At 35.0% G+C, this 506,975-nt stretch overlaps 1 protein-coding gene and 1 long non-coding RNA gene across 4 annotated transcripts; one reads left to right on the forward strand and one right to left on the reverse strand.

Moving 5' to 3' along the window:
• Window positions 1-13,606: 13,606 nt before the first annotated feature.
• LOC103221313 (uncharacterized) lies at window positions 13,607-363,041 on the reverse strand. 2 transcript variants are annotated; one of them, XR_012095553.1, is made up of 19 exons: window positions 362,830-363,041; window positions 351,824-351,917; window positions 349,567-349,656; window positions 334,633-334,741; window positions 273,133-273,227; window positions 270,704-270,838; window positions 191,887-192,051; window positions 136,816-137,090; window positions 133,150-133,870; window positions 132,039-132,156; window positions 111,428-111,608; window positions 109,294-109,436; window positions 70,650-70,720; window positions 62,320-62,483; window positions 60,631-60,693; window positions 42,120-42,260; window positions 37,958-38,019; window positions 14,181-14,272; window positions 13,607-14,030 (listed from the first exon to the last, which is right to left on the reverse strand). It is a non-coding gene; the product is annotated as an uncharacterized lncRNA (long non-coding RNA). The 2 variants fall into 2 exon arrangements; XR_012095554.1 differs by lacking the exons at window positions 13,607-14,030; window positions 14,181-14,272; window positions 37,958-38,019; ... (2 more) ...; window positions 62,320-62,483; window positions 70,650-70,720 and adding an exon at window positions 87,760-89,416.
• Window positions 363,042-373,481: 10,440 nt separating this feature from the next.
• Window positions 373,482-386,061, forward strand: SLITRK3 (SLIT and NTRK like family member 3). 2 transcript variants are annotated; one of them, XM_007972206.3, is made up of 2 exons: window positions 373,482-373,762; window positions 379,621-386,061. In XM_007972206.3, the coding sequence occupies exon 2, from the start codon at window positions 379,642-379,644 to the stop codon at window positions 382,579-382,581; it is 2,940 nt and encodes a 979-aa protein (XP_007970397.1). In that variant the 5' UTR covers window positions 373,482-373,762; window positions 379,621-379,641; the 3' UTR covers window positions 382,582-386,061. The 2 variants fall into 2 exon arrangements, with proteins under 2 accessions (XP_007970397.1, XP_007970396.1); XM_007972205.3 differs by lacking the exon at window positions 373,482-373,762 and adding an exon at window positions 373,970-374,770.
• Window positions 386,062-506,975: the final 120,914 nt, after the last annotated feature.

The raw sequence follows: 506,975 nt of genomic DNA on the forward strand, positions 1-506,975 counted from the left end.
ACTGGTGAGGTTGACCATGAATAGAGTTGTCATAAAATAGATGAAGCATCTATTTTAACACAACTAAATCTGTACTGAACACATATTTTTTGCAAGTCTATATTATGCATGAATGATTCCATGGTTATGAAATATTTGTTGAGCATTTACTATGTGCTAAGAATTGTGCAATTACAATGTGTTATAAGAGAAACAGCAAAATGACTCTTCAATTTCCTTATTCATTAGATATGAACAATGTAATATTTACCTAATATGATTTGTAAGAAAAAATATAAAAATATACATCTGAAAATACTTTGTAAACTGCAAATTAATATGCACATCTAAGTAGTTCTTAGGCTAGCCCACATTAGGACCTAAAATTGCATCATTATTCATAGACATGAGCATTTTCACTGTTTCAGGCAGGACAATTTCTGCAAAATAGGGCATCAATGACTCCCACTGGAACACAACTCCAGAATGCATCATTCACTGGAATAAATCATGTCGCCCTGGGCCCAATCAATAAGAACAACTCATTTATCTCAATTGTCCCCTCACTTTGCTGTCACTGAGACCTCAGTCCCTGCTAAAGCTTTCTAAATTATATATATATATTCCCAAAGGCTGCTTTATATATACTTAGGAACACATGGCTCCTGCCCTCCTTTTCATCTCTAGATTCAGCTTTCCATAGAAATGTCCACAGCTAAGATCACTGTTTTAAAACTACAGGAAGGCATTTTAATTTACACCCTGTTCCCCATGGCTGTTACCACCAGACACTGAAATCACCTTTCCCAATTTCTACTGCTGACACTGGAACTGTCACATCTTCTGTGGGTTTTCACTGTGTCCTCCTCTGCCAGGAACTTCTATCTCTGATCCAATGGATATCTCAGAGAGCCAATATGGTTTTGTAGAAAAAAATCATTAGCTCATAAACTGTTTTATGGAGAGCAAGAAGTTTAAAGGCTTTATAAGAAAAATTGAGGATGACCAAGAAAAGTAGTTTCTTCAGTGAGTTTTCACTATTCAAATTCCTAGAAAGTGTGAGGATAATGAGAATGTGTTAATCATGGGAGAAGATGCAAGAATAGCAGGACTGCATTTATGGTTAGCAGTTGTTTATCAATTGCATTTAGGAATATGTACAGGAAGGAAGACTTGGAAGCAACTTTTTGTTAGTGTCAACAGAAATTTTTTACTCCTTCAGCATTTTTAGCACTCGACGTAGTAGATTCTTCATGGGCACTTTGCTCAATGCAGATGTGAAGAATGACTCCCACTTTTGCTATTAGGGTTTATCACACAGTTACTATAGTACTTCATAGTCTACCTCCCTCAACCCCTCCAGAGGAAATGGACATAAATGTATGGGCATTTCGGATAACGACTAAAGTTTCTGTACATACAATATTGCACTTAGAATCATCCTTTCTGCTATGGGCTGAATTGTGTCCCCCCAAAATTCTTATGTTTATGTTCTAGCCCCTGGTTACCTCAGATGTGTCTGTATTTGGAGATAGGGTATTTAAAGAGATGATTAAGTTAAAATAAGGTCACTAGGGTGGGCTCTAATGCCATATGACTTGTGTCCTCATCAGAAGAGGAAATTTTGTCATAGTCTTATAAAGAAGGTAGATCTTATGAAGACACTGATCTCAAATTTCCAGCCTTCAGAATTGTGAGAAAATATATTTCTGTTGTGTTAACCAGCCAGTTTTTGGTACTTTATCATGATGACCCTAGCCGGCTAACACACCTCTCCTCTTAAATCTAAAGTATTGTTAATAAAGTAGGCCTGTTCCCATGTCCTTCTAATTCCTTAAAATAAATTTTCCCTCAAAAGGCATATCAAGTCTTCTGATATAAAAATCCTCCTGAAATATCCAATAAGTCTGAATCCCGTGTTGGATGCAGCTTAAGTTTCAGATGAGCCACACATTCTCTATTCTCAAACCAAACAATCTTTTATACATTTAATGAACTGTCATGCCACTATTGTTGGCCCCATCATTATAACAGAGGCTCCTATTAAGAAGGTTAAGTATTACTTTGCTATAAGTCAGTCTGTAATTAAGGTTCACAGGCAAAGGGAAAACTCTACTTGAAAGAGACAGTAATGAATTTGTTCAGCTGCTTCCACTTTGTAATAGCATCTTTAGGAGAACCTCTCTATTGCTCTTCTGTGTGTAAGTTTTGGTCAATACCTGAAGTAATGGTGGTGTCATTAGGCTCGCTTAAACATAAAAGCTTTGAGGTGTCAAAAAGAACATTCATTAAAAAAGAAATTGACCACATGGCACACTTGAATGTTCCTGTACTTCTAAATGAATTTGTAAACTCATCCTGATTGATGACACAATGGGCAACCCCTAGCAGGCTTGGAGAAGAAAGTTAAATACACATAGATTGCACATTGATAAAGGGTAAATGCTCTTTTTATTGTTCAACGTGATTTAAAATTTTGTTATATGTTAGAATAATTCATTTTACTCTCACTGTAAATTAACAGATAGATGATGAACACTGGAATTAAATCGAAATTAATTCACATACTGGTTCTCCTACTTAGTACTGTCAGACTCCTCCCCCTTTTTCATAAAAATATCTTAATCTGCAAGCTAGAAATAATAATGCCAATTATTCAGTAATTGTAAGGATTATTAATGTATAGTGCTTAGAAATGTATAAATGTTCAATAAGCGTTAGTTGCTTTCAATAATGTTAGTCAGAAAAGGCAAGAATATTGCTGTTACAATAAAATTAAACTGAATAAAAACGTCTTTATATTGCATACTTTCTTTAACGGGATGTATTAGTTTCCTAGGACCGCCATAACAAAACACCACTAACTGGGTAGATAACAACAACAGAAATTTATTTGTCACAGTTCTAGAGGCTAGAAGTCTGAAATCCAAGTGTCAGTAGGTTGGTTCCTGCTGGAGCCTCTGAGGGAGTAACTCACATGCATTCTCGCCTAGCTGCTGGTGGTTGCTGGCAATCCTTGGTGTTCCTGGACTTATAGATACCTATAGATCACTCTGATCTCTGCCTCCTTCTTCACATGGACTTCTTCCTTGTATATCTTCCCATGACCTTCTTATAAGAGAAATATTTAATGTTCACAACACAAAACAATGATAAATGTTTTGAGGTGATAGATATGCCAATTACTCTGATTTGATCATTATACATTGTATACACACATCAAAATATCAGTTTATATCCCACAAATATGTACAATGATTACATGTCAACTAAAAATAAATCTCTTTTCAGAAGATAAATAAATTAATAAATATAAAAATAACAGCCTGAGAATTATCCTCTGTGGCTTGATGCTCTAAGCCTTTTGTGGTGGAGGCTCCACTAGCCGCATCTTCTGTGTTACCTTTGAAGTTATTCTTCCTTCATTTCATCCCACCTTTGTCTTTTTCAGTTTGGCTGGCAGCATTTCTGCTGGTATAACATTTTTTAAAAGCATGCCAGCCTTCTGTGTATGTGTGTAGGAGATCCACATCATTAGGTAGAAGAATTTTCTACAGTTTTTCGTGGATAATCCCATGTCTATTCCTGGCCTTTGCTGAGATAATTAACTGGTTTCATGAGTGTCACATCTAAGCTCTTCACCAAAAGTTTGTCCCGCCATAATCTTTGACTTATATCGATAGCATGCTTTATAATACTTTGTAACATGGATCAGCTGAGAGTTTTCCAAAAAATCAAGTGCTGGTTCCTTTGTGTTGAAGAGTTGCTTCCTCATCTTTCCTCTTGCATTTGGCTATAAGCAGCAAGAATAAATCAGGTCACATCTTCCTTATTTTGCTTAGAAATCTTCTCTGCTAAATATTTAAGTTCCTTGCTTACAACTGCCACTTTCCACCCAGCTAGAACACAATTCGGCTAAGTTTTCTGCCACCTTGTAATAAGAATCAAGAATCATTTTCCTCTAGTGTCCAATAACATGCTTCTCATTTTCTTTGAAGACCTCACTTGAAGCACCTTGAACATTTGTATTTCTACCAACATTCTGTTTATGATGCTATGGATATTCTCTAAGATGATAGTTTTCTCTACCTTCTTCTTCATTTCCATGTGACCCTTTACCAGAATCATTTTTAACATCTGTATTTCTACCAATCTTCTCTTCAAAGCAATCTGTAGTTTTTCTATCAAGTGCCTCTACCCATTATCCAGTTCTAAAGCCACTTTCACAATTTTAGGTATTTGTCACACAGCACCCCATTCTCCATTACCAAAATCTGTATTGGATTTTTAGAGCTGCCATAAAAATGCATCACAAACTGGGTGGTTTAAAACAACAGAAATGTATTATTTCACAGTTCTGGAGGCTAGAATTCTGAACTCAAGGTGTTGGTGGACTTGGGTTTCTTCTGGAGAAGGTGAAGGAAAAAACTCTCTCATGACTCTCCCCTACTCTCTGAGGGTTGCCAGCAGTCCTTGGTGTTCCTTGATTTAGAGATACAGCACTCCTATCTCTGCCTCCATCTCCACATGTCTTTCTTCTCAATGTGTCTTTAAATTACTTTTTTTTTATAAGGACCTCAATCATTGAATTTTGGGGTCACCCTAATCCAGTGGCCCTCATCGTAATCAATTATATCTTCAAAGATAATTTTTCCAAATAAGACCCCCTTTTGAGGTTCTGGGTAGACATGATCTTTGGGAGAAAAACATTCAGTCTAGTAGCAGAAGGTCATGTGTTTCAAATCAGCACATGGATCCAACGGTTAATGTAGTGTCTATGATAAATGGAGAGCACTTAATAAAACATTGATTCAGACAAAATACATCAACAATAAGCAGCATTCTCCTTCTTCTACTCTCTGCATAAAAGCATTATTTTTAGTATAGTATGGTTTGCTAGAAAAATTTAATTTTGCTCCAAAGTATTCTCAGGGATCCAGTCTCTGGAGAAAACTGATGTTTAAAATACAGCTACATATATATATATTAAGTAATTACAAAACAACAAAAATTAAAAGCATTTTCTTTAATGCCAAGAGTGATAAATGCAGCAAATGCTTAAAAAAAAAATTGAAAATCAAAATTAGCTACTGGCCAAAACCACCACCCCAACCAATTCTTTATATTATGTTTCAATTGTAAAGTAACGTTTACATGATAGGAAATTGATTTCAAGTCGCTTATTGTTTGATTTTCCTAATTAATAATAATCCTCCTGGGGTACTTGTTTTAAGACCAATATTATGCCCAATATTATGTATGCTTGACGTGCAAAGGGAAGCTGACGTGCAAAGGGAAGCACATACAGTGCTGGTATGTGCTATTTCTCGTGGTGCCAGCTGCTTTGAAAAGATGCATCCAGCTGCTTGACCATTCCTCCAGTGAGCAGCAAGACTGAGAAGCAGGGCTCCAGTGGCACCTGGCAGCCACAGTCCCTGCAGGTGACGAAGGCAAAATGACTTTGAACAAGGACTCAGAAGAATAGTATGACCAAAGCAAGGAGTATTGTGCTGGATTACAACAGTGAAGATGAAAGTAAAATGAAGCTGAATAAGCAGGCAGGAGTAGTGGAACTGATTAAACATTTAAATGCCACCTGTTTCCTATCACTCCCATTACTAGCTATCCCTTGCTTGATGAAGGAAAATTATTCAGAACCACTTGTTTGGAACTCACTTCTGAGCATTTGGTTAGAAGCAAGAATATCCTTCAGTTTTTCTGCTGCTTCCTTTGTTTGTAGGGGTCACTTTTTATTAATTATACTAAAATCAACTAATATCTGAGGACTTGGCCCCAAGCATTAGCTCCTAGGTAATTATTATTTTATATATATATATATATAAAATATATATTATATATATATATATAGAGAGAGAGAGAGTTAAAAATTGCTAAAAATTATGATTTATTCCTACTCATTCTGCGATCCTGTCTCCTGACAAAGTAGCTTGAGTTGCACAGACATTAAACACTACATTCCACCTTGGTTTTTCCAAACCTCTAGTTTTCTGCCAAGTCTTCCCTGGATTCAGGGGCTTTCCAGGAGTAAACTTGCAAAAGAATATCACATATCCTCAGAAACAGGTGTTGACTAGCTTTGCGGTGAGTCCAGCTTCTTAGCATTTTCCTGCTGAGACTTACCTTTTTTGTGTCCACAGAAGTTCCTTGCTGCCTGCATGAAAATGCTCTGCCAATGCTTCCAGCATTCATCCATCAGCCTCCATCTAGAGACCATTGCTTTCTCTGGAGCACGGATACCCCGCTCCGCATACAAGGAAAGAGCCTCTCTTCTCTACAGATATCAGTGTGCCCGTGCCCACTACCCATCACACAGAAGTGGAGAACTCTATTCTCTTTTATTTTTGTTCTGTTACTTTGTTTGTAAAGCAGTACTGCCCAATGTTCCAATGCCTTACAGAGTTTTGACTGATAAAAGCTCCCTTTGTCAATTTCATTGGGGTGAAAGGAGGGCTAATAGTTAATAAATACACATTTCTGGATAAAGAGTTCACAGGGGTTTTTACTTTGTTGATTGTATCCTTTGCTATGCAGAATAATAGTTTAAAGAGCATAGATTGTTTGCAGCTCAATGGATAAATGCTTGAGATGATGAACATCCCATTCTTCATGATGTGCTTATTTCACATTTCATGCCTGTATCATAGCATCTCATGTACCCTACCCCATAAATATATACACCTACTATGTACACACAGAAATTTTCAAAAAATTAACACAAAAACAAGAGAAAACAAAAGGGTTCTTAGTGGAAATTACTTCTTCTTAAATCACTTAGTTAATTTCAGTGGCAACAATTTTTATGCAGATCTTTTGAATGAAAACATATCAGTGTTTTCACACTGAAATCATAGCATAAAAATCACATTAACAATCATCTTTATAATTTAACATAATTTGCATATTTGTATTTATTCAGCTATGGTGTTGTTTACTAGCTACCTTTAATATGTTTTTTATTGTATTATAATAATGAATATTTTAGATGTTTTAATTCTTTGGTATTTCCAAAAGGAGCTAAAATTAATTACCTCATACATATATATTTGTCCACTGTGGAAATAGATCTGAAAAATAAATTCCTAGAATTATTTAGTCAAATCTCACATTTTAAAAATCGTAATAAATGTTGTCATATTGTGCTCCATGGAAGCTGTACCCAAATAAACCTTACAATAATAGGCTGTTTCAGCACATCTATGTACTTTTTGTCTTTGCCAGTGTGATAGGTGAAAAATAGGATTTTCTTATTTTTTTAATATGCATTTCTAGTTATATGATTTTCATTGAGCTTATTTTAAAGTTGTTTTTGTGTCATTTGATGTGAACTTTTTTCATACATGTTACTTTTTCAAAATTTTTTTTCTCATTAATTTGTTAAGGCTTTAAGGGATTTAGAATAATAATATTTTGCCCATGATAAGTATTCAAAATACTTTTTCACACTTTATCACTCTTCTTTTGATTTTGCAGACATTTTCCACATCAAAGTTTTAAATGGTTTTGTGTGATCAACAGTCCACAATAGACTCCCAGAAAAACTTATTGATCAAGCAAAGTTGAATTTAATAAACTTACTGTATCAAGGAAAAACACAGCCTTGATAAAATCTTAGTAGTGTCTTAAAAAGAAGAAATAGTATACCAAGTATATAGGGTTAAGCTTAAACGGTTTTAGTTCTCAAGGTGGTAAACTGATTGGAATTGGAAAGTTTATGACATAATGGCGTGGAATTAGTGGACACAGAGCACTAAGGAAGGGTATTGAAGCGATTCTTCATGAGCAAATTGTCCTGAGAAGTGAGCTGTTCATCCAGGTGAGCAAATTGTTTGCCTAGATGAATTGATTTGCAAACATTTCCTAAAGTAAACAAAGAAGTTGTTTATTGATTTTCATTCTTAACTTCCTGTGCAAGACTTTTCTGGAGCAAAGAGTTAAATTACATTATCAAAGGTGGTCTCAGTTCTCAATCCTAACAATTATATGTACACATATATTTATAATTATAACCAATATAAATATATTGATGTTGGTGGTGTAAGTTCTTGTGGTTTATAAGTATTTATATAAGTTTTCCCATTTCAAAACTATTTTTAGAAATATTAAAAAGAATAAAGTCTAATAATTTTATGTTTCCTCTTTTTCTTCCTCTACTTTTTCTCCTGTTTCTTCCTCTCAATTTATTTGCTTGTGTATTAGTCAGGATTCTCTGGAGGGACAGATTAATAAGATATATGAATACACAAAAGGGAGTTTATTATGGAGAAATGACTCACAAGATCGCAAGGTAAAGTCCCAAGATAGGCCATCTTCAAGTTCAGGAGCAAGGAAACCAGTGGTCAATCAGTCCGAGTCCTAAAACTTCGAAAGCAGGGAAACCAACAGTACAGCCTTCTGTCTGCAGCCAAAGGCCCGACGACTTCTGGCAAACCACTGATGTAAGTCCAAGAGTCCAAAGACTGGAACTTGGAGTCTGACGTTCGAGGGCAGGAAACATCCAGCACAGGAGAAAGAAAGATGAAGTCCGGAAGAATCTGCAAGTCTGCTCTTCCGTCTTCTCCTGCCTGCTTTATTCCAGTGGTGCTGACAGCTGATTGATTAGATGGTGCCCAACCAGACTGAGGGTGAGTCTGCTTCTCTCAGTCCACTGACTCAAATGTTAGTCTCGGTTGGCAACAACCTTCACAGACACAGCCAGGAACAATATTTTCCATGCTTCAATCAATCAAGCTGACCCTCAATATTAGCCATCACAGCTTGAATAGGTATTGAGCATGTTATAAGAAGTGAAGTTGTAATACAAACTTGTTTTGGGGTTCCTAATGAATATCCCCAATATCATCTATGAATTAATCTACATTTTCTTCACTCATATAAAATGACATTTTTCATGTACTAGATTACCAGGCATATTTGTATACACATCTAGAATCTTTCTGTAACATTGTTTTATGAATTAGTACACGATTATATTCATTATTAAGATTTATGATATTTCGTAATATGTTTGACTATCTTCAGGCCCTTCAAGTTTACCTGATTATTCTTACTTTTCAATAATTTCCTAATTAATCTTAAACATTTATGTACATGAATTTTAGAATCAGTTTTAGCAGTACTAGTAAAAAATATCCTATTGGTAGATTGCAAGGATCACAGCTTGAACACTGATTTATTATTAATTGAGACTCTTCTTATATTAAGCTTGTCTATCCAACAATAGAGAATTTATTTCTAATGATTCAAGTTTCATTTTGGATCTTTTAGTAACATTATAAAAAACTGCTGTATTTATTGTTCAGATTATTCACAGATATGTTTTGATTTGGGACTATTGTAAAATAAATATGTTCTTCCATCATCTGACAAGTTTTTTGTGTGTACATAATGGCTACTGATTTTGGGGTGTTGATTTTGTGCCAGCTACCTTATTGAAATATCTTATTGCTTGTGAGAGATTTTTTAGTTTTACAGGGTACAGTTTGTAAGTATTCTTCACGTCATTATAAATAATTTCAACTTTGCCACTCCTTTGAAGTTTTTATAACTCATTTCTTTCTAATGTAAACTCCATTAAGTAGTACCTTCACAAAAGTATTAAACTTAAGTGATAATAGTCAATTTATTTTGTTTTCAACTTTAATACATATTTTCTTATTTTGGCTCATAAAAGACACATATATACTATGCACATATAACTATATTTACATGTTACACATATATGTAATATATATTCAAAATATATACATATAAATAATTGCCTTCACCTGTATAACACAGTGAGGAACTATGTATGTATCAGCCTTATCCAGTATGGATATGTTTTTTATAAAAAGAATTTTCAATATCAATATGTATATGACTTTTTTTTATAACTATAGCAAATCATACTTATTGATTTCTTAATATTGATGTGTAAACAGACTGCAACCTACTTTTGTGCCAATCATGGAGTTTTGACAAATCAAAGGCAGCCAATTGTTCAAATCATGCTCAAATAAAGCAAAAGCCAAGCTATAGTATGTAAAATATATACATATAACTAGCCTGGCTCTTTCTGTATGTCACTTCATTTTCCATATGTCACTTTCCTTTTTCTGTCCATAACTTTTTTTGACCAGCAACTGTGGTAAAGTCTCTCTGAACCTTTTCTTTTTCAGAGGCTGCCCTATTCGTGAATTGTTCTTTGATCAATCAACCTCTGATTAATTTTTCTAACATTTTTCTTTAACAGGACGAAAAGATGTTTTGAGAGAGAAAACAAGAGACAGAAGCACATAATGTCACTTTTAGTACAGCATATTGTTACAATTATTCCTTTATTTTTATTATTTTTATTTACTTTTCTTTTTTCTTGCCCTTACCATATGAATAAACCATTCTCTTTTATTATGAGTTATTGTTAGGATAACTTAAGTTTTGATTATATGACTTTAGGCAGTTGGCCTTGAGATATACCTAAACTGTGACCTCCATTTTTATCTGTTTTTAATAATGTGTATGTGTATATGATTTATACCAAAATATGTGCATATATACTCTCCTAAAAAGAAATACACATTGATAGAAAGGGATTATTTACTTTTACTTCTCTCAAGTGAAATCTCTTATTGTACCTAATTTGTAAAGAAAAGTTCATCACAAGTGTGTGTGTATATATATGTGTGTATATGTATATATATGGAAAAACATTGTGTATATAGGCTTTGGTACTATCAGTGATTCCAGGCATCCACTGGGGATTTTGGAATGTATCCCCCATGGATAAGGGCAGAATACTGTATTTATTTTTCCAACCTCTTCCTCAGTCTCTTATATCTCTGTTTTGGGCTCCTAATTTAAATGGATATATTTTCCGTGTGATTTTGTCAAAATTGTGTCTCTTTTCCATGGTAGTATTTTTCTCCGATGTCCCCCTTACTTGCCATTTGTATGTTTCCCATTATTCATCATGTAACTTTTAGGATCTTTGTAGAGATTATAAGTCAAACATTTAAAAGTATTATTTACCTGAGAATGAGAGAAGTTCTACTTTTGCCATCATCTCTTGGTAGAGATTTTCCATGTTTTAAAAGTGTGAACAGTTTACAGACAGCCATGATATCATCCTCATTTATAAATGAATTTCTCAAGACACAAGGTTTTAGGTTTGTGTGTATGTTGTCAAAAAATACATCAAGTCAAATTTTAAAAATGTGCAAGCTTTTTGTGATTATAAAACAATGGTTTTCAAACTGGTATTTCCCAAACTAAATGGTAAAACGCTCACCTTACAACTATGGCACAGCTTATAAAGCTTAAGAAAGAAAGTATTTTGGCTTTTTTTTTTTTAAGATTGGCTGTTATACATGAACATTTATTTTAAGGCAAGCTGAGCTGTTTAAGTTGATGGGTCTATAGCTGATCTGTTCATTTTCACTGAATCATGCTGACAAGAACATAAAGTTTATGTCTTCTTGGTTTATGAGTAGAGCTAGGGTTTCAGGAAAATCAGGATAACTTAAGCTTTGACTATATGGCTATAGGCAATTGGCCTTGAGGTAGGTCTAAACTGTGGTCTCCATTATTTTTTATCATTAACAATGTGCATGTATATAAGATTTACACAGAAACAGAAACATGTGCACCCATACACTCCTAGAAAGAAATATAAAGTGACAGAGCTTTTACTTCTTCCAGCTGAAAGAAACAATCAGTGTCAGGGCTGTTACAGATCCGAGGCTAACCTTTATCTGGCTATAATGGCAGAATGCTTTCGGTGTATTCTGCATGTCCATGTGCTTTCTGCTGCAGCCCCATCTCCTTGCTTCTCTGTGATGTTAAAAATGGTCTAGAAAAGCTCCTGCCAGCTATCCTACCATTCTGGAGATTTATTCCGAAGTTACAATTTTATCCCTTGGGATGACAAACTACCTTAAAGAATTCTCCATGCCAGCATTATTTTATGGTACAGCTGTAGATTTCTCTTCTCAGCATTTTCTTGCATCATATTATTTTTGCTAGTCTTAGCAGGCCTCATTTGTCTGTTTTTTTAGAGCTACAGGTAGTTTCTAGTTTCACCAAAGATAGAGTTGTAATTTTCGTCTCTTAATTTTCAATTCTCTCATTGTTTTGGAATGACTTCAGAGAGAAGAGACAAAGACCACAGAAATGTTATTATTATGCCATTATAAACCAGAAGTCAATTCTTAAAATTTGTTTTGTTATCAATTTCTGTGTCTGCTGATACTTTGGACTTATTCATTAACCAATTGAGAGTTAATATGGGAAGATATCTGAATAATAGTAACATTAATACGACAATCTTACAAAAACCTGTGGCATTGATATTGGGTCAATCAGATGACTTTGGGATATTTGGGTTATGCTTTGATCAAGAGACTTCTGATAATCTGATTCCAGTATGATATTGATTCTGTCAAGACAAGGGTCATAGTTTCAGTTCAAGATGAGATTATTCCTCCTACTCTAATATTCCTACTGGCATGTGAAAGTGGAAATGTCAGAACAATGAAAAACATTGAGAGGGAGAATAAGGCATGGGAGGAGGAAACTAGCTAGGGTTAGAAGAAAAGTGTTTTGCAGTGGAAAGATTTCTGAAGGAGGTAATGCCTCAGCTGGATCTTGAAGGATGGGTGAAAGGATGGGCAGACATGAGCTGAAATTGAAGAAATAACAAATGAAAGGCTAGGAGAATTGAGAAAGCATTATGCATTAGTGTTCTATGGTTGCATAACAAATGATCACAAATCTAGCAGCTTAAAAAAAACTCCTATTATCTCATAGTTGTGCAGGTCAGAATTTGGGGTATATCTCGGCTGCACTGTCTCCTCGGTATCTCACAAAAATACAGTAAAGTATCAGCCTTGCTCGCGTTCTTATTTGGAGTTTAGGATCTGCTTCCAAAATTATTTAGATTATTTGATTAATTCAGTGCCTTGTGGTTATAGATTGAAGTCTTCTGTGGCCAAGAGGGCATCTGGTGCAGCTTGGAACATTTCAGGTTTCTTTCATTTCTGACCTTCGCATCCTCTTTCCAAAGGACTCACCTGATTGAGTCAGGACAACTCATATTCAAGGGAAGGAAATTATGCAGCATGTGCACAGAAAGAGGTAGGCAGCTCGTGAGCCATTTTAGACTACCCACTACACACACTGTTTTGAGAATGACCTGAGACCTTAGGTATGACTGCAGTACAGACTGGAAACAGGTAAGCTGGATGAGCAGATAGATGCCTGATGTCTGTCATGCCATAGGGTTTGAACATTTTTTGTTGTTGTTGTTGTTGCATACAATGGGCACTATGTAAAAATTTTAGGCAAGATCTCTGCTGCTTTAACAGCAATGTGGAAGATGCACTGGTGGAATGTGAAACTGTAGAAAGAGATATTTTGATAAAGAATATCAAAGTGTTCCTAGAAAGAGCTAATAAATTAAAACTTTGATAGTAAATGAGCATAGAAAGTTTACCTTTAGATACTAAGGAGATAAATTTAATTATTTTAATGTACTCTACATTTACCTTCATAAATTCACTATCTATTATGTGATAAACACCATTCTAGGCATCAAGTCAGAATGAATATGAAATAGGTGATTTAAAAAAAAAAAAAAGTAGGGAAAGACAAAATCAGATAAATTCATGAATAAACAAGGTAATTTGAGATTTACTTCCTGCATGAAAACAACTGGATATGGTAACAAAGCAGAGAACATGCCAATTAAGTGACTTTGGTCTGAAATGAACATTAGACTCAACTTTAAATGGCTCAAGTATAACTGAGATCTATTATCACACATAAAAAGAAGACCGGAGGTAGTGTAGTGTGAATGTTACCTAATTCAACAATGTCATTTAGATTCTGGTTCTCTTTGTCTTCTCTGCCATCATTAGTATGTTGGCTTCTAACCTCAGGTTTTACCCTTCCTGGAACAAGGTGGCTATAGAAGTGCCAAGCTTCACATTCTTACACAACAGAATCCAGCTGATTGTGGAGTGGTTACGTCTTCTTTGACACCTCCCCATCCTCACCTTTTAAGACAAACAACATTTCTCAGCATCTCATCAGCAATCTTTCTTTCATGTCTCATTTGCCAAATGACAACCCATGCCTGTTTTTATGCCAAATCACTCAAAGTTTATTCAAAGCATTATAATTGAGCTGGATGTGGTGGATCATACCTTTAATCCCAGAACTTGGAAGGCCGAGGTGGGCAGATGGCTTGAGTGCAGGAGTTTGACACCAGCGTGGGCAACATAGTGAAACCCCATCTCTTTTAAAAAAAAAAAAAAAAAAAAAAAAATTATCTGGTGTGGTAGTGCCCACCTGTAGCCCCAGCTCCTTGGGAGGTTGAGATGGAAGGATCACTTGAACCCAAGGAGGTCAAAACTGCAGTGAGCCGTGATCACACCATTGCGCTCCAGCCTGAGTGACAGAATGAGATCTTAATAAAAACAAACAAGCAAACAAAAACTGGTTTAGAAAATTAGAAGTTTTTTAAAAATTTAAAACTTCAGATCGATATCAGAATTTCTGTGTGTGGAACTCTTCCACTGGTTGAAAACTTCAGGGTTAGACTGATGTATAATAAAGTGCATAAGATTTAGACTAATGAGGATGGAGCTCATATCCTCTGAAACATGTAGCTATGCAAAGAGGGTATACAAACTCGGAGTGTTGTTAAACATAAATAAAAGGAAAAGAGTTGTCTGTTGAAGAAAATGACATGGCAGGATAATATTTTAAATAGAAAGTTAAGAACTATTATTTCTAAGGAGGTTATATATGAGCAAAAACCTAATAAAGAGAAGGCAGCCAGCCAGAACTGGGCAAAGTGGAAGGAAATTAAAGGCCTTAAGTTGAAAATGACCTTGGAATAGGAGAAGACAAAATGAAAACCAATGTTTTCATTGGTGGAGTCAGTTTCCATAGTCCTTGATGGTCCCAATATGGAGCATGGATTAAGGGCTATGACATGCTATTTTACAATATGGTGCTTCGTTGCAGTTTGATAGAATTTACCTTTCTTCTAAACATTCACTTCTGAAGAATAAATCACGTAAAGGACTTAAGTGAGAAGAGGAGAGTCTGTTAGAAGTTTATGCAGTCATCCACATGCTTTGGAGAGAAAGAGAAGTAAATGGATTTAAAAATAAATCAATTTCAGGTTTTCCTGGTAAATTAAATGTCAGGTGAGGAAAATAAAAAAAAGGATAGAGTATGAGGAAAATAAATAATCCCTCTCATGTTTAGGGTCCTGAAGAAGTGGGTAAACTTGGATGGTCTGATTGACTAACAGCCTCACAAGTAGAAAGTTGGTGATATGGGGGGGCACCCAAGATGGCTGAATAGGAACAGCTCCAGCCTCCAGCTCCCAGCGTGAGCGACACAGAAGATGGGTGATTTCTGCATTTTCAACTGAGGTACCAGCTTCATCTCACTGGGGCATGTGGGACAGTCAATGCTGGTCCACGGATGCAGCCCAATCAGCGAGAGCTGAAGCAGGGCGAGGCATCGCCTTACCTGGGAAGCGCAAGGGGGAAGGGAATTCCTTTTCCTAGCCAAGGGAAATTGAGACACACAACACCTGGAAAATTGAGTAACTTGCACCCTAATACTGTGCTTTACCAAGGGTCTTAGCAAACGGCACACCAGGAAATTATATCCCACACCTGGCCCAGAGGGTCCCACGCCCAGGGAGCCTCCCTCATTGCTAGCACAACAGTCTGAGATCTAACTGCAAGGCAGCAGTGAGGCTGGGGGAAGGGCACCCACCATTGCTGAGGCGTAAGTAGGTAAACAAAGCTGCCCAGGAAGCTTGAATTGGGTGGGGCCCACTGCAGCTCAAGGAGGCCTGCCTGCCTCTGTAGACTCCACCTCTGGGGACAGGGCATAGTTAAACAAAAAACAGCAAAAACTTCTGCAGATGTAAAAGTCCCTGTATGACAGCTTTGAAGAGAGCAGTGGTTCTCCCAGCACAGAGGTTGAGATCTGAGAATGGACAGACTGCCTGCTCAAGTGGATCCCTGTCCCCTGAGTAGCCTAACTGGGAGACATCCGCACTAGGCGAAGACTGACGACACCTCACACCTCACATGGCTGGGTACACCCCTGAGATGAAGTTTCCAGAACAAGAATCAGACAACAACACTCGCTGTTCAGCAGTATTCTATCTTCTGCAGCCTCCGCTGCTGATACCTAGGCAAACAGGGTCTGGAGTGGACCTCAAGCAAACTCCAATATACCTGTAGCTGAGGGTCCTGACTGTTAGAAGGAAAATTAATAAACAGAAAGGACACCCACACCAAAACCCCATCAGTATGTCACCATCATCAAAGACCAAAGGCTGATAAAACCACAAAGATGGGGAAAAAGCAGTGCAGAAAAGCTGGAAATTCAAAAAATCAGAGCACATCTCCCCCTTCAAAGGAACACAGCTCATCGCCAGCAATGGAACAAAGTTGGACGGAGAATGACTTTGACGAGTTGAGAGAAGAAGGCTTCAGTTGGTCAAACTTCTCAGAGCTAAAGGAGGAGCTAGGTACCCAGCACAAAGAAACTAAAAACCTTGAAAAAAGAATGGATGAATTTATAACTAGAATAATCAATGCAGAGAAGACCTGAAAAGAACTGATAGAGATGAAAACCATGACACAAAAACTACATGACAAATGCACAAGCTTCAGTGACTGACTTGATCAACTGGAAGAAAGAGTATCAGTGATTGAAGATCAACTGAATGCAATGAAGTGAGAAGAGAAGTGTAGAGGAAAAAAAGAGTAAAAAGAAATGAACAAAACCTCCAAGAAATATGGGATTATGTGAAAAGACCAAATCCACATCTGATTGGTGTGCCTGAAAGTGATGGGGAAAATGGAACCAAGTTGGAAAACACTCTGCAGGATATCATCCAGGAGAACTTCCTCAACCTAGTAATGAAGGCCAACGTTCAAATACAGGAAATACAGAGAACGCCGCAAAGATACTCCTTGAGAAGAGCTACTCCAAGACACATAATTGTCAGAATCACTGAAGTGGGAATGAAGGAAAAACTATTAAGGGCAGCCAGAGAGAAAGGTCGGGTTACCCACAAAGGGAAGCCCAACAGATTAACAGCAGATCCCTCGGCAGAAACTCTACAAGCTAGAAGAGAGTGGGGGCCAATACTCAACATTCTTAAAGAAAAGAATTTTCAACCCAGAATTTCATATGCAGCCAAACTAAGTTTCATAAGTGAAGGAGAAATAAAATCCTTTACAGATAAGCAAATGCTTAGAGATTTTTTCACCTGTAGGCCTGCCCTTCAAGAGATCCTGAAGGAAGCACTAAACATATAAAGGAACAACCAGTACCAGTCATTGCAAAAACATGCCAGAATGTAAAGTCCGTCGATGCTAGGAAGAAACTGCATCAACTAACAAGCAAAATTACCAGCTAATATCGTAATGACAGGATCAAGTTCACACATAACAATATTAATCTTAAATGTAAATGAACTAAATGGTCCAATTAAAAGACACAGACTGGCAAATTGGATAAAAAGTCAAGACCCATCAGTTCGCTGTATTCAGGAGACCTATCTCACATGCAGAGACACACATGGGCTCAAAATAAAGGGATGGAGGAAGACCTACTAAGCAAATGGAAAACAATAAACAGCAGGGGTTGCAATCCTAGTCTCTGATAAAACAGACTTTAAACCATCAAAGATCAAAAGAGACAAATAAGGCCATTACATAATGATAAAGAGATTAATTCATCAGGAAGAGCTAACTATCTTAAATATATACGCACCCAAAATGGGAGCACCCAGATTCATAAAGCAAGTCTTTAGAGACTTACAAAGAGACTTAGACTACCATACAATAATAATGGGAGACTTTAACACCCCACTGTCAACATTAGACAGATTAACGAGACAGAAAGTTAAGAAAGATATCCAGGAATTGAACTCAACTCTGCACCAAGTGGACCTAACAGACATCTACAGAACTCTCCACTCCAAATCAACAGAATATACATTCTTCTCAGCACCACATCGCACTTATTCCAAAATTGACCACATGGTTGGAAGTAAAGCACTCCTCAGCAAATGTACAAGAAGATAAATTATAACAAACTGTCTCTCAGACCACAGTGCAATCAAACTAGAACTCAGGACTAAGAAACTCAATCAAAACCGGTCGACTACATGGAAACTGAACAACCTGCTCCTGAATGACTACTGGGTACATAAAAAAATGAAGGCAGAAATAAAGACGTTCCTTGAAATGTCTTTACTGAGAACAAAGATACAACATACCAGAATCTCTGGGACACATTTAAAGCTGTGTGTAGAGGGAAATGTATAGCACTAAATGCCCACAAAAGAAAGCAGGAAAGATCTAAAATTGACACCCTAACATCACAATTAAAAGAACTAGAGCAAGAGCAAACACATTCAAAAGCTAGCAGAAGGCAAGAAATAACTAACATCAGAGCAGAACTGAGAGAGATAGAGACACAAAAAACCCTCCAAAAAATCAATGAATCCAGGAGCTGGTTTTTTGAAAAGATCAACGAAATTGATAGACCACTAGTAAGACTAATAAAGAAGAAAAGAGAGAAGAATCAAATAGATACAATAAAAAAGTGATGAAGGGGATATCACCACTGACCACACAGAAATACAAACTACCATCAGAGAATACTATAAACACCTCTACGCAAATAAACTAGAAAACCTAGAGGAAATGGATAATTTCTTGGACACTTACACTCTCCCTAGCCAATTCCAGGAAGAAATTGAATCCCTGAATAGACTAATAGCAGGCTCTGAAATTGAGACAGTAATTAATAGCCTACCAACCAAAAAATGTCCAGGACCAGATGGATTCACAGCCAAATTCTACCAGAGGTACAAGGAGGAGCTGGTACCATTCCTTCTGAAACTATTCCAGTCAATAGAAAAAGAGGGAATCCTCCCTAACTCATTTTATGAGGCCAGCATCATCCTGATACCAAAGCCTGATAGAGATACAACGAAAAAGGACAATTTTAGACCAATATGCCTGATGAACATCGATGCAAAAATCCTCAATAAAATACTGGCAAACCGAATTCAGCAGCACATCAAAAAGCTTATCCACCATGATCAAGTGGGCTTCAACCCGGGATGCAAGGCTGGTTCAACATACACAAATCAATAAATGTAATCCAGCATATAAACAGAACCAAAGACAAAAACCACATGATTATCTCAATAGATACAGAAAAGGCCTTTGACAAAATTCAACAGCCCTTTGTGCTAAAAACTCTCAATAAATTAGGTATTGATGGAACGTATCTCAAAATAATAAGAGCTATTTATGACAAACACACAGCCAATATCATACTCAATGGGTAAAAACTGGAAGCATTCCCTTTGAAAACTGGCACAAGACAGGGATGCCTTCTCTCACCACTCCTATTCAACATAGTGTTGGAAGTTCTGGCTAGGACAATCAGGCAAGAGAAAGAAATCAAGGGTATTAAGTTAGGAAAAGAAGAAGTCAAATTTTCCCTGTTTGCAGATGACATGATTGTATATTTAAAAAACCCCATCATCTCAGCCCAAAATCTTCTTAAGCTGACAAGCAACTTCAGCAAAGTTTCAGGATACAAAATCAATGTGCAAAAATCACAAGCATTCTTATACACCAGTGACAGACAGACAGAGAGCCAAATCATGAATGAACTCCCATTCACAGTAGCTTCCAAGAGAATAAAATACCTAGGAATCCAACTTACAAGGGATGTAAAGGACCTCTTCTAGGAGAACTACAAACCACTGCTCAGTGAAATAAAAGAGGACACAAACCAAATGGAAGAACATACTATGCTCATGAATAGGAAGAATCAATATTATGAAAATGGCCATACTACCCAAGGTAATTTATATACTCAATGCCATCCCCATTAAGCTACCAATGACTTTCTTCACAGAATTGGAAAAAACTGCTTGGAAGTTCATATGGAACCAAAAAAGAGCCCGCATTGCCAAGACAATCCTAAGTCAAAAGACCAAAGCTGGAGGCATCACGCTACCTGACTTCAAACTGTACTACAATTCTACAGTAACCAAAACAGCATGGTACTGATACCAAAACAGAGATATAGACCAATGGAACAGAACAGAGCCCTCAGAAATAATACCACACATTTACATCCATCTGATCTTTGACAAACCTGAGAGAAACAGGAAATGGGGAAAGGATTCCCTATTTAATAAATGGTGCTGGGAAAATTGGCTAGCCATAAGTAGAAAGCTGAAACTGGATCCTTTCCTTACTCCTTATACGAAAATTAATTCAAGATGGATTAGAGACTTAAATGTTAGACCTAAAACCATAAAAACCCTAGAAGAAAACCTAGGTAATACCATTCAGGACATAGGCATGGGCAAGGACTTCATGTCTAAAACACCAAAAGCAACGGCAGTAAAAGCCAGAATTGACAAATGGGATCTAATTAAACTAAAGAGCTTCTGCACAGCAAAAGAAACTACCATCAGAGTGAACAGGCAACCTACAGAATGGGAGAAAAGTTTTGCAATCTACTCATCTGACAAAGGGTTAATATCCAGGACCTACCAAGAACTCAAAGAAATTTACAAGGAAAAAAAAAACAAACAACTCCATCAAAAAGTGGGCAAAGGATATGAACAGACACTTCTCAAAAGAAGACATTCATACAGCCCACTGACACATGAAAAAATGCTCATCATCACTCGCCATCAGAGACATGCAAATCAAAACCCCAACAAGACACCATCTCACACCAGTTAGAATGGCGATCATTAAAAAATCAGGAAACAACAGGTGCTGGAGAGGATGTGGAGACATAAGAACACTTTTACACTGTTGTTGGGACTGTAAACTAGTCCAACCATTGTGGAAAACAGTGTGGAGATTTCTCAAGGATCTAGAACTAGAAATACCATTTGACCCAGCCATCCCATTACTGGGTATATACCCAAAGGATTATAAATCATGCTGCTATAAAGACACATGCACATGTATGTTTATTGCAGCACTATTCACAATAGCAAAGACTTGGAATCAACCCAAATGTCCATCAGTGACAGACTGGATTAAGAAAATGTGGCACATATACACCATGGAATACTATGCAGCCATAAAAAAGGATGAGTTCATGTCCTTTGTAGGGAGATGGATGCAACTGGAAACCATCATTCTCAGCAAACAATCACAAGAATAGAAAACCAAACACCGCATGTTCTCACTTATAGGTGGGAATTGAACAATGAGATCACTTGGACACAGGAAGGGGATCATCACACAGCAGGGCCTATTGTGGGGTGTGGCGGGGGAGGGATAGCATTAGGAGATATACCTAATGTGAATGACGAGTTAATGGGTGCAGCACACCAACATGGTACATATATACATATGTAACAAACCTGTATGTTGTGCACATGTACCCTAGAACTTAAAGTATAATAATAATGAAACCAAAAAAAGAAGAAGAATGTGATATGTGCTATGTAGGAAAAAATTCTTCCCTTGTGCAAGTAAACTTGGTTGCCTAAGCATTAAAAAAAAAACAACAAAAAATAGAAAGTTAAAAAAATATATTTTTAGAAGCTAAAATTAATATTGGAGGAAGATCTGAAGGTACTGATTGAAAGAAATAACAAACATAACTCATGTATGTAAATCAAACTATTTGGTATGAATAAATATCACACAGACTCTGGGCTATTTCTAATTGGAATTATAATGAAAAAAAATCAGTCCAAAAATTAAACCCTTATGGATGTCAAAAAGAGCAACAACAACTTGTAATGGTGGTTTCAAACCTAAAAAGTATGTGGAAATAGTTTATGGTGGACAGATATGTCCAGGAAGTTGTCAATGCCATACTCTACAAAACTGTAGGCAAGAATTTCACCAAAGTTAGCAAATAAAGAAGGCTATTAGTTTGGAAATATTTGTGATAAACAGTGCCTGGAGAGGAAATTAGAGAAATTCCCAGTTCCCTTCAACCCATCATCTTCCTTTGGCTGCACGCTATTACATATTCATGCATTATGCCTAACTATATTAAGATTATCAAGAAATCACAAATCAATTTGTAATTTGTGTTCTTGACAAGTTAACTCAATACTGCAAAATATATCAACTACTACTTTTAGGAATTTGTTGGCTAAAAGAGGAAAATTTTTCTAAAAGCCAATTTTCCTCGCAATGGCTAATGTGGACAATTTAAATGAAATCACACAGTGAAAAACATACTTTTCAGTTTCCGATACTGTGGGAATATCTGCAAGTTGTTAAGATGTAGTAAAAGAATATCTATAAAATAATTTGTTGTAGGATCAATTTGCCAAATAAAATGGAAAAAATAAAAATACTATAAATGTCATGTTCATAGAGGTGAACCATTGATGTTTATAAAATTGAAACAACATATATATACTAGGACTTTGTTTAAAGTTATCACAATATAATGTTTTGTTTCAAGGTGTGAAAAAGTACTTCATTTATTCATTCAGTGAATATTTATTGAATAATTACATATGCCAGACTCTATTCTAGGTAGTCAACAAACATTAAAAAATTCTTGTTCTCATTGAGTTTGTATTCTAGTGAGGGAGAAAAAATGACAACAAAAAATAAGAAACCCCCCAAAATAAATAAATCCCCAAGAACCAGAGAGAATATTCCTGTTCCTCGAGACAGGCAAATTTTTTTTTCTTGGCACTTTGCTGTGCAAATAATATCTGACTTAGAGATTCATTTGAAGGTCACTTGGAGCGGATATTACACTCACTATGGAAAGGTTTACATTCCACATCTAGGTTCAAAGTTTGTGTCACAAAAGCAGAGTGAAATTAAAGCTATTCTTCAGGCCAATTACGGTCATGTGCTCTAACCCTACTTCAATCAATGCTTTCTAACCATTTTCAGCCACCACACCATTGACATTCACAAAACAGTTCTGTAAGTTCTTTCAATAGAACTTAATAATTCTCAACTAGTAGGCGATATGCATCATCTCAATATGGGCAGAATAGGTCGAGGAAGGAAAGGATCTAGAATTTCCAGAGAGGTTTAGATAGAGGAAATACTTTTTCTTCATTCTTCATCTGATGTCACTTTTCACAGTTAAAAGTCAGTAATTTAAAATAACCAGCATACCTATCTATCTCATTATTTAAGAATATCTACATAAATGTCAAAGTAATAGCAGCGAATGATAGTGCTTACTATGTTTCAGACACTGTTCTAGTAGATTTAATTCTCAAACCAACTCCTGATTAGAAAACCAAGGCATGGAGAAGTTAAGTGACTTATCTTAGGTCCCACAGCTAGTAAGTGACAGAGCTGGATTCAAAATCAGGCGTACATACCAGAAACTGTGGTACTACTTTACTAAAAGAACACACAAATACATAACCATGGTTAAAACATACCATTATTCAATTGTTCATTTATGAAAAATTTAATATACAGTTTATTTCTTCATGGCACAATCAGAAACCTATTGTTGGATCTTTCTCATTATGTCAAAAAGAGATGTAGTAAATATAAATTTAGCTAGCCCCTGAAGTTTGAAAGGCTCTAATTAATAGCAGTGAGCTAGGTCAATACTTCTGAGTTTATTGAAATCTTTCCTGAAGTCTTCCATCAAACTGGGTTCTCATCCTTGAAGTGGCAACACTTGTTCAGCACAACCTTATGAGGATCAGGATCTGAAACCCTGCTAGTTCTGGAAAATACCAACCACCACAACAAAAACAATACTGGGAGTATCACTCATTTTCTCCTTTGTTTGTTGACTTGCATCACTGTGCATCTGGGATACATCATGATGGAATTCATAGGTCCTGTTCTATGTTGTTGTGGAAGCTACTGGAGTTTAGTGTGGCAGTTTTTTGGTTTTTGTTTTTTGTTTTTGTTTTTTTTTTGTTTTGTTTTTTATTTTGGCTATAAAAGCCATGTAAGAGTAAGTGAGAAATAAATTATAAACTGTGAATGTGAAAATATTTGTCACAGTACCTGAAATATATAAATGATAAATAAATGGTATGTATCAGTTCTATTAATCTAAATGTTCATCAAAAATAGGTTTTTCTTGTTAAATAATTTTATTGAATACTCTTTAGTAGAAAATGCTTATATTGAGATTAAATAATTATTCATTATTTCAGGTTTTTTTTTTTTTTTTACTTTTTCTGTTTTATTTACAAGTGACAAAATTTTACATAACACATACCAGTCAGTGCATAGACACACATTCACACACCTGCACATGAGCATACATACATGCTTTCTCTCTCCCCCTCTCTCTCTCTCTCACACACATACACACACACACACATAGAATATGCAGGTAGATATGTTTTGATATAGCTTGTCTTTCCATATGTTTGATTATTATGGTGCTTTTTCTCAAGTCCTAGAAATAGATAATGGGTTTTTTCCCCTTCCTACTGAAATTTGACTGTATTTCAGCATCTTCTTTCAGAACAAAACTCTCCTCTCTGCTTTCAAAGTTGTTAGCTACCAAATATAATGAAAATGTCCTTGTTAATGTGTGATGGCAAAGTATTTTAGCACCTATTTCTAGATGCAGATAATACATAACAGTTCCAAATAATACGTAGTATGTTCTTGGTAGCTTCCTGAAGGCAATAATTTCATATCCACTGTACTTTCGAAAAGAGCTATTTCAATGGTGGGAATTTAAAGCAAGCAAAAAAGGAAAATTATAACAAAGGAGGATGAAAAGGATGATTTCTGTAGGTTGTTAGGATTCTCCAATTTTATTCTTATTATTTCTTTCATTTTAGCAATAATCAAACTTTACATTAATTCAACAAAGTTACTTCCCTCCCTCCAGGCATTGACAATATAAAAACGATTTTGGATTTTTAAGCAGAAAATGACAGCAATATTTTTAATCACAAAAGGCAATCATGTAATTAGCATTTATGATGTAACCCATTTAAACATTCATTCTTTGAGAAAATGTCTTGTGAACACTGCAAGATATGAGACATTATAAATTACTCAACTACAACATATGCCCTGTGGATGAGTTCACAGTCCAATTGAAAAAAATAAAGCCAAAACAATGAGAGTATTGATTTCTATAGGCAAGTATTAAATTATTAGACTCACATTACAAGGACTCTGGATAGCTATCAATACCTTAACTTTGACATTTCCAACTGAAAATGACATTGTATGCTATATAGATCTTGTTACCCGTAATCTACACTTCCGCTGTTCTCTCTGTGTTCTCTCAAGTATCTTGCCTTTTTGCCAACTATTCTTGTAGCAGTAACTTGTCAACTAAAACAATACTTAAATTCTATGTCATCTATTTGGATTTTTTTCTGATCTCTACAGTATTATCAATCAAATCTCAAAAATTCACAGGTTCTCCTTCATTACTAGGTATTTTATATATTAGTCTTGCTTCTTCAAATAGAGGAAAGCTCTTTGAAGGAAAGAATCAGGTCTCTAGTTTTCAAAATGTAATTAAGAACGTTTTAGCAAGTCTGTTCATACAAAAAAAATTTGATAAACATGTTAATTGAAGAGAAGAGATTAACAAGCAACATTTATTTCAGCATCCATCCTTTTTCTAATGACCATTAAGCTTTAATTAACTTTGAGTCAACATGCTTCAACCACCTTTTTCCCTACTAGTTGTGCCTGGTTAGAAAATAAAATATTTATCATCATATTACCCCAAATTTACTAAAAATACTAAGACTAGATACTTTGTGTTCCTATGAATTATTCTTAAAATCATATTACATTGTTATTGCTATTTGACAAAATGATACAAAATATATATAGCTTGAAGACTATGAATATAAATAAAAGTGACTCACAACTACAAGAATAAACATTACTCACTGGATAACCAAGTGGTACCCTACTACCCACAGGTAATGCTAATGGTCACGGAGCAACATTTACATATCACGCTTCAATGGGAATGATTACAATTAGAATAACATGCCACTTAGTTGGCTCTGATCTGATGATGCCCATGACTGGCTAAATTTCCACAGATTTCAGAGTACAGCCTTGGACAAAGATTGGCACCACCCACATTTTTACATGTAGCTAGAATATGTTCATGTTGTGTAATATTTTCATTTTATGGCTTTTATCCCACAAATGGTATTTTAACAGAGGATTGTTCCATTAGTAAACAGACTGGTCTTGCTGACACATCTTTCCTTTTAAAATATACTTTGGCTGAATTCTAACAAAATCATTTTGAATGCAAAAGGGATGCTTTTCAAGCCAGATGGTTTATCTAATAGGAATGTTTTCTGATTAGAGAAACAGCAGTAGACTCATGATCACAGCAGGTGCCAAACTGGTTCTGTAGTTTACATGAATTTGCAACTGAACAAGTCATGAACTAAAGGGAATCTATTTTGAAATGTGCCACAGTCTATTCTGAGAAGAACGGGGAGTGTAAAATATGGTACCATATTAGATAGGGTTCATATGGCATTTCTTGATATGAATGTTGTCATTATTGCATTTATGATAAAATGTATTTGTATACTAAATTCCCTGACTATGTTGTAGAGAAGATTAATAACACTTCAAAATCATAACGCTTACAGAGCATTTTATGATGGTATAATAATCTAAAGTGTTTTTTGGGTCAAAATAATTTGGAATCTTTTAATTGGAAAAAATGTATCATTGTTTTTCTTTCTTGTTTTCCTTATTCCTTGTACCTGTATTCCGCTTTTGTTTCAAGAAAAATTTTTTTCATGTACTGGTAATAAGGGAAACAATATTATTGGTATGACAGGCCCAGCCATGTCTAAGTGTGCATAAAAGGAAACCTCCCAGGCATTGTAGAGATGGCATCCCCATGCAGGTTCCTGAGTAGTGGACTGTTGCCTTTTACTATAGTGTAACTCGTTCCTGGGGCTGAGATGACTACGGGGTACAAAAGAGAGTGAGCCCATAGATTCACACTGAGACTTAGTAGCTTCCCATTGTTCATGGTCTGACAACACCACCAATCTTTGATGTACCTTAATGGCATACAAACGAAAAAGTATGTAGTCTAGGAGAAAAGATGTGTAGCCCCCTATGTTAGATAACACTGACTGTCAACTTGATTAGATTGAAGGATACAAGGTATTGATCCCGGGTGTGTCTGTGAGGGTGTTGCCAAAGGAGATTATCATTTGAGTCAGGGGGCTGGGAAAGGCAGACCCACCCTTAAATCGGATGGGCACAATAAATCAGCTGCCAGCATGGCTAGAATATAAGCAGGCAGAAAAAAAAGTGGAGAGACTGGACTAGCCTCGCAGCCTACATCTTTCTCCCATGCTGGATGCTTCCTGTCCTTCTTTGAATATTAGAATCCAAGTTCTTCAGTTATTGAACTTGGCCTGGATCTCCTTTCTCCTCAGCCTGCAAACAGCCTACTGTGGGACCTTGTGTGTGTGTATATATATATTTATATATTTCGTTAGTTCTGTCCCTCTAGAGAACCCTGACTAATCCAGATTTTGGTACCAGAAGTGGTTCTAGAGGAACAGGATATTAAGGATAGAGTTCTTTCATTGGTTTTGGGGTTTTTGGAGTTGGCTACTTAATATGATTAAACACAGAAATACTAAGGACTCTACATCTAATTGTATGGAGAACACTGATAGTCCTTAGCATGAATTGTTTAGAGAGTTATGGAGAAAAAATGCATTTAACACTCCTGATTCATCGCTCACGAGAGGCAAGGAGTTTAGTGACTCTGTACATAATACGTTCAACAATAGTGGAGAACTAAGGAACATAATGAAGCTGGTTGACTGCTCCTAAGTTCAGTGGACAAAGTGATGAAAGAAAATGATGAACTCAGGGATTCCATCTTCCAGCTTCAGAAGCAGATACTGAGTCTCAGATATGCTAAGATTGCCCTGAGTGAGAGTCTTATCTCCTGTAGAGCAAGAGCTGAAATTGTGGAAAAACAGACACAGGCTCTTATCATGTGAGTGGCTGACCTGCAATGAAAGGTGCATGCACAGTAGACATGAAGTGTCTACTGTTAAAGTGAGGGTATTGATTGGAAAAGAATGGGAGCCTGCAGCTTGGAATGCAGATGTGTGGGAGGACTCTGATGAAGCTGGGGACACCGAGTTTGTAAAAGCTGATTAACCATTTTTGGCTAGAGGAAGCAGCTTCCCCATCCCCAGTATTGGCAATGTCTCCTCCCTGACCCACGCTGCCATTAGCCTTTCCACCTATGTCTGAGGAGATAAACCCTGAACTGCCTGAGGCAACAGTCATGGCCTCCTGTGAGGCAGTTGCCAGGCAAGATAATGTTGATTCTCCTCAGGAGACACCTGTTTTCTTCTACACCTATAACTAGACTAAAGCCCTGGCGGGCCCCTGAAGGTGAGGTTCAGAGTGTGACCCATGAGGAGGTGCACCACCCTCAAAAATAACTGCTTGAGTTTGCTAATTTGCGGAAAAAGAAATCTGGAAAACAGGCATGGGAATGAATATTAACTGTGTGAGATAATGGTGGAAGGAACATAGAGTTGGATCAGGCTGAATTTATTGATTTTGGCCCGCTAAGTAGGGGCTCCGTATTTAACGTTGCAGCTCAGGGAATTTAAAAAAGGTTCTAATAGCTTATTTGCTTGCTTAGGTAAAATATGGATTAAAAGATGGCCCACTGCAAGTGAGCTGGAAACCTCTGATCTTCCTTGGTTTAATGTAGAGGAGGGGAACAAAGGGGATAGTGGAGATTGGGATAGTGGAGTGGATTAGTCACTTAAGACTTACTCCTCCCAGCTGGGAGGGTTCAAAAAATATAACTTTGACCAATGTTTTGTGAAATAGATTTGTGAGGGTAGCACCTACATCTTTGAAGAGCCCTGTAATTGTTCTTCCCTGAACCTCAGATCTGACAGTGGGAACCACAATCACTCAACTACAGATTTTAAATTGGATCCCGAGGTGGCAGGGTCCATGTGGCAGTACTAAACCATCAAAGACAGGGTGGCTGTAGCTACTGTAATGGACAGCAGAGGCAAAGCAGCACTCAGAATAGTCTGACTCATGTAGAGCTCTGGCATTGACTAATCACGGTGTTCCTAGAAGTGAAATTGATAGAAAACCTATGGCATTCCTATTTAATTTATATAAGCAGGAAACTTCTAGGTTGAATAGACAAAAGACTAATTTGAATTATAAAAAGAGAGAATCATGGCCCCACTCCTAGTACAAAAATCTGTATTAGGGTTCTCTGGAGGGAACCAACTAATGGAATATATATATATATATAAATATATATAAAATATATATAATATATACAATAAACTCATATATATGTATAAGTATTATACATATTTTATATATATATATATATATATATATATATATATATATATATATATATAAAAGTATTAACTCACATGATCACAAAGTCCCAAAATAGGCTGTCTGCAGGCTGAGGAGCAAGGAGAGCCAGTCCAATTTCCAACACTGAAGAACTTGGAGTCCAATGCTCAAGGTCAGGAAGTATTCAGCATGGGAGAAAGATGTAGACTGGGAGGCTAGGTCAGCCTCTTTTTTCACATTTTTCTGCCTGCTTATATTCTAGCCATGCTGGAGCTAATTAGATTATGCCCACCCAGATATAGGGTGGGCCTGTCTTTCCCATCCCACTGACTCAAATGTTAATTTCCTTTGGCAACACCTTCACAGAAACACCCAGAATCAATACGTTGTATCGTTCAATCCAATCAAGTTGAACTCAGTATTAACCATCACAAGTTATTTTTGTTCCTTTAGAGAACCCTGACCGATGAGGGAACCCCCACCTACTTTCTTTTCTTATTTACATCAGTCACCTACTTTCTTATTTATGTCAGCTACTCTGTTTATTTACTGCTTTGGAAGAAAACTAAAGTAAAAGTAACCTAGAATTGAGTCCAAGTCATCATTCTCACTTATTGTCACCCCAGGCAAATTTCATGATCTGTTCTAAAACAGTTGGTTAGACTGTTGGTACCTGGAACATGTTCAAATCAGAGATTCATCACCTAGAAGAATAATAATTTTGAAATTTTTGGTAGTTCAGAATGCAAATGAAATTAGATTTTTATAGTGATATAAATGTAGTTACCTAAATCCTCTCTAAAGATGTTCAGTAAGCATCAAATATGTCTAAATGTAAGTTAAAACTTGAAGTCTCATTTTTTAAATAAATATAATGATTTTGCCCATTTTTCCATACATGGATTTGTCATTATAGGAATCAAAACTTTCTGTGGCTCGTTATTACAAGTATCTTTACTAAGTAAATTCCTGTACTTTATATCATTTCCTCTAACTAACCAAACTTCTTCAGAATTTTTAAGTATTGATTTTATTTTAACCACTTGTTTTGGTAGTTATTAATATAAATACTCAAAACTTTATAATACCTAACCATTTGATGCAGTAAATTTTGGATATTATTTAGATTAGCTATGAGTTTTTATAGCATATTATACATTTATCTTCTATATTCTGTTTAATTCCTTTATAATTCTCATTATGCAGAATAGAACATTAATGTGCTTATTTCATTAAAATTATGAGGTTGCTTACAGGAGTGTGAAATAGGGAATCTGGATTGAACTTTCTGCTTAAGTTATAATAGTCCATAATGAAAGCTCCTCCAGCATTAAGCAATGTTATAGCATCGTTCTTCCTTGCCTAAATGACCATTAATCTGCTCTTCTTTAACTTTTAAAATATTTCTATCTTTGTTCTAGGTCAGTGTTTTGTAACCAGAATAGAGGTAAGCCAATGTATACAGGTAACCTACAAGTTCTCAATGAGAACAGTTAAATTTCCTTCTCCATCTAAATTATGTTGAATGTATGGACATACATGTATGTATGTACATATGTATGTAGATTTATATATGCATACATATGTACTCATGCCAAATAACCTGAGTGGTCATTATAAACAAGAACTTCCATGAGATCCCAGTGCTCACACTGCATATCAGTTTGAAATGAATTGTTTAAGAACTTCGGTTATATGATCTTTCATTATTCATGATGTGCTCCCTAAACAAACCAAATACAATTAATTCAACATTTTCTGTCCCAAGGGAGGTTTCATGGAAATTTGTATGGAGAAAAAATGGAGAGGGAACTCAGTCATCACATGGAGTGCAGTAGGAGCCATGTACCAAACTGAAAAGGCTGTAGTCATATCAGGTAGTTCCATTTTTATGCCTCAAGTACAGAGTTAGTTTGTGCAAAATAACATTACCATTAAATCCATTTAATGTTAATTTTATGTGTGCAATACTTCAAATATGTTTTGGGATAAGCTAAACCTATAAAGAGTGTAAAACTAAATATGTATTTATTTGGACTTAAGAAACTATACAATAAAAGTAATTTAAGTCATTACTGATGGTGAGAAGAATACTTTGCATCCTTCCAAGGGAATATTCACCTTTCTCAAGCATGAGAAATTCTGCTATAGTCTATGTGTACTCTCTGTGGTTTTGGGGTTTGTTACAGTGCTGGAGCAAGACACAAGAATCAATTTGTTCCAATCAGGAGTTAGCAAATATTTTTGTAAAGGGCAAAATAGTAAATATTTGGGACGGTGCAAATCAGAGCCTCTGATGCAACTACTCACATCTAGCAAAAATGCAGCATAGACAATAAATAAATGAAAGGGCATACTTGTGTTCTAATAAGATTTTATTTACAAAACAAGCACTTCACTAGATTGGATCTGTGAAGTAAACTTTGCTGACCCCTAAAACTAGCTGAGTGCATCAGGAGATGCACTAATAAAATATTTCAAAAGTCACCAATTACCCCAGCTTCTACAAAGGATATCCTAGTACTATTAACACAGTATTCCAAAAGAAAACAAGCACAAAACTATCAAGTTGTTTCTTACTTTAACTTAGAAATGACTGATTATTTAAAGATGCTGAATAAAATCTACCAGAAGTAAAAGAGTTAATATTCTCAATATATATAAATGATAAGTAGCAGAGGTGATGGATATCCATACATGTATACATTCTATGAATATAACAAAATATCATATGTACTCCATAAATATCCACAAATATTAAGTATCAGTGAAAAAATTTTAAAAGATACATTTTATACACATCAAAAAATTAACAGTGGCATAAATTAGTCACCTTATTAAATATTTTAAAATAAACATTCACCACTCTTAAAGTCAGCATTTCATTTTTCTCCTTTAAACATAAATTTTCAGAAACCTTTATGGTTATGATCTTTATGAATGTGGCCATTTTTTTTGGATAAAAGCAATGTGCTAAGGTAACACATTTTAGTAATGAGAGCAAGCCACCTTTCTGATGTCAGCATCAATGTGTCTAATGCAGTCTAAGTACCCTGGTTCTGAACAATAGCTTCACATCTTTTGAACAATGATTACCTTTAGAACAATTAAATGTAACACAAATCAGGCACTTTCTCCTCTTGCCAACTCAAAGGTATTAATTGAAAAGCTATAAAGATAACCAAAGAAAGTACATATTATTTTTTTAAAAAGTTTTCATATTAAATATCATTAGTTGATACACTGTGAAAACCAGATAATTCAATTCTTTCGGCAAAACAGCAAGTCTTCTATGCAAGATACATTTACGGAATTATGAGGAAATCTTGATGGTTAAAGAACTTTAATGAGTGACATATGTTATTATTACTTAAGCAATTTTACAGCAAAGATAATTTGTTGTATCTAATGGTGTACGTGATTGTGTTTTATTTTGTTTGTAAAATAGACATAAAGTAGTGAATCCTTTATATCAATGTCTAATGGTTATTACTTCACTCAGTTAAGTTTTGAGGTTTAGCTTTCCATTTTATTTTTTAAATTCTTTATAGAGGATTGTAACTTTCTAATTTGCCATACTCATTTTTCTTCTTTATTTTCCCTACTGATATAATTCGGCTGTGTCTCCACCCAAATCTCTTCTTGAATTGTAGTTCCCAAAGTCTCCACGTGTCATGGGAGGGACCTGGTGGGAGGTAATTGAATCAGAGGATGGTTTCCCCCGTGTTGTTCTCGTGATAGTGAGTGAGTTCTCACGAGTTTTGATGGCATTATTAGCTCTGGCATTTACCCTGCCGGCACTCATTGTCTCTCCCGCCACACTGTGAAGAGGTGCCTTCCATCATGATTGTAGGTATCCTGTGACCTCCCCAGTCATTTGGAACTGTGAGTCAATTAAACCTCTTTTCTTTGTAAATTACTCAGTCTTGGGTATTTCTTCACAGCAGCATGAGAATGGACTAATACACCTACTGTTACCTTATTATGTTTATACTTTCATTCTTTCTTTCGCCTGTTAAATTGTTTTTTATGTAGGTCATTGGCAAATATTTATAATTATTTTACATTAAATTAGCCATTAAAGGTATTTTGAGTTCATAATATGCTTGGCATTTTACACTTGATACATACATAGGAAGCAGTCACGTATAGAATGATGAATTTGTAAGAACATCTAGCCTTATTGGGGCAGGGCATGAAGGGCGTCAAGCTTTTATTAACATGGGCTATAATTTGAAGTAAGTAACCTTAAAATAAGTAAATGTTCATTGAAAATATTCAGTAATACAGAAGTATTAATATATAAGTGAAAAGTACATTTTTCATACCTATCTCTCAAGCTTTTACACACTTGTAATCTGCCAGCACATCAATATATAAAATTTACATTCTGCACATGCAAGTGCAAATGTTTATATATGTATCTGTGTTGTATTTACATGTATAAAAATACATAGCAATATATTTCTTCTTACAAAATGAATTCTGACCTTGTATATTGCTCTCTTTTATTTTTTCCCCATTCATCAAACACAGTAGTGTGGGCATCCTTGTACAAAAAGTACGTCTCATTTTTACATCAGCCAGTTACTCCAAATTGAAAATAACCTTTACTTTATTAAATTATCTCCCTATTGATAAAATATAAGGCATCTGTTGTTTTTTTTTTTCCTAAAAATGATGAAGTACTGAACACCTAAGTGGGGAAGTATCTATAGCTTTGAATTTTGCAAGCAGAATTTTTGAGTCAAAGTGTGTGCACATTCATATGTTGACTGACAGCAGAAAGTAGTTTGTCTTCCAATTTGCTTTCCACCAACTGTGTATATTTCACCACACTGCCACATTCACTAATCATTGCCTTTTTAAAAAAAGACAGTTTTTTGGAGAAATTTTGAATTGTATTGATTTCAGATACATTTTGTAATCACCAATGTAGTGTCACATTTTTACATGATTCTTGCTCTTATTTATTTATTCCTCTATGGATTACCTTCATTTCCTTTGTCCATTGCTCTATCATATTGTTTAGATATTGTTCTAGTTGAGTTAATGTTGTTAATATATATTGACCATTAAGCCATAGTTTACTATGTTGGTTTTCTTTTTGCAACTATTGTGGCTGTGGTCAGCCATAAATGACTTTTAAAACAATTATATGTAATTTTATTTGTCATTGTTTTGTTTCCAGGCCACATATCTTGATGAGAAAAGAGTCTCTCAAGTCAAGAAAATAAAAACATTTTATTAATTATATATTTTATTTCAATATTTTATATGTAATCACTGAAACCTATTTAATGAATTGAGTACATTTCCTTTTTTCATTTTTCTTTTTCTTCTGTATTTGTTATGACTGGCTTAAGCCACAATGATTAGACTTGTATCGTATGTATACATTTATCTGACACATATTTGGTATGCTTTTGTTTTTGTATGTTTTATTTAGTTCTTCAATAAAGATTTGTATTTTTCACAAAAAAAAAAAAACTTAAGTATTTTATGTTTGGAATAAATATACGTATTTTGTAGTTATTTTCTCATGAAGGATTTTTTTTTTTATTAATATTGTCTTACTAAGAATCACAAGAAAACTATTGGAGTGTGTTAGAATTTCAACCACTTCAAATAACAGTTTATTTGAGTATCTTATATTTTCTATGTATTAATCAAATAATCTACCATTTGCCAATGATAGAGGTTTTTTTTTATTCCTTTAATTTAAATCTAGAGTTACTGATTTTATGACATTTGCAATGTACTTGATTAATTCTGATATTTTTAAGTATTTTTAAGGAAAGTGTGAAATTCCTTTACATTTTAGAATATTTAGAATAAAATTCCTGAGAAAGCCATTTTAAACTAAACTCTGATTCTTTGGGGATGTCCCTTTTTAAGTGCTAATTGATTTTTTCTCTTTGTTTATAATCAGAATTATCTGATGTATTTCTCTTTTTTTATGAAGTAGACTTTATTTTGCTTTCAATTTCAATTTTTTTTTGTTTAGAATATTACTGTAACTAAATTCAAGACTTATTTGGATGTCACCAATTTTTCCATCAATATCCTCTCACTGATTTAGGATTTAATCTAGGCTATATCATTGCTTATAATTGCTCAATTTCCACAACGTCTTAATCTATGATTGTTTAGCTCTCCTTTCTGGTTTTCATGACCTTGAAAGTCTTGCGGCATACTGGGCAGGTATCCTGTTGAAGGTCTCCAATGGAGCTGTGTTGTTTTTTTCTCCTGATTAGACCAGAATTATCAGTCATTTGAAATAATACCACAAAGGGAAGTGCAGGAAGAAAAACTATCACCTTGATACATTACAAGTGTAGTATCTCAAGAAGGAGAAGCCAGAGGGAAAAGGAGATGTTTGTTAGGATCTTATACCTTCATGAGTGATTTTAAAGCTAGTCTTGTCAGGGGGAAAATTGGTTGAGATTCAACAGGGTCTAGGAAGTAGTTTTGGACTGATGGGCACCATGAAGCCAGGATCTTGAAATGAGTATTGATGAACATTTTTGTTAGTTTTGCTTAAAAACCTATTTCAGCTGGTTATTCGTCTTATTTTCAAAGAGCAAGTATTTTCTAGAACAAGTAATTGCTTTATTTTTGCTTGCTCTTGGTATTATTTAATAGAGGTACAAGGAAATATTCTGGTTGCAGTTTTATTTAACAAAGTGATGAGAAATTATGTTGATTTTAGTTCTTAATATTTTGTTGTTTTGCTAGCTTCTTGAGGTGAATGCAGATTTCATTTATCAGACTAAAAAAATACATCTATGGCTACAAAATTTCTTTAGAGTATGATTTTGATATTATATGATTTGATATATAGTTTCATTTTTAAATAATATCTAATTTTAGCTTTGATTTCCCCTTTAGCGCAAATAATAAAGCATTTTTATTTTCAAACATTAATTTTGGCTATTTGTAATTTTAACTTCTAATTTTATTCTATTAATTCCATTAACATAGGATATACATTTTGCTTGCATTTTATTTTTTTAAACTAATATTGTAAATATGGGTATTTGGGAAAAAATCATATTCTCTGTTTACTGGAAATTTTAAATATATTATTTCATAAAATACTTCTATTCCTAATATAGGTTTGCTTTATATGTTTTGTGGCTTTTTTTTTTTTTTTTTTTTTTTTTTTTTTGGTACACACATGCTTACAAAGGCTCTATCTTAATGATAGATTATACCTCTTTGCTTTTTTGTTCCAGCTATTCCTCTCCATTTCCATTCCACTTCTTTATCCCCTAGATCACCAAAAGAGGTACAAGTTCTTTAGGGTCTTACGACTCTTAGGAAACAGTTCCTTTGCCTTTTGTCATTCAGCCTCTCATTTTTCCATCAGAAGTACTCACAGTTCTCCACAGAACACGCTGTAGTTTTTCAGAACAGCCAAGTCTCATTCTAATAAAAACAACAAAAATCAGGTGTCTGGTTGCAGAGAAGTACCACAGTGACCAGATTTTCTATTACCAGATAGAGTACTTTTACTTCATATAATGAAGGGTCTGTAATCGCTTTTCTGATATTGGAGTCTGCTTTTTATTTGTTTAGTTATATATCTCATTCAAGAGATTTTTCTAGAATAAAAGAGCTTGTCTTAAAAATGTATTTTTTTAAATTATACTTTAAGTTCTAGGGTACATGTGCATAACGTGCAGGTTTGTTACATATGTATACCTGTGCCATGTTGGCGTGCTGCACCCATCAACTTGTCAGCACCCATCAACTCGTCATTTACATCAGGTATAACTCCCAATGCAATCCCTCCCCGCTAACCCCTCCCCGTGATAGGCCCCGATGTGTGATGTTCCCCTTCCCAAGTCCAAGTGATCTCATTGTTCAGTTCCCACCTATGAGTGAGAACATGCGGTGTTTGGTTTTCTGTTCTTGCGATTGTTTGCTGAGAATGATGGTTTCCAGCTGCATCCATGCCCCTACAAAGGGCACAAACTCATCCTTTTTTATGGCTGCATAGTATTCCATGGTGTATATGTGCCACATTTTCTTAATCCAGTCTGTCACTGATGGACATTTGGGTTGATTCCAAGTCTTTGCTATTGTGAATAGTGCCTATTTTAAAACAGAAACCTGATATTTTCTCTGAAACATCTCAAGAGTTATTGGAAGTTCTATTGTCTTTCAAGATTTCAAAAATTCTTGGGACCACAGTAGACTTCAGTTTCAAAGTAACCAGTCACATACCTCCAGCAGTCTGTATATTCATTTCCCCAAGATTCTCCCATGCTCATGAGAGCAATTTAATATAGTAAGTGGTCAGCCATTAGAGGTAGATGGCACCTGTTTTGTCTTTATTGTTCTACAACTTACTGCGCGGCCTTGCACAATTTACTTAATTTATTTACAATTATATTTCTCTAAATACAAAATGAGAATAATACCAGGTTTGGCCTTGTGCCACTGTTGCCAGGATTAAATGAGATAAAATCTGGAATGAGATTTACAAGAGCTTAGCACAGGGTGAGGACTCAAGTTAAGAGAGCTATTATTAGTAATGTAAGCTCAATCCTAAGATAATAAATACATACCCGGCATATATATCTTGTTCCAGGATCATTACCTTTTTCCTGGGAAGAGATCACAATCATACCTAGAAGCAAAAGCCAATAACCCATCGGTATCTGAGAAAGCACATGATAACAGAAGACAGGGTACAGGAAGCAGGTGCTGAGGGATCTACTTAATTCTGAAGGATGGCATGTGTCTGGCCTATGGCTATTTTTAACAAGCTCAGCAAAACTACAGCAGATCATATTCTATAGCCTCTTAAAGGAACTGCCAGCACCTTTCAGGTTTCAGGACCAATGGGAACTCCGTGCAAAGTATCTGTTATCAGTTCTGGAGAAATATGTACTTTAATTATGACTGGAATTCCTTGTCATATATTTTAATAATATCCCCACTGTCAGTCTATCCATAATAATTCAAACAGTGAAAATAGTCTCTACTACTAGATATTTGCCTTCTCTTTCACACTACTTCAAGTTCTGAGAGTTAGTTGCTTCCTCACATCAGCAAGTTGAGTCAGCAGATAAGTGACCACGTGCACATTGCAAAAGTACCTCTTTCCTGTAACAAACCACAGTTATCTCTAATTAAATGTATGGTAAGCACTTCAAACTCAACTCAACATCTCCCGGCATAATCTCTTGATTCCTATTATCCTCTGCCCTCAAACTTTCTTGTCTTCCATTGTTACCCATTATAGAAAATGGCATCACCATTCATCTAGTTGCTCAGGGTTAGAACCTTGCAATCACATTTCATCTATCTTTCTCTCCTACCTCATAACTAATCCCTCAGTGAATAGCAGTCAGAGTAAAGGTAACAAGAACTACCTTAAGCATATGTTCTTATTTCACCCTTCTGTCTACCTCCACTACTATTGAAGTCACACCATCATTTCTAACCTGGACAACTTCTGTAGCCTCCTAACTTGCCTCATTGCTTCCTCTATTGTATCTCTCAGTCTATTCTGAACATACCAGGAATTATAGAATTTCTTGACTCCTCAGTGACTTCTAAATGGCAAATCAGATAGTGTTACTCTTGCTTAAAATCTTTCAGTGCTTTCCTATCACATGTTGAATGAAATTCTTATTATGGCTTATAAGAATGTAACTCAGTCTTATCTCTAGTTTCCTCTGTGTCATCATTTCTTAAGCTATTTAACTTAAGAAGTGCTATTTCTTAAGCACTCTCAGCACACTGTTGTCTCAGGATATTTCCACTTGCTATTCCCCTGTCCCAAAATCCTATTCCTTACATGGCAGGCTCACTTAATTCACTTCATTTAGGTTTCAGTTTACATATCCTCTTATCAGAGTATCTGCTTTTCTGCTTATATACCCATAACATTTTTTCCCTAAAACTGTGTCCGTTTCTCTCTATTCTATATTATACTATTTTATTTTCCTTCACAGCATTTATTACTTTTCAATATCTTATTTGATTTGATTTGATTATTATCTGCCCCTACCCATACTAAAATGTAAGCTCATTGAGAGTGGGGCTGGCTCTTTACTATCCACTTTGGAGTTCACGACATTTATAACACACCTTGAACCGGCCCCACTGTAGATACTCATCAAATAAATTTTCTGTTTATTACTCATTTTAGTTTTGTTTTATCTTTGCAGTAATTAGTGTATGCTCTGCTAAGGGCCCTAATTAAAACTGTTATATGGAGCTGACACAGGGTTATTAGATATATTTTTGAAGCTTGTGTATTTCAGAATGCTAGGGACACCCCCTGTATTTGCGTTATTAAGAAACTCTGCAACTGTACACATTGGCCCTACAAGGAACAAGAAAGAAAAAGAAAGAAAGAGAGAGAGAGAGAGAGAGAGAGAGAGAGAGAGAAGGAAGGAAGGAAGGAAGGAAGGAAGGAAGGAAGGAAGGAAGGAAGGAAGGAAGGAAGGAAGGAAAGAGAAAGAAAGAAAGAAAGAAAGAAAGAAAGAAAGAAAGAAAGAAAGAAAGAAAGAAAGAAAGAAAGAAAGAAAGAAAGAAAGAAAGAAAGAAAGAAAGAAAGAAAGAAAGAAAGAGAGAGAGGGAGGGAGGGAGGGAGGGAGGGAGGGAGGGAGGGAAAGAAAGAAAGAAAGAAAGAGAAAATTGAACAGGAACCCAACCTTAAGGCTGATAGAACCAGAGGAAACTGATAAATTTAGAGCAAGTGGAGCCAATAGGATTCTTAAGTCTACTTTTGATGATATCATCGTGCAGATGATCATACTAGAGATCATGATTCTATTGAAAGTCATTGCCCCTTTCCCCAGACCCTGCCTGCAAATAAGCAAGTATAATAAAAACATAACTTGGAACCAGTAAAATATGTGATTAATATGTAATAAACAGATTGTGTCAGCAGAACAATATCATGTCAGGTAGATGAGGTTAAATAATATGTGGAATTGAATTTATAAAATGTATTTGAAGTCATGAAAAGAAATGGCAATAACCTACAGCAAACTACACATGTTCACAGTATTTTCTCCTCTTAGTGTCTCAGGGATTTTGTGAATTGGGGAAACTTCACGAAGAGACAAATGCTCTGTATGTTTTCTTTCCCTCGTCTCCACGCAATGAGGTGACAGAGATTTCAAATTGAAATGCACTTTGAAGTCATCAGGACAGAAGAGTCATCAATTTTAAGGTCTTTAATGCCCTGGACCATTTAATTTCCTCTTTCTTAGGTCTCTATCACTCATCTCAACTTTCTCCACCTTCACTATTCTGGCATTTCACCTTTGCTTTCTTCCTATTAAACCCACTAAAAGGCCCACAAATCATAGCCTCTGGTGAGTCATTTATCTTTCATACTTCAGTTTCATCATCTATAAAATAAAAATACTAGCAATATTTTATGTGTTTTACAAATATAGTATGGCATAAGGCAAATAATATATGTGGAAAATGATTGAAGATGCTATGAGACGATAAGAAAGTAAGGAAAGTGGAGGAAGCCCAATCACCTGAAGAGCTGTCACAAATAGAGGAAGAAGGTGAAGCAAGGGTCTAAAGAAAAAGATAAGCAGCAGATAGTGGAAATCAGGTGGTAGGGAAAGTGATTGCACCTAGTAACCTAAGGGAACAGTATAGAAATAAATGAAAAATCTTGTGAAATGTCAAGATAAATACATAATCTTTTGCTCATCAAACAGAGCTAAGCACTGTAATATGCTAAATATGTGTTATTATTTATATGCATTGGAAATTGGTTAGTAAAAGCATAAACTGGCTTACTTACACTGAGTTAGGAATTTAAGTCATGATTGCTATGGCTGTGTTTGTGCTTAAGTGAAATTGCATTATGATTAGGTTAATAGAATAAGACCTTAAGTGCAAAATCCATTAAAGTCTTGAGCTCTCAACTCTTACCAAAGGAGTAAGGGAATGAGTTAAAAATAATAGGCAATTATAGCCTACCAACAACTACTCTTGGGAGATCTTTGTGTAAGAGCCAATAGTAGAGGTTGTTCAGAACAGGCAAATGGATGACACAGAGTAGAAGCTGGTCTCATGGCCTGAGGCTTCCTTTTCATGTTTCTCAAGTCAGAAGTACTTTGCACACTTCTCTCAGTAAAATATATCCGAGGAAATCCCGAGGAAAATCAAAGCAGGCTGCAAATACTAGATTATGACATAAACAGATTTCTTGATTCGTTCAGAATTAGATGCTAGTGAGATTTCAGACTACTGCTCCTCTTCAGGGAGAAAATCACTAAAGAAATTCCTCTCACTTACTTTGGGACTACTTCTTGTTGAAAAGTGTTACTTTAATGGATCTTTGTGCACTGGCTTTGTTACCTAGGCTTCAGGGTGCAAAGGAGTAAATTCCAAGAAAGTAAAATGAAACTATTTGTCTATTTTATACGTTAATTAGATGAAAAAGCTGTATCTCTATAATGCCAGGAATCCACATTCAAAACTCATAGAAATTGGAGTCTTTTATTTTATTGACTGCTACCAGTACTTTTTTTTTCATTTTTGGAATTTTTTTTTTTTTAAAGTTTGACACTAAACTCAAAGCCTGACATAAAGAGTGAAAATTGGCCAAGCACAGTGGCTTACACCTGTAATTTCAATACTTTGGGAGGCTGAGGTGGAAGCTGAGGTGGAAGGATTAGTTGAGTACAGGAGATCCAGACCAGCCTGGACAATTTTTGTCTCTACAAAAATTACAAAACTTACCCAGGCATGGTGGTACATACTTGTAATCCCAGCTACTCAGGAGGTTGAGGTGAGGGAATCTTTTGGGCCTAGGAAGTTGAGTCTGAAGTGAGCCATGATTGTGCCACTGCACTCCAGCCTGGGTGAAATAGGACTCTGCCTCTAAAAAAAGACGGAAAGTTGCAGAATCATATTTTGGGTTTTTTTTTTTTTTTTGCATAAAATAAAAGATTTATATAAATAGAACAAGATCAAATAATAAATATATGTTTTATTTGAAAATTTTATTTTGTATGGTTTATTGACACAAACTACATACCAGAATTTGTAGAAATAATACAAGTGGTATAGAAACCAACTATATTTTTATAAAGTCACGAGATGGTAAAGATTTTTCTATGTCAATTTAATGGATTTAATTTTTACAAAGAAGATATTATTTTATAGTATGAACTGGATTAAATCTTGGATTTCTATTTTGCTCTGTAATGTAAAACTGAATTAATATTTATTTCCACGGGTTCATTAAGTCAGCAAATATTTGTGGAGTGCCTTCTAAATGACAGGCACTGTTCTAGGTAACGGGGTTAGGGAAGAAAACAAGATGAACAATACTTTTGTCTTAACAGAGCGTGTGTACTAGGAGTGAAAAACATTAAATTTAGATTAGATAGACAAATAGATAAAATTTAAATTAGATAGGTATAAAAGTTATGATGAAAATAAATAGGGAGATGGGCTAGAGTTTGTGGTGGGTTACTTTAGGTTGAGTGGCCAGACACTATTTTTGAGTCTGAATTATGAGATTTGGACAAACAATATTCTCAGCAGGGAGTGACAATGACAATGCCTGAAGATAAGAACTAGCCAGTTTTACAAAATAGGAGAAAAGTCAGTTAAACAAAGTAAGCAGAGTGAAGAATGGTATGACATGACTCTAGGGTGTTGGTAGAAACTAAACCTCACAGAGCCTAATAGGACAACATAAGAGGTTAATTTTATTCTATATTCAGTGTTTTATCAATCATATATTGCTGGGAAGCAAACCAGTCCAAAACTTAGTAGCTTAAAAAACCATATTGGGCTGAGTTCAGTGCCTCACACTTGTAATCCCAACAATTTGGGAGACTGAGGCAAGAGGATCACTTGAGGCTAGCCTGGGCAATGTAGCAAGACTCCGTTTCTACAAAAAAATTAAAAAAATAGCTAGACACAGTGGTACATGCTGTGGTCTCAGCTAGTGGGGAGGCTGCGGTGGTAGGAACTCCTGTGCTTAGGAATTTGAGGCTACAGTGTTCTGTGAGTGTGCCACTGCCCTCCCACCTGGGTGACAAAGTGAGATCTTGTCTCAAAAAATATTGTTTAATTAAAACAAAAAACTATATTAATTTATTTTGCTCACAAATTTGCAATTATCCATGCAACATCAGTTGAAGTGTTTCAACTGGGCCCTGAAAGATTCAAGATGGTTTACTCACAAGGCTATCAAGTTCTTATGGGTTATAAGATGACAGCTCAATCAAGCTGTAGTCCAGGCACCTACATTCTTCTTCATGTGAGCCTCCCCACAACAGGTCTCTTGGACTTGTACAAGCATAGTTGCTAGGTATTAAGAGCAAGCATCCTAAATGAACAAGGAAAATGTACAATGCTTCATGGCCTACTCTCAAAAGTCATATAGCATTAATAATCACAACCTTGCCCATATTCAAGGGAAAGGAATACCTCTTGATGGGAAGACCTTCAAAGTCATATTGTAAGAAAAAGAAAGTAGCTGGACATGGTGGCTCACACCTGCAATCCCAGTACTTTTAGAGGCTGAGGCATCAGGATTTCTTGAAGCCGGGAATTCAAGATCAGTCTGAGCAACAAAGTGAGACCCCGTCTCTATGAAAATAAAAACTAAAAAATCAGCCAGGAGTGGATGCATGCCTGTGGTCCAAGCTACTTGGGAGGCTGAGGTAGGAGGATTGTTTGCACTCAGAAGTTTGAGCTACAGTGAGCTATGAATGTGCCACTGCACTCCAGCCCAGGAAACAGAGTGAGACCCCGTCAGAAAGAAAGACAGGAAAGAAGGAAGGAAGGAAGGAAGGAAAGAAGGAAGGAAGGAAGGAAGGAAGGAAGGAAGGAAGGAAGGAAGGAAGGAAGGAAGGAAGGAAGGAAAGAAAAAGAGATAGAGAGGAAAGAGAGTAGAAAGAAAGAGAAAACTAAAGAATAAAAAACAAGTGTGACAGGAAATATTTGAAAACTGCAATCTGCCACAGTCTATCTTCAAGCCACAGTGATTTATATACCTCTCACATGTAAAATACAGTCATTCCCCCAAGACTAAAGGTCTCACTTCATAATTACATAAGCTCAAAGTTCAAAATCTTATCATATTAATCTAATTTAGGTAAAAAATAATTTCCCTTGAGTGCAATTCCTCAATTACAGCTCATTGAGCACTCTTTTTTACAATGTGATTCATGTCACACATCTCACCTAAAAAAATATTTTTTCTCATTCTCCAAATACCCAAAATAAAGTGGTGGGACAGGCATTGGAAAACTGCTGTAGACACTCCTGCACAAAAGGGTGGGGAATGGGAAGGAATACAGTAGTCACTGGTCCATATCAATCCTGAAATGCCAGGCACATGCTGCCAATTCTTTGATTAGAGTTCAGTCCTACTCCCTGGAAATTGTTCTCTATGGCTCTTTGCTGCACCCCAACATCTCCTCATTCTGCCCTGAGTCCACCTTCCATTTTCCTAGGCCTTTTTACACCTATTTCCTACTTGTAAATGTTGGGGCTTAGCAATATTCCATTTTGTGCTGTTTCTTTCCCTTCTTCTTGTAAGTTGATACAATTATTTTAATATTTGTGGGATTTCTGTGTATTTGTGTACAATTCATTCCATCAGACAAAAGCCAAAACCACAAATCTTGTCAAGACAGGCCATTCTCTTTCTTGACCTTGCCATGAGATTGCCTTGGGACACCATCCTTTAGATCCTTATAAGCCTTATTGTATCATGGGGGGAGACACTTAAAACACATTGTTATGCTCCTTAGAGGGGTGGTTTGAAAAATTATATAAAGAATCATCTTAGATCTCTCTGAGGTCTTAAGTGTGAGTTGTACAGTATAATTGATTTTCTCCCTTAAGCCAGTCCTTCATTTGCAATCTAGAAAGAGTAAGAAAGAGAAACTGATTTATTTTCCAGCTAAGAAAGTTCTGAATATTTTATATTTAAGACTTAATTTTTAGCTCATTCCTCTCTCTCTGACATTTTATCATAGGCAGTGAAAAGAATCCAGGTGACACTTCCAATTTTCTGCTTGAAAATTTCCTTAGTTTGATCGTCATGTTCATTGCTATATTTCCCATTTTGCCTGTTACTTGAGGTAATAGTGTTGTCAAAGTTTCCATTGCTACTAAACATCTTCCAATCACATTTTCCTACTTTCCTTGAGCTGCCAGAAACAGCTTTCTCAATATTCTTTAGGCTTCTGGTAACACTTTTCCAAAGCTTTTCTGGCTTCCATCAATGGCCTATCTCAAAGCCAATGCTACATGTTTAAGGGTCTGTATAGCAACACCCCACTTTCCAGTACCAAAATTTATATTAGTTATCTGTTACTGGATTTAAAAAAAAAAATCCCAAAACCTAGTGACTTAAAATAAAAACAAAAATTTCCTTTGCTCATAATTCTGCAACTTGACCAAGTATGGTGAGGAAAGCTCACCTTTGTTCCACCTGTCAAGATGGCTGACTTTCTTGGCTGGCAAATTAATACTGGCTATCACCTGAAAACTTAGCTGAAACTGGAGGGGCCAGATCTCTCCATATGGGCCTCTCTATAGGTTACATGAATTTATTCAGACATGGAGACTAGGTTAGACAGTGTCCTAAGGGGATCAGGTATGACTTTAACTAATTTCATTACCTGTAGTGTCACTTGCACTGGAATCATAGGGCCATCCATATTTACAGGGAGGGGACATAGACTCCCACCTTCCAGTGGTAGGGATATCAAGTTACATTCACAGAAGTAAATGTAGGATGGGAGACTTTAAGTCTTCTTTGGAAAATAAAATTTGCTCAAATGAAAAGACATCGGATGGCGTTGAGCTAGATTAGTAATGTGATCTGATTTTTGTTGTAAAAGATTCCTCTGGTTTCTATGTGGAAGATAGATTAATGTGTATCAAGATGGAAATTGAGGATATCACTAAAAAGGCTATTGCCAAAGTTTAGGAAAGAGATAACGGTAACTTGAATGGAGAGAAGAAATAGAAACGGAGACAAGATTGGAGATAATGTTGTAGAGGTTCAATCAGTGGAAATAAATTAGATGCAGCAATTGAGAGAAAGAGAGTAATCAAAAATTACTTCTAAATTTTGCACTTGAGAAACTGTGTGAATTGTAATTCTATTCACTGAAATGAAGAAGGCTAGGGAAGAAACAAGTTTTAAGTCTGTTTTACAAGGAGATGAGATCAAGAGCTCAGCATTGTATGTGTTAAGTTTGAATTCTTTATTTAATATTCAAGTGGAGATGTTAAGTAGGCCATTATGTTTACATTCCTAGAATTCAAGGATTCAAGAGGAGATGTCAGGGATAGAAGTACAGGGTGGTGGAGTAGAAGGGGATAACTTTTGTTACCCATGTAAATGCCATGGGTAATGATGAAATAAAACAATTTAGATAATTAATGTAGAACCTAATGGGTAGCCCAGGATCCTGAAACATGTTAATATTAGAAGACTGGGCACAGAAATAGGAGTCAGTGGAAAAGAACAAGAAGGGGAAACCAGTGGAAGTAGGGGCTATCCAAAATGCCTACTATTGTAGAAGCCAAGACAAGTGTTTTAACTACTATGACTCTGTAGTGCAAACACTCCAAAACTTAGATCATTTAAAAATAAATATTTTTCTGTGAATCAGCATTTGAGCCAGGCTTTTACTTTACTCTGCTTTAAGTATCCCATCTCTAAGATGGGATAACTTGAAGGCAACAGGCTGAAATTATGTGGAAACTTCCCCTCAAGTGCTTGGTGCCTGTGTTGTGAAGATTCACACTTCGAAGTCGGGCCAGCTGGAGTTTCTAAATCCTCCTCTCTATCACTAAGTAGTATTTCCATGTAATCACTCCAGAATGGTGGCTTTAGGGTAGCTTTACTTCTTACATATCTGTTTAGGCTCCCAAGTTGTATGATCCCGAGACAGAGTCAGGTGGGTACATATCAGCCTTCATTACTTAGTCTTATAGGCCCTACAACATTGAGTCCACCACATTTTATGGGATAATGCAATTTAAAAGGTCCAAAGAAGCTGAGGAGAGGAAACAAAGATCCATCAATCAATGGAGGAAACATAGATCCCCATCACTCAATATTACTTTGTTGGAATATGTTGGTGCAGTCATCTTTGGAAAGTATAATCTGCTACAACTAACAAAGTAGATCAGGTAAGGTCAACAGTATTGGATTCCATTAAGATAGCTAGTAAGGTGAGCCTATTAGAATGAGTGCTGAATTTCCCAGCTGTTAGAGATCGCTTACAACCCTAGCCTGACCAATGAAAAATAATGAAAACAGCATGGGGAAGAGTAAAAAGGAAGGGCAAGAATCTGCGATTATAAGAATAATGACTATAGATGACTTATTTTTATATTATAATTTAAGTTCTGGGGTATATGTGCACAATGGGCAGGTTTGTTACATAAGTGCCAATATGTCACATGTACCATATTGGTTTTCTGCACCCATCAATTTGTCATTTATATTCGGTATTTCTCCTAATGCTACCCCTCCCCTAGATCTCGACCCCTGACAGGCCCCAGTGTGTGATGTTCCCCTCTCTGTGTCCATGTGTTCTCATTGTTGAACTCCCACTTATGAGTGAAAACATGCAGTGTTTGGTTTTCTCTTCTTGTGTACCATTCAGCACATAGGCATGGGCAAAGCCTTCATGACAAAAACGCCAAAAGCAATGGCAACAAAAGCCAAAATAGAAAAATGGGATCTAATTAAACTAAAGAGTGTCTGCACAGCAAAAGTAGATGACATTTAAGAAAGTTTTCTGTTGAAGGGAACTAAGAAATACAGCAGCAGATCAAAGATATATAAGTTAAAGGAAATTAATTTTTTAAAGAGAGAATATTTGCATGCTGATGGAAATCATTTAAGAGAGAGATAATAAATTGCAAAGAAAAAAGGGAGTATGGTGGGCACAGAGTCTCAGAGTATTGCACAGCTTAAGATATTGGACTTTAATGAGAGAGGAAATCTATTTTTTTATTTAAAAAATTATTTGTCTTTTTTTCCTCAAGTTCAGTAATTTGCCCAGAGAGTGGATTCTATTGATAGCCTCCTGAGGAAAGTAAGTTAGAGGTAAAAACAAAATTATGGTTTTGTGAATACAGTGGAAGAAAATACAGCCCAAGATATTAGCAACATTATTTTTGAGTCATGTATTTTTAAGTTTAAAATTAAGGTAACAGCCATTACAGGCAAGATCTTCCTTCATTTTAATCATATTTCTGGTTCTAATTATCTGAAAAAAACTTTACTCTTCCCTAATTTAACTAATCTTCACTCTACTGTTTAGTTCTTGTATTTTTTTAAAAAAAAGATAGCTGAAAGAATACTAATTGTCAGGCACATTAGATTTATAACAACAAAAAATTTGACATTTTTAGATACATCTCTTTTTGATCTAAATTATTAGGTTCTAAGAGAATGTGTAAATTTTAGGTAATACTAAATTGATGTTTTTCAACACTTTATATTTTACTTCATATGCAATATACTTTTTACAATATTAATTTTTAATTAATCTTGTGGTTTATGTGTGAATGTTAAGTTTTATAAATCAACAATGTTTGCTACTTCTTTCTTTTTGTTTTTTTCCCGTAGAATCGTGAAAGCCTATAACAGATGCACGTGCTTAGTGATGGTACTAAAGACAATGTATCAATATACAGAGTTTTGTTTTTTATAATGATTATGTCACTTTGTTTGTTATGTTCAGACAAATTCCTTTTTTAGTTATTTGAAATCTGTTAAGTCATCTTATGCTGACAACAGTATGTGATAGGTGCTATTTCTGCAGTGATTTAAACTGAGATACAAAGGGCTTAACTAAGGTCAAACAGCTAATAATTTTGGATGCAAAGTCTATGCTATTAACCACTTATCTGAACTATCTCTCTGATAATGATGAAGTTATTGATGATAATTGTTAAGAAAATGATGTTGAGAATTGTGTAGCTGAGCGTTAATTAAATAAATGAGGCTTAATTCTAAGAATAAAATACTTAGAGCAAGGTAAAAGAGAGTTATACAGAGGAAATTAGCTTGAAAAGTGAGCTAATGCCTCCAGAACACAGGGTGAGTGACAGGGGATGAGACTAAGTAACTAATTTCCTGAAATGAAGATATGAAATACAATCTCTTTCATGCTATTAATGGTGTATAGCTGATCAAAATTCGATTAAACAAAACCAAACTCTGAGTCTGAGTTCAAAGGCCAGAAAAGATCAATTTCCCAGCTAAAGCAATCAGGCAGGAGGAGTTTCCTCTCACTCAACCATTTTGTTTTATTAGGTCTTCAGTTGGTTGAATGAGGCCCACCCAAATTAGGGAAGGCAATCCACTTTACTCAGTCTACTCATTCAAATATTAATCTCATCCAGGAATACCCTTGCAGACACGTACAGAATAATGTTTGGCCAACTGAATGACCACCCCTATGGTTCAGTTAAGCTGATACACAAAATTAACCATTACAATAATATGGTGACTTTATTAAAAATTTGACAGAAAAATTTTTGCTAATTATCATGCAAATATAAGAGAAATGTTTGTAAATTCACAAATTTATTTTACCTACAGTTAAATAAATAGATCCTGTGCACAATCCAATGTACATACCTGTGAAACCACTATCCCAATGAAGAAAAAGAAAATTTTTGTCATTCCAGAGGGCTAACCCTCTGCCAGTCAACCTCCACACTCCTACATAACCACTTTTCTCCCTTCTATTATTACAGATATGTTTTCCTTCTTCTTGAACTTCATGTAAAGGCACCATGCAATATGCAATTTTTGGTTAATGGCTTCTTTCATTTAACATAAGGTTTCTGAGATTCTTGCAGGTCATGCTATATATTAAATCATTCCTTTTTATTAGTGAATAGTGTTCCATTGTAAAGATAGGTGGCATTTAAAAAAATGTATTTATCGGTTGACAGACATTTAGGTTGTTGCCAGTTTGGGGCTATAATGAAGAACAGCCTCTGTGAACCTTTTGGTACTTGTCTTCTTGTACACATATGTTTACATTTATCTTGGGTACATAAATAGGACTGAAATTGCTAGGTCATAACTTACACGTATGTTTAACAGGAAATACGAAGCAGCAAAATACTTAATTCCTTTAAATTTCTACCAACAATTTATGACACTTAAAGACATTCTACATACAAAATTTGATGTCAACACTTTTAATGTTAGTCATCTGACCTAGGTGAAGCAGTATCTCATTATAGTTAAATAATTATATTCTCAATAATCAAAATTGATGTGGTGATGTATTTGACTGACAAAAAGAACTTACAGTACTTGCAGTACCTAGTGGGAATTTCTTGAATTACTGATATGTTTTGGCTGTGTCCCCACACAAATCTCATCTCGAATCATAGCTCCCATAATTCTCATGTGTTGCGGGAGGGACCCAGTGGGAGACAATAGAAACATGGGGGTGGTTTCCTCCATACTGTTCTCATGATAGTGAATAAGTCTCATGAGATAAGATGGTTAAATAAGGGGAAACCCCTTTCACTTCACCCTCATTCCCTTCTTGCCTGCTGCTATGTAAGACATGTTTTTTTTAATTTTCCGCCATGACCATGAGGCCTCTCCAGACATGTGGAACTGAGAGTCCACTAAATTTATTTTTCTTGACTTGGCAATGTAGACTCTTTTTTAGTTCCATATGAACGTTAAAGTAGTTTTTTTCCAAGTCGGTGAAGAAAGTCATTGGTAGCTTGATGGGGATGGCATTGAATCTATAAATTACCTTGGGCAGTATGGCCATTTTCACGATTCTGCTTCTTCCTATCCATGAGCATGAAAGGTTCTTCCATTTGTTTATGTCCTCTTTTATTTCATTAAGCAGTGGTTTGTAGTTCTCCTTGAAGAGGTCCTTCACATCCCTTGTAAGTTGGATTCTTAGGTATTTTATTCTCTTTGAAGCAATTGTGAGTATGAGTTCACTCATGATTTCGCTCTCTGTCTGTTATTGGTGTATAAGAATGCTTGTGATTTTTGCACATTGATTTTGTATCCCAAGACTTTGCTGAAGTTGCTTATCAGCTTAAGGAGATTTTGGGCTGAGACGATGAGGTTTTCTAAATATACAATCATGTCAATCCTAAGTCAAAAGAACAAAGCTTGAGGCATCATGCTACTTGGCTTCAAACTATACTACAAGGCTACAGTAACCAAAACAGCATGGTACTGGTACCAAAACAGAGATATAGACCAATGGAACAGAACAGAGCCCTCAGAAATAATACCACACATCTACAACCATCTGATCTTTGACAAACATGACAAAAACAAGAAATGGGGAAGGGAATCCCTATTTAATAAATGGTGCTGGGAAAACTGGTTAGCCATATGTAGAAAGCTGAAACTGGATCCCTTCCTGACATCTTATACAAAAATTAATTCAAGATGGATTAAAGACTTAAATATTAGACCTAAAACCATAAAAACCCTAGAAGAAAACCTAGGCAATACCATTCAGGACATAGGTGTGGGTAAGGATTTCATGTCTAAATTACCAAAAGCAATGGCAACAAAAGCCAAAATTGACAAGTGGGATCTAATTAAACTAAAGAGCTTCTGCACAGCAAAAGAAACTACCATCAGAGTGAAAAGGCAACCTACAGAATGAGAGAAATTTTTTCAATCTACTCATGTGACAAAAAGCTAATATCCAGAATCTACAAAGAACTCAAACAAATTTACAAGAAAAAAACAACCCCATCAAAAAGTGGGCAAAGGATATGAACAGACACTTCTCAAAAGAAGATATTTATGCAGCCAACAGACACAAGAAAAAATGCTCATCATCACTGGCCATCAGAGAAATGCAAATCAAAACCCCAACAAGACACCATCTCACACCAGTTAGAATGGCAATCATTAAAAAATCAGGAAACAACAGGTGCTGGAGAGGATGTGGAGAAATAGGAATGCTTTTATACTGTTGGTGGGACTGTAAACTAGTTCAACCATTGTGGAAGACACTGTGGTGATTCCTCAAGGATCTAGAACTAGAAATACCATTTGACCCAGCCATCCCATTACTAGGTATATACCCAAAGAATTATAAATCATGCTGCTATAAAGACACATGCACACGTGTGTTTACTGCGGCACTTTTCACAATAGCAAAGACTTGGAACCAACCCAAATGTCCATCAATGATAGACTGGATTAAGAAAACTTGGCACATATAAACCATGGAATACCATGCAGCCATCAAAAAATATGAGTTCATGTCCCTTGTAGGGACATGGATGCAGCTGGAAACCATCATTTTCAGCAAACTATTGCAAGGACAAAAAACCAAACACTGCATGTTCCCACTCATAGGTGGGAATTGAAAAATGAGAACACTTGGACACAGGAAGGGGAACATCACATCCTGTTGCCTGTCATGAGGTGGCGGGAGGGAGAAGGAATAGCATTAGGAGATATACCTAATGTAAATGACGAGTTAATGGGTGCAGCACACTAACATGGCACATGAACCTGCACGTTGTGCACATGTACCCTAGAACTTAAAGTATAATTAAAAAGATATATTTTTCTTTATAAATTACCCAGTCTTAGGTATATATTTATCAGCAGCATGAGAGCACACTAATACAATTATAAATGTAGGCCTCTTGAGTGAAGAATAGAGATCATGAAAATTTATACCATAAATATGAAATTAAGTGGATGAATTCATTGATAAATCAACATATTTGAGGACTTCAAAATAAGCAATAATTTATTTTTATCTACCTTCCCTCCTTCCTCCTTAGATTTTTTTCATCTTACTTTATTTGTAGAATTTGCCAGGATTTTTATGTTTGTCTCACCTCTGTGATTAGAAAAATTAAGTTTTTGAATTCCGTTGTCCTTACTAATTGAAAGAAACTACTTTTGCAAGATTTTTCTTAGAGTTTAATCGGTACATCTTTCATGACTCAAAATAACCTTCTGATGACTTCTGATTAAAGGTGTCTTCAAAAAAAAAAAAAAAAAGCAGAGCAAAACAAAACTAGAAAAACATGAAAAAAAAATGTGAAAGTACGTCAACTTTTAAACAGGTATGGCACAATAGGGTCAGGATTCTGTCAGATAAGAGTAGGAAAAATCTGTATAAGCTTTAGATGATCTTTAGATTGATTTTCAGCTTTTCAAATGCTAGGCAAGTGTTTAAACAAAAATTGTTCACTGGTCAGAATGAAACAATTCAGTGGAAAACATATCAAAAAGATGATAAGATTCTTACCTGTGGTTATGTAAAATTAGGAAGGATTTTGCTATTGATTTACTCTAACATGCAATGTTTGACCTGTAGAGTGATGGTTGTTTTTGTTTTTTGTCTTGCTTTTTAGATGGGATTTTGCTCTTGTTATCAAGGCTGGAGTGCAATGGTCTGATCTTGGCTCACTGCAAACTCTGCCTCCTGGGTTCAAGCGATTCTCCTGCCCTAGCCTCCCGAGTAGCTGGGATTACAAGGGCTGCTACCATGCTTGGCTAATTTTGTATTTTTAATAGACATAAGGTTTCACCGTATTCGTTAGGCTGGTCTCCTGACGTCAGGTGATCCACCCGCCTCGGCATCCCAAAGTGCTGGGATTACAGATGTGAACCACCATGCCCAGCTGATCTGCACAGTGTTTAATGTTAAAAATAATTAAAAATTTAGAAATTGGAACATTTAACATAAAAATTCTGACCTGCTTTTCTCAAAAAAAATCAGAAAGGTTTGATAAGAATGCACTACATTCACACCAAGAGTCAACTGGTGAGACTGAGTAGCCACTTTTACCTGCAGATGAGCCACAGGCCCTTATTTGTACTTACCTTAAGCATGCCCTTTCCTCAGATTCTGTTCCATAAACTATTTATATATCTAGGAGACATGGTAGGAGGTAAGTGGATCATGAGGATGGTGTCCCCCAAGCTGTTGTCATGGTAGTGAGTGAGTTCTCATGGGATCTGATAGTTTTATAAATGTTTGACTGTTCCTCTTTCACACACTCTCTCTCACCTGTCACTATGTAAAATGTGCCTGCTTCCCCTTCTGCTATGATTATAAGTTTCCTGAGGCTTCCCCAGCCATGTGGAACTGTGAGTCAATTAAATCTCCTTTTTAAATAAATTACCCAGTCTCAGGGAAGTTCTTTACAACAGTGTGGGAAAAGATTAACACAGGAAATTGTTACCAGGAGTGGGGCACTGCTGTAAAGGTAACCTGCAAATGTAGAAGTTACTTTGGAACTGGGTAACAGTCAGAGAGAGGTTGGAACAGTTTGAAAGGCACAGAAGAAGACAAATGTGGGAAAGTTTGAAAATTCCTAGAGACTTGTTGAATAGTTTTCACCAAAATGCTGTTAATGATGTGGACAATGAAGTCCAGGCTGAGGTGGTTTCAGATGGCGATAAGGAACTTCTTGGGAACTGTAGCAAATGTCACTCTTGGTATTCTTTAGCAAAGAGACAGACCCTTCCCTAGAGATCTATGAAATTTTAACTTGAAAGAGATGATCAGAAATTGGAACTTATGTTTGAAAGGGAAGCAGAGAGTAAAAGTTCAGAAAATTTTCAGCCTAATGATGTGATAGAAAAGAAAAACCCATTTTCAGAAAAGAAATTGAAGCCAGCTTCTGAAATGTACATAAGTAATGAGGAACCAAATGTTAATCACCAGGAAAATAGGGAAAATGTCTCTAGGGCATGTCAGAGATCTTGATGGCAGCCCCTCCCATCACAGGCCCAGAGGCCTAGGGGTTAAAAATGGTTTCATGGGTTGGGCCCACGGCCCTGCTGCTGTGTGCAGCCTCAGGATTTGGTACCCTGCATCCCAGCCACTCCACCTCCAGCCATGGCTAAAATGGTCCAAGGTACAGCTTGGGCCATTGTTTCAGAAGGTTCAAGCCCCAAACCTTGGAGGCTTCCATGTGGTATTGAGCCTAGAGGTGCACAGAAGTTAAGAATTGTGCTTTGGAAACCTCTGCCTAGATTTCAGAGAATTTATGGCAATGTCTGGATATCCAGGTAGAAATCTACAGAAATGGGAGAGCCCTCATGGAGAGCCTCTGCTATGGCAGTGTGGAAGAGAAATGTGGGGTTTGAGCCCCCACGCAGAGTCCCCACTGGAGCACTGCCTAGTGGAGCTGTGAAAAGAGGACTACCACCCACCGACCCCAGAATGGTAGATCCACCAACAGCTTGGATTGTGCACCTGGAAAAGCCACGGACACTAAACACTGAACATGAAAGCAGCCAGTGGGGAAAGGGGTGTGTGGCCTGCAAAGTCACAAGGATGGAGCTGCCCATGCCGTGGAAGCCCAACTCTTGTATCAGTGTGCCCTGAATGTGAGATATAGAGTCAAAGGAGATTATTTCAGAGCTTTAAAATTTAATGACTATTCTGCTAGATTTTAGACCTCCTGGGACCTGTAGTCCCTTTGTTTTGGCCAGTTTCTCCCATTTGGAATGGGAGCATTTTCCCAATGCCTGTATTCCCATTGTATCTAAGAAGTAATTTGCTTGCTTTAGATTTTATGGGCTCCTAGGTGGAATGGACCTGCCTTATATCAGATGAAATTTTGGACTTGGACTTTTGGGTTAGTGCTAGAATGAGTTATGACTTTGAGGGACTGTTGGGAAAGTATGATTGGTTTTGAAATGTAAAAAGAATGTGAGATTTGGAAGGGGCCTGGTGGAATGATATGGTTTGACTCTATGTCATCACCAAAATCTCATCTTGAATTGTAATCTCCATAATCCCCATATGTTAAGGAAAGGCCCTGGTGAGAAATGATTGGATCATGGTGGCAGTTCCCGCATACTGTTTTCATGATAGTGAGTGAGTTCTCATGAGATATGATGGCTTTATAATTGTTTGACAGTTCCTCCTTCACACACTCTCTCGCCTGCTACCGTGTAAGACATGCCTTCTTCCTCTTCTGCCATAATTGTAACTTTCCTGAGGCATCCCCAGCCATGCATAACTGTGAGTCAATTAAACCTCTTCTCTTTATAAGTTACCCAGTCTCAGGGAAGATCTTTATAGCCATGTGAAAACTAATGGAGTCATATAGGCTTTTGTAAGACTCTCATCTAAAGTATATCCCTAATTTTACAGATATGAAAACATAGTCCTATAGATATTAATCATTATAATATTATTATTATAACTAATACTTATATAATTATACTATATGTCAATAACTATTCTAAAGGATTAATATGTATTATCTAAGTTAGCCCTCAAATTGACCCTAAGGATAGTAACTTTATTACCACTATTTTAAAGGTGAAAAAACTGACTCATAAACAGCTCAGGTGACTTGTCCAAGGTCTTATATTGAGTTTCTAACAAATTGGTACTGGGACTCAGGTGTTAAAATTTTCATTCTACTAATTTTTCAGTGACATCCTAGATGCAGTTCTCTGATTATTGATTTAGCCCCCAGAAAAAGATGGGTACATTATGACCAGTCACTTAAGCAGAGGTAGAAAAATCATGAAACCTAGGGGAATATGTTATTCAATAATACAATTTAGAAAGAAAAAAATATTCTAGGGACAGATAAGCATACTGGTTTTTATTTCCTTGTAAAGTTCTCCCATATCCATCTTCTGATATCAGCAGTCTTATCTTGTTACAACAGGAATGTTTACATAAGTCAGACTTTTCAGATTCAGTAAATAGCCCATCTGTGATTGCATGACCCAGAAGCCACAGTCCTCTACTGGAATCAATTTTTAGGTGCTGTTGGAGAGCAGCTTTCTTCTGCTTCCTCCTAAGATCCTGAATAGGCAAACTTGAATGCGATGCTGACAATACTCAACTTTACCCCAAAGTAAAGAAACCCTATCTGCAAGATGTAACCAAAGAACTACAGAGAAAAATGAAAACCTGGGAAGGCAGAAGTGGGGTTCAGGGGTGTGGATGAAAGCTCCAGCTATGGAAACACTACTTCTCTTTAATTTTGCTCATGCTAGTTCATTTGGGAATTCAGCCGTTTGTCATTGCCATCATACTTGTTAATACAGTAGAAAATCAGACAAGCTGAGACCCTTGGGAAAGCAGTTGGCAGTCCTAAAGTTAAACTGGTGTAATCATAAAAATCAAATTACCAGCCAAATACAGAGGCCTAGGAACATCTAATTCAGGAGATTCAGGACTGAGATATAGATCCGGGAATTCAAAGTAGAATCACATAAATCCCAAATTCTGGGTAGGATACCTGGAAAAGGATGCAGCCCTTACGGCATTAACCAATATATTCCTGTGGTTTGAAATTACAGTTAACACTACCTTGAGACATTAATTACTAAACGGTGGAAGGGAAAGCCCACAGACATTTAAAATCGGAAAGACAAGAGGCTATTTTTATATCCACCTAGCAATGCCACAGCAAATCAATCCCAAGAGAACAAAGGAGCGTTTGGAATTGCACAAAGCTACTACAATTCAATTAACTGTGAAGAGGAGTAGCCCTACCACTAAACACCTGTATGTACTTCTGGGAAATAGCTGAAGCAGGGAACAGCATGCTATATATTAACATATTAATGATTGTACATCATTTAAAAAATATGTAAACAAAAGGAACCGTCTTTGACTTCCAACCTGATTTTAAAAAGCAATTCTCAAGAGTGTTATGAAATCCAATTTAAAATAAATATTAAACTTCCCTGAATTGGTTTCATTACATCAAACATTGTTTATAGATATGGCATAAAATTATTCCAGACTTAATTGCCTGTAAGCTCATGGAATGCTTCCAAACTTACCTCCTTTCATCTATTTTAGCTCTACCCATACATAGGTTTCCTATTATCCTGACTTTACCTCTTACTGGCTTATTCTGGCTTTGCTTTTGCTTACTTTGGCCTATTTGAATTTATGGCCACTGTTTACTTTGGTTCCTTTCCTTATGGGTAGTAAATGCCAACTCTACAATGCTGTTTCTATTGGGCCATCAATGGTTCTGACTTTTTTGCTAATTCGAGAGAGAAAACAGATTGAATAAATATGAATGTAGACCTACAGAAAAATCCAAGCACAATATAAAACTGCAAGTGAAGATTTGCTAATAAGACAACTTGTGCTGTTACAGACAATAGCTGGAGAATTTGAGAAAGAAAAATCAAAAGCACACAGATGAGACTGTGCAGTGAAGAGGCCATAGAGAGAATGATACTGTCTTTTTGTACCACAGTAAGCCAAAGAAGTAGAAATTCCAACCGAGCATCATTCATTTAAATTTATGATTTTTAAGAATTAATACAGATCATAAATTCATTCTTTCTAATGGTTCAAAATGCTTCTATTGGCATTTTAAATTGTGTTCCCTCTTGGAGGTTATTGGGGAAAAATGTGTCTACAAGCTTTTGATAGAACGAAGAGTGTATCTGTCAGCTCTACCCACGAATTTAGGCATTGGTGCCTCTGATCATCAATTTACTTTAGCTTTGCTCCTGACTCACAAGAATGTTAAGTACTCAAGGGATTAAATTCTAGTCCCTTGGGGTTCTGTACACAAATAGGCTGATTTGGTCTAGTAATCAAATGAGATTTGTTTTACAAGAAGATACAAGCACAATTGCTGAAACTAAACACAAATAGAAAGAGGAACTGGTTACCAAGACAAACAGAATGTCAATGTTTGAGAACAAGGAGTTAGAGACTATCTATAAAGTCATCTGGTGTGAATTAGACAAATTTCTACCTATTTTCAGCAGAAAATCATTGGCTAATCTTCTTTTTAAACTCTAGTCATTTCATAAAATACATTGATACAACCCTGATTGAATTCCTATGTCTTTTTCACTCCCTACAAACAAACATACTACAGATTAATTCGACAGTGTAAGATTCCCCAGCAGAGTTTATAACTGAAAGAAAAACAATATACCCCAAAAGGTGGGAGGATTATTGGAGAAATATAAACAAGTATTTTCATCCTAATTGGCTTTCCAATATCTTCTATTTTCCTTTTTTTTAAAAAAATTTCTTTTTGAGACAAGGTCTTGCTCTGTCACCCAGGCTGGAGTGCAGTGGTGCAATCTCGGCTCACTGCAACCTCACTGCTCAAGCAATCATCTCACCTCAGCCTCCCAAGTAGATGGGATTACAGATGTGTGCCACAATGCCCAGCTAATTCTTTTGTTTGTTGTTTTGTTTTGCTTTGTTTTTAGAAACGGGGTCTCAGTATGTTGCTCAAGCTGGTCTCGAACTCCTGGACTCAAATGATCTTCCACCTCAGCCTCCCAAACTGTTGGGTTTACAAGGCATGACCAACTGCACCCAGGCGAAAATTTTCTATTTTTCTAAACATATTTCTATTTTTCTAAACTGTCCACTCTAGGAACTGTTAGGGTAAAAAAGATACAAGGTTTACACATAAATCTCATAAGAAAACTAGATTATTTAGTGTAAATTTACATCATGTATTAGCTTAGTGCCATGCATACTGACGGGTTTTTAAAGTAATATACAACTTTATAATAGTGTGGTTTATAAATACAAAAAAAAAAACATAAATAGTAATAAAAGAATAGACTGAGAGCATCAAAGTGATGTTTCCAAAGTAGAAACTAAGGATACCTAGAGGTGTTAATTATTATTAGTGTCTTCCTGAAATTCTTTTAGATTTGTTGTTGTTGTTAGGCATTTAAGATAATTTAGAAATTTCTAAATAATTATTTTTATACTTTGAAAATGTACAAAATCTATCTTAGAGCTTCATGAAGAGGGAAATTTTAAAGGATCACACTACTTTTTCTAACTCCCAACCAATAACTATACAAATATCTACAGATATTTGACTAGAAAATTTAAATCCTCATTTATTTCAGTCAGTTGTTCTTGCACAGTAATGGGTTAAATATTTTTATGTAATATACTTTAAAAGCCCACTTAACATTTTCTTTTAGATTATTTTAAAACAATTTAGGAAATCCCAAAAACTAAGGTTAGTTTGTGTGCTTTTTAAATTTAACTTTATGTACCTTTAAATAAGTGATATGCTTGATTTTTTTCCAAAAAATTACAAAGTATTAGAAAAGTTTCTAGACTTATGTATTTGAAATTCTGTATAACACAACTTTTTTTCAACAAATCGTTACTTTTGCACTCACTGTCAAAACTTCACTTTTACTTTGAAGAGACTGATTGTGTTTACTTTTTGGCAAAAATATTCTAGTTATTATATAACAAAATAAAACACTTACTGTAATAGAAATATAAGCAGGTAGGAAACATTCCCATTTGTAAATCAGCATCTTGTCTGTGAACTGAAAAAAATAAAAAAAATTTTTTTTGATTCATTTTTACCAGCAAACATCTGTGTGTTCAGATGACTGTCATAGTCTTGATGTATCTCATTACTAAGTATTGGAATTTTTTATGCTATTTAAGATTATGAAATCTATAAATCTCTTTAATGGGCAAAATCTGATGAAAGGAAATCAACTCTTTTTGATTGTGGAATACTCTGGCAGGCTACCTTGCTTGTTCCCCAAGGTCATGATGCTTGATTATCCGATAAATGGCCCAAGAACAAGCACCAGTGTCAATCCTTATAGGAAATATTTTAAGTACAAATCTGTTTCTTTTTTTTTAGAAAAAATAAATTACTAAGATAATATTTTTAAACCTCAATGGGTTTTCTTTGTGCATTAGCAAACTGAAAAATCATACTAGGCTAATGTGGTAAAAAATTACTAGAGAAGAAAGATGTTTAAAGAAGTAAAGTCTGAGCAGAAAGAGGGAAAGAGAATAAAATAAATCTCAAATATAGGTGACATTCTCTTACTACAAGATTCAATACAGCATTTAACTGCAGAATGAAAAATTGGTACATAAATTTTGGAAATGAAGTTTAAAATAAAAGTAGAAGGCATGGATAATCGTAGTAGAGGGGGGAAAAATATGATGGATATTTTACTTTTTAACTTGGATTCGATTTTGTCAGAATGAATACTTCTATGTGCATTTGCAAAATACAACACGCAATTTCATTTTATCCAGCAACAAGTTCTCTTTCATTTAGCATGATGCTTTGGAGATTCATCTGCATTGTTGGATATATTAATTTCCTATTGCTGTTGTAACAAAATATCACAAAATTACTGGCATAAAACAACACAAATTTATTTATATATATTTTTTACAGTTCTAGGTCAGAAATTTAAAATACTTTTGCTGAAATCAAGGTGTCAGGAGGCTGGTTTCTTCTGGAGGCTCCAGGAGAGTATCCATTATTTGCTCCCTTCAGATTTCAGATGCTTGTAGCATTCCTTGGCTCCTGGTTGTGTCATTTTAATCATTGTTATCATTGTTTCTGTTGTCATATATTTCTCCACACCTTTTTCGTCTCTCTGATTTCCTGCCTCCCTCTTATAAGAACCCCTGTGATTACATCAGGCCCACCCAGATAATCCAGGTTGATGTACCCAGCTAAAAATCACTAATCACATCTACAACTTCTAATTTTCCAGATAAGGTAACATCGCAGGTTCTAGGGATTAAGACATGGACATCTTTGCAAAGAAGGGAGGGCATTACTCAGTCCACTGTGTTTCACCTATCAGTAGTGATTTCCTTTTCATTGTTGAGTAATATGTATTATTGCATAGATTTATTTCTATTTATCCATTCACCTGTAGGTGAATGTTTACATTGGTTTTTGTTTGGGGTTATTATGAAAAAAGCTACTGTGAACATTAGTGCCTAAGTCATTGTATGAACATAATGTTTGTAATTTTCTTAGGAAGATATCTAGGAATGAGATTCCTAGTTTGTAACGTAAGTATGTATTTAATTTTATATACAACAGTCAAACTCTTTTCCAAATTTCCTGTACCACTTTCCATTCCTTCCAGCAAAGTATAGGAGTTCCACTTGCTCAATATCCTCACCAGCAATTCAAATTCTCAGGTTCTGTTTTGCTTTGTTTTGTTTTTCTGTCATCTGTTCACAGTTCTTTTAGGTGTATGGTGGTATCTATCGGCTTTTTAACTGCATTTCTCTGATGGAGCTCTCTGCACTTTATCATGCAAGATGATATACAAAGGAAGCCTGTCTGGAGAAAGCAAAATCAATAAAATGGAAACTGGAGATACAGAGAGAATAACCTCTGAGTTTCCTCTAATCATTCCTTCCTTTCTTCCCTCCCTCTCTCCTTTCTCCCTTCCTTTCCCTTCCCTTCCCTTCCCTTCCCTTCCCTTCCCTTCCCTTCCCTTCCCTTCCCTTCCCTTCCCTTCCCTTCCCTCCCCTTCCCTCCCCTTCCCTCCCCTTCCCTCCCCTTCCCTCCCCTTCCCTTCCCTCCCCTCCCCTCCCCTCCCTTCCCCTCTCCTCTGCTTCTTTTCTGTCTTTTTCCTTTCTCTCTCTCTCTCTGTCTCTCTCTTTGTGCTTTGGTTTCCTCCGACCCGTGCCTTAGATTCTGAGGTCCATCAATTTACTGCCTTGATTTTGTGAAATTGTTAGCTTCAATTCCTATAATGGACACAATTTTGTTTGTAAAAGCTAGTTTAGGGAGGTTTATAGATTTGCTCAAAGGTACATTTATTTCTATGTGATACCAACAACTATGCTTTTTCAACTTCACTAAGCCACCTCAAATAACTTTTCGGAGAATATTTATTTTGTCCTTCTTCATCTAATGTCTCTATTTTATATATTACACTAACTCATAATTCTTTCTTTTTAAGAAAAGGGTTCTGTTGTAGGAAAGGTAACACTTGAATAAAAGAAGAGATATTTAGAGACCAAGAAATAGAGGGATACAAATACCAAACATGTCCAAAAAGAGGAGATGGTAGGTTGAGGGTTACTCATGATCTAGAGGTGAACTTATAAAATTATGGACCAGAATATTTTGAAAGCAAGCTAATTTTATCTATGATAAAATTATATCAAAGAAAGATTAGCATTTATATATTAAAACTGTATAAAATAAAGAAGTATATATTAAACTCAGGAGGTATAGAAGCACAGGAGGCAAAGGTATAGATTGAAATGGCAGGTCTACATACCACTTTCTATGTGCTTCTTTTCCTTCCTTCCTTTTTTCTTTTTTCATTTCCCTCCCTCCCTCCCTCCCTCCCTCCCTTCTTTCCTTCCTTCCTTCCTTCCTTCCTTCCTTCCTTCCTTCCTTCCTTCCTTCCTTCCTTCCTTCCTTCCTCTTTCTTTCTTTCTTTCTTTCTTTCTTTCTTTCTTTCTTTCTTTCTTTCTTTCTTTCTTTCTTTCTTTCTTTCTCTCTCTCTCTTTCTTTTCTTTCTTTCTTTCTCTTTTTCTTCTTTCTGTCTGTCTTTCGTTCTGTCTTTCTGTCTTTCTTTCTGTCTTTCTTTCTGTCTTTCTTTCTGTCTTCGTATTTCTTCCTTTTTCTTCTTTCTTTCTCTTTATTTTCTCTCTCTCTTTGTGCTTTGGTTTCCTGAGTAATAAAATGGAGATGATAGTACTAATTACTTCTTAGAGTTGTTTTGATTATTAAATTTGTTCATATCTACCAAGTACTTAGAATAACATCTACTGCATACTAATTATTTTATATATGTTGAATAAATAAAGGTTTGTATAGGTAAACCTAACAGCTAATGGTGATGCAGGAAAAAATTTGAGGTCAAAGGCTCTGTCTTATTCAGTGATAAAAACAAACTAGGCATAGAACAACTATTTGTTGATGGTAGAATTTTTTTCAATAATTCTTTTTAAGAAACAAAGTAAATCATTTTCACTAATTTATTTTTTTGAAAGTACTCACTTTAAAATTATTATTTTTGAAGTATTTGACCTTGATTATCCAAATGAATACTTTAGTCAAATGTATTAATATGCTATTTTGCTTCCTAACTTTCACCCCTAAAATATAATCATATTTTATCTTTGGATTTTAATCATGTGAACATCATCATTAATCACATAGACAGTAACAGGCTGTAAATTTTAAGAACTTTACTAATAATATAGATACAGATAAATTATTTCATAATCCAATATACTAAATATTTTCCCAAGTGGAATCTGGGAGGAAATTTGGAGCATATATCAATGCTTTCAAGCAAATGGATTAAGATAAAAAAATTTGAAATAATGCATTGTTGAATATAATTTTGAACTGAATTATGTTCATCTTTTCTTAATTTCATATTTTCTGTGCTTTCTTGTTTTCAATAAAGATATTAATTTTACAATAAAAATATGCATGTAAAAACATACACCAATGGATACACACTTGCACCTACACATTAACTGGGCTGTTATTATGCTGAAAAATCATTAACCATCATTTCCTTAACAAATCCTACTTCCAATGAGCTAGTGAGACTTGATTCTATTGCAATCAGTCCAGTTGACAATCAGCTCTGCAAATTTGAACATCTGCTATTGTAACTTTGATTTTAGAGGCTCATATTTCCAGTCATTATTTATTTTCTTTGTGCATTTTTTTTTTAATTGAGGTATAGTTTACCATAAGTGAACGCTTTAACAAATTTATATATATTTAATCATATGCCCTAATTAACCACCTGCCACATTTTAGGTACATTTCTAGCTTTCCAGCAGGCCCCCAGCCAATAATAACACAACACTCCTGAGATAATGGTCGTGGAATTTTAATACACATTGCCTTTCTCTCTCTAAGTATCAAACAAACTTCTTACAGTGGCTCATGTTTAACTACTTAATTGAATGACTGCCTTTTGAGGTAAGGCCAGACTTCATACTTCAAATGAATTCTGTATACTTCATGTAGCACATACGTAATTCACACTGTTCCAAACATATTCACTAATTTGATGAGAATTTAAGTTTATTTTTAATGCTCATGAAATATAACTGCCTCCCTTTTTTAAGGGTGTCTTCAGCTCCTAAAACACAACTGAGGGATGCTAACAGCCAGTTTTGAAACTAGCTTATCCCAAGGCTCTCCAAACTTAGTAACAATATATCTAGCTGATATCTGACTAGATGATAAAAAATAAGCAGGCTGAAATTTACAGGCATGATTTATATTAACTTGTATGTGATCTATAAAATAGTAGTCAATGTGCAAAAGAGAACCATTTCTGATAAACAGTCAAAGATGATTATGACGAGATAATAAAAGGATTTAAAATATAAATGAAAAAAGCTGAGGTATAACTTAATAATAATTTTATAAATATGAAATATTGTCAGAAGATGGAAAAATGTTTTTCACCTTTTTACTGAAGCCAGAACCAAAATAATGTTGATGATATAATAATAATCTGAATCTGAAACATGAGCACTTTAAATTTGAAATACTTAAAATATCCCTCACAATGAGAATTGTTAAATATATAGAACCTCTCTCCAGAGAGCTATAAATGCAGAAAATATATCAATCTGTCAGAGATAATTTAGTTGTAGTACTTTCTGGAAACAGAATAATGACCTCCAGAGATGTCTTTTATGCCTGAGATATTTCAGCTCCTTTTTGATAACATGTGTTAAAAATTTTTTTATATACTTTAAGTTCTAGGGCACATGTGCACAATGTGCAGGTTTGTTACATATGTATACATGTGCCATGTTGGTGTGCTGCACCCATTAACTCGTCATTTACATTAGGTATATACCCTAATGCTATCCTTCCCCCTTCCCCCCTCCCCACAATAGGCCCCGATGTGTGATGTTCCCCTTCCTGTGTCCAAGTGATCTCATTGTTCAATTCCCACGTATGAGTGAAAACACGATTTTAAAAAAGTTTATCTTCAGCGAATTAATGTTTAAGAATCAGCTTACATATCTATCTTTACCTTGTTAATAACCAATTCATAGAATATTTATATAAAACATATTTATAAGAAGTCACAATTAGAAAGATCAAAGTTTCAGATTTTGCAAAACAAAAGACATTCTTTTGTTTGGTATAAACTTAAAACCAACTTATTCTTCAAACAAAGTGTCACATGTACTCTTAAATTTAAGCAAAATCAAATTTGACAATATTTAGAAAAGTATATACAATACTATTGTTTTGCCTTACAAAGACATTTTACATAAAATAGCTAATTCCTGATCTAGTAGTAGACAAATTGCTATAATGTTAATAGAAAATTGTGATTGTTTAAATATTAATGAGCTACATATTTTGTAGCTGCAGAGTAAGGTAATCTTTATGATATGTGAAAGTATTTATTATTTCAATAATTATTTTGATTATAATAATGTTAGAAATTTGCTTTATGGAACATATTAAGAAGAAAGAAAATGAATGAATGAGAAAGTTTGTAAGGTAGATACATGCAATTTCTCTAAAAAATATATAACTTATTATACAAGTGTATTCTTATGCAAAGATACATTGTGTAGCTGTTGTCATCAGTTCTGAAAACAACCACAAGGCATCCTAAAAATGATGAAAACCAATTATGAAATGTTGCATCGAGGATTTGTATGGCAGAACTGAAAAATGTCAACAATGTAAGCAAAATTTTCAGACCTCATACACAAAAAGAAATAACATACACAGGCATCCCTACAGCCAGTGAAACCTGTAACTATAGTAATTTCCTAGCGACATTCTATCAAAAACATGACTAAAGTTATCTCTAATAGAGAGGCCTTCTTGTAAACTCATCGACCCATCAGAAGTTTGGACTGAATATGTGCATTAGTGGAAATGAAATTAAGGATGACATTTATATAATGGACCTCTAAAAACCAAAACTCTGTATCTATCCTTTTATTGTCTCTGGGATTTGAATAAATAACAGTTTTTAAATTTAAAATATATATGAATACAGGAATACTTAGATGAATAATATTATTTATGACATTTCAATTGGAAATAAAAATAGCATGGCAGAATCCTGCTGGAGGTCTTTACCACTCTGTGAGGGAAAACTGTATGTAGGTAGCAAATTCTAATAACCATAGGATTTTCATGTCCTGTCTTCGAATGACATATTTTTCCTGGATTATAGTCTTTAGTCCTTTCTTCTACTAAATATATCCAATACTGAGTGATTCAGTTCAGCACCATAAAATTCTAGAACTAAATGTTTTTCACTAAACTTGTTGTATTCAGTCGGTGGAGAGTCACAAGAAATTATTACAAGTGGATTTTTAAAGAAGACTGACTCATGTTCAAAGTTAGCATCATTCAAATGGGTTAGAATGTTTCAGATACTCAAGGAAGATAATGAAATAACCTGAAGTCTTTAAAAGCAGTGATTTTTTTTATGTTAGAAAAATCTGCAAGAATGATTTGATACTCAATGAGTCCCACAAGGTAGAAAAGTGGGTCCAAGGAACAACTAACACCTTTAGAACACAATATCCTCAAATTCTTGGTATAACATGGCCAATGACAGATGACTCCAAAGAAAATGTAAAAGCTTCATATTTCATGTAATATAATAATGCTAAACCACAGGGAAATCCTTTTCAACTAATGTTTATGCAGTAATTCCTGGAAGCACAATTCTCACTCTATCCTGACTGTAGGTACAATTTTACTTTATAGGAACTTTCATCTTTTAAAATATTTTGTCTTAGTACTATTACAGTATCTCTCAATGGCTTAAGGTGCTGCTTTAATCTTTCTAGGTAATATTCTCTTCCTAAATGATGAATTTAACTCAGATCTACAAAAAACAATCTAACCCAGAGACAAAATATGAGAAATGCCAAAAAATTAAAAACCAAATGCAATTATAAACAAAGTATGAATTGCAAAAAATAAAATATGGTACAGAAAGTTGCATTTTTAGTCCTATAACAACATGATGAATTCCCTTCATTTTATGACAGATGATGACATTGTTAACTTCTACATAGACCCTAATACTGAAAATAAAATTGTAATCATTGTCATTGAACAAAAGTCTAAATATTTTTAAGTACATGATAGAAGTATATAAAAATTAATTATTTCTTCTTATGCAATTTTTTTAGTCTTAAAATGTGTTTTAAACATTATATAATTTACAGTAATTAATTCACATTGACAAACTTGATATTTACATTTTTACTTACCTTGCTTACCCTCAGATATTTATACCAATAAAAGATAGTTTTAAATTTATAACATTAAATGTAAACTTTCTGTTCACTAATCACAAAGAGCAACTGAGTTGAAATATTACTGATAGAATGCAAATTATGATATAATCCTCAATTTAATAAATCTACATATACTTAAATGTCAGTCAATATATGACAAAATGCATAAACCACCCAACTTACATGTTTCATACAATAAAAGGTTATATAATTATTTTCAAAAATAAAAATGAATAAAAAATACAAAATCAAGATACTTGCATGGTTACCATTATATCCTAGGCCTTTATTTTTAATTTAAACTGGAAATTATATTTGACACAGAATAACTGCCTTTTAAAAAGTTGTCAAAAAACAGCCTATGAGCAAATGCTAACACCAAAATTCTGTCAGCTCTACGACTACCATCTCCACTCTACCAGCCACCCAATCTTAATTGGTGTTGACTCCAGGCATGGAAGTTTCTCAGATTGCATGATATGATGCTATTTCTGTGCTTAACAGTAATATGAGAGGAAAGTCTATATTAATAATATGAGCAGAGGTTTACTATTTGTTGATTTAGTCATTCAGTTCAATTCAGTTCATTTTCTTTTCTTGGTCGCAAAAGTAGTCTTCATACTTTCAAACTGTTCAACATAAACTTTTAAATCACAAACACACACTTCCTGAAAGAATTTTTATTCTTACATTAATCCTCATCTAGAAACTACAAATGTCAAAATTATTTCTACTTTGCTGAATCAGCTCAAGAATAAAGTTACATTTTTTCTCCTCATATACTTGAAGTGTTCTAAAGATGTGTTGAATCCTTCAGTGTGTACATTTGCTATGATTTATAAAATCTGATTTGCCTTTTAAATCTTTTTAGCATAATGAACTGACAAGTCATGTAATTTTCTGTTTCATAATTTAATGTCCCTGAAATATACACCCATCAATACTTTCAGAAAGCTAACTTTCCAAACAGGAATCGTGGCAAAGGGTAATTAAACTATTTACTTTTCTGTAGAAGCAACCAGGTTTATATAAACATTGGAAGTCCAGTTGAAATTTTTCAGTTATTCTGACTGGAAATAAACACCTGTAGTTGCTCCTGATCCCGTGATAAAATCTTTTTGTGAGTGAGAATTGTATATTTTTATCAGAACCCTAATATAGACAAATGGCTTTTATCTTAGGCTATGTAAAAGTATATTATTGTTTATTGGTTTATTTGGTAAATGTTTATTGCTTCTTTAAATCCAAAAAGGAAACCACGGGTTTTTTTGTCTTTGAATTATGGAGCCATTTCATTATGATTGATGTTCAATTCCCAGTCTCTTTGTCCCTTTATTATCATTATAGCTTAGTAAGTGGCTGGAGAAGGAGAACCTGAAAGATATATATATATATTACATCTCTACTAAATATATTACATAATCTACTAAAATTACATCTCTCTATATATAAAGATAGGTACAGTGTTTCCTTAGCAAGTTTCTATCTTACGGCCTTCTCTGAACTATTGATTGTTAATTTCCTTTACTTATTCTGACTTCTGACTAAAGAAAATATCCTACTAACCACCCTACCCAAGTCTAGAATACCAAAGATGTTTCCATTGTATGTATTTGTTATCTATCATTGTGTGATAAATTTTCTAAAATATATTGGTTTAAAACAAAATGTTTATCATCTCACAGTTCTCTCAGGTTAAGAATCTTGTTTTCCTCAGTGTGGTGGTTCTGGCTCAATATCTCTCAGGAAATTGCACTCCAGTGTTGCAATTATCTCAGATCTCAACTGGGGAAAGATTTCTTCCAAACTCACATGCCTTTTGGATGACCTCAGGTCCTTGCTGGATCCTGGCTGAAAACATCAGTTCTTTGACATATGAGCACCTTAAAACACTGTAGTTTGATTCCCTCAGAACAAGTGAATGAGAGAATGAGAGTGTAAGACAAGGCACCCAAACCAGACCACAGTCTTTTGTAACCTAATCAGAAATGACAGCCCATCACTTTTGTAATATTTTGTTTATTAGAAACAAGTCATTAAATCAGCCACCCTCAAGGGGAAATAATTACATAAGAGTATAAATACTAAGTGGTAGGGATCTTTAGGAGTCATCTTGGAGGCTGCTAACCATACCCACGTTCCAAAAAAGAGAAAGGAGAATTTTCACTTCATTCCTCAACTAAATGTTATCTTTGAATTAAAACTAAAAATTTACCTTATTTTGCTAGTTCCTGTATGTGCTCTATCTGGGTTCTAGGAAATGATGGAATATGCTTGGCTTTCATTCTAGAGTGAAGAGAACAGAAAAATACCAAAATACAACAATTTAAGTCCCATGAAGAAAAAATAAAATAAAACAGAGTGATAGAATAACACGATGGGCTGATGAAAGAGAGGCTAATTATTTTGATTAGGCAAGGTTTATATGAGAAAGTACTTTTAAGATGAGAACTGAATGATAACAAGGAATTAGCCTTATGTTTTCATAGGGGTATTGTCAGGAGTAGAATCTTGCAGCAACGGGAAAAATAAAGCAAAGATTTAGGGCATGAAAATCCTTGATAGGCAAATTATAGGAGTTTCTTGAGACTGATACCAAGTTAAGAGAACCAGATCTTCTAGAACCTTGTATATCATGGTAAGGATTTAGACTTAGTAGAAGTGCAGTGGAATACCACTGTGTATTCTGAGTGGTTGAATACCTATTTATATCTGTCTGTCTCTCTATCTATCTATCTATCTATCTATCTATCTATCTATCTATCTGAGACCGTCTCACCTTGTCATGCAAACTGGAGTGCAGTGGCACAATCGTAGCTCACTGCAGCCTCAACTCCTAGGCTTCAATGATCCTCCTGTCTCAGTCTACCAAGTGGCTAGGAATATAGTCATGCATCCCCATGCCCAGCTATTTTTAATTTTTGTTAGCAATGAGGTCTTGTTATGTTGCCCATGCTGGTCTTGCCTCAAGTGATCCACCCAGCCCAGCCTCCCCAGTAGCTGGGATCATGGGCACAAGCCACCACTCTCGCTATTATCAATATATTTTTTAAAAGACCATTCTAGGACTGTGTGGAAATGTATGGAACAGGGGCAAATGTGGCCACAAAAGATCGCATAGCTATTTCAATATTCCACATAAAAGATGAAGGTAGCTTGAACTAAGCAGTAAAGATAAACAGACAAGTCTTTGCTATTGTGAATAGTGCCGCAATAAACATACGTGTGCGTGTGTCTTTATAGCAGCATGATTTATAATCCTTTGGGTATATACCCAGTAATGGGATGGCTGGGTCATATGGTACATCTAGTTCTAGATCCTTGAGGAATCGCCATACTGTTTTCCATAATGGTGGAACTAGTTTACAATCCCACCAACAGTGTAAAAGTGTTCCTATTTCTCCACATCCTCTCCAGCACCTATATGTAACAAACCTGCACGTTATGCACATGTACCCTAGAACTCAAAGTATAATAATTAAAAAAAAAGATAAACAGACAAATTGATATAAAATATATTTTGAAGGTAAAGCAGATAATATTTACTAATAAATTATACCTGGGAAGGTATGGTGAACATTTTTCATATTTTAGCCTATAACACATTTGAACATATTTCTATAATTTTGTAGTGTGCCAACTATGAGTCTCCTCTGATTAAAAGGAATCTGAAAATTCATTTTCCTATACCTCTCTGAAGGTGAAAAACAAGATTATAAAGTAGGTTATGCCTATCAGGCATACAGAAGACAGACTGGTACAAACCAGCAAAACCTGAGACAGCAAGTATAAATATGTCATCTTAAAAGCCAGGAGAGTGTGTGTCAAGAAGTAGGGAATGTCCAATTATATTGAATACTGCTGTGGTTTGAATACAAAGAGAATGAAGATGTGAATGTTCTTTGGCAATGAAAAAGTCACGAGAGACAAGTGGACAGGTGCAATTGGAAGGCTGATTTTAGTCACATACGGCATGGAAGAGACGTTAGGAAGAGGAAATAGCAATTATAAAGATATACATTTTAGATTAAGTTTTGCTATTATAGGATCAGGAAAAATCAGTGGTAACCATGGGAAGTTAAAGGGTTATATTTTTTAAAAGATGAGTAATATTAAAATCATGTTTCTATGCTGATAGGAATGATCTAGAAAAGCAGAAGATGCTGGTCATGCAAAAGAAAGAGGTTATATTCATTATGTATTTGTCAGCAACAATGTATTGAGTGATAATTATGTCAGTCACTGTTCTAGAGATAGAAAATATGGAATTCACTTTCTATTTTTGGCTGAAAAAAACAATAAGCAAGGAGTATTAAGTAAAATATATGGTGTATAAATTGATTAAAGAGAAAATAATGTTGGCAATTTTAAATAGAGTGACCAGGTAGAATCTCACTGAGAAAATGAGTAAAGGCCTGAAAAAAATATAAATTACATCATGTGGACACCTGAGAGAATAACTTTCCAGGAAGAGGGAAGAGCAATTATAGAAGTTCTCATTCAAGAACATGCTCAATTTTTTTTTAAGTTAATTATTATTTTCAATTGTTACGGGTGTATAGTAGGTGTATATATTCATGGGGTAGATGTTATGTTCCGAGAAAGTCATACCATGTGTAATAATTACATCAGGGAGAAACATTAAGAAAGGCAATGTGGGTTCACACCTGTAATCCCAACATTTTGGGAGGCCAAGGCGGACGGATCATGAGGTGAGGAGATCGAGACCATCCTGGCTAATACGGTGAAATCCCGTCTCTACTAAAATTACAAAAAATTAGCCAGGCGAGGTGGCGGGCGCCTGTAGTCCCAGCTACTCAGGAGACTGAGGCAGGAGAATGTTGTGAACCTGGGAGGTGGAGATTGCAGTGAGCCGAGATCGCGCCATTGAACTCCCGTCACTCCAGTCTAGGCAACAAAGGGAGACTCCGTCTCAAAAAAAAAAAAAAAAAAAAAAAAAAAAAAAAAAAAAAAAAAAAAGGCAATGTGGCTGAGGACAAATAAATCAGAACAAGGGCACAATATCAAAGAAGTAACAGGCCAGGCAAGGTGGCTCATACCTGTAGCCCCAGTACTTTGGGAGGCTGAGGCAGGAGGATTGCTTGAGTCAAGAAGTTTGAGGCTGCAGTGAGCCATCATTTGGCCTCTGCTCTCTAGCCTGGGTGGCAGGTAAGACCCTGACTCAAAGAAACTTTAAAAAAAGAAAGCCAGATCTCTGGGGCTTGGTAGATTATTTAAGAACTTGGAATGTACATTTGTGATAGATTTTTGGACTAAAAGCCCACTTAAAGTAAGCCCATGAGGGAATGGTAAGATATAAACAGGAAACAGGGAGAAAAGACTATACTTTCAGGAAGTGTTACTTACAGAGATGGGGAAAATATGAGGAGAACTGGAAGAAAACATGAAATTAGTATGAGTTTTTAAATGGAAGAAATATCAAAATATGTGTGTGCTATTAGGAATAGCCCAGTAGCTCAAAGTCTTTTCCTATATCTCTGACCGTATCCTCTCAGTCTCTTTTTCTGTCTCCTTGATCAACTACTTAACTTCTTTTTCATTAATTTTTTTCTAATTTTTGAATTTTGTTGGTACATGGTAGGTGTATTTATTTGTGGGGCACTTAAGATATTTTGATAAGGCATGCAATGTGGTGTAAGTATGTCAGAGGGAATGGGGTATCCATCCTCTCAAGTATTTATCCTTTGAGTTACAAGCAATCCAATTACACTTTTTAAGTTATTTTAAAATGTACAGTTAAGTTATTACTGACTATAATCACCCTGTTGTGCTATCAAATTGTAGGTATTATTCATTCTTTCTGTTTTTGGTACCTATTAACCATTGCCACCTCCTTGCCACCCAGCTCCCTGGTACGCCTCCCAGCCTCTGGTAACGATCCTTCTACACTCTATATCCATGAGTTTAATTTTTTTATACATATTTTTAGATTCTACAAATAATTGAGAACATGTCTTTCTGTGCCTGACTTATTTCACTTAACATAGATAAGAATGTAAATTAGTGCAACCACTATAGAGAACAGTTACGAGGTTCCTCAAAAAATTAAAAAGTGAAATAGCGTAAGATTCAACTACTTAACTTCTAAAGTGGCCCAGGTCTCAGTTCATGGACCTTTATTCTTCTCTCTTTTTGCTAACATTTTAGGTGACTTGATCCAAACTCATGGTGTCTATATGATAATGGCTCCCAAATGTATATCCCCAGCCCTAACTCTTCCTTGAACCCTAGACTCATATATTTAATTTTGTTTTTAACAATACTACTTGGGTGTTTAAACAGTTTCCTTAAACATAACATTTCAAATACTGAGTATCTAATCCACTCCCGTCCCCATCATAGTCATCCCCATTATTTAAGTAAATAATCATTCAACCCTTTTGGCTTCTTAGGCTTAAATATTGGGAATTATTCTTGAAGTTATCATTTCACAATATTCATCCTGTTCACCATTGAATGAATGTGGTGCTGCCTTCAGTATACACAACAATTTCAGTAGCTTCTTACTACTTCTTTTGATCCTCTTGGTCCCAACCACCACCTCTCACTGAAATTTTAATAAATTTTATATGGAAACCCTTTATTTGCTCTTAACTCTTTATAGTCTACTCTCAACCAATATTCAGATTGATCATATTAAGACATAAGGCATATAATTTTACTCCTCTTTGCAAAACTTTTATTCAGATTAAAAGTCAAATAACTTGCAAAGTCCTGAAAGACCTTGCATGCTCTAGAACCCTACTATCATTCTATCCTATCTCCTACCACTCTATTTTCACCCATGCTCATCTCTTTGCTGATGTTGAAACAGTTCACATATCCATACAACACAGGGCCTTTACAGGGCCTTTACATTTTGCTGTTTTTTTTTTTTTTTTTTTTTTTTTTTTCCTTATCATGCTCTTTTTTTCAGATTTATGTATGGCTTATTTCTACGCTTCCTTTATCTCACTGCAAATCCCATCTTACTAGAGATGCATCTGTGACTACCCTACATAAAATATTAATTATTCTTCTCTTGGCACTACATTTTTTCCTGCTTTATTAGTCTTTATAGCACTGGTCACCATACAAGTCACTATGTATTTACCTTTTGTTATTGTTGTTAATTCTCTGTCATATGAATGTAAATTCTTTTTTTTTTTTTTTTCCTGTTCAAGGTACATTCCCAGTGGGTAGAATAAAGCCTGACTTATGATAAGAAATCAACAAAAATAGATGAATAAATGAATAAATTTCTATTTTTTATCTTTTTTTAATTATTATTATTATACTTTAAGTTCTAGGGTACATGTGCATAACGTGCAGGTTTCTTACATATGTATACTTGTGCCATGTTGGTGTGCTGCACCAATCAACTCGTCAGCGCCCATCAACTCATCATTTACAACAGGTATAACTCCCAATGCAATCCCTCCCCCCTCCCCCCTCCCCATAATAGGCTCCAGTGTGTGATGTTCCCCTTCCCAAGTCCAAGTGATCTCATTGTTCAGTTCCCACCTATGAGTGAGAACATGCGGTGTTTGGTTTTCTGTTCTTGTGATAGTTTGCTAAGAATGATGGTTTCCAGCTGCATCCATGTCCTTACAAAGGACGCAAACTCATCCTTTGTTATGGCTGCATAGTATTCCATAGTGTATATGTGCCACATTTTCTTAATCCACTCTGTCACTGATGGACATTTGGGTTGATTCCAAGTCTTTGCTATTGTGAATAGTGCCGCAATAAACATATGTGTGCATGTGTCTTTATAGCAGTATGATTTATAATCCTTTGGGTATATACCCAGTAATGGGATGGCTGGGTCATATGGTACATCTAGTTCTAGATCCTTGAGGAATCGCCATACTGTTTTCCATAATGGTTGAACTAGTTTACAATCCCACCAACAGTGTAAAAGTGTTCCTATTTCTCCACATCCTCTCCAGCACCTGTTGTTTCCTGACTTTTTAATGATTGCCATTCTAACTGGTGTGAGATGGTATCTCATTGTGGCTTTGATTTGCATTTCTCTGATGGCCAGTGATGAAGAGCATTTTTTCATGTGTCTGTTGGCTGTATGCATGTCTTCTTTTGAGAAATGTCTGTTCATATCCTTTGCCCACTTTTTGATGGGGTTGTTTTTTTCTTGTAAATTTGTTGGAGTTCTTTGTAGGTTCTGGATATTAGCCCTTTGTCAGATGAGTAGATTGCAAAACTTTTCTCCCATTCTGTAGGTTGCCTGTTCACTCTGATGGTAGTTTCTTTTGCTGTGCAGAAGCTCTTTAGTTTAATTAGATCCCATTTGTCAATTTTGGCTTTTACTGCCGTTGCTTTTGGTGTTTTAGACATGAAGTCCTTGCCCATGCCTATGTCCTGAATGTCCTAGGTTTTCTTCTAGGGTTTTTATGGTATTAGGTCTAACATTTAAGTCTCTAATCCATCTTGAATTAATTTTCATATAAGGAGTAAGGAAAGGATCCAGTTTCAGCTTTCTACTTATGGCTAGCCAATTTTCCCAGCACCATTTATTAAATAGGGAATCCTTTCCCCATTTCTTGTTTCTCTCAGGTTTGTCAAAGATCAGATGGCTGTGGATGTGTGGTATTATTTCTGAGGACTCTGTTCTGTTCCATTGGTCTATATCTCTGTTTTGGTACCAGTACCATGCTGTTTTGGTTACTCTAGCCTTGTAGTATAGTTTGAAGTCAGGTAGCATGATGCCTCCAGCTTTGTTCTTTTGACTTAGGATTGTCTTGGAGATGCGGGCTCTTTTTTGGTTCCATATGAACTTTAAAGCAGATTTTTCCAATTCTGTGAAGAAACTCGTTGGTAGCTTGATGGGGATGGCATTGAATCTATAAATTACCTTGGGCAGTATGGCCATTTTCACGATATTGATTCTTCCTATCCATGAGCATGGTATATTCTTCCATTTGTTTGTGTCCTCTTTTATTTCACTGAGCAGTGGTTTGTAGTTCTCCTTGAAGAGGTCCTTTACATCCCTTGTAAGTTGGATTCCTAGGTATTTTATTCTCTTTGAAGCAATTGTGAATGGAAGTTCATTCATGATTTGGTTCTCTGTTTGTCTGTTACTGGTGTATAAGAATGCTTGTGATTTTTGCACATTAATTTTGTATCCTGAGACTTTGCTGAAGTTGCTTATCAGCTTTAGAAGATTTTGGGCTGAGACAATGGGGTTATCTAAATATACAATCATGTCATCTGCAAACAAGGACAATTTGACTTCTTCTTTTCCTAACTGAATACCCTTGATTTCTTTCTCTTGCCTGATTGCCCTAGCCAGAACTTCCAACACTATGTTGAATAGGAGTGGTGAGAGAGGGCATCCCTGTCTTGTGCCAGTTTTCAAAGGGAATTTTTCCAGTTTTTGCCCATTCAGTATGATATTGGCTGTGGGTTTGTCATAAATAGCTCTTATTATTTTGAGGTATGTTCCATCAATACCGAATTTATTGAGCGTTTTTAGCATGAAGGGCTGTTGAATTTTGTCAAAAGCCTTTTCTGCATCTATTGAGATAATCATGTGGTTCTTGTCTTTGGTACTGTTGATATGCTGGATTGCGTTTATTGATTTGTGAATGTTGAACCAGCCTTGCATCCCAGGGATGAAGCCCACTTAATCGTGGTGGATAAGCTTTTTGATGTGCTGCTGAATCCGGTTTGCCAGTATTTTATTGAGGATTTTTGCATCGATGTTCATCAGGGATATCGGTCTGAAATTCTCTTTTTTTTGTTGTGTCTCTGCCAGGCTTTGGTATCAGGATGATGTTGGCCTCATAAAATGAGTTAGGGAGGATTCCCTCTTTTTCTATTGATTGGAATAGTTTCAGAAGGAATGGTACCAACTCCTCCTTGTACCTCTGGTAGAATTCAGCTGTGAATCCATCTGGTCCTGGACTTTTTTTGGTTGGTAGGCTATTAATTATTGCCTCAATTTCAGAGCCTGCTATTGGTCTATTCAGGGATTCAACTTCTTCCTGGTTTAGTCTTGGAAGAGTGTACGTGTCCAGGAAATTATCCATTTCTTCTAGATTTTCTAGTTTATTTGCATAGAGGTATTTATAGTATTCTCTGATGGTAGTTTGTATTTCTGTGGGGTAGGTGGTGATATCCCCTTTATCATTTTTTATTACGTCTATTTGATTCTTCTCTCTTTTCTTGTTTATTATGAATAAATTTCTTAAAACACTCCCTCCGTTACCTTGTCTTAGTTGAAAATTGGCCTTACAAATGGCTTATTGATAAACCAAATTACATTTTAGGTAGATGTCATTCTTGAATTATCTGCTGTATCTGGCACTAGTTTTCATTTTTCACTCGCAGAAGTCAAGAGTGACTTTCACGACTCCTTCCCAAGCTCTTGGTGTTCCTCAGAACTTTCTCTTCCCCCAAATTTCCAGTTGCCTTTGAGGGATCATCTTTCTCAGCTAGTCTGTTCAATGTTTATCCTCTTTATTGCTGTTCTAGTTTTAGCTATGATAATTTTCCACTTTGCATAAGTAAACTCTTTTATTCTCACAATCTCAACAATGTTATGTTTCTATATGTTGATATTTTCTCCAAAATATTTTTCAAAATAACTCCAGTTTGGCTGATGAAACTACTTTTCAATTGTTAAGGATGATCCTCAGAAATCAACATTGGAGGAAATGGGACTCTGAAAGTTCTATTTTAACAAGATCTCCTGGTGCTTTGATGTGCACTAGGATATGAGAACCACTGATCTATATCTTCATATCTGACCTCTTATTAGAGCTTCAAACACAAATATCCAACTGTTTATCTGACATTTCTACCAGTATGCACCTAAAGCAGCTCAAATTACACATGTGTAATGCTAAACTCATTATTTCATCTACCCCTGAAATCTCTCCTCCTCTTAAACCCTTATCTTCAGAAAGCCAGTTTTCAAAGAGGGGTGTTACATAATGATAAAGAGATTAACATTTCAAGAAGACGTAATAATCCTTAATGTATATGTGCATAACAACAGAGCATGAATACATGAGGCAAAACGGATACAACAACTGTAAGGAGAAATAGATGAATCTACTGTTATAGCTGGAAACATTTAACAATCCTCTATCAGAAGTGGACATATCCCCAGCAACTACACAATCATTAATTCCACAGTTGAAATAAAAATCAGTAGGTATCAAAACTCAACAGCACTGTCAATCCACTGTATATAATTGACATCGATAGACTACCTCATCGAACAATAGCAGGTTACACATTATTTTCAAGTTCACATAGAACATTCACCAAAATAGATCACGTTTTGGGCCATAAAATACACTTTAACAATTTAAAACAAATAAAAGTCATACAATGTCTGTTCTCAGACCACAATGAAATTAAGCTAAAAATTAACAGCAGAAATATAGCTGAAAGATCCTCCAGTACCTGAAGACTAAATAACAAACTTCTAAATAATGCATGGGCCAAAGAAGAAATCTCAAGATAAATTAGAATATATTTTCAATTAAATAAAAATAAAAATACAACATATTAAAATCCATGGTATGCAGTTAAGAAAGCAATGCTATGGCAGAAACTTACAAGATTTGATGCATATATTAGAAATGAAGAAAGATCTAAAATCAATAATCTAAGCTTCCACATCAGGAAACTAACAAAAGAAGAACAAACTATTTTAAAATTAAGAAGAAGAAATAAAAAATATTAGAGCAGAAATGAATTGAATCAAAAATAATAAATCTACAGAGAAAATCAACAAAACCAAAAACTTGATATTTGAAAAGATAAATAAAGTCAATACACTTCTACTTTGGCTAATAAAGGGAAAAAAATGACACAAATCTTTCCTATCAGAAATAAAAGTGGGGATATCACTACAGTTACCATGGACAGTAAAAGAATAATTAAAAAAAACGTGAACAACTCTATGCCCACAAATTTGATTAAAAGATTAGATTAAATTCAGACTCTATAAGGAACTTAAACAAATTTACGAACAAAATACAAACAACTCCATTAAAAAGCTGGCAAAGAATATGGGCAAAAGAAGACATTCATGTGACCAAAAAGCATCTGAAAACATGCTCAATATCACTAATCATTAAAGAAATACAAATAAAAACTACAATGACATACCCTCTCACATCATTCAAAATGACTATTATTAACATTAAAAAGTCAAAAAATAACAGGTGCTGATGAGCTTGCAGAGAAATGGGAGCACTTATTAACTGCCAGCGGGAATGCAAACTCTTAGTCAGTCATTGTGAAAAGCAGTTTGGTGATTTCTCAAAGAACATGAAGCAGAATTACCATTTGACCCAGCAATTCCATTATTGGGTATATATTCCCAAAGGAATATAATTATTATTATACCATGAAGACACATGCATGCGTATGTTCATTACAGCACTATTCACAATAGCAAAGACAGAATCAACATGAATGCCCATCAATGCTAGGCTGGATTAAAAAAAAAAATGTTGTGTGTATGTGTGTGTGTGTGTATATATATATATATAAAACATGAAATACCACACAACCATAAAAAGAATGAAATTGTGTCTTTTGCAGTGACGTAGATGGAACTGGAGACCATTATCCTAAGCCTACTAACACAAAACAGAAAACCAAACACAGCATGTTCTCACTTATAAGTGGAAGCTAAACATTGAGTACATACGGATAAAAAGAAGGGAACACCAGGGCCTCAGGGTGGAGGCTGGGAGGAGGCTAAGGATTGAAAAACCACCTATTAGACACTATACTTATCACCTGGGTGATGAAATAATTTTTTTCACCAAACCTCCACGACACACAGTTTACCTATATAGCAAACCTGCACATGCAAACCCGAACCTAAAAGTTTTTAATAAAGAATAATAAAAGAATATTATGAACAACTTTGTGCCTACAAATTTAATTAAATGGAACAACTCTTTTAAGACACACACTTCCAAAGAAAAATTACACAGTCTTGATAGACATATTATTTATTTTAAAAATGGAATCAATAATTAATAACTTTCTAAAACAGAAAGTACTAGGCCCAAATGAATTCGCTAGTAAATTCCTACATATATGTAAGAAGACATTATGCCAATTATCTACAATATCTTTTTAAAGACAGTGATAAAGAAGTGAAAAAGAAATTATGTAGGCAGTGAGGGTAAGGAAGTGAGGGCAGTTACTGAGGGTAGTCCTCAGTAAGGTTTAACTTTTAATGAAAAGCAGCCCCAAAATCATTTTTTTTCTAACAAAGAGCACCTGTAATATCGAGCTGCAGACATAAAAAAGCTGGAAGCTTGCACAGGTAAATGCCTGCAGTTATGCCAATAGGAAAAAATGCACCTGGGACTAGGCATGATCAATATGGTGGCTCCATCTTCTCTTTGTCAGCCACGTGTACAACAAGGAGCAGACAAGATGACCTTGGCCAAGTGGAAAGCCCATTTGCTTAATAAGATTAAGGTGGGTGGACCAGCTTTCCCCATGCTATGTAAATGTCACAACTGTTCAAACCAATCTGTACGGCCTATGTAAATCAGATATTGCCTCCTCAAGTCTGCCTATAAAATCTGCTGCAATCTGCTGCGTTTTCCTTTTTCGGACATGTCTCTGTTGCAAAAGAGAGAGCTGCTCTCCTCTCTTCTTTCTTCTGCCTGTTAAACTTTCCGCACCTTAACCCATTCCGTGTGTGTGTCAGTGTCATTAATATTCTTGGTGTGAGACGACAAACCCTGGGTATTTACCCAGACAATGATGTTGCTTCATTAGAGAAGAGAGAATACTTCATAACTCATTCTGTAAGTCTAGCATTACCCTCATACCAAAATCAAACAAAGACATTATTAGAAAACTACAGACCTGAGTCTTTCATGAACATAGATACAAAAATCTTTAACAAGCAAAATCAAATCCAACAATGGGCAAAAATAATTACACACCACCACCGAGTGGGATTTATCTCTCATGCAAGGCTAGTTCAATGTTGGAAAATCAAGTAATGTAATCCATTATATCAACAAACTGAAGAACAAGAATCATATTATCTTAATAGACAGAGGGAAAAAAAGGATCGTAAATACCACATCCATTGAAGATAAACTCTCAGTACACTAGGAAAATTGAAAACTTTGTAAATTTGATGAAGAATGTCTACAAAATACCTACAGATAACATCCTACTTAAGGGTGAGAAACTTGAAACTTCCCTGGTAAGATTAGGACAAGGGAAAGATACCCACTCTCACTGCTTTTCTATATTGTCCTGGAAGAAGGACACAACAAGACAAGAAAAGGAAAGAAATGTTATACAGATTGGAAATAAATAACCCTCTATTTGTTTGAAGATGACATGATTGTCTGTGTATAAACTCTAAAAGAAAAGAGAAAAACGTAAATTCCTAGAACTAAAAAGCAACTAGAATAAGGTTGCAAGATACAAGACTCATATGTGAAAGCCAATTGCATTTCTTTACACCAACAGGTAATAATTGGAATTTGAAACGATAAAGTAGATTTCTCCAAAATATACGAATAACTCTTAAAGCTTCATATTAAACAAGTGAATAAGCTGATAAGAAAATGAGCAAAAGACAGCTTCAGCTGATGTAGTGCAGCTTTATCCTATTTGTGATCTTCCTTATTAATTCTGATTGAATCTTAACTGATGTAAATGACAACTAATTTTCATTTGTTGTATATTTCCTGTGTCTAACTCAGTGACTGGCAAATAATATATACTCAATACATTTGAAATTAATAAAAATGAAAGAGCAAATTAATTTTGGTACAGCATAGACATTTGTCAGGAATTAAACCACCAAGAGCCCTTGGAGAAAACTACGTACTACACAGGCCAGTACCACGGCAAATATATATATGCTCTCTAACTTTGAGGAAGTGCTAAAAATTGCTTGGAAAACTTTATAACTGTCTCTTAACTGCTTCCTCTCCTACCCTGCTTAATGAAAATTTGCTTCATTTTTCTTATGCTCCTTAACAGTCTGCGGCATTTATATTTACCATGTAATTTAGCCTTCTCTTTCATACACACACACACACACACACACAGACACACACACACACACGAAGAACTCTGAGCATGAAATGTCATATCTAAAAATATATACTTATATGCGCAGCTATACTTCTTTGCCTTGATTTTCAAAGAAAGAAGTTTCTCTCTTTCAGCCGGAGACAGTGTTTCCCAACACCACTTCTGACACCAGATGTTGGCCTTTTCCATACCAAGCAATTCTTGAATTCTTCAGCACCAACTAGATATTCAACACTTCAATTTGATTCTAACATTACCTACAAATTCAGCTAATTGAAAATTTGAGGGTTCACACTATTTCCATTTATGTTCATTATCTCGAAGAGTTCACAAAATTCATAAAAACACATGATCTATGTTTACTCTTTTATTATAAATGTTTCAACTCAGGAATAGCCAAATGGATGAGATGCACAGGGCGAGGTATAGGGTTGGGGGAGAGATTGTAGGTGCTGCTTCTATCCTTCTCAGGGCACATCGCCCTTCCAGTACTTGCATGTTTTCACCAACCCAAAAGCTCCCAGGCTCCTGTCATTTACATTTTTCCTGTTTAAATAAAGATTTCATTATATAAATATAATTGATTAACCCTTGGCCATTGGTGATTGAACTCAATCAGCAGTCCCTCTCGGCTCCCTGGAGCTTAGAGTATTGTGCTAAAAGTCCAAACCCTTTAATTTTGTCTTAGTCTTTTTGATGATCAGACCTCATCCTGAAGCTATCGAGGGAATCTTCCTGAATCTCATTAAAGTTAAAAAAGACAGTAAATGACAAGGGTTTTAGAAACTCTATGCCAGAAAATTGAGACAAACACATAACATTTATTTTTTGTTAAACTACACAGTCTAACCCTATATTCCAAACCTCTTATTAGATTACATACTCACATATTCTGTAAAATATTCTTCCTCAATTATACTTGTTTCAATATTTTCTGATAATTTTTTACCAAAATTATAAATCATAACCTTTTTACTATAAAAGTCACCCCATATTGTCATCTAACCATTATCGCCCTATCCTCTTTTCTTCCATCAGCATAAACTTCTAAAAGGTATGTTCCACATTTACTCTTTTTACTTGTCTACCCCATACATTGCTCAATACTTTCCATTCCTGTAGCTCCAATAAACTGTCTCTTATTGAAATCATAAGCAACTCCTCAATATGATGGACTCATCTCAGGGAACACACAATTAATAATAGTAAAAAACTATTTTCAAAAAACAAAACAAAAACTTAAGAAACTATCTCCTATGCAGTTTATTGATACAATATTTGATCCAACTCTATGCTTGAAAAGGATGTGTGTATAGAATTATATTAGTATGTGATTGCAGGTATACAGATAGAGAGTTTCTGGAGCAAGAACAAATGTATTGTTAGTGCCAGTTTCATTTGGTTTTGCATCTTTCTTAGAAGTGATGAACTACCTTTATCACAGCAGCTCTTGCTCTAAAAAATAAAATCACGGATACTTGGAGGTTTCAGATTTGCCTCATTTAAAAGCAGAGATGACTCATTCTATCAATGATCTCAAGTACTCTGATTTCTAGATCATGCCATTTACTGCATTTCCACATTTGTATCTGCTTCTAATAATGGGCAACTTCCTAAAATGTTTTTGAAAACACCACCTCATTTCCAAAGTCAATTTTTTCTTCTCATCTTTGGAGTAAAATGACTGATTAAGAAATGATGAAAACCCAAATTAAGAATTGGGAAAACAAGTCTGAAAGTGTTGGCAATTTACCTAGTAGTCAAAGACATACAGTACTTGTGAGCAAAGGTATTAGCCAAAATTAGGTTTAGATAATTAATTCCTATGAAATCCTAAATACATCTTAACATAAAGGGACCAGAGAAACAAAGTATTTGATGGAAATTCCAGCTATAAAAGCACCTGAATGTTAAAGATATCTGCAAATTTCATTCCTATTTTTTTTTCCATTTACAGGTGCTCCACAAGTTAAGTAGAGGTTATGTCACAGTAAATCCATTGTAAGTTGAAAATATCAAAGTCAAAAGTCCAATTAATACACCTAACCTACTGAACATTGTAGCTTAGCCTAGCTCAGATCGTGTTCTGAACACGATCAGAACAATTAGCCTAGACTTGGGCAAAATCATCTGGCAACACACTACAGAAGGTTTTGATGTTTTGCAAAAGCAAAATATCTTTGGACCAAAAGGTTTTGCTTATTTTCCTTTGCTCGTAAAATTTAAAATTATTCTGCTTCTTTATGGCTTAAAACTTTAATGGTCATTGTTTCAAACAATCTCTAGAAGAAATTGTTCATCTATTTTTAATTTTGCCTACATTGTTTTTTGTTTGACTTAGATGCATCATCTGGAGTAATTCAAAGGCTGCTTGACTTCTTAGCAGTATTACTACTGCTACAAACTGCTCATCCCTTCACTCTGCCCCCAACTGGATTAATTATTGTAATAAAAACTAAGAAAAATACGCGGAGCTCTTTGGGGAAAAAAAATGCATACATGTAGTTACTAGAAGCACTTTTTAGCATTAACTGGATTCTTGAATATTTAAGGTCAATATATACTGAGGCCTTTGGAATCCTGACCTGATACTGTATTTTCTTATTATCTTACTTTCCATAATTTCTGAAGCAAAATTGTCTTATAGTCTGCAAATTAATAAACCATATTCACATTGGTTCACATTTATCAATAAACCATACAAACATTTGTATATTTCTAAATAAACTGAAAGAAATTTATTCTATTATTTCTATTTATTTAGTAAATAGAAAGAATAAATTGTACCCAAAACAAATTAAACAAGTTAGATGCATTACTTTTTAAACACAAATAAAATATAACTCTAGTTTTATTTTTATTTTATTTTAGTTTTGCATTTCTAAGATTTGTTTTAATTGTGCTAATTGTGTTAAAATCAATTTATAATTGTATTAAAAGATACATAACGTAAAATGTATCATGTGAACCATTTTGAAATATACAATTCAGTAGTAAAAACATTCACATTTTACTGTGCACCCAATGTCTAGAACATTTTCATTTGGAAAAACTGAAACTGTATTTTTATGAAACAACAACCCCCCATTTATCCCTTCCTCCAGCCACTGGCAACCACCATTCTGTGTTCTTTTTTTAATTTGAGAGCTCTGTATACCTCATGTAATTGGAGTCATATAGTATTTGTATTTTCCGTGGCTATTTCATATGGCATGATACCCTCAAGATTTATTTATGTTGTCAGTAGCATGTATGAGAATTTCCTTCCTTTTTAGGCTGAATAATATTCCATTGTATGAAAATAATGCATTTGTTTATTCATTCATGCGTCAATATACAATGGGCTAGCTTCCACCTTTTGGCTATTACGCATTATGCTGTTATAAACATGGGTGTGCAAACATTTCTTTGAGATCCTGGTTTTAGTTCTTTTAGATATATACACAGATGTAGAATTGCTGGATCACATGGTAATACTATTTTTAATTTTTTGAGGAATTGCTGTATTATTTTTCATAGTAGCTGTACCATTTTACATTCCCACCACCAGTGCTTAAAGATACCAATTTCTCTACATCCTAGCCAGCACTTAATATTTTCCATTTATTTGATAATAGTAATTCTAATGGATGTGAGGTGATATCTCATGGTAGTTTGTTTGTTTGTTTGTTTGTTTGTTTGTTTCTTGAGACAGACTTTCTCTCTTTTTGCCCAGGTTGGAGTGTAATGGCACCATCTCGGCTCACTGCGACCTCCGCCTCCCAGGTTCCAGCAATTCTCCTGCCTCAGCCTGCTGAGTAGCTGAGATTACAGGCATGCACCACCACATCCAGCTAATTTTGTATCTTTAGTAGAGATAGGATTTCACTATGTTGGTTAGGCTGGTTCAAACTCCTAACCTCAGGTGATCCACCTGCCTCCAACTCCTGAAGTGCTGGGGTTACAGGTGTAAGTCACTGCACCTGATCCATTGTAGTTTTGATTTGCATTTCCATAATTATTAGTGATGTTGAGCATTTTTGTGTGTACTTATTGTCCATTTGTATATCTCTTTAGAGAAAAGTCTATTCTAGTTATTTGCTTATTTTTTAAATGGGGTTGATTTATTTTTTTCCTGTTGAATTCTAGGATTACTTTACATATTTTGGATATTAACCTCTTACCAGATGTATAATTTGCAAATATTTGCTCCCATTCTGTAGATTGTTATCTTAATCCATTTTGTGTTACTATAACAGAAACCTGAGACTGTGTTATTTGTAAAGGAAAGAGTTTTATTTAGCTTATGGTTCTCCAATAAGGATGCTTCAAGATTGGGTAGCTGCATCTGGATAGCTTCTGGTGAAAGCCTAATGCTGCATCACAACGTGGAGAAGAAGCAGAAGGGGAAATAGGCATATGTAAAAAGAGACCAAACATGAGAGGCACCCTCACTGTGTAACAGTCTGCTGTGTGATAACAAATCAAGTCTCATGAGAGCAAGAAAGCGCACCTGAAAAACAAAGAAACAAAGAAACAAACAAACAAACAAAAGCATTAATTATTCTTAATGTCCTAATCACATCTTAAGGGCACTGCCTCCCAACAGTACTACCTTGGGTACCAACACATGACAGGACTTTCAGTGGAGACAAACCATATTCACCACAACATTCTCCCTCTGGCTTCCCTAAAACACACTCCCTTTTTATAATACAAAATACAATCATTCCATCACAATAGTCCCCAAAGTCTTAACTTGTTCCAGCATCAACTGAAAAGGCCAAAGTCCAAAGTCTCATCTGAGACTCAAGGCAAACTTCTTCCAGCTGTAAGGCTCTAAAATCAAAAACAAGTTATCTGCTCCCAAGGTACAGTAGTGGAGCAGGAAGTGCGTACACATTCTCATTCTAAAAGGGAGAAATAGGAAGAACAGGGTAACTTTCTCAAAGCAAGCTAAAAGCCCATCAGGGAAGATATTAAATCTTAAGGTTAGAGAATAATGTTCATTGACTCCATGACCTACATCCTGAGCACACTGGTGCAGGGGTTGGACCCCCAAGGTCTCAGGCAGCCCCACAGCTCTAGCTTTGCTTGGTGCAGTTTGCACAGCGGCTCTCATGGTTTGGAGTTTCACACCAATGCCTGTGTCTTTTCCAGGTAGGCATTGCACAATGTTAGTGACTTGACAGATTTTGAGCCCTATTTTAATGGCTCCACAGATATTCTTCTGGGAGGGAATCTCTGTAGTGTCTTTACCTGTGCAGCAGGTTTCTGTCCAGGCTTCCAGGCAGTCCATACATCCTTTGAAATGTAAGGGAATCTTACTATACTTCTGCTGTTCTAGCATTCTGTATACCTACAGAATTAGCACTATGTGGACCCCATCAAGATCTGCCACTTGCATATTCTGAAACAGGGGACAGAGCCATGGGTGGAACCACACCTGGGGCCACCAGAAAGCTGTGTGGCTAAAGTGCACTGTGTAAGAATGCAGAAGCAGGGTTCTAAGGCAGCCATGGGCAGCAAACAGGGGAAGGGCATCCTGGACTTAATCCCCCAAACAATTCTGCCCTCATAGGCCTCTGGGTCTGTGATGGAAGCTGCAGACTTAAAGATCTCTGAGATGACCTTTGGGCCCGTTTCTGATTGTCTTGATGATTAGCAACTGGCTCCATTTTAGACATATTAATTTCCTTAGCAAGTGGTCTCTGGGCCACATAATTGATTTTCTCTCCTGAAAAAGCTTTTTTATTCTACCACATAGTCAAATGCAAATTTTCCAAGTATTTGTTTTCTTCTTCTGTTTTCTTTAGCAGCTGTCTGTAAGCACTTAGAAGTAAACATGCACCGTCCTGAGAATTTTTCTACTTAGAAATTTCTCCTACCAGATATGCTCTTCTATCACTCTTCAGTTCAGTCTTCCACAAAGTCCTAGGGCATAGATACAATACAGCCAAGTTATTTGCTACTATGTAATAAGAATGATCTTTACTCCAGTTTCAATAAGACATCCATCATTTCCATATGCGAGCTCATCAAAATGGCCTTTCGTGTTTATATTTCTATCAGCATTCTGGCCAGACTATTTAACCAATCTCTAAGAAGTTCAAGACTTTACCTAGTCTTCTCATCTTTTGAGTCCTCACCAAAGTTGCCTTTAATGTTGTCTTCATTGCAATACAGGCTTTTTCTAGCCTGCTTCTCCAAATTCTTCCAGTCACTATCAATTATCCAGTTACAAATTTTATATTTTCAGGTATCTCTCTAACATTGTCCCTCTTCTCAGTATCAATTCTGTCTTACTCCATTTTGTGTTGCTATAATAGAATACCTGAGACAGTGTCATTTATAAAGGAAAGAGGTTTATTGAGCACGTGGTTCTCCAGGCTGGAAAGTTCAAGACTGGAGAGCTGCATCTGGAAGCTTCTGGTAAGGGCTTTGTACAGTATGAAAATATAGAGAAACAGAAGGGGGAGCAGGTGTTGTTAAGAGACCAGACATGAGAGACAGCCTCATTTTATAACAGCCAGGGTAACTAAACCAGTCTCAGGAGAGCAAGAATTTACTCTTGCAAAAAGGACATTAACCTCTCTTAATGATCTAATCACCTCTTAAAGGCACAATATCTCAACAATGTCTCACTGGGGACCAAGCATCAATGTGAGTTTTGGTGGGAACAAGCCATACTCAAATTATAGCAGTTTACTTTTCACCCGATTAATTGTGTCCTTTGATGAATGAAAGTTTTTGATTTTCATCAAGGCCAATTTATCTAGTTCTTCTTTTTTGTTATCTGTATTTTTTAAGTCCTATCTGTAAAATAATTGCCAAACTCAATGTCATGAATTTTTTATTCACATTTTCTCTTAAGAGTTTTATATTTTAGCTCTTATGTTTAGATATTTGATACATTTTGAGTTAAATATTGTACATGGTGTAATATAAATATCCAACTTTTGCATGTAGATGTAAGTTTTCCCAAGCAAAATTGTTGAAAACACTGTTCTTTTCCCATTGAATAATTTTGGCACACCTTCAAAAAATAACTGGATTATGAATTCAGGGGTTGATTTCTGGACTGTCTATTACTGCCAGTTAGCATTTATGCCTGTACCACACTGTTTTGATTACTGTAGTTTTGTAATAAATTCTGAAAGTAAGGCATATAAGACCTACAAGTGTGTTGTTTCTGAAGATTGTTTTGGCTCTTCAGGTCCCTTGAGATTCCATGCAAACTTTAGGATGTATTTTTCTATTTCTGCAAAAAACACCACTGAAATTTTGATAAGGATTTTCACTAAATCTATGGATCATATTATGTAGTATTGACATTTTAACATTATTCTAATCAATGAAGATGGATTTCCATTTATTTATATCTTCTTTAATTTCTGTCAGCTTCATTGTGTAGTTTTCAGTGTACATGTCTTTAGCCTGTTTGGTTACATTTATTTCTAAGTAAATGAGTCTTTTTTTAATATTTCCTTTCAGATTGTTCATTATTAGTGAAAAATGATATGCAGCTAAATTTCATGTGTTGATTTTGTATTCTGCAACATTGCTGAATTTAAATTAGAACTGAGCCCTACTAGTTTTTTCCACATTTTTAGGATTTCCTGTGTGTAAGATAATGTCTTTAAAATAAATAATTTTAGTTTTATTTTTCCAATTTCAATGTATTTCATTTATTTATTTGTTGCCTAATTTCCCTGGTGAGGAGTCCATTGTTACATTAAATAGAGGGATGAAAGTGGGCATCCTTACATTGTTCGATTCTAAGTTTCTTTTTAAATTATAAACACAGAAATAAAAATGCTGAACATATTTGTTTGACTGATGTAATTGAATTTTATGTTCTAAAGGTACGTATTTTATGTTTATGTCAATTTGCAAAATAATTATAATTATCTTTATTGTGGGAATTTGGGATCAGTTACTCAATCAAATGATTGCTCAATTCTCTATTTTACTTCTCTCAATAGCAAAGGTATAACAGAAGGAGCTTGTGGAATGCTCATTAGGTTACAAACAGACTGGTAATTTAACAATTGACTGCCAATAGAACAATAAAGCTACATAGGCTTTATTGTCTTGATACAGCACATAATTTTTGACTGAAGCAATAGACTTTTTTCATTTTTCTGAAAAACTTATGTTCAAGATAATATTTGTGTAGCTCTGCAGGAATAGACATCATCTGCTGAGAGGCATTCATAAAAATAAATAATAGAGGAATTCCCTCCAGCCCTCATACACACTTTCTTTGAAAAGCAGTGACTATCACTGCATTTGGCTTTTTAAATTGGCACTGATTTCCTTTTTTGGCAAATGAAACTCAATTTTTCAAACAAGCCAACCTTCATTGTCTAATTCTAAATATACGGGCAGCTTTATCACTTACATTTGGCATGGAAGGCTATACAAATCTATTTGGCTAATTTAATTCACTGAAAGAGGTAATTTTCTAAATAACTTCTATTGGCCTAAAGAAGGTAAGATGCTGCCAGGTGGGTTTGTTCTCATTGGCACAATCATATCAGGACATAAATGGCATCCTCACTCTGGGTTTCTAGACACACAAACTATCTAACATACAACTAAGCAAAGGGATTTGTACTCTTTCTGTATTGCTGAGATTCTCTTAACCTTTGTTATATATGTTTTGATCTATATATGTGACCCTTGGACAACACAGGTTTGAACTGCAAGGGTCCACTTATATACAGATTATTTTTAATCAATATGTTTATTTATTAAGGTATGTATGAATACATAAAGTACACACAGATACTAGTCTATTTGTATGTTAATCATTTATGTTTTCAGTAAGGCTTCTAGTCAATAGTGGGCTATAGTAGTTAAGTTTGAAGAGTCAAATTTATGCATAAATTGTCAATTGCGTGAGAATTGGCACCCCAACCCCAACATTGTCCAATGGTCAACTGTATATAAATATATATAAATGTATAGTATATATAAACTATTTCTGTTATATTAATGATTAGGATTTTTAAATGTTTGTTTTTCAAAATATAATACATACACATAAAATGCATAAAATGAATCTATAATGAAACAAATTATTACAGAAATCAACCATGTAATACTCATCCGCCCAGACTCAAGACATAGTCCTTTCTGTACAATCTTCACTCCAACCATCTTCCTCATCAAAGGTGACCACTACTCTGACATCTGATTCTAAAGTTCAAATTTGCCATTAGGAATCATTAAATAAATTGGATAATATATTATGTATTCTTTGATATCTGACTTGTATAATTACTTACCTCTCAATAATACTTTTACCTGTCTGAGCAGGGTTATTGCTTGTTTTTCACTAGTTTAGTTTTTTAAAAATTTGTTCAATTCTATTTATTGGAAATGATGTTATTTCATGCCTAACAAGTACTGGTGAGGTTGTGGAGAAAAGGGAACACTTATATACTCCTGGTGGAAATATCAATTAGTTCAGCCACTGTAGAAAGCTTTTGGAGATTTCTCCAAGAACTTAGAACAGGATTACCATCTGAGCCAGCAATCCCATTATTGGGTTTATACCCAAAGGAATGTAAATCATTCTACCATAAAGACACAAGCATGCATATGTCCATCACAGCACTACCTGCTATTTCACAATAGCACCGCTATTTTACAATAGCAAAGACATGGAATCAACCTGAATACCCATTGGTGGTAGGCTGGATAAAGAAAATGTGGTACATATATACCATGGAATACTACACAGTCATTTAAAACAATGAGATCATGTCCTTTGCAAAATACGGATGAAGCTAGAGGCCATTATCCTAAGCCAACTAACATAGGAACAGAAAACCAAATATTGCATGTTCTCGCTTATAAGTGAGAGCTAAACACTGAGTGGGAACAACAGACATTAGGGTCTATTTGAGAGTGGAGGTTGGCAGGAGGAGGAGGATCAAGAAACTACCTATTGAGTACAATGCTTATTACTTGGGTGATGAAATAATCTGTACACCAAGCCCCTGTAACACACAATTTACCCATGTAACAAACTTCCACATATACATGCAAATCTAAAATGAAAGTTAAAAAAAAGAAACAGAAAATGGTATTTTTAAAGTTATTTCATTTTGATTTTTGTACCTGCTATATGCATATATATTTTGTATTTGTGCGCTGAGCTTATGTTCAGTATTCTTCCTAAACCCAGTTCTTCATTTTAACAATGTATTTGGAGATTTGTCTCTACTTTCTGGTACATCATTATGCTGTCTGTAATGACACTTTTATTTCTCATTTTACAATATTCATTAATTTTTCTCATTTGTGCTTTTATTATATTGGGTTGGACCTCTAGTAAGATGTTGAATAGAAGTAATGATAAGATGTATCATTTTTTTCTTATTTTAAATAAAAGTAATTTAACATCATACCGTAAAGTATGAGGTTAGCTACATACCATTGTACATACTCGATATTACACTGAGAAAATATTCTTCAATTTCTGGTTTTCTAAATTTTTTTTTCATGACTAAGTGTTTAATTTGTTAAGGGAGTTGTATATGTTGAAATCAAATGATTTAATGTAGTACTAAAAAACATGAGTCATTTTTCAAATGTTAAGCTCAACTTATATTTATGAGATAAACACAAGTCGATTATGATATACTGCTTTTCTTATATTTCATTGTATGTTTTTGTTAATATTTTAGATTTTTGCATCTGTGTTCATGATTTAAATTGGCCTATATTTTTTGCCAGTAATAACATTCTTGACAGAATATGTTATCAACATTTGTTCCTATTTTTCCCAATCTTGGGAAGACTCGTGCAATATTGGCATTTATTCTTCCCTACATATTTGGTTGAATTAATTGGTCATATCATCTGGAACTGTAATTATCTCTATAGGAAAGTTTTAGATTTTATATTAAATTATTCAGTAAATGTAGTAATATTTGATTATTTTATTTCATCTATGTCAAATTTAACCAGTTACATTTTTTCTAGGACTGTCCATATCATCTAAACATTTTAATGTGGAGTAAAATTGTTCATAATCTCTTGGTGTCTTCTAAATTTTAACAGTTTCTAATATTAGGTAGTCTCTCTTGTTTTCCTTCCGATCCTCCCTCCCTCCCTCCCTCCTTCCCTCCCTCCCTTCCTTCCTTCCTTCTCCTTCCTTCCTTCCTTCCTTCCTTCCTTCCTTCCTTCCTTCCTTCCTTCCTTCCTTCCTTCCTTCCTTCCTTCCTTCCCTCCTTCCCTCTAACTTTTACAAGGCATTTATCAATTACAAAGACTGTCAAAGATACAATTCTAGGGTTTATTGATCAACTTTTTATTTTTGCATTCTTAAGCTGTAATCTTATATTATTTCCTTGCAAATAACTTCTTTTGTCTTAATTTACTCCTTTTAAAGCTTATTGAGAAGGACACTTAGATCATTGATTTTCAAATGTTCTTTTCTAAGATATCAATTTAAGCCTATAAATTTTCCACAAATTTTCATTCTGGTTTTTCTTTTATTTATAGGTTATATACAAGTATCTCAGTTATATACATCTAGTGACTCATATGTGTGCATACAGATATAGAGGTAGAGATACAAAATTATGTATTTATGTCTAGCAGAAATATATCATGATCAAAGAAAAGTCTGAATATAATTTCAATTTTTGTAAATGTAATTATGGAGTCTGAAGTTGTTGATTACAAACTAAAAATAAGTCAATTAGGACAAATTTTTAGTTAAATTCTTGAAATCTTTCATAGTTTTACAGTTTTTTTCTGTTTCTATAACCATTAGTAAGGAACGATAAACTTTCCACTATAATTACACATTTTTCTTTTACTCTTTTCAGTGCCGTCATGTTTCAAGGTTTTACTATTGGCTGCATTAAAAATTCAAAATTTTAAATATTCCTAGTGAATTATGTCTTTTCTTTCATGAGGTATATATTCTAATGTCTTGCTATGCATTCTGCATTAAAGTATACTTTTTTTGCTATAGTTACACTAATGTTCTTTGGGCTCATGTTTTCGTGTTCTAAATTGTACTACCCATTTATTTCAATCTCTTTCTCTATCTCTGTCTTTCTCGCTCTCCCCTTCCTCCCTCAGAAATTTCACTGTATGAACCTAAGGGTGTGTGTTTTTTCACTTTCTTTTTTTTTTTTTTTTTTTTTTTCATTCTCAAAGTCTCTGTGATTGGTTGATATTTCTGTTGTGGTCAATTTTGGAAAATTTGCAGAAATGGTATCTCTAAATATTGCTTCTTCCTCATTTTTTCTTTCTTCCCATATTGAAAATCAAATTTCACATGTTTTTATTCTTCTAATTGTGTTCTTTCTGTCTCTGAAATACTGCCCTGTGTTTAACACACTTCATCTCTTCTCACTTCATTCTGGAAATTTTCCTGTGATCTATCTCAAATAAACTAAATCTTTCTTTAGCTATTTCTACTTTATGGTTGAACCAATCTATTAAATTCTTCATTTAGGTGCTTTTTTTTTTTTTTTTAAGTTCTAGAATATTCATTTTTTAAAAAGTCTCATGCTCTGCCAAATATTTCTAATTTATCATTTATCTCCTTGAATATAACAAGCAAAGTTGTTTAAACTCTTAAACACAGTTAGAGATCACTAGAAATCTGGGATTACCTAATTTAGTTTCAGACTTGAAATAATTTAAAACTAGGCATCAGTGTATGGGAGAGCTACACCGCTTGTTGTTTACTTAAGTTTTCTCTCTAGACTTGAGGGAGTTTCAAAAGCATTGCTCAGCTTCTCAAACACTGAGCTACCCTTTTAAGAATCAGCTTAAGCTATCTGAGAGAAATTAGCACAAATAACAACCATGAGCACGAAAACATACGTGTCCATAGAACTGTGTCGTATCATTTTTACATGTATTCCTATAACATTAAATACCATTCTTGAACAAGCATGTCTCTTCCATCATCATCTTGACACATCAGATAGTGCCTTGTATATACTAACTACTCAATATATCTTATAAATTTAAAGTATTTGATAGAAGTATAAGAATTATCATTAAAATCTTTAGTGGCTTTTTTTTAAAATTTATTTTTTATTATTATTATACTTTAAGTTCTAGGGTACATGTGCATAACGTGCAGGTTTGTTATATATGTATACTTGTGCCATGTTGCTGTGCTGCACCCATCAACTCGTCAGCACCCATCAACTCGTCATTTACATCAGGTATAACTCTCAATGCAATCCCTCCCCGCTACCCCCTCCCCATGATAGGCCCTGGTGTGTGATGTTCCCCTTCCTGAGCCCAAGTGATCTCATTGTTCAGTTCCCACCTATGAGTGAGAACGTGCGGTGTTTGGTTTTCTGTTCTTGTGATAGTTTGCTAAGAATGATGGTTTCCAGCTGCATCCATGTCCCTACAAAGGACACAAACTCATCCTTTTTGATGGCTGCATAGTATTCCATGGTGTATATGTGCCACATTTTCTTAATCCACTCTGTCGCTGATGGACATCTGAGTTGATTCCAAGTCTTTGCTATTGTGAATAGTGCTGCAATAAACATACGTGTGCATGTGTCTTTATAGCAGCATGATTTATAATCCTTTGGGTATATACCCAGTAATGGGATGGCTGGGTCATATGGTACATCTAGTTCTAGATCCTTGAGGAATCACCATACTGTTTTCCATAATGGTTGAACTAGTTTACAATCACACCAACAGTGTAAAAGTGTTCCTATTTCTCCACATCCTCTCCAGCACCTGTTATTTCCTGACTTTTTAATAATCGCCATTCTAACTGGTGTGAGATGGTATCTCATTGTGGTTTTGATTTGCATTTCTCTGATGGCCAGTGATGAAGAGCATTTTTTCATGTGTCTGTTGGCTGTATGCATGTCTTCTTTTGAGAAATGTCTGTTCATATCCTTTGCCCACTTTTTGATGGGGTTGTTTGTTTTTTTCTTGTAAATTTGTTTGAGTTCTTTGTAGGTTCTGGATATTAGCCCTTTGTCAGATGAGTAGATTGCAAAACTTTTCTCCCATTCTGTAGGTTGCCTGTTCACTCTGATGGTAGTTTCTTTTGCTGTGCAGAAGCTCTTTAGTTTAATGAGATCCCATTTCTGAATTTTGGCTTTTACTGCCGTTGCTTTTGGTGTTTTAGACATGAAGTCTTTGCCCATGCCTATGTCCTGAATGGTACTACCTAGGTTTTCTTCTAGGGTTTTTATGGTATTAGGTCTAACATTTAAGTCTCTAATCCATCTTGAATTAATTTTTGTATAAGGAGTAAGGAAAGGATCCAGTTTCAGCTTTCTACTTATGGCTAGCCAATTTTCTCAGCACCATTTATTAAATAGGGAATCCTTTCCCCATTTCTTGCTTCTCTCAGGTTTGTCAAAGATCAGATGGCTGTAGATGTGTGGTATTATTTCTGAGGACTCTGTTCTGTTCCATTGGTCTATATCTCTGTTTTCGTAAGAGTACCATGCTGCTTTGGTTACTGTAGCCTTGTAGTATAGTTTGAAGTCAGGTAGCGTGATGCCTCCAGCTTTGTTCTTTTGACTTAGGATTGTCTTGGAGATGCGGGCTCTTTTTTGGTTCCATATGAACTTCAAAGCAGATTTTTCCAATTCTGTGAAGAAACTCATTGGTAGCTTGATGGGGATGTCATTGAGTCTATAAATAACCTTGGGCAGTATGGCCATTTTCACGATATTGATTCTTCCTATCCATGAGCATGGTATGTTCTTCCGTTTGTTTGTGTCCTCTTTTATTTCACTGAGCAGTGGTTTGTAGTTCTCCTTGAGGAGGTCCTTTACATCCCTTGTAAGTTGGATTCCTAGGTATTTCATTCTCTTTGAAGCAATTGTGAATGGAAGTTCATTCATGATTTGGTTCTCTGTTTGTCTGTTAGTGGTGTATACAAATGCTTGTGATTTTTGCACATTAATTTTGTATCCTGAGACTTTGCTGAAGTTAATTATCAGCTTAAGGAGATTTTGGGCTGAGACAATGGGATTTTCTAAATATACAATCATGTCATCTGCAAACAGGGACAATTTGACTTCTTCTTTTCCTAACTGAATACCCTTGATTTCTTTCTCTTGCCTGATTGCCCTAGCCAGAACTTCCAACACTATGTTGAATAGGAGTGGTGAGAGAGGGCATCCCTGTCTTGTGCCAGTTTTCAAAGGGAATTTTTCCAGTTTTTGCCCATTCAGTATGATATTGGCTGTGGGTTTGTCATAAATAGCTCTTATTATTTTTAGGTACGTTCCATCAATACCGAATTTATTGAGCGTTTTTAGCATGAAGGGCTGTTGACTTTTGTCAAAAGCCTTTTCTGCATCAATTGAGATAATCATGTGGTTCTTGTCTTTGGTTCTGTTTATATGCTGGATTACGTTTATTGATTTGCGAATGTTGAACCAGCCTTGCATCCCAGGGATGAAGCCCACTTGATCATGGTGGATAAGCTTTTTGATGTGCTGCTGGACTCGGTTTGCCTGTATTTTATTGAGGATTTTTGCATCGATGTTCATCAGGGATATTGGTCTAAAATTCTCTTTTTTTGTTGTGTCTCTGCCAGGCTTTGGTATCAGGATGATGTTGGCCTCATAAAATGAGTTAGGGAGGAATCCCTCTTTTTCTATTGATTAGAATAGTTTCAGAAGGAATGGTACCAGCTCCTCCTTGTACCTCTGGTAGAATTCAGCTATGAATCCATCTGGTCCTGGACTTTTTTTGGTTGGTAGGCTATTAATTATTGCCTCAATTTCAGAGCCTGCTATTGGTCTATTCAGGGATTCAACTTCTTCCTGGTTTAGTCTTGGAAGAGTGTAAGTGTCCAGGAAATTATCTATTTCTTCTAGATTTTCTAGTTTATTTGCATAGAGGTGTTTATAGTATTCTCTGATGGTAGTTTGTATTTCTGTGGGGTCGGTGGTGATATCCCCTTTATCATTTTTTATTGCGTCTATTTGATTCTTCTCTCTTTTGTTCATTAGTCTTGCTAGCGGTCTGTCAATTTTGTTCATCTTTTCAAAAAACCAACTCCTGGATTCATTGATTTTTTGGAGGGTTTTTGTGTCTCTATCTCCTTCAGTTCTGCTCTGATCTTAGTTATTTCTTGCCTTCTGCTAGCTTTTGAATATGTTTGCTCTTGCTTCTCTAGTTCTTTTAATTGTGATGTTAGAGTGTCAATTTTAGATCTTTCCTGCTTTCTCTTGTGGGCATTTAGTGCTATAAATTTCCTTCTACACACTGCTTTAAATGTGTCCCAGAGATTCTGGTATGTTGTATCTTTGTTCTCATTGGTTTCAAAGAACATCTTTATTTCTGCCTTCATTTCGTTATGTACCCGGTAGTCATTCAGGAGCAGGTTGTTCAGTTTCCATGTAGTTGAGTGGTTTTGATTGAGTTTCTTAGTCCTGAGTTCTAGTTTGATTGCACTGTGGTCTGAGAGACAGTTTGTTATAATTTCTGTTCTTGTACATTTGCTGAGGAGTGCTTTACTTCCAATTATGTGGTCAATTTTGGAATAAGTGCGATGTGGTGCTGAGAAGAATGTATATTCTGTTGATTTCGTGTGGAGAGTTCTATAGATGTCTGTTAGGTCTGCTTGCTGCAGAGATGAGTTCAATTCCTGGATATCCTTGTTAACTTTCTGTCTCGTTGATCTGTCTAATGTTGACAGTGGAGTTTTGAAGTCTCCCATTATTATTGTATGGGAGTCTAAGTCTCTTTGTAAGTCTCTAAGGACTTGCCTTATGAATCTGGGTGCTCCTGTATTGGGTGCATATATATTTAGGATAGTTAGCTCTTCCTGTTGAATTGATCCCTTTACCATTATGTAATGGCCTTCTTTGTCTCTTTTGATCTTTGATGGTTTAAAGTCTGTTTTTATCAGAGACTAGTATTGCAACCCCTGCTTTTTTTTGTTCTCCATTTGCTTGGCAAATCTTCCTCCAGCCCTTTATTTTGAGCCTATGTATGTCTCTGCGTGTGAAATGGGTCTCCTGAATACAGCAGACTGATGGGTCTTGACTCTTTATCCAGTTTGCCAGTCTGTGTCTTTTAATTGGAGCATTTAGTTCATTTACATTTAAGGTTAATATTGTTATGTGTGAACTTGATCCTGCCATTATGATATTAACTGGTTATTTTGCTCGTTAGTTGATGCAGTTTCTTCCTAGCCTAAATGGTCTTTACATTTTGGCATGTTTTTGCAATGGCTGGTACCGGTTGTTCCTTTCCATGTTTAGTGCTTCCTTCAGGGTCTCTTGTAAGGCAGGCCTAGTGGTGACAAAATCTCTAAGCATTTGCTTATCTGTAAAGGATTTTATTTCTCCTTCACTTATGAAACTTAGTTTGGCTGGATATGAAATTCTGGGTTGAAAATTCTTTTCTTTAAGAATGTTGAATATTGGCCCCCACTCTCTTCTGGCTTGTAGAGTTTCTGCTGAGAGATCTGCTGTTAGTCTGATGGGCTTCCCTTTGTGGGTAACCCAACCTTTCTCTCTGGCTGCCCTTAAGATTTTTTCCTTCATTTCAACTTTGATGAATCTGGCAATTATGTGTCTTGGAGTTGCTCTTCTCGAGGAGTATCTTTGTGGCGTTCTCTGTATTTCCTGGATTTGAATGTTGGCCTGCCCTACTAGGTTGGGGAAGTTCTCCTGGTTGATATCCTGAAGAGTGTTTTCCAACTTGGTTCCATTTTCCCCCTCACTTTCAGGCACCCCAATCAGATGTAGATTTGGTCTTTTTACATAATCCCATACTTCTTGCAGGCTTTGTTCATTTCTTTTTCTTCTTTTTTCTTTTGGTTTCTCTTCTCGCTTCATTTCGTTCATTTGATCCTCAATCGCTGATACTCTTTCTTCCAGTTGATCGAGTCAGTTACTGAAGCTTGTGCATTTGTCACGTATTTCTCGTGTCATGGTTTTCATCTCTTTCATTTCGTTTATGACCTTCTCTGCATTAATTACTCTAGCCATCAATTCTTCCACTTTTTTTTTCAAGATTTTTAGTTTCTTTGCACTGGGTACGTAATTCCTCCTTTAGCTCTGAGAAGTTTGATGGACTGAAGCCTTCATCTCTCATCTCGTCAAAGTCATTCTCCGTCAAGCTTTGATCCATTGCTGGCGATGAGCTGCGCTCCTTTGCCGGGGGAGATGCGCTCTTATTTTTTGAATTTCCAGCTTTTCTGCCCTGCTTTTTCCCCATCTTTGTGGTTTTATCTGCCTCTGGTCTTTGATGATGATGGTGACGTACTGATGGGGTTTTGGTGTAGGTGTCCTTCCTGTTTGATAGTTTTCCTTCTAACAGTCAGGACCCTCAGCTGTAGGTCTGTTGGAGATGCTTGAGGTCCACTCCAGACCCTGTTTGCCTGGGTGTCAGCAGCAGAGACTCAGTTGAAAATGCAGAAATCACCGGTCTTCTGTGTCGCTCGCACTGGGAGTTGGAGACTGGAGCTGTTCCTATTCGGCCATCTTGCTCTGCCCAATCAACCTATTTTTTAATGGCTATTTTTAACTGGCTATTTTAACCCTAGCCTTCTTCAAAAATGCATATAAAACATAATTAAATGTATATGTAAAATTATATTTTTAAATAGATTCCAAGGCTTAAAAAAAAAAAAAACAACTTAACAACATCGTAAAGAAACTCATATTGTAAATTCTTTATAATAAAAATATTTTATGCATGCATCCAAATGCATCAGTAAAAAATAGTTATTTATAATTATATACAGATAATAGATATTTAAATACTAAATAAATAAATGTAATAATTATTAATAATTTTCCAATCTCTCTGTGACTTCGTGAAGCTCCAGTAGTTACTCAAATTAGTGAAGTAATCAAGTTTAAGGGTTTTCGTATTCAAGTTCAGGGTCCCCTGTAGCCTTAGGCACTGTTCTTCTTAAGCTACTTAGTCTTTCTCTACTTTCCCTGGACTTAGAAGCAAATAGCAATTATCTTTGACAGTTTATACACTGCTGCTGTGATTTATAGTGGAATAATCTCTGATTGTGTTTTGTTCCATTTTAGTCACCAGTATACTGTTTAACTCCCTCAAATTATGTTCAAGATGTGATGTTCTTAATGGTTTAGGACTACTAGACAGAATTCTGTCTCTATCTGATGGGATGATACAATCCCTGTTTAGAGATGTCGGTGCTCAGCTCCTTTTGTTTGTCTCTAGCCCTTTAAAAGAAAGATATTATTTACTCTTTTCCCTTCAATGTTTAGGATCCCTTCTTTCCTTTTTTCCAAGCAGAGTTACTCATTACCAGTCCACCTTCTATTCTTCTATGTACAGTTCCACTCTTATCTTGTCTGAAGCTATTGTTTAAGCAGATAGTTGAATTTTTCTACCACTTACTTACATGTGAGTGTTTGTTGATGCTTTCCAACCCTCAAGATGAGCAATGGAAAAAAATGGCCTTGGAAAACAATGCTAAGAGGCTGAGGAAAATATGCAGAAAATGTGCAGATTAAAATTTAGAGATATAATACTGGTACATACATTATCTTATTTATATAAACCTAACAGTCTGAAAAGAGAGAAAAAAGCTTTTATTTTATTCCTACTATGTTTCAGATCACATGGAAAGTATGTTTATATTTATTAAGAATTATAATGTTTTAAGACAGATGTTTATAGATGAGGAAACTAAACTTGAGAGTAGTTAAGTTCGTTTGCCAAATGTCACATAGTAAGAAAAATGGTCAGAATTTAAATCCAGGTCCTGTTGGCTTCTTAACTAGGCCTGCAGATTTCTATTTCATGCTTATACTTATGTTGAAGATATAAAAATATACGTATCTAAATCTATGTCTTTTCTCATTTTAGATTTTATATATGACTTCATTTGCACAGATTAAAGTCATTTTCCACTGGGCTAAATATTCAGAGCTGAATAATTTTTATAGGCAATGAATTAATGTATATGAAAACGTAATGAATATTAGGTATTACAATTAGGCAGAACCTTCATTTCTTATCCCATTTCCTCTGCAAAGGGGAAAAAGGAGGGATAAAAAAATGTTTGATTCCCTCCTGATTTACTGTAACTGCCATTTAAAATAATTAGTTGCGCCAGAGTTCCCAAGTTGCTGTATAGATATTATTTAAATTGGACTATTGGACAAGCAGGAAGAGGAAGGCTAGTGTAGAGGAATGGGCTATTAAGAAATGATACTGATCATATTTATATTTTATAAACATCTGTTATTGACCAGACACTTTGCAGAGAGCTTTGCATTTATTACCTAATTACTAAGTTCATTGATCATTAAATCTTCTTTTTAACCCTATGAAATAGTATATAATACCTTTTTTATAAGTGATAAAACAAAATGGAGAATGCCTAAGAATAAGATTAGTACAGTGATAACATAGCGATTTTTAAATTTAATTTGGGTATCTTTCCAATTTTTGCTGTTCAAGCTTTACATCAGTGCTTCCCAAACATTAGGCAACAAAAAATCATTGGGGGATCTTATTAAAATGTACATTCTAATTTTGTAGTTGGAGTGATTTGGATATGGTTTACTTGTCCCCACCAAAACTCATATTGAAGTTTGGTCCCCATCGTGATGGTGTTGGGAGGTGGGGCCTAGAGGCTGGTGTTTGGGCTATGGGGATGAATTCCTTATGGGTAGCTTGGTGCTATTTTCCTGGGATTGAGTGATTCTGGCTCTCATGAGACAGGATTAGTTCTCTCAAGAGTGAATTGTTACGAAGCCAGGATACCTCTCAGGTTTTCTCCTCTTTTCATGTGCCTGCTTCTCATCTTATCTTCTCAGCCATATTTTGATGTGGCACAAAAGCCCTCTCCAGAAGCCAAGCAGTCATCAGCATCATGCTTTTTGTCCAGCCAAGAGAACTGCCAAATAAACCTCTTTTCTTCGTCAATTACCTAGCCACAGATACTCCTTTAAGCCACACAAATTAAGACAGTAGGTCTCAGGTGGCATCAGACATTCTGCACTCAAACAAGCTCCCACAAACCATCCTTTAAGATACAAGACTTGAGGTAACTGCTTTTCCATCAAACTAAGTCCAATTCTTAAAGGCCTTTATATTGATTTTACATTAGTTAAAAATGAAGTATGTATTAATATTTAAATTCATTAAATAAATTTAGTAACCAGATACATACCTGTCACCTGATAACTTAGACTCTGAAAGAATAGACAATTCTAAACTTTGTACTTTATGACTACGTATTAGGGTCCATGTCCTATCAATGTCTCCAGAAACAAGCTCACCTTTTCTGGCTTTATACAAATGTTTTATAGAAATTGTCCCTGTCCCATTACCAGTGAGGCACTGATCCATGAACTGTTGAGTTTGCTCTAGCCTTAAATGAGTTTTCTATAATCATAAATTTAGTGACTTTAAACACTACAAATTTATTGTTTTAGAATTCCATGGGTCAGAACTCCAGTGGACTCTAAGAGAGGTTCTGTTTGCATGCTTGTTCAGATTGTTGGCAGAATGTTCCACCCAGCGGGTAGGACTGAGGTCTCTATTGCTGCTGGTTGTCAGTTGAGGCCGTTACTAGCTCCTGGAGATTGCTTGCACTCTTCAGCTCATGGCACCCTTCCTCTATTTTCAAAGTCAGCAACAGCTAATGGAATCTTTCTCACGCTTAAAGTATTTCCTGCCTCTTCTGTCATATCTATCTAACTCTCTCTTGCACTCACCAGAAATAATTTGTTTCTAAGGATGTATATGAATAGATTGGGCCTATTTGAATAATTTAGGATAAGCTATCCATTTCGAAGTCTGTAATCTTCATCAGATATGCAGAATCCCTTTTCACCAAGAAAATTTACATTCGGGCTTTCAGAATTCCCAGGATTATGATGTGCACCTATTTGGGGGACTATTATTCTAACACACAAACCTGTTGTGTAGGACAGGCTTATTTTAGCTAGATTTATTAGCTAAAATGAGAAAAACTAAGTGAAACGGAAGAAGAATGTATTAAAGTTTCTAAGATAGCCCTCAGAAATTCTAGGAGGGCCAGAAAACTGGATTTAGAGAATATGCAGCCAGAAGTAATATCTAAACCAATCACTAAACTATTCACAGGCTTGATTCCAGAACAGGCATTGCACAACATGAATATGGGACTCTAAGCCCAGCCCTTCCGCAACAGTTGTTTCTCAGTCTCAGTGTCTATGCCAACCTCTGCCATATTTACTGGGTATGAATTCCTCAAAATGCCTGTTTCTTCTTTTTTTGCCCTGCTGAACACTGAAATATTGTGGTGGTACATTTCACTGGGGAAAATTAGTAAATGTCTCCTAGTCACCAAGAAGGTGACAAATTAAATTTTGGATTTTTCTTTAGTATCAGTTTTGCCAAATACAGGGAAAAAAGAATTTTTAAAAATTTCTGATCTATTAGTGTGACTCTACAACCTACATAATCCTTTGATTTAAATAAAGTTCTAAGAAAGCTAGTCCTCACTTGCCCATTCCTCCCCTTCAGCATAGAATAAAAATGCTTCTCCAAGCCTCCCAAAAGGCCTAGGGAGTCCACCTACACTATGTTAGTTAATACAGTAACATTCATAGTTGTATTTTTGTATTTTGAAAAGATTGTGACATTTAAAGACTCAGTAACTCATAGAATCATAAAAGTAAAACTCAAATATTTCTTAAGAGCTCCTAATTCGGCAGCGGGGACAATTTAGGTTTTTTTGTTTATATTCGTGGAATTTTATATCAACTCAAGGTGTTTCTCTCTAGTCATAGGGCTCTGCAGCCTGGATTAAGTGACCCTAACAATAGCCTGTGTTATATACATTATTTTTAACTTACAAATCACATTAATACAGTAATTTTTGCTCGTGTCTACTACCTAGAAATTACTATGAACAATAGTGCACTGTCTGTCAGTATAGTTGGGGGGTTGATTCCAGGATGCTACATAATCACAAAATTGGTGCATACTCAAATCTCGAGGTCCGGTCTGTGGAATATATATATACACTAAAATTTTGGCACTATGTATAGGCAGGTTTGCATACCACAAAGGTTTTATTTGTTTAGTGGAAAAAAATTTTGAGTATAAGTGGACCTAGGTAGTTTAATTCTGTGTTGATTAAGGGTGATCTATCTATTTATTACTGTCTTTATTTTACTGTAGAATAATAACTTGATTAATTGTTTAAATTGGGAAGACTTTGATCTGAAAAGGGATAAAATGTATATCACTTGGTTGCTATTAATACAGTATAAATTTAGAACTAAAAGTGGATTTAGTAATATTTAAAATAATTTAACAGTGACCCAGTTGGTCAACTGATGATTCTAATTTTGAAATGGAAAAGCCTAATGGCTGCTCACATTTAACCCAAGATTTCATTTAGAACAAGACAGACATTTTCATATAGACTTGAGGTTACAAACTATGGGGGGGGGGGGGGAAAGGAAGGTTTTCCTGGAAAATCTAATTTTTCCTCTGAGAATTAAATCAGTGGCCCTAGCCATGAACTCTCTGGAATCATATGTAATATAAACTATAACTTAAGGGCATTTCCATAAACAGCAAACCTTGAAATCATGCAACAAGAATGACAGACTGATTTGGTCAAGCTATTCATCTTGCACATAGTTTATTCAATAGTAATGTTTGAGTTCATTGAGAAACATATCCATGAATTGGATGCTTGTATCTTGCTGCATACAAATTCATATTAGTCTCTGCACATGAAGTCAGCAGTTTGACTTGAATCCCCTTTCCTCCCAGTTACTAGCTATGGGCCTGTGCATTCATTTCATTAATAAGCAATTCCTTATTGAGGGACTGTACACTGTGTAAGGTAGGTGCTGGGGCTCTGGTTCACATGGCAGACACCAATCCCTTCTTCACAGAACTTTTAATCATGGTAATAGTAGTTGCTGAATGCTCGCCATTAAACAACCAATTACAAAATTATTTCACTAAAGTTTGAATGAGAGCTATTGGAAAAATATATTTTTTTCATACCAAATCAATTCCTAACTGCAAAGTTTTGAAAACAAAATTGATTCAAAAGAAATTTATGTCCTATGCCACTCACTGGAAAAAAAAAAAAAGTACACATTATATTAAGTTTAGAGATGGTTAAATGATGGCAAGTAAAAGAGGTTACTTTCTAGCATTTTCCGAGTGAGCCCTTTTATTAAACATCATTTGTAATTTGAATGTTGCCTCTTTCAATTTCTTATAATTAGTTAGAATTTATTCCAAGCCACATCATCATATAATCTAAAATAATAACTTCACTGACAATGTGCCGTAATAATTGCTGTCTGGTTATCAACAGTGATCTATGATGATTGGGTTGATAGTGTTAATGCTGGTCTTTTAAAGTGAGTGCATCAATATTAATATATTCCAAAAGAGTACCGGCCAATTAAACCTTCAGGGAATTTTATCCTAATTTGGTTGCTGTGCATTCCACTATGTTTTAATTTCTCAATTGTTAATAAATATAACCTAATCTTGTTGATCTACCTGTCATCAAATAGCACTGTAATTTGACATGCCAGAATTTAGCATCTTAAATAAATGTCTTTAGGATAACCGTCTCAATAACTAAATACGAAGTGTTTTCTGCAGGAATGAAATACTACTTACACTCCATCTGGAGTACTTTCATCAACTCAAATCTATCTTATTGCTTACAAAAATAATCATTATACCTGAAGTTTTTTTTAAGTTATCTGAAAACTTTTTTGTCATATTTTCATCCTTTATCACCTGTTGAGAAATTTTAGTAAGTTCCTGAATCGGAGAATCTCCTTCTTTCAAATTAAGTTGTTATTACAAAATCTAATCATTCATGTCATCACTCGTAGTGATTCAACACATTAAAACTATAGCTCTCTGGCACTAACATCAAGAATCATATGCTTCCCTTTAACACTATAGTATCTTCTTTTGAAGCTGTTACAATATTCCTGGAAATGGTTTAGCTTGTCTGTGTGATACATTTTCATTAAAAATATCTCATTTAGAATAAGTCATAGTGATTCAACTGATGTCTGCAAAAGACAGTAACATACATAGTCAATAAGCATTAATATTATGTTTAAAACAGAGTGTTTCACTCAATATATTGACATCACTTTGCGGACAAAAATATTCTGTTGATATTACAGAAAGTATTCACAATTACTTAATGTCACTTAAATATTTTGCATAACACAAGATGTTAAACAAACCTTTATTTTAAAAGAAAGTAACACTTGGCTTTTGTGATTTTCTTGAGCATTCAAAATGAAATGCTCTGACTTTAGAAAAAAATGTCCCTACCACTTCTATTTGACAGCATAGCCATATTTGAAAAATGATATAAGATTCAGCAAGGTCCAAAAGAACAGAATTAGCTTTATAAGGACATGTTGGGAAAGTATTTTTTCCATGATGATATTGCACAAAACAAATACACATACTTATTAAGTCATTGAAACAGACATGAGAGAAAAGACAGTTAAAATAACTATCTGTCATAGTAATTATTAATGATGAAATCTTAGATGGGATTCTGTCCAATTAGTTTCTGTGACTCTCAAGTTCTGCATAAATTTGATAAAATTTGCTTGTTTGCATCGTGATTTTTCTGAGGCTCTCTTTCCTGGGCAAATCTCCAGATTGGCAAGCTCAAGCGGATTTTAAAATAGCCTTTCCATATATCACCCACACTTGTCCTGCTTGGGAATGGATTGACGTTTGAGCTTTGAGGGTTGTAACTAAGCTGCTTTACTCTGCAGAAAAGTTCATTTTACTTCAGCTGTTGCAGATACCGCCCTTACCTCCCACTAATTCAGTGTTTTCCAATTGTTTCAGCCTGCTTCCAACGGCTCAAGCACACCATTCGAGGTTCACAGTAAAAGAATGCCATGAAGAGCAACTTTTCCAAACTCATTCTTCACTCTTGACATGTTACATAACTTTCCTACATGGATAAAGTATAATAATACTTTTATTTTTCTTTCCAGTTCAGATAGGGAACTGATATACTGTCCAATCTGATGTCTGTTTCTAACCTTTAAACATTTAATTTATTCTTATTAATGAGGTTTAATCTTTATAATCTAATTTGTAAAATAATTTTAAAATTTTTGAATGATCTCAATCAATCCATGTATTTTCTTTTCTAAGAGTAAAACTTTCTTAAAAAGCATAGAGTAGGTAGAAGAGGATCTCAAAATATAAATTAAAAGTACGAATCTAAAATCTGGCAGCACCTATCACATACAAAATGCAACTTAATATATTTCATTTGGGCATGACTAGTACTAATAGCAGACCATTAATGAGGTCTAGATCATAGACTCATAGAATGTTAGAATAGACCTAGAAAGAATCTATAAGCTGATCTAGGTCAAAACTCCTACCTCTTCACTTTCAAGAAGAGGAAAATGATTCTCATAGAGCTAAATGCTTGGCTAAAGTCAGATAACTACTTACAGAGCAGAAATTAAACCCAGGGCCTCCTAATTTCTGTGCCATTGTACTTTTTCCCAAGAATAATAAGTGTAGCTTATGTAATCCTTTATTTACAGCAAAAGTAGCCCCACATACATGTCCTTTGACAGTGGATAAAGATCATCACCTTCATATTAAATAGCAAGTTTTATTACTTACACACTGATTAAGAGAAGGACTAAAGCACATGATTTTCCACTTGCTCACTAGGTTACACCCAATGATTTTTCATTGTTTTATTTCATAACCAAAACAAGAAAAGTGGTGAAATAGCATTTAGTTCATATAAGTTTCCAGCAAATATGTATGAAAATGGTTTAAGTGTATATTCCAATGAGTTAAACAATAGTTTCAGTGTTGATAATATGTTTGCTCTAGAGAAGAATATAGTAGTTGATAAGACCATTTTGTGAGCCAGAATAACTGAATTCAGACACCACAGTTTACTCATATGTTAATGAAAATAGATTAATGAAAGTACTGACCTCACAGGGATATCTGATGAAATGTGTTAATATGGCTATGTCGATATTTTTATCAACCACCATTACTATTTTTTCAAAGGTTTGTAGTAACAAACTGTTTTAAAAACAATGACTACATTGGGTTCATGATAATCTGTTCTCTATGAAGGATACATTCTTTTAGTAAAATATTTGCTGGCAAATTGCGTCTGAGGCATTTTTTGGTTGAAGTTAGAACCATAAGCAATAAGATTTCAACATTAAAAATGTATGGTATATAAATGACTTTATACTAAGCTCCAGCTAAAAATAATTGCTGATCAAGGTGTTAAAACTTAAAAATGTAAAGTAAAAAGTTTTCTCCCATATGTCCCCTATGGCTTACTGAGATCATATTCTCCCTCACTTTACTTGTATGAAAAAAAAGTATATTGAACAAGATAATCTCTAAGAAATTTCCAGTCCTAAAGCTTTAATTGCATTTCTTGATTTTATGTCTCATTTTCAAAGGAAACTTTTGCACTCTCAGAAATAGGTAACAAAGTAAATGTTTGCTAAAAAGTAAGCATTTCAGCTTTAAGTAATAGATAAATTTAAGTAATAGATAGATTTAAGTGTTTCGAGTTTAAGTAATAGATAGATCATCTTTTGGATTTTTCTAAATGTTAGGTTTCCAAAAAGAACACAGCCGCAATTTAGTATATAGAATAGCTTCGTTGAAAGTGAATGATAGGGTACCTGTGTAAACATTTAGTGAAATTAGAATCCTGAAAATTATTTTAGACAGATAAATTTAGACAGTAAATATGGGGTTAAATCACAGGAAACGTTTCATAAGAAACAATGTTTACTCTAAGACCAGTATTTTCCGGAGTTTTTCATTTATGTTATAGAAGCCATTTCTCACCTCGTTAGTTGGAATTCTCCAGAGAAACAGAACCAGTAGTATGTATATATAGAGAGAGGCTTATTTATTAGAAAGGAATTGGCTTACATGGTTGTGGAAGCTGAAAAGTTCCAAGATCTGTAGTCAGTAAGCTGGAGTTTCGGAAGAGTCAATGGTGTAGTCCCAGTCTGACTCCAAAGGACTAAGAACAAGTAGAGTTGATAATGTGCGTTTTAGTTCAGGGACCAGCAGGATTGAGAGCCAGGAAAAGATGATGTTTAGTTTGCGTCTGAAGGCAGAAAAAAAAGGCACATGTCCCGGTTCAAAGTAGTCAGGCAGGAGGACTTCCCCCGTTACTCAGCATTTTTGTTCTAGTAAGGCCTTCAACTGATTGGATGAGCCCCACCCACATTGTTGGGTGGGGGAAGGCAGCAAACTACTTCACTCAGTCTACAAAAATGTTCATTTCATCCAGAAACAACCTCACAGACACATCCAGATTAATATTTAATCAAATGCCTTGGTGTGCCATGACCCAGTAAAGTTGAGACATAAAATTAACTATCACACTCACCTTCCTAAAAGTGACTGGATATTATACTGGTGCACCCTTTCTCTCCCTCCACCTTGCAACCCATGGTTGGAGGTGCACAAAAAGCCCTGCTTTCTGACTTCAGGGAATGACAAACTGTCTCATCATTTGTGGTCCAAGTTCACAGGGGATCAGAATGAACTTAGTCTTCACCTGAAAGCACATCTTTGCAGCTCCTTCTCCTTCTCCACCTTGCTTCTGTTACTCCCTTACTTGTTTCTCCTGAAAACACTATCTTAATAAATCAATAGCGTAAAATTTCCTATTGCAGGTCTGCTTCTAGGGAACCAGACGTAAATAATAGCTTTGCAGCCTTTGGAATAATTGTGGAAGAAGTCCAAGAAGGTAGAGTATTTATACTTTTTTCAACCTCTCCTCAGCAAATCTTCAGTTATCTATTTTTATAATTTAAACTTTAATTTTATATAAGTATATGAGTTTTACATATATACAGACTAATGTATGTCAAAGTATATAGCAATTCTTACATAAATTAATATTCAATATTTTTGTTACAGTTTGTAGTTATACCTATCCTCTATACTTTGTCTATATGGTTTTCAAAAGTGGAAGGTCTTTATACAGCATGTAAAATGTGAGAACATGTAAACAAGCATCCAATGGAGAATCAAGGAGACTGGATCTATAAGGGAAAGAAATATAATATTCTTGATATTCTTTAAAATTGCCACTCAAAGTAGAATCTTCCAAGACTAAAGTCAACAGATCTTCTTTCCCATATCCTGTCTTCTGCTGTATCATGGTTAACTCATGTGGCCTCTCATCTATGATGAGATCTGGTATGAATCATAATAGTATGCTCATAGACATGCCCATGCTCATGGACATGCCTCTCGTATCTGTTATCTGCTTTGTTTCCTTTTTTCTTTTTGCTAAAGTAACTTTTTCCAAACCATGTCCTCAGTTGGCTAATATTTCATAATTAAGACCCTTCAGTTGGTTGACCATTATGTATGGACTTTGATTGCCTTTCTTCTGTATTTTCACAATAAGCTAATTATCACTGCATGCACATGGGCTTATTGGCTACACAATCATTAGAGTAATATATTATAGTTAAATACTCTAACAATGTCATTATAGATGCACACAGATAGAAGATAATATTTACAAAATGTGAATTATAGATCATTAAAGAAACACATTCTGTTTAATTCTGAATGTAAACAAATGTAAACCAGACTGTTTAACCGTATCTGTGTATCCCTTGCTTGATCTAAGGGTGTCTTGCACTACCTTATAATGAACCAGATAAAAAGTAGATTAGCATTCCCTTTTTGCTTTTCCTATTTTCATTTTATTTAATAAAAATTGCATGAACACTGAACTTATCTATTTACTCCCTTATAGTTGAAACAATCTAAAATAGTGGAAGAACCATGAATTACAGAAACCAGTAAGTACAACCATTAATTCAGAAGAGTTAGCTAAATATATGATAAAGTCCTCGGCCATTACAACTCTGAGTGTGATCCATGAACAGTAATTTCTCAAGATGCCCTATAGGGGAGAAACTTTTTTTCATGTTCAAATAGATTAGGGAAATACTGTTTGTTATACCTACAATTTTAGACATCACACTTTGCATTGGTATATTAAATATTCTAAGCTGTTCTCATTTAAGCTGAAGCAAAGCTAATCTAAATGAGAAACAAACAACAACAACAAAATCCTGTTTAATGTTATTTAACAAACCATTACAAACAATGGACTTTGGATATTATTTGTAACTAATACTTATTTGTAAAAGCTTGAGTTCCGTGTATCATACTTGGGGTAATAAAAGTTAATGTATTACATAAGAAAACAAAATTATTTAGGAGTTAGAGCATGGTTACTCATTTTTAAACAAAAGGATAAACAAATAATCAGTACTTGAATCTCCTTAATTTAAATAACTAACTTAATGAAGAGAGCCTATTCTCAGATAGTTTTAATGATAGAAAAAGGCTTCGTGAAGCCATAAAGATTCTATTTTCACTACATATTTATCAATAAGAATTGAGGATTTCATATAGTGTACTATTTTCATAAACTATTTTCATGAAACAAGGTAATGCTATTTATGGTTCTTAGATTATTTAAAATCATGAAAATTTTTCAATTAACAGTAAATTCTGATGCCTTAAAAATACCTGTTTTATCAAAAAGAAGTTGGTAGAAGTGTCCTTGGAATGCTACAGGTTTCAGCCCATTTGAGCTCCTGTATAGACACTCCTTTTTATTAGGCCCCAGTCTCATTCCAGACACCAGCCCAACTTGAAATGCACCCCAAAAACTTGGATGGAGCCTGAAAACTCACCAACCAAGCCAAATAATTATGCTGAACCCCCTTGGGCACTCCCTAATTGGATGTCCTGGGTCCTCCCAGTTCTTAGTCCTTTAATACCCGTTTTTCTCTTTCTCTTACTCCATTTAGTTTTTTCAATTCATACAAAACCGTATCCAGGCCATCACCAATAATTCTATAAGACAAATGTCCCTTCTAACAACCCCACAATATCACCCCTCACCACAAAATCTTCCTTCAGCTTAATCTCTCCCACTCTAGGTTCTCATGCCACCCCTAATCCCTCTCGAAGCAGCCCTGAGAAACATCGCCCATTATCTCTCCATACCATCCCCCAAAATTTTCACTGCCCCAACACTTTACCACTATTTCATTTTATTTTTCTTATGAATATAAGAAGGCAGGAATGTCAGGCCTCTGAGCCCAAGCTAAGCCATCATATCCCCTGTGACTTGCACATACATCCAGATGGCCTATACTGCCTTAACTGATGACATTCCACTACAAAATAAGTGAAAATGGCCTGTTCCTGCCTTAACTGATGACATTACCTTGTGAAATTCCTTCTCATGGCTCATTCTGGATCAAAAGCTCCCCCACTGAGCACCTTGTGACCCCCACCCCTGCCAGCCAGAGAATAACCCCTTTTGACTGTAATTTCCCACTACCCACCGAAATCCTGTAAAATGGCCTCACCCCTATCTCCCTTCGCTGATTCTCTTTTCGGACTCAGGCTGCCTGCACCCAGGTGAAATCAACAGCCTTGTTACTCACACAAAATCTATTTGGTGGTCTCTTCACACGGACGTGTGTGATGATATCACAGTTTTTTGTTGTTGTTGTTAATTATGTAATCGTGGAAAATTTACTTGACCTTGGACAATTTATCAAAATATATCAATCACACTTTCTTTATTCATCTCTAGAATTACTATTAGGATCAAATAAAATATAAGAAAACATACTGAAAAGAATCAAAAAACATGGTATAATCGAAAAGATTTAAATTGTAACTTTTACTAGGAAGTATCTTAAATTCTGTTAATACTAGTGTTCACCTAGAAAACAAAATTTTTTTTATTCAAAATGTATTTATTGACTGGAGTGCCAAGTATGTGCCAGTACCTGTTCTAGAAGCTTTCCATATGTAATTAAGCAAAAAAAAACAAATCTGTAGAATTATTATCTTGCTGGATACCACAATATAATACCTTTGCTTTTTCTGACTGGTCATAAATCTCATACTTTTTGCCAACTCCAAAATAAGAGAAAGTTTGCCAGAGGGATCTTAGTTGGTGAATACATTAGTCTTTTGTAACTAATTGCTGTAAAATTATTGTTATATCAGAGTCATGGGAACCAGAACAACTTCATCTTGAATAGAGGCTGGATAAAATGAGGCTGAGACCTGCTGGGTTGCATTCCCAGAAGGATGAGCATTCTTGGTGACAAGATGTTTACAGTTAAGGGAATAGATGAATAATGTTTGCTAAACAGACCCAGAACTTTAAAAAGCCAGGAAATATCCTGATATCCCACATCTAAAGGACAAAAGCATTCCTTTTTTTTTTTTTTTTTTGGAGTTGGAGTTGGAGTCTTGCACTGTTGCCCAGGCTGGAGTGCAGTGGTGCAATCTCGGCTTACTGCAAGCTCCACCTCCCGGGTTCACACCATTCTCCTACCTCAGCCTCCGGAGTAGCTGGGCGTGGTGACAGGCGCCCGCCACCACACCCGGCTACCTTTTTTGTATTTTTAGTAGAGACGGGGTTTCACCGCATTAGCCAGGATGGTCTCGATGTCCTGACCTCGTGATTCGCCCACCTCGGCATCCCAAAGTGCTGGGATTACAGGTGTGAGCCACCTCGCCCAGCCAACAAAAGCATTCTTAGTTTAAGGGTAAGTTTCTTGCCAAAATCAACAGTTACACAAAGATTAATAATCTTTTGTCAGGAGTCCTTGTAGTGGAGCCCATTTCCCCCATGACTTTTTGCCTTTGTGTTTTATTTTATTTTATTTTTATTTTTATTTTCGTTCAGTTGTTTTAGGGGGATAATGTGGTGTTTCATTGCATGGACAAGTTCTGCAGTGGTGATTTCTGAGATTTTGGTGCACCCATCACCTGAGCAGCATACTGTGTACCCAATGTGTAGTATTTCATTTTTCCCCCCCTGCTCATCTTCTCTCCAAGTCCCCAAAGTTCGTTATATAACTCCTATGCCTTTGCATCCTCATAGCTTAGCTCCCACTTTTAAGTGAGAACATAAAATGTTTGGTTTTCCATTCCTGAGTTACTTCACCTAGAATAATGGTCTCTAACATCTAGGTTGCTACAAATGCCATTATTTTGTTCCTTTTTAATGGCTGAGCAGTATTCCGTGGCATATATATATATATATATATATATATATATATATATATATATCACATTTTCTTTATCCACTTGCTTGTTGATGGACATTGATACTTGTTACATATTTTTGCAATTGCAAATTGTGCTGCTATAAATGTGTGTGTAAGTGTCTTTTTCATGTAATGACTTCTTTCCCTCTGGGTAGATACCCAGTACTGGGATTGCTGGATCAAATGGTAGTTCTACTTTTAGTTCTTTAAGGAATCTCCATACTGCTTTACATAATGGTTGTATTAACTTATATTCTCACCAGCAGTGCATAAGTGTTCCTTTATTATTATTATTATTATTATTAACCGCATAATGCCAACATCTATTGTTTTTTGACTTTTTAACAATGGCCATTCTTGCAGTAGAAAAGTGGTATCCTATTGCAGTTTTAATTTGGATCTCCCTGACGATTAGTGATGTTGAGTATTTTTTCATGTGTTTGTTGACGTTTGTATATATTCTTTTGAGAACTGTCTATTCATGTCCTTTGCTCACTTTTGGATGGGATTATTTGTTTTTTTTTTCTTGCTGATTTCTTTGAGTTTCTTGTAGTTTCTGGATATTAGTCCTTTGTCGGATGTATAGCTTGCAAATATTTTCTCCCACTTTGTAGGCTGTCTGCTTAGTCTGCTGATTATTTCTTCGGCTTTAATTAAGTCACACCTATTCATTTTTTTTGTATGCTTAATTTGCTTTTGTATTCTTGGTCATGAATTATTTGCCTAAATCAATATCTAGAAGGGTTTGATCCATCTTGTGTTGATTTTTGTACAAAGTAAGAGATGAGTACCCAGCTTACTTCTTCTCCATGTGGCTTGCCAATTATAACAGCATCATTTGTTGAATAGGGTGTCCTTTCCCCACTGCAAGTTTTTGTTTGCTTTGTCGAAGATCAGTTGACTGTAAATATTTGGCTTTATTTCTGGGTTCTCTATTCTGTTCAATTGGTCTATGTGCCTATTTTTATGCCAGAACCATGCTATTTTGGTGACTATGGCCTTACAGTATAGTTTGAAGTAGGGTAATGTGATGCCTCCAGATTTGTTCTTTTTATTTAGTCTTGCTTGGATATGTGTTTATTTTAAGGTTCCATATAACTTTTAGGGTTGTGTTTTCTAGTTTTGTGTAGAATTGATATGAGAGTGGGGCAGGGATGTGCTGGACAGAAAAACGTGGGGTCTCTGGAGAGGGCTCTACTCTCAGGCTTATGCCCATGGAATTAAGTGAGAACTCCTATTTTTGCACCCAAATGTTGCATTTTCCAAGACCACTCTGGCCTGCCATGCCCCATATTCCATGCCCATAGAAACCTGAGACCCTAGTGGGCAAAGACACAAGTAACTGGACATCAAAAGGAGCGGAAGAGCACACTGACAAACACCAGTAGACACCGGCAGGCCATTGAGATGGGATGACGTTGAATTTGGTTGGGGGCAGTCAGAGGAAAGTCTGGCCACTGGGCAGCTTGATTCCTGAGGAAGACCACCTTCCCATTCCATTCTCCTTCTGACTCCCAATCCACCTTTCTGAGAGCTGCCTCCACCACATAGAACCTGTACCCATCCTCCAAGTCCATGTGTGATCTGGTTTTTCTGGTACACTAGGGCAAGAACCCGGGACACAGAAAGCCCTGTGTCCTTGACATAAGGTAGAAGGTCTAATTGAGCTGATTAACACAAGCCACAAGATGACAAAACTGACACAGCACACTGTAACACACACTCACTGGGGCTTTGAGAGCTGTAAACACTCTCAAAGTGTGAGTGTTTGTGGCTGTGGGGCCAGAGCCCCAAAATGCACCCCACAACCTGCCTGTCTGCCTGCTCCACCTAGGAGGTTAAGCAGTGGGGCACCAAAGAAGCGAGCCACACCCCTGTCACACACCCTGGGAGGAGGATAAGGGAACTCCTCCCATTTCAGAATGATGGTGGTATTTTTATGGGAATTGCATTGAATTTATAGATTGTTTTTGGCAGTAGGGTAATTTTCACAATATTGATTCTACCCATCCGTGATCATGGTATGTGTTTCCATTTGATTGTGTCATTGATGATTTCTTTCAGCAGTGTTTTGTAGTTTTCCTTGTAGGGATCATCCATCTTTCATCTTTCATTGGTTAGGTATATTCCTAAGTGTTTTATTTTATTTTCTACAACTGTTGTAAAAGGAATTGAGTTCTTGGTTTGATTCTCAGCTTGCTCACCCTTGGTGTATAGCAGCACTTCTGATTTGTGTACATTGATTTTCAGTCCTGAAACTTTACTGAATTCCTTTTTCCTCTCCATGAGCTTTTGGGATGAGTCTTTAGGGTTTTCTAGTTATACAATCACGTCATTGGCATACTGCGACAATTTGACTTCCTCTTTATCAATTTGGTTGCCTTTTATATCTTTCTCTTGTCTAATTGCTCTAGCTAGGAATTTCAGTACCATAATGAATAGAGGTGGTGAAAGTGGCCATCCTTGTCTTGTTCTAGTTTTTGGTTCTTTCAGCTTTTCCCAGTTCAGTATCATGTTGGCTGTGGGTTTGTCATAGATAGCTTTTGTTATCTTGAGGTATGTTCCTTCCATGTCACTTTTGCTGAGTATTTTAATCATAAAGGATGCTGAATTTTGTCAAATGCTTTTTCTGCATCTATTGAGATGATCATATTATTTTTGTTTTTAATTCTGTGTATGTGATGTATCATATTCATTGACTCGTGTATGTTAAACCATCCCTGCATCCCTGGTATGAAGCCAACTTGATCAGGTGGATTATATTTTGATATGCTGTTGGATTCAATTAACTAGTATTTTGTTGAGGATTTTTGCATCTGTGTTCACCAGGGATATTGATATGTAGTTTCTTTTCTTTTTTTCTTCTTCTTCTTTTTTTTTTTAGATGTCCTTTCCTGGTTTTGGTATTAGAGTGATACTGGCTTCACAGAATGCTTTAGGGAAGATCCCTTTTTTTCCTTCTTTTGAAGTAGTTTCTGTAAGATTGGCACCAATTCTTCTTTGAATGCCTGATAGAATTCAGCTGTGAATCCATCTGGTCCTGAACTTTTTTGTGTTTGCCTTTTTAAATTACTGTTTCAATCACACTACTTGTTATTGTTCTGTTAAGAGTTTCTATTTATTCCTGATTTAATCCAGGAGGGTTGTGTATTTCCAGGAAATTATCCATATCCTCTAGATTTTTTTAGTTTGTGTGCAAAAATAGTAACCTTGAAATATTTTTTTTTTTTTTTTTTTTTTTTTTTTATTTCTTTGAGGTAGTTCTATTTGTCATGTCAGTTGTTGCCTGAATGCCATGGGGTTTTTTTCATTGTGTTGTTTTGTAGGCCCTGTGAGATTTATACATTAAACAGTTTCTATTTTGGTGTATTTTAAGATTTTGTTTCGAGATTAGAACTCCTTTTATCGTTTCTTAAGTGCGGGCTTGGAAGTAGCATTTGTTTGTTTGAAATATACTTTATCTTTTCTTCATTTTTGAAGCTTAGTTTTACCAGATACAAAATTGTTGGCTGACAATTATTTTGTTTCAGGAGGCTAAAGACAGAACCCAATACTTTCTGGCTTGTAGAGTTTCTGCTGAGAAATCTGCTGATAATCTAATATGTTTTCCTGTGTAGGTTACCTGATGCTTTTGTCTCACAGCTTTTAAGATGTTTTTTCCTTTTCTTGACCTTAGATGACCGGATAACTATTTGCCTGGGTGATGATCTTTTTGTGATGAATTTCTCAAATGTTCTTTGAGCTTCTTGTATTTGGATGGCTAGATCTCTTGCAAGGCCAGGGAACTTATCCTCAATTATTCCCTCAAAAATGTTTTCCAAAATTTTAGGTTTCTCTTCTTCCTCAGGAACCCAATTTTTCTTAGGTTTGGCTATTTAACATAATTCCAAATTCCTTAGAGGCTTTGTTCATTTTCTTTTTTTTTTTTTTTATCTTTCTGTAATTATGTAAATTTGAGATCCTTGTCTTCAAGCTTTGTCTTCTACTTGTTCAATGCTGTTGTTGAAGGTTTCCAGTGCATATTTTATGTCTCTTAAGTGTGTCTTTCATCTCCAAAGTTGTGATTATTTTTCTTTCTAATATTTATTTCTCTAAAGAATTTCTCATCCATATTCTGTATTTTTTAAATTTTTTTTAAGTTGTTTTTCACCTTTCTCTGGTATCTCTTTGAGTAGCTTAATATAAATCTTCTGAATTATTTATCTGGCAATTCAAAGCTTTAGTTTTGCTTTGGATTCATTGCTGAGGTCTTTTTGGGGTGTTATAGAACCTTGTTTTGTCATATTACCAGAATTGCTTTTTTGATTCCTTCTCATTCGGGTAGACTATTTCAGTGGAAAGGTCTGGAACTCAAGGGATGCTGTTCAAATCTTTTTCCCACAGGTGGTTTCTTGTTGTGGTGCACTCCCCCTTCCACTAGGGATGGGACTTCCTGTGAGCCACACTGCAGTGATTGTTATTGCTCTTCTGGGTATAGTCACCCAATGGGGCCACCAGGCTCTGATCTGGTGCTGGGGAATGTCTGTAAAGTGGATTGTGATGTGATCTGTCTTCAGGTTTCCCAGCTATGGATACCAGCACTTGCTCTGGTGGAGGTGGGAGGGGAGTAAAGTAGACTCTGTGAGAGTCCTTGGTTGTAGACACATTTAGTGTGCTGGCTTTCTTGAATGCTTGTTATGCTAGCAGTGAAACTGTCACATGGACAGACACAGGACCACTGGTTAGCCAGGATGTTGCAGGTAGCGGAATTAGCTGTTGTTTCCTCCTTCCTGGGAACAGGGTTATTCTGTATGAGTTTCTGTAAAGCCCTGAGTTGGTTGGCCTCCAGCCATGAGGCCTCCAATCTCTCCAGAGAGCACCAGAGATTTTTGACTGTCTCATGGAATTTGCAGTGACCTGCCACTTCTTTCAAAGTATCTGTGATGTGAATTCTTTGGTTTTAACCAGCATTGTACCAAAAGTGGGTGCATTCCTTCTCTGTCTAGAAGTAGCCATTATTTTATTTCTTTACTGTGCTAATAAACTTGTTTTCACTTTACTTTGTGGACTGTCTCCAAATTACTTCTTGCATGAGATCAAGAACGCTCTTTCTAAAATTTTAATTTTACGCTGTGCTCTGCCTTTAGGTTTTGGGCATGTCTGTGTTAAATAGCATATAGCTCGATATTTTTCTTTAAATCCTGTCTGACGATCCATGTTCTACCATAGTAATGACATATTTAGATTTATTTTTATCATTTATTTTTGTATTCTCTGTTTGTTCCACTTTTCCTGTACTAAGAAAATACTAACCAAAGAAATTATTTTCATTATATTCCCAAAAAGTTAGAAATCAATAATTAAAAAAAAAAAAAAAGAACGCTCTCTTGGGGTCTGGATTAGGAGACATTTCCAGTAACAGTTACATACTTAGTAGAAAGCACGCATTCAAATGATAGCCTTAAGTCCTATAAGTTGTGTGATGTTGAAAAGTTACATTTTAATGTAAGTTTATACAATGGAAATAAACACATTCATTCAACTAACACTTATTGTGTATCTACTAGGTTCTCAGCACTATTTCTCTCTCTCTATGTATATATATCAATCTTACATATATTCATATATTTATCTCATATATAGTCATATATATGACACATATATATCATTAGAAGGAAATAAAAAATATTTCATGCCAAAATATGGCTGTTGATATAATGAGTACTTTAAATTAAAATCTCTTAGAGATTAACAAGTCCTGGAATAGGCTTTTTCCCTATCTACATAAAGATAAGAATGGACCTACCAAAGAGAACAATTATTCCTGTCCCCCTCTTTGTTATCTCATTATCTGTTACAGGAAAGAAAACCAGAAACATAACTACATTTCAACAGAATCCTTTTCCAGAAACACTGTCTCTAAGATTTCCTTAATTCCATAGAGAATTATTTACAATTTTATTTCTGTTCCCTAGTAACCATTTATTGTATGTTAGTAGAATTCCTCTTTTCACTCCAACTCTTCTAACCCATTTTACCAGGATCCAAACCTTCATTCTTTGTGTAACTGCAAGATGGTAAATAAGCCTCTGCACCTCATTGGGAAGTTGGTCTTCACTTCGTTCTGAAGTCTCCCATGTATGTGCCTTTAATACATTTGTATGCTTTTTCTTGTATTAATTAATCTGCCTCATGTCAGTAATTTTCAGTGAATCTTAGAGGGCCAAGACCCTTGTCCTCCACACACTGGAGAAATGGATTGTGCCCCTTCCCTAGTGAAGTATATATTTCAATTCAGAACATACGCAAATCTTATTTTCCTGGTAGATATTTAGAGAAAGAATCAAGAAGGTGACTATAAGAAGACTACTTAGTACATTGCCTGGCATGAGGTTGATGTCCATTAAATGGTAACTAAAAAGAAATATTTATATAAATTAAATATGTTTTATTATCAAGATAAAAAATTACTTCTAATTTTCATATACTCTTAAAACAAATAATCCTACTAATCATGAATTTAAGATAGTATCTATGCATATTTTATTGAGGTTATTAGTGCAAAACAGGAAATATTTGGTGAGTTCATAAAAAAACAAATTGTAACATTTTAAAGTTATACCACAATGGAATATTTCACAAAGGGAGGACTTTGTAAATGGCAACTTTTTCTCATTATGAACTTGGCAGGTAATGTTGACTGGACAGAATGCATGGTGAGATTACTAATCAGCAATAAAGCAGGCAATGTAACATCAAATCCACTACCATTCCAATTCTGCAGAACAAATTACTAAGAGGATGTGTTCCTGGTGGAAATTGGATGTGTATTGTTTAGGAAATTGAAAAAAGACCACTATGCAATTGTAGGCTGCTTATCACCAGCTCTCTGAAGGTAGGAGTAAAGCCCTGATTTCTAATATTTGCAAATTCTTGTGATGCTATTATTTTGTACTGTTCAATTATTTCATGCCTTGTTTATTCAACATTGCCAGAGAAGAAAGCAACATTATTACTGAAACATAAATACAACTAAGAATATGTTTCACACTTATAGAAAGAAAATTTATAATAAACACCCATTTGTTTATAACACAGAAAGAACAATGTTAACTTTCTGTCATATCTTCATCAGATAAGGATATCTTAGGTTTTGAAAACTGTGCTATCATAACATAAATAAAGAACATTCAGAGTAAGATTTTTTAAATTTTTTAATTTTTTATTTCAATGGATTTTGGGGGAAAACGCAGTGTTTGGTTACATGAATAAGTTCTTTAGTTGTGATATCTGAAATTTTGCAGCACCTATCACCCAACAGCATACACTGTACCCAATTGTAGCCTTTTATCTCTTGTCACCCCCTACCTTTTCCCCCGAGTATCCATTGGTTTTGTTTGTTCTTGTTTCTCCAGTTTTGTAGATGTGACCTTAGATTGTCTATTTTTGCTCTTTCAGACTTTTTGATATAGGCATTTAATCCTGTGAACTTTCCTCTTAGCACTGCTTTTGCTGTATCCCAGTGTTGATAAGTTGTGTCACTATTGTCGTTCAGTTCAAAAAAAATTTTAAACTTCTATCTTGATTTCATTGTTGACCCAACCGTCATCCAGGAGCAGGTTATTCAATTTCCATGTATTTGCAAGGTTTTGAGGGTCCTTTCAGAGTTTATTTCCAATTTTGTTCCACTGTGGTCTGAGGGAATACTTGATATAATTTTGATTTTTTTTTTTTTAATTTGCTGGGACTTGTTTTGTGGCCTATCATATGGTCTGTCTTGGAGAGTGTTCCATGTACTGATGAGTAGAATGTGCATTCTGCAGTTGTTGGGTAGAATGTTCTGTAAATATCTGTTAAGTCCGTTTGTTGTAGAGTACAATGTAGGTCCTTTGTTTCTTTGTTGACTTTCTGTCTTGATAACCTGACCAGTGCTCTCTGTGGAGTATTAAAGTCCCCCACTTTTACTGTTTTGCTGTTTAGCTCATTTCGTCAGTCTAGTAGTAATCGTTCTGTAAATTTGGAAGCTCCAGTGTTAGTTGGATATACATTTCAATTTGTGACATTTTCCTGCTGGCCTAGTCCTTTTATCATTATATAATGTCCCCTTTTGTCATTTTTAACTGCTGTTGCTTTAAAGTTTGTTTTATCTGATGGAAAAAAAACAGTTATTCCTGATCACTTTTTGTGTCCATCTTCATGAAGTATCTTTTTTCACACACTTACATTAAGTTTATATGAGTCCTTACGTGTTAGTTGAGTCTCCTCAAGACAGCAGAAACTTGGTTGGTGAATTTGTATCCATTCTGTCATTCTGTATCTTTTAAGTGGAGCGTTTAGGCCATTTACATTTAATGTTAGTATTGAGATGTAAGGTACTATTCTATTTGTGTGTTATTTGTTGTCTGAATGCCTTTTTTTTTTTTTAATGTTGTTATTGTTATATAGGTCCTGTGAGATTTATACTTTAAGGAGGTTCTATTTTAGTGTATTTTGAGGAGAATTTGTTTCAAGATTTAGAGCTCTTTTTAGCGGTTCTTGTAGTGCTGGCTTGGTAGTGGCAACTTCTCTCAGCATTTGTTTATCTGGGAAAGACTGAATCTTTCCTTCATTTATGAAGCTTAGTTGCACTGGATACAAAAGTTTTGGCTGATAATTGTTTTGTTTAAGGAGGATAACAATAGGTCCCCATTCCATACTGGTTTGTAGGGTTTCTGCTAAGAAGTCTGCTTTTAATCTGGCAGGTTCTCCTTCATGGGTTACCTCATGCTTTTGCCTCACATCTCTTAAGGTTCTTTCCTTCATCTTGACTTTAGAGAACCTCATGACTATGTGCCCAGGTGATTTTTTTTTTTTTTTTTTTTTTTTTGTGATGAATTTGCCAGGTGTTCTTTGAACTTCTTTTATCAGAGGTCTGGATCTCTGGCAAGGTTGGAGATGTTTTCCTCAATTATTCCCTCAAATATGTTTTCCAAATTTTTAGATTTCTCTTCTTCCTCGAGAACACCAATTATTCTTAGGTTTGGACATTTAACATTGTTCCAAACTTTTTGGAGGCTTTGTTCATTTTTTAAAAAAATTCTTTTGCCTTTGACTTTGATGATTTGAATTAATTCAAATGCCTTGTCTTCAACCTCTGAATTTTTTTTTTCTGCTGTTCAACTTGATTGCTTAGACTTCGCAGTGCATTTTGCATTTCTCTAAGTGTGTCCTTGATTTCCAGAGGGTGTACTGTTTTTTATTTATGCTATCTATCACACTGAAGAATTTTCCTTTTATATCCTGTATCTTTTTAAAAAATTTCTTTAAGTTGGACTTCATCTTTCTCTGGTGCCTCCTTGATTAGCTTAATAATTAACGTTATGAATTATTTTCTGGCAATTCAGAGATTTCATCTTAGTTTGGATCCATTCTTGGTGAGCTGGTATAATTTTCAGGCAGTATTAAAGAACCTTGTTTTCAGAGGGTATTAAAGAACCAGAATTGTTTTTTTGGTTCCTTCTTATTTGGGTAGATTATGTCAGTGGGTAGCTCTGGGATTCAAGGTCTGCTGTTCAGATTATTTTGTCCCTCAGGGTGCTCCCTTAATGTGGTGTTCTGCTCCTTCCCCTAGGAATGGGGCTTCCTGAGAGTTAAACTGTAGTGATTGTTTCCGCTCTTCTGGGTCTAGCCACCCAGTGGAGCTACTGGGCTCCAGGCTGGTACTGAGGAGTGTCTTCAAGGAGTTTTGTGATGTGATATATCTTCAGGTCTTGCAGCCATAGATACCAGCACCTGCTCTGGTGGAGGTAGCAGGGGAGTGAAGTGGACTTTGTGAGCGGCTTTGGTTGTATTTTTATTTGGTGTGCTGCTTTTGTTTTTGTTGGCCTCCAGCCAGGAGGTGGCACTTTCGAGACTGCATCAGCTGCAGCCCTATAAGGAAATGCAAACTTGCCCTAGGCACACCTGGTTAAGTAGTCAGATTTCTTGGGCAGTGTGCAGGGCCATAGAGTTCCCAAGAGATTATGGTTTTTGTCTTGAGCTACCAGGGTTGATAGAGACAGATCACCAGGTGGGGGAAGAGATACAGGTATCTGAGCTCAGCCTGTCCTTGGGCGGGGCTTACTGCAGCTGCTGTAGGGGATGGGAGTGTGGTTCCCAGTCCAATGGAGTTATATTCCCAGGGTGATTATGGCTGCCTCTGCTGGATCATACAGTTCACCAGGTACGTGGGGAAAAGCCAACAATTACAGGCTTCACTCTGCTGCCATGCAGCCTGCAGTCCTAAAGGGTGTACTCAGTCCCACTGTGCTTCCCCAACAGCACCAAGTCTATTTCCAGGTAGCCAGTGATCAGGGCTGAGAACTTGCCCCAATCCACAAGCCTCCCCGCTGAGAAAGCAAACAGACTCATAAGTTTTCTTCAGCATCTTAGGGAGCCTGCAGTGGTGATTAAGTTGCTTCAAAGGGTCTGTGGATTCTCTTAGCTTTCCTGGTATCTTCCTGCGGTAGTTCTTGGAGCAAAAGTTCATAATGTGAGTCTCCACACACTGGTCTGTCTCAGTGGGAGTTGCAAGTTAGTCCTTCCTCCTATCTGCCATTATGATTCTCTCTACTTCTGAGTAACATAAATTTGCCCTGCAATTTATTTTAATCATGATAAAAATTATAAGGTTAGGAAATATCCTTCATTACTTAGTGTAAACATAATTCAAAACTTTTAAAATATGATGTAACTTGAAATGTTGTTTGTCTTTACCTATGAGTTGAAAGTATAAGAAATAAAGCACTGTCAACAGCCAGGTACAGTGGCTCACATCCCAGCACTTTGGGAGGCTGAGGCAGGCAGATCACAATGTCAGGAGTTCAAGACCAGCCTGACCAATATGGTGAAACCGCGCCTCTACTAAAAATACAAAAATTAGCCAGGCTTGGTGGCACATGCCTGTAGTCCCAGTTACTCAGGAGGCTGAGGCAGGAGAATTGCTTGAACCCAAGAGGCGGAGAGTGCAGTGAGCCTAGATAGAGCCACTGCACTCCAGCCTGGGTGATGGAGTGAGACTCCATCTCAATTAAAAAAAAAAAAAAAAAAAAAAAAGAAAGAGAGAAAGAAAGAAAAAAAGAAAGAAAGAAAGAAAGAAAGAAAGAAAGAACGAACTGTCTACATTATACATTTATATTCTTGATTTTGGAGTATGCTTAAGCCATAAATTCTGACATCACTTACCTTGAGTTGAGCCAAACTTCACAGGTTAAGGACATAGATTTCCAAAAGAATGCCCTCACTACAGAGCTGGCTACTAATTTAAGGCTTCTACTACTCTTCAGGTTCAGTAATTCACAGAACTAAAAAAAGTGCTATTCTTGTGATTAGAGTATTAGTATAGCAAAAATATACAAATCAGAACCAGTCAAAAGAAGAGATTAGTAGGGCAAGGTATGGAAGGCAAAAGAACATCTTTTGCCTTTTCCCCAAGGAGTCAGGAGGAATCACCCTTCTGTCATATCTACATGTGACCATATGTAGATTATTGCCAATCAGGGAAGCTCATCTGAGATTTGTGCTCACAGTTTTTATTGGGGTTTTGTTAGGTAGACATGATTTATTCAATAATTTGCTATGAGATTGAACTGAGTCTTCAACCCCTCTCCTCTACCCAGAGGTTGTGTTATTATCACATGGTTCAAAGCTCCTAAACCTCTAATCATATTGTTGGTCTTTCTGGTATGTACAGCCTCTATTCTGAGCCATCTCATTAACACAAGCTTTCTATGGGCGCCCATGAATTACCTCCTTAGGAGAAATGTATCATCATCAAGTCTCACCAAGAATGATAAAGACATTCCGTTCACTAAAGATTTGCATCCTTTCCAAGGATTTAGAAGGTACTTCTTGGGAATTGGAGGCAAAGGCCAGCCAAATTCTTAATTACATAGGAGTTTATTTTGAAATTTTTATCCCATTAGTAAGATCTAAAGTATATAATTGTTATTTCATATTATCTTCACTATTGAGTATTGAGAAATTCAGAAATGTCCACTTATACAAAAGTTATTTCTAGTGGAAAAGCCCTGGCTTTAAAGTCCACAGCACCATGTTTATGCTTCAGGTAGTAGAAAACAAAGAGCATAATGCTGAAGCCAGAGGCCATGGGTTTGAGCTCTAGTTCTGTTATATACTAATGGTGATTTTGGACTAATTGCAGCCTCTGGATCTTAATTGGCTATTGTGAAATAGATACAGTAATAATTCTTATTCTAGCTGAATAACAAGTTGGTTGTAGTTTACAAAGAATAGCTAATGACTATAAAAAGAAAACTATAAAACTATTTTTGTTTTTTTGAGATAGAGGCTTGCTCTGTCACCCATGCTGGGTGTGATCATAGTGCAGTGGTATGATCATAGCTCATATAAAACTCTTTATAGATGTTATTTTTAAGTCCTAGCTCTACCAGTCTTTACCTGGGTAACCTGATGTAACCAGTAAGGAACAAAGGGATACATAGATGTCTTATGACCACAATGTGCTGATGAGCTCATTTAAATTAACTTAATCCTTTAAAGAAACCTGACAGGAAGGTGTGATTATCTACATTTGGAAAGTTAAGAAAATTAAATTGGGAAAGATTAAGTACTTTGCTGAATTCACGTAAGGAGTGACTATCAGACCTATTTAGGCTATACTATTCTATGTGACCTACCTAAACGGTGGACTGCAACTATATAATTCCTATAATAACTTCCAGCTGTAAAACACCGTGACATTTTCTTTTGAGAGATTACAGGTTGTGTGGTCAAAAAAGACTAGTGGCCATCTGACCTCAGCAGAAAAGAAGGCCAAGGTACTGGTAGTGGTTGTGATGTCTTTGAAAGCAAATAGTGCAATTGTTTCTCAATGGCAGATGATAGGTACTAGGTAAGGTTATTTTAGCAGTTGATTTAAGATATGCTATGTTATAGTGACAAAGCACATTAAAATGTCAATGGCTTAACGTAATAAAAGTTGATTTCTTACTGATGCTACATACAGAACTATAAGGATTCCACTCAGACACCCAAGTGCCAAGATTGCACAGAAGCTTAAGTTTTTGTGGGCAGGGAAGATAATACATCATGAAATAGCTTGTAAGGTTTCAGTTTGACTATTTTTTTTTAGCTTTAAGGGGGCAGCAAAGGACAATTCTATTATATGTTTAAAGGAAGGAAAGCTGGACATATTTAGAAAACACCTGTAATGAATACTGTTTCACCTACTTTCCATTTGTATAATATTCTGCAAGTTACAAATCACTGTATTCCACATTATTTCACTAATGATGACTATAATTTTGGTACTCAGAAACCAGTACACCAAAATATGAAGCATCTTTATCTTCCCAAGATTTGGACCCACCAAGGAATATAATGGTTTTCTTCCCTCTCTATAAGACCAAAGATATACCCACAAGGGAACAGACCTTTTTTTTGAGGTAATGACTATCTACAAGCATCATTTAAATTCCAAAGAGAACTATTTACAAGTTAATTTATGTTCCCAGATCCATCATTTTCCCTAGTAATCATTTATTTCCCTTCAGTGGAATTCCTCTTCTCCCCCTCCCATACATAACCTGCTTTTCTGTAACCTCATTCTGTCTGTAATCTCGATAGCGTATAAGCTTCTGTACTACATTGGGAAGTTGGGTCTTCATTCTGAATTCTCCCTTGTATACACATTAAATAAATATGTATGCCTTTTATATTATTAATTAATTTGCCTCATGTCCATGATTTTCAGTGAACCTTTATTTAGGGAGCCGAAAAACTTGGCCCCTGACAATAAAAAGCTACATTAGTAAGAGTTCAGAAATAAGCATTCATGCAATATATACTTTTAGTAGGCTTTGAGTGCCTCAACTCAAATAAATTACATAAAAGTTTTGGCATTAGACTTTTGCAACCAAAGTAGTATTTTGAGGTAAAAAACTATCATAGTTATGTAAGAAATGCAAAGTTTGGGGATTTCAAACCATTTCGTTCAGGAACCGGAATAGACACCAAAAGAGTGAAGCAACACAAGCAGTTTTCTATTCTCTGCCATATACATATACACTTTATATATCCCATGTGAAAAATAAGTAGAAGAACCATATAATTTACTCCCAAACTGGGACACTTTGGGAGTAAACAGGGATATTATTAATACTTACAATAAGGCAAGTATAAAGTAGGACTACTACACAAAACCAGGCATGTATTATCATCCTAAAAGAGTTCAGAAGGAAATTATCTTTTATGGCTTAAAAATTAATTTTTATTTCTATGTTGTAAATATATAACCATAACAGTTCAAGTTGAAAAAGGATTTATTTATCTACTTGTTTATTTAACAAACGTGTGTGTACTTTATGTCAAGCACTGATCTACACTGGGGAGAGAAGTATTAATTTGCTTTAGATGAGACTTACAGAATGAAGTTACAGGTTTATAAACACAATTCTTAGTTAAGAAGCATTCAGCTGATATGTTTTGTGATGCTGAAACATAGCAGATGATGATTTTTTAATTTTTGTAGAAATCTCAAAAACATTTCCCAAATATTAACTTATTTAGTTTAAAAGTCTAAACTATTTTCAGTATAAATTTGAAACTAAGTATATATGCATTGATATGTTTAAAATTAAAATAAATATAAGCAAATTACATTTTGCTTTATGATCCATGTCTCACTAAATACTGTTTGATTGCCTTAATCTATTGAATTTAAAAACAACCACCATGCAACAGAGGCAATTTCTTTAAAAAGCTTGATAATAGTACAGACATTTCATACACAAGCTTAAAATGTAATAATATGAAGATTTTCAAGGTAGAATTTTCTAGCTCTACCATTTGTGGGGATCTTCTTTGACCCCCAAAGTTGGCATAACATTTAATTTAAAGTGAAAATATTTGAACTTGAGAAGATGCAGCAGAAATCTTACTGGAACTTCCCTTATCTGCTAAAGTATAAACTCCCCAAAACATAGCTGTTATTAACCCTCCCCAGAGGGAGTTTCCTGCAAATTATCTGCCAAGAACATAATCCATTTATGTTACCATTAAACAACACTATAGAATCTCTCATACTCTCTCATTGGAGCCCTAAAATCTTTCCTTTCATTAAGTTGATATATAGAAACATTTACTTCCACCTATTCCATGACTTTTTCCATTATTGAGCGCTCCTTCACAAGCATATAAATCAACATTGCCTTTTCTCCTGTCAATATGTATGTTGTCATTTAATTTGCAGGCCACCAACCACTGGACCCAAGTGAGAAGAGAAAAATATATTTGTTGCAACACATTCTTAGGTCTGTGATGTAGTTTTATTTTTTTCCTTTGAAAAAGTAATCTTTTCTCCTTAAATTATTTCTAAATGATTTCTAGAAAGGTTAATAAGCTGTACTATGGTCCAAATGTGTCTCTCCAATTCTTACCATAGGTTTTATATATTGACATGTGGAGACACAGTAATAAGGTTCATCTACAAACGAGGATAAAAGCCCTCATCAGACACTCCATCTGCCGACACCTTAGACTTCCCAGGCTTCAAAACTAGGAGAAATAAAATTTTATTGTTTACAAGCTAACAGTCTATGGTATTTTGTTATAGCTGTCCCCCAAAAATGAAGACAAGGTAGTATTGTTTAAGGTAGTGACTTTTTAAAATATTCACGTTACTTGATTTTAAAATTAAGAATATCAAATTTTTATTAAAAATAGTTGTGAGATTAAAAAGATTATATAATTTAAAAATGGCATGGCAATTTGGAATGTACAGAGTTTAATGTAAATGTTTTGATGAATACATTATTTTAATCACTAATTCAGTTGTAGTTGTGAAGAGATTTAAAAAGTTATTCTACAGGCCGGGCGCGGTGGCTCACGCCTGTAATCCCAGCACTTTGGGAGGCCGAGGCGGGCGGATCACAAGGTCAGGAGATCGAGACCATGGTGAAACCCCGTCTCTACTAAAAAATAGAAAAAAAATTAGCCGGGCGCAGTGGCGGGCGCCTGTAGTCCCAGCTACTCGGGAGGCTGAGGTAGGAGAATGGCGTGAACCCGGGAGGCGGAGCTTGCAGTGAGCCGAGATTGCGCCACTGCACTCCAGCCTGGGCGACAGAGCGAGACTCTGTCTCAAAAAAAAAAAAAAAAAATTAAAAAAAAAAAAAAAAAGTTATTCTACAAATATGACAAAGATAAACTTAATTAGAATTACCACAGTTAATCCAGAAAAAATAAATAATATACAGAACATAAAATATTCTGCAAAATAATCTAAAATAGCAGTAATAGCTTGACTACTCATCCAGAACATCATGCAATTGAGAAACTTGAAAGCAAGGGGCCTAGTCATTGAACACAAAACCACTTAGCTGGTGATAGTCCCACAAATAGAACTTGCAGCTAGCTCCTAGCTACATGTGAAATAGCAAATGAGAAAATTCACCTCAGTAGAGTAAGCAGACCCAAAAGTCCCTTTTTATCTGAAAATTATTTTTTAATGTTATCATAAGAGATATTCTGAAAGTATTTATTAATACTTACTCAGGTAGTCTGGATAGCCAATGATAAGCAATTAGAAGGGAGTATTTTTTTCTAGCAATAAGACATCTATAAAGTGTGACAAAAAAGAGATATATGTCATGTCAGTCCAAAGCATTTGTAGTACACAACTGCACAAAATGTCAGGTAGAGAAGAGGTTAATTAAGCACGGAAGAAAAGAATAGGAAAGAGGGGAGGGGAAAAAGAGGTATTTTTCAGTAACTTCTTGCAAAGAGGAAACAAAAGGAAGCTATAGATTTAGAGACTATGAACTTTAGAAAAAACTACCAAAAGGATCTGATAAGAAAGATAATAGTATATCTGTCAAGGACAACAAATCCTGCCTTTCAAAGTTCTAATGACACAGGAGAGAATGAATCTGAGTGATAAGGCTCAATCTCCTTTTACAAATGCAGGACAAGGTAAACCACAGAGGAAATAACCAATGAAGATGAATAGAAACAGAAGAAAGTCATGTTCCTTTACCATTCAGTTTCCTTCAGGTTGCATTTTGCTATCAATATTTTCATCCTTTAACCACCACTTTCCCTTTCACATGCCCTTGAGTAAAATGAGCATTTTATTTTCCCTGGCATCACTCCTTCTTCCTCATTCTTCTCATCTCTTTCTCCTTTTCTTTCAACTGTTATCTCATACAGAGATCCAATACCAGTCACCACTGTGTTTTAATGCAGTAAACCTTCAATTCTCTGTATGTAAATTCTGGAAAAAAATTGAAAATGTAAGTTAAAGTGTAATACATTTACAGAGAGTTTATTTTTCTTTTTCTTTTCTTTTTTTTTTTTTTTTTTTTTTTTTTTTTGAGACAGAGTCTCGCTCTGTTGCGTAGGCTGGAGTGCAGTGGCCGGATCTCAGCTCACTGCAAGCTCCACTTCCCGGGTTGACGTCGTTCTGTCGTTCTCCTGCCTCAGCCTACCGAGTAGCTAGGACTTCAGGCGCCCGCCACCTCGCCTGGCTAGTTTTTTTGTACTTTTTAGTAGAGACGGGGTTTCACCGTGTTCGCCAGGATGGTCTCGATCTCCTGACCTCGTGATCCGCCCGTCTCGACCTCCCAAAGTGCTGGGATTACAGGCTTGAGCCACCGCGCCCGGCCGAGAGTTTATTTTTCATATGTAGCATTAACACAATCACAAAAGAAGTGGAAATCTATCATTCCAATTTTATCTTCATAAGGAAAGATTATGACTACTTTTCTCAACAGTAGTAAAACACTCAGTTGATACAAATGAGTGTGAGTTTTGGTTACATTACTTATGGTGGTCTGTCTTGTATAACGTTTAAGGGGAATATGTAATATGTAATACTTTCCTGGATTTTAAATTAAGACTCATGAAAAATAATAGTGAATATAATTAGATTATCAAACACCAGCACACAACTAGAAAACTGTCTTTTTATATACAGAAAAATGTGTAATGTAAAATGCATGTATCATATCTGAAAATTTTATGATTTTTAAAAGTACAGATTTTATATCATAAAAGTAATAATAATAATAATGAAAACAATGCCAAGAAAAATAGCCAGAAATTTTGCCAAGTGCTTTATGATAGAACACGAGCAGAAATAATTAAGCTCAAATTCTCATCATGGTCAGTATTCTCTTAAGAAATAAGTTTTATTGGCCAGGTGTGGTAACTCACACCTGTAATCCCAGCACTTTTGGAGGCCAAGGCTGTCAGATGAACTGAGTCTGGGAGTTTGAGACCAGCCTGGGCAACATGGTGAAACCCCATCTCTAAAAAAAAATACAAAAGGCCAGGTGCAGTGGCTCATGCCTGTAATCCCAGCACTTTGGGAGGTGGAGGTGTGCAGATCACCTGAGGTCAGGAGTTCAAGACCAGCCTGGTCAATATGGTGAAACCCTGTCTCTACTAAAAACTACAAAAATTAGCCGGGTGTGGTGGTGCACACCTGTAATTACAGCTACTAAGGAGGCCGAGGCAGGAGAATCACTCGAACCTAGGAGGTAGAGGTTGCAGTGAGCCTAGATGGTGCTACAGCATTTCAGCCTGGGCGACAGAGCAAGACTCTGTCTCCAAAACAAAACCAAAAAAAATAACAAAAACAACCAAATAAACAAAACAACAACAACAAAAATTAGCTGGGTGTGGTGTGGTGGCACACACTTGTAGTCCCAACTACATGGAAGACTGAGGTAGGAGGATTGCTTGAGCCCTGGAGTTGAGGCTGCAGTAAACCGTGATTGCACCACTGCACTCCAGCCTGGGTGACAAACAAAGCAAGGTCTTTTCTCAAAAAAAAAAAAAAAAAAAAAATTAAATTTATTGTAAAACATGCTTTTAAATCATGTAGTTAAAAAATTAACATATAGCACCTTGGCATAGTTAGTATTTTGAGTTGAAAACATCTGGCAAAACCACAGAAGCAAATCTCTTTTACCTTATTCCACCCCACCCCTTCCCTTCTCCCCTGAAGAAGATCACAAAACCTAGAAAGAATTTTTTGAATTTCCCCTGAAGTAGTCATAAGATACTCATATGAGAGGTGATCTCCCTGTACCCAAAGAGAAGGAACATTCTTCTATCTGAAGACAAAAGGTCACAGAGAAGAATCTGAATAACAGTCCTTGTTGCTGTAGGAACAATGGAAAACTTTCCCTTCCTCTCTAAAGGCTAGAGTCTGCGGAAATAATCTGACAATAGAGTAACAGGAGAAAAAGCATACAACGTTGTTAATGTACAAATGTGCATGGGAGCCATATAAAATACGAGAATCAAAGAAGGGCCAGATGAGGCTCAAATCCCCTCTTTATAGAGGAGAGGAAAATGGAGGATGTAGGCAACTTTTAGGAGATAGTAAATTATTTTCAAGGGAATTGATTGGGTCCAAAAGGAGACAATAATGTGTAAATAATTCTCTCTAGAAGTTGAATGGACGGAAGAATAGATTATAGCATCTGACAAAATCTATATAGGTGTGGTGACTTTTCTCAGTCTTCCTTTCTGTGATATGTGTTTTATCTTTCCTGGCTAATAGAATCTCAAGGAAGTGATCGAAGGCAATTGTATTACTTAAGGAAGAGCTTCGGGTAAGGGAACTTTAGAGAGAGATTTCCCCTCTGTGTCTGGAGAGAAAAATAGAAGATCAGAAGATCCTTGATTCTGAGGCTGTTTCTAAGGCCTTTTAAATTTCCTTTAATGTGAAATACTCAGCATGCCAAAGTGCAAGACTATGGGGAATCATTTTCTGAGCTTCAGCACCGAGTTTCCCCCAGGTTATTATCATTTGATTGATAAAGTTTAGGAAACACTACTCCAAATTATGGGAACTTGGCATTTGAGGAAACAGCAGAAGCAGAAAAGTCACTCTCAACTTCCTCTTGCCCTTCTCTCCTAAAGCAATTAATAAAACCCACAAAGTTTAGTCTTTGACCTTCTACCATTTTTCTCCCCTGGCAGGCTATAAGATCTTCATAAGATAAATGTCCTCCCTAAACCTGGAGGAAAGGAACAGGAACATTCATATCCCTGAAGACACAGAAACACAAAGAAACATCTGAACAGACAGGCCTTGCTAAATTCCCCCCAGTTTGTTGCCATGAGATTGTACACTTGTGTTTTCCAATCATATTTCTCCATGACTGTTCACTCTTCATCAAACTAAGTATAAAAATACACATTTACCTGTTTCTTTAGGTCTTTATTTCTTTATTAAGGCTCCTATGTCACATAAAATTTACACTTAACAAATTTGTATGTCTTCAAGTCCAGGCACAGTGGTTGATGCCTGTAATCCCAGAACCTTGGGAGGTCAAGGCAAGTGGATTTCTTGAGCTCAGGAGTTCAAGCTACTAGGCAGGCCAAGATGAGAGGATGGCTTGACCCCAGGGAGGCAGATGTTGCAGTGAGCCAAGATGACACCATTGCACTCCATCCTGGGTGACAGAGACAGATCCTGTCTAAAAAAGAGAAAAAAAAAATGTATGTTGTTTTTCTCTTGTTAATTTGTCTTTTGTTATAGGGACCATAGCCATGAACCTGAGATGGGAGGAAAAGATATATCTGTCACTTTATGAGATAAAGCTTTTTGTCCTATCATATATCTCATGACTCTTCACTCTTTATCAAACCTACTATGAAAAATACTTCTGTTTAACTGTTTCTTTGGGGGTCTTCATTTCTTTATGAAGGTTCTCCTCTCATGTAAAACTTATATTAAATAAATATGTATACTTTTCTCATGTTAATCCATCTTTTGTTACAGGGGCTATCATCACTTGATAGGTTCTTCCTGCCTTCTGCACAGACAAAATTAATCCACTGAGATGACAGCATTGCAGTAGAGAAAGAGTCAAATCGATGCAAGGCTGGCTCATTTTGGATTACTGAACTTACCACTCAAATCAGTCTCTCTGAAGGCTCAGAGGTTAGGGATTTTATAAATAATTTGGTGGATGGGAGCTAAAGAATGGATACTCCTGATTGGTAGGGGATAAAATTTAGAGGTGTGGAAAATAGTCCTCATGCACTGGGTCTGCCTCTGCAGCCCACAGAACCAGTTGAGTTATGAGTCACAATTCTTGATGGGTGAGTCTGAAAAACATCTCAAAAAAGACCAGTCTTAGGTTTTGTAAAAGTGATGTTATCTGTAGGAGCAATTGGGGAAGTCATAAATCTTGTGACTTCTGGTCATATGACTCCTGAGCATTAAAGGACTATAGAAACTGCACCTACATCCTAGCAGAATTCTTGCCCCACCCACAGCCCTATTCTTGTGGCCTTCTGTTAGGTTTACATATGTGGTTTTGGTCCCTGAGCAAAAAGGAGGTTAGTTTTAGAGAGGGACTCTTATCATCCTTGCTTTCAAGTTAAACCAGAAACTAAACGTGCCTCAAAGTTGATTTGGCCTATGCCCAGGAAAGAACAAGGATAGCTTGGAAATCAGAAGCAAGATTAAGTGAACTGTGTCAGATTTCTCTAAGTGTCATAATTTTGTAAAGGTGGCCTCAGGGCCATTAAAATATGCCCCTTTCAGATAGAATGGACTCTCTGTGACTAACTGAGGTGCTCAAAGTTAAAATAGAGTAAGGTATCCATGGCTGGGTCAGGGAGCATTCTCTGTGTTCTCAGAAAGTTATTATAAGAGTGTCACAGAACTTTTTTGTTTGTTTGTTTGTTTTTTCCTACAATCAAGCCAGACCAGTTCCTCTTGTCAGTACTGAAATAGACTGTAGCTGGACATTCCACTACTGACTACCAACAAACTACCTGGTGCCAACTCATCAACCACTTGAAACCAACCAGTTAAGAGTGACGGGTGATTTAGGGCTACACAGTCATTCAATCAAGACTCTGTTTCTATTTCTCATTTCCCTGATTCCCATCCCCTGCTATTATTGCCTCTATAATCACTAACTCTCAAAACAACCCACCACCTGGCTGCTTTTGTTTTACATCATAGGTTGCATCTCCCCAATCTGCAGTTGTTTTATTTTCTTCCTTTTTTTGTTTAAGAAGATAAAGCTCTCCCTTTTTTCCTTTTTTCTTTTTTTTTTTTTTCTTTTTCTTTTCTTTTTCTTTCTGCAGATCTCATGGTCTTTTTTTTTTTTTTTTTTTTTTTTTTTTTTTTTTTTTTTTTTTTAACAGGCTTTGACCATGAATCTAGGATGGGAAGAGAAAAAGACTATTTCCTCCCACATAGTATTGAAGCATATCATCTCACAAATCCACTTGACTTTGGAAATGCTTGGAGCCACCAACTTAATTTCCCATTTGCTGTCCATACATTCTATAGAAAACCTGATTATCAAAAATGTATGATCCACTGATACAGAACATATAGTCAGTCATCCCATGCAAAAGTGAGGTCTATTAAAGAGAGAGGTCCTAATGTCACTACAAAAAACATTGCCAGTCCCATGTACAAGTCAATACATTTTAAACATAATGTAAATAAAGAATCAAGAAACATTAGATACTAGGGGAAAAAATCAATAAAATGAATGTGAACAATAAAAATGCAAAATGGAATAAGTGACATTAGGAGACAGAGAAAAACTTTAGGATACAGAAGATAACATTAAAAAATTTCTAGATAGGCCAGGCGTGGTGGCTCAAGCCTGTAATCTCAGCACTTTGGGAGGCCAAGTCGGACGGATCACGAGGTCAGGAGATCGAGACCATTCTGGCTAACCCGGTGAAACCCCGTCTCTACTAAAAAATACAGAAAACTAGCCGGGCGAGGTGGCGGGCGCCTGTAGTCCCAGATACTCCGGAGGCTGAGGCAGGAGAATGGCGTGAACCCGGGAGGCAGAGCTTGCAGTGAGCTGAGATCCGGCCACTGCACTGCAGCCTGGGCAACAGAGCGAGATTCCATCTCAAAAAAAAAAAAAAAAAAAAAAAAATTTCTAGATCATCATCTGAGAAAGACGGCAGATAGGAGACAGGGCTAACATACAGCTCCCACTTGGATAGAAAGAACAGTATGTGGAGACTCACACTGTGAACTTTGGCTCCAAAAACCACCACAGAAACATACCAGGAAAACCAAAAGAATTCACAGATCCTTTGAAAGAAGCAGCACACCACTCCAAATTCCATGAAACGGGCAAAATAATGTGAGTTCCCAAAGTGTGAGAGGGCAAAACCTGTCTCCAAAGAGACATCCCTGAGGAATCTGAAAACCAAGATCACAGGAGAATAATTTAACCTTATCTAGAGCTGAAACTGATGTAGGGAGCCACATTGAATATAAAAGTAGAAGAGGCAGTGGGAAGAGCCTTGTAGGCACTCAGTCTCCAGCTTGAGTCCAGGGAAGCCATCCCTGAGTCTATCTCACAGGGCCTTGGGGCAAGGCAGTAAGTGGTTTTAGCGAGGAGTCACAGAATGAAAGAAGCTTTCAACTGAAATTTATAATAATTTTTACTGGGCACTAATTATCTTGAGCAGAATCTGGGGGGTGAATGGGAACTGCTGCAGATATGAGCACAGAAGCCAATAATGACAATGTGGGAAGATGGAGAGGAGCAAGTTCTGAAAGCCATACTTGCTTTCTCAGTGGGGAAGTTTACAGCCTGAGGCAAGGTCTGAGAGGGATATTGTGGGAGCGAGACCTGCCTCACCAACTGCCTAGGGTCTGGGTGAGGCCTTTTGTTACAGCTATCCCCTACTTCTCTGGCGAACTATTTGACACAGCAGAGGGAGCTACAGTCCCCTCTGGAACATTACCCCATTGACCCGAGAACCACCACCTCAACCCCCCATGGTGGCCATGAGAAACCCCACATAAAGAGAGTCTTAGCCCAGACTCACCTAACCCTTTGCGCTACTTCCCAATAAGTTCCTCATCTTCGCCTGAGACCACCTCAGCCTGCACTTCATTGTCCACATTATTATCAGCATTTCAGCCAAAACCTTTCAACAAGTCTCTAGGAAGTTCCAAATGTTCCCAAATCTTTCTGTCTTCTTCTGAACTCTCAAACTGTTTCAACTTCTGCCCATTACCCAGTTCCAAAGTTGCTTCCACATTTTCAGGTTATCTTTATAGCAATGCCCCACTCCTGGTAACAATTTTCTATGTTAGTCTGTTTTCATACTGTTATAAGGATACTACCTAGGACTGGGTAATTTATGAAGACAAGAGGTTTAATTGACTCATAGTTCCACATGGCTGTAGAGGCCTCAGGAAGCTTAAATCATGGTACAAGATGAAGGAAAAGCAAGGCACGTCTTAAATGATGGTGGAAGAGAGTGAGCATGCAGTGGAAACTGCCACTTTTAAGCCATCAGATCTCATGAGAACCACCACACTATCACGAGAACAACATAGTGGAGACTGCCCTTATGATCAAATCACCTCCCACCAGGTCACTCCATTGACACATGGGGATTACAATTTGAGATGAAATTTAGGTGGGGACACAGCACAAAACCATATCACTAGGGGAAGGAGGAGAGCAGCACATCAAGGAGTCACTCCTTGAGACAAAATAATCTGAACAGCAGATCTTGAGTTCCAGACCTCTTCACTGAAATAGTTTTCTCAACTGAGAGGAAATCAGAAAAGTAATTCTAGTAATATGATAAAACAGGGTTCTATAACACCCAAAAAGATGACACTGTCTCTCCAACAATTGATCTAAATCTAGAATAAATCTCTGAATGACCAGTTAAAGAATTCAGAAGGTTAATTATTAAGCTACTCAAGGAGATACCAGAGAAAGGTGAAAAGCAATGAAAATAAATTCAAAAAAAAAAAAAGCAAGATATAGATAAAAAATGCTCCAGAGAAATAAATATCATAAACACAATCACAACTTATGGAAATGAAGGACACACTTAGAGAAATACAAAATGCACTGGAAACTTTCAATAATAGACTAGAACAAGTAGAAGAAAGGACTACAGAGCTTGAGGACAAAGCTTTTTAATAAACCCAATCAGAAAAAGCAAAAGGAAAAATAATCAAAACAAATAAAGCCTCAGAGAAATGTGGGATTATGTCAAATGACCAAACCTAAGAATAATTGTTGTTCCAGAGGAAGAAGAGACATCTAAAAGTTTTGAAAACATATTTCAGGGAATAATCAAGGGAAACTATGCTGTCCTTGCTAGAGATCTAGACATCTCAATACAAGAAGCTCAAAGAACACCTGGGACATTCATCAGTCATCAAAATATCTAAAGTCAAGATGAAGGAAAGAATCTTAAGAGTTGTGAGGCAAAGCCTCAGGTAACCTATAAACAGAGATGATTTAACGAACATAAGTAAATGGATATGATACATCAAATAAACAGAATTAAAAGCAAAAACCTTATGATCTTCTCAATAGATGCAGAGAAAGCATTTGACAAAATCCAGCATCATTTTATGGTTAAAATCCTCAGCAAAACTGGCATAGAAGAGAGATATTTTAAGGTAATAAAAGCTATCTATGACAAACCCACAGTCAACATTATACAGAACAGTGAAAAGTGGAAAGCATTCCTCATGAGAACTGTAACAAGACCAAGATGCCTACTTTCACCACTTCTATTTAACATAGTACCAGAAATCCTAGACAGAGCAATCATACAAGAGAAATAAACGCAAGGCACCCAAATCAGTGAAGATGGAGTTAAGCTGTTGCTGCTTGACAATGTAATGATCCCATACACAGAAAACCCTAAAGACTCTTTCAAAAAGCTCCAAGATCTAATGAATAAATGCAGTAAAGTTTCAGGATAAAATCAATGTACACTAATCAGTAGCACTGCTATACACCAACAATGACCAAGCTGAGAATCCAATTAAGAACTCAATCTCTTTTACAACAGCTGCAAAAATCAAAACAAAATGGGACAAAAACATTTAGGAATATATCTAACAAATGAGGTGAAAGATCTCTACAAGTAAAACTACGAAACACTACTGAAAGAAATCATCAATGACACCAACAAATGTAAACACATCCTATGATTATGGATGGGTAGAATCAATATTATGAAAATGACCATACTACCGAAAGCAATATACAGATTCAATGCAATTTCCATCAAAATACCATAATCATTCTTCACAGAACTGGAGAAAACAATCCTAAAATTCATATAAAACCTAAAAAGAGCCCACATAGCCAAAGCAAGATAAACAAAAAGAACAAATCTGGAGGCATCATATTATCCAACTTCATACTATACTATAAGGCTACAGTTACCAAAACAGTATGTTGCTCATTTCAAAATAGGCATGTAAATCAATGGAACAGAATAGAGAACCGAGAAACAAGACCAAATATTTACAGCTAACTCATCTTTGACGAAGCAAACAAAAACATAAAGTGGGGAAAAGAAACCCTGTTCAACAAATGGTGCTGGGATAATTGGCAAGCCACACATAGAAGAATGAAACTGGATCCTCATCTTTCACCTTATACAAAAATCAATGCAAGATGGATCAAAGACTTACATCTAAGACATGAAACCCAAAAATTCTAGAAGATAACGTTGAAAAAACTCTTCTAGATGTTTGTTTAGGCAAAGAATTCATGACCAGGAACTCAAAAGCAAACACAACAAAAACAATGAAAAACAGATTGAACTTAATTTAACTAAAAAGCGTATTCGCAGCAAAAGAAATAATCAGAAAAGTAAACATACAACCTGCAGAATGGAAAAAAAAAATTGCAAGCTATTCATCCCACAACGCTTTAATATCCAGAATCTATGAGGAACTCAAACAAATTAGTAGGAAACAAACAAACAAATAATTTCGTCCAAAAGTGGTCAAAGGACATGAATAGACAGTTCTCAAAGGAATATTTACAAATGGTCAACAAATATGAAAAAATACTCAACATCAGTAATTATCAAGGGAATGCAAATCAAAACCACAGTGAGATACCACCTTAATCCTGCAAGAATGACCATAATTTAAAAATAAAAAAAAATAGATGTTGGCATGGATATGGTGAAAAAGGAACATTTATACACTGTTGGTGGAAATGTAAACTAGTACAACTACTATGTAAAACAATATGGATATTCCTTTAAGAACTAAAAGTTGAACTACCATTTCATCCAAGAGCCCTACTACACGGTATTTACCCAGAGGAAAAGAAGTCATTATATTAAAAAGACTCTCAGGGATTTGTTAATGTTCTCACTGTCTATTAAATATTCTTGTCCTCAAGTAAAACATCCATCAAACCCTTAGGAAATAGTTATGTGCTGTCCCCCAAAATAGACTTCTTTTTCCTTTCTCTTTTCCAATAATATTGGTATGATAATAAATGAACAATATCATTATCATATGTGTTTCTCCTTCCTGATGGAACTAGCTTAAATGCCCATCAACCAACGAGTAAATAAAGAAAATGTGGTATGTATATATAAGTGTGTGTGTGTGTGTGTGTGTGTGTACATACCATGGACTACTACTCAGCTGTAAACAGCAACAAAATAATGGCATTCGCAGCAACCTGGATGGAGTTGGAGACCATTATTATAAGTGAAGTAACTCAGAAATGGAAGTCCAAATATTGAATGTTCTCACTTATAAATGCAAGCTAAGCTATGCAGATGCCAAGGCACAAAAATAATATAATAAACTTTGGGGTCTTGGAGGGAAGAGCAGGAGGCAAGTGAGGAATAAAAGACTATTCCTTGGGTACAGTGTACACCGCTTGGGTGACAGGTGCACCAAAAATCTTAGAAATCAACACTAAAGAACTTATTCATGTTAAAAAAATTATCTTCTATTTCTACGCTGTATGTTATTATTTTATATTCTTATGCCTTGGCCTCTGCATAGCTTAGCTCCCACTTATAAGTGAGAACATTCAATAGTTGGATTTTCATTCCTGAGTTACTTCACTTAAAATAATGGTCTCCAACCATCCAGGTTACTGCAAATGCCATTATTCTGTTCCTTTTTATGGCTGAACAGTATTCCATGATATGCACACACACACACACACACACGCACACACTTATATATAATAAAATTATTTAATAATAAAATAATTATATTTGATATTTTCTGTATCAAAGTAACAAATTAGTATTAGAGTTTTCAACATGGAATAGGAACAAAAAATTGTTTCTGTGTAATTTGTCTAGATAGACATGAAGTTTCAGTTCTCTCTAGAATAATTCTCCCTGCTTTGTGTTAACTTTATCACATTTTTTTATTACTTTAAATGATAACAAAAGCAACACACAAAAACACAAAGAACGCAGGTTTCTCCTTTGTGGAAGATGAGAATTCTTTCTAATAATGCTTTCTTCTATGTTAACTTTAAAACATTTTATCACTTTGATTAAATAGGTATACAAGTATAGTTTCTCAGGTGCCTGTGACCCTGTCTTTATCAAATGACCAAATCTTCTTGACAACTCTTTCTTTTAGCTTCCTAAGATCAGATTCTAAATTAAAACTAAACTAAAATAAAAACTTCATGTTATCTCTCACAGCTAAAACTATCTTTGAGCCTTCCCAAAGGACACCAAGAAAATCACAAAGATGAATTTTATCTATTAAACTGGAAATGGAGTCTAGCAATAACTAGGTTTGTTTGCCGACTCCTTATTTTTTAATTAGCGCAATATCATTGTAAGAGCTACACGAGAAGTGTCAAATCAAATAGTAACACTTCCTAGATTGAGTGTATTTTTTAAAGTATTAATATTATTATTCACAAATTGTATTATTTGGGGTAAGGGCTTAGAGATTTGTTTTTAAGTGGTATTTGATTCTCTCTCTGTCCTTAGAATTCAGAAATACATACTTTTACTGAGTCTCATTATTTTTCATGGTAATATGTTTATTTATCTAGGCTGAATAAAAATCTGTCCTTTTTTAACAGGATACATTTGAGCAAATTAGCTGTGCACCTAAGTTTATATTTGAAAATAAATCTCATTTATTCTCATTAAACCTCATTTATTTTCAAATATGAACTTAGGTAGGACAAGCTTACTACTAAACAACAAGAATAAACTTTGTGTGTGAAATCAACATCTACAAAGCTCCGTCCCCCAAGAAAACTGGCTTGAGTACTTGGCTTAAAGTGTCTTAAATCCAAAAAAAAAAAAAAAAAAAAAAAAAAAAAAGTTTCCCAGGACACTGAGAGCCCCAGATCTATACTATGTGTGAGCGTAGGGCTTAAATTTGCTAATATTTCATAACATACAGGGCTCATTATACATGTCTGGACTTGAGAGCAAGCAGGAAAAACTTTTTGTTTCTTATCCACTATCCTTGCAAACCCACACTTTGTACCCATTGTCTCCATCTTTAGACAAAACCCTAGGCAGAACCCATAGTTCTTTCAGAAAATTGCAGGCAATAAATTGTCCTCACTTCATTATCAGGTAATTTGAAAAAATGGTCTCTTTTTCTAGGTAATACAAGTCCAAATCTTAACCAAACTTTGAAACTTCTTGTTTTGTTTTGTTTTTGGACAGGATCTTGCTCTGTCACCTAGGTTGCATGGAGTGTATTGGCATAATCAAACTTCACTGCAGCCTCAGCTTCTTGGGCTCAGGCCATTCTCCAATCTCAGCTTCCTGAGTAGCGGGGACTACAGGTCCATGCCACTATATGCAGCTAATTTTTTTTTTTTAATTTCTTATGATTTTATATTACTCTATTTTCCGAGTTTAAGTCTATCTCAGAATGGAAAGCCTGCTATAGGGAGGAGGCATGATAGGCTTCTTCTCTTTTTCTAGCTCTCTATACTGTCCACTGGCTAGATGCTATTTGGGGTCATTTCCATGTTTGAGGAGTTGGTAATGAACAGTGGTAAATGGTACAACTGGGTACAATTGTATGTCTGTCCTATGAATGCCGGTTCCAGAGATTCACAACTGCTGTCTTTTTCTCCAGTAGGACACTTTGCTTGATGAGTTTTTTGAAGATCCTCTATTTCCTAGGCAGCTATCACGTATGTGTCCCTTTCATGGGAGCTGACTCCTTGAGCTGGCTGCTTAAGACTTCCTCCTTATCTTTCTGTCTTTTGAAGATATACTGTCCTTTTTATGGTTGACCTCCCCCATCCAGAAAGTTTTCTCAAGATGCTCACATTCTTCGTATACAATAGGCATACCACCTTTGCTTGGCAAATGTAGAAAGAGTAGGATACCAGTGAAGGCTCAGTTGCTTGCTCTGCTGATAAAGAAAATTCAGCCAGATCCAGCTACTTACTTTTAGACTTTTCAGTCTCTCAAACTCAGGGAACATAAAACTCTCTAAATGACTTTCTCAGAACCTTCTTTCTGAGATACATGTGAGAGGGAACATAGCCAGGAGGAGAGTTAACTCACATAGCACACTGACAGCTCTCTCCAAGAAACGATGTGCAGCTACAACCTCCTCAATTTCTTCTATATTGTACCCTGCAGGTGTGTGATTTGCCAGAGTATAACAATAGTTTAGATGTCTTTAAATGTAATCAACCATTTTTTTTTTTTTTTTTTTTTTGTAAGATAGGAGCATATTTGACTTTTGAGGTCTTTGATCAAACTCTGAGACAACAAAATCATACTTAACTTTCTGTTACATCTGTCCCCTTCTATTCCTGTAAACCCAAATTAGCCTTAAGTAAATCTCATTCTTCCATTTGCTACTTATAAATACTCTCAACAGGTTGCAACTCCCTCATAGTAGTAATTTTACTCTAGCAGCTCATGGTTCCATTTTTATGTCTGGGAGTCCTTGATGAACCTGGGACACATCTTTAATGTTGGGTTTAGGTTCTTAGAGGATCTTAGGTGAGTCTCCCTCAAGCAGACACTTTATTGACAAATGGACCAGTGAAAAGTGAAGAAAAGTTACCTCTTTCTTTTGAACTACTCTCCCTGAATATTTATTTGTGGACTTTTCCTTCTGCCTCCTGAATCTTTTCTTGTAGGTTTTTCAGTCACTTAGTGGAATGTTCATTTCAATTTTAAATTGAAAACTTTCATTCAATTAAAACTTCTTTTGTCAACTCTCTAACCTATTTCAGGTCAGATAATCTTTAATGTGGAAACATGGAGTGATTTTTTTTAATCTTTATTTTCTTGCTCTAATTTATTCCCTTTTTGATTACTGCTATTTTAAGCTCATCCAATGTTAGAAAATGAGCAGAGAAGGGTAAAGTGTATTTACCAAGCCAGCCTGAGAATTCTTTATAAAGAAATTTCCAGTGGGCTTTTCAACTTTCTTCCTTTCATAATTTCAGGGTGAGTAAAGATCAAAAGCTAGCTGAAATGACCAAACTTCTAACACGTCCTGTATAGTTGAGTTGGCACCTTACTTTGGGATAAGGGGATACTTTTACCTATCTTACTATTCTTGGCCTTGGAGTTCTCTGCCTAAATTCTTAGACAATAAAAGAACGACAGCTACCATCTAACACCCTAGTAGATATTAGTGCTTATCACATGACAAGAACTTTTCTGAACATTTTGTTAGCTCTTTTAATTCTCAACCTTACTAAAGGCCATATAATCACTCCATTTAAATATAACCAAACTGAGATGGAGACATTAATCTAAGTTAATTGCAATGTTGAATTGAAACATTTATTTCCCTATGCTGAATCTAACGATAAGGAGGTCACCATATAATAATAAAAAGGAAAAAGAAAAATGGCCAACTGTGTGACTCATGACTGTAATCCCAACACTTTGGGAGGCCAAAGTGGGAGGATCGTTTCAGGCCAGGAAGTCAAGGCTGCAGTGAGGTATAACTGTACCACTGCACTCCAGCCTGGGTAACAGAGTCAGACCCTATCAAAAACTACTACTAATAAGATATAACTATTGTGACCCCCATGGTCAAAAAAACTTAAAATTAGTAAAATGTAAAATATTTGAATTACCCTAATTAGCAAATTAGATCTAAAACTCATAATAGTTAATTCGAGACCACACCTTTATTTCTTCTTCCTTAATTACGCTCCAGAAAGGAACACCCCAATTATAAGAAAATATTTATGTGTGGGAAGAGAAGTGGGGGAAATGATATGGAGAGGGGCAGTGTTTAGACACAATGTATGAAGTAACTATTAGATCAACTTACAAGGAGGCAGCATTAGGCTAAACTTAATTTTCTAAGACATAACCCCACCCAGAGTTGAGGAGCATCTATATGTTGAACTGAATGATAAAAACACATAAGAAATATGAAGGTAAGAGTAGAGTATAAATTAATGTAATAGAAAACAGACAATAGAGAAAAATTAAAAATTAAAAATGTATTCCTTAAATAGATTAATAAATTTGGTGAATTCATCAAAAATAAAACAAGGGGGGAGAGAGAGAGAGAGAGAGAGAGAGAGAGAGAGAGAGAGAGAGAGAGAGAGAGAGAGAGACACTTACCAATACCAGAGAACAGGAGAAATAGTCTAAAGATATTGGAGGAAGAATAATGAGATAACATTTGAAATGATTCCAAAAAATTCAAGAACTTTCCCAAAATAAACATTAGGTCCATTTGACTTTACTGATGAACTCTAGCAAACATATAACAAGAAAATAATATAAATACTAAACAAATTATTTCAGGAAATAAAGGAGGAAACTTGTCCCAACTTCTCTTATAAAGCCAGAATACCTCAGATATCAAAGCCTAGTAAAAACATTTCCAGTCTGGCATACCAGAATAGACCACCCCAAAATAAGCCTCTTTGGAATAAGTATTGTTTCAAGCTAAAGGCAATTAAGAAGACACAGATGTAGGAATGTTTTCTGCCCTCCCTTTATTTGCCTACAAGTAGGACATATGTTTAGAAAGACAAAAGATATCCCTTCCTTCTTCTCTGTCAGGGAGGACAAAACCACTGAACACAACTTCAGACCCTTATTGATCTAAAGAGACGGCACCAGAGAAATACACATTTAATGAGCTTTATTAACTAGTCTTTATCTATCATGTATCTGCCTTGCCACAATTTACTGCCCTTAGAATCTCGAAGTTTTTTTTTTCTTTTATTTTGTCACTTCTGTAAAAATCCATTGTTTTCTGTTGAAGATGCTATATAAGTTGGAATTCAAAGCCATCTTTTTGAGAATGACTAATTTCCTGGGTATCTCCAGTGTATATATGTAATATACATGTTAATAAACCTTTATTTTCCTCTTGTTATGTCTTTTGTAGTTATCCAACCCGTCCCTCTAGCCTTTCTGCCTTACCTTATGTCATGCGCATCCGTGTGAAGAGACCACCAAACAGGCTTTGTTTGAGCAATAAAGCATTTTAATCACCTGGGTGCAGGCGGGCTGAGTCCGAAAAGAGAGTCAGCAAAGGGAGATAAAGGTGGGGCCGTTTTATAGGATCTGGGTAGGTAAAGGAAAATTACAGTCAAAGGGGGGTTGTTCTGCAGCGGGCAGGAGTGGGGGTCACAAGGTGCTCAGTGGGGGAGCTTTTTGAGCCAGGATGAGCCAGGAAAAGGAATTTCACAAGATAATATTATCCCTTAAGGCAAGGACTGGCCATTTTCACTTCTTTTGTGGTGGAATGTCATCAGTGAAGGCAAGGTAGGGCATTTGCACTTCTTTTGTGATTCTTCAGTTACTTCAGGTCATCTGGGCTTATACATGCAAGTCACAGGGGATGTGATGGCTTGGCTTGGGCTCAGAGGCCTGACACCTTACAAGGAGGAAAAACCTAAGAAACTCTTGTGAAGGTCACATCCCAGTAACACAGGTTCAGTAAAAAATAAGATTAAATCAAAAGAAAGTAGAATGCTTCCTGTCATCCCATCCTTTATACCATATCAACAGTGGATTACAGATGAAAGATGTGCAAGTCACAGACTCCATTTAAGAGGGAGTTCTGTAGGAAACACAAAGGCAATAGGGGAAGCAAAAGCAAAAGTAGTAGGGAAATTTAAAGTTTCTGGTACCTGAGGTAAGAACAAACATTACATGTAGTCCAAATATTAGCCAGATTAACATAAAACTTTGTACTAAAGGCCTATTTATTTTCATTCCTGTTACTCCATGCAACATGTCTGGTTTCAATAAATTACTACAAGATGTGAGAAAAGGCAAGAAAAAAACACAGACTGAAGAGGGAAAACAAATGTCAGATATAACACAAATTTTAGAATTATCATACAAGGAATTTAAAATAATTATGATTAATATGCTAAGGGCTGTAGCAAAAAAAGTAGACAAAATGCAAGAACAGTTAGGTAATGCAAACAAATGCAAACTCTAAGAAAGAATTAAAATGAACTGATAGAAATCAAATCACACAAATCATAGACCTAAGTGTAAAATGCAAGACAATAAAACTCCCAGAAGAAAATATAGGTGACTTTTAGTTTGACAATGACTTTTAACTATGACACACCAAAAGCAAAATCCATACAAGTAAAATTTGATAATTTGGACTTTAATAAAATTAAAAATGTCTGCTTTGTGAACAACACTGGTAAGAGAATGAAGAAAAAGTTACAGACTGGGAGAAAGTATCTACAAAATATATAAATATACGAAATAATTCAAAATTCAAAAATAAAAAACAATGCAATTTTTAAGATGAGGAAGTTTTAAATGGACAACTCACCAAAGATGTACCAATGGCACATAAACATAAAAACATGTTCAACATCATTTGTATTTAGAGGATTTCAAATTAAAACAAGAGTGAATAAACTACACACTTATTAGAATAGCTAGAATTTGACAATGCTAAGATTGCAGAGCAAGGCTATAGAGCAACAAAACTATAGAGACATTAAAGGCATCAGTGGCTTCCAGGGGATTGTGGGGAGGATTAGATAGGTGGAACATGAACAATTTTTTAGAGCAGTGAACATATTTTATATAATATTGTAATGGTGGATATGACATTATGTATTTCTCAAAACCCATTGAACTACAGCAAAAGGAGTCAATCTTAATGTCTGCAAATTTTTTGGAAAAGCATTTAGGAGGTCAGAGGATCTCAGGGAGGAAGGCAAACTGTGAAGTAATAATCTAATTATATTACAAATGTTTGAAACAACTGAACTAGACATTTGTATTTATAAAACTATTAATACCCTAGAGCATGATTTTCTCTGGTCAGCTGATACGTATATAAATAAAAGGATTTCCATTGTTTTAATATGACAGGAAAGGCTATACTTGACCTTTTTTTAGCTTTTAAGTTTGAGGGTACATGTCCAGGTTTGTTACATTGGTGAACTCGTGTCATGGGAGTTTGTTGCACAGATTATTTCATCATCCAAGTATAAGCCTAGTAACCAATAGTTATTTTTACTGATTCTCCCCGTCCTCCCACCCTCCAGCCTCTGGTAGGCCCCAGTGTCTGTTGTTACACTGTGTGTCCATGTGTTCTCACCATTTAGCTCTCATGTAAAAGTGAGAACATAGGGTATTTGGTTTTCTATTCCTGCGTTAGTTTGCTAAGGATAATGTCCTCCATCTCCATCCATATTCCTGTAAAAGACATGATCGTATTCTTTTTTATGGCTACATAGTATTTCATGGTGTATATGACCACATTTTCTTTATCTATCTACCATTGATGGGCATTTAGGTTGATTCAGTTTCTCTGCTATCATGAATAGTGCTGCAATGAACATATGTGTGTATATGTCTTTATGATATAATGATTTATATTGCTTTGCATATATACTCAATAATGGGATTTGTGGGTTAAATAGTAGTTCTGTTTTCAGGTCTTTAAGGAATCACCACAGTGAGTGAGAAATCACCACACTGGAAATTAATAATGGCTGAACTAACTTATACTCTTAACAACAGTTTATAAGTATTCCCTTTTCTCTGCAACCTCACCAGCACCTGTTATATTTCAACATTTAAATAGTAGCTATTCTGACTGATGTGAGAAGGTGTCTCATTGTGGTTTTGATTTGTGTTTCTCTAGTGATCAATGGTGTTGAGCATTTCTCATATGCTTCTTGGTTGCATGTATGTCTTCTTTTGAAAAGTGCCTGTTCATGTCCTTTGCCCACATTTTAATGGGGTTGCTTGTGTTTTGCTCATAAATTTCTTTAAGTTCCTTATAGATATTGGATATTAGACATTTCTCAGATGCATAGTTTGCAAAATTTTTGTCCCACTCTGCCTGTTTACTTGGTTGGTATCTTCTTTAGTCTTGCAGAAGATCTTTAGCTTAATTATTAATAGATTCCATTTATCAATTCTTGCTTTTGTTGCAATTTTCTTTGATATCTTCTTCATGAAATCTTTGCCTGTTCCTGTGACCAGACCAGCATTGCCTAGGTGTTTTCCAGGGTTTGTATAGTTTTGCACTTTATATTTATTCAACTTTAGGTAATTTTTGTATATAATGTAAAGAAGGGGTCCAGTTTCAGTCATCTACATATGGCTAGCCAGCTATCTCAGCACAATTTATTGCATAGGGAGTCCTTTCCCTATTGTTTGTTTTTGTTAACTTTGTTGAAGATGAGATAGCTGTAGGTGTGTGGCATTATTTCCGGGCTCTCCATTATGTTCCACTGGTCTATGGGTCGATTTTTGTAACTGTACTATGCTGTTTTGGTTACTATAGCCCTGTAGTATAGTTTGAAGTTGGGTAGTATGATGCCTCCAACTTCTTCTTTTTTTTTTTTTTTTTTTTTTTTGCTTAAGATTGCCTTGGCTATTTGGGCTCTTCGTTGGCACCATGGCTCCATATTAATTGTAAAATAGATTTTTCTAGTTCTGAGAAAAATGTCATTGATAGATGAATACAAATAGCATTGAATCTATAAATTGCTTTGGGCAGTATGGCCATTGTAACAATATTGATTCTTCCTATCCATGAACATGGAATGTGGGCTATATTTCTATTTGTTTGTTGCAGCTCTTACTTCTTTGAGCAATTTTTTGTAGTACTAGTTGTAGAGATTGTTTACTTTCTTGGTTAACTGTATTCCTAGATACTTTATTCTTTTTGTGCCTATTGTGAATGGGAGTGCATTTTTGATTTGGCCGTCAGCTTGATTTTGTTGATATATAGGACTGCTAGTGATTTTTACATATTGATTTTGTATCTTGACATTTTGCTGAAGTTCTTTATCATCTTAAGGAATGTTTGGACTGAGACTATGGAGTTTTCTAGATATAAGATGATGTCTGAAATCAGGGAAAGTTTGACTTTCTCTCTTCCTATTTGGATGCATCTATTTCTTTTTCTTGCCTCATTACTCTGGCCAAGATTTCCAATACTATGTTGAATAGGAGTGGTGAGAGAGGTCCTGTGCTCTCTTGTGCTGGTCTTGTGCTGAATTTCAAGGGGAATGCTTCCAGCTTTTGCCAGTTCCGTGTGATGTTGCCTGTGGGTTTGTCATGCATGGCTCTTATTATTTTGAAGTGTGTTTCTTCAATAGCTAGTTATTGAGAGTTTTTAACGTGAATTGGTATTGAATTTTATCAAAGGGATTTTTTTGCATCTTTTGGGATCATCATGTGGTTTTGTCTTTAGTTCTGTATGTGATTAATCACATTTATTGATCTGTGTACATTGAACCAACCTTGCATCACAGGGATAAAGATTACTTAATTGTGGTGGATAAGGTTTTTGATGCGCTGCTAAATTCTGTTTGCCAGTATTTTTTTGAGGATTTTTTCATTTATGTTCATCAAGAGTATGGATCTGAAGTTTTCTTTTCTTTGGTTACATCACTGATAGTTGTTGGTATCAGGATGATGTTGACCTCATAGAATGTGTTAAGGAGGAGTCTGCCTTTCTCCAATTTTGGGAATAGCTTTAGTAGAAATATATCAGCTCTCTTTGTACACCTGGTGGAATTAGGCTGTAAATCTGTCTGTCCTGGACTTTGTTCGGTTGGTAGGTTATTTCTTACAGATTCAATTTTGGAGCTTCTTATTGATCTGTTCAGGAATTCAATTTCTCTCTGGCTCAGTCTTGGGAGCATGTGTGTGTGTCCAGGAATTCATCCATTTCTTCTAGTTTTCTAGTTTATGTTAAGAGAGTGTTCATAATATTCTCTGATAGTTATTTGTATTTCTGTGGGATCAGTGGTAGTATTTCCTTTGTTGTTTCTAACTTTATTTACTTGGATTTTCTTTCTTTTCTTTATTAGTCCAGTGTATCTATTTTATTAGTATTTTTTTAAAAAAACAACTCTTGGATTTGTTGATCTTCTGTATAGCTTTTTGTGTCTCAATCTCCTTCACTTCAACTCTGATTTTGGTTATTTCTTGTCTTCTACTAACTTTGGGGTTGTTTTGCTCTTGGTTCTCCAGTACTTTTAGTGGTAATGTTTGATTGTTAAATTGAGACCTTTCTAACTTTATGATGTGGGCTGTATTAGTCTGTTCTAATGTTGCTGATAAAGACATAGCTAAGACTGGGTAATTTATAAATAAAAACAGGTTTACTGGACTCACAGTTCCACGCAGGTGGGAAGGCCTCATAATCATGGCAGAAGGTAAAAGACACACCTTACATGGTAGCAGACAAAAGACAGCACTTGTGCAGGAAAACGCCCCTTTATAAAATCATCTGATCTTGTGAGACTTATTCACTATCATAAGAACAGAACCAAAAAAACCCACCTCATGATTCAATTACCTTCCACAAGGTCCCTCCCATGACAAATGGAAATAGTGGGAGCCACAATTCAAGATGAGATTTGGGTGTGAACAGAGCTGAACCATATCATTCTGCTCCCGGCCTCTCCCAAATCTCATGCCCTCACATTTCAAAACCAATCATGCCTTTCCAATAGTCTCTCAAAGTCTTAACACGTTTCAGCATTAACTCAAATGATCACAGCCCAAAGTCTTATCTGAGACAAGGCAACTCCTTTCTGCCTATGAGCTTGCAAAATCAAAAGCAAGTTAGTTACTTCCTATTTACAATGGGGGTACAGGCATTGGGTAAATACAACCATTTCAAATGGGAGACATTCACTAAAATAAAGGGCTACAGGCCCCATGCAAGTCCAACATACAGTGGAACAGTCAAATCTTAAAGCTCCAAAATGATCTCCTTTGACTCTACATCTCACATCTAGGTCACACTGATGCAAGAGGTGGGTTCCCATGGTCTTGGACAGCTCTGCCTCTATGACTTTGTAGGGTACAGCCTCCCTTCTAGCTACTTTCATGGGCAGGCATTGATTATCTGTGGCTTTTCCAAGCACACGGTGCATGCTGTCAGTGGATCTACCATTCTGGGGGCTAGATGTCTTCTCATGGCTCCAATAGGCAGTGCCCCAGCAGGGCCTCTGTGTGTGGGTTTCAACCCCACATTTCCCTTTTGCACAGACCTAGCAGAGGCTCTCCCTGAGGGCCCCACTCCTGCAGCAAATTTCTGCCTGGACATCTGGGTGTTTCCATACATCCTCTGAAATCTAGGTGGTGGTTCCCAAACCTCAATTCTTGACTTCTGTGCATCTTCAGGCTCAAGATCACATGGGTCCTTCCATGTCTTTGGGCTTTCACCATCTGAAGCCATGACCTGAGATGTAATTCGACTCCTGTCAGCCATGGCTAGAGCAGCTGGGACAAAGGGCACCAAACCCCTAGGCTGCAAAAAGCAGGGAACCCTGGACCTGGCTCAAGAAACCATTTTATCCTCCTAGAACTCCAAGCCTGTGATGGGAGGGGCTACCACAATGGTCTCTGACATGCCCTGGAGACATTTTCCCCATTGTCTTGGCAATTAAAATTTGGCTTCTCATTACTTACGCAATTTTTTGCAGCTAGTCTAAATTTCTTCTCAGAAAATGGAATTTTTTTTTCTATTGCATTGTCAGGCTGCAAATTTTCCAAACTTTTATGCTCTGTTTTCCTTTTAAAACTGAATGCTTTTAACAGCATCTAAGTCATCTCTTGAATGCTTTGCTGCTTAGAAATTTTTTCAACCAGATACTCTAAATCATCTCCCCAAGTTCAAAGTTCCATGAATTTCTAGGGCAGGGGCAAAATGCCTCTAGTCTCTTTGCTGAAATATAGAAGGAGTCATGTTTACTCCAATTCCCCAAAAGTTCCTTATTTCCATCTGAGACCAACTCAGCCCAGATTTCTTTGTCCATATCACTGTCAGCATTTTGGTCAAAGCCATTCAACAAGTCTCTAGGAAGATCCAAACTTTCCCACATTTTCCTGTCTTCTTCGGAGCCCTCCAAACTATTCAACCTCTGCCTGTTAACCAGTTCCAAAGTTACTTCCACATTTTCAGATATCTTTACAGCAGGACCCCACTCTACCAGTATCAATTAACTGTATTAATCTGTTCTCATGCTGCTGATAAAGACATACTGAAGACTGGGTAATTTATAAATATAAACAGATTTAATGAACTCACAGTTCCATGTGGCTGGGGAGGCCTCACAATCATGGTGGAAGGTGAAAGGCACATCTTACATGGTGGCAAACAAGAGAGAGCATTTGTGCAGGGAAACTCCTCTTTATAAAACCGTCAAATCCCATGAGACTTATTCACTATCATGAGAACAGCACAAGAAAGACCTGCCCCTATGATTCAGTTTCCTCCCACTAGGTCCCTTCCACAACATATGAAAATAGCGGGCACTACAATTCAAGATGTGATTTGGGTAGAGGACACAGTCAAACCATATTATGGGCATTTAGTGCTATAAATTTCCTTTTAACAAAGCCTTAGCTGCGTCCCAGAGATTATGGTGTGTTGTGTCTTTGCCCTAATTAGTTTCAAAGAACTTCTTACGTTCTGTCTTAATTTAATTATTTACCCAAAAGTCATTCAAGAGAAGGTTATTCAATTTCCATGTAATTGTACAGTTTTGAGTTAATGTCTTAGTCTTGATTTCTAATTTCATTTCATTACACTATGGTCCAAGAGGGTAGTTGTTATTATTTCAGTTGGTTTGCATTTGCTAAGGAGTGTTTTGTGTCCAATTATGTGATCAATTTTAGAAAATGTGCCATGTGGCAGTGAGAAGACTGTATATTCTGTTGCTTTTGGGTGGGGAGTTCTATTGATGTCTGTCAGGTCCATTTGATCCAGTCCTGGGTTCAGGTCCTGCATATCTCTGTTAATTTTCTGCCTGGATGATCTGTCTAATATTGTCAGTGGGGTGTTAAAATCTCCCATTGGAGACTAAGTCTTCTTGAAGATCAATAAGAACTTGCTTTATGAATCTGGGTGCTCCTGTGTTGGTTTATAAATATTTAGGATACATTGCTCTTCTTGTTGAATTGAAACCATCACCATTGTATAATGTTCTTCTTTGTCTTTTTTCATCTTTGTTGGTTTAAAGTCTGTTTTGTCTGAAATTAGAATTGCGACCCTTGATTTTTTCTGCTTTTTATTTGCTTGGTAGATATTTCTTCATCCCTTTATATTGAACCCATTTGTGCCATTGCATGTGAAATATGTCTCTTGAAGACAGCATACCAGTGGGTCATGGTTCTTTGTCCAGTTTACCATTCTATGCCTTTCAATTGGGACATTTGGCTCATTTACATTCAATATTAGTTTTGATATGTATGGATCTGATGCTAACTGGTTATTTTGCAGACTTGTTTGTGTGGTTACATTATAGTGTAACAGTCTTCAATGTGTTTTTGTAGTGGCTGGTAACAGTTTTTCTTTATGTTATATATTTAGTGTTTCCTTCTGGAGTTCTTTTTTTTATTTATTTTTATTTTTTTGAGACAGAGTCTCACTCTGTTGCTCAGGCTGGAGTGCAGTGGCACGATCTCGGTTCACTGCAAGCTCCACCTCCCAGGTTCACGCCGTTTTTCTGCCTCAGTCTCCCAAGCAGCTGAGACTGCAGGAACCCGCCACCATGTCTGGCTAATTTTTGTGTGTGTATATTTTTAGCAGAGATGTGATTTCATTGTGTTAGCCAGGATGGTATCAATCTCCTGACCTTGTGATCCACGTGCCTCGGATTCCCAAAGTGCTGGGATTGCAGGCATGAGCCACCACACCCTGCACAGGAACTCTTATAAGACAGGTCTGCAGGTAATGATTTCCCTCAGTACTTGCATGTCTGAAAAGTTTTTTATTTATCCTTCACTTATGAAGCTTAGTTTGGCTAGATATGAAATTCTGAGTTGGAATTCGTTTTATTAAAAAATGTTGAATATTGGCCCCCCAATCTCTTCTGGCTTGTAGGGTTTCTGATGAGAGGTCCACTGTTAGTCTGGTGCACTTCCTTTTGTAGGTGATGTGGCCTTACTCTATAGCTGCTTTAACATTTTTTCTTTCATTTTGACCTTAGAGAATCTGATGATTATGTGCCTTTGGGATGATTGTTTTGTCTTGTAAAGTGTCTTACTGGGGCTCTCTGCATTTCCTGAATTTGAATGTTGGCTTCTCTAGCTACATTGGGGAAATTTTTATGGATGATATCCTGAAATTGGTTTTCCAAGTTGCTTACACTCTCCTCCTCTCTTTCAGGGACACAAATGAGTTGTAGATTTTGTCTCTTTACATAATCCCACATTTATTAGAGGTTTTATTTGTTGCTTTTCACTGAATTTTTTTTCCTAATTTTATCTCACTGTTTTATATCAGAAAGCCAGTCTTCAAGCTCTCACACTCTTTCCTCAACTTGGTCTATTCTACTATTAATCCTTGTGACTGTATTATGGAATTCTTGTAGTGTTTCAGCTCTATCAGGTTAGTTATATTCTTTTTTATGCTGGCTGTTTTGCCTATCAGTTCCTGTATTGTTTCATTGTGATTCTTAGGCTTCCTTGGTTTGGATTTCAATATACTCCTCAATGATCTTTGTTCCTATCCATATTCCAAATTTTATTTCTGTCATTTCAGCCATCTCAGCCTGATTCAGAACCCATGATGCCTAGGTGGCATGGTCATTTGGAGGAAAGAAGACACTCTAACTTTTTGAGCAGTCAGAGTTCTTGCATTTGTTTGTTCTCATTTGTGGGCTGATGTTTCCTCAATCTTTAAAGATCCTGACCTTTAGATGATTTTTTTTTTAAATCTTATTTGATGACTTTGAGGGCTTGATTGTAGTATAAGGTGAATTTAGCCAGCTGGCTTCATTTCCAGAAGATTTTAGGGAGCCAACACTCAGCTCCCAATTTTAAACTGCATGCTCTTCCTCTGGTGGACTTCTATCAGGTTGTGACTTCTTTATCTGGTTCCTCGAGGTTAGGAATCCTAGGCACTGAGGGGAAGGGGGCAAGATGCTATTGGACCACTGGTCATTACACTCTAATAGTTAGTGTTAGCCAAAGCATTTCTTAGTGCAGTGGAAGGATCTGTCCTCGTTTGAACATCCCAGCAACAGTGACAGTGGCAGTGCTACAGGGTGTATACGTGTCAGCTGCAGCAGGGCACTAGCAGGTGCCAGGGTTTCTGCCTCATGCAACAGTTCACCACAACGGTGGAGGCAGAATGGCTAGGGGTGGAAGGGAAGAAGATACGGGCCCTGCTGGCAACTGTGCATGTGTTCACACCGGTAGTAGTGTTAGCATGGGGGCAAGGTGCTGGTGGGTACAAGTCTGTGTGTGTTCTATGTGTGCCGTAAGTAGGGCTGGTCACTCAGGGAGGGGGAGGGTCTGCTGTTCTCTGAGACTAGTTTCATTCTTGTACCTCTCTTGGCACCAGAGTGGGCACTGATGGGGATGGATCTGGCTGGCTCTGTGCCTGCCAAGGATCTGACTGCAATGACAGTCCTCAGAGGGAAAGCTTCTTTTTTTAAAAAACAAAACAAAACAAAACAAAAAAAAAACAGACTTTGTGTTTTGTTTTGGTTGTTATTTTTAAATTGAAAGACAGATGAGGAATCATTGAATTTAGTGCCTGCAATTTCTCGATTCAATAGTGTTATAAATAAGATTAAAAAGACAAGATAAAGATTTTCAATTCACTGCACAGATACATAAAACTAGGTATTTAAAAAATTATGGAACATCATGTCAAATATAATCTGCAAGGAATAGTGATCACCATATTCTGCCTTGTCTACTTTTAGATGAAGTTGATAGTAAAATATGTCTAATAATGCCATCAACTTCTAAAAGATTATTATTTTTTTTTTTTTTTTCGAGACAGAGTCTCGCTCTGTTGCCCAGGCTGGAGTGCAGTGGCATGATCTTGGCTCACTGCAAGCTCTGCCTCCTGGATTCACGCCATTCTCCTGTCTCTGTCTCCTGAGTAGCTGGGACTACAGATGCCTGCTACCACACCCAAGTAAATTTGTTTTTGTATTTTTAGTAGTAACGGGATTTCACCGTGTTAAGCCAGCCTGGAGTAAGTATATTTAAACCATCATGGCTGTCTGCTTACTTGCTTTAAGATTTGAGCCTTAATCTTTTCCAAGAGTCACTGAGTGGTTCTCAGATTTAATTACAGCTGTCATTGTTAGACTTAAAACAGCCAACAAAGGGAAAACTTGGGAGATTTCAATATAACTCACTTGCTGATATATACTGTTTTTAGTACTCTAATTTGCATATCTAAAAAGAAAAAATAAATCAACTCATATTTTAAAATGTATTTATAATAAGTGTGTTTTGCTTCCTTGAATATATACACGTACTATATTTAGGCTTACTAATATTCTAAATCCTTCCTTTATCAAGCAACTTAAAAATGTGAGTTCAAACCTAGAAAAGAGTTAAAGGATAATCCCAGTTAATACACTGCATGGGAAAAATTAGCTCTATTAGATTTTAACAATTACAATTTTTGTTTGGGATTCATTATGTCATGTAGTTATCTTAAAAATAACAATAATGGTAACAACAACAACAGAACCAACAATGTAACAGCAACAAAACAACATAAGAGTTTGGTAACCAAAATATGATTGAAAGCATTTAAATATTTAAATTAATTTCTCATGAAAATGCTAGTTGTTTTTTCAAATGCAGAACAATATTTTATAAAATTTCTCTTTGTCTATTTTTCTTACTCTTAACTCCTCTCACAAACAGGATAGAGTCTCGTCAAAATTCTCTTTCTCTGAAAATAACTTTTTCCCAATCCACCTGGTACAGACTCTTGTATCTCTTGCCCCTCTCTCTTTTCTCACACAGCCATAGCCTAACCCATTTCTTAGGTTTCTCTCTTTCTATGTGTAGGGTGGGATTATTTTCTGACAGTCCAGAGGATGATGTTTGGCTTTCCTTGGCTGAATTAGGATCTCTTCTGGTTAATCAAATCAATTATTAGAAAACAAGTACTTCAAAGTTAGGATTCAATAGCTGTCAGCCATGCTTCTGGCCAGAGAAGGAAGATGGTATATTCGAAGTCCTGTTTGTAATCTATGAATTCAACAATAAGACCTCCCTTAGATCTTCAACTGAATTCACTCCATTAAGACTCATGCTGACAGAAGATTTTCAATTAAGTTTCCCTTATTCATTCTTGTGTCTGCAGAATACCAAGGACCAGTAATTATTTGTGTAACTGATCATAAAACAATCTCTAATATGAGTACTAGGCTGGTTTCCAGGCAACATTTTGTAAACTAGAGTTAAAAAAAAAAAAATCAATTAACTAAATTGCATTCAGCAAATTTTTAAATATTGAATAAAAGAAAATATAGAGTGAATCACATGCATTAAGCATTGAATTTCTTTAAATTGGGTGTGTATGTACGTGTGTGTGTTTGTGTATACTGGATCCCTCAGGTAAAATGTATTTCTCTTTTTTTTTTTTTTTCTTTTTTCTGAGACGGAGTCTTGCTGGAGTTGCCCAGGCTAGAGTGCAGTGGCCGGATCTCGCCACCTCGCCCGGCTAGTTTTTTAAATATTTTTTAGTAGAGACGGGGTTTCACCGTGTTAGCCAGGATGGTCTCGATCTCCTGACCTCGTGATCCACCCGTCTCGGCCTCCCAAAGTGCTGGGATTACAGGCTTGAGCCACCACGCCCGGCCCATTAAAATGTATTTCTTGTGGTAGGTCATAGTCTAAAAAATTTAAAAGGGTCTAGGGAGTCTCATGATTAGATGTGAATAAACAATATTTCCTATGCCAATGGGAATGTGTCTATATCTAACCTGACTTTGAAACACAGATACAAAAATTTTATCATTCCTGGCTACCTATGTCTATCTTGGGTTTAGTTTTTTTTCTGAGTTTTATGGGTTGGCCTTTCTCTCGAAAAGAAAGGTTCTTTCTCTCTCTTTGACAGATTTTACTTTTTTTTTCACAGCAAAATCGAGTGCACAGTACAGAGTTTCCCTGTATCCTTGCCCCTACATATGTACAGCCTCTCCCACTATCAACATCCCACACCAGAGTGATACATTTGCTGCAATCAATGAACCTACATTGCCACATTATTATTACCCTAAGTAAATGGTTTACTTTAGAGTAGATGCTTGATGTTGACCATAGCAACTACTCATCATTTATCTTCTCCATAGTTTTGTCTTCTCCAGAATGTCATATACTTGGAATTATACAGTACATGATTTTCCAGATTGGTGTCTTTTATTTAGTAATATGCATTTAAGTTTCCACCATGTTTTTCATGGATTGATAGCTCATTTATTTTTAGCATTATATAATATTCTGTTGTCTGGGTATACCACAGTTTATTTATCCATTCACCTACTAAAGGGTATCTTGGCTGCTCCAAAGTTTTGATATCTATGAATGAAACTTCTATAAACATACACATTCAGGTTTTTATGGAATATAAGTTTTCAACTCCTTTGGGTAAATACTATGGAAAGTGATTACTAGATTCTATGGCAATAATATATTTAGTTTTTTTTTTTTAAAACTGGCAAATGGTCTTCCAAAGTGGCTGTAACATTTGTATTACCACCAGCAATGAATGAGAGTTCTTATTGCCCTATATCCTAACAAGCATTTGGTGTTGCTCTTTTGTATTTTGGCTATTCTAGTAGGTATATAACGGTATCTTCTTTTAACATCCAGTTTCCTAATGACTTGTGACGTTGGGCATCTTTCTATATTCTTATTTTACATCTTTACATCTTTTTTTTTTTTTTTTTTTTTTTTTTTTTGAGATGGAGTCTGGCTCTGTTGCCTCACTACAACCTCTGCTTCCCAGATTCAAGCAATTTTCCTGCCTTTGCCTCCTGAATAGCTGGAATTACAGGTGCATGCTGCCATGCCCAGCTAATGTTTTTTTGTATTTTTATTAGAGACTGGGTTTCACCATGTTGGTCAGGCTGGTCTCCAACTCTTGACCTGATGATCCTCCTCCCAAAACGCTATATCTTCTTTAGTGAGGTGTCTGTTCAGGTCTTTTGCCTAATTATTTTTAAAATTGTGTTTTAAGAGTTCTTCGTATATTTTGGATAACAGTCCTTTATTAGATCTGTCTACTGCAAATATTTTCTCCCAGTCTGTGGCTTCTCTTCTCATTCTCTTCTTAGACATTTCTTTTGTTCCCAGTACAAATCATTTTATCCAGAAGCAAAGATTCAGGCTAACCCTCAAAGAGCCTAAGGATATTTTTTCTTATTTTTAATTTGTGACCATAAGTTGTCTGGCATCGATGCCATTGGTGTCCAGATGTTTGTGGTTCTTCAAGCTATGCTGTAACCGTCTGTTTCCTACCCTTGCCAGGTCCCCTACATGGATAGAACATTGTAGAAGGCAGTTCTTTTATGGTAAAAACAGATCTGTCCGCTTTCTGTTGATGCATGGTTATAAATTCAACATATATACTTCAGGTACTCTATGCCCGACTGAATGATCTTTCAAAGTGAAGGGGCTGTAAGTTTATTCAATTTCATTCTTCTAATCACTGAACTTTGAATATACCCAGTGACAGAAAATAACCAGAATGGGCAGTGTGGAATTTATATCAGAAAATTCTATTTCTTTTAAAAAGAGGTTTGGAAATGCTATGAATTCACTTACTCATAGCATTATAACTTAACCCACAGGGATAGATAGGGGTACATTATCTCATTTGTTATCAAATTACTCTAATTATATTAAGTATTTAAATAATAAAGTTAAGCTATTATATCTTTTATATTATTTCTCCACCTTTAAAAATTGACTCTTTAAGTTATCTTGTGTATGCATCTTTTAAAATTATATTACCTCAAAAGCTTTTTGACAGCAGGCATAAAACAAATCATAAATATGTAAATGTATCACAAACTAAAGAGGTATTTTTTAGTTGTTCTTACTTGATTTTGCCAGTTATTTGATAATTTTCAAAAATTTTGGCCAATAATTTTATTTTGTTAATGAAATAATTATGTTTATAATGAATTAAACAAATCTCTTTAATGTATCATAAGTAAAGTTATTACAATCATTGTAACTGACTTGGCCATGTGAAACCTGCATTTAATCAAAGCTTAACATATATTAACATAAATACTATCTATAAAATATTACTAATAATGTCTTGAGCATATTTAAATAGAGTGACAAGTTATGAGTTTAGAAAATGGTAATGATATGTTAGGATGATATTCTTTCACTTAATATATTTAGGTTTAAACTTTAGTATTTTTAAAATAAGTTATTATTATAAAATAAAATGCATTAATGAACACCAGAGACTTTGAATTTTTATTTCCATATTTTAAGCACTGTGTCTATAATCAATAATAAAGAGGGAATAATAAATTGAAGACACATTTTATTTCTTAAATGTATTTTCTACCACTGTTGTTTAACATAATAATGAAAAAGAAACTCCAAAGAAACAGGCGTGTGCTGAAATTGTTCGTATTTCGTATAAAACCATCATTGTTTAACTGTGATCAGGAAAAGTAAATCCCAGATTTGAAATATGTTGTCTTCACTAAGCTCTTAAACATTTTTAACTTGGTTCAGTTTAACTATTTAGCTATAGGGAAATAAAATTCCAATTCCTTTAAATATATTTTTAAGAAATAAAGTTTACTACTTGCTACCACAGAAAGAAATTTACTATGTAGTATACAAGGAACAAGATGACAAGTTCCATATGTATAGTATAGTTAAGTTATAGTTTCTATGAATCTCATGCTGAAATGTTACTCTAGAGAATCAAGTCCTAAACCTAGAGTGTGGAATATTTTAAAGTATTTTCTAGAACTTATTTCCCAGATTTCAATCTCTTACCCAGTAATTGATTTCATAAGTCACACAGTGATAAGTGCCATTATATCAGCCAAGCAGAAATAAAAATAAAAACATTAAAAATCTAGTTTGGAACTCTTATATGGTGGTTCTTTTGCTTTTTTCAAATTTAAAGCAGCCACTTTTAATGCCACTAGTAAGATATTTACAGTCTTCAGACAATCTTAGGGAGTTACAAAGTTAAGACTGACCTGAGTATATAAAGAATTACATGGAATTTTTAAACTTTCTTTTCATAATTTGTTAGCTGAACTGTATTACATTTTGTTAAAACATTTTAGATTTTTCAGTTTCCACTGGTGTGCTTGTGACTCCAATAATACTGACCAGGGATGGTCTGAGTCACAGAAAAGGGAGATTTTCTTATATATAATAAACCAATTTGAGAGAAGAAGGGTAATTTGCTGTAAGTGTTAAAAGTGATTGAGAAATCAGTAAAGATAAAAAAATGAAAAGCCCATTTTTAGAAATGTTAGTATAATTTTATAATTGTTAATGACATAATAAACAATATGTTATAAAACTTATTACCAAAGAAAACCCTCAAAATAAATAAATGAACTGAAATGACAAACATGATTACAAAGCAAAAAGAGGGAGAAGTAAAATTAAAAGAAAAGAAACTACTTCATGCATCTAGTGTTCTTTACACGTGTGTAAAACATTTTGTTCTTGTTTTCTGGTTGTTTTGTGGTTTTTCTTCTTTCCTGCCTTCTTTTTTATGAAAGTAATTTTCTCTGGCAGTATATTTTTATTTTCTGTTGTTTGTATCTTGTGTGTCTGTCAAGGTTTTTGGGTTGGAGGTTACCATGAGTCTTGCAAATAGCATCTTGTAACCTATTATTTTAAGCTGATTACAGCTAAACTGATTATATAAACAGACTAACAAACTAGCAAGAGAAAATTAATAAAAACTCTACACTTGAACTTTACCTCCCTGTTTTTAACCTTTTGGTGTTTATTTTTATATCTTGTTATACTGTCTTTATCATAAACAGTTTTTGTAGTAATTTTTTTTTTTTTTGAGATAGAGTCTGACTCTGTCACCCAGGCTGGAGTGCGGTGGTGCAATCTTGGCTCATGGCAACTTCCGCTCCCCGAATTCAAACGATTCTCTTGCGTCAGCCTCCAAAGTAGCTGGAAACACAGGTATCAGTCACCACACCTGGCTAATTTTTTTGTATTTTTAGTAAAGATGGGGTTTTACCATGTTTGCCAGACTGGTCTCGAACTCTTGATCTCAAATGATCTGCCCACCTTTTCCTCCCAAAGTGCTAGGATTACAGGTATGAGCCACCTCGCCCAGCCTGTAGTTATTTTTTCCTAAGTTAATCTTTTAGTGTTCTTATTCAATATATGAGTCATTTATACACCACAAATATAATGCTATAGTATTCACTAGTTCTCTATGTACCAGTGACTTTTGGGTTTTCAAATTATTTCCTATTGCTCATTAACACCCTCTTCTTTCAGACTGAAGAACTTCTGGTAGCATTTCTTGTAGAACAAGTCTGGTGTTGATGAAATCCCTCAACTTTTGTTTATCTGGGAAAGCCTTTATTTTGTTGGATGTATTATTCTAGGATAAAAGTTGTTTTGTTTTGTTTTTCCTTCAACCCTTCAAATATTTCATGCCACTCTCTCCTGGCCTATAAGGTGTGCATTGAGAAGTCTCCTGTCACATATATGAAGCTCCTTTACATGTTATTTTATTTTTTCTTTTCTCTTGTTGCTTTTATAATCTTTTCCTTATCCTTGACCTTTGGGAATTTTCTTATTAAATGTCTTCAGATAGTCTTTTTTGAGTTAAATCTGCTTGGTGTTCTATAACTTTCTTGTCCTTTAATATTAACAGCTTTCTCTAGCTTTGACATGTTCTGTGTTGTTATTTCTTTAAACTTTTTATCCCAATCTCTCTCTCTCTACCCCCTCTTGAAAGCCAATAATACTTAGATTTGCCCCTTTGAGACTGTTTTCTAGATCATGTAGTCATGCTTTATTATTTTTATTCTTTTTTTGTCTCCTCTGACTGTGTACTTTCAAATAGCTTGTCTTCAAGCTCACTATCTTTCTTCTTGATTAGTTCTGTTGTTGAGAGATTCTGATACATTTTTTAGTATGTCAGTTGAATTTTTCAACACTAAAATTTCTGCTTGATTTTTAGACATTATATCAATGTCTTGTTAAATTTATCTGATAAGATTCTGAACTTCTTCTCTATTTTATCTTTGATTTCACTGAGATTCCTCAAACAGAGATTTTGAATTCTCTCTGAAAAGTCATGTATCTCTGTCACTCTGGGATTGTTCACTGGTGCCTTATTTAGTTCATGTGGTGAGGTTATGTTTTCCTGGGTTGTCTTGCTGCTTGTGGATGTTTGTTGATGTTTGGGTATTAAAGAATTAGGTATTTAGTCCGGTTGCAGTGGCTCATGCCTGTGTTCCCAGCACTTTGGGAGGCTAAGGCAGGCAGATCACCTGAGGTCAGGAATTCGAGACCAGTCTGACCAACATGGAGAAACCCCATCTCTACTAAAAATACAAAATTAGCTGGGCATGGTGGTGCATGCCTATAATCCCAGCCTCTTGGGAGGCTGAGGCAGGAGAATTACTTGAATACCGGAGACGGAGGTTGTGGTGAGCCAAGATCGTGCCATTGCACTTCAGCCTGGGTAACAAGAGTGAAACTCTGTCTCACAAAAAATAACAATAATAATTAGGTATTTATTGTAGTCTTCACAGTGTAGCTTTACTTGTACTTATCCTTCTTGAGAAGGTTTTCCAAGTATTCCAAGGGGAATGAGTGTTGTAATCTAAGTTTTTGGTCACTGCACCTACGTCTGCATTAGTGGCTCCCCAATAATAGTAACACTATGACTCTTGAAGAATTGTAGAGGTACCGTGGTGGTCTTGGGTATGATCTGGGAAAATTCCCTGGATTACCAGACAGATTCTTTTGTTTTCTTCCTTTATTTTCCCCAGACAAATGAAGTCTCTCTTCATTCTGAGCTGCCTGGAGTTGGGAGAGCGGTGACGCAAACACTCCTATGGGCACCACCACTGGGACTGCGGTGGGTCAGACCTGAAGCCAGCACAGCACCGGGACTCACTCAAGGTCTCTGGTGACTATCACCTGGCTACTGTTAATGTTTATTCAAGGTCCAAGGGCTCTACAACCAGCTGATGGTGAATCCTGCCAGGCCTGTATCTCTACCTTCAGGACAGCGAGTTTCCTTCTGGCCCAATGTGCTTCTAGAAATATTGTCCAGGAAGTAAATCCTGGAGTTGGAGATTTAGAGGTCTGGTCTGGTGGTCTTTCGTTTTACTGTTGCTAAGCTGGTGGCCAAGTTGCAAGACAAAGTCATTTTTACTCTTCCCTCTGCTTTTCTCAAGCAGAAGAATTCTCTCTCTGTGGCCATCACAGCCGGGAAGGCACTGCATCACAGCTGAAGCCAGCATGGTACTTTGCCTGAGACCCATAGCAGCTACTGCCTGGCTATCGCTTTTGTTTATTCAAGGCCCAAAGGCTCATTAGTAAACAAATGATGAATCCTGCAAGGGCTGGGTTTTTCCTTTCAGGGTAGTAGTTTTCCTTCTCGTCCAGAGTGGGTCTAGACATGCCATTCGGAAACTAGGGCCTAAAATGAGGGCTTCAGGCCTCTATTTTTTTGCTTTATTTTGCTGTGGCTGAGCTAGTATCAAAGCTGCAAGGCAAAGTCTTCCTTACATTTCCTTCTTTTTTCCTCAAGTGGAAGGACTCTCTTCTGGAGCTCCAAACTGCGCTACCTGAGGTTGAGGGAGGGTAGATGTAAGCTCTTCCTTGACTGCCCTAGCTGATGTCTTACTCAGGCACATGTACCCCAAGTCCACTGGTGCTGGGCCAAGCATAGCACCAGGATTTGCCCAGAAATTGCAGTTCCTGTGGCCTAGACTGCTTTTGGAGTTTATTTAGGACCCCAGATTGCTTTAGGTCCCCATGGTGGGGTTAGCCAGAATTTAGGTTCTCACAGCTGGGCTGGATGATTCCTCTCTGGCTAGTGCTGGTCTGATTGTTATCTCTGTGGCACCAGCTGAATTTCTGTTCTCTATTGCTTTCCATTGTGACAGGGAAACACTAAATTCCAATGCAAATTTGCACATCACTGCTCCTTCCTTAGCTCAAGCACACAGATTCTCTCCCTATGCCACATGGCACTGCTGGGAGAGAGGGAAGGGACAGTGCAGGAAATTCAAGCCTATTTTTCCAGTGCTCTTCAGTGCCTCTTTGCTTGTTTTGATGTCAAAGTCAGGTGCTGTGATTGCAGACCTGATTTCTTATGAGGCTATTTTCTTGCACTAGTAGTTGTCCAGTTTGGTGATTTTAGTGTGGCAGGGGTGGGGGATCATCACTGGAGGGTTGTATCAGCCATTTTGTTCCACCTGAGAATATATATCCTAAAGAAGATTTTGTAGAAGGAATCATTATTGTAAACAGTGGGATAGAGGAAAAATTAATTTTCAGGTAAATAATACAATGAATCATTTTGAATTTTCACCTCTTCATAGGCATAAAAAAATAAGGTGTTGTATTAAAAAAAATTAAAAAGCAAGACCAGAAGCTATGATTTATTTATGTTTTATTTATTTTTTAAAAATCTATGCACTCTTGACTCTGGAAATTAACGTTTGATTTGTTTTTATACATAGTTTCACACATAATTTATTTAATATATTAGGCCATAGTGTGTATTTACTATATTCAAATAAATGAACCTATTAATTAAATGTCATATTAATCTGTCCACTATTCATGACAAAAGTGCTACAATTAAATAAGTGTTGAAGAAATCAACCTTCCAATGGAATAATTAACAATTATAATTTCTAGTGACATAGTCATCTTTTTTTTTTTAAACATATTAAGACTTAAAATTTAGACTTTTTGTATCAAATTTTGGCACTTTTAAATCATAGATGCTTAAAACTATATTAAGATTCCTATATTATTTATATGATAAATAATATTTAAAATGTATGGCAAAAAATATACAAATGTCTTTTCAGTGTATGGGTTGTAATGACATATATGCAGTGTGCTATTTATAGAATTTAATAACTAATGATGTTTACTATAAAGACTCATTCATTATATTCAACAAGGAAGTTATATTTATAGACAACAGAATTTATCCTGGCTTCTGATTCTTTCAGTGACAAATGTAACTCAATTTTTAGTTAACAATTTTAATTTCTTCCTGAAAATTGTGTCACACACACGTTTAGTAATTTTAATGGGAAAATATGATGCGGTCAATTCCAACCTGACATACTCAAATACTTCTTCACAGTTAAAGAAAAATATTATCAATTGAACAGTAAAAACATATTTACATAAGTAATAAACAACAACATGGAAGTAAATAATACAGTTTGAACATGAAATTTATTGAAGAAAGAAGAAAAAATTATATATCAAGTGGAGGTTGGTAGGAGTAAAAATAACTGATCTTTAGAGGGTAATAAAGAGTGATTAACTCTCTTGAAGATATCTAATATCAGAACCACATATACTTAGTAATAATAGAAATAACAATGACATTATTAGTTTCTCACAGGTTTTTAGTAGAAAAATTATTCAAAGCTAAGTTTTTAGATCTATGCTTCCTGTTAAGAGACATCACAATAAAAAGCAATTGAAAATATGATTCTAAAAAATTACACAGGCAAACATCTGTCAGGCATCTAAATGCCACATTCATAAGCATTACTGTAACTGTGAATTGACAATATGCTGCTATACATATTACTTCATTTCTACTATTGTGTTGGGAAGAGCAGAATAAGCCTGATTGTGAATTCAACGTAATTTCTCCCAAGTAAAGATTATGAGAAGGAGAAAGAAAAAAAGACAAACAAAAAACTACTGAAACAAAACAAAAAACTATTGATAGCTCCAGGGAGTTCTTGATTCAATACAGATGTCTCTTAGGGATTGTTTCACACAGTGCTTCACAGAAATAGTTTGATGCATATTCTAAGAGGATCACTACATAATTTTTGAACTTCAGATTGTTGATATAGCAATAGATATTCATAGATAGAAGTAAGAAATATAAGAAACATATAGTGTATGTTTAATAAGTACACTGACTAAGAAAGGAGTTTGCTCTTTGACATCCTTTTCCTTATCAAAGCAATGTGCATAATGAGATGGTTAGCTAGGGTATAATAAAAGAGCTGGAAGAGATAAAGAATCTGCTCCAGGTATACAAATCAGTTTTGATCAAATAATTTCATCACCTGGCTGGAGTAGAGAGAGCAAATAGGTGGTAAATAAAACAAAAGAACAATTAAGTAACCTATCCAAGGTCATGTAGCTAATGGATGATAGATCTGAAATTTAAATTCAAGTTCTCTATCAATAACCTCTCTCTTTCAGAGGCCTGGTGCAGTGGCTCACTCGTATCCAGCACTTTGGGAGGCTGAGGCAGGCAGATTACCTGAGGTCAGGAGTTCTAAACCAGCCTGGCTAACATGGTGAAACTCCATCCCTACCAAATATACAAAATTAGCCAGGAGTGGTGGTGCATGCCTGTAATCTCAGCTACTTGGGAGTCTGAGGCAGGAGAACTGCTTGAACCTGGGAGGTGGAGGTTGCAGTGAGCCGACATCATGCCACTGCACTCTAGCCTGGACAACAGAGTGAGACTCTGTCTCAAATAAATAAATAAATAAATAAATAAATAAATAAATAAAAATAACTTCTCTCCTTCAGAGAAAGTGGCTACTCTATATGCCTGTGCTTCCAAATCTATTAAATTTTGTATATAAACAAACATGCACCACACACATTTGTATGCACACACACACACCAATTTAACAGTGAAAACCTATTTACATAAGTAATAACACTTTGGAAGTAAGTTGTTGTGTGTGTGTATATATATATATATACACACATAAACACATACATGCACACATAGATACTTTCATTTTTACTAAATCTTCCTGAAATTTAGGAATATTAATAAGTTTTCTCAACGTCACTAAATTAAAAAGCAGCAGACAAATTTGAGCTGAAATATTTTTAACTCCAAAGCCAGTGGCTCATGCTTTGCTCTTTCCTTAGTCTATACAAATATAAACAATTGAGGATTTCATATCATGAAAGTACATTCCCTCATTCTAAACAACCATTCCAACACGTAAAACTGGGCCTAAATCGGGTGGGCCAGAAGAGTAGTTTTTATTTTTTAATTCTAAATCATTTTGAAATAAACTTTTCTATCGTTAAAGTGTCCTTGGAGATTACAGAGAATTTTACAAGAAAAGAAATTGAAGCTAGAAGTTATAAGGGAAAGGTAATTAAATGTACAGAGACCTGCCTTCTGCTTCTCTCCAAACATATTCATCTCAAGGAAAGCATTACCAACTATAGATAGATTTCCTTTTCTCTGTTTATGTAATAAAGTGAAAGTATGATTTTACATAAAAGCTAGAGTTGAAAGTTTATAATCTAATATTAAATCAAAGATTAATTACAATCTCAATACTCATCAAGTATTTAATAAATTCAATTCAATTAAATTATTTAATCTGTGGATAGCACCAACATTTACTATTTTCATATCTAAGATTTTTCTCCTCATTAAAGGAATTCTAAAACTAAAAATATTTGAGATTTTAACAAATCAATTTTTTAGACTGAAAAAGAAAGATATTGGGCTACCCAGTCCTATTTATACTTTAAATAAGAGCAGTAGTTAGAAAAAGGTCAATTACCTTTATCTATTTTCATATGCACCAAAACCAAACATGAATGCATACTAATGGATATTGTGCAAACTTTTAATAAGCAATTAATTTAAAAATGCATTGTAAAACTGGAATGAGAAAAGAGAGAAAAATGGAGAGAGAGAAACAATTCAACCTAATCATTTTTTTATAGGAATTTATAGTTAGGAAGTAATAAGAGAAATTAACAAAAGCATTTATAATAATATTTATTGCAATGTCATACATAATAGAAAAAAAAGAAAAAAAAAGAGATGTATCAAAAATAATCCAAAATAACAAATAGCTTAATAAAGAAGGATGTTAAACCAAATTGTGTAGTTAATATAAACTATATTTCAGAAATAATGAAATACAGGCAGAAGTTAAGGAGTTTTCAAAAAGAGGGAAGAAAAACCAGAATTAGTAAGTACATTTAAGCACAGAATTTTAAAATAAAATAAAAAATAATATACATAAAACTTTGGCAAATATAATTAGAACAACATGAGAAAATTAAATGAAGTAAAGAACTAAACATATAATAAAATCATGAGGGACATAAAGGTACTTTTATAAATTATAAAAGAATATAATACTACTGGTAATTTTAAAAACTGGTAATTTTAAAAATTCTATTTAAATTTTTCTATAGCATAGAAGAACAAAAATTGACTTAATCCGTTACGAAATATTAAAAACATAACAGAAAAAAGTCATTACGAAATATTAAAAACATAACAGAAAAAAAGATTTCAAAAATAGCAAAGGAAACATATTAACTGAAATATGTAATGTATGAAAAGATCCATGAACCTGACCATGTAAGACCTAGTACCAGAATTCACAGTTTTTAAATTAGAAAAATACAAAAGGTCTTTTAAAAAATAAACTATTATAATCTCAATGCTCATCAAGTATTTAATAAATTCAATACTCAGTCCAAGTATACAGTTTTAGAAATTGGTAAATAATTATGTGTATACAAATAATCATACAATTGGAAAATTAAAAATGACTATACTTTGATCTATTAGAAAATTTATTAAAGGGCTAGACTAATAACAAATGCAAATTATTAATAATATCTTTTATATATTACTAGTAGATTATATAATAGAGAGGCTCATTCATGCTAATAATAACACAATACAGGTAATCACAATAAATACTTTTTAAAATTTTAATTTCCAAATTTTTTTTGTCTATGGAAACAATTTACTTACATTCTGATTTTATTTTGCAGCTTTACTAAGCTCACTTATACTTCTATTAGGATTTTTTAAAGGTTTGTTTTTTTTTTTTTTTTTTTTTGAGACGGAGTCTCGCTCTGTCACCCAGGCTGGAGTGCAGTGGCCGGATCTCAGCTCACTGCAAGCTCCGCCTCCCGGGTCTACGTCATTCTCCTGCCTCAGCCTCCCGAGTAGCTGGGACTACAGGCGCCCGCCACCTCGCCCGGCTAGTTTTTTGTATTTTTTAGTAGAGACGGGGTTTCACCGGGTTAGCCAGGATTCGATCTCCTGACCTCGTGATCCGCCCGACTCGGCCTCCCAAAGTGCTGGGATTACAGGCTTGAGCCACCGCGCCCGGCCTTTTTAAAGGTTTTTAAGACTTTGTAGACAGTTATTCTTTATTTCTACTCTTCTATTTCATCTTTTTGCTATTTCTGAGGGATGAAGCCCTCCAATAAATATACAATTAAAATAAACAATAAGAGTGATAAGAGCAGCCATCCTCAATATGGCTATTATTACTTTTTAAGTTACTGTCACTTTATTTTATTTTGTAAATATATTTTCTTATTTATTTATTTTTTAAATTTATTTGTTTATTTTGAGACGGAGTCTCGCTCTGCGGCCCAGGCTGGAGTGCAGTGGCGCGATCTCTGCTCACTGCAAATTCCGCCTTCCAGATTCACGCCATTCTCCTGCCTCAGTCTCCTGAGTAGCTGGGACTACAGGCGCCCACCACCATGCCTAGCTATTTGTTTTGTACTTTTGGTAGAGACAAGGTTTCCCCTTGTTAGCCAGGATGGTCCCGATCTCCTAACATCGTGATCTGCCCAGCTCGACCTCCCAAGTGCTAGGATTACAGGCGTGAGCCACCGCGCCCTGCCGGCATAGTTTATATATATTTTGGAGGCAGAGTCTCACTGTGTTGCCCAGGCTGGATTGTAATGCAACAATCACAGCTTACTGCAGCCTCAATCACTGGAGCTCAGTTGATCCTCCACCTCAGCCTCTTGCGTAGTTGAGACTACAGGTGCATACAGCCTGGCTGGCTAACACAATAAAAATTATTAGGTCTAAATTTTAGGTTGCTTCTAACTACAAATATTTAAAAAAAAAAAAAAAACAAAAAACAAAAAAAAACTTGACCACTAAGGGAATGTATTAATGCACGTAACCAGATATACTGTAGCAGGACAAGCCTCAGACAAAACTCCTCAGACACAGAGTTAAAGAGGAAGGGGTTTATTTGGTCCGGGGCATCGGCAAGACTTCTGTCTCAAGAGCAGAGCTCCCCAAGTGGGCAATTCCTATCCCTTTTAAGGCCTCACAACTCTAAGGGGGTGAGTGTGAGAGGGTAGATTGAGCAAGCAGCGGGTATGTGACTGGGGGCTGCATGCACTGGTAATTAGATCAGAACAAAACAAGATAGGGATTTTCACAGTGCATTTCTATACAATGTCCGTAATCTATAGATAACATAACCAATTAGGTCAGGGGTCGATCTTTAGCTACCAGGCCCAGGGTGCGGCACCGGGCTGTCTGCCTGTGGATTTCATTTCTGCCTTTTAGTTTTTACTTCTTATTTCTTTGGAGGCGGAAATTGGGCATAAGATGATATGAGGGGTGGTCTCCTCCCTTAATACAAATGAGAGCAACTTCTGAATCATTTGATTCACTGCTGAGTGATTTCACCAAGGACTCAAGTTGTTTCTGACTCTCTGCTCTGCCTCCCCAGAGTTGACTTTATATTTCCTTAGTCTTTGTGGTAATTGTGTGCTTGGAAAGCTCGGTGTATTATAAAAGACTGGCAAAGTGGTTTGTGCAGGTAAAAGAAAGCTAGTATGTACGTTCAGTTGTGCAACATATAGTACACTTATTGATTGTTGCTCACTCTCTTAGCCAATGCAAGAATGTTTACCACCCAGGACTCCACTAAGGAAATGACAATAATACCCTCCACATTTCTGTGACCACTAAAATACTTTTACATATTTGAGAAATGATGGCAGTAACACCACCGTTGTGACACACTTATAATGCCACTTTGAATAGCAAAATTAACAAATTAGATTTAAAGGAAACATTTAGTACATCATATACAATATGTAGAAAATACATATCTTTTCTTTGCAAATACACATGGTACATTCCAAAAACTATCTTTTCAAAGTAGCGACTCTAAGCTGTGGTAGTAATATTCTTTAGATGTTTTAGAAAATGTGGTGCATCATTTCATTTTCTTGTATGATTATATCTAAGCATTTCTATAATTACACTTCTTGAGAATTTTACTTTATTTTTAAAAGCTTTTTTTAATTTAAAAAACATTAAAAAGCTTTTAAAAATAACTCAAAATATTTTTAAAACTTGTTTAACTTATTAACTTTTTAAAACTGTTAAAAACATGTTGTTTTTAAAAACAAGATATTTTTAAAAATCTTTTAAAAATAAAGTTCAGGGGTACGTGTGCATGTTTGTTATAGGCATAAATTGTGTGTCATGGGCATTTGGTGTATAGATTACTTAATTACCCAGGCAATAAACATATCACCCAATAGGTAGTTTTCCAACCCTCTTCCACCTCCTGTTCTGCACCCTCTGATAGGCCCCAGTGGATGTTGTTTCCTTCTTTGTATACATGTGTTCTTTATGTATAGTTCCCACTTATAGGTGAGAACATGTGGTACTTGGTTTTCTGTTCCTGTGTTAGTTTGCTTAGAATAAAGTCCTCCAGCTCTGTACATATTGCTGCAAAAGACATGAACTTGTTCTTTGTTCTTGTTCTTGTGCTGTGTAGTATTCCATGGTACATATGTACCACATTTTCTTTATCCAATCGACTGTTGATAGGCACCAAGTTGATTCCAATTCTTTACTCTTGTGAATATAGTGATGAATATGTGAGTGCATATGTCTTTTTGGTAGAACTATTTGCATCCTTTTGGGTATATATCCAGTAATACGCTTGCTAGATCAAATGGCAATTCTGTTTTAAGTTCTTTGAGAAATTGCCACACTGTTTTCCATAATGACTGAATAAACATACATTCTCACCAGTAGTGTATAAACATTTCCTTTTCTCTGCAACCTTGCCAGTATCTATTATCTTTTTTACTTTTTAGTAATAACCATTCTGAATGGTGTGAGATGGTGTCTCATTGTGGTTTAGATTGCGTTTCTCTAATAATTAGTGATGTTGAGAATTTTTTTCACATGCTTGCTGGCCATGTATATGTCTTTTTTTAAAAAGTGTCACTTCATGTCCTTTATCCACATTTTAATGGGATTGCTTTTTGCTTGTTAATTTATTTACAGATTATATTAGACCTTTGTTGGATGCATAGTTTACAAATATTTTCTCTCATTCTGTATGTTTTGTGTATACTCTGTTGATAGTTTCTTTTATTCTGTGTAAGCCTTTAATTCTATTAAGTCCCATTTGTCAATTTTTGTTTTTGTCACAATTTCTTTTGGCATCTTTGTTATAAAATCTTCTTGCCAGTGCCTATGTCCAGAACGCTACTTCTTAGCTTATGTTACAGATTTTGTTTTTATACAAACATTTAAGACTTTAATTCATCTTGAATTGATTTATTTATATTTCAGTGTTCTGCGTATGACTAGCCAGTTATTCCAGCACCATTGAATAGGGAGCCCTTTCCCCAGTGTTAGTTTTGGTCAACTTTGTGGAAGATCAGATGATTGTAGGTGTGCAGCATTAGTTCTAGGTTCTCTATTCTGTTCCATTTGTGTATTTGTCTGTTTTTGTACCAGTACCATACTGTTTTGGTTACTCTAGCCTTGTAGAACTGTTTGAAGTCAGGTAATGTGATGTCTCTAGTTTTGTTATTTCGTTTATAATTGCTTTGGCTATTTGGGCTCTTTTTTGGTTCCATATGAAATTTAAAATATATATTTTTTTCTAATTCTGTGAAGAATGTGATTAGTAGTTTGATAGGAATAGCACTGAATCTGTAAATTTTCTTGGGTACTATGATCATTTTAACAATATTGATTCTTCCTATCCATGAACAGGGATTTTTTTTTTTTTTTTAATTTGTTTGTGTAATCTGTGATTTATTTGAGTAGTGTTTGGTAATTGTTGTTGTAGAGATCTTTCATTTCCCTTGTTAGCTGTATTCCTAGGTCTTTTATTGTTTTTGTGGCCATTGTGAACGGGAGTGCATTTTTGCAGCTTGGATGTTGTTGGTGTACAGAAATGCTACTGCTTTTTATACAGTGGTTTTGTATTCTGGAACTTTGCTGCTGAAGTTGTTTATTATTGTCAATGAAAAGAGGCAAATTCTGTAAAAATCTTTGAAGAGATTTATTCTGAGGCAAATATGAATGACCATGGCCCATGACACAGCCCTCAGGAGTTCCTGAGTACATGTTCCCAATGGCACATGGTTTGGAATACACTGGTTTGGTCCAGAAAAGTTGGACATTTAAGGAATATATTGCCTCAGTCCAGAAAAACTGGACAACTCAATGCTGGGTGCAGGGGGTGGGGTTAATTTAAACATTTTCTGGTTGACAATTGAATTTGTTTAAGGACCTGGGATTAATAGAAAGGAAATATTCGGGTTAAGACAAAATATTGTGGAAACCAAGGTTTCTTTGAAGTCTTACAGTGGCCCCGCTTAGAGATAATAGATGACAAAAGTTTCCTATTTAGATCTTCAAAAGGTGATAGGCTTTTAGTTAATCTCTTTAGGATTGAGAGGGCCAGGAAGAAAAAGATCTATCTATGTTAACAGAGATTCTTTACAGATGCAAATTTCCCCCCACAAAGGACAGCTTTGCAGGGCCATTTCAAGTTAGGGAAACAAAACTTGCCTTGGGGTAAAATATTTGGGTTTTCTTTCTTGTCTGGTAATGTTATGCCAGAGTCAGGTTGGAAAGTCAGTCACAATATACAGGGTTAAATAATACTCATCAGATAAGAATTTATGGTTTATAGGGCATGATTCCCCAGATCCCTTAGATAGGAATCTAAAACAGAAGAGATTGTTTGGGGTGATAGAAATATTCTATATCGTGATTATGGTAATGGTTACGTTGATGTATATATTTGTCAAGGCATACCAAATTTTATACGTACTTTTATGTAAATTACCCAAACAATTTTGATTAAAAATTTGTATTTAAAGTTAAATCTAAGCCTTATATTCTTTTTTTTTTTTTTTGAGACGGAGTCTCGCTCTGTCCCCCAGGCTGGAGTGCAGTGGCCAGATCTCAGCTCACTGCAAGCTCCGCCTCCTGGGTTCATGCCATTCTCCTGCCTCAGCCTCCGGAGTAGCTGGGACTACAGGCGCCTGCCACCTCGCCCGGTTAGTTTTTTTTTTTTTTTTTTTTTTTTTGTATATTAACCAGTAGTTTAAAACCGTTCAAAGTTAATAAATTTACAAATTAACACAATAAAACAAACAGCAGTAGAATAAACTCAAAGACACAAACATAAGAACATAATTCAGAGAAATAAAAAAAAACCATAATATAGAGGTCAGAAATGATAGAAATTGGCTCTTTGAGAAGACCAATAGATAGATAAGCCATTGGAAAATTAATTTAAGCAAAACCAGAAAAGACAAAGGGAACACAATTATAGATGCCACGAAGATTAATCAGTTAAGAAAATTTCAAGAACAAGTTTGTACCAACACATCTGAGAAGTTAGATTAAGTTAATAAATATTTAGAAAAATACAATTTACCAATTCTTAACTTGAAAAGAAATTAAAATTCCAAAAGATCATAATATAATATCATAATCAGCTAAATATCTTCCTACAATGAAGATGCATGCCCAAATATGTTACAAGCGAGTTCTATCAACATTCAAGAAACAGTTTACTCCTCATTATACCAGACAGGTTTTTTGTTTGTTTTGTTTTGTTTTGTTTTGAGACAGAGTCTTGCTCTGTCGCCCAGGCTAGAATGCAGTGGCACAATCTCAGCTCACTGTAACCTCCACCTCCTAGGTTCAAGGGATTCTCCTGCCTCAACCTCCTAAGTAGCTGGGATTACAGGCGCGCACCACCACGCCCAGCTGATTTTTGTATTTTTAGTAGAGACAGGATTTTGCCATGTTGACCAAACTGGTCTCAAACTCCTGACCTCAGGTGATCCACTCTCCTCGGCCTCCCAAAGCCCTGAGATTACAGGCGTGAGCCACCACACCCGGCCACCAGACAAGTTTTAATCAGAGAACAAGAACAATTAGGAGCAACAGGGAATAAGGGATTTATTACAGAAATTAGACAAGGCCAGCTAAGTAATTTGGAGGACTCAGTATAAAATGAAAATACAGGGCTTATTGCATGACAAGAAAGAACAAAATTTTCTCCTTTTTTTCTCCAGTCTCTTTTTTTATTTTTCATGATGTTTTTATTTGCTATTTAAGGTCACACTGCCCTGAGCATGGAAATACTTGTGAGTGAGTGCAGACCTCAGCAGTCACAGAGCAGTCCCATGCCTTGATGCCTGAGGTGCATGTATCTAACTCTAACTCTCCCCACCTTTATGCACAAGGGTCTGCTGAGTCTAGAGGACAGCAGTAGTTGCTGGGCAGTGGCTAAGAAATCCACAGCTAGAAGTACTTCCAGGACTGGAGGACAAAATTTGAGCCAAGGCCCCAAGTACCCGTCTTAGGCTGCATTGTCCCATCAGATTTTGCTTACAAGACAGAAAATTAAAGATAAAACTCTTAAAGGTTTTAAAATATCAACCACAGGGCATGGGCATCATTCTAAGTCTGTGGCCCAGTGTGATGATGCACTGACTGCAAGCCCAAGGAGCAGACCCTGGAGTCAGACCTTATGTGATTGTGGAAAAAATATCTTTTAAAGTCTATGAAAAGCTGTAGCATCCTCAAGATACCCCTGCATCTTGAGGTGGGCCTCAAGTCACTAAATTAGCACAGGTAGTAATTAGGAAATAACATACACAAGAAGTAGAGGAGAGTAAGGATCAATTGGAATTCACTTGGACAAACTGAGAGATACAAGAATACTCTGAAATCTCTATCTCTCAACACCTCCAATCTCCTGCAGAAGAAACGAGTGTCCTTAGCAACAAGTATCTAGCTCAGGAGTCAGAGAATCTGAAGAAGGATGGCCCGAAAAACCTAGATGAGCTGAGGGCCCAATAAGATGAGCAAGTGAATCAACAAAAGTATGTGCAAATTGCAATGATGTCTTGTGCCCTACTCCAGCCTTCAGAGGAGACTGGCTGCTACTCCATGTTCTCCTTTAACGTCCACATATTTCTCTCATGGTTCATCCTTTCACATTTTCATTTTATACTCAGTCCTCCAAATTACTTAGCTGGTCTTTTCTAATTCCTGTAATAAATCCCTTATTCCCTGTTGCCCCTAGAGCTGGAACCAGAAAGGGAGGGGAGTTCTGAGAAACATAGTTCCAGCTTAACTAAGTTGATACAGTACAAAGACACTACATTAAATTACATTAACATTCTCAGGAAATAGGTGAAGAAAAAACATACCAAAATTTGTTTTCAAACTTAAACAAACATAGTATGAGAAAGGAAATTTATTAACATCTCACCCCTGACTATTGGAGCAAGGATCTTATGGAAAATATTTACTAAACCAAAGAACATATAAAAAATTCCATTTTGGATTTATTTCATAAATACAATTTTGTTTAATATTAGAAAAGTAATAAAGCATATTAGCACAGCAAAGGAGGATGATATATATATATTTCCAATACAATACCTACTCAAAAAAAAAAAAAAAAAAAAAAAAGGAAAAGACACTCAGACCAAGAAGAGAAGCAAATTTCTTTTAACCCAGAGTGCACATAACTCTTAAGTGGAACATCAAGAGCTTCTAAGTTATTTGTAACATTCCATTTCTTATTCTGGGAGATTAGTACAAAAATACTTATTTCATTATTGTTTTATACTATATAACTTTATGATTTTATATCTCTGTGTGTATATCTCATAGGAAAAAGAAAAAACACATGAAAGAAAATAAAAGATAAGAAGAATTAGAGACCTAGAGAATTCATTCAGAAGGTCTAATAACTAGCTAAATAAAGTTTTGGAAAATATAGAAAATAGAAAGTGAAGGACATTACCAAAGAAATAGCAGAAAAAACTATCCAAGAACTTCTTAAGTACTCAGCTTGGAATTTCACACCACACATCAAGGCATACCATTATTATTCAGAATACCAGAAAAAATGAGAAGAGCTAAAGAGTTTCAGAGAATAATGGGTCACAAAGATTCAGTCTGGCATCATATTTCTCACCAGCCTGATGAGTCTAAAAGCTACTGAAGCTGTGAGGGGAAAAAAATATAAAATCATAAAATATATTCAGACACACAAGAACCCAGGAAAATGTCCTCCCATATACCTTCTTAAACATATTTACTGAACGATATGTTCCAAGGAAGCAAGGGAATATTAACTAACTAATCAATCAGTTCATCAAATGAAGACATGGGATCTAGGAAATAATGGATCCCATCAGGGAATAAGATAAGGCAAGGAACCAAAATGACAGCTGGGCAGCAGACTAGAAGCCACCAGTTGGGACTAAAGTTGGAACATGGATGCAAGAAGAAGTAAGTTTATGAAAAAAAAAAAAAAAAAAAAAAGACCTGATAAATGGATAACCTGAAAAAATAAAGACCTTAATAAATGGGTAATCTGAATAAATATTTTGGAATATCCCATCTATATGATATTCTCTCTCGATATATCATATATCATAAATATAGATATGCTATATCTGTACGATATGATATATAGATATATATCTGAATATGATATATAGAGATATATAGAGATATCTAAATATATATAGATCCATAGAAATATCTGTAACTCTCTCTATATAGAGATTCCCTTGCTTCCTTGGAACGTATCATTCATATATCTCTCTCTATATAGATTTCCTTGCTTCCTTGGGGCGTATTGTTCATATATCTCTCTATATTTATATCTCTTTATATGAACGATATGCTCCAAGGAAGCAAGGGAATGTTAATTAACTAATCAATCAGTTCATCGAATGAAGATATAGGATCTAGGAAACAATGGATCCCATTAGGGAAAAAGATGAGGCAAGGAACCAAAATGACAGCTAGGCAGTAGACATTTTCCTGGGTTCTGATGTGTCTGAATATATTTTATGATTTCATTATATTTTATGTATGAATATATATAGATATACATAAGTCTGTAGATCTATATTTATATATAAAAGAATAAATATATAAAGGATACCTATGTATCAATATAGAAAGGAATGTAGAAAAAATGTTTTTATAGTAAGCAATTTAGATTTAAAGACTGCCTACATTTGCAGTTATCCTGTGAAAACTGACTTTTCTGAAATTGGGGGAAATGGTAAAAAAACTTCATCCTGCTATTGCTAAGGAAATAAATCTTCAGCCATGATAGCAGTGAGTTAATAAATAATTTTAACATACAAATCAAAAATTAATAAGAAAAAGCAGTAAAAGCACATCATTTAACAATATGTATTGTATTTGAAAGCCAAGGGGGGGATTCAAAAAATTAAAGTCATTGCCTATGGAGCGGGTTATTGGGAGAAGAAAATTTAAGGCTACAAATTTTCATTCAATTAATTAAGATATTTACCATCATCAAAATTAAGATTTTTAACATAATGAAAATAAAATGCCACTTTATTTAAAAAAACCCACAAATCTATGTTTAAAAAAGACCAGCAACTTCAAGTTTAAAATATACAACTTAACACATTGAAATGTTCTCATTCTACGTAGAGTAACAACTTAGAAAGTCCTCAAAAAGTTGCTAAATATGTAACTAATCTGAAAAGCCAAAAGAACATTTCCTTGTATAAGAAATACACATCTCTTTAAGAAGGAAGTGTCCAGAAAGCCACAGCCAAAGCATGGTCAGATACTTTGTTAAAAGGCAAATGCTGGGCGGGCACAGTGCCTCAGGCCTGTAATCCCAGCACTGTGGGAGGCCGAGGTGGGCGGATCACCTGAGGTCGAGAGTTTGAGACCATCCTGACCAACATGGAGAAACCCTATATCTACTAAAATTACAAAATTAGCTGGGCTTGGTGGTAATGCCTGTAATCCCAGCTACTCGGGAGGCTGAGGCAGGAGAATTGGTTGAACCCGGGAGGCAGAGGCAGAGGTTGCAGTGAGCCCAGATCGTGTCACTGCACTCCAGTCTGGGCAACAAGAGTGAAACTCTATCTCAGGGGAAAAAAAAAAAAAAAAAGCAAATATTGAATTGCAACATGGAAGACAGAAACAGGCTGTCTCAAGTGCCCAAGATGTGCAGTGATTTGATCTTCACATATATGCTTTCCACTGTTCCCAATGTGTTATAAGGATTGTTTTCTGGACTACCAATATGTTTATTATATTTCTGTGTAAACAGTCTTTCATTGTTTCTTACAACAAATCTAGACACCTTAGCTTAGTATACAATGCACACCATGACCTGGGACCTGCCTACCTCTCCAGACATAGTTTTTGCCATGATTCCTCTCATACCTTACGTTCTGGTCATGCGTGGTGGCTTACATTTATCTAACTGTGTCAACTGGTTTACCTGTGGCCATCCTAATTCCTCTCTCAGGAATGCTAGCTCCTCAGGTTGTTCTTCAATGTACCCACCCTCTCCCTGCTAGGCTGTCTCTTACATTAAAACACAAAGTGTCATGTCTATAAAGAATTTTCTGACCCCATAGATAAAGCTAAGAACTTTGCTTTTTATCCTTTGTTTTGCCCTACACTAATATCTAATGGAAGACCAGGTCTTTTTTTGGTAGCCAAGTCTACTTTCGATTACTGGTCTGGAAGTTCCTTGAAGGTAGATACTACATCTTGATTTTTTCTACATCATCTCTGGTACTTCAAGCAGTACTTGGCATGTAACAGACAGTGTTTTAGTAATTCAGTGCACGTTGAATGAATGAATGAAAAATAAATGTTTCTTTGAAGTGTCTTCTGCAGCTTGAGAAGTTGGCAACCTGTCAGTATGATAATATAGGCTGAGAAAATCATTGTTTCTGACTTAAGATATAAACCTTAAAAGCACAACAGAATAAATGTCATTGTTCTGCGTCTCAACAGCATAATCACTGAAAGAGTGAACTTTATGAAAGTGATTGTGGTTGCTGTTACAGAATGACCAGATTAACATAGGCAACTGCTAATGTCTAAATGTTTCCTCTCTACATTAAGCCAACCCAAGTGATAAATGGAAAATATTTTACAGGGAAAAAAGACAAAATTTCAGACCAGGAATCCATACTCAATACTTTCTATATTATATATATTCTTTTTCATTGATAAAAATGCAAAAGTACCTGTAATACTGGTGAAATAAGTATAGCTTTCTTAAATAAGATAAAAAGTCATTTTACTGATATGCCATGCATCTTGAACAGTGATAAATATAATTATCATATTTTATAATATCAATTAAATAAAACATTCCCTTTATTGTGGTAGCTGAAGAAAGTCTGTAGCTATTTTAAACAATCAAGCAGGATTTTCTTAGGACTTCTTTTTCAAACTGAACAGTATCAACAAAGGAACTACAACAGGCCCTTTTCTCCAAACTTACACTATAAGAAGCATTTCTTAGCCACAGGCCATCTGGAGAATTTGGAAACAGCAGCAAGGGAATAGAGGTTAATGAGAACACAGAGTACTTCCAGCTGACGTGTCAAAATTGGTATAACAAAAATAAACTAACAAAACTATTTTCTTGTTACCTACTTTCTTTTTATGTATTTCCTCCCTAGCTATATGTAAATTTACTTTCCTGATAAACTCTCCTGCCTCTCTTCTTCAGTTAAAACCTTATCATCCTCATAAATCTACCTTACCTTTAATACATTCTTTGTTCTCCAATACTCCCGCTTTCATTCAAAACTTCCAAAGAGTGAACAAAACTAGGCTATATGTCAATAATCTACCATTCCAAGTTTTGTAATCACAAACTAGTGCCACTTAGACAAGTACCCAAGGAGACAGAGGCTCCAGACTTAATTCAATATTTTTCATAAAGACACCTATTTAACAGGACTTATTAATTCCTACATTTACACTAAAGTGCCATTAAAAAGCCATGAGGTTATACATTTATTCTTGAGATCCAGAAGGTATGACTTTATATCACTTAGATGTATTCCAATGAATACTATCTTCCATCTTCTATTTTTTCTTTTGAGACGAGTCTCATTTTGTTGTCCAGGCTGGAGTGCAGTGGCGCGATCTCAGCTCATTGAAACCTCAGCCTCCAGGGTTCAAGCGATTCTCCTGCCTCAGCCTTGTGAATAGCTGGTATTACAGGCATGCACCACCAGGCCCGGCTAATTTTTGTATTTTTAGTAGGGACAGGGTTTCGCCATGTTGGCCATGCTGGTTTTGAACTCTTGACCACATGTGATCTGCCCGCCTGGACTTCCCAAAGTGCTGGCATTACAGGTGTGAGCTATTGCACCTGGCCTCTTCCATCATTTTCACTGACGATCTTCAGATGCAGAGTCATCAAAAAAGTATAAATTATTATTATTATACCACTTACTAATGCAAACAAATATGTAATATATCTTATAAGTGTTAATTATTAAATCTGTGGTAGAAAGAATAAGTTCTTAAACCTATAAACACAAATATTCTTGACATACCCAGTAATTTTGATGTTACTAATTTTGGAAGTTGGATCTTACATGTCTTAATAATTGGGTTTTGTTTTATAGTAGTAGGTTCCAAAATCATATTTCTTAAGTTGAGTACCCAGCTCTGTCATTTATATTTATATGAACTTCAGCCGTCAGCTGAGGTACTTAAACCTCAGTCTCCTCATCTGTAAAATATATACTTGTATTATATCATAAGATTTCTGTGAAGATAAAATGAAACCTGGTTTAGGAAACTAGCACAGTATGTGACATGCAGTGAGTGTGTAATAAATGGTGGTTACTATTATTTTCAAAGAGCCATAGAGAGATGTTATACAACTATAACATTCTTACTAAATACAGAAACTGTAAACAAGCATGGTTCCTACAAAAATGTTAACTCAGGGTTATACAGGGTTAGATATACTTCTATACTGCTTTTATTTGCCTGGCTTATGGATGAAAATTAATAGGGATGGCCTTAGACAAAACATTGAGGTCTCATACTCCCAGTTCTTTCTACACATCTTGTTTTATGGCTTACCAAAACAGTTTTAATTTCTAACCCATTATTTTTCTTCTCAGTAGCGTTAACAAATGCACCTATGTTTTCTGGTCTATTTCTAAACAAACAAACAAACAAACAAACAAACAAAAACTATAGAAGGCAATACCTGGTACTTAAGTTTATCTATATGTTCATGTTACTTTCTTGTTCAGTTTCTTCCATTCTGACTGTATGTTTTTCATCTCGATTCTTTATATTTGCTTCAGGAAATTTTAAATTATAAACTCAACCTACATACTCTTAGAAAACTGGATCATCTGACTACATAGGAAGCTGTTTTCCAATATTAAAAAAAATAATACCAGGACATGTGTCTGTTTTTCTTCCAAAGACATCCTTTCTTTTTTAATTTTTTACAGTTTATGTATTAACTATAAAGTTTCACTCTTTAGCAAATGAAGTCTGCTTAAGGATTTCCTATTGGAATCTTTAAACCCCTTCTGGTCTTTGCTTGAACTAGCACTATTTAAATGATTGTCATATAATAAAATCTATGCTCAATAAGCAATTATTCAGACAACCATTTCTTTTGAGTTTTCCTTACTGCAGCTAATATCAGAAAATTCAAAGTGTAGAAACTTATGGGGAAATAGAACTGCCATATTTATAAATGCATAGAGCCAGTTTTACAGAAAATCCCATGCAGACAGGGAGTCTTAGGGACTGAAGATGATTGGTTGCCCAAAGTGGTCAGAAAGAAGAGTCATTGGATGAATATTTGCCCTTTCAATTAGGCAACTGAATTCTAAAATGAGAAACAGAAAAGAGACTATGCCAACATTGTCTGAAGCTGGATAGAAAGAAGAAAAGAATATAAAAGTAAGGAATGAGGACAAGTGAATGATATATAAGTTGACTTGGTTAAAAGCATAGTTTCAGGAAGACGTTGCATTGCATTATATACACAAAATAATTACCATGACATTGATTTAATGTGATAACCTAATTTTGTAATCCAATTCAGCAAACATTTATTGAAAGTTTATTATTGTATTACATACAATAATAAATAATACATCAAGGATTATACTATGTGCTGAGGATACAATTATGATGTAATCCTTATCTTTACTATGACTATTATCAATGGAATGACTCAGTTCAAATTTGATTTAATTTTTGAAGATTATAGTTTCTAAATTAAAGATATGGCATATGAATTAAGCTAGACAAGTCAAAGAAGATTTCAAGACTTCAATTATCATGATCTAAGATAATTTGATAATATTATGAGAAAGGGTAAAAGAAATACGCATTCATTCAAAACTTTAAAATAATAAAAATAGAAATAACGTAAAAGTATAGTCATGTGTTAAAGAGTGATATTTTAGTCAACAACAAACTACATATGTGACACCATAAAATGTCATATATGATACTGCAATATATTGTGTTACAATTGTCTACAGTATCCATTATAGTAACATGCTGTATAGATTTGTAGACTAGGAGTAATAAGCTATACCATATAGCCTAGGTGTGTTGCAGGCTACAACACCTAAATTTGTGTATGTGGACTCTATGGTGTCTGCATAACAAAATAATTTACCCATGCCTTTCTCAGAATGTATGCCTAACTGTAAACACTGAATGCCTGTGTATCTTAATCTGAAATACAGACAGCAAATGACATTCTAAGTATATAAGCACTTAAAGATATCACAATGGGAAATGGTGACAAGTGTGACAAATATAACTAAACTTTTAAAAATCTAACATTTTTAAAACATTACTAAGAGGCAAGAAACAGAAAAATATTTGTCACAAATATTACAGACAAATGCTTAACATTAATTCATAAGCAAGTTCAAAACAAAAAAATTGCAAAATTTATCCAATTTATAATTAGGAAGAGAAGCATGAAATTTCAAAAGACAATTCACTGGGTAAAAAACGAAATGACTGCTAAACATTTAAATATTCAATCGCCTAACTCAAGAAAGGCTAATTTAAAGAAAAATGCATTATTTCTCCTGTTGATTTACCAAAGCTTAAAAAACAGTTAACCATCATCAGACATGGAAAGAAGAGTCAACAGAAAGAAAGAATTAAAGATGATAGAAGAAAGGTAAATAATAACAATTACCTTTTTAGGAAAACAAAAAGGGGTTTGAGTGCTTTCTTTTCCACAAACATTGAGAAGGATGAAAAGATCTTCATGTAGAGATAGTGGTTGATGAAAATGAGGTGAAAATGAGAAAGCCTGGGCCAAGTGTCTTGATTTTGGCTAAATGAAAGGCAAGATTAACAGCTAGAAGAAAGAAGGATAGGCCGGGCGCAGTGGCTCACTCCTGTAAAGCCACCACTTTGGGAGGCCAAGGCAGGCGGATCATGAAGTCAGGAGATCATGACCATCCTGGCTAATACGTGAAACCCCGTCTCTACTAAAAATACCAAAAATTAGCCAGGCGTGGTGGTGGGTGCCTGTAGTCCCAGCTACTCGGGAGGTTGAGGCAGGAGAATGGCTTGAACCCGGGAGGTGGAGCTTGCAGTGAGCCGAGATCGCACCACTCCCCTCCAGCCTGGGTGACAGAGCAAGACTCTGTCAAAAAAAAAAAAAAAAAAAAAAAAAAAAAAAAAAAAAGAAAGAAAGAAAGAGAGAAAAGAGAGAGAGAGAGAAGAAATCAGAATAGGAAACACCCAGAGTAGTTAATGTAAAAAGCCTGCCAAAGAGCAGCAAGAATAAGAGTTACACTAGGACTTTGTAAATGATGGTGAGCCAAGCCTGTTAGAGTGTAAGACGTTTTTCATTTTTCCCCATTCCCATCACCAACTTCCCACCAGTGGTTACTCTCTCAGCCTTCCACCAGCAGCCACTATGTTCATGTACTCATAGATGGAACGCTTAAGTGATTAGAGTTCAATAGTGTACTAGGGAAGGGCATCAATAAAATAATTTATCCTATAGCCCATGGTTGGAAGAGTCTACTGAAGTGAAGAAAATGTGAATATTTGAAGAATAGGTGTTTGAACACTTGAAGGTTCTAGAAGAAATGAGAATGAAATAATTTCTAGAAGGAATAGTATAAGTTGCAAATTACGGAGCTAGAAATTCTGAAGGCAAGGTGATTCATGTTCTCTTCAGTTTTAGAGATGAACTTACTAAAACTTGAACCGATCTCTGTTGAGTAGGTTTCCATCAGATCTGTGAGAGGCTGAAGTTCAAATATGCTGACATTTTTTATGGGCAAATATATAAAACTCCAAAGGTCTATGCTTTGACCTATAGAACTACAGTGGGATGCTCAGGAACTGGTCAAGTTCAAAACTTTGCCTAGTTACAAGGCCAACTAATATGTCATTTCTTCCGGGGGCTTTCAGTGTGTTAGTATTCCCACAGTTATCATGGACAGTTCCAAGTACAAACAATTCCCTTCCCTGCTTCCCCCTGCTTTCACTTTTCCAACCCAGATTACACACAGACTATCATTGAAATGACTCAACTTTTCTCAAATTACTCAGTCGTGTGCCCATTTTTCACCCTTGCAGTTTCACACTTTAATCTATGTTTAACACTCTAAAAGGATATCCACCCACTAATCAATGGATTATAAATTTACCTTTGATCCCGAATAGTTGTGTGTCCTTAGCAAAATAATTTCATTTTTCTGTACCTCAATTTTTGCCTGCAAAAATGAATACTGTACGTGTATTTGAATAACCTATGTGCAGGTATCTAACACACAGTAGAGGCCTAATAAATATTAGTGTCCTTTCTCCTTTTCCATCTCATCAGAACTTCACTGCTCAAAACTTCCCATATTTTCTCCCCTGGTTACCTGTCTCCAACTCTTCCCTCAGACATACACAAGTCTCTTCTCAGATCTCAAACCTCCTTCTCTGGAAGCTTCTTCCTTTCCCACAAGTTACCCTTGGATCCCTCCCCATCATAAACATTTTCCTTTATTTCTTCTTTTCAGAGGTCAGAATCTGATCTCTGTTGAAAGCAAATGCCAAACTTTTCCCAATTTCTTATTTTCTCTCCATTCTAAAAGATTGCCAGTTACTCTGGTACTCACCATGCCAGACTGTCTTTGGGAGACACCTCGTCGGGTCTAAAAGAGTTAGTACCTGTGGTTTCTTGTGGTTTACTTTGGCTCTCAGGTGCTTAGAGGTACGAATTGATGGGGGCTGAAAGAGCACATGGGGGTCATGATTTCACAGGAAGTCCTGCTGGTTTGTTGCTGTAAAATGGAGAAAAGCAGAAGTTCATAGTTTGAATGAATATGGATTACAAAAGAGCAAGGTACAGCCATACAGTTTTTAAAGATCAGCATTTAATTAACTTGGTGTGCAACTTTCAGGAATTTTAATTATTTATAAGGAAACAATTTCTCTATATAGTGAAAAAATTTAAACATACACATTCTAGACTAGTGCTGTCTAGTTGAAATATAATGTGAATTTCATATGTAATTTTAAACTTTTTAGTAGCCATATTGAAAAAGGTAAAATTAACTTCAATAATTTATTTAATACAATATACCAACAAGTCATTTAATTAATCAAAAAGTTGAGATATTTTACATTGTATGTCTTGTACCAAGTCTTCCAAGTGTGATGTATATTTTGTACTTACGGTATATCTCATTTCTGACTAGCTGCATTTTAATTGCTCAGTTGCTCCAGGTGGCTAGTGGCTACTCTAATGAATAGCACAGTTTTATACTTGACAAAAGAGTGTGTTTAGCCAGGCATAGTGGTGCATGCCTGAAATCCCAGCTACAGGAGGCTAAGGAAGGATGATGACTTGCCAGTTTGAGGCGGTAGTACACTACGATCACACCTGTGAAAAGCCACTGCACTCTAATCTGGGCAACATAGTGAGATCCCAACTCTTAAAAAAAATAGCACATTTATATTTCTCTGAATACCTACATTTCAAGGGAGTGATGATAGAGATAGGATAAAAAATTCCTATCTTGATGTAGATTAGAAAGACAAAATCATAGTACACTGATAATAACCAACCTCCCAATGCCCCCAAAAAGATACCCATGCCCTAATTTCTGGAACCTGTGAATGTTATTTTATCTGACAACAAAAGGTTATGTAGATGTGATTACATTAAAGATCTTGAGTTGGAGACATTATCATGGATTAACAGAGTGGACTCTAAATGGAATCACATGCATTCTTATAAAAAGGAAGTAGAGGGATATTTTACGGCAGAGGAAGAAAAAAAGAAGGCAATGTGATGACTAAAGCCATGACTAGAGTGACACAGCTTTGAGCCAAAGAATGTCTGCAGCCATTAGAAGTTGAGAGAGGAAAGGAACAAAATCTCCCTTCGAGCCTCCAGACAGAATGTAGCCATCTTGATTTAAACCCAGTGGTACATACTTTGGACATATTTTGAGCATGCAAAACCATGAAAGAATACATTTCTGTTGTTTTGAACCAAAAAGTTTGTGATAATTTGTTACAGCAGCAACAAGAAACTAATACACAAGTCAATTATAGTAATGACATTATATTTTCTTGTTTATCATCAATGTCTAAACAAATGCGATTCATCCTATCTCTAGAAACTGCCAATAACGTGTTCAACAAATATTAATGCTGAAAATGCCTTGCCAGATCTTTCATCTCAAGTGGTTTCATTGACTGCCCATATGCTGAAAATTTTAAAATTTATATTTCTGTATTTCAGAACTCCCATGCACTGCAAATTAGTGTTTTCAAATATCTCCTGTGCATTGACACCTATTTGTTCCACAGTCATAAAAATAAATGCTCAACATTGCTAAGCAACAGATAAAGGCAAATTAAAATTACAATGAGAAATAAATTTACACCAGTTGGAATAGTAATTATTAAAAAGACGAAAAATAACATGTCCCAGCCAGGTGTGTCTGCCTTGTCCCATAGCCTGTGAGTTTCAAATTGCTAAGCCTCCACTTAGTAAGGGCTATATGGAATGTAGGAAAGTATATGCACATGAAATATGTATAAGAAATAGAGGCTGAAGATGATATCATATATTTATGATGAATATTGACTACTAATTTGCTTCATTGATTGTTTGCACATTCATTTTGCGATAAACTCTTTTTAGCAACAATGAACCAAAAATATTTAATTCTAAAGAATAGGTGTTTAATAAAAAATTTAGTAATAACAATTGACAATGAACATAAAACTTGCACAAAATATTTCTTGATATTTCTCATCTAGCATATGTGGGGCCATATAAATATTACAAACCCCATAAAAGCTAGGTAATAAATCTTCAGAAAAAAAATATCAGCATGAGTTTAACGATTAGTACTTTTAAAAGGAAAACTATGTCAGTATTAATAGATGTTGGTTTAATTCATATAGTCATGGAAAACAGTTTCACTGAAATGTGACTTTTCATTTAGAATAAATGACTACTCAAAATTATTTTTCTTCTTTTTCAATCTCAGGTTTTCTTGTGTGCATGAAAACAGTATAGGGACAACTGTTTATGGAGTAGGGCTATTTTCAAAAAAACTTTGCAAACAGTTAAATGATGTGTGGTTCAAATTAGTCTCAACAGTTATTTCAAATAGAAAGTTTTATTAAGCACAATAGTAATTATATTTTCATGTAACTCATGGACTCAAACTTTTAGAAATTAATTTTTCCATGGTAAAACACGGGAGAATTATTGAACATTATTCTGAATAGTTAGAATTTCAACCTTGAAGACTGAAATGATATACTTCTAGGGAAATAAAAATATAAATGCTTTATATTTTATTTTTTGCACTCTATCTGTTTTATGTTTTTCTGAATTTATGTTTCTAATGGCATTTGTTTAGACATTGATGACAAACAAGAAAATATAATGTCATTCCTATAATTGACTTGTGTATTAGTTTCCTGTTGCTTTTGTAACAAATTATCACAAACTTTGTGGTTCAAAACAACAAAAATGTATTTACAGATCAAAAGTCACGATAGAGAATTAAGAAATGCATGAAATATAAATATATTTGGAATTAATTCCATTAAATCACACAAGTTGTAATATTTTACCAGCCTAATATACCAAGCTGTATACTACAGCTTCTATGCAGACACACAAACACATACACATTAAAATGAAGCTTTATACTTTCTCTCTTTGCTGCTTATCATCAGTTAAATTATAGAAATAGTTTAAACTTTACTAAACAACCTTGTAAGCCAATCTAAGTGTTCTACTATGGGATTGAAATGTGTTGTGAATGGTTTTTCTAAATTTGTTATTTATTTACTCATTTATTTAAATTTTTTTCTAGGCCTCTCATACCTAGTTCTTACTCAGTTACTTTTAAAAAACTTTTTTATGTTGGAAATCTAATAAAATTACCCAAAAATGTCAACATTGACACAGAAAATTGAAATTATTGAAATTAAAAACTGGAAATAGAATAGTATTCCATGGTGTATGGGTACCACGTTTTCTATATCCAGCCTATCATTGATGGGCATTTTCATTTATTCCATGTATTTGTTATTGTGAAAAGTGTTGCAATGAACAGACACATGCATGTGTCTTTATAAAAGAATAATTTATACTTCTTTGAGTATATACTTGGTAATGGAATTGTTGGGTCAAATGGTATTTCTGGTTTTAGGTCTTTGGGGAATTGCTGCGCTGTCTTGCACAATGGTTGAACTAATGTACACTCCCACCAACTGTGTAAAAATGTTCTTTTTTCCCCACAACCTCATCTGCATTTGCAATTTTCTGACTTTTTAATAATAGCCATTCTGACTGGTATGAGATGGTATCTCATTGTTGTTTTGATTTGCATTTCGAGGGTAGAGGGAGAAAGGAGGGAGAAGATAAGGAAAACTTACTAATGGGTACTAGCCTTAATATACGGATAATAAAATAATCTGTTTACAACAATCCTCCATGACACAAGCTTACCTATGTAAAAAACCTGTCCATCTACCTCTGAACTTAAAGGTTTAAAAAATATGACATTCATGTTTTATATTAATTGGAAATGTATGGAATACATAGACTAAATTCCGAGGAAGTTAAATGGAAAAAAAAAAAAAAGAATAACACTTTTCTCTATTGTAATGAACTGAATGCTTATGTTCCCCCGGAATTTATAGGTTGAAAACCTAACCCCTAATGCAATGTTATGAAAAGATATAGGCCTTGGGGAAGTGTTTAGGTCATGAGGGTGAAGGCCTCATGAATAGAGTTAGCGTCCTTATAAAATAAACTTCAGAGAGCTCTCTAGCATTCTTTTTGTCGTGAGGATTCAATGAGTTGAGAGTCTGTAACCTCACCAGAGCCCAACTATGCTGGCACTCTGATCTCAGACTCCCAGCCTCTAGAACTGTGAAAAATACATTTCTATTGTTTTTAAGACACTGCCTATTTTTTGTTATAGCAGACATCTACAGAATTGACTAAAACATCCACAGAAACAAACAAACAAAAATAGGAAATTTGATGATGAGAGTTCAGTGTACATAATTTATTTATGTATTTATTTACTTATTTATTTTTTAGAGCCAGGGTCTTCCTCTGTCACCCAGGCTACAGTGTAGGGGCACAATCGTATCTCACTGTAACCTCAAACTTCTAAGCTCAGGTGATTCTCCCACCCTCCCCACCCAGCCTCTGTATTAGCAAGAACTCATAGGCATGTGCGACCATGCCCAGCTAATTTGTGGTTGGTGGTTGTTGTTGGAGAGATGGGGTGTCACTATGTTGCCCCGCTAGTCAAGAACTCCTGGCTCAAGCAATCCTCCCTACTCAGCCTCCCAAAGCATTGGGATTACAAGTGTGAGATACTGTGCTGGCCCATAATTTACTTTTCAAAATCTATAAATGATCTACAGAACAACTTGTCTTCTGAGAGAAAGTTCTGAAGGTGCTTTTTTAAGAAATTGAATAAATTAATATTTTTTACACAAATAGAATGAAATTGAACCCTTTGTTTTTGCAGCATCTAAATTTGTCAAGATTTATGAAAGAACCATAGGATCACCTTATTTTATGGGTGTTGTTACATAAAAGTATTTGTTGAAGAAAGTTATTCTGAATAAAAGCAAAAAGACAGTGCCAGTTAAAATGTGTAGACTGAAATTTTTAAATGTTTCAATACAAAAATAGAATGAAGAATATAATTAATTTAGTAGAATTAACCCTGAGCTTACTGAAACCTTAGGAAAAATATATAAGAATTTTATCAATTAAAAATATATATTTTTGGCCTGTAGAACTGTAACAATAGAAACAATAGCATCAAAAAACTATTTCAAATTTATTCGCCTTAAAGTGCAACTATGAAGAAAACTATGAGGAGCATCCGAACATACATTCTTTAGTGACTTGATTTTAGAGACAGATATGGCTAATTGCCAAAAACATATGAATATGAATCAAAAATAATCTTTCCACCTAATTTTAAAAGTAATTTTTAATGTTTTGCTTCACTTTGGTATACACAGATATACCTTTTTGTTACATAAATAATTTTATTTGTACAAAATAACATTTTTAAAATAGTTTTTTAATAGAGTTTTTATATGTTCAACAGCATAAAAATCAACAAAATCATTAATAAATAAATGTCAATATTACAAAGTTTTGATTATTTTATAATCTCCTTTCACTTTCATAAGTTTTCTGATTTGGACTAAAAAATTCATCCTATCCAAATCTGAAATCATAGAGTCATCTGGGGATCTTCCTTTTCCTTCCCTGTGCTGACTTCACATACACTTACTATAGCCTACCAAGTTTTTCAGAATATTTTCTTCTTCATCTTTACCTCACTGGTTTAGTGAAGGCCTTCATCATATCTTGTGAAAATCTGTGGTAACCTCCTAGTTCAATCCCTGTCTCTTCTCTACAAACGCTCAACTCATTAGTCCTACTGCTATCACACAAATTTTCAAAAAAGAAAATCAGATTTTGTTATCCAAAGGTATCAATTTCCTCAATCAGGGGTGTTTTCTAACCATAGCCTAAATACCAAACACATTACATAAAATTGTAAAGTATTTTATTAATTAGTCTTTGCTTTTGTCTTCAACCATTTAGCTTGTTCGTCTTCATTCATCTCTGATCATATGTTCCTCCTCTTTGCCTTTGCACGCGATTTTTCTGCTCTCTAGAGTAAATACTTGCCTAAAGTACTTGGAAATTCTCTTGTTAGATTTCAAAACCTAGTTCAAGTGATATTCTTTTCTCTGTGAAGCTTTTCTTGTCCATATTGCAAAGCTGAAATTATACTTCTCTTTGTCCCACACTATATATGATGTGTGCATGTGTAATTATATGTGCGTGTGTAGTAGTAGTAGTAGCTCTCATTACACTAGATTTTAATTATTGTTTTGAGTCTGCCTTGCCTTTTGGACTTTGAGACACTGAATGCTGACTTTTAGTTTTATCCATTGAAAATGGACAAATGCCTATTCCAAAGAGATACTCAGAAAAAAAAAAAAAAAAATCTTTGCTTCTTCAGTAGCTGGAAGGAAGAATGAAGGACATATACACTGATTGTTCAAATTTATCTGTATTTCAGCATATTATGTGTTTCTTGAGGATGTATAAACACACACAAAACCAATGCAAAATTTACACAAAATAAAAATGCAAAAACTGAACTGATAAAGAATGATAAAGAACTCACATGCCTTTTTTTTTTTTTTTTGTCAGATGTGTGTGTTTTTTTCTTTTGTTTTGTCTCCTAGATTTGGAAGTTTGCCCTCAACAATGTTGATCACTGAATCTGACAGAAACACCTGCATCTGGTGTATTTAGTTAGAAAATCTCTGGATTATTTAATAATCTAGTTTTTCATTGGATTGTCATCACAAACGGCATAAACTTTACTGTATATCAAAAACATTTTGTATATTTAAATTGCAATTTATTTTGTATTAGTGTTGTTATAATAACTAGCAAATTTAATTTCTCTGTCAGTTTCTATAACTGATGCAACTATATTATCTAAAACCTAATTTGGGGGATGAAATTTTAATATAAAGCATCAATTTACTTGTAATTGTCCAAAACCTTTTGTCTTATTTCCAATTGTTCATGAAATAGACTATAAGCATCCAATAAATTACACAATAAATTATTTTTCTTGAAGTAAACACGTACACTTTCCACACCTATACTTTCTGTGTCTTCTTCTGTTTGTCCAAGAAAGCTATTTTACAATTATGCCAGGTACAAGTATAGATTTAAAAGAATCTTAATTATATTTGCTAATTGGTAGTATATTAATTCTTAATTCTACCTTCTAACCTCATAAATAGTAGGTTCAGTTGTGTCTGTATGTCTGTGAGTGTGGGAGTTTTGGACTCTCATCCATGGCTGCATTAAATTTGATGATCATAAAAATGAAAATTGGTATTGGTGAAAATGACAATTATGGTGACAGACATAATTATCTGTTTTTTGATAAACAATATGATTTCATGGATACGTGTTATTAGATTCACATTATTGATCAAAGAACTAAATTTAAGAGCAGTGACTTGACCACATGTATTCTACATGGATGAGAATGGACATAAACAGGTCAAATTTAATGTTGTTTTCATTATGTATGAATATAATTCAGGAGTCTATTTGATTACATTTGAGACTTACAAAACTAAAATTAGTAGACTGATATGGTACCTTTTTCAGGATAATTTGTTCATGATTTTCAAGTAATATCTTGAGTACAAGCTGTTTTTTTTAATGATAAAGTAGAAAAATTTTGGCAAGGTGCGGTGGCTCATGCCTGTAATCCCAGCACTTTAGGAAGCTGAGGTCAGTGTTCGACACCAGCCTGGCCAAAGTGGCGAAATCCCATCTCTACTAAAAAGATAAGAATTAGCCGGGAATGGTGGTGTGAGCCTGTAATCCCAGCTACTCGGGAGGCTGAGGCAGGAGAATCACTTAAACTTGGGAGGAGGAGGTTGCAGTGAGCTGAGATCATACAACTGCACTCCAACCTGGGCAACAGAGTGAGACTCTGTCTCAAAAATCATTCAGTCAATCAATCAATCAATTAATCAATCAATAGAAAAATATTCCAGCACTTTCAAATAGCAGATTTTCTCACTCTAAAATATAACGTAGTCAATTGAGCACTATTCATAAAGAGGACAACAATATACATCCAGAGAAGGAGATTATACATATTACCGACTCTTCTAAATTTAGAAACACATGCTGCATTTCCAGGCACTTGGGCAAATTTGAGCAATTTGAGATTCTAAGAAATATGAAAGCAAAGTTTTCTTTTTTTTATGAACAGCAACATCAACCATGAGACCAGCATTTAAACTGAGAGAGCAGAGATCCAGGAATTGTGAACATATGGAGGAAATTATTTACAACAGTAATTATCTTATTAGTTGTCTTGCAAAATGAACATTTAAAATTGAAATGTTCTTCAGTAAACACTAAAATCAGGCCAATCTGCTTCTATTAAAAAGAAAGAGATGTGTAAAATAGTCCAGAGTATGAACATTGTCCTGAATATTAAGAATTTGTAGCCAAAACTATTCCTTCAATGCGTATTCCCCATTTTCTTTCTAAATGAGTGATAAAATCACATATGAGTTTTCTTTCAAATAATTTGCTTGAGAAACACTTTGTGGTTGGTACAAGTGCCAGCCCACTATTACTGACATAAAAATAGAGAAATACTCTATCTAAACCCTGGGCTTCATTTTACTGCATAAAGAGTTAATAGTTTTTCAGTGGAGAAACCAGTATCAATCATATCATTAAATAATAGCTACCTACCTGCCAGGTAACTGTGATTTTTGGCATCGTAGGCATACAGTGATAGCTTGGCCAAATATTGTTTATATTACTGCCATTTAATTCCCAGAGGTACTCTTTGGCTTTCTAAATTGATCTGACATCTGTAGTTCTTCCAGGAATAAGGTTTAAAAATTTAACAGTGATTCTGTGGATAGGTATATAGAAATATAAGAATCCAAGTATACATTTTTTTCCATTTGGGAATTATAATACATTCTCTAGCTATTGTAAACTTTTCAAATATACGTATTTGCTCTTGATGTAAAGCAAAGTATAGTCAAAGGATAAAAGTTCAAAGCACTAGAGTGATATTGCTAAAATTTTATGTATCTGAAAATTAGATTTTTTAAAAAGCAGTGTTTAAAGTCTATTTCCTTCACACTGTGTTAAATATAAATGTCATGGATGTATTACTCTCCATTTAATCTCCTTATTGCTCTCTTAATTTAACTTGAAACTTCCGGTTTTGCATCACTTTCCTAGACTAGAACCATAATATTCATGTTGATGTTATCCCCAGTCTTTTAGAGACTTTCTAACAAATGAGTTTTATAATTATTATCATTTTTTTGGACTGCATTATTTTCTATTAATAGTTTCTCAATATTACTCTTCTCCATCAGGAGCTACTCAAAAGTATCAATTTTGTCTTTTTTTCTTTTTGCTATTGTTATTGTTTTATGGATTGTTGGACTTGGTTATTATCTGCTGTATACCAAATTTTCTCTTTAGCATACTTTTGTGTCAATGTACTTATTTCTGATTTACCCAAAACTCGTATATATATGTGTGCGCGTGTGTGTGTGTGTGTGTGTGTGTGTCTTATTTTGGGGGGCTTTATTTTAAACACCTCTAAAAGAAAATTATAATATATGTTTTCCTCCTGTTACATTAATTCTATTCTAAATTGAATACTGAGTGAATTTAAAACAGTATTTCTAAATGTTGTAATATATGTTGAAAGGCAGAAAAATTTTCAAGGACTAAATAACTTTATGACTCATTTGATTAAATGTCATTAAATAGGGATCTTTACTGAAAAACCTTAAAGAATATTTTACAGGCTAATGAACTTAATAAATCTCTAATAGATCTTCCAAACTCATTTGCCCAAATAATTTTTTTCTTGTCCAATAATCCTATAGATTACCATTTATCCAAAACCAGTTTAGGATGAATGTGGATTACATGTAAATCATTTCAGTATTATATTGTACATAACCTCTCTCTCTCTCTCTCTCTCTCTCTCTCTCTCTCTCTCTCTTTCTCTCTCATATTATCCTCCCATTCCAAAAGAAATACCTAGTATGTTCCTATTATTCTTCTAGGGGATGGGAATAGAGTGATAAAAAAGAGTAGAAAAAGTCACTGCTCTTAATACAGTATATGTCTAAAGGAAATAAAAATAATATACATGTAAAATAAATTCAAGTAGAGATGAGTACTATGCCCCAAACACCATATAATACAGCAGATAAAATAGAGAGAACTGAGGTAATTATTTAGATCTCAGGGCAATTCTCTCCGAGATGTCACTTGAGCTCAGACCTCAATGAAAAGAGAAAGCCAGACATGTGACGATCAGAGTGCAGAGAATGCCAAGAAAAGAAGAAAGCAGGCAGAAAACTCTAAGGATGGAAATAAGTTTAGTGCTTTCCAGGAATGTAGAGCATCAAGTGTGGTTAGAATAAAATCAGTGAGGAAAAAGAGATAGGCAGTGGAGAGTGAGGCAGTGACTAGATCATGGATAGACTAGTGTGGAGCTTTGATTTTATTCGAAGAGCAATGAGAAGCCATTGAAGGGTTTTGAGCAGAGGAATGACATGAATTTTAAAAGATCACATTGGCAGCTGTGTGAAGAATGGCTAATTGGGGGGGAAAAAGTTGAAACAGACAAACCATTAAATAGACTATTGCATTTTCCCAGAAAGGGAAGATTTCTTGGGCAAGAGTAGTAGTAAAGCAAATGTATTTTGAAAAGAAATAACAGGATTTGCTGATGGATAGAATGTGGGTACTGTGAGGAAGAGAATAAATGATAATTCCTAGGCGAGATTAAACAACGGAGTCAATGTGACACTGATAATTAATATGAGAAAGACTGGAGGGGGAGGATGGAGAATAATACAAGGATGAGAAGATAATTATGCTTTGAGACCCAACAGGAGAAATGAAATAAACAACTAGTTAAATAAATGTGAAGCTAAGAAGAGACATAAAGCCTGGAGAGCGTTCACTAGAGATGATAGTATGAGTTGTGGGACTGGATAGGTTACTTAGAGAGACACAGTTGACAGAAAGAAAAAGAAAACCCATGACCAAACCCTGGTAAATACATATATTTTGAAAATGTTAAGTTTATAAGTTTTAAATTTATAAATTTATAAATTATAGATTATAAATTATATAGATTATATAAATTTATATAAATTATATAGATTATATAAATTATATAAATTATATAGATTATATAAATTATATAAATTATATAGTTAAATTATATAACATACAAATTATATAAATATAACTTAGATTTGTATAATTTATAAGTCATATTATATTAACTTACATTTGATATATTTATATATAATTTAAAATATAATATGTAAATATGATATAAATATTATATTTATATATTATATATTATGTAATATAAATAATATATAGAAATATGCTATAATAGATTTCTATAAATTATTATAAATTATATAAATTTATAATTTATAAATTTATAGCAATTATAAATGTGTAGCAATTTACAAATTATACATTTTTAAAAATTATTCTGTGCATTGAGGAATGAGCATATTTCAAGATGCTTCAGTATCCTCAGAATTTACAGACCCCGGTTCTGGGGAAATCCAAGTATAAAGCTACTAGATTAGACCTAAATCATCAGATACTGGAATCACATTCTCAATCAAACAATATAACTCTGCGAAGGTAAAAATCTGGAGCCATATCACTCAGAAGCAATAAAACTGTTACATTTTCTACCTCCTTATTTTCTCAAAAGAACTGCAATTCAATTTTTGATATCATATTAAGGCATAACGAGTTGGTTTTCTGAGAGGATAATTGAAACATCATTAACACTTATTCAGACAGGGAAACTTTGAAAAGTGATTCAGGTCATTACTAAGCAAAACTTTACATTAGGAGCTCTATTAGAATAGACACTTCATTGCCATAGGATCTAGAGACTTCTTTTCAAATACTGTCACTATTGCAATGTACGTAATATTTGATAAATTCCACCTGAAGACATGTTGCAGCAATTACAACAACTGCACAGAAACCCAGTAAGTTTACGATAATAAAATTCATCTGCATAGAAATATCTATCATCTATTTTTCTATCACTTAGTATGCCCATATATCATCTATAATCAATTAGCCAGTTTATATGTTGTCCTCTAGATATAATCTATACTTTTTTTTATTTCTAGAAGCGAATGTATTTTCTTTTTTCATTTCTACAAGAAAATATCCTACTAATGTGATTACATTGTTCCCAAGACAACTGAAAAGCAAGATTAATGAAAGATTCTATTTAAATATCTGCTTAAATTCGGGTAGCTCTTGAGAAAACTGAAGATTGCATAATAAGAAAAAATAACATAAATATTTAGAGAGTTATTAAGAAATTAATTACTAGATGTATAATAGTATGTATTATGGTTATGGCTATAAATATATTCTACTAATATGTTTTTACTAGGAAATAACTAGTTGGTTTTGTGTCAGCAGTTCTCATTTTATAAAATACATGTAATTACATTCTGACGTTAGTACACTATAGATGGCGATAGACTACACCACCCATAGCTGTGAGGATTTACAAGGGAAGGCTCTATTTCTATAGCCAGGGAGTGCTTCTAAATTGTGGCAATCTCTTACTTCCAGCCTAAGTTTGCTTTAGATTAGGTAACCTCAGTTTTCACTATTCTTTTGAACATGATGTAACATAGTGGTAGTGAAGAATAGGGGAGTGGAGGAAAATAGTAATAAAACTAAAACTGAACAGAAAAGGTCTGAATCATTGCAGTTGTCAAAGGGGAAGGAAATAAGCTATTACCAACAATTGGCTGGATTTGGTATGAAAGCATGGAACATTTGAAAATTAGCTGCTGTAATAAAATGGAAATTTCCTGTAGAGTTTTAAAAAGACAGAAAGAAATGATTTTATAATTTCATCAACATTTTCAAATATACTTCTGTATCATTTGCACATTTCCACTTTTGTCCTTTTTAATGAAATGCATAATTATTTATTATTAAATATTTCTGATAGCTCAATTATATTAAAGAGTACTGAAAAACTGTGTTATGTCATTCTTAGTTATGAGCCAAACATTAATCTTGTGCTTATAATTTTAAAATATTCTACCTGTATTTACTTTACCATTTATAAATCAAGTGAGGTTAACACATTTCAAAGACTTTATTAGCCATAGCATCATCCAAAGTTACTTGTGGTTGTGAAGAATAATAAGTAATACTCCTGACCACAAACAGCTAGAAATTTGGTTTGGAAAAAAAATTAAAATTATATGGAAATGTAATCATTATATAATAAGAATTATATTACTGTTCAAATAAATATTTTTAAATGTCATTAATAAATAGCAAAACTGTAAATATGTGAAGGCCACAAATCTTGACATATTTCACTTATGTGGAAAGGTTTAGGTGGAAATGGAAATTAGGTTTAGGTGGAAATATGAAAGATATCTTTGTTTACCTCCAGAAATCTCAAAAGTTTTAATACTTTTGTTATCCATGTTTATGGCTTTCTTTAATTATGAGACATCATAGTGAAATACATGAAGAAAGAGTAAATTCTATTAAGAAAATGGTTTCAATAAATCCATTTTGAATTTAACTGATGGAAGCTTCAAATCGATTACATTCAACAACTATGCATTTTATGTCTACTATGTGCAAGGCAAAATGCTAGATTTTTTTGATAATGTTTTAAATATATTTCCTTATTTTACTAACTGATAGGATCAACCAAATATAGCCTATTCCAACCGTAAAAAATATAAGGCTGCCAGACTGACTTAATCCAGAAAGGTCACTGATTTGTTACTCCCTATGAAAATGTTCAGCCTACTTTGCATACCAAACAGCTTCAAATTGAAAAGACATATTAATTCCATAGAAACTGGGTCAAAATGTGAATATAATACAAACTGAAGTTCACCATCATTTTTTATGAAGACATATAGACAGAATGGCTGTAATTTACAAACTGGGTACCTATTCTAAAGTGTAAGACATTTTATTGAAAAAAGAATAAAAGTATGAAAATATTTAAACTTACATAAAAAGAAACATAATCTCACGCTCCTAATTAATTTTACACTCTAGCACACTAAAAAATATATGAATAATTCTTTTAAACAATTGAAATACTTATGTGTATGTTGTTAAGAATATTACTGTTTCTTATGAATGTTTGTCTGTAGTCTTGCCCTGTCCAAAATGGTAGCAGCTTGCTACATGTGGATATTGAGATTGGAAAAGTGACTCAACCAAATTGAAATGTGCTATAAGTGTAAATTATGCCAAAATTTCATAGACTTAGTACAAATCAAAGAATAAAATAATCTTTCATTGATGTCATTTATATTGATTATATGTTGAAATAATAATATTCCCAATGTATTGCTTAAATAAAATAGATTATTAAAATTAATCTTACCTCACTTATTTCCATTTTCTCATGTGACTGCTAAAAATGTATAAATTATATATGTGGCTCACATTATATTTTATTTGAACAATGTTGGACTATATACTATTCACTTGCTAATTTTAATGATCAAATAATATTCTTAGATGGTAATTAATGACAGTATTATTAACATTCTAATATTGCATATTCTGGAGGCTTCAATTAAGTTATTCCAACTCTGGAAAATACCACAATGAATAAAAATATTTATAGGTTTCTATTTCTATCAAATTATTTTATGAGAATAAAGTGGTAGAAATGTATCAAGCTAAAGGTCATAGATATCCTTACAGATCTTGTTACATATAACTACACTGCATTTTGTGGAAAGGTTATATACATTTATAATGCCTACAGCCAAAAAATTAGTATACTAGGTTCACCAAAACCATTCTGGAGTTAGTTGTATAAAAAAAGAGAAAAAAATTCTCTCTTAGTGACTACAAAATTATCTCTCAAAGTTACTTTAGTTTACATTTTTAGTTTTTACAGATGATGAATGATTTATAAGTTTCTTATAAATCTAAAGAAAATATGAGCACTTCAGTAAAAGAGCTGAGCATCTGTATTAGATCTGACAATTGTTGAATGCATACTCTTTTTCAATTCCTGTGCTAGTGATAGTGACAAAAGACAGACAAATTCCTAGGCAGACAGTGACGGGTTCCTGGTGAAACCTGGCCTTCGAGTCAAGGACAGTTTAAAGCCTGAAAACTAAGCTGCCAGTTCCGGATAGAGTCCAAGACTGGAGTGAGAACTTCTATCCCCATCTTACCCACTCTCCTTTGATTGGTTTCTTCTGAATTATGTCTCTTAACCAATCAAATGGTGCTTTTTCCAAGACCACATATATTAATCCATTCTCATGCTGCTAATAAAGGTATACCTGAGACTGGGTAATTTGTAAAGAAAAAGAGGCTTAATAGACTCACAGTTCTACATGGCTGGGGAGGCCTCACAATCATGGTGGAAGGTGAAGGAGGAGCAAAGACATGTCTTACATGATGGCAGGCAATAGAACATGTGCACAGGAATTGTCCTTCCATCAGATCTCATGAGACTTATTCACTATCACAAGAATAGCATGGGGAAACTCACCTCCATGATTCAATTACCTCCAACTGGCCCTTGCATGACATGTGGGGATTACGTGAACTATAATTCAAGATAAGATTTGAGTGGGGACACAGCCAAACCATATCACCACACATAGACAAATCAGCATGTACTCCCCCATTCAAATCCTATAATAACCCTGAACTCAGCCTCACAGATGACTGCCCACTTTTGCATTCCCTCTCATTACTGAGAACTTTCTTTCTCTCATTTGATAAAATTCTAGTCTGCCTTACTCTCTGGTGTCCTTGTACCTTATTCCTCTTGGTCATGGAACAAGAACCCAGAACTCGCTAAACTATGGGTATGAAACAGCTGTAATACTCCTGCTTGCAGAGTTGCCGGCAGTGAGAATAAAAGAGCTGTAACACTCCCTTTCACTCTCTGAGCTACAGGAGCGAAGAAGCCACTTAGCACCACTCCCTCTTGCTCACTGAACTACAGGAATGGAAAAAGCCATAACACTAGTAATTTTACATATTTATTTTGCATTTAATTTTCACCTTATCCTTCAACATAGATATTGCAAATCCCACTCAAGAAACTGAAATATCAGTTTAAATAAATTTACAAAGAATCAAAAATCTGTTAAGAGAAAAGGACTAGGCAGATTGTCTTCGAAGTCCTTATTCTTTCCATTAAATAACTTGGTCCCTATATAATAAGTAATGACTTGTTTGTATCACACATGGTACATTTTCTGTTTTTTTCTGCCATTTAAATATACATTTGCTTTGTAAAAAAAATACAAATAGGCAAACCAACAAAAACCCTCTATTGTGGCAGATTTTTTCTGAAACTTTTAATGTGGTAAAAGGGAGAAATTCTTGAAATATCAGAAAAACTGAGATTAAAAAGCTGGATTTGGGGAAATGACGATAAGAAAATAATGGGATTTACATTTGGATTTGGATAAAAGTCTATAATGTAGGCATTTGTGGAAAGATTTTACTGCATTCAGAAAATATTTGCTGAATATATAAAATAATCTAGCTGCCAAGGACATGAGGCAGAGTAACTTCCTACCCAAGTGACAGATAATTATAAGAACAAAACAGATGTTGCCTAAGTATGTCACAGAAAAATTCAGTTAAAAGTGGCATCCAATCTCTATAGATGAGAAAGAATTTATTTAGTAATCAAGGTGGTGAAGGATGTTCCAGGCAGAGGAAATGGCATGAACACATAGATATGAAAAGATTAGACATGTTTAAAAATGCTGAAAATCTAGGTTTTATTAATGTTTATATGCCTGTGTTAATTGAGAGGAGACGTATTAGAATGAATTTAATTATTATTTATTGAGGACCTTTTCCCCAACACTATGATAAGTGTTTTTCACATATTTCTTCAATTCTCATAATTTTTTTATGATCCCATTTACGAACAAGGTCCTGTGCTTCAAAGAAATAAATAACTTAAGTTCACACCCTTGCCAAATGGTTGTGTCAGGTATCAAACCCAACCCTTACTGACTACAGCATCCTATTCTTTAATTAACACGTTTTTAGTTGTGTGAGGAGGACCTTGTAGATATTTTGATGTATTTTCTGGGGAAGGGACGGGTAACATTGAATTAAAATTAACTTTAAGACAAATCTGATTAATAATGCTGCTTGTGGCCTGAAGACAGGAAGAAGCCAGTTAGAAGGCTACAGTGGGAGATCTGACAAGAATCAGTGAGTATCCCAAACAGAAGCTAGATTGCACAAAACTGGGAGATTTCTAATCTACATAAGAATTAGAGTAATAACACCTGGAGACTCCCTACTTTTAATAAGTGAAAAAGAGAGAGAAATTACGAAAGACTACTGTTGTTTAGCTTGAAAAATCAATTGCTGGCCATTATGCTGTTAGTGTGAGAAGGGAAGTAGGAAAGAAAAAGTGAGTGAAGACAGTGAATTTAAATGTTTAGTTTTGAATTACTGGATCCTAGAGAATATAAAGCTAAAGATATAGAAAAGTCAGTTGAACATATAGATCTAACACTGAAATGAAAGATTAGAGAGGAAAGTGTATGTTTCTTCATTGGCCTGAGGCTGTCATTTAAAACTACTGAAAGAGGGCTGGACGTGGTGGCTCACACCTGTAATCCCAGCACTTTGGGAGGCTGAGGCCAGGAGTTCAAGGCCAGCCTGACCAACATGGCAAAACCTCGTCTCTAATGAAAACACAAAAATTAGCCAGGCTTGGTGGCGCACACGTGTAATCCCTACTTGGGAGGCTGAGGCAGGAGAATTGCTTGAACTCAGGAGGCAGAGGTTGCAGTGAGCTGAGATCGTGCCACTGCACTCCAGCCTGGGTGACAGAAAAAGGCTCAATCTCAAAAACAAAAACAAAACAAAACAAACAAAACACTACTGAAAGAGAGGAGACCAAGCAATCAACTAGAATGTGACTGCAGTAGAGATATGACAGGAGAGAAGACCTTAGAAATACCAAGTGAGGTTATAGTGGACCGGGAATGTGAAGATGCTACCTGAGACCAAAAAGGGATGGTAGGGGTGATGGGTATATAAGAAGGGAAGAAAGAAAGAAGGGACCTCAAAAAGACATTGCAGAAGAATCTTAAGAAGTAAAGAAAGGTCAAATGCCACAGAAAAATTAAGCAGATTGATGATGAAAAAGAGGCTATGGAATTTAATAATTAAGAGGTCTTGAATGACCTTAAGCAAAGCATATTGTGTCGACTGTCTGTGTGTGAGAAATGCAGATTTAAGTTGTGTTTCCACTTAAAATAGCAGTGACAATAACAATAGTAATCACTCTGAGAAAATTTCAGCCAGCTTTAAGGGGGTTAAAGAAGGCCTAAGCCTCAAAGCCAGGTCCTCTAACGTCAGACTCCACACTCTTTCATACTTATCATATTGTGCCTCTTTTGGTCAATGGAGCTCCAGTTATTTTGAACAGTGAGGGAGATGCTGATATTCAGCAGGACAAGCCTGATATTTGACATCTGCGGTTTAATGAATCTCAGATCTGCCATGCACAAGCTATGTGACGTTGTGAGCCTTGTTCCCTCATCCGAACCACAGAGAGAATAATAATATCCTCTTGAGGGTGGCTGGGAAAATTTAATGAGGAAGCAAGTGAGAAATGTGATAAGCAACTGTCATTAAAATAAATGTGTTTTTCCCCTTTAGTTTCTGTAAAAGAAATACTTTATATCTATTTTTAAAAGATGACAGGTTATTAGTAGCAGTTGTTTTCGGTGAGCTAGGCAAGTGAAAAAATACTGCTCAAACATGAGGATTTTTTTTTTTTAAATAAAAGGAATTGGGCCATGTTCATAGCCAGAAAAACAAACAAACAAACAAACAAAAAACAAAAACAAAAACAAAAAACAGTTTCTGTAATTGCCCTACATGTCACCATGAACAGGATTGTGTATTTCACATTTTAAATCTCAGTTTTTATAATATTATGTCTGAAATTTATAGCTGGTTCTGAAAATATATTCAATAATATTCTTAAAAGCCTGAATTTAGAAAGCTCTCAATGTACTCTCTCCACAGTAAGTGGTACATAAATATTTTGCATGGAAATGCGTGAACATTTTCGTATACTTGGAAATGATGACATTTTCATTTTCAACATCTTGTATAGAAAAAATAATTTCTTTAATAGTGATTTTATGGAAGTACTTAGAATTTTTATTAATAGTGTTGCCTAGTAGAAACAGGAAGAAGTAAGGTTAGCTAGGTGTGGTGGTGCATACCTGTAATTCTAGCTACTTGAGAAGGTGAGGCAGGAGAATTGTTTGAACCCGGGAGGTGGAGGTTGCAGTGAGCCGAGATCGTGCCACTGCACTCTAGCCTGGGCAACAGAGCAAGACTTTGTCTCAAACAACAACAACAAAAAAGAATTACATTTCCTGTTTTGTTCCCAAATAGCTTTGTTACTTCTGACAAGCCACCAAGTTTTCTTTCAGAGGTTATCTCAGATGAAAAAAATAGCTAAAATGATTAAATATTATGTTCTAGGCATTATGATTCCCATATATTAAATAACTTAATCCTCTCAAGAAATGTGTGCAGGAACATTTTGTGGATAAGAAAACAGATACATAAGAGGTTTTCTTAATTCACATTGCTAATAAATGTTAAGTGAGGATTAAAACCAAGAAGTTCTAGTACCAGAGTTTATTATGCCTTTGAGCATTGCTGTCCTTCCCTCTGGGATTCCATAGAATTCTGGAGATAAAGCAACTACAGAATGCATCAGCTGCTCTTCTTATTTCAAACATGAAGACAGTGAGGTATAGAAATGTTACAAGATACATCACGCTGGATCACAGTTAGATCTGGACTTGTCACCCAGATCCCACAACTTTCTAGTGCTTGTTTTACTACATTACCTTGACCTCTCTCTTCTGGGCATAAAATCACGATTTTATAAAACCAGTTTAATAGGGGTTAATCTTGTGACTGAAGCTGCTTAGTGGCATAAATGGGCAACATTATTATTGTACTTTGGCATACATAGTAAAGTGTCATGGAATGGGTCTCAGATTTCCCAATACAAAATTGTTCTATATACTGAAAACCATCAAACGTTGTAAAAGAAATTAAAGAAAACACAAATAAAGGAAGAGATAGCCTGTTTTCATGGGTTAGAATAATTAATATTGTTAAAAGTCCCTATTACCCAAAGTAATCTGCAGATTCAATGTACTCATTATCAAAATTTCAGTATCATCTTTGACAGAACTAAAAATATCAATCTTAAAATGCTTATAAAACTACAAAAAAAAAAAAAAAAAAAAAAAAGCTGACTAGCCAAAGCAATCTTGAACAAAAAGAACAAGGCTGGAGGCATTACATACTCTGATTTAAAATCTGATTTAAACATATATCTTAATTCTATTGTAATCAAAACACTATGGCACTGGCATTGAAAGAAAAAAAAAAAAGATATATTAGCCAATGGAACAGGATGAGAAGCCCAGAAATAAACTCACACATTTACAGTCAGTTGACTTTTGACGAAGGAGCCAAGAACATACAATAGGGAAAGGCCAGTTTCTTCAATAAGTGGTGTCCAGAAAACTGGTATACACATGACAAGAATGAAATTGGATCCTTGCATCACACCATACACAAAAAGTAAACTCAAAATGGATTAAAGACTTAAAATAAGACCTGGAATTGTAAAATTATTAGAGAAAAAGTTCCATAACATTGGTCTAGGCAATGAATTTTTTGATATGACCTTCAAAAGCTCAGGTAGTGAAAGTAAAAGTACACAAATAGGATGGCGTCAAATTAAAAAGCTCCTGCACGATAAAAAAAAAAAAAAAAACAGACTGAAGAGATAGCCCACAGAATGGGCAAAAATATTTGCCTATCATAAATCTGATAAGAGATTAATATTCAAAATATATAAAGTATTCAAACAACTCCATAGCCAGAAAACAACCCACTTAAAGATGGGCAATGAACTTGAATAGACATTAATCAAAATAAGATGTACAAATAGCTAACAGGCTCATGAAAAAATGTTCAACATCACTAATCATCAAGGAAATGCAAATTAAAAACACAGTGGTCTATTACCTCACAGCTGTTAGAGTAGCCATTATCGAAAAGATGAAAGATAAGTGTTGGCAACGATATGGAGAAAACCATTGTACACTATTGATGAAAATGTCTATTAATATAGCCACTGTAGAAAATGGCATGGAGATTTCTCAAAAATTCTAAAAATAGAATTGCATATAATCTGGTAATCTCATTTCTGGTTATATATCCAAAAATAACATTGAAATGACTGTGCCAAATCACTATGCTCATGTTCATTGCAGCACTAGTCAAAATAGCCAAGTAATTAAATCAAACTTAGTTTTCATCAATGGATGAATGGAAAAAGAAAATGTTGTATACACAATGGAAGGATCTTCAGACTTATAAAATAAGGAAATTCTGTCATTTGAGGCAATGTAGATGAACCTGGTGGACATTAATGTAAACAAAATAAGCCAAGCATAGACAGACAAATACTACATGATCTCACTTATATGTAGAACCCAAAAAGTCAGACTCATAGAAGTAGAGGATGGTAGTTACCTGAGACTGAAGGATGGAGGAAGGAATGCGGAAATGTTGGTCAGAGAGTATAAAGTTTCAGTTGGGAGAAACAAGTTTTTGAAATCTATTGCACAGCAGGGTGATCATAGTTAATAATAATGTATTTTATATTTCAAAATTTATAAGAGTAAATTTCAAGTGTCTAACTACAACAAATGGTATGTAAATGAAGTACTAGATATGTGAATTTGTTTGATTTAATCATTGTACACATATATCAAAACATCACCTTGTACCCCCCAAAATATATACAATTATAATGTCAATTAAAAATAAAATTAATTTAAAAATTATTTCCATTATCTTGATAGTACTGTTCTTTTATGGGTTTCATCTGATTTTGAAAATTAGTAAGATCTTCTAATAAAAGGCTGTGGCAGAGACTATTTCCATGTGCTTTTCTAGTTACCCTTGTAATTAATGTTGATCACGCGACTGCCAATTAAAGTAGACAGAAAAAATATTTTAAAAATTTCCTTTTCTAACCATTTAAAACACCCTACTGACCCTACGGACCCTCTCGCCTGTCATGTTGACTTTGACAACCATTTTCTTCTGAGGGCATGGAAGAAGAAAGATGGAAATAGCTTAAATCCTGGAGTCAGTGCTTAGAAGAAAGACACCCAACAGAGACACCTGTTGCCTCGATGAGAAATAAACATTTCAAGTATTAAGCCACTGGTATTTGGGCTTTATTGAGCAACATGGATACTGGGCTTTGTTGAGCAACACAGATATGGGATTACGAAATGAAATGAGACCATTTTCACCGATAGTAAAAACCAGCAATTTGTTTAGCAAATCAATGACAAGTAGTTAGGAAGTTGCTAAAAGAGGCTGGGGAAATGAAGATACACATTTTACACTAGCCAAACCTTTAGTAATATCATCTGTGGTAACTTGAAAAGCAGTTCTTATTTTACTAAATTTCATTTAAAGTTAGACTCTTGAATTCTAAAATCTCTATCATTTTTATCATAGTAAGTTATGATGGAGTTTTCACTTGGATATACAACTAAATCCTGGAAAGTAGATGTTCATTTATAAAATGGTGATTATAAGATTTATTTCTCAATGTTGAGGAAGATAAGAAAAAAATTGAAGGCACTTTGCACTATTAATATTGAGGTTGTCTTGAACAACTTGGAAGTAGGGAAAAATTGAGAAGGAAACTGTGTGAGAAAAATATATTTAATTCTACAAAGTATGATAACTTTAAAATATATTTGTTTCAATAATATGAAATTGGTTAATAAAACCAGTACATCTAATTATACTTTCATTTTTTATCATTAGCAACTTATATAATTAACATGAAAATGTATAATTATTGATACGGTTTTGCTGTGTTCCCACCCAAATTTCATATTGAACTGTAGATGTCATGGGAGGGACGCAGTGGAAGGTAATTGAATCATGGTGATGGTTACTTCCATGCTGTTCTCATTATAGTGACTGAGTTCTCATGAGACCTGATTATTTTATAAGATGCTTTTCACCCCCTTCACTCTCCACTTCTCCTTGCTGCCACCATGTGAAGAAAGACGTATTTGCTTCCCCTTCTGCCATGATTGCAAGTTTCCTGAGATCTGCTAGTCATGCTGAACTGTGTTCCAAACCTCTTTCCTTTATAAATTACCCAGTCTTGGGTATGTCCTTATAGCAACGTGAGAATGGACTAATACAATTGTTTATTCATTTTGTGGGTATATAAATAAACTACTACAAATTAGTGTTGGTTAAAAGCACAGATTTTGGAGTCCAAAATATCTGAGTTCAAATTAGTTTCTGATGAAATTTCACTCTGTAACTTAACCCCCCCAAAGCTTCAATTATATCTAGATAATTTAAATAATGAAATTACTTCATTCGTTGGTCAAGTAATAGAGAATTATATGTTAATTACTTAGTATATTTTCTGAATCATAGTGTTAAAACAGTGATAGCTATTTTGTTGTTGCATCAAACACTGTCGTAATTATTATTACCACTTTTATACATGCTCATATATCTTTCACCAAAGATATTAATAACTGATGAGCAATCTACAAACGGACTTACCAGGATCCTTAAATTTAAAACAATGGAGTTATCAGAAATTTTTATATTACACTGAAACATTTTCCCCAAAATTATAGAATGATCCCATCTTTCAGTAGAATGGTTGGTTTTATTGAAAATGGTAGAGGATTTTAAGGTGGTTAAAACAAAACTATTTTAAAATCTAGTGTATTGGAAAGAAAAAAATCTGTTGCCTCATTCTTGTTATTTGCATGAATATGAAGTATAAATAGCCTTTTTATTGGAAATGGTGAATATAAACATCACAACTACATAAAATAAAATCACCTTTAATATCTGATAAAGATTCACATAGTATTAGCCATCAGCAGTCTCTACATAATTCTCTATCTTCAATTAAGAGGTTAGATTTTAAAATATGAAACCCTTGTCCTATTCAGTGAGGTTACAGTTTAGTTCTTCATTTAATCTTGACAGATTGTGTCCTATTATTCTGAATGAGTGTTCATTAATTTGAAGCAAGAAGTTGATCAACTTTTAATTTTTTTTTTTTTTAATAATGCAGGGGAAAACCATTTTGGTTCAATTTGTGATATCTTCTCCAGGATTTTTCATCTGGAGGGCTCCCCCAATTTTTAAATTGTATCATAATTTTATTTAAAAGTTTTATGGGAAATTTTCAAAGTGCCCAGAAACCTCATGAATTAACAGAGTGTAATCTCAGGAAACCTGAGCAGCAATTGACAAGGAAATAATGTTGGGTAGGAAGTACTTTGCAACAGGCTATTATGGGTAGTGAGCTTCAATAATTTCATTAAAACTGGGTGCAGTGACTCACACCTGTAATCCTAGCACTGTGGAAGCCTGAGGTGGGTGGATCACTTGAGCCCAGGAGTTTGAAACCAGTGTGGGTACCATAATGAAACTCCATCTGTATAAAACGTACAAAAATTAGCAGGACATTGGGAGGCTGATGTGGGAGGATTGCTTGAGGCCAGTAGGGTGAGGTCGCAGTGAGTCAAAATTGCACCCCTGCACTCTAGCCCAGGAAACACAGTGAGACTCTGTCTCTGAATAAATAACTAAATAAACAAAAATAATGTCTTTGGTACTCAGAAGAACTTTTGAACTACTCTGAATACAAGCCCCTGATTCTATGACTGTTTATACTGGATCGTATCAAAATTTAAGAGGGAACATGTATTTATACATGTATGTGAATAGTATTTTTTCTCTCTGTTTTTCTCAAAAACACATAAATTATCTACATTTTAAATTGAGAGATAATTGTGTGGAAAAAAGATTCCTCCCTAAATTAAATTTTAATTATAACAATGCATAATTAATCAGAGCAAAAATATGCAAACCACCTTAAAAAATCAAATGGATCCGAAGTCACAAGACCTGATTCTATCTTGATTGAATATATTAAGATAGGTGGGGAAAACACATGTTTTTAAGAAGAATTAGCTAGTCATAAAATAAATCTAAAATCATTGAGCACTTACTACATTCCAGGCAATATTTGAACTTTTCAAATATCTTTCACTGAATTATCAAACAAATCCTATTTCAAAAATATGCTTATTAATATATTAAAAGTAGGACATAGAGGAACATGAACTCGTCTATGATTATACAATTAGTAAGTCCTGGAACCAATTTAGAAAAAGTGTTAAGAAAAAGTAGTTTTGAAAAACTACTCAGGGCTCATCCTAGCACAGTTCAGAGTAATATTTTCCTATCCAATGGATTTGGAGTGTTTTACTCCATAGGCAAAGCTATTCCTACTGTGGAAATGGTAGATCAGTTATCTGAATCTGTTACCATTAGACTTTTCTTTTTTTAACTAATGAAATCCATTTATTTGAAATCGATACTCACCAAGGAGTTTATAATTTGATTTTGCCATATACAAAAATAGGAACTCGTTACGTTGAAATAAATGTGTTGATTTGATAGTTAAGTGTCTCTTTATAAATTTATAACATGCCATTTTAAATTTACATACCATTATTTCTAACAGACATATTTTAATCATAATATAACAGAATACCAGACCAACAGTGTCTATAACTCTGGTTAACTTTCCCAGACAACAAGAGGACGGAAGGTAGCGATCTGCTGGTGTTGGTTTCACAGCTTATATAACAATAACAGGATCAGAGTCTATGAAATTAATTGAGCTTTCTTCTCTTGGTCACAAGATGGTTACCTCAGCTCAAGGCATCATGTGAGCATTTAAGGGAAGAATTAAGAGGAAGGGTCTGTGTCTCTGATATCTGGATGTGTTATCAGGGGAAAGAAATCTTTTCCAGAAATTTCTCAGCAGATATTGGCCAAAATTGTATAACAGAGCTACTTCTACAAATATAAAGATTGAAACAGTGAATAACAGCAAGGCCAGCTTCTCCTAGCATCATGTGCACAACACATTTTTACCAATTTTGAAATTCTAAAAATGCAATTAAAAATTTCAGTGTCAACAGCCAATTGCCACCACGGTAGAAATGTTTGTCTTGTAATTATTCTAATATTCTATCAAATTCATTTCTTCATATCCAGGTATCTGTGGTCCCAGAATGCGTTGTTAAGAGTAAAACACACCAGAAATATGGGCAAGTCCACATTTGGTGAGCACCTTGATCAACCAAAATTTCATTTACATAAACACCAGTGAGTCCCATGGGAAAGAGTGATGTGTTACAGCACATCATCAAAAACTCAGGAAAAAAGACCCTTAACCACCATAGCATAAATAGGTTGAGGAAGAAATTTCATTTGAGGCAGAAAATTCCTGGTACATGTTCCTAGACTTTAGATTTTGGTGGATGCCAGGAAGAAGCAAAAATTTTGAGGGTAGAAGTGAGTAGTGACAAAATCTGTGATCCAATCATTCTCAGAAACAAGGGAGCTGTGATCAATCTAAAGAACCAATGACATGAAAAATCTCTGTTAATCAGGATCATTCCACTCTCCTCTTCATTCTAGTCCCAAACTGGGGTTTGCAATTTGCTGACAAATAATAGTTAATTTACTTGAATAAATCAACAGATAAATAGAGCTAATGTATTCTCAAACCGAAAGTACAAATCTTCAAAGTACAGCTCAGTGGAGTGGCTTTGGAAACGTGGGGATCTTTGTCTTTCTGTAGTCCTGAGACATGCTCAGTGGAGGACAGTGAAAAAAAAAGCCTTAAGTAATAAACGTATCTGATTCTGGTCCAGCAACCTTGTGATGAACAGAACTCAGTGCAGATCCTCCTTCAAGGAAAAACGTGATGCTCCAGCTGTTGAAAGTGCTATTGGCAGAAGCCTACAGCTGTTGGTCCTTAAGGGGTTGTTTGAGCTGAAGAATTTCTCTCAATTCACACTCTTCCTGGGGGTACATCCAATGACTGTAAATGTTTTCATTTCAGTTAAACCTGGGACAGTTCTTACAGGTCCAAGGCTGGTGCTCTCCCTCTGCCTAATTTTTTTTTTTTTTTTTTTTTTTTTTTGAGACGGACTTTTGCTCTGTCACCCAGGCTGGAGTGCAGTGGCGCGATCTCGGCTCACTGCAAGCTCCGCCTCCCGGGTTCACGCCATTCTCCTGCCTCAGCCTCCCAAGTAACTGGAACTGCAGTCGCTCACGACCTTGCACGGCTAATATTTTGTGTTTTTAGTAGAGACGGAGTTTCATCGTGTTAGCCAGAATGGTCTCGATTTCCTGACCTCATGATCTGCCTGCCTCGGCCTCCTGAAGTGCTGGGATTACAGGCGTGAGCCACCTCTGCCTAATCTTACTTCATTTCCTTTTCTTCCACAGAGGCCAGTTCCAAGGCACTTACTAATAACTGTGTTGCACTGTAAATTTTGTCTCAGAGTTCTCTTCCTGTGAACCCAAATTGTGATACACCTCACTGAGGGACCCTTAATTTTTCTCATTTGAAAAATGGAAATAACAGCACCAGTCTCAGAGTTTGGGGTCTCATATTTTGTTTACAAATATAAGCAATAACTATTGCTCTGACGTTATTTTTCACTCATGTTTTGCTATTGCACCTGCAGCCTGATTAGGTGTAAGAGCATGTGGATAAATAAGCTACATACATAAAAATTAGTCTAATATCACATGAACAAATAGCTCAAAGTTTACATTGACATAGAGTAGATATCATTGTGGCATAATATCAAATGTATTTGTTTTGCTTTAAGAATTTCAAATGAATATTAACACTTCTGTTTATATATCTTGGCATTTATAAGAAATTTTGTCAAGATTATGCTATTATGATATAAATTACTATTAAATATTTCTTCCAGAAATATTTTTGTTGCAATATAGCCTATTAAGCATTTTATTATAGGACCACTATTTACTTTATTGTAATTGATACTTCAGTTGTTTTAAAATTTTATATTACAATTGTTTATCTAAAATGACATCTGAGAACATACTTTTTTTTAAACATCTTACGAGATAATTTTAGATGTTCACGATGTATAAGATATTTCTCTTTTTAGAGGAGACAGGTAGGTCTTTGTGATCAATTAAGAGAGAGTTACTTCAGGTTCTTTGACGCTAACTACAATTACACAATTTTTACTGCAATTCTTTTTATCAAATATTACAAGCAGTAGAAAAATTCAAAGGTAAATTCATTAGTGAGTTAATATAACTATAGACAAAAACTATCTTTTGTATATGTGAAACCTTATTTCCAAAGCTATGAAGACATATAAAGAAAATGGATGACACTATGTTAATACATTGCAGAATACACAATATAATCTGAAAGATGATATAGTTGAATAAACGAAAAGAAGACAGGATCAAATGAAAAACTATAGTCACTATAATAGCAAATCTTCAAACAAATATGGGTGTTTATTTTCTATAAAACTGCATGCGAAGCACTACAGGGAATACAAAGAGGAGTAAATTTACAATTTAGTATGCAAAGAAGAAAAGTGTACATCAATCGGGATATAGTAATGATAAGAAATAAAATATATGTTAAGTATAAAAATTATTGATAAATGTTAGCCAAGATCAAGAGAGGGAGACATCATATGTATTTGGTTGAAGAATTAGGAATGGAGGAAATAGCTTTCATTAATTGTATCTACAATTTCAACATTGTTGATATCAATATTTAGAATGGAAGAGAGGCAGAATGGGGAAGGCATATCAAACAGAAAAACAGCCATTGTTGAATGAAGATCATATAAATGTCTTACATCCTAACTTTAAGAATATATCCTAATTCAACAAATATGTTCACATTGGCCTGATTTTACACATAGACATTTTATAACAAAAGAACATGAAACGTAAAAGAATTATTTTTAAACCAATATTCCCACTAGCTCCAACGTCATTTAGGAGACATATTGCTAAAGGAGATGAGGAGAGGGAGGAAAAAGGTAGATTTCTAAACTGCAAAACAATAATTTATTAACATTTACTTTGTCTATTTCATCCTATTTAAGCTTATAATACTCCTTGTAAATTTGTGTGCTTGCAGCTTTGCAAGCTCAGTTTTTCCTCTGAGGCCTCAAATTCAAGTGAGAATACGACGGTCCTTCTAGAGGTTTTATTAACCTTGTCATCTACTAAACATTGAAATTCTTCCGAAATGTGACCCCTTTGGTTGACACATTTTTTTGCACACTCCCAAGAAAGCAATAACAATATTTATATACTCTTTTGAAATCTCCAATTTATACATTATTTAATAATTTCCAGTGTGAACTTCCTCAGGTAAATTTCTACCGAACTCAGTAGATTACTTTTTTTCACATATATCTCTTGTTCTATCGTTTAGTCTCAGAGAAAAAAGTATCTCTTCTGAATTTCAATACTAACATTTATATTTTGAAAAGCTTGCCTTACTACTCTCTTCTTCCCTGCCAATGTCTGTCCCCCAAAACTGATGTTTACTCAAATGTTGAATATTCCACAGTAAATTCTATCAAATCAAAAATCGAATTTCCCTTACCCTCCTTTCTTCTCAGGTACTTAACACAGTCAACCAAACTATGGTATTTTTCACTTGGTCTCACATCAGTTGTCTACTTGCACAGTATATATATTATGCTCCTTTTCCCCACCTTTTCTCAATCCTATCTGCCACGAGGACCAAAGAGGCAGGACTCATGACGAATCTTGACTTCAATATTGCAAATACTTCTGGATTAGTTTAATTGATCCAATTGTTATTTATCTTCCATATATTGTAGCCAAACTGTTCTTCTGAAAACAATGCAGTATTACTTTCTTTGCTTCCATGAAAGCACTCTTTTGCCAAGTAGTCTCAATTCATTAGTCTGACCCTTAAGACTCTCCTTAACTAGTCGACTGTATTTTTATAATTTTACACTATTCCTCAAAATAGATTTTATACTTCATCGAAACAGAAATGATCCTCACAATATTATGGTGGACTCTTTTTTTTTTTTTTTTTTTTGCCCCATTTTAGCTCTTTATCACCTTTTGAACATATTTCATGTTTCAGAAGGAAATCCAGCTTTATGATTCCAGCTTCCATTGCTGTCAGGAAGGGCACAGGCAACGTAAACCCAGTTCCCTAGTCAGATATACTGACTTAAAACGTCAGAAAAGAAAGATAGGTAAAGAAAGACACAAAGGCCGGGCACAGTGGCTCACGCCTATAATCCCAGCACTTTGGGAGGCTGAGGCGAGTGGATCATCTGAGGTCAGGAGTTCAAGAGCAGCCTGGCCAATATGGTGAAACCCCATCTCTACTAAAAATACAAAAATTAGCAGGGCGTGGTGATGGGTGCCTGTTAATTCCAGGCACTCAGGAAACTGAGGCAGCAGAGTCGCTTGAACCCAGGAGGTGGAGGTTGCAGTCAGCTGAGATTGCGCCACTGCACTCCAGCCTGGGCGACAGAGCGAGACAACATTCAAAGGCAAAAATTTGAACTTTTTTCCACAAAATTCTCAATTTAGTGTTCTGTGCCAATTACTTTTTATTTTAGAACCTCTTCCTCTTAATCTTCTCAATCTGGCTATTCACCCACAACCATATGAACGTATACTTTAAATATGACTTGAACTTCCTATGGAGTAATCAAATGTGCACTTTTAGATTTTAGGTCCTGTAAATTTTGCTGCAGAATTAATTACCTCTGACCAACTCTTTATTCTTAAATATGATCCTTTTTTGGTCTAACATTTCATATTCTTAAACTTCCTTTCCCCTGACTAGTCATTACCTGTCTGTCTCTTTGCATTCTCTCCTCACTAACCCTCCAAATATGGATATTTCCTGAAGCTCAAAGAAAAAATGATCCTCATCTCTACTAAAAAATACCAAAAAGAAAAAAGAAAAAAAAGAAAGAAAAAAAAATTAGCCGGGTGTGGTGGTGGGTGCCTTTAGTCCCAGTTACTTGGGAGATTTGAGGCAGAAGAATGGCATGACGTGGGAGGTGGAGCTTGCAAGCCTGCAGTGAGCTGAGATCACGCCGCTGCACTCCAGCCTGGGTGACAGAGTGAGACTCCGTCCCAAAATGAAAATGGAAAAAAAAAAAAGAAAAGAAAAGAAAAAATGATGCTCTTTCTCTGTATTTCTTCTCTTGTTTTGATCCTCAATAATGGCTATATATTGATGATGCTAAAATATATTTATCTCTGCCTTCTTTTGTAAGTTTTTGTTATATATCTCTCTCCAACCTTTTCGAGAATATTGATACTGAATATCTCACCATAGTCCTAAATTTTCTACAGCTAGAACTTAAAAAAGCCTTCTATCTCGACTTTCCGTTTTCTGTCAATAATACTATTATTCTTCCTATAGCACTACTTCAGAATATCTATCCTTTGGGATACTCTGTATAAGGCAGTCGTAACCAAATTGGAACATAAACTTTGTTAAATGATTACATCATTCAATGTCCAAGTAACTGAACAGCAAGTTAATAGACTACTAAACATTATCTTCTCAGTCAGAATTACTAAAGATAGAGTGATAAGAAAATTTAGCATCAGATATGACATCTCATCAATTAATGAGTACAATAATTATATCCATGGCTAAATGAAAGAGAGAGAAAGGTCCATGTAAATTTACATTACCTCTGTTTGAAATTTCTTTTAATATTATAAAACACAATTAAAATAAAGCTTCAAACAATAAAAGCGTCCCTTTATCAAATTTTTGACATATCTAAGGTGCATAAGGCCTTGGACTCTAGCTTCCGTGATCCTCACAATGTAAAATTTATAACTTGTTTTAAAATTGCTTTCAGTAGGAGCATATAGATGAATTCAATAATAGCTTTGTTCATTTTATGATTATCATAACTTTTATAAAATATTTTGATTTGAGGTTTGTGTTGTTGTGTAGCACAAACTGTACAGTATTGTATAAAAATATCTATTTTGGGTTTCTGTTACTGACATTCAAAATTCAACATAAGAGGAGGCAGAACAGATAAAAATGAAGAAGAATAATAAAAGGTTCTCTGAATCGTTTGGGGGAGACATGAAGCCTATAGGGAGATAAATGGGGGATGTTTGACATTTAACAAAGAAGGTAGAACTTGAACAACATTTATAGAAAAGTGGAGGCTCTAACCAAAGGATTAGTTTAGAAAGAGGAAGATATAAGCATATTTAGAAATAAAGGGATGAAGATAAATTGCCATTGCTACCAATAGAGAAAATAATTATAGCACTGAACCTCAAAGGATGTGGCATAGAATACTTTTTGGAATATATATATAGTCTCTTCTTCAGAAAAGAGGAAAAGCCTCACAATCGTAAAAAGAAGTATAAGTTATATTCAGAATCACCTACTTACTAAGGCAGGATAGACACTTATTCATTTCAGAAAGAAATGGGTCAAAATTATCAGTACAAACATATTGTAGCATGTAAGTTTATTACATTTCTGACTCCAGTGACATAAATTATAGGAATTACAAATTTCTAAGAATGTATTAAAATATGTATGCGATATTGGCAATCTATGATATTTGCCTTACTGATTACATAGAACGTTTAGGACAGTAAAAGCAGAACAAGATAAAAACTAGCAATGCATAAGAAAGAAATTATAACACTGTCTCATATTTTCCTGCATTCTAATTACGTAAATATCCACTAATCAATAAAAACATAAATAATTTTTTATCAGGTAAAATGGTGACCCATGTCCATTTCTCTTATACCTATTAATGGGGTCAGGGCACAATCTTAAGAATATTGGAATCAGTCTCAACTTTTAATATTGAAAATAGAAAGAATAGGCTGGGCATGGTGGCATACACTTGTAATCCCAGCTACTTGGGAGGGACAATTGCTGGAGCCCAGGAGTTTGAGGCACAGGGACCTGTGATTGTGCCACTGCAACTCCAGCCTGGGTGACAGAGTACAACCTTGTCTCAAAAAGAAAGAAAGAAAGAAAGAAAGAAAGAAAGAAAGAAAGAAAGAAAGAAAGAAAGAAAGAAAGAAAGAAAGAAAGAAAGAAAGAAAGAAAGAAAGAAAGAAAGAAAGAAAGAAAGAAAGAGAGAAAGAAAGAAAGGAAAAAAATAAAAAAGATAAAAAGAAAAACAAATAGATCACACATAATGTAGAATACTTTAAAAATGAGAACTTTATTGTAATAAAATTAGCAATTCAAAATGCAGTGCTGTTCATACTAAGATTTTGTCTCCACGATGGAAGACTTCTGTGTAAAATGTAAAAACAAAACAAAACAAACAAAAAAAAATCAATGAGTAGTCATTGTAGTGGCCATGGCCACTACTACATGGCCATGGCCATTAACTATTGAAATAGTTCAATGCTTAGGCTGAGCGTGGTGGCTCACACCTGTAATCCCAGCACTGTTGGAGGCCGAGGTGGGTGTATCACAAGGTCAGGAGATCGAGACCATCCTGGCTAACACCGTGAAACTTCATCTTTACTAAAAATACAAAAAATTATCTGGGCATGGTTGCACACTCCAGCTACGCAGGAGGCTGAGGCAGGAGAATTGCTTGAACCCAGGAGGCAGAGGTTGCAGTGAGCCTAGATCATGCCATTCCACTCCAGGCTGGGTGACACAGTGAGACTCTATCTTGAAAAATAAATAAATATATGAAACAGTTCCATGTTTAACTGAAAATATACAGTTCATGAAAATTAACTACACCAATGTCTTTCATTTTTGTAACAAAAAATCTTCTCTCCTGCAAGCTGTATGATTGATTCACAGCTTCTACCAAACAGCAGTGAGTTCACAGCCTCAGGTCCTTTTCCTGAGTTACCTTATCTCTTATATTGGAGTGTGTATTCTTTGTTTTATCTGAGGTTATATTTTCAAGTTAAGAGTTTTCCTTTCGAAAACACATGGCAAGATGCCAGACAAGTAACTCAAGTGGTTTTTGGATGGCTGGAGTAATTTTAGTGTTTTGAAGTTTCTGAGTTTTCTATATGGGCTTCTCTGATTTTTATAATAAAATAATTTCACTAAAATGTGATAATATTTCTTAAAATTAGCAGGTAGCATCATTCATTGAGTCAAAGAATGAAATCCTGAACTCATTTAATGAAATTAGTACAAAATACACCAAATAAATAAATACAATGTATATACCTATAATGGCATTTAAATATTCATCTTTTCAAACTATTTTCTGACCCAACATAAATTAACTCCCATATAAAATTATGGGCATGAAGACAATATGGCGATCATAAGATTGCTTGGGATCTTCAATGACCAAAATCTTTCTGTCTTTTTCTTTGAATTCTGATTCAAAGATCACTCAGGAATAACTTGACAATTTTTCAGTGGTATAAGGTTTCAGGAGGATTCTATACTTTGACGCTGTAGTAAAGCATCAGCTATGCACGTGCTCTTAGCTGGGATGCTGTTGGGATGACATGTTGACCTTATCATCCAGAATCATAAGAGTTCCCAACTCTGGCATCCATTAACTGATGGGAGTCTCATTGTGGCTACAGAAGCAATTGATTAGACTGTCTCATCTCCCTTTAGCTCTGAAATCTTGAAAATATATCGGACCTGTTCAGCTAGGACTCTGTCCCCAGTGCCCTTTCTGATCTTAGCTAGAAAGAATTTAAGATGTTTGGTTCAACTTTATGAAAATTACTGTGAAATAACCCTCACTATCGGTCATTTATTTCTTGAGAAATGACTGTGTGCCAGAAACTGCTAGGTGCTAGAGGTACAGACATCACTAAGACAAGAATAAGTACAGCGTGCTCTGAAAGCATATAGCTAGGGCTCTTGTCCCAGGTTGAGAGGTCAGGGGAGAATTCATCACTAAGGCAGTGCCATATGAGATGGGATGAAAAAAATAAGAGAGACTCACTAGGCACAGGGATAGAAGGAAGACAGGAATCTAGCGCCGCCGTCCCCCGACCAGCGCCCAAAAAAAGCACTACGTGAAATAACCCTAAGGCAGGAAGAAAAAGAACCCATTCCAAAAGTAAGAAGCAGGTGAGGGGACAAATCAGCCCCCAGAGATAACACTCTATTAGAAATTAGAAAGCACTTTAGGGATATAAGCATAGTATAGACATATTTATGCCAATTATTTTTAAAAGATAACTCTGGCTAAAATGTGATAATTTCATTAGATAAAACAAAAGAAGGAGAAAGACCAAAGATGAGGCCACTGTGGTATTCCTGAAGAGATCTCTGCCATTGGGAGACAGATATAAAGAAACTACTATTAAATAGGTCTTCCAGACTGGATCAGTTAGACCTGATGGCCAAAAGACGGGGGCTAAGGATAAGAGAGTTATCAAGAATGGCTGCGTTTCTCACCTAGATTTTTCCTTAGTTTATTTGCTAGCTTTTAAGCCTAGGCATAAGCTGCATTAAGTGCTATTTTGGTAATTTTCCCCATACTCCAATCTTTTAGAAGTCAGATGACAGATATCGTCAGGCTGACTGCTTGAATGCTAACTTAGACCTTCAGTTGTTGCCTGTTTGTGGATTTTCAATTGCCTGCCTATTTTAACGCCTTATTTTCAATTTTCTGACATTGAGTGACTGCCTCAACTACTGCATTTATTCTTTTTTCTACCCTCTGTATTTTAGATTCTGTTTGTTTATTTTATACTGCTTCATTAAAAGAAATACCTTTTAAAAATACCTACAATAAAATAAAAAAATAAGGACTAAAGTAAAATCCAAAAACTGAGTGAAAGCTGGGCCAGATTTGTGCAGGTCAATAGAGTGTGAAGCTATTTTTATAAAAAGAGTTGCAAGTTTTAAATATTACATTGTGGTGGACAAAGCAAAAAATAAAATATGATTTATTGCCCAGTTCACATTATCTACAAAAGGAAATATGTCAATTATTGGAGGAAAGGTGTAGATTTCTTGGCACTTAGGAATGACCCATTTCTCACAAAAAAGAGAGCCTAAAGGATGTTCTGATATAGCTCAACATCCCTGCACTAAATATAAAGCTGACTTTCATATACTGCTTCTTTCTCTTAGTCCTTTTCCACATTGTTATAAAGAACTACCTGCTAGTGGGTAATTTATAAAGAAAAGAGGTTAACTTTACTCACAGTTCCATAGGCTGCACAGGAAGCATGGCTAGGAGGCCTCAGGAACCTCACCATCATGGTGGAAGATGAAGGGGAAACAAGGCACATCTTACAGGGTGGCAGGAAAGACAGAGAGAGAGAGAGAGAGAGAGAGAGGGAAACCGCCAAACACCTTTAAACCATCAGTTCTCATGAGAACTCACTCTTTACCATGAGGACGGCATGGAGGAAACCACCCCCATGATCCAATTACCTTCTACCAGGTCCCTCTACATGTGGGGATGACAATTCGAGATGACATTTGGATGAAGACACAAAGCCAAACAATATCATTTTTAAAGTATTTGTTAACATATTAGTATGAAGAGGTAGTGCAGAGTTATTCTAAAAATAATTCTCAGTGCTATCCAAATATATTATGTGATCCAGGAATAAGTTCTAGTTTATAGAAAACATATCTGCATTGAAATGGAGAAAGCAGAGTTAAAAGGGAGGAACATTTCACTTGGGAAGAATCTAATAAAGTGGGATAGATTTCTTACTATAAGCAATCGTCATCTTCAAGACTCTAACATGCTCACCTAAGGGAGTATTATCTCTGGTATGCACTACCCAATTCTTGGAGTATTGTGTATACTTCAGATATGCTAGAGAGAAAAAAAAAATTGAGAAACACTGATATTGGGATATGGGTATAGGCTATGTCTCAAACACCCCTTTTTCCAACACACACACTCACACGTATGCAGACACACACACAAAATCTCTCACTCAGATGGAATTTTGATAAAAATTAGATGAAAGGTCGCTCAAGGTCATATATGTGAAATAGCATTAGTGATGTGATTAAGAGCACTGTCCCTAGACAGAGGGTGTCTAGACGTAATCTTGGGCAAATTACCAAATCTCCCTATAAACCAGTTTTCTCATCATGAAAAGAAAAAATTAAATGTATAAAATACTTAGAAAATTAGCTGGCATGTAATATGTACTATTCATTGTGTGTTGATGTTGTTCTAGTTTTTTTTCTTTTTCTTTTTTTTTTCTTTTTGAGATGGAGGCTCACTCCATCACCCAGGCTGGGATGCAGTGGCACAGTCTTGGCTCACTGCAACTTCCACCTCCTGTGTTCAAGTAGTTCTTCTGCTTCTGCCTCCTGAGTAGCTGGGACTACAGGTGCATGCCACCACTCCCAGCCAATTTTTATATTTTTAGTAGATATGGGGTTTCACCATATTGCCCAGGCTAGTCTTGAACTCCTGACCTCATGATCCACCTGCCTTGGCTGCCCAAAGTGCTAGGATTACAGGCGTGAGCCACTGCGCCCAGCCTCATTGTTTTTTTTAAAACTACAAGAAACCTGGTGGGTAGTGTGGCTCATAACTATAATCCCAGTGCTTTGGGAGGCTGAGACAGGAGGATCACTTGAGGCCAGGAGTTTGACACAAGCCTGGGCAACATAGTGAAACTCTGTCTCTACAAAAATGAAAATAAAAATAAATTAGCCGGGCATTGGTGGTATGCTCCTGTAGTCCTAGCTACTTGGAAAGCTGAGGTGGGAAGATCCCCGGAACCCAGGAGTTTGAGCTATGATGATATCACTGCACCCTATGCTGGGTGACTCTAAAAATAAATAGATAACATTTTTTAAAATTACAAGAAACCCTTTGTAAGAATTTGAAGGGCCATTTTTTTTTCTATATTGTTCATTATTATTATTATTTTTTAATTCAGCATACATTTATTACATATCTACTGTGTCAGGTCCCATAGTAGGGTACATTAAGGTAACTGTGAGTATGATAGATTTTCAGCTGCCAACACCTAAGCTCCCTAAATATGTTGATGAAAAAAAAACTATTTAACCTTTAAATATTTTTTTATCTTTCTCTCTCATTTGCTTTCTTCTTTTTCTTTCTCTTCATTTTAAAAACTTCTTTCATAACTCTTCAGATAAATACAATACATAAGACATAGTTTAGAAAACTTGCCTAGCCATATTGCTTGAATATACACAACTTTGCAGATTAACTGAAGATATAAAAATGCTCACTGTAGTGAGTGAAAATTTAGGAACCACATCTAAGAGCCCACCTTTATGTAGAGGTTGGCTTTTAAGTACTGAGTTAGTGTCTCCAGATATGGACTTAATCCTAGAGCACGTAGCTAAATCTGTTCATTCATGAAGGAAGTTTCGCTCTAGTCTATAGTTTGCCCCCATATTACTCTGCCTCATCCTGAAGGAGAATAACATACAACCACTGATAACTTCCGTGGATCCAACAACTATGTATGTGTGTCACAGGGCAAATCTCCAAATCGGGATTCAGCCAGGCAGGCCATGCCGTTTCTTAGCTTCATGCAAGAAGGAATTCAAGAGCAAACAGGCAGAACAAAATGAAAGCAAGTTTGTTAAGAAGTAAAGGAATAAAAGGATGGCTACTCCATGAGCACAGCAGTCTCAAGGGCTGCTGGTTGGCTATTGTTTTGGTTATTTCTTGATCATGTGCTAAACGAGGGGTGGATTATTTATGAGTTTTTCTGGGAAAGGGGTGGAGAGTTCCCGGAACTAAGGGATCATCTCCTTTTTAGACCAATGTAAGGTAAACTTTCTGGAGTTGCCATGGCATTTGTAAACTGCTATGGCTACTGTGGAAAGTGTCTTTAATATGCTAATATATTCTAATTAGTGTATAATGCACAGTGAAGATTCCAGAAGTTGCTTCCATTGCCATTTTGGTGTTTCTTTGCGCCACACTTTGTTTAACCAGCAGGTTTTGTTTGTTTGTTTGTTTGTTTGTTTCTTTGAGACTGAGTCTCGCTCTGTCGCCCAGGCTGGAGTGCAGTGGCGCGGTCTCAGCTCACTGCCAGCTCCGCCTCCCGGGTTCATGCCATTCTCCTGCCTCAGCCTCCCTAGTAACTGGGACTACCAGGTGCCTGCCGCCAAACCCTGCTAATTTTTTGTGTTTTTAGTAGAGACTGGGTTTCACCGTGTTAGCCAGGATAGTCTCCATCTCCTGACCTCGTGATCTGCCTGCCTCGGCCTCCCAAAGTGCTGGGATTACAGGCGTGAGCCACTGCACCTTGAAAATCAGCAGGGTTTTTGTGACCTGTGACTTGTGAAATAAGTCTGCAGAGTTCCTATTTCAAGTGTATATTCCTGGTAACATTTGAACGTGACCAAAACTAATACTCCATTTCAATTAACACAAGTCATGCACTTAAGTATTCAGAGATTGAAATCAAGGTATGTTATTCAAATGGTCTTATATTGGCATGCATATTCATTAAGCTCTTAAAATTATATACCATGAATATATGCATATCTGTTATGCATATCCTGAATGCATATTAGGAAGCTAAGATTTAAATATTGTATTTGGATTTTTGGGGGCAGAAAAGAAAATTGTGAACTAACTTTTTTCCTAAAACTATTTGTGACATTGTTTTCTCCGCTAAAGAAATGAAAATCCAAAAACACTCTGAGAATACATGTCATCATTATTTTTCTTAATCGAAAATATTCATTTTTATGTGAGAATTAAATTGTAGTAGCTCTTAGGAAAACATTTTTACACACTGAGTATATGAAAAATTTTAGGATACGTAGGTAAACCCTTTAATGGGTTTGAAGAAAACATTCAGTTTATCAAAGGAAAATATTCAAGAAGTTAAAATTAAATTTTGTACATTGCCGGGCGCGGTGGCTCACGCCTGTAATCCCAGCACTTTGGGAGGCCGAGACGGGCGGATCACGAGGTCAGCAGATCGAGACCATCCTCGCTAACACGGTGAAACCCCGTCTCTACTAAAAATACGAAAAACTAGCCGGGCGTAGTGGCGGGCGCCTGTAGTCCCAGCTACTTGGGAGGCTGAGGCAGGAGAATGGCGAGAACCCGGGAGGCGGAGCTTGCAGTGAGCCGAAATCGCGCCACCGCACTCCAGCCTGGGAGACTGAGCAAGACTCCGTCTCAAAAAAAAAAAAAAAAAAAAAAAAAAAACATAAAACTTTCTAAGATACTTACTCTGAAAGACAGCTTAGTAACAAATACTTTACAAATTCATCTTTCAATTTTGCTCTAAAGTATTTATTAAAATATATTCTTAACATATTAAAGAAACATTGTTGGAATACAATCAGTACCTCATGTAGTTCAATATTTAAAAGTGCTTACAAATGTGTATGCAGATCTCCATTTACTTATATCTTTAATACTAATGTAGATGGCAACATGGTAGCTATATGTTTAAACTAATAGGTATCTGATTATAATTACAAAAAATAGAACTTTAGTATAATTTCAGAAGTCAGATATTTTTGAAGAAAGGCAAATTTCATATCAGAGACATGCATATGATTTCCCAACTCAGAAGCAGTCTGCCACAGAGGTAAGAGTTGTTTCTGGACTTGCACAGACTGTTGTGAGTTGCAAATCCTTGATCTCAGTTTTGGGACAAGTTGCATAACTTGCTCCTGCATAATATACCTAAAAGGTTCAATAATCATTTTGGGGAAACTGACTAAACAATGAACAAACCTAAGAATCAGTTTTCTCATTTTCTCAAGGTACTTGGTAAAGCAGGTAAACATAAAGGTAAATAGTATGGTTGTTTATAATTGTTATTTACATTATTATTGTTTATTAGATATTAAGATTATGGCTTCACATTATTATTTGATGTTATAAATATTTGATGGTATCATAAATATTTGATGCTATCATAAATATTAATTAGAAGTCATAATCTTCATATCTAATAAACAATAATAGTATAAATAACAGTTATAAATAACCACAACTCTTGCCAGGTCTTCCAATTGGTTGGGCAATGAAAATAGCTTAACCAAAATTTCTCCCTTTAACACTCATATAAATGCTAAAATAGTGCATTTTTAAAAGAAAATAAAATATCAGAGACAGAATTTGAACTCTTTGAAGAATAAGTTTAAAATAACTTGTTCAAATTCTCCTAGAATATTTTAACACTGGTATTCTATTAAAACCTGCTTACTAAAAAACTAATGTCAATGAGATCTACATTCATAATATTTATAAACAAATCAGTATTATTTTTAAATATTAGCATTAAAAAAAGAAATTATAAGCAAAATAAACATTCACAAAAAATGTAAAGAAGGAATATGAAAACTCTAATTTCTAATAAATACCTTTAATTATGGTATTAATTATGATACATATGCTATGTTTTTCCAGAGTGACATTTTAAAATTAAACTGACTATATTTTATTTATGTTTTACCTATAAAAGTATAGTAACACTGTAATGCCAGATAGAGAGAGATGGATAGATGATAGATAATAGATAAAATAGCACTTTGAATACTTCTTGGTTTCAAATTTGCAGAAAATATTGTAGGATGTTTTTCTTTTTTCAAAACTTTATTTTCCTAACAATAAGTACAAAATGTCCACCTTATTATATTCTCTGACATTTTGAGACTTCCAAAATAAATCAGTTATTTTAATTTAAAAATTTTTTAAATGTTACAAAATATTGTTCACATATATGCAATCACCTGTTTTCACATTTGTTCAAACAGATTTGTATTAATTTGTAAATTTTTTTTAGCAAACTAAAGATACTCCTCAATTTTTTTGATTTTCTGAATTAGCAATTGTCTCCTGGCAAACCATAAACTGTGTCAAGCATGTCACTTTCTGCTCAGTTACAGAGATATCTTTGTAAAGAGCATAATTTCCTAGAATGTGGAGATTAACACATGTGAGAGTCACTCAGGTAGTTATTATTTTATTTAAATGTAACTTCTCCATAGTTACATCATAATGTAGCCTCCATTCATCTGCTTAATAGTCTTAATATAATGTAATCTCAAGGTAACCGCTAACCTAAGAGCAACCTCTGCTGGCAAACAGAGGTTGAGCTGCAAGCAGTTTTACAGTAGTTTTACAATGCTTTTTCACCATGCCAGATTAACAAGTATATTTTGGAGAGAATTTTAACATTTTAATTTTATACAGCAGTGTGAAAAATTGTATAGTTTCAATTTAAAATTTAAAATGAAGGTAAGTGTTTTTAAGATTAAGCAAATATCAAAAATTCTATGTTAAAAGCTTGATTTTCAATTCTCAGCATTGGAGTTTGAGGGTCACATATACATGGGGATAAGATCTCAGATTTCACAGAACTCTTCAGAATATTGAATAAGAAAATGTTATATCAAAAAGTTTACTATAAAATACAAAGTACTATATAAAAAGTACATTCTAAATTTTAAAGATGATTTCAATATAATGAACAAAATAGACATGATTAATACATTTTTTTCTAGGTAAATATAATTGTAAATGAGAGATCATATAGAAGAGACAGGAAAATACTTTTTTTTAGAAGCATATAGATGAAATGTTACCTGGATACAACTTTCAAACATTACATCTATTAAATATACACTCACTCTTCCTGTGTTTATGTTACTAAAGCACACAGAGTTGAACCATAAAATGTGAGTTGCATACTAGTCCATAATTGCTCAGTAAATATACGGAATTGCCTTGTCTTTTGGGTTAGGTGCTAGGGAGGAATTTCATGTAAAGGCATACACATCTACCATGATAAAATTAGATCCACAAAAATAACACACTTGAACAATACTGAATAACTCAGATCCACAAACACTGTGTGATCATTTAACTATATAGCCTATATCCATTTGACTGCTGTATTGATTTTGTATAGAATAATCCCTCTACACTTCATCGGGACTTCTTCATATGGTCTAGAAAACAGGTAATATTTTATGTCTAGTAGTTTTTCAGTACAGAGCCACTTATATAATAGAACTCTCTATAATCTGACTCATACTTTCCAAATGTATTTCCTGCATGAATTTGTCAGTCACGTTTATCTAGTCTAACAATTTTTTGGACAAACCTTAGCACTTTCTTCTTAATAGTAATAGTAGCTAACAGGAAAGCCTAGGGCAATAGTTCTTAAAGTGTGGTCAAGATTCCTGGAAGTACTGAAACACATCCATGGGGTTTGTGAGGTCAAAACTATTTTTGTAACGCTAAAATGTAGTTTCCAATTTTCATAGTGTTGACTTTTGCACTCAATGTGCAAAAACAGTGATGGAGAAAACTGGTGGTCTCTGGGCACAAATCAAGGAAGTTGTACCATACTGTACTATTAGTCACTGTATTCTTCACCATCACACACTCGTAGTTAAAAAAAAAAAAAAAAAAGCCAGATTCAGATTCACATAAGGATGGCCATGAAGCATTAAACATTATACTAAATAACATCTGTTGAGTATGTCCTTTTTACTTTTCTATGTGATCAGATGGTGTGTATAAGTGCTTCTGCTGCACACTAAAGTATAATGATCATCATGAGAAGCTGAAGTTATTTAATTATGTGATTTTAGAGTTGAACTAGTTGCTTTTGCTTCTTACATGGAAAATCATTTTTACTTGAAAGAACAATTGACGGACTAACTACTATTATTCAGGGGATATTTGGCAGAAATACTTTTAAAAATGAACAAAGTAAGCTTATACTTCAAAGAAAACAACTGACAGTGTTGTTAATAAAATTCAAGATTTCAGGCAAAAATAAGTATAGAAAACTTGCATCTGTCATCATAAGCTTAAGATCTTTCTAATAATTCATGACTTCCCTAAGGCTGTTGTTGGTGACAATAAATGTGATTTTCTGATGTTGCACAATAAAATGTGTTTAACATTTGAAGATTGGGATAAATCAATTAATCAGCATTTTTCAAATGATCCTTATGTGATGATATAAAATTACGCATCAGTAAGGATCCATTCAAAGAATATGATACATCACTGGATTTCAAGAGTTCAAAAAGTTCATTGACATGATTTCAGATTTTACCTTGCAGTTAAACATTAAGAAACTATCATATGCCAAGTTTTGGTGTAGCATCAAAAGAGAATAGCCAGAATTACATAAAAAGCTTTTGAAAATATCCATTCCTTTTCCAACTACGTATCTGTGTGAGGCCAGATTTTCTTTATATAGGTCTGCAAAAACAGCATTTCGTACCAGATTGCATGCAGAAGCAGATAGCATAATTTAGCTCTGTTTTATTAAGTCAAAGAGTACAGAGACCTGCAAAAATGTAAAACAATGCTATTTTCACCAATTAATATTTTTGTTTGTAAAACATAATCCTTTTTTCCTAAAAAAATTACTTAGTTTAGCTTGAAATGAGTTTGTTATTGTAAATTTAAATTAATAAAAAAAATTTTTAAATTATTATATTGTAAGTATTGATAACTATAATCTACATAAATCCTTCAGGGTGTACAATAATTTTTAAGTTATAAATGTTACCTAAAACCCCCAATTTTAGAACTATTGGTCTAATATGTGCTAGATATTAGTCTAATAAGTCTGCAGATACTGTTTAATTCTCAAAGCAACCTTGTGAATGAATAATACTATTTTTATGATCTATAGATAACATGGAGGCATAGTAATTTGTCAGAGGTCTTATAGCTAAAACGGAGTAAAGACAGGATCTGAATGCTAGGTCCCATGCTTTTTAACACTTCCTGACTCCATGGTTTTCGTAATGTTTCCCATAAAAGGCCTACCTTATGGTCTAAGTACTCCATTGAATAACACTGTACCACAAATTGTAAAGTAATAAAACTGAACGCCTGAATTTGACTCCCAAGTTTACTCTGAAATTCCTTGAGGATCAGTAGCTTAAAAATGAGGAAATTAATGATGTTCTTGTGGCATGGTTCTTGCAACAAGGAAATTAAATAATACATATAAAATGTTTGCATTAACTATATAGCGTGCAAAAATTATTATTAATGCCTTTGCTTTATGTCCCATTTGCAGGCATTCCTCTCCACAGTCTTCTTAACTATCACTTTCCTCTCTGTTTCTTCTCTTTCTAAAGAATTACAGCACTTTTTTAGTGCACTCATTTACAACTCACTTTTCTTTTATGTGTGTCTCTTATTCTCTACTTAAATTACAGGCTCTGCTGGGCAGGCAACCTCTTATATCTAAGTGCATCCTCAGTTCCTTACCTCTAGCCCAATCTCCAGTAAGTTCCCAACAGACATTTTCATATGAAGTCTCAATCTATTGCTTAGGTTTAGGATTAGCACACACCAGGTCTTACTGATCTGGCCTAGCTTTTTTTCAAGGAAGAAAGTCAGTGAGGATCTTCTGAGTTAAATAAAAGCCAAAGGTGAGTGATTTTAGAAACATGTCTATCTATCTGGATAAATTAAGGAAGACAAAATAAAGCCACAGTAAAAAGAAATGTGTTTATGAGCTATGCTTATAATGATGTATCATGAAAGCCTATCAATATGTACATTTTCCTGTTTTGACTCTTAGGCCCTTATTTATAGAGGCTGTAATTATTTTATGCATTGCCTTTGAGGTATGCAAACTTTGATGATCTATCACCCAGACTGGAGTGCAGTGGCACAATCTTGGCTCACTGCAACATCCACCTCCTGGTTTCAAGTAATTCTCCTGCTTCAGCTTCTTGAGTAGCTGGGATTACAGGAGCCAGTCACCACGCCCAGCTAATTTTTGTATTTTTATTAGAAATGAGGTTTCACCATGTTGGCCAGGTTGGTCTTGACCTCCTGACCTCAGGTGATCCGCCTGCCAAAAGTGTTGAGATTACAGGCGTGAGCCACCGGGCCCGGCCACCCTTCCAATAAATTAAAAATGTTATTTCGATGTATTTGAAATAATCACCTTTTTTTCCTTACTTCACATTCTTTCACAAATCTTTATCTTTAAGTATCATCAGACCTCTTTCACTGGAACATTTAATTGTTCATCTTCAGTTCACTGATGCATCAGAGTGTCATTTCTGATAAAATAGCAGTTCACTTACTGTATCAAAATAAAATTATTGTGCAGTAGTTTAATGACATAGCTCTTCCTTTTATGAGCTCTGAAAATATCTCATTAAGAGTTTCACGAATTACCACAATAACTTATGCTGACATGCTCATTTATTCTAATTTATGAATAAATCTGGTTGACAAGCCTGAGGAAATATTGCAGGGAATTCCTGGCCTCTGATATATGTCAGGCATCATTAGAGAATCTTAAAATGGGCATTATTTGAGCACAACCACTTGACTATAAAAGCAAAATATTAGATTCCATCAAAGTTTCCACCAAAAAATATACTTGTCATCTGACACTTGTCCACGTTACAATGTGAAGATGTTCTTACTTCCCACTCATCAAGAATCACAGTGATCTCCTCCATCTGTCAAATGCTTCATAACAAAAAACAGTCCTGTATTGTGGCATTTTTCTGTCTTTAGAATAGTATTATGTGATTTGTTTTACCTTTTAATTATGATAGTCCACTCTCAATGATTATCTTTTCAGAAAAGAAAAAATTAAATGTAGAAAATTATTTGGAGATTGAGTCCAACACATTTTATAAAAAATAAGTAGAAATTAATATTGTTGTGAAAGTGAGTAATAGACAAAAAGTTGTACTTCAATTTCTGGGATTTTTAAAAAGTTACTTTAATTGCCTAAGCAAATGAAGGTGAATGTTTAAAACATAATATGGGGTATATATTTTTATTGAATTAAATATCTATGAAGGGAATATTAATTAAATACTTAACAAAAACTAATAAAAAACTAATAAAATAATTTGTCTTTTAAGAGATTATGGTCCAATACGTGTTGACTACATTGAAATTATTATTCACAAATTAATTGGGTGATTAATATTCACAAATCACCCAATTTGTTTTCACATTTTAGTAGATCTCTTCCTTTTAAAATGTCTTTTTATTTTCTCCTATATAAATTTGTTTCAGAATTACAAAAGAGCAGTGTGCATGATTAGCATGTCTACAGTAACATTCTCTATTTTTTTCCAGCTTCAAACACATTTTATATATTTATGGTGTAAAAAAGATTGTCTCTGATGTGGATCCTATGTTATAGTATGCTATGTAACATACAGAAGTGCTTTGGCCATTTTTGGATTCAAGCATTTAAAACTTAAGAATCAAAATCTATTATTCGGTTTCTTTGTCTGTCCAGTGGCCTTCATTACATAGTTAAACTATTAAATATAACATATTATAAACATTAAAATAATATTGAAAATATATTATTTTTTCAGACAGGGTCTCATTCTTTCTTACTGAAGAACTTCTGTTAACAACATAGTTAAGTACGGTTCTTAAGTATCCCTCCTATCTCATCTCTGACTATGCTCATCTATCTTTACCATATTCTTGTCACACTGTACCTCTTTCCAGTTCTCCAAATAGTAAGCTCATTCCTACTGCTTGTACCTCAGCATATGCTGTTTCCTCTATCTGAAACTCTCTTCTCCCAGATCTTCAGAGGTAAAGCTTTCTCGTCATTCAGGTCTCAGCTTAAGAGTCATATCCTCAGATATGCTTTTGCTGAACATCTTCCTAGATATAGAACAAATATGAAATCCCTTTTTATTACATTTTTCTGTTTTCTATCACAACCTGGAATAAACTTATTTTTCCACTTATTTTTTTAAATCTCCTTCTCTCCCAAAGGAAAACAAAAAAAGAAAGAAAAGTAACAACATGAAAACATGACCTTTGTTTCCTTCATCAGTGTTACATCACTCAATATAGTACCTGACCTCTGGAATGTCTTCATTATTTGATAAATGAATGAATTAATAAATAAATGATTATATAATCCGGATATCTAAAAAAATTCTAGAACAAAAGGCAGATAACAAAACAAAACATATTTTAAAACATGTTAAATGCTGTAAAAAATATTTTCTAATGGCCATAGAAACATTGAGAAGGAAACAATTTTCTGCAAGTGGAAACTTGGAGAAGCCTCACAAACGCATTAAATACATGAGTTGCACCTTATTACTAGGAAGATTATATAATTTTTGAGCCATACCAAGATGCATCTAAAAGCAATAGGAGGAAAACAAACATAAACTGGGAAATAACAATTTGGGGTGGGGGCAGTGTGGAAGAGAGCAGAGAAGTTGAAAAGGAGATAATTTTGGCACAGCAGAGCATAATACAATTTATAAAATGTGAACAAAGAAATAGAGATTTTATCCTAGAGGCAGTAGGTTCTATTAAAACATGCGAATGGCAAGGTGACATTTAGAGTTTTAAGATGGAGTGTAAACATTTAATGTTTTGTAAAACTTCCCTAAGTTCCCATAAGCAGACTTAAGAGTGGAAAGAATGTAACAGAGTAGGAAAGCAGGGAAAGACTTGAGGAATGAGATGTTAAGGATGTGCTTGTGAAGTTACCTTTCTTCACAAGAAAACTGGCTGCACAGGTCATCTGGTCTTCCCCTACATTCAAGGGTCTGCAGACTGCACGCAAATACAAATGGGTTAAAACAAAGACTTGAAAAATTCTAAGGGATGCAGGGAGTAAAGGAGAGAGAATACAAAAAGAAAGTCTTCAGGTTCAAATGAGATAATACCTAAGACAACGTTTTTAAAAGAAATGGCAAAGGAAAAATTATTCTGAAAAGACAGAGAACACATAGAAAGCCAGACTGCTCTAACTTGTTTTAGAACCTCTGGTGACAGATTGATGCATGCACTGATACATAAATACTCAATATGGTTTTATAGAACTATGAGTGTATATAATTTCTTTGCCTTTATCCAGAATGAAAGAAGACAACAAAGAAAACAAGCAAAAGCAAGTGTAAATTCTCTCTATTTTTAGTTCGATCAATGCAACATATGCAAATCTGACTTGTGGACTTGTGAATATAATGTTCTATTTTAAACATATTTTACCAAAAATTTTACTGGAATTGGTGAAGAAGAGCCATTAACAAAGAATATTTTCTTGTTAAGATTCAGGATAATTAAGCCATATAAGGGTAAAACAAAAATAAATAATGATCACGTTGGACCCTGTGCATTAGCTGGGGAAGCAGGACTCTTTATTACTGTCTTTCATACTCCTAAGGAATGGTAGCCTCTTTACAAGCAGAGTATAAAGTGATCCTCTCTCCTTCTTTTAAAATGCAGAGCTGTTCTGGTCTGCTCAAACAACTTTTGCAATAATGGCTTTACCAGTGAAAGTGAGGCATAATTCATCTAATTGAAACTTGGAATGCTATAGATAGGCAGAAAGTAATTACCTATGATACAAACTGGCCAGGTTCCTGGGAATAACATCCATATCTTTATGAGAAATGCTATGAAATTATTCGAGACCATGAACATCAGGCCATCCATTTACATCTTATCTGCACTTCTCAGAGTTCTACAGGATGCATAAACAGGAGTAGACTAAATACGAACAGCAAGGTAATCCTCCCGTTATATTCAGCACCACTGAAATCCTACTGTGTCTAGTTTCACACTCCAGAACTTAAGAAGAAGGAAGTGAGCTCAGAACAGAATAAAAGAAATAAATGAAAGGTTACAAAATAGGAAAATTCTAAGAAGGGTTAAAAGAACTTATTTAGACTTCAGAAGGACTCTTGAAAGGGACATTATTAATAGTCTTCAGTGAAGAGTTGTTCCACAGATTGTGGTGTCCAGATATTTCCCATTTTCATTGAAAACATAACAGAGAAAAATGAATTTTAATTGTTAAAACAGGGAGGGAAGAAAGAAGCTTTTGATAATGGAAAAAGCTGTTCAACACTAAGTGGGTTCCAAAGGATTTCAGAATATTGCAGTTATGGAAATCTTTTAAAAATAGACTTAACTACATGAGGTTTGCTGGTCAAGAGAAGGACAAGATGACCTCTTAAGATGATTTCCATGACTGCAATTCAAAGACTCTATTACAAAGGAGGGCAGGATATCCATTAATCACTAAATAATAACTTCTCTTCTTGAAGTCATTTATTTAATTTGATTGTATAAAGGTTTTCATTATGTGAGAATGAGGGAAACAGTGCATTCTTCATTTCTATTTCACGAAACATACCCATGTAAAAGGTCATTTTATGTTGTCCTTCTCTTGACCTCAAGGCCTCATATATTTAAAAGTCTGTTTTTAAAAGTTTTCCACAATTGTAATCTTTTAAAATCCCTTAAACCCATTGAGCGTTGAACACTCTTATCCATTATCAAAAGCTTTGATTTCATGTGAAATGAAATCTCCAACATTATTTAGCAGAAATAAGCAAGGGAAAACTTTATATAGCTACTAACTTAACCCACCTCCAGCAGTGTGGGAAAGTTTTGGACTGAAAATATAGAGTAACGCTTCTCAACTTTAGCCTGCATATAAATCACTAAAAGTTGTGTTAAAAATGCAGATCCAGGTCGGGCGAGGTGGCTCACGCCTGTAATCCCAGGACTTTGAGAGGCCGAGGCGGGCGGATCATGAAGTCAGGAGACGGAGACCATCCTGGCTAACATGGTGAAACCCCGTCTCTACTAAAAATACAAAAAATTAGCCAGGCGTGGTGGCCGGCGCCTGTAGTCCCAGGTACTCGGGAGGCTGACGCAGCAGAATGGAGTGAACCCAGGAGGCGGAACTTGCAGTGAGCAGAGATAGCGCCACTTTACTCCAGCCTGGGAGACAGAGCGAGACTCCTTCCCCCCATCCAAAATAATGATGATAATAATAATAATAATAAATAATTCACATTCATGGATCAAGCCCTAAGAGATACTGATTCAGTTGGTCTGAAGTAGATCCAATAATCTGTATTTTCAGCAACATGCCACAGTGCAGATTAAGGACAATAATATCAGAAACAATGATCTAGAAACTTTAGTTCTGGGCCACATGTATATTTACTCAATATTTTTGTTCTAATACATCATATAGATAGGTAGATAGACATAATTAAACTATTCTATGAATATGAAGTCATAAAATCATCACAGAAAAAATTGTTTATAAACAAAATTGTTGCTAAACCTCTTTTAAATCACTCCTAAAATACAGTAGAATATTGTGGCATATGAAAACTTGTATAGTGATGTAAACACAATGGATGGCTTAAGAATTATTTTGATATACCAAAGTAGTAAAAGTAATTTTTTAAAAAAGCATTAGAATTCTGAGATTGGATCAAGCTTAAAAGCTTCTGCATCCCACAAGAAACAATTAGCAGAGTGAAAAGACAACCTATGACTTGTGGAATGAGAGAAAATATTTGAAAACCATACATGTGGCTGGGTGGCGTGGCTCAGGCCTGTAATCCCAGGACTTAGGAAGCTGAGGTGGGCAGATCACTTGAGCTCACTAGTTCAAGACCAGCCTGAGCAATATGGCGAAATCCCCTTCTCTACAAAAAAAATACAAAAATTAGCTGGGCGTGGTGGCATGCACCTGAAGTCCCAGCTGCTGGAGAGACTGAGATAACAGGATGACTTGAGCCTGGGAGGCAGAAGTTGTAGTGAACCGAGGTGGCACCTCTGGACTCCAGACTAAGTGACAGAGACAGAACCTTCCCAAAATAAATAAATAAATAGAAAAGAAAAGAAAACCATACATCTGTTAAGAGGTTTTCTATAGTCTGAATGCTTGCATCGCCTTCAAATTCATATGTTGAAACTTCATCCCTAATTTGATGGTATTAAGACTTGGGGCTTTTGAAAGTTGATTAGGTCATGAGGACTCCGCCATCATGAATGAGATCAGTGCCCTTATGAAAGAGGTACTAGGGATCTTGATTGTCCCTTTGCCTTTCCACTGCATGAGCATACAACTAAAAGCCGCCATGTATGAGGAAAGAACCTACACCAGACACTGAATCTGCTGGTGTCTTGCTCTTAAACTTTCCAGCCACAAGAACTTCAGAAATACATTCCCATTTACAAATTACCTAGTCTAATGTATTTTGTTATGGCGGCCTAAAGTAAGACAGTGTTAATATCTTGCATACACTGTAAGGAATTCAAACAACTCAATAGCAAAAACAAACAAACAAACAAAACCACATAATTTTTAAATGGGAAAACAGTTTCAATAAACATTTATCAAAAGAAAACATAGAAATGACCAATAGATATATGCAAACATGTTCGACATCACTAATTATCAAGGCAATGCACATCAAAAGCACAAGAAGATGTCATCTCACACCTGTTAGGATGGCTATTCTCAAAAGATAAAAGATAAATGTTGGTAAGGATGTATAGAAAAGGAACATTTGTACACTGTTGATAGAAATGTAAATAGATACAGCTGTTACACAAAACAGTATGGAAGTTCCTCAAAAACTTAAAAAGAGAATTACCATGTATCTAGCAATTCCACTTCTGGGTATATTTTCAAAGGAAATAAAGTCAGTGTATTGAAGAGATATCTACACTCTCACTTTCATTGTGGCATTATTCATAATAGTCAAGATATGGAAACAATTTAAGTGTCCATTGACAATATATAGATGGATAAAGAAAATTTGTGTGTGTGTGTGTGTGTACAAATATGTATATATACACACATTCACACAATTTATTCATTCATATGTTGTGTATGTGCATATGTATGCAAATATATACAGAGAGAGAGAGAGAAAGAGTGAGTAATGCACTATACACATATTACCACATAATGATGTTTTGGTCACCAGTGAACCACAGGTATGACAGTGGTCCCACAAAATTTTAATACCATACTTTTACTATACCTTTTATATATTTAGATATGTTTATATACACAAATACTTACACTTGTGTTACAATTGCCCACAGTATGCAGCACAGTAACGTGCTGTACAAGTTTGTAGCATAGGAGCAATGGGCTATACCGTATACCCTAGATATGTAGTAAGCTATATCATCCAGGATGTGTAGGTACACTCTGATGTGCACAGAAGGATGAAATCACCAAATGATGCATTTCTCAGAATGTACCCCTATTTCTAACTTATATGTACATATATACTATGTATAAACAGGCCACAGATATGTACACACATCACACACATGTGCATACATTACACATATGCATGTATATCACCTATATTACTATATGTACATACAATACATATATATTAAAAATATATTACACACATATAATGGAATATTTTTCAGCTTTAAAAAAGAAGGAAATCCTACCATTTGCGACAGTATAGATGAAACTGGAGAGCATTATGCTACGTGAAAAAAGTCACACACAAGAAGACGAATGCTACATGATCTCACTTACATATGAAATACAAAAAAAGCTAAACACATAAAAGTAGAGAGTAGAATGGTGGTAGCAAGAGGCTAGGAATGGAAAGAAATGGGGAGATATTGGTCAAAGGATACAAAGTTTAAGTTATGCAAGATGAATAAGCTCTAGTGATCTAATGTACACCATGGTGACTATAATAAACAATACTTTATTGTATATTTTAAATGTGCTAATCTTCTTAAGTATCTTACCACACACACAAAATAATGGTAACTGAGAGGTGATGGATATATTAACTAGCTTAATTCTTGGAAGAAAGTTACACATATATAAAATATCATGTTGTACATTTTAAATATATATTATTTTTATTTGTCAATTATATTTCAACAAAACCAGGAGTAAAAAGGATTAGTATTCACACTATACTGCCATTAAATGAATTTGTAAATTTCTAACTATGAAAGTGGAATTGGTGGATAATTCTAAAATGACTATGCTTGCTAACAGAGTTTAATATTAATCCTATGTAACTGATCATGTTAATAGTTTCAAATCTGTTTATATTAAATGCAGTAATAATGTGGTAACACCTGAAACAGAGTCTGTTGCTTTGAAGATGCTCAATATGTTTTTTTCTAAATTTGAAAACAAAACCTAATTATAATGACTAACAGTTTCTATTTTGTTTTGTTTTGTAACTGCTGTGGATAACTTGATGACTAGGTTCAAAATTCTCCATCATTGCCTTCTCATCAAAATCTCATGTCACCGAGCATCCCTTTAATGCAGTCAAGGACTGGTCTTATAACGTATTAGGCTCTCATTACAGAGTTAGATTATAAAAGCAACTATTGATGAATTAGATACTTAGTTGATGTGATTTGCCTGTAATGACATTTGACCATTTTCCACTCTGGGTCTCAGTGTTCTCAATTAGAGGGTTTGAACTATATGGACTCAAAATTTTGTTGTCAGCTTTAAATTTCTATGATTTGACACAATTTTTATACTCAAAATTTTGTTGCCAGCTTTAAATTTCTATGATTTGACACAATTTTTATATTCTTTTATGTTTTCTCCCAAGTTACAAACACCAGGTGACTACTTCCAGTGCCCAATCAGACAATTCGTTTTTTCATTCTGAACCACACTTCAAAAGGCAGTATGGAAAAGTGGTTAAGGTCATAGTTATTAAAATAATTAATACCTGGATATTCAAACTGACAATACAATTTGTTAACTCTATGATTTTGTGAGTAGTTATTCAGTCTTCTCAAAGTTATTTTTCTCAATTTAAATGGGTAAAATATTGCCTCCTTCTCACAGGTGTTGAAAAAATCAACCATTATAAAGAATTTATGATGCCCGTATTATAGTAAACACTCACTGATTGACAGATGTTAGTTTAATTATTTTACCTTAAAATGGTCATTGCTGCCTCTCCTGAAACTGACTTCTTCATAATTTTTGTTTATATGAGAATCAAAAACACCTCAGAACAAAATCATGAATATCTCTGTAAAATTTGAATGCCAGGAATTCATTAGGATCCTGTTTATGCTTGTTAACAATAAAGACTGTTGGATTAAATGGAAGTCTTTCTACTATTAAGAGAAATTACGCTTGCATTTTCCAAATATTTGAATTGCATACACCACATTTTTCCCATAGAAAGCAGGTTTTTAAAAAGCATTCATGTTTTGTCAATAGTGATTATCTATTTTAAAGTAATTTTAAGTAAGAAATAAATTTGCTAATAGCCTGGTCATGACCTTTTGTTAGCCCTGTTCTAATAAAATAGATTTGATTATTTACATTAATAGTAACAAAATTATATTGCATAAATTATGAAAAAATTCAAACATAAAAACAGTGCAAGCCAGTGGTATTATATTTTTCATCTCAGGTTCATCAATTAATAACTTTTTAAATATAAAATTTATTACAAAAAACTTCCCCCAAGAGTGTAGCACAAAATATTCTTATAAGTTAGTTAAAAGTTTAAAGATTGCTTTTCTAGCAAAAAAAAAATTTTAAAAATCAGAATTATATGATGGAAATTTCTGTTCCAATATCCACAGATTCACTATTAGTTACAGAAATAATACATCAAATTAAAGACTTGTCAACAATAAATCTTAAAAACTTGTAAATTTTGTCTATGACTTTTAAAATTTTTACTTTTTGTTGTTAAATAGTAGCTTCATATATTTATGGGGATACATAAGATATTTTGGCACAGGCATAAAAGACATAATTACTACATCATGAAAATTTAGGCATCCATCCCCTCTAGCATTTATCTTTGTGTAACAAGCAACTCATTTATATTATTTTGGTCATATCATCTGTCAATCCCACTGCTTGGTATATATACCCAAAAGAAAGAGAACGAGTATATCAAAGAGATATCTGCACTCCCACGTTTGCTGAAGCACTGCTCACAACAGCCAAGATTTAGAAGCAACCTAAGTGTCCCATTAATCGATGAATGGATAAACAATATGTTGTACTTACACAATTGAATACTATAAAAAAGAATGAGATTCTGTCATTTGCAATGCCATGGATGGAAGTGGAGGTCATTATGTTAAGTCAAGGAACTTGTAACTTTTAAGCATAAGTCAGCAACTAGCATAACTCTCTTTCTAAAGGCATTTACATTAAAAAAAAGTTTAGATAAAGATTAACCTCAATTTTTTTCTTTGCAAAATATAGCCATTTCTAATAGGGAGACGCATAATAGGAAATTCTCAACTTACCTTTCCCTCACCACTCCAGTTCAGGTTTAGAAATGTCCTTATAAGCAGGTATCTACAATTGATGATTTAGAAGAAATAATCAACTAAGTCCCAAAATTTGGAAGCCTTGAACTACAAGAGATTTTAATGGTCTGGAGAATTTATGGTTTCCTAGGTTAGTAACTTCATGCCAAAACTATTTCAGATATAAAGGGAAACAAATTCCTTTGCTTATTACAATAAACTACCCACACAATTTACACTTATTCATCTCTTTAATTATATACAAAAATATATGTATATGGTATGTGTTTAATATATATATGTGCATTCTTCCTCTATTTTGTGCCAACTGCTTGAAAATGTGTACTACAAATATCTGTTTTATCTTCTTAAAACAGATTTTTATCATCCTTCTTACATTTTCTGTTAATGTAGATTTAAATTAGTATTACTAACTCTAATAATATGAATGCATTATGTTGATAGTGCTAATAGAATACAGACATGAAAATAGTATTCTCATTATATTCATGAATATAATGTATATCATGTTCTAATATTTGAAGAGTATCATTTAATATCTCCTTTTTTTTCTTTTTTGATATGGAGTCTTACTCTGTCACCAGGCTGGAGTGCAATGGTGCAAACTCAGCTCACTGCAACCTCCACCTCTCCAGTTCAAGTGATTCCCCTGTCTCAGCTTCCCGAGTAGCTAGGACTACAGGTGCACACCACCACACCCAGCTAATTTTTTGTATTTTGGTAGAGACGGGGTTTACCACATTGGCCAGGATGGTCTCGATCTCCTGATCTCATGATCCACCTGCCTTGGCCTCCCAAAGTGCTGGGATTACAGGTGTGAGCCACCATGCCCGGCCAACATATACATTTTAATTAAAGAGATTTATGACTGTATATGGATTATATCAGAACATTTATGTTTTCATTCTATTGTCTAAATTTTGTCTGTGACATTATTTTGGTGGGTTACAATTCTTTGTATAACATATTAATATCTCAATTATAAAACACCTTATGACCCTTTGTGCAACTCAGCCTATTTCTTCACAGAAAAAAATATAGAAATAGAGGAAAACTTTATATTTTTGTCAATCCAGAAATGTCAGATGTGAAACTGGATCCCTAACTTTTCCTTGAAGTGGAAGTTCTGCTTCTGGGAAGGCATGGTTCAGGGATAAATAAGGATATCCCTGTTCTAGAAGGCAGGCTGTTCTCTGTTAGATACAAATGATCCCACAAGAATGAAGGAGATAATTAAAGGGGGAAAAATTGATCTGTCATCAGGCTAAAGTAATGCTTCAGACCACCTGCTATTTAGATCCCACATTTATGCTCTGAGATTTAGCAGCCCTGAGTAGTATCTCTTTGTAGAGTTTATGTAACTGAGGGAGGAGACTTACTCTCAGAAAACAGAAATGTGGGAATGCCTCAGAGCAGAAAAGATTCTGCCTTCAGTACATACACAAAATGGGAAGATAGCATTTAAATTAATACAGTCTTTGCTGTAGCAAGTTTTTCTTTTTCTCCATTCATAGGCTTCTATTTACCTGTATTTCCTCCCTTTGGCAATTTAGAATTTTTGTTCTTTTGTACAGAAATAAAACAATAAAAATAAAAACAAACTAGGATTCATGAAGTATTCATCCCTTGGAAATAAATGAGCATCACCTTATTGTATGCCTCCTAATGAATTCATCAACTTACCTTACATTTCTACTGAAAATTGCAATATATCAACTTGAAAAATGCCCTTTGTTTATGAAGTAAACTGTGTACATTACACACAGATTTAAAAAGGGAAGCAATTCCACAACCTCAAATTCAATGAAATTAGAGATCCCACCATATCTTCGTAGTCTTGAAGCAAATTGCAACCTATTTTGCAGAAGCTTTATGTTGGAATACAATAATAGCAAAGTGCTGGATCTTACCTTCAGGCCAATTTCAACATAGCATTTTAAAAATCATACTAAAAACGACAATAACCTGAAAAAATAGAATGTGTTTTCTTTGTAACATCTCAAAGTGTTTCTCCTAAATTATCTCATTTATTCTCATGACATATTTCTATAGGGAGAGGAAATTAGTTTTGTATAATTGTAGTCTACAATTGACCAAACAACTTTCAGAAGATCCTGTGACATTCTGGCACTGAAAGCGATAGCCAACTGGCTGCATGCTTGGTAGGCCAACAATAGCTGGGCTCTCTAATAGACACCTTTCAGTTTGGAGAAGAGTTGGTTTGTAGGGAAAGTAGAGTAGGTGATTACCTAATACAATGTGTTTGAGGAATGCTTAGAATACGTTATATTATATATTACATATAATAATAATATTTTAACATGCACTCTGGTTTGGTATAGGGTGCTTTCATATATCAAGGTTAATATATGAACATTTATATAAGTAATACATAAACATTTATATTATATTATTGGTATTAATATATGAAAGCACTGCCTATCAAAATATAATAAGTGGGAAAGATGTCAAGCAAGATGGCCAAATAGAAGGCTCCACAGATCTCCCTCCTGGAAAGGACACAAATTTAACCACTATCTCCACGTATCCAAAGCACATTTATAAGAACCAAAAATTAGATGAGCGCACACAGTACCTGATTTTAACTTCATATTGCTGAAAGAGGCACTGAAATTGTGTAGAAAAGGCAGTCCTGAATTGTCAATGGCCTTCCATCTGCCAACCTCCTGCTAATATCCCAGCAGTGACCACATGGTGTGCAGAGAGAATCTGTGAACTTGGCAGAGGGAAGGCGCAGCAATTGTGAGACATAACATTGAACTTAGTGCTGCCTTGCCATGGCAGAAAGCAAAATGAGGCTGAACTCAGCTGATGGCACCCCATGGAGTGGGTACTTAAACCATCCCTAGTAAGAGGAGCATCGCCCATCTAAGCAATTGGAAGTTCCAGCAAGCATTGCCACTGAGGGCTGAAGTGCTCTGGCAGCTCTAAATAAATTTGAGAGACAATCTAAGCCACAAGAACTGCAACTTCCAGATGAGTCTTAGTGCTGAACTGGGCTCAGACCCAGTGCACTTGGGGTGCATGCAGTCTACTGAGACACTAGCTGGGGCAACTAAGGGAAGGTTCATGCCACCTCTTCCCCAACACCAGGTTGCATAGCTTGTGGCTCCAAAAAAGATTTATTCCTTCCACTTGAGGAGAGGAGAGGGAAGAGTTAACAAGAGTTTCTCTTGCATTTTGGATACCAGCTAAGCCACAACAGCATAGGGCACCAGAGTAATGAGGCCCCTTTCCAGACCTTGGCTCCTGGAAGACATTTCTAGACAACCTTGATGGGAAGCAGACACAAGGGAACCAACCACCTTAAAGGAAAGGGCCAATTCCCAGCAGGACACATCATCAACTGACTAAAGGACCTTTGGGCCCTGAATAGTGAGCAGTAATACCCAGGTAGCAACACCAAAGGTCTTGGGTGAGCCTCTGAGATTTGCTGATTTCAGGTGGGACTCAGCACATTCCCATATGTTGTGGTTAAAGGAAGAGACTCTGCTTGACAAAAGTTGAAGGAGAAGTAAAGGGGACTTTGTCTTCCATGTTAAGTACCAGCTCAGCCAAAAGGGAGTAGAGAACCAAGCGAGCTCCTGAGGTCCCTAATTCTATGCCTTGCCTCTTGGATGGCATTTCTAGACCTGCCCTGGGAAAGAAGGGAGTCCACTACTCTGAAGTGTGAGTCCCAGGTCAGGCAGCATTCACTGCAAGCTGACTAAAGAGTCTTTGGGCTCTAAGGAACCCAAGAAGCCTTGGAGTACCTCCCATGTCCCTATGCTCATGATGGCCATGGAGTGAAGCTCTTGTTCCTGTTGAAAGGGGAAGAAAAAGTGAGAAGAACCGCAGCTTGTGGTTTGAGTGCCAACTCAGCCATAGTAGAACACCAGGGAGACTTCTAAGATGTTTGACTTCAGTTCCTGACCCCCAGGTAGCGCCTCCGGACCCATCCAGAACCTGGGTGAACTCACCACCCGAGAGAGAGAGAAAAAAAAAAAAAAAATCCTGGCTGGCTTCACCACCTGATGATTGTAAAGTCTCAGGGCTTTGAACAAACACAGGTGGTAGTCAGGTAGTGGTTATAGCGAGCCTTGGGTGAGACCCAGTGCATCAGGCCTTAGCTGACATGATACCAGTTGTGGTGGTCACAGGGATGTTTGTGTCACGCCCCCACCCCCGCCAGCTTCAGATGGGTCAGAACAGAGGAAGAGACTCTATTTGTTTGGGGAAAAAAAGAGTGGAACTAAGAATCTCTGCCTAGTAATCTATGGAATTCTTCTGGACCTTATGCAAGACCATCAAGTTGGTACCTCTAGGAGTACACAAGAACCATAGTGTTACTGGGCTTGGGGTGCCACCATAATGCAGATGCAGCTTAGATCTCAACACTCAAGTCTTTTCAAATGAGTTATTGGCCTTAAAGAAGAGGTAGAAGAAGAGATAGGAGTAGAAAGATTACTTCAAGGGAAAATAACAGAGAACTTCCCAAACCTAAAGAAAATATCAATATCCAAGTACAAGAAGGTCATAGAACACAAAGCAGATTTAACCCAAAGAAAATTACATCAAGGCATTTAGTAATCGAACTCCCAAAGGTCAAGGATAAAGAAAGGATTCTAAAAGCAGCATGAGAAAAGAAACAACATGCAATGGAGCTTCAATATAACAGACATCAGACTTTTCAGCAGAAACCTTACAGGCTAGGAGCGAGTAGTACGACATATTTAAAGTGCTGAAGGAAAAAATCTTTTATCCTATTTATTAGTCCGTTCTTGTATTGCTGTAAAGAACGACCTGAGACCGAGTAATTTATAATATAAAGAGGTTTAATTGACTCACAGTTCTGCAGGCTGTACAAGAAGCATGGCTGGGGAGGCCTCGGGAAATTTACAATTACGGCAGAAGGTGAAGGGGAAGCAAGCACATCTTACATGGCCAGAGAATGACGAAGAGAGCGAGCGGGGAGATGCTACACACTTTTAAACAACCAAATCTTGTGAGAAGTCACTCATTATTACAAGAACAGCAAGAGAGAAGTCCACCCCATGATCCAATCACCTCCTACCAGGCCCCTCCTCTAACACTTGGGATTACAATTCAACATAAGATTTGGGTGGGGGCACACATATCACCCTAGAATACTATATTCAGTGAAAATATCCATCAAACATGATTGTTCCTACAATAAAGACATTTGCAGACAAACAAAACCTGAGGGATTTTATCAACATCAGAGTTGTCCTACAAGAAATGCTAAAGATAGTACTTTAATAAGGAAAATAAATGTTAGTGAGGAATAAATCATGTGAAGGTACAAAACTCACTGGTAATAGTAAGTACACAGAGAAACACAGTATATTGTAATATGGTAGCTGTATGTGTAAACTACTCTGAATAAAAAGATCAAAGAATGAACCATTCAAAACTAATAGCTACAACATTTGAAGACATAGTACAATAAGATATAAATAGAAACAACAAAAAGTTAAAAAGCAGGGGAACAGAGTTAAGGTGTAGAGTTTTTATTAATTTTCTTTTTGTTGGTTTATTTATGAAACAATGTTATCACCTTGAAATAATGAGTTATAAGATAGCATTTGAAAGTCTCATGGTAAACCTGAGTAAAAAAACATGCAACCGATACACACAAAAATTAATAAAAAGCAAGAAATTAAATTATACCACCAGAGAAACTCACCATTACTAAAAGGAAGACACAATGGAAAGAGGAGAGGACTACAAAACAACTAGAAAACAACAAGAAAGCAGGAGTAAGTCCTTATTTATCAATAATAACATTGAATGTAAGTGGACTAAACTTCTAATCAAAAGATATAGTGACTGAATGGATAAATAAATAAGACCCAATGATCTGTTCCTTATAAGAAATACATTTCAACTGAAAGGACTCACAGAAACTGAAAATAAAGAGTTGGAAAAAGTTATTCTATGCCAAGGGAAACCAAAAAAGAGCAGGAATAGCTATACTTACATTAGACAGAATAGATTTCAAGACAAAAACTATAAGAAGAGGCAAAGTACATCACTATATAATGATAAAGTGGTCAATTCAGCAAGAGGATATAACAGTTGTAAATATGGGATCAGGTGTGATGGCTCATGCCTTCAATTCTAGCACTTTGGGAGGTCGAGTTGGGCAAATCGCTTGAGCTCAGGAGTTTAAGACCAGCCTAGGAAACATGGTAAAACCACATCTCTATAAAATATACAACAATTAGCTGGGTGTGGTGATGCATGTCTCTGGTCTCAGATATTTGGGGCAGAGGATCGCTTGAGCCCAGGTGGTACAGGTTGTAGTGCGTGGTGATTGTGCCGCAGCACTCCAGCCTGGGTGTCAGAGTAAGACACTATCTCAATAAATAAATACATAAATAAATAAATAAATAAATAAATAAATAAACAAACAAACAATTGTAAATATGTATGCTTCCAACATTGGAGCACTCAGATATATAAATCATATATTATTACAGCTAAAGAGATACCTCAGTACAAAAATAACTGGAGACTTCAACACTCCACTTTCAGCATTGGACAAATCTCAACAAACACTGTACTTAATCTGCACTATAGACCAAATGGACCTAAAATTTATTTACAAAACATTTAACTCAATAGCTACAGAATACAAATTCTTTTCCCCAGCACATGGATCATTCTCGAGGATAGACCATATGACCACATGTTAGGTCACAAAACTAGTCTTAAAACATTCAAAAAATTGAAATAATATAGAGCATCTTCTCTGACCACAATGGAGTAAAACTAGAAATCAATTAAAAGATGAATTTTGGGAACTATACAATCACATGGAAATTAATATGCTCCTAAATGACCAGTGGGTCAATGAAGAAACTAAGAGGAAAATGGGAAAATTTCTTAAAACCAATGATAATGGGAAAACAAAACAAAACAAAACATACCAAAACCTATGGGATACAGTGAAAGCAGTACTAACAGGGAAGTTTATAGCTATAAGTGCTCATATCAAGAAAGAAGAAAAACTTCAAATAAACCATCTGATGATATATCTTAAAGAACAAGAAAAACAAAAGCAAACTCAACACAAAAGTAGTAGAAAAAAAATGGAATAATAAAGATCAGACTAGAAATAAACAAATAAATCTGAAATGAAGAAAATAATACAAAACAAAATTTTGGTTTTTCTAAAAGATAAACAAAATCTACAAACCTTAAGGCAAACTACAAACAAAAGAAAGAAGGTCCAAATAAATAAAATCAGAGATGCAAAAAGGAGACATTATAACAATACCACAGAAATTCATGTGATCATTAGTGGATACTATGAGCAACTGTATGCCAATAAATTGGAAAATCGAGAATAAATGGATAAATTCCTAGATGTATACAATCTATGAAGATTGGACCCTGAAACATTTAAAGAACAACTAATACAATCATACTCAAATTATTCTGAAAAACAGGAGGAGATAATACTTTCAAACTCATTCTGTGATGGCTGGTATTACTGTGATACTGAAACCAGACACACACACATCTAAAACAGAGAGCTATAGGCCAATATAACTGATGAGTATTGATGCAAAACTCTCTACAAAATTCAAGAAGATCAAGTTCAACAATACATTAAATGATCATTCATCATGACCATGTGGGATTTATTTGAGGCATTCAAGGATGGTTGAACATATATATGCAAATCAATTAATGTGATACACCATATCAACAGAATGAAGAACAAAAATCATATGAAAATTTCAATTGATGCTGAAAACGCATTTGATAAAATTCAACATCCTTTCATGATAAAAACCCTCAAAACATGAATATAGAAGGAACATATCTCAACATATTAAAAGCCATACATGACAGACCCATGGCTATTATCATACTGAATGGAGAAAAACTTAAAGCCTTTTCTCTAAGATGGTGAAAGCTATGAGGATACCTGCTTTCACCACTTTTATTCAGCATAGTACTGGAAGTGCTAGCTAGAGCAATCAGACGCAAAACAGATATAAAGGCCAACATTGGAAAGAAAGGAGTCATATTATCTTTGTTTGCAGATGATATGATTTTATATTTGGAAAAGCCTAAAGACTCCATCAAAAAACTATTAGAACTGATTAAAAAATTAAAATCCATAGCATGTCTTTATGCCAACAGCAAGCAATCTGAAAAAGAAATTAAGAACATAATTTCACTTACAATGGCTGCAAATAAAATAAAATGCCTAGGAATTAAACAAAGTGGTGAAAGATCTCTACCATGAAAACTATAAAAGATGATGTAAAAAATTAAAGACACAAAAAATTGAAAGATATTTTATGTTCATGGTTTCGAAGAATCAATATTGGTAAACTGTTTCTACTACCCAAAGCAATCTACTGATTTAAGGCAATCCCTATAAAAATACTGATGCCATTCTTAACAGAAATAGGAAAAAAAAAAACTATCATAAAATGTATATGGAACCATAAATACCCAGAATAGTCAAAGCTATTAAAAGCAAAAAGAACAAAACTGGAGAAATCACATCACCTGACTTCCAATTATAGTACTGAATGATAGTAACCAAAACAGCGTGGTGCTGGCATAGAAACTGATGCATGGTTAGTAGAACAGAATAGAGAACACAGAGATACATCTATACATCTACAGGCTACTCATTTTTTATCGAAGTCCCAAGAACAAACATTAGGGAAATGACTGTCTCTTCAATAAATGGTGCTGGGAAGACTTGATATCTATATGCAAAATAATGAAACTCGAACCTTATCTCGCATCATATACAAAAGCCAAATAGAAATGGAATAAATACTGCAATCTGAGATCTCAAAATATGAAACTACTAAAAGAAAACCTTGAGGAAATTTTTCAGCACATTGGACTTGGTAAAGATGTTTTGAGGAACACCCTACAAGCACAGGCAATCAAAGTAAACATGGAAAAATGGGATCACATCAAATTATAAACTTCTGCACAGCAAAAGAAACAATCAACAAAGTGAAGAGACACCCACAGAATGGGAGAAAATATTTCCAAACCACCCATTAGACAAGAGATTAATTAACAGAATACATAAGTAGCTCGAACAACACTATAGGAAAAAAAAATCAATAATCTAATTTAAAAATGGGCAAAAGACCTGACTAGACATTTCTCAAAAGAAGACATACAAATGGCCAATAGGTATATGAAAATATGCTTTATATTACTAATCATCATAGAAATGCAAATCAAAACTACAATGATATATCATCTCACCCCAGTTAAAATGGCTTTTATCCAAAGGTGGGGTAATAACAAATGCTGGAGAGGATGTGGAAAAAAGGGAACCCATGTACATTGTTGGTAGGAATGTAAATTAGTTAGCCATTATGAAGAACAGTTTGGAGGTTCCTCAAAAAACTGAAAATAGAGCTACCAAACAATGCAGCAATCCCACTCCTAGGTATATATGCAAAAAAAAAAAAAAAAAAAAAAAAGGAAATCAGTATATCAAAGAGATATCTGCACTTACTTGTTTGTTGCTGCACTATTCACAGCGGTTAAGATTTGGAAGCAACCTAAGTGTCCATCAACAGATAAATGGATAAAGAAATGTGGTACATATACACAATGGTATATTATTAAGCCATAAAAGGAATGAGATCCTGTCATTTGCAACAACATAGACGGAACTGAAGGTCATTATATTAAGTGAAATAAGCCAAGCACAGAAAGACAGACTTGGCATGTTCTCACTTATTTGTGGATGCTAAAAATTAAAATAATTGAACTCATGGAGATAGAGAGTAGAAGGATGGTTACCAGAGGCTGCAAAGTGTAGTGGGGGTTTTGGGGAAATTGAGGATAGTTAATAGTTACAAAAGGTATTTAGAAAGAATGAACAAGACTGAGTATTTGCCAGCACGAGTGACTATAGTCAAAAATAATTTTATTGTACATTTAAAAATAACTAAGAGAGTAATTGGATTGTTTGTAACACTAAGGATAAATGCTTGAGATAATGGATATCCCATTTATTCTGATGTGATTATTACACATTCCATATTCATATCAAAATAGCTCATGAAACCCATAAATGTATACACCTACTATGCACCCACAAAAATGTTTAAACTGCAATATATGGCAAAATTCTAATTATTAATAGCACTAAACTAATATTATCAATGCTAATCCATGAACACACCCACTATCAAAGCACAATATGTTCTAATATATAAAATTTCACTGTTGGGATTTATGCAACAAAGTCTTACATACACTGTGTTACATTTAGTATTTCAGATATCACAGGTACTGCCTTACAAGTTACATGTTCATTTATAAATAATTATAAAGATCTCAGCATGATAACTTTATCAATAATTTTATTAATTATTAGTTTTCAATAGAAGAGAAAGACACTAATGTTTTGGATAGGGCAGAAAAAATTAAGATTTTCCTAAGATTTTCATAATTAAGCTGCCATATATTCTAATATTGTAATAGGTCTGAACAAAGAGAACCAAAGACATTTAGGCAAAGGTGGGTCTTTGGAATTCAAGAGAAGTGGCAAGAAGGCATAGCAGAGAGTACAGTAAGGAAGGAACTTTTATCACAAGAAAAGTTAATGAAAACATAGTATAATAATTTTCAGTATTTTTGCATATCTTTAGAGCTATAAATGGGACTTCTGTAACTCTGAGTTTTGTAGGTTGTTCAGGCCTTATGCTTTGGTACTTAACTTATATCTAGAATTGCTCTCTGGTGAGCATGTGGAACCAAACACATGAGTAAATTCAAGAATATCTAAGCAATTTTGACTTACATTCCGGTCCAAAACAATGTCCATGTATTTTGGAAGTTTGCCAGAACAGAATGACATCTCCGGACAATGTAGACTGTGGTAGCTATGTGGTAGCCAACAGTCAAGAGAAAAACCAAGTTCACTATCATTAGGGATATCACAACTACTACAAGATTATTTTATGTATAGCAAAAAAGATATTCAAATAATCTTTGCTTTATTTAAACTCTATGGACTAAATAAGTGAAGGGCCAAAATACCCAAAACCGCATCCATCTTTCCACTTAGTACAGGAAAAAATGTCATATTGCCATGAAAATTTACAAATGAAGACACTTATCTAGGAGAAATAAAAAACTTATCTCCTGTCCACCAGAAGCTAGTTAATTTTTTATCTCACTAAATACAATCTGATTTTTTCTGTTTGTTTTCTATGACTATTGCAAGATAGAACATTTCTTCACATGCCGTCGTCTTCCTCACGCTAAATTCTCCTTAATATTTTTTCTTTTTCTCCACTCTTCATATATATATATATATATATATATGAATATATATATATAGCCAAAGGAAACAAGCATAAATTAAGCCAGAAATCTCTTTAGGACTGCTCTCTAGAGACAAACTTTGTTTCTGCCTAAAGTCTTTAGTAAAATGATATACTTTCATTTTCAATATAGTCTTACTCCCAATCTCATAGTTATGTCCTACATTTTAATTTATCCCTGGGCTTGCATTCTGGCCCATCTCCTTGTTAGTAATTTCACTGAGAGAAAAGTATTTAGATACCTGAATATAATTTAACACACATAATGGAATAGGGATAAAAACCCAAAACCTGCTTCTTACAATAAATTATAAAAATAAGAATAAATTATTAAAAATGAAAACACCTAAATTAGTGCCTAACAAAGGAGGTGCTAAGTGAATGGTGGCTTTCTCTGTTTTAGTTCAAGGGGAAAATAGCATGTGCTTTGAAAAATCAAGGTAATGAGACAGACAGTGTTTTCAGTTTAAAATGAGAATAATAATATTTAAATACCTGCTCTATCATTTAATAGCTATTGACCTCAAGCAAGTCATTTAAAATCCCTGGATCTCAGTATTTTTCCATGTAAAACAAGGATAATACCGTTTTTTTTTTTCATTATGATACTGTTGTAAGAAAAAATTAAATGAGAGTATTTAAAAATATACAGCTTTATTATTGTTGCCTTATCATCTATTAATTAATCTACTAGGCATTTCTGAGGCTACAAACAGATAAAATAATAGAGCATTGGTCTCTGTTTTCAAGGCTCTTAAAAAAAAGCATCAAAAAAAGATTTATTTGTGAGAAAAATGAGATAATCCAATGAGGTTAAACTGAGACTGTTAAAAAATGTATAAACTCTTGATCTCAGAGTAACAGTCAGCTAGGGTCATCTTTTCTGGCATATAAAATCTATTATAAAAGTGTATTAATAGCACAAAATCATAAACTCTCTGTAGCCTTTGAAAACGACTTTCTCAAAAAAGAAATGCTCTGCTTATATACATCTGTACTTCTTGTGGAAAGGCTGTTTTTCCCTCAGTTACGTAAAAATCTAGAAGTTATCTTTTTCACTTTGATATCTGCCTGTCAGTTTCTGGGACTCACTGTGCTGGAACACTATCTCAGACCATCAACAAATACTACATTTCCAGATCTTTAGCATTTATTGTTCCTGACATCTCTTGAGGCCACTGCCTGTACTTGCTTTCAGCCTCTGTGAATTAAACTGCCCAAACTTTCATTAGGAGTCAAACCAGAGGAAGTGGCATTCTGTAGATATCATGAGGTCCCAATCTATCTAAACATCTGTGCTGAATTTTTTTTGCCACAGGGTCTTGCATTGATCATTAGCTGGGATAAATCCCAAAATACTATGTTTTCTAATGAGAACCAGAACATGGCTTTGAACCCAGAGTAGATGAGATAACAGAAATGTTGCATAATTACAATGCATCTGCAGAATAAATTCATCTATGTTCATTTTTGGAAAGAAGACTATTCTTGTTTCTTTTATCATTTTCTTGTGCAGTGTGCAGCTTTATGAATGATAAAGCCAAAGATCATTTATTTCTATAATATAAATACATCATCTTATTTCAACAAAGATATCTTCTGGCTTACATATATGCCATTGAAATTATAATATATACATAAATCACGACTTGTTATATTATTACATACTTGCTTTAGGTTTATTGGCAAATTTTCTTTAAGTATTTTTGTAATATATTTATCTATTCAAATTCCATGGTAGGATTCTTAGAATCATACACTTAGAAATCATGCGGACCATTCCCTATTATTTTACAGAAGAAAGTGAAGCTTATAATGAAGTGAATTACCCAAGATTACTCTTCTAGTTAGTAAAAACTTATTTTCTCATATTCAGTCAATAGATTTTTACTGCAAAATGCTGCCTGTCTCAGGGGAGGGATCATTTTTTTATTATTTCCTGAGGTTATTTTTTCTATTCCCTATATTCTTCACCCTCTATCATGTCAGTAAGAAAAATAAGCATATTTTTGTTGTATATAGTCAAGATGTGGTTAAAAGAATGGTTTAAATACTGGAAGAAAATTAAAAATGTAAGATTAATAGGAAAAAATTCACATATAATTTTAATAAAAATGTGTTGAAGACAGATATGAGAAACTACATTTTGTATCAATGTTTATTCATAAATAGTAATCTGTTTGAAATAACAATGTTTACTAAGCAAGTACCCTTATAAATGCTTTGATAATTTCACCTAGTATCAAGATAATTCTATTGCGTAGGTTTTATTTTTATCATTCTTTTAAAATTTTTATTTTTAATTATTGTGGTACATAATAGTTGTATATACTTATGGGGTACATGTGATGTTTTGATACAGAGATACAATGTATTATGATCAAATCAGGGTAGTTGGGGTATCTGTCATCTCAATCATTTGTCATTTCTTTGTGTTAGGAACATTCCAATCCCACTCTTTTAGTTATTTTAAGATGTACAAAAAATTATTGTTAACTATAGTCACCCTATTGTGCTACTGAATACGAAATCTTAATCATTCTATCTAACTGTATCTTTAAGCCCGTTAACCATCCCCACTTTATCCTTCTCTCCCCACTACTCTTCCTGGTATGTGGTAACCATCACTGCATTCTATAGCTCTATGAGCTCAATTTATTTTTTTTTTAGCTCTCACATATAAGTGAGAACATCCAGTATTTGTCTTTCTGTGACTGGCTTATTATACTTAACATAATGACCTCCAGTTTCATCCATGTTGTTGCAAATGACAGGTTCTGAGTCATTTTATGGCTGAATGATATTCCATTATATTTATGTACCATATTTTCTTTGTTCATTCATCTGTTGATGGACACAGGTTGCTTCCATATATTGGCTTTATGAATAGTGCTGGAATAAACATGGGAGCTCAGATATCTCTTGGATATACCGTTTCCTTTCTTTTGAAATTATACCCAGCACTGGGATTACTGGATCATATGTAGTTTTATCTTAAGTTTTTGAAGAATCTCCTTACTGTTCCCCATAGTGGCTGTAGTAATTTACCTTCTCACCAATAGTGTATGAAGGTTTCCCGTTCTGCACATCCTCACCAGCATTCAATATTGCCATCTTTTGGTTAAAAGCCTAGCAGGGGTAAGATGGTATCTCATTATAGGTTTGATTTGTATTCATCTGATAATTAGTAGTGTTGAACATTTTTTCATATACCCTTTGGCCATTTGTATGTCTTCTTTTCAGAAATGTCTATTCAGATCTTTTTCCCATTTTTAAAATTTATTTTTTATTTTTAATTGTGGTAGGTGCGTAGTAGTTATATATATGGGGCACAGGAGATGTTTTGATACAGTCTTGCAATATGAAATAAGCACATCATGGAGAATGGGGTATCTATCTCCTCAAGCCTTTATCCTTTGAGTTATGAACAATCAAATTATACTCTAAGTTATTTAAAAATGTACAATTAAGTTATTGTACACTGTTGATGGGAATGTAAATTAGTAAAATCACTATAGAGAACAGTTTGGAGGTTCTTTGAAAAATTAAAAATTGAGCTACTATATGATGCAGCAATTCCACTGCTGGGTAGATGCCGAAAACAAACAAACAAAAAAAAGGAAATATGTATATCCAAAAGTTGTCTGCACTCCTATGTTTGTCGCAATACTGTTTATGATAGATGAGATTTGCAAGCAATCTAAGTGTCCATCAACAGATGAATGAATAAATAAATTGTGGTAAATTATTTTTTAGTTTTAATTTTTATAGATTTAGGGATACAATTGTTAAATGGATATATTGATTAGCGACTTTTAGTTTACCCATCACCTCAATAGTGTCCATTATACCCAATAGCTAATTTTTCATCCCTCATCTCCCCTTCCATTATCCTGTGTTTTGGAGTTTCCAATGTCTATTATTCCATTCTGTATGTCTATATGTACCCATTGTTAAGTTTTCACTTATAAGTGAGGACATGTAATATTTGACTTTCTGTTTCTGCATGATTTCATTTAGGATAATGGCCTCCAGTTCCACCAATGTCAGTGCAAAAGACATAATTTCAATTTTTAAAACTGAGTAATATTCTGTGGTATCTAAGTGTGTATATATGCAATTATTGCCATTACTTTTAATGGCAAAAGCTGCAATTTATTGCTATTATGCTCCAACTACGTTTGTACCAGCCTATACTAACTTACATTACAATCAGCAGTTTCTGAGGGTTCCCCTTTCTCCATATCTTTGTCAGTATTTGTTTTTACCTTTCTTTTGAATAAAAGCATTTTAACTGGGGTAAGATAATATCTCATTGTAGTTTTGATTTGCATTTCTATTCTTATTAGTGATATTGAACATTTTTTCATGTCCCTGTTGGCCATATATGTGTCTTTTTTTTATTTGATTTTTTATGTAATGAAAGATAGGGGCCCAGTTTCATTCCTCCACATACAGATGTACAGTTTCTTCAGCAGTATTTATTTAAAACAAACAAACAAACAAAAAAACTGTCCTTTCCCTGATATACATTTTTGGCACCTTTGTCAAAAATGAATTCCCTGTAAATGTAAGGATTTGTTTCTAGGTTCTCTTCTCTGTTCCACTGGTTTATGTGCCTTTTTCTACATCAGTACATTGCTGTTTTTGTTACTATAGTTTAATAGCATAGTTTGAAGTCAGGTAATGTGATTCCTCCAGCTTTCTTCTTATAGCCCAAGATGGCTTTGACTATATTCTGGGTCTTTTGGGGTTCCGTATACATTTTAAAATTATTTTTATATTTATATGAAGAATTGACATTGAGATTTTAAGCGGTATTGCTTTGAATTTGTAGATTGCTTTATTTAACATACACAGTTTAACAATATTGATTCATCTAGGACTATCTTTTCATTTTTTGTGTGTCTTCTTCCATTTCTTGCATCAATGTTTCCATTTTTATCATAGGGATCTTTCACTTCTTTGGTTAATTTTTAGGTTTTTTATTTTATTTGTAACTGTTGTAAATGAACTTACTTGCTGGGTTTCTTTTTCAGATTGTTTGCTGTTGCCATACAGAAATGGTACTGATTTTTGTATGCTGATCTTGTTTACTGCATACAATTTTACCAAATTTATCAGTTCTAATGGTTTTTTTTTGGCAGAATCTAGGTTTTTCCAAATAAAAGATTATATTGTCTACAAAGATAATTTTATTTCTTCTTTTTTAATTTGGGTTTCTTTTATTTCTTTCTCTTGTCTGATTATGATGGCTATGACTTCCAGAACTATGTTATTGATAAAATAAAAGTGGCAAAAGTGTGATATCCTCATCTTTTTCCATATCTTACAGGATCTTCAGATTATTCATTCCCCTGTTTATTATGACACTAGCTGTGGGTTTGTCATATATAGTTTTTATTGTGCTGAGATGTGTTTTTTCTATATCCAGTTTTTTTGAGAATTTTTTTATCAAGAAGGGTTGTTGAATTTTTAGTATGCTTTTTGGCAGAAATTGAAATGATCACATTGTTTTTGTCTTTCATTCTGTTGATGTAACATATCACATTTACTGATTGTGTATGTTGAACCATCCTTGCATCCTTGGGATGAATACTACTTGGTCATGATGAAGGACCTATTTGATGTGTTGCTGAATTCAAACTGTTAGTGTTTCATTGAGAATTTTAGCATCAATATTCATCAGATATATTAATCTTTAGTTTTCTACTGTGTTGTGTCTTTTTCTGGTTTTAGTATCAGGGTAATATTAGTCTCACAGAACACATTTGGAAGTATTGCCTCCTCCTCAATGTTTTTGAATAGTTTGTGTAGGATTAGTGTTAGTTCTTCTTTAAATGTTTGGCAGAATTCAGCGGTGAAGCCATCAAGTCCTGGGTTTTTCTTCAAGGGGAGACTTTTTAATTATTATTATTGCTTCAATCTCATTACCTGTTTTTGTTCTGTTTCAATTTTGAATTTCTCTGTGGTTTAATCTTGGTAGGTTGTGTGTGTTTAGTAACTTATTTCTTTTCTTGAGGCTTTCCAGTTTATTGACATATAGTTGCTCATAGTAGTCTCTAATGATCCCTTGAATTTCTGTGTTATCAAATGAAATGTCCCCTTACTCACCACAGATTTGAGTTATTTGGATCTTTTTTTTTCTTAGTCTGGTAAAAGTTTCTCAATAATTTTGTTTATCTTTCCAAAAAACAACTTTGCATTTCATTGACTTTTTTGTATTTTTAGTCTTCATTTTGTTTATTTCTGCTCTGATCTTTATTATTTCTTTTCTTCTCAACTAATTTTGGATTTAGGTTCTCTTTCTTTCTGGGTTCTTTAAGATGCATCATTAGGTTATCTGAAGCTTTTTTAAATTTTACTTTTCTGATGAATAATAGATGTTTATCACTACGAACTTCCCTGTTAGTACTGCTTCTGCATTTCCATTTTCATTTGATTTAAAAGTTTTTTGAATTTTCTTCTTAATTTTTCATTGACCTTATTGTTGTTCAGGACCATATTGTTTAATTTCCATGTGTTTTGTACTTTCCAAAGTACCTCTTGCTATTAATTTCTAGTTTTATTCTGTTGTGGTCAAAAATATATTTGATATAATTTTCTTTATTTTAATTTTTGAGACTTGTTCTGTGGCATAACATATAGTCTATCCTTGAAAATGTTCCCTGTGCTGAGGAGAAAAATTTATATTCTACAACTGTTATTTCTTTTTGCAGAAGAGGAAAATGAGTTGCTATATAACTTCACAATTAAAATGTATACGGCATTTTAATAGTATAAATATTTATTTTAATGAATTTTACATGTTTAAAATATTTAAGATATGTAGCACATGTATATCATATGTCCTGTAATTGCACGTTTGTCTTAATATGACTCTGTGTTCATGTGATCCCTATTTTTCTATATTCTAAGATCTTTGATGGAAATACGGAGGTATCTCAGAGGGTACCTAAGTAAAAGTTAGTCACATAATTAGCCTGCAATAAATATTAAAACAAAGAATAAATAACTAAATAACAAGCATTGGCTATAAATGGGGTAAAGAACAGTACTGCAATGGCTGATCAGTTTTCCTCCTTATAGAACTATTGTTCTCCCTAAAAACTTCCAGTTCCAATTTTTTTTAATTTTTATTTTTTTTATTTACCTGTAACTCATCTTTAGTAAGCTTGGAAACAATCAATTTATAGAATTTTCATTTCAACTCCCCCACAAAAGATGAATTATTTTTGTGTTTCTCTTACTGCTTGTATTTTACCTCATTAAGAAATTGAAGACAGTCTGATTAGCTTTTATCTAAATTTACTGTCACCTAACTACCTGAGAGACCAATGGTTTAAATGAGATTGGAAAATATAATTAATGAAATTATCAGAAAATATTTCCAATAAATTACCATATCTCATTTACCTTTACAATTCCATAATCTGTCACAAACTTGGCTTACTTATCTACAAAAGCAGACTGATAATCTGTCATTCATATTTAGGAAAGACTATTTTCTTTAACTTTCTCACTGAAGTAATTACTTAGAAAATAATATTCTCCATCTGATCTTATGAAGGCACAAACATGAGAGTTTAGCCGAGGCAGAACCTAAGGACTTGAAAGCGTGTCTCTCTCATAACAGAAGGAACATATAGTATTGATGGTGCCCCCAAAATCTTAAGATATATAAATTAGGGAAAAAGCATGGAATAAGAAGCATTATTCATTTCTTATCTCAAAATGAAGAATATTATCTTGCTTATATTGTTAGTCTTTTACCTCCATAGAAAGCATCTGCTTTAACTTGCATTAGCACAGCAGGATGTAAGCAGACCTGGTAAGTTCTAGAGACTTGAATTCAAATTATTTCTTTATCTGGGGTACAAAATTAATTTTTCAGATCTCTAACATGGGCACACTTAAAACATTTCAATACTATATTCTGTTAATAGAGTTGTCAACATTTGAAGAAAAATTGAGAACTCAAGGAATTATTATCGTTTTTTAGAGTTAATGAAATACAGTTTCTACTAACATTCATTTCCAGTTCCCACAAACCCTGAGTCTATGATTAGCAGAGATATGTCATAGCAGAATTGTATTCCTAACTCATACAGTGAAGGAACCACCAGTCTCCACTACAATACTAAATTGTTTCTGTTTTCAGGTAAGACCATCTTAACTTCCATTTCTTTAGCAATGGATTTACTTTCTGCTTTGCTGACACTGCTGGATAAGAAAAAGCCACAGATATTAATAGCAGTGCAAACAATTGTCTGTATAATTTGGTTATTAAAATTGCTATGTTAAAGTAAAGATACTATAAAATAAATATTCTCTTTTACAAAACAAAATTCTTATTACAAAAATACAAAATCACTGTGTTTTAATCCTCTTAAAACATCTTTCTTTAATAACGGTGCTTATGTTAAATTCACTGAAATAAAGCACATTTCATTAAAATTATATTGAGGCATTCTTGAAAGACACGGCACCACAGGCAATCCTAGGATGCCCTAGTGTCGGATTCTGTGAGTCAGTCTGCCACATATTTAACACTATAGAAATATGAGGTTGGTAAATGGAACTTTCATGAGTCAATAGCATAACCTTCCAATTATGTTCAAAAATACACGGAAATACATATGTAAAAGCAAAATTCTTCAAATCGCATTAATTTTAAAAGCTTTTTTTTTTAAGTGTGCAGAAACAATTTCTTTTTTACAAAGTGATTCAAAGGTACAAAAGACTGTAATATAAGCCAGCTGCCCTACCCTTGCTTCCATCTGTCAACTCTTTTCATAACTCAAAGTTCTGATGTAAACTGAAAGCAAGCATCAGACACAAATAAATGAACCGTTTTTCCTGTGTATTTTCTGTCATATCACACTGCGGTGTTTTGACTGCCACACAGATTGATGTAGCAGGTAAAATAATAAGGTACTGAGAGATAACAGTACAAGAGAACTGAACACAATTGAAGCATATATGGTAGCAACACTTGCCTCTAGCAGAACTACTCGAATGTTGTATTTTCTGTTTGCATAATACAAATATAATCTTTCTTGTAACTTTTTGTTTTCTTTTTGGAGTGCTATAATACTTCATGTTATGTTGTTTCTCTCCATGTTCTATCATACATTCCATATAGATAATAGTACTTATATTTAGTGTAGACTTTTATAAAGTCTTCTTTATGTATTCCTCATTACAGTTTTCCTAACTCTGTGGAGGCTATATCCAATAAATATCCAAAACTATCCCTAACTGCGAATTTTTAAAACTTGTCGGATTCTAAAACAATCCCAACTGTAAAAATATGTGCTATTAACTATGATTGTTGTACAATAAATTTGAATTATGGATTCTGATATATCCAAATAAACATATGTACAACTTCATCAATACCATATTAGAGGATACATTCTAGAATTTCATTAATTGAATAGAATCACCTAGAGAAACTTAAGATTTTTCTAGTCCTCAGTTAAGAAATGAACTAATACTTATTTGATATTTACCTATCAACCAAAATTAAAATTCCCTAGAATAAAAAAATCATGTGAGAATGCATATATTTATTCTGAAACATACATATGTGAAAGCAGAATTTAATCAATACCCTGGAGTATTGAGTTTAGTTCTCAAATTTAAATTGGTGAACTATGAGCTTTGCAGATATTTCCTAAGGAACAATTTCCAATTACCTTGGGTTACAATGGATATGTGAATGGAAACCTGGTGATTTTCTAGATTTCTTTGTTGTTTCGTTTTGAATTCACCCAGGGAATTGCTTAAGCCAACAACATAACCTTCAAGGGAAAAAATAGGTAGCATATGTCCAGTGTGCGTAGATTGAGGCAAGTTTCAAAAGAAGATGATGATGATGCTTTAATTTAAATATGGTGCTGAAGTATGATACACAAACTTACATCTATAATGCCATCCAAGTAAACAATAATAGATAAGTTAATGTTTAAAAATGAATAACTGCAGGGGATATCCATCCATCTATCTACTCTAGCAGATCAGATATCAGCTTGTGCAGGGAATGGCTTTCTTCTACCTATTCTAAAAATTGCATATTCAAAAATATTATTAGTATATAGTTTTCTGATTTCAGGCCCTGTTTTTATTAATCTTTACAATCTACCTGAGAAACCAATTAATCCACATTCACTTTGGATGAATGAACTTAGATTTTTTTTTTTTTTTTTTTTTTTTTTTTTTTTCTGAGATAGAGTTTCACTCTATTGCTCAGGCTGGAGTACAGTGGTGTGATCTCGGCTCACTGCAACCTCTGTCTCCTGGCTTCAAGCGATTCTCCTGCCTCACCCTTCTGAGTAGCTGGGACTACAATCCCATGCCTACATGCTTGGCTAATTTTTGTATTTTTAGTAGAGATGGGGTCTCACCATGTTGACCAGGCTTGTCTTAAACCACTGACCTCAAGTAATCCACCCACCTCTGCCTCCCAAAGTACTGGGATTGCAGGCATGAGACACCACGCTCAGCCCACAAACTTAGATTTTACTTTTTTTAAATATGGTATATAATAGTTGTAAAAAAATGTATGAAATAATGTGGTATTTTGATAAAAGCATACCATATGTAATGATCAAATCTGGGTAATTGTGATATCCTACATTTCAAGCATTTATTACTGCTTTGTGTTAAAGACATTTCAACTATATTCTTTTTGTTATTTTGAAATAAACAATAAATTATTGTTGACTCTATGGTTCTATTGTGCTACCAAACACTAGATCTTATTCCTTCCATCTAGTTGTAATTTGTATCCATTAACTATTCCCTTTTTATTCCCCCAAGCCCCCAGATACCAATTATGGAAGACTATATTAGCAGCAGTTATTTCTGTGGAAACAAAAGCATTGGTGAGCTAATATCCCTCTACTGGAACATTCACTAAATTCTTCAGTCAGTCAGTGTTTTTACCAAAAAAAAGGTATAACACTCCAAAACCAGTTGGTAATTATTTCAAGCCATTTCTGCATTCCTATTTGCTTGGTTGTAGTTGCTCTATGCTTGCTCTAAGATTTTTGTTTTCACAATTTATTATGTAATTTGTTTGAATATTCTAGACCATTGTTTCCAAAAGTGTTCTTCCAAGATATCTAGGAAATTTTACTACCTGATGTTATGAGGGATTGGCTTCTCAAGATAATTATTCATTTAACAAAAGCTTGATGAGAATCAACAAATAAACCAGGCTTACAAAGATAAAGTAGTTGCCAGTGAAAATTTATCAATAATTTCTCAGACTACTGGAGGAAGATTGGTATATAAGCAAATAAATTACAATATGGGTGATACTTACTGTGACCAAGGTACAAATTTAAGGCTTCAGAATATCCATCTCTACCTGTGAGTTAGAAAAAGCCTCCCAGGAGATATGGCATTTAAGAAAAGGCTCAAAAGTTGACTTTTCATAGTAAAGAAGGGGGAAGCAACTCTGAAAAGAAAAAAAAAAAAAAATAAGCATGGCAAAAGGCAAAGTATAAGAAAAAAAGTATTGTGTTTGCAAATTGCTGAAAAATGTGTTAATAATTGACATTTATAGGAGACAAGACAAAGGGTAAGACAGAATACAATAACTGGAGAGAAGTAAAAATCAAACATACTGGGTAGAGGCCTATTTGTCAGGCTAATGAATTCTGATTGCTCTTGAAGGCAAAGGTAAGCTAATGGGGAGTGTCAATTACCATTTTAAAAAGCAATAGAGAAGACTAATAAGGGGAGCTAACTGAAGACTAGGTACACCAAAGGGTAAGCAGTTAGAAAAGCTGCAGTGAGAGATTATGAGTTTAACTCTGGCAGTGGCACTGCAGGTGGAGAGAAGCCAGGCCCAAATGACTATCTCAGGGTGACAGCTCAGTCAAGAACAGGGTAAGCACATTATCGGCTTTTGTGTGTGGGTTCCTGTGTCCAAAAATCTTTCAAGATCCACCTGGTATGCGCAATATGTTTATAAAGCACTATTATTTAGACAATATAAAATTTCCATTTGCCTATACTCTCCTGCAAACATTATTCTAATTTCTGCATTTTCTTCTGGGTATGCTACAGAACTAGCAGTTCTTACAGCTGACAACTTCAATCTACCATGTTTAGAAAAACCTCAGTTAATCATGAGATTTTTTTTCTTAGCTATATTACCTTGGACATCTGTAGGAGATACTCTTCCTTCTTTCAAATGAGTTCTAGACTAGGTCCCTTTATCATATTGCTTTTTAGTATAAATTTCAACGAGGATGAAACAGTTAGGGTTCCCTAATTTAGTTCCTAACTTGTTAGGAGTCCTTAAGTTCCTAAGGAGAGAAGGTAGCAGAAATCCAGATTTGTATGCAGATTTTCCCAAATAAAATATCTGAGTACCAAATGGTTTATAGGCAACTAGATTTCAGCAGTACCAGACTCACAGCTGTTAGTAATGTTACATATTTAGTGAAGTAATTGACCTAGTATATAAATATTCAGGGTTTTTGAGGGTAATTGTCATTGCAAACACCCTGTGAAGTTGATAGCCAATGTGAGTTCATGGCAAGTTTGATGCACAGACCAGACCAAACAGATGTTATCAGAATAGAAAAAAAAAAATTATGTAATCACTTTCCTTTTTTTGATGAGATGCAAAAGAACCCATGCAGAAGCTTATTTATCCTGTCCACACATTTTAACTGAGAGCCTCATCTTTACATTTACCAAGCTAAAATTTTGAACAAGATAGACATGGCCCATAACTCACTTGGGTATTACTTTACAATAGGGTAACAGAGACAAAATAAACAAACCACTAATTAAAATTATTGCAACTTTTGAAATGGCTGTAAAGTGAAAGAGAAAGATCAATTAGATCACATTCCAGAATAGAGAACAGTGAGTTGAGGGAGGCAGACAGCAACATCTCAGGTGAACCTACTCTCTGCCTGTCAGACATTTCATTTCCCACATGATATTAAGCTCATTCAGAAGAAAGCTAATCTTATTCATTCATTCTAAAAATATTTATTGATTCTTATTGATCATTAAATTCTGAAAATTGGGAAAACTGACACCAATTGCTCTCAAATACTAAGTAGGTCCTCTAATATTTATGCTAATTCCACTAATTCCTCCTTTTTGATGCAGTACATTTATGGAAATGGAACAATTACACTTTCTTAACCCCTTTTCCATTTGCCCCAAGAATACTCACTAGTGGTGCTTGCAGCTGCAGCATTTACCCCAAGATAACTTTGTCACACAATATCTCACTTTTATTATTATTTGTGCAGCATTCTAGTATATCGACTTTGGAAACAAAAGACATCATTCTATTTATAACATTCTGGTTTTGGTAGTGGGATTTACATTTACAAAATATAGTAATTCTCAATCGCTCTAAATGTCATATCCTAGAAAATATAGCATTCCTATGCATGATGTTAATATCATTCTGTAGCAGTTGTTGGTTGGAGATTCACTTGATGAATCCGATTTTTCCAAAATAGACAATTGTGATGATTTAGACGATTCTGATGTTAGTTTTGTTTGGAAGTAACTCCAAGAACAGTTTGTATATTTTATTTTCAAACTGAAAACCAGTCAGATTTGCTTCAGCCTCAAAGAGCATGTTTATGTAAAGTTAAATGAGCACTGGCAGTGAGCTGCACATTTTCTTACTAACCAGGGAAAGGGTTAACAGTTTCTTTTGTTGTTGTTGTAATGGTTATAAAAGGAAAACAAAGGAAGAATACAAACACTCACTGTGATGGTTAATTTTATGCATCAACTTGACTGAGCTAAAGGATGCCCAGATAGCTGGTAAAACATTACTTCTGAGTATATCTTCAAGAACGTTTCTGGAAGAGATTAGCATTTGAATCAGTAGGCAGAGTAAAGATTGCTTTCACCAACATGGGTGAACATCATAAAATCTGTTGAGGGTCCAAACAGAAAAAAAGGGAGAAGGTCAAATTTGCTTACTGTTTGCATTGAGCTATCCATCTTCACCTGCCCTTGCACATTATTGTTCCTGGTTTATGGGTCTTTGGATTCAGGCAAGGACTTACACCATTACTTATGCACCCTTATGCTTTCACGTCTTTGACTCAGACCAGAATTTACACCATCAGTTCCCCTCTGGTTATCAGGCTTTTAGACTTGCATTTGAGACTGAATTGTACCCCCAGCATTCCTGATTTTCCAACTTGCAGGCACTGTATCATGGGACTTCTCAATCTTCATAATCACATGAGTCAATTCCCATAATCTCTCTCTCAATCTCTCTCTCTCTCCCCCCCCCGCCCCCCCCCATTCTGGAAAACTTTGACAAAAACGCTGACTTAAGTGCAACAACACTAGTAAATACATAATTTGAGAGCAGATTGAACAACAAAATAAAGCATAAAACATTGCTTCCACCTTACTTAAAAAGAAGTAACAAATTCATTGTTGTGAGAGAGTAACTTAATGCATCCAAAATTAGACAGTCTCCTTATTTAAACGTACTCCAGTTTTAGTAAAGTTAAAAATAAAATAAAATTTCAAAGTAAAACTAAGTTAAGTAAAAGTACTTTTCAAAAGTACTGAGTTGATTTTAAGATGTGGTTATAAGAATAACATTTTGTAGCATTATGCAAAGTAGACGCATGTGATTACTGTCAAGAACCAAAGAGGAAGAACAATCTACCAGAATAAAGAAAGTACAATATTACTGAGTCCATTCATATTGATAACCTTTTTTGTATGCAGAAATTTATTAGTTCACTGAAACAACAGAGTCAACATCTTCTTTTTGATATGTATTACTTATTAAAAGTAATACCACTGTTTATCCTCCTGTTCTCACAAATACAAGTTTTTCTGAAGTAAATCAATGTTCTATTTTCCTATACTAAGATTAAGAACAATGGAGTTTAAAAATTATGGTTAAACACTTCCTTTTTCAGTTTACATAGTTTCCCACCTACTCTGAAGTCCTTCAAGTATCTAAGTGGATAACTCTCTACAAACAATTACCAAAGTGAAAATTAGAAGGCCAGAAATTAAATTGAATGTACTAAGATATGTTTCATAAATATTTCAAAAGAATAATTCATGAAAAATAAAACAATGAATCCTAAGAAAGGTAATGAATACATGTTTTTAACATTCACTCAAAAGACGGAAGAAAAGAGTTGGACTGAAAAAATCTCTGAGCCTACTTGGTCAAAATATTGGGAAAATAAAATAAATAAGAAATAAGAAATAAATAAATAAGAAATAAGACAGTCTTTGTTAATGGATTTAGCTTCTGTGGCAATGAAGCAGCAAGAAATGAAGAAACAAGGAAAATTAAAAAATAATTTAAAAAAAATGTCAAAAAATGATTATCAGTGCCCCGTATCTTGGTTTAATTAAACAATGAGAAATACAACTTTATTACTTGAAAATTGTAACATTTATATGACATAAGTATTTTATAACCAAGAATAAAAAGGATATTGTAGAGTAACTTTCTATAAAGAAATAAATTCTAAACCATTTTGTGATAAGTGATTAGTTTGTTATGAACCCAGAGTCTTACAACCACTAAGAACAAAATATAGAGAACTAGAAAATGTCACAGAGTGGCTAGAAGTGTGACTATCTGAACTTCACTGAAGGAAAGATAGATATCATTGAAGGAAAGATAAATACCTATACTTCCTTCAGAAAGATGTCAGCCACGGGATAGATTTTGATTCTAACTGCCATACTATAAAGGAGGTAGCAATAACAGTTAGTTTAGGGAGATGATACTCTGATACTTTCTGTCAGAGAGGCCTTGGTTTAAATTTCAAACTCTCACACTCAAAGCTTCGTAACTTTTCCTAAGTCATCTGAATTCTGTCCTTAGTTTCACGATCTGTAAACAAAGCTATTAATACACATTGTATAGGTTTTATGAAGATTAAATGTAATCATATAGGTAAAGACAAAGGTCTTAGCACAGTATCATATGGCAGTTGGCATTCAACGAATATTAGTTATTATTCTTGCAAGGGTTTTAGTATGGTGTCAGTCCTGAATAATCAGTGTTCAGATACAGTACTTTAGTCTAACAGCACATTAATAATTTAGACTAAGAAAAACAATGGGACTACGAGTTCTAACGAGAATGTGTTGCTTAAAGCAAAATGGCTAGATAAAAAGGCCAAGAAAAAATTCAATGTCAACAGCAACAAAAGCTGTTTATATGTTAATCACAGACTTCAAATTGGGTCTGGGGGTATGCCAAAGGGCGATTTGTGAGTGTCAGGTCAGCAACATTAACATCAAGTGCCTAGATCCCTGCTCTTTTAGGCAAGACTGTGCTGAAATAAGGAATAGTAGACTGTGTGTCATAAGTATATGCTTTATGAGAATATATTCTATAGTCAATAATAACTTACTTGTACATTTTAAAATAACTTAAAAGAGTGTAATTGGATTGTTTGTAACTCAAAGAATAAATGCTTGAGTTGATGGATTCCCCATTCTCCATGATGTGCTTATTTCACATTGCAAGACTGTATCAAAACACCTCATGTACCCCAAACATATATACCCACAAAAATTAAAAATAAGAAAAAATTGTTAATAAAGAATATATTCTGGAAATGTAGTTGATTTCAGAGTTTTAGGTAAAACAGAAACACAAAGAGTGCAATAATGTAAATAAAGATGAGATCTCAAAAATTGTGTAGCTTTTCCTGTGTGTTTCAGGACATGCAGGTTATGCCCTCCTAAAAAGCAAACAGAAGCTCACTTAGATTTCCTGAAAAATCCTTCAATCTCTGACTCCTCAATTTCTGTATCTATAAGGCTGTTACTACCTAGATAAGGATTAGCAAAACTGATATACTAGCATCAAGCTGTACTGGAGTCACAAATTTCCCCAAACGTGGCCTTCAGAAACTGTCAGATGAATGTCAAAATACTGGCTTGAGAATCAGTATCTAGAAGGCCTTGTGGAAAGTGACCCTGGTTCCTAGCGTAATATCTTCAAGAAGCTCCTGGATAAATCAGTATATTTGGACTTGGGTAAAATAACTTTATGACCCACTATTCACTGGCTAAATGTGCCAGTTATATTTCAGATTTTTGTGTGGAGTACCCAGGTCCACTAAGAAAGAAATCTCAACTGGAGTGCAGATGGAAAGATGGACAGAAATTATACACTTTTCTTGTGAATTTAATAGAGATTTAAATTAACAATTAAAGTTGTAAATGCTATGAATTTTCTATGACTCACAAGAAAAAATGAATAATGTTGGTAGACTGATTCGGGATTTTAAGGATGCCGATCACCTATCTATTATAAGTTTTAAAAAACATTTTCTAATTTCTGTGCTTTATCTCTTCATGTTTGTGGAAGTTAGGGTTTTCTTTGTCAATCATAAGCTTTAAATTTCATTAAATTTAAATTTAAATTCTTATCTTTTAGAGTTCTAATATTGCTATCTTATTTTTTGGAAGGATTTATTTTTAAAAATTCTTCTATATTTTATAGTAGCTTTAAATTCCTACATCTTTTGTAGTTTCCTTCCTTCCTTCCTTCCTTCCTTCCTTCCTTCCTTCCTTCCTTCCTTCCCTCTCCCTCCCTCCCTCCCTCCCCCCTCTCCCTTTCTTTCTTTTCTTTCTTTCCCTTTCTTTCTTTCTCTTTCTTTCTTTCTTTCTTTCTTTCTTTCTTTCTTTCTTTCTTTCTTTCTTTCTTTCTTTCCTTCCTTCCTTCCTTCCTTCCTTCCTTCCTTCCTTCCTTCCTTCCTTCCTTCCTTCTTTCGTTTGTTTCTTTCTTTCCTTCTTCCTTCTCTTTCTTTCTTTCTTTCTCTGTCTTTTCTTTCTTTCTTTCCTTCTCTCACTCTTTCTTTCACCTCTCCCTGCCCTGCCCTCCCTTCCTCCCTTCCTTCCTTCGTCTAACTTTTTTATTTATCAAATTTTTGCTTAGAGACAAGGTCTCACCATGTTGCCCAAGCTGAATATTGTTATGTGTTTGAATCCATCTAGCAAGTCATTCGGGGTATGATGTGAGACAATTTCCAGAAAACTTTTTCCCCCAAAGGTATAGATATTTTCCCCAACACCTTTATTAAATATTCCATCTTTTTCTTTTCAGTTCATGAATCATCATATGTTATATTCAGCAACACAATAGACAAGATTTTGGATTCTTTCCTTTACCTATTTGTCTGTCTACAGTGTTGTATTGGTATCTGTTTCAGCTACTGTAATTTTCAAGAATTTTTTATGTTTGGTCTTAAAGTATTACTCTTCTCCACACCAATACTTTTTTTTTCAAAAGTTTAACATATAAATCTTCCAAATAAATGAACTTTAAACATAGCCTGTAAACCCACTCCCATACCAATTCCTTTTGGAATTTGAGTTCTTCAGTTTCTTTGACTAATTGATGAAAATGAAGAAGTTAAATTCCTCACAGGAAGTGATAACCATCATGGGCTAGGTTCTCTGGGAAAGAGACTTGGAGACAGAGACAGCATGCACAAAGTTTATTAGGAAGATCTCTTTGAAAAAGAAGCTAAATGAAAGCTGTAGTGGTCAGAGGAAGAAGATGAGGTACTGCAGATCTAGTGTCAGCCTCAGCCAACAAATAGAAAACTCTGGACTTGGAATGTCAAGTCAGTTTTGTCCTGCAATGGGCTGAAAAGATTAAGTTACTTCATCAGTTGGTCACTGAGTATAAGGGACTAGGAGAAGGACATAGTTTTGGGCAAAGAGGCTTTTTTTTTACCTAAGGCAACTTCTAAAGTGGGTGACAACTTAAGGTGGTCTTTCCACAGCATTTGTGGCAGCTATGGCAATGACACTTAAAGAAGAATATAGATGATACATCACAGTGTTCACTATTCCACTTCACAGTATTGACTACACCACTTTAAACTACACGACTTCACAGTATTGCCTCTTTTCATTCAGATATTAGTATCTATTGATTCTGGTATTTAATTTGACTGAAAGTAACAAATTATAATTTTCTTTAAAAAGGTCTTGTATATTTGTATACATTTTAAGAATTCCAGTTTTTATTGCTATGGGAATATTCTTTTTTTAAATCTTAATTTTTTTTCCCACTAGACAGAAGAAAGTTGTTGATTTCTTCATACAAATCCAACAATTTTCTTTCACTCACTCTTCTATTTCTCTTTCTGTCGTTGTAGTTGCTGAATGCTTGATACACATATTTTTAGTCTCTTCTTCTATAATGAAAATACTGAAAAACGTTTTATCTAGAACCCTGCTCAGACTTTACTTTATATGTTTTGATTAGCTGTATTCTTAAAATATATTTTATTTTAAATATCCTGTAACTTTAGCTTTGCTTTCTCTTTAATTCAAGCTTACTTTGGAAGTTAAAAAATACTTAAATGGTTTTGTATTTTTCTAAGTATTTTATGTATCTATTGCATTTGAAGTGTATATCACATGAATTCTAATCTTAGGAAAATTTTTAGTTAACTTATCATAGTTGCCACAAAAATTTAAAAAAAAAATGATGTGGGTTACACTCTTTGTTCAATTTTCTAGATGGCTTTTTTTTTTACTCTCTTACATTAGGTGTGTATTTGTTTTATTTTAGTAATTACACTTTTAATTTATAACTTTTTAATGTTCTCTGATTGCTTTTTTATAGCAGCTTTCTTATTTTACAAATATGACTCTAACATCTTAAAATATTTAAAAAAATATTTGATTTCATTCATTGACACTTTTAAAATCTAACTTCATTTCTCTGTTAATTTTAGTAAATCTGTTCCTGCTGAATTTTAGTGACTTATTGAGAAAATAAATGAAAAAAAAAAAAAAAACGTATAGAATGAAAACAAAAGATGAAAAACTAAATACAGAAATGACTATCCTTATACTGAACAGGAAAAATTGAAAGCATTCTTCTTGAGAACTAGAACGAGACAAGGATGCCCACTCTCACCACTTCTATCCAACATAGTAATGAAATTACTAGCCAGAGCAATCAGGCAGGAGAAAGAAATAAAAGGCATCCAAATAGGAAAAGAAATCAAACTGTCTCTCTCCATGGCTGATCTAATTCTAAACCTAGAAAACCCTAAATATTCTGCCAAAAAGCTCCTGGAACTGATAAATGACTTCAGTAAAGTTTCAGGATACAAAATAAATGTACAGCAATCAGTAGTATTTCTATATGCCAATAATGTTGAAGCTGAGGGCTAAATTAAGAATGCAATCCCATTTACAGTAGCCACAAAAAATACTGGAACTGCATCTAACCAAGGAAGTTAAAGATATCCACAAGGAAATCTACAAAACACTGCTAAAATAAACCACAAATAACACAAAAAAATAGAAAACATTCCATGCTCATGGATTTGAAGAATCAATGTCATTAAATTGGCCACAATGCCTAAAGTAATCTCCAGATTCAAGACTATTCTTACCAAACTACCAATGTCATTTTTCACAGAATTGAAAAAAACTATTCTAAAATTCCTATGGAACCCAACAAAGGTCCATATTGCCAAAGCAATCCTATGTAAAAAGAACAAAGCCAGAGGCATCATGTTACCTGACTTCAAACTATACCATAAGGCTACAGTAAACAAAACAGCATGGTACTGGTACAAAAACAGATGTATAGACCAATAGAACAGAATAGAGAACAAGAGAACCCAGAAATAATGCCACAAATCTATAGCCTTCTAATATGCAACAAAGCCAACAAAAACAAGCAATGGGGAAAAGAATCCATATTTAATTAATGGGGCTTTCACCCTATATGAAAATAAACCCAGGATGGGTTAAAGATTTAAATATAAGACCTCAAACCACAATAATCCTAGAAGAAAATCCAGAAAACATCATTCTGGACATTGAGCTTGGGAGAGAATTCATGGTTAAGTTGTCAAAAGGAATTTCAAGATAAATAAATATTGGCAAGTGGGAACTAATTAAAGATCTTCTGCACAGAAACAGAAACTATCAACAAACAGACAACACAGAGAAGGGGAGAAAATATTTGTAAACTACGTATCCAACAAACGTACAATATTCATAATCTATAAGCAACTTACGCAAATGAACAAGCATAAAACTAATGTCCTTATTTAAAAATAAGTAAAAGACATGAACAGACGCTTCTCAAAAGATGACATATCAGCAGTCAACAACTGAAAAAATGGTCATCACTACTGATGGTTAGAGAAATGCAGATCAAGACCACAATGAAATATTATCTCATACCAATCAGACTATTTTTTGACTATTATTAAAAAGTCAAAAAAACAACAGATGTCTGTGAGATTGCAGAGAAAAAGGACTGCTTTTACACTGTTGGTGGGAATGTAAATTAGTTCAGCCATTGTGGAAGACAGTGTGGCGATCTCTCAAAGACTTAAAAGACAGAAATACCATTTGATCCAGCATTCCCATTACTGGTTTATACCTAAAGGAATATAAATTGTTCTATTATAAAAACACATGCACATCTATGTTCATTGCAGCACTATTCACAATAGCAAAGACATGAAATCAACTTGGTTCCCATCAATTGTGGACTGGATAAAGAAAATATGGCACATGTATACCATGGAATACCACACAGCCATAAAAATGAATGAAATCATGTCCTTTGCAGCAACATGGATGCCACTGGAGGCCATTACTAAGTGAATTAATGTGAAAACAGAAAGCAAAATACCCCATATTCTCACTTATAAGTGGGAGCTATACCCTGGATATTCATGGACATAAACATGTCAACAATAGACACTAGTGACTACTAGAGGAGGGAGGTAGCAGCTTTCTTGTTTTACAAATAGGACTCTAACATCCTCAAAATATGATAAGTTTTTCTATTTCATCCATTAACTCTTCTGAAAACCTTATTTCTCTTTTAATTTTAGTAAATTTGTTGGAGGAATGCAGGGGCTGAAAAACTAACTGTTGGATACTTTGCTCACTACCTGGGTGACGGTACCATTTGTACCCAAACCTTGGCATCACATAATATACTCAGCTAAAAAAATATGCACATGAACTCTCCTGAAACAAAAGTAAAAGTTTAAAAAATTAATTAATGGAAAATATAATCAGTATCAGTTAAAAACAAAAGAAAAAAAGAAATGGTTATATTTTTATAAAATACAGGTTTTAATAAAAATCCTTTCCAGAGGGGAAATAAAAAGAATTGTAGTAATATTTAGGACAACTCTCAATATACTTTATTTCTTATAAGTATTACTATCATACCTTGAATATATGAGGATTTTATTTGTAATACTGGTTGATTTAGATCATGGAATGCTTTGATGGTTTTCTATGTTTCAGGTGAGAGAGGTTTAGAGAAATTTACAGGGAATTTTTTGGTACTTTCCTTATAGTAAGTCCTTTTATAGCAACATTGCTTGTTTGCTTGAAACTGGCACCAGAGATCACAAGGACCTAGACATTTGAAACCAGTTCCTCATTTTTAAAAATGCTAGAAGGGTTTCATGCATTTGTTATGACCTCCGTATTGCTAGTTTCATGTAAACAGCCTCACCTAATCTAATATCAAGATTGGGGGTTAAAGTATCTGTTAGGGGAAAATTGAGTGCATTTCAATATAAAAGACATGAGTTTGTTGCAAAGAGAAAAGTTTCTGATTCCAAAGACAAAAGGTGAAAGAGAGGTGATGTTTCCAAATCTCTATCAGGTGAGAAGAAAAATAAAAATATATAAATAGACACTTGAAACTTTAGGAAAATAAATCTTATGTGACTTTTTTAAAAAGGCCAAAGCAGGAATAAAAGACCATGACCACTAAAGCAGAAACTACCCATGTATTAATGACAAGACTACAATAATGAGGTATTGATGATCAACCTTAGCATACATGCCTAGATTGTAAACCCTAGACCATATTTAAGTTCATTTATGCATAGAAGAAATATGCAGTGTAAAAACATAATATGACCTTTAATTGGTGTAATGGTTAATAAGTGAGTACAGAAAGACTTCATCAGCAATAGAAAGGGTAATTTTTTACATCTTTAAAAGGTTGAATAATTTTGTCTTATTTGGTAAGTTATGTAACATATGGATTTTAAAAATATAACTGTTTAAAAAACAGCATAAATAAATAAAAACAATACAAACGAATTCTTTAATAATAGAATTAGACTTTGTGCTAGGAAATAAGGAGACAAATGAATAAGACCAGATCCTTTAATTCTGAAATTTGTGGCATTCACTTTTTTTTTTTTTAATGATTTTTATATTCGGACTTTTACTAGATTGTGTTATTCACATCCTCTGCTAAGCTACAAAATTGTCTGGTCAGAGTCCATACTGTTGTAGCTATTACTGTTTTTACCATTCTACCTTATGTGGAATGTTGTATTTACTGACTATTTTGTAAATATTTATAAATGAATAAACGTATGTATAAATGGATGAATGAACAACTAAAATTTTTAACATAATAGTTATGTGTAATATATACTGAAGACTATATTTATCTGATACAAAGATGACTACAAACCTTAACAGTTCATTATTTGAAGGAGAGAAATAATTAAAATTAATTTTAAATGAATCAATACATGTGGACCAATGTATCAAACTCATTCAAGAAGTTGTTTCAAATGTTGCATAAGATTACTTAATCCAAACATGATCACTACCAACAAGACACTGAGGACAAACAGTACAAAAATCTGAAAAATCAAATTAACCAATCAATTTTTGTAAAACAGCTTAAATGTGTTAAACTACATAGTCTAACTCAGCTATAGGGAAGAAATTTAACTGTAGGTCTTAGGATTTGAGGAGTCAAACAAACCATTTTAACTGTAAAAGTGAAGGGTTCTAGAATTATTACTCAGGAAAACAGATCATTATGATGAAATGGGAAGTCATTATTCTGTGATATGTTATTTCAGTCAGCATTAGCTTTCAAGAACCGGTCAGGAATGGCAGTGAATAGAATTAGGCAGAGTACTCAAGACTCAGCCAAATGAATTGGGAAAAGAAGGGAAAACTCACTCATTCATTCATTATTTTGATCACTAGATAAGTATATAATGAATACGACATGCCAAGTTCTCCGCTATATGATGAATTTTAAAATATAGTCCTAGCCTTCTAGCCTCCATGGAGTTTACAGTCTAGTTATTCAAAGAATTAGAAATAGATGAAACAAAAGGATGATGCAATAGCATTATTGTTAGATAATGGAGAAATTGGAAGGAAACATTTAGCTAGCCCAACAATTGCCAATTTTCTACTATTGTGAATGTACAATAGTCTGCATAAAGTCTAGGTTTGGGACTTCAAGTTGAAAAAACATAGAAACTTAACATATGTTCTTTAAAATGAAGAGAATCGTTGTTCTATATGAAAGAATGTAACTCTATATGAAAGTCATTTGTATAATTAAATTAAAATACTGTTTTTTAATGAATGACAGAATTTGCCAGATTATAAGAAAATGGTGATTCTAATTATGGCACTATTAGATGGGTCCCTATTGCAACAATTAGAATTTGACTTTTTCAGTATGCCAGGGTAAACTGCCTTACTGAATTAATACCCTGGAACTAGTATTGGAAAGTATCATCAGTATATTTTGTTAATAATACCAAGGAATATTACATTATATATTCCATATTGGAATCATATTTTTAGATATTGCAAAAGTCATTGTGTGCAAAGTACACTTTTTAAAACTTAAGTTGCACAATATTTTTATTCAAATATGTTCTGCTAGGCACTCAGAAGTATAGGTCTCAGAAGAAACTTTTTATTTCATTCCAGTTCCTTTATACATATTCAGCACATTTTCCAAATATCTCATGAATTGTCCCTAAATTTCTGATATTTTTCTCATTTACTTTCTCTGTTATTGTTAATTACTCAATACTATTCATTCCATAACCAATGTTTAGGACCATTCCTTGGCTCCCAAACTTCCTCTAGCTACTATTTACAGCTGTTAGTACTTGATTTAAATTTTTGCATCACTCAACAAAAAGATATCTGGATCTACCAATCAGCTTCATACAACTTCTTATAAAAGTGTCCCTGCCCCTTCTCAGCACCTAAGTCAGTTCCAGTCAGTTCCTAACAATTCTCCATATAAAAGGGAAAAATAATTAAACAGAATCCTTTATTTATTTAAATATTTATTTTTTTCCTTTTTAGAATATATGCAAAAGTATATAATAATTACTGCAAAGTTTTTGTAATGTACTTTTCCTATTTGTTTTATAGCTATCACTTTTGAATTACAAACCTACAGTAGCTATGATCCAACAAGGGGTTACAAATTGCAGGATTTTTTAAATAGTCTTTCAGATTACAAAACAACTACCATCCAAAGAGATATTCTCAGAATTTTAAAATCTTCTAACTAAAACAAACAAACAAACAAACAAATAATTTTAAATATAAAAAAAAGCCTTTAAACCAATTTTAGCTGACTCTATGGAAAATAATAGATAATGCTGCCTCTGTATTGATGGGAATGCACTTCAAAAGCACTATAATACAGTATTATTTATAAGTTGTTACAATATAATGAGACTGATCAACAAAAGTGTATCTTTCAGACAATTGACAAATATCCATTTAAGAGCTAAAAGTGAAATTATTTAATAATCTCTGAGAGAATCTTTAAAAATATTATAAACTTCAATGGTTTCTTAATCAGCATCATTATAGTCCTCAATTATTATGCTAAGATTTAATGCAACAATTCTTTATTTGGCATTAAGGTAGGTATATAAGAATGATTTTCTTGTATATTTTAGTGCTCTCAAGTCAATAAACTTTTTGTTTTTGTGTTTGTTTTTTATAGTCATCTCTCCCCTTTCTTATTATCAGCCTGTCATCTCAGTTTCTTTTTTTTTGCTTGTAAAATATCTTACCCAACCAAATTTTTCTTTGTTTTTTTCCCCCACATCTATCCTTTACTTAGGACTAACAACTTTGAGTGAATTATGGATTTTAGGTCATTTCATCCAAACAAATGAGCATTAAGTTTTATACATATAAATATAAATAAATGTTATAGCTAATACTATATAACATACAAACATTTATATTACATATATAGTCTATATAAGTTTACTCATCAGCACAATTTGTGTGTGCATGTGTGTGTATGCAACTAGGATATAAAATTCTTTAAGGGCAATTTCCCACATATTTGGGGTTTATGACTGGGTTTTAGACAGTTGAGTCAGCCCAAAATGTGCTTCCTGATAAATAAAGTGTCACTGCAATAAACTAGAGCTATCAAGCTCCATCTAGTTCACCCTAATGAATGCTGTGAGATATGGCAAAATAAAATAATGAAAATATTTGCTCCTAGCATTGATTATATTTAAAACCTAATTTCATAAATATAAGCAAACACATGTTATCCAAATGTGCAATTTAATCTTATGTTAAAATTGAAATACTGAAAGCTTTGGTTTCATGTTGACAATATTATTTTAACAGCATTATTTTAACTCAGATTCAATTCTACTTTATTTGTTTTTGTTATTCTGGAAAAAAAAAAAAAAAAAAAAAAAAAGCCATAAGCCAGTCATAGACTCCCTCACTCTGCTGATTACGAGGGGTTTCTCATATTTTTGTATTAGTAAATCGCTTTGGCCTGATTCAGTGCAGCATTATCCTTTATTAGGAAGTCGGATTTTATGCTATCAGATAGCATTTTAGGAAAGGGCCTCAGAGATCATTGGTCCATTCCCTTTATTTAGAGATTATAAAAGGATTTTAGAAAGATACTGCCTTTGAAAAAAAACTCTTGTGTTCTGATTAAAGTTTATCCTTTTTTGCTCCATTTAAATAAGTTTCTTATGTCTTGTTCATATAAGCAATCCCATTGTTATATAAGGTCTGCTAACTGCTATTTTGCTTCAATCAGGTATTACCATGTTGTGGAGAGAAAAAAGAACAAACGTTTTTAAAAAATGTCATACATAGTAATGTTCATAACTTACATCTCTAAGTTATTGTTTTGTCATAAAAACGTTCTTCTCAACTATGACCAAATATCCTCATCATATCTTATTTTTTCTTTGTTCCATTTTCTTTTCTATGTTATCAGCGTTGGAGGGATTCTGGAAAAAAATCACCTTAGTTGGTATGTCTAAAAACAAAGGGATCTTTTAAAGTTATTTTCTCTGCCCACACAATTAATGCAAAGTATAACAAATAAGGTGTATACGTGTGTCTGTGTGCATGCATGTAGGTGTGCATATATATAATGTGTAAATACATAACATATACACATAATATATGCTTACCATGACTATTATCTCATCATCCAGGGGCTAAGTACCTTGAGATATTTCTATTTTGTCTTTCTTTTATACTGTTTTGTTTTGTTTTGTTCTGTTTTGTTTTTTAACATGAATGCAGACATACATATGGAAATTGCAAGCCTGGCTACAGTCTTAAGAAAGAATTAACCTGAATTTGTTTTTTAGTTCTGATGTAACACACCAAGGACAAGCCTGCAGAGTCATTCTTAAAAAATTTATTTTTCTGTGTTCACCATTAAGACCTAACTTGATTCAGGAAGAAAGAGACAATGATTTTGAAGTAAAGGAAAATTTCGCCCATTTGAATCCTGGAAAATTGTAAACACAAGAAGAAATACTTTGTTGTAAAAGAGCATCAACAGCAAGGCTCCCCGGCAACTACCTATTTCAACAACTGGCAGGAGGGAACTTTGCAGTATATCTTATAAATAGTCAAGAACAAAATGTGATCATGGAAAAGGAGGCTTTGGGATTTATCTTTCCAGGATGATTTAATTTCAAATATGGATTGGAAATAAATTGAAAGCCAGAGGAACCACCATGATGTATATCATGATGTAGTGAGGGGACTTCTTTCAGACTGTAGGATGGATCATGGTAGCTGATAGCTCAAGAAACCTGAAGAGAAGTTGAGTCAGCATTCAGCAGGCTGGGAGTCCCTGTATATGCATACTAAAAAAAGATCACCTGAATTTACCTGTAGGATGTGTTGTAAGCAGGAAACAAAAACAAAAACAAAAACAAAAACAAAAAATTGCCCTGGAGAGCAGTGTCTGTCTTTATGCACTGGAAAACCAGCAAGAAGTCCCTTTATCCTCAAATTTAGAAAGTCATAAACACATCAATCTTCTTGCTCATATGAGATGATGGTAGTGTAAGGGAAGAAAATTTATTTGAGAAACTATTCTTTTAGTCCAAAAATAAACAAATACTAAAGTAAGGTTTACATATTTTAATTGTTTCTAATAGAATCATTAGAACAGTCACTCCCAACCCCTGCCCCTGCAAGGCACCCTATTCAGAGAATGGGATTCGGAAGAAAAATTCACAAATTAGATATTACAAAAGTAAAGTAGTTACTTTTTTCTTTGTACATTCACATCATGGAATGAGTTATTCACAGATTTGATTCAGATGCATTTGTTTTCCTGAAATTACTATGAGTAATATATGCTTTAGACTGCCATGCCTTACATTTGTTAGGACATTAATGAAAGGATCAGAAATTTAACTCTATTGTCAACCAGCCTGCAATTTGTCTATCTAGATCTGAACTGTTCTTAAGTGCCCTCAAGCGAAAGCAGTCACTGTCCCAAATGAAATAGAGACAGTATAAAGATACACGACCTCTATCTATCCTTCTACTATCATGAAGAATATGATACAACCTTATTTGATAGGAGGTCTAGAGCAATTGGTGGTTTTATATTAACTTTGCATATAAAAGTTGGTGAAGTCACAAAATTGTTATTGTCATTGCTTAAAATGTATTTATTTATTTCTAGTTAAAACTTGAATGTTTTTTCATGTGTAGAGAATAGCTGTATTATAGAAGATAAACCCAAAGCAAAGAATCTTTTCCACAACTGAAAGTATAGTATATTGTTATGTGTTCCATCTTATCTTTATTAATATAAATTTTCCTGAATTATATATTCAGGATTTCTGATTTTTCATGGAGTCCATCTTCTAATAGCACTGGAAACTGAAGCTAGTTGCTGTAGGTTGATACCACAGGATAAACCCCTCTCATTAAGAAGAGATTCAGGGCCAGGCATGATGGCTCACACCTGTAATTCCAGCACTTTGGGAGGCTGAGGCAGGTGGATCACCTGAGGTCAGCAGTTTGAGACCAGCATGGTCAACATGGTGAAACCCTACTACATCTTTACTAAAGATAGAAAAAATTAGCCAGGCCTGATGGCAGGCACCTGTAATCCCAGCTACTCAGGAGGCTGAGGCAGGAGAATCACCTGAACCCAGGAGTAGGAGCTTACAGTGAGCCAAGAGACTGCCAATGCACTCCAGCCTGGGCAACAGGGTGAGACTCCGTCTCAAAAAAAAAAAAAAAAAAAAAAAAAAGAGACTCAGATACAATTATTCAAGGTAATCACTCACACTATAAAGTCTTGAAAGAACGTGAAAAAGAGAAATCTTCAAAGAAAATATGGAGAATCATCTTAAATATTTTATTCAACTAACCAATATTTCATTACTTTGCTTATCTATGAGTTGTTCTGTAACTGAGCAGATCCTGTGTACTACAAATATGATTTTCTTTAGTGTGGTGATAGACAAATAATTTTCCATAACTTTGCATACAAACCTGGAAAATAGAGAGTCATGAAATAAAGACATTATAAAACATCTAATCAATGTTACAAAAAGAAAGTATAACAAAATATATTTGATACCCTCATTTTTGGAAAAGGTCCTGATTATTTTATCATTACTTTTAGCATAGCTTTAAAATCTTTTCAAAATATTGATAAATGTTTGCACTACTATAATTGTTTGGTTTTACTACCAGAACAGTAAAGCCATGAGACAAAGTAGTGCCATCCCTAGGCACAGAAAAAGTAGAAAACAGGGTATCTGGAATATTGATTCTGGAAATTATGCACTTTTATTTCATTTTGGGTATATACAGACTACTGCATACTAATGAAAATCAGCTAAAATATTCTTACAAAACTTTGATGTGTATAAAATGCTTTCAAATTTTCTGAAAGAAAACACAATATAAATATCCTGAATCGTAATAGTAATACATAGCATTTATTTCACGTTTAGTTCGTACTATTTTGATGCCCAGTTTAGAAATAGTAGGCTTAGCATGGTTAGTTAACTTATCATAGGTTGTTTAGTTTATGTCAATAAAACATTTGCAAAATTGCAAAATAATGTCACGATTTTCAATAATTTTTTTGTTATGGAAAAGAATAATTTTGTTTCATTCTTATAAACAATTTTTATGTTAACATGAAATGGGTTTACTTTTGTTATTTTAATATGAATTCATAAACACATTTTTGCAAACATCTGTATTGGGTTAATAAAAGCAGCTGGATCAATTAGGTAACCCCTGGAAAATTTCTCATGGGGGTATACTCCTATGAGAATGAAAGGTAACAAGGAAATAACATCATTTTAATTTTTTTTTTTTTTTTTTTTTTTTTTTGAGACAGAGTCTCGCTCTGTCACCCAGGCTGGAGTGCAGTGGCCGGATCTCAGCTCACTGCAAGCTCCCCCTCCCAGGTTTACGCCATTCTCCTGCCTCAGCCTCCCAAGTAGCTGGGACTACAGGCGCCCGCCACCTCGCCCGGCTAGTGTTTTGTATTTTTTTTAGTAGAGACGGGGTTTCACCGGGATAGCCAGAATGGTCTCGATCTCCTGACCTCGTGATCCGCCCGTCTCGGCCTCCCAAAGTGCTGGGATTACAGGCTTGAACCACCGCGCCCGGCCTTGTTTTAATATTACTGAGAAAGTAGTTTTGACCTTGCAGTAGGTCCTCACAGAGACTCAGTGATGCCTAGATTATTATCCCCCTGGATTGGAAGATCTCTACAGTTTTTGTCAATCCTGTAAACTTAAATATTAATTGATGATTTACATCTCTATGCAACTAGACTTTGTAGGTATAATGAGAATTTTTTTTGGCATCTTGAATCAGCATTATAGGAGGAAGTCTGAGGAGAAAATAAAGAGAATTCCAAAAACTAGAGTAATAAGAAATATATAATAGTAATAACAGGATTTGAGAGTAGAATGCATTCAAAGTCAATCTAAACAGAATCAGGCCCATGCTAGAAGATGAACTGAATACAGAGGACATAAGTGCGTGATTGGATATTGATTAGCCCAAAGTCACCAACAGAAGGCTGGCAGATGATTAAATATTTGTCAATGTAAGTCCAGTCCTATGACATCCAGCCAAATGAGAACCATAGATATTTGCCGCAGCATCGTTGTTAGAAAACTGTTCTTAGTTTTCTTAGAAGATATGGTAAAATAATTGAAAATCAAGGTAAACCAACCACTTTAAAAATGATACTCCTGCCAAATATCCTGTACCTAGGATGAGATAACATGATTTGGAATAAAAAGTTCTTAATAGGAGACAGAAGTTCCACATCTTCTACTAACTGCTTATAAAAGAATGCTAAAAAATGTAATCTCTTTAGACCTTGGTATGCTAAATAAAAGAGATGAACAGGATGATAGAAAACATTTATTATTATTATTATTATTATTATTATTATTATTATTGAGATGGAGTCTCGCTCTGTCGCCCAGGCTGGAGTGCAGTGGCGCCATCTCGGCTCACTGCAAGCTCTGCCTCCAGGGTTCCCGCCGTTCTCCTGCCTCAGCCTCCTGTGTAGCTGGGACTACAGGTGCCCGCCACCACGCCTGGCTAATCTTTTTTATATTTCAGTAGAGACGGGATTTCACTGTGTTAGCCAGGATGGTCTCCATCTCCTGACCTTGTGATCTGCCCTCCTCGGCCTCCCAAAGCGCTGAGATGACAGGCGTGATCCACCGGACCCAGCCAATGATAGATTACATTTTTAAAAGTCCAATACGCAATGTAACAAACAGTGGCAAGATCAATAGATATTATGAAATATCATTAATATTACTGAAAGCAAGTAACAATGTGTATTTGATACTCTTTTGGTTGAAAGAGGTTCTGATTATTTAATCATTTTTGGCATAGCTTTAAAATATTTTCAAATTATATATTGAGAAATGTTTAAAATATTTTAAAAATGGTTTGATTTTCCTTTTTGGAAATAACAGGAATGTGATCAGTTTAAAAGCAACTACTAGGAATTGGGGAGTGGGGATATAAAGTAGAACATATATTTTGGGCAAACAAAAAGGAAGAAGGAGAAGGAGAGGAAGAAGAAGAAGAAGAAAGAGGAGAAGGAGGAGAAGAAGGAAGGAAGGAAGGAAGGAAGGAAGGAAGGAAGGAAGGAAGGAAGGAAGGAAGGAAGAAAGGAAGGAAGAAGGAAGAAGGAGAAGAAGGAGGAGAAGGAGAAGAAGAAGAAGGATACGAAGAGGGAGAGGGAGAGGAAGGAGAAGGAGAAGAAGAAAAGAAGAAGAAGAAGAGGAAGAAGGAGGAGGAGGAGGAGGAGGCAGGAAGAAAGTAAAAACATCTCAACATTTCAAGGAATGAAAATCAGTCCCTTTAGAGAGACAGCAGGCACAAATACAGAAATAACCAAAGGAAGAAAAAGTGGATTTAATGATTAACTGGGTAACTAAGTAGGGAAGAGATCACATAAGAACTTGCATTTCTTGTGGCCAGGCAACAGTGACTCATCTCTTTAAGTCAATTTCTTGAATGTAATCAATGAAAGAGTTTTATTTTAAACAGTTATGGGTTTCAGTTCTAATTTTAAAAAAATCCTTATCATGGGTATTTTAAATAAAAAATGTTCTAATGATTAATAAAATTCTATATTACACATGAACAGTCTCTACTTTTAGCTTCATTTAATACATGGAAACTATACCCAAAGTCAATATTATCAGGTAATGCTATTTTCCCCAAGGAACAATGCTGTAATTGTTAATTATCCCCCTATCCAATAATATTTACTAAAATAAATTCAAGTTATGGTCAATTATAGGAAGGTATGTTAAATAAATAAAAATAAAAGTCTGAGATTACTTAAAATATTAGATCAATATTCTATGGTATCATATATGTATTATTTTTCCACATTTCCCCTGGGATTTGAAACCTTGGTGTTTTATACTTCTGCCTTTGCATGCCCTCTTCTCTCCCTGAAATGCCAGTGTCATTCCATCAAATTAACAGACTCCTATTTATTCACCAAAACATTTCTCAAGTGTTCTAGTAAGCTTTCACTTGAAGCAAATCAGTCCTATAATACAAAAAAGATTTAACAGTTCAACCTCCCTACTAGCTATAAGAACTCTGGAACATTTCCTTGATAAATATCAAACAAATGCCAAAGACCATATAAATCTCAGTGGATTGTTGTGAAAATTTAACAAGACAGTAAACACAAAATGTCTAGTAAAAAATGAGCATCAAACTAAATAAGTTGCCTTCTCATTAATCCCCACTCACGATACATACACACATGACCCTTCCTCACAATTTCATTTATTAGGCTACACTCATTGACTACATATATCTGCCAGTCAGTCGAGATTTTTAAATAATAGATTTTAAAATAGATACAAGAGACAGAAAAATAAGACCAAAAATAATTTAAAAAAAGAAAAGACAAAAATTCCTGCCCTCATAAAATAACATTTTAGTGAGAAAAGGCAGATAAATAAGTAAAGCATTTAATATGCTAAGTAGTGATAAAAATGGAACAAGGAAAAGGAATAGAAAATACAATTACATGGAAATTGAGTAAGCTGCTCCTGAATGACTTTTTGATAAATAATGAAATTAAAGCAGAAATCAAGAAGTTCTTTGAAACTAATAAGAGCCAAGACACAATGTACCAGGATCTCTAGGACACAGCTAAAGTGGTATTATGAGGGAAATCTGTAGTACTAAATATCCACATCAAAAAGTTAGAAATATCTCAAGGTAACAACCTAACACCTCAACTATAAGAACTAGAGAACCACTTGCAAACAAATCCCAAAGCTAGCAGAAGACAAGAAATAAACAAAATCATAGCTGAACTAAAGGAGACAGGGGCACAAAAAAACCATTCAAAGGATCAACAAACCCAGGAGCTGCTTTTTTGCAAACACTAATAAAATAGATGATATGGTTTGGCTGTGTCTCCACCCAGATCTCATCATGAATTCCCATGAGAGGGACCTGGTGGGAAGAAATTGAATCATGGAGGAAGGTTTTTTTCTGTACTGTTCTCGTAGCACTGATTAAGTCTCAGCAGATCTGATGGTTTTATGTGGTGGAGTTTCCCTGCACAAGCTCTCTCTTGTTGCCTGCTGCCGTCAGGTAAGATGTGACTTATTCCTCCTGGCCTTCCAACATGTTTGTTAGCCTTCCCCAGCCACGTGAAACTGTAAGTCCATTAAAACTTTTTCCTGTATAAATTACCCTGAATCAAATAGGTCTTTATTAGTAGCATGAAAACAGAATAATATAATGACCATTAGCTAGACTTTTAAAAAAGAAGAAAAGAGAGAAGATTCAAATAAACACTATTAGAAATGATATGGAGAATATTACCACTGACCCCACAGAAATACAAACAACCACTGGAGAATATTATAAACACCTCTATGCCTATAAACTAGAGAATCTAGAAGAAGTGGATAAATTCCTGGACGCATAAACCCTCTCAAGACTGAGGCAGGAAGAAATGTAATCCCTGAACAGACCAGTAATGAGTTCTGAAATTAAGGCAGTAATAAATAACTTACCAACCAAAAAAGCCCAGGATGAAACAGTTACACAGCTGAATTCTACCAGATGTACAAAGAAGAGCTGATATCATTCTTACTGAAACTATTTCAAAAAACTGAAAAGGAGGGACTACTCTCAAACTCATTCTACCAGGCCAGCATCACCCTGATACCAAAACCTGATAGACATACAATGACAACAACAAACAACTTCAGGCCAATATTCTTGATGAATATGGATACAAGAATCCTCAAAAAAAAAAAAAAATTGTCAAATAGAATCCAGCAGCACATCAAAAAGCTTATTCACTACACTCAAATAGGCTTCATCCCCAGGATACAAGGTTAGCTCAACATCCACAAATCAATAAATGTGATTCATTAAATAGATAGAAATAAAGACAAAAACCACATGATTATCTCATTAGATGCAGAAAATGATTTTGATAAATTTCAACATCCCTTCTTGTTAAAACCTCTCAAGGATATATGTGTTGAAGGAATACACCTCAAAATAATAAGAGCTATGTATGACAAACAGATAGACAACCTTATATTGAATTGGCACAAACTGGAAACATGCCCCTTGAAAATTGGCACAAGACAAGGATGTATTCTCTCGCCATTCCTCTTCAACATAGTATTGGAAGTTCTGGCCAGGCAATCAGGCAAGAGAAAGTAACAAAGGGCATTCAGATAAGAAGAGAGAAAGTCAAACTATTTCTGTTTGCAGATGACATGATCCTATATCTGGAAAGCTCCACTGTCTCAGCCCTAAAAGCTTCTTAAGCTGATAAACAACTTCAGCAGTCTCAGGATACAAAATCAATGTTCAAAAATCACTAGCAATCTTATTCACCAACAACAGTCAAGCCAAGAGCAAAATCACAAGCAAACTCCCATTCACGATTGCCACAAAAAGAGTAAAATACCTGTGAATACAGTTAACAAGGGAGGTGAAGGAACTGTACAAAGAGAGCTACAAATCACTGCTCAAAAACTATTTAGAGTTAACATGGAACCAAACAATAAAAAATAAATAAAAGCCCAAATAGCCAAGGCAATCTTAAGCAAAAAGAACAAAGCTGGAGACATCCACTATTCAACCTCAAACTGTATTACTTGAGACTATACTACTTCAAACTTTGGCAATAGTAACCAAAACAGCATGGTACTGGTACAGGACAGACACAGAGGCCAATGGAACTGAATAGAGAACCCAGAAATACGACCACACACTTACAACTATTGATTTCAACAAACCTGATAAAAGCAATGGGGAAAGGATTCCCTATTCAAAAAATGATGCCGAACTAATGGGGTAGCCATATACAGAAGAATAAAACTAGGTCCCTTCTTTATACCATACACAAAAGTTAAATAAAAATGGCTTAAAGACTTAAATGTAAAACACAAAACTACAAGAACCCTGGAAGGCAACCAAAGCAATACTATCTTGGACATAGGAACAAACAAGATTTCATGACAATGATGCCAAAGCATTGCAACAAAAGCAAAAATTGACAAATGGGATCTAATTAAACTAAAGAGGTCCTGCACAGGAAAAGAAACTATCTACAGAGTAAGACAACCTACAAAATGAGAGAAAATTTTTGCAAAGTATGCATCTGACAAAGGCCTAGTACTCAGTATCTATAATAAACTTAAACAAATTTAGAAGGGAAAAAATAATGCATTAAAAGTGGGCAAATGACAGAAACAGACACTTCTCAAAAGAAGACATACATGTGACCAATAGTCATAAGAAAAAAGAGCTCAACATCACTGATCATTATAGAAATGCAAATAAAAACCACAATGAGATACCATCTCACACCAGTCAGAATGGCTATTACTAAAAAGTGAAAAAAAATAACAGATGCTGGTGAGGTTGTGGAGAAAAAGAAACACTTACACATTGTTGGTGGGAGAGTAAATTAGTTCAACCATTGTGGAAGACAGTGAGGCGATTCCTTAAAGACCTAAAGACAGAAATACCATTTGACCCAGAAATCCCATTACTGGGTATATATCCAAAGGAATATACATTGTTCTGTTATAAAGATACATGCATGCATATGCTTACTGCAGCACTATTTACAATAGCAAAGACATGGAGTGAGCCGAAATGCCCATCAGTGATAGACTGGATAAAGGAAATGTGGTACATATACACCATATAATACTATGCAGTCATAAAAAGAAATGAGATCATGTTGCTTTTATCAGGTTTGTGGGGACATGGATGGAGCTGGAGGCCATTTTATCCTTAGCAAAGTAACACAGGAAAGGAAAACCAAATACTGCATGTTCTCACTTGTAAGTGGAAGCTAAATGATGATAACACATGAACACAGAGGGGAACAACACACACTGGGGTCTATTGGAGGGTAGAGGGTAGGAGGAGGGAAAGAGGATCAGGAAAAATAACAAATGGGTACTAGACTTAATACCTGGGTGATGAAATAATCTGCACAACAATTCCCCATGACACAAGTTTGCTTATGTAACAAACCTGCACACGTACCTCTGAATTTAAAATAAAAGCTTTTAGAAAATGTGGAGCTGCAGGAAGAAGCGGGAATTTACTCAGGTAGGCCCAGGAAGATGTCATGTTTCAGTGGGTGACATTTGAGTGAAGATCTGAAGAGAGTTGGGAGGCCAGCAGAAGGCTGGTGGTATTTCTGGCAAAGGGAAGACCGAATACTCTTCCATCAGCATGTCACCACATTGCACATATGGAATTATAGATGTTTCCAAGAAATGTCTCCAAGAAGGAAATGAGATGAACTGAAGCAGAAGCAATAATCTACATTATAAATGAATCATTAAACCATTATTTATATTACAGAGAACTGAAATCCAAATCATTTCCACGCCCTAAGACCAAAAAAAAAAAAAAAAAAAAAAAAAAAAAAATCAATGAAAAGAGGCCACCATGTAGCCTAGCAAGTTTTTGATTTATGAAGATAAATTAAAAATCTGAAAGGCATCGAGATAGAAAAAAAGAACAAATAACAGGTTGGTTTCAGGTCCCTGCTCGTCAGATAACAATGGAGCAATGTGATTAAATTTTACAGGAGAATGTTAAAAATCAGAAGTCATACTCAACCTATTTTCCATTTATGTATAAACTTGAAAGAGATCTTCAGTTGTGTATAGGATCAGAAATAATGCCACTAACGTTTTCTTAAATGAGAAATAAAATATGTGAATCTATACGGCCAACAAATAAAAGGTAGATAATAATTTACAATGTAAGAATTTTAAAAATGTGAAATAGATTAAAAGATTTTTTTTTTCTGTTTGAATGAGAAATCAATTATACGGTAATCAATTCTAAAACAAAATCAATTTCTGACCATTTGTGCAGCCTAAAATATCAGGCTTAATCCTGCAACATTACCTTCAACTGTTATTTTTCCTTGTACTGGGAAATATCTCTTGGCACATATCCTTCATCAAGAGTGCAGATGGGATCTTTTTCCTAAGTTAATAGAAGCTTAACACATGAAATGATGTTTTTACCTTCAGACTCTTACTAAGTAATATCTAAACTAGGCAATTCAGCTGATAGGCTCAGCGAAATATTAAACCACAGTTTTGTTTTGTTTTATTTGCCTCTCACAAAGTTATTACCAGCTAAAAACAACATAAAAGTCATTTTAATAGCTAAGTTTAATTAATGTTTTTCTTGCTAATTAAAATGCATATTGAATTACTTGACCCATCCTGTTCCTTTGATTTTAATTGGGAAATAATAATAAATCACTTAAAATGTAGTCTCAACTGTCATTTAGTTCCCTTTTTATGTCCTCTTGAATTTTAAGACCAGTTATATTTCTTCAGTAATTATGAAACATTCAGTATGTAAACGTATATGTAAAAATAGTGTATTTTAAAAGTATAGCAAAAATATTGTTATTTTTGATGTATACTTCCAGATAATTTTGAATATTTTAACATGTACATTTTTCAAAGTAAAAAATTTGTTTTCATAAATAGAAAACAAGACTACAAGTTTAAATAAGATTTTACAACTACACTTAAAATAATATTTTTGACGGTGTTAGGATTTTGAATATTTTTGCAAGTGTATTTTTTTTTTTTTCCATTTGGGGCAGTGTTATCCAGGCTAGAGGAGGGCAGTGACTAATCAAAGGCTCCATCACTGACCATTGTGCATTGCAGTCTCAACCTCCTGGCCACAAGCAATCCTCCTGCCACATCCATCTGAATTATGGGTCTTTTTATTTTTAAAACTTTATACTTCCTATATTTGTCAATTTTTTTCACAATTAGTATTCATTCTTATAATATCACAAATGCTCTAATGAAAGTAATATATATTTTGTCATGTTAGTGTTAGTTTACTTTTTCATCATTGGGCATAAATGGCATTTTGGAACATGCCATTAGAATCCTTCATAGGTACTTGCTTGGATCAGTTTTATACATATTTCTGCTTGAGTTGCAGCCTCCTAAAAGAGTAAATATGGTCCGCCCTTCACATTGGTAGGATTCAGTATTCAGAACATAAGTACAAACACAGGGCCACATATCCTTGTGTCTTAATATTTAAAACCATAATCAAAACAACAAACTGTGAAATAATACATACTCTACCCTTTTACATTAGCAAATCTAACTTCCTATTGACACGTTTTCAAAAAATGTCAGGATATTATTTTTATAAGACTGATGTAAGTAACATATCAAAGACATATGTAGCTGTCACAGAGAATGCCTAGATTCCGTGTGGATAAGATGCTGAGGTAAGGATGCAAAAGTATACAGGCATATTATACACACATATATATTTCATAAATTATTACTATTTCATATATGTCTATTTTATAAAGTGCATTCTTTTTGCTTTCATTTCAGTAAAATTATTCATGATGGTAATAATAAAGATTCACACATAAAGATCTAAATAAATTAATAAAATTTAATTATAAGTATAAAATTTCAACAAATTTTAATAAAAATGAAATTCAAGGTAAATGTAAAAGTTTTAAATTAAAGTTATTTTATATACTTGTTATTTTAAAAAAATATTCAAAATAATCTACTAGAATAAATTGGAAAAATATAAAAGTATTTAATAAAATTATGTAAATATAATATTAAATTTAATTTTAAAAAATTCTCATTTTAAGCCATTAAATATTTTTATAAAAATAGAACTACTCACAGATCTGTTATTAAATATCCATCCAGTTGTACCTTTTTTACATATTATGTCTAAGACTACATTTATTCAGATTTAAGAGTGAGTAGCATGAATGGTTAAATATTGAAAAATGTTCCTCAGCCAGTATGTGCAACACTTGCAAAAGAAAGATGCTTGTTTCTGGGCCAGGCGCAGTGGCTCACGCCTGTAATCCCAACACTTTGGGAGGCCAAGGCGGGCAGATCACGAGGTCAGGAGATGCAGACCATCCTGGCTAACGCGGTGAAACCCCGTCTCTACTAAAAAATACAAAAAATTATCCGGGCTTGGTGGTGGGCACTTGTAGTCCCAGCTACTCGGGAGGCTGAGGCAGGAGAATGGCTTGAATCCGGGAGGCGGAACTTGCAGTGAGCCGAGATGGCGCCACTGCACTCCAGCCTGGGCAACAGAGTGAGACGCCGTCTCAAAATAAATAAATAAATAAACAAACAAATAAATAAATAATAAAAAGATGCTTATTTCGGAGTACTCTAAGGATTAAATAAGAGCACAAAAAGGTCCAAAAAAAAAAAAAAAAAAAGACACTCAATATCCCTTGGAAATGTTTTATTATGTAAGAGTCTAATGCATTTGTTAACTGAAAGGATTTAAAAAATTAATTTGTTTTTATTTTTAAGTGTTTCTTCCTCTCAGACTTTTTCTTTACTCAGAAATGGCACATATCTGACACTGGCAATTGTGGAACCCACAAATCTTCAAAGCATTTGTATACAATCACCTTTTGTTTTTCTTCTACATTTTTTTAAAAGTATACTTTAAGTTCTAGGGTACATGTGCACAGCGTGCAGGTTTGTTACATATGCATACATGTGCCATGTTGGTGTGCTGCACCAGTCAACTCATCATTTACATTAGGTATATCTCCTAATGCTATCCCTCCCCCCACCCCATGACAAATCACCTTTTGTTATAACGTATGCCAAGATATGTTTTCCTAGGATCTGAATGATGTTAATCCTGAGAACAAATGTTTCAAATAATGAGTTGTGCTGAGAATTGTCTGTGTGTTCTTTAATTATTTTTATTCAAGTTTCTCTGATTTGTGGAGCTTAGGGCAGGAGCTTTTTTGCACTGATCTAAGGCAGCACAAGTGGGAATCATGCCCTATCCACCTTATCTACATTACGGTTACTAAATGAACATCTTAGAGAACACTAAGTGCTTAATAACTTTTGAACTTGTTGAATTAACCTGAAATCCATTAATATAAAAATCAAGAAATTGCCAAAGACATACAAGTAGAGATCCTTGAACATGTACTATGATGTTTTTTTGAAACCACCAAATGAATGAGTAAATTGAGATAAGGAAGGTAATGAAGGATTTAAGATTGAGTAAAGCAACAAAACAAAAGGGGGTAAAACGTTGGACCGGTTTGAAATGTTCCCTCCCTTCTCTAGAGTATACGCTATGCATCTGAAAGTCTCTAGTCTTAAAACAGATAAAGTAAATAATTAAACTGGTAAGTTAAATATTGATAGCCCTTAACAACAGGAAGCACAATTTTAAGTCTGAAAGGGAATCTACACTACACGTGCAAAGCAGCTATCCTTTTGTGAATCTAAGAGCTCGTATCTTTCTTGCACTAGAAATGTCTTGATTTTTATAACCAGTGAGATTACTTAAAATAAGTGTACCAGTAAGATAATTTCTAAACTTTAGCCTAATAGTTCTTGAGTAAGGCAAAAGAAAAAAAGAAATACATTTTACTCCCAATTTGTTAAAGAAAGTGCCAGGTAATGCCACTCCACTGTGGTCATATCTCAAAATATATCTGCTTTTACTCTAAAATAAGACATGATCTATAAAATGTTTGTGCCTCTCAAGATGATTTCACTGAAACCAGTGCAGAGTTTCAATAAGGTAATAGAACTTTTCAAAGATTCTTCTAAATATAATTCTTAACCTATGAGGTATTTTGTATTCTCTTTAATAGAATGCCTGATGGAAATAGAACAGAAAAATATTTCCTCTTTCAACCCCAAAGACATGCGGTGGATCTGATTCTGTCTCAGTCTTAGTCAACAAATGTATTAATGGAAATACTATGGCTCAGTAATTTTCACATTGCTAAAGTTGACGAAAATAGCCTAAAGGTTAAAAAAAAAAAAAAGAAAAAAAAAAGGCTAGAAAGGTTTAGATTTTAGGAACTCACTATGATCTTTGAATATTAGTCATTAAATCCATATTTTGATGACCCCTTTTTGAGACATATATTATGTGAACTATTTTAACATATTTCCGTTTTATATTCCCATTCTAATAGTTTCAAAAAGTACTTTCTTTAGGAATAAGGTTTTATTTCATATTTAAAACTTTTAGTGACATATAATATCATTTTTGCAATTGTATAAACTCACCTCAAACTTCAGTTAAATGATTTGTAAAAGTAATTTGTCAATTTTTCTCAATAATAAGAACATAATATTGCTTTTTCTAAAAATTCTAATAGTAATATGAGCTTAGAATGTTAGCATTAGAGTTTTCAGCTTATTTATATTTGATTTATGGCTTGTTCTGAAATATAGTCTTTCTCCTACAATGTGTATTTTCTGTAAAGTAGATTAGTCATATGTGACAAGTAAATAGGGAAACAATGTCAATATGAAGTGGAAATTGCACTGGCTCATACATGGCATTCTTTAGCATTTCAGTGCTTTGTGCCACCAAATAACCACTGAATGCAGCAAGCCACAAGAGGATATAATATTATATATGATGCCAGCTGACCCCAAAAATCTACCTGTTGGCTTGAATTAGATAACGTTTCTGACTTGGAAGTTATTATTACATAGTTTGCCACCATTCTTGTATGTTGAATAAAATGGTGGCTCCCCAAATATATGCCCACATCCCAATTCTGAAAGTTTGTGAATATTGCCTTATTTGGAAAAAAGGGTCTTAACAGTTGTAGTTAATGATTGTAAAATATAGATATCATAATTACATTATCTGGATGAGTCCTCAGTCCAATGACAAAAGTCTTTGTAAGAGAAAGGGAGAGGGAGATTTGAGAGAGAGCAAGGAAGAGGAAAGGACACAAAGCATAAATTCACAAAAAAATGAAAACAGAGATTGGAGTAGTGCAGCCTCCAGCTATGAAATACTCACAGCTACCAGAAGCTGAAAGGGTTAAGAAAGAGAAGTTTTTCCTAGAGTTTCTTGGAGAAAGTGTTTCCCTGTTGACATGACTCTTTGATGTTAGACTTATGGCCAGACTAGTGAGAAAATAAATGTCTGTTGTTTTAAGACTCCTAATTTGCGATACTTACTTAAAACATCCCTAGTTAACTAATATATCTTGTAACTTTCATTTTAATCTTTATAACAGAGCAATTTAGCTGAAATTTTTCTTGTTCCTCTTTTCAAACATAATGATTGATATTTTTGGTAAATAAAGTTCAATATGTACTGTAATATTTATAATTGTTAGGAATTAAATATATATATTATACATTTAACTGCACCAGTATATTTATAAGGAATGTCATTTTGTTCATTTGTTTTTGTGCTCCAATTGCAAAGTTTTATAGATGCTGAGTCGCTTTGCCCATCATTAACTTTACTATAAGCATAGTCTTTTTACATGTGAGATTTTGGAAAACAGCTCAGTTTATTTTTAGAAATGCCTATTTTGTGATGTGACAGAAATGCTTCTATTTTATGTGTATAGATGTCTCTTTAAAAATGTAATTGCTTATAAAAACTGACAGCATAAGATGTCAGTGATTATTAAAAGCCTTTTTTGGTAATTTCTTGGGTATGTAACATTACAGAAATAAAAAATTGGAAATGATCTTGGTTGTCATTTTGTCTAACCTCCAGACTAATGCAGGAAACCTGTCTATAATATTTAGATTGCCATCCAATGTTTGTTTGAATATGTCTATTGAAGGGACAGTCACAACTTCACAATACAGATTATTCAAATTAGAGTTCATAACCATCTTTAGGTTTCTAAATTACTATTTGAAATATATTTAGTCCTCATTTCTTTTCTACTTTCATTTACAATTATATATTTTTTGAATTTGCATATTTAGATACATGTAAAATAATCTTTGTTCAGGTAAAATAAAAGTTGATAGGGTGACTAAGGGTTTAGTCAGGATAGATAGCTGAAGGCAGTTTTGGACTAGTGAAATTATAGAGAACTAGAAGCAATAACTTCCCTAAAGATATATTAGAAGTCACATATATGACCTCGATAAAACAGCACAAATGTTCATCACCTGCAAATGAATAAAGTATGGCATATCCATGTAATGGAATATTATTCAGCAATATAAAGGTGATGGAATATGAGCAAGTCTTGAAACATCATGGTATGTAAAAGAACCCAGTTGCAAAAAATGCATTTCATGGTTCTATTTATTTCTGAAGAGCCCAGAATAGGCAAATCTATGGAAACAGACAGTACGTTAGTGATTTCCAGAGACTGTTGGAAAAAGATCACATGGAGTGACTGCTAATGGATTGTTTTTTGGAGGGGTGGTGATGAAAATTTTCTAGTATTAGTTCATCATGTTTGTGCAACTCTATGAATATACCAAAAACTACTGAATTACACATTTTTAAAAGGTGAATTTTACTATACATTATCTCTAAAAAGAGCTGTTATGAAAACATACACATACACATACACACACAAAACCAAAACCAAAAAACAAATCAAGGTCCACATGGCGTCAGAGGCTATAAGAAAGGAAGCAGAGAAATGGCAAAGGGAAATTGGATAAACTTAAGAGCCGGAGAACCTACAAGTCAACTACAGGTACTCCTTAGAAACCTGGCCAGCTGATCAGCGTATGGCAGTCAAAACTGGGACAGCGTTCTTCACAGTTCAACTCAAAGGTATGTGTAAGGAAACCATCTAAAGGCCGTTCTGAAAAAAGGTTGAACCCTATGGATCTTTGAAATCCACGGACTAGATATCCTTTCTAGAACAGTCTGACATTGAGAGAAGCTGTAGGATACAGAAGCTAAATTAAGAGAGTTCAGATAAATTGGGAAAGGGAAAGAGAATTCAAAAATATATGACTGTATTTTTTTAAAAAACACCTGTGAAAATAACAAAAGTTTTGCCAGGCATGGTAGTTTACGCCTGTAATCCTGGCACTTTGGGAGGGTGAGATAGTTGAATTGCCTAAGCTCAGGAGTTTGAGACCAGCCTGGGCAACATGGTGAAATTCAGTATCTACCAAACACACACACACACACACACACACACACAGACACACACACACACACACACACAGCCCGGTGTGGTAGTGCACACCTGTGGTCCCAGCTATCAGGAGATTGAAGTAGGAGGATCACTTGAGCCTGAGAGGCAGAGGTTGCAGTGAGCTGAGCTCTTACCACTGCACTCCAACCTGGGGGACAGAGTGAGGCTCCATCCCCAAAAAAAAGGAAAAAGAGAAAGAGAGAAAGAAAAGAAGAAAGAAAAAAAGAAAGAAAGCGAGAAAGTGAGGAAGGAAGGGGGAATTTTTCTACTGCATATGAGCAGTAGAAAAAAATTGCAGTAGAAATTATGCAAATATAAAGGAAATAAGAATAAAAGACAGAATAATTTACCTACTTCAAATAAAGGCACACCCAATAAAGAATCTACCATCTATCAAACAGAAAAAAAAAAAAAAAAAACAAAACTTAGTATTTCAAAACAAGCTAAAGAAACTTAATAAAATTAAAGAACACTGAAAAACAAGCTTTAAAAACAGAAAAACTCAGATATGAGGTGATTGACGAAGAGAGGATTGCAAGAAAAATATTACATAATTTAAGAAATAATTTGAAGAAAAAATCAGAATTATAAAGTAGATTAGAAGTTTTATTATTTCTGTTAAGAGGAATAGAAAACAGAAAGGAAGATATTGCTTTAATCAAAAATAAGAAACGAAATAGATCCAAAGTATTTAATAGATATTGAGAGGTGAAAAACGCAAAGTAATGAAATGTAATATACAGTTAAAACTATGATTTAAAACATTTTTTTTCTAAAATAAAAGAATAGTTGAAACAACACATTGAAAAGACAGACAACATACTAGGGAAAACTGACCCAGAAGAACAAAACAAAGCACACCGTTACAACCATTAGACTTTAACCACAGTAAACATTTTTTTCCTGAGAGGCAAAAAAGCAAGTGACTTAAGGAAAAAAGTCAGATTGTTACCAGATTTTTCAACCATAACATGCTCCACAAAATAGAATAATATGTTTACGAATGAAAATGTGAGCCTAAAATTTTACTTACAACCAAGTTTACTTTCAAGCATGTAGGCTACAAACTGTAATGAACAGGGAATATTATATTCAATGAGCCCTTCCCTTTAAACAAACTTCTCACAACAAAAATGACTGTAAATACATGAGCATAAGGATTTGTAGCAAATAATAAATATAACCTATACCAAAAATTAAATGGAGTTTAAAAGGAAATTAAATCGTACAAAATACATATACACTTTGAAAATGTGTAACTAACAAAAAACGATGTGGGGGAATACAGACTGCAAATGAAAAGTAAGTTCACAGATTGCCTTACTGGTGTTGACTTAGCTAAGTAACAATATTTTAAATTAGGTGCTGTGGGGATTCATTATACTTTTCTCTCAGCTTTGGCATATTTTTGAAATTATTATAAAAGAGAAAACTTTGGAATTTCTAGTTTAGAAATCTTGCAGTAAGCCAGACAAGAAACAATAAACCTGGAAGCATAACAATAATGAGGAGAATAAAAGGGAGAAAATGGATTTACTACTAAATAGAATTGGCAGAAGACTGTGACCCGTGGAGATAAGAAGAGTGAAGAAGCCAAAGATGACTCCATGGTTCCAGTGAGATGACTTGGTAGATTGTGGGTGTCACCATTGAGACATGAGACACATGGGAAAGACAGGTAAAATGAACTTAGATGGGAGCATAGAAGAAGAAATATGGCACAGAGAAAGATGAGTTGTATCTAGAGAGATTAAATTTACCAAACATCAAGGTAAAACAAAATAATTACCTATAATGACATTTGAAATTCTAAGTCCAAACTAATAATAGAGCCTAATGAATAATTGCAGAATTAACTCTTTTTTTCTTTCTCTCTTCTTTGGCTTCTGAAAAGTTTTCCTCCATAAATTCATCTCTTGTTCTCTCTCCTCTGCTCTTCCATTTGAAAACTTTTATTGTTTTTAGCAAATGATTTGTACTTTGTTTTAAAAATTCAAATTAAAGGTGAAAAATGCTGAAAGCTGTTTAAAGAAAAAAAACAGACCATTATCTTATGATTCTGTTCTTCAGAATTAGGAAATTTGAAGCTCTTTTAGTTGTTTCTCCTAGCGCTTACTTTTGTATTTCCAAATTACATGCAAATTCTACCAACTCGATGTTTATCAATTAATGAAGGATCTACTGTCTTTCCATTACAGTAAATAGAGATTTACCTCTTACACTCACCTTATAACCCAGTACAACAGTTACATTATTTTTTGTTTGTTTGTTTTGAGGTGGAGTCTCTCTCTTGTCACCTAGGCTGGAGTGCAGTGGCATGATCTTGGCTCACGGCAACCTCCACCTCCCAGGTTCAAGTGTTTCTCCTGTCTCAGCCTCCCAAGTAGCTGGGATTACAGGCTCCCACCACCATGCCTGGCTAACTTTTTATATTTTTATAGAGACTGGATTTCACTATGTTGGCCAGGCTGGTATCAAACTCCTGACCCCATGATCCACTCGCCTTGGCCTACATTATTGTTAAAATTAGTATTTGGTTCATGCATTATTATGAGTAAGTAAATATTGTTACTTTCGAGCCAGTTAACATAATCACAATTACATTTCCTTGTGTGTGTAATGCGTGTGTGTGCGTGTGCATGTCTGTTTGTGTGTGTTTTTTTTTTTTTCCTGGAGTTTGTGATTAATACTTTTCTCACATCATAGAGTAGTCTATTAATTAAAATTTATCTTCATGTAACTTCATTTAATAGAAGCAAAACAGTGCATTCAACTATCCCTCTGGTCAAACATCACATAGTCTCTCAGTTTCTCCCATTGCTGTCACAATACCTGGAGAGGAACATAGCTTTCAAAGGCTGCTGCAAAGCTGTCGCCATAATTCTAATTTCATTCTTAGCACTGCACAGGGAGAGGCAGCACCTTGTAGAGCTTACAAGTATAGACTTTGAAATAACTCCTAACTGTGTTCAAATCTTAATTCTTAGGGGTATTATGACACATAAATGAATTAATACATAAAAAGTGTTTATAGAAGTTAATTTACAAAGTTTGATGACATCTAGTATTTTAAAATAAAACTTTTCTCCCTGCATTGGATCTATAGCTTCTTCCTTCTTGGCTGACTCTACAGTTTCGATAGAACATATGCTCCAGGAGATTCTTGAGAAACGATGGGAGATAAACTGATGAGACATTGCGTGTTGAAAATATACTTCTTCTACACTTACATTTGCTTCCAAACAAACAGCAATCATATAATTAAATTAAATTTTAATCATGTAATTACTCAATTAATTCATTGAGTGATTAATTAAAGTGCTTTTAAACATCTCAGTGAAGTAAAATAAGGATTCCTAGCATCAGAAATTAGTAAGCTCTGCCACTGAAGATTCTCAGTGATTACTGAGACCAAGAAAAACAGCTGCCACATGTAATGAGCTTATGGAACCTCACCCACACAAAATTAGTTACCTCCACTCTCTAAACAAGCCTGCCTAGAACTTACCATTTCTTAACTACTAAACCATGTCTCCAGGAATCGTAACCTATTTTCATTACTTGTAATTCTCCCTGTTCATTATAGTTTGTAGATTTTATATATATGAAAATCAGTTTAATTATAAATAATATCTTTGGCTGTCACTTTACTGAGAAAATACACTCTAGCTATCAGCCAATATCATACATTAACTTAAATCCTTATACTTAAAAAGGAGTAGAAAATCCTGAGATACCGAATATTTCAGGGAAACCACATTAAAACCGTAAATGAATAAAATCATCACCGTGAACAAAAGGAAGAAATAACTACAGTTCACGAAAACAAAGCTATCAGAAGAAATAAAACTAATAGAAGAAAAAGACTAAAATATTAAAATAAGTGAATAAATTTAAAGTAAATATATAAAATAAGTAAATAAGTAAAAATATTGAGATAATATTTATTTGGTATTTAATATTAATGTAAGGAAAATGATAAAAAAGGAAATAAGCTTTAAAGTAAAGCAAATAAATACACAAGTAAAAATGTTATGTAAAAATTTATTTAGGCTGGGCGCGGTGGCTCGCGCCTGTATCCCGGCACTTTGGGAGGCCGAGGCGGGCGGATCACGAGGTCAGGAGATCGAGACCATCCTGGCTAACACGGTGAAACCCCGTCTCTACTAAAAATACAAAAAATTAGCCAGGTGTGGTGGCGGGCGCCTGTAGTCCCAGCTACTGGGGAGGCTGAGGCAGGAGAATGGCGTGAACCCGGGAGGCGGAGCTTGCAGTGAGTGGAGATCCTGCCACTGCACTCCAGCCTGGGCGACAGAGAGACTCTGTTTCAAAAAAAAAAAAAAAAAAAAAAAAATGGTTTAAAAGTAATATGATAAAGATTTCCACTGGAAAGTAAAAAAAAAATAAAATAAAATAAAAAATAAAAAATAAAAAAAAATGTTTTTAAACAATTCTGTTTTTGGAACTCAAAATCATAATTGATATTCTCCCCCATGCACAACAAAACTGAATAACAATAACAAAAGTAGATTCTTAATAAACACACTGAATAACAGATGGGGCAGGTTTATAGATAAAATTACCAAACAAAGAACAAGCAAAAGTACTATTCTAAAGCAGAAATAAAATGCAAAGAGATAGGGCATGTATGTAACTGTCTTAATAACATCCCTTGTTTAAGATATTCTACAATATAAGATGGAGAGGAAAAAATATCAAAGAAATAACAAATTAGAATCTATGAACTGAAGAATTAGAGTCTTTACACTGAAAAGTACCACCAAGTGGCAAAAGTAAATTAAGAAAATTATCCTGTAAAATATTCATATGAAAATGTTAAATACTGAATAGGAAAAAGTGTAAGTTTTCAGAAAAAAATATGTAGAATTGGTAATCATACTAATATTCACACCTGGTCACTCCCCATTACATAAATATTTACTTTCTGACAATATCATTCTTGCTAATCTGATTACTTTTTTTTTTTTTTTGGTCAGTTTCCTCTTGTTAGAATATAAGATATTTGACAATAGGGTATGTATTGTTGATGTTTTTATACTATTATTATTATTACTCTTTTCCCAGCAGTAAGTGTTGTGTCCAATATGTATTAGGTGTTTAATAAGCATTTACTAAAGAAAAGAATTAACAAACAGTACGCTATTTTTTTTAATGGACAAGACACTTAACCACTCATACTCAGTTGCCTAACACAAAAAGAAAAAAAGCAGCTACATGAGATGGTTTCTGTGGTTACATTTTTGTGATCCAAGTGTGACTATTTATCTCCAAAAACTAATTTACAACATTAAATCTTAACTTCTCAATCTCTTTAATGGCTGCTCTGTAACAGTCAATATTTGTCTTATGGTTGTTACCCTGAATATAAACTCTGTTTCTATATTGGAACATTGCTGCTCTATGAATCTTGGTTGCAGGTAGATTGACCCCGATTCTAGAAGCCAAAAAGCCCAGATAAAGACAAACTAATGATCAGGACTCCCTTGTTTTTAGAACATGAGCAAGTGACCTAAGTACAACACTCAGATGCTCTTATTCAGACAACAGAGAATCCATTGCAATGGCAGGCGGTGCAGTGGTCTCCAGGAACAGAAGTGGCAGTGACAACAGCAGCTACATCCAGAGGTCACTGTTCCTACTAGCAGTAGAGCAAGCTGTGGCATCTAATGATCAGCAAAATTACAGCACAGAATGCTTTGCTGAACTTGTTTTGGTCACAGGACTGGATATTGCCTAACTTCCTTACTTATTTCCATTTTCTGTTTGTTTTGTTTTTTGAGCTACCCAATACCTTTTAATTCGTTTATTTGCAGCTTACAACATCTCCATTCTGCTTGTAGGCTTCCAGCCAAAATTGCTGACTAATACCTGGCAACAGAATCATAAAGCATTCCTGAAACAGCCTCAGAAAATTCTTAGAAATATGTTTAGAAAAGTTATGATTCCTTAATTGTTAAAAATAATGGTGTCAAATTAATTATTTTCAGTAAAGATACATGTGATTAGTATTCAGCAAAACAAAACTATTAATGGTAGATAGTGAGCTTTCAGGCTGAAATTTCTCTGTATTTCAAATGTTTGTTGTATGTATGTATATGCATGTATATAACAGAAGCTATCATTTGTTGAACTTAAACGATTGATTATATCTACAAAAACTGCTGAAATGCTATATATGAATAATTAAATTAGAATGTTAAAAAGGTTAAAAATAAAAAGATGCACAAATATGCTAAGATAATATTAATAAAAAAGTAGTATCTGTATTAATGTCAAAATTAGAATTAAAAGCAAAATCATTCAATATGAAAACAGATTTTAAAAACATAAACCAGGAACAATGGTGAACCTTTAATCCCAGCTAGTTAGAACCTTCAGAACTGCTTAAGCCCAGGAGTTTGAGGCCAGGGAGGGCAATATAATGAGACCCCATCTCTTAAAAAAATAAGAACACATAAAATATATTTTAATTCATACATTTGTGATACATATTTAAATTTTGGTGCTTGCATTAATCTTCATGATATATAATACCTTACTTCTTTTTCTTTGATTAAGTCTGGCCCAAAGTCCACATGGGCAAAAGTTGAGAAGGATACAGGCCAGACTATTAAAAATGGAATAGGATAATGTGGTCCTTATCCAAGTTTCTGGCACAGAGCTCCTAAAACCGTTGGGATTCCCTGAGTAACAGGAATGTCTTTTGTTACTCATAATGAACTCTTTCTGATGGCACCTAAGTGTATGCTAGTGAGATGAACTAGGATAGGGCCTCCAGATAGCCTCAGGATGGATGGGGGTAGCCTCCAGAAAGACCAAGTGATCAAAGTGTTGGTACTTTTAGTCCAACTCAATGACTTCTAGGAAAACTAGGAGAGGCTGGAGAGTAAGCTCTATAAAAACACTTGAGGCCGGGCACGGTGGCTCACATGTGTAATCCCAGCACTTTTGGAGGCCGAGGCAGGCAGATCACAAGGACAGGAGACGGAAAACATCCTGGCTAACACGGTGAAACCTCATCTGTACTAAAAATACAAAAAATTATCCAGGTGTGATGGCATGCACCTGCAGTCCCAGTTACTTGGGAGGCTGTGGCAGGAGAATCCCTTGAACCTGGGAGGTGGAGGTTGCAATGAGTTGAGATCATGCCATTGCACTCCAGCCTGGCAACAGAATGAGATTCCATCTCAAAAAACAAACAAACAGACAAACAACACTCGAACACCTAAATTTGATGAGCTTCCAGGCTGGTAAACACATCAAGGTGTTGTGAATATGGTGCAATCAGAGAAAACATGGAAGCTCTATGCAAACTCCCACCCCCATTCCCATACCTTGCCCTACATATCTCTTCTATTTGATTGTTCTTGAGTGGCATTCCTTATAATAAACCAATATGTTTATTAGTTTATTTACTAATAAGTAAAGTGTCTCCATAAATTCTGTGAGCCCTATCAAACCTTAGGGGAGGGATTTGGGGCACTCCAATTTATAGCCAGCCAGTCACATGTATGGGTGGCCCAAGGCTTGTAATTAGGGCCTAAAGTGGAGTTAGTCTTGTGGGAGTGAGTCCTAAAGCTGTAGAGCCAACAATTCAGTTCATTTCCAAGTAGTTACTGTCAGAAATGAACTGAATTGTTGAAAACCGAGTTTCATCCAGAGAATAAAAAGTTTCATTGCTGGTATTGGAAATCAACCCAGATAGAAATATCAATAGGAGACTTACATAGTCTACTGTAGTAATCTTACTATATATGTATGTAGGTATGTATTTATAATCATAAACATGTATTTGCTTTTTACTTTAGTTTTAAAATCTTTTAAATAGTGTGTACAAAAATATGGTAAATGTAGTTTCTGATTTCTTATCATCTTTGATGCCTTCTCTTTTCGTGTTGCTGTTATCCTATTTTAGTGCCTATTATCTGCTCGAGTTCCAATTACTTTGGTACTGCCTTACTAGGTATACAAAATGAAATAAAGTTCAGTAATGGTTAGTAAAATGATGCAACAAGTTTAGGTGAAATGTTAAAATGAGCAATATCACTAAGCAGCTGAAAATGTGTTGAGATTCACTAAGTGCTATATAAAAGCAAACAAACAGGACTTCATTACACAGTTGGCTAAGCTCTGTAACTGATGGGCAATCCTCATTGCCTTGTGACATTCAGACTTTCATTAGTGATTTCAGGCCAGCAGAGGAAACATAAAATTGAATGCATGTTGCCAAGGTGAAGTTTTAAGAGTATGATTTTGAATTTATTGTTAAGAATCATATAAAATTAATCAATAGTAAATAGACTAGAAATGTCTTTACACAAAATGATAGAAGGCTGTAGTCCTAAATCCAGAAAGCTAAACATATTCTGAAAAAGAAAGTTGTTAAGTCCATCAGACTTATATTCTCAGGGTTATTTGTATAAAAGATAATGATGATTAAAGGAAAATACTATACATATAGTTCTCCATTATTTTCTCATAAATTTGTTGTTAAATAAGTTACATTAATGCTTTCTAGAGATGAGACGCACAGCAAGAACTACATATGTACTTGTACATAAAATAAAATCTTTAGTGACATCTCTGATAGCCTGAAATGCAATTCAAAATCCAAATATCTATATTATCATGAAGTAATCTCTCTCCAGGCAAAAGAAGCACATCATATGTCATATTTCTAACCTTTTAGTAGGAAGAGACAGCCTTGAAAAACTAAACAGATTGCTCTGCAAAGACTTCTGAACTTGATTTTTTTTTTTTTTAATCACAGAAAACTGCCATCTATCAGTAGAAAATCTCAACCAAGGAATTCATAGAACTTAGACTTGACTAGACTACAAAGCAGTCCACAAGGCTCTCTTAGTCTAAGTAACAGTGGCGTAACAATATTTTAAAGACATTAATGGGATTTCTAAAAGCTAGTTATCAGCTTTCTAAATTATATTTACAGCATTTTTTTCCAAATAAAATGTATCAGCATGTAATGTATAATATACATTTCTTCGGCATTATTTTATTATATAAATCTAGACTAATTTTTTTTTAAGAGACAGAGTCTCACCCAGGCTGGAGTGTGATCTTAGTTCAGTGCAGCGTCAAACTCCTGGGCTCTGGTGATCCTCTGGCTTCACGCTCCTGAGTAGCTGGGATTAGAGGGCAGGCATAAGAAATACAACCGGCCTCAATATTACCTTTGTAATATTCTAACTAAACCGTATTTGAGAGGGAGGAATTTTAGTATTTTTGAAGATTAAAATAATTATAAAAACACATTATGTAAAAATGGTAAAAAAATAATTTTAATAATGAAGCAAAATTAGTAAAAATTAGTATATATTATTACTAATATGTAGTAAAAATTATTCCTAATATTCTCAAATAAATGTGATCAAAAATTATAAGTTAAAATATATGTATTTTTTAACCACACAACATTAAACTTTGACTAGTTTCCACATATAAATCTGTATTTGAATCAATGTGATTTTAAAACACACTTGGGATGCTCAGTTTTTCAGTTTAATTTGGTAAACTAAGTGGCCTAACTATAACCAAGAATCACTTTTAACACATCAAAATATCAAAACTGGAAAGGCCTAGAAGTTAAATCTTGTAATTTTAAATTAAGCATATTCAAAACCCACTGAAGGTAAGCAATTACCTAAAAATTACACAACTAGAAGGGGAGAAGACACCTTTAGAATCTAGTCCCTTGACTACATCTCTATTTCCTCTCCATTCTTCTTTTGAGCCATCGTTTTCAATTACATTAACGATGACAAAAATGTCCACAGGTGAAAAAATTAGAAACAAATTGTTGAATATCGTGTAAACTAAGCTTTGTTTATTATTGTTTATAGTCTCATTCAAAAACAAAAACATGCATAAATTACAGGTTTATCAGATATTCTGAACTATCATAAACTATAGCGTGGCACAGAAAAACATAAATAAACCAGACAGACACATATAACAGAAATTTAAACTCTGGAATCTAAAAGGTTAATTTCATGTTATCCTTTTATTAGACTAGTCTTCTTAAATTTTAACAAACATCATTAAATATTCTCCTCCATTCATACATCTGGCCTTCTTCAGATTAGTGGCACTCCTCATCAGTCCTGAAATTCAACAGTCTGTATTTAACCAATTTAAATCTACTCATTCTATTAAAATAAATAATCATTAACTCTGGAACTCCAAAGATAATGTGACTTGAAAGTTAAATATGCACTGAGGGAGAAGTACTTTCTTTTTTTAAACTTTTCTTATCAGAGGTAATTTATTACTTACATGAGTTAAGACTGAGTACCCTCAAATATGCTTACTAATAAGGAACTGTTCACCTCATTTAGCAAATAGCCTTTCTCTTATTCTATCTTATAGATCATCTCCTACTTTCGGCTCTTACCAACATTTCACTTAGTCACAAGAGCCATTGAAAGAACAGGCCTTTGAGGCAATAATGTAAGGTAAATCTCTTTCCAAATTAAAAGCAAAATAAGTGGTGTAGCTCAGTGAAAATGCTGACTCAGAGGGATAAATGGTTTAGCACTAGCTTCGTCACCCGCAACAAAGTGTGTTCATATTTGCCTTATAGCAAAAAGGTCAGTGATTCTCAAGTAAACAGCTCCCTCCACTGGTCCAACCATCATTATATGCTCTGAAGCATATAATGCTTCAGAACCCCTGGAGTTCTACTAGAACCTCATCTGTTTGCAATCCAGACGACAGAATGCTACCCAGAACTGTTTGAGAATTTTGAAAAACTAGATTTAAAAGGTGGATCAGCCAATAGCTAAAAGGTAGCAATCTCTGTAGAGCAGTAAGACCTCAATGGAAATGTAATTAGGTAAAAAAAATACGTATAAATACCCGGCCTCCTTTCAGAGACACCAAGACCAATGACTGGAAAACACACTATGAAAAATATCTTGCAGCCCCCAGAAGATGTGATGAGACATAAAAGAGAGGAAAAATGATCTCCAAACTACTGTCAAAGTATAAAGGGTCTGTCTAGGTACTGGCCTTTGTTTCGCTAATTGGGTATTAAAGTTCAGGAATGATCGGAATTAGTTATAGTAGAGACTGAATACTTCTTTGCTCTTCTTTCGTAAAACATTTATCCTCTTCTAAAGAGCATTTTTAGTTCGAAGGGGTTCTCATTATTAACTTATTCAATATTTCTTTGTAGTAGATATAATCTAGTCCAACCTCTTTGTTTTACAGATGAGGAGGCTCACAAAGGTAAAATAGTCTACTAAAACGTTTCTCATCTGAGCCCTGGCCATATCACCAGATAAATGAGGTATCCCTCATAAGACAGTGGTTCCCAAAGCATTGTGCTTGCACTAGCAGCAGCAGCATCACCTGGCACTTGTGAGGAATACAAATTTTGGGGCCCCACCCCAGACCTGTCAATTCAGAAACTGACAGATGAAAGGGAAGCAATCTGTGTTGGTGGCACAATGTGGGCTCACTGCACCTCCGCCTCCAGTGTTCAAGCAATTCTCCTGCCTCGGCCTCCCGAGTAGCTAGAACTACAGGTGTGCACCACCACACCAGGGTAATTTTTGTATTTTTAGTAGAGATGGGGTTTCACCATATTTGCTGGGCTGGTCTCGCAATCTGTGTTTTAATAAGCCCTCCAGATGATTATGATGTCCATTAAAGTTTGAGAACCTCACTCTGACAAATGCTATCAATAATTTAAAGTTAATATATTTAATATAATTAATGAAAACAAAAAATTTCAGCAGTGTTCTATGTACTAAATTTTAGTGAGGATAAACAACTTGTGAGTTATATACAGATAGATTGTCCTTAGGCAATCAAAGGTGGACAAATTGTTCTCACCCATGCCTAATGCGCCCCTCCCAATATCTCATTCTACTTTGGCCAAAAATACCTGTTTACTGTTCAGTTTCACTCAGAAGATAATTTCTTTTTTTTTTTTTTTTTTTTTTTTTTTTGAGACGGAGTCTCGGTCTGCCACCCAGGCTGGAGTACAGTGGCCGGATCTCAGCTCACTGCAAGCTCCACCTCCCGGGTTCCCGCCATTCTCCTGTCTCAGCCTCCCGAGTAGCTGGGACTACAGGCGCCCGCCGCCTCGCCCGGCTAGTTTTTTGTATTTTTAGTAGAGACGGGGTTTCACCGTGTTAGCCAGGATGGTCTCGATCTCCTGACCTCGTGATCCGCCCGTCTCGGCCTCCCAAAGTGCTGGGATTACAGGCTTGAGCCACCGCGCCCGGCCTCAGAAGATAATTTCTATTTGATTTTCTTTCTTCTATAATTTAACTAAATTTCAGATCACATTAACTTTCCTTATTAGAGAAAATATTTCCCTAAATATTAAAATATTTGTTAAAACTATTTTAACAACTTTCTGTTATATAAATAATTGGATACATATAATTTAGCTGGGTCTCATGGTTTTTGAGATTCCTGTCACGGAGATAAAAATCACTACTCGAGATCACTGAGAATGATAGTTCTCTGCCTTAGCTGCATCATTTAAAGCTGCTCTTTCTAACTAAACAGTTTAGGAAAATACTGATGTTTGGATCCCTTTCATATGCCACCAAAAGGCTCTAATTGGTAATGGGAAGCATCCAGGACATCAGAATTTTTGAAAGTTCTCCAGGTTAGTCTAATATGAACTCAAAGCTGATGTGAAAGTTGAACGTGAACATTGCTGGTACTAAGATGAAGTCACTCCTGTCAGACCCGGACCAGGTACAGCTGGGAGGTCATGAAAGAAGCGGACTCATCTGTGTTTGAGATAAGAATTAACAAAAAGGCTTTTCTGAAGTCCACAAAAAGTTTCTATACATCCTATATGTGTTTCACATCTTACCTTAACTGCTTTTTCTGTATGTCCACATATATTTTTTCAACAAGGTTTATCTAAGAAATTTTTCAAGACAACAGTATTACAGATTAGATGCTCTCACAAGAACACTTGCCTAGCAACGGGTATGTTTACCAACTTGCTGACACCAGCTCCAGAAATGAGCTTCTGTGACCAACATACCTTTATTCGGAGCAGTTTATGAGGACTCCATTTTGCCTTTAAAAATTTCTCATTACCTCAGATTATCTAGATACAACTATGATTTTTTCACAACCTGTGTATCCTGGATTACAATCCTCTGTCATTTATTCTCAAGTAAAATCATTTTTTGGCAAAGCCTCTCTCTGTTTTTATTTTAGGTTGACATTGAGAACAATTGGCATAGAATAATCTTTAATTTGGCATCCAGAGTTGCATTAAAACAGCAAAAATCAACTTGCACCACCATCTCTACAACAAACTTACTATGTAAATATACCTGGTTTCAGTCTACTGAATTGGCTTACTGACTTTATCATTTCCATGTAAAAAGAAGAAAACTATGTTCAGAAGGATCGAAAATTGAGTGTTTGGAGGGCAATAATGAAGGGCAAGCTATTCTACCACTATGAGCATAAATTAATTGCCTCAAATATCTTATCCCAATCCTTCCCCAAGTCCACAGCTGCCATATTGAAGTACAGCTTTTATAGATAAGAAGTTCATAAACCTCTGCCTCAGTCAACAATGGCATTTTGGGATTCTATGCAAGGTTTATTTGCTTGGCTAGACAGTTTCTTACAGTCACATTATAGTCCTTTAATGAAAATGTTATTCTTGGCATATCAAACCCCAGTGGCAGCTATTTGAGTAGGTTTCTAATAGAATGTTAATATATTCTGACTTAGTACCCTTTGGGGAAAATATCAACATCTGTGTCAGAGGTGTAAAATTAGTACTTTCAGATATGTGTGATGTACCATATTCAACAAGAAAACAAAAAAGGAAAGGAAAAGAACAGAAAGACCAAAAAAAGCCATTAAAAAAAAAAAAAATGGGGAGATACCATTTAAAATGTAACTTCTGACCGGGCGCAGTGGCTCACGTCTGTAATCCCAGCACTTTGGGAGGCTGAGGCAGGCGGATCATGGGGTCAAGAGATGGAGATCATCTTAGCCAACACGGTGAAACCCTGTCTCTACTAAAAATCCAAAAATTAGCCTGGCGTGGTGGCGGGCGCCTGTAGTCCCAGCTATTTGGGAGGCTGATGCAGAACTGCTTGAACCCGGGAGGGCGGAGCTTTCAGTGAGCCTAGATTGCGCCACTGCACTCCGTCCTGGCGACAGAGCCAGACTCCGTCTCAAAAAAAAAAAAAAAAAAAAAAAAAAAAAAAAAAAAAAAAAAAAAAAAAAAAAAAGAAAGAAGAGAGAGAGAGAGAAAGAAAGAAAAAGAAACAAAACTAGAATGTTTAGCAACACTAGGCAGCAAATCGTCATAATACAGGAGAATGAAAGCCAGAAGCTAGGTCTCTAATGCTCACTCCTTTTAGAGCACGCTCTCAAGTTTGCCACGGTTCCCATGAAGGCTGTTCACACATTTGTTAACTACCTGTCCCTTGTTACTGAGGGGGTTCAAGACATACTACCTCAAAATATGTCACCTTGGCAATTGAATATTTTAAGAAATTTGATAAAACATTAGCAGCAGGAATGTCACCACCGCTCCTTGTGCCCTTCTTCCCTGAACCAGGTCATAAAACATAATAAGGGCATCCTGACTTTCTCCTGAAGCTGATCACAAAACTTTCGTGTTAGGAGTGCCTTCTCTATATCTGAAAGAAAGGTACATCCTTATGTCTCAAGACAAGGACACAGAGAAGAATCAGAACACACAGGTATTGCCAATCGGGATCTCCCACTCCCCATTGGTTTACTTACATTAGATCACACCCTCTATGATCTATCGTGTTTCTCCACAACTATCCACTGTTCCTTAAACCTACCATAAAAAACTCTTAGTTTTAACTATGTTGTGGGCTTTTCCTTTCCTCATGAAGACTTCCGTGACATGCAAAACTAAATTGAATACATTTGTATGCATTTCTCTTGTTATTTTGTCTTTTATTATAGGGCTTTCAGCCATAAACATAAAAAGAGTAGAAAAAAAGATATTTTCCTCCCATAGATTAGCCTATGCTTTAGTGGGCCTCAGGTTTCACTAATGAGAGCATTAATGCTATGTGGAAGGATGAGTACAGAATGGGGCAAATATAAAGTTAATTTTATTGGGCTATGGTAAAGATTTCTCCCTGTGAAGTCAACAAGATAACCTTGACTTTGTTAAATGCCTTTTCTACTAAGTGATCTGAGTTCCATGAAAAAAACCAACCTTAAATAAATAGTACCCAGTTCAAATGCTCTTTAACAGTAAGTAGAGGAAGGGCAAGAAAAGAAAGAAAATAAAAAAGGGAAACATGTAAAGAAAGAATATTTTAATTAAAAAAAAACTTGCCTGTATGTATAGATGGTTAATAAATCCCAAATGTCAATATGCATTTTAAATTATAATTCAGAAAGGACTAAATAAATCAGTCGATATATGTACATGCTGTGAAAGTTGTCACAATCAAAATGTAGTCACTAATGTTAAAAATAAAATAAAGAAAATTCTGACAAATAGAGCTGGAGAAGGCCAAAGGCCATGAAGAGAAGGTTTTTTCCTTGTATGCTCAATAATAAAAACTATCACAAAAGACTGTAAAAGCGACAACCTTTTGGCACAATGCCATTACACTTTTAATGCCATTGTAATAACATTACAGTGGCATAAAGGCCATCACAGCCTTATACAAAAAATACTCTGCAAGGACATCTGCCCAGCAACTGCTTGTCTAACAGACTGGCATCACCTTTGCTATTCATCTTTGTAGCCAAAAATAGTTATTTCAAAACAATTATGTCATTCTCTTCATTTTTTTTCTTTAAAAATCTTTTAACTTCCTTTACCTCTCTGAATACGCACATAGTTTACTCCAACACAGGTATTCCCATTGCAATGCTTATACCCCAATAAACATCTTTTTCTTTTGTAGTGCTTCTCTGTTATTCACATTGACACATATGGTGTCAGAAATGGGGACTGGAAAGGAGCACTCCTGGAAGGTATTTGTGATTTTTGGAACCCGTGTGCAGTAGTCACTGGGGTTGAGTTCTTCCCTTCTATGGCCTGCCTTTTCTGCCCTGGTGAGTCTTCTCTCTGATGGCACCTCTCTCCTTGTGGTAGAAGACTTTCAACATTGTTTGGGGTCTGATTTAGATAAGGATACCTTAATAAAATGATAAAAGACTTTTTGTCTTATTTGGTAAGTTTTTTTTGTTTGTTTTTGTTTTTGTTTTTGTTTTACTTTTTTTTTGTCCTGGCATAAAGATATATGTCTTTCTGGATTGAGTATTCTGATTTCTTCAGAATTTACATTTTGTCTGTGAGGCATGTCTTCTCTGATAAATTACTTTTGGTTGGTCTGCATGTCTAGTTGAATATTTTGTTTGATCTGCATGCCTGATTTAAAATTTCAGTGAATACTCATCTTGGTATCTTTGACTTTGTTTGACCCTTTCCCCTTGCTTGTTTCTGAAAATCTTTCCAGAGCGAAAATAAACATTCTCAGTGGTGGTTGCAAGATGGCTAACTAAAAGCCACTGGGGTTTGCCACCATGTAAAATATCAGTCTAAACTCCTGACATGCCTCTATAGAATTTATAAAATTTTCTTTGTTTCTGAGAGATTGATAAAAATCATATTGGGATTCCCAAACATTAAGGCATACCAAGATTTCTAGGACTCTAACTGTCTACATAGTATGGGCCATTCTTCCGCATATTTTTAAAATGATGGGTAAAATTACATCATGGAAAATTCAGAGCTAAAACGATAATTATTCCAAAAACCCGTAACTCTAAGTAAACATGTATAGGTTTCTATGTTCTCTGCTATATACGTTTTTTTTCTGCCTACTTTGAATCTGCTGACTTTTCCACTGGCATTCAGCTAGAACTCATTGCTTATGGCATTCCAGCCAAAATGTAAAAAAAAAAAAAGAAAAAAAGAAAGAAAAAAGTTTTTATGATATTTCAAAATAATGGCTTTATAAATTGCAACAGCTCTATGGTTCAAAAGTTACTAATCTAAAAGGTAAAGAATCAAATAAATGTTTATAGAAATTAGGCATACAGATCAAACAGGTCAAAATCCTGACCTCAAAGCAATAATATAAGACATCTCTGACATAAAAATTTTGTATTTTCTACCATGCAAAGGCCAAAAAGAAAAAGCCCCTCTGCCCCTAGTCTTCCAAGAAGATGGTAAAATTATTCTCTGCCTGAATTTGGTAGTCTAGCAAACCAAAGTAACAAACATAAAATACATTCATTACTAGTTCAAGGCTACTAGGCAATTTTGTTTTTCTTATACAATTCAGGAAAAAAAAAAAATTAAAAAAAAAAAAAAACTAGTTAAAATGTAAACATTGAAAGAGGAAAGAAGGTGAAAGAGTATTTTTTTTTTTTGCTTTTTTTTTTTTTTTTTAAATTAAATTGTCATTTTACCCAAAATTTTGGCCCATAGCCATAATTAAGCTACCTATCAGGGCATGTACAGTTTAGTCTTGTGAACAGGTCCTGATTGTAACAAAAACATTATTTTGGTTCAACTGTCTTTTATAAACCAGTGTGATTTTATTACTACTTCATGATTAAAATTCTAGAATGAAAACTGTAAGGTCTTTATTTGTGTATGTACACATGTGTTTAGGTATAGTTATGCATATATACATGTAACATATCTTGTGTCTACAAAATAAATTCTGGCATAGTCAGCCAGAAATCCCTTAAGGAATTCTATTCCTATTGGCTTAGATAAATGGACTGTCATCTAAAATATAAAATAGTAATTAACTGAAATGATTTCCAGTTAATGTGACGTAAATAAATTTTTAGTAAAGAAGCTGGCTTTAAAATCATTAGTAAATTAAAAAAAGAAATATCTTCAAAATTAGCAGTATTTTTGACAGTTTCATACTTGTCTCAGATAGATATTTTAAGGTGTCAGGATTTGACACAAAAGTTAATAAACTTTTATAAAACCCAGCCTAAAATGGAATGACCTTTGTTCGTGTAATGTTTGATAAGACTAAGTTAATATTGTTCGTTTAATGAAAGTGACTGTATCTTCTGAGTTAACAATAAAATATCTATATATTTGAGGTTTTTACTTAGGTAAACACCTGGTATTCATAGGTTATGATGACTATTTTTGCCTAATATCTGTTTTAATAAGTAATCTAGGTAAACTGTTTTAAAAAAGTTAATAAAGTGGGTGATATGGTTTGGCTCTGTGTCCGTAGCCAAACCTTATCTTGAATTGCAATCCCCACGTGCTGAGGGAGGGACTTGGTGAGAGGTGACCGGATCATGGGGGCAGTTTCCCATGCTGTTATGGCGATAGTGAGTAAGTTCCCATAAGAGCTGATGGTTTTAAAGCATGGCGCTTGCTTGCTCTTTCTCTCTCCTGCTGCCATGTAAGGTGTGCCTTGCTTCCCCTTTGCCTTCCACCATGATTGTAAGTTTCATGAGGCCTCCCCAGCCATGTATAACTGTGAGTCAATTAAACCTTTTTTCACTATAAATTACCCAGTCTCAGATAGTATTTTTATAGCAGTGTGAAAAACAGACTAATACATTAGGTAAATGTAGATGGGATACACTTCTATAAATAAACTTATGTAATTTAAAATCTTAAAGTTTTGTTAAATTATAGATACTCATTAAAGATGAGTCATTTTAAATAAGATAAAAAATAAATTGCTGAACATAAATATAAATTTTTTCTTGGCTTCTTAAATTTTATAGAAAAGCTAAATATATTTGTATCTATTATTATACATAAATATTATGTTATGAGAAACATGTTTCTTAATGTTATAAAATGATTTCCATCTAAAAATACTGATATTTGGGCCAGGTGCAATGGCTCATGCCTGTAATCTCAGCACTTTGAGAGGCCAAGGCAGGTGGGTCCCCTGAGGCTAGGAGTTCAAGATTAGCTCAGCCAACATGGTGAAACCCCGTCTCTACAAAAAATACAAAAAAAAAATAGCTGGGTGTGGTGGCAGGCACCTGTAATCCCAACAGAGTGAGACTCCATCTCAAAACAAACAAACAGACAAACAAGCAAAAACCTGATATTTGATCTTAAAACTACTTGCTAAAAATTGAAGTTACTAATAGTTAAAAATCTAATTAATATATATATAATTCACTGCATAAAGTGTGCCTAAAAGTAACTTTTTTCTTTTTTACTAAGAGAAAAATATAAGAAAGGCATGAATATGTGTTGTTTATTGAGGAAAAGTAATTTTGTGTGATTTAAATATTATTTAAATGTTTTTTCAAAAATACAGATTTAGGATGTAATCAGAAACAAGAAAGAAAGGAAGGAAAGGAACTAGTAAGTAGGAGAGAGAGATGTGAAGAAAATTGTGGATATGAAAGTACATTTTTGGTAAGAAAGGTGAAAAATAAAAGAGAATAGTTTCATGTGAGAAATAATTTTATTTGGCAAACTTTTGTCCTGAAGTACAGTGACTGGCTACTTAAAAAAGAGGAAGTAAAGGACAAAGCAGAAAGTCCAACTATGTCATGAATGGTCTGAGTAAGTCATGGTAAAGTTTATAAAGGAGAAATTTATGAAAGAAATGTTGTGTGTAATCAAGGTGGCTATAATTAGTATTATTCATAAGTCTTTCTAAAGATTGATCCTGGATATTAAAAATACATTAATATAAAACTAAAGTGTGGTTTCCTATGTTAGAAAAACAAGGTTTTCTTAAATTATTGTTTTGCTCCTAATAAAATGTAAAAGGTTAAGGTTTTAATTCTGATATTTAATTTTTTAACAGCCATCTTTTAAACTACAAGGAGTTTCTATTTTTGCAACACTCCTTCCTGAGACCTATTTAATTTCCCTAGTTTCAGTTGGAAATGTTGTCTTTTTCATTGAGAATGGTAATTTCATTTCTTGAGGTGAAATTCTTCTTGAAACTTATCAGATTTCTATCTCATAAGTTCAGTTTTTGCTGTATCTTGCTGCACATGGTTCGCAAATCATACATCATTGCCTTTTGTTCTTTTCTTCAGACAGTATATCTTTTTGCTTGGTGGTGGTGACAACTCGCTTCTTCAATCTTTTCTTCAGTTCTGTAACATTTCATTTTCTCTGCTTCTACCTTTGCTGATATGGCCTGATGCTGAAATATTTATCTTGAAGTTCTAAAGAAGGAATTCTTCCTCAAGTATAACTTCTTTCTCTATTCTTGTCTTTTTAAAAATTTGACTGAACTTTCTCTGTAAGCAGGGAACTTCCCATGCTTTTAGTAAAAGCCATGTATTACCCTGCTCAAGGTACTAGTTTTCTTCTTACATTCTTCTATAATATAGTTCAAACCCATAAGTCTGGACACCCTCTTACTGTGTCTCATTAAACTCAAGTGCCCTTTTCATCAGATTCAACCTCCAGGTTTTCTAAATGGGCTTCGCATAACAAGAAACAATCTCATTATAGGAGGTTTTTCTTTACCTTTTTGGTTAAATCCATATAAATTTCTGTATTGCTTTTGAAGTTTTTAAAGTATTTTTCTGTTTGAAAGAATATTGTTTTACACTGACCTATGGATCTGTTTTAATCAATTGTTTTGAGAATTTTGTCATTTTTGATGGGCTTCCCCCAAATCAAAATTCTAAATTAAGTCTTTTTGACCAAGAATTAATTTTGGGATTTCCCAGTGGGCCCCTGGAGAGCAACAAAAAGTGTACCTCTCATCTTGTAGAGATGTTAAATAATTAGACTTATTTTGTGAGTTCTATTTGAAGCATTGCCAAATGATAAGTGATGCTATCTTTCAGTGACATTTATGGGTATATTATTAATAAAAATGTTTAAAAATGTTTAAAAATTTATAAAAACCAAATATGGTTCAGTCATAATTTTTGTTATATTAAATCTTTTCTAAACTTATATTTGTATGGATATGTTATTAATGTGAGTGTTCTAAAGATTATATGAAATTTATAAAAGTCTGGTGGTCCTGATGTGACAATGTTATCATGATTATGGTCATCATAAAATGCTATATGTAATAGAAATAACTGAATATTTCCTTGTCAGTTGGGAATTTTCATAAAACCTTTGACTATGGCTATTGAAAGATTTTATTATCTACTGTTTTGAATTCTTCTCCAGAAGTATTTGCAATCAGTTACAGCCCAAACTTACTTTTTATGGAAAGGACTTTTGCATGCATTCTTAAACACAAATTTCTGATAACCCTAAGGTTAATGAACTAAAAAAAATTGCCAGAACTCTAATAAATAAACTAAAGGGTTCATGAAGCTACTAATCAAGATCAATTAAAACAAAACAATAACATGAAATTAAGTAATTGATGAAGGTTCCATTTTATGGCTTTTATTTAAAACATTGTTCATTCTTTACTTAAATATTTTGTTTTCCAGATTTAAGAAAACTTTCTCACATATGCTAATCCATAGTTTACAATAATTTGGTAAAGTATACTTTTGTGAACAAATATGGAAGCATTTGCTTTTTCTACCTATTTTATTCCTCCAAAATTCAGAAACTATTCATGAGTATTCTTATTTTTTATGACAGTATGATCAGTTACATAATTTTAGTAAAAATATGCTCTCTATTTATAATCAGGATACAATTGGAAGCACTGGTTATATTACCAAGACTTTGACTGAAATTGAATATTTAAAATGTGCATAAAATGCCTTATTTCAAGAGTCCCTAGCTTTACCATGAGGGAGTGAGTACAAATTGTCACTTCCTGGCAGGCTCAAGTACTTTAAGATTGTAAATAAAATCCAAAGTCTGTCTTGGTTTGGCTTCCTAGCCTCAAGAGGTTTTAAAATCTGAAATTCCTATATAAAGACAGAAAAAGTTCTATTCCTAAAGAAAAAATTTATGATATACCTGCTATTGGATTGTAGCCCTGTGCATTGTTTTCAAGTTCTCATTATCTACCTGTAGTTTGGGCTAGACCCTGAACTCTCCTAATTTCCTATAACATTTGGCTACAACTCTGCAACTAAAAATAAACACTACTGTGTTCCTAAAGTTCAATAAGCTGAAACCAGATAAATTTTAAAGAATAACCCTCATGACTGATATATGGGCCATACAAAAAATAGTTCACCAAATCACTCAATGTCATGAACAAAAACATTCACAGTGACCCAGGAGAAGCTGACATTTTCATGATGTAGGAAGCTTTTTTTCAAGATATCAGAATAAAATTTCCTATCAAAACAAGAATCTTACCTATCTTAATGCTAATCTTTTCCCTTGGCAGTATAATGATATAACTGAAATTTCACAATCAATAGCTTTTGCTGGTAACTTAACAGAACCTAGCCTGAAAATTCCTTTAATATCCTCTGGCTAAGAAAAGGTCTGTGCTATTGTTAACACTACATGCTGAACCTGGAAAAATTAGTCTTCAGAAGTTAAGAGCCATATACACAAAATAATAATAATAACAATAATAATAATAAAGGCTACATGGTTACAACAGATCCCACCTAAGTTCCTGTGATCATTTGACTTTTTTAATTATTTGCCTTTAAGCCTAGGTCCATGGCTAAAAACCGTTACTCGAACTGAAGTTATCATATTATTATTAATTTTACTTTATATTTCTCCTTTTTTAAACTTTGTAACTATTACTTGTTAATTTTTTTTGCAGAAGTACAACTACTAACAAAATTATGATGGCCCAAAATAGTTGATGACAAATGACTATGAAACAGATAAAATTTAACTTAATAATGGAATCTAGGTAGACTTTGACTGAGAGTCATTCTCATCTTGTCCAAGTTCATTTCTTGTTCAAGTGTGGTTAAAAGGGTTCTGATATTGATTCCTAGTCACCAATCACTCTTCCCAAATGTGAGATGAGACCAACAACCAGGACAGGACCATTTCAGCACCAAGGGATATCAAAACCTAACTACAAGATGATTGATCAGTGAAACATTCAAAGAAGGATTTTAATCAAAAGGGGAAATGTGAAAGTTGTCAGAATCAAAAGGAAATCATAAATGTTAAAACCCAGAAAAACAGCTGAGAAATGGCATGAAGAGAGGGTTCTCGTGCTTGTATGACTGATAAACAAAAGTATCACAAAAGACTCTGCAAAAACTGCAACCCTGCACAAAGGCCGTTGCAACCTTATACAAAAGCTACTTCTGTAAGAACATCTTCTGAACAACTACCTGTCCCACCTTAGACTGGTGTCACCCTTTTTACTGATCTTTTTAACCAAGGATAATTATTTCAAAACAACTAATTCTCCTTATTTTGTTTTCCTTTAAAAACTTTGGTCTTCCTTTTCTTCCCTGAATACAAACAAAGTTTACTATGACATGCATATTTCCATTGCAATGGTAAAAAATATTTGGGAACATTTATTTCCAAATAAATAAAGATCTCTCTCTCTGTTATTTAGGGTGACAATGTGCTTAGATAGTAGCAATTATTTCCTCATATTATCATATTTTCTTTGTTCTTGTCTAAATTTCAGGTGATTGACATTTTCCAGTGGCTTTGTTTTGTGTATTTTGTCTTTACAAATGCTCTGATGTGGTTGACTACAATTTTTGAAATATAATTTTGTTAACAATACAAAATCTGTCAGATATAAAAATCTAATCATTCTAATCTTGTTTTGATGAGTCTACAATTCACTGACTACATTTTCTTTAACTGACATTCTTTGATCACTTCATGTATTATTCTCCTCCTCCCCAATTTGAATTAAAAAATTCTTCATATAGTTACGTGAATATCTGTTAATCTTTAAGTATAGAAAGATAAAAAAACAATCTCCCTGTCTTTTTTTCTCTCTCTCTCAAATGTACCAAAAAAAAAAAATTTCTGAGATATATTTGGAAGCCATAGCTTTCACATCTTTTCATTGTTTCTTTCAACATTAAGAGCCAAAGACCAAAATTAATAATATTCTAGATATTTAGAATTTATATTTGTATGATGTCAGTGTTACTCTATCGTCTTTTTTATTTTTTATTTTGAACTAGGGATCCAAAATCAAAAGAAAGCCATTTGTTTATTCTAGTTAGAACCAGAACATCTTCGCTCCATCAGAGAATAATTGGCAACCAAAATTGAAGCATTCTCAATTAAGATTATAGTGATAGATTGTCATAGCTTTTCTAGTTAGATGAAGAAAGTACAGGGCTTCAGAATTTCCAGAAAATTATGAATACACACATTGATGCATGTTTATTTAGCTCTCTAAGGACTTGAGCACATATTCATCTGTATACAAACGCATTTAGTTTGGGGACTTTCATCCTCAGCACTACTGACATTTCAAGCCAAATAATTCTCTTCTGTGCAAAGTAGGCTGTTTAGCAGTATCTCTTTACCTTTACCTTAACCTTTACCTACTAGATGCCATTAGCACTCTTCAAAGTCATTTTATGACAATCTAGAATGTTTCCAGTCTTTGTCCAGTGTCCCTTGGAGACAGAAGTGATCCTTTGTTTAGAACCATTGATATTGTCCTTTCTAAATAAATAAGCCTTCTCATCTCTAAAAAATAGATTTTGTACATAAACTTTAAACTAAACTTGAAAGAATATTGATATCTCGTAATATTATTTGAACTAAATTGTAAATCCCTATAATCTGTAAATATTTATGGAGCACCAACTGCATGCAAATTATATTCTTTTTTGGTACTATTTAAATTCAATGTAAGACACAGGGTCAAACGGGTAATGCCTTAAACAGACATGACATCATTTTAGGGAATTAGAAAGTTAATTGTGAACTACAAAATATTTACCACACTGAATGTAATTTGTCACTGTTTTTAAACTGCTCAATATAAAAAAATTAAAGGCTTATTTTGGCTTAAATTTTCTATATTCCAAATATGAAGTTTCATGATAATGTTAGATATTTTATTGACTTTTATGTATAATTTGCATTCTGGTTTGTCTTATTAATACTACTATACCTGAGAAATGCATACAAGTAATACACATTTTGATAGAGTTGAAAAAATTCCAAGATTAAATTTTCCTCTTGTAAGCTCTTCAAAGGAGGAGAAGTTGGTAGTGAGAGTGTTACATTTTACCTGAGCACCATACTTCTAAAATACAGAGAAGGTTACTGTATTAATCTGTTTTCACACTACTGATTAAGACATACCCAAGACGAGTCAATTTACAAAAGAAAGAAGCTTAATAGACTCACAGTTCCACATGGCTGGGGAGGCCTCACAATCATAGCAGAAGCAGAAAGTCATGTCTCACATGGTGGCAGACAAGGGAAGAATGAGAGCCAAGCAAAAGAAGCTTCCCCTTATAAAACCGTCAGTTCTCATGAGACTTATTTACCACCATGAGAACCGTGTGGGGGAAACCACTCCTATGATTCAATTATCTCCCACTGGGTCCCTCCCACAACTTGAAGGAATTATGGGAGCTACAATTCAGGATGAGATTTGGAGGGGACACAGCCAATCCATAGCAGTTACAAAATTCTCCCAACAATTTGTGTTCAGAAAAACTGTAAATGACCACTTTATAGGGCCTACCTCCACCATTCCTCAATTATTATCTTGTTTTGTAAGTGCCTAGTGATCTTCTTCCTCTTTGAGACATTTTTTATCAATTAAAGTTCTTCTGATTTCATAGCCAAAATAAAATTATATTCTTAATTGTCTTGTGCATTTTGTCTTTCAAAGTGGCTTCTTAAAATTCTTTTTTTGTTTATTTGTTTGCATGGTTTTTATTTTTGTTTTCATTTATTTGTATTCAGATATAGGAGAGTGGAGAAGTCAAGTAATCTCAGGAGATCCTGGTGGTCTCACAAATTATGCTTCAGTCATAAGTAGTCTCTTATCATTTAACAAGAACCCCAGATTATTCATATCCACATTCGAATTTGACTCGCATCATCCTTCTGGTAACCTATAGGCTGTTGCATTTTCTTGTGTCTTTTCATACTTCTACTTATAGTTAGCAAATGTCTCCTGTTAGAGTAATTTTAAAGATGAGTCTCATCATTTCATTAAGATATCAGGTTCTTTCACACTAGCTTTTGTATATGTTTCTCGGCCTAAAATGACCCACTCTCCTATCAAAATCCTACTCATTTATTGTAATCTGTCATTATATATGCCTGTCTCCACTAGAGCAAATATAGGGTAGAAGCTGAGACTCTTCCATTTTGTTTTGTTTTTTCACCTTAACAGTAGCACTCAGGAAAATTGCATGCACTCCATATATATTTAGGTAATTACATGAACTGAATAAAGAAGATATAAAATAATAGAACTATTCATTTATTTATTGAAAAATAATTATGAAGGACTTACAGAGTAAACACTGTTTCTGGTGATAGGATTTCAAGATATACAAGTTCCTTGCACACAATTAGTGATCTCAGATCATGATATGTACTTTGAAGTGACATCAACTATAAAGTTGAAAATTAGAAAGTATCTGGTTTGCAAAACAGGTAGCCCCTCACAGGACAGGTTATTTGAGCTGATGCAAGACAAGGGAAGGGCCTGACCTGTATATATTGATCAGCTAGCAACAATGTGTTCTAAGCAGAAACAGGAAAAGCTTTGGAGTGTTCAACTGACATAATGTGGCTAGATTCTGCAAGCAATGGGAGGAGTAATATGAATGAAGAATGGAGAGGGAGATTTAAATTTTAAAACATCACTATTACTGCTCTAAGGAGGAGCAGAAATGAGTAGCAAGAGCCTGAATCAGTAGATCTGAAAATATAAAATGGTATTCCAAAAAAAAAAGAAAGAAAGAAATTCACTGGGCAAAGCTAATAGCAGGTAAAGTTATAAGAAAATGTCATACTTCACGTGTTGCTAGAAAGACTCTCTTAGACACTAAGAGACTCCTTTAGTCCTATGCTTCTCACATTTCAATATGCATAGGTGTTTTCCAGGTACAACATTAAACTGCAGATTCTAATTCAGTAGGTCCTAAGTGGGGCCTCAGAGTCTACACTGTTAACGAGCTCCCAGGTAATGCTAATGTTGCTGATCTGCAAAACATCTTTTTAGCAGAAATGTTTCAGACAATGGCATGTTAAGAAAAGAAGTAGAAAAACAAAATCGAAGGTTGTTATTATTGGGTTCAAGAATTCTCTACTGCAACATTAAAGTGTCAGACACGAGGGCATAGACACACTCAATTCGATTTATGAAGGCAATTGTTAAATACTGGTCAAATTTGTAATGATCATATTGCCTCAGATGTTACAAACTGGTAAGATTCCTTAAGTCTAAAGTTTTAAGAGACAAGGAGTAAAAAACTGCTTTGAAGACCTACTGGTGGCTCAGTTTTCTTATGTCCTTTATAGTTTTGATTGGTGAAATCACTTATAAAATATTGCTATTGGCATTTCTTTTCTGACCTCTTTGGCAAAGACACGTTAATTCTGTCCTTTAGTATGTTGCAGTGGGGTTCCTCAACTCTTGACATCTCTTCCTTTTTCTAAAAATTTATTTTTTGGTGCTTATTAAAACACTGATAGATTTGGGAAAATCCTCTGGAATGAGTAAAAGATAAACACTCCCATTTTTACTTAAAGAACTTTTAAAATATTTTTGAATGAGAAAAATGATAAAAGTGAACCAGGATTTGCATAAAACTTAGCACACTAAGTTCCAACTCAGAAATTTTTTTTTTTAAAACCAATATGTAGGTCAACTAAAATGACCTCCAGCTTGTCTGGAAACTTTTCAGAGACTTACATGGAAAAAGGATAAACAATTTTAAATACAATAATGTGTACCATCACTTGATATCACTGTCCAGCTCTGATGTATGCCCATAGAATTCACCTCAAGTCTGTGAACAAGCTGGATAAGATATGTCTTAGTTTTTTAAATTTTAAAATGATTTATCAATGAATTGAATAAATAAAAGTAGGTTAATCTTGTGATTGACAGACAAAATAAATTTCTAGATGATTGTCACACAGCCTTTTAGAAATTGATGCAAATTTGTGATTTGAAATTTGGGAGAAGTCAACAAATTGAAAAGCCTCGAGAAAAGAAAAGAAATGTCTTGGAAGGAGAAAGTCAGCAAATAATAGGTAGTCTTATGACATATTAAAATTTGACAATATAATTTGAAATTAGAATATGCATTTTCTTTAACACTATACATTTTCAGAAAAAAAGTAAATGCCAGTTTTCATTGTACTGAAATATATTTAAAACATGTTTCTAGTTTCAGCTTTCCTTTGCATCCCCAATATTGTCATAATTGGCTAGAATTCCCTAGATATACAAAAAGAAATTTGAAAGGCCATTCTTAAGAATCCATTCCTTATGAGAATGGTGATGGGAAATCATCTCCTCATTTTTATAGGTTAATTAGTCAATACCTAAAATAATCAACTTCTTTAAAAATTGTCTAAAAAATAAGTGTTCTGATATTGAAGGTTATGAAACTTCTGCATGTAAAATGGAAGAATTGGGACACATATTGACATTTCTGAATAAAAACTGGTGCAGGTTCTAAAGCTTTACAGCTCACTCTTAAGTAACATTGATTAAATTTGCTTTTATATAGCTCCAAGATAGAATACCATACTGCTATGAAATGGATACAGCATGGACATAAAAATTTTCAAAACACATTTATAAATAAAAATTATAGATTTAAAAAAAAAGGAAGTCAATTTGAAACAACTGGGCAAAATACATAAAACAATGCCTTTTGAGATATTTGGAATTACGCAATTAAAGACGGTGATATTTTCAAGAAAGGGTTAAATTTTTTATATTTTCACTACATGGAATTATTAATTCAAAATGGATCGTGACTTAAATGACATAAACAAAAACTATAAAAATCCTAGAAGAGGCTGGACACGGTGGCTCATGTCTGTAATCCCCGGACTTTGGGGTGCCGAGGTGGGTGGATCATTTGAGGTCAGGTATTCAAGACCAGCCTGGCCAATATGGTGAAACCCTGTCTCTACTAAAAATACAAAAAATGAGCCAGGTGTGGTGTCGTGAACCTGTAATCCAAGCTAGCTGGATGGCTGAGGCAGGATATTTGCTGGAACCCTGGAGACAGAGGTTGCAGTGAGCTGAGATGGTACTATTGCACTGCAGCCTGGGCAACAGAGCAATACACTGTCAAAAACAAAAGGAAAAAAAAAAAAAACCTAGAAGAAAAATTAGAAAAAAAAAAAAATTCCTTGTGACTTTGAGTTAGGTAAAGGTTTCTTATATACATTTCCAAGTTTAGGATTAATGAAATAACATATTGATAAATTGACTTTTTAAAATTTATTTTTATTTTTATTTTTTGAGATAGCGTCTTGCCCTGTCGCCCAGGCTGGAGTGCAGTGGAACGATCTTGGCTCACTGCAACCTCTGCCTCAAGGATTCAAGCAATTCTCCCGTCTCAGCCTCCCAAGTAGCTGGGATTACAGGCACAGGCCACCACACCCAGCTAATTTTCGTTTTTTAGTAGAGACGGGGTTTCACCATTTTGGCCAGGCTGGTCTTGAACTCCTCACCTCAAGTGATCTGCCCTCCTCGGCCTCCCAAAGTGCTGGGATTAAAGGCGCAAGCCACTGCACCCGGCCAAAAATTTGAATTTTATCAAAATAAAAAACTTCTGCTCTTCATAAACAGCAAGAGAAGGGAAATATAAGCCACAGACGAGAAGATAATATTTGTAAATCATATATCTGATAAAGGACTTGTGTCCAGAGCATATAAAATACTTTCAAAACTCAAAAATAAGAAAATAAACTCAATGTTTTAAAATAGTCAAAAGATTTGAACTTGCACTTCATCTAGAAGGTATACAAATAGCAAATAAGGTCATGAGAAAACACTGACATAGAACAATCTATGGATATAAATTAGGCTTCTGAAAAAAAATATTCAACAACATTTGTAATCAAGGAAATGTATATTAAAACCACCGTGACATATACTGCATACATAATGAAAAATATAAAATTTAAAAGACTGACAATATCAAGTGTTCTGAAGGAGGTAGAACAACTAGAATTCTCACAAATTGCTGGTGGGAATGTAAAATGGTACAATTAGTATAGAAAACAATTTGGTAATTTAATTAAATATTAACCATGGACTTACCTATAATATGATCCAACAATTCTGCTCTTAGATATTTGCCTGAGAATTAGCATATATGTTCATGTAGTGACTTGTACACAAATATTCAGAACAGCTTTATTTGTAATAGCTGCCAAATGGAAACAATACAAATATTCAAAGCAGGTGAATATACAAACAAAGTTTGGTTTATCTCTTTTTTTTTTATTTTTTATAAAATGCCAGTTATGTAGAAGAAAATTTTAGTATATCTATACAAGGGAATATTACTCACCAATAAAAATAAATAAAGTGCAGATACATGCAACAACATGAATAAATCTCAAAGTAATTACGCTGTGTGAAAGACACTAGACAAACAAGATATTATACTTTATTATACCATTTATGTAAAGTTCTACAAAAAGCAAACTATTATAAGTGACTAAAAGAACAGTGGTTGCCTGGGAGCTAGGAGGGAGGGAGAAGCAGGAGGTATGGATTAAGAAGAGGCATGAAAAACTTTTTGGAGAGATGAATATGTTCATTATCTAATTGTGGTGATAGTTTTATGAGTGTATGTGTATGTCAAACTTAACACATTGTACACTTTATGTGCAGCCGATTAGATGTCAATTATATGTCAATAAAACTGTTGGAAAAAAAGTAGTCTCTTTAGTATATGTTTATGGTTTCAACTTACAATGTTCTAAATATTCAATTTACTTCAAACATTAATTTTTTTTTTTTTTTTTTTTTTTTTTTTACTTAGGGAAATGTAATTCCATCTCTCAAATAGCTTGAACTGATCTCCCGTGGGGAGGCAGGCATAGTCAACTTCTTTCTTTCCGACTCAACAGCTGCTGTTTTTGACATTTTCAAGGGTAGGTTTGGTGAGAGGTAAGAGATGTAAAAAATTCTGATTTGATTGCCACTATCATGTAATGGATTGGAAATTTCTAGGTCTGGCAAGTATTTAAAGCTGACTTCTCTCTGGAGATATTTTTGTTGGTTCTCTAGAGCTTCACTGCTCAATCTACAGACACGTGAGGCTACTATACACTTGAAATGTGATTATTGTAAGAGTAAAGTACACACTGATTTCAAAGGCTTAGTATGACACAATACTGCAAAATATCTCAACAATTGTTTTTTAGTTTTGACTACAATGTTGAAATAGAAATATATAGTTTCTTAAATTGTATTTTAAGTTATAAAATATAAATAATTTAAATTGTTAAATTAATTTTACTTTTTTACTTTATAAAAGTGTGGCTTACAAAATTTTGAATTACATATGTAATTCACAATATCTTTTCTATTGGACAGCTAAAGAGAATCTCCCTTTAGGTCTCGTGATATAATTCTCTTGGCTCTGACAGTGTTCTTTCTTTACCTGATCACTTCAAATACACTCTTGACTTACGCCACAATAATATACTTCATCGGACTCACTCCTAGCGTGCCCTTACCTTAGGAGGCAGAAGACCACAGTCTGACATTCCATCTGGGGGTTCCTCATATAGAACTCAGAATTTGGGATTGTTGTTGTAGTTAATGGTCCGTATTTCTCTTCAGGAAGAAGGACTTAATTAGCCACATAGTGGGTGGGCCACTCTTAGCTATCAACTGTTTCGGATTATTTCCTTCCATGACTAAGCAGTGTCCTAAGACTGATTAACATGGGGAAATTTGGCCAGGCACAGTGGCTCACGTTTGTAATCCCAGCACTTTGAGAGGCCCAGGGCGGTGGATTGCCTGACCTCAGGAGTTCGAGACCAGTCTGGGCAACACAGTGAAACCCTGTCTTTACTAAAATAAAGAAAAATTAACTGGGTGTGGCGGTGTGTGCCTGTAATCCCAGACACTCAGGAGGTTAAGGCAGAAGAATTGCTTGAGCCTGAGAGGCAGAGGTTGCAGTGAGCTGAGATCTCACCACTGCACTCCAGCCTGGGTGACAGAACAAGACTCCATCTCCAAAAATAAACGTATAAAGAAATAAAGAACATGGGGACATAACAGACTTGCCCCCTTGTCCCAAGTCATGTAAATGCTGAAGAGCCATTCAACTTCCCAACTCAACTTCTTTCTCAACTCTCCCTTACGCAGCTGTTGATCCCAAGAGTACTAACTAATATATTTTTGCAAGGTAGCTAATCACTGTTCCAGTATCTGCTTCCTGGAGAATGCAATGTGCAATATTATAGCACATTTGACTCATGAAAAATGAGTGTAAATTCTTTGCAGAAAAATTTTTTCACTCTGTTGACACTAGTCCTTTTATCTTTGTTGGTCCTGACTTAAGCACCAGCCTGTTAAGCCTCTCAATTACGAAGGACACACATCAAGCTCTCAAAGTAATCTCATTGAAATCCTTCTTATTAGGCTTGAGGTTAGGCAGACATTGTTCTCTTTGTAACTCAATGAGAAGATGGAATTCATAGTACAGCTCTCTCAAAAATAATCCTTTAAAAATGTTTTCTCTTTATATTACTGTCCTGTCTCCTCTTTATTTTCTTTGTGAGTCAGTCACAAGTTTTTGGTCATGATGTTCTCACAATTCATTTTGCAATGTAGCATTTCTCTCTTTCCTGGTGACCTTTTTTTTTTTTTTTCTTTGTGCCTCAAGATAAAGTGAAGTAAGAAAGGAAGAGGAAAGAGTTCAATCAAATATTTAGTTACTGGTAAAAGCTCTGAGATTTCCATATGTCCTGGTCTTACAGCATAAAAATAATACAAGCTCAATAAAAATGCCATAAGACTGTAGTAGCTAGTAAAAGTTTTAAAAATCTGAACTAATTCAAATCACTGTTTTAAACTAGCTTTTAACATGATTGATATGATCAAATCTGTTTTTCCTGTTGAGCATTATCTTTCCCTCTCTGGATTTTGGCTACATATAATTTTTTTCATACCATTTAGTATTTGATTTTATTATACTAACAGCAATTCCAAATCACTCAATATTGTTTATACATTTTTGCAAACAGTTTTGTTATCTTCCTAACCTTTTTATTGTCAGAGAGCTAAAGTAAATTTATTAAAATCTTTGAAATATTTTGCATGCATGCTACTTCTATACAATTATATATCTGCAATAATAGGTTTTAAAAAGCTAATGGACTTTGTTAAATATCTACTTTGTATTATTTCATAGATATATTACAATGAAAAATATTTTAAAAGATTGAATTTTACACTCAGCAACTTTTTGAAAATTAATATGACTCTCTACCCTTCCATTTTAATATTATTACAAAGCTTTTGTGACATATCAGTGTTTATTTATAATCTTTCCTTGATATGTGAGACATAAGATTAGTATTTTGGTTTGGGTTTTTTATTTTGCTTTCTAAACAACTGAGAGATCACATTGATTTAAAGTTTCTCATATTCTATTTAAATAACTGTATAGGAAATAACGGGTCCCTGAATTAGTCCTAGTGTTCTGAGGTGAGAAGTAGAAGACCAGCCCTATTTCTAGCAGAAAGATGATTTAAAATAAAGCTCCTTAATGATATGCTCTGGTATTTATTTTTGAAGTTAAACTTTTTATAAGGTATGCCGAGAAAAATATGATAAATTTGCAACACAATTTGGATTTATATGTAACATGATTAGGGAGGTCAACTATAAAAATTTTGCTGATTTTCCAATGCAAAATTGACATTTTCTGTCTCACTGCCAGGAGAGCATGCACTTTAAGTTTCTTTTAAGACTGGCAATGATGAATTTGCAGCATCTGATTCATATACTCTCACAGGGTCCTTCTCAAAAGCACAGAAATTGTCTAGGCCAATGTCTATGTCTATGACAGGAAGAGAAAGCCGACATGATCAAATCTCCACTACTGGCCTCACTAGCATGTTTCAAAGAAGTGAATCATCAGTTTCAGAAGTCATACTAGCATTTTAAACTTATGATTAGTAGTAATATTATTTTGTTATTCAGTGTACAGGTAGATCAAACAACTTCCCAGTTCCCTTGTCCAGCTTATTCATTTATTTAAGAAGTCTTTACTGTGTGATATTAAACTTTATGAAACAAATAAAAGGTATAGATCCTGTTCTCCAGAAACCTATGGTTCCAGCATAAAGCAATATATGCACAGGAACGATTTCAAATTATGTGAAGAATAGCTCCTTTTTGTACCTATGTTTGTGAATTCCAAGTGTATTGTTCTAGTTCCATTGGCTACAGCAGAGTAGGGCCCAAAATCTTTAGGTGGCACAGACGACACAACATGTATATATAGTTACTCAACAATGAACTGTCACACCATTCTATTTCATAGCTTTATGTTTGTCTTGGGTTGAAATACATGGCCTTACTTTCAGACCTTGTTACATATGGCCTCCTTCAGACCTTGTTTACATACGACCTCCACCGTGAAATCATCTTCAAATCCTCTGAAAAGAACTAATTGATATCTGAGCTTTCGCTCAGTAATACCAGAGAAGGATCATAATGAAACAGAATATGTATGGGTTTTAGTACTGGACTGCTGTTGTTGATTCTATCTCTAAAACTTACCTGCTAGGCAGCCCTTAGACAAATTGTTTACCTGCATGAGCCTCAGATTTCTCTTAAAATGGAACTAGTAACACCTATCTCACAGGACTTGGCGAACTAATATAGGAAAAACACAGTGCTTGGTACATAACAAACCACAGAATAACATAAAATATTATTATACAATTACAATATATATGCCTAAAGTATAATCAGGTGGTCAGTAATACTATTTAATAACACCAATGATAAGAATAATAAGTAATCATATCTAGGCTTCTATCCCTTTTTTTTTAGCCTGTGATAAAACTAAAGACAACTGTCTTCAGTTTATTTCCTTAGTTCAGCTAAGCTTCTCATCTGTAGTAGACGTTCAATGGCTGTAAAATTAATGACTCAATAAATTAATTAAACAAAAGTTGAAATGATTATGTTTTGCTATACTGGGATGACTTTCCAAAATGTAATGTAAAAAGATTATGCTGAAAAGTAATGGGTAGGGAATATGGGGATGTAAATTGAAGTAGTGGCACTAGATTATGAGGAATGTAAAAATCTAGTGGCATGGGGGAGATAATACAGGTTTCTCTGAAGAACAATAGGGGTTAGATTATTACCCTTGTTCTTAGTGTTATGGTGACTCTCTGTTTTGTTACCCATTGTATAATAGATTCTTATGTACAGTGATACTCAATATTATTTTAAATAGAAAAATGACACACACTGTAAAAGTGATATGAATTATGTACTCTTAACATAATAGGTCAGTGCAAAGTCTTGGCACCTTTGTCAAAAATCAATTGGCCATACATGCACAGGTTCATTTCTGGGCTCTCTATTCTGTCCCATTGGCCCATGTACATGATATTTTAATTACTGTAGTTTTACATTCTGTGCTATAGCTGTGTATAGTTTGAAATCAGGTAGTGTGATACCTTCAGATTTGTTCTTTGCTCTCATGATTGACTTGGTTAGTCTGCGTTCCAATTTTTGAAATCAGGAACTGTGATGCCTTCTCCTTTGTCCTTTTTGCTCATGATTGACTTGGCTATTCTGGGTTCCAATGTACAATTCTGTGAAAATTGTTACTGGAATTTTGATAGAGATTGCATTGAATCTGTAGAGCACTTTGGGTAGTATATATATTTTAACAATATTAATTTTTCTAATCCATGAACATAGAATATCTTTCCATTTATTTGCGTCCACTTCAACTTTGTAAAAATGTTTCATAGTTTCCAGTTTTCAGATATTTCACTTTCTTGCCTAAAGTTATTCCTAAGTATTTTGGTTGCTATTACAAATGGATTGTTTTCCTAAATTTTTTTTCAGATAGTTTGTTGTTAGCGTACAGAAATGCTAATATGTTTTGTTTGTTGATTTCGTATCATGCAGTTTTACTGTATTTGTTTATAGGAAATGGATAGTCTCTTACATAAATAATGTTGGGAAAATTAGTATCCACATACAGAACAATAAAATTGGACCTTTATCTTACAACACATTAAAACAAAATCAACTCATAATGGATTAAAGAATTAAATCTCTGATTTTAAGGACAGACACTGTAATAGTAATAGAAGAAAACATGGAATACAAAGCTCCATAACTTTGGTCTACACAATAATTCTTTGTATTTGGCCCCAGAATCACAGGCAAGAAAGCAAAAATGGACAAATGGAATCACTTCAAAACAAGAAGCTACAGAGCAAAGAAAGCAATTAACTGTGTACACAGACAACCTACATATTGGGAGAAAATAGTTGGGATCCATTGAATAAGAAGTTAATATCCAAAATATGTAAGAAGTTCAAACAACTCAATAGCAAGAAAACAAAGCAAAGAAAAATACCAAAAATGGGCAAAGAATCTCAATAGACATTTCTCAAAAGAAGAGATAAAAACGGACAACAGATATATTTAAAAATGCTCAACATTGGTGATCATTAGGAAAATGCAAACTAAAACCAAAATAAGATACCATCTCACACCTGTCAGAGCAGCTATTATCAAAAAAAGACAGAAGATAGCAAGTGTTGGCAAGGATGTTGAGAAAAGAGAATTGTTACAGATTTTTGGTGGGAATGCAAATTTGTACAGCCATTATAAAAAACTGAATGGGGATTCATCAAAAATTAAAACTAGAGTCACCATATCATCCAGCAATCCCATTTCTTGATATTGAATCAAAAGATTTAAAATTATTTTGTGAAAGAGGTGTTTGCATTCCCAGTTTATTGCAAAACTTTTCATAATAGTCAACTTATGCAATCAACCTAAGTGTCCATCAACAGATGGATAAAGAAAATATGGTATATATTCACAGTGTAATACCATTCAGCCTTTAAAAAGGAGGAAATTCTATCAACACAAGAAGGAAATTCTTGCAAAAACATGATGGAATTGGAAAACATTATGCTAAGTAAAACAAGCCAGGACAGAAAGACAAATACTGCAATTTCTCATTTATATGTAGAATCAAAAACAAACTCATAAAACCTGAGAATAGAATGGTGTTACAGTGACTGGGGCAGGCAGTAATAGGGAGATGATGATCAGAGTGTACAAAATCTCAGGTGGAAGGAATATGCTTCTATTTAGATCTATTGCACTGCATGAGGATATAGTTAATAACAAAGTATTCCACTTTTCAAAAATGTTGACAGTATGAATTTTAAATGTTATAACAAAAATATTAAACATTTGATATTATGGATATGTGGACTAGCTTGGTTAAATTATTGTGCTTTGCATTCATAAATTATAATATCACTTTATACCCCACAAATATATACCATTATAAATTGACAATATACCATAAAAAATAAAAATAAACATTTTGTCATACCAGTAAGCTTTTTCTAGAAACTTGAAAGCCTTGCTGGCCAAGAAGAATCAATAGATCATGTTGGGGGGCCCATATGGCTAGGGGGTGAGAGTAGCCTCAAGTTGACAGCCAGCAAGAAGCTGAAGGACCTCATACCTACTGTGGCAAGAAAATAAATTCCTCTAACAGAATTATTTGTTAGAGGAGGATTTGTTGTCAGTTGCACCTCCAGATGAGAATGCAGCCCAGCTGACATCTTTTGACTGAAGCCTTGAGAGACCCTGAGCAGGGAACCCAATTAAGTCACAACTGAACTCCTAACCCAAGAAACTGTCAGATAATAAATAGCCAACTTATGGTTGATATAACCCCCCAAAAAATTAAAATTAAGATAATAAGGCTATATGGGAGAGTAGAAACGTCCATGAGGACACAAGAGATACAACTTATCCTTGCCTAGACTGATGTACTTGATGAGATTTTATCAGGAAAATGCTGTTTTCTTGACTCCAATTACTTGTCATCCCCAACCAGATAAACAAGGACTCAATGTCCTGTCAACCCATGGCAATCTTTAAGAGGATACTGAACGTTTTTCATCTTTTTGTTGTTTCTGTGGTCTCTGTGAGTCTATGACTCTGTGTGACATTAGGCAAGTTATTTATTATCTACTTCAATTTTTCCAAATGTAAAATAGAAATATATAGGAGATAATAACATCTCTGACCTCACAGAATTTCTGTAAGAGTTACATGAGGTTGTCCATGCAAGACACTTAGCATTCAGTAAGCACATGTCACACAATACGTATGCAACTGTTACTTTTTACTGTAATTAGTGAAACCCCATTTATATGTAGGGAAGATACCCTGCTTTAGCTCTACCTCTAGAAGTACAAAGTTATAACTTAATCATATGATTTCGCTGAATTGGAAACCAGGGCACAGGAGTTCTGACTTTATCTCTACCACTTATTAAGTGGCCTTGATTAGATCGCATAGCTTCTGTGGGCTTGGCGTTCCTCACTTGTAAAATAAAGCCTTCAACTAAATGGTCTCTATAGTCCCTTATCGCACTGACAGTTTATAATCCAATGCACCATTAAGGGTAAGTGATATATGAAGAAAGTCAGTCTTGCCTATTCAGGGTGCTGCCCTCTCAGGAGAGCAGTGGTCAGTAAAGAAAAAGGATAGAAATGATAATTTGTGAAATGAAACAAAGGAAAAAAGAAAGAAAGCAACAATTCATCTGAACATAAAGCAATGGGATAGAAAGACTTAATAGAATGGAATAGAAAGCCACGTTAAAAATTTATAAAGCAGAGGACACATATCTATGTTTAAAGACAGAAGGAAGATATTGGTAAAGAAAAAGAGATAAAAATTTATATCCTTCATATATGTTAATTTTCTAAATTAGAATTATTATTTGTTTTTCCACCATTTTCATCAGCTAAGGATTATGTTTTGTCAGTAGTAGTCTTTTGAGAATTTATCCCACTTGTTTTATCATTTCAGAAAGTCTCTCAACAAGATGTTAATTTTGTTGCCAATCTAGGAAAGTTAACTTAAAACTATAGGTGAAATTTAATGCTGTCTACAGTGCAATTTCTTTTGTTCCATAGAACTATTGTACAACCAGAAAAGTTTTAAAGTCAAAACAACTTATGATCTTCTAGCTCTCTGTACTGCTCTGAATTTTAAACATCAATGAGGTACTTGCCCACGTTAGCTGAGTAAGACTCAGAAAGATCAAGCCACTTCACAAGTCACATAATTAGTGGCATCACAGAGATTCAAACCCAAATGTATCACTTTGGAGAACAATGCAAGTTCAGGAAGAGAACAAAAGAAAACCCAGGAGAAAGGATTCATTGTTAAAATTTCTAACTCAGGATACTATTAGTAACTTGAGAAACAAAAGGAAATTATGGGCAGAGAGAAAATTGACTAAAAGAAATTAAAATAACAGAAATTTAGAAGAAAAAATTATGTCATTTTTAATCAAAGCCCTCTTTATATAATTTTATATTAATTTATATCCATTCCCTGTGTGTAATGCAATAAACTAGTCATTCTATTTGAGCTGCATCAGATTCACCAAGAGGGTTTATTAAAGGAGATTGCTGGACTTCTCCCTCAAGCAGTTCAGATTCAGTATGTCTGGGGGTGGAGCCTGAAAATTTTCATTTCAAATAGGTTCCCAGGTGATACTCATGAGGTCCAGGGACCTCATTTTGACAATCAGTGTGTACGCTATTAAATCTGGATGTCCAGTTAAAATAGGACACTGTAAACTCTATCATATCATTTAAAGCAGTAGTGACTTTGTAAAACAAATCATTCAAAAGACATGCACAAAAAGAATAAAAATAAATCAAATTTAAAAAATGAAATGCTCAAAACCTATTTTTCATATCCTTTCAATGTTGCTCAGAAAGTCATTGCTGTAATTCATTTTTAAAGTTGAAATACCAAGCAGAATAAAGGATGTGGGATGTTATTGCAGAAATTTCTTTCTTTTAATTTAACCTTTTAAAGTACAGTAGACTCAAGCATTAAAAAGGACTGGTGTTCACTGATTACAGGGCTTCAGGAGAAATACTTAACACGAGGAAATAGAAATCATTTAACAATGGAACACAACTGTCATTCACTGAACCCATGTGGGAGTATGTCTTTATATACAAAATTAGACTATACTGCTTGAAATATCTTCATATAATCACATAAATGATAAAATTCCTGGTTTTGTTCATGCCTATTCAAAATTAACATTGGAAGGAAATGAGAAGAAGGAGAAAAGAAAGAAGAGAAGAAGAAGGAACAGGAGGAGGAGGGTGAAAAGAAATAGGGGGATGAGAAAGAGGAGGAGGAAGAAAAAGAGAAGTTTAAGTTGTCTGGTATTATTTTCAACAATGTGTTAGTGGACTGGTAGTCTTACTAAGGGGCTCTCTGGCATCCGTACAACACATCTTTTTATACCGCCTACCACTGTATTGTGGTTCAACCCTTCATCAACTAATAAGGTAGTTAATGTGTTCTCTACTATAAAAGTTTTATTCTCTTCTGGCATTTTCGGTCAACATTTCAGGGATTTAAAGTGAAAAAAAATTAATAAGTGATCAAGAAATCACCTCTCTGTTTCAGGTTCATTTTGAATTGTGAATTTCCTAAGTGTGCGTTAACACAACTAAGGCAAATGAGTCACTGAGACTTCCTTCCAACTCTTAATCCCATGCAGAGCACAGAGAGAATTCCTTGGGTGTGAACTTGATTTCAAGATTACAAGAACTGTTCCTTATGCATTCTGGCTGGAGTTTCCTGTTTGTTTCAAACCATGGATTGAAGAAATGGTGTGAGAGAGAGTGATAGCTCATTTTCTAAGTAAAAGTGGACTATTAGTTGGAGTAGATTTAAATCTACATAGCCTTTGAATGTGCAGATTATACATTGTAGGGCTTGTTGCTAAACTACTCTTCGTTCATTTTGGAAGAGATGAGTTCTTGAGGAGTGGAAAAGTAAAATGAGGATTAAAGGAATGGGGTAGAAAAAAGACAATCATTTTTAAAAAACTAACTGCATACCAGATATTGGTGAGCACTTCAAGTCTCTGAGCAACTCTAGAAAGACAAGATCAAGACAGGATAGCAAGAATATAGTAGAGGCAATATTCTCCCACTAAATGAAACACAAACCTGGAATAGTCCCAAAGACAATTTATTTTATTTTATTTTATTTTAGCAGACTCTCGCTCTGCTGCCCAGGCTGGAGTGCAGTGGTGCGATCTCAGCTCACCGCAACCTTTGCCTCCCAGGTTCAAGCAATTCTCTTGCCTCAGCCCCCTGAGTAGCTGGGACTACAGTTGCGCCACCACACTCAGCTAATTTTTGTATTTTCAGTAGTGACGGGGTTTTACCATCTTTGCCTGGTTGGTCTCAAACTCCTGACCTCAACTGATCAGCCCGCCTCAGTCTCCCAAAGTGCTGGGATTACAGGCATGAGTCACCGTGCCTGCCGGCAAAGACAACTTTTAAATGGAATACTCAAAATCACCTACTGCACGAATATCTGCTTCAGATAAACATTATAAATATCTTTTCATTTGAAATGATTTAATATAAACTAATGGTTAGCATTATCTCTCTTTCATCTCCAAAATTATTTTAAAAATATTTGGTAATTTTCCACTTATTGTTTCTAAAGAAGAAAATATGCTTTTATATTTAATGTGTGATTTAGCTTACTTTGAAAAAATTAGAAATGTATAGATAAATGATTGAATAGTATCAGCACTTTGGGCTTTTAAAGATAGTCATTTGCATTGAAATATTAATCCCTAAATTCTACTTTAAAGTCTGCAGGCATCATTAAAAAACAAACAAACAAAAATCCATAACTTTTCATTTCTTTTGCCAGTATTTCTTGGGGGCATACTTAATAATGGACAAACACCTTTCATATTAAGAAACTTCTTTTTTCCCTTTTAAATGGGAGATGTGACAAGCAACATTAAATTAATGTCTTTGGATCAATTGCAAAATTATTGTTCTACTATCCTGATATTTTGTAGCTATCTTCATAACTTTGCATACCTTTTCATCAAATTTATACCAACTTAAGTCCTCCTCTCTAATCAACTTGCCACTACCTTAATATTTCTTGCTAAGGAACCACCCAACACACTGCTGTCTCTGGATAGCGGTTCTTGCTACATTTCCGTGAGAAAGAGCATCCTTTCTCTCTTTCTACATAGTACTCAGGACTTCCTTATTCCACAGATATTTCTAATCTCATCTCACTTGATTCCACATTTATTTATTTATTTATTTATTTATTTATTTATTTATTTATTTAAATTTTCTTATTTTTCGAGACAGAGTCTTGCTCTGTCGCCCAGGCTGTAGTTCAGTAACATGATCTCGGGTCACTGTAACCTCCGCCTCCCAGGTTCAAGCAATTATCTTGCCTCAGCCTCCCAAGTAGCTGGCATTACAAGCACGTACCACCACATCCAGCTATTTTTTTTTTATATTATTAGTAGAGACAGGGTTTCACCATGTTTGCCAGGCTGGTCTCAAACTCCTGACCTCAAGTGATCCACCTTCCTTGGCCTCCCAAAGTGTTGGAATTACAGGCTTGAGCCACCATGCCCAGTCCACATTTATTTTTGATGAAAATCAGAAGAGAGAAGTAAAAGTGTGAAATAAATGGTAAGGCAGATACAAGTGGCTCTCCTTAGAAACATCCTGAATAGGACGCTAGATAACCGAGCCAAGACTTGTAGCCATTGCACACCATTCAAAGGATTACCTCATATTTCCTGGGTGTTGAAGTCAAGTTAGGTTTTCATTCTACACTGGTGGGTGTAGGTCTCTCATTCTAGCATGAGGACACTAGTTGTGTCCAAGAGTTTGAGATTCCAGTCCAACTTCCCTTTTGTGAACATCTGCTCCCTTCTTTCAGTGAGTTTAATACTCAAAGAATATTACATGGGAAAGAAAGTCAAACACCTGTTTTAGGTAGGACCCCAGAGTTATGAAATCACACTATATGAGGTTGAAGCTTAGAGTATTTTGAAAAATTAAGTTAGTATTTTCCAACGTATATTCCTCTCAAATGATATTCATAGGACCTTAAGTTAGTAGCTAAAGTTGTAGTCATTAAAGAATTTTGAACTGAGGCAAACTAACACAAGAGTTATCCTGATCTGATAGCAACTAGAGAGAATTGCGATGGTTAAAAGAATGATTATGAAAGCCTAAACTATGCGGTCTCAGAATTAAATAACAAATATAGACTCTAGAGATATCACTGGAGATGGAAGCATTAAGATTTGAAAACTTTTTGTTATTGATGAAGATAAATGATGGGGAAAGTGGACCACGAAGAACAAGGATTCTAGTATGAGTGACTGGGAAACATAGTTTCCCTTAAGAGAAAAGAAGGTAGCATGTGTTGTATATTTCAGGACTTGGGTGATCAGGGAAGGACAATGGAATAGGTTAAGTTTTATATAGGTTAAATTTGAGTAGATATGAAGACAGCAAGAAAATATGTTCAGCAGTTAGACATGAAGAACTGGAAATAGTCTATTTATTTAAGTAATGAGCACAGAGAAGATATTGGAGACCAGATGCATGGATATAATCAAAATTATAAAAGTATAAAGAGACAATAGGGCCAAGCATGATATCTCGGAGTACCTAAAATTAGGAAACAGAAACAGGAAGAATTCAAATGTTGTTATTAGTCACTAATAATATAGATGGATCATCTTTTATATCAATTTGGCACGATAACAGGATTAGTACTTGCTAATTTATTATGACACTATTTATTATTCCATTTCTCTTACGTTAATAAAAAGTCACTATTGTTTTGAAAACATTGCCAGCAATGTAATTCATTCTCTACTTATTCCAAAGATATTTACTCATAGGCATAAGGTTATGTGTTAGGCATTGGGAGCTATGTAGTTTAAAAAGACATGGTGTTTGGCTTCAAGGGACTTTTGCAGAAAAGTAGTCAAACATTCTTTTTTTTTGTTTTTGAGATGGAGTCTTGCTCTTGTCGCCCAGGCTGTAGTGCAATGGCACGACCTAGGCTTACTGCAACCTCCACCTCCTGGGTTCAAGTGATTCTCCTGCCTCAGTCCCCCTGAGGGGGGACTAGACTGTAGCTCAGATTACAGGCACCCACCACCACACCAGGCTAATTTTTGTATTTTTAGTGGAGGTGGGGTTTCACCATCTTGGCAAGGCTGATATCGAACTCCTGACCTCAGGTGATCCACTTGCATCGGCCTCCCAAAGTGCTAGGATTACAGGTGTTGAGCCACCATGCCTGGCGAGTCAAATATTCTATTATATATTAATAAAACACAATACTCTTTCAAAATAGTGATTATAACTTAAACTCCTTTTCATCGATACCCTTGAATAGTACTGTGAACTGCTTTATCCACCGATTTTCACATTTATCCATCTCACTTGATCTTTATAACAATGCTGTTGAGAAAAACAGACAAGTATGTTTCTCCATCTGACAGCTTTTTCTGGCCTATCCACCCACATCTGTTATCTCTTAAGAGATTTTTCAGTCAGGGTAGGGTGTTGATGATGGAAAAATATTATGCAACTTCAACTCTCTTTCTTCTTAGAAAATATTAAAAACCTGTGGCTTCCTTAGGAAGATTGATCTTGTCACTAAAGTTCAGTTAGGCCTTTTCCTCAAATACTGGTAATCAGGAATCCATGAGTTTATTTGCAGAGTCTATTTTAAATTTTGTTGGTTTAAAATTATGTAATAGAAGTATATTTTATTATTTTCTGCATTTAAAATTACAAATTCATTACATAACATTTTGAAACCACAAAATGTGATACAAAAAGACATCAACCATAATTACCATTTTAAAGAAAACTATCATTTTGGTGTTAAAACTTAAGATTTTGGTGTTCTCTAAATATCTATATTTAGGTCTATATCTATATATACATCTACATCTACTACATATAGCAATGTCATATTTTATATTCAAATATGTATCCTGCTTTTATCACTTAACATTATTTTTATCACTTAACAAAATCATTTTTCCTATAAATGGAATCCAACAAATGAAATATAATTTACCTTGCCATGTCCTGTGGTAGGATTATATTTGAAGGTTTTTATCTGGGAAAGGTGGAAAATAATGTACGTAAGTCTTGTTTCTGTAGTACTCTATGAAAACAAAAAGACCTTTAAGTAAAAGGGAGCTGGGGAAAGCGCCGAAGAGAAAATCCATAGCACTGCATAATCCCTTTATCTCTGAACCTGACCTGCTCACATTTTTACTAATGACTTGGACAAATATGATTGATAACTGTGTAGATGGCATAAAACTGGTAGAAGTAACAAATATGTTGCACGATGAAATCATAGTCCAAAAGGATCAAGCAGGTTGAAATGACTGGCTAAACCAAAGAAGGGTAAACTTTTAAAAGGATGAATATAAATTTTCACATTTTGGTTTTTTAAAAAAGTCACCAATATATGATATGAAATGTGAAATGAGTTTTTTTAAAAAATCACTAATATATGATATGAAATGTTAACAGAAAGTTCATGCAAAATACAAACAACAAGCTATAAGAGACAATAGCATAATCTGGCTGACAAAGAAGCTAACGCAATAATAAATATGACCAAAAAATACTATGACCAAACTGTAGAAGATGACGGCTCGTTTTTCTCTAAACTAGAAGTCAAAAATTGAGTTTGTTCATTTCTCTTCTCCATACCTTAAGAAGAATATATAAAATGGCTGTCGTTCAATAGAATGTACTCATGATGCAAGAAGTATCAAAATATAACATATAAAAGAAGGTTGAAAATATTAAAGATATTTAGTCAGGGCATAAGAATATTGAATTTTAAAAATTAATTTAATAGTTATATTAAAATATGTGGAGGGATTTAGGAAGATTTTTATTTGTGCTGATAGACATATTTTGTGCTCCACAAAAGCAAAATTAGGACAAAAGAATTATTATTATGGAAAGATTAATTATGGCTCAATACAAGCAATTTGACTGATATGTAACAGTTTATAACAACCATAATAACACATAACATTTGAAAGTATTCAAAAATAAGATGAGCTGACTCAGTCTATCTCATGTGTTTAGGAATTTTTAGTCTCCAGACCTGTTCAATAAAAAATTAGATAACATACAATCATCTACATTCTTCCCCTGCAGAATCTCATATATTCACATTGGTTAGGTTGTCACTACTGATGAGTCTAATATTGATTTCAAGTCTTCTCTGTTTCCTAAATTCTAGACACAAAATATCAGTATCTTCTTTGTTGTCTCTATACCAGTGGTTCTCAGTTGGGTGCAATTTTGTCCCTGCTTCAGGGAAGACTTGGAAAAATCTGAAGATATTTTTTTGGTTGGCACAACTGAGAGAGGTACTACTGATATCTGGTGAGTAGAGTCCATAAACATTGCTAAGAATCCTAAATGTACAAAATAGCTCCTCACCCCCAAAAAGGAATTATCCATCTCAACGTGTCAATATGACCAAGACTGACAAACCCTGCTCTACATATAAGTCCAACAGGTAACAAACTCAGCATGACAAACTCCAAACACATTATCTCCACTCCACTCTCCTGCTTCTCCCTTAAAATCCCAAGCATCCCTTCAATAAAGCTTAGTTTCTGTAACTTACTATGACTAATGCCACTATTAGGTAGCCAACTACATGAGTTAGAAATCTCAGAGTTAACCTTAAATCCTCACATTCCCTCACCTTTTAATTCCAAATTGTATTTATCTACTTCTAAAATGTATCTCTAAATCCACACCTCCCTTTTCATTACTGCTGCCGCTGGCAGTTTGGTCCCACATTTTCTACCGATAAGATTTTTATTTCAAATTCATCTTTTACATCGTTGCCGGGATTACATTTTTAAAACAAAAAAGCAATTGTCCCATTATCCCATGCAGAAACTATAGGCAAACCTCCATTATACAGTGAATAAATGTTCAAGCTTTGAATTGCCATAGAAGATGGAGTGGGAGTAACATTGTGTTTGTTACCATTTTTTAATGGAGTGTTACAACTTCTTCAGGGAAGATTAAAAATGTAATAGTCCTTTGATGACAGCACAGAAAAGGAAACAAATATTTGACTAATGCAGGAGGCCAGGGTAAAATCATTAAACATACAGATGTTTAAATGTTAAGTATGAAATTAAGAAAGACCACATGAAACATATTTGAGCATGCACCGCACTGCACTGGATATATTAAAAGTATACAAGTATTGAAATTATTTTTAATAAGGTAGAAAAAGAGGCATGTGCACAAAATAATGCACCCAAATGTTTTAAATTTACCTTTGGAATTTGGATTGATTGATACTCAGTCATACACACAGGCACTCAGTCTTCCTCTCCACGTCTAAGCCGAATCCTTCCTAAGGAGGCCATGCTGTTGGCAGCAAAAAAACAAAGTTAGGTGTTCCAGGGAAGCAAATCTGGGGTTCCAGCCAAATCTCCACAAAGCAGAGAGTTCTCTAAATAATAAAGAGTTGACTGTGATGGCAAAAGTCTTCTTGCAGGTGCAGATGCATGTACTTTCGAATATAAATAAACTCTTTCAGCTGTTTTCCCTATCCCACTATCACCACCTTATTCTCATAGTGTTCTGATCTTACTGGCATTCTTAACTCAGAGATCTCTTTACTCCAACTTAGTCCACGTGTTGGGTGGAATATGAAAACGATGAAAATAAGGGAGGATATTGATAGAAAGAAACACATAATAGCAAAATAAAAATTGGAGAAAAGGGGGAATAAAGACCCTTCTGCTATAAAGGGCTTTATGTTGGCTTCAAGAGTATAATTGATGAATATGGTTTAGAGTTAATATCTGAAAACCAACCTTAATGTATACATTGCTGACATTTGGAGTAGTAAGTAAATGAAATGGAGCCCAGACATCAGTTAAGATATCTGTGTTATCACTGAATTAAAAAAAAAAAAAAAATTCCTGAACTTTGGTTGAAATTATTTTGTTTTCATCAATCTCCTGCATTTCACATTTATCTTTGTAATTAACTAGTTTTGACATAATCTAATTTCTTACCAGAGCCTAAGAAACTGTTGCACAACACAAGTTTGGAACATTTCATTTCCAACCTGTCAAACAAAAAAATTTCTCCTTAACAGTTCTTTTTATTATAAAATCTAAATCAGTAATTGATCTACTTAAGTACTGTTTTAGGAAAAATTAAGCAGAGTAATTTCTCAAGCTCTGCAGTATGCTTATCAGTGGCAAATGAAAGTTAAAAATACAGCCCACTGATTTGCACAGCTTCATTTTCTGATCTCTAGCCTAATGGTTATACAAACATAGATTTTTATTATTCTTCGCAATGTTATGTAGATCATCAAATCAGACAGACAGCATCCTTTTCTTATGGGTGAATTTTTTTTAAGTCTCATAAACTCAATATATAATCTGTTTAGCCATATGTAACTTGCCCGATATTGCAGTACTGACAAACAAAATCTAGGGGGATTCTCCACTTTTATCTTCCAGAAACATTTCAACATGAAAGATTGAAACAATTTAAAAACATATGTGAAAAGCAGAAAATTGTTTATTTGAAAATGTAACAGTAAATATTAAAAGTTTCTCAAATTGATGTACAAAACTATAAATGTATTTCAGAATAATTTATCATAATGATTTGCACTCAGGCTGAATAAATGATTTCAGATTTGAAAACAGTTCATGAAAAAGTCTACAGCGAATCTAATTTAATCTCATCTAATATTGGAAATCCACCATAGCTGCTCTATAGTGAATCTAATTTCCTGTATGTGAGATATCCATATAATAATCTCCCTTTGACACTGACTAAAAGATTCTGCATAGAAAGTAGCAATCAATGAGACTCCAGCAAACTTACCACCTTAAAAATCCATAAATATACCGGAACAGAAGATGACTTACAAAATGAGAAGAATGAGAGGAAAAACATGGAAAACTCACTAACTAGATGGTGCAAAATGATGGTTAAGTTACTGAAGTATAAATTAAAGGAAAAAACATCAGTTTACATTTCTAAACTAAAAGGATAGAAGAGGTCCTTAACAAAAAGTAATGACTCAGAAATAAGGTAAAATGATGATCATTTAGTCAGACAATCTTTCTATTTAATGCTAGCATATTCATAGTATTACCTGCCATCAGGATGATTAGGATTCAATACACAATAAGTGGGTGGTAATATGATTGTTACTCTTCAATATAGGACAAAGTTTACTGTTTTGCATTATTGATAAATCCGTTTAATATTTGGTACAAAACTTTGCGCTTGAATAGTACATGCCTACAGGACAATGATGGTAGGTGTCTGAAATGTATACATAAAATCATGTACACACAAAATTATACTGTAAGGTGTATACCTTTAATCCTTCTTCAGGATTCAACTGCCTTTTATTTTATTTATTTATTTATTTATTGGTTGTTTCTGAGTGTGAATGGTCAAGTGTAGAAGGTGAAAAGGCCAGTGGAAAAAGTCAAGCAGAGAATTAAAAAAGAATAGCCAATTTAGATAAATTACAAAGACAGGGAAAATGATTTTAAAAACTACAAGTAAGAAGGCAAGGAGGCCTAAAAAAGCCCCTCTTGTAGCTCCCTGCATGTGAAGTACACAGCGCTCTGTCCTGCAGAAGGAACTCATCAGAAGAGCACAGACTAGGTGCATAATGTGTCTGCAGTATTTATTGAGGGAGAGATTTCAACAACAATCTCCTAATATCTAAATGACATGTATTAAAAGGTCAGTGGACCACTTTTCTGTTTGCACTAAGATCAAGCGTGAAGACGTGGGCTTATACAGCAGCAGAAGTATTCAGGGAAGGGTTTCATAAAGAATCTCACAGCAATGTGGGTAACTGACATGGGGATAGGGTAGCAAGAGAAGTTGTGACATGGCTTTTTCGAAAGTGCTTTGAAATTGTAGAGATTCTCCTTTCTTCCTGAAAATCACTTTTCAAGCTCCTCTTTAGCCCCCTAAGATTGTAAGATTATGTGTTAAGGACCAATACAAAAATACAACTATAGAGGACTTAAAGGTTAGATTTAACCAGAAAATGCAAGTCAAAATATATAGTCTTCACTATGTTTATTATACAGTAACAGGCCCAGAAAATTAGTTGGCACAACTCAAAATATTTCTGTAGCAGAAGGTACACTAGGAAATGTAATACCATCAATTAAAATTTTAACAATATTAATGTCAGGCAGCTTACTAATTCCTGACAAAAACACAGTTTTAGAGAACATCGGTCTCAGATATTAGAGATGTTTTCTTTAGTACACTCTTTAGGAATTCACATCAAATACCACAGTACAACAAAAGCAAATGTTCTAAAATCTTTGGTGTAATTTTAATTAAATAATATAGTGCATGTCTCCCATAGAGAACTTTCTTAAAGTTACAAGATGTTCCTGTCAACTATTTAAAATAATTAAAATATGGGTTGAAAAATTCACTGAAAAGTTGCTTTTGAGCATCATTCTTGAATGAATTAGGACTCTTATTCTCTGCAAGCTCCTTTTGTCACAGGAAAAATCAATTTTATCAACTGCTATTCAGTATAAAAGGCTAGAAAAAATTCTATGGAAATACAGAGAAGGGAAGAAATAATTCTAAGATATCCTCCTTAAAAATAAAAAAGTCAAACAGAAAATTCAGATCAGGTTTCTTAGTTTAAGTACTGTATACGTGATTAGGATCCACGAGCATCACACATCCAGTGCATTTACCTTCATAATCAACCCACTTTAAAGCACATCCTACTTTGATAAAACATTGTCGCCTACCATTTCTGTTCAGTCAACTTAGTATTATTTTTGCTTTTAATTTCAAGTGCCTTGAATGTGTTTCATATTTCAAATTACCTGAGAAAATGAAGTCTTCAAACCCTGAGTTGTTTTTACATCCTCACAGTTTCCAGCCATACGATGCCACAGGAAGCTCCATCTACTTTGAACCAGTGACTGCCAAAGTTTCGTGTCTCATGTTAAACTTTTCCTCCTCCCTTCAGCATCATTTTTCTAGTTGCCTATATCTGTGGTTGCCATTTAAAATATTATCAAAATTACCAAAGGAATTTGTTAAAAACAAAGGCAGTGACCTACTTCAGATTATGGATTTAAATCTAGATTCATGTCTGGAAATTTGGGTTGTTAATGAGCCTTCTGCGAGTCCCTCAATTCCGAGGAGATTATCAAATTCTGTCACTTTCAGGATATACTTTATGAAATACCTATGAGCCTCGATACTAACATTGAGCCCTAGGATAAATTCTTTTGGATCTCAATCTCCATGTATTATTCAACTTAACCATCACAAAATCCTACACGGTGAGTATTACGGTTTCTATTTTACACATGAGGAAACTGAGACTCAAATAAATTAAGTGTCATGTGGAGCTATGAGCACTGCCAGCACGCTGTGTAGACTGCATGGTGGAATGAAGAAAATAAAGTGTTGAGGAGTGAGACTTTTGTTTGAATCCTGGCAGAGCCACTAAAACAACCTGATTTTGTCATTCATTGCCTTTGAGCCCCAGTCAGTCATAGTAAAATGGTAATTATAACGCTGACCTTCATAGGTGATAGCATACCATGGTCTCTCAAAAAACATTATTCCACTTCCATTTGCCATTTCAATTTATTTCTTGCTATTTCGTTAAATATTAATTCTGTCTTAAAAATTTTGGGGGCCTGTTTATCTCTGAATAGAAGTGCATTACCTCCTTCGAAAATATTATTAGATGTTACATCATCATCTAAATATGATTATTTAGAAGGTACATCTGTCATGTAAAGCACCATAGTAAGCTGTTCAAATAAGTGAAAATTGAAAAGAATAAACCAATTTTCAAAATTAGGATAATATTAAACAGAAGCAAAACTACTAAATAAAATTATGATACAGCCATATATGATAATGTTATGCAGGTACTGACAATTATAATTTTTAAAGAGCATGATAAAATAATAGGTACAAAATAGGACATAGAATATATGTATAACCTAATTTCATATTAAAATGTGTGTACAAATGAATGTGTATATATAAGCAGATGTGCATGTAATTCTATCAAAAAATAGAAAAAAAAATGCCAAGATGTTAATAGTAGCTATCTCTTAGTTGAATAATTATGGATAATTTTTGCTTCCTTCTTTGCTGTTTGTATTACATATTTTCAGCAAAAAGCATTTTATAGTGAGAAAAAGTAAACATTACAAAATAAGTATAATTTATAAATAAAACAAAATAAATAAGGAATGCTGCAAACTATTAAAACAGGTCATGATATCATGTACTTCTTTTTTATCTTGAAATACATAATATTTGTTACAAAGATTTCTTTAGATTCTAACATGCCCCACACCATATAATGCTCAATAAAGATAGGGTTCTCTCTGACTGCACACATTAGAAGTTTTTCTCTAACCATATTGGGCTTCCATGGGAATTCTACAAATAAAATATCTGCAACAGAAGGCTCTGAAACCAGAGAACAAACTGTTCTTAACTGTTTGGTGTAATTTCCCATTTATACAAGAATCAGCCTTCTCTAAGTAAAATTGCAATAGTCCCAATTCCAGCATTTAACAAATATCTACTCCAGCCTAGTCACTCTACAAGGCCTTTCACTTTTATTATTCTTCTCTCTGTGACCTTGGGCAAGGAAGCTAAACTTTCCATGCCTCTATTTCTTACATAAAGTATTGTGCTAATAGTACCTACCTGATGATTGTCTTTTTGAGGATCAACTCAGTTAATATGCAGAAAGCCCATAAATAAATCCTCATAGCACTACTACAAAAAAATAAAAATATTATTTAACTGTGACAACTACATTTTAAGCATTTATTTATTATTTTTAAAAACTTTTATTTAAAGTTCAAGGGTACATTTTCAGGTTTGTTATCCAGGACAACACTACTTTTAAAAGGCAGGTATACAATTGTCACAGATAGTAGATGAGGACACGAGGACTGAGAGTTTATTTACTTTCAGCTCACACATGGCACTCAGTCAAATACCTCCTTTATTGATATCCAAGCCCATACAGCCTATACATAGTCATAAAGCCGTCATGCAACAGATACTACTCATCAATATTTACACACCTACTGTATGCAAGATAGACACTGAACAATGTTGGAAAAGACTCAGCTCTTGCCTTTCTTGAGCCTAGTGAGGAGGGCAGGCAGGTCTTCAAGCAGTAAGTGTGATGGTAAGGGTGAGATTATGAGGCCACAACAGTGAAGAGAAAGGTGCTAAATGCGTTCTAGAGAGGTCAGGCAAAGCTACCTGGATGAAGCAACACTTCAGCAGAGATCTGAAGAATGAGTAGGAGTTAGCCAGCAAGCTGGTGAGGAACAACAATCAGCTGGCATTTGCTCCCTGGTGCTCTGTGCTGGAGCTCCAGAGCTGCCAACACTAACTTCATGCCAGGTGACAAATGATCTGAGTGCCCACAGCTGCAGCTGCCGCTTTATATGCTCTCCCTCCTACGTCCATCGTTAATGAGCCTGAGACCAGGAAAGAATACATCTTAGTAACCAAAAGCTCTTCTGTTAGCCTTTGGTCCAGAGACACAAGAGAAGCTTCTTCACTCCTGTTAACAATACAGCCGCAGATCCTTTGTTATTTTCCTCTAGCACTTGCTAAAATAGCAGTTTGCAGCTACTAACTCATTTTTATACATCTTGGTGGCAGGTGGGGGTATGCTTATAAATACGCTCATTATAAAAAATGCATGATTTTTTTCCCCAGGAACAGCTCTAAAGCATATAAATGTGTCTAAGCTTCCTTAAGGTTAATTCTTACTGCTAGGAACTCTTCTGATTTGTTCTTTTAGTAGTTCTGACTTTGGAATATTCCACCTGCAGTTACACAACACCCTAGAGACACAGGTATGCTAGAAGATAGCTATTTCAGACGTAAATAGCTCTACCAAGTAAAGGCAAGTTTTGTGTCTTTATAGATATCTCTACATTTCAAATAATATTTTTAAAAAGACGTTTCATTTCTAACAGCTAATTAAGGAGAAGGAGCTTTCTCTTTCTGCTGTGATGTGTCAAGTATAACATTCTTGGTATATAGAAACACTAGAAAGATTTCCATTTTGTCCCTTAGAAGTTGCTATTATATGACTGTATCTACTATTTTAATTAGTGTGAAAAAATTATAATTTAATCTTTACTCAATTGTCAAAAAAAAAAAAAAAATGGCAGGGTCCAGGAGAGAGCTCACACCTCTAATCCCAGCACTTTGAGAGGCTGAGACAGGCAGATTGCTTGAGCCCAGGAGTTCTACACCAGTCTAGACAACATAGCAAAACCCTATTTCTACAAAAATTACAAAAATTAGCTGCGCATGTTGGTGTGCACCTGCAGTCCCAGCTACTCTGGAGGCTAAGGTGGGAGGATCACCTGAGTCCAGGAGGTTGAGGTTTCAGTGAGCCATGATTGTGCCACTGCACTCTAGCCTGGGTGACAGAGTGAGACCCTACTTAAATATATATATTTAATTATATATATATATATAAAAATATATATATATATATATAAACTTAAGTGCTTTGTGGCTGGCAGTATGTTTAGTATAATACAGAGATTCAAAGAAAGCATGGAATTTGTTTCCTGCTTTTAAGGAATTTATAGTATGGTCACACAGGCTAAAGAAAAATCATGTTAAACTGATTCAGTGTCACCATTGATAAAAAATAGTGACATTAGAATACACAGAGGGAGATCTTTCCACTACACCCAGAAAAAGGAGTACAGTATGAATCTAGTAGCAGAAACACTTCCATTAATTGTATATATTTTGTTTTTGTGTAATTTTGTATGTCCAGCTTTCCAAAGAAGACACAAAAGCATGTTGTTCAGGGCATTGTATTTGTATCTTTCAAAATGATCATTTAACAGTGGTCATTCAGAAGAAATAATCATTTCTTCTGAAATAAGTTTTTAAAAACATAAGTTAGAAAATATTGACCAAGCCAGCTCCATATACGAAGTCTATTTCTATTGTTGTAATACAACAGCCTTAAGTCAACCACTAGGGGGAAAATCCTGCAGTACACACTGCAGTATATTTCTCCAAAACTGAATGCCCAGCAGTATTTAGACAAGGTATACTTTTTCTAATAGATTAATCTATTAGGGAAAGATTAATCTCCAGGTCAAGCCACACACTAGGGTTTTGAATAAGGTGAAAGTCTTGGGCCAGCCACCATGCCATACTACCTCCTCTCAAAGGGATAAAAATAAAGCATTACCAGCAAGTCCAGCAGGATGGAGACCAGGCTAGTGTGGAAATTTGTCTTATTGACACTGTTGGGAGAAAAAGCCTGACTTCGCACAGATTAGCTCAAGCTGAAACTAAAAGCTTGCATCCTCAGTTGAACTGACACATAAACCCCATCGATATATATTTTTAAAGTGAGAAATTCCACTTTAGTGTATTTTTAGATGAGTGATATACAAGTAAATTAAGATATATAAATCGTTATCACAGCAGAAAGCTCTCTCTCGAGGATCAGGGGAAACCCCAGGGGTTTATTTTTGAAGTTGTTGGTTCAGTGACATTGTTTATTCGGCCCTTCTATTTACAAGTCATTATGCATTCATTTAAAATTTAGTTGGGCAAATCACATTTATAAATTCCTTTAAAATGATTGTATCTTTTCACCCAGTATCACCCTTTCAAATGACAAAAACTTTTTTCTTCACTAGTTTCTCCACATATTCCTGTCATTGTTCATAAAAAGTATAGATATCAGCACACAGGAACAAAAAAGAGGACCACTGCTGTTGGGGGGACAGGGGCTGTGACCCATAGAAACTATCACAGTGTCCCCAAATACTATGTAAGCAAATAGCTAAGGATTTCCCAAATGATCACTCTGCATATACAAAATTATAAAGAGGCTCTAGAGAGTTTCGCCTAAATCAAGTTGCAGAGAACCAAATATTAGAAGTGTTCTAATAAGGAGGTAAACATATGTTACAGGGAGCAAAGACATTCTTCAAACCCTCAACTCTTTTCCTGAATGTATTTGTTTAATGTGTGTTATATACTCACTATGTCTACTATAGGGATATGAAGAGGAACTGTTTAATTCTGCCTGAATAATCACATGGTTTATAATTATCTTAATAACCATTTAAAAAATGTAAAGGCAAGACTATTCATAAAAGAGGTTAAAAATAGCGTAAGATTAAATACTAATAGTGGAATTCCAGGGAACTTGCTTAGAAGTCCCTGAGCCATAAGTGGAATCGGCTGATACAATAGCTTCAAAGACTTGGTAAATTTTGAGGATTTTAGTAATTTAAGACCATCAGGAAAACTAAATGTGAATGATATAGAACCCTGACTATATTCCAATTTTACTAGTCATTAATTCATTCAGTAGATAAATATTTTTTCAAGTACTTTCTAGGCTCTGAGGATATAATACTGAAAAACAGTGCTATGTCTTGAAACTTACATTCTAATATGGTAGACATGCAATACATAAACCATACAAATATCCTAAAACTTTGTGCTGGCTCTTGCTGTTATACAGAACATTCAATGTTTTAAGAATACTGAATGCCTACATTGTTAGTGGCACTGGGAATGAACTGATAATGAAATCCACAAATTTCAGTCCCATGTTCAAGATCATCTTCAATATTACACAGCCTATTTGCATAATATTATCTATCTCTTACTCCTTACCTCTGAGACCAATAAAGAAAGCCATAGCCAACCCAAACCACATGTCTGACCCGAATACATCTCTTGCCCAGAACCTCTTCACACCTACAAAAATTGTTCTTTTAATCCATCTCTTTAGAGGGGGGCTCTCCAATGTGAAGGCCTTACTAATGCCCCTAAGTTAGATTTTTCCCTCAATTTAAATGCTACACACCTGTGCATGTCTCACTTTAATAGCATTTATTTTGTCTTTTACTGTGTACTCGTATTCATGAACATACCTAACCTAGTCATTTGAATGGCAACTCTTTGAGGGCAGGGACGCTATAGTTTCTAACTTTTCTCAGTATATTAGGCTTTATTTAGCATGCTACCTTACCTAGTTCACTTGCAAGTCATATTTCTTGTATTGAATCGTGTTATATTTGCTTATGTGCAATGATAGAAGATAAAATTCAGTCACTGGTTCATGAACAACATCTGTTCAAGGGAATCTATATAAGTTTATAAGTAGTCTAACATTAATCTTAGAGTAATATTACTAAACGTACACCCTCAGCCTTGATAATGTCCAACTTAGTCCTGAATCTTTCAATTTTCTTGTTTCTAATGTAAACTCTTGGTCAGAACTCTCGAGTTTTCAAAACTGTTAACTCTTGTGAATTCCACATATAACCTGAACTTTAGGGAACCTATGTTTATATGTCTATGAATCCTATCTCTACATAATCATCTCAGCCAATAATTTATGTTCAAAATATAAAAACCAACCTTTCCTCAGAATTTAAATGCATAGAAAACTCAATGCACAACCGAATAGAATTCAACAAATTTAAAGTGTAACAGTGAAAACAAAATATTCTTTTAAATTCATATTTAATATTGTGGCATTAGATAATCTGCATACTAAGTTATCCAGACAGACATACAGCGTATGAAGGTTCAGAAATTAATCTATGTTCAGCACATGCCTATTTGTAATCATACGATAATAATTCTGCATTTAGGTCACATATACATGTTATTGTGTGCGTATACACAACACACATTCACAAAACATATCAGACCATACAAAATGTACACATTCATGACATGCATTTTTCATAAGTAGTGTTTTTATAGCTACACAATGTTTTTTTTCTGGCACACAGATTTGAAAACACTGATATATTACAGGTGTGTTTAAGTCTACACCTACAGGTAAAAGTCTACTCCACGGCAGTCAAACATTTTTTGCCATTGTCTTTTAAGTCATATCCAGTAACACTGCACAGTGATACAGGTTACGTTTACTTTCTTTTTCTCTAAAAAAGAAACATAGAAGAAAAGCATTTTTATACCATTATCATGTGTTTCTAAAGACTGTGACTCATGTCACACTTCTATTAATAAACAATGTTCTGTAAAGCTTTTATTATATCATTTTGGAAAAATGAAAGATTATGACTCCCAAGTCCCCATGATCCTGGTGAAAATGAAATGGGTGTATACACATAGGCGCAATCCAGGACACACAACGTTTGGTACACAAAGGACGATCAGACCAGTCCTACCCAGAACAATTCCATTGAGTAGTTTCTATTGCACGTACCAGCTCGGCTGCCCAGGATCCATTCTGCCTTTAAATACTACAAAGCAATTTACACTCCAAGTGCCGCCCGCTTAAGTTCTTCCTTTTGCTCTCAGAAATGGAAATACTTGTACAGTGAGTGATGCCTTGTTGCAGCTGCTTCGCGAGTCCAGAAACCCATCTCTGAGCCGCGCGGGATTAAGCCCTGCGGCTCCAAGCTCATTCTCCCCAGCAGCTGGCAACTGGCTGGTCGCTGGGAGGCGAGAACGGGCACCAGCGCGCCATCTGGAGGCGTTACGAAGCAGCTGCAGCAAATTTATAACAACTGGGTGGAACAAGGATGTCAGAAAATTGTTAAATAACCAAATGGTTTTTTCTCTTGTTAAATAATCAAACGGTTTTATTTACACATTCTTGTGGATTAAAAAAAGAGAAAATTGCAGGAAGATCTCATTCTGTTGCCTATGAATGTTCTCTGTCTTTCATACTTCACAATAAAATAAAAAAATAGATTTCACGTATGTACAAACACCACGAGATGGCAAATTTTCTGCTTGTCGGTGACTCATCTCAAAGGAAGATAATTAACACTGACTGCTTTCAGAAGTTTCAGGGTTTGTGTATTTAACTCAAAGGCAGCTTTCCAAAAGAGAAATCTATCCCTCTGAACTAACGCAATCCAAGTGTGTTAAACATGCTCTGCTATTTTGAAAAATTATGAACCTTACATTTGGAAATGTTCGGTCTGCTTCTTATCAATGCATTACACTGACTTCAGTATGATAACAAGGAAAAGCAGTTTCAGCTATACTTCATGTGATCAGGTGTTCATATGACTTTAATATTTCAAAAAAAAAGTTCTTTCAATTAATTTCCCACTATTAATCTCCAAAAGCTTCTTTCCCTTAAAGAGAATAATTCGGTATACCTGGATGAGATATAAGCTTAATTAATTGAATAGAACATTTTAGGGCTTGTCTACTGCGATATGCATTTAGAAATATAATCATTAAATATTTCTTCATTCCCTGCAGGTGAGTGAACCCCACTTCTGCCCTGATTCTGACTTCTATCACTGCATCATGATTTTGAATTTCACTTTTTAAAAATAAAAAATTCACTTTAAAATTATTTAATCAGAATCTTATATAGAGTGGTTTTTTTTGTTGTTGTTGTTGTTTTCAGGGAAATGTGAACCAGAGATTGATTATGTACTCTGTGAGGTCCCCTTGGGAAACAGAAATTCTTAATCACTTCGTTCTCAAATCAGTTTTTGAGAATGTCTGGCAGAATAAACATAGAAGAAGTTTCCTTCATCAGTATTTCATCTCAAGTGTTTATTCCCATTTGTATAATAAATGAACATACTGTTTTTTCAAGTGCATACCACTAGACATATTCTGAAGAAAAGTAAAATTTTTATTTTAAATACAGACAGTATATACCAAATATTTATACTGTAATTTTTTGTGAGTTTGTTAAAGGTCTGAAAACAGATGTTCTGTTTTTAGATGAGATTAAAAGGAATGTTAATTCTTCATGTCTCTATACCTTTGGCTTTTAGCACTGTGGAACTTGAAAACTATTTATTAAATAACTGACTACTAAATTACATGACTTCTATGCTGAAGGATAGTTATAGACTTCTTTTTTTTTTTTTTTTTTTTTTTTTTTGAGACGGAGTCTCGCTCTGTCGCCCAGGTTGGAGTGCTGTGGCCGGATCTCAGCTCACTGCAAGCTCCGCCTCCCGGGTTCACGCCATTCTCCTGCCTCAGCCTCCCGAGTAGCTGGGACTACAGGCGCCCGCCACGGCGCCCGGCTAGTTTTTTGTATTTTTTTAGTAGAGACGGGGTTTCACCGTGTTAGCCAGGATGGTCTCGATCTCCTGACCTTGTGATCCGCCCGTCTCGGCCTCCCAAAGTGCTGGGATTACAGGCTTGAGCCACCGCGCCCGGCCGATAGTTATAGACTTCTTAGAAAGTCCAGACTTCAAATGTATAGTTCAAGATAGCAAGCAGAATAAATAGCACTTGGAAACATATAAATAATAAACAAATATACAGTGACCACATATAGATGTGTCTAACCAAATAAAATTTACATGAACATTCAGATGTAACATGTAGATAAATCAGGGATAAATTTTCACACATAAACATCTTGACCTTACAAAATCATTGTTTAAGTAAATATTCCCATGTTTTACAAAATATCAAGTAAATATTAATCATTGTTTAAGTAAATATTTAAAAAATTAAGAATAAATTTACTGAAAAAATTAAGTAAATTAAATATTTACATGTATAAGCAGAAAAAAGTGAGACATTAATGAGAGGAGTGAACATATGAATCTCATAGTCAAAGACACTGGGGCTATGCTCGTCAGAACCAAGAGCTGAAAATGATAGGAGCTGATGCTGCATGCAGAAGAGATGATTATGTGGTTAAGGGAGGAAGAAAAGTATTATGGTAACATGTTGTTTTCTGAAAGGTCTAAACTTAGTTTTAAAACACTGAGAACAGGGAAAATATAGTAAAGGAGTAAATCCCGAAATAGAAAGATACTAAGGAAGTAAAGGATATTATTTCAGTTTCCATAATTTAATATGTGTAACTCAAGAAAAGAAAAAGTTTAAGACAAAGTCACACCGCGAGGTCTAAAGAAATAAAATAATAGGGGGTTCTTAATGTTTGTCTCTTTCAATAAACTAGAATGAGGATCTGTATTAGATTTCTATTACTGTATGACAAATTACCAAAAATTTAGTGGACTAAATCAAAATACATTTATTAAATCGTGGTTTCTGCAGGTCAGCAGTCCAGACATGGCTGAGTCCTCTGCTCAATGTCTTATGAGACTATGATCAAGAGGCCAATTGGGCTGCATTCTTATCCGGAGGCTTGACGGAATAATTTATTTCCAGATTTAGTCAGGTTGTTGAAGTATTTATTTCTCTACGGTTGTAGAACCCATGGTTGCTTGTTTCTTCAAGGATATCAGGAAAATGTGTCTTCATTTTCAGGAGGTTACCAATCTTTCTTTCAAGAAATTTCACCTGATTAAGCTAGGACCACCCCAAACAACCTCTCTTTTGGTTAACTCAGAATCATCTGATTAGGGAGTTGAATTACTTCTGTATAATTATTTCCCTTTTGCCATATTTTATTGAGTAGAAGGAAGTACCAGGTTCCATCCACACAAAACAACAGGGGATTAGGCAAGGGCATGACCCATTGGGGGTCACCTTAGGGTGTGTCCACAACAGGATCTATGTAAAGGCACATGATATTTCTTGCTTACCATTCCAAAGTTAATTGGGGTAGACTTGGGGAAGTGACAGTATGGGGTCATTTTGTTGTCTTTAGGGTCAAGCAGAGCATGAATTTATTTATCATAGGAGAACTATAAATGCATAGTTATGTCTGTGATGAAAGAAGTGTAACAAGAACAACAAGAAGCCTGGAGGAGTCATCTGATGAAGAGGAAACATGGAAGTAAAAGATCGATGGAGTGAATTGAGGAATTATGTCAGACTAATGAGTAGGACTTGGGACAGTGAAGAACATTGGTGCAGATGAAGCTGCAACAGTTTTATGTGTTAGACATATTTATGTTGCCTGGATGTCTTCCCACAGGCCCTCATGCCTTCACAGCCATGTTCTGAGGTGGCTCAGCTTTATTAGATAGGTGTATATACCTGACTGAAAATAATACAACTGGAGATTGTCCAGAAATTTGTGGTCTTGTGTGGCCTTACTGAAAAAAAATTAACCTGTCCAGTTAGATTTTCAGGAATTTGAACTAACAGAAAAAAGAAAAGTTATCAGTTGCTAGAGAACATTGTAAATTAAAGGTCATGAAATAACTGAACTGACTGCTAGCTAATATAAAAAAGAACTATTCAGCAGGAAAAAAAAAAAGAGATGCAAAAGGAAGTAGAGATTAGAAGTAATAGTCATTCATTTAATTCAACCTCCAAAACATTCATATGTAGTTCCTATTATGTACTGGGCACTGTTTTGGGTGGCAATGATACCACAATGAATTAAAGTCCCTGTTGTGATAAAACTTATTGTTGTAGGAGGTGGTAGATTAGCACAAGTTAATAAATTATATGTTATCAGGTAGATAAACTGTAGGAATAAACAAATTATGCAGTTCAAGAGTAATGAGGGAATTACTACTTGGGATAGCATGGTCAAGAATGCCTACATGACTATATGTCCTTTGAACAGAAACATAAATACAGTGAAGGTGCCAGCTAATATTTGTGGAAGGATGTTCTGGGCAGAGTGCATAGCAGCTTCAAGTGTCCTAAGATATGTATGTTCTTTTTAATTTGAAGGAAGAGCAAGGTGGAAAATGTGGCTGGCACAGTGGGAGCAAAAGAGTAAATGATAAGGCATAGGTCAGATACGGGCTAAGTGAAATGATCATATAGGGCTTATGAACCTGTGTGAGGACTTTGGCTTTTACATAGACAGATAGGAAGCCAGTAGAGGGTTACTGGAAAATTGCATCATACTTAAATTTTTAGGAATCGCTCTTCCCTCTGTAAAGAACAGAAAGAAATTAACGAAAGTGTTAGGGAGGCAACCATGCGGACCCCAAGAGAGACAGAAAAAAGACCTAATATCCTATTATGTTCCCCATGAAGTCTGGCTGTACTAGTTTCAATTCTTGATTTCTATGAGATAAAGACTGTAAATCTTTTAAATAAACAAACAAACAAAATCCCACCAACAACCCTTTTCTTAAACTAGTAGCATGGGTCTCAATTCCTTGTCAAGTGAACACTATACTGTCCACATGATAGAAAGAAGCCAGTCCAGCTTACTGAGCAGCAGGTGGTGTGTTTTGATTGATTCATCCTATCGAGCTGAGTTGCATATGAAAAGTCCCTGCATGGATTAATACTTGCTCAAAGCTTTAAGGAATGTTAAAAACTATTCAGCACTTGAATATTCTGGATTCCTGTTTATTTTGGCATCACAGTTCAAAGGTAGTAGAGTTTTTAAAATATGTTACCTTTTAGTAAATGATAGAGGGCGCTTGCATATGGGGAGTTAATGTCAACCTACTATATCATTGAAAGGAGTTATTTTTCCAGGGTTTAAACCCACAGAAAAAGGTCAGTTTCTAAAGATTATCTTATCTTTTCGGACACAAGTGTTCCAAAATTTCTGACTTAGTAAATATTATCATTCAATATCAATACAACATATTTAGGACATATAATTCATTTTTAATATGTTATAGATAGCTATTCTATTTGTTTTATACTACAGAATCTTTGAAACCAGATATTCTCCCCATTTTAGAAATAAAATAATTCAAACAAATAATTTATAAGAAGTCCATTAATTTCCAACTTTGTATCCTTCTAACACACACACACACAGAAACACACACGCGTTTGTATCACTTGTATATGTGTAGGCATATTTTGGCTATTTTTCATGACACTTCAATTGAAATATCACACAGTCAACTGTAATACATTTTAAGGTGAAAGTGGGAGATGTCAGCAGTTGCTTTTTCACTTTCTTAACCACATCAAACATTTCATCACTACCTTTTGAATAAAAATATCTAACTGAAACAAAAAGTAAGAAAATTAGTTTTAGGTCAGATTCTCCTTTGAAATTATTAAGGGTACAACATGAAATATGTGCTTAATATACAAGTGTCAAATATTTATCTTCTATTTATATTTTTGGTAAATCTTTTTAGAAGGTACTTTATGATTTTTTGGGAGGTAGAGGTGAATTTGTAATTTCATGAGTTCTACATTATTTGATAGCTTTACCATCATTAAAAACTAGTGAATGATACCTTCACCAAGACACATATGCTTATTATTTTTTTCTGGTTCATATTATTTAAAATATTTGCACAATAATGACATTTGTAATAAATGTTTTCCTATTTACCAATGTTTTAAAAAACCATGCCAACTGAAGTGCCAAATTCAGATCATTCGTCGTGAAAGTATTTTGTCAAACATGGTGAAGAAAAAATGACATGCATATGGAATAATACATTTATCTTTAGATGCCCAAATAAGAAAAAATCAATTTCAGTACTAAAAAGGCAGAGTTACAGTTATGGAAATCACTAAACATTGGTTGTTTAGCAACATAGAAATGTGAAGGGAGACTTAGATAGAATATAGTAGCTAAAAGCAGCTATAGATGCCTAAGCCTCAGTAGTGATATAAGGGAGGCAGCCAAATTCAAAGAAACTTTAGGTTTTTTTTTTTAAAATTTAAATAAGTTACTTTGTGAATTGCTGACACTAAGAAATACATTCAGTGTTTCACTACACTCTTGTTCTATACTTAAGATGTATGACTGTACGTAAGATTTCCATTATTTGTGAATTCCAGCACATGATCATATTAAAGCCTTTTATCTATTCCCATATTTGGTGCTGAAAGCATTTTTCATCAGGCTCTTTATATTGAAATCAGCCTGATTTCAAAATATTCACTTTATATTCATGTTCTCAAATGGCTTTCAAAAATTCAAAAACCATGAGAAATTTGGTTTTACATGTAAACATTTACATATATGGTTTAGGCTCTCTAATCTCTGTAGCTGATACCAGTACTGTTCTTCTATGATGTAGCTGGTTTAAAGTCGGTAGATTAAAAGGACACATACAGAACTTCAAATGTGCTCCCAAAGAGATATCCATGAAGACTAATGAAACTATTGTGGATGTTTCAGAAGTAACTCTCAAGCACTACAATGCTCTCTAACATTTTGTCACTTCAGTGCTTACAACATATTCTGTAGTTTCAGGGCCTCAGTTATTTATCAAGTCTTTCTCTAGCTCAAACTCATATCTGGAAAACTAGTTCTACATTTCTACCTGGCAGGTGAGTTTCTTTGCATAAATATATACTTAAATAACTAGGAAGTTTGCTACCTTAGACTTTTAAACAAGTCATCAAGGGGTAAAACAATAACAATTGACGGAAAGTAGAAGTTTTAATTTGCTTAACTTTCTTTTCAATCAGTTAGATTTGTCCAAAAATAAAATGGCCTGCTCTGAAATGCACTAAGCTCCAATAACTATGAAACAAACCTGCACACCATTCATGTGTACCCTGGAACTAAAGATAAAAATTTATTTAAAAAATGTTCATAATCTTGATAACAACTTGCTGGGGGATAGTGAAGCAGATTATAATATCACATAATTGGTCAAATTAGATTACCTTCCAAGTCCCTCTTAACCTTGAGATTTTATGATTCTATAAAATTATTATTTTATTCTCTCATAATATCATGTTTAAAAATATTTTTCTATCATTAAAGCTTATCTGATTTACCTTTTTCTATTACGTATAAAACCTACATTTATTTCCTGATGCGTTATTCAATAATCAATTTACTTCAACTTATACATTTGATTTATTTCTCTTCATCTTAGTCTTTTAAAACTTTTTCCCCCTCAGTAATTTTAATCTTAACATCTATAATTTATTAATTCCAAATAATTTTGAAAAATATCTTTAAAAGGAGACAATAACTTTGTGTCTAATCCAGCCTATAAATAAACATTTGTTCATGCTGAATAGTTTAAATCTGATTGTCTCAAAATAGCTCACATAACCTTTGAGATTAAAACTCTTGTTTACTTCAAAAGAAGCTGAAGTTTCATTTAGTGGATGCCTATAAAGTGCTTTAAAATGTTTTAGTGAAACAGGATATAAAAGATCAATGTTTAATTGAATATCTTGCAGCTTCTTCATACTTACAGCTTGTTAAATCTATGCTGATTCACTAAGTTTTATAAGATGCTATTAAAAAATTATCAATTGGTTTGGAACTTTTTCTACAACATAAAATGTTTCAAAAGTGTTTCTCCTATGGAGATACAGAAAGATCAACAGAAATAAACATACAACAAAAGTAAAAATATTAATTCATGTTTTATCATATTTTTATTTGTTTAACTTCTACAGCCTATGTTCCCATTTATAAAATTGTGTGTAACTATATTTTCAATTGTTTCAACAGCGGTATATCAAAAGTTAAGCAAATGGTAAGGCAGTTAGGTTTTGATGGTTATCAAACATGTAATTTGTTGACCTAAACAGAATTTCCAATGAACAAAGAGAAAAAAAATATTTTTTTTACCAAATATTTTTACAATGCTTCACAAATGTTTTTACAATGCTTAATAACAGACAAACCAAATACGTAAATGACCTAAGTATGTTGTACATAATCATAGATTACTACAACTACATTTAGAGTTTGGAACTTTCTTGAATGCCTACTTCATTGTACAACAAACAGTTCTCTAACCCTAGTTTAATTAGTAGTAAATCTTTTAAAACATGTATTTATTTTATTTAAACTATCAGAATGAGCAAAATATATGCTAGACGAAAAAATAAAGTCTATCTTAGTTATTTTGATATCATTGTTCCCCTCTGAAAAATGACAGAATAGTTTAAAAAACTATATGAAATATTGTAATGCTTATAATTTAAAAACAAATCAGCAATGTAGACGTGATATTTGTTGAACTAAAAATTACATCCTATATATTATTTTATGTAAATGATGTTTGGTTAAAATAAAACTAGGGACATGTAAATGTCTGTGTGGAAAGCACTAAAAACTCACAACATAAAATCAAATATCTATCATAATCACTTACTCTACAATATTTTTATCTGGCCTGTAATATTTGTATGGGGAGTACTCATGCTTAACACTAACAACCCGTTCTAGGTATTCAATCTTCTGCAGCTCCCCAGTACCCTCAGGCCATACTAACATCTGATCAGAGTAAACAAATTAATATATTCATGGCCCTCTTATCAAAATAACCTTGAAAATAGTTCCAAAAAGTTAAAGAGATCTGGTAACTTTAGGAGTAATGTTGCCTAATGTCTTTCAGGATTACTCTAATATCCTCCAGCCCTGGGGCTCAAAGGGGATGTGTGTGATTTCACACTTGCCCACATAAAATATGGTGTACCCAGGAGTGATTCTCCTCAAATTGGGCAACCACCTGAAAAGGCCAAAAATATCTCTGTGACACATCAAACTACTGATGCAGTTTGGTTTTTCCTAAATCTGACTGATTCATTATGGGGGTGTACTCCTTTGGCAACCCTGCCTGGATATACCACTTTGAAGGCCAATTGGGAGACCCAGTGAGTGAAATACCTAGGGCAAATGTTTCTTGTACATTGACGTCTCCCTGTATGTAAAATTCGCATGGAAGAATCTAGTATCCTAGAAAATACTGGAAAGAGGTTTGGAACTCATGCCAGTGAGTCTGAAATGCTTTACTTAAAAAGAATCCATTTTAATACATGGTGCTTTTTATTACTTTCTAGGTCCCTGTAGATACTTTACTAATCTTAAAAATCTTCAAGAATGCTGAGTATTTTAAAGAACAAATGGAAACAATAGAAGTATGATATATACACATATATATATATATAAAATCTAAATTCACTTTATGCAGAACCAACACAGTTGCCATACTAAATTTAGTGTGTGTGTGTATATATATATCCCAAAAAATTCCACAGGCCCCTGGCTGTCTCTATGACCAACTCCATCCTTTCCTATCTTTTAATGTAGGTAATATGGACACTAACTTGTGGTATTTACGTCCATAATATGAACTAATGATGGTATAAATTATAGTATATAGAAATTCACTAAATAAAGATGTAAAACATATATTCAGGCCTGTCTGTCAAAGGATTTTATGCATAAATTAAAAGAGAGTACTGTTTATTTGCAAAGGGTGAGTTGGAGTTCTTTGAATGATTTTAAAAATAGGGTCAAGATCATTCTACCTCTACAATTATAATAGCTAAATAACTTTGCTTGCCTTGGACAATGTATTGCATTCACTTCAGGAAGAAATGGCAAGAGATACAGAGATGATTCCCCAGGCTACCTTCTATTCACTTTGGGAGTTAGTGGAAGGCTGCCCTCTTTCCAACACAGTCGCTGATGAAAGGGATCTATTAAAAAGAATTGCGTTGGTTTACACTGCAGATTGAATGGAGCATTAAACGACTGCATTAGTATGACTGCAGTGGGGGTAATGGTCGCCTCTATAATGTTGTAATAACACTTTCACATACATGTAATAATTGTTTCAGTGTCCGTATCTAATTTGTCACGAAATGATATCCAGCATCTCTCCGGAAAATGCCCCCCTCCCAACTCCCTGTGCCCTACAGTTTTATTTCCCCACCCCCCCACCCCTGGCAAATGTAAACAGATGAGGAAATATGTGTACTTTCAAATCGTCACCCATGTATCATGAAGGTGGGGGATTACTGCAAATCACTTGGAAACCGCTCCCCGGAGGCGTTTAGCGATACCGCCCACCAATACAGCTCAGATGTTCTTAATTTGATTACCCCCCACCTTTTGGGCTGTAATTTTCCAAACAGGCATCTCTCTCATTTGCAAATACAAGTTACAAATCAATCCACAGATACAGAATGCTGACTTCCCGGCAATCAATTTCACAGGGTGTCTCTTGAAGAGCTGCCAGGTTGTGACCGATAATGGGGGAGAGGGAGAGGGGCACAGATCGAGCGAACGCGAGAAGGGGGGGGGGGGGGAAGAGAGAGAGAGAGAGAGAGAGAGAGAGAGAGAGAGAGAGAGAGAGAGATCACTTGCTTCCTTGCTTCCTAAGCCGGGATTTTGCCTGCGATGCGCGGCGAGAGGACTGCGGCGGCTGATTTACACAGTTGGCGCGGAGGAGGGGCCGGGGGTGCGGGGGGGACGCGCTGGCGGAGCTCCGGCGATGGGCTGATCTGGGGGCTCCCGAGCGCCGCTCCCTTGGTGCGCGATTTGGGGGCTGCTGATGGATTTGCATTCAGGTTCCAGCCCTGCGCTTCCTATATTGACTCCTTATACCCGACCTCGCGCTTCCGTTTAGGAGGAGACGTTGGTAAGTAACGTGTAATCTGATTTTAGTTATTTCCTAGGCCATTAAAGTGGCACTTTTAAAGCAGGTCAGTCTTAAAAGATGCCGCCGCCGCTGCCGCCGCGAGCGTCTCCTTGGCCTGAAACGTTCGGCGGTCCCCTCCCCCTCCCGCCCCCCCTCCCCCGCACCTTCTCCCGCTGGAGAAGTGAGGGTGCTTGAATGGTGAGCGGTCAGGGGACTCACTCTCTGCCAACGGGCTCGCTTCACCTTCGTGCTTTGCCTGAGATCTCCCAAATCCAAGTGAAATTTGGTGTGCACAGCCATACTGTGTATTTGTATCTTCTCTCCCTCTCTCCTTCTTTCCCCCCACCTTCGCCGTCTGACCAATGCTGGGATCTGAGATCTAGTCGCCCCCTTCCTGCCTCCTTTCCGCCTCTCCCCACCCTTTTCTTCTCTCATCTACACACCATCCACCCCCACTCCCACCCACCTAAAGGGCAAAGAGCAAAGACACCCTGGAAAAGCAAGGGCTAATTCCATCTTTTCGGATGGAAGGAGGCCTCGGGCAGGGATTGTGAGTGACAACCTTTCAGGAAGAGAGAAAGAGAGAAATCCAGAGACTGAGCTCAGGCTCTCGGGAACAACGAAGCTCTCCACTGATCGAGAGCACTGAGATTTTAAATCAAAGGAACCTAGTCCTGGGACACTCACTCTGCCTGCCTGCCTGCCTGCCATCGAAGGCATAGGGAGCTGTGGTCGTGAGCTCCCTGTCACTGACATCGCAGCGCTAGGTGCGCGCCCGGCTCTCCCATTGGTATGCAGCGACCATTTCCCTGCAAATCTCAAAGGTGGAAACATTTAAACGGATTACAAGCGTGATTTGGTAGCCTTTCGGAAAGTTGGTGGCCAGAAGAGGAGAAGCTACAAGGCTACAGTATGATGGATACAATTCAGCCTCCCAGAGAGTTTGCCTCTCCCGCTGGGAAGCCCCTCGGAGAAAACCTCGGAGATCCTAAGCGCTCTGCACCATAGGTACTCGCCGCCATCCTTTCCTACTTTGCCTAATTGAAACCAGTATTTCTTCTATGTAGGATGTGCATTGTGGAGCACATCGAGTTTGGCCGCGGTGTCTTCTGTACGCTCACAGGTGCTAGGGGTTTGTTGCAGTTTTGAATTGGATCAGTTAGGTGTAAGGACGTTGGTGGAAGGAGGGGTATCGGAGACTAACATACCCTCGGACCTCTTTTCTGGGTGAAGACATCGTAAGTAACTCCAACAAATAGGCCAGGCGGCAGAGCGAAGGACCCCTCCCCCAGTGGATTGTTCGCTAGTGTTGTAAGGGGTAGAAGGAAAAACGCTTGAGCTTTTAATAATTTTCCATTTCTAAACAGACCATTGTGCGTTTCGCCTGACGACAGCAGATTAGAAACGGATCTATAGACGGCTGAAAGCTCTTCAGAAAATGAATGATGCAGCATTTTAATTACTTGTTCTAGGGAAGATAGTTTGCTTCCATATTGAAATATTTAATCTTAGATCTGAAGAGATTAGTGAGCTGTAAGATCCAGCAGTGGGGAGGAGGCAGTGGGAAGGGGGCACAGCGGGGAGAAAGGGCTTCTTGTCCTCTCTCTGGACAAACAAATGGCTCTGGGCGCTCCCAACAGGACACGGAAAAAATCGGGGCCCCATGGCTCAATACCCCTAACTTTTGGAGACCTCCCTGTCCTTTAGACACGCTATCCTGAGCTAAAGGAAAGCAAAAAGATGAGATAGCCTTTAGGACATAGCCCAGGTCCAGAACTTAAGGGGTTTTAGTTCAAGAAAGAACAGAGACTTCATCGCCGAGACAATATTTACCGTCATCTGGAAGCTCAGGGCAGCCTCCGGGTTACCCATCGATTCCATCACATCATGGGTTCCGATAAGACCCGATAAATAGTCACCGCCTCTGCACATTGGGTACCCAAAGTGCTGGGCGGGGGATGGGGTGGGGGAGGGTGCGGGTGCAGGCAGCTGGTGAGGGAGAGGGAATTGCTCTGATTCTGAGCTTAGGCTATCGGTATTGGTTTACTTCTTGGCTGAGACCTATGGGAGTAATAGGGTGGGTCTGGAATTTTAAGGATAGAATGTTAGAAAATTCTGCCCTCCTGCTTACTTAGTCTAGGGTGGCATGTTTCTAAAATTAGCTACTGTGTGTCAGTGGACTCACGCGTGGTCATTTTAAATGCAAAATATTATGGAAATTGCCTTTGACTTCTAAGGAACACATTGTTAGGTGATTTACCTGTTGTAGAGCAGTAAGGTATTGATATGTAAACTGTGCTTTGCTTTAAAATTTGCTTTTGTAAAGGGTCCTTTGAGGGGAAACCGTCTCTACCTACTAACTTTGAGCCCTTGGGCAATTGAGATTCAGTTTAGTTCTTTTGCAACCAAAAAGTCCCTCCCTTCTCCCCCTCGGCAAGTTGGTGACAGGGTTGGTGTGTGCTGGTGGGGGCAGATGGGGAGCATCCACAGCACACGGGTCCTGTTAATCTCCTTTGCTGCACACTTGGCTCTCCCCAGTTTCCTCACCAAGCTGCATTCCTTCCCAGCAGGCAGGACTGTAGTGCTGTCAGCTGAGCCTTAAAAAATTCCTTTGAGAGGGTTCCTGAACTATCATCTGGTAGGCCCTCCACAATACAGTATCTTCCTTCAATCACCTCCATCCCCACTCCCAGCACTCCCTAGGATCCACTTCCCGAAAATTTCACGGAGAAATATTTGAGTTTAAAAAATAAGAAAGAAAAAGAAAGAGCGGACAAAAACATTCAAATCCTTAAATCCACCCCAATCCCGCGAGGTCTTTTCCGGCGGCAGAATGTGAAATGTACCATTGTTATCCAAGTGGTCTGTATCTCCTTCCAGAGAATTGGCTTGTCTCTGTTTTTAAAAAGGTGAAATAAAAGAAATGCTGCTGAACCCAGGGGATATCGAAGGCTTTGACCTGCAGCACAACAAAAGAATTCCTGGTGCAAAGGGATCGAAGCAAAATGCAGGAGAAACTCGGTCCAAGTCTTTCAGGCTGTCTGAGCTTTTATTCGGGACACCCAGGCAGAATCAGACAGATTTAGCTTTTCTGCTTTGGGGACCTGGATTTTCCCCCCATCCCCGTCATTTCAGGGAATGGCTGTCCTGTGAAAAAGATAATTCCGAAGGACAGTCTCACTTTTCAAACCACCTGCACTAGAGAGGGGGAGCTTTGGAAACTAGAGGAGCAGATGATCCAGGGGATGGTTTCCTCGAGAGTTTAAAAAAAAAAAAAAAAAAAAAAAAGAGAGAGAGAGAGAGAGGAAAGAAAGAAAGAAAGAAAGAAAGAAAGAAAGAAAGAAAGAAAGAAAGAAAGAAAGAAAGAAAGAAAATGCCTAAAATGCCTATCCCCCGCCCCCCTCCCCCATCTCCACCTTCCCCACCAAAGAAATGTTTCCCATAGGTTGGTCTCCTCCCACTTCGCTCTTGTTTCTTATTTTGCCAATTTGTGTTCTCTATCCCTCTACTTATTTTTCCTACACACACACACACACACACTCACTCACTCACAACTGTATAGTCAGGGCTTCCTAGCGCTCGTTCCCGAACCTATGCTAAGCGCGTTCCCTTTGGAACTCATTTTCATGACGTGGAATACCGGGTTCAGGGTTATAGCACATATATATTTTTAAAGCCGGAGCGAGGGAAGTCTGAGATTCTGTACTGTGATTGAGCCTTCCTTCCTCCCTGCCTCCCTCCCGCCCTTCCTCCCAGTGACCAGTGATGTGCTGTGGGTACCCAGAGAGAGCAGCCACCGCGGCGGCAGCGGCAGGGGCAGCAGAGCTGGAAGCCTGCTGCAGCCCCTTCTCCTCCCTCCTCTATTGAGTGTGCCAAGCGGCAGTTCTGCATCCTAAAGAAGCCCATTGAAGAGCCCATTGCATTCCCAGCACGTCTCAAGCTTGCTGCTCTTTTTTTTTTCCTCTTAGTCCCCCCGCCCAACCCCCTTTTATCCCCTTTTGCTTCAGCTTCAGCAAAGCAAAGGGAGTGGGAGGGTAAGAGAGAGAATCCTTAAACTCAAGCTTTTTTTTCTCTTTTTCTTTTCATGGTTCACGGTTCCAGGCTAATAAATAAATAAATAAATTACAAAAAAAAAAAAAAAAAAAAAAAAAAAAAAAAAAAAAAAAAAAAAAGAAAAGAAACCCAAAAAACTCTGGCAAAATAGGTAAGTCCAAGACATCTGGAGCCTTTTTTGCCTAAACCACAGGGACCTGAAAAACAAGAAAAATATTTAAGATAGTGAAGAAGGAAGAACTTAAGTAGATTTTAATATTTCATAAGGGAGATGCAAGACTAATTGATACTGCAATGTAGGCTTTTCTGCCTTTTCTCTCTCCCTCTTTTTCATTTAATTGTTTTTAATTTTTCAGTATTGCATGTCTGAGGCAGACTTCTCTTCGCTTTCTCACGGTATCTCCTTTCTTTACAGCTGTGAACATTATATGCAAGTGTAATGTGAAGATTTATTTTTTCACTTTTCCTATAAATTATATCATTGTGTTTTAAGAAGAAGGTTGATGAAATATATCTTTCTGTGTGCTATCTGTGAGGAAAATATATGCTAGAAACTTTGGTTTATTTTTATTGATTAAAATCAGCTATTCAATTTTGATGGATATTTTAGTGACTCAGGAAGGAGAATATAATAAAACTGCATTATTATCATTTATTTATGTAAACATTTTCATATACTGATGTTATTAGGCAAGGAAAGCGATGCATAGAGGAAGACTCTATGTTATCAGAATAGTGCATTGCATTTGTTTCTTCTGATTGGAAAAGAATGATATCTTTTTGAAATTTATTTCATGTGATAGATCATTTATCAGCAGGTAAGAATAGAGGTTTCCACTCTCTCTTGATTTTAACTACCCGCCTCCCCTCTAACCAGTCACCTGCTCTTCTAGCTTTTTAAAGGGTTCCTCAGTTGATCTTGAAGGCACAGATACACATTCCAAACTAAGCTTTGCGAATGTTTTAATTCAGACACTTTCAGACTCAGCATCCTCTAGCTGTCCCTATCTTTAGCTCTGACAATTGCATGGGCATGTTTTTTAGAAGGGCTAATGACTCCTACATGCTTTAAATAGTTAAATGATACAAATATATACAAATTACTTATTAAAGAAGATGACAGTATTCTATTCTTGGGCCAAAGGATGTGGACATATAGTATACATACTGACTACACACTATTATAAAGCATGGTATGATCATTTCATAAAAATAAATCTTAAGTTTTCCTGAGTTGCTGATCATTCTACACATCCCAACATCTGATACTGAGCAACAGGCTCACACTTTATCATACTAATCAATATAATAATTTTGGAGTATGTCATGTATTTTTAATAGTCACTTATAATTCAAAGAACATATTTTTCCCATCAGAGTTCCAATCAGATTTATTATGAGTATCTTTGATGTCAACATGAGTTTTAACAGGCAAACAGGTGTAATGGCCACATTATTGCTATTATTACTGAATCTGCTTATGCCTAAAAGGAAGTACGATGTACCAGTTCTGTTGTTTGTTATACAGAGGCAATGCAGTCTGCTTTTGTTCATGCGATATGCCGTTTACCAAGTATGGCTTGGTTCAGGAAAATGTCACTGCATGGTTCAATATTTCAGAGTCTCCTAAGTTTAAAATATAGGACACACTCTAAACGTTAAGTGTATTGCTAGCTCATTTTGAGTGTCACTTCTACAATTGCTGAAGTTTTTATATAGCTCTTAAAATGCCCCACATGTAGGAGTCAATTAAAATAGTACATATGACTAAAAGCTAAAAATCTGCATTTTTATTTCTGTTGCAGTTTTGTAATCAACCACGAACGATGAAACCTTCCATAGCTGAGATGCTTCACAGAGGAAGGATGTTGTGGATAATTCTTCTAAGCACAATTGCTCTAGGATGGACTACCCCGATTCCCCTAATAGAGGACTCAGAGGAAATAGATGAGCCCTGTTTTGATCCATGCTACTGTGAAGTTAAAGAAAGCCTCTTTCATATACATTGTGACAGTAAAGGATTTACAAATATTAGTCAGATTACCGAGTTCTGGTCAAGACCTTTTAAACTGTATCTGCAGAGGAATTCTATGAGGAAATTATACACCAACAGTTTTCTTCATTTGAATAATGCTGTGTCTATTAATCTTGGGAACAATGCATTGCAGGACATTCAGACTGGAGCTTTCAATGGTCTTAAGATTTTAAAGAGACTATATCTACATGAAAACAAACTAGATGTCTTCAGAAATGACACCTTCCTTGGCTTGGAAAGTCTAGAATATCTGCAGGCAGATTACAATGTCATTAAACGTATTGAGAGTGGAGCATTTCGGAACCTAAGTAAATTGAGGGTTCTGATTTTAAATGATAATCTCATCCCCATGCTTCCGACCAATTTATTTAAGGCTGTCTCTTTAACCCATTTGGACCTACGTGGAAATAGGTTAAAGGTTCTTTTTTACCGAGGAATGCTAGATCACATTGGCAGAAGCCTGATGGAACTCCAGCTGGAAGAAAACCCTTGGAACTGTACATGTGAAATTGTACAACTGAAGAGTTGGCTGGAACGCATTCCTTATACTGCCCTGGTGGGAGACATTACCTGTGAGACCCCTTTCCATTTCCATGGAAAGGACCTACGAGAAATCAAGAAGACAGAACTCTGTCCTTTGTTGTCTGACTCTGAGGTAGAGGCTAGTTTGGGAATTCCACATTTGTCATCAAGTAAGGAGAATGCATGGCCAACTAAGCCTTCCTCAATGCTATCCTCTGTCCATTTTACTGCTTCTTCTGTTGAATACAAGTCCTCAAATAAACAGCCTAAGCCCACCAAACAGCCTCGAACACCAAGGCCACCCTCCACCTCCCAAGCTTTATATCCTGGTCCAAACCAGCCTCCCATTGCTCCTTATCAGACTAGACCACCAATCCCCATTATATGCCCCACTGGGTGTACCTGTAATTTGCACATCAATGACCTTGGCTTGACTGTCAACTGCAAAGAGCGAGGATTTAATAACATTTCTGAACTTCTTCCAAGGCCCTTGAATGCCAAGAAACTGTATCTGAGTAGCAATCTGATTCAGAAAATATACCGTTCTGATTTTTGGAATTTTTCTTCCTTGGATCTCTTGCATCTGGGGAACAATCGTATTTCCTATGTCCAAGATGGGGCCTTTATCAACTTGCCCAACTTAAAAAGCCTCTTTCTTAATGGCAACGATATAGAGAAGCTGACACCAGGCATGTTCCGAGGCCTACAGAGTTTGCACTACTTGTACTTTGAGTTCAATGTCATCCGGGAAATCCAGCCTGCAGCCTTCAGCCTCATGCCCAACTTGAAGCTGCTATTCCTCAATAATAACTTGCTGAGGACCCTGCCAACGGACGCCTTTGCAGGCACATCCCTGGCCCGGCTCAACCTGAGGAAGAACTACTTCCTCTATCTTCCCGTGGCTGGTGTCCTGGAACACTTGAACGCCATTGTCCAGATAGACCTCAATGAGAATCCTTGGGATTGCACTTGTGACCTGGTCCCCTTTAAACAGTGGATCGAAACCATCAGCTCAGTCAGTGTGGTTGGTGATGTGCTTTGCAGGAGCCCTGAGAACCTCACGCACCGTGATGTGCGCACTATTGAGCTGGAAGTTCTTTGCCCGGAGATGCTGCACGTTGCACCAGCTGGAGCATCCCCAGCCCAGCCTGGAGATTCCCACCTTATTGGGGCACCAACCAGTGCATCACCTTATGAGTTTTCTCCTCCTGGAGGCCCTGTGCCACTTTCTGTGTTAATTCTCAGCCTTCTGGTTCTGTTTTTCTCAGCAGTCTTTGTTGCTGCAGGCCTCTTTGCCTACGTGCTCCGAAGGCGTCGAAAGAAGCTGCCCTTCAGAAGCAAGCGGCAGGAAGGTGTGGACCTTACTGGCATCCAAATGCAATGCCACCGGCTGTTTGAGGATGGTGGAGGTGGTGGTGGTGGAAGTGGGGGTGGAGGTCGACCAACTCTTTCCTCTCCAGAGAAGGCCCCTCCTGTAGGTCATGTGTATGAGTACATCCCCCACCCAGTTACCCAAATGTGCAACAACCCCATCTACAAGCCTCGTGAGGAGGAGGAGGTGACTGTTTCATCAGCCCAAGAAGCAGGGAGTGCAGAACGTGGGGGTCCAGGGACACAACCACCGGGAATGGGTGAGGCTCTCCTAGGAAGTGAGCAGTTTGCTGAGACACCCAAGGAGAACCATAGTAACTACCGGACCTTGCTGGAAAAAGAGAAGGAGTGGGCCCTGGCAGTGTCCAGCTCCCAGCTTAACACCATAGTGACGGTGAATCACCATCACCCTCACCCTCACCACCCAGCAGTTGGTGGGGTTTCAGGAGTAGTTGGGGGAACTGGGGGAGACTTGGCAGGGTTCCGCCACCATGAGAAAAATGGTGGGGTGGTGCTGTTTCCTCCCGGGGGAGGCTGTGGTGGTGGCAGTATGCTACTAGACCGAGAGAGGCCACAGCCCGCCCCCTGCACAGTGGGATTTGTGGACTGTCTCTATGGAACAGTGCCCAAATTAAAGGAACTGCACGTGCACCCTCCTGGCATGCAATACCCAGACTTACAGCAGGACGCCAGGCTCAAAGAAACCCTTCTCTTCTCGGCTGGAAAGGGCTTCACAGACCACCAAACCCAAAAAAGTGATTACCTCGAGTTAAGGGCCAAACTTCAAACCAAGCCGGATTACCTCGAAGTCCTGGAGAAGACAACATATAGGTTCTAACAGAGAGAAGAAAATATATTAGTGCTTTTCTTTCCCCCCCAAAAGAAAAGGAAAATAAAAGAAATATATCCCTTGCTCCCTTTACACTTGTCCCAATAACTCCATCCTCACGATCTTCCCTACCCTGAACAAAACTGAAACCGCATGATAACTAGAGAATACAGATGTATGCTCTCCCCTCTCAGATGTGATTTGGAGGAAGGGCCATACTCAGATCATTAATCAATGAAGTGCCTTCGCAGACTTTTGCCAGCAAATGTTATCATTATTTTTTTATACTGAAACTTGAGACTTTGACTGTGCCATGTATAAGGTATACCGGGGATCATTGTATGGATCCTAATTAAGTAAAACTCAATGTGTCTTTTTATTTTCAGTAACTATTTTTTTTTAGTTGTAGTTTTGTTTTAAAGGGAGGGGGGAAACAAGTTGACATTTGTCATTTGTGGCTTTCTTTCTTCTCATCATGGCACAGATTCTGTACATGTATTAACAATGCAGTTTGCTGCATGCCTGGAAACTGCAAGACGGGGAGGGAGGGGGCGGGTCTTGCTCGAATGTTCTCACTCACTATCTTGTCTCTCATACACATATCCATCTGCAAACCGTGATCCCTAAACCTGCAGTTTCTTCCTACTGGTGCAGGTACACACACACACACACACACACACACACACACACACACTCCGTACCATTCCCATTCAACCCAATCTGCTTAGTTCGGGTTTGATCCATTTTTCTCCTCTCCATAGTTCCACTACCCTTCACTGCTAGTGTACAGCTCACAGCATCTCTCCTATCACCCTGGGAAAAGTCACATTCTAGGCTGGATTCTACCGAAGTGGAGGCCTGGTGGTTTAACAGCCGAAGACACGCGCCTAGGGGTGAGCACCCTCTTTGTGACACTTCATCCTGATGCCAAGATTTTTTGGAGAACATCTGCACTTTCTTATATATATATATATAATATTTAAAAACAGCAACTGGGTATATATCACTAACAGCTTTGTAGGAAGCACTTTTAATGTTTTCTCTCTCACACACAAAGATTCAAAAGAAATGTGCATATATTTATTCTGTAATTTCAGTGATTATAAATTGTAAAGGTAATGTTTAATCATTGTATAGTGATTATGCGTCTGGTATAGCTTTCCTAATAAAAAGTTTTTGAAAAACATAATACATTATATATAGAGGATACAAAGCTTGAACCTTAAACTCCAGCTATGCCATGCCTTTCATGCTCCCATTTTAAAAAATGATTTCTTTTACTTGTTACACAGAAAGTAATTTATTAACGGGTTTGATGCACTGTGATGTTGATAAATCTTATATCCCACCATCTCTATTCCAAACCAGGATACAATTGAGACTTAAAATCTGACTTACAGTTTATTTTTTTTCCTTGACTTATGAATTTCAATCTTAGTAACCAATGATGCACGTTTCCTAGGCAAGATGCAAGGGGGAGAAAATAAAATAACTAGATCACTGAGAAGTACAGGATTAATTAGGAGAACGTAATCAAGGATCCGTACATCTTAATAGATGACATAAAGAAATTGGAGAATAAAATTGCTATTGTTTTTAAAATATGTAGTCCAATTACATCACCCTCCTACACCCACACGCTTCCACATACACCCACACAACCCAGTAAATATCAAAGGCCTTGGCCTTGGAGCCAATTATATGGCCAGAATCCTGTGAAAGCTGTCACTTACATTTGACTACTATTTTCCAACCACTGACAACAACTGGCCCCAATAACGTTTGAACTAAGTCAGAGGATGCTGAATGAGTTTTTCGTCCTATGACATTAAAATTATGTTGAAAAAATAACCTGACAACAAGCCAAGTTTAGATCCATTTATATGTGAGCGAAACCAAAGAATACTGGATTTTTACGGCGCCGGTATCAAATTGGTGGAGGAAACTTAAGAAAACAGACCTATGAGGCAGGCACTTATCAAAGTAGGCCATTAGAGGGCAGCAGAGCTCCAGAGAGCCACAGACCCAGGACCTGCAGAACTGTGCAGTGAGGCCGGTGTTCTCCGCTAGTGTTTCCTCAAAGTGCCCATAGTAGGAATTATCATTACGTGTTGAATGTAATTCATCACAAGTCACTGATGCCTTATATCACATTTTTTTTTTCCACAAAAAGAGAATGAGTCTAGCAGTTTCTGAAGGTGTGTCACTACTATAGCATGAAGCCATTGTAGTAACAAAATGAAAGCTCCATGAATGTCTACAAGAGTATATTTTTATTTCTCTTGATTAATTATATAGAAATGTCAGCATAGGTATGCATAAAAATAAAAAAAAAGTGTATCCATATAAAATTGCAGTTTTGGGGCACTTGACAAACTTTTATGCTCAATTATTTGAATATATTTTGGAATTATTTTAGAAGGAAGAAGCCCATGAACATCATCCACTTTATCTCTCTGTGTGATATTGAAGTGAAGCTCTTATGCAGAAGACTCAGGCCCACTATTAAATAGGTGTCATTCTTCTTTTTTGTTTTATCTTCTCCTTTTCTTTCTTGCTTTCTTTACTTTCCCACAAATCACCTTTCTTCTAGTTATCCCACCTCCTTTATTCTTTCTAATTATCTGTCTCTCTCTTTTTTTTTAAGGTACATAAAACCAATATTACACTTTAAGTGTTTTAAAGCCCAATTTATAGAGTCTCTGAACTAGCAATTTATCATACTTCTGTTCCTCCTAATCAAATGGTTTGGGGAATAATAGAAAGCATATGCATAGTAAAAACTTAAAAGTGCAAAGCTAGATGCTTCAGATAATAGTCCTCATTTCTTTAATGAACATGTACATATTCATAACACAGCATATTATACGAATCAGGCTAAAGTACAATCTCAAAAAGACCCTGGTGCTTTCAGCATTTGAGAAATGAGCGTCCATAAATGATATCAAACTACAATATAACTTGATAATTATAATGTTTGTATTTTACTTATGAAATACAGAAAGTAAGGCTGTTTGGTCTTAAATATAGTTGGTACTTTCACCCTTGAATGAGAAATACATTTATTTATTTAGTAAAAATAAATTTATACGAGAACGAAATTTTGTATTTAAGGGAATAGTTTTTTGCTTTTATGGAATTTTCTACCCCCTGATTAGGACATTTATTTTTACTGTGCATTAACATTACCTAAGTTAGTTTCAATTTATAATACCAGATCTGTTTTCATTAAACATGATGGATATTAATGTAGGTACTATGATTATAATATGTTTTATGTTTTTGCTGCAGTAAAATACTTATTTTTAAGAAAAAGAGTACTAATTCACTTCATTGTGATGACTAACTTAACTGAAGCAGACCCAGTTCTGACAGATATTTGCTATTATTCATTGCTATTTTTATTACTAAGTATAGTAATAATATTTAGAAATAATAAAAATATTGTAATATCTCAAACTATAAGAGGATTAGTGAGAAATAATTGGAAATTAACTATTAGTTTAATTCAATAACAATTTTAACATCATGTTATACATCATATGTGGTATTATTTATGTAGATGTTTTTATATTTTTATTTAGAATGCTATATTATTTTATCTAATTGCAAATACTTAAAAATAAGGATGATGAACACTATAATTTTAACAAAGTTTAGAGAGAGAGAATCAAAAGGAAAATTTAATGACTGAGCTTGAAGATTTCTTTTTAAACCTGGCAGTATTACTTTAAACCCTTCATATTTGAAAAGAATATGTTTAGGTTTATGAAAATTTATAATGCAATTATAGAACAAAAGAACTTTAACTATCGCAACACATTATTTTGATTCACTTAGTGTAAATTCATTATTCGTACAGTCCTGTCCTTTTGCAATTACGTTGTCCAGGCCAATAAATATTACACTTTTGTGAAATGGCTATGACAAAGGAAGCATTAATGAAATGCTACACAAAATTTGAGAAATACGACTATAACAAGTCAAGATAATGTGAGAGGAAATGGTAATCAATGGACACTCCATCTTAAGTGATGTGAGCTAGTTTCATTTGAACTTAGACATTTATAACTTAGCTCAAAATTTTCAACTGTGAATATTCAGGTGAACGGAACACAAATAAGTATCACTAAAATCACCGTATTCTCTTCAATATACTATGTTCTGTTTAATATACTATAGGCCTTTTAAAAGTAATAGGAGCAATAACACATGTGTAATTGGGCCATTGTGTGTGTGTGTGTGTGTTTGTGTGTATATATATAGTACTATTATATATGTATATACATTGTATATACATGTATATAGTTTATATATGCTGAATTTTACTTCTATGTAAATTACACATTTTTTATTACATGTATAACAATTTCTGTTTTATGCATTTATTTTTCTTGCTTCTGTCTAACTACCATCCAAGAGAAGCTGGATTAAATTACGAGTCTTCACTTTTGGAATATTCACATGTAAAAAGTAACACTGTAATTAATATTTCTGAATTTAAAAGTTATGTTATCTTCCAATTTGTTTCATTTTGTTATTTAAATCATAAGGGATACGTCTCAGTGACATTGTGATTTATTTTAAGTCTTCAGAGTATAGGAACTAATTTCTTCATATAAGTATGCAACATAAGTCTAATAAAAAGCAAGTACTTATTTTTCCATTTTTCTATTTATAGAACAAATTTTACAGGTAAAAACAATTTTAGCAACTTCATTAATTAGACAAGACCTTTTAAATTTATCTAAGTCTGTAGGAAAAGTGAGATATTTAAGGTGAAATATAAAAGAAGGTCCAGTTTAAGACGTCCAACATCCTGTTTTACTTTTAAAACATCATCCTGAAATTAAAATGTTTGATGATAGTAGTAATAATAATAAACAAATATTACCATCTTTAGTTTGCTTATAGGGAATCTGAATTGAAGGGACATATTTTTTTATATGGAGAAATCAAGTGTATAACAGGGGTTGGTAGTTGTGAAGAGGCAACATGTTATGGCCATCTTCTTTAATTTTGGTAATTTTTACTCCTGATAATACATATTATTGAAAAAATGTATTTTTTTCTATTGCACTTACATCGATGAATTTTTACATTAAAAATTCTAATAAAAAATAATTCTTGTGGTGGATTTCAAAGATACACAGCCCAAAGGCATCATAATAAATTTACAATTTGACCCAAACTAACTCCTATAGTACCATTAAACTTTAAAACACAATGAATGTTAGTAAAAAGAAGCCTTTCTTCTTCACCACCCAGTAACAGAAAGGCTCAGCATGCCTAATTAAATGTTTCTTTAGTATATTTAGTCTATCTACTTACCAGTAAGATGAGTAGTACAATGAATTGATGAGTTTGCAATGTATTAAGTTGTATCAAAACCAAACAAATTGTATTAAGAAGAATGTGCCATTGACTTAGATAAAAACAAACATGAATACTTTATTTTGATTCAATTATAACAATTGGGAGATTGTTCTCTTGATAATGCAAGGTACTCTATTACTTATATTACAATGTGTTATATGTGAAGACAGAGTTTTTGTATTTCTGATACATTTTGCTAAGAACTTGTAGGTTTACAGTCTTTTTGAATGACGAAGCACTATATAATTACTTTTGGTAGCTTTGAAAGAAGAGCATAACTTCCCCAAACCTGGGCGTGTCAAAGTCAACTCTGAAAAAAAAAAGATTTTGAAAGAAAGATGTCACCTGATTGTATGGAGAGATGGAAAGAAGGCAGAACTCATTGCTTTCACTATTCCTGACATCCCTGCTTCTACTTCTGTTTCTGACTCAGTGCCAAGATAATCTTATGACTAAGGGCGTATTCATTGAGCTCAAATCAGGTGTCAAAGCAAGATCAGGGATTGATGACATTTCTCATATCAAGTAACAAAATGCCCAATTCATTTATTGTTGTACCTAGGCTGAGAAGATAATTCAACATATATACCCTGATTGTGATATCATTCATAAGTCTGATGAAAAAAGTCAAAACCTATAGTAAAAATATAACTACTTCTGGAAATTGACAAAATCAGTTAAGTGCTTCAAAAACATGAAACTTATCTTGAAAATCTCAAAACCTTGCCTTTCTTTTTCTGCAATGCTCTTTATCTTTGCCGTGGCATCCAAAATATTGGCTTCATTAAAGCTACTAGAATTCGTATATTGTTCCTGCTTTTATTTACAGTGTAAACATTTGACTATTCAAACGTTATGTGGCCACATAGAATTCTAAGGTTTTTTTTTTTTTTTTCCTTCAGAATTCTGGTAAAACAATTTATCTTAAAATGCTTTTCTTTTTAGTATGTGGTAACAAACTTTATGATTAAAAACAAGTCCATCAAAGATGTAAAGTATTAACAAACCTGTATTTTTTTTTTTTTTTTTTTTTTTTTTTTTTTTTTTGAGACGGAGTCTTGCTCTGTCGCCCAGGCTGGAGTGCAGTGGCCAGATCTCAGCTCACTGCAAGTTTTTTTTTTTTTTTTTTTAGTAGAAAACCTTCAGGTCCATCTAAATCCAATGTTTTATGTGTATTAAATCCAATTGGAATTTATTTTTCCCCTACGCGTTCTCTGCTTAACCAAATTTGAATTCAAAATTGAAATCTGTCCCTCTGTTTCCTAGTTGACTCTTCATTTGTTGTTTTACTTTTTCAGCTGGCAATTATAAAAGTAGGTTGAGAAAAATGTTAACTACAGGTGTAAGTATGAAATCTGTCTGTGGAATAACCAGGCCCATGAATCTTTCCCTTTTTCTTTAGGAAACCTTCTTCAACAAAAGGTACAATGGAAAGATAGGGGTAAAATGAAAATGTCCTATTTCTAAAGACCTTTTGATAAAGGCATAATGGAGAAAGTTTGAACTAGGTTTTTGTATTAACCTGTAAGTGTGCTATCTTTGGAAGAGTTTAAATCCCACAGTTGATTTACTAAGCTACTTCAATTAGCATCTATTAACAAATTCACTGAAAATCAAACCTTAATGGTAACCAAACAAACTATAATTAAACGTAAATATTAATGCAAAAAATCACTAGGATGAACTAAGATAATGATATTAAAACATTTAGATTAGTTCATGGTACAGATGTGTAAAATAAATGAGATCTTTTTTCTTCTTTTAAATATTAATAGCTTCTTGTGTACAAACAAGAACTCCTCATTGCCTGCAAGTTAATTTTTGGGCTATTTTAACATAACTGTCCTTAGCCCATTACTAGAACGTATTTAAGAAATACAACCAATTATTAATATTTTTAAGAAAACTTTATTATGTATTAAAGTATTATAATCTATTATGTAACATATTTCAGAGCAATGGCTATTTCAGGGCAGAATATACATAGTTTAAAGTATTTTTGTCATCTGTAATACTGCTCCCCCCATTTATTTTTATGATTTGAATTTTAACAGTATAAATGATAATGGCATTGCATTTTAATTTGGATCATATACTCTTCTCTCTTTATAAATGTGGATAAAATAAGTGAACATTGCTCAAATGAATTCTAGATATATATATGTATACACACACACACACACAAAATGCGTATATATGTGGACACCATCTACTAACATCTTTATGAAACAAATGACAGTTTACATACTGCATTATTGCACAGATGTAGTTTTTAATAAAGGCTTAAATTTGAGGTTCAAAATAGGGAAAGATGTGGTGTGGAATGTTGAACAGTATATAAAACTGTAGTCGGTAATATTTTATTTGTTGAATGAATCAGGCTTGAGTGTGACACTTACTCACTTCTCATGTTAATTTAAACATGGCTACCCACTTATAAGATACACCTTTCACTACTTCTATCCCATTTCAAAAATATATGTGAACATTTCCATAAATCATTGTGTCCTAACTCAAAACAGGTAGTATGGAGACATTGGTTCTGTTGAACTTTTCTTCAAATTGCAATCCGCCTTTCCTAACTGCAACATGCACAGATCCGCCCTTATATCCACTGCAAGGGACATCACAGAAAAATGGAAAGAAATGTAACAAACAGAAAGTGAAGAGAGAGAGAAGATAATGTGCAATCAGCTGGGGAAAGACTTCTGAGGTAACTCTCTTATGCCTGCTCATCAGCCACCATTTTGAGGACTATTCCTCTCAGCAAATATCTTACCAAGCAAATACTTTATCTTTCAGAATATGCAGTTTGCTTATTCCCATGTTTGTACAAATTACTGTGGTTATTCTTTTATCTCCTGGAAATACACATCTTTCATGGGCATCAAAATTCACTTTCAAATTCCCTTCATGCAGTAGGCTTCTATTGATACAGTAAACTAAATTTTGACTGTTCTCTCAAATACTCCTGCACGCTATTTACTTTATGCTGATTTGAGTATGTTGGAATATTTTACCCTAAGTGTCCTTCAGTCATTTCGCCTATCAGTGCCAAGAATTCTGGCTTTTCAATTATATTGTAAGCACTTGAGAGCACAGATTGTCTTCAATCTTTAGTAGCCCTGTGTCTAGGACCATATTTTGCACAGGTATGGGCAATACGTTCTGATCAAACTTCTGAGTTTCATGAATCTTATCCTGTTTCTGGAATAGCCACATCACTACCTTTCTTCCCATTATTTCCAACACAGAGCCTTGGTAACAATAAACCCTAAATAAATATTTGTTGAATAAATGAATGGACGGCGTTTTAGATATGTGTGGGCTATAGATTCTTGCAAAAGTTGAAAGTCCTGTGTATGTAACCTAGAGAAATGATGAAAAGGAATAGAGTTTGGAGTGTAAGAGTAAGAGAGGTGGTAAGAAATGTTACAGTATGAGAAATAACTTCTTTTACTTTTCTTAAATTTGTTTATTGGAAATATACATGCTGACTAAATAAGCAATATACATGCTGACTAAAGAAGGCAGAGGAAAATGAGTAATACGAGCATATCTCCAAGGAGAAACTAGGGCAAGAAAGGAGGAGGGAAGGAAGGAAGGAAGCAAAGAAGGAAGGAAGCAAAGAAGGAAGGAAGGAAGGAAGGAAGGAAGGAAGGAAGGAAGGAAGGAAGGAAGGAAGGAAGGGAGGAAGGAAGAAAGGGAGGAAGGAAGGGAGGACGGGAGAGGAGCAGCTATAAAATGTATTCATATGCTCCTCGGCAGTAAACAAAGCAGAGAAAGGAGCATGGCCAATACTATGCAGATGCGGTATTAGGAAGCTTTTGCTCATTTCCTTAAATGTTTACAAATAAGAGCGATAATTTAATGGGCTCTATTGATGTCTTCTTTGTTATCATTGCTTAACCACAGGTTCTACCACTTCATTGCAAATTTTACTAGAATGTTAATCCAGCCAAGATTATTAAAAAAAAACAGGGCATACATAAAAGTATTATACATATTGCCTTCCTTTAAAAAGAAGAGCAGTTTAAATACCTTTTTATCTGTTCTATACAAGTGAGTAAGAATTTATTACTCATTTTTATGAGTAATTATTGTAAGAATCTTACAAATGTGTAAGAATTCACACTTAGAGTGTCAGGATTTTACTAGCTATATTCCTTTCAGTTCTAACTCTGTTGTGGACAAAGGTGAGGTATAATTAGATTACGAACAAAAGATTGCAGAGATACTCATACAAATTAATATATGAAATATATTTCTGCCTCGTAGGATCCACATTTTAACGCATGTCAAACTACATTTTCACTTAGGTAATGTGAGGGCTTACAAAGAGAAGAAAATGTATCTTATTCTTATCAAACTTTGATTCTTGAAATGCTATGATTACATTCTCTTCTAGCTTACTGAAAATATATAATAGTCAATCAGAGTTTAATTGATGGTAAATTTAACCTAAAAATAAATATTTAAGGCAGTTATAAGAACAAAGACATACTTTATACAATAAACTGAAGGTAAATATTTTTATTAAAGATATGAATATCTATATAAAAATTCAGAGTGCTTTTTGGGTCTGAAAGTTTGGCATTTTAGTTCCACATCTTAGTTGTCTTGAATGTTTGACTTTGTGTTGACATCATATATCTACATCGTCATTTTATATTGTCCTTGAAATACACTTATGTTTGAATTCTAATCTTATTAGGGAAAAAATAATCCTAAACTTCACATTTTCATTTTAAATGCATTTAGATTCTAATTTAATTATTTTAGAAGTTATTTTGCAAAAGTACTGTGTTAAAGGCATTGCAAAATTTCAAACTGTTGTCAAAGAAATTAATGGCTTGTAGACCAGTATGTCTTAGAATGTGACCTAGGAATATTTTTCTTGTCAATAGAATCAGGGATGCAGGGCTAATACATTCTTCAGACATAAAATAGGTTTGTATAAAATCGACATCTAAAATATGATCACTTAGGATGATGTAATATATTGGAATTGTAAAGTAAAAAATATGTATATACATATAGATATGTGTACCAATATGCTACAAAATTTTATTACTATTTTCATTAATAAAAATGTTATGACAAAATATAAAAAGGTTAATATACAACATACAAAAGATATGAACATGAGACATAAATTAAGTTTCATATCTTAACCCCCTGTAAAAGTCAGTACACCTTTTAACATGAATTTTTCTGAATAATTAACTGTGTTGGACTGAGAGTATTCCTGGTGATAATAACTTCCAGGAAAAGCTTTTCCATGTCTTGAACATGTTCAGTTAGGCTTAAGTTTTATTACAGCAATATAAATTACTATTATCTAAGAAACATAAAAAGACATTTGCACTGCATATTAAAATGTTCTTTTTTGTTTGATCGTTTACAATTCTGATTATAATATGATCAGAGTTGTTTGAAGTAGTTGATGATCTCCTGTGATATGCATATTGCACTCGGAGTCAATATTTTGCATGAATTATGCTCCTATCTTAAAAGACCAACTTGCCAAAAACAAACGAGGAATAGAAAAATAAAAATTCAACAACCGTGATTCTCTTTAAAGTGCTTACTAAAGGGATTTAGATTGCCTCTGCCTCCTGCTATTATCAAGTGAAGTGAAAACTAGACAGAAAAAATACTACTGTAGCCTGTAATCTCATCCTTTTGTCTACATTTTCCCAATAACAATACTATGGTTGAATAAAAAGCTAAGTCGAAAAAAGAATCTCACAGATAACCACAGATAATAGGTCTCACTGCTAAATACTCAGTTTCCCATATGAAAACAGATGCAGGATACCAAAATGAGTAGAACTATGATGATTCAGTTTGGTTTTTCAGTAGTTCCAGTTATCTACCACACTCTAGCATGCGTGGAATAAGGGCTAAACTGCAGAGAGATGTCTTCATAACCCAACTACTGCTTCATAAGAAAGGGAACAATGAAGATCTATATTAAGAAAATGGAACCTCTGCTAATGACAATTCTTCAGGTTTACCCTTTTGAGTCTCAAACTCTGTAAGACATCATGGTGAAGGCAGTACTGACTATTTCAATAACCTCACAGGAAGGCCTTTACTCATACCTTAAGAAAATTTCAGACCCTGCAATATCTCAAACCTTTAAAAATGAATTGTAGCTAAAGGCATAGAAGTCCTGTTATTACTCTCTTGGCATATTAGTTGAGGTTGATATTGATAAAGATTTCCTGAGAGTACACAGATAATGGAAAATACCTAATTACATATAAATATAGCAACTGAGTATAGCCTAGCAAATAAAGTGAGTTTAGGAAGTAATTGATTTCCCCAGGCCCATATCTTAGCTAGTGACAGTAGAGTGTATGAGTGCGACATTTCCTGTTTGAGAGAATGGGTCATAAGGAAATTTTATGGGAAAGAGGTGGTTCAACAGCCTTGATGTATATAATATGTTCAGTCATAATCAGCTTCTTTTCTCTCCTCCCAATGCATTTATCCCCAACCAACACACACACTGCTTCAACATACTCACACATTATGTACTTTGCTGACTGTTTTAAAATTTTTCGCTTTAAAATTATTTCAATCTGATTTAAAATGATGATATACACTGTGGATAGGATTCCTGAATATCCCCCAGCTTTGCTTGTGGATATATTCGAAGGAAAAACATAAAAACAAAAAACAACAACATGTGAAACTAAAGTAAGTCACGGGGTGTTTGATATATGAAATTAGAGAAAAGAATTTTTGCATATTGAGTCACTGATATTTTAAATTTTCATTCAGATTTTGATATTAAAAATAGGCATAGATACAATAATTTTGACATTAAAAATTAGGCATAGACACAATAATAACTAAATCAGGTTGTTTTCTTCATGTAATCATGAATGTAATAAAGCAACTCTTTGAGAATTGTTACCTTAGAATATTTTTAGACTGTGATCTAAAATTTGGAGACACTTCTAAATATTAATAATACCAAAAATGAGCTAGATTTTTTTTTTTTTTTTGAGATGGAGTCTCGCTCTGTCACCAGGCTGGAGTGCAGTAGCATGATCCCGGCTCACAGTAACCTCTGCCTCCCGGGTTCAAGCAATTCTTCTGCCTCAGTCTCCCGAGTAGCTGGGACTACAGGCGCCTGCCACCACACCCAGCTAATTTTTGTACTTTTTAGTAGAGATGGGGTTTCACCATGTTGGCCAGAATGGTCTCGATCTCTTGACTTCGTGATCTGCCCGCCTCGGCCTCCCAAAGTGCTGGGATTACAGGCGTGAGCCACTGCACCCGTTTCAGCTAGATTCTTTGTTTTTTATTATGTGTATGTGGTAGAGGCCTTAAAGTTGTGTTTTAGGAAAAGTTTCAACTGAGTTTGAAACTAACTAAAATTGTTATGGTTATGTATATGTAAATGCAGGGGTTCCTTGAATGTGCAGATTTGCAAAACAGTTTCTATTAAAACGGTTGATAAACAATTGAGCAAAGTAATAACAAATTTTGCATGTATCCATGTTTACGTTTAATGTCATTAGCTTCTAGGAGTTTTGAATCAGATCAAATTTATGTCATGAATGGGATATCTGCAAAGCTTAGAACTCTGGCTTAGTCTTGCTAAGTGCTGAATTAATCACATAGAGTACTCAGTAAATGTTATGCTTGAGAGACAACGAATCCTGGCAGGTCGCAGTGGCTCATGCCTGTAATCTCAGCACTTTGGGAGGTCGAGGTTGGCAGATCATGAGTACAGGATTTCAAGACCAGCCTGGGTCACATGGTGAAACCCAGTGTCCACTAAAAATACAAAAATTAGCTGGGCGTGGTGGTGCGCTTCTGTAATCTCTGCTACTCGAGAGGCTGAGGCAGGTGAATCGCTTGAACCAGGAGGCTGAGGTTGCTGTGAGCTGAGATCGTACCACTGCATTCCAGCTTGGGTGAGAGAGTGAGACTCGGTCTCAAAAAAAAAAAAAAAAAAAAAAAAAAAAAAAAGACAATGAATCCTGTCATATCTGAAGAGTCGCTGTTCAGCCATTAATGCCTACATAATCTGGAACAGGTTGTTTTAATGTTTCTGCTTTGTCAAAATCTTTTAAGATATATAGTCAGATTTATATTATTAATAATTTTATATGTAAAGAAATGGGCAAAGATAATACAGAGTTGTCTACATGCCTTTCAACCAGTCTCCAGGATCCCCCAATGTTATTAACTCATATAAAGATGATACGTTTGTAAAAACTAAGAAATTAACGATACAATACCATTAGCTAAACTATAGGATTTATAGTTGTCAGCACGTTTCTCTCTCTCTCTGTCTCTTGTTTTTTTTCCTGTTTCAGGATGCAATACAGGATATCATATTGTATTTAGTAGAATTTGGTTTTACTGGTTTCTTTATTTCTGTATTCCAATCTAAAGATACTGGTAGCCTGGACTAGGGTAGTAGCACTGGAGACAGAAGGAAGTAGATGTAAAATACATTTTGAAACCAGGACCAATAGGCTAGGCTGCTGAATGGCTATGAGTCATGAAGCAAAGGAAAGAATCAAAGATAATTTGTGGTTTCGAGGTTGAAGAACTTAGTGGATTGTAGATTATTTTATTGAGACAGGAAGACTTAAGGATGGGATGGGAGCATGTTTACTTGTTAAGTTGTGCATATAAGCAATAATGCATGTAAAATATCTATATCAATGACTTCCACATACTGGCTGTTTAATAAATGCAGCTGTGATGAGACGGTCACTATCATTATTATTACTATCATTATTATTAACAAGGAATATCAATATTGCCTCAAATTTCAAGGAAACTTTCTGTGCAGGTGCAAGTGAGAGAGGTGTTTATGTGTGGAATGCTTTCAGAATCCTATCCAATAAGTATGTAAACTGGAGATGACAGCCTTTGTTTGGGGTTGGAGAAGGATATGCTCATGACTTTCCCATCCTTCTCTATCCTGAATTGGGTCTTAACTCTAGACCCTTTAGTACCAGAGGCTTCACTGTAAGACGCCATGTTGAGAGGGTTCTATAAAACTTGGGCTAAGACATAAGGGTAAAATGTTAGAAAATGACATAAAAGCATAAAATGTTAAGAAAATGGAAGAAGTTTAGAAAGGTGGAGAGAATAAAGATGAGATTAGTAAAGCAAATTGGGATCATAGTGAAAGGGCTTAAATATAGGCTAAGAAGTTTGAAATTTATCCCAATAAAAGGAAGATCATACAATTTTGTAATATCAAGATCCTAATCAATAAGAAAGCTACAGCAAGATAACAGTGGAATTCTAATGTCAAAAACCTTATAAGCAAGATAATCTACATTCAGTTCATTCCTAAGTGTAGTGCTCTTGAAAGCAGTAAAATAGATCTCTTGGGGATTAAAGTGGTGAGTTTAACAAAGAGAGTCACTGTGGATTTTCATAGAAATACTTTCAGTAGATCCCCACTCTGGGAAAGGACCAGGGGTGCTGTAAATTTCCAATTTTGATGTACCATACCGCCTGTGTTCATCTTCAACCATTTCCTTCAAGTCAGAGAGAATGAAAAGACGTAGGTGCCAAAAATGACGGATTGCCATTTATTTCCTATGTAGGATGGTAAAATATTTTAGAATCTGCCATATGTTTCACAAAGAGAAAAGTAGAAGTTCATTGCAGTTGAGCTAAAAAAAAAAAAAAAAAAAAAAAGTGGGGTATTTGCAAGGTAGGAAAGGGCAGCATCTATTCATAATGCCATGAGACCTTTTCTTTGTGTTATGCACAGCCAGGTGACCCAGAGTTTGCTAACTGCATGATTTTACAAGTGTCAGCATGTACCTAGCTTTTATGCCAATAAAAAGATATTCTGATTGTAGTCATATAGCTTATATTTAATTTTGTGATGGGTTCATTTTACAAGTATCTTGAATGTCAAGGAGAAACAATAAGGCAGCTTCAATGTGATGCTAGATGTGAAAACAAGAAATAACTTATGTACGTATCAAGATACTAAAAATTGGTATTCTTCTACCATTCAAGTGATTGAGGGTGGGTACATGTGTGTTGGTAAGAGATCAAACACACAGGCAAAGATTCCTTTAAACTCTTAAGTATCCTTCATACTTTATTCATATTTTCTCAGTAATATCATTATTGGGCATTACACTCATTACTTAAACTTGTTTCACTGTGTACACACAAGTCCTGAGACTTACTTAGATCTTTCAATACATGGTTGCTGAGTGGTACAGAGTACTGGAGCTGACTTCACTTACTCTTCTGTTTATGATCTCGTATTAAATCTGCCTTCTTCTATGGGGCCTTATGTCTTTTACTTACTTGATATGCTTAAGTTATTTTTCTGAGAAAATGCACATGCCAAGAAGTAAAGAATGATTTTTTAAAAAGGCTTAAAGCATTCCCACAAAAAAGAAAATGTTATTAAGAAAATGAATATTTTTATTCAGATTTAGCATGGCAGAATCCAGGTCATGAATGGCATTTCTAGATTTTGTCCTTTAACTGCAGCCCTAGGAGATAGATGAAATCCCAATAAAGATTGACTTCACATAGGTAAATGATGGATAAGAGTATAGATGCTAAAAACAATCCTTACTCTTTTGTCAACCACAGAGTTATTTAATTTTGCTGGGGTTTTGAAATAATGGCTTTCTGCTTTGCTCTTCCTGTGTAAATACAGCCACTATAGTGCTAATTGGAGGACCTGCTATTTTTTATAATTTAAATATTGTTAGAAAAAAAGCAGAAAAAATGCCTTCTATAATTGTTTTGCCATTTAAAAATATCTTCAGAATTTCTTTGGATAAGCTTCTGTCAGCTTCTTCCTTAAAGTAAGAGAAGTAAATTGTAAAGGCTTAATTTTGAATGACTGACATTGCTGGCTGTGGTACAGATGTCTCATTCTTAGTTATACTAGTTACGTTTCCACACAAGTATCTTTCCCTGTATTTTTATCTTCTCTTGTTTTGGGTGAGAAACTTAATCCTACCGCTTTGAATTGTAAACTTGCTATAAAGCAGGCAACACCGGGGAGGGAATTTTATGCAAAAAATAATGTAAAATGAAGCCTCTTAAATGATGCTGGAATGGTACCTTTAAGGCATGGTCTAGGAATGATGCAATGTCACTTAACAAGTTGGTCAGGTACTAACAAGAACATATAGCACCATATTTTGTACAATGTTATTGAACATCTACTGCTTCAAAGCAAGTGGTTGTGAATATAAAAGCATATGATTTCAAGGAAATTACAGACTAGTTTCGGAAGCCATAACTTACACGTGTAAAGTTATTTTAAGCTATTAAAAACTATTAGTATAGTGAGAATATGAGGTGTTGGGTTTTTTGTCCTTGTAATAGTTTGCTGAATTGAACAATGAGAACACAGGAAGGGGAACATCACACACTGGGGCCTGTCGTGGGGTGTGGGGAGGGAGGAGGAATAGCACTGGGAGATATGCCTAATGTAAATAACGAGTTCATGGGTGCAGCACACCAACATGGCAAATGCATACATATATAACGAACCTGTATGCTGTGCACATGCACCCTAGAACTTAAAGTATAATAATACAAAAAAACTATTATTATAGACATAATGTATGACAATAATTGAGAAGGGATTAAAATACTGTTTGACAGAAAGATATCTGTTATCTATTTGATGTTGTCAACACCCAGGATCAGTCCTGAGCAAGCACCTGTGAAATGCTGGATTATGGAAGTCATAATGCCACAGCTTCCCATTCACAGTTCATTTTTGTTTCAGCCTGCATTAGTTGAAATCAACTATTAAGTGTATAAAATAGCAAAGTCTGGAAATTACTTGAAGGAAAAGAACAACCACAATTCTTTTCTTTTTTTCTTTTTTGAGACAGTCTCGCTCTGTTGCCAGGCTGGAGTGCAATGGCGTGACCTAGGCTCACTGCAGGTGAACCTCCCAGCTTCCCAGGTTCACGTGATTCTCCTGCCTCAGCCTCCCGAGTGTCTGAGACTACAGGCACCCACCACCACGCCCAGTTAATTTTTGTGTTTTTAGTAGAAATGGGGTTTCACCATATTGGTCACCTTGGCCTCCCAAAGTGCTGGGATTATAGGTGTGAACCACTGCACCTGGCTGATTAACCACAATTCTATGCTTAAAAGTTCTCAACTGAAGAATCACTTAATGGCATAGTTATAATTATTCAGACTACTGCAATATTTTTAAAAGGTTCTGGATTTAGAAAGTTGCTGACTTGTTCAAACAACTACCTCTGAAATTATTAAGCACTCCTTTTGCAAGTAAAAAATATCATATAATCACAATTTAATATATTCCTTTAAACATATTGTAGCAAAACAAACTTTGGTTTCTTGAACTTGATTGCACTGCCATCTTTAGCTATCTCTGGATTGGTTCATAACTACAGTTTCCAGGCAGCCCCTTTATGAATGATAGAAAAGGCCCTGCTTACATTGCTGTGAGAGTGGCTGAGATTATGCCGGTTGTATAGTTTGGGATTAGGTTTCTTCAGAATCCTCTAGGTTGTTATGAATGTTCTCTCCACTCTGCACATATTCTGTTAACTTTAATAAACAATTATTTATATCTGAAGTAAATCTATAGAGTCAGCAATATTCTGACCCTCAGAACTTGAAAAGAGAAGAGGTTGTGCTCTTAAAGTAAAAATCATAGTTATAATGCAATGTATTCATAATGGAGAATGTTAGTCATCTATAGAATAAGCTATGCAGTTATGTCTGTTGAAGAATTTGTTATATAATAACATTTGTTCACAATAATTTAGTAGTAGTCTCAGAGATCCATGACAGGAACAATATATCCTATCAATCCTATCAATTATATATCCTAGATCTGTTTCTGAAATTATTCCTCTCCATCTCTAGGAAACCATTATTTAACCCACTATAATTTCTTCCTGAACTTTGGCAATAACTAATTATTTTAACTATATTTACTCTTAACCCCACATCCATAAACACCTTTTTCACAGTAGCCAAAATGATAAGATAATTCTAATAAATTTCTTTCTTGCTTAAAGACCCTTTAACAACTCCCTCTGGTTCTTCTAAGAAAATTCAAAATCTGGTGGTTCCAAGATGGCTGAATAGGACCAGTTCCGGTCTGCAGCTCCCAGCATGATCAATGCAGCAGATGGACGATTTCTGCATTTTCAACTGAGGTACCTGGTTCATCTCACTGGAACTGGTTGAACAGTGGGAGCAGTGCATGGAGAGCAAACCAAAGCAGGGCAGGGCATCACCTCACCTGGGAAATGCACAGGATCAGGGGATTTCTTTTTCCAACCAAGGGGAGCTGTGACACTCTGTATGTGGAAAAACAGGACACTCTTGCCCAAATGCTGCACTTTTCCCAAGGTCTTAGCAATTGGGAGACAAGAAGATTTTCTCCTGTGCCTGGCTTGGTGGGTCCCATGCCCATGGAGCCTTGCTCACTGCTAGTGCAGCAGTCTGAGGTCAATCTATGAGGTGGCAGGCTAGTTGGGGCAGGGACGTCTGCCATTGCTGAGGCTTGAGTAGGTAAACAAAGTGACCGGAAAGCTCGAACTGAGAGGAGCCCACCACAGCTCAGCAGGGCCTACTGCCTCTATAGATTCTGCCTCTGTGGCCATGGCATAACTGAACAAAAGGCAGCAGACAACTTCTGCAGACTTAAACGTCCCTGTCTGACAGCTCTGAAGAGAGCAGTAGTTCTCCCAGCACAGCCTTTGAGCACTGAAAATGGACAGACTGCCTCCTCAAGTGGGTGCCTGACCTCTGTGTAGCCTAACTGGGAGATACCTCCCAGTAGGGACAGACAGACGTCATACAGGCAGGTGCCCCTCTGGTATGAAGCTTCCAGAGGAAGGATCAGGCAGTAATATTTGCTATTCTGCAATATTTGCTTTTCTGCAGCCTCTGCTGGTGATACCCAGGCAAACAGCATCTGGAGTGGACCTCCAGAAAACTCCAAAACACCTGAAGCTGAGGGACCTGACTGTCAGAAGAAAAACTAACAAAAAGAATAACATCAATATCAACAAAAAGGACCCATCTATAGGTCACCACATCAAAGACCAAAGATAGATAAAACCACAAAGATAGGGAGAAATCAGAGCAGAAAAGTTGAAAATTCTAAAAACCAGAGCACCTCTTCTCCTCTAGAGGACTACAGCTCCTCACCAGTAATAGGGCAAAACTGAATGGAGAATGACTTTGATGAGTTGACAGAAGTAGGCTTCAGAAGGATGGTAATAATAAACTTCTCCGAGCTAAAGGAGCATGTTCTAACCCATTGCAAGGAAGCTAAAAACCTTGAAAAAAGGTTAGACAAATGGCTAACTAGAATAAACAGTGTAGAGAAGACCTTAAATAACTGGATGGAGCTGAAAACCATGACATGAGAACTTTGTGATGCATGCACAAGCTTCAACGGCCGATTTGATCAAGTGGAAGAAAGAGTATTGGTGATTGCAGATCAAATTAATGAATAAAGCAAGAAGACAAGATTAGAGAAAAAAGAGTGAAAAGAAATGAACAAGCCTCCAAGAAATATGGAACTATGTGAACAGACCAAATATATGTTTGATTGGTGTACCTGAAAGTTATGGGGTGAGTGGAACCAAGTGGGAAAACACTCTTCAGGATATTATCCAGGAAAACTTCCCCAACCTAGCAAGGCAGGCCAACATTCAAATTCAGGAAATACAGAGAACACCACAAAGGTACTCCTTGAGAAGAGCAACCCAAAGACAAATAATTGTCAGATTCACCAAGGTTGAAATGAAAGACAAAATGTTAGGGGCAGCCAGAGACAAAGGTTGGGTTACTGACAAAGGGAAGCCAATCAGACTAACAGCGGATCACTCGGCAGAAACCCTACAAGCCAGGAGACAGTGGAGCCAATATTCAACATTCTTAAAGAAAAGAATTTTCAACCCAGAATTTCATATCCAGCCAAACTAAGCTTCATAAGTAAAAGATAAATAAAAGCCTTTACAAACAACCAAATGCTGAGAGATTTTGTCACCACCAGGCCTGCCTTACAAGAGTTCCTGAAGGAAGCACTAAATATAGAAAGGAACAACTGGTACTAGCCACTGAAAAAACATGCCAAGCTGTAAAGACCATCAATGCTATGAAGAAACTGCATCAATTAATTGGCAAAATAACCAGCTAATATCATAATGACAGGATCAAATTCACACATAACAATATTAAACTTAAATGTATATAGGCTAAATGCCCCAATTTAAAGACACAGACTGGCAAACTGGATAAAGAGCCAAGAGACATCAGTGTGCTGTATTCAGGAGACTCATCTCACGTGCAGAGACACACATAGGCTCCAAATAAAGAGATGGAGAAATAGCTACCAAGCAAATGGAAAGCAAAAAAAAAAAAAAAAAAAAAAAAAAAAGCAGAAGTTGCAACCCTAGCCTCTGATAAAACAAACTTTAAACGAAGAAAGATCAAAAGAGACAAAGAAGGCCTTTACTTTACAAAGAAGGTAAAGGGATCAATTCAGCAAGAAGAACTAACTATCCTAAATATATATGCACCCAATACAGGACCACCCAGATTCATAAAGCAAGTCCTGAGAGACCTAAGACTTCGACTTTCACACAATAATAATGGGAGACTTTAATACCCCACTGCCAATATTAGACAGATCAATGAGACAGAAGTTTAACAAGGATATCCAGGACTGGAACTCAGCTCGGCACCAAGCATACATAATAGACATCTACAGAACTCTCCACTCCAGATCAACAGAGTATACATTCTTCTCTGCACCACATCACTCTTATTCTAAAATTGATCACATAATTGGAAGTAAAGCCCTCATTAGCAAATGTAAAAGAACAGAAATCACAGCAAACTATCTCTCAGACTACAGTGCAATCAAATTAGAACACAGGATTAAGAAACTCAGTGAAAACTGCACAACTACATGGAAGCTAAAAACATGCTCCTGAATGACTACTGGGTAAATAATGAAATGAAGGCAGAGATAAAGAAGTTCTTTGAAATCAATGAAAACAAAGACACAACATACCAGAATCTCTGGGACACATTCAAAGCAGTGTGTAGATGGAAATTTATAGCACTGAATGCACACAATAGAAAGCAAGAAAGATGTAAAATCGACACCCTAACATCACAATTAAAAGATCTAGAAAACAAGAGCAAACAAATTCAAAAGCTAGCAGAAGGCAAGAAATAACTAAGATCAGAGAAGAACTGAAGAAGATAGAGACACACACACACACACACACGCCAGAAAAAAAAAAAAAAAAAAAAAAAAAAAAATCAGTGATTCCAGGAGCTGGTTTTTTGAAAATATCAACAAAACTCATAGACCACTAGCAAGACTAATAAAGAAGAAAAGAGAGATGAATCAAATAGATGCAATAAAAAATGATAAAAGGGATATCACCACCGATCCCACAAAAACACAAACTACATTAGATAATACTATAAACACCTCTATGCACATAAACTGGAAAATCCAGAAGAAATGGACATATAAATTCCTGGACATATACACCCTCCCAAAACTAAACCAGGAAGAAGTTGAATCCCTGAAGAGACCAATAACAGGCTCTGAAATTGAGGCAATAATTAATAGCCTACCAACCAAAAAAAGTTCAGGACCAGACGGATTCACAGCCGAATTCTACCAGAAGTATGAAGAGGAGCTGGTACCATTCCTTCTGAAACTAATCCAGTCAATAGAAAAAGAGGGAATCCTCCCTAACTCATTTGATGATGCCAACATCATCCTGATACCAAAGCCTGGCAGAGACACAACAAAAAAAGAGAATTTTAGACCAATATCCCTGATGAACATTGATGCAAAAATCCTCAATAAAATACTAGCAAACTGAATCCAACAACACATCAAAAGCTTATCCACCACAATCAAGTCGGCTTCATCCCTGGGATGTAAGGCTGGTTCAACATACACAAATCAATACATGTAATCCATCACGTAAACAGAAGCAATGACAAAAACCACATGATTATCTCAATAGATGCAGAAAAGGCCTTTGACAAAATTCAACAGCTCTTCATGCTAAAAGCTCTCAATAAACTAGATATTGATGACACGTATCTCAAAATAATAGCTATTTATGACAAACCCACAGGCAATATCATACTGAATGGGCAAAAACTGGAAGCTTTTCCTTTGAAAACTGGCACAAGACAAGGATGCTCTCTCACCACTCCTATTCAACATGGCATTTAAAGTTCTGGCTAGGGCAATCAGGCAAGAGAAATAAATAAAGGGTATTCAATTAGGAAAAGAGGAAGTCAAATTGTCCCTGTTTGCAGGTGACATGATTGTGTATTTAGAAAATCCCATCGTCTCAGTTTCAAACCTCCTTAAGCTGATAAGCAACTTCAGCAAAGTCTCAGGATACAAAATCAATGTGCACAAGTCACAAGCATTCCTATACACCAATAACAGACAGAGAGTCAAATCATGAGTGAACTCCCATTCACAATTGCTTCAAAAAGAGTAAAGTACCAAGGAATCCAACTTACAAGGGATGTGAAGGACCTCTTCAAGGAGAACTACAAACCACTGTTCAATGAAATAAAAGAAGACACAAACAAATGGAAGAACATTCCATGCTCATGATTAGGAAGAATCATTATCGTGAAAATGGTCATGCTGCGTAAGGTAATTTACAGATTCAATGCCATCCCCATCACACGATACCAATGGCTTCCTTCAAAGAACTGGAAAAAACTACTTTAAAATTCATATGGAACCAAAAAAGAGCACGCATTTCCATGACGATCCTAAGCCAAAAGAACAAAGCTGGAGGCATCACGCTACCTCACTTCAAACTATACTATGAGGCTACAGTAACCATAACAGCATGGTACCGGTACCAAAACAGAAATATAGACCAATGGAACAGAACAGAGACTTCAGAAGTAACACCACACATCTACAACCATCTGATATTTGACAAACCTGACAAAAACAAGAAATAGGGAAAGGATTCCCTATTTAACAAATGGTGCTGGAAAAACTGGCTAGTCATATGTAGAAAGTGGAAACTGAATTCAAGATGGATTAAAGACTTAAATGTTAGACCTAAAACCATAAAAACCCTAGAAGAAAACCTAAGCAATACCCTTCAGGACACAGGCATGGGTAAGGATGTCATGACTAAAACACCAAAAGCAATGTCAACAAAAGCCAAAATTGACAAATGGGATCTAATTAAATTAAGGAGCTTCAGCACGGCCAAAGAAATTAGCATCAGAGTGAACAGGAAATCTACAGAATGGGAGAAAATTTTTGCAAACTACCCATCTGACAAAGGGCTAATGTACAGAATCACAAAGAACTTAAACAAATTTACAAGAAAAAAGCAACCCCACAAAAAATGGGCAAAGGATATGAACAGACACTTCTCAAAAGAAGACATTTATGCAGCTAACAGACACATGAAAAAATGTTCATCATCATTGGTCATCAGAGATATGCAAATCAAAACCACGATGAGATATGATCTCACACCATTTAGAATGGCGATCATTAAAAAGTCAGGAAACAACAGATGCTGGAGAGGATGTGGAGAAATAGTAATGCTTTTACACTGTTGGTGGAAGTGTAAATTATTTCAACCATTTTGGAAGACAGTGTGGCGATTCCTCAAGGATCTAGAACTAGAAATACCATTTGACCCAGTCCATCACTGGGTATATACCCAAAAGATTATAAATCATGCTACTATAAAGACACATGGTTGTGATTTTTGCACATTGATTTTGTACATATGTAACAAACCTGCACGTTGTGCACATATACCCTAGAACTTAAAGTATAATAATAAAAAAAAAAGACACATGCACACGTATGTTTATTGTGGCACTATTTACAATAGCGAAGACTTGGAATGAATCCAAATGTCCATCTATGAAAGACTGGATTAAGAAAATGTGGCACATATACACCACAGAATATTATGCAGCCATTCGAAAGTCTGCATTGGAAAGTTCATGTCCTTTGCAGGGACATCGATGAAGCGGGGAACCATCATTCTGAGCAAACTATCACAAGCACAGAAAACCAAACACCGCATGTTCTCACTCATAAATGGGAGTTGAACAATGAGAACACACAGGCCCAGGGAGGGGAACATCACACACCAGGGCCTTTTGGGGGGCGTGAGGCTGGGGGAGGGAGAACATTAGGAGAATACCTAATGTAAATGACGAGTTGATGGGTGCAGCAAACCAACAAGGCACATGTATACCCATGTAACAAATCTGCATGTTGTGCACATGTACCCTAGAACTTAAAGTACAATAATAATAAAAAAGAAAGTGCAAAATCGTAATATAGACAGGAATACCCTGCAAGGTCTCCACCTCTAAACTACCCGCCTCCCTACATACACACCTCAACCACTAATAACTCTTCTCTTATTCACTAAGTTCCAGTCACACCTGCTTTATGTTCATTACTTAAAATACTCAAGCGATTTCCCACCCGAGGAACTTGTTCCATGTGTCCCCTGCCTAAAAGTCTCTTCCTCTAGTCCTTGGTAGGGTCCATTTATTCATGCTTTAATACTGATCTCTAAAATCACTTCTATAGGGAAGCCTTCTCTAACTTCCCGAGGAAAACTGGGTCTTTTGTACTGTAGTCACATACCAGCATTTATTTTTTCTTCAGAGTAATAAAGACATTTGTAATTTCTTATTTGTGTGATTACTTCTTTAATGCATGACCCCCTCACTAAATTATAAATTCACTAAGAATAGAAACTATGTCTGCTTTGTTAACGTTTTCTCTTCACTGATTTGCTTAGTGCTTAGCACATGATCTGTGTTTAGTAAACATTTTAAAATGAATAAATCAATGAATAAGTGAAAGCTAAAACCTTATCAAGTGTATTGTAATCACTTTGAGGAAAAACTGTTAAAACCAATAGCTAGCTAAAGAAAATTAGTGAGTAAGACCTTTTAACTACTTTTCCAATACTGCCCCAGAGATGTTGATGCCTCATGAGGAAATAGCAGGTCAAGTATCCTGCCATGAAGCAGAATACATTATCTATATGGGGTTAGGAATTCAACAGCCAAAACAGTGAAAATGAGAAAAAGGGGGTTGAGTAGAACTGGAGAGGGGTCTGACAAAATTGTCTGCCAAAAGTACTGTTCATGGTGATGGGGGCCAGCAGTAATACATGGTGGCTTCTGAGCCTAAATTTAAAGCATAACCTGCATTAGAAATATTAAAGATGGAACATAAATGCAGCATCATAGTAAATTTAAATTGAATGCCACCTGTGAGTCCAGAGAGGACACTGTTTAACGGTTCCAGGGAGGCAGGAAAATGTGGCGTGTGCAGTACAGTGTGTTGATTAAGAGACATGTTCTAGAGTTAAAATGCCAAGGTATTGAAACCCAGCACTGTGCTTACCAGCTGTGTGACCTCAGGCAAACCACTTACATAATATATAAGCATTAGTTTTCCTTTCTGTAAATTGGGAATAATAATAGCACCAACTTTTAAAAGTTAGACATAAATTGTGAAATATTTATATGCAGGGGAGTTTAGCACAGTGAAATACACAAATTATATTTTGTAACTATAATATTAATGACAAGGCCCTAAATATAGTAACCTACTATGTTCAAAACATTGTAAAAAGGATTCACAAGAATAGATAAAGTGCAAGTGGAGGAGGAGAAATAATGAGATGAATGAGACTGAATTCCTCTCAGATAGGCATTTATTATTTAATAAGGGATATTTTCTGCTGAAAAAATATCAACAGCTCTCTTGTTTGCATAGGACAAATTCTATTAGCAGATGGGTTTAGTAATTCAAGAAAGAAGAAAAATGAAAGACAGAGATTAACCTGTTAGAACCTAGATAATACATTAAACCTTTTAGAAATTTATTTTGGTAAAATACAATTAACAAAACTTACTAGAAGACAATTAGCAAAGAGATTAAGAGAAATGAAAAGTGAAATTCCTGTTTAAATAGAGATATTTCATATTAAAATGAAGTATTAATGCAAAATCTCTTATCAAATAAAAGTGATATATGTTTTTGCACTTACTAGTGTGTATAATAGTACAATAACAACTGAATGATGCTCACCTCCTTTGAAAGATTCTGAATTACAATAATGGCATGTTTATGTAATGAAGTTTGACATTTCAAAAACAAAAACTGTCTTAGAGTAAAGAGAAGAAACATCGTGATAGAAATAAAATATTAATTCAGTTCACATATCCTATTACACATATATTCTAGGCAAGTGGATGGGCATTTGCAACAAGCTATAACAGTAGCTACTGAAATAATAAATAGTAAGAGTAAGTCCATATTTTCCTAGTACAGCACAAAATAACGATTTGGTAATGAAAAGCTATCTCGAGCAGTTTAAAGTATCTTGGAGTAGGATATGTTCCCAGTAACGCACAGGAGCAGGTTGTAAGCCAGCTTGCAGAATAATCATAGTAAGAAGCTGTTACATAAGCAAGCCAAATAGTTTTGAGTTCTTGGTTGGAACGATACTGATAAGCCAATTACAATGGGATAGAAAGAAGGAATGAATAATCTAGAGAGAGTGTGCCTGGAGTTGTGGGGGTATGTGTGTGTGTGTGTGTGTGTATTTGTGTATGTGTGCACTTGTAAAATAAATAAATATATTTGGCAGAAAACAAAAGGTGGAAAATTCAATTGACTAATAAAAAACCAATGATAGCAAAAATATAAATAATAATAATAAATATTTACCAAATAAAGTGGTCTTGCAAGTGTGATAATAATTTCCCACTTCTTGAAACTGCTGCAAATAATGGGCCAGAAGGATCTTATTTTACCGACATCCAAGACAGAGATGAAAAAAAGGATTTCAACTTGGGAAAACAATACAGATCTAGAAGCAAATCTACTGATTAAAGAAATGCCAACCTAATATTAATGTGTCTAAATGTTGCCAGTTAATAAGGTATTCTTAAGATGTCGTAACATCAAAGCATAGATATACAATCTACATATAGAGGCCTTGTGAAAGTAAATTCTTGGGACCATTCTATTTTCCTACCACTGAAGATGAGGATGGCACCTATTTCTCTAAAATCACAATGACCCCTCTAAGTTCTGACCGGTAGTTATGGTCGTAATAAACAATGTTCCACTGAGGGGTATTTATATGTGTTTGAGAAAATACAGCTACCAAATTAAAACTATACTATTTGAATCCCACATAAGCAACAATTCTACCCTAAATATTTCCAAGAGTTTGCATTAATATATATATATATATTTTTGGTCAAAGGCATATATTTTGCCTAATAACTTTATATTTGTTGATCATTATGCTACATTGCAGGACACTTCTTCAGGTAGCCCTGGAGTGACCCAATTTTCCCACATACTTGTTCGTAGTTCTTATGAATAACCTGATTGTTCTGAGAATGCAACATCCTGAGATAAGAAGAAACTGAACAGAACAGCCTGGGCTCTGTTCCAGTACCTCCTAAAAACAGGATGTTTTTTCAACACTTTAACTCAGTGATTCCAGGCTCCCAGTCGTATAAAACCAAGGGCAGGCTGCTTTCCAGGGTACCTCAGTTGCTGTGCTAGAAGAGCAGGGACAGAAGAGATTCTGTCCACCTGGGGCAGCTCTCCTAAGCCTAAGGCTATTCATCTTTCTTCATAAATTCCAGGCTTCTGGTGTTCCTTACTGCTTATCTGTGGGTAATCAATCAGTTTCACATAGCTTGTATGTAGGTGTTCTGTCTTACTGGACTCAAACATGTTAGTAACCAGTGCACAGTCAATCTGTTTTGTATACATCTTATCATCTTATCATTTGATGTCATAACTGCCAAGCTTGCAGTACATATTTATGTTGCAGGATCTTTTTAATACTGAAACATCACAAATTTAAATTTGTTTTGATATTCCAGATTACATTGAAACCTCTGTGAAGTTTTGTTTTATTTTCTTTTTAATGTAACTTGTTGTAAAACATTTATTTCAGATAAGTAATGGAAGTTTCATTTACCCCAAACAAAACCTAAGAGGCAATAGATTCTCTTTTCATAGAAAAATCTAAGGCAGAAATTAGTTACTGGAGAAGGGGCATATACTGCATGTAATAACAAAAATCAAAACACACTGATGCCCTCGTCACACTTCAGTAACACAGCAACAAGTAATGATCTTAGTTTCCTCAAACAAAAATGTTTAATACATTGCTCAGAAGGTATATTATATCTTTAACATCACAGAGCTCTGTTTAGATTATTTAAATAAGATTTCCGAGGTAAATGGGAGAGCAAAATCTGTCCCTTTACATATGTGCTCACCAATGTTCCACCTGAAGAAAAATATACAGAATTTGGTTCTAACAAAATCATGTCTAAATTAATTTTATTCATAGTACAAAATGTACTAAATCTTCAAATAGAATTTTTAAGATCTATTTCAAAATAGATTAATTTAAGGAACCATATTAGTTATTCTGCCTCAGTAGAGCAGAGCTTCTGAAAGCAATGTGTTTTTCCTTCCTAACAAACTGCAGTCATTTATGGAATATTATGTCATGAGGTAGAGAGAGTGGGATGAAATAATAAATTCTTTTTAAAGCCCAAAGTACTGAGGTACCGGATATCACTATTTTCTCACATGCATATGTGTGTGTAAATATATATATATTTAATATGCATGTATATGTAAAATATGTAAATACGTGTGTGTGTGAGAGTGAGTGTGTGTGTGTGTGTGTGTGTGTGTATATATATATATATATAGTCCCTACAGGGGATAGATTCTAGCATGAAAGTACTTTTCAGTTTTAATTTGTCTTTAATCATTACTATGTAGCATAGCTAAAAAGTGCAAATATTTATAAAAGCTGTTCACTCTGAATTTGTTATCTACAAAGGGATAATTTACCCATGGAGTGAGACATTTTGAGAATTTGTTTTGATAATCTTGTTATGGTAAGCCTGTGAACATATCAACTAGCTCACCTGTCCCCATTGTTTGGAATGGCTATGGGTTGTCATGAAATATGCACATTTTATATGACTCCATTAAACAATGGTTTAATTATTGCTGCTTGAAACAGGTCTCAGTATTGAGAAGAAGGATCAGGGGATGATAAAGAAAAGTGTTATTAAGCCATACAGGATTATACGTGCCAGTCTTAACAGACCAAAGACTTTTCTGCAAGTAAAAGAAATGTCTGTCTGTCTTTCCCTGTTTTGCTGTCTCTCTCTCCCTCTGCCATTTTTGTCAATGTATGATTGGAACTTTAGGTAAGAATAATGCTGAAAATTATAGATGTGAATAACATTCCTGGGGAATTTACTTTATGGTGGAACAGTTTACCTCCATTGGCTGTAAAAATAATACATGGTTACATTTACCACCACAAAGAATATGAGACTGTATGATTATAAAAACAGTTTGTTTTTTATCAGGGTCATATGAAGGGTGAGACATACGAACTTCATCATATATTGTTTCCCTTGAAGTATGTATTGAGGATATAGACTTAAGAAAAGCTATAAAAATGTTTAGAGGAAACTTTAGTGTTGTAATGAGCCATAACTTCAAGTACTGTAAAAGGATATACAAAGCACAATGACTGTACATGGAGTACCTGGTGTTAGTGGTTTTCACAATATAACAGGTGTTCAGAGACACCATGAAGGGATAACTCAATGTCTTTAATAAATTTTTTCAGTTAACTTGAATCAATTTTTGTCAGAGCCATTCTAGTCTTCTGAGCAATAAACAGGAGTTCTGCGTTAGAAACTTGAAGGCCACTACCTGTTCTGCTGAAGCTGATATTAGAACAAGTGGTCTTTATTGCAATACCTGTTCATCTCTCAATTCTAAGAGCCATCCACCTGCTAGGTAAGTACTTCTGGGAAGAGTGTGAATGATGGGAGAAGACTAATAAATGGTTCTGGGCTAGAGGACAGTGGCGATTTTTTCCTGAACTAGCTGAGAAAACCGACGTGGTTTGTTTCAGATGGGTAAGTTCCACAGATTTGGGCAACTGAACCAAGGTTGGAGAAAGTGTTGGGAACTGACAATGAACTTTACTAGAAAAGAAGAGCTTTCTTCAGATTGTACAAGAAAAATTAGACCAAAATGAACATTGAAAATGGGAGGATATTTATAATTTGGTTTGAATGTGATGACATAACTGATAGTCTTAAAGAAAGCAGCATATGAAATGAAACAGAACTTTCAATTGAACAGCCACTTTTTTTCATAAATTATTTCCATAAATTTCTAATTAAATGTTAGTGATCAGGGTGGAAAAAAAGGAAAATTAGAGCTGTAGTGTGCTTTCTATCTGTCTTAAATTATAAATTTTAAAAATTTATATTCCTGCTAGATCAATAATCTCTTAATCTGCGTCCTGCCTCACATCCATGTTGGAATGAGATAGGATACTTTAGCTGAAAATATGTCATCTGAATTTAAAACACTTGTTTCAGGGAGTGGAAATTGACTTTGTGTGTGTGTGTGTTATGTGGTCATAAAATGTCAATTTGTATTACAAAATTTAGCACTGAACTAATTCAAAGCCATTTAGGCTCTCTAATAGGACTGTAGTGGCTCTCTGACTTCCCAGTAGCATCTGTGAAGATTGAAAATAATAGAAAAATTAACTTTAATGGCATAAGAGATTTTTGTGTTATCTGGTGCCTAAAAACACAAGTGGATGTGTATTAAGGAAGAAGAAAGCATGGGTAATATACAACTCATAGGCCCTCAGACATAAGGAAATAAGTTTTTCAGTGCCTGTGGTCAGTAAAGTACATGGCAGGCCCACACCTACTGTATGTTGTGGATAACTTTAGAAGCCATAAAACAGAGAGGTGAGATGCATTCCAATGGTTTATTTGGAAACTGGATTGAGAATTATATAAAAGACTTAGCATAAAGATTCAAATTGTTGTACCAGTCTGTCCCATCCCCCAATTCTTACTTCCTTGTAAAGAAAAATACGAGAGGTATGAGAAGATACGTAATCCTTGTCATTCAGAGGTGCTACACAGGACCCGGGTTTTATCTCCTTTGATTTGCCCAGTGTCTCTCAAAAGAATTTACTTAATTTTTCTATGAAAATATTAGTTTTTCCCCACTTGTCTGTGATCTCCTGTGTTCTAAAGCTGTTCACATCCCAGAGTTTATCAGAATTTCTAGCATATAAAACACTTTAAATACACAGTCTTACACAGTCTAGGCTGGCACAGTGGCTCACACCTGTAATCTCAGTGCTTTGGGAGGCTGAGATCGGTGGATTGCTTGAGCCCAGCAGTTTAAGACCAGCCTGGGCAACATGGCGAAACTGTGTCTCTACAAAATTTTCAAAAGTTAACTGGGTGTGGATGTGTGTGCCTATAGTCCTAGCTACTCGGGTGGCTGAGGGGTGGGAGGATCTCTTGAGCCCGGAGATTGAGGCTGCAGTGAGCCGAGATTGCACCACTGCAGTCCAACCTAAGCAAAGGAGTGAGACCGTATCTCAAAATAAATAAATAAATAAATAACAATTAAAAAATACAAATACATCATATTTTTAAACAGAAAGTAGTTATGTTCCATAAAATTTGGACAAACATTGAGTTAGCAAATACTGAACTGCTGCTCTTAGAGGAATTGTATATTATGTATAAAACAAAATAGATACATACACACATGCACAGATACACATACACCTCATATTTCACATAGATTACATGTGAAATCCTTAAATCCTGGAAAGAACGCATTCCAGTAGATTTTCTTTATTTTACAAAAGGGAAACCAAGGTTCAGAAGTGTTAAGTGACTTGCCTGAGGTCACCCCACTTGTAAGTGCCAAGATTCAAAATCAGTCCCACTGGCCCCAGAGCTCAGACATCTTGTCCTACACCGCACTTTCCCCAACCAGCTGCACACTATGGTCATCTCTGAAAGAGAGTTAAACCTAAGTAGAGTGCTGCCACTGTTAACCTCAGTTGACAACGTGTGCTCATTTTTTGTCACTTTGCATGGATCCACAAATGACTCCCAAACCTCGAGTATTTCTTTGTGGGTCACAAATAAATTTAAGCCAGTAGGGGATTCAAAAATACAGAATCTGTGAATAATGAGGATTTACTGTATGCACATCAATTGAATTCTGTCCTCAAAAGAAATATAGTATGTAATGTTTATTATTTACTTTTTACTGACAATTTGTAAACTTCAAGTGGTCTGAGAAGCAGTGTGACATAGTTGTTAGGCACACAAATCCTGAAGTCAGATTACTGGGCTTCAAAAGCCATCCTGACAGCTTCTATGAGACAATGGGCAAGAGATCACAAGAGAGGTAATATTGATCCCACCTCATAGGAATTTGGGAATACTAAGTAAATCAACCCATTACAATACAAAATATGTATAAAAGGCTTATAACTGTACAAGGAAAACTGTAATCATTCTAAGTCATATACATTTTAAGTACTGTTATCACTCATTAATTAAATAGTAGAATTTGCTAATACTTGAAAGGTGAAATATAATTTTTAATACATTCTTTGAAAGATCACAGAAATAAAGTACCATTTTTATCTCATCATATCAAGAGTACATATTATGGACATGATTAACAATCATGGTTTATATTGTCTGTGATCACCTGACTGAAGTGTTTGCTACGTTTCTCCCCTCTAAAGTTAGTCTTTTCCCCTCTCTACATATTTTATGCTTTGGGAGGAAGTCACTATGTGCACCCCACACTTAAGAAAGGCATAATAATGTTCCCTCTCCCATAGGGTGAAGTAGCCACATAATTTATTTAGAATTCTGCACAGAGAAATTTTATTTTCTACCCTAGTTGTTAGCTTATTCAATAATTTATTTACATCAGTATAGACTCATAGATATTTATTTTATTCTTTGAGTCATAATTCAATATTACTTTATTCTATTGCTCACATCTTTCACTTCACTCCCATGCCCTTTGAATCCCATATTAACATACTTTTTAGCACTTCTTTAAATTCCTAGCACTACAAGATATTCCTGCTTGAGGTTCATCTTGTATATTTCTTAACACAGTCCTCGCCCTCAAATCACAGTCACTTCATCAGGGAGTCTTGGTTCCTTTTAGTGGCAAGTAGTATTAGAAACCAACTCATTGACTTTGGGGTATCATTTCCTTAGGCTGTCTCAGCTGATAGAGTGAATAAATATATGTATGTATTTTAATCCATGTATAAACACATATCTATAATTATTTGGTATCTAACCATCTGTATCTATATTAATTCTAATATAAATTCTTACTAATGACTCTAACCATAACCCATTAAATAAGGAGTAATTCTAGCCTCCTCCCTTTGCTAATTTGTAAATTTCCATTCCAACAGTGATAAACCTGGCTTCCACCATCCACCATCCATTAACTTACTTATTGAATTCAAGTATGCATATACAGAACTATCAGATTGTTAACCCATGCCTTTATGGGAAATGATCAGTTAGAGTATAGTGCTTATGTGCAGTTCCTTTTGCTTTTCATTCACTTCCAAAATTACTTAGGTCAGTACCTTTCCCCCACCTACTTCTCTGAGGATGTTTCATACATTTTTAATTAGATTATTTTGTGACAGTCTTCATTTTCCCCCGTGACTTTCTGATTTCCTAAATGAGTTTTAAAAAAAATCGCACACATTTAGATTAACTCTTCATGTTGTAATTATATGGGAATTGAAAAGGGCATAATTTCATACTCACTGATGTGTGTTGAATCGTGTCCCCCAACAAAACATGTTTCAGCCCTAAACCTCTAGTCCCTGAAAATGTAGTCTTACTTAGACATAAAGTCTTTACACAAATATAATCAAGTTAAAATAAGTACTTTTGTCCTTAAAAAATGGGAAATTTGGACATAGACATATATACAGAGAACATACGTGAAGGTGAAGGCAGAAATTAGGGTGATATATCTATAAACCAAAGAATGGAAAGATTTCTAGCAAACTCAGAAGCCAGGAGAGAGGCATGGAATAGGTTCTCCCTCATAACACTCACAAGGAACCAACACTGCCAATACCCTGATCTGAGACATCTTGCCTCCAGAACTTGAGAAAGTAAATTTCTGTTGCTCTAAGCTATCCTGTTTTCCTTCTTATTATTTTGTTTTTAATAGCAGCCCTAGTAAATGAATACATCTGCCATTACACTATTTCAGAATAGTTTTACCATGCCCCAAACACCCTGTACTTTACCTATTTATCTCTCATTCCTTCGTCTGCACCTTTAGTAACCACTAATCTTTTTAATGTCTTATAGACTGTGAAATGTATCTTTAAGTAACTCTTTAGATAATCATGGGCAACCATAGAAAGATAGAGAGAGATGAAGGCAGACAGGGAGAAAGAGAGAGAAAGAATAAAAGCATCTAGCTTTCAACTGTGACAATTAAGTATTTCTTAAATATTTTAGGAATAATTAAATTGCAGAACTATGCAGAACTAAGTAGGATAAAAGTAGTACAAAAAGAACTGTCAGATCAAAGAATCCTTTCATTTGGCTGCACATGGAAGAACGTAAAATAATAGGTATTGCTGACAAAATAGTAAAAACTTAAGTACAAAATAGATACAAAATATATCAATTACAAAACTTCATAATTGTTTAGGTCAAATAAAACAGAGTAATTATCCTATCTAAGTAATAATAAATTAATTGGACAGCTGAAGTTGTGGAAAACGAAAACATCTGTTATTACCTTTTACCTACATCTGCAAGGGGCATACAATTAGATGGAAGTTTATTAACGAAGAATATAATGTGCAAAACCTAAAAAATGTAAATGTAAAAATGTAATGTTTATTTATAAATGTGGATTTGGAAGCAGCAAAACATGTCAAAATATATTAATAACTTCTCTTAAAGCACGCATATACATAATAGGGAATAAATAATAAGGGAAAAAGATAACCTTACAATGATTTTTAACTAAATGTTCACTTCTTTACGACTCGTTTTCATGAATTATTCATTGCAACATAGACAGACACATCTGAAAGTTTAGTTACCAACTGATTACTTTCTAGAGGTAAATATTGCTTCCAGTGACTCATTATCTTCAGCAAACTAAAGCAGGAACAGAAAACAAAGCACTGCATGTTCTCACTTACAAGTGGGAGCTGAACAATGAGAACACATGGACACACGGAGGGGAACAACACACGCTGGGGACTGTTGAGGGAGGGCAGGGGAATGGGGAGAGGGCATTAGGGAAGAGAGCTAATGTATGCTGGGCTTCATACCTAGGTGATGGGTTGATAGGCACAGCAAACCACCATGGTACACGTTTACCTATGTAACAATCATGTACATACTGCACATGTACCCCAGAACTTAAAAAGAAAAAATTGCTTCCAGTGAAAACAAACTTAGAATAAAACAGAGGGAAATATGCTTTTGGTTTAATGATTCCACACAACTCATTGGGTTTTCACACACAGTTTACAATTTTGGGCTGGGAGTGGTGACTCACACCTGTAAACCCAGTACTTTGGGAGGATCACTTGAGGCCAGTAGTTGGAGACAAGCCTAGCCAACATGGTGAAACCCTGTTTCTACTAAAAATACAAAAATTATCCAGTTGTGGTGGTGCACACCTGTAATTCCAGCTACTGGGGAGGCTAAGGCAGGAGGATCGCTTGAACCTGGGAGGCAGAAGTTGCAATGAGCTGAGATCGGCCACTGCATTCCAGCCTGGGTGACAGAGTGAGACTGCATCTCAAAAAACAAACAAACAAAAATAATGTACTATTTTGTTAGGGAATGAGCAGGTTTTATTGCAATCAAATAGAGATTTATTTTGTACTATAGCATGGAGCCTACAATATTACACCATAACTGTGTGGGTATAGGTATGTGAAGAGGGGATGGGTATAATTTTTCTTCTCTGCTAGATAGTGAGATTTGAAAAAAGCAGGATGTTTGTAAACATAGTAGATGTTTGACAAACACATGCTTATAACATTATTTTTCTTCTTAATCCAGGATTATTGAAAAAGTTGAAAGTGCAGAAAAATATACAGTGAAATATTTAAATAATTAGTAAGATTATAAACCAAAGTTAAGTGCTTCTATTTAATTTTTTTTAAATGTACACATGCCTATATATCTAAATGTAGCTATATATTTAAATAATTCGAATCAAATTCTTAGAGCCTTATTTTACTTAAATTATACATGCACATTTTGTAATTTTATTAAAATTTCTTAAATGTACTTTTAATTATTATACCATATATACTCTTATTTATGTAAAATATTTTTACTTTTTTTTTTTTTTTTTTTTTTTCCAGAGACTAGTTTTACTGTGTTGCCCAGGCTGGCCTCAAACTCCTAGGTTCCAATGATCCTCCCACCTCAGCCTCCTGAGTAGCTAGGACTACAGGAATACACAACCATGCCCAGCTTAATTAATACTTTAAATTAAATGTTTAATATATATAATTTGATAACATGTATATAGTCTATGACATTATTATAGACCTAGGAGTTCCTGGTTGCTATGCTACATTACTTTTTGTAAGATATGTAAAGGCATACAAATATATTTTACAAATGGTAGGGCCAGAACTAGGGTAAACAAGGGGTCTCAGGCACAAAGTTTCAGGAGGTCCTCATTCTCCATTGCAAATGCTGACTCTGTCCTTCCATGAATCTGAGAGTGAATGTTTCATAAAAATTTACACCATGTGTCTTGTTTGCTTCACCCTAGTCCCGACCCCGACAAATGATAATCCTAAGCTTTTATAGTATCCTAAAAATAAACTGTTTAAGATGTATTATCATAGTCAATATATTCTGTTCCTAAAATCTAAGCACTAAATTAACAGTTCAAAAGCATTCTTTGTAAATAATTATTTCTCATTTGAAAATAATTTAGGATATTGAAATTATTTTTAAGATAATTTAAATATTTTAAGATATTTCTGTGTATCTTTTTTTAACCTGTAGAGGTAAACAGTTTCTTCTACATTTTGACATTGATTCTACTAAGTGTGTTCTTAATTTTAGGGCCTTCTGCTTGCACCCTCAATCGTGTAACCAGTAGCCAAATATCTTAAGTAGAATGATCAACACTCATTACCTTTACTTCTTAATCTGCCACTAATTTCTAAATGTGAGCAATACCTAGTTCTCAAAATCAACATAAAATGTGCTGACTTTACCTTTCCTCTCTGCAACACTGGTCTGTTGAAGGGTACCTCTTTCAATCCCATTCTTCTTGCCTGGCTTCTCTAACACAGTTCCATCAAGACTGTCTTTGTATTGCGAAGGCCACATCCTCTTAGTTTTTTGTTTGCTTTCCTGTTTGTTTTGTTTTGTGTTTGTTTCTTTTGCTTTTCTTGTAGCAGCAATAGACATAGAGTGATATTTGAAACTGTGAAGTGGTATATGGAAAGGTTTTATTTATTATTATTATTATTATTATTATTATTATTATTGCGGGGGGGAATACTTTGTAGTGAAAAGTGGAAAAAGTAAAGAAAAACTAGATGAACTATGATTACAGAAAAATCTTTGGGAGACTGAGGCAGGCGGATTATGAGGTCAGGAGATTGAGACCACCCTGGCTAACACGGTGAAACCCCGTCTCTACTATAAAAAAAAAAAAAAAAAAAAAAAAATTGGCCGGGCGTGGTGGTGGGCGCCTGTGGTCCCAGCTACTCGGGAGGCTGAGGAGGAGAATGGTGTGAACGCAGGAGGCGGAGCTTGCCGTGAGCCAAGATCGCACCAATGCACTCCAGCCTGGGCGACGTGAGACTCCGCCTCGGAAAAAAAAAAAAAAAAAAAAAAAAAGAAAGAAAGAAAGAAAAAAAAGAATTACAGAAAAAAAGGGATTATAGAATAAGAAGTGGATTTGGGAAAAGAAGTTCAGTTTTGGTGCAAGGACAGGTTGGAATTCTGGGGACCTAGATTTAATGATTGGGTAGAAAATGGAAATCCTGAAACTGAGAAACTCCTGGTTGTTGATAACAGTTTATGATGATATGGAAAATGGGATATTTCACTTGACGTATGTAAGTCACTGAGTTTCTGACCTTAGAGATTTCAATTTCAGGGAGGGAATAGGAGAAAAAAATCCAATGTAATGATTTAATGACAATGTATAATAAAAGGAAGCGTTGAAGCATTGAATGTCAATCTATTATGTACGAGAAATTTGGTGGTAAAGAATTTTAACTGGTGTCTGAAAGGTAAGAAGGATTTTGTTCAATAATTGTTAAAATGTGACCATGCTTATATATCTTGTTGCAGATAGACATTTGACTATGGGTGCATCAAAAATAACTGATTGGTACAGCTGAGAGTTTCCCTAATATTGCTTACTTGGCTTCTTAGGGATTTCAATTAGCAATTAGATAACTTTTCCATAGAGTTTAAAATCATATAGACTTAACATGATGAAGATAGGAAATGTGAAGTCAGTGGAATTAGGTGGGAGAACTTGTGGGCACATGAGAGTGGCAGGAAAGTATTCTGAGTTATCGCAGGTCTAAGTGATGGTCAGGTCAAGGAAGTGACCGTGCATGTGAGTTGCGAATGTTTGGAGTAGGAGACTCCTAAGAACTGGAAAGTGAAGGTGCCACAAAAGGCATTAAAGTGAAGTAGTGTGATAGGTTTGAGTGGGTTTGGCTGTGATAAAGAATCAAACTAATAGCACATTCTTTCAGTTATAGAGTTTGACCTTTGATATTTTATGACGAATAACTAAATAATACTATGTAGATCTGAATCATAAAATCATAAAGCTTTAAAACTGAAACCGATATTTGAGATAGATTTGTTGAACTGTCATCATTTTACAATTATCATGAAGAAAATGTAGATAATCAAAGGTCAAATTGCAAATGAGTAACAAAGTTAAAGCTACATAGACATAAGTAATTAAGTACTTTTACACGTGCAATTTATTTTAATTTCAATAGTTTTGGGGGTACAGGTTGTTATTGGTTTCATGCATAAGTTCTTCAGTGGTGATTTCTGAGATGCTGGTGAACCTGTCACCTGAGCAATGCACAGTGTATCAAATATGTAGTCTGTTTTCAACTGTCTTTGTCTGATTTTAGTGTCACGGTAATATTACCTTCATAAAATGAACCAGGAAGTATTCTCTCCTATCTTTTTCTGCTTGAAATTTTGTTGAATTGCTGTTAATTCTTTTTTAAACATTTAATTGAATACTCCGGTAAAACCGTCTGGGTCTGGATATATTTTTATGAGATTTTTAAAATTGTAAACTCAATTTACTTAACAGTTATAGAGCTATTAAAATTGCCTATTTCATGTTGGATGAATTGCAGTAGTTTGTGTTTATTGAGTAATTGGACTATTTCTTCCATGTTGTCTATGGGTGTAATATATAGTTTATGTGTGTAAAGTTGTTCATAATATTTTATTATTATTCTTTTGATGACTGCAGGGTCTATAGTTATATCCTGTTTCACCTCTGATGTTGATAATTTTTGTCTTCTCTAGATTTTTTTTTTGCCAGTTTTTCTAGAGGTTTGTCAATTTTATTGATCCTTTCAAAGAACCAGCTCTTTATTTCATTGATTTTTCTGTATTGCTATTTCTGTTTTCAGTTTAATTTCAGTTTCTTTCAGTTTAATTTAGTTTAATTCTGCTCTTATCTTTACTAAGTTCTCTCTTCCTTTTGTTTTGGTTTTATATTAATCTTCTTCCAGGTTCTTGAGCTGAGAACTTAGATGATTAATTTCAGACTTTTCCTCTTTTCTAATAGCACTTGGTGCTATAGATTTCCTGCTCAGCACTGTTTTATCTATGTTCCTCAAATCTGGTATGTTGTACTGTTATTTTCAGTCAGATCAATATATTTTTAAAATTTCCATTGGAACTTCTTCCTTGACTTACGGAAGAGTGCCTCTAAGCCTTTCTGCCTTTTCCGGCACCTTTGCTTTACAATGTTTAGGAGTCCTCTGCTCCAAACATTCAAAACTCACATGCACAGTCACTTCTTTGACTTGATTATCACTTGGACCTGCTTTTTTCCCAAGATATGCAAATCAGAAGTGTAGAGGAACTTTGTTACACATTTGCGAGGTTTTAAGTTTATGTTCTTCACTGGGACTTAACTAATGTGAGCAGTCATGAAACCACATTTTTTTTTCCTGTGGTATTTGGCCATAGTAGAGTGGCCATTGTCTAAGAGTCTTTTTGTCTTGCTACACTGTCCCTTTCTAGGATATTTTTCTGTCAACCAAAAGTAAGTTGCTTATGCCTGTGATATGAAGGGGCTGAACATCAACATCAATATATAAAAACCTAATTGAGATGTTACATTGCTATACTGAGGAGAAAAATTATGTGCACTAAAATGAATTGTAATGGATCTTGAAACCCAGAAACTCATAGCTTTTGTCATCAAGTACTCAAATTCTTGAAGTACAAAGAGCATGAAAAGTACCAAAGAAATTAAGAAATCTGAGAGCTAGTCATATAGCAGGTATTTTACTGTAGGACAAAACATTTAAGCTTTTGTTCATTTTAAGAAAGTAGGTATAATATTGGTTTATCTTCATGATATATCAATGTAATTCTACAATTCTATAATTTTGTAATTTGCACTTGAGAAGAAATTAATATTTTTCCCATTGTGCTTAATGAAATAAAAATAAATGTATTCATATTTAGTTAGAAAAGAGCAATGTGATTTAGAAACAATTCAATATTACTCAATGAAAATTTACAGATACATTTTCAACAATGTAAGTTATAAATAAAATGTAATATTGCTAAACAGTGATATAATCTGTTAGAACAAATCAAAACTTGCCTGTTTTAAGTAACTATAGCTTTTACCTAGTAATATATTATCAACTAGCAAATAATTACCAATCCAATGAACCCTGGAGTGCAAAGATTAAAAAAAAAAAATCTATTGAAAGGACAAATTCCAGATACTCAACACATGAGATAAAACACTCTTCAGTTTCAGTAAGATATGATTCTTTTAAATTGCATGTATTCCATTAAAAAGTGGGCAAAGTACATGAATAGGCAGCTGTCAAAAGAACATGTACAAATTGCCAACAAACATATGAAAAAAATATTCAATATCACTAATTATCGGGGAAATGCAGATTAAAACCACTATAAGATACCACCTTACTCCTGCAAGAATGGTCACAATTTAAAAATCAAAAAGTAATAGATGATGGTGTGGATGTGGTGAAATGGGGACACTTCTATACTGCTGGCAGGAATGTAAACTAGTATAACCAATACGGAAAACAGCATGGATATTGCTTAAATAACTGAAAGTAGAACTACCATTTGATCCAATCCCAGTGCTGAGCATCAAAGGAAAAGAAGTCATTATACGAAAAAGACAAGGTAAATTTCTCCAGTATCCCACTGCATAAACTATGGAACCATTACATATGTATATGCATACATATTGACTACTTACACATTTGTATATACTTTTTCTGAGACTTCAGGGAACCTTCTCAAATATGGGAATTAAAACTGTAAACTAAAATGTTTGTGAATGGTAATTTTATAATCTTCAGAACATATGAATAAACATGGAGCTAAAAGTCATTATCCAAGATTAAAAAATAAATAATATAATAAATATAACAATTCAATGCAATTTAATAAATAATGTTGTCTAAGCAATGGCAGCTCAAAATATAAATTTCTCTAAGATTACATCTTAAATATGTGGAGAAGCATTCATATTGGAACATGTACTCAATTTTTAATTAGTGTTTTGTCATAACTTTAATTGCATCACTTCAAGGTTTCTTTTCCTGTTACCGCTGAAGGATTCACCTTGCTAAAATGATTTTTCAATTTTGATGTTTTGAAAGAATTAGGGTCATGCTAATAAATTATTTAGCCAATCTTAAAATGGTACTTCTGAAATATTCTGGTTGACCCTCTTTTTACTTCCCAGAAATATCTTTTCTTGAGATGCATTGACTCTTTCAGGCAATTAAGTTACATTTTAGTAAATGACTTCACAGAACATCAATTTCTATGCAACCCAGTGCAGATTACTTCTCTTTACCATTTTTTAAAGAAAGATCAGAAAATAATGGATAAATTAAATAAATGAAATATTTCTATTTCCCCTGGTAAATTTATTATGTTCATATTATACATAACAGATGTATTTTGTATTCTGAGTTTTTTTGCTTTAATTAATGCATTTGCCTTATAAAGGCACATATGATTCACGTGAGAAAAGCTGATCCATAATTATGTGTACTATCTAATTATTTTTATGGCATTGATTATCATAGGATTTGTGTACTGGACAAAGATCAATTTAAAGTAAGTTCAGGATAATGCTGCCATTATATGGTTTATAATATGCTTATTAGGTGGAATCAATTTTATGTCAAGTCTTCACATTCAAAATATTTAAAGTACATACTATAAAAACTTGATAAACTGTTCACCTGAAAATAAAATGATTATATTACATAGAGATTAGGAAATACAAGAATGAGGAGAGTGTATAGGCTAAGATAAAAGTCAAGAGTCAGGGAAAGGAAGGGGAAAAGAGATAAAGACGGTAGGTAGAACATAGAATATTATACACAAACAGATTTAAACATAAAAATATTTTGACAAAAAATTGTATTGTTACTTCTCAGTTATACCCTCTGTGTTTTACATGTTTCTTTGGTATCTGTGATAAGGGTGTTAGAAGTCTGAAATCACTATTCTTACATGTGTAATACTCTCATCTCCTTATCTCCACCTTAATACCGTCTCATTCTTTGTCCGTAAGAAATAACTTGAAAAGCTGTTTTGTGCAAAGATGGAAATATATGTATGTATGTATAAATACATTAAAAATTATATCACGTGTTCAGGAGATCAAGACCATCTGAACCAACATGATGAAACCGCATCTCTACTAAAAATACAAAAAATTAGTCAGACGTGGTGGCACATGCCTGTAACCCCAGCTACTAGGGAGGATGAGGCAAGGGAATCGCTTGAACCCGGGAGGGGGAGGTTGCAGTGAGCTGACATTGTGCCACTGCACTCCAGCTGGTGACAGAGCAAGACTACATCTCAAGAAAAAAAAAAAAAATTTATATGTATATATATATTCACACACACACCAAAAGTGACTATGATTTAGCAATTGCAGCATTCAGAGGAAAAAAATTATTGCTGCTTCTTTCAGTTTGTGAATCTAGTAATTCCTTTTATAAAGAAGTAGCCCAGAGTCAGTCAGATGGTTCTGAGGAAGGTTTGTCTAAAGACTGTGTTATTATTCACTCTGGGAGATATGCTTTCATAGATAGTAAGCATAACAGTATCACACAGATTTATTTGTGCTTCTGGCCTATGACAAAGCCACTGTGACCTCGGTGATAGTGTCAGACTCCCATCTTGATCAGTTTCAGAGTTCTTAAAATACAAAGAATTACTCAATCTGTTTTATATAGGAATTTCCCAGGGACCTAGTTAAAATAGAAATTCTTGGGCCACTGACTTTAAGATTTAGATTTATTATTTCTGGGGCTGAGCTCAGAAGTCTGTTTTTGATGAGCATTTCAGGTGATTCGAATGTGGCTTCTTTAAGGACATCTATTTGGGTAAAATGTAAATAAGCTTTCTGCTAACAAACTGGGCAGCTGCTTCTCTGGTAATGCCTACCAAAGTACCAGAAATTTCAGGGTTTTGTCAGCATTTGTAATCAGTTCAGACAACTCTCTGTAACCATAATCAAAATCATTCAATAATTTAGAATTTCTGAAGATGACAGAAATAATTAGTTAAAACTTACTGAGAATATGGTATTTAATAATAGCGGTATTATCCTAGTACTTTGGGAGGCTGAGATGGGCAGATCATGAGGTCAGGAGTTCAAGACCAGATCAGCCTGACCAAGATGGTGAAACCCCGTCTCTACTAAAAATACAAAAATTAGCCAGGCATGGTGGTGCACGCCTGTAGTCCTAGCTACATGGGAGGCTGAGGCAGAAGAATTGCTTGAACCTGGGAGGCGGAGACTGCAGTGATCCGAGATAGCACCATTGCACTCCAGCCTGGGTGACAGAGTGAAACTCCGTCAAAAAAAAAAAAAAAAAAAAAAAAAAAAAAAAAAAAAAAAAAAAAAAAGACTGTATTGATTATACATTCAACATCAATAATTGTAAATAACAAAGCAATTGAGTATTATAATGGTATCCTTTGAACTCAGGTAATTGCTTGGCATTCTAAAATTATTATTTTTTTTCAAATTTGCAAGTTTGTTTTTTCCAGTGACTAATGAAATAATGCAGCGCTGTTTGTTTGGGGATATTGTGTGCTCCTGTTTTGTTTCAAAGATATTAGCTCACCTTCAAAATGCTTGAAATATTTTCTTTTTCTTTTTGGCAAATTCTATCATAAGTTGAATGATAGGAATACTAGCATTATTGCTGCGTAAGCTTGGGAAGGTAACATTGGAACTGCCAATGCCATATTTTTTGTTTCTTTCACTCCATTACCTGATGTAATGAACCAAAGTACTCATTCTTTGGTCTTTCCCTGTATTTATTCTTTTTAAAAAAAAATCGTAAAAAAGATGTCAGCAATGCATATTTTAATATCTGGAATTATAGAAAGCAGAGATTCAAAAAGCTTTGGAAAATTCAAAGACTGATAGAAATTCAAGCTGGAAGAAAACACAGTAAAAAATTACTTGTATGAGGGGTTGAGAGAAACAAAAATACTGTTTCTCAAATGTTCTCATACTAGCAATCACCTGATACAGTTGATAAAACATTCAGATTCAGTTGATCTTAGGTGTGCCCTGAAATCTCCATGTTTGACAAGTATACAGGCCTTCTTATTAACAGGTAAGTTTAGTAAACACTGAAACTGCATTAATATTATATTAGCTTGGTAAATACATGTTTGTAAAAGTCTTCACAGCTTAATCAGGGAGAAGTTTATAACTCTGGACACCAAATATGGTTCTTATTCTCAGTACATCTCCAGAATCTATAATTTTTAATATTTTATTATTTATTTATTTGTTTGTTTTTGAGACGGAGTCTCGCTCTGTCACCAGGCTGGACTGCAGCGGCACGATGTCGGTTCACTGCAAGCTCCGCCTCCCGGGTTCAAGCAATTCTCCTGCCTCAGCCTCCCCAGTAGCTGGGACTACAGGCGCCCACCACCACTCCCGGTTAATTTTTTTTTTTTCTATGTTTTAGTAGAGACGGGGTTTCGCCATGTTAGCCAGGATGATCTCGATCTCCTGACCTTGTGATCCACCCGTCTCGGCCTCCCAAAGTGCTGGGATTACAAGCGTGAGCCACCGCGCCCAGCCTCTATAAACTTTTTAAATTCAACTTTATTTGGAGTATAGCTTACATGAAATAAAATGTACCCTTTTTAAGTATATATATCTTTGGATTGGTTTGGTCTCTATAAAGATCTAGTAATGAAATAATTGGTATATATTAATGTTTTGAGAAAATATCTTAGTCTTTTAAAAAATGGAAATAATTATCTCTTTGATGTAAAACCACCAAAGTAGCAGAAAGCATCAGAGAATGCCTTTGGACACCTGTGACAACTTCTGGTGACTTGACTATTTTGATATTTATGAACGTCTTCATATCTGATTGCTTAGTTTGGTGTAAACAAATTCTTTTCCGTGAGGCTTTTACATACTTTTCTTTCAATGTTGAGTTGAAACTCCATATTTGAAGATATTATACTTAAAAGTATAACATCCAATAATTACATCATAGTTATTCTAATCTTGAAGAATATATGGAAGTTCTAAAAATCCTGGAAGAGGAAATAAAGACTATTGTAATGAGCATATTTATAAATCAGTCAGCCTACCTTTCTTTTATCTTATATTTGGAGAAAGTATGAGTACTTCTGCCAATACGACAGAATGCTAGGTATTATTGCCTTGTTATTTCTGAAAATTATGTAACTGCTAGACTTCAAAATTAATATTTTTTGGGGGGGTTAGGGAGAAGGAATTTCGCTCTTGACGCCCAGGCTGGAGTGCAGTGGCACCATCTTGGTTCACTGCAATCTCTGCCTCCCGGGTTCAAGTGATTCTCCTGCCTCAGCCTCCTGAGTAGCTGGGATTACAGGCGCCTGCCACCATGCAAAGATAATTTTTGTATTTTTATTAGAGATGGAGTTTCACCATGTTGACCAGGCTGGCTGCCAACTCCTGACCTCAGGTGATCCACCCACCTCAGCCTTGCAAAGTGCTAGGATTATAGGTATGAGCCACTGCACCTGGCCACAGCCATTGAGAATATTAAAGATATTGGTCGGGTGTGGTGGCTCACGCCTGTAATCCCAGCACTTTGGGAAGCCAAGGCAGGCAGATCAGAAGGTCAGGAGATTGAGACTATCCTGGCCAACATGGTGAAATCCCATCTCTACTAAAATACAAAAAAAAAAAAAAATTGCCAGGTGTGGTGGCTTGCACCTGTAGTCCCAGCTACTAGAGAGGCTGAGGCAGGAGAATTGTTTAAATCTAGGAGGTGGAGGTTGCAGTGAACTGAGATCGTGCCACTGCACTCCAGTCTAGCGACAGAGTGAGACTGTCAAAAAAAAAAAAAAAAAAAAAGACGTTTTTGGGTATATGTTGTCAACTGAATAGGTAATAGAAGGTAGACAGTTCTATCAAGCATCATAAAATTTATATTTTTCCCAACAAGCATATTCAAAACTAGAACACACTGCTAACAATCATGTAATTCATGGTTTCATTTCATTTATATTTGCTTAACAAATAAAAATAACACCAATTACATTAATACAATTAGATATTCTTCACCTATTAGTATTGCTAACTATTGTATAGGTTCAGTAGTTACAAACACGTTCCAACTTGATGAACAATAATGCTCAGTAGATCTTGATTTTTTTAAAAAACTGTATGCCCCCCAGTTCTGTGCAATACTTGGAAGTAAGAAATGTATTTGGATTATTCATTTTGTCCTTGAATAAATGTCTATTAGGCATTCTGTAGTGTCATTTCATTGTATAGTCTTTTATTTTAAATATATTTTATCTGAATAGAAGTAATTATTTCTACAGTTCACTACAACTTTTCTTTCTAAGAGTTTTTTCTACTGTAGTCTTTAATAATGCTATTATGTTTCTTTATATATTGATGAGGCTTTCAATCTATATTTCAATAATTATATGTATAGAACACTGCCATCTATTCCTTCTACTTTCTTCTCTTCATTGAAATAACTTTACATAAAATAACTATGATTTCTTAATGTTTATCTGTATGTAAATCTGACAGATTTTTTTGAATACCAAGAATAAAGCATGAAGTGAGTCTGATAAAATAAACTTACTAATTGAATGGGATGACAGTAAGGGAAAATGTCACAATGAAAGAGAAAATTTTAAACAACAAAATTATTTAACAGCCTTGAATTTGGGTTTTGCATTGGTTATATACTGATACTCTAAATATAAGTTCTTAAAAAATCATTTTTATTAATTAGCATGTATTTTCTTAGTCAAAGTGACTGACTTGCCAGTGTCTCCAACTAGAGTCATTTGAAAGATTATACTTTTCATACAGTATTAATAGTACTGTTTAATTTTGGGTAAATAAACGCTTGGATAAATAAATATTTCGAATATTCCAAAAGCAAGTTGAAATCAAAGACCGCATAAGAAGTTCCAAGATGGCCGAATAAGAACAGCTCCAGTCTACAGCTCTCAGCATGAGCAACGCAGAAGACGGGTGATTTCTGCATTTGCAACTGAGGTACTGGGTTCACCTCACTGAGGCTTGTTGGACTGTGGATGCAGCCCACGGAGCATAAGCCGAAGCAGGGCGGGGCATCACCTCACCAGGGAAGCACAAGGGGTCAGGGAATTCCCTTTCCTAGCCAAGGGAAGCCATGACAGATGGTACCTGGAAAATCGAGACATTCCCACCCTAATACTGTACTTTTCCAATGGTCTTAGCAAATGGCACACTAGGAGATTATATCCGACACCTGGCTCGGAGGGTCCCGTGCCCATGGAGCCTCGCTCACTGCTAGCACAACAGTCTGAGATCGAACTACAAGCTGGCAGCAAGGCTGGGGGAGGGGCGTCCATCATTGCTGAGGCTTGAGTAAATAAACAAAGTAGCCAGGAAGCTTGAACTGGGTGACATCCACCACAGCTCAAGGAGGCCTGCCTATCTCTGTACACTAAACCTCTGGAGGCAGGGCATAGCTGAATAAAAGGCAGCAGAAACCTGTGCAGACTTAAACATCCCTGTCTGACAGCTTTGAAGAGAGAGTGGCTCTCCCAGAATGGTGTTTGAGCTCTGGGAACGGACAGACTGCCTCCTCAAGTTAGTCCCTGAACCCCAAGTAACCTAACTGGGAGGCACCTACCAGTAGGGGCTGACTGACACCTCATATGGCTGGATGCCCCTCTAAGATGAAGCTTCCAGAGAAAGGATCAGGCAGCAACATTTGCCACTATGCAATATTTGTTCTTCTGCAGCCTCTGCTGGTGATACCTAGGCAAACAGCATCTGGAGTGGACCTCCAGGAAACTTGAACAGACCTGCAGCTGAGGGTCCTGACTGTTAGAAGGAAAACTAACAAACAGAAAGGACATCCACACCAAAACCCCATCTGTACGTCACCATCATCAAAGACCAAAGGTAGATAAAACTGCAAAGATGGGGAGAAACCAGAGCAGAAAATCTGAAAATTCTAAAAATCAGAACACCTCTTCTCCTCCAAAGGAAAGTAGTTCCTTGCCAGCAACAGAACAAAGCTGAATGGAGAATGACTTTGATGAATTGAGAGAAGAAAGCTTCAGGTGGTTGATAATAATAAACTTCTTCAAGCTAAAGAAGGATGTTTGAACCCATTGCAAAGAAGCTAAAAACCTTGAAAAAAGATTAGACAAATGGCTAACTAGATAAACGGCATATAGAAGACCTCAAATGACCTAATGGAGCTGAAAACCATGGCATGAGAACTACGTGATGCATTAACAAGCTTCAGTAGCTGATCTGATCAAGTGGAAGAAAGGGTATCAGTGATTGAAGATCAAATGAATGAAATGAAGCGAGAAGATAAGTTTAGAAAAAAAGAGTAAAAGAAATGAACAAAGCCTCCAGGAAATATGAGGCTATGTGAAAAGATGAAATCTACGTCTGATTGGTGTACCTGAAAGTGATGGGGAGAATGGAACCAAGTTGGAAAACACTCTTCAGGATATTATCCAGGAGAACGTCCCCAATCTAGCAAGGCAGACCATCATTCAAATTCAGAAAATACGGAGAACACCACAAAGAAACTCCTTGAGAAAAGCAACTCCAAGACACATCATTGTCAGATTCACCAAGGTTGAAATGAAGGAAAAAAATGTTAAGGGCAGCCAGAGAGAAAGGTTGGGTTACCCACACAAATGGAAGCCCATCAGACTAACAGCAGATCTCAGATCTCTCGGCAGAAACTCTACAAGCCAGAAGAGAGTGGAGGCCAATATTCAACATTCTTAAAGAAAAGAATTTTCAACCCAGAATTTCATATCCAACCAAACTAAGCTTCATAAGTGAAGGAGAAATAAAATAATTTACTGACAAGCAAATAATGAGAGATTTTATCACCACCAGGCCTGTCTCACAAGAGTTCCTGAAGGAAGCACTAAACATGGAAATGAACAACCACTACCAGCCACTGCAAAAACATGCCAAATTGTAAAGACCATCGATACTAGGAAGAAACTGCATCAACTAACAAAGAAAAAAATAACCCGCTAACATCATAATGACAGGATCAAATTCACACATAATAATATTAACCTTAAATGTAAATGGGCTAAATGCTCCAATTAAAAGATACAGACTGGAAAATTGGATAGAGTTAAGACCCATCAGTGTGCTGTATTCAGGAGACCCATCTCACATGCAGAGACACACATAGGCTCAAAATAAATGGATGGAGGAAGATCTACCAAGCAAATGGAAAACAAAGAAAGCAGTCCTAGTCTCTGATAAAACAGACTTTATACCAACAAAGATCAAAAGAGACAAGGCTATTACATAATGGTAAAGGGATCAATTCATCAGGAAGAGTTAACTACCCTAAATACATATGCACCCAATATAGGAACACTCTGATTCATAAAGCAAGTCCGTAGAGACCTACAAAGAGACTTAGACTCCCACAGAATAATAATGGGAGACTTTAACACCCCACTGTCAACATTAGACTAATCAACGAGACAGAAAGTTAACAAGGATATCCAGAAATTGAACTCAGCTCTGCACCAACTGGACCTAGTAGATATCTACAGAACTCTCCACCCCAAATCAGCAGAATATGCATTCTTCTCAGCACCACACCATTTTATTCCAAAGTTGATCACATAGTTGGAAGTAAAGCACTCCTCAGCAAATGTAAAAGTACAGAAATTATAATAAAATGTCTCGCAGACCACAGTGCAATCAAACTAGGACTCAGGATTAAGAAACTTACTCAAAACTGCTCAACTACAGGGAAACTGAACAACCTGCTCCTGAATGACTACTGGGTAAATAACAAAATGAAGGCAGAAATAAAGATGTTCTTTGAAACCAATGAGAAAAAAGACACAATATACCAGAATCTCTGGGACACATTTAAAGCAGTGTGTAGAGGGAAATTTATAGCACTAAATGCCCACAAGAGAAAGTAGGAAATATCTAAATTTGACACCCTAGCATCACAATTATAAGAATGAGAGAAGCAAGAGCAAACACATTCAAAAGCTGGCAGAAGACAAGAAATAACTCAGATCAGAGCAGAACTGAAGGAGATAGAGAGACAAAATAAACCCTTCAAAAAATAAAAATGAATCCAGGAACTGGTTTTTTGAAAAGATCAACAAAATTCACAGACCACTAGCAAGACTAATAAAGAAGAAAAGAGAGAAGAATCAAATCGATGCATTAAAAATGATAAAGGGGATATCACCACCGATCCAACAGAAACATAAACTACCATCAGAGATTACTATAAACACCTCTACGCAAATAAATTAGAAAATCTAGAAGAAATGGATAAATTCCTGGACACATACAGCCTCCCATGACTAAACCAGGAAGACGCTAAATCCCTGAATAGACCAATAACAGTCTCTGAAATTGAGGCAAACATTAATAGCCTACCAACAAAAAAGTCCAGGACCAGACAGATTCACAGCCAAATTCTACCAGAGGTACAAAGAGAAGCTGATACCATTCCTTCTAAAATTACTTCAATCAGCAGAAAAAGAGGGAACCCTGCCTAACTCATTTGATGAGGCCAACATCATCCTGATAACAAAGCCTAGCAGAGACACAACAAAAAAAGAGAATTGTAGATCAATATCACTGATGAACATCGATACAAATACCCTCAATAAAATACTGACAAACCAAATCCAGCAGCACATCAAAAAGCTTATCCACCACAATCAAGTCGGCTTCATCCCTGGGATGCAAGCCTGGTTCAACATACAACAATCAGTAATCGTAATCCATCATATAAACAGAACCAAAGACAAAAACCACATGATTATCTGAATAGATGCAGAAAAGGCCTTTGACAAAATTCAACAACGCTTCATGCTAAAAACTCTTAATAAACTACGTATTGATGGGATGTGTCTCAAAATAATAAGCACAATTTTTGACAAACCCACAGCCAATATCATACTGAATGGGCAAAAACTAGAAGCATTCCCTTTGAAAACTGGCACAAGACAAGGATTCCCTCTCTCACCACCCCTATTCAACATAGTGTTGGAAGTTCTGGCCAGGGCAATCAGGCAGGAGAAAGAAGTAAAGGGTATTCAATTAGGAAAAGAGAAAGTCAAATTGTCCCTGTTTGCAGATGACATGATTGTATATTGAGAAAACCCCATCATCTCAGTCCAAAATCTCCTTAAGCTGATAAGCAACTTCAGCAAAGTCTCAGGATACAAAATTAATGTGCAAAAATCACAAGCATTCTTATACACCAATATCAGACAGACAGAGAGCCAAATCATGAGTTAACTCCCATTCACAATTGCTTCAAAGAGAATAAAATACCTAGGAACCCAACTTACAAGGAATGTAAAGGACTTCTTCAAGGAGAACTACAAAGCACTGCTCAACGAAATAAAAGAGGACACAAACAATTGGAAGAACATTCCACACTCATGGATAGGAAGAATCAATATCGTGAAAATGGCGACACTGCCCAAGGTAATTTATAGATTCAATGCCATCCTCATCAAGCTACCAATAATTTGGACAATCACAGAATTGGAAAAAAAAATAAAAAAAAAAACTACTTTAAACTTCATATGGAACCAAAAAAGAGCCCACAATGCCACGACAATCCTAAGCCAAAAGAACAAAGCTGGAGGCATCATGCTGCCTGACTTCAAACTATACTACAAGGCTACAGTAACCAAAACAGCATGGTACTGGTACCAAAACAGAGATATACACCAATGGAACAGAACAGAGCCCTCAGAAATACTACCACACATGTACAACCATCTGATCTTTGACAAACCTGAGAAAAACAAGAAATGGGGAAAGGATTCCATATTTAATAAATAGTGCTGGGAAAATTGGCTAGCCATATGTAGAAAGCTGAAACTAGATCCCTTCCTTACACCTTATACAAAAATTAATTCAAGATGGATTAAAGACTTAAATATTATACCTAAAACCATAAAAACCGTAGAAGAAAACCTAGACAATACCATTCAGGCCATAGGCATGGGCAAGAACTTCATGACTAAAACACCAAAAGCAATGGCAACAAAAGCCAAAATTCAGAAATGGGATCTAATTAAACTAAAGAGCTTCTGCCCAGCAAAAGAAACTACCATCAGAGTTAATAGGCAACCTAAAGAATGGGAGAAAATGTTTACAATCTACTTATCTGACAAAGGGCTAATATCCAGAATCTACAAATAACTTAAACAAATTTACAAGAAAAAAAATCAAACAACCCCACCAAAAAGTGGGCAAAAGATATGAACAGACACTTCTCAAAAGAAGACATTTATGTAGCCAACAGACACATGAAAAAATGCTAATCATCACTGGCCATCAGAGAAATGCAAATCAAAACCACAGTGAGATATCATCACCAGTTAGAATGGCAATCATTAAAAAGTCAGGAAACAACAGGTGCTGGAGAGGATGTGGAGAAATAGGAATGCTTTTACACTGTTGGTGGGAGTGTAAAGTAGTTCAACCATTGTGGAAGACAGTGTGGTGGTTCCTCAAGGATCTAGAACTAGAAATACCATTTGATCCAACCATCCCATTAATGGATATATGCCCAAAGAATTATAAATCATGCTGCTATAAAGACACATGCACATGTATGTTGATTGTGGCACTATTCACAATAGCAAAGACTTGGAACCAACCCAAATGTCCATCAATGATAGACTGGATTAAGAAAACGTGGTACATATACACCGTGCAATACTATGCAACCATAAAAAACGATGACTTAATGTCCTTTGTAGGGACATGGATGAAGCTGGAAACCATCATTCTAAGCAAGCTATCACAAGCACAGAAAACCAAACACTGCATGTTCTCATTCATAGGTGGGAATTGAACAATGAGAACACTTGGACACAGGGTGGGGAACATCACACACCAGGGCCTGTCGTGGGCTGGGGATAGGGGAGAGGGATAGCATTAGCAGATATACCTAATGTAAATGAAGAGTTAGTGAGTACAGCACACCAACATGGCACATGTATACATATGTTACAAACCTGCACGTTGTACACATGTACCCTGGAACTTAAAGTATAATAAAAATAATAATAACAATAAAAAATAAATCAAAGTCCACATAGAAAGCAACTAAGCTCTTAACCAAAACTAATATACATGGTCAAATTATTTCTTATCCATGTTTTGCCATTTACCTTTATTTATTCTGAAACTTAACCCCTACCCTCCCTCTCAATAGTCAAAGACAAAAATTAAATCCTCATTATTTTAATTTTTAAATTATTTTGCTCAGTACTACTCTTTAAAAAGAGACACAGGAGAGGTGTATTATGAAAATGAACAGTAAGATGTTTCAGCTTTTACGGCTGTGAGACAATGAAAGGTTAATAAGAAACTCTAAAGTCAACATAGTGAAAATTCCCCAATGTATTTAAAACTCTTGTTATGTAATGACTACAAAGTTCATGTTCAGAACAATTTAAGTAAATGTATGTGTGTATTTGTCCATTGATAATGCTGTCAAGAAAATTCTGTTTGAGAATGTACACTATAATGTGAATAGGTTATAAAATCAAATAACAGATCTAGTTTTTTCTGTCTATAACAGAGTGTATGTCTTGAACCAAAAGTTTAATCTTTTTGAGCTTCAGTGTTTTCATTGGCACTGCTAGGAGATAGGTACTACTATTATCCTCATGTTATAAATTATAAAACAAGCATAGATGAATTAAACACGTTGTTAGGGACACAAAGCCAAGAAATACTAGAATAAGAATTTGCTCAAGATTATGTGATCAATGAATGTCAAAGTGAAATTCGTGTACAGAGCTCATTCTGATTTTAGTTTTTTTCTTTTGCACTAGGCAGCCTACCAAAGTGAATGCCTTATGAAGTTTAGCAGTAGTGAGAAGGAGAAGGCCCTGGAGACAATGACTGTGTGTGTTTGTGCATGTGGATATAAATACCTTTGTATTGTGTGTGTGTTGATATATACATTGTGTGTGTGTGTATAGCAGATTTTCAAAGTTAGTAACATGTACATGATGCATAATTCAACCATTACAGATGTCTTGTTCTTTCCCAGGAGACAAATACTACTATTAGTACCTTCCCAGAGACCATCTATACATTTACCGACATTTACATTTACAGTTATATGTATTACACACATTTACATTTACAGTTATATGTAAATGTATATGTGTAGACCATTTATATATTTACAAACATATGTATCTACACATTTACATACATATATACAGAGAGCATCTATACATTTGCAGACATATATGTATATACGTTACATATATAACATAAATGATGTATACTATGCACACTATGTTGCTTCTAACCTTTTTCTCTTAGAGGTCATATAAGCTACTACATATCTGTCATTTTTCTAATTTATTTTTTAATATTCTGTTTTATATGTGTGCCATAACATAACTAGTCACAAAACAATGAACTTACAAATTCTTTCAAATTTTTGCTGTTATAAACAAAAATGCAGTGAGTATATAACATTTTAATGTATGTAATTATGTATGTAGAAAGAAGACCTATGGGTGGGATGTCTGAGTCAAAAAACATATGCATTTTTAAATTTTAACGGATGTTCCAAAAGTGCCATTCACCAACTTCACAGCAATTTCCTACCCAGATGCACATATGAGAAGGACTGTTTTCCGTACACTCTCCATCACAGTTTATCCAATCATTTTATTGCTCACGAGTGAAACATGATCTGATGGCTTTAATTTTTATATCTCTTAATATTTATATCTCTTAGTCTGTTCACTTTCTAATATTTTTTTTCTGGGTAATGTCGGTTCGTATAACTTGCCATTTTACAAATTAGACTATTGATCTACTTATTATTGATTTGTAGGAACTTATGTTAATTCGAGAAAGCAAACTTTGGCATTTGATAAAAATGATCAAAATGCTCTCAATTTGTCATTAAAATTTCTCATTATTTAAGATGTTTTGAACCAAAAAAAGACCATTTAGATCTCTATGTATTTAATTTGTCAGAATCTTCTTTCTATAGCTTCTGAGTTTTAAACGTATTTAGATAAGGCTCCTATTCAGTGTTTGCTTTAAAAAAGAAGAGAATGAATAAGATAGTTTATTTAATTTTGTTCTAGTATTTTACAGTTTCATTTTTTTAATGTTAAAACTTTTAATTCATCTATGATTTATTTTGGTGATGTAAAAATCCAACATTGTTTCTCCAAAACCTCCCAGTTTTTCCAACATTATTTGTTGAATAATATCTTTACACAGATTTGAAATGCTAATTTTAAGGTGCAGAATTTTTTGATAGTATTTATTAAGATGTATAAGGCTTGGTGTGGTGGCTCACACCTGTAATCTCAGCACTTTGGGAGGCCGAGATGGGCAGATCACCTGAAGTCAGAAGTTTGAGACCAGCCTGGCCAACATGGCGAAAACTCATCTTTACTAAAAATACAAAAAATTAGCTAGGTGTGGCGGAGGACACCTGTAATCCCAGCCACTTGAGAGGATGAGGCAGGAAAGTCGCTTGAACCCAGGATGTGGAGGTTGCAGTGAGTCAAGATCGTGCCACTGCACTCCAGTCTGGGTGATAAGAGCGAAACTCCGTCTCATTACCCTATTATTCGTATTTGACATATATCAAGAAGACACTGTAATACTTCATAAACCTTAACTTAACTTGGAAGCAGTAATGGATTGGTTGTAACATATTTAATTGTTTACCTAAGTGTCAATTGAATAGAATTTCTTTAAGTAAGATTTAGCTAATGATTAGGGCTAAAAAGAAAGGGTAAACAATTCCAGACAATAAGGAACAACTGACCATAAGAAATCTTAAAATATGCCATGGTTATACATCTACTCCTTAGAAATAATCTATGTATTTTCAAAAAATCATAGATTCTATTTAAATTTATCTAAATATAGCTTATATTAAAATTTCTAGAGATGGGTGAGAGTCTTAGATGTATTTAGTCTATACAAATACCTCTGGATATGCAACAATATTTATTATTTGCATGCACTCCTAATTGTGTTTGATTAATTAAAAAACTGCCAATTCCTTTCCATGTCTCCAGTCTCTATGGTTGAGAAAGAAATGAAATATGTCTTACTTGACAAAATCCCTCATCAGAAACTAGTCTTTATTATGACATGTGCTTTCTGCATGTGCACTCTCACAGTGAAGATAATGTATGCTTGTAAATAAAAATGACCTCATGAACTCTGGGACTTCACCCAGGTATTTCAGATAGTTCTAAGGTGTTTGTTAATGCCGATATTGTGCATGATTTTATTATTTAAAATATACGATAGCCCAAACTTCAAAGTTATTCATGCTTTAATGCAAAGAGTGTGACCTTTGGAGATAGAAACCTCTGGCTCTTCAGCTGAATGTGGACATTAAACTTCCTCTTCTCCACCTGCAACTCTAGAACAATTTCTCCATTCATGTGTTTTTTTTTTATTTTTTATTTTTTGAGAATAAAGTAAAATAATGAGAAAACATTACAGCATATTGTTTTATATAAAAGTTTAGAAATGTTAACTCACTTTTTTTTTCCTCTCACTGGAAACCATTTTTATTACATAATACCGGATATTTTACTGTACTTAAAAATTTTATTATAATAACTATTCCAACATATTAATATAATTTCAAAGTTTTTATTTCTTGAAATTATTTTCATGTTACTTGGTTTCTTATGTTTTTTTTTTTTTTTTTTTCTTCAAGAGCAAGATAGTTTGAGAGGGGTGGGACAACATGGTGGAATAGAAGGCTCCACTAATTGTCACCCCTTCCCACAAGGGCACCAATTAACAATAATCTATATGAATAAAGCACCTTCGTAAGAACCAAAAATCAGGTGAGTACTCACAGTACCTGGATTTAACTTCATTTCTCTGAAAGAGGCACTGAAAAGGTAGGAAAAACAATTTTGAATCGCCAACACCACTAATTTCCCATTCCTGGCAGCAGCAGCGTGGTGTGGAGAGCATGGGGAGAGGGAGAGCCAGCAGTTATGAAGCATTGAACGAAGTGCAACCCTTTTTATAGCAGAAAACAAATCAACCCCATCTCATGTGGTGCTTACCCACAACAGGTGCATTTAAACCAGCCTTAGCCAGAGGGAAATTACTGATCCCAGTGGTGGGAATTTGAGTTTCTGCAAGCCTTGCCATTGGGCTAAAGGACTCTAGGGCTCAAAAAACCTTGAAAGGTAGTCTAGGCCACAAGGACTGCAACACCTAGGTGAGTCCTAGGGCTGAACTGGGCCCAGAAACAGTGGACTGAGGGAGGATGTGACCTACTGCAGCTGGGGTGGCTAAGGAAGTGGTGGTAGCATTCCTCCCCAACCCGAGGTTACAAAGCTGTGCCTCCAAAAGAGACCCCTTCATTCCACTTGAGGAGAGGAGAAAGAGGAGCAAGGAGGACTTTATCTTGCATTTTGGAGACCACCTTAGCTGCCGCATAGGGTATTGGTTAGAGTCGTGAGGCTGTTTCTAGGTCCTAGATTCCAGACATTATTCTAGACACAGCCTTGTCCAGAAGCGATTCCATTGCCTTGAGGGGAAGGATTCTGTCTTGGAAAGATTCATCACCTGCTAACCGAAGAACCCTTGGGCCCTGAATAACCAGCAGTGATACGCAGGTACTACGTCAATGGCCTTAGGTAAGACACTGAGACTCACTGGCCACAGGTGAGACTCAACACATTCCCAGCTGTGGTAACTGTAGGGTGAGACTGTTTCCACTTCAGAAAAGTGAAGGGAATAGTAAAGGGGACTTTGTCTTGCACTGAGGTACCAGTTCAGCCACAGGGAGATAGAGCACCAACTGGGCTCTTGGGGTCCCCAATCAGAACTTGGCTCTTGCTTGGCATTTCTGGATCTGTTTTGGGCCAGTGGGGAGCCAACTTCCCTCAAGGGTGAGTCCCAGGCCAGACAGCATTCACAACAGCTGATTTAAGAGCCCTTAGGCTTTAAAGAAACATTGGTGGTGGTGGTGGCTACCAGGTAAGGCTTCTCTCTCTTTGGAAATGGGAGAGAAGAGAGGGAAAGACTGCGTCTTGTCATTTGAGTGCCAACTCGGCCACAGTACAATAGGATGCCAGGTGGAATTTCTAAAGTTTTCGACTACCTCTGCTCAGAGCCTGGGGGAACTCACTGCCCTGAAGGGAACGACACAGGCCTGGCTGCCCTTGTCACCAGCTGATTTTAGAGCCCCATGGCTTTGAGTGAACATAGGTGGTAGTCAGGGAGAGATAGCAGGCTTTTGGTCAGACCAAGTGCCAATTTGGCTTCACAGTCCTAGGCATGGTGGACATGGGGATTTTTGTGTCATTTCATCCCCAACTCCAGGTGGCTCAGAGAGTATAGAGAGACTGTTTGTTTGGGAGAAAGTAAATAAAGAGTACAAAAGTCTCTGCCCGGTAATCCAGAGCATTCTGGATCTTGTTCAAGACCATCAAGTCAGTACCTCTACAAGTCTGCAAGAACCACAGTGCTACTGGATTTGGGGTCCCCCCTAAAGGAGATACAGCTTAGATTACAATATCTAAGTCCTTTCAAATATCTGCAAATTTTTCCCAGGAAGCCCAGACTGAGAAAACAACATTAAATATATAACCCTTTAGTGCCTGTACAAGAGCAAGATAACTTTACAAAGTGACATAGAATGTCAAAATACTTGAAGTAATTGATTTTCAATCACTATGTAAATTTTCAAAATAAATAATCAACAAAAGCTAGAATCATATAACATTTACATTTTCAGTGGTTAAATAATTTTTTTGAATCTGCCCATTTTCCTTTCTGTTTCGAATGCTATTATTCCTGCATGTCTGTGTTATATGATTCTTGGTCATCTGCCTTTGCGGGTTTCTCTTTTTTTCGGTTGCTCTTCTTAAAGTTATTTTGCTCTTAGTGGTATTCTAAAAGATATAGGCTCATGACATCTCAAAAACAATTAACTTGGGCTTACTGCTGTTAATTTGAGGGTTGATGTTGTTATAATAATAGAACAAACATGGTCCCGATAAATAGCATGTCTTAATCTTTTCCTCTCCATTTTATAACTCGAAGTGATCAAAAAATATTAAAAATATTTTAATCTGATTTAAACGCAAATTGTTATTTCTTGCTTAATGTAGAAAATATTTAAATATTATTTATCGCTGAAAAACACATGTAGAATGAGATACAATTTAAATTTGCATCTCCCCACACTCAGCTTTGTTTATGGTTTTTTGTTTTCCCTTATGTCCTGAGGCTAACCTTGAAACCAAGAAAATGACAATTTAAAGAAATGAATATACCATTTATTTGCATAATGGGTTTTCATCCTTGATATTTGAGGTTAGACTTCTGGGACAAGAGGTAGTTTCGTATGATTAAAATTTTCCTATTATATAGTCCCCATCAATAAATCCGATTTGATTATCTCTGTTCTTGCCATAATCTGCATGCTCAATCTTTCTTTCTATTATTATCCTAGTCACATCTGACCCACATCTGTGGTCTATCTAATCCATAAAGTGTTCAAGCAATAGTAATCATCTTATTCAATATCTATTCCCGTCTGCATTCCTCAGTCATACTAACTGCAAAACTTGACATAATGGTTAGCAGGCATCGGTGGGCATATTATCAGTATAGTGATAGAATAGAGAGAAAGGAAAGAGATTAGAGAGCTAGAAAGGATAACTGCATTCTTTTAAAGGACAGAGACATGGAAATAAGAATAGGAGGGGGGAGAAGAAGCTAAAGTATCTGAGATTATTTTGTTTACCTCAGATAGGTGAATCTAAAATGATTATTTTAAAATGCTATTTGGAAATGTATGCAAATACAGATTACATACAAATAAGAATTTCATAATTTTAGACTCAAAATTTTATTTTGGTAGCCAAGAACAGGAAGAATTGAAAAGTAATATTTATCAGATATGGGAAAATTAGATCTCATGAAATGACAGAGCTTTCATTAAAATTGGTTTGTTACATAGATGAGAAAACTGAGGTGAATATCAAATGACTTGCTTAGACTCAAATTTAAGTATTCAGTAGCTAGGCAAGATCTCCTGTCTCCCAGACCAATGTTTAGTCTGCTGAATAAGATCACCAATTGCTATGGGTATGAAGTAGAGTAGTGTTTACCATCCTAGGTTTATAATGGTTTCAGAAATAAAAACAGGGAAAATGCAACAAGCCAGTGAACCTTACAATTCCTTAAGTGTTATATATAATATGAAGAAAGCAATTAATATCCTGCTTATAGACTAATCATCCTCATTTAACAGATATTTATTGAGCACCTACTATGTTAAGATCTTTACATAATCTTCTTCTAAAATCAGTGTCAAAAGCTACTTACTTATTTTGTTTTTTCTTTTTTTAATTGCCTTTCCATTATTTTTAGTCAAAGATTAATTTTTTATAAGTTTCATTATTTAATACATTATCTTTTTAATCCAAATCCAGGAAAAGTTCACCAATATTAGAAAATTAGTTATAATCTACTCTATTTTGGTTGGTTGTCTTTTTCCTAACTGATTAATCTTTTGATATTTCTAGTAGAGTTTGAGTGGTTTTGATTTGTTTTCATTTGGCTTATCAGATTTTTTTTATACACAATAGTACTCATTTTCTAAATATAGTCATGCACTGCATAACAACGTTTCAGTCAACAATGGACCACACGTACAACGGTGTTCCCATAAGATTATAATAGAGCTGAAAAATTATTCTTACTTAGTGACATCATAGCTATTGCAAAGCATTATTCAAACATGTGCAATGGTGCTGGTATAAACAAACCTACTGTGCTGTCGGTCTTATGAAAATATATTACATGCAATTACCTATGGTTCATAATAATAATAAACCTCTATGTTACTCGTTTATATATTTACCAGTCTATATTTTGTATACCAGTATACACCAGCCTATATTTTGTATACCAGTCTATATTTTGTATTTACCAGTATATATTTTGTGTGTCAGTCTGTATTTTATATTTATAATAAAAAGTTTAGTGTAAACCAATATGCTACATTAGGCCAGCCACAGTCTCATACATTTTGTGTTTATGTTGTCTGTTGATTGCATCATTTTCTCTTGTATTTGATCAAATCTCATGTGGTTTTGCTCATCATGGCCCCCAAGCATACAAAATCCACTGCTAATGTTGCCAGTGAGAAGCCACATTGAATCACTCACCTGAACAGGAATTAAAAGTGATTAAGGAATACGAAGGTAGAAAATCAATGACGGTTATTGCTCACCAATCATACATGTTCCTGCCTAACATAGCTATAATCTTGAAGAGCACACTAACAAAAGCTTTTTTTTAAAAAATTTATTTATTATTATTATACTTTAAGTTGTAGGGTACATGTGCATAACGTGCAGGTTTGTTACATATGTACACTTGTGCCATGTTGGTGTGCTGCACCCATCAACTCGTCATTTACATCAGGTATAACTCCCAGTGCAATCCCTCCCCCCTCCCCCCTCCCCATGATAGGCCCCGGTGTGTGATGTTCCCCTTCCCGAGTCCAAGTGATCTCATTGTTCAGTTCCCACATATGAGTGAGAACATGCGGTGTTTGGTTTTCTGTTCTTGCGATAGTTTGCTAAGAATGATGGTTTCCAGCTGCATCCATGTCCCTACAAAGGACACAAACTCATCCTTTTTGATGGCTGCATAGTATTCCATGGTGTATATGTGCCACATTTTCTTAATCCAATCTGTCACTGATGGACATTTGGGTTGATTCCAAGTCTTTGCTATTGTGAATAGTGCTGCAATAAACATACGTGTGCATGTGTCTTTATAGCAGCATAATTTATAATCCTTTGTGTATATACCCAGTAATGGGATGGCTGGGTCATATGGTACATCTAGTTCTAGATCCTTGAGGAATCGCCATACTGTTTTCCATAATGGTTGAGCTAGTTTACAATCCCACCAACAGTGTAAAAGTGTTCCTATTTCTCCACATCCTCTCCAGCACCTGTTGTTTCCTGACTTTTTAATGATTGCCATTCTAACTGGTGTGAGATGGTATCTCATTGTGGTTTTGATTTGCATTTCTCTGATGGCCAGTGATGATGAGCATTTTTTCATGTGTCTGTTGGCTGTATGAATGTCTTCTTTTGAGAAATGTCTGTTCATATCCTTTGCCCACTTTTGGATGGGGTTGTTTGTTTTTTTCTTGTAAATTTGTTTGAGTTCTTTGTAGGTTCTAGATATTAGCCCTTTGTCCGATGAGTAGATTGCAAAAATTTTCTCCCATTCTGTAGGTTGCCTGTTCACTCTGATGGTAGTTTCTTTTGCTGTGCAGAAGCTCTTTAGTTTAATGAGATCCCATTTGTCAATTTTGGCTTTTGCTGCTGTTGCTTTTGGTGTTTTATACACGAAGTCTTTGCCCATGCCTATGTCCTGAATGGTACTACCTAGGTTTTCCTCTAGGATTTTTATGGTATTAGGTCTAACATTTAAGTCTCTAATCCATCTTGAATTAATTTTCGTATAAGGAGTAAGGAACAAAAGCTTTTAAAGGATATGATTCATTAAAGGCAATGGGATAAATAAAAATTTAAAAGTACTTATATTAGATATGGAGAAACTTCTAATGACCTGAATCAAAGACCAGACACAGAAGGGTATCACCCTCAGCACTGTGATGATCACAGCCAACGCAAAACGTTTCTTTGCAATATGAAAAGGCTGGACTTGACTTTGATGTTGAATTTACTGCTAGCTCTGAGTGGCTTAAATGATTCAAGAATCATTATTTTTACATAATGTGAAAATGAGTGGTAAGTCTATAAGTGCTGATGTGAAAGCAGCTGAAGAATTTTGGGAAACTCTACATAAGCTGATTGTGGAGAAAAATTACTTGCCAGAGCAAATCTTCAATTTGAATGAAACCTCCCTATTCTGGAAACAGATGCCTGAAAGAACTTTCATCTGTAATGAAGTGTCATCAATGCCAGGTGTGAAGGCTTTTAAGGACAGGAAAACAGCCTTGTTTGGGGGCAATATTGCAGGCTAAAAATTAAAATCCTCTGTCATCTGGCACCATAGGAACTCAGGGGCCTCGAAGCATATTAATAAGTGCACACTGATAGTGAACTACAGAAACAGTATGAAGTTACAGACTACCCAGTTCCTCTTCCAAGATGCCCTCTGGAACTGTGATACCACCAAATTGGAGAAGTGTTTTTTTAAAAATGACATACCTTTCAAAATTGTGCTTATTGTTCATAATGCTCCTGCACATCCTCCTTTTATAGGTGATCTTCTTCCTAATATTAAAGAGGTGCTTTTTTTCTCGAAACACCAGCTCTTCGGTCCAACCAATGGAGCAAGGAGTTATAGCAGCTTTTCTTCGTCTTTTTAGATTTTAGTATTTTTATAGAAAATTGTATAGAAAGCAGATTCGGTTGGTCCAGTTGGAATGTGTGAATTATTGCTATGAACGTACATAGACATTTAGCTATTGCAGATGGACCAGTTGGTGGTAAATTATTACATTTGTATACAGTTTTGGAATTGAAATGTTTAAAATCATTTCTCTTAGTTTTTATTAGATAATTATAACTACCAAGAAAACTGTAATAGGTAAAAATCACCACCTTCTGAGATCTTAAAACTCTAGAATATTAAATTGTCATTGCCCTCAGATTAACAGCAAAGTAAAATATTTGAACAAAAGTGCACTTGTTTTTGTTTCTGTGTTTCTTTGTGTTTTGTTTTTTGCAATTATGTTGTATTTTCTTAATCTTTCTAAATTTCAGCTTTTATTTTAGATACAGGGTATACATATGCAGGTTTTTTTACAAGGGTGTATTGCATCCAGGTGGTGAACATACTACCTAATAGGTAGTGTTTCAGTCCATTGCCTCTTTCTTCCTTCTTCCCTGCAGTAGTCTGTAGTGTTTTTTATTCCCATGTTTATGTACATGTGTACTTAATGTTCAGCTCCTACTTATAAGTGAGAACATGCAGTATTTGGTTTTCTGTTCCTGCATTAATTTGCTTAGGATTATGGTCTCCAGCTGTAAATGGTATGATTTCATATTTTATGGCTGCTGAGTTATCCATAGTGTATATGTATCACATTTTCTTTTTCTTCTTTTTTTTTCGGAGACGGAGTCGCTCTGTCACCCAGGCTGGAGTGCAGTGGTGCAATCTCGGCTTACTGCAAGCGACACCTCCTGGGTTCACGCCATTCTCCTGCCTCAGCCTCCTGAGTAGCTGGGACTATAGGCGTCCGCCACCACACCCAGCTAATTTTTTGTATTTTTAGTAGAGACGGGATTTCACCATGTTAGCCAGGAAGATCTCAATCTCCTGACCTCGTGATCTGCCTGCCTCTGCCTCCCAAAGTTCTGGGATTACAGGTGTGAGCCACCGTGCTGGGCCATACATATCACATTTTCTTTATTCAATTCACCACTGATGGGCACCTAGGTTGATGCTATGTCTCTTTGCTACTCTGAATATTGCAGCATTGAACATAGAAGTGTGTGCGTCTTCTGGATATAATGATATATTTTCTTTTGGGTATATACCCAGTAATGGGATTTCTGGGTTAAATGATGGCTCTGTCTTAAGTTCTTTGAGAAATCTCCAGACTGCTTTCAGCAGTGTCTGAACTAATTTATATTCCCACCAACAGTGTATAAGCCTTCTCTTTCTCTGCAGCTTTGCCATCTCTGTTTTTTGACTTTTTAAATAATAGTCATTCTGACTACTGTGAAATGTCTTGTGGCTTTATTTGCATTTATCTGATAATTAGTGATGGTGAGCATCTTTTTCATATAGTTGTTGACCATACAGCAGCTTTTAAGGTCTAACATCTGAGAAGAACATTGCCCAAGCTATTGCTGCAACTGAGGGGGATACTGAGAAGATACTGATATAATTCTGGAAGGATTACATCTATAGGTACATCAAGAGCATTGCTCAGGCTTGGTGATGTCACCAAGGAGTACATGAATGGCGTCTGGAGGAAGACACTTGGGAGATTCATCCATGACTTCATGAACCCCCATGAAAATTCACAGCTAAGAATTTATGAAAATGTGTGCAGATCTCATCAAGCTTCCTAAAATTGTGAAAATATATCACAACATCAAAAGATTTTCATTAACAAAGAATAATGTTTATGTTGTATTACCTGCTTAGAAACAAAGCTATAATGAAAAAGATAAGCAAACAAAGTAAACAATGAAAATATTTCTGAGAAGCGTGAGACTTCCTCAAGAAGATCCTCAGGCAGGTCCTTTAATAGGTATTCCAGAAGAAGGCACTGTTATCACAGGCGATGGCAGCTCCATGGGTGTTATTGTCCTTATAGACCTTCCAGTGGGACAAGATGTGGAGGTAGAAGACAATGAAATTGATGAATCTGATCATGTGTGGGCATAGAACAATGTGTGGGTTTGTGTTTCAGCTTTCAAACAAAAAATTTTAAAGGTAAAAATAAAAATATTAAAAAGGCTGGTCCAAAGGTAGTGCGTTAATTCAATTGATTGTTCAGTCAGTTTCGTGTCAAACTTTTTGTTCTATGCTTTTCACCTTCTCACTACAGCACTTGAAAAAAAAAATTGAAAAGTCATAGAGAAGCCAGGCATGGTGGCTCATGCCTGTAGTCCTAGCACTTTGGGAGGCCAAGGCAGATGGATCACTTGTGGTCAGGAGTCCAAGACCAGCCGGGTCAACATGGCGAAACCTTGTCATTACTAAAAACACAAAAATTAGCCGGGCATGTTTGTGATTGCATGTAATCCCAGCTACTTGGGAGGCTGAGGCAGGAGAATCGCTTGAATTCAGAACATGAGGCTGCTAGAAAACTGGCTTTCTGATATATGAAAGTCAGAAAAAAATAGGAAGAAAATAACAAAATGGAATGAGCAACATCTCCAGGAAATATTACATTATGTAAAGAGACTGAATCTATGACTCATTAATGTCTCTGAAAGAGATGGAGAGAATGAAATAAAATTGAAAAACAAATTTCAGAATACCATCTGTGACGACTTCCCGCAACTTTTCTAGAGGCCATCATTCAAATTCTGAAAATGCAGAGAACCCAAGTAAGATACTCTATAGGAAGATCATCCCCAAGACATATAATTATAAGATTCTCTAAAGTTGACATGAAATTAAAAATATTAAAGGCAACTAGAGAGAAAGGTCAGACTACCTACCAAGGGGAGCCCATCAGACTAACAGCAGACCTCTCAGCAGAAACTGTACAAGCCAGAAGGGAATTGGGGGCAAATATTCAACATTCTTAATTGAAAGACATTCCAACCAAGAATTTCACATCCAAACTAGGCTTCATAAGCAAAAGAGAAATAAGATCCTTTCAGAAAGTAAACACTGAGGGAATTTGTTACCACCAGACCTGCCTACAAGAACTCCTGAAAGAAGCACTCAACATGGAAAGGAAAGAACGTTATGAGCCAGTACAAAAACACACTTAACTGTGCAGACCAGTGCCACTATCAAGCAAATGCACAAACAAATCTGAATAATAACCAGCCAACATCATAATGACAGAATCAAATCTATACATATCAATATTAACATTGAATGGAAACAAGTTAAATGCTCCAGTTAAAAGGCACAGGATAGGCAGCCAAATATATGAAAAAGATGCTCACCATCACTAATCATCAGAGAAATGCAAATAAAGCCACAAGACATTTCACAGTAGCAGAATGGCTATTACTAAAAAGTCAAAAAACAGAGATGGCAAAGCTGCAGAGAAAGAGAATACTTATACACTGTTGGTGGTAATGTAAATTTGTTCAGACACTGATGAAAGCAGTCTGGAGATTTCTCAAAGAACTTAAGACAGATCCAAGACCCATTGATATTCTGGCTTCAAGATATCCATCTCATGTGCAATGACAACCTTAGTCTCGAAACAAATGGTTGGAGAAAAATCTACCAAGCAATGGAAAACAGAAAAAAAAGCATGGGTTACAATATTTATTTCAGCCAAAACAGTCTCTAAACCAACAAAGATAAGAAAAGATCCAAGAAGGGCATTATATAATGGTAAAGAGTTCAATTCAACAAGTTCTCACTATTCTAAATGTATATGCACCTAAAACAGGAACACCTGGATTGATAAAGCAAGTTCTTAGAGACGTTCAAAGGGACATAGGCTCCCACACAACAATCCTGAGAGACATCAACACCCCTCTGAGTATTAGACAGATTATTAAAGGAGAAAAGTAACAAAGATATTCAGTACCTGACTCAAAATTTGATCAAATGGACCTGATAGACATCTACAGTGCTCTCAATGCCTAACAACAGAATGTACATTATTCTCATTGCCACATGACATATATTATAAAATTGACCAAATATTTGGGCCTATAACACTCCTCAGCAAATGCAAAAGAATTCAAATAGTAACAATCACCCTTAAACATCATCACAATAAATTTAGAGCTCAAGACCAAGAACATCGTTTAAAACCATACAATTAAATGGAAATTGAATAATCCATTCTTGAATGACTTTTGGATAAATAATGAAATTAAGGCAGACATGAAGAAGCTCTTTAAAACTAATTAGAACAAAGATAAAACATACTAGAATATCTGGGACACAGTTAAGACAATATTAAGAGGGAAATCTGTAGCACTTAGTACCCATATCGAAAAGTTAGAAAGACCTCAATTTAGTAACCTAACATCACAACTAAAAGAACTAGAGTACAAAGAGCAAACCAACCCCAAAGCTAGCAGAAGACAAGAAATAACCAAAATAAGAGCTGAACTGAAGGAGACTGAGATACAAAAAAAATTATTCATAAGATCAACAAATCCAGAAGTTGTTACTTTCAAAAAATTAATAAAATAGATAGACTGCAGCTAGCCTAATGAAGAAATGGAAGAAGACCCAAATAAATACAATCAGAAAATGACTAAGGGAATATTTATTTGACCCAACAGAAATACAAATAACCATCAGATATTATTATGAACACTTCTATGCACACAAAGTAGAAAATCTAGAAGAAATTGATAAATTTCTGGACACATACATTCTTCCAAGACTCAATCAGGAGTAAATTGAATCCAAGAACAGTTGAATAACAAGCTCTTAAATTGAATTAGTAACAAATATCCTACCAACAACAACAGCAATAAAGCATAAGGCCACAGGGATCCACAGCCATATTCTACCAGATGTACAAAGAAGAGCTGGTAGCACTCCTGCTTAAACTATTCAAAAAAAATTGAGTAGGAGGAATTCCTTCCTAACTCATTCTATGAGGTCAGCATTACCCTGATACCAAAATCTGGCAGAGACACAACAAAAACAGAAAACTTCAAGCCAACATCCCTCATGAACATCAAAGCAAAAATCCTCAACAAAATACTGGCAAACCAAATCCAGCAGCATATCAAAAAGCTTATCCACCACGATCAAGCAGACTTCATACCCAGGATGCAAGGCTGGTTCAACATATGCAAATCCATAAACATAATCCATCACATAAACAGAACTAAAGACTAAACCCACATTATTCAGTAGATGTAGAAAATGCTTTTGATAAAACTCAAAAACCCTTTCATGTTAAAAGCTCTCAATAGACTTAGTATTAAAGGAACATACCTCAAAATAATAAGAGCCATCGATGACAAATCCACAGTCAACATCATGCTGAATGGGCCCAAACTGGAAGCATTCCCCTTGAAAACCAGCACAAGGGAAGGATGCTCTCTCTCTCACCACTCCTATTCAACATAGTATTGGAAGTCCTGGCCAGTGCAAGAGAAAGAAATATAGGGCATCCAAATAGGAAGATAGGAAGTCAAAGTATCCCTGTTTGCAGATGACAAAGCCCTATATCTAGAAAATTTCATAGTCTTGGCACAAAATTCCTTAAGCTGATAAACAACTTCGGAATCTCAAGAAACAAAACAGATACACAAAAATCACTACTATACTGTCATTCCTATAAAACAACAACAGTCAAGCCAAGAGCCAAATCACAAATGAATTGGCATTCACAATTGCCACAAAAAGAATGAAATACCTAGGAATACAGCTAACCAGGGAGATGAAATATCTCTACAAGAACTGCAAATCACTGTTCAAAGAAATCAGAGTGGTCACAAACCAATAGAAACACATTCCATGCTCATGGATAAGAAGAATCAATATATTGTGAAAATGATTATACTGCTCAAAGTAATTTCAATGACATTCCCATAAACTACCATTGACATTAATCACAGAAGTAGGAGAAACTATTTTAAAATTCATATAAAACCAACAAAGGGCCGCTAACCAAGACAATCCTAAGCAAAAAGAGTAAAGCTGGAGGCATCATGCTACCCAACTTCAAATTTTCTGCAGGGCTACAGTAAACAAAACAGCATGGTACTGGTATAAACACAGATACGTAGACCAATAGATCAGAATAGATAACTCATAAAAAAGGTCAAATACCTACAACCATCTCACCTTCAACAAAGCTGACAAAAATCAGCAACAGGGAAAAGATTCCTTCTTCAACAAATGGTGCAGGGAAAACTAGCTAGTCATATGCTGAAGATTGTAGTGGGACTCCTTCCTTACACCATATACAACAACCAACTCAAGATGGATTAAAAACTTTAATATATAACTCAGAACTATACAAATCCTGCAATACAACCTAGGCAATATACCATTCTGGACATAGAAACAGACAAAATTTTGTGCTAAAGATGACAAAAGCAATTGCAACAAAAGCAAAAATTGAAAAATGGGATCAAATTAAATGAAAGAGCTTCTGCACAGCAAGATAAACAAAGAGGAGCTGATACCATTCCTTCTGAAACTATTCCGATCAATAGAAAAAGAGGGAATCCTCCCTAACTCATTTTATGAGGCCAACATCATCCTGATAACAAAGCTTAGCAGAGACACACACAAAAAAAGAAAAGTTTAGACCAATATCCCTGATGAACATTGATGCAAAAATCCTCAATAAAATACTGGCAAACCGAATCCAGCAGCACATCAAAAAGCTTATCTGCCATGATCAAGTGGGCTTCATCCCTGGGATGCAAGATTGGTTCAATATACTAAAATCAATAAATGTAATCCAGCATATAAACAGAACCAAAGACAAAAACCACATGATTATCTCAATAGATGCAGAAAAGGCCTTTGACAAAATTCAACAGTCCTTCATGCTAAAAAACTCTCAATAAATTTGATATTAATGGAACGTATCTCAAAATAATAAGAGCTATTTATGACAAACCCACAGCCAATATCATATTGAATGGGCAAAAACTGGAAGCATTCCCTTTGAAAACTGGCACAAGACAGGGATGTCCTCTCTCACCACTCCTATTCAACATAGTGTTGGAAGTTCTGGCTAGGGCAATCAGGCAAGAGAAAGAAATCAAGGGTATTCAGTTAGGAAAAGAAGAAGTCAAATTGTCCCTGTTTGCAGATGACATGATTGTATATTTAGAAAACCCCATCATCTCAGCCCAAAATCTCCTTAAGCTGATAAGCAACTTCAGCAAAGTCTCAGGATACAAAATCGATGTGCAAAAATCACAAGCATTCTTATACACCAATATCAGACAAACAGAGAGCCAAATCATGAATGAACTTCCATTCACAATAGCTTCAGGGAGAACAAAATACCTAGGAATCCAACTTGCAAGGGATATAAAGGACCTCTTCAAGGAGAACTACAAACTACTGCTCAATGAAATAAAAGAGGATACAAACAAATGGAAGAACATACCCTGCTCATGGATAGGAAGAATCAATATTGTGAAAATGGCCATATTGCCCAAGGTAATTTATAGATTCAATGCCATCCCCATCAAGCTACCAATGACTTTCTTCACAGAATTGGAAAAAACTGCTTTAAAGTTCATATGGAACCCAAACAGAGCCCGCATTGCCAAGACAATCCTAAGTCAAAAGAACAAAACTGGAGGCATCACACTACCTGACTTTCAACTATACTACAAGGCTACAGTAACCAGAACAGCATGGTACTGGTACCAAAACAGAGATATACACCAATGGAACAGAACAGAGTCCTCAGAAATAATACCACACATCTACATCCGTCTGGTCTTTGACAAACCTGAGAAAAACAAGAAATGGGGAAAGGATTCCCTATTTAATAAATGGTGCTGGGAAAATTGGCTAGCCATAAGTAGAAAGCTGAAACTGGATCCTTTCCTTACTCCTTATATGAAAATTAATTCAAGATGGATTAGAGACTTAAATGTTAGACCTAATACCATAAAAATCCTAGAAGAAAACCTAGGTAATACCATTCAGGACATAGGCATGGACAAGGACTTCATGTCTAAAACACCAAAGCAACGGCAACAAAAGCCAAAATTGACAAATGGGATCTCATTAAACTAAAGAGCTTCTGCACAGCAAAAGAAACTACCATCAGAGTGAACAGGTAACCTACAGAATGGGAGAAAATTTTTGCAATCTACCCATCTGACAAAGGTTTATTATACAGAATCTATGAGAAGCTTAACCAATTTCAGAAGAATAAAAAACAAACAAGCCCATTAAAAAGTGAGCAAAGTACATAAACAGACACTTTTTCAAAAGAATGGATACATACAACCGACAAGCAGATGAAAAACAGTTTGGTATCACTGATCATTAGGAAAACACAAATAATTACCACATTGAGACACCATCTCTCACCAGTGAGAATGGCTATTACTGAAAAGGCAAAAACAATTGGTGCTGGCAAGTTTGTGGAGAAAAATAAACACTTATACACTGTTAGTGTGGCTGTAAATTAGTTCAATCACTGTGGGAAACATTGTGACCATTTCTCAAAGACCTAAAAACAAAACAACCATTAGACCAAGAAATTCCATTACTGGGTATATACCCAAAGGAATCTAAATCATTCAACATAAACACACATGCAAGCATATGTTCATTGCAGTCCTATTTACAATAGCAAATATATGGAATCAACCTAAATGCCCATCAATGGTAGACTGGATAAAGAAAATGGGTACATATGTACCGTGGAATACTATGCAGCCAGAAAAAATGAGGTCATGTACTTTGCAGGGATATGGATGAATCAGGAGGCCATTTTCTGTAGCAAACTAACACAGGAACAAAAGACAAATACTGAATACTCTCATTTATAAGTGGGAGCTAAATAATGAGAACACATGGACACATAGAGGGGAACAACAGACACTGGGGGCTATAGAAGGGCATGGACACATAGAGGGGAACAACAGACACTGGGGGCTATAGAAGGGTGGAGTGGAGGAGGGAGATGGTGAGGAAAAATAACTAATGAATACTATGCTTAATTCCTGGGTAATGAAATATTATGTACAACAAACCCCCATGACACAAATTTACCTAAATAACAAACCTGTAGATGTGCTCCTGAACTTAAAATAAAAGTTAAAACATAGAAGAAAGCTTATAGAATGAGGATATAAAGAAAGAAACTATTTTTGTATAAGTGTAGATTGTGTTTTAAACTAAGTGCTATTACAAAAGTTATCATTTAAAAAATGTTTATAAGGTAAAAAAGTTACAGTAAGCTGAAGTAAATTTATTACTGGAAAGATTTTTAAAAAATAATTTAGTGTAGCCTAAGTGTACAGTGTTTGTAAAGTTTACAATAGTGTACAACAGTGTCCTAGGCCTTCACATTCATTCACTACTAACTAACTAATTCACCCAGAACAACTTCCCAGTCCTGCAAGCTCCATTTGTTGTAAGTGCCCTAGACACATGAGCATTTAAAAAAATATTTTATGCAATATTTTATTGTTTCTTTTCTATATTTAGATATACAAATATTTACTATTGTGTTATAGTTGCCTATGCTATTCAGCATAGTAACATGATGTACAGGTTGGTAGCCTAAGAGCAATATACTATGCTATATAGCCTATATGTGCTATATTAGATTTTTGTAAGGCTATATGACCTAGGTTTGTGTAAGTACACTCTATGATGTCAACACAACAATGAAATCACCTTATGACACATTTTTCAGAATGTAGCCACATACATGACTTTAATGTAAACACAGATCTTCAAGTTATAGTCGGTTTATTTTTAGAAAATAATACAACCCTCTCCAAATCAATATTTTATTTGTTTGCAGCAAAAAGATAGTATTATCTACCTAAAATAGTTTTGCAATAATTAAATAAGAGAGTATGTGAACATGGTATGATATACAGAGGGTCAAACACTAGTCTATTTTTCATATTTAAAAAAAAGAGATATAAAACACAAATTACTAATACTAGAAATGGAAGACAGGATGTCACTACAAATGCCATAGACATTAAAAGCATAATAAGGGTATGTTATAACAATTGTATGCACATAAATTAGAATACTTAAATGGAATGCAACAAAACCACAAAATGCTTAACCACCCCCCCCCCCCCGCTGATGAAATACATAAGCAGAATAATTCTACACTTTTACTACTTAAGATATTGGATTGTAAATAATCATTCAAAAGGAAATTTTATAGCCCTAGATATTCAAACTGGTGAATTCTATCAATTGTTTATTCCAGAAAAATCATAGAAATAATTATTTCCTAATTTTTTTTATGAGACCAGCATGATCCTAATGGTGAAACCAAATAAATATAGTACAAGAAAATAAACCCCTTAAGAAACTTTTGAACTGAGACAATGGAATTTCCTAGATATCATTAAGCAAAGACAATTTGACTTCCTAACTTTTAGTTTGAATCCCTTATATTATTTCTCTTGCCTGATTGCCCTGGCTAGAACTTCCAGTACTATGTTGATTAAGAGTGGTAAGAGAAGGCATCCTCATCTTGTACCAGTTTTCAAGGATGAATGCTTCCAGCTTTAGCCCATTCAGTATGGGATGTTGAGTGTCACTTTGTCATAAATGGCTCTTATTATTTTGAGGTATGTTCCTTCAATATCTTGTTTATTGAGAGTTTTTAACATAAAGTTATGTTAAATTCTATCAAAGGCCTTTTCTGTATCTATTGAGATAATCATGTGATTTTTTTGTCTTTAGTTCTGTTTATGTGATGGATTAGTTTTATGGATTTGCATATGTTGAACCAGCCTTTCATCCTGGGTATGAAGCGTACTTGATCATGATGGATTAGCTTTTTGATGTGATGCTGGATTCAGTTTGGCAATATTTTATTGAGGATTTTTACATTTATGTTCATCAGGGATATTGGCCTGAAGTTTTATTTTTTGTTGTTATATCTCTGCCAGGTTTTGATATCAGGATGATACTGGCCTCATAAAATGAGTTAGGGAGGAGTCCCTCTTTTTCAACTGTTCCTACAAAGAGAATAAAATACCTAGGAATACGGCTGACAAGAAAGGCAAAGGACCTCTTTGAGGAGAACTACAAACCACTTCTCAGGGAAATCAGAGAGGACACAAACAAATGGAAAAACATTCCATGCTCATGAATAGGAGGAATCAATATTGTAAAAATGGCCATACTGTCCAAAGCAATTTATAGATTCAATGCTATTCCCATTAAACTACCATTGACATTCTTCACAGAATTAGAAAAAAAAAAAAAAAAAAACTATTTTAGAATTCACATGTAAACAACAAAGAGCCCAGATAGCCAAGAAAATTCTAAGCAAAAGAATAAAGCTGGAGGCATTACGCTACCCAACTTCAAGTTATTTTTCAAGCCTATAGTAACCAAAATAGCATGGGACTAGTACAAAAAACAGACACATAGACTAAAGGAAGAGAATAGAGAACTAAGGAATAAGACCACACAACTACAACATCTGATCTTTGACAAACCTGACAAAAACAAGCAATGGAGAAAGGATTCTTTATTTAATAAATGGTGCTGGAAGAACTGGCTGGCCATACACAGAAAACTGAAACTGGTCCCCTTCCTTATGCATTATCCAAAAAGTAAATTAAGATGGATTAAAGACTTCAATGTAAAACCAAAAACTGCTAGTACTTTAGAAGAAAACCTAGGCAATACCATTCAGGACATAGGCACAGGCAAAGATTTCATTATAAAAATAGCACAAGCAATTGCAACAAAAGAAAAAAATGACAGATGAGATCTCTTAAACTGAAGAGCTTCAGCACAGCAAAAGAAATTACTATCAGAACTAACAGACAGCCTCCAGAATGGGAGAAAATTTTTGTCATCTATTCATCTGACAAAGGTCTAAAATCCAGTGTCTTTAAGAAACTTAAACACATTTATAAGAGAAAAACACACAATCTCTTTATAAAGTGAGCAAAGGACATGAACAGACACTTCTCAAAAGAAGACATTCATGCAGCCAACAAACCTATGAAAAAAAGCTCAACATCACTGATCATAAGATAAATGAAAATCAAAACCACAATGAGATACCACCACATAGCAATCGGAATGGTTATTACTAAAAAGTCAAAAAATAACAGATGCTGGCGAGATTGTGGAGAAAAAGAAACACTTATACACTGGTGGTGGGAGAATAAATTAGTTCAACCATTGTGAAAGACAGTGTGGTGATTCTTCAAAGATCTAAAGACAGAAATACCATTTGAGGGGGGGCGGAGCAAGATGGCCAAATAGGAACAGCTCCAGCCTCCAACTCCCAGCGCGAGCGACACAGAAGACCGGTGATTTCTGCATTTTCAACTGAGGTACTGGGTTCATCTCACTGGGGAGTGCCAGACGATCGGTGCTGGTCAGCTGCTGCAGCCCGACCAGCGAGAGCTGAAGCAGGGCGAGGCATTGCCTCACCTGGGAAGCGCAAGGGGGAAGGGAATCCCTTTTCCTAGCCAGGGGAACTGAGACACACAACACCTGGAAAATCGGGTAACTCCCACCCCAATACTGCGCTTTAAGCAAACAGGCACACCAGGAGATCATATCCCACACCTGGCCGGGAGGGTCCCACACCCATGGAGCCTCCCTCATTGCTAGCACAGCAGTCTGTGATCTACCGGCAAGGCAGCAGCGAGGCTGGGGGAGGGGCGCCCGCCATTGCTGAGGCTTAAGTAGGTAAACAAAGCTGCTGGGAAGCTCGAACTGGGTGGAGCTCACAGCAGCTCAAGGAAACCTGCCTGTCTCTGTAGACTCCACCTCTGGGGACAGGGCACAGTAATCAATAACAAACGCAGCAGAAAGCTCTGCAGACGCAAACGACTCTGTCTGACAGCTTTGAAGAGAGCAGTGGATCTCCCAACACGGAGGTTGAGATCTGAGAAGGGACAGACTCCCTGCTCAAGTGGGTCCCTGACCCCTGAGTAGCCTAACTGGGAGACATCCCCCACTAGGGACAGTCTGACACCCCACACCTCACAGGGTGGAGAACACCCCTGAGAGGAAGCTTCCAAAGCAAGAATCAGACAGGTACACTCGCTGTTCAGAAATATTCTATCTTCTGCAGCCTCTGCTGCTGATACCCAGGCAAACAGGGTCTGGAGTGGACCTCAAGCAATCTCCAACAGACCTACAGCTGAGGGTACTGACTGTTAGAAGGAAAACTATCAAACAGGAAGGACACCTACACCAAAACCCCATCAGTACATCACCATCATCAAAGACCAGAGGCAGATAAAACCACAAAGATGGGGAAAAAGCAGGGCAGAAAAGCTGGAAATTCAAAAAATAAGAGCACATCTCCCCCGGCAAAGGAGCGCAGCTCATCGCCAGCAACGGATCAAAGCTTGACGGAGAATGACTTCGACGAGATGAGAGAAGAAGGCTTCAGTCCATCAAATTTCTCAGAGCTAAAGGAGGAATTACGTACCCAGTGCAAAGAAACTAAAAATCTTGAAAAAAATGTGGAAGAATTGATGGCTAGAGTAATTAATGCAGAGAAGGTCATAAACGAAATGAAAGAGGTGAAAACCATGACACGAGAAATACGTGACAAATGCACAAGCTTCAGTAACCGACTCAATCAACTGGAAGAAAGAATGTCAGCGATTGAGGATCAAATGAATGAAATGAAGCGAGAAGAAAAACCAAAAGAAAAAAGAAGAAAAAGAAATGAACAAAGCCTGCAAGAAGTATGGGATTATGTAAAAAGACCAAATCTATGTCTGATTGGGGTGCCTGAAAGTGAGGGGGAAAATGGAACCAAGTTGGAAAACACTCTTCAGGATATCATCCAGGAGAACTTCCCCAACCTAGTAGGGCAGGCCAACATTCAAATCCAGGAAATACAGAGAACGCCACAAAGATACTCCTCGTGAAGAGCAACTCCAAGACACATAATTGCCAGATTCACCAAAGTTGAAATGAAGGAAAAAATCTTAAGGGCAGCCAGAGAGAAAGGTCGGGTTACCCACAAAAGGAAGCCCATCAGACTAACAGCAGATCTCTCGGCAGAAACTCTTCAAGCCAGAAGAGAGTGGGGGCCAATATTCAACATTCTTAAAGAAAAGAATTTTAAACCCAGAATTTCATATCCAGCCAAACTAAGTTTCATAAGTGAAGGAGAAATAAAATCCTTTACAGATAAGCAAATGCTTAGAGATTTTGTCACCACTAGGCCTGCCTTACAAGAGACCCTGAAGGAAGCACTAAACATGGAAAGGAACAACCAGTACCAGCCATTGCAAAAACATGCCAAAATGTAAAGACCATCAAGGCTAGGAAGAAACTGCATCAACTAACGAGCAAAATAACCAGTTAATATCATAATGGCAGGATCAAGTACACACAAAACAATCTTAACCTTAAATGTAAATGGACTAAATGCTCCAATTAAAAGACACAGACTGGCAAACTGGATAAAGAGTCAAGACCCATCAGTCTGCTGTATTCAGGAGACCCATCTCACACGCAGAGACATACATAGGCTCAAAATAAAGGGATGGAGGAAGATTTACCAAGCAAATGGAGAACAAAAAAAAGCGGGGGTTGCAATACTAGTCTCTGATAAAACAGACTTTAAACCATCAAAGATCAAAAGAGACATAGAAGGCCATTACATAATGGTAAAGGGATCAATTCAACAGGAAGAGCTAACTATCCTAAATATATATGCACCCAATATGGGAGCACCCAGATTCATAAAGCAAGTCCTTAGAGACTTACAAAGAGACTTAGACTCCCATACAATAATAATGGGAGACTTCAACACTCCACTGTCAATATTAGACAGATCAACGAGACAGAAAGTTAACAAGGATATCCAGGAATTGAACTCATCTCTGCAGCAAGCAGACCTAATAGACATCTATAGAACTCTCCAACCCAAATCAACAGAATATACATTCTTCTCAGCACCACATCGTACTTACTCCAAAATTGACCACGTAATTGGAAGTAAAGCACTCCTCAGCAAATGTACAAGAACAGAAATTATAACAAACTGTCTCTCAGACCACAGTGCAATCAAACTAGAACTCAGGACCAAGAAACTCAATCAAAACCGCTCAACTACATGGAAACTGAACAACCTGCTCCTGAATGACTACTGGGTACATAACGAAATGAAGGCAGAAATAAAGATGTTCTTTGAAACCAATGAGAACAAAGATACAACATACCAGAATCTCTGGGACACATTTAAAGCAGTGTGTAGAGGGAAATTTATAGCACTAAATGCCCACAAGAGAAAGCAGGAAAGATCTAAAATTGACACTCTAACATCGCAATTAAAAGAACTAGAGAAGCAAGAGCAAACACATTCGAAAGCTAGCAGAAGGCAAGAAATAACTAAGATCAGAGCAGAACTGAAGGAGATAGAGACACAAAAAACCCTCCAAAAAATCAATGAATCCAGGAGTTGGTTTTTTGAAAAGATGAACAAAATTGACAGACCACTAGCAAGACTAATAAAGAAGAAAAGAGAGAAGAATCAAATCGACGCAATTAAAAATGATAAAGGGGATATCACCACCGACCCCACAGAAATACAAACTACCATCAGAGAATACTATAAACACCTCTACGCAAATAAACTAGAAAATCTAGAAGAAATGGATAATTTCCTGGACACTTACACTCTTCCAAGACTAAACCAGGAAGAAGTTGAATCCCTGAATAGACCAATAGCAGGCTCTGAAATTGAGGCAATAATTAATAGCCTACCAACCAAAAAAAGTCCAGGACCAGATGGATTCACAGCTGAATTCTACCAGAGGTACAAGGAGGAGTTGGTACCATTCCTTCTGAAACTATTCCAATCAATAGAAAAAGAGGGAATCCTCCCTAACTCATTTTATGAGGCCAACATCATCCTGATACCAAAGCCTGGCAGAGACACAACAAAAAAAGAGAATTTTAGACCAATATCCCTGATGAACATCGATGCAAAAATCCTCAATAAAATACTGGCAAACCAGGTTCAGCAACACAACAAAAAGCTTATCCACCATGATCAAGTGGGCTTCATCCCTGGGATGCAAGGCTGGTTCAACATTCGCAAATCAATAAACATAATCCAGCATATAAACAGAACCAAAGACAAGAACCACATCATTATCTCAATAGATGCAGAAAAGGCTTTTGACAAAATTCAACAGCCCTTCATGCTAAAAACGCTCAATAAATTCGGTACTGATGGAACGTACCTCAAAATAATAAGAGCTATTTATGACAAACCCACAGCCAATATCATACTGAATGGGCAAAAACTGGAAAAATTCCCTTTGAAAACTGGCACAAGACAGGGATGCCCTCTCTCACCACTCCTATTCAACATAGTGTTGGAAATTCTGGCTAGGGCAATCAGGCAAGAGAAAGAAATCAAGGGGATTTAGTTAGGAAAAGAAGAAGTCAAACTGTCCCTGTTTGCAGATGACATGATTGTATATTTAGAAAACCCCATTGTCTCAGCCCAAAATCTCCTTAAGCTGATAAGCAACTTCAGCAAAGTCTCAGGATACAAAATTAATGTGCAAAAATCACAAGCATTCTTATACACCAGTAACAGACAAACAGAGAGCCAAATCAGGAATGAACTTCCATTCACAATTGCTTCAAAGAGAATAAAATACATAGGAATCCAACTTACAAGGGATGTAAAGGACCTCTTCAAGGAGAACTACAAACCACTGCTCAGTGAAATAAAAGAGGACACAAACAAATGGAAGAACATACCATGCTCATGGATAGGAAGAATCAATATCGTGAAAATGGCCGTACTGCCCAAGGTAATTTATAGATTCAATGCCATCCCCATCAAGCTACCAATGAGCTTCTTCACAGAATTGGAAAAAACTGCTTTAAAGTTCATATGGAACCAAAAAAGAGCCCGCATCTCCAAGACAATCCTAAGTCAAAAGAACAAAGCTGGAGGCATCACGCTACCTGACTTCAAACTATACTACAAAGCTACAGTAACCAAAACAGCATGGTACTGGTACCAAAACAGAGATATAGACCAATGGAACAGAACAGAGTCCTCAGAAATAATACCACACATCTACAGCCATCTGATCTTTGACAAACCTGAGAGAAACAAGAAATGGGGAAAGGATTCCCTATTTAATAAATGGTGCTGGGAAAATTGGCTAGCCATAAGTAGAAAGCTGAAACTGGATCCTTTCCTTACTCCTTATATGAAAATTAATTCAAGATGGATTAGAGACTTAAATGTTAGACCTAATGCCATAAAAATCCTAGAGGAAAACCTAGGTAGTACCATTCAGGACATAGGCATGGGCAAAGACTTCATGTCTAAAACACCAAAAGCAACAGCAGCAAAAGCCAAAATTGACAAATGGGATCTCATTAAACTAAAGAGCTTCTGCACAGCAAAAGAAACTACCACCAGAGTGAACAGGCAACCTACAGAATGGGAGAAAATTTTTGCAATCTACTCATCTGACAAAGGGCTAATATCTAGAACCTGCAAAGAACTCAAACAAATTTACAAGAAAAAAAACAAACAACCCCATCAAAAAGTGGGCAAAGGATATGAACAGACATTTCTCAAAAGAAGACATTCATACAGCCAACAGACACATAAAAAAATGCTCATCATCACTGGCCATCAGAGAAATGCAAACCAAAACCACAATGAGATACCATCTCACACCAGTTAGAATGGCAATCATTAAAAAGTCAGGAAACAACAGGTGCTGGAGAGGATGTGGAGAAATAGGAACACTTTTACACTGTTGGTGGGATTGTAAACTAGTTCAACCATTATGGAAAACAGTATGGCGATTCCTCAAGGATCTAGAACTAGATGTACCATATGACCCAGCCATCCCATTACTGGGTATATACCCAAAGGATTATAAATTATGCTGCTTTAAAGACACATGCACACCTATGTTTATTGCAGCACTATTCACAATAGCAAAGACTTGGAATCAACCCAAATGTCCATCAGTGACAGATTGGATTAAGAAAATGTGGCACATATACACCATGGAATACTATGCAGCCATAAAAAAGGATGAGTTTGTGTCCTTTGTAGGGACATGGATGCAGCTGGAAACCATCATTCTTAGCAAACTATCACAAGAACAGAAAACCAAACGCCGCATGTTCTCACTCATAGGTGGGAACTGAACAATGAAATCACTTGGACTCGGAAAGGGGAACATCACACACCGGGGCCTATCATGGGGAGGGGGGAGGGGGGAGGGATTGCTTTGGGAGTTATACCTGATGTAAATGACGAGTTGATGGGTGCTGACAAGTTGATGGGTGCAGCACACCAACATGGCACAAGTATACATATGTAACAAACCTGCACGTTATGCACATGTACCCTACAACTTAAAGTATAATAATAATTAATAAATTAAAAAAAAAAAAGAAATACCATTTGACCCTGCAATCCCATTACAGGGCATATACCCAAGGGAATTTAAATCATTCTATTATAAAGGTATATGCACATGTATGTTTATTACAGCCCTATTCACAATAGCAAAGACATGGAATCAACACAAATACCTGTAAATGGTAGATTGGATAAAGAAAATGTGGTACATATACACCATGGAATACTATACAGCCATAAAATCGAATAAGATCATGTCCTTTGCAGGGACATGAATGAAACTGAAAGCCATTATCCTCAGCAAACTATCCCAGGAACAGGAAACCAAACACTGCATGTTCTCACACTTATGTGGGAGCTGAACAATGAGAGCGCATGGACACAATGAGGGAACAACACACACTGGGGCCTGTCAGCCGGGTGTGAAAACATCAGGAAAAATAGCCAAAGCATGTGGGCTTAATACTTCGGTGATGGGTTGATACGTACAGCAAAGTACCATGGTACATGTTTTCCTATGCAACAAACCTGCACATCCTGCAACTGTGCCCTGGAACTTAAAATAAAATATTTTTTAAATCAAATAAAATCAAATTATAATTTTGAAGAATAAAAGAAAATAAACTGAAGACTAGTATCTACTATGAACAGAGAATTAAATCCTCAGTAAAATGTTGGAAGTTTGCTTCTATCAATGCACACCCTAAACAAATACAAAAACCTCAAACTCTACATAAAAGTGAAATTTATCTCAAGGATGCAACACTGATTCAATATTCAAATGTCAATAAACCATAACATGATCATATAAAATGCATTTTATAATTCCATATCTATTTATAACAAAAAATCTCTCAACAAATTTGAAATAGAAGGAAACTCTCTCAACCTAAGTTTCTGCAGCTAATATCACCCTAATGTTGAAAGATTAAATGTTTTCTATATTAGATAAATAACAAGGAAGATCATGTACTCTGATCATTCTTATTTGACATTGTTCTGGAAGTTCTGATCAGTTTTATTCCTGTATAGTAGATACAGGAATAAAAAGCTGTATGGATGGGAAAAAAGGAATATAACTGCCTTATTTATAGATGATGTATTATCCACCTAGAAAATCCCAAAGAATCTGTGATGGTTAGTTTTATATGTAAGCTTAGCTAGGCTAAATAGATTTGTACCTAACTTTAAAACTAATACAGATCTTATAGTAAAGGTGTTTTGTAGATGCAGTTAACATCTACAATCGGTTTACATAAATTAAGGGAGATTACTCTTGATAATGTATATGGACCTCATTCAATCGTTTTAAAGGTGTTAAGAGCAAACTGAGATTTCGCTGAGAAAAAAGAAGATTTTCCTCAAGGCTGCATCGTCAACTCCTGCCCCCAAATTTTCAGTCTGCTGGCCTGTCCTACAAATTTTGGAATTGTCACCTTCCATCATCACATGAGCCACTCCCATGGGTCTCTCTCTCTCTCTATTTTCTAGTTATTTTGTTTCTATGGAAAACTCTGAATGATGCAGAATCTAAAGCCAAACCAAACAAACAAGCAACAAACTCCTGGAACAAATCAGTGAATTTATCAAGGGTAAAGCATACAGGGTTAACAGACAAAAATTCAATACTAATTACAATCACTTTAAGAAATGAAATACTAAGGCACGAATCTAAGAAAACATGTGAAACATATATTTGTATAAACTATGAAATAATAATGAAATGAAAGGAAACCTAAATGCTTGGAGAGACACACTGTGTGCATGGATTGGATTTTTCATGTACTCAACATAGTATTTATGAGAAATCTCCCCAAACTGACATAGAGATTTAGTGAAATTACAATTAGCATCCCAGCAGGATTTTTGTTAACATAAACAAACTGATTCTAACATTTTTATGAACAAGCAAAGGAACATTTCGAGTGGGAATTCTAAATGTTAAAGCCATTTTGGAAAATAGTTTGACAGTTTCTTCTAAACTGAAACAAACACTTACCATAAAATCCAGGAGTTTCACTCCCAGATATTTATCTTAGACACATGAGAACTTACATTAGCCCAAAAAATTTGAACACAAATATTAATAGAAATTCTGTTCATAATTACCAAAACCTGATTTAACAGGGGAATGGATAAACTGTGGTATATTATTTACAATGGAATATTACTTAGCAATACAAAATAATAGAGTATTGGGATATGCAACAATTTGAATAAATCTCAAAGTTATTACATGTAAAATATACCAGTTTTATTTTTTTAAATTTTTTGAGACAGAGTTTCACTGATAACCCAGGCTGGAGTGTAGCAGTGCTATCACGACTGTCTGACTGCAGCCTCTACCTCCTGGACTCGGGTGATCCTCCCACCTTGTCCTCCCAAAGTGTTAGGATTACAGGTGTAAGCCACCATGCCTTGCCAAAAATGGCAGTGTTAAAGGCTACCTAGTGTACGATTTAATTTTATTATCTATCTATCTATCTATCTATCTATCTATCTATCTATCTATCTATCTATCTATCTATCTATCTATCTATCTATCTATTTTGAGACGGAGTGTCCGCAGTGGCATGATCTCGGGTTACTGCAAGCTCCACCTCCCCAGTTCGAGCCTCAGACTCCCGAGTAGCTGGGACTACAGGCGCCCACCACCAGGCCCCCCTATTTTTTTGTATTTTTTAGTAGAGACGGGGTTTCACCGTCTTAGCCAGGATAGTCTCGATTTCCTGACCTCGTGATCCGCCCTCCTCGGCCTCCCAAAGTGCTGGGATTACAGGCGTGAGCCACAGCTCCCGGCCTGTACGATTTAATTTAAATGGCATTTCTGAAAATACAAAACTATAAAGATTGAAAACAGATCGGCATTGGTCAAGGTTTAGGGCTAGGGAGAGATTTAATGACAAAGGAGCAGCACTAAAGAGTTTTGGGGGGTTGATAGAATTGTTCTTATCTTGATTGCAGTTGTGGTTACCTGTGCTAAACTCAGAAAAGCATATACCAATAAAATGAAATTTTCGTGTGTGTTAATTTTGAAAATACGAAATATTGTAACAATGCTATCCCCTGCCACATACAATCACCTTCTTGCTCGTTTCTCTACATAACTCTTACCGTGTTCTAACACACTATATTATATACTTATTTAATAGTTTAATTGTTGGTTGTCTATTACTTTCCCATTAGAATCTAGGCTCAAAGTATAAGGACAGAGATATTTTTGTCCTTATACTTTTTTTCTTCCTACTGGGCCTGAATCAGTAGGGCATTGCAAACAGCAGGATCTCAGTAAATAGTTGAAAGAGTAAATGAAGTCATTTTAGAGCATATTTAAAGAATGTTAAAATATTTATATTTTAATTCAGAAAACATGTTTCATCATTAGTTGAAAACTGAACTTTGTGTTCAAATATTTTCATCAAATATAATTGCAATAAAACAGGTAATTTATTGGAGGAAAAGTTATTATTGTACCTTGATCCTCTTATCACAGTGAACTTTGTGTTGTAAGTCTACTTGTGTTCTATCTTTGCTTCTTTTCTTAGTAGGAAGTTAGTTATAAAAATTACAAATGTCTTTTCAAAATGTTATATTGTATTAAAATGCATGAACTTAAAATATTTAATTGTAATTTAATGTACCAACAATCATAGCAAGACAATTGTTTTTTTTTTTTTTCTCTTAGGCATATGTAATTTTCTGAATTATGCTGGTCAATATTTGATTGTTTTTCATAGACAATCAAATAAACAAGGTTGAAAACACATTACCTTATTTAAATTATTTTGTTCTTATAAACAATATACTGCCAATTATAATTAAATAAGTCTGTTAGGTTAGTCTTCAGGTTTTAGGCTTAATGCAATAATTTTTTTTAGAGTTTCCATTCCTTTATTATTAAAGAACAGAAAAGGAAGTTATTTCCTTCTTCATATTTAAAGCATGGTCCACATTCATTACTTTACAATCAGTGAAAAGTTTTGCCATATCTGTTGGTTACTATGAGAAAGGCATTGTTTACTGACTAGCATAATATTTCACTTTTATCCACTTGGTATGATATAGAAATTTCTCTCATCACAATAAGATAACTTAAAAATATTTTACTAACTAGTATTAAAACTTTGAAAACTTCACTAGTAAGCTTATTTTCTTAACATTAAGCTCCCCAGCATCAGTTTGCAAACTTACCTCTGAATTTCCAGGCAATTTTGGTTATTCAGCTATAATTTATTCTTTCTCACTTTCTGGAAAGCATTTCTTAATATTTTTGAACAAATTCAGTTCTATTTAATCCTTGCCACCTAGCATCAGGCTTTATACATAGCAGCTGTTTCCCAAATGAAAGAAGAAATGCAATATGTACGTTCATCATTCCATAGCTTCCTTTTGCTCTCTTCCTAAAACCATGTTTTGTGATCATACTAGGTTACAGTGTAAGAATACTATACTACTAATAATAAAATGTTATGAAAAATAACTATTTTTATTAGTTTATTGCAATTTGCCAAGAATTGTGAAAATTTTATTTAATTTGTTATTATCTCTTACATGTTCATCAAATTTTTATGGTATATTTTAGAATGTCTGTTTGTAACTATGGAATAAATAAAAATTATCTGTAACAGGTTGATGTATCCAGGTGTACCCTAGGTACTTCTGATGCCCTGGCACAGTGGTTCTGCAAGTGTGGTTGAGGGATTTCTAGGGTCTCAAGAACCAATCAGGAACTCCTCAGTTCAAAACTGTTTTCATAATAACACAAAGATATTATTTGCTTTTTTTATTCTCAATTTTTCATAAGTGTATACAATGTGTAATATCACAATAAATTAATAACAGGAATAAATATGAGAAGACAGCTATTGTTTAGTAAGCCAAATATTAAAGAGATTTGCCAAAATGCAAAACAATAAAAACTTTCTCATTTTTTTTGTGTTTGAAAACATTTTTCAAGAAAATATTTATTTTAATGTGTGATGGGCTGTTATCAATGCTTTTAAATGACATAATATTTTAAATTCTCATTTTAATGTCAAATATGGTAAATATTGATTTATAATATCCACATAAGTAAAACCTCTTTAGATACTTCACTACCTTTTAAGAGTATAGTGAAGTCCTGAAAGTAAGATATTTGAGGACCACTGATCCAGCTAATACAGGAAGCAAGCATAGGAGATCAGAGTAATACATATATAAAAAAATTATATAGCTAACTTCTTAATATCTCTAATATAAACTTGGTTTCTGTAATCTGGAGACAACAATAGAGCCTAAACTCAGAGCATGTTGTGAAATTTTCATTAAATGATTCGTGTAGTCTGTAATAAATTGTCTAAAACAAAGTAGGGGCTTAGTAAATATTCTTGAAAATGAACTTCCTAAAAGCTTCTGGATTTCAGTTTATACTTGAATTCTCAAGAAATTGCTTAGAAATATAATAATCTATGTTGTTTGTTATAAATAAAACACTACATATGTTAATGAAGTGGAGCACATTTAAAAATTAAGGAATATCCTACTTGGGGAGTATCCTACTTCTGCACAGAAGAGGATTTAGTAGTTTTTTATCATTTAGTTGAACTATGACACCACCACAATGCTCCAATAATTGTAATCATATTGAGCTAAGATAGTAGAATTTTGCATTCTAAAGTAGTAAAAAATGGTTTTGAATCAGAATTTGTATGCATTTTTATTTCTTTCATTTCAAATATGAATTACTGCTTGAAAATATTCTATTACTATTTAATATTTGCAAAGAGAAGGTAACAGCAAAATATTTTCTCAAGTAGTTGAATGCATTGACATTGGAAGATATGTATCAAATGCAAACTATTTTATTTCAATACAGTGTTAAGTTAAACTTTCTGACAATAATAAACTGATTTTTAGCTGCAATTCAAAGTTATCAGATGAAAAGAATGCTATAACAGGTGAACATGTGCCTTGTTCATATCATATCTTTATCATTTTACTTAAACCTATGGAAAATTAAAGGAAGTCTTAGATAACACATATAATAACTTTTTTTTTTTTTTTTTTTTTTTGCTGGTTTTCTTTTTTTTTTTTTTTTAATTTATTTATTATTATTAAACTTCAAGTTGTAGGGTACATGTGCACAACGTGCAGGTTTGCTACATATGTATACTTGTGCCATGTTGGTGTGCTGCACCCATCAACTCGTCATTTACATCAGATATAACTCCCAATGCAATCCCTCCCCCCTCCCCCCTCCCCATGATAGGCCCCGGTGTGTGATGTTCCCCTTCCCGAGTCCAAGTGATTTCATTGTTCAGTTCCCACCTACGAGTGAGAACATGCAGTGTTTGGTTTTCTGTTCTTGTGATAGTTTGCTAAGAATGATGGTTTCCAGCTGCATCCATGTCCCTACAAAGGACACAAACTCATCCTTTTTGATGGCTGCATAGTATTCCATGGTGTATATGTGCCACATTTTCTTAATCCAATCTGTCACTGATGGACATTTGGGTTGATTCCAAGTCTTTGCTATTGTGAATAGTGCTGCAATAAACATACATGTGCATGTGTCCTTATAGCAGCATAATTTATAATCCTTTGGGTATATACCCAGTAATGGGATGGCTGGGTCATATGGTACATCTAGTTCTAGATCCTTGAGGAATCGCCATACTGTTTTCCATAATGGTTGAACTAGTTTACAATCCCACCAACAGTGTAAAAGTGTTCCTATTTCTCCACATCCTCTCCAGTACCTGTTGTTTCCTGACTTTTGAATGATCGCCATTCTAACTGGTGTGAGATGGTATCTCATTGTGGTTTTGATTTGCATTTCTCTGATGGCCAGTGATGATGAGCATTTTTTCATGTGTCTGTTGGCTGTATGAATGTCTTCTTGTGAGAAATGTCTGTTCATATCCTTTGCCCACTTTTGGATGGGGTTGTTTGTTTTTTTCTTGTAAATTTGTTTGAGTTCTTTGTAGGTTCTGGATATTAGCCCTTTGTCAGATGAGTAGATTGCAAAAATTTTCTCCCATTCTGTAGGTTGCCTGTTCACTCTGATGGTAGTTTCTTTTGCTGTGCAGAAGCTCTTTAGTTTAATGAGATCCCATTTGTCAATTTTGGCTTTTGCTGCCGTTGCTTTTGGTGTTTTAGACATGAAGTCTTTGCCCATGCCTATGTCCTGAATGGTACTACCTAGGTTTTCCTCTAGGATTTTTATGGTATTAGGTCTAACATTTAAGTCTCTAATCCATCTTGAATTAATTTTCGTATAAGGAGTAAGGAAAGGATCCAGTTTCAGCTTTCTACTTATGGCTAGCCAATTTTCCCAGCACCATTTATTAAATAGGGAATCCTTTCCCCATTTCTTGTTTCTCTCAGGTTTGTCAAAGATCAGATGGCTGTAGATGTGTGGTATTATTTCTGAGGACTCTGTTCTGTTCCATTGGTGTATATCTCTGTTTTGGTACCAGTACCATGCTGTTTTGGTTACTGTAGCCTTGTAGTATAGTTTGAAGTCAGGTAGCGTGATGCCTCCAGCTTTGTTCTTTTGACTTAGGATTGTCTTGGAGATGCGGGCTCTTTTTTGGTTCCATATGAACTTTAAAGCAGTTTTTTCCAATTCTGTGAAGAAGCTCATTGGTAGCTTGATGGGGATGGCATTGAATCTATAAATTACCTTGGGCAATATGGCCATTTTCACGATATTGATTCTTCCTATCCATGAGCATGGTATGTTCTTCCATTTGTTTGTGTCCTCTTTTATTTCACTGAGCAGTGGTTTGTAGTTCTCCTTGAAGAGGTCCTTTACATCCCTTGTAAGTTGGATTCCTAGGTATTTTATTCTCTTTGAAGCAATTGTGAATGGAAGTTCATTCCTGATTTGGCTCTCTGTTTGACTGTCACTGGTGTATAAGAATGCTTGTGATTTTTGCACATTAATTTTGTATCCTGAGACTTTGCTGAAGTTGCTGATCAGCTTAAGGAGATTTTGGGCTGAGACAATGGGGTTTTCTAAATATACAATCATGTCGTCTGCAAACAGGGACAATTTGACTTCTTCTTTTCCTAACTGAATCCCCTTGATTTCTTTCTCTTGCCTGATTGCCCTAGCCAGAACTTCCAACACTATGTTGAATAGGAGTGGTGAGAGAGGGCATCCCTGTCTTGTGCCAGTTTTCAAAGGGAATTTTTCCAGTTTTTGCCCATTCAGTATGATATTGGCTGTGGGTTTGTCATAAATAGCTCTTATTATTTTGAGGTACGTTCCGTCAATACCGAATTTATTGAGCGTTTTTAGCATGAAGGGCTGTTGAATTTTGTCAAAAGCCTTTTCTGCATCTATTGAGATAATGATGTGGTTCTTGTCTTTGGTTCTGTTTATATGCTGGATTATGTTTATTGATTTGCGAATGTTGAACCAGCCTTGCATCCCAGGGATGAAGCCCACTTGATCATGGTGGATAAGCTTTTTGATGTGCTGCTGAATCCTGTTTGCCAGTGTTTTATTGAGGATTTTTGCATCGATGTTCATCAGGGATATTGGTCTAAAATTCTCTTTTTTTGTTGTGTCTCTGCCAGGCTTTGGTATCAGGATGATGTTGGCCTCATAAAATGAGTTAGGGAGGATTCCCTCTTTTTCTATTGATTGGAATAGTTTCAGAAGGAATGGTACCAGCTCCTCCTTGTACCTCTGGTAGAATTCAGCTGTGAATCCATCTGGTCCTGGACTTTTTTTGGTTGGTAGGCTATTAATTATTGCCTCAATTTCAGAGCCTACTATTGGTCTATTCAGGGATTCAACTTCTTCCTGGTTTAGTCTTGGAAGAGTGTAAGTGTCCAGGAAATTATCCATTTCTTCTAGATTTTCCAGTTTATTTGCGTAGAGGTGTTATAGTATTCTCTGATGGTAGTTTGTATTTCTGTGGGGTCGGTGGTGATATCCCCTTTATCATTTTTAATTGCGTCGATTTGATTCTTCTCTCTTTTCTTCTTTATTAGTCTTGCTAGTGGTCTGTCAATTTTGTTCATCTTTTCAAAAAACCAACTCCTGGATTCATTGATTTTTTGGAGGGTTTTTTGTGTCTCTATCTCCTTCAGTTCTGCTCTGATCTTAGTTATTTCTTGCCTTCTGCTAGCTTTCGAATGTGTTTGCTCTTGCTTCTCTAGTTCTTTTAATTGCGATGTTAGAGTGTCAATTTTAGATCTTTCCTGCTTTCTCTTGTGGGCATTTAGTGCTATAAATTTCCCTCTACACACTGCTTTAAATGTGTCCCAGAGATTCTGGTATGTTGTATCTTTGTTCTCATTGGTTTCAAAGAACATCTTTATTTCTGCCTTCATTTCGTTATGTACCCAGTAGTCATTCAGGAGCAGGTTGTTCAGTTTCCATGTAGTTGAGCGGTTTTGATTGAGTTTCTTGGTCCTGAGTTCTAGTTTGATTGCACTGTGGTCTGAGAGACAGTTTGTTATAATTTCTGTTCTTGTACATTTGCTGAGGAGTGCTTTACTTCCAATTACATGGTCAATTTTGGAGTAAGTACGATGTGGTGCTGAGAAGAATGTATATTCTGTTGATTTGGGTTGGAGAGTTCTATAGATGTCTATTAGGTCTGCTTGCTGCAGAGATGGGTTAAATTCCTGGATATCCTTGTGAACTTTCTGTCTCGTTGATCTGTGTAATATTGACAGTGGAGTGTTGAAGTCTCCCATTATTATTGTATGGGAGTCTAAGTCTCTTTGTAAGTCTCTAAGGACTTGCTTTATGAATCTGGGTGCTCCCATATTGGGTGCATATATATTTAGGATAGTTAGCTCTTCCTGTTGAATTGATCCCTTTACCATTATGTAATGGCCTTCTATGTCTCTTTTGATCTTTGATGGTTTAAAGTCTGTTTTATCAGAGACTAGTATTGCAACCCCCGCTTTTTTTTGTTCTCCATTTGCTTGGTAAATCTTCCTCCATCCCTTTATTTTGAGCCTATGTATGTCTCTGCGTGTGAGATGGGTCTCCTGAATACAGCAGACTGATGGGTCTTGACTCTTGATCCAGTTTGCCAGTCTGTGTCTTTTAATTGGAGCATTTAGTCCATTTACATTTAAGGTTAAGATTGTTATGTGTGAACTTGATCCTGCCATGATGATATTAACTGGTTATTTTGCTCGTTAGTTGATGCAGTTTCTTCCTAGCCTTGATGGTCTTTACATTTTGGCATGTTTTTGCAATGGCTGGTACCGGTTGTTCCTTTCCATGTTTAGTGCTTCCTTCAGGGTCTCTTGTAAGGCAGGCCTAGTGGTGACAAAATCTCTAAGCATTTGCTTATCTGTAAAGGATTTTATTTCTCCTTCACTTATGAAACTTAGTTTGGCTGGATATAAAATTCTGGGTTTAAAATTCTTTTCTTTAAGAATGTTGAATATTGGCCCCCACTCTCTTCTGGCTTGAAGAGTTTCTGCCGAGAGATCTGCTGTTAGTCTGATGGGCTTCCCTTTGTGGGTAACCCGACCTTTCTCTCTGGCTGCCCTTAAGATTTTTTCCTTCATTTCAACTTTGGTGAATCTGGCAATTATGTGTCTTGGAGTTGCTCTTCTCGAGGAGTATCTTTGTGGCGTTCTCTGTATTTCCTGGATTTGAATGTTGGCCTGCCCTACTAGGTTGGGGAAGTTCTCCTGGATGATATCCTGAAGAGTGTTTTCCAACTTGGTTCCATTTTCCCCCTCACTTTCAGGCACCCCAATCAGACATAGATTTGGTCTTTTTCCATAATCCCATACTTCTTGCAGGCTTTGTTCATTTCTTTTTCTTCTTTTTTCTTTTGGTTTCTCTTCTCGCTTCATTTCATTCATTTGATCCTCCATCGCTGACATTCTTTCTTCCAGTTGATCGAGACGGTTACTGAAGCTTGTGCATTTGTCACGTATTTCTCGTGCCATGGTTTTCGTCTCTTTCATTTCGTTTGTGAGCTTCTCTGCATTAATTACTCTAGCCATCAATTCTTCCACTTTTTTTTCAAGATTTTTAGTTTCTTTGCGCTGGGTACATAATTCCTCCTTTAGCTCTGAGAAATTTGATGGACTGAAGCCTTCTTCTCTCATCTCGTCGAAGTCATTGTCCGTCCAGCTTTGATCCGTTGCTGGCGATGAGCTGCGCTCCTTTGCCGGGGGAGATGCGCACTTATTTTTTGAATTTCCAGCTTTTCTGCCCTGCTTTTTCCCCATCTTTGTGGTTTTATCTGCCTCTGGTCTTTGATGATGGTGATGTACTGATGGGGTTTTGGTGTAGGTGTCCTTCCTGTTTGATAGCTTTCCTTCTAACAGTCAGGATCCTCAGCTGTAGGTTGTAGCTGTAGGAGATTGCTTGAGGTCCACTCCAGACCCTGTTTGCCTGGGTATCAGCAGCAGAGGCTGCAGAAGATAGAATATTTCTGAACAGCGAGTGTACCTGTCTGATTCTTGCTTTGGAATCTTCCTCTCAGGGGTGTACTCCACCCTGTGAGGTGTGGGGTGTCAGACTGCCCCTAGTGTGGGATGTCTCCCAGTTAGGCTACTCAGGGGTCAGGGACCCACTTGAGCAGGGAGTCTGTCCCTTCTCAGATCTCAACCTCCGTGTTGGGAGATCCACTGCTGTCTTCAAAGCTGTCAGACAGAGTCGTTTGCATCTGCAGAACTGCTGCGTTTGTTATTATTTACTGTGCCCTGTCCCCAGAGGTGGAGTCTACAGAGACAGGCAGGTTTCCTTGAGCTGCTGTGAGCTCCACCCAGTTCGAGCTTCCCAGCAGCTTTGTTTACCTACTTAAGCCTCAGCAATGGCGGGCGCCCCTCCCCCAGCCTCGCTGCTGCCTTGCCGGTAGATCACAGACTGCTGTGCTAGCAATGAGGGAGGCTCCGTGGGTGTGGGACACTCCTGGCCAGGTGTGGGATATGATCTCCTGGTGTGCCTGTCTGCTTAAAGCGCAGTATTGGGGTGGGAGTTACCCGATTTTCCAGGTGTTGTGTGTCTCAGTTCCCCTGGCTAGGAAAAGGGATTCCCTTCCCCCTTGCGCTTTCCAGGTGAGGCAATGCCTCGCCCTGCTTCAGCTCTCGCTGGTCGGGCTGCAGCAGCTGACCAGCACCGATCGTCTGGCACTCCCCAGTGAGATGAACCCAGTACCTCAGTTGAAAATGCAGAAATCGCCGGTCTTCTGTGTCGCTCGCGCTGGGAGTTGGAGACTGGAGCTGTTCCTATTCGGCCATCTTGCCAATCTTTTTCCTGGCTTATCATTGTTTAACGTAATAAAAATATAAGTATGCCATACAATTTACACAGTGTACAGTATTGTCTAACATTACATTTTGTTATATTTTAATGTGAATAAAATATTGCATCATATATGTATTGTAAATATTTTTTTATTTTTATCTAATTTTTTATATTATTTAACTAGTGCCCTTGCACTTTTGTAAGATGTGTGTGCTGGAATAAAAATTAGACTACAGTATTCCAAATGCACCACACATACACACAAATCAAAACAAAAAGCATATCCTCCTGGATGAGGAGGGAATATAATTCTGAGGGATTTCTGGGCACCCTATTTTCACAAGTAGTTTCAAGTTCTCTGGAATCTGGATTTAGTACAGGTAAATTTGACAGACAAAGCAAATTGGGCCAGTCTTCCAGCAAAAGTGATCTGACAGCTGAAGAGGTGTTCCAAAGAGCAGATTGGTATTTGGATGCAGAGCTAGAAAAGAAAATGGGACCAGGCGGTGAGTGGAAACAGCTGTTTTGTGATATGGAGAATAAATGGTTAAATCGTATTTTTCGGACATTTTGTGTGTGTTGAGGAAAATAATTCTCTCATTAATCTCTAATCTTCAAAAGTTCTGAAGTTGGAATTCTCAGTGCTTTTGTGTATGTGTAATTGTGTGTGTATATTTATGATGGTGTGTATGATTATATGAGTATGTATGCGTGTGTGTATTAAATACAACTCTATGCTGCTGCCACCACCAACGTAGCTTAGCTTATTCCGGTTACGCAGTGTATATTAAAGATATATATTTAATAAAATTTACCATCAAAAAAGACTATCATATTCATATTTTCTTATATGTCTTTGAGAATAGTACTAAAGTTTTCTTAAGTTAGGTCCTACATGTTGTTGCACTTTACTTTGAATTTGGTTTTTTAATGAAGAATCTTTTCTAAATATTTATATTCCCATTATATTTTCTAAAATTACTATTAATATTTTATTAGCATTGTAGTCAACTATCACTATTAATTTTTTTGTTTCTGTTTTCTTTGATTTCCTTGTATTTTCCAGGTATATATTAATTTCATCTGCAGTTAACATCTCAGTAGAATCTTTTCCCATGCTAATAACTTTGTTTTCTTTCTTCTATCTAACTGCTGAGATTAGTAGGTCTAATTAACAGTGTTTAACTGTGGTGACAATGTCCTGGATAATTTTTATTTTCCAGGACATGTTTTTTTGTAGCAACATGTTGAAAGTCTCAAATTTCCAATGGATTTGCAATTTAGAGGGCTGGATTTTATTACTGTTTCTTCTTTTTATTCTACTTTTAGCAGACTTATATAGATATAACTGACAGGTAATAGACCATATATTTAGTATACAATTTAATACGTTTTGATGAATACATATACCCATGAATATATCCACCAAAACCAAAAAAATGAATACTCCTATCACCTCCACAAGTTCCTTATATACTTCGATAATCTTTCACTCTTTCTCCTACCCTTCTCCTTAGCACACTTTGCTCTAGCAAAAATTGATCTACTTTCTCTCACTAAAGATTAGTTTTCATCTTCTAGTATTTTATATAAATGCAGTCCTACTCTATATATTCATTTTTGTTTAATCCATGCTGTGAATGTACTGGGAAGGAAAAATTCTGTTTTCTCTATTCATTTTAAATTATTCACTGGAGGCCCTGTACATTTGATTAAGAAAGGACAGATTGACAAGAGAAAAACAAAACAAAAAAAATTATTAACATGCATTATGGTAGTATTAAAAGATGAGTAATTGAAAGGATTGGCTAGAACTTGGCCTTACATACAAACTTAACAAAAGAATGGCAAGTTTTTAGAGAAAAGAGAGTTTACGATTTTGAGGGCAACAAACTGTGGGAAGATAAATATTAATATATGGGGTGATGGAATGGAAACTGATTAGGTTACCTGTGAAGGTCCATACGGCCCTGACTTTCTGTTCTTTTTATGACCATAAAACTTCCCTGAGCTAGGATATTTATGGCACTCTTCATTTTTCAGAAGTTTCTGCTTTTAGTAAGATAAAGGGAAGCTCTGAGAAAACTTTTTTCTGTATATGCTGATTCTCATTTGCCTGTAGCTTAAAATAATTGTTATGCCAACACGGCATATTTTAGCACGGTGATTTTGATCCCCTACAAGTCCATTCATAGTCCATTCAGTTTTTTCTTCTTTTTTCATTAAGATGTATTCCATTGTATGGATATAACACAATGTGTTATCACTTCACTTTTTGATGGATATTTAGGTTGTTTCTAGTATTTAACTATTACAAAAAAAAAAAAAAAACTGGTACAAACATTTATTTACAAGTATTTATAGAAATCTATGCTTTCATTTCCTTTGGGTAAATATCTAGGAGTAGAATGGCTTGGTAACATGGTACGTGATATTTAAAGTTTTAAAAAATTCTGAACCATTTCCCCAAGTGATTGTACAGAGTTCAATTCTTCCACATCCTTCCTATCATCATTTATGATGAGTTTTTTTTTTTAATTTTACACATTCTAAAAGGTTTGTGTTAGTATGTCATTGTAGCTTTAATTTGCAGCCTTTTAATGACCAGTGATGTCAAGCATCTTGTCATGTGCTTATTTGCTGTAGTAAATCTTGGAAACATCACTTCAGTATCACGGGAAATGGAGAGGAGTCAACTTACAAGATCAAAAAGACCAATTATGAGGCCATAAGAATACAGGCATGAAGTAATGCATATCTGAGTTAAACAAAAAGGATAAAAGGGCTTTAGTGCAAAAAACAGAATAGATACAGAAGATATTATCACATTTTGTTACACTTTCTGTCTGAAGTACACAATTCTTATTTGGATTGTTTTATGTAAAATGTATTTATGAAATAGCAATTTCATGTTATTTATAAATTTTGTTATAGTACCTTTCAGGCTCATGTGAGCTTAGAAACTCACTCACTTTAAGTATAGCTCTTCTAATGGTTATGGAATCCCCAATTTTATTATGACATAATATACCTTTCATATTGCCCATAAACTTATCACCAGATACATTTTTAATTGCTTATATATGGACACTTGAATTCTTCCTGATTCTCTCATTCACCCCACTTAAAATGTTGCTTAAATGGAATTGATGTTATTCATAAATGGCTTGATGAATCCAACAAAGATACTTTTCTGATATCATATTATCCCAAATTATTTTAATATTCTCAAAATAATCCAGATTTTTTCCTCATTAAATCAGTTTGAACAAAAATCACTGAAATACTCCTAAACAGTTACGAAATTTTAAGTTGGATCAATATGCAAAGTCAATAGTATTTAATTCATAGATTCAGTTTTAGTTCTTTCTTTGAAGGAAAACATATGTATTCATTTTGACAGCACCATCTCTGTATCTTTCTACCACAATGAATGATTAGTATTTTTTCTATGATTTTGAAGTAATTTGAGATACAGCTAATCCAGAATATGAGACTTAATCCCATACTATGGAAGCCAGGCACTCTTGTATATCTTCAGCTATATTGAGATTTACTCTTCCACCATACTATTTTAGTGAGAAAATTATTTTATTTGTCAGAGAAGATAATCCCCTATAAAAGGAATAAAGTAGTGTCTGTCATATGATATTACATATAACATTATTTCACCATTTGCCAAAAAGAATAATACTTTATTCATTTTTCAGTCCAAATGTAGTTTATGAGTTTTAGTAATTTTCACAAGCTTCTAATTTAGAACTTATGACTCCACATAGTTATCTTAAAAACTCATGTGACTCATCTATGTGTTTTTGTTTTTACCTTTTATTTCTATCATTTAAATATGCACTTTGTAAACTTTAAGTCAGTGAGACTTGTCCTTGCAATCACTCTTTTTATCTTCTCATTTTCTTCTTCATTAATAGCTTTTGATTTCTATGTAAAAATTTTGTTTATGAGAAATTCCCAATAATATTGAATCATATTCTCTGAAGTATCATAAATGGAATCAACAAGTTAATGACACAAAATATTGTATAGTCATTCATTAATCTTAATCCTCTTGTAAGATGATAATTACAGCTGATCAAAATCAGATGCTTGCTTTTCAAGCAAAGTAAGAATGTTTTCAGAAGAAAGTTGGTGTAGGTAATTGAGTATAATTTCAGCCAATTAATTATCTGCAATTGGAGAGCAATAGAGAGCTTCATACTTTAAATATGCAGAATATTATCCCTTAAGGATTTGGGGGAGAGATAGATAATTATTTGAATATTTCATTGGTTTAAGTAATTTGATGGGAGCGTCATTTAATTAGATAAGAAGACACATCTCAATATGATGTCTATTTTTCTTCATTTTCTTTTCTTTCCTTTCTTTTTCTTTCCTTTTGTTTGTTTTGCTTTTTCTCTTTTGTTTTACTCTTTTATTTTTTCTCATTTAACAAGAATGAAACAGAAAATTGTTTTAATTTTCAGGAATGAAATAAAACTATTGAATAATAGTTCAAAATCAAGTGAAGTATAACAAATAGTAGACCATTATTTCTTCTATTATGTACCTGAATTCCCAGACTTCTCAAAATATTATCACACCAATAAAGCAGAATGAAAAAGTTGGTTTTGTAGGCTGACACAATGAACATAAAAAGGCATTTTCAAAAAAGTTTTGATTTTAGATTTTGTTTTCTTTTATATCTAAAGAAAAAGTTCAATTGAATTTTCACATTAAACACTTTCAAATTTTCACATTTATGAATGTGATAGTCCTGCTGAATAAGAATTTCATCAATTTAAAAATGTTTATATAATGTTCTCTGTTATTGAGCAGTAGCACAAATACTAAGCTACACACAACGGCCTATGCTCACATGTAAATCCTAACTGATTAAAATTTAGGTAAATAAACAACTAGATTGTAATTGCAGATACAACCAAATAAACTGATCATTACTTCACAATATCATAACTGTTAGCATGCTGTTATCTTACATTTTAACTATTATTTATCTTCAACTTCAACTTACTTATGGAGTGTTAGGAAATACAATTCTTGTCAATAGACCCAGTTTTAAAGTTGCATGATTTTAGCATACTTCCTTTAATTGCTTATGAAGTTAAGCACTTTAGAAACACAAAGATAATTAGGTCACATTAGTGTATAGTCCTTCTCAAATAAAGATGTCCAGAGACAAACTTGTAAATTTCTGCCTATATTCCAAGGTTAAGGAAAATTAGCTTTATATCAAATATATATATATATTTAAATAAACACCTTAATTAACAAGCAGAAGTGGAAAAAATGAAGTGAGGCAGGGGATTGAGAAGCAGACTGAAGGGACATGACAATGATGTGAAATGAGCTGTTTATGGAACTGCTAATCCCCCTGAACTACTGATTGATACAGGCGTATAGTGTTTCTTATTTGTAAGTTTCCTCCTCAATGGAGGTATATTTGTGTTAATTGATGCTACTCTGAGTTTCTGATGACCTGCAAGGTTAAAAGCTAAACCTTTTCATGGTCCTTCACCTGGATTGTGGCTTAAGTGTCTCTAAGTAAGCTTTTAGACATGATAGTTGCCCAGGTGACTGGAGGCAGTCACTGGAAATTGCCAAGGACAAAATGTTCTGTTTAACTGCGCGCTGTGAAAAGGACTGTTTCCCTATGAGGATATCACTAATTTAAAATAAATGTGTATTGTTACATGATAAATAAATTGTGTGACACTTTAACATTCTAAAGAGACTTTGAGAAATTAGAGTGTATTTTGAACATCATTATGTGAACTGAATAATTTTTCATTCTCCAATATTTTGAGGAGATGTTCTAGTAATTCTTTGTTTCCTTTATTGTTTATATTCAGGCAATATGGATGCTTACTGAGATCATAAACCTAATTTTTGCATGGCTTTTTTTTCTTTAATCAGGGACCAGACTTCATCTCTTAGTATCAACAAAACATTCAGAAAATGGGTAGAAACTAAAGGATGCTAGGTAGTGCCAGACACAGCTATGATAATGCCCTGAAAATGATCTTGTTAGGATTCTATCAGCACTGCTAGACCCACAACTTCACTGCTTCCCAGTGAATTATCTCTGGCAGTTAATGTTGCTGCTGAGAGCAAGGAAAACAAACTCTATGCTCCCTTTTATCATGAGAGACAGTCCTTGTTTCCCACGTCTGGGATCTTTCCATTAATAGGAAAGATTTTTTAGATTTTAAAACTATGATTTTCATTTAGCCAATCTCTATTGAAGATAAAAGAGAATATCTTGAACAAACTTCAGTGTTTCCTGAGCTTGATGTTTCACTACAATAATGACATTAACTAATAATAATATACAAGAGGTATTATACAAAATTTAAAACTAATCAAAGATGTCCTTTTTAACACCTTCTTAAATATTTTGTCTTATCTTTTCTTATGGTGACATTTGGCAGTCAGCCTTTTGATTTTATGTTTTATTACTTTGTGTTTATTATCTATGATTCAATGGGTTTTGTGTCTATAAATAACCTAGAATATATTCATATAAAGATAATGATTTTATTATTCCCTCAGAATAGTGTTGCTTTATTTATCATCAAATAGAATAGTTTCGAGGGTTAGACGTGGTGGCTCAAACCGGTAATCCTAGCACTTTAGGAGACCGAAGCGGGTGGATCACTTGAGGTCAGGAGTTCGAGACCAGCCTGGCCAACATGGAGAAACCCAGTCTGTACTAAAAATACAAAAATTAGCTGAGCGTGGTGGCGGGCACCTGTAATCCCAGCTACTCGGGAGGGTGAGAAGAATAGCTTGCACCCGGGAGGCAGAGGTTGCAGTGAGCCGCTATCACGCCACTGCACTCCAGCCTGGGTGATAGAGCAACACTGTCTCAAACAACAACAACAACAAAACAAAACAAACAGCAACAACAATAAAAAGGAATAGCTTCATTTTTGCAAGACTGATTTTTCTTTACTAATCTACCAACAGCTATTCATTATCTACTTTATTTTCAGAGTTGGATATGGTTTAAAGAAAAATAAAATGTTCCATGATATATTAGGAGAAAATATAATTGTAGAAAGTTTTACAAATTATACATCAGAGTAGAATTAAACCAAAGTTCTGTACAACTTTGAAGTAGGTGTATTATTCTTAGTCTCATCAAACCATTGGTAAAACTGGAATTATGGGTTATATTTAGCATAATTTTGTTAAGATTAAAAGTTATTTAGGTAAGACATTTATCACGTAATGTTCATAGCTAAATCCACATATATAAAACCATTAGGGAATGAAACAAAATTACCTAATATTAAATGTGTTTTAAAAATTCTATAGAAATTCTGAGAATGGGAAAAGCTTAATAGCTGAAATGATCAGAAGCTTCATGCAAGATCTAACATGAAGTCACCTATCTAATGAAAGATGTTAAATAGGTATTGAGGATGGTTACTTTAGAAATAGTAGCACTGAAAAGGTCTTGAAATAATTTGGGAGCAAGTTGAGAGAAAGAATACTGAATACTGAATTTGGTTTCAGAACTATGGACTTTGAAACATAGACGCACATTCAAGTGAAACTGTGTGGCATTTTGTTAGGCCTATTGTGGCTTAGGTAAGAAGATGATACTAGACAAAATGTACAATAGAAAGTTTGAGACCTAGTAGTTTAGATGAGAAGAAAAATTAGAAAAGCAAATGTAGTAGTTTTCAGCATACAAACAACAATTAAAGAAAACATTCTCTGAGGGAAAGGATTTTAAGAAAATGCAGAGGTCTAAAGTAATTTTCAATTCAATAAACCATATTATTTTTGTTATTCTTTTAGGACATGCTCAATATTCCCTTTACAATTATGAAAAATATTCCACTTTTATAAGGCAAACGTTGTTTCCTTGAAATCATATCTGAAAAACACAAATATAAATCTAATTTCATTTTAGCTAATATACTGGTAAAAAGAAATGCTTCATTTATGAATCAGCTAGCTACATCTTTTCTAATGGAATTTTTCTATCCCACATATTTTATCCATTTGGTATAACCAATCCTTGAGAAGCAGTAAAGTATCTTTATTTTCCGGTAATGTACACTTTCTAAAAATATCCTGGTTAAAGTAAAAAATATAAAGTAAAAAACAAAAGTAAAGATAAATTGTAGATAAAAGAAAATGTAATGTTTTTCATAACCTTAAGTTATAATTGAAAATGTATTTATAGGCCGGGCACGGTGGCTCACGCTTGTAATCCCAGCACTCTGAGAGGCCGAGGCAGGCAGATTGCAAGGTCAGGAGATCGAGACCATCCCGGCTAACATAGTGCAACTCCGTCTCTACTAAAAATACAAAAAAAAATTAGCTGGGCATGGTGGCAGGCACCTGCAGTCTCAGCTAATCGCGAGGCTGAGGCAGGAGAATGGCATGAACTCGGGAGGCGGAGCTTGCAGTGAGCCAAGATCAAGCCACTGCACTCCAGCCTGGGAGACAGAGGCAAGACTCTGTTCAAAAAAAAAAAAAAAGAAAAGAAAAAATACATATGTATATATATACACATATATACATATTTATTTATAAATTGTTGATTGCCAGTTCATGACCGAAAGTTATATCTGATGCAGATGAATTCATTTTCTTACAGATTATTAATCAGTAATGAATTATGATTAGAGATAGTCATATCAGATGCTTTCCCTTTAGGACAAGTTGTGTATTCAAGATGTAAGTACTGTAAGGATCGATATAATCAAATGTTTTATCCACTAGTAATTTTTTCTCTAAATTGCACAAATAATTTTATGTTTATGTTGTACACCTAAATATATTTTAATTCACCAAAAAGCTAAGATGGACTCATTTATTATTATTATTTTAGTTATACCATGTCTCTTAATATCTTTACCTATTTTCAAGTTTAATCCAAATTCTTAATATTTTTCTGATATTGAAGATACTTGCCTTAACATATTATTTTAATAATTTTCCTCATCTCATAAACTTAATATATACATTCTCATAAATTTCTTTTCTTTTATTCTTTTTTCTGTTTTTCAAAAATGCCTGTTTTAAGGAAGGAGAAAATAAGACAAAAAGGGTAATGGATAGTATTTACATTCATATCTCAAATACTTGCGCGCGCGCGTGCGCGCGCACACACACACACACACACACGCACGCACACACTGAACCTCCTTGGGTATACAGTTGAATTGTTGTTGCTGAAATTTATTCATCTTTCACTTTGGAAACCAGAGAGCAAGAAACACGATGTAGTCCTGATAGTGAGTAATAGAGTTAGTCTTCCGGTTTTAAACTTTTATGTTTCCAGAGATCTAAAACATGTTAAAAGATCCCAAATTATATCTTTCTTATTTTAATACCATAATATGTATTTCTGGGAATTCATGTATATTTTTTCACATTTCAAACCATGATCAGTTTACTTAAATTCACTGAGCCATAGATCGAGGAGAATTTTTTCAGATTAATCACACCTAAAGATATCTTTTTCTTTTTTCAAATAGTACTACTTGGATATCCCAATTAAATGTCCTAACTATATGAAACCTCTACTTTGTGATCACTGATATTAAAACTTTCTCTTTTTTTCCATTTTAAAAATATGAGAAAAATTCAATAAAATATTCAAATATGGTAGTTTCACAAAGATTACTCCACAGTTGCTAGGTAGCATTGGATAGCTCAATTTATAATTGCTTAGAATATTTTTTCATCTGCTGATGTCTAGAAGTCTAGACTGGAATATAAAGGTAGTTTGTAGTGTCAGTATACAGGAGAACATGTAGGAAAATAAAAAAAATTGAAAACAGGAAGATTGAGTATTCTACTAACTGTACTTAGATTAAGCAAGATAAGCAGAAATTTAATAGTAAAATGCCATGATTTTGATCATAAAATTGATTATACTGAACTACCTCCCTGAATAGACCCTTTGTTGGTCTGTCCTCACACTGCTAATAGAGACATACCCTGAGACACAGTAATTTATAAAGTTACGAGGTTCAATGGCTCACAATTCCTCGCGGCTGGGGAGGCCTCACAATCATGGCAGAAGGCAAATGAGGAGCAACGTAATGTCTTACATGGTGACAGAAAGAGTGCTTGTGCGGGGGAAATTCCATTCATCAAACCATCAGATCTCGTGAGACTTATTCACTACTATGAAACCAATATGGTGGAAACTGCCTCCATGATTCAATAATCTCCACCATGCCCTGCCCTTGAAACATGGGCATTATCACAATTCAACGTGAGGTTTGGATGGGGACGTAGCCAAACCACTTCTGACCCATCTTTCTTTAGGCCTATATTGAAAGGACAAATGGATGAAACTTATTGCCTTAAATACTGTGACAAGGAGAAGTGATATCCTTTACTTTCCTGTACCCTATACACAAAGACCCATGAGATAAATATATTTACACTCTCAATATAAGAAACTTCTGTGAGTTTTGTGGACAACTGGTTTGATTTTATTTATGAACACTGGACATTACATAACTAAGTCTGACTCATTTCGCAGAGACTACTAGAGAGCATAAAACAAAATTTGTTATGATCTGTTCGAATACTGAGGAAATTACATCATCAATATTTGTGTTATCATCAATTCTGGTTTCTGCTAATCACATTTCATGTTTTCTATCATCTTTCTTTTTTTCTCTCTCTCCTGCTTTTCTCAGACACTCGTTTCAAATGTTAATCTATTTTATGATGGTGTTTATATTTAAGCAAACTCTAAGTTCTTTTTGTTATTCACTGAGGTAATCATATGTAAACAAGAAGAACTTGCTAACACATTGAGTAATGTTTGGAACACTAAAAGAGTGTTATTAAGATGGTTGGCAAATATACACAAATATTTATAAAACAGGAAAAGGGAGATAAGAGGAATCTAATGTACCATAATGGGGTTTCAGAGATAGAAACTGCTGTTAGCTAGGGTAAATCAAGTGGGGTGGAAGAGTTCAAAGAAGTCTTCATTATAGTGAGGGCATTAGACCTGACCTTTAAGGAGTCTAGACTTTAAATATCAGTGCTGGGCTATATGAAATATAATGATTGTATGTCTATTGAGGTTTCAAGTGAAATTACTTCTAAAATTTTAAACTTACATTTCTTATAATAGCAGCCTGTCCAAATATTTTACGCTAAGTAAAAAAAAATAAATTTCCCCTCACTGATTTGATAGGGTAACTTTCCTAACATCAGCAGATTTTAGGAAGGTTTATTTTGTTCAGGTTTACTAAGTAACTCTGTCTAACATTTACCAATTTACATGTCAGGCATGTCATTCACTATGAGAAATGAAAACATGATTTAAAAAACATAAAAAATCACATAGTGAATTACAGATTATTTCATGTGTATTATCTTAAAGAAATACTTCAATCACAATAACTCAAGTGAATAAAATATGAACTTATAGAAAAAAAAAACAAACACAGGCAAAACTTCAAACCCAAAACCCCATGATCTTATTCTGTTACAATTATTGTACAAGTATAAAATAAGGAGAAAATAAGAAGCATCCGTGTTTTTCTTATTTATTCATGCAGAACATCAGATCTCAGAAGTTAAGAGGATAAAGTATCAAAATAGAAAAGTAAAAAACAAAAATCAGCAACCATCTGTAAAAGCAAAGACTTTCATTCTGGAAAGCACTGTGACTGCCGGTGATAATCATATCAATCTTATTTGATCTTTATACACTTTACTTTTTAAAATACATTATCAAATGTGTTATATTTAAATACACTATCAAATGTATCAAAAGACAAGAAAACGTAATCTCAGGATAGGAAGAACTGCATTTGTGGCTTAAACTCAATGAACTATTTACACAAAGATAAAATTTAAATAAACATACAATAACTATTTATGTTGTTTCATTTTTAGTTTTAGAAATGAGGATGTAAACTTTTTTGGTTTCCAACAAATTCCTTTGTACTTATTAAAGGCTGTAACCAAAAATAAAATAAAATGAAAATGCCATAAACAAAGCAGAGTGAGAGATGGAAAGAATTGGATTTGAGATGTTTATGTTCTAAGTCTTTAGGATATTAGAGTTAAATATTACTGTATTTTAACTACTGTTTGTCTCTCTCTCTTATCCATCTAATTGTGTATTGAGCAAAGTATTGTCATTTTTGCTATTTAAACTTTGTGCCTAAAACAATGTCTGATAAAAAGTTGCTAAATATTGATGAATAAATAAATTTTAGGTACAAAATCTATCTCATAGCAATTAGCTTTCAGAACTGAAAGTCTCTTGGAAATCACAATGTATTTGTGAAAAAAAATTGCACTTACTCTATAAAGTATTTGAAAACCAAAAAAAAAAAAAAAAAAAAAAGATTTTCTTTCTCACTTCAATTTACTTAATTAAATATTTATTCTAATTTAGAGAAATAAGGGATGCCTTTAAGCTATATTTGACTTTTATGAGGGACTTTGTGGTGTCATTAACATGACAAGTAAGTGGCAAGTTCTAAAGAAAGAAAAGCATGATTTAAACAAGAATTTCTAGAAGTTGTCTCTCTACTTATTTTATGACTCTTTATAAAATCAGACTCCAAGGCTGAAATCAAGCTGTTTCGTTTTATCTTGAACAAAAATGATCTACCAAAATATTTTAACTGCATTGATAATGATATTATTTACCTACTCTATTTACCTGAACTAAATTACCTGCCTAATATTTGTTTGACTTTTCCTTTTTTTAAGAGAAAATATTTAACTTTCGGTTAACCTTTTTTACATTTTACATTTTGGGTACCTTTCACCCCACAATAAATGGTAGTTGCCCAGGAAAAAGCAAAGCTATGTAAATTTACATCCATAAAATTGAATATATATATAAAAGTAATAAAGCAATAATTTTTATTTTGAATAACTCATTTATGTGGGAAATTAAAAATTAATGTTGTTACATAGTCTTATTAAATATCTTTTCAGTATCTCTATGCATAATTTAATTAATTTATGCAGTTATTCTTTAAATTGTGATGATCAATGTACTTAATCAAACACTTGGTAAATTTATTTCTACTACTCTGGTTGCTCAGATGTGCATGCAGTCTTTAATGGGTTAAGCCAGATAGATGAGCAAAAAATTCCACTTAGAATTTAGTGAATCCAAATTTCTTATCTTTTACATTATATTGGATGATGACATCTGACCTCACATTCTAAATCAGAGTATATAGCTACTAGACTATAATATCTATGAAAAAATAATTTATATCTAAATATCTAGCTATAAAGAAACCTCCATGATCAGATTATTTCACTGATAAATTCTAACAAATATTTAAGAAGGAAATAATGGCAATACTTTATAAATATTGAAGAGAAGGAAGAATATAGAAGAAGAGGAAGCATTTCCCTGTTTATTGTATGAAGTGAGCTTTACACAGATATCAAACCAGACTAAGTAATTAGAGACCAATATCCTCATGAACACAGACACATGAAAGCCCAAGAAAATATTAGAAAATCAAACCAACCATATGTATTATGTATTAATACATATGACCATGTAGAATTTGTTCTATAAATGGAAGACTTTTTCTAATATTAGTAAACTAATCAAGGAAATTCACCAGTTTAACAGAAAGAAAAGCAATTGGATCATCTCAATACAAGCTGAAAAGCTTTAAGTAAAAATTAGCATCCATTTAGGCAAACAAGAAAGGTAACGTTTTCAACCTGATCAAGAGTATCTATAAAGAAAAACCTTATAAATAACATTATTTAAAATGGTGCGTGATTGCAGAGTTCCTCTGTGATCAGGAACAAGGCAAGAATGATTTGTCACATCACCCTTATTAAACATTGTTTTGGAGGTCTCAGTGCAATAAAACAAGGAAAAGAAATAACAGGTGCAAACATTTTAAAAAAAGAAATAAAACTTACTCTATAAGCAGACAACGTGGTCATTGTTGTAAAAGTCTCAATGATTATCAATAATGATACAAGAATTCTGTGAGTTTAGCAAAATTTCAGGATAAAAGATCAATATACAAAATTCATTCATATGTCTATAATTAACCATTAAAATTAAAATTTAATATAAGACTTTTTTACACTAACGTCATGAAACATGGAAACATTAAGGTATACCTTTTAGAAAATACAAACAAGATCTGCATGCTGAGAACTTCTGAATAAAGAAGTCAAAGAGAGCCTAAATATATGGGAGGATATGCCATGTTATTGGATTGAAAGACTCAATACTGTTATGAAGTAATATCTCTAAACTTATCTATAAATTCAAGGCAATCACAAGTACAATCTCAGCAGAAATTCTTGGTAGAAATGTCCAAACTGATTCTAAAATGTATATAAAGAAAGAGAGCTCAAATAAAAAAAGCAATTTTGAAAAAGAACAAATCTAGAGGGTGAACTCTACCCGTTTTCAAGAATTACTCTAAAACAGTAGGTAGTGTAGCATTTGAGAAATGCTAGACATAGATCGTTGAAAAAGAATAGAGTACAGAAATGGATCCACACTTATATAGACAATATATTTTCAATATAGGTATGAAAATTATTCAATGAAGAAAGAATAAATTGGTTTCTAATGAATGGCACTGGAAAAACTGTACAACCATATGCAAAAAATAAATCTTGCCAGATTTTGCACAGTATTTAAAAATTAAGTCACCATGGGTTAGGCAAAGACTTTATAGATATGACACTGAGGTAATGAACCAATAACAGCAACAAAAATTAAACTTTAAAAATTAAGAAAATCAAAACTAAGTTACATGAAATTAAAATTTCACATGGTCTTTGCAAATTAAATATATTATAAATATACAAGGTTATATATAATGATGTACACATTATACAATCACATTTTTTTTTTATATAAGCTGTAGAATCACAGTTTTTTTTTTTTTTTTTTTTCTGAGGTGGAGTCTCACTCTGTTGCCTAGGCTGGAGTGCAGTGGCGTGATCTCCGCCCACTGCAAACTCCACCTCCTGGGTTCACGCCATTCTCCTGCCTCAGCCTCCCGAGTAGCTGGGACTACAGGCACCCGCCACCATGTCTGGCTAGTTTTTTGTATTTTTAGTAGAGACAGGGTTTCACCATGTTAGCGAGGATGGTCTCGATCTCCTGACCTTGTGATCTACTAGCCTTGGCCTCCCAAAGTGCTGGGATTACAGGTGTGAGTCACCACGCCTGGCCTGTATAATCACACTTATAGTATATATAATCCATATATAGTCAGCTACGTAAATGTGTTTTAAATGCATAAATTTATTTGTTTAACTACATACATGAGTATATTATATAGTTATATATTAGGTATTTGAAATTATATAACAGATTATATATGACATATATAATTATTATATTTATTACAAATATTCTGTATTATACAATAACATTACATCAAATATGTCACATAATTATGTATACCTATATGCACATTTTTCTTTGTGTCCTTATTATAGGTGTACATGAATGATTGAAAAGTTCCTTTCATTTAAAGTTTCAAATTTTTACATGTAAAGCAATATATATGCATATTTTAATAAACAGCATAGGAGAATGGTGTAAACCCGGGAGGCGGAGCTTGCAGTGAACTGAGACCTGGAGCTGCACTCCAGCCTGGGCAACAGAGCAAGACTCCATCTCAAAAAAAATAAATAAATAAAATAAACAGCACAATTTTATTTCTCACTATTCTAGAGCCTGGAAGTTAGAGATCAGGGTGGCAGCACGGTCAGGCTCTGGTGAGGACTCTTCTGAGTTGCAGACTGCAGACTTCAGGTTGTATGCTCACCTGGCAGAGATCAGGGGAGTGCTCCGTTTTTTGTTTTGTTTTGTTTTGTTTTTTTAATAAAGTCAGTAATCCTAATCATAAAAGCTCCACCCTCAGGTCCTAATTAACTCCCATCTCCTAATACCATTACATTGAGGGTTAGAATTTCAACATGTGCATTTTGGGGAGAAAAACATTGTCTATTGCAACTCCCAAGGTTTTGTTACAAAAACAGCAGTAATTTTGCACATTCTTGGTCTGTCCTGTGTTTCCTTCCTTAGTCTCTGTCTTTGTCTCTGTCTCTCTCTCTTTCTCTCTTGTTTCTCTCTGTGCCTCTCTGTTGTACTTTTCAAACTGAGGTTGTGAGCTCCAATGTTATAAAGTGCCCTATGCAGAGGCTTACATGCCAGAGAACCGAGGGAGTGCCTAGGCCAACAGACAGGGAGGAACTCAGGTAGCGAGAAATTCAGTCCACACTGAATCCTGCCAATACTCACATGAACTGAAGCTCCCCCAGTGCAGGTTCATTTGAGACCACAGTCCCAGCCTCCTCAGAGAACCTGAGCCAGAGACACCCAGCTAAGCTGGTGCCCAGATTCCAGTTCACACAAATTGTGAAATATTAAGTAGTTGTTGTTTAAAGATGCTAAACTTTGGGGTGATGTTGTCAAAGAAGAGCAGATCACTAACCTCATCTCCCAGGGCCCAGGATCCTTCCTTTCAGGTCCTGCTCCCCACCCTCAGAATCTCTACAGCCACACTGCCCCCCTTTCTCCCTTCTTCTGCCAGACTCACTTTCAGCTGTGAGTGTCTGTGCCAGGGATGGCTTCTCTTTGACACTGTTTCCAGAGTTGTGCAAGATGACTCTCTACTGTCATTTTGATCATGACATAAACGTCATCTCAGTGAGGCATTTGTGTCTCCTCCCAAGCAGTGACTCCTTAACCCTCTCTCCTAACATAATCTTGGTTTTTACTTATAAATCAATAGTTTAGTCTTACTGTTTCTATTTAATATTTACTTCCTCGTTAGTTTTATATCTTTATTGTTTTCTTCTGAATTCTAGAAGGGCATCTCTATTTTTCTTTTGTATCTTCTGATTTAAATTTGCCAGTATGCAAACTAAAGACAACCATAACAATATTCTTCAAAGAAGATGAATATACCAATTTAATAAAAGAAAACACCATAAAAAGGTAAAACCAAGATAGCAAATTTGGGAGGTGGAAAAGTTTGTTTGTTTGTTTGTTTATTTTGAGACAGAGTCTCACTCTGTCACCCAGGCTGGAGTGCAGTGGCGTGATCTCAGCTCACTGCAACATCTGCCTCCCGGGTTCAAGCGATTCTCCTGCCTCAGCCTCCTGAGTAGCTGGGACTACAGGTGTGTGCCACCACGCCTGGCTAATTTTTTGTATTTTTAGTAGAGACGGGGTTTCACCATGTTAGCCAGGATAGTCTCGATCTCCTAACCTCATAATCCACCCGTCTCGGCCTCCCAATGTGCTGGGATTACAGGCATGAGCCACCATGCCTGGTCTGAAAAAGTTCTTTTAAATATGGGTCAAAGGTCTCATTTCTAGGGTGATGGTCAAAAATGTTTTTACTTTGATAATGTTTTTACTTTGATTCTCAAAGAAATATTGATTTTATAGTAAATATCTATACAAACTGAATCCCAATAATAGTTGAAGTTTCTTTCTTAGTATTTAAGTGTAGGAATATTTATCCATTCTCTTAATATATTTTTCTAAATAATTTAGTCAGAAATTGCTAGACCATGTTAAAAAGTTTTAAAAACCATTTAAAAGGTTGATATTCGATTCAGGTTCTTAATTCTGAATTTTAATGCTACCAGCAATTTGACCCGTGTTTTGTTATTTTTTATTTTATAAAATTTATTTATTATTTATTTATTTTTTGATACGGACTTTCGTTCTTGTTATCCAGGCTGGAGTGCAGCTGTGCGATCTCAGCTCACTGCAATCTCCACCTCCTGGGTTCAAGCAATTCTCTTGCCTCAGCCTCCTGAGTAGCTGGGATTGCAGACACGTGCCACTACACCCACTAATTTTTGTATTTTTAGTAGAGACAGGGTTTTGCCATGTTCACCATGGTGTCTCGAACTCCTGACCTCAAGTGGTCTGCCCGCCTCAGCCTCCCAAAGTACTGGGATTACAGGTGTGAGCCATCACACCCGGCCCTTTATTTTTTATTTTAATTTTATATACATATGCATTTTTATTGTCTTAAATACAAATAGTTTGCATGAAGAATTTTAATTCCTACATATATACATAAATAAGCATGGGTTAGCATTTCTCTTGTAGTATACCTTCCGGCATTAAAACTTCACAGAATGTACATATCACATTGTATCACCAAAAATCTGCCTCAATACATTTTAATCGGCTAATATGCCATCACTAATATGTTTACTGTATAAAGCAAACAAAGGAGGATACTATACTATCCATGCTTTTATGGGCACACATTATTTAGCATGGTTGGATAATTAATATAAATCTGATAGTGAAATTAAATTGAGATATCTTTTGTAGGATAGTGGAGCCTGAGGTAAATAGTATAATACTCATGCCAGGAAGTGGTTACATTTTTGCCTTTGCTAGGCCTTTATTGTGGAATGTTGTGTCAATCTAGTTAGGAGCTAAACTGGGTTTGGATATTGTTGTTTCTATGAGTACCCTAATGAACTGCAGGCTCAAATGTCTATAGAATCACCTTAAGTTTGAAACAAGGGTGGCCGTAAGGATGGTTGGCTTGCAGAGTGTGTTTTTCTCGATATCTGCTGACTCTTGGCTTTAGGTCATATATTTTCCTCTGTGCCTCAGAGAAGATCTCTTTCCATGCTCTTGACCATTCCCTTAACAGTAGACTGCTGTTCTCTGTTTCTCAATGCTCTTTACCTGGTTTGATAAGGGTGTTGTTCTCACTTCCAGTTTGGACTCCACTATAGCAGGTGCTGTGTCCCTGGGTCTCAAGGGCATGGTCTTCTCAGTGATTTTGTCCCAACCCGGGGGCAGGGAGACCCTCCTAGTGGTCCAGGTCCAAAATATATTTCTACCCATTCTCCAAGAGAATTTTTTTTTCTTTGTTTGTTTGTTTATTTCTATTTCATTCCCCTAGCTTCAGGTCTCCATCTGTGTCCCAAGGACACCAGATTTGTTATCTTTTCCCAGCATCTTAAGGCCTTTGCTTTGTGGGGGAGCAGGTGGGATATTGTACTTTTCATTCTTTTCCACTAAAACTGTCTCATAAGGGAGGGCTTCTCAAAACTCTCCACCCAGTCTGCAGTTCTATGCATGAGAACTCGTGAGTAGGTGCAAATTCCCCTGTGCCTTTGGGTCCCAGAGTTCCCACACTTTCATGATTGCCCACACTCAGCCTTTAGCAATTCATTACAGATTTCAGTGGCATTCTCCTTACTGGCTTGCATGGCATTGATGCCCATCTGCCTCAAGTACACAAGAGCTGATGTCCTGTAACTCTTTGGGTTCTTCTGGATTTATTCAGATTTTGAGTTAATAGTTTTACTGTAACTCCAACTGTCAAATGGGTTCAAGAAAAGTTGTATCTTTGAAGAGTATTCAACTGTTTTCTTATAAATGTGGTAGCCTTATGTCCTTTCCAACTTTCTAAATTTTGTGCAGCAGGCAGAATCTAGACATTTTGAAGCATAAATAAACTACTTTTTGAAAAATCTTGTTGCCAAATTAACCTATCAAAAAAGTAGAAAGTCCTAACAATTCTGTATTTGTGAAAGATGCTGACATATTATTTCCATTAAAGCATGTCTTGATGTGGTGAGTTTTCAGTCTTGTGCCAGCAATCTAGTTCCTATCCAAAGCACAGCATTAGATGTTTCTAGGATCTTTTTTTGGGTAAGAATGAAACAATTCATTAGGTTCATGTATTATATTACAAGTGACATGTAACATGGATTTTTTTCTCAATTAGGATTTCTTTTTTTTTTTTTTTTTTTTTTTTTTTTTGGAGACGGAGTCTCAATTTGTTGCCCCAGGCTGGAGTGCAGTGGCGCGATCTCAGCTCACTGCAATCTCTGCTTCCTGGGTTCAAGCAATTCTTCTGCCTCAGCGTCCCAAGTAGCTGGGATTACAGGTGTGCACCACCATTCCCTGCCAATTTTTGTACTTTTAGTAAAGACATGGTTTCACCATGTTGACTAGGCTTGTCTCGAACTTCTAACCCCAAGTAATCCACCCCCCGCTGTCTCCTAACGTGCTGGGATTATAGGGGTGAATCACCAAGTCCAGCCAGGATTTCTTTTAATATAATTTGAGTACTACAGTGCAAACCTAAAATGAACCCCAACTATTAGTCTGACATCATATTGTAGCTATAGATCTTTGCATATTCTGGCGAAAATAATTACAATGCTAGTATTGTAACACTTGTTTTGTATATTCTGAAAACATCAAAGAAGTTTATTAACAACATACAATGTCTTCACGATGGCTTATTCTCTCATTTTAATAGAATACTTTTCCATTTTTTTCATCAAGCGTTTAATAAATTGAGACTTTTGCACCCAGTAGAAGGGCACATATTCTTTATGAGGTAGTGATTGTAGAAAGGGAATATTATTCATTCGTTTATTCTCCCTAATGCAGATACGGCTTTATGTAACATACCGATAGGTTAGAATGGTCATAAAAATCTCAAAATGTGGTAAATATGAATTTTAGAGCTGGACAGTGTTTCTTCATTCTGTTGGTTGCCATTGGCTTAGAAAACATTTGAGTTAAATGAGCAATTGAGACTACATTTTGTGCCCAAAAACTTATGTTTCTAGAAATAATTGCTTATATGGATGAATACAAAAAGGGGTTTTGGAAGATGATTGCTGTAATCTTGATTGAAGAATTAAAAACGTCCACGTCTTGGAGATGCTTACTCATAGAGACTGCTTCGTTACTTTTGAAAAATTTATACTTGAATTGATTTCAAATGTACTTTTAGTAACTGCTATTTAAGTAAAAGTATTATTCCAATTAGGTTTTATGTGTGAAGAAAAGATAAAGTAAGTGTTTAATCCCTGTTTCATCGATAACTTACGATCATTGTTAAAACCTTCACAGAATTAGAATTAAAAATTAGTTTGAATCTGGTGAACACCCAGGTCTATGAAGTTTTACCAATTAACTTTAATAGTATAGCAATAACCTTAGAGAAATTTGAAAAAAAAAACAAAAAACAAAAAAACAAGTTTCTAAGCTGGTTTTAGAATTCTCAACTTATTTGTCAAAGAAATATGGCCATGAGTTTCTGTCAAATATTTAATTAAAAGTAGGTAAGCCTCACAGTGCTCTTAGGAGAGCAGATTAATTTCATAGTTGCCTCACTTTATTTTTATTTATGTTTGCTGTTATTTGTGAAACTTCTATCTCAGGAATGTATAAGTTAATAACCATTACAGAGAAATAATGTCCAGTTTAAATTTCTTACTGTCCCTAGTCTTTTTAGAATTTTCTAATATGTGAACAAATATTTTATATCCCAAAAGTGATATTTTCTGTAATAAATTTCCTAGAATAAAATATGGAAGTAGGATGAAGAAAATTATTAACAAGTTGAATATTTTAGGACTGGAATCTTTCAGGAAGGAAATGTATTTTCAATTATATTTATAATATTTATAGTGATAATTATAAATATTATTCTCAGACATTCATTTTTATTAGTTTAATTTTTGTGTATTTCATAGCATGGATAATATTATACAGAAAAAAATTTACATATCAAATGACTGAAATTTACTAGGTAGCAATTTGTTTTGTCAATTTTTTTCAGTGAAGATTAAAGAACGTTTTTTAAATATAACTTGAAGGAGTTCTCCAAGAATTTACATTTGAAATGAACCAGCTCTTCTCCATCTATCTTAGTCTGTCTGGGTTTCTGTAACAAAATACCATAAACTTGATGGTTTGCAAACAATAGAAATTTAATTCTCACAATTATGAGGGTTGAGAGATGCAAGATCAACATGCTGCCTGATTTGATGTCTGGTAAGGACCCGTATCCTGGGTTTATAGACGGTGCGTTCATGTTGTGCCTTCACAAGGTGGAAGGGGCATAAGCTCTTTTGGGGGCTTTTTTATAGAAAAACACTATTTTCATTCACAAGAGCTCCATCTCAATGACCTAATCACCTCCCAAAAGCCCCAACTCCTAATAGCATCATCTTTAAGGTAGGAATTTCAGCATATGAATTTGGAGGGGACATAAACCTTTGGACCATAACACCATCCAAGTCCACAGTTCCCATTTCAAAAATGAAGATTTGACAACACAAATAAAACTTTTGTCATCAAACAGCAAAGCATGAGTGAAACTCCTTTGAAACTCCTTTTCATTTTCTGTTTCATTTTACAATTATCTATAATGATATTATAGTCCTTTTAAGGCTTTTGGGTTTTATTATTTCTTCTTAGTCTTTCAAGTTTATGCAGTGTATCTATGCAAATAGTTTCCTGATTCATAAAAATACTTGGCAAGTTACATAATGGAAGGTCAAAGAAGGTAATAGATAATGCATATCATACAACTAAGAACCTCTAGATCCATAGTAGATGCACTTAATATTTTATTGTTAGAATTCATAATTCAATGGCCAATATCTTGTTCTATGTTATTAGATGAGTATGAAACAAGCTACTCTAATGAAAAGATTCAAATGTTCACTGGCTAAAAGAAGATAGATTATTTATTTTTCATTTACTATTCAGAAGAAGGTGAACGATCTAGGGTAGACAGGTAGCTATGTTCCACAGGGATGTCATGGAATCTTATGAGACTTCTAACTTTTTACTCCACTACCTCCTAGGAAATACGTGGTCAAAGCCGACTTACAGAAATGCATATGTGTTTGGTTCATAGAATGAAGTAAAGGATAAGGGAGAGAAAGGTGTTTCTTAAAAAAAAAAAAAAATGTACTATGGAAGTCACATGCATGAAATCAGCTTACATCCCATTGACGGGAATTTAGCTACATACACAAAATTAGCAGCATGAACGGTTTAATGGCATAGTCTGGACAGTCACATACCCTATTAAATGTAGGCGGTTCTATCACTAAAAGAAAGAAAAGAGAGAAAATGAAAAATTAGCTCTGGTAATGGTCAGATTACAATAAACCATGTTTTTAACAAAGCCATATTGTAGCTGCAAAAATTGACTTTTGAGTGTGTTACTGTTTTATTACCAATGATATCCCCAGCATGATTTTTTTTCCTCCAACGTCCTGAACAAAGATTATGATGCCTGGCAACTATATTACTGAATTGCTCTTACTTCTGGACATTATTCAATTCAAAGCTAGCCTTCCTTTCTTTAGCCTCTATAGTCACACAGCACAAGTCTAAATCCTATAATAAGCCCCTTCCACTTCCTGTTACTCTTCCTTGTTTGACCACATTTGTGTTCCTTATAGACTTTGACTGGCGAGCTTTGGTAAGGGAGAATTGATATGGGTATACAAGTGGCAGTCACTGCTATATTCTACTCCATATAAAATATCCTGAAAAGCATTTTGATTTAAGTGAAGGCAGGGAAAGCATTGTCCTTACTCTCTCTGCATTTCCAGTCTCATATGACTAATTGAAGCAATCATGGATAGCTTTAATATGAGACAAACTAAGACAGCACTGTACTACAAGCATGACACACATTGTTATGAAGGGAAAAGCAGGGGAGATGAAATGGTAAATATGAAAGGCATAGGGTTTTAAATATAAGGTTAAGAAATTTGTTTCTCTACCTCTAGGCATTAAGTATCACTGGACTACTGCACTGGGAATATAATGAATTGAATTATTTTATGGTGAGAGGTGGGTGGATTTACTTTAGAGAAAAGAGAAAAGTTGAATAACTGGAGTTTGGGAAACCAGTTAGGAAACAATTGCAATAATGTAATTATTATACCAATAGCAGTAAAGTAAATAGAATTACATATGAGACATTGAGGAAAAGCACTTGCAGAATTAAGTGTCAATGTATAATGCTTAACAAAAAGGAATTAAGAGTCTTGCACTCACGTTGCTTAGGGAGAAATAGAGATATCAATTGAAATAGAGATAAATAAAGAATGGTCTTGATGGAAATGGTAAAGAGTTCCACTTTAGACTGCTGAAGATATCTGGAAATTTGGGGATGAAGCTTGTAAGGACTGTTACATCTAGAGATACACGTAAAAAGTCATCTGTGCTATTTATTAGCAAATGTGTGCTATTATTTATTTATCTATGCATCTGTGCATAAGACTGGAATACCAGCACTTGTATATGTCCTATTTTCTGAAAGCTCTTCACATAACTCTCCATCTTTTGGTCTTTCTAATGGTGCTGGTGTCTTGCCCTTGACTGTCTTCTCCTTCTTCTTCTAAAATCCTTTGTATCCAATATTTTTTATGACCCAGGCAGGAACCTTGGCTTACCTTTTTATATTTGTGTTCTATTGCATTCTTTTCTGTCTTCTAGGAGGAAGAACTCAAACAAATTAACTCCTAGAGGCTTCTTCCATTCCTTCTTCTCTTACCATGTGGCTGTTTCCTTTTTAGTTTTTTCACAGGCCTCTAAAAGAAGCAGAACATTTTTTATTATTTAATATTTTTAAGTATCTCTGTATTATTACTGTGAAAATTCAATTTTGTCTTTTTGTTGCATCCTGGTGGCAAGTAACATATGAAACTAGTATATTAAATCATATAACTTTTAACCTAAAGTGCATATTTGATGTCTATGATTTGACTACCATACGTTTCAAATTCTGACATGTACATTTCAAAGACAAAGTACATAATACTCCATAAAGAGAGTAGTTGAACAATCTGTTCTAATTACACTAGGTGTCAATCACCAGTTATGATTCATTTTGGTGTTCTCAACTTATCTTGCCTACTGACTATCTAACTCAATTTGGGGATCATTTTGCTTGTAAAATTTTTAAGTTTCTGTACAATTTTATGCTAATAATTGAAATTTTAAGAATTTATATTTGTTTTTAAATAAAATAATATGCTTTGAGTTAAAACACCTTTTTTATTACTATATGTAACTTCCTTATGGTTATAATCGAATGTGTTTATTTTGTGATTTTTGTCTGAATTTACCTTCTAAGCATTTTTTGAACACCTTATTGTATTGATTGAGGTTCACTGTTGGAACCAGAGCTAGGGTGGTAGAAGTAATTACTTAAAGCAAAGGTCAGTTTGTCTCACACGAGAGGGAGATAAGGATATGAAATCGAAGATATGCAAATTAAAAATCACACAAAATTTTTAACTGGAGAAAACAAAAAATGTTACTTAAAATATTTCTATATGTAAAGGAACATGTAAAGGTGGACTAATTGAAACTTGACAGAGGTTTACCCTTTCAATTCAAAGATGTGGTAAGCTGGGAAGAATCTTTGCTCTCACTTTTGAAAGAAGAAATAAAAAGACAAGTTGTTAACCATTTCTCTTGAATCTATCAGATAACTAAAATGAAAGGGAAAACAACTGATCTGAAATATAAGATTTATCAATGTTGTTGCATATATCAGTAGTTTATAACTTTTCATTGATGAGTAGTTTGCTATTGTATGGATATGCCAGAGTTTACAGACACTTTGGTTGTTTCCAGTTAGGGGAAATTATCAATAAAGCTGTTATACAAATTGATATACAAAATTTACAATCAGCTTGTCTACATTTACTTCTTGGAGTTTTGATTTAGATTATATTTTATATGTAGATCTAATAGTGGCAAATTGGCAGCTTAATACTGAGTTTTGCAATCTATGAATATGGCATACCTCTCAATTTTTAAAATCTTTAACTTTTTCATCAACAGTTTTTGATGCTACTCTAATTGACAATCTCGTTACCTATCAACTTACATCTCTGTCTATATCTATGTTTTAGTTTCATTTTCCAGTTGTTCCTTGCTGTTATTTAGGATTATGATTTAACTTTGTCTGTTGATCTTATATCCTGTGACCTTGCTTTGCTTGCCTATTGGTTCTAGGAGCTTTGGGTTGATTCAGTGAGATTTTATACATATAAAATAATGTGGCGTATGAACAGAGAGTAAATCCCTCAAAAGTTTTGTTATATTTTTCCTACTTAGATCATTCTAGACTGATTTTAAACTTATTGTTACGTAACTGATTTTATATACTGAAATTTCTCCTTTATATAGCTACTGAGTCTTACAGCAATCCATGCATAATCTTTTAAAATTTTCTTTTTAGACTCATATTTAGTGTATTTCAAAACCTAATTGCTCTACTTTATGCAAACGTGTTATTTTAATAAATATTTTGTTGAAAATGTAGTGTCCAGATGGTATGCAAAGCTGAGACTCTAATAATTTCAGAGTCAAATTGAGGTCAATAATAATAAGCAATATTAGCTCTGATAATTCTCTTAGTGATTTTATAGTTAGTATTTTTCCCACAATTTCTCAGGTAAACATAGTACAGTCAACATTTATGTCCAAATCTCTTATATCAAATCCATTGCTTTTAAATATTATGTTAGCTTAAACCAGTAGCGTAATTAATTTTATAAATTTTACTATATGAAATGAGAGGGGTTTACAATATGATTTTTTAATAATTCAATGAGTGCTATGTATGGTAAATAAATAGATAAATATGTTGATTTTATATCTAAATTACTTATCTGTACACCTCTACTTTATGTCTTATACTTAAAGATTTGGTCACTTTTTCAACCTTAAGATTGAAGAAAAGACACAGGGAATAATTTTTATTTAATAATTACTTTTTACAAAATATTACCTTCTAATTGTTATATCCTGCAAATTTTTTACAGATTCTGTCTTTCAAATGTGTTTCTACTCTCCAGTGAAGATCTAAATTGCACACAATGAGACAAAATAGTTATTATAACATCATCAAAATATAAAAGAAACATAATTTTGAAAAGAGAAAAAAAAAGAAAGAGCTACTTTTATGTTCTTAAGATACTAATAGTTCACAGCTTTGAGAAATCAAAGACTATCTGACAGTATAATTACTAATTAACTTACATTCCCAGAGAGAAAGCCTTATGTAAACTACTTTCAGGGTTAAGGCTTTTAACAATTGCATGTTGAGCAGAAGATTATTAAACACTGATAGGCTGGTGAGGGTGCAATAAAATTTTATGAGTAGTTCAATATGTACCTAAGCAACTTGCCTTGATCATTATTTTGGCAACCTTATCCAAGTCTGGTACAACACAGCAAACAGAACAGGCTATGAAATAAGGTAAGTCTATAGCTCATTTTTTTTGTTATTTTTATGTTTTCAACTAATTATATTTTTTCTTCATTTGTGTTAGCAGTATTCCCATCTGTCGCCGCTAGGTTAAAATAGCAATATCATATATTTTAAGTTGCCATTTAAAACATGCAGTACCTTGTATTAAATAGGAAAACACATTTCTAATTTGTTTTAAACACAGGATTTTTTTTTTTTTTTGGCCCAACTCTTCACTATAACTTTTGTAAGACTTAGGTGGAATCATAGCAACTTTTATTTAATGACTCTATATGAAAGAAAATAAGTATTGATTGAGATTTTGAAAAATAGATGAATAATAAAGTATGCTTACATATATTCTAAGAAAATCTATATAGAGCAGAATGCTACATTTATAAAAGATTTAATGTTTCCTAGTTGACTTTTTAAAGATCATTCTTCAAGTTGTTATACAATAAAGTATTGTTCATCTTCATAATAAATATGCAGAGAAAGGGTATCAATATATAATTTCCAAGAAGAGTTGTTTAAAATTACTGTAATCCAAAATTACAGGGATCGTATTTTTATCACAGTAATTTTAAGCAATTGTTTTAAATTTTGTTTTGATTTTTCTAGACAAAGGAGAGTTTGACTCATGACAAAAATGCATTTTTTAAGATTTCCCTTGTCAAAAAAGAAAACACAATTCTCATTACTGATTTCTTGGTAGCAAAGTAGGTTATCACTTCAAATGAGATTTACACTTATTTAAAGTTGAACACTAAATTTAACTTTGTAAATTCTCAACGTAATATCAAGTAACTGGGCTTCATTTTTCAAACAGCTTTATATGTTACCTGTTGCTCTGTTTAGTTTATATTCATTTTCTTTGAAGATTACTGATGCAGTAATAAGCTTACATATCTGTAACCGAAAATTATATACTAAGAATGAATGCTAATCTGCAGATATTCATTTATAAGCTATAGTAAAAAATTAAGTTTTTGCTTACTTAATATTAGTCTCTGACTACTTTTATAATTTTTGCTAACAAGAATGTAACAATCTAATTGAGGAAATTGACATATACATAAATAATTGCAATGAACATTTCCTATGCTATGGTAAACGAAGAAAGGCTAGATTAACTGTGCCTCAGAGTAGTAAGGAACTCACCATGACATTTGAATTGAGAAAAATTTAGAATTCACCTAGAAGAGTGGATGGGCAGGGATTGAAACTGAACTGCAGGTATGAAGGCAATGTGTTATCTAAAAATTATGCTGTGGTACTGGGAATAAAATGAAGGCATAATTCTAAAAATTCTTTGAAGATAAAGTCAAATGGACTTACTGAATGAATGAATGTTGTAAAACCTATGGAAGAAGGAAAAAAAAGATGTTTAGGTTGGGAAAACTGGGTACTTGAGTTGACACAGTTACAGAACAGGGACCATTGTGAGACCAAAATAAATAAATAAATAAATAAATAAATAAATAAATAAGGTTTTAAACCCTGTAATTTATTAAAGCATTTACTGTAGAAATTCTAAGTTCTACTTTGGTATATGTCTTTGAATTAAGATTTATATTAAAATCATGGAATACAGGTAATACATGGAAACCTGAGAACTAAGAAAAATAAGATATATGTGGTCAAAATTAAATTAAACAATTATACTTTCAGATAATTATTGTAGATGTGTTCTTTCCAGTCTACATTTGGGTATCTTCTATATGCTACCTCAAAAGTATAATGCCATCTAGTAATAAATACATATTTTTGATATGAGAGTTTTGTATATCTAATTTGCTGCTGTTTGATGGAGGAACTTAGTGATAATTCAAAAGATTTTTAAACAGACTAGCAACTCGCAAATATATACTGTTCTATCAAATATATGTATTTATGTTCTTTTTGACAGTATCATTGTAGAAAGTAGTGTTGGAATTAGAGAGACGAGAGTTCAAGAAAAACTGAAGTTTTTAACTTTGATATATAACTTATTCTGTCTTAAGCTTAAAGTTCCTAATTCGTAAAATATGAATAACTATTTCCTTCATAAAATTGTTGTGAGAATTGAGAAACAGTGCAAATGGAAGCCTTTGCCTTGCAAAATGCTCTAAATGAGAAGGCAATGCACACCTACTTGAA

Source organism: Chlorocebus sabaeus, chromosome 15 (genome assembly GCF_047675955.1).
Source record: "Chlorocebus sabaeus isolate Y175 chromosome 15, mChlSab1.0.hap1, whole genome shotgun sequence".
Classification (NCBI taxonomy): Eukaryota; Metazoa; Chordata; class Mammalia; order Primates; family Cercopithecidae; genus Chlorocebus; species Chlorocebus sabaeus.

What these genes read in the sequence shown, in the direction of transcription:
- SLITRK3 (XM_007972206.3), top strand. Translation starts at nt 379,642, where the DNA reads ATGAAACCTTCCATAGCTGAGATGCTTCACAGAGGAAGGATGTTGTGG.